Source organism: Arvicola amphibius, chromosome 7, assembly GCF_903992535.2.
Source record: "Arvicola amphibius chromosome 7, mArvAmp1.2, whole genome shotgun sequence".
Lineage (NCBI taxonomy): Eukaryota > Metazoa > Chordata > Mammalia > Rodentia > Cricetidae > Arvicola > Arvicola amphibius.
Window position 1 is genome coordinate 15,561,064 of NC_052053.1, and position 465,683 is coordinate 16,026,746.

A 465,683-nucleotide genomic window follows, 5' to 3' on the forward strand; every position below is an offset into this window, starting at 1 on the left:
AGACTTTATCCCATTGCAACTCTGCTTTCCAGGATTTAAGCTGAAGGTGTCAAATGCTCACTTTTCCAGGTCCCTCGGGTCAAGAGCCATGGCCTCAGTTGATATTTGCTCACAGAGCTATGCCTGCCATTCATTCTCAAAGAAAAGTGGGTGATCCAAAAGAAAATGGGAAAAGAGACCCAAGGAAAGCCGGGCGGTGGTGGCGCACGCCTTTAATCCCAGCACTCGGGAGGCAGAGGCAGGCGGATCTCTGTGAGTTCGAGGCCAGCCTGGTCTACAAGAGCTAGTTCCAGGACAGGCTCTAAAAAAGCTGCAGAGAAACCCTGTCTCGAAAAACCAAAAAAAAAAAAAAAAAAAAAAAAAAAAAAAAAAAAAAAAGAAAAAAAAGAGACCCAAGGAGACAGTAACTCTGATAAAAAAAAAAAAAAAGCATCCATTTCTCCAAGGGAAGAGAAGAGGAGTGGAGAGAAGAGGAGGGTAGGGTAGGATAGGGTATGGTAGGGTAGGGTAGGGGAGAGTAGGGGAGGGGAAGTGAGGGGAAAGAAGAGGTGAAGAGAAGAAAGGAGAGGAGAGGAGCAGAGAAGAGCAGAGAAGAGCAGAGCAGAGAAGAGAAGAGAAGAGAAGAGAAGAGAAGAGAAGAGAAGAGAAGAGAAGAGCAGAGCAGAGAAGAGAAGGTGAGTGTGAGAACCAACGGTATGAATTCAGCTGTCAGTGCATAGACTGTACTGATGAGTGCCCAGCCACAAGGTCAAATGTCAGTATTGTCAGATCGTTGTCAAGACTGTGGCTGAACTGTCAGTGAGAAGTTTCTATTGTGGTGTTTCAGTTCCTGGGCCATTCTCTGAGCTATCCTGTTTTTGTAACTGAGAAATCTAACCAATACACCAGGAGTTCACTGTTTCTATCAGTCTCCTCAGAGGGATTCTAAAACACGCTATAACAAAGTATAAATAAGGTGGGTGATGTGTGTGCTTGTAGTTCCAGCTACTTAGAGGCTGGGGCAGGAAGCACTTGAATTCGGGAATTTGAGTTCAGGTATTTGAGACATAAGGGACACTTGCCCAAGGAAACGAATGAGCAAGTGAAGGAAGAAGGAAGAGAAGGATGGAGGAAAGAAAGCAAGAGAAAGAGAGACCAAACATGATTGAAAGATTATGGAGAAACAGAAAACGCTCCTATAAAATACATCAAAGCAGCAGTTGGAATTCCTCGGGCTGCATTGCCCGTTGTTAACTTACTAGTTTGGACTGTTTTGGATCTTTAAAGGTCTTTATCCAATATAGTCTACAGTTATAAAAAGAAAATGAAGAGGAAATTCCCTTAAGCCAGACATAATGGTACACAGTTATAATCCAAGGGTTGAGGTAGGGGGATCACCAGTTTGATATTAGCCTGGGCTTCATAGTGAGATCATTTATCAATCCTCTGCTACCACCATTATCATCCCCCCACTAATTTCAAAAGTCACCTTAAATGTCAATAAATGGATTTTATTTATTGTATCCTTAAACTGAAAAATAACAATAATAACATTATTATTATCATTCATGAGATGGCCATGATCAACTGTTAAGTAAAAAATAATCCGACTAAATAGAACATCATTCCAAGGATCCCTGCATTTCTGCATGTTACATGTTAGATCATATGCACACCAAGAGACTTCCTGTGACTGTCAGTAAGACAAGGAGATAATTTTTACTTGATTTTCAGAGGGTTTATGTATTGGTTTCATAAGATGCTGTAAATTGCTCACTCACTTAGAGGTTTAAAATAATATGTATGTATTTATTCTCTTAACGATTCTGAAGCTTTGATGTCTGCTGTGAGTCTTTCTGGGCTAACACCAAAGTGTGGGTGGGACTGTGCTCACGCTGAAGGCTGGGGAGGAGAAAAGCTTCCCTTATCATCTCTGGCCTTTCGATGTCACCTTCTGATTCTCAGATTTTGGCTCCCTTTCTTCCTCTGACTCCATGGTCACTATGCCTTTTCAGAACTTGACCTTATCTCCCTCCTCCTAGAACCCTCGTGATTGCACTGTTTCAGGATGCTCTTCAAATCTCATGACCCAATTTAATCACATTTTTGAAAGGCAACATTCTCCAGTTCCTGAGTTTAGGATACAGCTTTTGGAAGGAGACTGTTGTTCTGTCTGCCACACGACCTAGACCCAGCTTAACACTATAAAAAATTTACTTCCTTTCTCCTAGAAGTCCTTGCCTTGGTAATTTTCTGATTTGTTTATAGTTCAATTATAAAATTTCCACCAAGACTCAGAGTGGAATGCTTAAGTCAAATGCAACAGATTATTAGGTTTAATTTTTTCTGCCACAATTGCTATGTATAATTTGACATATCTTGAGCAAATTTTAAAACATAGTTAAGGTTCACACTGGACAATTCTCTTAGGTTTTAAAGATATACACTGTGCTGGGTGTCATATGTCAAATAAATGCTTAAATAAGTTCATTAGAGATAAAATAAGTCACACGGATGATAACTTTTATGTAGAAATGCACCAAGCATTACTTCCATTAAAGACAGATGGCTTTTGGTGTTTTAGAACATGCTGTACATGGAAGAAAAGAGAGTCATTTCTATTGCAATTGTGTCCTGTGTTCAAAAGCAGAAATTGGTGGTCATTATACTTTTGTGAAACTACTTACAAATGCTGCTCGCCGGGAAAATAGTTCTAGCTGCACTCCCCGTGAAAAAAAAAAACCCCTTAGTTTTTAGTTCTTTCAAACTGTCTCAGGTCTCCATCTGCTAGGTTATAGAACACATGATGGAAGATAATTTACCCATTGATGATAACCTCTGCAGCCAAAGATGCCATCTCTAAGGATGCATGTGACTTACAGGCCTGGGAAACCATCCAGACAGGGGGAGAAGACAATATAGGATTTGCTTGTCAGGCTGCTTTAGGAACAAATGAGAGGAACGGTTTCTCTTATGCCTTTACTAGCCCAATATGAATACATGGTCATTAGCAGACTGATGTGTAATGCCTTGCAGGTGTCCCTTTGTAACAAGGGAATATTAAGTCTTTGTAGACTACGCAGCCACTAGCTAATTACTATTTACTGCCATGGTTCTAGTCTTGGTCTTGTGCATTGTCTTGTGTATTGTGGTTTGCTTCCTCCCGGCCTCCTGAGTTTGGCAGAGGTTTTCATCTGCCATCTCCTTGTGTGTTTACACCCATTTTTCTGGCACAGCTGATTTTCTAGGCCCCATAGAGCCTCCGGCATTGTGGGCATTCTTTCGATTACATCTAAACACTCTCCCCACCTCCTCCCTCCACTCCTTACTTCCATATTAGTCTCAGTGACATCTTGCCAACATTTTAGTTGCCTGGGAAACTTTCTGGAGATACTTTTCCAAACTATATTATCTTGGCAGAAAGAATCCCATGTTGGAAGTCTAGTTTGTTTCTTTCAGGAAAAATGTTAGACACCCACAGGAAATACTACGACTCTGTGAAAGTGTTCCGATAGGGACGTTTTTCTTCCAGTGGTAGAGAAGCTAGAGAGGTCAGGTACAGAGAAATGTACAATTCCTCAGTGATTAATCCTCCTGGCTTATGCTCTCCTGACGCAGTCTGGGCATCAGACCAAGTGGGATGATTTCTGAGCTCTGCAAAGTTATTCAGCTCCAGAGAGTTCTCAGGGGCTTTCTGGTAAAGATATCATTTCCAGAATGAAGTGGGACCAGCTTAACTTATCACCATTTATGTTGTCCTGATAGAGAGTAGGTCCTACAGGAATTGATGACAGATTAGTTCTTGATGGGAGACAAACAAACAAATAACTCATTAGGACAAGTAGCTGAGGAATGGCCGGTGGCTAGCGGGAGGCAGCAGGGTGAGCAGGTAGTTAGTGGTTTAAATTCTTTAAAGGAAAGGCAAGACAAAACACACACACACACACACACACACACACACACACACACACGAGTTTCCCTAAAAGGTTCATATTAGCTGTTTGCATGCTTGAAGGTGAAGGACATTATTGAGTTCTACGTACCTAGAGTAGCAGTGTGTTACTGTTTCATTTTCATACCCAAATGTTTTTTACGTATGACCCCTCTCTGCTCCCGGCCCCTGGAAACCTCCAACCCCCTCTCTGACTTTAGGAATATGACTGATGCATTGTCTTATGTAAGTGGAGCAATGTAATGGTTAGTTTCTTATGGCTGCCAGGTTCCAGCTAGTGTGATAACCTAAGGTCTAGAATGTCACAGCATGTATTGGAACTTCCTTTCCAAAGCTGAGAAAATGTGCAGAACCAAGAAGTGTGGAAAGCTGGGGCCAGCAATATGGTTCAGCAGGGTCAAGGCATCACCATGTAAGCCTGCTGACCTGAAGTTGGTCCCCAGGAATCACATAAAGGTGGAAGCAGGCAACAGACCCCACAGTGTTGTCCTCTGATCCTCTGATCTCCACATGCACTCGGGTGTCTCATGCGTTCACACACACACACACACACACACACACACGAATAAATGCAATTTTGGAAACTAAATGCACATGGCAAAAAAAAATCAAAATACATGGCAGGCTTTAATTGAGAAGTAAATCTTTCTCCCCTTACCCTCAGATACCCAATTTCTCTTTCTAGAAACAAGAACTATGATTAACTTCTTGTGTGTCCTTCTATTTTTTCTTGTGTTCCTGATTTATGAGCAAAGGGAAACTTATCCAGTAGGGTTGGATTCATGGGCTGGTTTTAGGCGCACAGGTCAGTTACTTAACTCAAAGCAAAAGAGCCCACATGTGCATGCACAGGCAAGCATATCCACATGTATGTATACACACAAATGCATATACTATACAAATGAACATGGGAATTTGCGTATACTTTTGTGACCTAGTTACCACTTTCCAAACATAAAATGATAGTATTCTATCCTCTACTGCAGTGCCATTTTAGTCTGTCTTGGTGGGAAGGACCTGGTTCACAAGGATTTTTGCACGTAAAGCTGTTTAGACAAAAGGGTGTACTGTGTGACACACCCCAGCACCCAGTGCCACTACCACAAACAAATATGTCATGGAGAGGCGGGGAAGATGGAAGGACAGAGTGGTCCAACCACAGTGACAGCTACGACAGGTTTAAGAGGCGGCTGCGATTGACGGAGGAGCAGGTCACTGTCCAGAGGGTTGGCAAGATGTACCATTTTTGTTTTTTATCTTAATTTTTATTATTTTTTTTTTTTTTTGGTTTTTCGAGACAGGGTTTCTCTGTGGCTTTGGACACTGTCCTGGAACTAGCTCTTGTAGACCAGGCTGGCATCGAACTCACAGAGATCCGTCTGCCTCTGCCTCCCGAGTGCTGGGATTAAAGGCGTGCGCCACCACCGCCCGGCTTAATTTTTATTTTTATTTATTTTATTTTGGGAGGAAGCTACAAGCGTGGAAGGTGGACATGGGAGGACTGGGAATGAGTGAGACTGGAGTACATGATGTGAAGTTCCCAAATAATAAGTAAAAAACCATGCTAAAGAAGTAGGAAGTCATGCATAACTGAATTGGATCAATTTAGTTATAACATATATCCATGTTCCAAAAAATATTATATTGCATACACACATATCTATCTATCATCTATCTACAGATACATACAATTTTTGGTTTACATTTTTTAAATTAAAATTTATTTTATATGTAAAACAACAACAACACAAACGCATAAGACAAGAATGGTTTCTGTCTCTTGTCTTGTTAATACACTTCTCTGGGGAGTGGACATGGACGTCCTCTCAGAATGGCATCCTATTAAACTGCATTCTTTTTTTTTCTTTTTTTCTTTTTTTTGCTTTAGAAAAAGAACTTGCATGAGCACACTGTGATAATGGAATCATTAAAATGGCCACATTTACTAGCATCAGAAAGCCCGGACTGATGAATTCAAACACCTGAAAATAGGCTAATTTACTGTTTTCTACTTGAGAGCGAGTGGGAGATGAAGCGAACGGGACCAGTTAACAACCTTAGGCTTTTGAAAACTGTGTCATGTGATACAGGGGGGAATGGAGAAATGATGTTCCATAGCTAAGACCCACTCAAAATACAGGGATATAATATTGTAATTATTACAACAAAGCACTCCTCCCTCAAATCGTACCAGAGCTTCACTGGGGACTACCCTGCTGTGATAGGATTCCTGTAAGTTGCTCGCCAGAGCAGCTGTGCTCAGTCTTTTTGGACTACAGCTCTTTGTAGAGGACATTTAAATATGTAACCTTCCCACAGGAATGTCCAGATGTTAACAAGTTCCGAACACTTTGTGTGTGCACGGAAACGAAGCACTGCAATGTTTTGGAATGGTCAGAGGTGCTGAAGGTAGTTCAGAGGACTGGCATGACTGCCATTCCCAACACAGGCAGCCAGCTCCACACCTTCCCTCCCATCCAGAAAGGTTATGGGTTTACATAGAGAGTTATGTTTCGGGGAGAAACTTTGAATCCATTCTTTTAATATTGTTGTTATTATTATTAATAAAAAACATTTGTCAATGGTAATAGCAGTTCCCATCAGTTACAGATATGCCATCGAATAGCAGGAGGGAAGGAAGAAAAAGACGTCTTATCGGAAAAGGGAAGAAAGAAACGGGAAGCGAAACAAGAGCGAAAGGAGAACGAATTCGAAAGCAGTGTGTCCCGTTACAGCACCAGACCTTCTGGGGTCCTGATGCTAGGGCTGTGGTTTGGAAATGGGAAACGAAGCAACGTGAGAGGACGGTCTGCGGTGAAGCCTGCACACCCCAGGACTTCTTATGAATATGAAAAAGCCAAAAGGATGTCTTCTTTCTTTCTTTTTTGAGACTAGCTATTACCTTGTAGTCCAGACTGGCCCTCAGCATAGCCTCCCTGCCTCAGTCTCTTGTGTTGGGGTTGCAGGTATCTTTGACAACCGTCTAAGCTGCTTAAATACTTTCCTAGGCTCACCGAGAAAACAGTTCCCACTTACTTAGTACCAAATCCCTTCATGTACTGTAAACATGTCCTTTCCCTAAAAGTTCACCCTTTCAAAGAGAACAGCTGTTCCAAAGGACTTGCATCTCAGAGTTGTTAACAGCACACGCCACTGAGTAATTTGGTAGGAATTTCAACATTAGGAAAGGGGTATGCGTCACAATTCTGACAAGAAACAGCACATTCGTGGGCTTGAGAGTGATGGTTTAGAAGGGAGACTCTTATTGTTGTAAGTGCAAGATCTGGAGAAAATGAGTGGGATAAAGCCCCTGGTTTTAGTTCTGCTGGGTAGTTTCTCAGTCCCTGGTCCTTCGGGGGTCTGGGTGTGTGAACCGTTGTGTGGCCTCTCCCAGGGGGACAGGAACAAAGCTTTATTCATTCCAAATGAGGCGCCAAACACGGACCAAACAGTTCCACTCAGATTCAGTTTGGCAAACCAAGCCGTTTATTGGGCTTACTTACAGGAGCATACAGGAGGAGTTCTTCGTGGAAACATGGTGACTTAAAGGCAGAAGACTACCGAAAGGCCTGCCCAGCTGGCGTGAGTGACAGACAGTCCAGCAGAGCTGAACCCCAAGAGCTCTCGGAGTTATCAACAGGAAGATTCCCAGGGGTGCACCTCCCATCCTAGCATTCATTTCTGCTTTTGTAACCTTAGACTGGGCCCATGTGAGCCATGGAGCCTCCCTTCTCCCTCCAGGAGGGAACATTTCAGTTCAGAGAAAATAACTACATCAAGCCAATGGGAGCTGTGATGTTTGAACAGTGGTATCTGGTGGGACCTGGGGCTGAAGGTAGATGAAGGTGACACCAGCCAAGCCCAGCTAGACAAGGAGGTGGCAGGAGATGGCAGAGGGAGCATGAGATTCAATATCTAATGAAGCTCCATCAGCTAAGCCCAGCCAGAAGCCAGCGGGAACAGGAAGAGGAGCAGCGAAGGCCACAGAGCCAGGGCAAGGTGGGAAATAGAAAACACAGATCAGAAAGGCTAAATGGAGAATGATCTGCCGATAGCATTTCTGCCTTGCTCACCCCACCCTTCTCCTGCCCCTCCCTTCATCCCTCTGCGATCACTGATGACGGGTAAAGAGGAAGAATTGGAAAGCTCTACTCCCTGAATTTTTCAGCGCTCACCATTGTGATTTGCGGTTACTTCCTCTATGGAAGGGTAAAAAGAAAAAAAAATCACCCCCTGACTGTTGGCAGGTGTAAGAGGCAGCCTTATACAGTCCGAATAAAAATTGTATCCCCCTCCAAACTGCTACTACGACCCAGACATAAGTATATATTATAATTTGGTTTCTGCAGGCAAAAGGATCGGCTTCCACTCCACTTAATTGCACGAGGACCTATAATCTGCAGGACTCGAGAGCTGTGCTTCCCACTTACACAGGACTGGCATTCTCTGCTCATCTGCTCTGAAGAGGCTTACCGCAAAGCTCCAAATGGCAAAGAATAGCAGCTTGAAACTAACAAGTCCCCAAAGGTTTTGTCTCGCTATAAGGATAAAATGATTTATTCTGACGTCTTGACAATCTGTACAGATGCCTCGGGGAGATGCCTACGAGCAAGCCTTACCTCTTCAGGACTTGTGGCTCTCCGTGTGTTGTTCACGATGCCGGAGGGAGCCTAGCACTGCTCAGGTGCTCTTATCCTGCTCTGACAGCCCTGCTTCAAATTCTGCTAAAGTTTATTACACTGTTGACACATATTTTCTTAGCACAATGTTTATTTGGATATAATTTGTGGGTAGGAGAAAGATTCTACATCCAAACATGCTAAGGAAAGACTAGATAAAGCAAACAGAAATAGAAATGGTTTTCCTATTACTAAACCTTATATTCTTTCTGTGTTGATGTGATTTATACAAGGGTGCCAATTAGTGCCAATATTTCAGGTTTTCTTGCCCATGGCATATCCTTATGCCGGATATCCTGCTCTAAAACTAATGGGCTCCTGATGGTCTTGTTTCATTGTTTTGTTTTGTCAGACTGACACAAGCTAGACTAGTCATCGGGGAAGAGGGAGCCTCAATAAGATTGGCCTGTGGGTTATTTTCTTGATTGGTAACTGATGTGGGAGGACCCAGCCCTGGGTGGTTGCTACCCCAGGGAAGGTGGTCCTGGATTGTATAAGTAGGTTGAGCAAGCCACTAGGAGCAAGTCAGTAACCAGCATTCTTCCATGACCTCTGTATCAGCTCCAGGTTCCTGCCTGGAGTGTCTGTCCTGACTTCCCTTCATGATGGACTGCAAGCTTCAAGATAAATTAAACTCATTTCCCCTCGAGTTGCTTTTCAAAGTAATAGAAAACAAACCAACATACGGATGTTTGGGGAATACATTTTCTAAAAGTAGTTCTCTGCGCTCCCTCCCATTCTTGAGCAATGATACCACCAGTACTGATAGTCTCAACCTAGTGGTAAGAAAATCATTTTAGGAATGTCCATAGGCTCATTGAAACTTCCGTAGGTGTAGAGTCAAGAGAACTAAGTTTATTTTGATAGATTCCTGCTATGCAGTATTGAGCAACTTGACCTGACTTCTTTGAGTTAAGTTTCCTCATTCTTAGGAGAAAAGAAGGGCAATGATCCTGACGGTTGGTAAAATTTCAAAAGTAACTTGTCGGTTTTACAACAGATTAAACATGCATCTGTGATCTGATGTGGTCCCTCTGGTCAAAGTATAGCTCAAAGCAAGGCATTTATCATGCAAGAACGTTCATAGCAGCTTGATTGGTTTAATAGTTACCTTTCTTGCTGATATGACATGACATAAAACAATATGAAGGAGAAGTTTATTTTGGCCCGTGGTTTGAAGGTACCATTCATCATGGCAGAGAAGATGTAGTGGAAGGCATGGAGCCCAGAGCTCCAGCAAAGGAAGTTTTTCTCATAGCTGAGCCAGTCAGGAAGCAAAGAGAGAGATGTTTGTCTAGATTTCTCCTTTCCTGTTATAAGTCCATGGGGTGGCACCACCCACTTTCAGTTTGACAGCTCTGAAATCCTTATTAATGACACACCCAGAGCTGTGTCTCCTAGGTGACCCCCAAATCCAGTCAAGTTGACAAGGACAATTAACCGTCGCAGTTTGTAGTAGCCCAAAATGGAAAAACCTCAATTGTCTGTCAACTGTAAAAATAGATAGATCCATAAAGAATAGAAATGGAGTTCTACTCAGCAATACAAAAGAATAAACTGTTCATACATAATAAAACGGATACAGCTAAACAAATGTGGCAGACAAATAAGCCAGACAAAAACCATGCGTGCTTATGTAATTCTGCTTGAATAAAGGTCTAAACAAGCAAACTAATCCATAGTAACAAAGTGGTGATGCCTGTGTACCAAGAAAAAGGCAGCAAGAAGAACTAGAAGAAGGCAATTGCAGCAATTACAAAGGGACCCGAGGACATCATTTTGGGGAACGTTGAGAATTTCTTCTGTGCCTATTGTTATTATGCTTTCAGGAGAATTTGTATCTTTGTTTTTCATATTTGGCATTTTAATTATGTGTAGTTTAAATATAGAGATGTTTCATTTCTCTAGTGTTGGTCAGTTTTTTTTTCCCACTGTGACGAATACCTCACAAAAACTACATCCAGGGAAAGGGTCTCAGTGCACAGACTACCAGCTCCATGGTTTCCAGGCCTGTGCAGAGACATAAAAGTCACAGGTGAGTACACAGGAGGGCACAACTGTGCATCTCACAGTGGCAAGTGTTATAGAATAATCTTCTGTGCACTTTGAAGATGCGTTGCTCTCATTGGTTTGATAAAGAACTAATAACCAATAGCTAGGCAGGAAGAGGCTAGGTGGGACTTGCAGACAGGGATATAGAGGGCACAGGGAAGAAGGGGGTGGGGTCTCCAGGAGACACAGAGGAAGCTGGAGATGAACTGGCCTTTCTGAAAAAAGGTACTGAGCCACACGGAAGTACATAAATAAAAAAAAGGGTTAATTTAAGATGTAAGTGCTAGTTAGTAACAAGCCTAAACTATCAGTTGAGCATTTGTAACTAATAATAAGCCTCTGTGTGGTTGTTTGGGAGTTGGTTGGCAGGACAGAATATTCTGCCTATAGGCAAAGGAGCAGAGAGAGAAAGAGATATGAAAAGAACAGGGCAAATGTAGACCCCCCCCCCCCCGCAACATACACAGTGACTTACTTATCCCAGCTAGGTCACACCTCCTCAAGTTTCTAGAACTTTCCCAATAGCTCCATCAGGTGGTGACAAGGCTTCGGCACAAGAGTCACTGGGGTACTTCCATATTTACACCTGGACAATGTCTTTCCCAACCCGCTGGATGGTCAGTTTGTAGCCTGTCAAATAGATGTGGAAAAAAGTTCATTCTAATTTGAATTTTTATTTTCCTGAATGTAAATTAAATATTTTAAGCACCTCTTCTTTTTTTCCATGGATGTATCTTATTTGATGAACAGGTGTCCACATCTTTGGTGCCTACTTTTTCTTTTCCTGTTAAATTTTGGGAGGTTTTCAGATATTCTTGATGTGAGTCATGTGTAAGATACATGTTTTCACAAATATATTCTCCCAGCCCACCCTGAAGCCACAAAAGTTGATCTTACATTTTCTTTTAAAGGTCATGTTTTGAGATTCCACGCATACATCTGTTATCCAGTTTGCATTGATTTTTGCATACGGAATGCAGAGTAGATCAAAGTTCACTTATTCAGTTTTCCAGAGCTAGCTGTTGGAAAGCTCTGGTTTCTCCAAGGAATGGACCTTCTGCTTTGCACAAGAGCATGTGATCTGTCTAAGCTGGAGGCTATTTCAGGACTCTTCATTCCTTTCCACCGACCTGGTTGCATTTGTCTTGAGTCTAGCAGATGGCTTCTGCAGCGCTGTCAACCAGGAAGTCAGGTTTTTTTACTCTTCAGAACCTCTCCCTTCTCACCATTCCAACTGTGGCACATCCTCAACACATCTGTCTGCATTTAAGATTCCTCTCAGCCATGTCTGTAAAAACCCCTGTGGAAAATTTGATAACATTGAAGGGATAGACCAATATGGTTTTTGCTTACTTATCAATATAGAATCTTCAAATCTGTGGTAATGGTTTCTTTGGATTTAGGTTTTTTTTTAACTACCCTTGGAAATGTTATATACTTTTCAACATAGACATTTTGCATTTTTCTCAATGTTATGCACATGCCACTGTAAAGGTGTGCTTGGTTTCCATCTCCAGTTCTGATAGCTTGTTGCTGGAATATAGGAATACCATTAATTTTTAAATACCACGTACCTAGCAATGTTTCCAGTAATTTGCTCCTTACAGTGCTTCAAGATTCTTTAAGATTTCCTATGTATTTCCATATGAAGTTGAGTATTGTTCTATTGAGGTCTGTGAAGAATTTTGCTAGGATTTTGATGGATATTGCATTGAATCTGTAGATTGCTTTTGGTAAGATTGCCATTTTTACTGTGTTAATTCTACCCACCCAAGAGCATGGAGATCTTTCCATTTTCTGGTGTCTTCTTCAATTTCTTTCCTCAAATTTCTTGTCATAAAGGTCTTCCACTTGGTTGGTTAAAGTTACTCCAAGATAATTTATGTTATTTGTGGCTATTGTGAAGGGTGATGTTTCTCTGATTTCTTTCTCAGTCCATTTATCATCTGTGTACAGGAAGATTTTTTTTTTGATTTAATCTTGTATCTTTACTGAAGTTGTTATGAGTTGTAGGAGTTCTTTAGTAAAATTTTTGGGGCCAGTTATGTAAACTATCATATCATCAGCAAATAGTGAGAGTTTAACTTCTTCTTTTTCAGTTTGTATTCCCTTGATCTCCTTTTGTCTTATTGCTCTAGCTAGGACCTCAAGTACTATACTGAATAGATATGGAGAGAGTGGACAGCCTTGTCTTGTTCCTGACTTCAGTGGGATCACTGTGAGTTTCTCTCAATTTAGTTTGATGTTGGCTGTTGGTTTGCTGTATATTGCCTTTATTATGTTTAAGTATATTCCTTGTATCCCTGTTCTCTTCAAGACTTTTATCATAGAGGGGTGTTGAATTTTGTCAAAGGCTTTTTCAGCATCTAATGAGATGATAATGTATTTCTTTTTCTTTCAGTTTTTTTTATATGGTGAATTATATTGACAGAATTTCATATGTTGAACCATCCCTGCATTTTTGAGATGAAGCCTACTTGGTCATGGTGGATGGTTTTCTGATGTGTTCTTAGATTCTATTTGCAAGAATTTTATTGACTATTTTTGTATCAATTTTCATGAGTGAGATTGGTCTGTAATTCTCTTTCTTAGTACTGTCTTTGTGTGGTTTGGGCATCAGAGTAACTGTAACCTCATAAAAAGAGTTTGGCAATATTTCTTCTGTTTCTATTGTGTGGAACAATTTGAGGAATATTGGTATTAGTTCTTTTTAGAAAATCTTTAGAATTCTGTGCTGAAACCATCTGGTCCGGGGCTTCTTTTGGTTGAAAGACTTTTGATGATTGTTTTTTATTTTCTTAGCAGTTGTAGGTCTATTTAATTTGCTTATCTGGTCTTGATTTAGTTTTGGTAAGTGATGTTTATTCAGAAAATTGTCCATTTCCTTTAAGTTTTCTAATTTTGTGGAGTACAGGTTTTAAAGTATGGCCTGACGATTCTCTGGATTTCTGCCATGTCTGTTGTTGTGTCTCCCTTTCCATTTTCTATTTTGTTTTCCACATTAACAAGTAATTCTACTCAACTTCATATGAAAAAACAAAAACCCAGGAGGGCAAAAACATTCATGTACAATAAAGGAGCCTCTGGAGGCATCACAATCCCTGACTTCAAACTCTATTATAAAGCTACAGTAATGGAAAACAGCCTACTATTGGCATAAAAACAGACAGGAGGACCAATGGAATTGAATCAAAGACCCAGGTATCAATCTACTCACCTATGAACACCTGAATTTTGACAAAGAAGCAAAAACTAGAAAATGGAAAAAGAAAGCACATTTAACAAATGGTGCTGGCGCTCTTTTCCATCTTCCTCTCGGAGAGGCAGCTTTGCTTCTGCCTATCTCCCCACTTCTCTGCTTCCCCCCTTCCTCCCTCCCTCCCTCCCTCCCTCCCTCCCTTCCTCCCCCCATCTCTCTTTCTCCTCTTTTCCTGTCCCCCTCTGACCCCTTTACCCCACTGTGGAACACCCCCTTTCCTAATAAACAACCGTTCCATGCAAAAAAAAAAAAAAAAAAAAACAACAACAAAAACAAATGGTGCTGGCATAACTGGATATCAACATGTAGAAGAATGAAAATAGATCCATATCTATTGCCATACATAAAACTCAAGTCTAGATGGATCAAAGACCTCAACACAAAATGTAGTGGCATTTCATTTGTATTTTAATAAAGAGAGCTTGCCTGGGGTTTGGAAAAGTAAAACAATCACACTGGCCAGACTTACAAACCAGGCAACAATGACACACACCTTTAATCCCAGTAGTCACACTAGCTTGCCGCACTACCCAGGTGGTAGTGGTGCACACCTTTAATCCCAGAACCAGAGAGGATTATAAAATGGGGAAAGACAGTTCTCATGCTCAGTCTCATTCTGAGATTCCTGGAGGAAGGATCACCATTATCTGTACTGAGGTACAAGTAAGAGCCAGTGGCTGGCGCTTTTGCTTTTCCTGACCTTCAGGTTGAACCACAATTTCTCTCTCTGAGTTTTTAATTAATCATGCTTCAATAAAATCAAACACACTGAACCTCATAAAGTGGAAAGTACACTTGAATGCATTGGCACAGGAGACCACTTCCTAAACATAAGCCCAGCAGCACAGACACTGAGAGCAACAATTAATAAATGGGACTTCCTGAAACTGAGAAGCTTCTGTAAAGCAAAGAAACGGTTGACAAGACAAAATGGCAGCCTACAGAGTGGGAAAAGATCTTTACCATCCCCACATCAGACAGAGGTCTTGTCTCCAAAATATACAAAGAACTCAAGAAACTGGTCATCAAAAGAACAAATAATCCATTAAAAAATTGGGTACAGACCTAAACAGAGAACTCTCAGCAGAGGAATCTAAAATGGCTGAAAGATACTTAAGGAAATATTCAACATCCTTAACCATCAAAGAAATGCAAATAAAAAATAACTCTGAGATTCCATCTTACACCTGTCAGAATGGCCAAGATCAAAAACACCGATGACAGCTTATGCTGGAGAAGATGTGGGGTAAGGGGAGCACTCCTGCATTGCTGGTAGGAATGTAAACTTGTACAGTCGCTTTGGAAATCAGTATGGTGATTTTTCAGATATGTTCATGATATTCTTGTAAATAAGGCCAGTGATTCCTGAACAGCCAGTTGTGGTTTTGATCTTAGGCCAAGACATTGTATCTAATCACAGGGCCGCTGGATTCTCTAACGCATATCTGGTAACAGCAGAGACTGCGTATTAGAAACCTCCAGCCTTCAAAGGACACCAGGAAAAGCCATGTACAGCTATTGCCTGGGGTGTGCAAGAGGCCCGAGAGTGAGGACAAGCTATACACAAGAACTGTCATCACAGGATCTGGCCTGAAGGCGAAGTCAAACCCTGTCTTCACTATTTCTTCACAAGTTCTTGTACAAATTGCAATGAGGACATCAATCTTGAGTTCAGATGGTCTTTGTGACAGATGCCTGCGGAAGAAAACCCCTTTGAACTGCAAAGTGTTGCAGACCTTCCAAGACCCTCACGAGCATCGTGACCAGCATGGACAGAAGGGGGCAGGAAGACATTGTGACTATGGCTCTCTCTGAAGCTTTTCATTCTGTGGGTGCCAACAACTCTAGGGCCTTTTTGGTTTACCGAAAAGTTAGAGACTATCTATACAGGGGCACCACCTCCTCTCCGTGTGTGGTATATTCGTGTTTATGTGTTCCCATGTATGTGAGGGTGCACACGTAAGCCAGAGGTCAATGTTTAACATCTCCATATACCATTCTACAATTTATTTTTGAGATAGGAATAGGGTCTCACATTAACCCTGGATCTTACACGTTTGGCAAGAGTAGCTGACCAGTGAACTCTGAGGGTCGTCCTGTCTCTAGTGTTCCCAGCACTAGGAATAGAGGTACATACCTCTGTGTCCAGCATTTTATGTGGGTCCTGGGGATCTGAACTCAGGTTCTCATGCCTGTGCACCAAGCACTTTAGTGAACAAGCCATAGCCTCGGCAAATCTAGTTCTCTTTATAGCTTTAACTCCATGTGTGGGTAGCATTTGATATTTTCTAAATGACCTCACTGTTTTTTTTTCTTATAGATATTACAAAGAAAGTCCCATATGTTTTTTAATTCTTTCAGCCTTAGAATGAGAATGAGAATCTTCCTTGTGGTGATTTGAAAGAAAATGGTCCCCAAAGGGAGTGGTACTATTAGGAGGTGTGGTCTTGGAGTAGGTGTAGCCTTGTTGGAGGAGGTGTGTCACTGTGGAAGTGGGCTTTGAGGTCTCATTATGCTCGAGATGCTGCCCAGTGTCTCAGCCAGCTTTCTGTTGCCTTGTAATCAAGATGTAGCCAGCACCATGTCTGCCTATAAGCTGCCATGCTCCTTGCCATGATGATAATGGATTGAACCTTGAACTGTAAGCTGGTGGCTCAGTTGAACGATTTCCTTAATAAGAGTTGCCGTGGTCATGGTATCTCTTCACAGCAATAGAATCCTTAACTAAGACATCCTTGCTAGCATCATAGTGTGTTTCCCTGACCCCCAGCCTTCTCTTCCCCAATTTACCTCTCCAGAGGACAACCACTTCCTCTTCACAGTGGTGTCCCATAAGGCAGAACGGTGCCTCTGCCTCTCGGAGTCTCCCACATCATTTTGAAATGTCAATCATAAACTTCAAAAGTTCCAACATTTCACTTTTTGGACTCACATTTTCCTGAGAATATAAGAACTCTGGTGTCCCCGCCAAAACCTTCTAACTTCTCTTGGTAAGTAAAATAGGTGCCCTTTATGATGTGGCTGGACGTGAGAAGAAAGTCAGGAAATTCCCCGGGGCCAAAGCCACAGTAGCAATGACAACTCAGTACCAAGAGCCTCTGTGGATGCTGCAGTAACTCGGGGTGGGGGTTGCCAGGTTTAGCATCACCAGGCTGGGGTTATTACACTCAGGGCAAGGCAGGATGAGGCTTGGGCCTGCAGGATGCTGAGTGTCACAACTACTACCTCCTGTAGAAAGCCTGGTTTCTGCAAACCTTCTGCTCAGTGGGAAGAGCAAATCAGAGGAAATGGCGCCATTGGCCCAGGAAGACATAATGAAGACTCTTTGTTTCCTTTCTGGACTCTGGAGCATAAGCTCCCTTAAGAAACTGTGGCTGTCAGTATGTTGTTACATTGGTTTCAAGAATCCCCATGCTGAGAAGTAGACATAAATGAGGCAGAGGCAGCAATCGCCTCGGCAGCTAACAAGGTAGAGCAAAGTCCACTTGCTCTGCAGGGTTAGGCTCTTGCACAGGACTCTCTCTATCTCCTCCAGGTCTTCACATATTTGAAAACAACTCTTACATTTCCCAGAGATGGGATGTGCTCCAGTTTCAATGACCCAAACCCCTTCAACTAATTTCCAGAAGAGAGTCAGCAGCCCCTTCCCCTTGAGCATTTTCCTCTGTTCTCATTCTAATATATCGATGTCCCATGCAAAACGTGCCCTCTCTCTGTAGTTTAAACCTTACAGTTATGCCTCAGAAACTGCCAGTCATGTGACAGAAGACTGGGCTGTAATAAAAGGGTAATAATAAAGCAGTGGAGGCTCATATCCCCGTGATAATGGATGGGTGTAATATCACCGGGATAAGACACTTATCATGGTAATCACATGAAATTGTTTTGCAAGCAGGAAAGTATGAACTTGTAAGGAGATGACACTTGATTCTCATGAGACCCAGGTAGGCTCTTCTTCCATCCCTGTTTTCATGGGCGAGGACAGCAAGGTCTTACTGTTAGAGAGCAAGGGGCTTGCCACATCTGCTGATCCAATGCTTACCCAAAGCTAAAGACGAGCCTGTCCTCCAGGGCTCTCATTTCTCTGAACCACCGACACCCTGTTTTTCATGAGTTCTGCTAGGACACCTGAAGACTCTCAAGTGTGTTGTCATCCAAAAACAAACAAACAAACAAAAAAACTCCCCAAAACCCCAAGACTTTAATTTTATTTTAAATTGGGATGAAGTTAGTAATGGCACAGGAAAGAAAAGGGCAGAGGCTCAGAAACCAAGACAAAAATTGGACTGGGCCGGGCGGTGGTGGCGCACGCCTTTAATCCCAGCACTCGGGAGGCAGAGGCAGGCAGATCTCTGAGTTCAAGGCCAGCCTGGTCTACAAGAGCTAGCTCCAGGACAGGCTCTAGAAACTACAGGGAAACCCTGTCTCGAAAAACCAAAAAAAAAAAAAAAAAAAAAAAAAAAATGGACTGGGGTGTCCATGCACAAATAGCCATGTGGATACACCGCCAATAATTAATCTAAGTCCTGAAAACATTTTTTTTCTTCCTGGAACCTGGTAGGTTCTGCCCTTGCCAGAACTAGCCAGCTCTTGCTGGCATCCCTCCTTTCTCTAGAGCGGCTGCGGTACAGGCATTTGCTTGGAAGGCCTGCCCTCTGCTGGGCTTGTGAAATAGTACAGGTCAGTTTTCCATGTGCCTGATTTGGGTCTCGGGTATGGCTGTAGTAACTGGTTAAGTGTTGGAGAAAACAAAATGTTTGAACATATTTTTGTATAAAAATTTATGTGCATTTTATATGTTTTATAAATATATATCTATTCCCCAAGCCTTAAAAACTAGAAAAACAAAACATAAAAGAGGTTAAGGAACCCAAGGAGGTGACAACAATAATGGTAAATGCTGTCTTTCTGGTGACACAGTGTGACCCAACGAAAGCTCAAAGAGACTGTGTGATCATATGCTAACACAGCAGCCCCATAAGCTTTTCCCGAACTCTTCATCACCACACAGGCCAAGTTGATTGGACCAGGAATGGTCAACCAAGACATATTAGTTAGACTCTTTTGATAGCAAACTTGGCCTCCTCAGTTCCTGCTGGCTATTTGAATGGAGCTCACATAAACACAGGATCCAGGCAGGAAGGTATGAAGAGATAGAGGAGAAGTCAGAAGAAAGGGAGAGGGATAGAAGGTTTGCATAAACACAGACAAGAGCTCAAATTGCTTGTCCACAGTCACAATCTCTCCTGACACCTCTCCACTCTGATTTAGCTTATGAAGTGATTTTCCCTGTATCATCAAGCCACATGAACAAGGCCATGTAGAAGTGAACTGAATGTAATTCAAAAGGAATAAAGTTCTAGTTAATATGCTACACTGAACGATGTGAGACATTTTTGGTGTATTCTAGTTAGGCTAAGAAACAGTAGGTGAAGACTACTCTAATTGTTTTGGAAACAAAGCCAAACCAGCAACTCCATGGGCAGCTGTAGGAAAGACCTGTTACAGACAGGACTAAGTTATGGTGAAATTCGTCTCAAGGAACCTGGCGTCAAGGGCCAGGAATCAAGCGTTGCCCAGTTCTCCGGCACCATGGCTGCTCATCCGTGCTTCCAGACTTGGCGTCCTCCCTGTTTGCATCTGCAAAGGGGAGGAACGCAGGCTGATGGTGGCGGGAGGAGGGTGGCTCATTGAGAAACTTCCTTAGAGTAAGATTGAGAAAATGTAGAAAACAATATCTGAAGCTAGCCTGGGAAGAAGCTTCCAGAACATTGTTCATGCAGCCCAGGGTATCTCACCTGTGTGCATCTGTATGGGAGGCTGGGGATGGGACAGATGCTTAGAGCAACATGAAGTGGCATGACCTTGTTCTCTGTGCAGACGCCTTCTGTAGGCAGCTGGATAAGCAATGCCTACATGGATTTCAGTCATTGGATTCTTGGGTTATAGCATCAAGTCAGTGCTTTTTACACTGAGGAAGGACTAACAAGGAATACTAAACAATTACCAATGTCGGAGTTTCTAGTTGGCTGTGACTTAAAGAAGCCAGGACTGAAAGCAAGCAAACTGGAGCAACTGGAAATATCCCTTCCTCCACACACTCTGGCCATAGCTTTGAGACAAACGCCTCTGCGTAAGTATGCCAGCGACAGCTCCCAAGCTGAATTCACATCTCTGAAAATGGTTTGTTTTCCCCCATTAGCTGCAGTCTAATGCCTCATCATGGAAAGGACCATGACGGGGTTTTCTGGAGCCATTCAGCGTCTATCATTAATTGCCACATAGTGGAATTGTGTTTGGCACCGGAGAAAATAATGACAAGCTGGATTGTCTGTCTTCAGGGGCTAACAGGTCAGGCACCCATCATTAACTAGCATGAGGACTGAAGGGAACTTGACAACGGAGGCTGTAATTACCCCCAAAACATTCATAACAACTCCTGGGCATTTGGTAGAGATACCACTGGGTTAAAAATAGGTACTAGATAGTCTAGGAGAATAAAGGATCGGGTGAGAAGAGGAAGAAAATTGTAGGGGATAGGGAGCTGCTATCGCAGAGCTGGCTCGTGCCTGTGAGGGCTGTTTATAAACACTGAATAATGACTTCGCTCTCCACAGCAGCTCCTCCCTGGAGCACCCAGACTGTCATGTCGCACCGAGAGAGGAGAAAAGAAAGGAGGCAATTTGTGCAGAACCCTGCAAGCGGCTAGCGTTTGTCTGGGTGTCTCATCCGTACGTATTACAGCGCAATGAGCAATGCGAGATGGAAGTACTAAACGTGACATTGATCCACTAGGACCTGGAGTCGAAGCAAAAGGCCGCCAAGACACACAATGATAAGGCTTCGGGGGCACACCAAACCATCAGCGTCAGCCTGGCAAAGAGGACAACATCCACAAACGCCTAACAGAACTGGACTCGGTGTAGGAAATACGAATCAAAAGACAAAAAAATCTCCGCAAGTTACAGGGCTGCTTCCTCCCAGGCCCCCCGGTGTCGTTTTGGGCAGTGAGTCCTTAGAAAGGCCAGGGAATAGAGTGTGGAGGGGCATGGAAATGGGACAGACGGACATATTCTCATAGTATTGTGAGACTCTTGCTCTTTCCTCACACCTAGAAGCTTCTTAGGAGGAACATTCATTTGTGTCACAGAGATGTGCTGTTACACAGTTAACTCACAGGCAGACTACATTTCCCAGAACCCCTTGGGACAGGTATAAACATGCAAATGGGCTCTGCCCAATAAAATGCAGGTGAAAGTGGTAGATTCACTCCCAGACATGGTCGGTACAGATCTCCCGTTCATGACCCTTCATGATCTCTCCGTAGGTGTTACTAAAGATGGGATGGCCCAAAATGGAGGGGAAATTTATCCCAGAGGACTTAAAGAAGCTACTAGTCAATCAGGAACAAGATTTCTCAGTTCCCTATTCCTGCAGAGCGGTTCCAAATTTAGCATTCTAAAACAATGCATTGTAATCTCTATCCAAACTCCAGATTGCCTTGGATGACTCTAACATGAGCTGCCTACACTTCTGCAGCCAGATGTGAGCGTACTTCTTTGAATTCTTAACTCTATTCATGGCCCACATCTTCTGATCGGGATCCCAGATCCCAGATCGCTGACCAGCTCCTGAGAAATACGTGAAAAATTCACAGACCTGGAGGAGATGGTTTACTCAGTCAAATGCTTGCTGCAGACCTGAATTTGCTTCTTCAAACACCTGTGCACATTCTTGTATTTGAGGATAGGGCGGATGGAGATAGGAGGAGTCCTAGATTTTCTGGACAGATATCTGAATTAGTGAGGTCCTAACAAGGTGGCATATGTCCGAGTAACATCTAATGTCATCCTCTGTCCTCCACGGCACACACTAACATGCAAAGAATTCACGTGCTGGGTCCTCCTTGTCTCTAGATCATCAAATTCACATGGATTAGAAGAGTCTAGAACTCTACATTTTCCATGGCTGTTTGCTGAGTTTTATTCTCTTTTCAGTCCTTTGAATTTTCTAATCCCCTGACTACACACAGGGGAGTTAGGCCCTTTGCAGACCTGACAAGTCAAGTCAGAATATGACACACCCGGAAGCCACAGCCAAGTAGCTTCTCTTTTGGATGGCGTTCCCCCAGGGTGGGCCCTGGGATCACCTGGTTTTCGTCTCTATCGGCTCTGATGCACTGAGCTAGCGTCTTTAGTCTGAATTGTCACCGGGGAAGATTTTCTTAGTCATTCACTCAACCTTCTGTATAAACAGGCTGAGCATCTCCTTGGACCTTTCCACTTCACTGCCAGGGGTCTGGTGTGGCCCCCCCAGTTTTGTTTGCTCACAGGCATGACTTGGATTTCATACCTTTTTTTTTTTTCGGGAACATTTCATACAACACAGACTTAAAAGTTAATTTCCAAATGTATTAATTCCCTAGGATTTTTCTTCTTGAAATATTAACATCCCTGTGTCTGCCTTGTCCAACCCTGTGTTTCACCATAGACTCACAGGAATTGCTCAGGAGGCACTGAGTCCGCTCAGCAACCCCTTGCAGAGAGAATAGACTGGACACCCCTTTACTCAGGAGAGGATTGATTCTAGCCCTTGAGACCTCTAGAGAGCACGTTTGACAGAGCAGACTGCCCTGGTGCCAGACCATAGTCTGCTATGCGGAGAGAGAGTAACTGATAAACCCACACTGTTTTAAACCTAGGACCCTAATATTCACCATCACATTTCACCTCTTTAGTTTTGGTCACCCCTTCTGCAGGAGCTCAGCTCCCCAACCTTACCTTCTTAGGTCATGTCTTCTGTACCTCCTCCGGGCTTTCTGTTACAACGGTTCAGCTTCTTGTCTGGATATATTCTTCTTATACTGTCTGTGCTTCATTTTGGTCCTCCTTCTATAAAATGAGAGCAAACAAATAATAAAACTGGATTTGTGTCAAGCTCTCCAGAGAGGAGGAGAAGCTGAGGGATGAGAAGGGTCCTGTGCATGCTCTGGCTTTGCTATTACCTGCCTGTCTTAGCAGGTTTCTGGACCTTATTTTCTTCATCTGCAAATAGAGTTTGCATAAATAGCAGAACGCCTACATCATTATACTAGTATTGGAGGCTCACCAGCCTTCTTCCAGTTATTCAAAGCAGGTCTGATTTCTTTAGGGCTCTTGAGAAAGCAATCCCCTTACCCTGGAACATACGCTCCTCCCTCTTTCCTTACCTTAGCCAAAGCCTTTTCTTTCTGTATCAATTCAAGTACAGCTTTTTAAAATATCTAGGCTATTCATTAGGTTGAGACCTAAAATGACCAGGAGGATAATTCAAAATTCCTTATGTCTATAGACTGCATACAATTATCACAAGCCAAGATCAAGATGGGTCGAGGACCCTTGCTGCATTTCCTATCCATGTAGATGACTGACTGATGAACTGTTGAACTGAGCCCAAGATAGTCTCAATCAAGAATGGCGGCTTGGAAGATGAGGCATGAAGGTCGGGAGGCAGACAAGCAGGGTCAAATGAACATACTTTTTAAAGATACTCTCATCGAGACCTACTTCTTCCTACTGTGCTCTAGATCCTAAAGTTTGTATCACCTTCTAATTGTGCCCAGGCCTTTTCAGATGATAGTATAAAACCATTGACTCCTAGGGAAGCTGGTTGTGCAGCTATAGAAAACTGAAATGGGTTTGCGGGCAGTGGCCGACAGGAATCCATGCTGCATCAAAACAAGTGGAGTTCAGCAAGTATTGCAGATTTAAATATTAGCCAATCCAAAATTTCAGGTGTAAGCCAGTATATGTCAGTTCTGTGGGAGACTATTTTTTGTCTATTCTTTGTTTTGTTACCAAATTGAAAACACAGAAAAGACCTGAATTTAAATGATTACAATAGTTTAGAAAAAGAAATAAAATCATTTAGATGCCATCACTTCAGGAATTATTTTCTTTATGTTCAATAAAAAAAAAGGCTCTGCAGAATCAGACCATTCTCACGAATTCTTATGTGGATGGATCTTTTCCATGCTGCAGAAGTCCCTACTCATTCCAAGTAGACAAAATGTAATGCATGCATTAATTTAGAAGACTTATAAGCTTAGGTAATCTATATTAACTTTTAAAATATCCATCATAAGATCCATTATGGTATTAGATGCTATAAAAAAACCTCTTTGAATGCCTGAGTTAATTTTGAAGAGCTCTTATTAATCCCTGATAATTATGACATAACTGCACTTAAGATAATAAAGAATTTACCTTTTAATAGTTAATATCTTTTTTTAGAGAGCAATTTTTCTTTTAACAATCTTGAGCCCCGGGCTTGTGAGATCTAAGTACAGTATTGAATCATCCCCACTACATACACACACATACACACATACTCCCTGCTCTTTTAGTGTTGCTCATATGCGCATGTGTTTGGACTAGATAACCTATCATGAGGCATATCAAAAAGATTGATTCTCCCTTTCTCATCAGTCATTGATTGCCTGTGGCTATTCACCTCGGGGTTGGACCTTGTGAGATTTTGTCCCACTCTGCTGGAGTATCAGCTACTGGTGTCATTGTGCTTGTCTTGGTTATGGAAATACGTCCATATTGGTGCAACTCCTTGTGATATATAGAAGACACTACCTCATACCAAATGTCTTGGCTCTTACAATCTTCCCATCCCTTCTTCCATGATGTCTCCTGAACCTTAGGTGTTAAGATTGGGCATCCTCAGCCAGCTGTTCACTTTTCTGTGGGTATAAGGATAGGCATTTAGAATGCAGTTGGGAAATAAGCTGGATAGGTTTACAGCACCAAGCACGAATTCTCTCTTACTGTTTTTATTATATTCTTTATTGATTCTTTGGGAATTTTAGAACATGCACCACAATCCCACTCATCTCCTAGCCCCTCTGTGTCTGCCCCTCACCCTTGTAGTGTCACCCCCCCCCACAAGGGAAAACTCAAAAATAATAAAAATAAGATAAATAAGAATAAAATAAATAATACAAATGATATCAATATCAATTAAAAGCAAACAAACAAAAATTAAAACCACTCCGTGTCTTGGCTGCCTCTCCATCACCTCTTCCTTCCCCTTAGTGGCATTGGAAGCTGCAGGGTATCATGCAGTCTGTCCTTTTATCCAGACAGGTTCACTTGCAGAGATTCGTTAAACAATGTGCTGTTGGTCAGGTTCAAGGCCTCGAGCTTCTGGTACACGATCAATGCTGGACTCTCACCAAAACTCCTACTGTTGTCCTGAGTCATTGAGATCCCGCAGCTAGGTTTCCACAGGACAAGCTGCTTCAGGCACTCCAGCAGCTGACATTGGGATTTTTGTTAGGTACATTATAGATCGTAGAGGAAGTACTAGTGTTTCGAGTGCTTTAATATCAGTTGAATTATTTATATATATACACACATATACTTTATATATTCCGTACGTATTTTTTAAATTAAAAAACATAAGTTAATATTTCCCCATGGGTTTTCCAAACATCTTTAGTGCTCTTTATCTCTTTCCCCTTCCACCTCAATATTGCCCTCTTCCCCTTCCCCATTTAAAAACCCTCCATTTTCTTTCCTCCTTCATAGCACCTGTATCCTACTAGACTCCTCTAATAGAAAGGATGTTTCTCCTTTCTGCACATGAGCCCTTTTAACTTTCCTGGTTTCTGTGGTTATTCCATGTTCTATACTCACATCTAAAGAATCAGAGCTAGAACACATAAGGAAGGGAGAACATGCAATGCTTGTCTCTCTGGGTCTGGGTTACATCACTCAGTGTAGTTTTCCACTTCCATCCCTTTACTCGCGACTGTCACAATCTCATTTTTTTTTCTCTAGAGTTGACTAGAATTCTATTGTGTCTATAATATGGATATTGTGCACCATATCCATCCACCAGTTGAAGGACATTTAGGTTGTTTCTGTTTTCTAGCTATTGCGAATAGGGTGGTAGTGTGAACACGGCTGACCAAGCATCTGTGTAGCAGAATGCACAGTCCCTTGGGTGTGTACCAAGGATGTGCGCACAGATATTTTAAAATGTTTTATTTTAAGTCAGACTGATGGAGTGATTGCAGGATCTCACTTCATTAATGTGGCTCCTGTGACCCATTAAAGGAACCAAAGACTTGACTTCCATAGCATTAAAATATTCAATAAGCCTTTTTTGTTCAAGGTTTGTTTTTTTTTTTTTTTTGCATGCCTTCTACCCTGGTTTCATTGAAAACTTGTCAGCAATTTTCAGAACTTAAACAATAAACTGTAAATTCTTTTCAAAGCCATTTACAATCAGGCTTCGTTCATCTTCATTCAGACCTTGTATTCTCTTTTAAAATGATTTTTACTTTATGTACATGAATATTTTGCTTTCATGTATGTATGTGTTCCATGTACATGTCTGTTGCCTGTGGAGTACAGAAGGGGGTATCGTGTCCCTGGAATTGGGGTTAAGGTAGTTGTGAGTCACCATGTGGGTGTTGGGAATCAAACTGGTTATCTCTGCAAGAGAGGCAACTGCTATTAACTGCTGAGCCATCATCTCCCCTACCTTAGCAGATCTTGTATTTTAATAACACATTCATATTTTTATGGCTTCTCAGAGTACAGTCTCTGGACCCATCAGCATCAATAATAGCTGAGAACTTGTTAGAGATGCAACTTCTCCACCTTTTTCAAGTACATTCTGTGAGAAAACTTGGTGGTACAGGCAGGTGAGAGGACCTAAGATCTCAGGTGATTCTGAGCCAATACTAATCTAAGTTACTTGTGTCAATCCTTTCTTGGATGTCTGGTGTTGCCTCTTGAATTTATCCTGACAGGCCTACGTGTCCATAATTAACCCCACGTTTAACCAGTTCATATCCTAAGCTGTTGGAGGAGAGAGCTGCTTATTCTTCCCAGCCTCCCGGCTAGCTTACACCTGAAATAATCACACAAAAACTGTATTAATTAAATCACTGCTTGGCCCATTAGCTCTAGCTTCTTATTGGCTAACTCTTATATTAATTTAACCCATTTCTATTAAGCTGCGTATTGCCACATGGGAGTGGCTTACTGACAAAGATTCTACATGTCTGACTTGGGCGGCTCCATGGTATCTTCCTCTCAGTCTTCCTTCTACCAGAATTCCATTAGTTTTCCCCACCTAGCTCTGTTCCCCTGCAGCTCTGCTATAGGCCCAAAGCAGTATCTTTATTAACCAATGAAAGTAACACATAGTCAGAAGGACCTCCTACACCACTAAGCAACCTCCAAACTTCATCCTGGTTGCGACCTTTGTCACATCCCCTCTTTCCAGTCACATTAGCAATCCTTCTCCCAGCTTGGGTCTGAGGTGGAAGGGCAGTTCGTCTGCATAGTCGGCGTCTTTTGTGCTCACAAAGCAGACAGTCACCAGATTATACTGATTTGGGTAGATCTGGTTCACCCTTTAAAAGGTTGCTGGAAAAACTAAGCAAAATATGTCCCTATTCCCTTCAGACTTGCCGGAGCTCCACGTTGTCAGTCCACTCGGAAGTCATCAATGAAGCTAAGAACACACTGTAGACAGAAACTCCACCATGATGAGTGAGCCCTGAATCAAGTGTCAGCCAGAGAAATGAAGAGGAGTGACCATCAGTTAAGCCTCCATGTAAACACCATATATAAAACCATGTTAACGTATATGACATATATGTATATATAATAGCTAATAAATACTGAGGCTGGGCTGTATTGGCAGAGGATGGACGGGAGTAGGGAAACAGAGTCCATCTGTACTCATCGGGGGGCTTAGAACCTGGAGTCAGTCTTCTCACAGGCCCTGCCCAGTCTTAGTGTGTTAGGCAGATGTCTGAGAACATTTTTCCTTCCTTTCAAACCTATGACACATAACCTGAAGGATGCCCCCTAACCTGATTGCTTCGTTGCAGTTACTCAAAAGGAATAAATAGTAGAGTGTCAGAAAACCAGGAGGGAGTGACAGGTTCAATTAAGTCTTCTACAACACCTGTGAGAAGGAACCACAGGAAGGCAAGATTTAATTTTCCTCCTCCTTTCTTATTTCAGAGGGAATGCTGTGCTGTGTTGTAATGGGAGACTCCTTCTTTGTGTTCAAGTGCTGCCCAAGTCACTAGAAAACAGGGAGGGAAATGCTTTACTGTCTGTAACTTGACGAGGGGATTCATTAGAAAAGCTGTTATAGAATTAATATAATAATGAGTGATTGCTATCATTTTCCTCCTAATAGTTGGTTAATGAGGACGAAAGCAATCATTTTTATAATACATTTTCATGTAATTGGTGGCCAAGTATATTCAAGAGAATAATAAATGGACTAGCTTACAATGAATTTCTTTGGGGAAAAAGAAGAAAGATTAGGAGGACTCTGGAGAGTTTTATCCTTTAGGCTGTAAGAGAAAAATGTCACCCATCGGTCATTATATCTAATTCCAGTATCTAACACAGAAAGGAGAATGCTCTTCCTGAAAGAGGCATTTGTCTTTTGAGCTCTGTTCTTGGAATGAGTTTATAGTGTTGCTGCAAATTCCCAAGCTGCGTACAGCGACAGGAAAAACACGATTATTTTCTTCCTTTGCCATTTTCAGCGATATAGGCTCAATGAAAAAAACAATCATATCTAAAATTATGCTACTTTTCTTTGGTGTACAAAAGGAAGTCATTTTCTCTCAATCAAATTCAAAACTCACTGCAGTTGAGGGTGGGGGATGGGGATGCGTTCTTAGTCTTGACTAAGAAAGTGTCCTAGTCTTTTACCCAAAGGTATTTGCATGTTTGATCAAATCTGTCAGTACTTAGTCAGATCCTTCTAGGAAATTCTGAAGGCCCGATCATTTCTAGCTCCCAAGAAAAGGTCTCAAATATATCCAAATGTTTGGATTATTTCCCAGTTTCTATTTATTTCTTGTTCACTGTATCCATTTCCATCTTTGTATTTGTGTGGTCTTAGGATTCTCATTCAGTGACATCACACAGTTTTGTGAAGCTTTCTGCTATTAAAACAGAGCATTCTGCCTGTGCAAAATCTTATCAAATCCAAAGTATGAAGTGTCCATGGCCTTTATCATGGATGACAGAACACTGTTGACACCAAGCTAAACTCTCTTGTCTCTAAGGGGAAACTGATGGGTATGGAGGGATGAGGAACTTCCTACCTTCCAAAGGTTCACTGACTTGAGTCTACAAAAGCGAGCTGACGGTAGAAAGCTCAATAGCAGAAAATACAGACTAACACATGAACACAGTGGACTCACAGACTGTGGAGTGCGAAGAAGGGCCATATGTTAAACCTTAAAAACCTGACTCATAATTTAGTGGCAGTGTGAGGTCGTGGGGGAACTTTAGAAACTAGCAAATGATTTAGCAGGAATGAATCAGCCATAAAAAAGAGACAATGGCCTGGCACAAAGTTCACCCAGGCTCTGAGTGAGGCACCAACTGTAGTCTTTCCTCCTGTGGCTTTTCTGCAGGACTCGGACATTGGTGGACAGAGGGACTTCATCAGAAACCAGATGACAAGAGACTGTGGGAAGCCAGAGTCTGGGGCAGAAGTCCCAACAGATTTGGCTTAGTCTCTCCTCCCAAGTATTCCAGTCAAAGAGATGGAAATGGTGAAAAGCAAAGAGTAGAAGAGGTAAAGGGGGCAGTGAACCCAAACTAATTTCAAGGTATTGACGTGAGTTTTAGTTCCAAACAGGAAGAAGAGTTTTGGTAGGCCAGAGCAATGGTGCCTAATGTGCATGGGGCAACTAAAACCTGAGAGAGCTTGAAAAGAAAGTCTACATACACACACACACATACACACACACACACACACACAGAGAGAGAGAGAGAGACACACACACACAAAACAGAGTTTAGCGCAGCTTCTTGGTAGCTGCATTTTTTTGTGTTTTTTGTTTTTTGGTTTTTTTTTTTTTTGCTTTTGTTTTTATGGGTTTTATTTCCTGCTGGTGAGCAGGGGCACCCGGCTCCTTTAAGAGGGGTCTTCCTGACTCAGCACTGGCAGTGATGGCTGTAAGGCTTCTTTAGGGGAGGGCTTCCTGGTTGGCGCTAGTTGCACAAATAGCTCTGGCTCTTTCAGGAGGCTGAGCACTTAAATGGGGTCTGTGAACAGCTTGTTACAAATTGCTTAATGGTGACATAGACCCCCTGTGACCCTGAAGCTGGGGCAGTAAGCACAACTCTCGAAGACTTGTTGGGCTGGGTGGAGCCAATAGGCAGGGTCCCAGAATTGGTCCTAACCTTGTCTGCTTAACATTTAAAAAAAAAGAAGAAGAAAACTTTTAGCTATGGGTATGTTCCCACCAGGGCCTAAGATCTTCTGAACCATGAGATCAAGCTTATTGCACCAAGCATGAATTCCCTCCTGTGAGAAGGTTCTGTAGAGCTCACTAGCCAGCTTCTCTTGCCAAACATGTAAGATCCATGGTCAGTCACAGACCCTATTCCTATATTGAAAATAAATTGTAGAGTAGTATAGAAAGATGTTCACCATTGACCTCTGGCTTGCCAGTGCACCCTCACATACATGGGAATCCAATCAGAAACTCCTTCGTTACCATCATGCCATCATGGAACCGTGTGTTTGTCTTGCGTGGCAAGTCAGCATTGTAGAATGCAGGGTCCATGGCTGGATAACAGTGCTCATGAACTTTTCTTCCGCATGGAACCTTCTTCTGACACCATGAAAGCTGGCCCCAACAGGGAGCAATGTTTTCAGTTACAGCTTTGCTTTGCTGTGTTCTGCAAACAAGATGTGCAGTATCTTTAGCAATAGGTCTTCCTATCTAGTTATGATGTGTGACCATGAGCCATGGCAATAACCCATGTTGTGTGGGGAATCTCAGGGCCTACCTTGACCAATAACTCATAGGGAAGTATCCCACACCTGGCACTGAGATTTTCATTTAATAACACGTGTCTTCACAGAGAACCATTATTATAAGGTTCTATGGTTTCTGTTTTACTCTTTTTCGTGCGTCTTCATATTCTTCTATTTCTAAATTCCCCATGCCCCTAACCTGGCAAGGAGTGTTTTTGTCAAGGCCTGTCCCCAACATTTCTGAATAAGACTTCTGTAGTAAATGGGATCTCATGAAAAGGCAAAGATTCTATACAGCAAAGGAAACTATGAACCCGGTAAAAAGGTAGCAAATATAATGTGAGAATATTTTTGCCATCTACATAATCCAACAGAAGGTCAATGTCTAGAATGTGTAAAGAACACATACATACAAAATAACATCAAGAAAATATATAACCAAATTAAAAATGTGGCAGTGGAATCAAACAGAAAATTCTCAAACTGAAGCAGAATGCATCAGATTGGGAGAAGGCAAACCAAATTATTCCACGCTAGCTTCAAATAGTGTTGGGACCATTTGGAGTCCTGGTCTCCAGCTGCTCTTCCCTGCTAGAGATCTTTACTTTCCTTCTGATTTGAGTTACTGAAAGCTGTGTCAAAGTTGTTTACCAGCTCTGCTTCATGAGCACGTGTTGCTTTGGCCTTGAGGATCAGAGGATAAGGTTTTCACCTGTTGGCCCACCCGACTGTTGGGTATATGAGCCTCCATGGGGCTATTGAATAAAGGGCTTCTTACCAGTGACTAGAGGTCCGTGTCTCTGTCTCTCTGTCTGTGTGTCTTTGTGTGTTTCAATCTCCAGCCTGGTGCCTGAAGCGTGCGAACTGTATGGTAGCACATAGAGTGCAGACAGGCGTGGTGCACTGCAGAATAGGGTATACTAAAGTTTTTCTTTAATGAAAGGGAAACCCACAGATCACAAGGAGGAAATAGGAAGGCTGGGGGTGGGACAACATCCAGGTGTGGTGTCTGGGAAGAAGAGGGGCTGAGCTGGCAGGACCACGGCCTTTTGGTCCCCAACACCACACCCCACCTGGACCAGCCTCTCAAAGGTTCCTATCACCAAACAGCTAGTAAACACGTTTGAAATGTATTTAACACCATTAACTTTCAAGGAAATGAAGATTAAATTATGGAAAGGTTCTGTCTCACCCCAGTGAGAATTCCCACCATCAGGAATAAAGGACAGCAGATGCTGGCTTGGATGCGGGAAATGGGAACGCTCAATACACTGTTGGAGGAAACGTAAACTAGCGCAGATATGTTGGAAATCATTCTAGATATTTTAAACAAAAAAGCCCTCTTCTAGAAATAAAACTACCATTGACCCAGCTGTACCACTCCTGGGCATAGACCACAAGGACTTTCTATTCTGCTACAGAGATATCTGCATTTTCATGTTCATTGCTGCCTTGTTCACAAAAACCAGAAAATGGAATTAACCTAGATGTTCATGGACTGTTGCAGATAGCAACAGTGTGTACGTAGCCACGGTGGAATTTTATTCACCTGGCTATGGTGGTGTATGCCTTTGATCCCAGTGCTCAGGAACCGGAGGCAGACTACTGGTCTCTGAGTCTGAGGTCAGCCTGGTCTACAGACTGAGTTTTAGGACAGCCAGGGCTACACAGCAAAACCCTGTCTCGAAAAACAAAAACAAAACAACCCCCTCAAAAAAACCCGAAAACAAATAAGAAAAATAAAAAGAAGGAAAGAAAGAAAGGAAAAATGAAATAATGAAAGCTGAGGGTAAATGAATGAAACTGGAAACTGTTAGGTCTCAAGCCCAGGACAAAGAGCTAGTGGAGGCGCCTACTAACAGAATAGAGCGGACTCGACACCCGCAGTCCCTGCCCTTTACTGAGTCCTCCTGACTGTTTGTACCCTGACCCTAACTTCTCCAGTCCAGAGGCTGGGTTGCTCTTCCCCAGCTGCTCTTCCCTATATGCCATTTTGGTTATGCACCCCTTTTTTTTGTCTTTTGGTCTCTTGGCCTTCTGGTTGTTGTTCCTGGTTCCCCTCTCTTCCCCTCTCCCCTCCATTTGCCCTCCCCTCCCCTGTTCTCTGGTGCCAGCAGACACCAGCATGTCATTACCTGCTGCTGCCAGGTGTGGTGCATTTTCATTATCACTAGGAATTGCCCATTTTCCTGTGTACACACCCTTTAAAAGGCCCCTCTCAACATTATGGCTTCCTCTTGTTCTGGTTTCTGGTTTCTCTGCTTGTCTACCTCTCTCTCTCTCTCTCTCTCTCTCTCTCTCTCATGCTCCCACTTGTAACATGAGGGCCTGCTTGTTGGGGTTTCTGTCCTGCCCAGTTCCCACAGCTGGTAAGCCCCAAAGAAATTCCATAGAGGTCTACATAAGTTATAAACTGATTGGTCTATTATCTCAGGCTTCGTATTAGCTCTTATAACTTATAACAACCTATTATTCTTATTTATGTTAGCCACATGGCTCAGTACCTTTTTCAGAGAGGCAGGTCACATCCTGCTTCTCCCGTGCTCTGGGCAAGACTGCAGGAAGAGCTTCCTTCTTCCCAGAATGCTCCTGTTCTCATTGTCCCACCTCTACTTCCTGTCTGGTTGTCCTGCCTATACTTCCTACCTGGCTACTAGCCAATCAGCGTTTATTTAAAATATAATTGACAGAATATAGAATTGTCCCGCACCACCCACTCTAAGGTAGCCTTTGGGAGAAGTGCTATGGAATTATTCTTTTGTACACTATGAATATGTATTACTTTCATTGGCTTCATAAAGAGACAACTGGCCAATAGCTAGGCAGGAAAGGGGTTAGGCAGGAGAGTCAAACTGAAAGAACACTAGAAAGAAGAAGGGCAGGGTTGCCAGCCAGATGCAGAGGAAGCAGGAGACGAACATGCAGTGCTGAAAAAAGGTACCACCACGTGGTAGAGCACAGATAAGGAATATGCCTTAATTTAAGTTGAAAAAGCTAGTTAACAACAAGCCTCAGCTATTGGCTGAGCATTGCAATTAATGATAAGACTTTGTGTGGTTGTTGGGGGGGCCAGTGGTCCCAACAAAAAAATCCACCTACGGAGAAGTACATTAAGGGAGAAGGGATAGTAGATTATAAGAAAGGTTTAAGTCTACTTTTTAAAGATATGACAGAGCTTTGAACTCTTGTCTCAATAAATTGAGTGTGAAATATTTGAAAATCTTTAGTGTCAAAGTCTTGGAACAGACACCAATAAGCCCAGCAATGTCTCCAAGGGACTAGTCAGAAATCTGGAAAGAGTGGCTAATGCTGGAGCTGGTGATCACATCCCCAAAGGACTAGACAGGGTTCTGGGAAAAGTGGCTAAGGCTGGAGCTGGTGATCTTCACATCTGTGACATCCCCTGCCCCATTAGGAAGGTCAGTAAATAGATTCCACATGAAAAGCAGGTCCCCATTCTTCTATATTCCAGGTCACCCCTGATCTAAATTGTTCTGTGGCTCCCTGTTACCAACACTGTAAAGTTCAGCTTCCTAACCCTGATATCCCTAGCCTGGTCACTCTGCAGCTGCCACCCTGGCAGTGGCCCACTTTGGTCTTCTGCATGTCACTCACCAGCTGAAATGTCTTCTCTCTATGCCAGCCTCTTCCAATACATCATCTAAAACCCATTCCTTTACCCCTTCTCTATTCAGACTTCTCTGTTCTGCAGGAATAACATGGTTTCTTTTCCAAACTCCTCAAACATAGGGTCCCTCTTTCACCCAGTCCTGACTTCATCCCACCCATTTTGCCTTGGTGCTCAGCACATTGAGAATTCTCAAGAATTTGCTTTCTGCGCATAGAAGACGGGAAAACTTTACCAGACATCTAAAGAGGGCAAAGCGTTGAATGCTGGGGACAGAATGAGGACATAGGTCTGTCCTGGAAAGTTAATCAGTGTCACTGAATGCAGGACTGGCCAACAGCGACGTACATGGTAGCAGATTTCAGAAGGAGCAGCAGAGGGCAGCACAGGCATGAGTTTGGTTCTGAGTCGCCCACCTTACTGTAGGAATCAGGACAACAGGACCCTAAGCCACTGACCCTTGGGTCAGAGTCTTCTTGGAGAGACCTCATGGTAGGTTTGGAATGAGGAGACAGGGAATGCCTGCACCCTCCTCCATGTTCCCCCAAAAGATTCCAGTCCCTAGCTGAGTCCCTGCTTGTTAGATTGAACACAGACCCAAATGCTTTTGAAACCTAGGAGGAAAGAAAATGTGTCTTCACCACACACACACACACACACACACACACACACACACACACACACCAAACAAATAGTTCCACTCCAGAAGAGACCTGAATTCCAAAGGCCAAGCGAATTTGATTCAAATCTCCTTAATATCAGAAGGCACATGCTCAGTGGTCAGTGGCGGCTAATTCTCTAATAATTAGTTGTAAACTGAAAAAACAAAACACATGCGCCTAGTCACCAACCAATGAGAATCTCTCAACTGATAAAGGTTTTCAAACTCTGAACTCCAGGATGGGGAGTCATATACACCAAAATACCGGCATAAGCTTACGTTTTAAAACCTTTTGTCCTCAGACATTTCTAGACCATTTATTCAAAGGCCAGTACCAACAAGGGTGTGTCAAATCCATCCCTCAGATTAAGGGAGTAAAGATGGAGCAATTAGAGCATGGTAAATATTTCCTATATTTTAAACTACTTATTACAATAATTAATACACGAAATTGCCTGATTCCCAAGGCCTTTCATGCCTCTTTGCCACTGCTCTGCTTAGAAATGAACTTTTCTTCTTAATGGTAGGCTGTGTAGATATTGAGAAAAGTGTTTTGATGAATATTTTTTGCATAAAGCACGCTGTTAAATATGTATGTATCAATATAACATTCATTACCTTGAGCTGAGGAGGATATTCCTTGGAGAAGTCTGAAAATACTGAAAGGTTTAGTCAGTTATGTAAAGAAAAAATTGGCAAAGGAAACCATCAATGACACAAACCTTGTAAACATCTGAACCCTAGTAGTTAACTCGGGGCATTGAAATTGCCTAGATTTTGCTCCCCGGGGACAATTGCTCGTCTCTTTTCCTAGTTTTAAGTAAGGAAAGCAGACTGACAAATAATAATAATGTCTTGAATTATTGGAAAGTCTGATTGTCAGACTGAGAGGACAACTCTAATGAATAGAACTCTAATGAATAGAAAGATGCGAATCCGCTGATTTGAACTTGCCGAGAAGTGAGGCAGATCGTGGTTTCTTTTTTTTTCTTTTTTTGGTTTTTCGAGACAGGGTTTCTCTGCAGCTTTTTTTAGAGCCTGTCCTGGAACTAGCTCTTGTAGATCAGGCTGGCCTCGAACTCACAGAGATCTGCCTGCCTCTGCCTCCCGAGTGCTGGGATTAAAGGCATGCACCACCACCGCCCGGCTCAGATCATGGTTTCTAATGAGAGGAGAAAAGCAGGAGAGCGAGGGCGTGCTGCTGCTGTGGAAAGTGATGGGAACAGCCAAGAAGACATAGTCCTTAGAATCCATCAGAGGCACTCATTCTCGCAGACCGTAACCAGTGTTCATTCTCTCATTCTGCAATTCAGGAAGAATAAAGAGAAGATGATGAGAATTGCATCAAGGAAAAGTAGAATACTGTTACACCCATGAAAATTTTCATGAACTTCAGAGTGAATGGTTATACACATGTACTGGTCTTTCATTTTTATTCAAAATACACACAGGGCACTGATATACCTATATTTTCACCCTAGACTGCTTACTGTTTCTCGATCAACCCATTCAAATTAGTATATAAACCAAGCATTGGAATTTGTAGGTCTTTGCTTTCATCATCAAAATAGAACATCAAAATTGAGTTAAGTATTTGTACACCTTTACAGGTCAAATAACTGGGATATTAAATACAGTTCACAATTGTGTGATTTAAGAAATAAATAACAATCTCTTTACCACCACTTATTTATATAATAATTTGTGTACACATAATTTGATTCCACCTAAGTCTTTGCTACATTTTGTTTATTTCTGTTCCACTAATGTGCAACCAGCCACTGCTTTCTCAATGGTGACATCATCTGCATAACAAGAGTCCTTCTGAATGAATAAAATATTTAACATTTGGGAGTTATGGAGAGAGTTGAAATGATGAGCTTACAATAATACTAGAACTTAATTCTGCTTCCATCAGACTATGTGGCTATAGATATTGAATTTCTGGGTTGGATGCATAAGTAATGAACCTACCTGAACTAAGTACTCAAGTTTCCTCAACACAAATTCCTGTTTAATAAAAATAAGATGTTTGTCTTCTTCACATGGCAGTTCCTCATTTAAATCACTAGTATTATAGACCATTCTGGTCATCTCTTCTGCTCATCTTTGCTACGCGAGTCACACTTCTTTTGTGTTTAGCAGGAATATCATTGTATAATTAGAAATAAGGATTCGTTTCCTTACAGAAAGTATTACATGCGGACTCCAGAAGAAACTAAAACTTCTATTCTTCATCTCTTTGCAAATTACCTGTTCACTGGAAACAGAAGCAAGCCCTCTTTTTGCTCTGGTTGTGTATCTACCTAGTAAGCAGTGGACCGTTGTACAGATATTTGATAACTGATCCTCAAAGTAGGCTTGGTAGATCAGGCACTTCTTACAACCATGGATAAACCCATAATCCGAGGGACCTTGAATCACAATGTCAAGACAATGTCAAGTCTATAGTGGTACAAGAGATTATTCATCAAATTAAAAAAATCTATTGTTGATATTCAGTGTCCTGATTCTGTAATTTCACTTTTTCTTTCTATAATTCAGTCTTTTATTTGCATTTTCATGCTTGCAAAGCTACCAAAGAAATCATACATTTCTGAGTGATGCAAACCTGCCCTGGCTTCCATTGACCCTGCACAGGTGAACCTGGGGTTCCCTTCTCGACAGTTCTCTCCTTCTGAATTATTTATTATCCCGTGAGCAACCTTTTGTATTTTATTAATTTCTTTTCATGCATGACTTACAACTTTGTTTCTATTTACATTAGGTAAGCCAGACATATGTCTTCAGATACATAATACCATCACCTTAGTATGGAAGAAGGAAATGATGAATTTTTTCCTACTTTTAATACCCAGTTACCCCTTAGAATAATATTTCTTCTTCAAACATTTTCAATGTGCCATCATTTGGAAAGCAGTGTGGCAGTTTCTCAGGAAATTCAGGATCAACCTACCCCAGGACCCAGCAATTACACTATTGGGAATCTACCCAAGAGATGCCCAATCATACTACAAAAGCATTTGCTCATCTATGTTCATAGCAGCATTATTTGTAATAGCCAGATCCTGGAAACAACCTAGATGCCCTTCAGTGGAAGAATGGATGAAGAAACTGTGGAATATATACATGCTAGAATACTACTCAGCGGTAAAAAACAATGACATCTTGAATTTTGCATGCAAATGGATGAAAATAGAAAACACTATTCTGAGTGAGGTAACCCAGACCCAAAAAGATGAACATGGGATGTACTCACTCATAATCGGTTTCTAGCCATAATTAAAGGACATTGAGCCTATAATTTGGGATCCTTGAGAAGATAATAAGAAGGTGAACCCCCCAAAAAAGATATAGTAATCCTCCTGGATATTGGAAGTAGACACGATCGCCAGGCAAAATTGGGAACTTGAGGGTTGGGCGAGACTGGGCCAAGGGAAGATGGGGAGAGAAAAGCGTGAAGGGGAGAATGGGGGGAGCTCGGAGGAATGGGATGCTTGGGATACAGGAAGGGTGGATATGGGAGCGGGGAAGCATATATCTTAATTTAGGGAGCCACCTGAGGGTTGTCAAGAGACTTGACCCTAGAGGGGTTCCCAGGTTTCCAGGGAGACGCCCCCAGTTAGTTCCTTGGGCAGCTGAGGAGAGGGAGCCTGAAAAGGCCAGTTCCTATAGCTATACTGATGCATTTCTTGCATATCACCATAGAACCTCCACCTGGCGATAGATGAAGAAAATGACAGAGCCCCACATTGGAGCACCGGACTGAGCTCCCAAGGTCCTGATGAGGAGCAGAAGGAGAGAGAACATGAGAAAGAAAGTCAGGACCGTGAGGGAACCTCCACCTGGCGATAGATGAAGAAAATGACTGAGCCCCACATTGGAGCACTGGACTGAGCTCCCACGGTCCTGATGAGGAGCAGAAGGAGAGAGAACATGAGAAAGAAAGTCAGGAACTTGAGGGGTGCGTTCACTCGTGGAGACAGTGGGACAGAACTAATGGGAGATCACCAACTCCAGTTGGAATGGGACTGATGGATCATGCGACCAAACCCGTCTCTCTGAATGTGGCCAACAGTGGGGGCTGACTGAGAAGCAAAGGACAATGGCACTGGGCTCTGATTCTTCTGCATGGACGGGCTCTGTGGTAGCCTTCTCAGCTTGGTCGATCACCCTCCTGGACCTGGGGGGATTTGGGAGGACCTTGGTCTTAACATGGAGTAGGGAACCCTGATGGCTCCTTGGCCTGGAGAGGGAGGGAGGGGAGGTATGGGTGAAAGGGAAGGGGGAGGAGGAGGGGAGGGAAGGGGGAGGAGGAGGGGAGGAGATGGAAATTTTTAAATATAAAAAAAATAAACCATGAAAAAAAAAAGATTTTCTTACACTCCCCTGCCCACTCTATAGTAGCTACTTTCCTCTTGGAAGGTCAAAAATACACGACCAAAAAAAAAAAAAAAAAAAAAAAAAAAAAGGATTTAGCCTGGTTTGTGACTTTAGGCTCTCTCTTTCACCCTTGCAGAGAAGAAATGGCAGCAGGAGCAGGAACCCAGAGAATCACATCAGACCAACAGTCGGCGAGCAGAGCATAGAAGTATGCATTAATGGACCCAAACCCTCACAGCCTATCTTCAGAGACCCACTTTCTCCAAAAGAGCTTTGCGTCCAAGAGGCTGACAGCATTTCCAGACAGTGCCACCAGATGGGGACCAAGTGTAGAAACTATGAGCCCAAGGGATGCATTTCAAACTACGCTACAGCTCTCTCCTGGTTTCCATACTCTCTCGTCTACCATTTCCCTGTCTTATCTGCATTCATTGCATTTAAGCACCATTTCTTATAACTTATTAAAAAATTCTTCTACATTACTGGCACCATCAATTATTACAGGGTTTGCTAAACCAGGAATAGATATCAATCTTATTACCACTGAGTGTCGCTTTATAATTAATAAGTAAAAAATATGTCTGCTATGAAACATTGATTGTCATGATTTAAATACATATTCCATCACCAGGCAGCTAATAAAATATATTTCATACCTTTCATTTCACCATTTCCAGTATTTTCTCTTCGTGGATCTTTAGTCTCTGGTAAATGACCCACATCTTGCCTCTGTGGAGGAGACTCAGACATAGGGTGAGAATACTAACATAAAAAAATGAGTTTTTACAGTCCAAGAAACCACAGCTTCTCGTTTTAAAAGACTAGATATCAAGGAAAGATTTTATTCTGTTGTATGTCACTTATACAGAAATGTTAGTATATATTATTTATTAATTCTAGGTTTTGAGTTCTTTTGGACAACATAAAACAAGAACATAAAAAGCCATGAAGATGAAGACCATTTTCATAGAAAGAATAGTAGTGTCAAATATGGGGTAATGTGTAAGACATAATTAAATATATTCTTACTAATATTTAAAAATTAAAATTAAATCCACACGTGCATACAAATAATTCCTTTATCTATGGAAATATTTCAGAAAACATATGTACTTTTTTAAATTAAAATAAGCCGAGCACATGATTATACTCCAATCTTTAATAAAGAAACTAGCAAATTAATAAAAATAGTGAGGGGAACATGCCACTACCAAAGATAATGATCCAAAGAAATATAATATTTCCATGACAACAAAAAAGTGTGAATCTCATTTCTTATGCTGAAAATAAAAATTCATTATAAAGATTTCAGTTTTATCATAAAAATATAATAAAATAATACTACATAATGTTGCAACATGTTCACATGGTGAAGTTTTTCTCCTTTCATTATTTATTTTGCATTTTCACCACAGTTTCCCCTTCCTCCTTTCCTTTTATTCCCTTTCTCATCTCCCCCATCCATTCTTCTGTTTCTATTCAGAAAGGGGAAGGCCTCCCATAATCAACCTTTAACAGAAATCTATTTCCATGTTATAGATGGAGAATCTTGTACTCATGAGGATCAGGTAGAATGGAGGCTTAGTAAGGCCTTGTTCTATAACCTGCACTCTTTTACATTAGAATTTAATATTAATATCTCTTCTTAGTATTCAAAAACATAACGTCATGAAAAATCAACAAGCTCTTTGTATTTAGAACACCTGAATGAGTAAAACATCTGTAGGTGCTTTCTTAATTACTTAATAATGACTGTGATAAATAAATGGATCCTACTACAGAAAATACATTGAAGCTACCAACAAAAACACTTAACAGAAAACAAAAATCTACATTGCATTTCCTGAAAAATGAGAACACACTTAGAAAATTTATGTACTGGAAAAATTCCTATCAATACAATGGGTATAATAGAGTATTATTGACTTAGAATATTTTCTATTAATGATGTCACTTCGAGGAAAAAGAGGGTATTTCACCAGAGAAGGTTAAGCTACCTGTCATACTACTTATATGGCCAACATTGCATTTTGCTTATTTAAGCTAAAGAATTGAGTAAAAATCTTAATATCTGATGATAACAATTTTAATAGTAGGAAAATAGGTTGAATTGTAAACCTATCTGGACTATAAATTATAAGCAACTTTATTTTGGACCCCATTTAGAAAATTTTCTGCAAGCCTTAGAAACAGCATGCAACCTAAACACAACTAACTGAGACCGTCTAAGAATGAGCAGTGAGCCTACTCGTGAGAAAAGCCGCACAAGGATTCTAGCGTCTGAAATGTGCCGGGTGCCTATTTGCACATTTTTGTATCTGTGCATTCGGAGTAGGAAGACGACTGAGGATTTTTGTCCTATCCCTGCTCCTTGGCCACTCACCAGTTACAAGAACCATCTGAGGAACAGATGTTCTCTGTTACATCCTGGCAAGTGGGCCTTCCTCCTAGTCATTGGCATGGCTGACATATTCTCAATTGCTAGGGTATAGTTTAAATATCACACACAGCTGACTCTCACTACAGGGTTCCACTCCAAACCCAACTGAGTATAACTACAGACTCTCTTGATATCCAGACATCTTGTGCTTTATTCATATGAAACATATATTTAAATTGTAAGTATTTGCATCTTACCAATTCTACACTCCTCTATGTGTGTCATGGGCGCTTATCTAAGTCACTATGGATTTAATGTCTGCCATGTCCCAGATAAGTAATAAATAATAGCAATATATTCAAAGTTACAAAAACGTTAAAGAGAACATTTGTTACAGTAAAGTTAAATATGCAAGCTTAAAGGTATATATATATATATATGTGTGTGTGTGTGTGTGTGTGTGTGTGTGTGTGTGTGTATTACATATATCTTATCATTACATTTTGATGTTTGTATATTTCAGTGAAACAGCAAGACAAAATTTCAGATGTTTGAAGCATTTGCAGGAAGACATTGTTACAGTAGGAACTGAGCAAGAAAAGCTATTTCAAAGATATGTTTATTTGAGAATGTGCACACTCATACTTTTTATTATATTAGTACTTGCACAGAAAACACTTTGCCTGCATATTTTCCAGCTGATCAGTGTTATTCCTCCCATTAGCACAATTGGGACAATTCGTTTGCTTAATGGGAGGACTCCCTTGGTTACTTTCTCCTTCTGTCTGCTTGGTTTCTTCTTCCTGTCATGGAAAAACAAAGAAAACACAACTTTAGAAACTGTATTTGTTCCCTCATTTTCTCCATCACTCCATCACCTTATCTGTCACTAAGACAAACATATATGCAGTCTGTCAAGTTGGAGACACACTCTTGTGAAAAGCAGATAAGAGCGATTAGCTTCTTTTATTCAAGTGTCTTATTCAGCCATCATCAGAGAAGCTTCCCCCTGCAGAAGATGAGAACAGATAGAGAGACAATGTGCAGAGAGTGAGAGACCTTGATCTTGGACCACTCAGCCCTAAGTGGGATGACGTCATCAAATTCCTGCTCTCAGAGCTCATTTAACCCTATAGAGAAGGAGGAAGAAAGAGGGTAAGAGTCAGGAGGGATGGAGTGCACCAAGAAAACAGAGCCCTCTAAATCACCCGAGCAAAGCTCACATGAACTCAGAGACTGCGGCAGCATGTGTGTGGCCTGCATGGGGCTGTACCAGAGCCTCTGGGTTTATACAATGATTTCCAGTTTAGTGATTTTATGGGATTCCTGAGTGTGTCTCTGTTTCTCGTGCTTTCTTATGGACTCTTTACCCTCTATCTTCAGATTTTGTTTTATCTTATTTTATTTTGTTATGTTTAAAAAATAAATGAATAATGAATAGATGGATGGATGGCCAGATGGATGGCCAGATGGATGGATGGACAGATGAATGACTACCTAGCCACTAAGGCAAAAGTTAACATGGAACTGCCATTTGTAACTAATAGGAAAAGGAAAATCAGGTTGCTACAATGGAATGATATTGGATTTATCAAAGACTCCAGGGTAGGTCTAGCTCAGGAGTGGTTGACCAACAAATAATGAACTCCTCAGTTTGTTAGTGTTTTGTTTGTTTGCGCGTGTGCCCGCGTGTGTATTTTTTTATTAGTGTATTTTTGGTTTTGTTTATTTTTCTTTTGGGGTGATATCTTATTTTGTTTTCTAGGTTTGAGACATTTTGTTGCTGTATTGGGATATTGTTTATTTTTTGAGAAAGAATTTAAAGTTGGGTAGATAGGGAGAGGAGAGGATCTGTACAAGCTTGTGGGAGGGCAAGAACGTGATCAAAACATACCTAAATTTAAAAATTGTTTGAAATAATACAAAATAACTGTGGAAAGTTTTAAATTAGGAGCCATGGCAGATGGGTCCCACCTATGACCCCAGTGGCTCAGGAGACTGAGGCAGTCATACTGCTGAAGTCCAAAACCGTAGATCAGCCCAAGGAATGCAGTGAGACCTGCATCTCCTGTAAAGCTTTAGAACTATGGATGCATCTCCCATAAAAATAAAACCATAAGAACCCAAGTTAAGGGCAGATTCCTTTAAATTCTTTGTAATGATTTTTCTGTTACTTGATAGTTGTGACTCAGTATTCACATGTGTGAAAGGGGGCTTTTTAAAGTCTAAGTTTAAAGTCTAAGTCTAAGATTGCTGAGTGTTAAAGGTGATGAAATACATGTATGACATTTACAGCTCCAAATATTGAGGATGCTGTCCAGACGTGCTTCCTATAAATTCCTATAAATTCTGCTCTTTCCATGAAAGAAGGGGCACATGCTGCGACGAATCTTGTGTGGAGTGACTGATAGATGACAACCACACTCAACTTCTGACCTGAAATATCTAAGTCAATTGGCCAATAACAGAGACCACAGCGGTGACAGAGCAGACACTGACGAGGTGTTTGCTGCAAGGGAGCATTTGCGCTGTGTGTAACTCACCTGTGGAAAGTGAGGGGAAAAGAAGGCATAAAAATAAAAATATGAAAAACCCACCACATAGAAGGAAAAAGTTTTATACTTCAACTCAAATTGTATATAATAGTGCATGCAGCCTATGAAGTGTCTAAAGGAAGTCCAGCCCAAATGTGTACTAGTGCCCCCTCAAAACACTAGATAGTTCTGGGAACTATTTACCCTTAATACACGCTAGTGTTAACATCACCCTATTTCCTCCCTCTATAAATACATCACAGTCAACTAGAGACAGAGAGTTAGAATCCAGGCCTTAACCTAGGTGTTGCTGCTGGTATCGTAAAACTCCAAATTCTGAACCACTGGGAAAGGTCACCCTTTTGCATGAATCCGACACAGGTGTCATCAGCTCTACATCATTCAAAATTGTTATTGCCTAGCCATAAGATACAACTTGATTTTACTTTGTATAATTTAAAAAGGTTATATATTACCACAAATAAACAAAAAGATGCCATACATTCAAGTATAAAATTTAATGAGGAGTTACTGCTAATTCTAAGAACATTCTAAATCTTGTAATTAGGTCTAAAATAGATTAAATTTTCTATAAGTTTTATATGATAACTTGAAGGTGATTGCATTTGGTTGATGCTACACTATTAAATGCAATAAAACACTAAATGAGAAATTAAATGTTTCCTTACCAAGTGTTTCTGATGTGCAATGCCATTATCATCATCATCTCCTTTCTGTCCTTCCAATGACACCTCTATGACGACCTCTGCAGACAAATCTATATATTTTGAGAACATAAACTTTAAAAAAATAATAGTCTCTATATCAGTATGTAGAAGCAGCTTAAAATCGATTAAAATAAAGTTTTTTTTTTAAAAAAGCATTTTTGTTTTCCCAAGGAATTTCAAGTAACCTGAAGATTTAGCATCTGACATGTTCTGATGTTAAGATTCCTTATAGTATCTGAAGTCATCCTTGATTATGCCTCTCCCTTGATAAACAGGTGGCACTCTGCTTAGGACAACCACAGCACTCCGTGGGTAGATCTCATCATTACCCTTGAGCAGTAAACGACTTCATTGTGTGTCTATAGAGTTCACTCTCAGGCTGGAGCGGGCAATCTTTTCAGTCATCTAAGTATGCATTCTCTCTGTCTTGCTTAATAATTCCTTATTATGTGCCTTCTAGGTAACGGTCCACGGCTTTTGAAAATGCCCTTGAAATGTACAGTGAGTGCATTTCATTGAGATGATGCCTGCTCTGATATCGAAAGAACAACTTTAGGAAGATGGCAGGCAGGAAATGAGGACGACATGAAAGATAACAACAGAGGAAGAGGATTATTCAGCAGAGTGCTTGTCTAAAATGATAGTTCCTGGTGAAGATGGAATCACCGATAATGCTGGAGAAAAGAGCTAAGGAGGGAGCTTATGAAAGTCTCCTAACTGGGAAGCTGCACGTTAACTTCTTCATGTTGCATTGTACTTGTTTATCTTAAAAGTGATGGAGAACAGGTGAGAGTAGAGCGTCAGTGAATGGGGGTAGACGAACTCAGAGACGGCAGCAAAGCAGAGATAGACATCACGCAAGGCAGACGCAGAGGTAGTGTTTTCAGAAATATCTAGGGTAAACCCTTGTTGGTATCAGGAAGAGAATAAATTCTGTTAAATGAAAAATGCACAAATCTGAATTCCTCAAGCATGAAATGCTAGTAATTATTGGAAGAAAGAAAAAAAAAGTTAGATGCAAAAAAGAAACCGAAATGTTTGTAATTGTCCTTGGTTGCTCAATATTTCTACTTCATTGTAAATTTTGAGGGAATTCAATTAAATCTTGTTGCAAGCATTGTGCTCTTTGTTGCACAATTAATAATAACAATAATGAGAAGATAAAGAAGGAGGAAGAAGATAAGGAAGAAGGAGAAGGGGATAGGGAAGGGGAAGGAGAAGGAAAAAGAGAAGAGAAGGAGAAGAAGGAAGAAGAGGAGAAGGAGATGATAAAAAGTAAGAAGGTTTGGAACTCTAACTTATTCAAAAGTGTACACTGTTATGTCAGATGATTGTTACACATCTGCAGTAATGATTTGTCAGCACTAAGCTGGTACAGGATGTTGAGCTCAAGTTAGAGATAACAAATGGACTGTATGTGGAATGAAAATTGGTTTTGTGCTTTCTCCTTTAAGGTACTATATCTTGCTTTGCAATCACACCAACACAGAACTTCTGTGTACAAACCATGTCCTGCTTCAGCTTCCCAAGTGGCTGAGAACACAGGTGTGGATCATGACACCCATCTCTAGTAAGCATTTTCAAATTTTGGAAAATCAAAAAAATATAATAATAGACTTTACATATGCCTATGATGTTTAGAGTCGAAACCCATACATTTTTGGTACTGAAACATGAAACTAGAAACCTCTAAGCCGGTCCCTGCATCTGTTTAATCTTCTGTTTATGCTTGCAATACTGATACGCCTTGAAATACTGATAGCAGCAGTGAACACTAAATTCCTTTTGTCAGGTTTTACCATCAATACTGCGGAAAAGAATTAAGATTGTGAAAGTGGTAGCAAGTTCTACTAACTTTTCTTTCCATATTATGTTGAAGTATAAAATTTACCTGAGTTGAAAGGTTTTGACATGCTTATTTCTACGTCATCTGCAGAAGACTCTTTCTCTGTATACTGGATAGGAATTGAAGCAAGATATTTAGTAAATGTTGCATGCTTTACAACGTACATCCTTAATAATTAAAGAAAAAGAAGGTACACATTTTTACCTTTAAGAGAACATCTTTTTCAACCCATGCTAAAAGGCAATAGGGAAAATGGTCAGAATTATGAATTATGACAATACCCACTCTGGACACATGAAGAGATAGGATGGGGATGACAGTCACACTTTACTTGAAAAATTATTATTTTAAGTTTTGTATTTACTCTGGTCAGCGTAGCGACATAATGCTATGAAATGAAGACATATTTAATGAATCGTGCAGTTAATATTTCAAAATAGTCATGATATATCCAAAAGATGTAACTAAAGCAGAAAAGCATGCACCTATGGGTGGCAGCATTTGGGCTGAGGAGGACAGTTGTGATTTACAAGGAGAGGGAGAAATGGCTCCACAGGTAAGTGACAAAGTTGACTGCATGGGTTTCCAAGTCTTCCAGAACGTTAGGAAGGACAGCGTTTTCATATCCGTTGAATGAAATGTAGAATTCATTTTTGAGGATGATAAGTTTCCAAATCGATAAGAGTAGATATATAGTTCCAGAATAAGAGTTCATAAACTATTTCTTCTTTCATTCAAATGGCTAAACAAATATTTCTGACAAATACATTCAAAAATTGTTTTCAATTCATTTATTTTAATGCATGTGTGTAAATGTTTAGCCCGCAGAAACCTGTGCAGCATGCGCATGCCTGGTGCGCATGACGGATCACCACGTGGGCACTGGGTCCTCTGTAAGAGCAACGAGTGCTCTCATTGGCTGAGCCATCTCTCCAGCCCCTCAATTAATGTTTCCATATAAAAGAATATTTCTTACCTAGCACTCTTCCTTTTGTGGTGTCTTTGCCTTTTTCTTCTCGAGTTCCAGAGAAACGGCTATCCCGAAAAACCCTCTCAAAGAGTTTCTGTTAAAATTAACATCAAGAAAGAGTAGCGCCTTTTGCCAGTTATTTTCTAAAATGCATAACAATGTTTATTTTGAAAGCCATTAAGCCTAAGTTAAGAACATGTACTAGAACTAACACATTTCACTAAAGGACCTGGCATAGACTCTCTAGATCAAATATATGTTTTACTTTCGTGGTTTCTCAGTCTTTAATCAAACATGAGCGTTGACAGTAAGCATAGCCTAAAAAAATTCCAATATTTGCTCTCATGCAAAGCTCAAGAAGGAAACTGCCTTTAAAATATCTAATATAGGAGTTGGAGATTTAGCTCAGGGGTAGAATGTTTGCAAGCACAAGGCCCTGGGTTCGATCCCATTTGAAAAAAAAAAAAAAGAATATCTAAATGGTTTTCAGACCAAAATGAATATTTTTGCAACACACACAAAATCCTAAACATCTACTTGCTATTAAAAAAATAAGTTATTTGAAATATTTTAAACAACATAAATAGCTTTTGTTTTAAAACACAATAGTCAGCTTGAGAACCAAACCCATAGGATATAACAATGAGGACAGAAAATTTCAGATGTTGCTTTGCTTAGCTTACAAAAGGTTACTCTGTGCGTGTGTTCATATGCAAGCCTGTGGATGGAGCAGTGTGTGATATGCATGTGAGTGTCCACTTTTTAAAGGCCAGTCCCGCCATTTCCTGACAGGGTGTTAGTGTCATGCTTCCACATAAACTATCTATGTCATTTGGTACTAATTTATTCTCACGAACACTGAGACCAACGGACAACATTAGCATAGTTAGTGTTTCTTTCATTGGGATGAGGACTAAGAAGAAAGACATCGCCTCTACTCTCGCTCCAGAGGGTCCCTCCTGGAAGGACCAGTCAGTCGCTGACAGGGCAATGGAGCTGTTAAATTTTCTACCCCCTCTTTCTACAAAACACCGAGGACAACTAGATATCAAAGAAAGGACTGGAAGTTTAACCAAAGTGTTACTGGCCAATTACATGGCGTTGTATACTTGACCCCAGTAATAATCATACCCATGGCGTGTAACTGTTATATTGTTTGTAACTTCAGCTGCTTTCCCGCTTTGATTCTTACATGACCTTTCCGCCATGGAGAAGGTTAAACACGTGAAATCACAAGTAAGAAAACACATTACAGATTCAAAGATAAAATGTAGTTACATGTCACTGTCCTATCCAAGTCTTAGAGCTAGTTTAAACATTTCAAAAATGAAGCATGGAATCATCTACTAAATCTTCAAGAAAGTTTGAAGAAAATTCTGCTTGGCCTTTAAAATAGTCTTCATATTGAATATGTTAAATGAGATATTGAAACTTTACCAATGGCCGTTTATTTTCTTTGTGATCACGCTTTTTTGACTTTTTCTCTGAGGACACTTGTAAGCCTGGTTCTGGAGATAAAATAAACATGTGTACATCATGTGTATATGTGGAAAATATGTGGAAAATAATTTACTAATAAGACTTAGATGAGGTTATATTTTCTATAGCAACTTATAGAATATTACATATATAGAGAGAACATAATATGAAGGACATTGTATAGAAACATATAGCTATTTAACATTAATGATGATAAAAATGGCATTTATATTTTCCCAAGAAATTATCCCAATCAACTTTAAGCTTTATTTATAAAATAGATATAATCATTCAAAACATAAATACGTATCTTGGACAGATATTGGGTGTTTTAAAAACAACATACAAACATCTCAAATCCTCATCCACAGTTAATCCACTGAACATGCATGAGCAAACAAACCCCCAACAACAAAACTTCTTAAACACCATTTGAAAAAAAATCAATACTTGAAATTATTTTCTATCTGAAAATAACTTTTAACTACTCAAAAATGTATTCATCACAATATTGCTCCTGCGTGCACATTGGTCTGTGAACTTGTTCCTGCCGCTGAACATGTTTTTACACACTATTCTGGAAAAATGTCTAACACTCCGTTACATGAGTCTTTCTTATTTTGACTCTTTCTTGCCCTCTCTCTAGATTTACAGGGATTGGTTTTCCTGGAGCCTATGTAAATACCATATTCACAGTTCATCTTACATCCTTACCACATGAAATTATTGATTTACATGCTTAACACTTCTACTCATGGACTGGGAGGTGCAATATCTTTTTCCTCATTCATTCTTTTCTTCATTCATTCAAAGATAGGGTCCCCAGTAGAGGAAGAGGAGAGAATAGAAAAAATGTTACAAAATGAAGATGAAACTAGACAGACTCGAAGTAAAACATCCAGGAATATCCAGAAATTTATGATATAAGCATCACTTTCTAGTATGAGGAATTTTAGCTTGTTTTAAGTGCTACTCTGGATTCCTGAAGAACAGAACTCTTGCCATCGGCATGAACAATTAGCAAATTCGATGAGCAGGGAAGCAGGATATCTACCAGCTTTGAGGTCTTTGTGGATTATTTTCCATGGTGAGTGCTTCATGATGTACATCCCTGTGGTTGATGCTGAAGGGGCTCACTCTAATGTTTTCTAGCACTTCTGTGTCTTATTTCTACTGAATCATGTGAGCAGCCAGAGTGGAACAGGAGGAGCAGCTCCTTATAGGGGTTATACTTAGAGTACAGGCAGAATGATTCTGAACCACTCAGGAAAAAAAAAAAAAGAAAAACAATTATTTGAGAAAGACAAGGTGAACAGACTGGAAGGGAGGTTAAGTGGGGGGGGGGGCTTTGATCACATTGTTTTCTATACTCATATGAAATGCTCAAAACTGACTTAAAAATAAGCAAATGAGAAAAAGTAAAAATGAAGGAATTTTAAATACAATTAACTCGCTTTAAAGGACATATGAGTTTGGATTTATACATTATACCTAATTATAGAATATTTTATTCTATGATCATGTATGTGCCTGATGACACCACTAAATTAACTGGAAAAACAGAATTATTAATAAATAGCCTAGTGTCAGGATATGACTAAAATGGACTTTCTTTTATTTATCTTTGAATATAAATTATCTTGCTATGTGCGAAAGCTCGTCCAGAACTGGGCTCCAGGATCTGAGACTCTGGGTTGTGACAGCATTTGCATCTCTGGCATTACCATGGATACCTGTCCCTCATCATGACACATTTAGAAACAGTTCTCTTATACTATGTCCTCAATTGTACCCAGTCCTAGCATGTTTAAATTTCAGGAGGATCTGATAAACCCCAGGATTAACCTTGGTAAGAGCCAATTAGGGACAGATTCTAAACTGGTAAATTTAAGGCATTAAAACTAAAAGGGAGAAAAAAAAAATCTAGGTAGGAACTCATTTGTCAACATCGCCTACATTTTTTTTTTTTTTTCTGAAATGCGGATGTCACCGACAACACCTGTGCTGGGGATGTCGAATTCCCCATCCTGAGTTACTGAGTGGAATTGGAACGGGACACCTATGCACATCAAAATTCCACCTACTTTGTCCCTAGTAATTAGAACTGCAGCTTTTACCTAACGTTGATGGTCTTCCCTTTGCCTTTTCCACTGCTTCAGTTTGGGGAGACTTTTCCACTTCAGGGGTAGGCTGGTTGGATTGGGAAACAAGGCTGATTGTAAACGTTATATATTTCACCCAATATCTCCTTAGTAATTCAAGAAAAAAATCATAAAAGTTGTTACCATTGAGCATGACTTTTTCTCGGTGTTCTCTAAAAAGCAACAGGAAATATGATTTAAATGTGAGCAGAAAAGCAAAGGCAACCAGCATTCAGAAGGACAGAGCAAAGGGCACAGTTCTGATGCTCATATTTCTAAATTATATTTTGGTTTAAAATGATCAAGATCTAAATAGGCACACATTTTTTTTTTCTGAAAAATATTGGCTCCTCGCTCTTCTTGCAATGCCATAAACAGGATCAAACTTGGGCACCCCTCCCTGTGCTCTGGGCCACCCCACTAACCTCTACACACAGGCATATTGAACGCAGAGTGTCTGACTAGAAATAAGTGCGGCCTAACCTACAAGGATCCTCTTCAGGGCTGAAGCCACAGAAATCAACCCCAACAGTTGCTATCAGCTTTTACTCTCCTGGTCAGTCTTCCAAGTGGTGTCTATAAGGCCTGTCCCAGGAACGAGAGAGCCTTGCAGGGTAAACCCTTTCCCAGAGGAAGGCAATTGCTCTAGTTAGGTTCTATTGCTGTGACCACACGTCCTACCATTTACAGCCCCTCACCAGGCAATGCCAACCTAGGAACTCAGGACAGGGACCTGATGGCAGGAACTGAAGCAGAAGTCATGGGGGAACACTGCTTACTGCCTTTACCCTCTTGTGGCTTGCTCAACCTGCCTTCTTAAACAACTCAGGACCCCCTGCCCAGGCATGGTACCACACGCAGTGACCTGGGCCCTCGCAAGTTAGTCATCAATCAAGAAAACGCCCCCACATACTTAACTAGGGGTAATCTGATGGAGGCAATTCCTCAACAGACATGATTGTTCCCTTGACGTTCTAGCATGTGTTGAGTTGGCAAAAATCTAGGCAACACAACAGTTATCTGTGACGTCAGGGCTGTCTCTGGGACACAGGCCATCATCTCCTGAGAAGTGCATTGTCCCCTCAAGCAACAAGGATTCTTTTCAGATCATCCAACAGAATCAAAACTGGCACCGTGTCCATCCCGACACCTTGACCAAGACTCGTGAGTTACACAACCTCTTCAGCCTGCCTCAGTTCTGACATTATCTGTACCAAAATCTGTCACAGGACCCTGCAGATAATCCCTAGACCCCTTGATTCCTTTATGGGGTCCTCTTCCCAAAGTGTACATTGTATGAATATTTCTCTGCTTGCCAAGAGCCTTGCTCAAGATTGGTTCAGTGACTTGGGATAGATGTGGGAAGCCAGTGCCATGAAGAAATTCCGGATAGCCTGGGCTGTTTTTATTTATCCAGTTCCAATAGTTTGAACGAACAATTTTACAATCAATCTTTACTTCCTAAGTTTCTAAAAATGGTTACAAGGATTACCAGTGTGTTCCTTGCTTCTTTCCCCTTCTGTCCCCAACTTTCCCGCTGGTAGCCATTAACTTCTTGATCCATATCTCCACTGTTAGAAGCATAAGCAGTCTTGCAAGCTAGAAAGGACGTGTTCTAACTAGGCACACCTACAGGTTCCACAGCGTGCCCAGTTGGCAGCATTTGTAGTTACAGCGTCATGCAGGGTAAGAGACAGCTTTGTCTTTGGTGGTTAGTATTTACGTCTGGTAGGGGCTGGGTTCTCACAATCAACTCAGCAGCCAAATCCGAATCAATCCATTCTACATTCTATACCATTCCCTCTCCTCTGGGGACATACCAGGTTTTTTTCCATTTAGCCTATAGGCAACATAACTTGAAAACGTAATAGTTGGCACAGTTTATTCCTTGTTCTCGTGTCCTTCTCCCTTAAGTTCTTGGGGTATTGGCACAGCTATTAGAAATGAGGTGCTGTGGGCTTCTATGTTTCTGCTTCATTCCCTGTTTCTGGAATGTTCCCATTAACTCTTCTTACCATCTACTTATAACATTTTTCAAAAACTCTTGTGGTTAAAATCATTCTTTCCAGAACAGTTAGGAAAATACGTAATATTCAACATCATGGCCTGCTGTCATTCAGGCCGGTAGTGTGGCTAGCTTGGTGTAAGTGAGGAGAACAGGTAGCCCATATGTTCCTGAGGTCACGCCCAGAGTTTTGCAGTGAACTGTCCACAGGCTTGGCCGAGTGGGTCAGGGTCTCTGGGTCTTGCCACAAGGGGAGCCATTCATGCTATTCTCAGGCCTGTTCCCCCAAAGAAGTCACATGGCTCCAGCCTTCTGATTTCCATGCTTACTGGAAACATTCATCTTCCTATTGGGATGGGTGGGTATGTCTGGCTCTTTGGAGCTACTGGAGGTTTTGCTCTGAAACTAATACAAGCAAGGGCAGCAACAGGACAAGAAGCACACTAACAGAAAATATGACTTTAATTCTCTTTTCTAAATTTGTATACAAAGTGGTGGTTTTCCTCATGGCATCCACACGCGCACACACACACACACACACGTCATCCTACCTTGTCTCTGGTTAGAGACATCACCATCTCCTTACTTGTGCTTAACTGGTACCACTTAGAAGTTCTGCCTGACTTAACACTTAGCATGTGAGTTTGGGCAGTTATGTTTTAGTAAAGGATAAAAACATGAAAGGCAGAGTTAACACAGGGGAAGTCCTATATTAGTTACATGTCATGTCAGCCATAACATGGAGGTGGTGGAAGATGTCATTTCCAGCCTCCCAGCAATGCCAGAGAAGTGGTCCAGAAGAGAAGGTTAAGGTTTCTAACAATTAAGGTCCAGAAGAGAAGGTTAAGGTTCCTAACAATTCAATTTTTTTCTTTTTTCTTTTTTTGGTTTTTCGAGACAGGGTTTCTCTGCAGCTTTTTTAGAGCCTGTCCTGGAACTAGCTCTTGTAGACCAGGCTGGCCTCGAACTCACAGAGATCCGCCTGCCTCTGCCTCCTGAGTGCTGGGATTAAAGGCGTGCGCCACCACCACCGGGCTCTAACAATTCAAATTTTAATGTGTCATTCATACAATTACTTTTCTTTCCATACAATGATATATATTTCAAAGAAATTAAGTAAAAGCAATTTTAGGAGTTTTGTATTAAACATTTTACATAATTTTTTAGAAGGATTCTGATCTCTAGGCCCTTAGAAAACAAGTTAAGATAAATACCAACTCAATTTACATTTATTTTCAAACTTTCCTTGCTCTTTTTTCTAGTTGGAAAGCCAAAAGTAATTCACTATCAGAAGTCTTACCTGAACATGTCTGTCTCAATTCCTCTTCGTCATAGTCAATAAGTAGTTTTCTACTGCCATGGACCAAAAGAATGGCAAATCAGTCAATGATGGTATGAAATCACTTGTCTGTCACATTACACTCAGAGGAGTATTTCTGGCATTATCATGGTATCATTATTCTGGTATCAGAACTTTTAAACATATGCTACAAACATGTGGGTTCTGTATTTGATTACGCTTATAACTAAACAAGGAAAAATGAAGTAGAATGGTCATGAATCGAAAGAAAGCCAACCCCATACATGAACTAAATTTTCTCAGCATCATGGAAAGTATCCTAAACTCAGAAGAAATCTTACCCAATAGATGCTGGCTCTTGGACATGTTATTTCTATTAGGTTTGATGTCTTCCTCTAAAACGAATAATGACTTTACTGCTTTTATTTCTTATTTATAAGAGGTGGTTACAATTAAACAAGGTAATATAAAGTATGCATGACAAATAGAGAAACAAAAGCTCATTTGCCTCTTAAGGCTGAACTGTCTTAGACTTCCAAATAATGTTCAACATGTATTTCCTTGCAAGATATGGTATTCTTATGTTGACGTTACCAAAAACTATTAAGGCCTGGTTTGTTAATAGTTATTCTATTCTTCATTGTGTAGTTCAAAGAAAATCATTCATTTAACATTTCAAAATCTAAACAGCTAGTGAAACAATGTGGAACTATTCATACCTCAAATATATGGATTATATATGGACCAAAATTGCAAAATTCTTAGACAGTAAAGATAAAAGTCTAAAATTTCCCGAGCTAGCAAAGCATTGGTGTAGGTGGATGCTATAAAGTAGTCCCACACTCACTCAGAATTGAGTATAATAAAGGCTTCTTTATTCTGGGGTTGACTCATAGTTCACAGCCCTCTGAATGAATGTGGGACAGGAACCAAATCAAGCAGCTGAGAGAGAGCACACAAGCTTTCCAGCTGCATTTATAGTATAAGAGACCACCCCCAAGTGGACTGGTATTTTAAATGCTATTGGTTGAAGGAGTTCCCATAGCACATTAGTATGGACTTGATGCCAATATGCAAATATCAAGTGATTTCCTGTTATTTCCAGTACAACAACACACCCATGTCCTCCCATATCCCACCATATCCAATGGTCCTTGGTCTAAATGACTCCTGGCCTTTCAGTCCCCTTAAATACCATTTCCCCAGATGCAAAAGGAATTCCAGTGAACTCAGATCCCAAAATACCTCTGGGTCCCTCAAATTCCCAATTCAGTCATGTGTCCAAGTGCCCCTGAGTATACCAGGTCTCCGAATGTCCTTATGACCATCAATTCACTCAGGTTTCTTGGTATCAGTGAGTAGTTCATAGTTCCCAATCCCTGTCATATTCCAGTCTCACTAGGGTGCACAGGGACTCCGAATGCCTCATTGGTCCTATCTCTCTGAAAGTAAAAGGTGGGGACACACTGTGTGGCAAAAGGCAACAGCAACATTAGAAAACAGTAATGCCCAACCTACAGAGATAGCAAGGCCCTGGCAGAAGGATCTAACATGCTTTGGAAGCTGGGTGTCCTTGGAGTTCTGGAACTAGGAATGCCTTTGCCGAGTATGTGTGTGTGATGTTGCCCATAGCTCCACATGGCTCAAATCTGGCTTTCTCTTGGTGGGTATCATTATGCATTCTCAAGATTAGGGTTTTACAAACTTTTTTCACCTATAGAGTTTAGAAAGTCCTAACCTAAGAGATAGCTATATAGTCCTTGGATAAAATACTTGCCTAAGACATGTGAAGTTCTAGGTTCAATTGTCGACATCCACCCCCCCCCTCACTACACACCTATAAATAAATCCTGAGACAAAGAATGCTGTATCCATTGCTACTTCTAACTCATCTACAGCTTTTATTAGCCTCCAGATAATGAGATGGACTCTGGCAGTGCCATTCCAAAACGACCTAAACTATACAGATAAGATGTGGCATTTGTAATTACCTTGCATCTCCATTTAATGTTAATGAACAAGGAATGTGAACACTTACACTTTGCTTTTACTTTCAACAGCATAACGTTTAGCTGTCCACCCGAAGGCATCTTGCTTAAAGGTATCGATATCTCTTTGAAGAAGCAGCTTGATGATTAGTTCGGACCCACACCTTACAGCATACATAAGGGTGCTTCTAAAAGAGCAGAGGTAGACCTGCCTGTCAGGCACGTTAATAAAGTTGTTGGACACCTCACTGCATATGCTTTACCAGTTTGAAATATTGCCTGTTTATATAGAACTGACCATCTACTAACAGACATACACATTTGGGGAGCTCAAATGTTCATCCTGTAAATTATCTCTGGGACAAATTGGGAAAAAGTTAACAGAAAGCCCATTCTCTCACTATGGTATTACATAGCAGAATTTATAGTTCCATGTCCTCTCATTCACAAATACTGAGGCTATTTATTAATATAGGTGACAATTTAAGTAGAGAATTATTTGTTTTTTACCTAGCCTGACATAATATACTGTAACACATAATCAGATGAAGATCAAAGGAGAAAAGTTTATGGCATGATTAACATAATAATAGTATAATTACAAAATAAATAATTTTAATAATAATGGTGTTTGCAGGAGATGACCACATGCTAGAACTACATTGCACATAACACATAATATGAACTGGCACGACCCTGCTTTTTGAATCAGGAAATAAACCGAATGATATGCAAGATTCCTAAGGTTGTATGCTCAGGAAGCATGAAAGCTGGATTTAAGTTCAGTCCTGTGTGAATATTGAGATTTCTTCTTAGCACCCAACTATGATGTTTACTCATCTAAACTCATTCAATAAAGGTAGTTTTTCATTCTTTTGATCATGCCAAAAAATAAAGTTTCAAAATAAATTCAGAGGGAAAAAATAAGAAACATAGAAGCACCATGTGGTGATAGAAATTAATAGTTAGTGAGGGACACCCAAACAATATTTTGCAAAGAAATATAAGAGAAACAGCCATCCAACAGATTTTCATTTTTCAGGAAGCAGTATACAAGAATGCATGATAAATACTGTAAAGATAGTGTCACATTGCTGTCCAAAAATTAGAATTAACATCTTAAAAACCAACAAAATATGAGACTTGTATAGCTAAGTAGGTTACCTGATGAATAAGTTACAATACAATTAATCAACATCATTTTATATTATCAGGAAAAATAGGCCCTATTGTATGCTGTCTTTTGTTGTTCACACTGATTAATTTCTTTTGTACCAAACTGATGATCTAGGTTAATGTTGTCTCGGTAAGTAAAAGTTAAATTCTTCTTCCTATGAACTTAACATCGTGGCCTGGGTGATCGTTATGGTGCAAGGGCTGTATTATTTATTTATTATTTATTTATTAGTACAAGTTTTTTTTTTTTTTTTTTACCTTCCCAGAAAATCACATGTTTTTGTATTTGCCCCGCTGTTGATTAAGAACTCTGCCATTTTCTCCTTGTTTTGTTTCAGAGCAAGCAGAAGTGGTGTGATCTTGTTCTGTCAAAACAAAATCAGTGATGATTTGGAAATGAAAACATTCATTGAGTTCATAATCATAAATGCTGATGATAAATTGCTATTTCTTCCTGAACCCACTGACTTTCACATTTGCTTCTCCAAAACTCACACAGAGATTTCCTATTGCCACAGGTTTTTACTTTTGTCAAAACATGCAGTGTTGTATTTTGGGATCATGGGATTGTTCCCATCTACCAAAAGCTTCTTGATTCTATATCTTCATTTCAACAACTCACAATAAAAACCACAGTAGCTAAAACTTTCTGTATTTTTGCTGACAAATAAGCTCAATTTCCCCCACCTATATTTTATTTCTACCTACATTACAAAGAAAGGTCTCTTTTCCGGGTTTTCCATGCCCCAACAAAAATATTGCATGACCAGCTGTCCAGGAATGTGACCAAAAAAAAAAAAAAAAAAAAAAAAAAAAAAAAAAAAAAAAAAGTAGTACAGGACCTCCATCAGAGAAATATCTTTTATTTTTCATAATTTCTACTTTTAAGCTGCCTTTTATGGAGACATTAGCATCTAAGAATGTAGAGTTCAAAGAACACAGTGTTGAGAATTTTGAGATGCAGCAGATGTTTCATGCAACTACAGAGAAACTTGTTAATTCCCTTTTATATGTGGTGCCAGAGCCTGAGACACCAGCGTCCTTATCAGTCACTCTAGATGGAGTTTTCCTGTGCTGTAGCCACTTCCCAAATAACCACTCTGAGGCTTAATATAAACTACGAATGCTATTCCCGTAGCTCAGGCTTGTTACCAACTAACTCTTACACCCAAATTAACCTATATTTCTATCTATGCTTTGCCACATGGCTCAGGGCTTGTTACCTCATTTTCTACACATCCTACTTCCTCAGGCAGCTGGCATCATCTCCTGACTCCGCCTTCTCTTTTCCCATCATTCTCAGTTTGGCTGTCCCGCCTATATTTCCTGTGTGGCTACCTGTGTGTCAGCTCTAGTGTGCTGCTCAGGTGAGGTATGGGGTCTACTTTCCCAACGGCTACAGCTGGTAAGGGGGAGGATCAGCTCCCTTGCCCACCACAGGTCGTAGGGCCAAGGGAAGGAGGGGTATCTTTCTCTCACCCTCACTACCTCACGAAGGAACCATTTTTAAATTCCGTTGCCTAGGTCTAATTAGATAAGCTGATTCAGACATTAGAGATAAAGTGTGGTGATATTTTATGCTCTAACAAAGCTTGTCTGGAGATCAGAGTGCAGAGCTAACCACAAGTTAGCCATAGAGGTGAGGCGGCATACACCTTTAATCCATGCACCTAGGAGGAGGAAACAGGAAATAATATGGCTGGGCAGAGAGAGGAAGAAATAAGGCAGGGCGGAGAGCAGAGCTTGGCCCCTTTTGGAATGAGTACTTGGTAAAGTAAGAAGTGGCTGTGACTCACTCCTTGGTCTCTCTGATCGTTCAGCATTTACCCTGATATCTGACTCCGGGTTTTTATTGTTAAGACCAATTAGAATTTGCACTACAATAAAGTCTAGACACTTGTGTGTTTTCAAAACTCTCTGCAGAGGATTGTGCTGCTGGGCAGAAGTGCATCATGTCTACCTTGTCTCTCACAGGTAGACCAGTTCTCTTTATCATTTCAGGATTCAGCTGAAAGGGAAAACCAGACACCACCACCTTCACTGGAAACTCCATTTCATTCACAAGGTTTGGGTAGAAGTACCAAGAGAAATTTCAGAATATAACTTGATTGAAAAAGGCAGTATAAAAATCTCTCAAGTGCCAGCAAAGCATTGGAGATTTGAGAGTAGACTTTAGGCTCTTATCCAAGTAGCAATTTCTGTCAGACAACAGTCATTTCATGGCGAATCACTGAATTTTCCTTTTTTTAAAATTATTTTCTTTTTCTTTTTTTTTTTGTCTTCTGTGTAATTGCTGCCTATTCATGATTTCTTCAGAGTCCTACCAAAATTTACCACTGGGTATGCTTCTTAACTCTTATTAGGAATTATTATCGTCAAATTGAAGAGCACAGAATAAATATACATAAAATGAGTCTTTTTCAAAAAAATCAAGAAACGTTCATATTTTTCCTCAATTATCTAATCCCCAAATTTGTATGAATATTTCTCATCAACGTCCCTTTCTATTTTTCCTCCTCTGGTTTTATCGCTCATAGCGTGATCGATCGCACAACGTAACTTGTCTGCAGCATCCAGATGTTCATTTATCATAAAACATTTCTTTCTCATTTAAGATAAAGTTAATATCAAAGGCCAATGTTCACTTTGGGTGTCATGTTGAACAAGTCAATGGAAAGCTTTTGTCAGTCTTAAAAATGGGCAAATTGATGCTCTAGCAAGTTCATTGCTTTGGCAAATATTTGTCAGAAATGCATTCAAAGAAAGCTGCACCAATATTTAAAGTGGCATCTTCAATGGTTGAGTTATTTCAAAACATTTCCATTAGAGGGCTAGAGCTTTGAAAAGACAGAAAATTGACTCTACATACACATGGCTGTTAGAACCTGTGTTTTTCAAACATATTAGAATAAAAAGACGGGCTTTGTATACCTCGTTTGTTGCTTCAATGTTTGCCTTGTATTCAAGCAGCTTAGCGGCTGTTTCGACATCCCCATTGTAAACGGCATAGTGCAGAGCGGTGTTGTCATGAGAGTCTGTGATATCGGGGTCAGCGCCATGCTTCAGTAGAATACCAAGGCACCCCGTCTGCCTGCATTGTGCAGCCTGTGGATGTGACGCCAACATACAGACTGTTAAGAGATCAGCATTCCACAGGCTACGGCATTTAGTTACGCTTAAAAGATATAGCTTCATTTTTTTTTTAATGTGAAAACGTTTTTCAAATTTCCATCACCTGAAACTGATGGCTGTCATATACCTTGATTAGAGGTGTGGCGTCACTCATGTCCTTTGGACTCAGGTCACAGCCGCTCCCCACCAGGAACGTCACCACTTCTGGTTGGCCATAGACACAGGCAAAATGCAGGGCAGTCCTGCAAGTACGAAAGGGACATTTATAAGATCAAAGGGCATTTTCTCAAAACTTACACAGGCAATTATAATCACCAGACAGCACTGAAGGACTCTGAATTTTAAAATTTTATTTTCTTCAGAAGAAAAGTCATTTTATTGCCTCTTGCTGCAAAGAGCAGACAGTTTCACGGGAGTCCACATTCCCCAAATGTGAGTTGTTTCTGTATTTTAGGATATAGACTCTTTCTGTTAACAAGCCTGCAGCCAGGGTCAAGGCCCCCTGCCGGGACCCTACTGAACAAAGTGCCCAGCCCCCAGCTTCAGATGTGACAGCCCGAATGACTGAGAACTGGTGTGACCTGGGCAGTGCTCAGGGGATCCCCTCCTCTTAGGGCACCAATACAGAGGAATCTGAAGAGAGAGCAGTCACAGAAAAGTAGGGATCCATGCACCTGCTCAGGAATGACCGGGACACTGTAGTGACCTGAAGATGAAGCAAAACTGAAGTCAAGATGATTTAGTGATCTGAAAACTGTCAAAGGTGCCAGTGAGCCATATGGTGTAGTACAAATCATTGGAGTTAATGCTTGTAGGAAAACCAGGACTCATCAGCAAATCTTACTATTAACATGCTTAGTTCATCAAGAAGATGCTGAATAGCCCTTCAGGAGTGTTTAAACTAGTGAGCGAGAAGGCTCTAAGTACAGAAAATTATCAAATGAACATGGCACACATAACAAAAGTAGATGAAATAGTAAATAAATATGAGAACACAAACCATCTTCTATTGTTAAGTTCTCTCAGTAAATAATGTACATTCCTGTACACATCTGGGAATACACTGACATAGTGAATATCAACTTTTATTAAAAAAAGAAAGAAAGAAAGGAACGAAGGAAGGAAGGAAGGGAGGAAGGAAGAAAGAAAACCCAGCTGGGCAGTGGTGGCACACACCTTTAATTCCAGCACTTGGGAGGCAGAGGCAGACAGATCTCTGTGAGTTCAAGGCCAGCCTGGTCTACAGAGTGAGTTCCAGGACAGCCAGAGCCACACAGAGAAACCCTGTCTCAAAAAACAAAACAAACAAACAAACAAACAAAACAAAACAAAAAAACCCTTTAGACGGGAAGTTGGTATGTACTAGAAATTTCTCTTATGCACTTTTCCACAATTTATATGACGTTATGTTTTATTTTCCCTAATGGATACACTAAAGATATATATATTGGTTTTTCGAGACAGAGTATGGCTTTGGAGCCTGTCCTGGAACTAGCTCTTGTAGACCAGGCTGGCCTCGAACTCACAGAGATTCGTCTGCCTCTGCCTCCCGAGTGCTGGGATTAAAGGCGTGTGCCACCACCGCCCGGCACTAAAGCTATATTTTACAAGTTTACTGAAACCCTTGGGAAGGCCGGTAAGTGCCCAAGAAGGAGAACTGTCAAGAACAGGAAGCATTGATCTTGGTTTGTTTCCGCTGTTAATGAGGACCAGTTGGGTGTTACACCCTTCCCAGATGTGCAGTCTAAGATTCACGACAGATGCTTCTCTTTACTGTCCTCCGACAGGGAGCTGGCCTGCTCTCCAAGTAATCGCGCCTCCCTCCAAGGTACCCACCCACTCCTTCACAGCTCCAGCCCCACTGTTACCTGCATTTCCAATCTATGTATTCCATGGCATAAACTCCCTGTTGGACATAGCTCTTCAATGTGTTTATGTCACCCATGCTTGCAGCCTTGTGGACGGGATAATAAGGTGCATAGCTGGTGTGGTATTTGGGCGGCTGACAGCCTCTCTCATCCTTGTTCCCAAAGCCCACGAAGAGCTTATCCAGGCCATCACAAAATCCCAGGGGTGTCCTTTCCTTTTTGGGGAAGAACATCTCCATGGCAAACGTCTGCTTTCCAGGTCCCTTCCTTCCCGCTAAGCTTCTCCTGCATTCCCGACCCAAAAGAAGAGACTATGTCAAGATGGCCTCTCCCAAACCCAGAACCAAAATGTGTAGGAAATCAGCTCCTAAAGGTTTGAATATTGAAGGAAACTCAGAGCCAAGTCTTGCCACAGCATCCCAGTAGGGAAGCTCAGTGTTGATTTACTAGCTGTCAACTACAGTTGGCAACGTGGTCGCCAAGCAACGGTGGTAAACACAAGCTAGCAGCGCCTAGGCTCGTGCCAGGTACAGCGCTCATTCACCATGGAGGGCTGTCCGGTGTGTTAGCAAGGAAGGTACTCAGTGCGCATGTGCAGACTCAAAAAAAAAAAATCAGCCAGCAAATTTACTTAAGGTTCCCTCAGATTAGGCCCTGCCAGCCCCACCCCCTCCTTGTAGCTCTAGGGGCAGTTAAAGAAGTTTTCTTGTGTTTTCATTCCCATTCAGGGCCAGGGAATATTTTATTTCTTTCTTGGTTTCTTCCTCAGCCCATTCCTCATTCAGTGCTGAGTTGTTTAATCCCCGTGAGTTTGTACACATGCTAGAGATGTGTTTGCTGTCAAGTGTGCATGTCTTGTGGAAGAGCTGCAAGCAATTAACAACTGTTGAAAGGCAGAGACTTGGTCTTCCCAGAGATGAGCCTTTTGATTGCTTATTGTGCTGGCTAGTCTTATGTCAGCTTGACACAGCTAGGGTTATCTGAAAACGGAGAACCTCAGCTGAGAAAATGCCTCTGCAAGATTCAACTGTAAGGCTTTTTTTGGGGGGTCTATTAAAAAGCAGGCTGGGGAAGCCACGGGAAGCCAGTCAGTAAGGGCACCCCTCTATGACTTCTGTATCAGCTCCTGCCTCCAGTGTCTGCTCTGCTTGAATTCCTGTCCTGACTTCCTTTGAGGATGAACAGGGATGTGGAAGTGAAAGCTAAATAAACCCTTTCCTTCCCAACTTGCCTTTCGGTCACGGTGTTTCATCGCAGCAATAGAAACCCTAAGTGTTAGTATTCAGGCATCCTTTCTGGTCCGACCTTGGGTATATGTCCTCAGCTGTAGCCACTAAGAGCACCACCTGTGCACACTTTCTGTGTTCCCCTTTAAAAGGTCCCTGCCCTCCTCCCATCTCCCTCTTTCTGTCTGTCTCTGTCTGTCTCTCCCTCTTCATCTCCTTTTCTGCCCCTCCTGCCCCCAGAGGCCCGGTCTTCCCTCTCCCCTCCCCCCTTTCCTATTCATTTTCCCCCATAAAAAAACCTCTTCACCTGAGCTCTGTTGCGTAGCATCTTTCTCTTCACGTGCCGATTTTTCTAAATTACACTAAGACAACTATCCAATGACAAGTGGTTAGCCCTAGAAACATATGCATGCAGGCAATACTGAATGAACTCAGCAGGCTGTAGTTACATAATTTCCCATTTATATGTTTGTACAACAACAATAATTAGAGTAGGACCTGAGGTTTGGAGGAGGACACAGAAGGGACAGAAGGGAGGGGAAAGAGGGGGAAATAATGTAATTATATTTTAATTAAATAAAAACAAATTTATGAATTAAAACATCACACCACAAGATTAAGGAAGCAACTCAAACATTTGCTTGATCTGAAAGCTGTTCTATACAATAGAATTTGCCATTCTGAAATTATAGTGTGTCACCTAGGATTTTACACTTTCACTGTCAGTTACTGCCAATTATGTTTTTAAATACTTATCTACCACAAAGAGAAAGTCAGTCAGAGAAAGAGAGAGAGAGAGAGAAAGAGAGAGAGAGAGAGAGAGAGAGAGAGAGAGAGAACAAATAGAGACAGATAAAGATAAACAGAGCAACATAAATACAGAGAGAGGAGAGAGAAGCGAAGGGGAGAAAGAAACTACGTAGAAAACAGCTAGCACTACTGTACTGTATATTACTCTTCCTCTTTCTTGGTCTTTTTTTTTAATTCTTTATTTTTTTATAAAAAATTTCCATCTCCTCCCCTCCTCTTCCCCCTTCCCTCCCCTCCCTTCCACCCATACTCCCCATTCCCTCGCTCTCCAGGCCAAAGAGCCATCAGGGTTCCCTTCACTATGTTAAGTCCAAGGTCCTCCCAGCTCCCCCTATGTCCAGGAAGGTGAGCAACCAAACTGACAAGGCTCACAGTGAGCCCGTCCATACTGTAGAGTTCATGTTCATTGCCGTTGTCCTTGGTTTCTCAGTCCTCCTCCACCGTCAGCCACATTCAGAGAGTCCAGTTTGGTCCCCTGTTCCATCAGTCCCATTCCAACTGGACTTGGTGGTCTCCCGTTAGATCTGTCCCACCGTCTCAATGGGTAAACGCACTCCTCATGGTCCTGACTTCCTTGCTCATGATCTCCCTCCTTTTGCTCCTCATCGGGACCTTGGGAGCTCAGTCCGGTGCTCCTATGTGGGGCTCTGTCATTTTCTCCATCCAACGCCAGGTGAAGGTTCTATGGTGATATGCAAAGAGGAACTCTTAAACTGAAAGACTATTGTAGCATCCTGGCCAGAAAGCACAGAGGGCGCCTATTGCTTTCCTCTGAGTTGTAGATTCTGTGGTCTTCAGCAACTCTGTCTCATTTTTGTCCCCAAAGACAATGAATCCAGTGGAATCCCGGGGACTTGCTAACAGGCTCCTGCCCTCTTTACAGGAGCCAGGTGACTCCACAAATGGGGAGATACTTTGAAAGAGGACCCTGCTGAGCCCTCAGTTTTCCCGTGGCCTCCTTGGTCAAGCCTAAGCAGACATGTTGAGTTGCAAGGTCCATATTCCTCTGAATTCTGCCAGCCTAAGAATTCCAGAATGAGAGCATCTTTGATGGCATCACAGTGCCACTCTGCTCCCTGCCTGCCCTTCCTCAGTTTACCTCTCCATGGGAAAAGAGCATCCTCCATCTTTTTTTTCATGATTTTAAACTATTTTATTAGGTAAGCTTTTGCCTGTGTATCATTACTGAAAATTTGGCTCTGGCCGGGTGATGGTGGCACACGCCTTTAATCCCAGCACTCGGGAGGCAGAGGCAGGCGGATCTCTGTGAGTTCGAGACCAGCCTGGTCTACAGAGCTAGTTCCAGGACAGGCTCCAAAGCCACAGAGAAACCCTGTCTCGAAAAACCAAAAAAAAAAAAAAAAAATTGGCTCTGTGCTCTAAGTTGCTTTCTGGAAATTCTTGGTTAATTTCTCATATGTTAATTTTACCCACCCATTTCCTGAAGCCTTCTTCAATTTCTTTCTTTAAAGATTTAAAGTTCTTGTCATACAAGTCTTCCACTTGTTTGATTAGAGTTACTCCAAGATATTTTATGTTATTTGTGGCTATCGTGAAGGGTGATGTTTCTCTTGATTTCTTTCTAAATCTGTTTACCATCTGTATAAAAGAGGGCTACTGATTTTTTTTAGTTAATCTTATATCCTGATACATTACTGAAGTTGTTTATGCATTGTAGGAGTTCTCTGGTAGAATTTTTTGTGTCACTTATGTGTACTATCATATCAGTAAATAGTTTGACTATTTCAAAGTTTGATTCTTTTTTTTTCCTGATTTGTATCCTCTTGATCTCCTTTTTTATTGATCTAGTTATAACTGCAAGTACTATATTGAATAGACATGGAAAATGTGGACAGCCTTGTCTTGTTCCTGATTTCACTGGGATCGCTTTGAGTTTCTCTTCATTTAGTTTAATGGTGGCTGTTGCCTTTATTATGTTTAGGGACATTCCTTGTATCCCTGCTCTCTACAAGACTTTCATTATAAAGGGGTGTTGAATTTTTTTGAAGGCTTTTTCAGCATCTAATGAGATGATCATGTGTTTTTTTTTTCTTTCAGTTTGTTTATATGGTGGATTACATTGACAGATTTTTGTATGTTGAACCATACCTGCATCTCTGGGATGAAGCCTACTTGGTCATGGATGATTTTTCTGATGTATTCTTGGATTCAGTTTGCCAGTATTTTATTGAGTATTTTTGCATCAGTGATCATGAGGAAGATTGGTCTGTAATTCTCCATCTTAGTCGTGTCTTTGTGTGGTTTGGATATCAGGGCAACTGTAGTCTTGTAAAAAAGAGTTTGACAATATTTCTTCTGTTTCTATTGTGAGGAACAATTTGGAGAGTATTGGTATTAGTTATTCTTTGAAAATCTGGCAGAATTCTGCACTAAAACCATCTGGTCCTGTTTTTTTTTTTTTTTTTTTTTTTTTTTTTTTTTTTTTTTTTTTTTTTTTTTTTTTTTTGTAGGGAGATTTTTGATGACTGTTTCTATTCCTTCAGCAGTTATAGGTCTATTTAATTTGCTTATCGGGTCTTGATTTAATTTTGGTAAGTGATATTTACTTAGGATATTGTCCATTTCTTTTAAGTTTTCCAATTTTGTGGAGTACAGGTTTTTGAGGTATGACCTGATGATTCCCTGGATTTCCTCTGTATCTGTTGTAATATCCCCCTAATCATTTCTGATTTTGTTTATTTGGATAATCTCTCTCTGCCTTTTGGTTAGTTTGGATAAAGGATTGTCTATTTTGTTGATTTTCTCAAAGAATCAACTCTTTGTCTCATCGATTCTTTGTATTGTTTTCTTTGTTTCTATTTTGCTGATTTGAGCTCCGAATTTGATTATTTCCTGTCATCTAGTCCTCCTGGGTGAGTATGTCTTTCGTTCTAGAGCTTTCAGGTGTTCTTGTTAACTCGATAGTGTGGGATTTTTCCAGAATCTTTATGTAGGCATTTAGTGCTATCAATTTTCCTCTTAACACGATTTTCATTGTGTCCCACAGTTTGGGTATGTTGTGTGGTCATTTTCGTTGAATTTTAGAAAGTCTTTATTTTTTCCTTTATTAATTGGTGATTCAGGTGAGCATTGTTCAATTTAAATGTGTTTGGGGCTTTCTGAAATTAGTGGTGGTGTTGTTGAATTCTGACTTTAAGCCATAGAGATTCGATAAGATACGTGGGGTTATTCTTTTTCTTTTTCTGTTGAGGTTTATTTTGTCACTGATTTTGTGGTCAGTTTTTGAGAAGGTTTGATGAGGTGCTGAGAAGAAGACATATTCTTTTATGTTTGAATGGAATGTTTTATAATTGTTTGTTAAGTTGAATCATAACGACTGTTAGTTCCCTTATTTCTATGTTAAGTTTATGTCTGGTAGACCTGTCTGGTCGTGAGAGTGGGGTGTTGAAGTCTCCCACTATTAGTATGTGGGGCTTAATGTGTAATTTAAGCTTTAGTAATGTTTCTTTTACATATGAGGGTGCTCTTGTATTTGGGGCATAGATGATGGTATTGTGTGTGTGTACTTTTCCCTTCCTTGGGATTTACTTCTGTGAGATCATCTATTATCTGTGTTTGCTGGGGTTTTCCTTCTAGTACTTTCTGTAGGGCCGGATTTGTGGATAGGTATTGTTTAAATCTGGTTCTGTCATGGAATATCTTGTTTTCTCCATCTATGGTGAATGAAAGTTTTTCTGAGTATTGTATTGTGGGCTGCCATCCGTGGTCTCTTAGTGTCTGCATAACATTTGTCCAGTATATTCTTGCTTTCATTGTTTACATTGAGAAGTCAGGTGTAATTCTGATAAATCTGCCCTTATATGTTACTTGGCCTTTTTTCTTTGCAGTTCTCAATATTCTTTTTTATTCTGTATGTTTAGTGTTTTGATTATTATATGGTGAGGGGATATTTTTGAAATCCAGTCTATTTGGTGTTCTGTAAGCTTCTTGTATCTTCATAGGTATATACTTCTTTAGGTTGGAAAAGTTTTCGTCTATGATTTTGTTGAATATATTTTCTGTGCCTTTGAGTTAGACTTTTCTTCTATCCCTATTATTCTTAGATTTGGCCTTTTCATGGTGTTCCTTATTTCCTGGATATTTTGTGTTAAGTTTTTGTTAGATTAACATTTTCTTTGACTGATGAATCTATTTCCTCTATCATATCTTCAATGCCTGAGACTCTCTTCCATCTCTTGTATTCTGTTGTTTATGCTTACTTTTGTGGTTCCTGACCATTTACTCATATTTTCTGTTTCCAGAATTCTTTCAGTTTTTGTTTTCTTTAGTGTCTCTATTTTGGTTTTCAAGTCTTGAATCATTTCTTTCACCTGTTTGATTGCTTTTTCTTGGTTTTCTTTAAGGGATTTGTTGATTTCTTTCAATTTTTTTGTTTGTCTTTTCCTCCACTTATTTGAGGGAATTTTAAATTTCCTCTTTAAGGGCCTCAATCATTTTTCTCAAATTATTATTTTTGGGTTGTTTTCTTCTGCTTCATCAGTGTTGAGGTGTTCGAGTCTTGCTACTGTAGAGCCACTGGTTTTTGCTGATACTGTGTTGCTCTTTGTGTTGTTGATTGTGTTCTTACCTTGCTGTCTACCCATCTTTTCCTCCAGTTGGTGTAGTTGGGGTGTGTCTCTGATGATCACTCCTCCAGATGCCAGTGGGTCCAAGGCTCAGATGATCACTCCTCAACATGGCATCGGGGCCATGATTCCAGGAGCTCGGTGCTCCCAGAGGTCACTTGGGCCTTGCCTTGCATCCTACTTCTTTTAATACAGAACTTATCTCTGCTGCTTAGACTCTCCCAAGTTCCCTCTATTCTTTAAAATATTTATCACTTAATATTTCAGACTAACATTTGCTTCCAGAAATATAAGTCACCTAGGCAGCCCCCAAAACTTATAATTTCCAGTAGTAAGTAAATTAGGTGCCCCTTATGGAAGGATTGGATGTTGGGAGAAAGTCAGGAAATCCTCTGGCACCCAAAACACAATAGCAATGACAACTGAGTATCAAGGGCCTGTGTGGAAGCAGGGTGTGGGGGAGGGGGGTGTTCCAGATTTACCAGCACCAGGCTGGGTTGGTTATGCTCAGGGCAAGGCAGGATGAGGCTCAGGCCTGCAGGATGCTGTGAGTGTCACAGCTGCCACCTCCTATAGAAAACCTGGTTCCTGCAAGCCTTCTACTCAGCGAGAAGGGCAAATCAGAGGAAATGACGCCATTGGCTCAGAAAGGCATAAGAGGCTTTCCTGTCCTCTTCTGGGTTATGGAGGGTAAGTTCCCTTGGGAAATTGTGACCTTAGTTCCAATCACCCCATGCTGAGAAACAGGCATGAACTGAGGTAGGGGCAGCAACTCGCCTTGGCAAGGTGGCTAACAAACAAAAGCAAAGCCGCATTGCTCTGCCGGATTAGGCTCTTGACTAGCCGTAAAATAAAGGATAACCTCGCTACAACCCACAGACCCAGAGAGACTAGATAATAAGAGTTCACGGGGAGATGCCCGAATATCCGCGAGAAGGGGCAATAGAAGAGATTTCGTGAGTGGACTGAGGGCGTTTGGGGATGGGGACGTGAGCGATCAGATTGGGGTGGGGGTTGGGGGGAGTGCTGAAACGGACTGAAAAGGGCGGGAGCATCTCAGGGTCAGGTAAAAACCTGGTGCAAGGGAATCTCCTAGGAATCTGCAAGGACGACCCCAGGTAAACCTCCTAGCGATAGCGGATATGTAGCCTGAATGCGCCGCCTCCTGTGACCAGATTGGCGCACATCCCAGTTGTCATCTGAGACGCTTCATCTACTTTTTATGCAGCACGAATTTCTGAACGCTTCTATGCTCTGCCGTTCTTGCTAACCCACCGTCAGCACAGAACATTTTCGTTTGAGAGGCCTGCCCTCTTCTGGATGATTGAAATATTACATGCCAGGTTTCAGAGTTTGCCCAAATTAGGTTTCCTATATGGAAGTAACAGTGGTTAAGCGTTTTTGAACAACAGAAATGAATAAAAATTCTTTGATATGTTTTCCTGAAAGTCTTCAAAATTTTACACTGATATGCACATGTGTTTTGCTTATTTTCTGACTATGCCAGATTAAAAATCTTAAAACAACAATAACAACAAAAAAACAGTTAATGACCCAAAAGGTACTGATACTAATAAAGGCTAATACTTTATTCATTTCAGGTCTCTGCAATCGGTCATAGTGACCCTATGGAACAAAATCTGTGCATCATTACCTCTATTCTACAGAAAGGCTCGCAGAGATACGGTTTCCTCGATGTCACCCCACCCAATCACCCTACAAATTCTTCCTGCTTTTCTGGTCTGCATCTCCCATGAACCAACCACAGCTCCTTGAACCAGAATAGTCAACGAAGCCAGGTTCGTCAAATTCTTTTGAGAGGAAGTTTGAAACCAGACTATTTAAGCTCTGAACCCTACCATGGAAAAGCAACTTTCTGAATGGAGAGGCAGAAGAAAAAAATGATCAGAGAGATGATTTTTTAAAAAAATAATCAAATGGCTTACATAAACAAAAGAAAGTCAATTTCCTGTGTATAGTCATTCCTCTACTTTGATTTAACTTCTTAAAATGGCTTTCTCCATTAAATTTTTATAGAACTGGCCCATGCGAATAATAACATGCAACGGTGAATGAATAAAATCTAGTTAAAGTGGAATAAAAATCCCAGTTAATACGGTACATTGAATGATGTGCATAATTTGTATTGTATTTCATAGCAAGTAGAATCAAATAAGGAGCAGTAAATGGAAATGACTGTTATTATCAGGGCAATAAAGCCAAGCAACACCAGGGGCAGCTGTAGGGAAGCCACGTTACACATGGCTGTTATGGTGGGCTTTCTTTCCAGGAACCTGGACTTCAAAGCCAGGAATCAAGTGTTCTCCGTGTCTCCAGCACCATGGCTGCTCATCCATATTCCCAAGCCCAGCTTCTCCATCTCCAAAGAGGAAGAACGTGAGCCAATGGTGGTGGGAGCAGGGTGGCTCATGGAGAAACTCTTCCTTAGCTAGGATTGGGAAAATACAGAACACGGAGTATCTGAAGTTGGTCTGGGAAGAACATTCTTCTTGTGGCCCACGGCGTCTCACCTGTGTGCATCTGTATGGGAGGCTAGGGATAGGACAGGTGCTTAGAGCAACATGAGGTAGCCTGGCCTTGTTCTCTGTGCAGATGCCTTCCGTCGGTAGCTAGACTGGTGGCGCCCACATGGATTTCAGTCCCTGGGATTGTTGGGTTCTGGCATCAGCTCAATACTCTTTACACTGAGGAGAGACTAACACGGAACACTTGGAATTATTGCTAAACGCTAGAGTCCTGACGCTGGGGTGACTTCAAGTAGCCAGGACCTTGAGTAAGAAAAGCTTGATTTACTGTACTTGAATTAAATATATGCACAAGGTATTCCTCCTTCCACATGTAATTTAAAATTTTGTGCAAAGTTTAAAATAGCTACGCATTGTTGTCAGTATGCCAAGGCAAATCCTTCACATGTAGTATTTTCTTGAAAATGTTTCTGCCATGATTATCTATGAGTTTGTGGCAGGAGCAATGTCACGTTATGGAAAAGACCAAGACAAGGTTGTATGGAACTGTTGCACGCCTATTACTAGTTTCCATATGCTGGGCATCTTGTTTGAGAACTGGGAGGGAAATTACAAACCCGAGTGTCTGTCTTCCGGAGCTCACGGGTCAGGCACTCACCATTAACTCGCATGAGGACCAAAGGGAGCATAAGCGTGAAGGCTGTTTTGACCCTGAAGCATTGTGATAACTTGTGGGCATTTTGTAGAGATAATATTGGGTTAAAATAAATGCTAAGGAGTCTGATAGATAAAGGACGGGGGTGGGAACAAGAAGGAAATTGTAGGGAAGAGGAGCTGTTCTGTCAGAGCTGGCATGGGGGGCGGTTTTTAAACACTGTCTGAATCATTTCTCCACCCTCCTCGGCAGTCCCTTCCTGAGTCACTCAGACTGTCCTTTCTAGCAAAGGAAAAGAAGAAAGGATGTAATTTGCTCAGAATCCTGGCAAACTGTTAGCGCCCATTTGCACATCTCGTCTGTACAGGCTACTACATCCAAATGGGCAAGGCAGAACTAGAGAGAGATGGAAGTACCAAGTTTTGCCCCCATACTGCACAGCTAGTGAGAGGAAACTCATACCTAAAGCTATGATGATAGCCAGTTAATACTGGCAGCATTTAAGACATGAATATTGTTTTGTCAAGTGAAAAAAGAAGTAGAGAAGTAGAAATGAAAGTCTTTCCTGATCGACCTTCCAAATTGGGATATAGCCCTAAGTATTTTTCTATACATACAGGAATATACACAGTGGTTAGTTTCCCTTGCTTATGGGGGGGGGGTTGAGGTTGACTGCAGTCTGAAAATAACAAAAGGAAAGTTCTAGAAGTAAACTTCTTAAATCTTGTCACCGTATGTAGTACGAGATTATGTGCTGTCCTACTATGTCCCATCTGGATATGAAACCTCTTGGTCAGCGTATCTCTACAGTAGATGCTACCCATTGATGAGCAATATAGTAGCCATCTGCACTATCGGTTGATGGTCCTAGTATCGTACTGTTTATGTTCAACCACTTCTTTGTCGACTCCACAATGTCCCCAAAGGTACAGTAATGACGCTGGCAACCCAGTATGCCAAGAGATGCCAAGAAATGTTTCCTTTAAGCAGGAAATGGTAGTATTACACTTAAAGAGGAAAGGGGAAAATATGTCTACTGAAATACAATAGGAAAACTTGGGAGCTCAACAGATCAGAGTCATATAACCTCATTATAGCTTACTACTTATTACTGTTGTAATTGTTCCACGCTGTTAGTTACTGTGAGGCTGGGTTGCTCAGTAGTTCATCTCTGGCTGTCTAATTTATAAATTAAATTTTCTCATGGGGCGCACCCATCGGGAAGAATCTTGTCATAGATAAGGCTTAGCGGTCTCTGTGGCTATCAGTTGGCTGTCACAGCATCATGATGCGTGTGTTCCGATAATCCTGAGCTGACTCAATAGTGACTCAGAAGTACAGTAGTGATGCCTGGCCACTCACTATGCCAAGAGAAACCATCAAGTGTTTCAGTGAAAAATTAATATTAGTATTGTGAATCTGGATGACTCAGAGATCTAAACTTTCTTATAGGCGTTTACATGCAGGGAAACACAATTTAAATAAAAGTTTATACTGATTGTCCCAGTTCCAGTTATACACCAGAGAGGTGACATCTAAGGCAACCCCCAAAATAAGGAGATCACTGTGTATTGACAAGATCTTTCCCATCTAAGAATGTTGTGGAATGTTATTTTAACTAAGCAAAGGTGTGTTACATTTGTTTTTACTGCAGAATATGCCTTTACCTGTATAAATGTGTGTTATTTTTCTTTCTGCTGCATTTGTTTAATGATATAAGTATGTGTGTTTAATTATGTAAAAGAAATGTTGTGTCTGTTTCATCTTGCCTGCCAAAGGCACCTGATTGGTCTAATAAAGAACTGAAGCCGGGCGGTGGTGGCGCACGCCTTTAATCCCAGCACTCAGGAAGCAGAGGCAGGCGGATCTCTGTGAGTTCGAGGCCAGCCTGGTCTACAAGAGCTAGTTCCAGGACAGGCTCTAAAAAAGCTGCAGAGAAACCCTGTCTTGAAAAAACCAAAAAAAAAAAAAAAATAAGAACTGAATGGACAACAGCTAGGCAGAGAAAAGATAGGTGGGGCTGGTGGGTAGATAGAATAAATAGAAGGAGAAATCTAGGCTCAAAAAGAACGAGGAGGAACAAGAGAAGAAAAAGGAGGAAAATAGGAAGATGCCCAGAGCTGCCACCACTCAGACATAGAGACAGCAAGAAGGAAGTAAAGTTAGAAAAACATAGATGAAGGGAAACAGATTAAGTTAAAAGAGCTATCCAGAAGAGAGCTAAGCTAAGGCCAGGCATTCAAAACTCATAAGTCTCTGTGTCATGATTTGGGAGCTGGTTAGTAGCCCAAAAGAAAAAGCCTGGTACACAAAAACCATGCTGAATTTAGTGACTGCATTGTATATCCCTCAAGCATTTCATGAGAGGGAGGGATGCTTTATTTCATTTTGAAATTCAATGTTGCTGTTTCCTAATTCGGGGGCTGTCTGCACAGACTCGTTCTCAGTGTATATCATTCAGAGGATTCTGAATTAAGGAGACGACTTTTTCCTCGAACCTTGTGTTATTCTGGCTGCTTTTGTGATTAGTTTTGTTTTTCTACTACTTAACACATTCGGCGTGGACTGAGCACACGCACCAAATACTGCTGGGTTTATTTATTATAGAAAGCAGGCTATTTAACATCTTGAATTGGTCTCTTTTTAAACCATCTTATGTTACAATTGTGAGTTATTCTCTTCTCTATCTTCTGTTTTTTTTGTCAGAGATCTTGATAAAGGTAAGTCCATGTATTAACAAAGATATATTCTAATAATGTAAATATTACCTAATGCAGCACCAAGTAGTTTATGTAAGTAGGATATAATAAGAGAGGAGAGACTGTCATCTGTGAACTAAATGCTGGTAGCCTCAATGATGAGCAGTGGAGACTCATGGGTCATCCTTTTATTGCCTCTCAGCTTCGTCTATATTATACTGCTAGTGACTACTAGTCCTTACACCCAAGTTTGTGGACTCAAGTCAAAGGACTCCATGTTCTTCAAAGTCTATAGTCTTAATACTAGGGATAAGAACAAAGATTATTCTATTATGTCCCATTGAGGGGACACAGAAATCCTAATAGATACACTGAACCATCAGGACCTCGTGTCATAACAAAAGTCCGCCAAAAGTAGAAGCAGATGAAACCATCCAGCACGGCAAAGAGGACAACATCCTTAACCATCCACAGGTGTTTGCTGAGCGCTTCCAGAAAATGAAGGCTTAAACTTGATTTCCAAATGTATTAATCCTCTGAGCTTTGCCTTGCTTCTAAAAAATGATATCATTGCATATCCTTTATGTACATAAATATTGCATCTTGATGAGTGTAGTCTTTCCTGGTCTGGAGTAATTTCCAGAAAGAGTTTTAGGTGCAAAACATTCTTACTCGGGAAGCAAAGAACCTCAGGGTTTGGTTTCACTTCGTCACACCCTCTTTTTTTTTTTTTTGTAACACACTCAGATGTTCCTACCGCTTTATGGGCCACTGGGGATCGGAGGAGGCGCCAAGTTCACTCAGCCCTGCCAGGATAACAGTGATACTGCCTTAGTTAGCTGAGCATCGATCTCAGCCTGAAGGACCAGGAGAGGAGGTACACTAGATTAACTTCTGTAATGAGGAGACTGAGTAAGGCACAAACCCAGCATCCTATTAGAATCCCACCCTTACTGTCTTAGGCTGCCTCAGTTTCCTCTCTCCTTCCCCGGGCCATCTCCAGGAGTTCAGCTCCGTAATCTTAAATTCCTAGGTCATGCCAGTCTGTGTTTCCTCCCTGCTTTATCTGACACGGAATCAGCTTCTTGTCTAGAGGTGTTTTTTTTCCTTCCATGAGCCACACTGCACTGTTTAGCAGACTAGAGGCAGTAGAGTGTGGGAGAATGGAGTCAGTAAATGAGGCAGGCTAAAGTCTTTATGCAATAGCCAACTTTACTCAGCGCATCGGACAATTTATACTCTGAGTGTTAAGAGAAATCACATGGGTAAAGCAGACACTCGCAACCACAAGCCACGCATGGCAGGCAAGCTGCAAGCCACAAGACACTTTTTCTCCTACAGTCATATAAGCAACAATAGCCAGTTGTAGTGAATGATCTGAAGTAAATTCACTTCTACTGACTACACCTAGGAGAGCCATGAAAGCATAATCCGGGAACAATTCTGTGTCTTTGAGAAAACTGAGGTCTTGGTTTCTTAGAATTTTCTCACAAGCACTCAGAAAACCCCTCACAGGACTCCATTCTTGGACAGTGGTCCAAAAGTGTTTCACTTTTATGCTCATTGAATACAGTGTAAAATCTGACTCGAAGAAAGCCTCAGGTTGCCATGGAGGAGCAGAAAATGAGAAAGAGAATGACTGTGTGTTCCTGTCCTTTGCTTTCTTCATCTGGAAGGTGGGATTAGCATAAACAGTGGACCTACTCCATTGGTCTAGTGCTGAAGACACACCAGCCCTCTTCTGGTTCTGAAGGACAACCTACTCTTCCTCAGCACCCTCCCTTTTCCATTTTCTCCCCACCGTCCATGACTTTGGCCAGGGACTTTCCAATTCAGTGGTCACTTCCTTTATGACTCATCCTAAAATCCCTTTCATAAAGCTATGCATTTTAACCTCAAGGGCACTGATCACATGTCTAAATTTACATGGATTTATTATTCAGTTAGGAACATTTACCTTTAATAGACCACATGCTTCATGAGAACAAACGCACCTGTTTTCTCTCACCAATGTCTCTCCAGCACGGGATACTCAGCATATGTTTGTGGGATAAATAAGGGAACTTAAATAAACAGGGACAGTGAGAAAGATGAAGGAACACCGTGCAGGACAATCGCTGTACACTGTGTTTTTACGATCGCCACTTCCTTCTCCAGAGCAGATTTTTGTAAGGCTACCAAGTCTCCAGATCAGAAGGACAACAGAGAAGAAAGTCTATGACATACATTTGGAAATAACAAAGCAATAGGCAAACACAAGCACTTCGTGATCATTAATACTCTTTACTTCTCTTTCCTGTGAACCCCACTAATCCCTTGCTTAATAAATTCATACAGACAGAAACAGTAGTGCCTCAGTAACCAGATATGGACCTGTTTGACTTTTAAACAATCGTCCTCATAAAGATATCCTTGGTTGTTTCAAGCAAAATAAATCTTACTGAACCTCGTAGTGTACAAGAAGCACAAAGTCAAGTTAACCTTTAAAAGGGCCATCACGTGATTTGGTAGAGTAATAGACCCAGTATAAGCACTATAAACAAGGCAGAATTAATTCTAAGGAACTCTTTTATAAACCGCTGACAATTATGACACAAGTATGTATTTAAGATGGTTACTGACCTTATAATAGTTGATATCTACTTTTTGAAAGTATTTTTTTCTTAATAATTTTGACTCCTGAAGCTGAATAGAGTGGTGCTTAGTGTTAGTGTGCTACACTAACAGTGACTGTCTGTCTGGACACCTTAGATAGAGTGCTGTAACCACTGTGGGTTAAAAACTCTTCAGCATCTCTGCCTCCTCCACACCAGTTCAGCTATGGCTTCTGGGTAGCAACTGCGTGAATTCATAAAAACTGTGTGTTTTGCCGGGCGGTGGTGGCGCACACCTTTAATCCCAGCACTCGGGAGGCAGAGGCAGGCGGATCTCTGAGTTCGAGGCCAGCCTGGTCTACAAGAGCTAGTTCCAGGACAGGCTCTAGAAACTACAGGGAAACCCTGTCTCGAAAAACCAAAAAAAAAAAAAAAAAAAAAAAAACCGAAAAAAAAACTGTGTGTTTTATAAAGGCACAAAAGTGGAAAGCACTCTTTGGAATGAATGAGTTACAGTTTATTTATTTATTTTAAATTCACAGGGATGAAATAGAAACCGTCTCCCATCCTCGGCCACAAATGGACCTCTCAAGACGCATTACTGGAAAAAAAAAAAGCTGGAGAACTCGATATAACTCTCTTATACAGTCTTCCCTGTAGACTAAGTGGCTGAAGCCCAACTGAAGGCTCTAATAATCAGACCCATCTGCAAGTTTCTTTGTTGTCTGACGTAGCCTCTGCCAGAATGACCGAAGGCTAGACCCACTGGAGGCTGTCATGATCATTCCATCAATTCCTCTCAACTTACTCCAAATATCTGTAGGTCTCATTATCCACCTACTACTCACATTTAGTCAGGGTTCTCCAGAGAAATAGCCAGTAACCTGTTTCTGTGAGTACATGCAAAGAGCTTTCGTAAGGAACTGCCTCACTTGGTTAAGAAGCATAGTAAGTCCAAAGTCTGCCATCCCAACTGGCTGTCTGAAAACCCAAGTGCATCTATGTTCCAGATCAGAGACAGTGGGCTGCTGAAGAACCAGGAAGAGCTAATAGTATAGATGTAACTCAAGTGCATCCCAAAGTCCCGTGATTCAAATGTGAATGTCATCAAAAACATGTCAAAAAATTAAAGCCAGCAGAAACACTTAGAATAATGCTTAACCAAATTATGCGTGTCCCATAACCTACTCCAAGTTCACACATAAAACTAGCCCTTATATCATCTCATGCTACATTTCATTTTAAAACATTTTGAAATTCATCTCACTTTATTGACATGTAATTTCTATTTCAATTGCCTTTCTACATTTTGATTCTTGCCTTTCTGGCTTTTTCTAAGGAGAGTCTGTGTTTGCTTTCTCAGCTCTGTGGCAGAACACTTGACATAGCTTTTGAAAAAAGAGAATGACTTTTTGAGCCCAGTTTCAGACAATTCTGTATATCACAGCTGACTTTGTTGCTTCTGGCCCCACAGTGAAGGAAATTGCCATGGTTGCATAAGTAAGTCAAAGAGAAGGCTGCTAGCCTTACAAAGGACAGGATTCAGAGTGGAAGATATAAAAGGGCGAAGGACTAGATGTAATCTCTGAAGTGACCTCTTCACCCAGCTAGGCCCACCTCCAGAAGTTTCTGTTCCCTCCCAAAACAGTACTGCCAGCTTGGCTTCACACATTCAACCCCTGAGCTTGTGGGGACGTTTCAGAGTCAAACCATTGGAGAGTCCTTACCCCTAGATTACTATTTGGGGTAGCAAGAGTAAAATATATTTTATCCTATAATTTTCAGTTCCTGGAAATCTTCACGGTGGCAAGTACACTGTACAGTAGATTGATGAGATGAATGAGTTCAGGCTGCGGAGGATCAACCCTGCAGTCTTCACAGCTGAGTCACTAGGATCCTAATTCAGAGCCTTGTTCACATTTGTTACCTTGTTTCCATGTCTCTGACTCCCATTATCCTCATCTATATCCTATTCTCTTTCTTGCCGGACTGTTTCCTGTCTTGTATTAATTAATACTCATTGTGGAAAGCTCTCAGCCAGTCAATAATTGTGCAAAGTTCAAGTCATAAATTCAGGCATTCTGCTGCAGCCACACACACACACACACAAACACGTTTCTGCCTCTAATATTTATTACGAGAGAGAGGGAGAGAGGGAGAGAGGGAGAGAGGGAGAGAGGGAGAGAGAGAGAGAGAGAGAGAGAGAGAGAGAGAGAGAGAGAGAGAGAGAGAGAGAGAGAGAGAGAGAGAGAGAGAGAGAATACAAGAATTGCAGGAGGAGCCGGGAGGTAGTGGCCCACACCTTTAATCCCAGCACTCAGGAGGCAGAGGCAGGTGGATCTCTTTGAGCTTGAGGCCAGCCTGGTCTACAGAGTGAGTTCCAGGATAGTCAAAGATACACAGAGAAACCCTGTCTCAAGAAACCAAAAAGAAAGAAAGAAAGAAAGAAAGAAAGAAAGAAAGAAAGAAAGGAAGGAAGGAAGGAAGGAAGGAAGGAAGGAAGGAAGGAAGGAAGGAAGGAAGGAAGACAGAAAAGATAAAAGAATTGCAGGAGGAGGAGGAGAAATTTCCACATGGCTGCCTTCATATTGTGAGCAGAGCCGTGCATACAGACTGCTACTTTGATACCTTGTAATCCGAGAAATGGTTTAAACAGCTATGTATGGGTTAGAGGATGCTTCTAGGCTAAGAGATACCTAGAAAAATCCTCCCATTAGGAAAAACAGTAGCCCAAAGATTTTGCTCCAAAGGAATTCTTTTCTCTAGAGTTGAGAGAGATGTTTGTCCTCCAATGTATGTCTCTTAATCTCCCAGATCTACTATTGAAGAGCAGATTCCTGAATCTGTGTGATGATTAGTGTTGTCCACTTGATAGGATCTGAAATCACTGGGCAACAAGCCTCCAGGCACAACTATGAGGGATGATCTAGCTTCAGACATGCCCTCCAGGGATTATATTGATCATATTAACTGAGTTGAAAACACCCACACTATTCTCTGGGCTTGGGTCATGGAATGTATAAAAGAAAAAAGTGAGCTGAGCACAAACATTTATTGCTCTCTACTTCTTGACAGTGGCTGCAATGTGACCAGCTGCCTCCATGTTTGGCTACTATGACTTCCCCACCATGGTGGCTGTAAGCATGAATGGAAATAAACCCTTCCTCCCTTCCTTGTTTATGTCAAAGTATTTTTTCGCAGCAGTCAGAAAGAAACTAAGATGGGCCATCTAAACAAAGAGAACCTCTACCTGAGGAAATGCTTCAGTCATTTACAGATTTTTTTTGTCTTGAAATAAACATAAAATTTATCATGTTCATTCACAGTTCTATAAGCTCAGTAATGTTAGGTGCATTTAGCCACCAACCATATCCACAACATCTTCAGCATCCCAAACTGAGCCCCTATATACATTAAACGCTAAGTCCTCTTCCTCCAGCTCCATGGCAACTCTGTCCTACTGTCTCTCTTTCTAGGCACTTTGTATAATGAAATCATACAATATTTATTATCTTGTGTCTGAATTATCTCATTTTGTCTATTGAATTTAGAATTCATCCAAGATGCAGCTGATTTGAAAGTAACTATAGAGTCCAGGCTAACCTCAAACTCTTACCTTGTCTTTTCAAATTTCAGAAATATTGTCATTGTGCCCAGTAAAAGCCTCTTCCTTTTATAGGCAGACCAATTCCCCATTGTATGTATAAACCACATTTTGTTTATCCATGTAACTATGCTGTGGAATAATCTTTTTGTACACCGTGAAGAAGAGTTACTCTGGTTGGCTTAATAAAGAGCTGGGTGGTCAACAGCTAGACAGGATTTCTAGGCAGAGGGAATGCTGGGAAAAAGAAGGGCAGAATCGACAGCCAGACAGAAGTTGAGAATGTAGGAGGAGAAGTAACAGTCAGAGCCACATGGCAAGACATAGATTAATCTAAGAATTAGAGCTAGTTAGAAACAAGCCTCAGCTATTGGCCAAGCTTTCATAATTAATAAGAAGTCTCCATGTTGTATTATTTATTTGAGAGAAAAATCCACTTACAAATGGCATCTAATGTCTGGGCATGTATTTCCACATAAGACTTGAGAAAGGGGGGCTGGAGAGATGGCTCAGAGGTTAAGAGCATTGCCTGCTCTTCCAGAGGTCCTGAGTTCAATTCCCAGCAACCACATGGTGGCTCACAACCATCTGTAATGGGGTCTGGTGCCCTCTTCTGGCCTGCAGGCATACACACAGACAGAATACTGTATACATAATAAATAAATAAATAAATAAATAAATAAATATATTTTAAAAAAAAAGACTTGAGAAAGCTTTCAAAAATATTCTAAATATACAGAAACAGAGCCAAACGTGGCTTCCTAGTCTTTCAGATATCATGTGGGCCACAGTATAGAAACAAAGTCTCCTGGCCACTGTCTGTGGGCTTAAGCCACCAGCAGGCCACGAATGGGCTTAAGCCACCAGCAGGCCACGAATGAGCTAAGCTGTACAGCAATTAAAGTTTTTCATGTGGACAGAAAAATTTGCAATACTCAGTAAAACAGGTTCAGACGGAAAAAGAAACAAACTCCTAAAGACGTTAACACATTGTGTTTAACAATGTGACCTTAGAAAAAAAGAAAAAGGGTATAGACAGTCATAGAAAGCATAACAGTTTAAAAATAATAAAGTCTTTTAAGAGAGAGGTAAAGTAATAATAAAAAGAGAAGAATAAGCCATGTAGAGATGGGAAATACACAGGGAGTTTAGATCCTGTATGGTGTTGTAGTGACTTAATTTTTTTTATTGCTGATGAGCAGACAATAGGTACCAAGAGACACTGGATTATAGAAACTGATTAATTAAACTAACGTATATATTTTAAGATGTCTTAGCTTCAAAATGGAAGTGAAAAAAGTATGTTGCGTCGGGGAAGAAGTTATGCCTTTGTTTCCACAGAAAATGAAAGACAACGGATTCATTTAAGGTTAAAGAGGATGAGGTTTAATTGGTCATGTGTATTTTACCTGCACTAACGTAACACAAAAAGATCACCTTTGGCTGGCTTGTGCACAATGAACAGTTCATACTTGTGTTAATGCAGATATGTATGTCATCTTTGAAAGTTTATGTGTTTTCAGAGCAAGGAGACCAGGCCCCAGTGAAAACAAATGGACCAGATGATCCAACCTCTCAAACAGAGCACCTCTGCCGCAGTTTCCTGAGTTCCGCATCTCACACAGTTCCAAGGCTGCTAGCTGAGATGGTCCAGCCTCACAGACTATTCTTCCAGGGCTTGACCATTATCCTAATTTTCTCAGGGTACCCCAAAGATGCTAGTGCCCCCAGAAAAACAGGAAGCAATCTAGAGAACACAATGCTCACGTTCCCAAGAGATGAGGTGAGTGGTTTTTGGTCATTCAATGCGTTATGGATATTTGTAATCATTTAGGGGGATTGGTTACAAGTAGTGATTGGTAATGAACAGGAAAAAAACTGAACAAAGGAGATTAGATTCAGCGTACTTGTTTTGAAAATAAAACGTGGAGATTATAGAAATGATAGGATAAAAGGGTAGGTTATTGAATCTCCTTTTAAGCTTCAAAAAGCAACTACTAGTCTTAAATATTTTACAGTGGTATGGATTCTGATATATTGATGCAAATTTAAAGTTATTTTTGTTATACTGAATATATGTTTCTACTCTCGCTATTTATTTGGGTATTTCTAATACATTGCTACTATGTTCAAAGGACAGTGGGGGACTTAACAAAATATATCCCCAGTCCTTCAGATCTGCTAGAGCACCATACTGTTAGTCTACTCATAAATTATCAATAAGAATTATGACACACTACAGGCAGAAACCCAAGCATGATGTACCAGCTCTGAACCAAAGGATAGACAGTAACATCTAAAGTTGTGATGGTCATGTAAGAACCAGAAGGACACTTATTTTAGGACATGAATGAGACTGGCTTATGGCAGTCGATGAAAATCGGAGCAGGGAAGTTAGATTTCATCCACTGGGAATCTGGTATTTAAAATGCAAAAAGAAAAGAAAAAAAACAACAGGAAAACAGGAGCCAGATTATGACACACACTCTGAAGGATGACACTGTCTTCCTTGCAATTATTCAAAAAAGGAATAAAGAGTGAGATTTGTGTTGAAAAGCCAGGAGGAAGTGCGAAATTCAATCAAGTCTTCTACAAAGTCTACGGAAAGGAACCACGGGAAGGCGCGATTTCATTTTCCTCTCAGATGCTGAGACAACTCCTTGTCTCAGAGGGCATGCTGCACTGTGTTGTAATGGGAGACTCCTTCTTCGTGTTCAAGTGCTTCCCAATATACTAGAAAACAGGGAGGGGCATTGTTTCCTGTCTGTAACTCGATGAGGGGATTCATTAGAAATGCGATTACAGAATTAGCAAAGCAATGAATGATTTCTGTCACTTTTCCTTCTAATAATTAGTTAAGGATGAGAGAAAACAACTATTTTTTTTAAAATACACTTCCATGAAGCTGGCAGCCAAGAGTGTTCTGTAAAGAATAATGAGTGTACTGGTTTATGATGGATCTCTGGGGGGAGAGAATATAAATGAATAGAAGATTTTGAAGAAATTAGCCTTTAGGCTATAAGAGAAAAAACCCATCAGTTACTGTCTATAGTTTATGAATCTTAAATATTAAAATAACATTGCTATATCCCTGAAGAGGCACGTGTCCTCTTCAGGGATAAGTATGTATAGTGTTTGGGAAAAGTATGTATAGTGTTGCTTCAGATTTACAAGTGGCATACAGAGATGTGGAAAACATTGTTTTTAAAAAGTTGATCATTGTCAGTAACATGAGATAAATGTAAAATAGCATATTTAAAGTTATGCTACTTTTTATTATGAAAAGAAGCTAAATTCATTCAATGAAATTCACAGCTACTCAGTGTGGTTGAGGGTGAGGACAAGGAATCTCTTGCCTAAGAAAGTGCTCTAAATCCTTTGCCCAAGGGGGTAGTGTTAAGAACAACCTTCCAGTATTTGAAGATTTGATCAAAATAGTCTATCTAGAATCTTCTAGAAAACTGAAAGACTTGATAATTTTTAATTCCTAGAATAAAGTCTCAAATATATTCTTAAATGTTCACATTTCTTCTTAGTTTTGATTTATGGTTTAGCTATTTCCATGTTATATTTATATAGATTTTGAACCCTCTCTTCTACCCTGTCCCACACTCCCTCCATGTTTTTTCTGCTACTGGTAGGGAACATCCTACTTGTGGAGCTGTCTGGTCAAAGCCTATTAATCCCACTAGGCAGGAATATGAACATTACCAAAATTTTGAGGCAAATGTAACGCAAGATTTATTAAATACTGGCCAAAATGACAGACACAGGCCATATCCATACCCAGGATTCCCAAAGAATGGACATAAAGTACATTAGTCTGGTTTTTATGAAGGCAAAACCCACAAGGCTATGTACAACCCACCTTTGTCCAACTGGGGGCAAGCATATGTCCTGACATACTTCCTTCCTATGTACCTCCCACCTACATGTGAAGAAGCATATCCTGTGCAGTTGGGGCAACCAACCTTGTTTACTGAAGTGAGAAACACATGGCTGGTTATCTCACACAAACAAAAGCCCCCAACATTCCAGGAAGTTATCTGTCCTTGGGCAAGTAGGACTTACAGGCTAGAGACATTTTTGTTTTATAGATCTATTAAGCATGGTAATTTAAACTTAAAACATTACTATAGCCATAACAAACCAAGGTTGGAATAGTTCATAGAAATACCTGCGGCATTCATTGTGAGTGACAGGGCAGGGTTAACACTCAGCTTCTCTTCTCTTTAGAGAGGAAAACTCTGATGGCTACGAAGGGACAGCAAACTGTCACCCCACCCCCTTCAGTCTTTAAGACAAGCTGACAGTAGATAGACCACCAGGAGGAAAAAGCCTAAAAGTACATTCATATAAATACACACTGTGTTTACAGAGTACGAAACTCAAAGAAGGGCCTTGTACTCCAACCTTAAAAACCTTCAAAATAGAGAGAAAAGATGGGGCTGTCTACAAAAATAGTAACTCTTAGGAGAGCTGAAACAGCAAGAAAATCAGACTGTGGACGGGGGGCAGAGTTCACCTGAAGCTGATTCTGATATCAGTCTAGGTTTTTTTTTCCTATGAATTACTCTTCAGAAGTATCTAGCCTTCAGGTGGATGAGGAAACTTCAAAGAGAATCTTGTCCTAGGCTTTAAGAGAAAATAGGACAAGACATGGTTTGAAGTCCTTACTAGAGTTCTTACAACAAAAACCTAAGCTCCATCAACCCCAACAGATGAAGGACAGCCACCCATCCTCAATAAACCAGCTAAAGGGACAAATGACAGTGAAATGCAGGGAGAGATTTATTTAGTGTGGCCACACTGGGAAGAAGAATACATAAAGAGATGTGATGGATCCAAGTCCATCTTCAAAACATTGACATATATTTTAAGTCTAAATAGAGGAAGAATTAGGGCAGGGGACAAAACGTGCATAATTAACTGGACCTGGTCAAGATGTGGTCTCTTTGATCGGTCTCAATTCTTGTTATGCTCGGTAGTCAAAGAAATAAAATTTCTGTTATCACTTAAGGGATCAATCTGATTCCTCCAAGGTGATCATGGTCCAGGAACCCAAGGTCACTCACTCTGTGTCCCTGGAAAAATTAAAGGAGACAGCGAGGCACAAAATGAAGTCAAGCGTCAGACTTTCCTCCTGCTTATAGCTACTTTCTGGAGATAATATATTTTAGCAAAAGGACCTTCTATGTGTCTGTCTCTATGGAAGTGAGGAAGTGGGGGGAGTAAGAATGACCATGATTCTTCCTTCAGTTGGAAGTACTGAGCATGACAACGCACCATATTGCTCACTCCCGTTTTCTGGGCCCCTGAACAAAAATAAAGTTTGAGATTGCTAGTGTCTTCCAATGATAACAGACCTTATGAAAATTAATTCACAAAGGTAAAAACCTACGTTGTCTTTGATAAAGCTACAAGAAAATTAAAAATTAAGTCCTAGCAGTGATAACCTATGACCTGTACCCACTGAGTGCTGGGACTACAGGTAAACTTTATACTTTCTGCCTTAACAGAAAGGTACCCACCCTTGTCTTTTATCTTCATCTTCCAATTTCCTGGAAATGATACCTATGCTCTGCTCCCATCCTCCAAACCATTCTTCTTCAGTACACTCATCAAATCAAACTTCCTAAGTTGATGTCCTGTCCCGTTTCCTTAGTTGGAAGTCTCCTCCTATTACCTGAGGACCTCATACTAGCATGAAAAGTTCTGCATAACAAAATATTAGCCAACTTTTCCAATCCTCTCTCCCCAAACATCCATTACCTTCAACCAAAAGAAATAGTTTGTAAGACTTCCCATGCCCACATTTTTGCTTACACTGCTTCCAACAGGGATTAGAAAAGTCGGTCCCGTAAGATTTCACCTGCAGTTAGTTTTGCATAGCCCATTAGCTAGAAATGATTCCCATGTGCTAAAGGTGTAGGGGTGGAAAGGGGAAGGGCAAAAGACAGTAAAGTATAAACAACAGAGACTAAATGTTCACCCTCAGACCTTAAAATAATATCTGGCTCTTTATACTGTGGCCAGCCCTGTCTATGGCTACTATCAAAAGTTCTGCTTCGTATTGTAGGCCTATGTTAAATGCAACTACATTCTTTACCCTTTGTACTCAATTGTCCAAATGTTTCCTTTCATTAAGAAACTTTGGAGACACTTAGGAATCTCTCAAACTTTTACTTTTCTCTATTGAATTATCTCAGGTCGAGAAAAAAAAACAGGCTAGCTAAAAGATAGACCAATTATATTTTTCTTTATTATAAGGGACAAACTCACGAAACAGGAACGAAAGTCCAAGCTCAGCTGTGTAGCACAGGAACCACAGAGTGAGTGCGAATCTTGGACCAACCAACGTTTTTCTCTGGGTACACAAAGGTCATGCCTTAACCTGATCCCACCCCTTGAAGATCATTGGCTAACAAAAATTCCCCATCATCTCTCTCTTTTATCTAAATAAGAGCGATCCAAACCCAATACAAAACTATATACAATAGGAACAGATATCAAGTATAAAATTATAACCAACATAAATAGTATTAAGTGGTGAACACATGTTAGATGTTTAATATACATTCTATTCCAAAGAGTCCAAGTCTTGCATCAGAAATCGCTTGACTAAGTCATAAGGGGAAAGTAACTACGACTATCTAATCTTTAACCCCATCAAAGGCCTGAGAAGGGAGATAATACTACTAGAGTCAGGAAGTGCAATCAAGCAGCTTCCAAAGCAAGTAGTATATGACAGAGACAATTGGCTACCTGAGCAATCACCCAAACTCTCATTAGCAATGTTGAAACAACCAACTTTGGCTAAGGCCTAGCATAACTGACAGACCATTTTCAGAGGCAGGGAATTTTTCAGAACCATCTTACCCTGTCTTGGCAAGGTTTGGCAGTCTTTTTCCTTGTGTCCTGCTTGTCCAGTCCAGATACCATGTACTTTGTCAGTGGTCGAGGCATGGGCAGTTCCTTGCCCAAAGGCCAATTGCACCAAGAAGAAAATAAACTCCAAGTGGTCTTTGGTGTTCAATATCCTCTCAGGGATAGATTGGTGTTGTCAGGAGTAATTGTGTCTCATATCAACAGAACTCTAAGTTATTTAAATGTCATGTTCCACAACCATCCTTGAAGTGGTTGAAGATTACCTGCTGAGGCAAAATACAATCTCTATGTATCTAAAAAATCTAATTCATCTGACTATATGTATAACAAACATGAATAACTATTGACCTATAATACTTAATGGCTGTATAACTTAAAGACTAATACTTCATATCAGAGTAGTAAATAATCTGTAAACAAATGTGTAGCAAATGAGGACAATGACCTCAAAATGTAAACAATTTGTAAGTATCTTGATCAAAGGTAAGAATACTATATAATGCAATGTGAAAATATATCCTAAAATTTTATCAATATACAAAATGTCTTAAACAAAGGTAGAAACATGCATATATACAATCTGACAGATAGAACTTTGCATAGGTGTCCAAATATTGTAAACAGAAATAAAAATATAATTTGAACTTGTATCAATATCCAAAAACTATACCAATATAAATTATCCATAAATAATAGCTCACAAGCATTAATTCTGTTTGAGCTCCAAGACAAAGCCGTGATGCATTCTTGTTACCTTGTCTCACAACTATCATTTTTTTTTCAGTAACTGTTAGTTTGGACCCACAGGAGAGCATCCCCAAGAGGGCAGCATGAATTTCCTGGCATTACTACGCCCATGTCAACTTGGTACATATCCAGTGAATGACTCTCCTTCATCAGTATCAGGCTTTAAAACAAGGATGACTTTGCAATGTGCTTGAGTAGAATTGCGTAACGTGCATAGTGGTTTTCAGTTCCTGGATAAGTTGTCATTATACTCACGGCGCATCTCTCAGGCTTCTGTAGTAGATTTAAAAAGAGAATACCATATTTTTAAATTATCAGCTGTAACTTTTTTCATGCGAGTAGAAAATTCTCTGATAGGCAAATCTGTAAATATATTTGAGTCATAATTCTGTTTAAATAGTTTATTCCAGACCAACTTTTCAAGAATTTTTACTGAGATGTAAGTAGGCCAATCATTTGCTAAGAGACCTATTGATGAGTTACCTGATTTATACTTCAGAAATATAGATTATTTTTCAAATTGAAATTTTATTTTTCCTGTTTGGTTTTATTCTAAAAAATGAAAATTTATAGCTATGGACCTCATACATTTGTTTTAACAAAAGTGACTAAACAGACCAAAGAAGAGAACAGTTGATTCTTTTATGCTTTGGAGAATCTCAACAAATTTACCTTGAACATTTCACTTCCTATTTTTCCCATCTACCCATCTTCATGGGTAGATTTGGTATCTTATGCCAAATTTCTTGGTTTAAGTTCAAACAGTTTTTCTGCTCTGGGTCTCTAGCAGTTCTTTGAGAGACATATCCCCAGTGCTTGGGTATGTCACAAATTCGAAACGGAATCACTTTTCTTTGTATATTCACTTTTTAGCCACCCCACAATATTTGAACATTGGAATTCTGTCTGAGTGCATCTGTCAAATCACCAAAGACTACAAAGAAAACATCATGAAAATACCATCCAAGCTGTGAGCCAAAGTGCCGTGAATAAGTTCAATATTTAGTGACAATAATAGTCAATGAAAATAAGATGCTGTTTTTTTCTTCTTGTTCTGTTCAAATAAATATGTTTTTATTTGAACATGGATCTATAAGTGACCCAAGACTAGAGAAAAAAAATATTTGAAGAATTGGGAGTCAGTGAGAGTTAGAATCATTGTGGTAAAAAATACGATCATTCAGTATGAAAATGCTTCTAAAAATAATTGTGGGCAGAGCTGCGGTGATGTGGTGAATCTAAATCTCTCCTACTAAGACACTGGAGCTTCATATATATTTAAGTTTTGGATGGAATATAAACTCAAGTCTGTCACCATTAGCCAGTCCTATTTCTGTTCGAATCAAGTTTTCAAAGATGTCTAAAGAAATAACATGAGCTCCATTTACTTTTAGTTTTCACTTTTTTTTAACACAGTAAGCTCTTATTTTTTAAAGGCCAAAAAAAAAAAAAAAAAAAAAAAAAAAATCTCACCCACATTTCTTAAATGACTTGATTCATCGACCGGCGCTGTAGGACAGGCTCTGTTGACAGAAAGGCAGTCTGAGGAGGGCGGGTGTGGGGACTTACCCTGCACTCTCGTTCAGCATCTGCTAAATTGGGAAAGGAATGACTTAGGCTACCATTGAAGACGGTTAGCCTGGTAAACACATGCTGTGGAAGAGGGAAAGGCTGATGGGGAAGGCCAACCCTGCAAAAATTTCTAGATCTTGTGTTTCTAACAAGCTTTTGTTTTGATAAAAGAACAACAACAACAAAAAACAACAACAAAACCCCACATATTTTCAAGGTTTTATTTTTATATTCCAGATGGAGTGTTTGCTTTGTTTTACTTTACCTTTTTATTTTCTTTTTTTTTAGAATGGAGGGGTAGGCTAGAGAGATGGCTCAGCAATTAAGAGCACTAGCTGCTTTGTTCTTCTAGAGGTCCTGAGTTCAAGTTCCATCAACCACATGGTGGCTCACAACCATCTATAATGGGATTCGGTGCCATCTTCTGGCATGCCTGCATACATGCAGGCAGAATCCTGTATACATCATAAATAAATATATCTTTCAAAACAAAATAAAAATGCACATAAAAGAAGAAGAAAAATTAAAGTAAAGGGTATATTAAATTTACCATTTAAGTACAGAGTTTGGGGAGAGGACTCCTTCATTCTGGAAATGAGTTTTGATAAATTTGGGTTATACATATCATTGAGACAAGTATCTACCTCATTCAGGCAAATGTAAATCTGTCCCGGAGCTCTTAACTCCTTTCACTAAGCTATTTTTTTTTCCAATCAAGAAAAATTACATTTCAGTCTTTCAGCTACAAGCTCATTTTGTGTGCTCCATGGCACAGGTGGCTCTTGGCTGCCAAGGAAACCTACACAGACATGAATGTTTCCAAAACCACAGAAGGCGCTGCTGCTCTGTAGATTTGCTGACAAATGCAACTGGGTCCCAGCTGAAAGCATTGCCTAAATTTACTTTCTAAGAGAGCGTGGACCTCTATTCACTTAAGATCAGAGAAGCACCTGAAGATCCAATTGCTACTATCCTCTTGCTCTTACGAGCAACGATGGACTTGTTGCCTTAGCAAGACAGGGGCCAGAAATTTCCTTGGATTATTTTAGAGGCAGCCACCGATCAGAGAAGCGGAAGTACAGCCCATTAACAGGCAATGGGGCATTCCTCAGAAGCCACTGTTTTCTGGTGAAAGGTAGGCTATGAGCACCCACACTCTGAGAGCTGGGGAAAGGGGCTGGCCACGACCATTCCCACCATCTGGAGTGCCTGAGACCGGAATGAAGGGATAGCAGTTGATGCCTTTGGTACGTGATCCTCTAAGCAGTTCCAGCATCGTTGGCTGAAAGCTTGAGCTGTCTGGGCAGTCAGGTGATGTGGAGGGGCTCCAGAGAGGTTCTATGGGTAACTGAAGCGACCCACACATGTGGACTTCAGTAGAAGCTTAGGAAGACCTGTGAAGTAGGAGGTGACTTCCCCGTGACTTAGACTCATCGAACGCTTTGCAGTCTCCAGAAACAGTGGCCCAGTGGCCGGAGGCGGTAGACCTTGCAATGCGAAGTTATTTCCCATAGAGAAGTGAAAGCAGCTTTCTCCCTTGCTAGCATGGAAAGTCCCACGATTTTTGATGAGCAAAGGGACTGATCACCACCTCTGGAAATGTGCCCTGTAAGACCTCTTTCCAATCTAGCCTCGATATGTTTAAGTCAATTTTTATGTAACTTGGGAAAAATAAAATAGATTCGCTGTTACTTGCTGTAACAAGTGAGTGCAGCTGAGCCTAGCTCATGCATATCTTATGAAGGCAGAGGCAGCCATGCTCTGACAGCTTGCCCTGAGCTTTTGTATAAATAGCCTGCGTTTAGAAACAGTTCAATTGACCAGAAACTCAACTCGGAAATTAGCACACGGGACCTGCCAACCTGCCAAGAAAACTTAAATCAAGGATTAAAAGAGTGAAATTACTTTTAAAATGCTTTTAAATTAAGTATATTTAAAGTCCAGGAAGTCAGCTCTTTACAAATGTTTATTACATTTATTTTTTTTATCATGTGTATGAGTGTGTGGAAGCCAAAGGACTGTTTGCAGGAGCTGGTTCCCTCCTTCTACCGTGTGAGTCATGGAGGTTGAACCAAGGCTGTCAGACTTGGAAGTAAGTGTCTCTACCCTCGAAGCTTTACCACCAACCTGCAAGTTATCATTTTTATTAACAATTATTAAGCCCATGGTGTTTCCACATAGATAGAACATTTGTAAGTAGTAACATTTTGTTTCCCAAGTTCTAAGTGGTTATTTTGTTCATTTAGGAGAGCTTACCTACCTGACAAGTAGTTGCTTTCTGTTTATTATTTATATACATAACAGACGATGTGGCAACATTCACGGCAACAAGTTGCTTAGTTTTCAAGTGACTTAACCTACTTTCAGAATTTCATTGAGTATTTGTGTCTTCATTTTGTAGGACAGTATGTTGATTTAAAATATCCCCATGTTTTTTATGCGCACCAGACTTCTTGTTGTTGTAACAGCTCTCTATAGCTTCAGGCAGGAAGAATTTGTTTTAGCTAACAGTTTCAGGGGATTCTGCCCATACTCATTGCTGTTTTGCTTCTGTGTCTTGTAATGCCAAGCATCAAAGACATCGGGGGCACCATCACTTGGGGACACTTCAGTACACAGAGAGACTTCACACCAAAATATCATGGAATAACTTTTTCCAGAAAGACTTTTCCAAGGTAGAGTGCATGGTCTAAGATTTCTGTTTCTGTTTTTCTTTATCCTTTCTTACATTTATATGGTTTGAAGAATAGCCCCCATGGGTTCATAGAGTTGAATGCTTAGTCACCAGTTAGAGGAACTATTTGGGAAGGACTAGGAGGTGTGGCTTTGTTGGGGGAGGAACGTCACTGGAAATGTGCTGTGAAGTTTCAGAAGCCCATACCAGACCCCCCAAACTATTTCCCCCCTCCCCCCTTCTCCCTCCCCCACTACTGCCTGTGCCTGTGGATCAGTATATAAAGCTATTGATCCAGTGTCATGCCTAGATGCATCCCACCATGATGATCTTCACTATATTAACCCTCTGAAACTATAAGCCAGCCCCAGATTAAGTGGTGTTTTCTATAAGAGTTGCCTTGCAGTACAACTTTACAGCAATAGAACATTAAGACGATGTATTTTCTGAGAGTCTCCAGGGAGGTTTTCCATTCCTCTTTCCTTCCATTTTCTATATTTCGTAGCCTTTTAGAGATTTCTGGCCAACTATGGATCACAAAGCACATTTCCAATATTCTTTGATCTAGAAAGTTTTCTGTGCCCAATCAAGAATATTTTCTCATTTTATGGATCATCTCATCTAAGGATAGAGGCTTGACCTTTCTTATTCTTTTGTTGAATGTTAAAGGCTTATTTATGTTCTGGGATCCGGGGACTTACTCTTGGATTCCTTTATGACAAAAACTTTCAAGTTTGTGATGGTTTGAAAGAAAATGTCCCCCAAAGAAAGTGACACTATTAGGAGGTATGGCCTTGCTGGAGTAGGTGTGGTCTTGTTGGAGGAAGTGTGTCACTGTGGAAGGGGTTTTGAGGTCTCTTTTCTCAAGTTTCACTCAGTGTGACAGTTGACTTCCTGCTGCCCTCTGGTCAAAATGTAGGCAGCTCTACATCTGCCTGCACACTGCCATACTCCCCATCGTGATGATAATGGACAGAACTTCTGAAACTGTAAGCCATGGTCATGAAAAAATTAAATGTTTTCTTTGTAGGTGTTGCCGTGGTCATGGTATCTCTTCACAGCCATAAAAAAACATAACTAAGATAAAATCTTTCATATGTTCTTTGCGGGCCTCAAGGTTATTATTACATGGAAGATCCTGGCTAGAGTACTTAACATCTGTGGCCAACACACCAGTCCTTCCCTATTCCAAATGGCCACGAAGGCCCATATTATCATCTTCTCTGGGTATAAAGGTGTGGGCCCAGGAACCAATATAATTGGTCAAGACTCCAAAGGGATCCTTCAAGAAGGATTCAAATTCCCTTTCAAGATTCTTTACTTCAGAGATTGTGAGGGAAGCAATTACAAATCCAGTCTCCACAAAGGAAACTTTACAAGGGGAATAAACAGAGGCTGAAGGAGTCTCTGCCAGCAGGGGACTGCAGTCTGAGAAGGGGAACTTCCCAATGTCCCTTTGGCGTCATTCTATTTCTTTCTAAGTCTGGGGAAAGGGGTTTCTTGAGAATGGGCTAAAGAGTGAAGTGGGGGTGAAGATTAAAGCATCAGAGAGAGTAGGTAGATGGGAGAGGAGAGTAAAGAGAACTTAGGTGCAAGGAAGGAAAGTTGAGGGAAGGATTGAAGTCGGAGAAAAAGAAGGAGAGAACCTAGGAAGTTCTGTGAGGTTGGGCACCTGATTGGGATAATAAGAGCAGGTGGCCAGTCCAAAGGGCCTCATAGGCATTTTGGCCCTTCATCTTTATGGCTGTCATTTTAAACCTATTTGTGAGGACAGACTGAATCGTTCACAGTATCCCCTCCGGCATCACTTTAGAGATGTCTTAGTGGACATGAATTCCTTAAACCTGTTTTTTTGTTTTTGTTTTTGTTTTTTGTTTTTTTATCATGGACATAGTACTAAAACAACTCCCAATGACGTACTACTATATTCATAAGTCAGAATATCACAACCCCCATCAAGGAAGCTTCTCCTTGCAGACAATGGCAATTAACCCAGAGGCTCCCAACTGGTCGATGCGTAGAGAATACAGACTGTGTGGATGTCCAGCCCTGAATGGGACCTACACATCACACCCCTCCCCCCAAGACTCAGAGATTTTCCCAGAAGCGGAGCAGACAGACTAGAAGAACCAGAAGTATCAAGAACATCAGGAAACAGTATTTTCCGGAAACAACAGGGCAGTTGCACTTAGGAATTCACATAAATTATGACAGCATGCACAAGATCAGCTCCTCTAAGAAAAATACCAATGTGTGTGTGTACATATTTTATAACAGGATTCCAATGTCGTACACATGTACATATTTTGTAACAGGGTGTTACAACAATAAAGAAGTATAACAAAAACAGAAATGATGAATAGGTCAACTTAGGGTACAGTTTGCGATTGCAACTTTCTTTTTTTTTAAATAATTGATGCAAATGGACAAAAACCAGCTATGGAACTACGAACACCAACAATCTGAATCAATCAACATTTATTGAATGTTCTACCGAGCCAAAAAAAAAGCAGCCACTGTTTTTGAAATGTACATGAATATTTTATTAAACCATATGCTGATGCTTAAAATACATTTAATAAATTTTAAAGGGTCAGGGCTGGAGAGGTGGCTCAGCCATAAAATGCTTGCCCTGCAAGCCTGAACTCCTGAGTATAGATCTTCAAGACTCAAACAAAACCAGTCATAGTACACTGCCCCTGTCATCCCTGTGTGTCTGCAGGAAACGGGAGGCAGAGATGAGAATGAATCTCCAAAAGTTAGCTTGGTCACAGTAGAGAAAGTCCTACTGTCTCTACGGAAAGGAGAGGAAGGACACCCCAAGTATATCCTCTAACCCCACTAGCCCAGTGACACAGTATTGCCTATGGTCACTGCATTAATTAGGGAGGGTTGCCTGACTTGAGCAAAGGCAACTTAACCAGGGTCTGCATTGGAGACTCTCCACCACCAGCAGCCAACAACTGTCCATAACTCCTGCCTACCCTTCCTCTCTACAGCCGAATGCTGACTTCTCGGTTTTGCACTGTCTTACGCAGGTCTCCACAGCTGCGGTGAACCTATTAACTTCCAAACCGTGTGCAGAAGACAGTTTTCGATAGCGCTCCTTCCTTCCCTGTGGCTCTTACAGTCTTTTGGTTCCCCTTTTCCTCCACGTTCCCTAGGACGTGAAAGGGGAGAGTCAGAACTCCTGTTTAGGAATGAGCATTCAATAACCGCATACCCTCATCCCTTTCGCTGATTAAGAGTCTCTGCATAAACTACTACCCAGGATCTTCAAGATTAGGATTCACTAGAGGGAACACAATAGCTTTGATTCCTGTGTTATAAAAGAAAGAAAGGCCATTTATTTTTTAATGTAATCGTCTCTCTTCAGAAGCCACAGAGGAAAGGCAATCAAACTGACAAGAGAGGAAATAAATAACAAGATTTATTAATAATATTAATAAATTTATAATTTATTAATAATATTTACGTGTGCTTTTATGTGAAAATTGAAAAAGGGTCAAGTAAATCTTTTTCTTTTTTTGGTTTTTCGAGACAGGGTTTCTCTGTGGCTTTGGAGCCTGTCCTGGAACTAGCTCTTGTAGACCAGGCTGGCCTTGAACTCAGAGATCCGCCTACTTCTGCCTGCTGAGTGCTGGGGATTAAAGGCGTGCGCCACCACCGCCCCGCATAAATGGTCTTTTTTTTTTTTTTTTTTTTTTTTTAAAATAAGAGACCAGAAAGGAAAGGCAATCAAACTGACAAGAGAGGAAATAAATAACAAGAGAAGTTGAACAGAGAAAATAGTGGGTAAAATAAGTAGAATTGGAGGTGATGCATTGAAAGGGGGAAAAGAGGAGTTGAATAAGTGCCTTAGTCTCCTTTTTCTGTTGCTCTGATAAACACCATGATCAAAACCAACTTGGGGAGGGGGGGCTTATTTGGTAAGCAGGTTACAATCCGACATTGAGACATTGAAGGAAGTTGAGGCAGGAACTGAAGGCCGAGAGGGACTGCAACTTACTGCCTTACTCCCTATGTCTTGCTGCACAGTTTGCTTTCGTATATAACCCAGTATCAGCCAGGCATGGCCGGCACGCCTTTAATCCCAGCACCCCAGCACTCGGGAGGCAGAGGCAGGAGGGACTCTGAGTTTGAGGCCAGCCTGGTCTACAAGAGCTAGTTTCAGGACAGGCTCCAAAGCTACAGAGAAAGCTGGTCTCGAAAAACAAAACAAACAAACAAAAATAAAACAAAACAAACGAACGAAAAACACCAGGACCACCTCCGCAGGAGTGGCAACAGCCACAGTGGCTTGTGCCCTTCCACATTATTCATTAATCAAGAAAACACCGCAGACTCGCCTATAGACCAATCTGATAGAAGCGTTTCCCCAGTTGATATTCCCTCTCTTTCCGGATGATTCTAGCTTGTGTCAAGTTACCAGTGACTACAAACACAGTAAGCTTATTGTTGACTACACAGTATATATGAACTAAAGTATACCACTGAACCTGAAAAATAAATAAAAGACTGAACAAGAGAAAAATGTAAAGGCATATGGAGAAAAGTGAGTTTGTATTGTGTTCTAATATACACAGTGTGTGTGTGTTTGTGCGTATGCATGTGTGTCTGTGTGTGCGTGCATGTATGCATTATAGCCACCCCACAAGTAAGTCTTGATCTTTTTCTCTTGGGCCTGTGGGATGTCAGGATCATTTCTTCCGTGTTCCTGCAGCATTGCAATTGCTTTCTGTAGAGTTTCTATTGGGTGCGAGCTACTGCTGAGAGACCCCAGAATGCCTGGCGCAGGGCTGTTAGGGTGAAAGCAGCTCTTCCTGACAACCAGGAAGAAAACAGATGTCAGCATTAGACCCACAGGGCTCCTCTGATTCTCACTTTCAGCCTGGGGAGACCCCAAGGGCGACTCTATTTGAACTAGGCCTAGAGTTGTGACCTCCGGAGAACTGGTGAGTAACGGACTCTGCCCTCTCTGGAGTGGGCTATTGTGAAGCGGCGGCAAACACAGCAATGTTCTAAGCTTCCTGGGCCTTTCTCTGCCAACTTCTGGCATCTGCCATCATCTCAAGGAATCTCTGTCGGCAGGAAGAATCAAGGCTGGAATTTTGTACATATACCAAGTAATGTAAAAAAACAGCACACACTGAGGGGCACTTACAAAATGAACTGAACAGCACTCTTCAGATGCCTCAGAGAATGGTCTGGAGAAATGGCTCAGTTGGTAAGGAGTTTGCTGCCCACGTGTAAGCACCTGAGTTTGCTCTCCCCGAACCCATGGGGAAAATCCAAGAGCAACAGGAATTCCAGAGCTGGGAAGGCGGCAGCAGACGGCATGTACTGGTCGGCTGGCATAACTAGGGAGTATGGTCCAGGTCGGGGAGAGATGCTGTCTTCAAAACTAAGGTGGAGAGTGACAGAGGAAGACACTGTACACATATGTCCATGTGGACCTAGCACATGCATGCACACACACACACACACACACACACACACACACACACACACACACGAGTGCATACATGGTTAAAAAAGAATCAAAATTTGTAAATGTCAAGAAATACAATAGTATTGACGGGGAATAAAAACTGAACAGTACAATCAAAGCAAAAATGCAAGTTTGTGTTAAAACTTGGAGAAAGAGAAAAGGACATTAGGGAAATTTACATAAGGCCTATAAAACTCACTGTGTTAATGTATCAATATTACTTTCTTAATTCAAGTAGCTGTGTTATGGTATTTTAAGAGGATGCCCTTGTTTGAGCAAACATTTTATTCCAGTCTTCTGAGATTTAAAAAAAAAACAAATAATCATTAAAGCAGAATAAAAGATAAATAAAAAATAAAATCATATTTATTTCAACATATTCAGACAAGTCACTTGATAAATTCCACTCACCCATTTATGATCAATGTAAAAGACAATAAATCCACATTATTTGCTGACCAAGAATAAAAGAAATAGCAGTATGATAAAAAGATAATTAATAAAAATCTTCAACTAAAATCATATTTAATTGTAAAATATCCAATACTTCATCTATATAGGAACAAAATCAAGGCAAAGGTAGCTACCATCACCATTTTAAAACTATCACTTACAATGGAATCAAAATGCTGAGACATTTAGGGTACTGGACTTGTCTGTGGTGTGTGTGTGTGTGTGTCTGTGTGTGTGTGTAAGTCGTGGGTGTAGACCCCTGAATCTCTCCATGCTAGGTTAGACATTTAATAAGAATACACAGAATCTGTATACTAAAAACTATTAAAAAATGTTGCCAAGAGAAATTAGCAATGATAAATTAAATGGAGAAAAATTAGCCTTGTTCGTGGATTGGCAGACCAATGACTCAATGTGGGGCACACAGTATTCCAGAGGCCTCCCTGGTCCTCTAATACCAGAATCTTCTGATCTTGTAAGGGTAATGGATGCAGCCCCACGGGACGGGATTGCTAGTGACAGAAATGAGCATATAAAGCCAGCATCATCGTTACCGGAGCTAACAGGCAAAATCATAACATCTTCTATTTCCTGTTCTAAAAAGTGAATATTTGAAATGAAGCTCAGAATAAACATATTTCATATGAGCGAGAAATCAGATAATCTCAAAATGTTTTCAATTATTTCATCTTACTGAGAACAAATAATACAGCAGGGAAGGAAAAGGCAAACTAAGAAAATGAGTGGTTAGAAAATTATAGAGAACAGTTTCTCACTCAACATGTCACCGAGAATATTGGCAAGCCATCATTTTCAACTGTCAAGCAATGTAAAATGAAACATCTCCGCAGCAAAGAGGAAGGAGTAGCAGCCAGCCCAACCTGTCAATCAACACATATGTAGAGAAATATTGGGAAAAATGGTACTGAGGAGGAAAAAAAATGTATTTTGAATAAAAGTGAAACCGAAGGTTCTAATTTAGTTTCCATTGCTGTGATAAACACTACGACCTAAAACAAGTTAGAGGAGGGAAGGGTTCCTTTGGCATACAGGTTTACAGCCCATCATCGAGAGAAGCCAAGGCAGGAAACTCGAGGTGAGATCCTGGAGGTAGGGAATGAAGCAGAGGCCACAGAGAAAAGCTGCTAATTGGCTTGCTCTCTATGACTTGTTCAGTTACTTTTTTTTTTCATACATCCCAGGCCCACCTGCCCATCTGTGGTACAACTTGTGGTTGGCTGGTTCCTCCTATATCAATCAGTAGTGAAAAAAAATGCCACCACAGACCCACAGACATGGCCGGATGCCAGTCTGATGGAGACGGGTCCTCAGTTTAGGGTTCCCCTTCCCAGGCTGACAAAATAAAAACAAGCAAACACCCTCACCTGCACAGCTAGACACTGAGAATATGCCAGTGTTTTACTTAGGATATTTAACAAGCTAGAATTACATTTTACTATTTTTTAGTTTTAAAGAAAAGCCTGTATTTGGCCATGAAATCCACTATTACGTGAATGATTTTTTCCCACCGAAGAATGTGCTTAATATATAGGCTTTATATTTCATAAACACAGGTCATTATTTCAGGCAAGAAATAGTACAGGATAGAATCACAGTATATTAGTATATTAAATATGAATATATGCCATAAAACTGTAAACTTCATTGTAAATGAATTTCAAGCCAATGGATTTCATAAAGTGGCAATGATATCCTGGAGAAAAGAAAAATTGCTTGAGACATTGGAAGTCCTGGGGCAAAGCCTTTGTCTTACAGAAGGTTTGGCAGGTTTTCCAGACATTACTGAGTTCATAAACACACCTTGTGGAGTGATGGGGCTGCGCTCCTTCCACCTGAATCTAAATGAACTGTGACTACTTTAGCCACTAAAAGATGCCAGACACGGGGCTTTGTGACTGCAGGAGTCAGGAAACATCACCCCTAGTCTGAGTAAAATCAGTCCTCAGGGTTACAGTCAGCACCCCTTACCCCCAAACCACCGTGTAGGCAAAGCCACCCATAGCTACTCCAACTGGCCCAGTCCTCCTACTGTCTCCTGCCATTGTGGGAGTTAATGTGGACTGTTTCGGTGCCAGACAACTCGGTGGGGCACACCACTAAGTGACTTCCACTGGTATCACATGAAACAAGGGCTTACAAGGCTGGGCACCATCAAAACCCAATTTTTGAGGTGAAGTGTGGTTCTATTTTCTTTTAACTCACAAAGTTTGAGGATAGTAAACAGAGGATGATCCATTTTATAGAGAACAAAAGCAGAAAAATGATTGATAATCCCTAATAATGATGGACAAATAATCCGGAAAAAATATTATATCAATAAACTGATTTTCTTTTATTTTTGTTTGTTTCTGGATGGTTGGAGCATTATCTAAGAGAAACCTTGACTCTATAAATAGAGCATATTAAAAAATGAGGAAGTACATCAGAAGTTTTAAATAAATATAAGATAATTAAATGATACTTTCTAATTTGCTAAATTCTAATCATCAGAAGCTACACAACAAGCTGTAAATTGTCTTTCTTAGTCTCCTTTTATGAAAAACAGTAATAATAAGTCAGTAAGTATATTTTACCATCTTATTGAGAAAAGTCACCGTATCACCAAGTTTAAGAAGCCATGTTTAAGATCTGAGACAGTGGGATGTGGCTTATGGACAGCTGAGAAACAGCTAAAACCAAAGAACACAGCCCTCTCCGTCCTCATGCAAAGCACGACACACATTAGCCAAGGATTCTTTTGTTACTATGGTCGCTATGACCCTGAGGCTCAAAGTTACTGTGAACAAAATAATCTCAGGAAGATTTTATCACGGAACCTTTTTGTTCCTTTTCATGTTAGGGAAGAACCCCAGGGTCCCCGGCACGCCATGCAAGTGTGCTGCCACTAAGCTGTACCGTCAGGCTGAGGTTCTTTATCTTTGAACTGTAGTTACCTCTTTCCTCAGAGACTGTTCGTTTGTTTGTTATTTAGTTCCACTATGACGTTGAATTTACTGGAACTTAATTTTGGTGTGTTGAACTTGGCTCCCTGATGTGAAACACAACACTTACATCAACACACATGTGAAACCCACTGATGCAGTTCCATTCAAGCAGACCAAGCTGGCTAAATACATAACTATGTGGAGCGGAAAGCCAAAAGATATTACTTGTATGATATGTTTCCTGCTGATCAGAAAATTGAAAAGGACAGAGGGCACAGGATTTACTTATGTTTCGGCTAATTATAACACCATGGTTTAGACAATTCCGCTAAGAAGTCTGCTTTATGTGGAGAAGGGATGCTATTAATAAGTATAGCGGTTAATGGGCTAACATCAAAGTCCCATCTAACAAATCCTCGATTTAAAAGTTTCCAATCTGCCAGAACTATAATCCTCACCTCCAAAACCATAGTATATGGTCCTGATGAAGTTTGGTTAATAAACCTAACAGACATTTATCACAGTTTACAGTTAAATTGAGTCCACTCATAAATATGTATGACGTTTATGAATAATGATGAAACATTTCACAGGATGTATCATAACGTAATTTTAACAGTTAAAAATTAAGTATAAAAATGATAGGTATAGAGATGATCAATAGGATATATATGTGTGTGTGTGTGTGTGTGTGTGTGTGTGTGTGTGTGTATGTAGGAAAGTAGGTGAGAGATAGATAGTAGCCGGAACAATCCAAACATCACTGCAATCTTACGTTAAAAGTATGTATTTCAAGACAGTATATATACCTAATATATGCCCTAACATAGATGCCCCTACATCAGCCTCTGTGAACAAACCCCTAGCTTACAACAGTGCACATTTTCTCACTGTCTTCCGATTTTACTCCCAAATACCTGTTACTGTTCATGGGAGAATTTGTGCCAATCGCTATTTGCATTGACGGATCAAAATGATAGATTCTGCTTATGGTAACTCAATTTGTGACTCTCCCTAAGTTGTACAAATGAAGTAGTGGAAGCATTCAGCAGAAACAGCACATTAGTGTGCATTGACACGTACCAGTGATGAATTCCCACATAAACATTCTTTTTCCTAATCATTCGACATTCAATACATTACACGAAATATATAATTCCTTATTATTGTGGTGATTAATCTTGATTGTCAACCTGACAGGATTTAGAATCGCTATGTACCAAATCTCTGGATATGTCGCGGAGGGCTTTCCTAGATCCGGTTAACTGTAGTGGGAACACGCACCAAGTGTGGCAGCATCATTCCGTGGTTAGGATCACGAATTAAGTAAGAAGGAGAAAGGAGGCGAGCATCGCCTCTCATTTCTCTCTGCTGCGGTACTAGGGATGCAACCCGACCAGCTGCATCAAGCTCCTGCCTTCATGATGTCTCTCCCTCAATGGACTCCGCCCTCAATCTATGTACCAGAATAAACCGGCCATGTTTTGGGCTGCCTTTACCAGGTATTTCCTCATAACAAGAAGGCAAGCAACTAATACAATTACACAATAGACTTCATGTGAGACGACTTTGCCCAACTATAAATGAATGCATGCACTCTGAACACACATAAGGGAGCAAGGCCAAGCTGTGAGGTATGCCCTTAGGTGTATTCAACTTGAGATAGTTTCGACTTACCATGGGTCACTGGAATACAAGGAAGCAACTATATCAGTAAACACAGTATGTGTTTACTTATGTAACTACAGTCTCTTGGGGGTTCTACAGAACTTTCCATAGGACAAAACAGGAGAAGGAAACGGCAATAAAATAGATGGGAAAAGTTTTCTACTCATAAACACAGTTTCACCGAAGCCAACCTAACACTAGGTGAGCTTTCCTAGAAATCCTTCTTGAGCAAATGTAGTAGTTTTACATTTCTCTTCCTTCAGCACTACTTAAAACTCTAACAACAGCATTAGGAAATCTCTGGCAAAGATGATGAGCCAAGTCCACGCAGGGACCCTGGAGACATGGAGTGTATCCCGAGGTAGCTTGAGAAAGTCTATGTTTATGTGGTAACCTCATCTTAGTGGTGGCCTCTAACCATTCACATCCTTATCTGGCCACTAGAATGAATACAAGATAAGAAAGCGTGACAACATGTGTGGTTCATAGAGAATTAGTTTCCAACTACCCCCAACCACGGGTAGACAATCTTGCTTTGTACAAATGAGTACATATCCTTACATTCTATTACCCAATGCAAATTTTGGGTACACTTTCTTATAGAGAAACAAAATTTTTGTTAATAAACCTTCATTAAGTCATGTAATAGCTATTCTTGGTTGTCAATTTAAGTGCATCTGGAATTAACTCAAACTCCCAAACCTGTGAGGGATTTTTACTTAATTTGAAGGTGGGAAGATCAACTTCTGATCCAGTTCTTTGAGGTAGGAAGACACACCTTTAATTTAGAACTTTTGAACTGGAAAAGCCCAGCTCTAATCGGGGCCAGGCTTTCTGCAGGGAGTCTGTATAAGGGACAGAAGAAGGGAACTTTTCCTCTTTGCCTGTTTGCCCTCACCTTGCAAGCATGTCCATTCCTTCACTGGCATTAGAGCCTACTTCTTCAGGATTCCAGGGTGTACTAACAACTGGTTGAGACCTGCAACCTCATGGATGGAGAAGCTACTGAATTCTTGGGCTCTCCATTCATAGTTAGCTATTGTTGTATTAGCTGGGTCACAGCCTGTAAGACGTTCTAATAAATCTCTTTCCTATATATAAAGATTAATTCTATAAATTCTGTTACTCTAGAGAACCCTGTCTAATACAAGTCCTATTACCTATGTTTAATGAATCCTGATATTAAGGAAAATCAAACAAATATGTTTTAAGAGAATTATTTCAACAGAGATGCCTTCAGAATTAATGATCCAAGAAAAATGTGGATAGAATTTCCATTGGCAGACATTCTGCTATAAAAGCTTCTTTCAAGGTTTAACAACCTTGCTTTACAAACTACCATAGCCTTTTTGTTTGATAGATGATGGTCACATTTTAGATCTTGTAATATGTGCAACTAGACTCGCATAAGCCACCTCACCATTTAATCTTAAAATTACTATTGAATTTTTCAAGAAAGTTGTCCACAGAATTAAAGGCATTTAGCAGAAGTAGTAGTCTAAAGACATGAATTTTAGAAACGTGACTGTCTTAAGCATCCTGGAATATTAAAGCCAGTCACATGACTATAGGTTTGCCATTTTTGGTAAGTAGGGTGTCACCTCAATCCCATATTAATAATTGAAAATCAAAATGCACTTACTCTTTGTTTAAAGTGCAGGAGATTAAATACAGGGCCTCACACAGCCAGGGAAATGATTTACCACTGAGTCTGTTCCCCATCCCAGAACTCATTCATTCCTAAGCAAGGAGAACCCCTAAAAATCTGCTATACTCTAACAGCAAGGACTGACTTTTCCACACAGGAAGATATTCCTGTTCATCCCCAAGTGTTCTATCAATATCTTCTACCATAGAAACAGCATCCTCAAGGTCTTTGAGTTTCAGCAGTAGAATTCTGGAGCCTCATCCAATCATTGATGCCTAGAGGGACACAATTTTATACTAGAGGCAGCTGGGATGAGAGACCTGCCACTGAGGAAACTTGACCGGGATTGCAGCATCATACCAGCACACCTTATTTCAAAAATAAATGTAAAAAAAAAAAATCAAAGATAGTCACATGACTAGAGGCTTGCCATTTTTGATAAGTAGTGTGTCACCTCAATCTCGTTGGCACCCATTTTTGTCTTCAGACCCCTGCCTTATTTAGTTATTTTCAAGGTTCTTATACAAACATTAGTGTTAAATGTTTGTTTGTTTTTCAAGTTTTAAATAGTTCTGAACAGTCAGGAAAGGCTAGCACATGGCTAAGGAAAAAGAGTTACGATCATTGATGATGATGATGATGATGATGATGATGATGAGCAGGAGAGAGAAAGAGAGAGAGAGAAAGAGGGAGAGAGAAATATTGCATAGTGTCAGCTAAAAACATTTTCTAATTTATCATAAACAAACTTTTTTATAAATTATTTCAATTATTTAGGGTAAAGACCTTGGGGCAGTCTATAATTTTAAGCTTTTTTTTCTAGCTCCCATGATCTTAGCTTCATCAAATGACCAAGGCTACCCCTATTGTTGTTTTGATTTTGACCTTCCCAAGATCAGACTCTAAATTTAGAAATAAACAAACAAGTAAGCTACATTCTTAAAAGAAGTCATTTTCAATAAAACTATCTTTGGGAATTCCCAGTGGGATCTTGGGAAAAAATGGTTTAAATCTTCTTTCATCTTAAAAAGCAGAATATATCAATATTATCGTTGTTTTATGTCCTATTTTTCTTAGTTCAAAGCTACCCTAAAAATTTCATGGAAAAAACTGCAAATGACAAGATGATTCATCCTGGTGAATTGGTTTAATATAAGTATTTTAGAGGCAGGAATGTGAGCCCTGGGAAAATATACACATCTTTGCTGTCCATGATATGTTTTTATCCTAAGAACTATTTGTCATTCTTTTATGTACTCCAAAAGAACAAATTGCTCTCCATTCTAATTGTATGATCTTTGAAATAAAGTGATGGCAGCCAACTAAGCAGCTGAGTCATCCTTTCAGGGTCATTTTCTTTTTCTGGGACACCACACCAATGATTCTGCTATCAAGTTATAAGCCAGAAATTCGGTGTTGAACAAGGTATAGTCCAAGAACCACATGAGAAAGACAGCACCACTCACTGATGAACCCGGGCAACCGGCCGACCTTAGGCCACTTTCAGTGTAGAACAAAGGACAGAGGCGAGATATCCAGGACTCTAGTCCAAGAGCAGATGGTGTCATGAAGACACGCTGGTGGCTCAAAAATGCAGGGATCGCTGGGTGTAGGGTGTGCACCTAGAGTCCCAGCACTCAGAAAGCTGAAGAAAAGCAATCATGAGCTCCAGGCCAGCCAGTGTCACAGACAGAGACCTTTTCTCAAAATAAAAGTGAGTTAATGGATGGAGAAGGTGAGAAAGAAAAAGGAAGGAAGGAAGGAAGGAAGGAAGGAAGGAAGGAAGGAAGGAAGGAAGGAAGGAAGGAAGGAAGGTGAGAGAGAGAAGGAAGGAAGGAAGGAAAGAGAGAGAGAGAGACAGGGAGAGAGAGAGAGAGAGAGAGAGAGAGAGAGAGAGAGAGAGAGAGAGAGAGAGAGAAGGAAGGAAGGGAACAAATCCAAGGGGGAATTAACTAATTAATTACACAGTGCTAAGTAAACTGTGAGGGTTATTTAATGGTATGTTTTGTTAAAATACTAATAGAATTTTTTATTTTCTAGTCTCTCTGTTATATACTTCTTCATTTAAAGTTCATGCTCAGTTCAGTTGAGTAAGAAAGCATATTCAAATGTAACGAGTACTCTTACTGATTACTCTTACTTCTGTAGCCACATAATTGTTTGCAGGATCTCAGTAAGCATGCTTTGTTTTACTGGAGGAAGTTGTACAGTCATGTACGCATGTAAGGCTGCCCATGGTGTTTAACACTGGAGGATCTTCTCTGCAGTCAGCACAGGCTAGCCCTTGGCTAAGAAGAAAGGGTTACACTTCACATGTGGACTCAATATTAATGAAAAGGGAGAGAAGCGCGTGGCACAGTATCAGCTGCAAACATTTTCTAGTTTATCATACAGTCTTCCTAAAACAATTCCAATCTAATATTATGGTAATGCCATGCACAATGCCCGTCTGTGCTCTATGTGCTACCATACAGTTAGTGAGCTTCCGAGCTTCGGGCAAGGGGCTGGAGATTGAAGCACACAAAGACACACAGACAGAGAGACAGAGACATGGACCTCTAGTCACTGGTAAGAAGCCCTTTATTCAATAGCACCGTGAAGGATTATATGCCCAACAATCAGGTGGGCCAACAGGTGAAAACCTTATCCTCTGATCCTCGAGGCCAAGGCAACAAGTGCTACGTGAAGCAGAGCTGGTAAACAACTTTGACACAGCCTTTAGCAACTCAAATCAGAAGGAAAGTAAAGATCTCTAGCAGGGAAGAGCAGCTGAAGGCCAGAACTCCAAATGGTCCCAACATGGTAAGGTATAAAAAGTAAAATATGGAAAATAGAGTGCATGTAATTAACAATCAATAAAGCATAACGTTAATTTTTAAAGTTTAATAGTTAAATAATAAAATAGTATGCATAAAATAACTGTGTAATAAGTATAAGTTAATATTAACACTTGGAATTTAAAGGACTGGAAAAATCTCATGGGCCCTCTCCTGCAAAGAAAGTAGCGACAGGAAAATAAAAAATCAAGTTATACATAAATTATCTGGGCAGTGGTGGTACACGCCTTTAACCCCATTACTCGGGGCAGAGGCAGGCAGATCTCTGAGTTTAAGGTCAGCCTGGGCCTCCACAGAGCAAGTACCAGGACAGCTGGGACTACACATATAAATTATATATGTGATTGCTGACATAGACTGGTCTATGTTTTAATTTCATTGGGTTGGCAGTTCTATGCTCTGCCAGGGCAGAGGAGAGTCTACTCATATCTCCGTCAGCTTCTAGAGGCTGCTGGTGGCAGTCTTCAGGTTGTAGCTGTACCCTGCCCTGCCCATTTCTTCATCCATGTTTACATTGTCTTCTACTGTATGTGTGTTTTTTGTGCATGTGTGTATGTGTGTATTTGTATATTTGTGTCTGTGTTTGTGTATGTATGTGTGTGTTTTCGTCCTCTTTCTTTTATAAGGATTCTTGTGATTATATTGAGGACTGACCAAGAGAGTTTAGAATAACTAAACTATACATTTTAAATAAAGTCTAGGGAGACCTTTCCTGTCCCCACTCAAATTCTAGGGATTAAAGCCTTGGATTTTCTTTAAAAGAAGAAATCATTCTATCACAATAACTATTATTAACAAAAAAATTCAAACTCTGGGATGGAGAAGAGAAAGACTGCTAACCCAGAATATTAAATGACTGTAAAAATTACCAAGAAAGCATGAAAAAATAAAATTAAAGAAAACCAAAGTATATCCATTTTTAAACAAATACAAATGCTTGAGTTCTACTAAACAATGAAAAAAATCTCAAATAGGATCAAAAACCAACCTTCAAGTTTAGGCAATGATGAAAACTCTAATTAAAATAATTTTAAAAATTCAAAATAGAAATCAAACATCAGTAAAAGGATCATATAATTCATTTATACTGATCAAAGGTCAATCAACAATGAAATATATTAAAAATATATCTATGCTAAATGCTATACCTTTATAAAATAAATAGGTAGATAAATAAATAATTGTCACATACAAAATGAAAGAAACAGGCCACTAGCAGACAACATGCCTTTGGAGAATTATCTAGATTAGGCTTCCCCTCTAGGCATGCCTGGAAGGGACTGAGGTGGGAAGATGCATCCTGACTGTGAGTGGCACCATATTCCATGAGATAGGGCTGTGGACTCAGTAGAAAGAAGAAAGAGAGCACAACACCAGCCTCCAGTTCTTGCTCTGCTCCCTAGCAACGCACATACTTGGGCCAGCTGTCACTGTCCCGCTACCCTGGCCTCCCCGGGTGCATATGACTTAACCTCGGAACAGTGATCTAAAATAAGTCCTTCCTTTCTTACGTTACATGTGTTGGATATTTATCACAGCAACAACATGAGTAACTAAGAGAGATGCCTGGGGGTGGAGGGCTAAAAAAGTACTGATCCAGAAGAGAGGGAAGGAGGTAGAGGTGGACTTCCTTCACCGAAGGGAGGAAGCATACCAAGACCCTTTGTAACCACAAGGGAGGGCCCGGGAAAACCTTCTGCTAGGTACTGTGTAGCAGAATGCTATCAAGAGGTTAAAAGCAGGCAAACAAATGTGTTTGCCTGGAGGACTTATAGGCATATAATTATTATGTAATTGTGTGCGCTCCAGGATATTATTTATTGTATGGCAACGGAAACAGAATGTACTAGATTAGTGAATTTATGAGAACATGTTTTACTCAATTAGATGTGTGAAGATATTGGCAAGATAAGGAGGAAGCAACTGTGTGTCACCCAGCACCCATGACAATGGAGTTTACAGAATTGGAACAAATGATTATTTGCTAGGAGTTACTATTTAGATGCCACTTCTGATGCCTCAAAGAGTGAGTAAAGATTAGGTTCAGTTGCAAATGATAGAAAATTAAGAACAACAACCACTTACAATGATTAGTGGTTTTCTTCTAATCCTCAGGTCAGATGGTAAAGTATTCCACTGTAACAGAGAACTGAGCTCTCTATAATCTGTGTGTGTGCAGTCTTAACTTTATGGTTCATGACAGTGACGACCCTTTCTAAGTCACAAGAAGATGAACCAATGAGGAAGATTCGAAACTTCTGGAGAGTTGTCTTCTGAGCAAGCTCTGGGGAGGTGGCATATGATGGCGCCTTCTTTGCTTTACTTCTTTGTTTTATTTGCTTTTTCAAGATAGGGTTTCTTTGTGTATCCCTGGCTGTCCTGGAACTAGCTCTGTGGACCAGGCTGGTCTTGAACTCACAGAAATCTACCTGCTTCTGCCTCCCGAGTGCTGGGATTAAAGGTGTGTGCTACCACTGCCCAGGATGAAATTTAACTACACAGGTGGTTAATAAATCTGTTTATTCTTGACCACTATTGACTCAGCTAAATATGTCATATTATAAAGGAAGGAGAGATGTTTTTGCAAGAGACACCTGGTCTAAGTACACACTGTTGAAATACCAAGAATTTTACTGCAGCCAATAAATGGAACTATTATCCACACACATATTAAAAGCATGTGAGTGTGATATAAATGAAAATTAAGGTCAAACAATATGTGATATTGCAACATCCAAAATGAGAAAAATGGGTGAAATGCAAAATGCTTTTGAATGGAGCAACAGATACGATGAGACCCGGATGCCCTAGATGGCAAACAGCAAGACTTCTCTGATGGACTTCAACAGTGCCTTGGCCAAGTCACCTAACTGGTGACTATTAGAAAGCAGGTTGAAAAAGCCCTGGGAAGCAAGTCAGTAAGTAGCTCCCCTCCATGGCTCCCCTCTGCATCAGCTCTTGCTTCCGAGATCCTGCCCTGTTTGAGTTCCTGTCCTGACTTCCTTCAGTGATGAACAGCAATGTTGAAGTGTAAGCCAAATGAGCTCTTTCCTCCCCAACTTGCTTTTTGGTCATGGTGTTTCATCACAGCAATAGAGACCCTAACTACGACAACACCTAATTTTTTTAAAAAAAATAAAACCAATTATTATATTATAAAATGGACTGTTAAACCAACATTTAAAAATTGTACATTTTGAGTTTAATGAAAAAGTCTGCATAAATGAACTAAAAGTTTTTTAAAAAATGAAAAAGAGAATAAGTCAAGTGGTGGTGGCACATGCCTTAATCCTAGCTCTTGGGAGGCGGGGGCAGCAGATTTCTGTGAGTTTGAGGTCAGCCTGGCCTACGGAGCAAGTTCCAGGACAGTCAAGGCTACACAGAGAAACCCTGTCTCATAAAAACAAAAAAAATAAACAAAAAATATAAGAGAGAGAGAATACATAACATAAGAATAAATCTATATGTAGAAAATGGACTGGACAGATATACACCAAAATTGCACCAGCAATTGTTTTGTAGTAAGGTATCATATATTTTTATTTCCTTTCCTGTATATCAATATTTTTCAGTTGTTCTATAACAAAAAAGTTGATTGTAAATATAAACAATTAAGAGTATGTATTATTAGAAGAAATGAACATTAAATGTTGAGCAAGTGAGAAAAGTTTATAATAAGGTTCCCGGTGAGTCGGCTGTTAGCAGTATCACCAGCTTCTACAATGCATACTGCTTATAATAATAACCTTTTCTTTAATTCACAATTCTGCGGGGCTATACTATGAACTGGAATAAGCTTAATAATTTCTCTACTTTCAGCCCGGCTATTTGTTACCTCTGTGATAGTCTGCCAAGTTGACCAGAAGTAGCTGGTTGTTGGTTGGGATGTCAAAGTATGATGCTCCAGGTTTTAAGCAGCCTGGTCTAGACATTTGTATGAAGTCAATCAACAAGTTTACAAGAGAGCTAGTAAAGTCCGCAAGGGGTCCTGGCTTAAAAATCTACAAATACTGTAATGTCACATTTCATTGGCCAAAAATAAGCCACATGATCAAGCCAGAGTCCAGGAACAGAAATAAAGACTTTTTAAAGAAAGAAGCTGAAAAATTATCATTTGCTTGCGTCTGTGATCCTCATACTGGGGAGACTGAAGCAAGACGATCTCATTGAGTTCCCTGGATATCTAGTAAGACATCGGCAAAAAGAAGAAGGAGGAGGAGGAGGAGGAGGAGGAGGAGGAGGAGGAGGAGGAGGAGGAGGAGGAGGAGGAGGAGGAGGAGGAGAAAAAGAAAGGACTTAAGACAGATGACAGCCATTTTTAAAAACCTGTTCTACCCAATGCTAGTCTTTATTTTGTAAACAGAAGATAAACTAAATGTTAAGGAATAAATTTTATGTAAAGATTTTTATGTAGTAAAAATGTCAGCAAGCAGTTAATCATAATCCAATGTTCTACTACTATAGTAATTATATAACATACCAAGACATACCCACAAACTACACATCTGCAAACAATTTGTGAGATTTCTTTTGTAGCATGCCAAGATTATTAAACTTCTTGATTTCTGCTGATGTGGATGGGTGGGAAGCAATGTGCTTTGGTTTTTGGTTTCCCTCATTTAGAGAGGCGCTGGACGTCTTTCCCAATGCTTTAGAACCATGAAACACTCACTCTCAAGGAAAAATGGATGAGAAACAAAGCTATTTTAAAGACTGTGTCAAGCATTCCGAGGAATGAACAGAAACACAGGAGACTTGACATTTACTCTGACCTTTTGAGAGAAATTCAACAAAGCAATGTGGTTCTGAGGATGAAAGAAACTTGGAGAAACCTGATATTTCCAGGATGATCTGAAAAAAAAAAAAAAGTAGTGAATCTTCAATAGAAAACGCCTTGATCCCGAAGGTCCGAGAAGATGTGCTGTCTACATCAAAAGGAAGACAGTAACGATCCTCTTCTTCAACATAAGTGGTATTGTCCAAGCTGCATTCATCCACAAGGTCAAACGGTCAGGCAGGCTTATTATGCAGGAATTCTAAAACATTTGTGGGATTCTGTGTGGCACAAATGATTGGTGTCTGCCGGAGAATTTGCTGGAGAACTGACTGTCAGCTTGGAGTGGGGGGGGACAAAGATCCCCCCGTACATAATACGTTTGATCACTAAAGTGTTATCTGTGGATTGTTGAGCAAAGATAAACTAAATCACTTCACGTTTTCCCCACACACACTATTTTGTGACACTGAAGGACACGGATTTGCCAATTCAAATTATGAACCCCCATAAAAATAATAAATGTATCATGAAGCTAGTTGTCCCAAGCTAGCTACCTTTCTATACTGATGTTGTTACACAATGGCTTTCAGAGCGGCAGATAATAATCCTCACGCCATGACAAAAAAATATTGCAAAGCCATTAAGGTTCCACAATGGTTTCATTTCTGGGGATAGAGACATGCAGGAAATACATTCTGTAATAAACGTAATCTGTTTTGGAAAGATAGACATGGGAGTGTTAGCACAGTGCTAGCACAATGACGTCATTGATTGACCTGCCCACCTACAATCTATACCTACAATACAGACAAGTCCAAAGAAATTCAGAGGTTACGTAAGTGAAAGCGGGGATGCGCAAAATGCATCAGAGATCCCTGATGTCATTACATTTAGGTAGCAAAATAAAAATGCTGGAGGGCAGAAGAAATCAATACCAGGATTCTAACTGCAATGTATCGCTCTACTTCCTCTTGTGCTGTTTTGAGGGCCAAGAATATATTGAACATAGGATGACACGTGATACCAGGGAAGAGTTAAAATATCATCATCCAAAATGCAAATAATTCCAAAAGAACCTCTATTGCATGCTTGTGGGGTGGGTAGAAGGGTACTGTTGTAGACTAACAACGAATCAGCCACCACCTTCATCAGATCAGATGTACCTACTTGTCTGACACAGTCTTGTTGACTCTTTTTCAGTCTCTCACAGAGGAAGAGGGGGAGGGTAGTTGAATCCTCAGCCGAGTGTCCAACCACTCTTCCCAGACATTTGTTTGCAAGTTTTCCTAATTGTACGTAGCCTCCTGTCTCAGAAATTTCTAGAGTATATAGATAGGGGAAGGTTAATTGATTGGATTCCCATGTATGCTGCTATGGAAAACCATTATCCATATCTGAGTGAAGAGTTTCCAGTGGAGATGCTTTGGGATCATCCATATTTCTGCCTGCCACCTCTAATCCATGCTCTGTAAACAAAACCAACATGCTCACTGCTTCCCCTAGGGTGAATTTGGTGAAATCTTTGCTTTGTCCTTGGTTTGTTTATGTCTCTATAGAAAAGGAAATACCTCAACCAGTGACCTTTGTAAATAAAGACTATGCAGGCCTTCAAAAGCTGACAGATGGGCCTAGGCACCCACACATAGAAAGCTGATTAAGGAGCTGGAACTGGGATCCACCAGATCTTGTTTCTAACCAGGTCTTGCTTCTGACTCCTCTTCAACTCTACAATGTGGTCACATGGACATGAGCACATTTCTAAAAGCTTTCTTCCGACGAGTTCAGAGGTCAAGCCAGATTTGCTGGAGGAGCCCCAGTTGGATCTTGTATCTCCATCTCTCTGTGTCTAAATAACTCTTATCCAAGTCTAGGTCTTCTGACCTTTCCAAAATGACAGATCAGGAAGTAGCCAGAGATCTTCCTAGCACCAGTACAGCAAATGGGAAACACAGTGTAACTCTGCAGAGCAGACACTCTTAGCCGAAGACTAAGCAGATGCCTTCAGCCACACGGCAGGTCTGCTCCCTGTGACTCCTAGCCACAGCCGTCCTGATTCACTTTAACGTGCTAAGATGCAAAGTCTGGAGCGGTTTAGGCAAAACTAAATCCACTCTTCTAATCATTGGGTTCTCTGGCTACAGGAAGTGTCCCCACACTGCAATTACAGCCCACGGAGCTCCAGAGATCTGGACCATGGCTACCTATAGAACAAACTCCAATATTTAGGTCCTGCGGCCTCAGTTTATTTCCCCAAATTAAATCATCAAATGCTGCGGCCATGTAGTTTGTCTGCTTTCTTGGTCTTTCTCCGCTTCTTTCTAACTCCTCCCATTCCCATCCCAGCATGCAACCCAGAAGTTTTGGTCAAGAAATAAAACATATACGTTCTCACTTCTGCTTTCCATACAACCTCTGTGAGAAGCCATTGCTAGTAAAAGTGATTTGAATTTCATGGGTTGTTGCATATACACCTCCAAAAAGTTGGAAAGGGAACCACCACCAGATATAGTGTCTTTTAAGAAGAGACTAGTTCTGAGCTGTGCATGGGAGGACGTGTTTGTAACCTTAGCGTTCAGGGCCTTGAGACTGAGGTTATCCTGGACTATATCATGAGATCCTGCATTATCCCTGCAAAAAAAAAAAAAAAAAAAAAAAAAAAGTTTTAAATCTAATTATTGCATCAGTTGATGGCATGTCAAACATGAAATAATGGCTTAGAAAGAATCAATGCCACCTGCATGCTGCCTGAAACATTGTTAGCAATCCCCCATTCCGTATCACAACTTCTTTGATTTTACTTCTAGCTGATCCTTACTCCACCCAATTTGCTGCTTGATTGAACACCAGCCCTCCACGGTTTTGTTCTAAAGCCTGTCTTTGCCCTGCCCTTTTCTGGTTTCAGTGATTCTATTCTGATACTCATCGAGTAGCCACCCCCACAAGTACTCAGCTCCCGGCCATCTTTTTGGGTGAGTGTTATCTAGTCTGGAATTGATGCTACATTTACAGAATCATGTTAGTGACTGTTATCTGCCCTCCCTTATTGGAGACCTCACCTTCCTTCAGCACCTTCCTCTCTCAGCACTATTTCACAGGCAAAGAATCCCAGGAGGTTTAATCAGCTTGTTTAAACAACTGGAAGAGATACAACTAGAATTGGAAAGCACGCCTTCACTCCCAGTCTTCTCCCCAGCTAATTAGTTGGTTAATCTGCCGTGGACTACACTCTTTGTAAATTACCGGGAGTGTAAATTACCGGGAGCTAGCGAGGACCAGCCTCAGCACTCTCTCAGGGTTCAGAACAGGACTGGCTCATGAAGGAGATCTGAGGGCTAGAACTAACTGATTGATTCAGGCACATTTTTCCCTGCATGGTTTTTTTATTCCTTGTGGGAAGATTCAAAAAAAAAAAAAAAAAAAAAAAGAGAGAGAGAGAGAAGTAAGGGCAAGGCATCAGGCATAAGGGTAAGGGTAAAGCAAAAGGGGTAAATAAAAGGGTAAAAAGGGGGATTATCCTCCACAAGCTTTCAGTTTATATAGGCATTACAGACAAGTTAACAATCCCCTAAGCGGAGCCGGGCGGTGTGGCGCATGCCTTTAATCCCAGCACTTGGGGAGGCAGAGTCAGGCGGATCTCTGTGAGTTTGAGACCAGGCCTGGTTAGCTAGCTTCAGGACAGGATCTAAAGCTGCAGAGAAACCCTGTCTCGAAACCCCCCCCCCCCCAAAAAAAAATCCCCTAAGCGGTAACAATACTATCAAGCATGTCTTTTCACAGAGTCACAAAAAAACAAAAAACAAACAAAAAAAAAAACAAAAAAAAAAAACCTAGTGGATCTGGCAAGGAGGCTTCTTACATCTCAGAGGGGTGTGGCTCCCCTGTGGCTGGGAACACCGCATTGGTAGCTATACAGACCTGTGGGGCTTGCTTTGCATTAGCATCTAGCTGGTTGACTTAAAAGGAACCTCTTCTGGGGAATCTCACCTGGGTGCCCAGGTGAGAATTTTTCTCACTGAAGCTAGTTTTAGCAACTCAGGCCTTTTCCCTGTATAACCAGTTAATTTCCTGGGCTATGATCCTATGTTAGGTGAAACCAAGGTGAAGGCTAATACAGAATATTAGTAGCCTGTTAAGTCACAGTAGACCAGTAGATTACACCTTCCTGAGTCAGCTGTTAGAGCAGATATTACCTCCTGTAAGAGGCTCCTTTCTTATCAGTGCCTACTGTCAATAAAGAAAGTTTATGGGAAACTATTTTTACGTAGATTTTGGTTATGAGAACAAAGGCTTGACTGAATCCTTTTCACACCATGGTTTCATGGTGTGAGGGAAGGGTATCCCGTTGCCCTATAGGAAAAGTCAGGTTTATAAACTGGGGGGCATATAGAAGAGAGACATGCCATGATTTCACAAGATTTCTATAGAACTGACAGGTGTGCATGTAGCTCTGCACAAACGGGTTCTCCAGGTAGAGTGTCCGTATACACTTCCCACAGACAGTCCAACAGATTGGTCAGCTGTGCATTTACTGTATAACATTTGTGTGCTCACCACAGTAAATATGTGTTACTCTCATTGGTTAATTAAAAAGCTGACTGGTCAATAGCTGAACAGGTAGAGGTTTGGCGGGAGAGCCTAACTGAGAGGATGCTGGGAAGAAGGTCAGCGTCTCGAGAGTCTCCAGGAGATGGAGAGGAAGCAGTGGATGAACCAGCCGTACTGAGAAAATGTACCGAGCCACGTGGCAGAGAGTAGGTAAGACATATGGGTTAATTTAAGTTATAAGAGCTAGTTAGCTTAAGTAATGGCCAAGTATTTATATTTAATAAGAAGTCTCTGTGTGGTTATTTGGGAGCCAATAACCCTGATGATAACTCTGCCTTCATTAATCTAGTGAAAATTCATGAACAAATCTCTTCTCTGCCTTGAGCATGGTCATCATCACCTGATAGCACTTAGCAGGCTCCATTCCCTTTCCCTTCTGAGTCAGCAGCAGATAGTACAAGGTGCCCACCTCAATGAAAAGTCACCAGCTCCCATAAAAATGAGACAATAGCATCACTAAATTTACCCATGGCCATCTATATTCCCAGTCTCCTGGGATTATCGCATGGTCCTGTACCAGTGTCAGGGCCTCATAGTCTTCCTTTTCCAGGGAAATTTATCTCTTACCCTCTGAGCCTAGAGTAAATGTCACCCACATGAGTTTTGTCAGCACACATGGGACACTTTCCTAGAAACCTATTCTTACCCATCTACATGCTAATATTATATTATATTAATTATATTATATGTATTATATAAAAATGCTTAGTTCTGGTTTTACTGTTTCTCCCTCTTCACTAGAATATTTTGAGGGCAAAGACTGTGACTTGCTCCTTTTTGATTCTGTATCCTTATGCCGTGTCAAAGCTCAGGTTAACATGTAAGCTCCACTTGCTCAAGAACAGATAACTTCCTGGAATTCTGGGGGCTGTTGTTCATACATCAAGCCACATGTTAGTGCTTGATCACACATAGGCAAGAGATATATAAGCAGGAAGTACATCAGGATGTATGCTTGCCTCCGATTGGACAAAGATGGGGAGTATGTAACCTCATGGTTTCTACCTGTATAAGCTCCTGACTAATCTATTTCAGCATCATTCTCTGGCAATCCGAGGTATGGACCTGGCCAGTGTCAGTCTTCCTGGACAGTATTAAATAAAGACTGCTTTAGTTAGACAGTTGTGAATTTGGGCTTTCTCTTCATAATTTTCAGATTTAACGTTTGGTGCTTCCCAGCAAGATCAGACCATTCACCCAAATTCTGAAGCCAGCCCCTTTGCTCTGATGCATACCTTGCAATTACAACAATCTAATGCCCCAGGATGTACTTTTGGTTCTGTAGACTCTCGCAGGAACCGCTTTGCTTGAAAAGAATACAGCAAGCATTTTTTTCTTTCTTTTTCATAGAACCCTCCTCCTAGTAAGTCACAGATATCTCTTAACTTATTCTGTGACATCTGGTTTTGTCTGGTTCTGTGGAATCCTGACCTGGGTACTGGAAGAGGTCAGACAGCATCCCAACATTCTTCCATTCAAGGGCAAAGGGAGAAGATGTCCCATAGCCTTGTGGTTATTTTTGGTTAATTGTGAGTTTGACCAAAGATACCAGTGCTGTGGGACAATGCTCTTGTACACTGTAAAGATTTGTCACTTGTATTAGTTTAATAAAGCACTGATTGGTCAGTAGCTAAGCAGGAAGTATAGGTGGGTTGACCAGACCAAAGGAATCCTGGGAAAAGAAAAGGTAGAGAGTCACAGTCACTAGCCAGACACAGAGGAAGCGAGCAAGATGAGAATGCCTCACTGAGAAAAGGTATCAAGTTTGTGCCTAAACATAGATAAGAATTATGGGTTAATTTAAGTTGAAGAGCTAGTTAATAATGAACCTGAGCTAATATGCCAAATAGTTTATAATTAATACATGCCTCTGTGTGTTTCTTTGGGACTGATCAGCTGCAGGACCAGTCAGAACAGAAAGGACAGAAACTTCCATCTACACACCAGATCTTTTTCTTACCTACCTTGGGACCATAAGGATGCTCTAGTGATGTTATGGAGCTGAAAAGATTGCAGACGCCTGGACCTGAGAGCCAATTGGCAGTATTTGAATCCCTAGATGTCACAGGACATTGGGGGCCAAGATGTGGGTTTGTAGAGACCCAGTGCAGGGTGTCAAGCACCTGAGGAGTGAAGGAGAACTTGGAAAGGCTGGTCCTAACTGAACTGGGACACTTAGGAAGCCTCCCTGACATCTGGGTTAGGTGGGAGACAACTAAAAAAAAAACCTTCCTATTTGTTAAGAAATTTTCTTTGGTTAAAGTGGTGAACCTCTGAATGACCCCAGTTGTTGTTGTCTTTGTCTCTTGAGTGGGTTCTTGCAGGTGTCGTTCAGGAAAGAGAACGGTTAGAAGAGATAAGAATGAAAATCTGGTGCAGACCAGCTTCCACCGATCTGAATCAGACTCTGCAGAGTCCAATACCAGGTGGTTTGTTGTCAGCATATTTTAAACACAGGCCAATTTGGGAAAAGGTTTCCAGGCAACACTCAGTGCAATTCCAGGTGCACAATAAAGCTTAAGGTATGACCACAAAGAGACTCTTCTACAAAGAACCTGTGACGGTGAGGGTGTGTTCTGTAGCTAAAAGACCTAGAATCTAATGTGGTCTCTTGCTGACAGCATAGAGGTCAGCAGACCATAGAGTACATGTGACAGCTCCCCTAAGGATGGGAATGGTTGCAACAGGCTTTCTTTTGGGCCACCAACCAGCAACCAAATCATGGCATGGAGACTTAACTATTAATTATGACTCCTCAACCTTATCTTATGCTTATCCCACTAGCTCTTATAAATTATATTAACCTGTTTCTCTTTAATCTACCTTTGGCCTCCAGGTTATTTACCTTTCTTTTGCTCATCTATTTGACAACTGCCTGACTGATTGGCCCCAAGTATCCCCCCTCCTCCCACTTATTCTCTCTGCCCAGCCCTGTCTATTCCTCTACTGCCTAGCTATTGACTGTTCAACTTTTATTAGACCAATCAGGTGCCTTAAGCAAGCAAGGTGAAACAGCAACACATTTTCACATAGTTAAACAAATGCAACATCAGGAAATGTAACACACCTTTACATAGTTAAAGCTATATTCCATAACAAATGGTCTTGGGAGGAAAGAGTTTGGGATAATCATTCTGGGGAATTAGGTGAGGTCTGTCTCTACAAAGAGCAAAACAGGTCACCAGGTTATTAACGACCTCCACTCTCAGTTTTCTGGATGGAGTGCAGATACTGTATTTTATTTCCTCCATTGGGGAGGTGCCCCTGTGTAATAAACATTTCTAGTTCTCTTTGTGCTTCCCTGTGGGTACAAGGACCTCTTTGTTCTCCAACAGCCTTTGTTGTTACTTTGCTTTGTGTCTTGGCTGGTGTTTAGCTTGTCTTTGCATGGTCTGCCTGGGGGCGACTTAAATGTATTGATTTTGTTCTGGCTCTTTCTCTTGTGTGTGTTTCTGTGCCAGTTATAGGTGGACTTGGGAGCTGGACCAAGTTCAAGCTGCCACCACTTCCACACTGCTAGACTAGGGCAATGTGGATACCCTCCCCATCTTGCCAACCTGTGTGCAGCCTTTGTGCACTCTGCCCACCCAATCCCAAATCCAGCTCTGCCGTCTGCCTTTGATAACCAAGGTTCAAATTTATCTTTAGGCTTTCTGGTCACTGTAGTTGAGTAAGCAGGGATTGAAATGTCTTTTGGATGTGGATAATGTTAAAGTTGTTTTTTGCTGTTTTACTTTTTTGAAAACCTAGCTCTAGAGTTGGTTTATAGCTCTTCTTTCTCTAGACCCAAGCATGTTTAAAAGTTTCCTCTATGTCCCATGTCAGGAGATCCACCTGATTCTGTGACAGGGAAAAGAGAGCAAAGCAGAATAGAAACAAAAGTCTGTTTCATTTAATTTTCTAAGACTTTTGCTAATATAATTTATGTGGGATTTCCCTCTGTATGCTGTGATTACTATTAATAAATAAATAAACTGCTTTGAACTTATAGCAAGGCAGAACTTAGCTAGGCAGGGAATACTAAGCTGAATGCTGGAAGAAAAAAAGGGTGGAGTCAAGGAGAAGTCATGTAGCCCTGCTGGAGCTAGATGGAACTTTAGCTGGTAAGCCACAGCCATGTGGCAATACACAGATTAATAGAAATAGGTTAAATTAATATGTAAGAGTTAGCCAATAAAAAGCTAGAGCAATGGACTAAGCACTGATTTAATTAATATGGTTTCTGTGTTTCAGCCAGGACAAACAAAGGGCCTCCTCACTACACAACATTCTGTAAAAATGTTATATGAATTGTCTATACCTCAAGATCTACAAGTTTATTGAATATGGTTTAAAAAATCTGTAATATCTGTAACAGAAAAGTTGACTTAAAACTCATGACACAGGAAGTTGATAGTTGAAATTCTGTCTACAGGTAATCATAAAGGAACCATGTGCCATGACACCATCTTGGGATATAAGCAACATGTGACTTGCTGCCATCTTAGTTTCTATCCCCCATCAGGATAGGGACAGCCACATGGCTGGCAGTCATCTTTGCTAAGACTGGAGAGGATGAATGTCGTGGAACTTCAACACCATCTTTAGGCAGCCCTGTAGCTGGCAGCTATCTTTGCGAGGGTTGGAGGAGATTGATGTCATTGACTTTACCACGGTCTTGATTAAAGGTGACCACAAGGTATAAACCAACTAAGGAGGCAACATCAGGTCTTTTTTTTTTTTTTTTTTTTTTTGGTTTTTTTCGAGACAGGGTTTCCCTGTAGTTTCTAGAGCCTGTCCTGGAACTAGCTCTTGTAGACCAGGCTGGTCTCGAACTCACAGAGATCCGCCTGCCTCGCAACATCAGGTCTTTATGAGATTTTGGATTAGGATGGACTTTATACGATAATCCCTGTCCTAAAAACAATCATAAAAACAAGGTGTATGAAAGAATTTAAAAACAATGCTGCACTTCCATGCATTTGTATACAAGAACGCATTTCGTGCTGGTGGCTGAATTTTGTAATGTGAGAGTCACCCAGATGGCATTGCTTTTAAAGGCATGAAGGGGTCACAAAGGCCGGTGAATGAACTTGGCACTGTATGAAAAGACTAGAGAGCCCAAAGGGAGCCCAGTTGCAGTAAGGAACCCAACCAGTTTTGGAGATGCTGGTGCCATGTGATAGCCACCAGAAATACCGAGTCCTATGATTAAAGGCGTGTGCCACCACTCTCTGGTGAGAATCACATTTTATTACCAACATACTTACACTGACATTGAATGTTATTAAATCCTGAGGGATGAAGGGTGTTACTTATATGACTCTGATTAGCATTTCCAGACATGTATTTTGAAGAAAATTACATATGATATGCCCAGATTAAAATTCAAAAGGTGAATACCCATCAGCAATTTAAAAGAGTGACTTAGAAAACACAGGTTCAATCCTGAGCTGAAACGACTGTTGGGTAAGCCCTAACTCCCTCATGTTTCAGCTGCAGCACACCTTCTCACTCAAGACAGGCACGAATTCAGCCATCCTTAGTTAGCCACTCCCTACGCCAGTACACCTCGCTGTGTTGCAAACAATGAGAACCTTAAAGGGACATTTGAATATTGCAAGGGCTCAATTCAATAATGTAATAATAGTTAATAGAGTTAATAATAGTTAATAATAATATGAGACCCATCACAGGCACACATCCGGGGATGGCAAATGCTTTACCAGCTCAATCAAATGTTTTGCCAGCTCAATCACTTCATCTTCCCAGTTGAAAGCAAATGGTTGTGCTTTAAGAATCTCTAGCGTAGCTGGTTGAAAGACCTCTCTGATCTAGGTCTGCAACACTCTATCCCCTCCTCCTCCCTCCCTCCAGGCACTCTGTGACATGCCTCCTGTAAGAACATTCCTAACCCAGAGCCTTTGAATTTATTATTTTCGCCTGCAAAGTTCACACTGCTTGTTCTCTGACTTTCTTACTAGCTCACTGTATTTAAAAGGCTCTTCCGGGCCCCCTGACCTAAACCTGCACTTGCCTGACCCAGTAACTCTCTGTCCTTCAAGACAATGTTCCAGCTAATACTCTTTTCTGTTGCCGTGGCATTTCTGCTTCCTGTCCTCCTCTCCCTCTAGAATGCAGTGTCAGGGAACTGGGAACTGCACTCCTGGGTGGGGAAGTATTCGATGACAATGATGATGCTTTTTCTCTGAAAGATCAGAGTTCCACCATATTGAAATGTGTTATGGAAGGAAACAGCGACTATAAGCACTAACCATCAGCTGCATGAGTGGAGGCCCTTGAATTAATTGTGCCACTGACCCTTAGTGCCTGGCTTTCCTCATTTTTTTTAGTGTGTGTGTGTGTGTGTTTGTGTGTGTGTGTGTGTGTTTAATTTTATCTGGCTTCAACACAACTCATTTAAATGTAATGTGAAAACTAATTACATTGCTTCTTGGTGTATGCCCCACCAAGCCACATCTAAGTGATATTCCCTAATTTCTTGTCTATCAGGTTCAGTTATATCTGATTTTATGTTGAGGTCTTTGATATACTTGGGCTTGAATTTTATACAGAGTGATAAATATGACTCTATTTACATTCTTCTACATGCTGACATCCACTTTGGCCAGCACCATTTGTGGGAGATGCTGTCTTTTTTTCTAGTGTCTATTTCTGCGTTCTTTATCAAAAATCAGGTATCTATAGGTGTGTGGATTTACATCTGGGCCTTTGATCCGACTCCATTAATCAATGTGTCTGTTTTTATGGCAATGCCATGTGGTTTTTTACTACTATAGTTGTGTAGTTACAGCTTGAAATTGGGAATGGCGGGACATCCAGCAGTCCTGCTATTGTTCGGGAATGTTTTAATTATCCTGGGTTTTTTTTCCCATATAAAGTTGAGTATTGTCCATTCTAGGTCTGTAAAGAATTATGTTGAGGTTTTGATGGGATTGCATCGAATCTGTAGATTGCTTTAGGTAAGATGATTAATTTTATTATATTAATCCTACCAATCCATGAGCATGGGAAATCTTTCCATCTTCTAATATCATCTTCAAATTCTTTTTTCAAAAACATGAAGTTTTTATCATACAAGTCTTCCACTTGCTTGGTTAGAGTTACCCAAGATAATCTGTATTATCTTGTATTTGAGACTATTGTGAAAGGTGTTATTTCTCTGATTTCTTTTCAGTCTGTCATTTGTATATAGGGAGCGACTGATTTTTTTTTTCATTAATCTTGTATCCAGCCACTTTACTGAAAGTGTTTTTCAATTGTAGAAGTTTCCTGATGAAATTTTTAGGGTCACTTATGTACACCATCATATCATCTACAAATAAAGATAGTTTGACTTCTTTTCAATTTTTACCCTCCTACTCTCCTTCAGTTGTTTTTTTCCTCTAGCTAAAACTTCAAGTACTATATTACATAGATCTGGAGAGAGTTGACAACCTTATCTTGTTCCTGATTTTAGTGGCTTTGATTTGTGTTTCTCTCCATTTAATTTGTTGACTATAAGCTTGCTGTAAATTGCCTTTATTATGTTTAGATACATCCCTTGTAGCCATAATCTCTCCAGGATATTTATTATGAAGGGGTGTTGGATTTTGTCAAAAACTACTCTGTATCTAATAAGATGATCATGTGTTTTATTTCTTTCAGTTTGTTTATATGGTGGATTACATTTACTGATATTGTGTATTGACTCATCCCTGCATTTCTGGGATGAAACCTAATTGATCATGGTGGATTATCTTTTTGATGTGTTCTGGGATTTGGTTTGCCAATATTTTATTGGATATTTTTGCATCTATGTATATGAGGGTAACCGGTCTGTAATTCTTGTTCTTTGTTAAGTCTATATGTGGTTTTGGTGTCAGAGTGAATGTGGCCTCATGAAATGAATTGGGCAATGTTACTTCTTTTTCTATTTTGTAGAATAATTTGAGAAGTGTTGGCATTAACTCTTCTTCAAATTTCTGATAGAATTCTGTGCTAAAATACTCTGACCCTGCTTTCTGTTGTTGATGGTTTTTTTTCTTTTTTTGCTGGTAGACTTTAATGACTGCTTCTATTTCACTAGGGGTTATAGGTCTATTTAAATTGCTTATCTGATTTTAATTTGACTTTGGTAAGTGTACCTTTTGAGAAAACTATCCATTTATTTTAGATTTTACAGTTTTGTGTAGTATAGTTTTTTAAAGTATGTCTTTATGATTCTCTGGATTTCCTTGGTATCTATCTATCTATTATGTTATATATTAATTTCTGATTTTTTAAATTTGGATTTTCTCTCTCCATTTCTTAGTTAGTTTGGATAAGGTTCCATCTATCTTGTCAATTTTCTCAAAGAAGCCTACATGGTTTTCTGGCAGGCATGGCCTGTGGTTGAGCAGGGGATACCTACATGAATCAGGTGTTGGGATACAGCAATGAGTAAGGGGAGGGAGGCTAGGGGAGGATGGTCTGTGGAATCCACAGGAGATGTGGGCGGGGGGGGCAAAGGAGGATACAACTGGTGGTCTTTTGCAGTTCTAGGGAGGAGCCTCTCCACATCTGTTAATTAGAATTGGTATATCATCCTCATACATTCACAGAAATTAACTTAAGGGTAGGGATGTTCCCGGCATTCAATATGCACAAGTACATGTTCCCTGTTGTCATTAACTAATACTCCCCTGTGGGAATCATTTGAAAATGCAAAAGTTCTTAAGTACACTTGTGGTAGGGAGCAGACCTCACATATAAAACAGCTGACTTTCTATCTGGCGGTTCTGAACTACTGGAAGAGTATTATGCCATGCATGACTAGGCAAGACTTCTTCCTCAACGTATTCTGCAAGGACCCTGTGCCATCCCCAGAATCCAAAGATGAAGATGGGCCTCCAGGACAGTGTTCCCTCCTTGGACACACAAGCTGCCTGGTCTCCTCTTGGACAATCAGAGCAGTGACCAGGGACAAGGATTTGCAAGAAATAAGCAGGTTTGAAAACACAACAGATCAGGAAGACATTTGCAAGGAGGTGACCAGTGATGACTACAGGCATCAAGATCCGTGTCCTGAAAGACTCCTGAAGAGTCCAGTACATCTTCAGCATGGCCTTCCCTCTCCACGCCTTGCTTGCTAGCTGGTGGTTATTTTATTTGCCTCATATGCCTTTCTTCAGTACTTTCCAGCATCATGCTAACACCCATTCTGGAGCAGCGATTAGTAAGTGAGTGGTGTGTGTACTGCACCGAAGCAAAAATAAAGGCTCTTGTCAGTAATTAATGTCGCACCACAAAAGAAATTTGCGCAGACCTGATTTAAGGACTGGCCTTCAGAGTTGCTCCCAGGACATGCTCCTTTCCTAAGTGAGCACATATGACACCGGGTGCACACAGTGAATAAGAAGCAGCCCCTGTTTCTTTATGATACAAACTACAAAACATCTACGTTTAAGTTATTCCTTCTCCGGGAGCACTTCTAATGAACCCCAAACCTGTATATTTCATATCCAAGCATGCATATTGTTCTTTGGCAATGAGTAAAAATGAACTTCATCAGGCTGACTCATTGCTCAAGTCATAACTTGGGTCACAGTAACAATATGATGTAGTTATCAACAAACACCTAACCCAACCTTGACTTGACCTTGCTCCTCCCAGTCCTATCTATAACCCCACTTGCTACCCGTGCAGAGCTAGAGCTCAGACATTCAACAGCAAAATACAACAGAGAAGAATAGGGAGCAGGAGCGTCATTTTCTCTAATGCACAAGGCAATTGGTCCATATTCTGTTACCTGAAAGATTATTCTCTCTTAGGCCTGCTCTTCAGCTCAACATCTCAGCCCATTGCAATGAGGTAACCATTTCAACTAGTTCCAAATCATTTCCCTGCTGTCCCAAAAACCTGTTAACTCCAAAACACCATTGTTGCTTCTGCCCTAGTTCCCCTCCAGTGGTGTCTCTTGGTCTTTTCTGATCTGTCAGTAAACCTCCCCTTTTCTTTCCCACTTCCCTCTACAGCCCACCCATGACTGCCACTGCTGGCCCAACTTGCCAATTCCATTCCCAGCTTCCCTTCATAGCGATGCTTGTGGGGTGAGCTGCCTACTCTTGCTTTAAGGGCATCCAGAATCTCTTTGAGTTGACTTTGCCAAATTGCTCCTTGCATAGTCCTGCCCAGCCCAAGCCCACTACTTCCAATGCCTTGATTCTTATTTGTTGTGGAATAGAGTAATTGTTTAACTATGTAAAGCTGTGTTGCATTTGTTTGTGTTGCAGAACAATTGTTTAACTATGTAAAGATGTGTTGCATTTGTTAATGCTACATTGGTTTAACTATGTGAAGATGTGCTGCTATTTCACCTTGCCTACCTAAGGCGCCTGATTGGTCTAATGAAAAGCTGAATGATCAGTAGCTAGGCAGAGGAGGGATAGACGGAGCTTGTGGGCAAGAGAAAAGGGGAGTCACCCAGCCAGGAACCAGTCATCAGACATAGAGAAAGCAGGAAAGCAGAGGGACAGTATTTAGATGAGATAAATGAGCCTCAGGCAGCATATAGATGAATAGAAATGGGTTAAGAAGGGGAGGGGCCAGCTAGAAAGAAGCCTAAGCTGAGGCAGAGCATTCATAATTAATCATGAGTCTCTGTGTCGTGATTCAGCGGCTAGCAGTCCAAAAAAAGTCTGCTACTCTTATTTTCCCTGACATCTACCTGGGCTCATGGAGAAGAGGAAATGTACAGAGAACTATAGGCATTCTTCTCAAACATTTTCTCCATACAGCTATAGGCAGTGAGAATCACGTATTGGTAGTACTTACATGGGGAGAAAATAATTGAATGGAGGAAACCAAATATATATGAGACGAATGATGAGAACAACGAAAGCAGCTCCTGGCAGCTTGATCTGAACGTTTGCTGTGTGCCAGGTTCCCTACGTGTACCACCAGCCTTTATATAAAGCCGTGTTTAAATGCATAGCACTTTTGCATGTATCCAATTTGCATGCAACTCTCTAAGTGCTTTCTATAAATTTGCTCGTTGATATTTCATGATTAGTAGTATTCGAAGCTGAGACCAGTAGGTTTCCGTGTAAAATCCACCACCACCATCTATTCCGGGTAAGTCTGGAGCATGATTTCACATCAGACGTCTAGCTCCAACTTCCTGTCTTAAGCATGCCTTTGCAGCTACAAATATTTCAGTCTGAAGGAGTTGATGATTGATTGATCTGTAGGTGGGAGGGAGGACCCAAGAGGCCAGTGCCTCCATACGGGGATTCCCAGCAGACAGTGAGGCATGCGTTTACTGTAGAGACAGGGACAGGGAAATTAAGGTGGGAAGACCTTGGGCCTCTGGATCTGGAAGCAGTGAGCAATGCATCCCGGTCTTTCACAGTACAGGGCAGCGCTTCTCAACCTGTGGGTTGTGACCCCTTTGAGGGTCAAATGACTCTTCCATAAGGGTCTCCTAAGACAATCAGAAAACACAAATATTTACATTATGACTCATAACAGTAGCAAGATTACAGCTATGAAGTAGCATTGAAAATAATTTTCTGATGGGGGGATCACCAAAACAAGAGGAACTGTATCAGAGGGTGGCAGCATAGGAAGGATAAGAACTACTTGTATGGGGGATACTTTTCTTAATATCCGACACTGGGAGCCTACCCTTCCATAGAGGTTCTGATTAATTGGCTGAGGCTGAGACTTGGACATTAAAACTTAAAAACAAACAAACAAACAAAAAACAGTTTCCAATGTGCAGCCAGCGTTTAGATTCCCTAACGTATATCCATTCTAACCACACCTCTTATCCCCAAATGCATACCCAGGGTTATTTAACTTCCGTTTCTCCAAGGATAACTAACTGCACGTTCTCTCCCTAGCTGGTAATCGTTACCCTAGATTCCACCTCAGAAGCCCCAAGGTATATATGAACTCCTTGTACTTATTTAGGGGTACACCCTGAAGGATTCACCCCACTGCCAAATCTTAGAACTGACTCAGCTCCTTCAAGCCGAGGGTACATGTCCTTGCTTTTCATCCGGATTGTCTAACATGAAGCAGTGAGGCGAGAATTCTCTTGCTGTGGACTGGACATTTCCTCACGATGTATTTGGTCATTTAACAGGACAATTAAACCCTGACAAGAGCTACAATCCCTCGAATTGTCCACGTTGGAGCCAAGGCGACCTAAAATTTGTGAATGTCTGTAACTAAAAGGTTAAAATACGGCAGAACATTCCATTCACGTCTGCAAAGCCACTAAGCCGGTAGTAACAGAAACACCATCTATCAGTGGAATCCCCAAAGCCGTCCTGCATTTCAGTCACGCTCCCAGCTGCCCCTGCCAAGTAACGCCCTATCTGCAGGGAGAAACACACACATGAAGACACCTTAAATGTCTCTTTCCTTGAGGGACATTAGAAAGACAACATACTTGAAGTCAACACATTTGACCTAGCTTCCCAGTAAGCCCTTGGTTTTGTGCCTTCATTTCCCACACTCTGCAGTGAAATTGCTTTCAGTACATGCTGTGCGATTTACATAAAGCAGGACAAAAGAATAAAAGTAGCTCGTGTGTCTTGAGCTGGAGAGACCCAGGGAGAGGCTCGGAGTGCTCGCTGCTCTGTCTTGAGGACTGGGGTTCAGATCCCCCTTTCCATGTCAGGCAGCTGACACACGCTTGCAACTCCATCTCCAAGATATCTGACGCCCTCTTCTGGTCTCCACTGACAACCACACACACGTGGACAAACACACACACACACACACACACACACACACACCTCATAAAAACACAAATATAAATAAATACTTTTAATAAAAATACAATGTCTACAAAGGTATGCTTACGTGATAAAATTACAAAGAAAAAAGTTTTTTTTTTTTTAAATCTAATCCACCCAATTTTAAGAAATCCCCTGAAGGATGACATGGTGGCATTCTCAGTAGCAACCAAGTTAATGATTAGAAAATGTCACGGATCTGACGGCCACCCACTCTCCCTAAAATAAATTGGTCTCTGTTTTAAAACATTTTCTTTATTAAAATATGACTTAAGAAAGTTTAAGAAACGATTGCACTGGTAATTCGCAAAGCAGAACACAGCAAGTACTTGCCCACCCAAAACACTGCGATTCAAATTGGTGATTTAATTTCCATATTGATAGTTTAAACTATAGCCAGAAAATAAACTTTATCATAACTGTACTCAAACCCATAAAGAGAACCACTGCTCTACTGACAAGCATCTGAGGGAGAGTTGGAAACAATTGTGGGTGTCTAGAAGACAGCACTGCCACTTTCGCCCTAAACACGGGATGTCTCTCTGTTTAGGGAATCCCCAGAGCCTGACTGGAGAGGAGACAGGAGCATGGGCAGGGTGCTTGGTGGGTGAGGAAGCAGGCTGTGAAGGTGCTGAACAGGGGAAGTGGACAGAGCACCGGAGGTACTTAAATCAGAATTCTATAGGATTTGGTAAGATGCCCTGTAGCAATGGCTACAGTTTAGGCTGGCTGACTCGGAAGGGCCTTTGTTGCTCTGAAGGAGGTCTCTGGGCTGGAACATAAGAGCAGAGAATTCTGCCTTCCTGGTGGCTGTTTATGAGTGTCCCTAACTTCAAGCTCCAATTGTAGCTAAACATGCATCCTATCCGCCTCTTAAATGAGTCCAGGCTGTTGAAGAGAAATACCCACAAAGTATGCATGAGTTCCTTGGCTTTTGTGTGCTCATACTGAGAACTCATCAACCAGAGAGGAAGAAAAAATGCATTCAGAGACAGGAAATAAAACTAGTAGGGAACACAATCAAAATAACCAAACCCTAAGCAAAGACCAATATGCTAGTCACAGGGCAGACATCACCCTGAGTGAGCCTACCGTAGGAAGAAAGGAGAAGCCCCAACTTCAGTGCCCTCTTTGGCTGCCCACATGGCAAGACTGTCAACTCCCAATTGAGGTGAACTTCTTCAGCCTCTTGCTCATTTGAGTTTTTAAGTTTCTTTTAGCTCTGAGAGACTGTACACGTCTCTTGTTTCTTCCAACCTTCTATTTCTTCCACATACACAACTATAAAAAAAATGTTCGCATCCAATTGCTTCTGCCACACTGAACTGAAATACCAGTCAAATGCTGACCATTCCTACTGCTGACGTCCCCTGCCCCATGTGCAGGTGATGATGCAGATTTGGGAGACTATGTGTTTTTGTGTTAGAGTCAACAGCTCTCTGTATCCTTAGCATCATTGTCGTTGTGCTATAGATCTGCAGATGTGTGTGTGTGTGTGTGTGTGTGTGTACACACACACATATCTGCTACAGTCCACAATCCTCACTTTATACTTTTCCAGAAAAACCAGGCTCTAATGGGCAGTACTGTGGGTGCTTAGTCATGCTACATTCTCAGGCTCTTGTTTGGAGGTTCACAGCTACTCATACATGCTTCACTAAAGAATGGCCCTCTGTCTGGGAAAGTTGTTCTTGCCCAGAGAGCCTGGAACTATGCGAGAGAAGATGGAGTGATGAGGTAAGAACCTGACACTTGCCCAGCTAGCCAGATCAAAGCAACCCTGAAGATTAGTGGGAGCCACATTGCTCGTATACCCTCATGTGGCTTTCTTAGGCAAAGCAATTGATGGGTCTAATCATGTTATGTCCACCACGTTCTTGAGGCCACGATCCCAAATAGGAGACTGAACCTATCTGTCAGAGGTCCAGCTTCACTCCACTGGGTTCCAGCAGGCTTTGGGGGCCCAGGACAATTCCTCTTGCCCAGCTCTGCAGAAATCGAACAGACTCTTTCTGTAGAAAGCCTGGAACAGATGCTGTAAATGAGTTTGAAAGGGGCTTCTGGTGACCTTCCTCTACATCGTGTGTCAGCCTGCATCACTTTACTCCTGAACTGTATGTCTCAAATATACATGTCCTCAAAGAGCTCCCTGAACAAGGTCAAGTCCTGTAGACTTTCATCTGTTTGAGAAATGCTGAGTGCTTGAACCCAAGGTTTCACGATTTGTACCATGGAGCTGAGATTCAAAAGATGAACGGGATAGCAGGACGATAGCCACCTCCGAGATAAAAGCATTAGTTCATATCACTCTCTACGGTCTCCCCACAGCCCTTAGTGGGCACTCTCCTGCCCTCTTCCCTCAGCCATTGCCTGCTCTCTTGCCCTATGCTCCATCATTCTTGTCCTCTCTCCTCCATCGCTGCTCACCCTCCTTATTGTATGTGTTAGCCATCGCCCTTTGACTTATCCTAACGAGTTCTTTAGATACTTGACTTGTAAACAGAAAAGGTATTTTTGTAGTTTTCAATCCAATATAGGTTTGCTTTTTCTGAGGAGAATATTGTGTTAGGATCACTTGCAGGAACAAGCACCCTCACCTTCGGCCATCCAGCAAAAAGGTGTCGTTTCTGTTCCCACAGGCAAGGGCAACTTCCAATGACCTCCAGGATTCCCTTGGGCTCTCTATCTTAATAGGGCTTCATAGGCAACAAACCTTTACCACATGAACTTTGGGGAACATTCAAAACCAAGCAATAATATATCATATTAGACTTCATGTAGATTTCATGTCACTTCAGCCATGACTTGATTATACTATCTATTGGCTTTATTCGGTATATATGACTTTAACCCTCATGCAACGCAAAATGTAAACATTTTCCTTTGCATATACAAAGCTGTTCCTTAAGCCTGCCTGTTGTATAATTTGCAACGGAGTGATTTTATGGTCCACCATAGGACTTTTAAAATCTCTCCCAGTAGGATTGGATCATAGATAAATTGGGGACTGAAAACTGATAGACATGATGTAGCACTCTTAGCTGCTATTAATGTTGTCAGCAACTTTATTCCTAGTGATAGTGACTGAGTCGCCAGTTTCCTAAATCGTGTTCCTTTCCAGTCTGTGGCCACCTGGGAATACCATCCGTTGTGCCCACGAATCTATGTACAATTTCACGTCTAGCCACGTTGACTTCTGAACAGAGTGCAAGGACAGGTACACTGCCCCAGCTTCTTCCCATGGTAAAGATGCTCCTTCCTCGCTGTCCTTCAGGGATGCCCCACTGCATAGGGTATAGCACTGCAGCTGCCTGCTTTGGGGTGATGCCCATGTGATGTGCAGAACCATTTGGAGATTAGGCCCAGTTCATCCACCATCTGATCATAACATACTCCCTAGGATGCCGTAGTTGCAGATTAGCAAGAAAAAGGCATGCAGCGGGAGGAGGGACCATGGGTTCATGGGTGCCCTTTGCATGCAGTTTCCTTTGCCTACAAGACCTGTAATTGCTTCAGCATACATGTATGTCTTCATGTTGATGACATACCATTTCTGTCAATGTCCAGCTTTTGGCCGGGTAGGTCAGATAGCACCTTGCTTACGGTAGACAGTTCTGGTTACGTGGTAACTTGGCAGTCCATGATCTCATAGTTTTCTGTTCTTCCCGTTTTCCCCAGTGTTAGTACTGCACCACTGAGATGCACCATCTTCCTTCCAACTCTGCTGGGTTCCTTTTGCCTTTCTCACCATGACCATCCTCGCCCCACGGCTTTGGGAACCAATATGGCGATTTTGCCAGCTGCCGGCAATATTGAGTCCAATTATGTATTCTGAAACAGGATAGGATCTGGGACTGACTTCACCCACTGTTAGTTGCCCCTAAGGAAGGTGGTAGGATGAGCAATGAGGAGAATTACCATTGTCTTGATTGGCGGTGGCCTAAGGAGAGGCTATTGTTTTCACCTGCAGAGGCGGACAGGCTGTAACCATTAGATTAGCTATTTCTTGCTATGTCAAATGACTGAGAAAAATCACTTACATCCTTGAGAGGATTTTCAATTCGGATGATACAAATGCCACGCAAATTTATTAGTTTTAACAAATGTACCACTCTGGAGGATGGGAGAGATCTTGTAAGCAGGGTAAAGGAATATACAAAAAACACCCATACCTTCCTCTTAATTTTGATATGAACCTCCCCAAAATATTTTTAAAATTTTTATTATGAAATTTTTAATTGAACATAGATTGTTTTTAACACAATATATTCTGATTACTGTTTCCCCTTCCCCAGCTCCTCCCAGATCTTCCCCCACCTCCCTACCTATGCAAATCCACCTTCTTTTTGCTCTCTTTCTCATTAGAAAACAAACACACACCTAAAATAATAATGTAAAATAATATAAAAACAAACTAGAATAGAAAAAAACAAACATTAAAAAGAGTCAAAGAAAAAGAACAAGAAAAACATACACACAGAGATGCATACATTCTTAATACACAGTAAAACCATAAAATCACAAAACCAGAGACCATAATAACAAAGCATTACAAGTAGCTCTTATTTCAAATCTCTTAGTTCAAAAAGATACGGTTTCCTCATTTTTTAGTTTGCTGTATGTATCTATCAATCTTATGTCTATTTCACGAAAGTCATCCTGAACAGAGTCTTTGAAAGTTGCTGCGGGGATCGGGATGAGCTATCCTTAGTTTTCTAGTTAGTGTGGCTTCTCTGCGTGGTATCATGGCAGTCTTCTTTGGGTTGTCACATTTTTAAACTCAGGTTGTACACCACAGTCACAAGTTAACTATTTTTTCCCTGTAGAATCTGACCCGGGGATTCTGTTTGTCTTCTGCAGTACTGGCGAAGAATCCAGGGGCTCCTGCAGTTCTGGCAAGAGCTCTGCTCCCTGGGCCATACTGCCAGCACATCCCCTTACTGCTTTGTTTATTGAGATGGGTTCTCTGCTGTACTGCCTGGGCTGGCTTCCAATTCATGCGTTCAAACTTCTCACTTTTCTGAGGAGTTAGACTATGAACAAGTACGTTTGTGTACAGTTAGCATGAGGATGCTTTCCTTTTGTAGCAAGCGGAATAAGTCCTTGAGATGCCCATTCACGCTGCAAACCCTTTATATCCCATAGACCTTGCTTTGGTAGCAATCAAACGATTTTTTTCCCTCTGGTCTGATCTCAGCATGAGCCCTGTGGCCGGGCGAGAACGCTGCTGAAAGGCTGGAAGTGGCTCCTCCGTAGAATGATGTGGATGCCAGAGTTTCATCTGACCTGCAAGTGCTATTGTTTTTTTAATTGTAAGATAGATATTTCAAATATACAGAACAGCATGGGCAATAGTGTAATAAAAGCCCGCAAACCTACCACACAGTCTAACAATCCGATCGTGTTGCCGTATTTATTACAGACTTTTATCAAAGTCATAAAACATCACAGATGTAACAGAAGCCCCTTGGGTGCCCTTCCTCTCTCTTCCCCAATCCTTTCCTCTCTCGGGCTAACAGCTACATTAAGGGTTTATCATTTAAATCCATATTTCACTAAATATGTATTCATTCAAACATTGTACTTAATATTATTTTTAAACACCATATATATATATGTATATCAGATTTTGTATGGTATTTTATAAACTTGGACAAGTATTTAAAAACTGGGAAGTTTCACACAGAATCATTTCTTGGCTTCTCTTGGAACAACGTGAAGTTCTGGCAATATTGGACTGGCTTTCTGGCATGACAGTGCGGGGTGCTGAGCCAGCATCTTTGGCATGACGTGGTCCCTCTGCTCTCTCACTGTGAAGACATATGCGCATGCACCTGGACGGCTCCTTTGATATAGGCCTGGCCGCCGGCTCTCAGTCTTCTTCTGTCAGAATTCTTCCTGTTCTCCAGTGTTGTTTCTGCTCTCCTATGGTCAAATGTTCGCAGCTCTTGATATGGATCTAGCTGCCTCTCCTGCTGTCACCCTCACCCCAGCTTAAACTTCAGTTTTTATTTTTATGTTTTGGTAGTGCTCGAACTACAGCCCAGGCCCTCATGTACCTCTGAGCAACCCCAGCCCTCCTTTCTTTTCTTGCTATTCCTGCAATTTCTCTTGGAAATATTGACTTTTCTTTAGAAGAATACAATTTGTTATTGTTTTTCCTCATATATATATACATATATATATATATATATGTATATATGTAGAGGGGGGGGTGGAAATTGCTCAGCAGTTAAGAGCTTTCCAGAGGACCTGAGTTTGGTTCTCAGCACCCATGTCAGGCAGCTCACCATGACCTATTTTTCCAGGTCTGGAGAATCTGACACCCTCTTTTGGTCTCCATCAGCACCCCCACACACACATGCACATGCACGCAAGTCTTTTATAAAGATTTTGGCAGTCAGTAGTAAAAGCAATTATTTATTTGGATGGCAGATGCCCTAATAATCTTACCCTTCAATGCAGGCTTTGGTTATGTAATCCAGACCTGCTTTGAGCTCAGGGGCATCTCAAGTGCAAGGGTTATAGGTGTGAGTTTTTATTTCCTTTCCAGACTTATCTCTTGAAAACACTTTCTATTGTTTTTTATATTATACATCTACCCGGCACTTAGTTATTCTTGAACATGTTTTTCCAAATGGACACGTGACCTATGGCTTTAATTATTATTTTTCCTAATTTACGTATTGTTTAGATATTCTAGCAACTTTCAAGGGGTATCCAGAGTTCCAGAAGTATGGACACTGAGTAAAGTGAATCCAATTGTCTCATTTTCATTCTTTTGTTTTGGTTTTGGTACAGGGTCTCACTACATAGCTCTGGCTATCCTGGAACTACTCTGGCTAGCCAGGCTAGCCTCAAACTCTGGGATTAAAGACATGTAGTGCCGCATCCAGAAATCCTTTAACTCTTAAGAGCTGAGCCAGCTTTTCCTTCTCTTTTCCCATGGCAGCTAGCAAAATCACGTAGGCTTCCATAGTTCTGAAAAGTATATTTACTGAACGAGCAGCAGAGGATATAACTCAGTGGTAGAGTGCTTGCCTGAAATCTATGATGCCCTGGGATTTGGTCCTCAGCATTCCTTGTCAAAAGGATGTTGTCCAGTTCAATCATGTTTTATCTCATCTCCCTCCTCATAAGCGAGTTCAGTCCTTAGCCTACATGCAACCCACGCTGCCTCTCCCAATGACTGCCAGGTCCAAAAGAAACTCCATGCTCTCTCAGCATTGGAAATGCCCGTTATAGAGTCCATGCTGGCGTCCTGGCTCTTCTCAACCTGACCCCTATGTCTCCAACGCATGGGCTTTCCTTCCCCAAGTTTCTCATCTCTATACAGCCCTGCCATTTTGACCATGAGCTCTTTTGCCCCCTCCCCCTTCTCAAGTTCTAGTTCACTCTAGTTAGTTTACTACTTTCTCTCCCTGCTCTGGATTCTTCCAGATGCTTCTGGCTGTACTCTCTCCCATATCTACAATTAAAACCTTCTCCTCAACCATACCTTGGAGTGGTCACATCCTCACTTTAAACAATGATGAGCTGAGATCCTTGCAGGGAAGTCAGAACTGTAATGACAGACAAATCAAGGTCGGCAAACACCCTTTTTTTGTGAAAGTATTTTTGAATAGAGGTGAAGTAAAGGCCTTAGGAAGTCTTCAGCATTTGGAAGATTCTTAAGACGGGAAGACTAGGCCACATAGCTTGAGAAAGCACTATTTCGTATTTAATGAATGGACTCATGGTTTTGGTCCTTCAGAGAGGCAGCAGTCTCCCAACTACATTTGGATGTTGTTCTGCACGGGATGACGAGGTTTTAGGTAGATGGCATCATAAAAGTAATATGTATGCCCCAATCTTGTGCTTTAGCAAATATCCCTGTTGCTAACTACAAATGCTGGTATGGCTTCTAGGGAGCTCGCTATACTAGAATCTAAATTATGCTCAGAAACTTTTGTGATTAATGAGGAGGCATTAATTGTCACCTGAGCGATTTTGGGTATAATATAAAACCCAATAGAAAGTTGATTTCAGCAGCTATTTGGAAAACAAGTAAGAACGCATGCCTTGAAGCTATAATTCACATACATTTATTTTCATAAATTACATGCGATGAATTGAAATGTCAATGTCTTTGTAATAAATCAGCTTAAAATAGGCTGAAGCTATTTTATGATTATTATTGGGAAATAAGTGCTTGGACACCTTAATACTACAGTGTGTTAAGCCTAAAAATCAAATCATACCTGCTTTGGACCTGGGGCAACCATCAGCAGCAGGCGGCCTGTGGGAAGCAGGGACACCTCTGTCACTATGTTAACTGCAAGGTGGCTTGGCCTTCACAGATGTTTGTGTGTTCGTTTGTTGTTTTCTTCTCTGAGACAGGGTCTCACCCTGTAGCCCAGGCTTGCCTCTTGCTTCAGCCCCACAAGTCCTGGGGTTACAGGTGAGCACGATCATGCTCAGCTTTCATCTCTTCACAAATTCAACCTACCTTGGAGCTCCATTCAGATACTATGTTTGTGTTTATAGGGTTTTGTTTTCCATTTAAAATAATACTTAGTGTCCGGAGATGAGGCTCAGTGACAGAGCACAAGATTAACATACCGGCAGATTGAAACTTTAACGCCACAAATAAAAAAAAATAAACACACATGTAAAATGATACTGAAAACAACCATATGAAGTTTGGACTGCAGTCCAGTCGCGGAGCTAAAATAAAGCCGTGGGTCGTTTTCATCAGCACGTACTGCTAAAGTCAGTCCAATTAAAATGCAGCTGGCTCAGTTTGTCCCGTAGCTCTTTCTTTGAGTTGAAGAGAGGAAGTAGAAAGCCTCAGGAAGCGAAGGAAACTTACAAGGTCCTGGAAGCTCAGAAAGTCACAAGGCTAAATTATGTGTTAGTCCCGGGGCCAAGAGACCATCTCTCATGATGAGAAAACTCCTGATTATCAGATGTATTTCTAAAACATTATGTACATTGTGTTGTGTAGTGTGTTTTATCTAATGTACTGGGCCAAATTGGTCTTTAAAGTTCTCCTCCCTATATATCCCAGGCTGGTCTCCTGTGTCATCTACCCTCCTTGTCATTCTCTGCAAAGGTAGCTGAGCTCACATCAACATTTCTCTAACTTGAGTGTGTCCATGACTTCCCAGTCGGTTTTTCTACCTCCAGCATTCTTGTCAGAGCCTTCCTTGACACTGACTCATTTTGATTCTTAAAGGATGTTTTTGTGAATTCTTTCTGGAAGCAGGGACTTTGTGTAGCCAGCCACAGCAGGCCTCGGGTTCTCTGTCCTCTTGACTGGGCCTCTGGAGTGCTGTGGTTACCCATGGCTACACAATCCCTGGCTTCTACACCTTCAAAGTGTTGCAAGGATGGAGAATGGTACAACACTTGCCTAGCATGTGCGGAGACTCTGACTGGATCCACTTCATTGCAAATAAATTATCAGTTTCGAATAAAAGATAATGGAAAATGTTACCACCATTTACCTAATAATTACTGCTTGTGCTGTGTGCCAGATGTCAGTTTTGGCCTGGGCACCTATTGACAAATGAAAGGAGCAAAAATTCTTGTCCTTTGGGAGCTTATCTCTGTCATAATCACCAATGCAAGCATCTATTTCAACCCTACAGAATTTACTGCAGTCTTGGCAGATATGCTAGTAACGGTGGTGGCATCTGTCTTAGCCAGTGTTCTATTGCTATGAACAGACACCATGACCGCAGCCACTCTTATAAAGGAAAGCGTTTAATTGGGGTGGCTTACATATTCAGAGGTTTAGTTCACTATTGTCGTAGTGTGACATGGTGGTGTGCAGGCAGACATGGTGGTGTGCTGGAGAAGGAACTGAGAATCCTACACGCTGACATGCAGGCAAGAGGAAGTGGTCTGAGACACTGGGCAGTATTTTGAACAGATATGAGACCTCAAAGCCCACCCTATAGTGACACACTTCCTCCAGCAAGGCCAGACCTACTTCAACAAAGCCACACCTCCTAATAGTGCCACTCCCTTTGGGGCCATTTTCTTTCCAACTACCACGGTATTTAAAGTTCTTTTAATATCTACTATGCATCTGTCATTATACAAATTGCACCCCAACAACATGATTTTTACCAGGTTGCCTCTACTCATGAGGAAACTGAAACTCAGTTATTTAAATTCCAAAATCAGAGATTCAAAAACTTATTGTATGCAAGATTTGAATCGACTGCATTTTGCCAAGGCTAGGGTCTGAGATTACCCATCCTCTCTTATGAATAAAGGACTGAACTTATAGACGTTCTTTGCAAAGAGACAAACACTAAAGTCTGTGCTCTCTTAGTTTACATAAGCAATGGGACACTTAGCAATAGGTGGAGACATTTCTGATAATCATATCAGGGACATTACCGATGAGGAGTGGATAAAGGCCAGGATCCCTTGGCCTACTGACGTTGCTGAAATGACTTAGACTGGGTGGCTCATAACGGTAGAAATTTATTCCTTGCTGTTGCGGACGCTAGACAGTCCAAATATGGGAGCTAGAAAATTGTGTTTCTTGTAAAAACTCAACTTCTATAGCTACTTCCTTCTAGTTTCTCATTTGAGGCTGGGAGTATAGCTCAGTGGCAGATAGAAACATGCATTCTAAGATTTGATTTCCAAGTCTATACACACACACGTTCACCACACACACACACACACACACACACACACACACACACACACACACGCACGCACAGTTTAGGAAGCTAGAGGAAGAGGATAAACACAGGCAGAAGCACACAGACGTTAAGGATGTCTTTCGTTTTGAAACAAGGTCTCCCTGATATAACCCAGACTGACCTCAAACTAGCTGTCCTTCTGTCTTAGCCTTCCAAGTGCTGGGATTACAGGTGTGTGCCACCATGCTTGATTTTTCAGGTCTCTTTTATGGGGACTTTAATCCTTTAAAACAGGGATCTCTTTATAAAGAAGCCATTCCTGCTTATCTCTCCAAAAGCTGTTCCCATTCTCCCCGGTGGAACTTTTCAGGAGAAAGAAAAAAAAATGATTAAATATATATGACCCGTATTTTGTCAGATGAATTTATATTTTTACTTTCAATCCATGGACTGAGATTATGAATTCCAGGGATGTTGGGGAGACAGGCGAGACAAATGTGGAGTTGTTGAGATCAATCACAGGCTGGAATCAGACACAGATCATTTAGTTACCCACAAAGAACGACTGTTCCTGTCACAGACCAGCTGTCTGTCTCCTCCGGGGGCTTTCCTAAGGGTTTGCCAGAATGACAACATGCAAGAGTGGTCAGGAACGTCCACAGGTAAGTAAGCTTAAAGAACATCTAGTCTTAGGGGGCCTTTGTCACCAGGCTTAACTATGAGGAAGTAAGCATAGTTTTTTAAAATTATATTAAAAAAACCCATGAGATTAAACTTGCAAGTTAATGTTTCCGTAAATAACCATGGAAATAGTGCTTGTACTTAACATTTGGGAATATAGGTATTTAAGAAACATTTGGTTTTGCCTGGAAATTGATCACTAAATTGAAATTGTGTTTCTGGTCAAAGATGCCATGAAAATACAAACAAATCCTTTTTCAATGCATGTAGGATTCATTTATCCAGATACTTGAAAGCAGAAAGGGAAGCTAAGAAGGGCCCATTGTTTTCTCTTCACATTTGCCTCCTTCTACACCAGGGTTTTTGAACCTCAGTCCTGCTTTGGGCCAGATGATGTTTGTTTGTTTGTTTGTACGTTTGTTTCTTTTGTGGTAAAGGTTCCTTTCCCGGCCACCATGTTGGAGCTCTCAGTCTCCTCTTGAAACCTAATCTTCAGTTTAAAAGCATTAATAGCCCTGAGATCATGACAGATACCTGGTCTCTGACTAGGAAACGGTTCTTTGTATTTGACTCAGATCTGTGAATCACATTTTCCTATCCTGTCTAAAAGGCTTCCCTCAGCCAAAGTGAAGATATAACTTTGGACAACCAAGCAGGGGGGGGGGGGGGGTGTTTATTTAATCTTTCTTATTTTCCTTTAAAAGAAGTCCTCAAAAGTTCTCAGGATAGAACAGGAGCAGCTCATGCAGTGGTAAACAGGGCAGGGATGGCTTGGGATGATGAACACTTCTGTTCATCAGAGGCCTCGAGTTTGTTTATGAAGCCGATTTCTTGGCTAAGATTAAAATGAATATATTTGCTTTTTAATAATAATATATCTGCATAAAATGAAGTACACGTTCTCAGTTCATCCTGCGCGTTGCTGTCTCCTAACTGATCCATACACACTGTTCTAAGGGGTTTAAGTAAACGTAACTATCAGTTTGTACCACTGTGTTCCCTAGACAACTGGTTTTTCTCCAAGCAAAGGTCTACGCTTCTCCCGAATTATCTTTTAAAAAGTTTAAGATCTTTATTCCTTTAAGAGTTCGATGGCGTTTTACAGGTGCCTTGTCCTTTCTCAGACCTTGCTGTGCCTTGAGACCCCCATCAGGCTAATGTCGGCCACAGAACCCATCCTGCTTTTGAGTCACAGGAACCCTCCAGCCCCAGGCAAGGGTCATTTATTTAATCGTGGTCACCTCTGTGAGGGAACAGAGCTGAACATTCAAACGTGACACCTGCAATTAGAAAGAGCTCTGGTTTTACCACAGCTATTTTAAAGATGAGGTAATTTGGGGAGTGTTGAAAAGGCAGCATTTATTTAAAACTTTCCATTGCAGTTCATTTATGCCCCAGGAAGTTTCTTAGGTTCAGTCAAAGAAATTTGCTGTCTGACCTCAGGATCTTAAGGGGTTAATGTGACTGCCGATGTATGTATTTGCACTTGGTATCGAACCTAGGAAGTTTATTAGGCAGGTACAATAGCACTGAACAGGGTATTAAGCACATGAAAGCTGCTGGTGGGGGATGGGATGGGGTGTAGAACCAGGAATCTTATTGAGAGCAGGCTAGGCCAGCGCTCTGTCTCAGAGTTACACTCCAAGCCCCTCTCCATTCCTTGTAACTTCACAGTCCCTGACATCACCTTTCTGGGATCCGAGTGGGTTTTGAACAAAAGAGAAAGCCAGGGGACTTAGGGAGTCGGGTTTCATTTGAGAGCAGCACCGCGCTTACTTTCGGCAAGGTGCGAAAGGGATACTGCCAGGTAAAGCACCGGAAAGTTACAAGCCGGGTTATTTTTTAACCGGCGTCCTACAAAACCGACGCCGTGGAGGTGTCTCACTCGCTAACTCGTAAAAAGAACTCCGGGTTCTTGAGCCGGGCGGGGAGAGTTAGCCGGCCGAGAACCTGGCAGCCGTTCAACGACCCCGCCCTCGGAGTCCCAGGGGGGCTTCTTCTGCAGAGCGCGATTGTCTAGGGCGGAGGCGCCCGGAGGGCAGGAAGGGAGCTGGGTGAGCCCCGAAAGCACCCCCGAAGCCGCACGGCTCCACGCGCCTGGAAACTTCCCCGGCGGCCAGCAGGGCCGGAGGGGGCGGCGGTTCCCCTCGGCGCCGAGAGCACCGCGCGCGCGAGGTTCGGGGCGCGCGGCGGGCGCGGCGGCCGCCGCCTCCTCCCGTCCCCGCCTCCGCCGCGCAGCCTCCTCCCTCCGCCCGGCTCTGCCTCCGGGCTCCCTCCCCTCGTGGCAGGCTCCGGCGGCGGCGGCTGCGGCGGACGGGGAGGGCGTGCGCCGGCCGAGAGGTGTGGGCGACGAGGCTAGGGAAGTTTCAAGTGGAAGGTCGTCCGTCCGCCCGCCGGCGCGTCCCCTCACTCTCCTCCCGCAGCATCATGGCGGAGCCGAGCGGCTCGCCCGTGCACGTCCAGCTTCCCCAGCAGGCGGCCCCGGTGACAGCGGCGGCGGCCCCGGCGGCCGCGACATCAGCACCGGCCCCGGCTCCGGCGGCGCCCGCAGCCCCGGCCTCGGCTCCAGCAGCGGCTCCAGCCTCGGCCCCGGCAGCTCAGGCGGTCGGCTGGCCCATCTGCAGAGACGCGTACGAGCTTCAGGAGGTTATCGGTCAGTGCGGAGGGTGCTGCGGGGCCGGTCCAGGCCGGGCGCCGAGACTGGGCGGGAGTGGGTGCGGGATGCGGTTTTTCCTGCCTGCCTGCACGCCCGAAGGCAGAGCGGCCGGCTTCGGGGCCTACCGGCTCTAACAGTTATTTTATTGTATTTTTTAATTTTTAATTTATCCCTTCCTTCCCTGAGCGCGGCTGCTGCAGGAGGAGGTGGCGCGGCGGATGTGACTCGCACTGCAGACGAGCTGCATGCTGCAAACTTTTATCTCCGGGATCGCCGGGTTGGCGGAGCTGGGACCCGGTAACGCCGCATCCTCCTCCCTCCCCCGCCCTACCAGCGCGGGGGCCGCAGCCCGTGGCGTGTGACCACGCGGATGGGCTGCTGGGGCGGGGTGGGGATGCGGGGGTGCCGCCCTGGGCTTCCTCGCCCCCGCGCCGCGCCGGGTGCAACGCGTCCTGAGAGACCCTGCGGGCGCAGCCGCGCCTCTGCCTCCTGCCGTGACCTCTCGGTGGGGTACCGGTCCACGTAGTAGCGGCGGAGGCCCAGGCTCCTGCCCAGGCCAGGGAGGATGCTGGCCTTCTTCTGACAGTCGCCACATGCCCGCCCTGCGACCCGGCTCTGTGCGCGCTGCGCCCGGGGTACCTGCCTCCCTCGGAGCCGGCGCGCCGCCTGCCGCTAACCCCGGGGCCGATCAGCGGGCGGGCGCGCTGGCCTTCTGCCCTGCGCCAGGCGGATTTACTGGGTGAAACTCGAGGCTGTCCACCATCCTCGCCCAGCCTTTCGGTGTCTCCTAGGCAGCTCACTAATATCATCTTATCTTACATTTTTAAATACCTGGCAAAGTCGAAAGGCAAGAAGCAGGCGTTCATTTCTTTGAGCCAAGCACGTGAAGGGCCAGGGGGATTGTGCTGTCCTCTAGCTTAGAACCTTACCTACAAGATCATTCAGTTAAAAGTTTTGTCCCTGAGCCATGCTGCCAGGCAAAGTGGGACCCCCATCATATGAACTCTGCACTCTGGCTGTTGTTGCCATAGTCTTTGGTATCGAAGGATGGAGGGGGGAGGGGAATCCAAGTTATCTTAATTTTTTTCTTTTACTTTAAAAGATTTCTCGATTTTTTTCTCCTTGAAAAATTACAATTAATATAATTTCACAGGGCACTCAAAGGAGCCCCTTTTATCTCCTCTGTGAGGCTGCCAGAAATGCGTACCTATACACATGTGTATACATATATATGTGTTTCACAGTCAGAAGTGCCCCTGTGTGTGCTCGTGTGTGTAGTGATGGTGTGGGCTGGTGTGCAAAAGCTGCAAGTAGTCTTTATAGACGTTTGCAGCCAAAATTCTTGTAGTATACTTCATAACTTTTAGCAAAAGACTCTTTAGGAGTGAACCTTCACGACACTGTCAGGATTTAATAACCCCAGGCGCTTTCCAAGCCCAGAGTCCTCAGTGAAAACTGTTCTTGCTTGGCGTCTGAGCCTCTTCACCCAGAATTTCTTTGCTGCCTCCTGTGGTCTTACATTCTCCCAGCGTTTATACTGGCTCCCTGCTGTCCTGCAAAGGCTCTACTTGGCAGACTCTTTCCTTTGAAAGCCCACCACACACACACACACACACACACACACACACACACACACACACGCACACACACATTTGCACACATAGTATGTATTGGTGCTGAGGACCGACTCAGGGACATTGCTGCTGAGGGGTCTTCTTTGCCTGGAGAGCCTTGTTCCACTTCCAAGGCCAAAGTGTCTTCTTCCAAAGAGAAGCTTTGCTCTTCTCCCTGGACATAGTTTGGTGGCCCCTTCTGCCATTTTTTATATACTCCCTAGTACCTAACCTCATCATTTTAAATCACTTATCGAGGTCTTAAGGCCTTCCAAGTTCCCTGCATTTTTGGTGGCTAGTAGCAATGCAAGGATAAATAAACAGTGGTCCCTGTCCTTAAGGACTTCATGAATTAGGAGACAAGAGTAACTGATCCTGTAGGGTGTGCTGAGTGAGCATTGGGGGGTGAAGAGGCAGATGCTGTTCAGGGGAGAAACTGACTAGCATTGTGTACTGGTTTTGAAATCTGAATAAGAGTTTGTTAAGGTGCTTAATTATTTATGTCTCTGCTTTCTCTAAGCAATGGTGGATTTCCCTATTAAACCTCTGAGCTGTTTGGTTCTTCTACCACACAGATTTCCTAAGGAGACAGAACAATTTACATACAACTGATTTATATTCTTATGTTGTTAGGAGGGTTAAAGTTTAAGCTGTGACTTTGGAAACAATATTTTGAGTTGGCCTCTTTTGTGAACTAAGGAATAATATCTTTATAGTTTAAGTAGGATTAATTGCAAGGCCTTCTCTGCTTGTGGTAACGATGCTAATTTTGGTTGTTCGATTTTAGTGAAGACAAAAGAGGAAAGAAAAGGGAATTTACCTGAGGAGTTCAAGAGATGAAACACCTGCTTATTCCCTGTTGGTTTTACACATTTATGTTGTGAGAGGGTTCTCTATGCTGAGTATGGATCTCATATTTTCCTATCTAAGAGATGGCTGTTTGGAAACCCTTAATTCTTGGAAAATTGCTGGAAAAGGGTTTTTCAAGGGCTTAATGTTTACGAAGAAAGACAAACCCATTCCCAGTTAGCCTTTTTTGAGTGATTCAGAGTGAGTTTGTGGTTGTGCACTTTGCTGTAAACATTATATTCAAGAGGTTAGCCATACAAACACCCAAGTCAATTTGGAAGTCACTGCCTCTCCCTGCCCTCCAGCAGGTGGCCTGCGATGAGCCTCCAGCAGTGTGAGCCACCACCAGCAGGAGGCTCAGATGTGCCAGAGCCCAAAGCCTAGGAAGGAGGCAGGGTGCTTTAACTTCCAGCGTGGCACAAGGCACAAGCACTGTTTCTTCTGTTTCTTTCTGGGCACAGGACCGGGCCTCGGCGTTAGGAGAGGCTGAGTGTTCTAAAATCCAAACAGACCAGGTTCAGTTATTTAAGCTTTCCTGTTGTAGAGGAACAAACACAGGACTCGCCAACTCTAAGCATAAAGTTTTGTGCTTGTGGCACTGCCGTTCCGTTGTAAGAGGCATGGAGGAACTATAATGCTATTAGGGAGTAATCTGGTTCAGAAGTTCAGGCATGACCTAGAAATAATCTCAGAGCTCTCGGAGGGAGCTTTGTCGTTAAACAGCGGTGAGACCCGTGGAGCCGTTGAGCTCCCGTGTCGGGGCCTTCGGGATCACTCTGTGTTCTGTACACACAGCCGTCCTCTGGAGAGAGTTCCAGCTCTGTTTATCATCCCCAGCTCTATTCATCGCACCTCACCCTCGAGTCCCTTCCTCAGAAGCATGAAGGGCACCTCGGCGTCGCCAGCTGAAAACCGAGTGTGTTGGCGGTATTCACAGGCGCTCCTTGACTCTTTAAACAAAGAATAAAAGATGAGTTGTGTAAACATTGACTTGGACATCCGTCCTAGAATGGACAACCTCAGTGAACTTCTCTCCTTGACAGAGGTGCAGTCTTGGCAGGATCAGTTTCCGAACTGGGTTCAGGTAATTCCAGCAGTGCTCTTATCTCCCCTCCTGTTCCACGGAGGAGCAATAAATAGATCGCTGCTGCTTTAGAATGTTTGGTTGTCCTCATTGCGGGAGGGGGGCTGTGGTGATCAGGAAAAGCCTTTTTCCTTTCTTTTTTAAATTTTGCTTTTGAGTTCTTCATGCTGCTTCATATTTTTACCCATGGAGGTCCTTGAGAATGGTCTAAAAGAGCACTCACCTGCCATCCGAGGCAATAGAGAAGAAATGGACCGTTTTGACAGTGGGCCCCTAGGCTCATCTGGTTCCTCTTTTCTATGGCTTGGCTTATCTGTCTAGGTAGGTCCACAGGCCTTTTGCCAAGACCTAGGTAACAAGGCTGCTGTCACTTGTAGGATCAGAACATTAGCTTCTCCTAAATTGTGATCTGCAAACAGCCTAGGGTGTTCTTACAGCTTCTGGGAGGTTCCAGGGTTTGGGGATTAGCACTAGGTTGGTGATAGCTTGGCCTAGAGGTAGTTGAGGACAATGGGTAGATCTCCTGAGTGTTTCTTGGGGGAGCTGAAGCACTGATCTCTTGGCCTTCCTGCCAACAGTTTTGGCATTTTCCATTGACTTCAGTTAGTTAGGCTTCCCCCATCTCTCTCCTTCCTTCTGTCTTTCCCTCCATCTCTCCCTCTCTTCCCCGCTACCTTTCTCTCTCTTCCTATAATAAAGAGGTCTGGGATAACCCAGTTGAGGATGGGACTTTGATTTCTAACTGCTTCACTTTTTAAAATACCAAGAAAAATACACACAAAACATTCACATTGTGACCATTCTGCTAAGTGATACATAGGCGTTTTCCCAGTTTAGCCTGTGGTGTGTGTGTGTGTGTGTGTGTGTGTGTGTGTGTGTGTGTGTCTGTGTGTGTGTGTATATGTGACCTGATAGAAGGGCCCTCTGTCTCTAAGGTTCACCTCCAGCCTTTAGGCTTCTTAGTGCAGTTCCGTGGCATTGACTGTATTCCCAAGGAGAGTGTTCTTGTAACTCTGCTCATAAGATTGTTAAGTGGAAGAGATCTCAAGGTTAAAAGAAACTTACGGAAGAGAGACTGCAATCTTTGCTTTTTTGTTGTATTTGATTCATGACCAATAATGTGCACCCTCCCCCAACCCCGTCTGACTCTTACATCTTATCTTAACTCCATTTTGGATGGGGTTTAAAAATAAACATCAGCCATGCTGTCTCTAGAGTCAGAAACCCTGGGCCGTTTGTTTCATGTCCCGCTATGGTAGTCACTGGCAGTTGTGACCGAGAACAGATTGCTTAGATGTGTCTGCACTCGGTTTCCACATTGGTAGCCTGAACAAAAGTAGGTTTGTGAGCGTGTAAAACACTTAGGACAGTGCTTGGCACAGGGTACACTCAATTAGTTTTAGCCATAACTTCTATAAACTTTCTTTGCTAATCTGATTCAAGTTATCAGGACAGAACACAGCCCTGGCGTCTCGAGCCTTTGAAGTGGCTTCAAGAGTTATTCCACTTGGTTTCTGCCAAGGGAGGGTGCAAAGGAGCGAGGTCACCCTCAGAACTTCTTCTGGAAGCCATCTGGAAGGTGGTGTGCATTGGAAATCAGAAGCCCAGGTAGGCTGGCATGGCCTAGGCCTAGGCAACTCTACACCCTTGAGACTTCATGGAGGAAGCTGGGGAGACCTGTGGAGCTCCTGGCGGTTTGGACAGCTCAGGGGTTTAGGTGCCAGATGGCTCTCTGACAAGCAATGAGAGCATCCTGTGGGAAGGTTGCTGGGAGGAACAGCCCATAAAGGAAAAGCTCTGTGAACAACCTGCGTCTAGCACTTTTCTTCTACCTCTGAGTTGGCCTTTGGAGGCTGCCATGCTGGCCGGAAATGCTGCTGACTTCAAAGAAGTAGTCCCTGCTTCTCAGAGACTGGGAAAACTGGGCCATCTGTTTTCAGATGGTCATCTTTTCTGTTCCCTCCCTCCGTCCCTCCCTCCCTCCCTCCTTCCCTCCCTCCCTCTCTCCCTCCTTCCCTCCCTCCCTCTCTCCCTCTCTCCTTTCCTCTTTCCTTCCCTTCCTCAGTTTAAAAATATTGAAGTCTTTCTCATGTTTCCCTTTTTTAGTGCTGTAGGTTGGGCCTCAGGTTCTCCACAACTGATCTACACCCCTGTTCCTCTCAACCCTTGTTTGTGGTGGTGGTAGTGTTTATTTAAAAACAGAGCCTCAAGTGGTCCAGGCTGGTATTGAGCTCATTGTGGTAGCAGAGGATGGCTTTGAACTCTTCTGCCCCTGCCTTCCAAGAGCTGGGGTTCCAGGCTGGCCCAGCGTGTACAGCTGTTCTTGTCTTTCCTGCCCCTCCTGTCCCAGCAGAGCTGACAAGAGAACCGCCCACTTCCTCTTTGCCTACTGTAATCTGGCTTCTGCTGTCTCTCAAAAACCAAGTTCTGGTCTCTAAAATTGCCTTTGTCCATCTGTGGACAGAAGCCATGGGCACTGTGGGCTGTCTTCAGTCTTCCCCGGTAGGCAAATTTGGACCTATTTATTTGGTTTACAATCTGGAATGGCTGTGATCTGGGCTTCTGTTTCTACCTCTTATATGTATAGTACCTTCTGTTTCCCTGCCTGCCACTACTTTACGGTCTGCATCCCCATGGCTGACCCAGAAATGCAGAGGCCTTTCCTGACTTTGAACTAGTATTTGGATGACCTTTCTTCTTCCTTTGTGGTGCAGGGGATCATGCCCAGGGCCTTGTCTATATCAGGCAAGAGTCCACGTCCAGGCACCGCCCAGTTCTTCTGGAGCTTCCTAGTCCTTCATTCCTATCGCTGCTCCTTCTCTGTTCTCCGTCTGAAAATCCCCAAGTGCAAAACATGCTGACTATGCTGCTGTCCTACCCTTACCGGCCTTCCGCAGCTCCAAGATCACCAAGTCCCAAGTATTCTACATCATATGTATATAATAGATATCACATTATCGTATATGTGTCTCTGAGTCCGAGTTTCTGACTCTTTTGGTCCCTGTCAATGCTTTTGGAGATTAGAGTAACATTTTTTTTCTTGCTCTAGTAGGCTATGGTACCAAAATTGATACTGCTATATCAGAATCTGTTGCACTCCGAGGCATACCTCTGTATCAGAATGTCTGTGCTGCTGTCAGGCTTGTACCCTGTTTGGCTGCCCTTAGTTATCCTCAGGGTTCCCTCAAAACACAACATTTAAAGCTCTTGCTTCCCTTTTCTGCTCTGTCTCCGCATTTCCATCTTCAGGATGGCATCGCCAGCCTGGGGGAACCTTGCACACATGTGGAAAGGCTTCTCGCCTGTACTGTGAAGTTTTCCTGTTTGGCACACCATTCTGCCACCTTCAGTGCCTCTGTGCCTTAGTCATTTGCGTCTCTATTTTAGTTGTACTCAGTTACAGTACAACATGCATGTTGAAAGTGTACCTGTGCACTGAACACACTCAAAAGCTGTGCATGTGTAAGACATACATATGTTGGCGCATGTTCCTACATTGACTAAACCCATTAACCACCACTCTGTTGTTTTTATACACGTTAACTCTGTTCTGGGTGCTTTTGAAATCTGGACTAAATGAGTTTTCTTCCCAGAAACAGTCTCTGTCCTTAGCTCTCCCGGCTCCCCTCTGCTCGTCCTGTGGTGCCCTTCACTGCGTTGCCCTCGGGAGGATGGTTTTCTGTGTGCCCATCCTGGCCCGGGATGGCCAGAGCTTCTTTGAGGACCGTTTTCCATTTCCGTGCTTCCCACTTCTTATTCAGCATTTGATCATTGTGACAAATTTGAGTTTGAATTTGAGGGATGGATGTCATTGCCTGACATCGGAGTTTGTCTTCTTTGATCCTGAGGGTTTGATCTTGCCTTTGATGAGTTGTACTGAGTTGACTTTGGGCCAGTCAGCTCCAAGGGCTCTGTAGATCTGAACTCAGCCCTGCAGACCACTGGGGAGCACTTTCGGTGCTTCCTGCCCATGTTGGGGAGCACAGTGAAGGCTTCCCCTCCTGGATTCACGGAACTTGGGAAATGGCCCATGGGGTCTGAGGGCTTGAGAGCTGCCTGCTGTGATTCTCCACTCTGCTTGGGCATCATAGGAGGTGTAAGGATATTTCTGCTGCTCCCTTTAGCATCCCCACTACTTAACCTGCACTTTTGGACACACCAGTGATCTCTTGCTGTGAGTGTGTTCAGATATAACCTTCACCTTGAAGCTCTTTGAAGTTGCTTACTGTGTAGAAATCAGAAATACTGCAGATCAGAGTCGGATGAAACCCAGGAGCAGGACTGCAGGGCGGTGAGATTCCAGAGTTTGTTATGCAGGCAGGGGTTGCACTCTTATAAATTATAATGGACAGAGAGTGATGGGGTGGGAATGGTCCATGCCAAGACCATAGCAACTGTAGCACTCGGCCTGATTTTTAAGTAAAATTTCATCTAATGTATGTTATAGCTCTTCTGTGGTACATCTTTTGGAAAAAATCTTTTTTTTCTCATTAAAGTAAAATTCCCCAAGTCATCATATGAGGATTTACATTCTCTTTCAGGACACTTCTGCCTAAGTTATACCAGATAGCCCCAAGATACTTGAAGACATGTAAGCGTTCCAAGGTTTCTTTTTTCAAATCTGCTATTCACTGGTGGAATTTCTGGGACTAGAGAAGAATTCAGTGTATTAATTAAAAAGGCATTTCAGACTTGGCTTAACTGGGAAAGCAGGAGGAAGAGAAATAGGCCCCTTCGACGATAGCCTGGCACGGCTTTCTCTCTAGAATTGATTGAGATACACACGTTGGAACCCAGTGCGAGCAAGTGACGAAGTATTTCAAGTCTCTTCTCCTTTGCCAAGCAGTTACTTGAGAATAAACTCGGGCATAGCTGTGAGAAATGTCTTGGGTACTGAGGGAGTAAATGATTGATGCTCTAAGCTGATTGTGTGTTTATATATATGAAAATGCCTTTTAAGGTGGAGCTCACAGAGACCTCGACAAACATTTTAACTCCGCGTTCTTGGAGGCAGTTGACATTTAATATAATTTTTCAGAAGCCGAGAATCAGGAGTGCTCTGTGTAGTTATCCTCTCAGGTAAATACGTAAAATGTGGTGACATTTATGGGGTTTTAGGTGTCCAGCTTTAGTTGCTGTTGGAACTGTTCACCAGCCTAACTGGATGGACGCAGAGGTGGATGCCTGCCATGGGAATGGATAGCTTGGGAGGACTTTGGAAGCCGCTGACCTGTGATGGGTTGAGATGTCCTCATAATTGCTCTGTTGATGGTGAAGGTCTTAGCTGAATGGATGCTCTTGCTTTGAGCTGGAAGCATCTGTTTGCACTGGGTTTGTAATGCGGGGCACCACACTCACTCTCTTTCCTGCCGTGTTTAGTTTGGCGGTTATGTTGTCAGGGTGGTCTTTGTTGCCATCTCTCCCTGCTCCCCTCACTGGCTCTCTACCCTCCTCCCCTCCTTCCTTCCTCCCCTCCTCACCTCCCTACTCACTCCTTTCCTGTCCCCCTTTCTTCTCTTCCCTGTTGTCTTCTTTCCCTTTGCCTCTGTCTACTTTTGCTTAATTTGAGGTGACTGAAAAACCAGAAGGGGGTTCTTCTAGGGAAGGAGGTGCAAGTCACTGCCAACTTCGATCAGTTTCCAAGTGAGAGATGGTATGAACACGTGAGGAGAATAAGGAAATTCACTTTGGGAGGGGCTGCAGAAAAATCCACCCCAACACCTTTGCTCTATCACCGAAGGCTCCAAAAGTCTAAGTGCATCATCACCTGGGGTCCTTTCCGTCCTTATATACCCAGGCTCGCCAGTCCTAGGTCCCGATGGATTTCAGCTGTCATCTTTTACCTAGTGTTTTGTAGTAGATTCTATTGAGTCAGTGTGGTGGCCTGGCCTGTGTGTGTGTAAAACACAAGTTCAAGAGCAGCAAGTATGTGGAATAGCTCAGCTTTCAGCGTACGGGGTGAGTCAAGAGGGCATGTTGGAGTTATTAGAGCAGCAACAACATTCTAGGAGATAGACGCGGCCATGGACTCCGTGAGGCATTTTCACCGACCTCAGTTCAAGCTAAGGAGGGAAGAGACAGAGCGGTCTGTGTGACTTCCCTCTGCATCACCATGGCCCAGGTCTCACGGAAATGGCTGAAGGGAAGAAAAGTGTGGCTCATGCTTTCAGATGTCCAAGGTGGCAGTGAGGGTGTGGCCGTGCTCATGGCGCAAGAGTGCGTGCCTATGGCCTCCCATGTGTCTGTGGACCAGGAAATAGAGAAAGCAGGGCTGTTCTTGGGGCACGAGTCACTAACCTTCACAGGCCTATTCTGGTGACCTTCTGCTTGCCGGAGCTTACCTCCTTAAGATTCCACGGACTTCAGAGTTGTACCACAAGTTGAGTACTCAGTGTTCAAAACATGCGCCTTTGTGGGCATTTCAGACTCAACCCATGACACAGCACTTGAGTTATACTTCACATGTTAGACTCTCAGTAGCCAGTCATGGCTGGCGACTGCTTCATTGGACAGTACAAGTCTGGAGAATATCACCATCAGGCCTTTTGACCGGCGTGTGTTGGATGGTGTATTACTGCTTTACCGTTGCTTTTCTCCTTGTTATGACCAAATATCTGACAGGAAGCAAAAGGCAGGTTTCATTTTGGCCCACATTTAAGGCTACAGCCCAACAGGGTGGGGAAGGCTTGGCACTGGGAGACTGCCTGCTCACACCTGGGCTGGTCATGGAGCAGGCCGTGAATGCCGGCACTCACTTTCACTTGTCCCTTTTTACTCAGGCTGGGACTGTGCCACCATGTGGACTATTGTCTGTGTGTCTTGTCACCTCTGTTAGCCTTTTTGGAAACATACTCACAGACACAACTGGAAGTTTGTCTCGGAGGCGAGTTTCAGTCCAGTCTAGGTTGACAGTGGCCTTGAACCATCTTAGGTGGTGGTTTCTTGGAACTGTGCCGAGACTGGTTCGCTGTCGTTATGATGTCTTTGGCAGTGTAAGAGCAATTTCTGAGAGGATGTTGAGGTTCCACCCTGACTTACAAGTACAAAAGAAAGGCAAGCATCATGAGTTTATTGTGTATCAACATGTTTGACTTCCTTCAACACAGTTTGGAAGGTAGACCTCATATCCTTGTGCTGAGACCTCTGCTGACTTGAGGTAATTTTAAGGTTTAACGTTTTTTGTTTGTTTGGTTAGTTGTTTTGAGACGGTGTCTCTAGGTATCCCTGGCTTTTGTCCAGGCTGACCTGGAGCTCACAGAGATCCTCCTGCCTCTGCCTCCCGAGTGCTGGGATTAAAGGCGTGCGCCACCATGCTTGGCTAAGGTGTAACTTGTTATCTTGCCTCACTTAACTCATTTTGGACATGTTCCCATGATTCTGTAAACACCAAGATTCCTACCAAAAGAAATTATTTTGGGAAGCATTACTTTATTTGGAGACAAGTATATGTCTGAGAGTCAGGGTTGGTTATGAGAGACTGAATTGCTTCGTTTAATTTCCTTTTGTCATGGAGAGAGGACTGACTAGTCTATTTATTTAATCATCTGTTTATGTTTTGGTAGGTACTAGCAGATATTTCTAAAATTAGAATTTAAGAGTTTCTGAAATACCCCCCCCCTGGGGGGGGGGGGGGAATAATACCTTTGTTTCTCTTTGGCACTTATTGGAAATTAGAATCATAGTTTCTTTTCTTTTAATTTAGAAACATTTTTGGAGGGGGGTGGCTGGAGATGCACAAACAACAAAAAGTTTTGGTGATTAAAGGTTAATGGCTTAGCCTCCATTTTAGATCACAAAACAAATGACACCCACTGTCACCCCCACAAGACAAATTCATATTCTCTGTCTTCTGTGTGGGGAGGGCACCTTCCTTGTCAGGAGAAGGGATTAGTGTCTGGGGTGTCAGAAGTCTCTGTAGGCAGGTGAAGGTTTAATTTGAGCTCACAGGAGTAATCTTGCTTCCTTCGTAGTAGTGCCCCTTCAAGTGACCGCGCCTGGGACAGAGAACGTTTTTCTCCTTCATCATTATCATTATTATTTTTTTTCCTAGCAATGCCCTTTCAAGTTTGTGGACTGCGAACCCCAGTGCCTGACCTTTACTAACAACTGTTTTGGAAACATTTCTCACACGGCTTCTTTTCTGTGTAGTGTGGAGGCTGGACGAGGGCGTGTGTTCTGTGTAGCTTCACATGGTGCTCATCAGCATGGGTTTAAGACCAGGGCTGCTTTGGGCATAAGTCAGGATGGGCTAAATACCCCTAGGCTGTTGAAAAAAGGCACAGAAAAAGCAAATATATATTTTTTTCTTTTTGGTTTTTCAAGACAGGGTTTCTCTTTGTAACAGCCCTAGCTGTCCTGGAACTTGCTCTGTAGACCAGGCTGGCCTCAAACTCATAGAGATCCGCCTGCCTCTGCCTCCTGACCACCAGCGCCCCGGCGATAAAGCAAGATTTTATCTGAAGCCTTCTGTTCTTTTAGGCAGGGTCTCTTGTAGTAGCCAGGATGGCTTTGGCTAGCTGTTTCCTCCTGCTTCTGTTTCCCGGGTGCTGGGGTTGCAGATGTACCCCATCATCCCAGCCTCTGACATTCTGTTCTTTAAGGAATCGTACAGGCAGCTTTGTGACTGTGTGCCAGTTTAAAGTGTTCTAAAGGAGAAGTGGGCATCAGAGTTCCAGGCACAAGGAGGGTAAAAGTTCAGTGCATTTTTTCTAGTGCTTCTGTCGTTCATATTAAAGATAAAATTGGGATGGAGAGATGACTCAGTGATTAAGAGCCCTGACTGCTCCTACAGAAGAGCCTCCTACAACCATCGACAACTCCAGTTCCGGGGGATCCAGTGCCTTCTTCTGTCTTCCTCTGGCCCCAGGCATATACGTATCTACAGACTTGCAAGCAAAATCTCATATAAAAACTAAAAATAGATAAGTCTTAGATACATTGTTTACATTGTTTGGATTTATATTTGTCTTAATCTAAATACCAAGTTCTCCTTTAGGGTTTTTTGTTTTTTGTTTTGCCTAGAGAAACCAAAATATGAAAGATGAGCTTTATGTATTATTAAGATCATTCATGCCATGCTCTCTGTGTATACGAAGTGTTTCATGCAAGTGGACCTGGTGGGAGGTGCCCACTGACTCTCTAGCTAGTTCTCGATTGTTTTAAGCAGCGCAACTTTTATCTGAATAGCATTTTATTATGAATTATAGTTGTAGTTATTTTACTTCTTGTTGTTTATAGTGCTAGGAATGAAAGCTGGGATGCCACTTCACTGAGACTGACAGACTAGGCACAAAGCTCCTGCACCAAAACCTCTCCAGCCTTAACTTTTATTCCTTCCTGGTGGGAGAGGTCTCTGTATAAACTGACCACATGACTGCTCTGTGGTTAAGGGGAAGGTTTCGTTTTATTGTAGATAGGAGAGAGAGAGAGAAGAGCCAGAGGCATCTGGAAGAGTGAGAAAGAGGGAGACAGAACATGGCCAGCCGACTGAGAGAGGGAGAATAGCCGGGCAGGAGGCGTAAGAGCTTAGAGAGCAGTGAGAGACGTGGAGGCACAGGAGAGGGAGGGGGCGAGGAAGAGAATGAACATGGATATGAATATGGAGCAACTGTGTGTGGGGGGAGTTTAGGGGTAGCTGTGTGTGTGGTGGGGGGAAGTTTAGGGGAGGAGAGGAGAGCTAAGGTGCCGGCCTGAATTTTGAAATGTGTTACAGGTACTTGTGATGCTGAAGGAGCCAGGCTCCACAGGTGCAATCGGATTTTTCTTTGGACCGCCAGCTCACAAATAACGACAAGGAGACTTGACTTGTTATTAATTATGAAAGCTCGGCCTCAGCTTAGGCTTGCCCCACTAGCTCTTATAACTTTAATGAATCCGCTTTTATTAATCTACGTTGTGCCATGTGGCTTTTTACCTTTCTTTCATTCTGTATGTCTGACTCCCTCCATGTCTCATTGGGGGCGTCTCCTCCTGCATCCTCTCTCTGCCCAGAAGCCCCGCCTGCACCTCCTGCCTAGCTGTTGGCCGGTCAGCTCTTCTTTACAGCAATGACAGCAGCTCATTTCCATGGTGTACAATACCCACAACACACAGGCAGCCATAGGCCCCTTTGGCCATAGGTAAGGGAAGTGGAGGGGAGTCAGCGTCACAGACTCCCGAGGAATGCTGTGGCTTGTCTGTCACTCAGAAATCCTCCTACAGTCCGGGTTGGGCTGTCTTTTGAAGTTTCGGGAAAAGGTATTTCATTTTGCCTTGACAGTCACCAGTTACTTGACCGTACTCTCCCTGGTTCTATAGCCATGGTGAATATAGGTCTTAAAGACTATTTGCTGTTTAACTAACGATCAGGGTGAGTTTTGCAATAAAAGTAACTTTAGGAATACACGATTTACTAAAATAATCAGGCTTCTAGTGTGGCTTGTGTGAGCACGTGTGAACGCATGCATTTGTGTGTGTGTGTGTGTGTGTGTGTGTGTGTGTGTACTGGTCTCTCTTTTACCTTTCAGTGTTTTGTTCTGCGAATTGAACAGCACATTAAACATACAGGCTATTTACGTGCACCTGCAGTCTCTCCTCCTGCCACCCGGAAGTCAGCGAGCTCCGGCTATCACAGCTCTAAAAATAACACTCCGTCTACACTTCGCTTCATTTCAAGGCGAATCGCTGCTTAGATAATGAAGGAAGTGTCTTTACTTTGAAGCCACTCCAGCAGTGTTTTATTGCTTGGTTTGTAAAAGGGGCGGCCAGCCATTAGGTTCCAAAGCCTGGAAGCCTAGGCTATCCTGGCATTTTGGCAGTGACATCTGTTATCGGGCTAGTTTGGCTGATCTGGGTAGGCACCTGTCCCCTTCCTCAGCACTCCACGCGTCTGCCTCTCTCTGTCTTGGAGCTGAGGCCTGTCAGAGAGGAAGATCTTCCAGGAGAGAGGACAACCTGTCTTCTGTCAAGGTTACACAAGCAGCTGCTCTCAGCCCTCCTGGCTGGAACTTGCAAACAAGCTCTTAAGATTAGAAAAGTAGAACTAGTTATTAATAGAATTTGTCCAATACGCTTCCTTTATTGCATGCCAGGGCAGACATAGGAGACAGGGAGTTTGATCTTTCCTAGAATTTCAAGATTTTCCTTGTGAAAGACTGTCTCCTAAAGTATCATGTGTTTTTAGGTGGGGGAAGAGGGCTCAGTGTCATCTTTATTAACTTAGAGACTTCAGTGCTAAGTGACTTCTCCTACAGAGAACAGACAGATCCGGATGTGGGGTTGGAACTGTGGGAGAACCCTTCCTGGGCTGGTCTAGGGCTGGTCCAGTTGCCCCTTTCCCACAGAAGGAGAAAATGATGAGAAAAGGCTGTTTCCTGGGCCTCCGAGGCTATAAATAACTCCAAGTCAATTCTTCTGAACGCCGGAACACTCTCCTGGTCTCCATAGACGATCATTTGGAAACTTTGTACAACACAGAGGAGCAAAAGTGTAGAGCAGTCACCGGTCCCGTATCGCCCCAGACTAGAGGGGGCTGCTTGTGTTTTGGCGTTGGCAAGATAGGTTCAGATCTGATACCAAAACTGGAAAAAGTGCGAATTGGTATTTTTAGAAATTGCTGTTTTTTCCCACTTTTAGAGCTATCGCAAATAATTTGTTTAGAAAGAAAAAAAAAGAAAAGTTTTAGAGCAACACTTGATTGGCCAAAGTGATTTGTTCTTTGAGCACTCAGTGCACACTCAGCCAGGTACACTTTGTTACCACTGAAGTCAGCGTGGAAATGTATTTTTTTTTCCCCAGTTCAAAAGTGTTTTCAGGGTCATGGGATGTACTGGCTGTAACCTTATGTTGATGTTATAATTTTTAATGTTTCTCAACTACTTGTTACAAACTTGGATTTTTGTCCTCTGTGTACCAGTGGAGAATCCTTTTCGGACACTTGCTTCTTTGCTTAATGGGGGAGTTAAACAGTTTACAACAGTGGCTTAGAGAAAAGTGAAGAGCAGGTTAGCTTTTCAGGTTGCAGATGTAGCTAGGTGGTAGAGCACTTGGCGAGCTTGCACAAGACTTCCTCTGTGTTTGAACTCAAGTGCCACCCCCTGTCACACACACTCAGCCCCCACCCCCATACACAAATAGATGAAATAACATTGTCTGACTGAGTAGTAAGGTTTGAATTCCCCACTGGCCTTTCGCCTAAACCTGGAAGTGGCATTTTTTTTTCTAGATTGGTTAAATATGTGGTGTGTGTGTGTGTGTGTGTGTGTGTGTGTGTGTGTGTGTGTGTGTTTTTGCTATCTGGTTTTGTGACCATAAAGAAAGAAAAAAGTGAATCTCTGGGGAATTTAATGACATTATTGTTGAATATTTTTGTCTTTTGAATTCAAGGATTTTATGAGAGAATGAAATAGAAATAGCAATTGCCAGGGCTAACCGTTACGTTATTTAAAATAATATTTAAGTTGTAGTGGTGTAGACTACCTCAGTATCTAATCAACAAAAATACTCCTTGATTTCCGTTCCCATAGATAGCTTGATGGCTAGTTTTGTGGGTATTGTTTTTCTTTTTCTTGGTGAGCATATAGACATATACTTACAAAATGTGCTGATGGTGTGTGTAGCGTAGTGACTGTAGTTACTGTTAGATAACTTATAAGCTTTGCTTTTATAAAGTTACATCCACATGTATATATGGATATATACATACAGCTATTTCTGTTATTTTCTCTGTGTATCTGTACTAAAGCATGCAGACTACAAATATTGACAGTGATCATTCTAGGTCATTCTTCGTTGATCCATGTCTTCTTAAGTTACTCCCTATTCAAGAATCAGTTTTGTGCTAATAGACACACCTTAATTTATTCAGCCAGTTCCTTGATTGCTGAACTCACTTGACTGGTTCCAGGCTTTTAGTATTTTATGGGATATGTATCTAGAATTGGGGTTTATACTTTGGATAGTACTGTAAAATTTCTCTGCATTTTGGGGGGGGGTAATAATTGCCTGCTTATTTGCCAATTACTGACTTTTCAAGCTTGAAGGGTGCTCGAATGAAAGGCATCCTGCTTTATTTCCTGCTTTACTCTTAAGAGGGGAGCCACCTCTCCAGCCCCGGCTCCAAACCTTGTCCTCTCCTTAGATGCCCCGTCTCCGCATGGGTGGTTAGTGCTTTGGCATTGGGCTTGTGTCCGTATTCATTTGTCCGTAGCATGAAGTTTGGGAGATGGAAGTGGCACAGGGACTCAGAGCATCCTTCTCAATGGAGAGAAGTGCCAGGCAGGGTGTGGCGCATTAGAAAAGAGGAATATTGTCCCCTGAGGTTAGAGAGTGAAAGTTAGATACTTTTGTGGACTGAAATGGAAATGTCATGAAAGTCATTTTTATGGAGAAATTTATGGAAAGTTTTTCTGAGTTGGTGGGAACTCTGGATTACGGAATAAAAAAAATTGACGAGCCTCGTCTTTTGGTTGAGGAGGAGTAGAGACGCACTGAGATTTCCCAAGTGCTAATATATTCTTTATGAGGACAGACGGGAGAATAGCGAGCCGAGGCTACCACTCTCCACCCCAGGCTTTTCAGGAGTCCAGGAAAAACTGAGCTTCTGTTGGAGGCTGTGGGAATGGAATGCAGATGTTCGAGGTGGCCATGACCCCAGCTGCGGGAGTTCTGACATCCCCTCTCTTCTGGATCCTGTTTCTTACCAGTTCCAAACTGAGCAGCCAGCACAAGTGAGCTTGCCCTGGCTCCTTTTGACCCGCTCCTGCCACCATCCTCTTCTCTGTACAAGGTTTCCTCTTAGTGCAAGCTTTAACTCATTTGAGGCCCCATAGGGTGACTCGGTTTCTCCATTTGCTTTCTACTAAAGCCACATTAATGATTGCTGGGTTTTCTTACCATTTCCCGGTCCTGTTCCCAGAGAAAAAGAGTCTGAGGATTTTTGTTTGTTTGTTTGTGATTTTGATTTTTTGAGATAGGATTTTTCTGTATAGTCCTGGCTGTTCTCGAACGGCTTTGTAGACCAGACTGGCCTGGAACTCACGGAAATCCACCTACCTCTGCCTCCTGAGCGGGACTAAGGTGTGCCCCACCACTGCCTGGCTAAGTCTGACAGTTTTCACCAATCATTTCGTGAGACATCTGACTATCATAAATCCCTCCCTGCTTGGATAATGATGGGTAGCTTCAGAAATGCCTGGCTGCTCAGGGACCTCAGGTACAGCAGGTACCTTATGTTAGGAATTTATGTCACATTAGGTGACTAGACTAACAGTCTATTTGAATTAGCTCTGAGGACTGGAGGGGGGAGGGGAGAGAATAATGTCACGTGTAATCTGAAAGATGTCATCCCTATCTAAGGTCCCCTTTGGATAAAAAGGTCTGTGTGATTATGATATGCTTAAAAAGTTTTTATTTTATTTTTTGAATTCTCTATGTCACTAAATACTTTCCTTGGGATTAGCCTCCCCTTCTCCCCTTTCCCATAAGGAATATAAATCTGGGAAATGTTCGCTCTACCTTAGGTTGTGCACTGTCTGAAACTCAGACGTGCTGGTACCCGAATCCCCAGGTACCATTTGCCTTTTCTGCTTGGCTTGAGAGAGTACGCAGTAGCTCATCCTGCTTGTGGAAGAACAGCGAGGGTCTGAAAGCAAATCCAGAACCTGATAGTCCTGGAAGCACCCATTTTCTGTGTCGGCCGTTCTTCTGAGCCGTGTCTTCCCCACGATATTGGGAGGAGAATCGGATACTTCCCAGCGTTGTGCTGTCTGTGGTGGTCTGGGATGAAAGCTTGTTAAATGCTTTGGAAGTGTTCGTCTTCTCTTCCCGAGGGTCACTATCAAGCAACCATCCCCTTTCTCTCTCCTCTTCCTCCTTCACTTTTTTAAAAAAAATTTTTAACTTCATTTTATGTGAATTTGTATGAAGGTGTCAGATCTCCTGGAACTGGATTTTTAGACAGTTGTGAGCTGCCATGTGGTTGCTGGGAACTGAACCCGGGTCCTCTGGAAGAACAGTCAGAGTTCTTAACCGCTGAGCCGTCTCTCCAGCCCCCGCCCCCTTCTTCTTCACTTTGAAGCCATAGTCAATACTGGCCATTGGAACGGTCCAGCAACCTTGTACTTAAGCTTGGTGTGTACCCCTTAGGACCCGAGGGCAGACTCCCTGTCAGTTCTTTGAGTGAGAACGAAGTTCATTAAACGCTGTTTTAGCTTGGTTTAGGATCACTTGAAATGTAATCTGATCTGAGAGGCAGCATTTAAGCTCCTGTTTATGGAAAGATTGTTTTGATTATCATTTGGTGGGGATTTTTGTTGGGTAAAATAAAGGCAATGTCAGCCCCACTTGGAAAGGAAATCTAAATGGTCTGATGGCATTTTAGAATGTTCCCCCTGGTCGTTTAAATGCCTTTGAAAATCTGCTTTAAAATGCAATTTTAGTTCATGAACAGAATTAAGCATTATTACTTTAATTAAAGATTTTGCAATGCTGCTTATTATTTAGGAAAAAAAGCCTTTGGAATCATTTTTGGTAAGAACAGGGGCGATTTCAAGCTTTTCCTTAGCTGTAGGTATGTTAATCCGCATTTGATTGCCTCGCAGAGAGTTGATGGTCACCAGGAGCCCGGTTTAGAGTCTGTGTAAATGAGCATTCTTTTAGTTATTATTTGGTGAAGGCATAAGGAACTTTCCTACTGTTTTATTGTACATTTGACATTTGGTCTCTGTCCATTGTTTACTGGTCCCTAGTGGCCAGTTCCCTTGTTAGCAAGTAGCGTATATGCAGATTGTTCTTGGTCAATTTTCTTAGAATTATTCATCCAAAGAATATTCCATTATTTCTTATTTTGGATTTAATTTTCCTTATACTCTCCTTTTCTCCTTCAAAGGGCCCCAAGTGTGCATGAATGGGATTATGTAGAATATATGAATGGGTATTATCTTTGCTTCACTGGCTCAGAGGTAAAAGACATATTCGTACATGTATATAAAATCACACAGTACAAAGAAAACTGATGGGCACGTGACCTGACTCTTACAGGACGTCATATTTTGTAATATAATCAATAAAATAGGCAGTAGATATTTGTCTGCTCCAGGACTTTTGAGAGAGATTCAAGCTGGCAAGCTCATTATATCATCATCGCCATCTTCAGCGCCATCATTGAGTCAGGGTCTTGTCATGTAGTCTCCTGTCATCTCACGTGGTCCATTTCCCTCAGTTTGCGGAAGACCGATCCTCCAGTCAGGGATGATTCTGACAGATATTTGGGGAGCCCCCCAGTGCCCCAGACAGGACCAAGCCCTCACCATCCCTATGTCTGATGGTCACTCACCTGGGTCCTTCTGAGGGCTGTAGGAGTGTCCTGACTGGACCTTTGCTTTCGTTCTCAGACACTCAGAACAAAGAGTGACTTTATGGAAGTAAGGTCCTCTTCGATGTCGTCATTCATTTTGAGACAGGGTCTTACTGCGTAGTTCTGGCTAACCTGGAACTCACGGTGTAGACCAGGTTGTCCTCAAGCCCACACCTGTTGCCTCTGCCTAGCAAGACCTGGGATTGAAGACATGCACCACCATGCCAAGCAGGCCATTAATTTAAACGGCTATCCTGTGGTATTTAAACTTGAACCCAGGAGGACTTCCAGGGTCATCACACATGGCCATGCTACCCTTGAGTTTCTTGGCTCCATGATACTTTATCAAGTTGAAGACCATCATAGCAGGTTTTGAGGTTATAAGAGTTAATGCTCATGATTACTACTGAGTAGGAGAAGAGACCCACAGGCCTTCCTGGGTCGGCTCACCCTAGGTGGTGAGGAGAAAGCAGGGGGGCTGCCCCACATCTTGTAAAGCTAGTTAGTCAGGTTCATGTCCTGTGGGGAGAGGCCGGTCTGAAGAGGTGAGGGTGATGAGGAGGCTTTGGTGGGTTGCCTTGCTTGCTGCCCAGAGCCATGGTGATTCGGGCTGCTCCCAAGATCCAAGTCTCGGTTCTCGGCACTGCTGCAGCCATAATCTGTGTTGATGTCCTTGGTTGCTGTTACCACAGAATGCCAGAGAGGATTGGCTGCACATGGCCCGGCCCTCACTGGCAGCAACACTGCAGGAGAACTGGCTCTGCCTTTTCCAGCTGCAGCACTCAGGAGAGCTGGTTCTGTACTTCACCTGAGCAGCACAGGAGACCTGGCCCTGGTGTAGGTGTGAGTGAGCCAGTCCTGAGGGCCTGAAGGCATAACCTGACCCGCCCCTTGCGCTTTGCTTCTTAGGGTGACCTAGCTGGGCTGCAGAGCTCAGCCTGGTGATAGGAATGAGGGAGAGCCGGCCAACTGACCAACCCTGCAACCATCCAGACCCAAAACCAGGGCTGGGAGTCGGCCCACCCCGACCACTCTGTCCATGATTTGCTCGAGCATGTGAAGGGGCCAGTCCTGCAGATCCAGAGCTGCAGGGTCTCCATGACAGGACAACAGGATATCCAAGAGGAGTCCCAGTGAGGGTCTAGTATTGATCGTGTAGCAGAAACCAGAGGCCTCGAACCGGACTCCATTACTTTGCAATGAACTCTTGCCAGTAAAGATTATGGAGTCAAGGGTCTACTGTGCGACTCACTGTGTCACACTACGGCTTCCATGACGAGATTTTTCTTTTCCTTTTTAGTTTTTTTCTCTTTGTCTTAAATTTTGTGCTATTTTGCGGGAGGAGCTTGCAAGAACAGAGGGCGGCTCAGAAGGGGTAGGAGATGAGTGGGATCAAGATACATGAGGTAAAAACTACAAAGAATAAATAGTTTACAAAAGTAAATAACGATCATGACTACATAGTGTATGGTATGTATAGCAGCTAGAAATAAAGACAATACTAGCAGTTAACACAGAGAAGTTAGTGTTTCTGTGTTTCAACTCTTTGATTTAAAAGCTTTTGTAGCTCTAATCTTTAACCCTTAGAACAACTCAGACAGGTGTTTTTACTGTTCGTCAGCCTTCTTTTATAAAGAGGGTCCTTAGTCTACTATAATATTTTCCATGTCATTGTATCATTCTATCAACTACTTAATTGAAAATTTATTGACCAGAGAATTCACTGTCAGTAAACAGTACCTACTAAACAATAATTAAAATCCATGAGGATTCTCTCCACGCTTTATGTTTTAATATCTTTTTACACATTTGCCTCATATTTTAATAGATTTTTTTTGAGGAGGCAGAAAGAATCTTATGATGATTCAATAGATTAAATGTGTCATGAATAAAAAACAGCGAGAATAGAATTGCCTAAATGTTGGACTGATTTTTTTTATGTGACGTCAAGATAATTAAGCTATTACATTGGTGGTAAGAAACCTGACTGTGATATGAGAAGGTACGCAACATTTAAAAAGTATTCCCTCCTGTATGTCTCCCTTTCTTTTTGCTGTCATTCTGAGTTGGTAAATAATTTGCATAAAGCAAAAACTCCCTCCCCTGTCATTTGCTTGAATCGTGATGGAGACATTGGGAAGTTTAATAATAAAAAAACAAAACAAAAACACAAAAGAAATGTTGGGATTAATATGAAAGTGTTGATAACTCTGAAGAATTCAGAACTTTGGCAGTGGGTGTAAAGTTCATTCTAGAAGGGACTCTCTGCTCAGGTGAAGACGCCTTAGGGAGCAGGTAGTTCCCAGCACTGAAACCGAACTAAAGTCAGCACAGGCAGCAGACTGTTAAAAACCTAAAAGGAAGGAAAATCAAAGATGCAGACCTATCCCTCTATAAATCCGCCTGTCGTCTCCTGGCAGACAGTCCAGGATGCTGGCTGGGTTGAGAAGCTTCTGCCTTACATTTTCAAGAAAATGCAATCATGTTTCTCAAATCATGAAAAGAGTCTGGGGAAATGGTTGGCTTTCTTTTAGAAATGATCTGCGCAGGAGGGGACCAGCTGATGGTCATCGGTTTATTGGCTCTTCCTTGAGCCAGGCATTTCTACACCCCAATGATGTGAAGGAGTAGTTCTCTTTGGGTTCTGACCTTGCAGAACTTGGAAAGTGTGAAGGAGGGGAACAGGCAGGGAGGTTCCAGGCTGGTGAGGTCATTCTCTAGTAGAGGTGTGTAACATTCAGAGCCAGACACCCATCTCAAAGTCCTTCTGTTTTCCCTGGACAGCATGTCCTATGACTACTGCCCTGTCCTAAAGGAAGGGATTTCTAATCCACTTTGCAAAATCCTAGCCACTGTGTAAAAAGTTCGTACCAAGACAAAGTTAGTGTGTGGGGCACTGTCTCTTAAGCTTGGCAATTCTAATAAAAATTAAAAAAAAAGAAATCCTGAAGTTCGGTGCTTCCTGTACAAATGCTTATGGCTCTCAGAGTGTGTGCATCTGCCTTTTGACATTCGTGGATAATAACATCATGCTTTTATCTTCTAAGCAAACCCTGAGCTCTGAGACCATCATTGTTTAAACCTTCAACAAGGAAGAGCCATGATGAAAAGAAACAATGTTTTTGTGTTGTGCTCCTGGTCACTAAATTTGCCATTGTTCTAAGAACCTCAACAAATGACTACAGGATGTGAAGTTAATGGACTTGTGCATTTGAACAAAGGTATGCTAGCTGTAGTGGAATTTTTCATTTCCCATTATCCTTTTCAGTGGTGACTTTCCTGCCTGGGCAGAAATCAATAGCAGCTCATTATGATTTAATGAGGTAAATAATTCCTATGCAAAAGCAACAGACCCAGGAAGCGAAAGGCTTTACATTATTTCTGACTCTGTCTTCTAGATCGGCATTTGAAGTCAACCATTCTTAGCTTTTATTAGAAAAACAACATGCAAGGTCATTTTTCCTTTTTATCTTCTTTGGAGTGCTAGAGAATAACACCTAGCGCTTCAGCAAATGCTAGGCAAGCACATTAGCACAGACCTTCATCTCCTGCCCAGGTAGCATGGGAGAAAAGAAAAAAAAAAAACCCAATGTGTCTTGCAGCTTGGCTTCAGTGCGTGAATGCATGCCTACTGCATAAGCGGCAGGGAAGCCGTGTGTGTGCTCTTACTAAACGCCTCAGTGTGATACGTGGAATTCCATTACATTGGTCTATTAATACAAAAGCTCTTCTGAAACAGAGCGAAGTTACAGCAGAGAACTGGTGGGAACCAGAGTTTTCCTGGGAAATACTGGCCTGCTGTCATTTATTTGCTCATTTAGGACTGCTTTGTTTCGCCAAGTTGGAGTGGCTCACCTCACCTTTGTGTTTGACTAACACAACATTTGCTTGGTGGAAAAAGTGCTGTGAATCTGCATTGGAACCAAGGGCCTTGAACTTAGGAGACAAATGTTTCCCCCTGAGCTGCACCTCCAGCCCCAGCTTCACTGGCCTGGCTTGTATATTAAATAACATGAGGCTAGGGTCAGAATGAATTTGAGTTTCTTTCTCCTAAGTCCCTGTGGCTTCTGTCTGTATTATCTGTCTTTCTATGTGTCCATCCATCCATCCATCCATCCATCCATCCATCCATCCATCCATCCATCCATTATCCACCCATCATCTATCCACCCAGCCAGCCAGCCAGCCAACCTGCCTGCCTGCCTGCCTGTCTCCTGTCTGTCTGACTGTTTGCCTACCTACCTACCTACCTATCTGGAGATCCTCCTGTCTCTGCCCAGTGCTGAGACTGCAGGTGTACACTGTTGCTCTGGGCCCTAAGTAAGTCCTTTCCTAACCGTTATTGCTATACTGCTTTGAGTGTTTTCTCCATTCTGGAAGACCCTGCACCCTGTAAGCCAACAGTTTCCCAGTGCTGTTTGGCATATACTGCCTTTTTCATTAAGATACTTGGAACCTTCATTGGTGGCTCCTGGTGTGTCACTGGTGCCCTTTCTTACTGGAATGTTAGGAAGGAAGACCCATTGGGTTTCTTTTACCTGATTTTTTTTTTTTTTTGCTTGTACTGGCTAGATTTTTTTCTTTCTTTTAATTTTTTTCTTCCAGTGCTAGGAATTGAACCCAGGGCCTCACACATACTAGCTACATGGGTGCTAGGCTAGCCGATAACCACCGATTCTGCTCATCTGCTTCACAGATTTACTTTAAATTTTATCATACAAAGACTATTTGCTTATCTTTCTGTGGGCTGAATCTCCACACATAGCAGTATTGTCAGCGGTGTCTGGGAGATACTGTCTAGTACTTCTGCCAGCAGAGAGAATGAGTTCTTTTCCCCCTTAGGGACCTCCACTCAGGTGAAACTGGGTTCTTAACTGCTGCAGAAAAGAATTTCCCGGACAGCGAGAGTGAGCCGAAGCTAGTGAACTTAATAAAATGAGGAAAAGTACATGGATGGACGTGGAAGGGTGGGGTAGGAAGGGGGCTCTGATTTCACAGTTAGATACACACAGGCTTCTCAAAGGCTCTGGGGTGTCTTTATAATGACTGTATGTGTATGATCCTGTATCTAAGTTATGTCAAGGGATGTCACTGACAACAAAGTTTGAAGATTCAAACAAGCTTAAACTTCAGATAAATCTTAAAACGTTAAGTAGAACTTTATGTCTGGCTTTTATCTTTAAAACTTTGGATTTTCGTTAAAGTTTATTATTAAAAAACCTTGAAAATGAACAAAAAAGTCACATACCAAAATTAACTGTATTCCAAGTCTACATAACACAGGGAACTTCTGCGCAGTTAGAATAGGCGTTCTGGAGCAGAAGCTGTAGGCTTCCCTTGTACTTTACACTTGGAATGTTTTCATGCATTTATGCACTTAGGTGCCACCCAAACCAAACAGTCCAGGGCACAGTTAGAACCAGGAAAACAATCAGCTTTGTATTCTCTGTAATAACCCACGTCCATCACCTGCATCCAGTCCTTCTTCCTCTCTCAATGTTTATCCTTTCTTGTTCTCTTGGCTCCATGTTACACTATATCCCCCTCACGTGTTTGCTCCCATATACATATGTTGGCTACATTCCACATATGAGAGAGAACATGTTTTGGTTTTGATTTTCTTTCTGAGATCGTGTGAGACCGCACTTATTTTTCTAAAAAAGGAATTAGCCTTATTTGACTTCAAAATTTCTTTCTGTAGATGAAATGTTATTAGGTGGTTCTGGGGTGTATTGTTTAGATTTAGGGCTAGGGAAATACTAATATGGTAAAACAGAAGTGAATGTTGGCTCTAAGAAAGCATTTACTTCACATTTATCTAGCATGTATGAGGCTCTGGGTTCGATTCTTAGCCCAGGAATAAGAAAGGCTGCAAAAAACCCAAAATTATTTGTTGCTTTTATCAGTCTTGCTTGAGATGTCTTCAGGAAAATATTCTTTTACTTTTGTTTTGTTTTGTTGTTTTGCTTTCCTAGACAGGGTTTCCTTTGTGTAGCCCTGGCTGTCCTGGAACTCACTCTGTAGACCAGGCTGGCCTTGAACTCACAGATATCTGCCTGCCTTTGGCTTCTGAGTGCTAGATTAAAGGCAGAAAAACACATATTTTTATCTGTGGGGATTTTCAGCTTTAGGAGTGGTGTTAAGTTTCTTGACTCAGCAAGAAAGGCAGATTTGATTCCAGTGTAGAGGGAGACCTTCGTTCCCTCCCTGTGCCCCCTTAACTCTCCCTGATTTCACAGGTTGCCTCAGTGTGTTCTCTCATTCTCTGAGGATGATGAGGAGTTCCTCATGTTCCGACTGATAATATTGCCTTCTCACGTTAAATTTTGCTAAGAGCTTACATGGTTTATCATTATTATCTGGGTGCATTGTTCTTGTAAATGCAGGTGCTAATCAGTGGCTTTTGTGTGGTTTATCATTATTATCTAGGTGCATTGTTCATGTAAATGCAGATGTTAACCAGTGGCTTTCGTGTGTAAGCTCGGACCTGTAGACACCAGAGGGGTTGCCAGGCACGCATCTTTGAAAGATGCTCTTTTGCATGAAGACAGTGGATTGCTTTGCTGCATTACATTTGGAAAGAAGGTCAATAGAGGAGGCCAATTTTCTTAGCTAAGGGCATCCGCCTGACTGGCGTGGGTGTGAGCAGTGGCAGGATGGGGACCTAGAAACGACTCTGTGATTTAGTAGGAGGGAAGTAAAAGCCTTTCCCTCCTCCAGAAAGGGAGCTGAGCTGGAGACCTTGGAGCTTGTCCCCGAAGCTGCTGATTTATCTGTTCTCTGCAAGACTCTGACTGACAGAGTGAGAAGTGTAAAAGTGCTCTGTGACCGAGACAGGGTTATGTACTAATTAACCTATCACCTTGAAGATCTCACAAATCACGGTGCAGTTAGTGAACTCAGCCTGCTCTACATCACGGTCTAGCTACCCGGTGCAGTGTGGCCTTGCTTTCCACCCTCATGATCACATGACCTGCTGGGAGCCAGGCTCTCCGCTACCCATCTAGCATTACAAGAAGGTATCGCGTATTGCTAGAGATAAGGGATGAAATAGAAATTCAAAAAAATTGAGGCTGGAGAGATGGCTCAGTGGTTAAGAGCTCTGGTTGCTCTTCTATAGGACCCTGGTTCGGTCCCCAGCACTCACAAGGGCAGCTCACAACTGTCTGTGACTCCAGTTCCAGGTGATCTGGTGCCTTCTGGAATGTACAGACACTGCATAGACATGATACACAGACATACATGTAGGCAAAACACCCGCAAAGAATAAAATAAATAAATGAAGAAATTTAAGAAATTGCAGTTTCTGATGTGTGGCTATCACTTTGACTGTAACAAAATAGGAAAATCGTCAAGTCTAGCCCTTTAAGTGACGGGCTATCTATATGGAAAGTCCTCGAACCTGCCTAAGACACTTCCTCACCTTCCCATTTGATATAAAAGACATGTCTGGGACTTTGAAGTACTTTGAATACCACACGGGGCTGCTCAGAGATGTAAGATTCTGTTTGGATAATTTCACAGTTACTGCCTATCGACACGACAGTGGCGTGCTATACTTTCCGCCATGGGACTCTTCTCTCCCAAGTCAGGTACATTAATGGAAAAGGAGCAGGGACGATCACCCCAGATGTTACGCTGTTCAGTCACCTTTGCAGTAAATAGGAAATCCCTGACAAGGGCAGTCCTTGGTCTTAGAAGGTCCTTTTTGGTTATTTGGTGATCAGAAGCATCTGTTCTGTGAAAGTCTCGGCTTTTTGTCTTTGGTTCTTTGCATCTTATTTAAGCCACTTGTCTGCCTTTTCAAATAATTGCCATTATTCCTCCACAGTAACTTCTGATCCTTCCGGAAGTAAGTGGGGACTCCTGCTGGCTCACCTCTGTTACTCATTTGCCATCTTCCTGGAGTCTGTCAAGCCACACCCCTGATCCCCATCTTAAATCACAGTGCTCAGCTGGGGGTGGGGGGTGAGGGTGGTGTGGCACATTCCTCTAATCCCAGCACCTGGGAGGCAGAGGCAGGCGGATCTCCGTGAGTTCAAGACCAGCCAGGTCTGCAGAGTGAGTGCCAGGTTAGCCAGGGATACATGAATAAAACCAAAACAAAATTATGAATCCTCCAAAATTCAATTCAAATACTCACCCCAGATTCTTGACTGTGACAGTTCTAAGGGGATTACCGCCCCCTAGGCTTCAGCCACTTAAAACTTGGCCTGACTCAGGTCACTTGGTGGTGATTTGTTTGGTAATGTCACAGATAATTGTTTGACTTTGACTGCCTGATGAGCTTTGGGTTCAATCCAGACTTCCCATTCTTTCTTCACTTGCAAACCTTCTGGGGTATTTTGGCTTTTAACTCCTGGTAGGGACTGTATCCTATAGTCTTTCTTTCTCTGCATGCTCACATGCTTCTGGAAAAACAGGGAACTCTGTTACTTTTTTTTTTTTATAACACAGAGGCGCACGAATGAATGACGGATTCTTTTGAAGGGGGCTGGTAGCAGCCGTTCTGAAGGTGGTGATAGGCCATTTTATTAAATGCCTCCCTTCACTGTAAAAGAAGGCATTTTGCCCTATTCTTTTTGGACTACCAGACCTAGAAATTTCTTGTAGGAATTCCAAGGAGATCTTGAGACAGCCAAGCTCTGCTTTTGGTGTGCAGGCACACGGCTGTTTTTGTCAAAATAAATTAGGCCAGTAAGTTATAAATTAGGGAAATATTTCGTGGCTCGTGTTTAGTATTTAACAAACAGAATAAGCAGCTGGCCACAAACAGCACTAAGTATGAGAAAAACAGAAATAAAAGCCAAGCCATCCCTGAGACGGCTGATAGAAGAATGCACCTTCTCTGGGTGGCTGAGCCCTCCCCACGGTTCCCTCGCAGTGACCCAGCTTTACGTACACATTTGGTCGCCATCCCTTTCCTCCTTTGTCCAGCAAATTGGCTCCAAGAAGAAGGAAGACCTTGGAAGCCATCTCCATATCAGAGCCCTGTTCCCCCTGTTCCTCCTCCGGACAAAGTCTCCACCCACTTCGCTGATTTGATCCACTCTGAATGATTCTTTTTGCCAAGCTTATTGGGTGGGATGTTATGCAAAATAGCAAAATAATAATAATAATAATAATAATAATAATAATAATAATAATAATAATAATAATGATGATGCTTCAGAACTGCCCAGTTCTTAGAGGTGCTAGGGTACAGGGGAAGTACGTGGAGAGCGTACTCTGTCCCTACCCAGCTCTGTGATGGTGAACTATACCTCCACTATGACAAAAGCCTTGTTTTAGGTTTCAAAACTAAATGTGAGTCCTTGCTTGGCTTAGAAGGGAGTGCTTCCCTGAACCCCCAGTCCACTCCCTTGTGGGATCGTTTCCAGCTGCTCTTTCTCCACAAATGTCAGGTTTGTCTCCTCTGTCACCTCAAGGCAACTGACATTCGTGACGAATTATTTAAAAAGGGCAGCCTTTTAGTTTATTTTGAGGAAAACGAAATCCCTGAGAGCTCAGTTAGGTACGCTTCACTCGAGCAGGTGACATGTTGGTGTTCGGGGCTTGGAAAACAGACCCAGAAAAGTAGGGCTTTTAGCATGGTAGCTGGAAGCAGCCAGGAGCCCGAGGCCAGCCTCATGGGCTTATAATACCGGTACTGTGTGTGGGTCCTCTGAACCGATTCCAGGTCTTTAAACTTGATCCAGGCAGCCAAGCCAGGTGGTCACAGGGCCTAGGGAAGGTTCACAGTGATACAATGAACTCTTATCCAGCTAAATTTTTCCCCCTCCTGGTAAAAGTCAAGTTTTATAAACTCCAGTTTAGAGGATGTAGAAGTGGCGTGAATATGTGCATGAGTGTGTGTGTGTGTGTGTGTGTGTGTGTGTGTGTATGTGTGTATATGAATAATTTGGTTATTTTTAGTGATTTGTGTCAAAGGCTTTGGCTATGAACGATTTATTTATAAACAATAAACCTGTTTTAGCATAGGGTTTTATTTTGGTGTAGATGATTGCATAATGTTCTGGTCATTATGAAATCTTTATGAACTGTCATATTGTGTGTATAGACAAGTGCGGAACGCATAGGGAAGGCAGTTGAGAAGGCGGATGCTGGGGCTTCCTCGGGGCTGCAGGGCGGTCTGATTCAGCATGCTCTGTATTGTGAGTGAGGAGCCTGCCGCGTGTACACAGCAGTGGTGTACACATTCAGTGGCAAACTGAAGGATGGCGTTGAGTGACACACATGTTTCTTTCCTCTTTCAGGGCAGCTAAGCAGCAGCAGTTCCTTAGTCCTCCAGGCTGGAGAGTTCCAGCAGCTCTTGGCTAGTTCATGGCTCACAGTTAACAGGGGCTGGCCAAGGCCCTTCTCAAACTTACAAGGAGATACTTGGCTTTATGACTTACTTTTCTTACTTCTTTGTCCTCTAGCCAACTATTTGCTGGTGTGTGTCCTTAGTCAGTATTATGCATGTACTCTTATGACACATGTTGCTTTACATGTATTTTTGCCTGAGGCAAAATTCACAATAAAACTGTTCTTGTTCTATGGGACGTCTGTATGGCAGGTAGTACATTTGCATGTTGTGTGACCACTACCCCTCTTTCCTTCCCAAACATTTGTGGCCTTGCCCACCCATGCCTAGCAAATAATTTCTCGCTATGCCTCCCTCGGCCAGAGTTTGGCAGTCATTGGTCTGCTTCCTGCTTCTGAGGATTGACCTCTTCTAGATATTTCATAGGAATAGATGCATGCAGTATATCCGTTTTGGTGTGCATGTTTTTATCTTCAAGACATTGTGTGTGCATACGTGTGTGTGTGTGTGTGTGTGTGTGTGAGAGAGAGAGAGAGAGAGAGAGAGAGAGAGAGAGAGAGAGAGAGAGAGAGAGAGATATGCAAGTGCATATCTATGTGCCTGGATTGTGTGTGAATACACGTATGCACATGCAGGTGAGTACCTTAGGTGGACTCTTCCTTGATCCCTCTCCCACCTGATTCCTTTTGATACAGGATCTTTTCATCAAGCCCAGAGCAGGCTGATAAAAGCCCTGCTTCCTAGCTTGCTCTGGGGATCCTGTGTCTCTCTTGATATAGGACTCTAGGTGGGCTGCAGTGCTCATCCAATGCTTTTGTGGGTTGGGAATTCCCATCGTTTTTGTTTGTTTGTACAGCAGCTGTTTTAACTGAGCCTTTTCCCCAGCCTGCACGCATGTGTTTTGAAGTTAGCTTGCTTAAGAAGTAATTTATATAGATAAAACATACTCATTGTTATGTACATGTGTTCATGTATATGGGTGCCTGTGTGTGTTCATGTACTTGCCTAAATGCGTATGGAGGGCAGAGGAATACCACTGTTTAAGTTCTCTGCCACGTGGATTTTGTTTTTGTTTTTTGTCTTATTGTTATTGTTGGCTTTTTAAAAGATGTATTTATTTTTAGTTTAAAAATTGTGATTGGGGTGTGCGTGCACGCATGCGCGCTCACATGTTACGTGCAAGATATGGTTATGTGTGTGAGTGTATGCACAGGACTACAAGTGCCTGCAGAGTAAAGAGAGGGTGTTAGAGGCCCTAGAGCTGGAGTTATAGGCAGTTGCGAGCTCTCTAAGATGGGTGCTGGAACCGAACTCAGATTCTCTGCAAGAGCAGTGCATACTTTTAACAGTCTTAACCTCTGAGCCGTCTCCAGTGCCACCCTGCCACCTCCTCGTTTTATTTCTTTAGATAAGGTTTCTTTGTGTAGCCCGGAACTTATCAAATAAGCTAGGCTGGCTGGTCAGTGATCACCGAGGATCCTCATGTATTACCATACCAGGCTTAAAAACCAAAACCAAACAACATTGTGCCCTGGGATTGAACTCAGGCCCCTGTGCTTTCGAAGCAAGTGCTTACCCAACCTTACTGTGTCTGCCCCCTGTTCCCCAGTCACTGTATTCGCAGACCCGACGAATGAATGTTTCCCTTCTCTGTACGAAATGGCAGAGCTTCTAAGGCCACTTTACAGTTGACTGAAGGCGGACTGGCCCCTGATGCATGCTGCTTGACCCTGTCCCCCGTGGCTTCTTTGTTTGTTGCATGTGCAGTTTCGGTGCCTGCTTCCCCTTATGACAGTGTGGGGAACGAACGAAAATGGCTGCAGAATGTTCTCTCACCTGTGCCACAATACAGTTTTCAGATCAACTTCCCCACCTGGTATCTTCCCTCCCACTTTCCCCTTGTTCTTTCTCTTCGTGAAAGCATTCTCCCTGAGAGTGAGGACCACACCCCAAACTTTTCACTCAGAACTATATGCTGAGGGACTTGCCTGTTTACTGCGGTTATGTGAACATTTATTTTTGCTATGGTTTTTTTTTTTTCCACACAGCATTATAGGGAACATTCCTACATATGCCACCCTACGTGGGATTTGCTTACCCTCTCACAGGAACGATGGCACACAGGGTGTTGTATAAACTTAATCTCACTCCTGGTGGAGGCAGATCTTATCCAGAATGTGCTGGAATCTTTACTCCTATGAATACCTAGAAAAGCAAAAACAAAAACCAACAAGACAAACCAAAAAGCTGTACATTACACTGGTGAGATTTTGATCATCTTCAAGCTGACCAGGCTAGCATGAGGCCCAGAGGGCACTTGAGCCCCAGCAGTCACTTTAAGATGTATTAGAAGGACAAGGGCTTCCCATACGGTTTGTCATTTTCAAAGCCCTCCCTGCGAGGCTCAGGGATCAATGCAGGAAGGCAGAGAGACTGTAAGAGCCAGAGGTGGAGGAGATGACTCCAAGGTGACAGTGTCTCCCAGACACAGAAAGGATAGACTCACAGAGACTGTGAGAGCGTGCCCAAGCCAGCACAGGTTCAAGCCAGACAGAATCCCAGCACAGAAAATGGTAAGGGAAGAGACAGCCCCACCCCTAACCCGGAAGCTGTTTGCAGTTGTTACCTACTGAGAAAGGGAACACCAGTTTTCTCCAGTGCAGCGTCACTGGGTGTCCCAGTCACACTCCAGGGCAGGACCCAAGCCCAGGAGTCGTCGGCTAACACAGAACAGACTCCATGGTTTGATTGTGGGTGGTGTGCGCACACATACGCTTTTTTTTTTTTTGGTCTTATTGACATCCTTGTTTAAATTTATGTTTGCTTTTTTCCCCCCCATTTGTTTGTTTGTTGTGTGTGGCAGGGTGGGGGGCGGGGGCGGGGGAGAGAATTCATGAGAGCATAAGAGAACAAACATGAAGTTGGGTAGGTAGGGAGTTGGGGATGATCTGGGGGAAGCTGGAGGGGAAGATATCAGAATCTGTTGTAGGAAACAAAACAAACAAGAGAACAGGTCTTTGGGCCGAGGAGATGACTCCGTGTAGCAGTGCTTGCGGTACAAGTGCTGGGACCCGAGTCTGAATACCCAGGCCCCACATAAAAGTCAGATGCTATGGTGCAAGTGTCTGCCATCCTGGTGCGTCTGTGGAGATATAGGAAGTAGAGATAGAACCCTTGGGAGCTTATGGGCTTCTTAGCCTGACTCACGCAGCATGCAGCTGAAAAGACACCCTGTCTCAAACACGGTAGAAGGCTAGTATTCTCTGACTGCTACACAGGCACCATGGTGTGCACGCATGCGTACGCACACAGAAACACAAGCACACACACCGTCTGGAAGCACGTCCTCTTCTGTATGTTCGCAGTGGTGAGTGCATAGCTTCCTGTTAGCCATGGTGTGTGCGTGGGATGAGTTCTTTTGAATTTCTGGGGACTTTGTGGGTACTCTCCATCTGAGTGGTTACCACAAGTACCACAGGTAAGCCTGGCTGCACATTTAACCTGTGTCCGTCACGTCTACATGGCTTACAGAGGTTAAGTGCTTTTCCCTGTGGAGCTGTGTCATGAGAATTGGCCCTGTGGGGATGTCGAGACTGACAGCAGAGTGGAGAGCTGGCTGATTGGAGACTTAGACTTACAGAGATCAGTATTATCTTTTTCTCTTTTTATTTTTAAAAAATTTCAAAGTAAGCCACTTTCCCCCAACTCTGGCTAGTGATTTTCTCATTCTGAGTCCTCCACCTGACTCTCTCCAGCCTTTCATTTAGTCCAGCGCAGTCCTAGTCTTCTCTTTGGGGTCCCTCCTGGGTGAGAAGATCCCCCCCCCCATCTGCTGTCTTCTACCTGCAGCCATTATAGGGACTCTTCGAGGCCTATCCAGAAGTCTGAGGGGATGGCGCCTTCTCTGAGTAGTCAGTCTTGTCCTGCTGCAGCGGACGGTTCAAAGCTTGACTGCTGCTTCCGGTTTGATTTTTAAAACAATTCTGCTGGTTCTCATTTATTGAGCTATTGGGAAATTAGGTTTTGTCTTTTACTGCATTACATTTTTAAAAAAGTTCTTGGTCTGTTTATTCTGTGTGTGTGTGTGTGTGTGTGTGTGTGTGTGTGTGTGTGTGTGTGTGAGAGAGAGAGAGAGAGAGAGAGAGAGAGAGAGAGAGCGCACGTGTGCCCTGCTTGCTGGTGTTGGGGGTAGGATAAGGCATGGTGTGTGTGTGAATCATAGGAGGGGACAGCCTGAAGGAACTGTTTATCTTCATACCGCATTTTTTTCGTTTTGAATAACGTCCTTCATTACGTATTCATGTCATCAAACCTTGCTTATATTCACCCCCTTGCTACTTTGCTTCTTCCCCTCCTCGTCCCTTGCTGGTTTCTTTCGTGTTGGGTAGGATGTCAGTGCTGTCATCTGTGCTTGCGGTGGAGGAGGTATGCTTGGGGACAGTTTTAGTGACTTCCTTAGGCAAACATTGCCTGGACTGAAGGGGTTAGTTCCCCGTGTTTACTGAGCACAGCTATAGTGGTACTTCTCACCCTACAAGCTGCTTCTCATCCTGTGAAAGCAAAGTGTGTGGTCATCAGGTCATGCCTGAGCTTCCTTCTTTCAGCTCTGAGAAAGAAAGAAAAAGGTCCTATCTGAACTGTGTAATCTTTGTCTTCATTAGTTTCAGTGTGATGGTTTCTTTCTCTGGAAACAGTGGTCACTCAGTCTTTTGAAGTACCTTCAGGAGCAGGTCCCAGAGTGGGAGTTCTCCCATCTCCAGTCTTCTCTTTGCATCGCCTTGATTGTGGTGTCGCTTAGAGTAGCTCCGAGCCTGCTGCTGCTGCTGCTGCTGCTGCTGCTGCTGCTGCTGCTGCTGCTCTGTGCAAGAATGTATAGCAGCCAAAGCAGAGGTGTTTGCATTCAGACAGCACAGTGGGTTATTTTCCATTCCCATACCTTGAAGTGTACAGGTTTCCTTTGATGAGCTACTTGAAGACAGAAGACAGGAAGTTCACGAACCTTTGTGAAGTAGGTACATGTTTGCCACTCACAGTGAAGTAAAGTTAAAACACAAAAAAAAAAAATAAGAAAGAAAAGGAGAATAGACTGGAAAGCAGCTGCCAATATTAAGTCACATCTGGAAGGCACGAATAGTTCTCATCCCCAGATGTTACTCAGAAATTACTGACTGGGAGGTTAAAAATGAGTTAAAGGGCAGAACCTCCGGCCTCCCTCACTGTTCCCAGGGTTGGTGAACTTTGCATAAATTAGGACAGAAGTGACTCTTGCTGACGGGTGTACTTGTGTGCTACGTGTGCAGTGGATGCGTGCCGACCAATAAACACCCAATGCTGGTTCCTCTCGACTCAGGTGACTGGAAGGAAACACAGTCGCTGGCGTGTAGACTGATGTCTAGCAGGAGTGTTGAGCAATCTTACCATATTTAGTAACACTCTTGGGATGAGATAGGCAGGGCAGTAGAGATAACAATGCTTTGCTTTTGAATGAATTTAAATAAAAATGTTTTTATTGTAGTTATATGGCTACTCAATAATTGATTTCTTTTCTTTCTTTCTTTTTTTTTTTTTTTTTGGCCATAGCCTATCAAAGGTGTGAGAGTTTTAAGTTGATGTAGAGGTACCAAAGTTTTAGTTTGTTCAGTGTGGTTGCAAGAATAAAGAAATTGGGTTAACACTTTAAGGATGTTTTTGCCTGACTCCAGAGAAAGACTGTCGGGCATTGCGTCATAGGATCTTTTTGTAGCTGTCTTTCAGGTGGTAACCCTTCCTTTGCGTTCCCACAGAAGACAAAAGGGAGATTAGAGGTGTCCAAGTTCAGATTTCAGATCCGTTATTTGAAGTGTGACATTTTGCTTAACTGGTATATAAATAAATCCGAGTGCATGCTTCCTTGTGTGCAGCCTGTGTGTTCACTGGCTGTGAAATTAGCAGCACTGTAAGCCAGCAGGACCCAATAAAAGCAGTCATTTCTTTCGTAGCTGTTTCCTGAGGTGGTACCTATAGGCCCCTTTCCTGGAAGGGTTAGAAAGAAAAGGTTGCCAGTGACCTTTGAGATGTGCTTTTGATATTTGCATTATAATCCTCTGGGCTTATGCTTTTAATTTTTAAATTCACTGGTGATATTTGTGAAGAGTTCCAGTTTCCATTTTTTTTCCGAGTAGTGGCAGTATGACCCTATACAAGACGAAAGCAGGTGTGCATGCCCATGACCGCCACCCCAATGCCTTCGGAGTTAGAGTGTTCCTTTTTCAGGGTGGCTGGGATTTGAGACACCCCTCCCCCTTGTCCAGTTTCATTAGTTATTTATCATAAGAGGAAGGCTTCAAAGTTGAATACCTAAGTCAATATTCGGTTTCATGAATAAGTAATTTCACCCCTCTCAGGATGCTTTTTCTGGCGGTCTTTTTATGAAGTCCTACAACCCTTTAAAAGTCTAACCTACTAGCAAATCCGTTTGACTTTTGCTTGGGACTTGTATCATATAAATGACAAGTCTTCATACATATCAGTGTATTGCTTTACATCGGCCTGGGGATGCAAAAAGGGGGTGAACAGAACCCAAAATACAGAGGTTAATAAAAATAGCCTGTAGGTAGTCCCCTTTAGATTTAGGTGGAAGAAAGTGGAGGTGGCCTTAGATGCACTTGTGATATGCCTGGGATGGCCACTAAGCCTGTTTGCTGGCCAGGATAGGTCGTTTGCAGTGTGGTAGCAAATAACCCTCTGCCATAGGTGGTAAACGAACACAGGTCTTTGGGCCTAGGAGACGTCCTTCCTGCAGCCTCTCGGACTGCTTCCCTCTGGTCTATTGGCTTTCTGCTGACTCTCGGGACAGGACTAGTTGGGGTAGCACTGTGCAGAGGAATGTACTCATTGCTCGTCTGTCATCGGCCAGAACCAGTTACATGCTTCTATACACAGGGCAGAGATGCTGGCGAGGTCCAGTCATGCCTTCTCCATGTTCTGTCTCCTCTGATGTTGGCAGTTGGCACACAGTATTCACATTGCTGGTCTCCCAAAGTGCATGTGCACTCCATCATTTGAGGGTGATACAGTGTTGTAAGTTAGCCGACTCGTAGGTCTTAGTGGTGATGGGTGGGGTTGGCCAGAGCTAAGGTGGTATGTGAACAGACCAAATGCTAATTTTTATAACAAGGGATTAGGTGGAGTTTGCTCATACATTTCTCCATATCAAACATCCCAAAGATCTGTCGTCTCATTTTTAAAGTATTTGTGCGTGTAATACATGCATGATATATGTGTGCATGTGTGTGGGTGCATGTGGGTGTCTGTGATACAGAGAAGAACTCTGTGAAGTCTGCTCATTCCTTCCTCCTTCGTTTGGATTCTGGGGTTCAAACACAAGTCACCAGGCTTGCATGGCGAGCACTTTTACTCCCTGAGCCATAACCCCGACTGCGCTGTCTTTTTCCAGAATGCTCGGTCACTTGTTCCTTGGCATCAGAGCAGCTGTGGGTCTGCTGCCATCCGAGGCACATCTGCAGAGACGAGACCTGCTGGGCCCTGGGCCAGCTGGATCCTGTAGTATTTGCAGCCTTGGTACTTCTGCTCCCGTGGTCTCACCGCTTCTTCCTCTTGCCTGGACTCTGCTGTTAAGGCGCAGACTTTGGGGACAAGCCGGCTTTGGATCACATTCCTCCGGGCAGTTGTTTGAGACACAGGGCAATTCTTCCCTCAAGCCTTTGTTCTTATCTGTAACGTGGGGCTCAGGAGTTATTGCAGGGTTTTAGTACAGGCTGTGTATTCCTTATCTGAAACCTGTGGGAACAGAAGTGTTTCAGATTTTGAAATATTTGTGTAGCGTGTACTAGTTGAGTAAAGCTAATCTAGAAACCCATTTGGATGAAGTAACTCAGTAGCGACTTTTGGCAAACTTAGTAATGTATGCAAACCACTCCATACAGTAGCTGGCGTGTCTCCATCGCTCAGTAAACATTAATTGCAATAGATGTCCTTGCCTTGACTATTTTCTCACCAAATTCTTTTATGAAAGTTTGCTGTTGTTGTTTCTTTTTTATAGAACTAGGAGCCAAATCTGGGGCTTTTCACATGCTGCACACTTCAGTATCCATCTTTCTGGGTGCGGGGAGCCTTGGGAGGGAGCCCTGGATTTGAGTTCAGCAGTGCATTTTTTTAAAAAAGCATATGGTTTTTGGATGCTAAAGCAAAAAATGCTCATTAAAAAAGTTTAAAAATTTATAAATGCATGAAAAACAAAACTCACCTGTTATCCCACTTTCAAAAGAAAATATTTTGATGTTTATTATGGTCTCACAAATTTTGTTATGTTCATAATCTTTTATAACCTGTTATTTTCGTTTAATGTATATTTATTTTCCTTGTGTACCATTCTAGGAAAGAGTAATACAACTCAAATTTTGCTTTCAGAGCTGGGCATGGTGGTGTACACCTTTAATTCCAGCACTTGGGAGGCAGAGGTAGGTGGATCTCTGAGTTGGTGGCCAGCCTGGTCTACAGAGGGAGTTCCAAAAGACTACGTAGAGAAGCCCTATCTCAAAAACAAACAAACAAACAAAAAAAAAAAAACCAAGCGGACAAAACCCACAAAAACCCCCTAAAATTTGCTTTCAACATTTTTTTTTATGAAAAATTCCAAATATGTGGTAAAATTGAAATAATGTAGAGAATATCCGTGTCCGTCATCTGTATTTTTTTTTCTTTTTGTGATGCCAGGGATTAAAAACTATGTCCCTATCTCCTAACTCCTAGACCCAAGGGCTTCTCCTGGGTCTCAGCTTTCCAAGTAGCGGGGACTGCAAGCACAGACTGCTTGTCCAGCTACTTCAGAGTCTTACCGCTTGGTGAAAGGGGGTCGTGGCCTGGCTTGGCAGTATAGGGGCTAGGCGCTGTTTCCATCTGCCTGCGGCTGGGCAGCTGAATCCTGACTGTTCTGTGGGCTCAAGTTCTACCTTTCTTGCCTGCTGTAGCCTCTGGCTTCCTGGACTAAGGAATGAGGAACTCGAAGCTTCTCTGGAACTTCCCACTTGTTTCTGGTGTCAAGGAACTTCCTACTCGTTTCTGGTGTCAAGGAACTTCCTGCCAGTTTACCTGGTCCTCTTGTTTGAATGATAGGTTCTTTACCTTAGCTTGATTGTCATTGATAGAGGGCAGGAGGCAGTGTGGGGCAGGCATCCTTGGGGGACACCAAAAGTATCTCTGACTGTCTCACTTCAGTACCAGTTTCAAAAGTTGCCTCAAGGTGCCTGCCTTGACCTCACTCAACAGGGCGAGGTCAGGTGTGGCGGCCTTACTTTGTACACAGTTCCCAGCACGTCACCTGGGCCTTGCCCGTGGTCAAGTGGACTGTGCTTGTTAAACCCTCAGAACCTCCCGGGCTGCTTCTCCTCTGTGAGCACCTGGCCCCTTTCCCAAGCCTTTTCAGCACACACATCTGGCCTGCACTCTTTATGGCCTTTCGCTGTGCTTCAAGCGGCAGGAGCCCCCCCCCCCCCCCCATAGAAGAGGCCCAGTGTTTTCAGTCTTCTCTCCTCACGGCTCGCATTCCGGGTGTTTTGTCTCGGTATCACGTCAGCACAGTGATAGTGGCCTCCGTCTGTCAGAGTTGACATCTCTGGCATGTTCTTTCTCATAGACTCAGCTTTGGACAAGCCAGGAGAGGCCTTAGCTTTATATATAGCTGGGCCTCACAGGTCCAAACACCAGTTTAAATCCTTTTTTTTCCTGCATCTTTTTTTTGTTGTTGTCCTGAGGACATTTGATTCTTAGCCACCTCAGGCTGCTTATCCAAGGTCTGGCTCACCCACAGTTCTGGATTTTCCCCTCAGGTAATTTCAGTTCCCAGTGACCGAGGCAGCTAGAATGTCTGATCATCTCTCTCCATTGCATCCCATTCCCTTTCCTCCTCCCTCTTTTAGGGAGCACCGCTAACCCCATGACCCCTGGTCCACAGTTGAAAGGGCATTTGTCCTGCTTGTTTTCCGCTAACTCCTGGTACCTTTCTCCATTTCAGGAGACACTTTTGGTTGTCACAAGGTGTCAGCAAGGAACCTGCTGCTGGCCTCTCGAGATAGAAACCAGTTGCTGTTACACATTCTCTAACACCCAGTGAAGTGCCCTACCACGATGAATTACCCATCTCATATGGCGGTATGCTGGGTTGATAAACTCACACTCCAGGTGACTGTCCCTTTGTGAAAATCCTCCTGGAAGTGGCATTATATCACACACACAGTGCCATGCTGCTCCATCTCAGAAGGGCCATCAACATGGCCAGCCCGAGAACCCATGCTCTCAGTGAGCTGTTTGAAAGCACGTATGGAAATGTGTGCTTACCGTCTTCTGTGTATGACCATACGCTCCTAGCTTCAATCTTGGTTAACTAACTAGATTTGTCTCCCAGCCTCTTCTCTCTTTTCTGTTGCTGGGTGCTGCAGGCCTTGATACCAGGTCTTGCACTGCCGTCTAGACTGTTCCAAATAATCCTTCTGCCTGAACTTCTCAAGTTGGTAGACCAGTAAACCTGTGTAGCTATGGGTAGGTTACTTTTTCTTTTCAAATCTCTAAATGGTTCTCCAAATTTTTAGGTACCATGTCTCTGAAGAGCTTAGTAACCCAGTTCATAGTCGTCAGTCTTGTAGTCTAGGACCAGGGTAGGTGAGAGCTTCACTGAGGTGGGGGCATCATGGTGGCTGAAGGTAGATGGACACGAGGAGAACAAAGAGGAAATTACTTCTGCTCTTTAGAGCAGTTCACATGGAGGGAGGCCTTTCCCATGCTCCAGAGGGACCCAGATTCAACTTTTTCCTGGGCCACCTACAAGAGTGTAAACTTGGGCCTCGTTCTGCCCGGCGTCCTAGGGTGGATGACTGGGGGGACAATATGCATCAGGTCGTGTCTAGACCTGGTGTTTTCATTTGACTTCTGAGGGCGATAGCGATGACTTTGAGTAACGGCTGTATGTCTGTCTGTGTTGGATGGACGGGCCTCTGGGAGCTCGTTAAGATGCAAGTTGCTCTGACTCTAGTAAGACTCCCGAGAGCAAGTTTTGTCCTTCTTGGAACATGTCCCTTCCTCACTGAAATCATAAAGCTATCAGCCAGTGACCAAGGCCAGGTTTCCTTTTGCCGGCTGGATCCCCAGAGACTGTTTAGGAAGTTCTTCTGAGACTGGAATGGAGTTCTCTCGGAAAGTCTGGTGGTCTTGGTGCAGGTGATCCACAGCTCACAAAGATGGACCAGAAGCTCCCTGGCTCCCCACTGAAGCAGAGGTGCTCCACCTGGTCAGGCGGCCTTGCCTCTTGCTAGTTTGTTTTTTGTTTCTTTGCAGCTATCAACAGAGGAATTTTTAGAGCTGTTGTTGCAAGCATAAAAAGCCCGCTGTTTGTCTTTACTTTTACCATCTCGAGATTTCTTACGATTGGTCTGTCTTGAATATAGTTTTTTTTATTTATTATACATACAATATTCTGTCTGTGTGTATGCCTGCAGGCCAGAAGAGGGCACCAGACCCCATTACAGATGGTTGTGAGCCACCATGTGGTTGCTGGGAATTGAACTCAGGACCTTTGGAAGAGCAGGCAATGCTCTTAACCTCTGAGCCATCTCTCCAGCCCTTGAATATAGTTTTGACTCCGTATCCTAAGGAAGCCTTTCCAGAATCAGAGCAGGAAGCCCAGCTAGTTAAAGGTCCTCGTTCACTGGCTTGCCGGCCTTGTATTTGCGGGTGGGGAAGCACAGGGTGCCAGGAGGTGAGCTAGAAGTGAGCCCTGGGCACGATTTCTCTCCACTCCCAGCTGCATTCCTTTAGGACGGCAGCGAAAGCACTTACAGTCCACACACTGGTAAATCGTTTGTGCGTGGTTTGTCTCGTCATTCCCTGAGTTACGCCTGCAGACCTAAGGATCTAAAATGGTCACAGATGGAGCGTCTCAAGAAGTCCCCTTTCACGTTTGTGGCTTTACGGGCTGCAAGACCGGCTTTCTGAGTGGACCCTTGATGACCAGAGCTTGCTGACTCTGAAATGGATGTTTGTAACTCCCTGACATAAGGACAAAATAAACAGCCCAGGCTTGCCTATAAATACACACCAGTGCCTCTGTGCTAGAACTCTGGGCCTCTGTGTGTCCTCAGAGGTCTCTTTTCATGGGACGTGTCCCGCCCACAGCTCTCTGTCAGACATGGCGTCTCCCTGCCAGCTACATCTTGGCCTCTGCAGTGTGGGCTGTGAGTCAAAAATATTTAAAGAGATACTCTAGGAAGGAGTGTCCATCATGCAGTTAAAAAATTAAAAGTCGACTGGGAAGTGTAGTTGGAAAACGTAAACCATAGAAAGGGACATTTAAATTTCAGCATCTTATTGAATCCCTCCCCCATCCCCACAGACTCTCTTTGAAGTCCCCCATTGGTTGACTTTAGTGAATTTTAAGCTGTTGAATACAAATCACAGAAATCTTAGATAAAATGTGTCCCCTGAAAGGCCACATACTGGGTTGGTATTTGTTTCAGCCCTTACATTTAAGATGTCTGTCAGGTAATTCTTAGTTTATCTGACTTAATAAGAGATGTTCTGTCTGCTAATGCTAGGTGCCTGAGCTCTTTGAGTTTTGTAATAGCAATAAAGCCAAGGAAAGGTCGTAAAATTCAATGGAAGCTGGTACAAGAAGACAGATGTTTAGTTTAAACGATCACGAACCAGAAGCATCTGTTTAACCGACTGGACTCTTTCCTGCACTAAACTCACGCATCCTTTGAGGATGTTAGTTTTACAGTTAAGAGTGAGTGGAGACGGTTATACAGGATATACACGTTTAATGCGTCTAACGTGCGTTCATCCCTAGGGCTAATGGCTGATACACTATAGTCTTTATCATCCATTCCTACTTGGTAGATATTTTGATATGTAGCTTTTGGTTCATGGATTTATATGTTTATTTTTCAGCACTGGGGACCGATCCCAGGGCCTTTCCCTGGCTAGTTAAGACATCTCTCACTGGCTTCAGCCATATTTCTGTATGTATATTTTATGTGAAAATGCCAACATTCACCAGAGAAACAAAGGGGAATGGAGAATGGGACATTATTCTCTTGGTCCTTTTGGTGTTGTGGTTCTTGCTGAAGATGACTGGAAATAAATATGACCCAGGTCAGATACTGTCATGGAATTGACGATGACATTCAAATGCCCTTGTAGCCTAGCCTTGCCCACGGCTCCGTTTACAGTTTAGTTATTTCTAAGGTTTCATATGGCAGGATTCTCGCTTTCTGAAGATTTTAATGTCCTTCGAGTTATTTGTTTCATGTATTGTCAGAAGATGCGAAAATCGGAATCATCTTAAAATTGAAACACAGGGTTTCTATTTGGTGTTGTGCTGGGTGCCATCACTGACCTCCTTTAGCATGGCACTTCCTCCAGTGACTTTGAAATGAATACAATGTGCCAAGGAGCAGAACACAGCTCGTCTACCCGGGGTAGAATCCAGGTCCTTCCGTGGTAGCAGCTGATCTGTTGATACCACTGTTTCCCCCTCGAGATGTCCTCCAGAAACAGCTGGACTACCAGGTTCAGATGAGCAGAGGCAAAGCAAGGGAGAGATGACTTCCCAGGCTGCCTGCTGCTGTAGGCTTCCTTTCAAAGCTGGGAGCAGATGCCAAAGCTGTTAATTTCACATTCCCTGAACGGTAGATCCCCTCACTTTGTCAAGGCATCCAGAGGTGTAGCAGCTTCCTGAAATGAGAGATCTCTGCTGCGTTCCATATTGCCCAGAACCCAGTGCCACAGGGAAGAATTTGGATGCTCATGGGAAACCTAGGGACTAATGGAGCATGTGATTTGCAGGTCTGCCCCGAGGAGCTCGGAGACCTTGAAGGTCGTCTCTCTACCAATGACATTTACTTGTGTGTTTTATATACAGTCCTGGGTTTATAAACCATGTGTTGGCATATCATGAGCTAATTCAGACCTGTAGACTCTCGCTGACATCTCCCTCGCCATCTGGTGAATGTAGGCCGTGATGGAGTGGCAGTTTTAGAGAACGAGGACTCCCTTCTCAGTTTGTGTCCCAACCGCCCATTAAAAAAAAAAAAAAGTGCATGTTTTCTGGTGACAGCAGGTGACTTCCTGCTGTGTTTCGTGAGTTATCATCGGCTCCCTGGTGAATAATCTCCAAACAAAATTGACTGCCTTCTCTGTACTCACTTGGTTTGGCAAATCATTGACAGAGAAATGATTTTACAAGTGACTTGGTGACTCACCCAGTGAGGCAACTATGCAAAAGCCTTGAAGCGCATACACTTGGCATTGTTTGAGAATTTATTTGCATCAAAGGTGGGTTATCCCCTTTGCAGCATGATGTCACACTGAGATAAAGGAGACTTCAAGGGCTCGCGGCAACAGTTTATGGCTTGATAACACGTTGGGATGTTGCCCCACAGCGTATGTAATTGCAGACACACATTACAAACATGGAAAGTATGACCTAACGACAATTGCAGAAGACAGACTCATAATTGTGAATATATGTGTGAGTCTAATCTGTGTAAGAGCATGTGTATGCATGAGTCAATAAGTATAGGCACATAATATGTCACCATGATGGGTTTTGGTCAATGACATTTAAAAAACAATATGTAATAACTGTCATTGCTTTATATGGTTCTGTTTTAGCAAAGGAAGGGAAGAAATGGCTTCCACTAACTATTTCTTTAAAGCATCACAAAGCATTCAATGGAAAAACACCTATACATCCAGAATATTTACATTTCATCTTTTGGCCTTCTGAAGGTTTCTTTAGAGGAAGGCAGAGCACCTGTCTGGACACCCATAGGAAAGATGGAGTGGTTTTCGCTGCAGGGATTCCTTGCTGTGTGGAAACGCCTCCTTCTCTGCGCCCTTCTTCTTACACCCTACTTGGGAGAATTGGCAGCCTGGGTCCCGGAGAGACTCCTTCCTGCAACCTGCAGGCTTTCCTTTTCTTTCTCTTTTTTGGATGTGGTGTTGGAGGTTGAGCAAACAGTGTGGGTAGCCAGTCCTTTAAGACTGTCACTGAGATAGGCTAGCCGTATCTTGTTGCATGGGGCAGCATTGGTGCAGTTTGGGGAAGGCTGGAGAGAATAATGGATATTTGTACACCTATAATACAGTGGTAGCTCGTAGAAGCAGTGATTCTGTGTTTCATTTGAATCTCTGAGTGCTTTTGTCCTGCAATTGCCTTCGAGTTCACCATCAGCAAGTGCCTTGACTCTAGATACAGATACATTGGCATTCCAGCCACGCTCTTCCGCCAGGCTGCCTGTACTCACGCCGTCGCCAGCTTGTGTTTGCACATATGTAGCAACTCCTTACCATGCTTCATTATGCTCTATCAGCTGTATCATGTACAACTTTACCTCCACACAGGACGCCTGAGTGACTGTTGGAAGCCAGTCCTTGCAGTTCCCTTTATATAATGTTCCAACGCATTCGTCTTTGTTTATACGGCGCCGTGTGTGTTGTGTCCTGCCTACCCGCATGGCCACCTTTTCCCATTTGTCCTTTCCACCAAGAAGCTCCACACCACCGGAAATTTCTGTCCCCTGAGATTTCCAAACTCTTGTTTGCTGCAGACGAAGACCTTGAGGATGCTTGTTCTATACTCTTCCTTTTGGCATACTCTGCCTGTATATTTTTGGGCAGTGATTCCTTTTAACCTTACGTTACCAGCTCAAGACAGCATGCCTGAGCACCATAAGTGGTTTAATGTTAACTGCCGTTAATGTCTGTTCTCACACTTAACTGCAGTCTAAAATTAATCTTGTTCATGAATTTTGAAATCCTCAGCACCTCCCACAGTGAAATGTAAACTCTGGGAGGGCAGAAAATATCTTCTGTGCTTCCTCTCCAGCCTCTTAAGTAGTGCTTGGAGCCCGATGGACACCCCATGCAATTTATTGCCTAAATAAACAAGCACAGAGTCTCTGTTATTTTTGTGTGAGATGTAAATTAAAGCTCTTTTCAGCTCCAGTATAGAGTTATTCCTTGCATTGTTAAAGTATTATTGTGACCGTTATACACAGTCAATAGGGGACATGCTTTCAACCACTTTTCTGCTCCTGCCTCTTGTAATGAGGCCAGATTTGTCAGAGCTGCTCATCATTTATATCGATCCCTCATGTCACTGGGACTGGGTGCACTGAAGCGCTGGCTTTGCCATGTAACAAAGTGAAATGAATGATAACATCAGCGGGCTCAATCTGTATCTTGAGTTTTTCTAGGATTTGGGTCCATATCCTATGTTAGTAGTTCATAGTTGAGAACCAAGAACTAAGAGCTTGCCCAAAAGACTTTTGGGGTTGTCTTGGTAGCAGGGTAAGTCACAGAGTAGTTACCATCTTGAAAGCACTTGAAATTCAAGGTAGAAACATGCGTTAACAGAAAACCTGGCAGACAGTGAGGACAAAAATCTTCAAAAGCTAAATACTTCTTTCTACGTAGAATACATGAAACACAAACGGAATGCAGGAGTTGACCCTTTAAGAGGTCAATTTAACAAGCGCTTACCAATCTAAATCAACATAGCTTTTAGAAATAGTGGTAAATGCATAACTACCTGGTCACTGGAACACACCTCATCCTAACATCTCCTGACAGAACACAGCCGACTGCTTCTAGCTCAGAGGTGTGCCGCTACACATCTGGTACCTGGATGAACACTGTTTGAGTGGAGGGCTGGGGAGATGGCCCATCCTGTAAAGTACTTGCCATCTAGTCCTGAGAGCATGAGTTCAGGCCCCCAGCACCCGTATAAGAATCAGGGTATGGGTGCTGGAGAGCTGGAGAGTGGCTCAGCAGTTAAGAGTGTTAGCCGCTGTGGCAGAGACCTGTGTTTGGTTCCCAGCACCTACGCGGCACATGTGTAATCCCAGTGTCGATGATCTCTTCTGGCCTCCGTGATACCAGACACACTCAAGGTAGGCACATATACTTACAGACAAACATTTATATTCATAAAATTAAATAAATTAAGCTTTAAAAGCTGTCATCCCAGTGCTGAGAGGCAGAGAAAGGAAGAACCAAAGGCTCTCTGTCCAGTCAGTCAGGGAGCCCCAGTTTCAGTGACAGACACTGTCCTTTAAAACAATGCTCTTCTGGTTTCATGTGCACGCACACACAGATGCACCCACAGCCATACATACACAAACACATAGAAATGCGTACATATACACATGTCCAGAAAGTAGTTTTAATAAAATGTATTTGCAACGACATTTTCTTAGACTACTAGGTAATTTACATATGTTGGACTTAGGCAACGTTGCTATTATGAAATTTATTTAGTATATGTGTTTACTGAGGGCTTAGTATATACTGGACAAAAGCAAATACGATTCTACCATCTTTACTGTGTAGCCTTAGCTATTCATACTATTTGAGGCCCCATATTTTCTAGATCAATAGAATAATTTACAGAGAACAACTGTATCCATTGGATTTCTGTTGTAACTTAGAGAAGGAAGGCTTGCTTAGCTTCATGGTTCCCGAAGAGTAGATGCTGTCGTGGACGGGAAGCACGCATGGCAACAAGTAGGCCAGAGCAGGATGCTGAAGGTTCGCATCTTGGACCACAAGCCGGAAGCAGAGCGAGTACACTGGGGATGGTGCCTGTCTTTGAACCCTTAAGGCCGCCCTCTGTGACCTTCGGCCAGCAAGGCCACACCTCCCAAGTCTTCCAATTTGCCATTGTCCACTAGAGACCAAGTGTTCAAATGCCTGAGACGATGAAGGACATTTCTCTCTCGCACCACCACAGAAGCCCAACTTAGTTGCTGGAAATAATTCTAAAGTTTTATTATACTTGGTCTACTGATCTCGCACCACCACAGAAGCCCAACTTAGTTGCTGGAAATAATTCTAAAGTTTTATTATACTTGGTCTACTGAGACAGGTAGTAGATCTGTTCTTATCTTTTATATATAGCTAGTTTCTCAAATTGCAACAGTAAATCAAGTCCTAAATGTCTGTAGGATAGTGCAGAGTGAATAACTGTCAATTTTATAAAGCTCACTATGCATAAAAAGATATTAAATATGATTCTTCATAGTGGATCTTTTTTCTTACTACATTCTTTTGTTTGTTTGTTTTTTTTTTTTTTTTTTTTTTTTTTTTTTTTTTTTTGAGACAGCGTTTCTCTGTGTAGCTTTGATATCTGTCCTGGAACTAGCCCTTGTAGACCATAGCTGGACTCAAACTCACAGAGATCTGCCTGCCTCTGCCTCCCGAGTGCTCAGATTAAGGTGTGAGCCATCATTCTTAAAAGCAAGAGAGCCTTTCTGCCTTGGTTGGCCATAGAAGTCAGGAGGTTGACTAGAAGTCTCTAGGTTCTTTGCTTTCTTGGAAGGAAGCGAATGTCTGGAACCTTTGTGTTTATATAAAACTGATGGTCCATGGACCAATAGCATCCTGTCACTGAGGACAATATAGGAAAGTACAGCATAGCCCTCTCCCCTCCCCCCTCCCAGATTCCCCAGGTCAACTCCTGCACACCTTCATAGTAAGACATCCAGGTGACTCCTACAGCCATTGTGCAGACTCTTCACACCGTGGACCCTGAGGCAGGACTGTGGGAAGATACAGCCTTCTGATCTCGCTCCAGGCTTTCACAGGGTTGATTGTGGGACCTGAATCTGGCTTTCATCAGGAGGAAACTGAGGTTGGGACCAGCGGACACAGGGATTACAGCTGCTGCTTTGCCCAGGACGAATCTGTTGTTCTGGGCTCCTCCTCTGGGAGTTTCTCCCCTTTATTCCTACTCAGCTGTGCTCTCAGCCTCCCAGGGCTGCCTGTGGGGCATTGCTGTCCGCTGCAGTGTCCAGGGCTGTCTGGGGGGCACTGCCATCCGTTGCAGTGTCATTTGTACTTCGTCCCTTAGAGCTCTGCTCAGCAGTCATCTCAGCTACCTGGTTTCCTGCTCTTGTTTGGAACTTTGGGGAGAAACTCAGCTTGGTAAGGGAGACCAGATAAGCAGCAGTTCAGTTCTGAAGACAGTGCACTCTGATGCTGGGGTTAGGAAGGGTGAAGGCAGCTTTAGAATGAGTGGACTTCTCTTAAAAACAACAACAACAAAGAAACCAAAAAAAAAAAAAAACACAAAAAAAACCCAAAAATTTCAGCTCTCTCCTTGAGCTGGGGAAACTTGAGTTACTTGCTGCTTCATGGCTAGAGTAGCTAGGGATGTTTAGTTATCCGAGAACTGGACATATTTTATCTTGAACAATGAATCTTTTCTCCACAAAGAAAGTTTTCTGTGTAACAATTACTGTGTGGTCATCATAATGTTTGTTTTCAGGGTCATCTACCAGCGATAGGATTCACAGAGGGGCCATTAAAAGGAAACGAACAGGAAGTGGGCCTCGCGGGTCAGAGGTGATTAAGGGCTGTAAAGGCACATTCTCAGGATGTAGCATTTTCGCCCCTTTCCTCTTGGCTCCCCGGCCATTCCTTGGTCAGGACTGAGGATGTCTGCAGTCAGGTTGCTCTAAGCAAGTTTGTGGCTGCACCTGACTCCTCAATTATAAAAGGCAAGCAAAAGACAGTAGTTACCCACCTCTCTGCAAGGCTCTCAGTACTAACTGTCCTCATACATCCAAGGGTAATAATATAAACATCTGGGTCAGACGCATGCTTGTTAAACAGTGTCCAGACTGTTGCTGTTACTGTGATTATACTAGACATTTGGATGAAGGTTATGGGCACACCCATGACCTTTGGAAAGAAGGCCTCCAGAGTTGAGCATTGTGCTTAGAGGCCGACAGTGAAATCCAGGCTTAGCCTATAGGTTCTCATGTAATCAGCTGGGAAAATGATCCCCATCCCCCATTATCCATCATCCACTTTTGAGACCGTGCATTCCCAGCATTGTGTCCAGTCAGAAAGATGGTTTCTTCCTCTGAATACAAAACCAGTGTGCGTGGAAGTGAGTACTCTTTTCACGTGCACACCCTTCCCATTTCCGGATGGCTTGAGGTTGGAGCGGTACATGGAACTAGAGGTCACCGCCATGCTGTGCACATTCAAAGCGGGACACTGGTGCCTTCTGGCTGTTGCCAGTGGGTGTATCTATTTATCTGTGCGAATAGTAGTGGACATTTGTCTGTGGAATGTTGGCTTCCATTTGGCAGATTTAATCAGTAGAACAAGTGGGTCTTGCTGAGAGGAGCTCCTGCCCCCCTCAGAGAAGAACAGGGATGTTTTCACTCTTGCCAGAGGTGGGTGAGGACTTCACGATGACCCTTTGCTGAGTGGAAAAGTCCGACTTTTCTCTGAGTACCTGTGCATTTTGTGGTTCAGGGCCTGATACAATATATCCTGAGGCAGGAATGGAGGGTTGTCGTGGCCTTCTGCCAGCCACCAGCTTCCCATTAGGAGTTTTCTACAGAAGTCTCTTGTTTATACTAATCTGACAGATTTTGTATGGCTCTCCCCTGCCGCATACTGGATCCATCTTTAAAGTGGGAGGTTCCCAGCCGATTCTGACAGAACCTGGCTCCTCAGTGTAAGCTTCACCATAACTCCTGACCCCAGGACTGAATGGGATGCTATGCATATAAGTGCTTTTAGGCAGGTGGCTTCTGAGCTAGGTGCTCGGAGTCCCCTGCTGCATCATCCTCAGAGCTCCCCTTTTGCCAGAGGAGCAATGCAGAGGGAACTCCTTGTGTGTACCCGGAATGGAACCCAGTTCTGCCTCCCTTGTCCACAAATGGCCTCCCCAATGGCGGGATGCTATGTGCTTCACCACCAACGGAACACTTATGAGAGCCTACTGTTTGCTAAGCACTGACGGAGGGACCATCTTAGTGAGAGGATGAAGGGCGTGGGGGCATCTCTGGGAGCCTTGAGGAAATGATTGGCTCTGCTTGAGGTTCTTCAAGAAGGCTTCAGCTCCTTATCAGCCCCTAGAGTATATTGTTTCCCTGCCTCCCTTCTAACAGAACCAGGTGCTATTTGCTAGTGAAGAGCTTGTGCGTTTTCCTGCAAGAAGCACTCTCAACTTCAGAGTTGAAGTTCTGGAAAACCGTTTTACCATTGAGGGGCCAGACCTGTTTGAGTGCTTCAGACAGTTTCTGTTTTCTGGTGCTGCTGCACGGAAGCCTCATACACGCTATCAGATGCACTACCGCTGAGTGTTCAATGCATTTTTAATCAGCAGGTAATTGTAGTCACAGAGTAGCGTGGATGTGTGTGCGGTGAGTTCCACATATTATTTAAGAAAATGAAGTACCTGGGAATAATTCTTGCTCCTGACCTCACTGAGTCGGGTGCAGCTTAGTAGCATCATAACACATATTCAGCATTCCAAGTGTTTAACTCATGCTTAGCATTTACCTAGATGTCCCTAACAGTAGTGTTTATTATTGAAGACTGTTGAACTGTTACCCGGTTTTCTCTATGACAGACGTCCCAGTCCCTGTGCCTTCTGCAGAAGACTTGAGTAGTTTACCCTTCCGGCTCTTCCCTGGTTGGGTTAGTATAGCTTGAAACCTAAGGTAAACTCGTTTATATTCTTTCTAGCTTGATTCCATACCCTAGTCTCCTGCTATCTTACTTGACAATCAAACCCTGGGGCTACTTTTTGTTTTTCTGTGGCATTAATGAGGTTTTTTTTTTTTTTTTTTTTTTTTTTTTTTTTTTGATGAGTTCCATACAAGGGCCACCTCTCTTCTTGAGGACTGTGACCTCTAAATGCTTTGCCAGGCTCGCTTGCTCAGGAAGGTCAGAAGTGAAACGTAGGGTTATTTTACAGTCTCTGTCTTAATGTCTGTCTGCCTCAACTTCCCCCATCTTAACCCTTTTTATTAATTTGACAAAGGCAGAAGGGCCTATATCAACTCTATGAGCTATGATATACAAGGTCGCTCATGTTTGTGGCTATATTGGAAAACGTTGCTTTGCTATGTCGGACTCCCCACAGCCTCCTGGTTTTGTACATTCACGTAGACAGAGCACCCGTAGGATCTGTTTTGTACATTAATGCATAGAGCAGCTGACATGTGACATTTTTCTCCCAGTTGCCCTTCTTCACGAGTGACCTGCGATGTCACCGTGTTCCTGTCACAGGGAAGGAAGCAGGTGGCAGAGGCCTAGCTCTGTGAGGTTTGTTCTCTGTGTGGCTGAGTGGAGGGCAGCACAGAGTAAACCAGTTTGGGCCGGTTCCTGAAGCATAACCATGATATGTTAAATCATTTGCAGTGTGATCATTTTTATTGGTATGCATTATTTGTACACAGTGCTGGGGTTTATTATTTGTACATAGTGTATGGTATTTTCATGTACAAACATAGTGCCTCTTGAGCATGGTCCCTCTTACAAACCTCAGCATCCTTCATCTCCTCTCCTCTCTTCTTGTTAGTCCTCAATCCTTCTAGTCTTCTGCTTTGCTTCTATGCTGATGTCATACATTTATGTGATTCTACATATGTAAAATAAAGGCATGCTATCTATTTCACACATGAAATATATGATTGTACTTTCATGTCATTTATATATGATTTTTGTGTATCTATATAAAATTCAGGATCCATGAATCATCAAAAATATGCAATGTTTGCCTGAAAGTGACATGGTTCCATATTCTGAGTCTTCCTTTCCATCTATTTTGTCGCAAAGAACCTGATTTTGTTATTTCTGACTTTCCTTGAAGTCTCAGATTAGCTTATTCTATATTCTTTCCAGTTTGATTCCATACCCTCAGGTTCCTGTTCTTGCTTAAAATTAGAACCTGGGCTTCCTTTTTTTAAATTTTTTTTTATTTTATTTTTTTTCCTGTGGTATTAACTAGATGGTTTTTGGTGAGCTTAGCTCTGGTGAACAGTGCTTCAGTAAACACTGCTGTATGAGGATCTCTGTGACAGGCTGACTCAGGGCTCTTGGGTATAGATGGGTGGTAAGATAAGTCTACTTTTAGTTTCTGGAGGGATCCCCATGCTGATGTCCCTAGTACCTGGACTGGTTCACATTCCCACCAGGGCTCGATGAGAGTTCCCGTCTGTCATTACCCTTTTATTGCCTTCTTTAGTGACTGCCCTCTGAGTTTGGAATCTCAGTGCAGCAGTAATGAGCATTTCTCTGATAGCTGGTGCTGTTTGAACAATTTTTTCATATGTTGATTGGTCAGCTGTACGTCATGTTTTGTGTTTGTCTGTGTTTGTGTGCGCTTGTATGTTAAGGCCCATGTCTTCCTCAGTTGCCGTCCACCTTAGTTTTTGAGAAAGGGTGTCTCACAAACCCAGAGTTTATCTATTTAGCTAGATTTGCTAGCCAGCCAGATCAAGGGATCCTCTTGTCTCCTCCTTCCTAGGGCTGGGATTCTAGGCTCCTGTACATAAGGGAGGGGATCCAAACTCAGGTCTGCATTCATGAGTAGCAAGTACTTCACCAACCGAGCCGTCTCCACTGCTCTTCATCCCTAGCCAGCATGGTGACAGGTTTGCTTGGTTTTGGCTTTCTTATTGTTTTGAGTGCTTTGTATATTCTGCTTGTCCTCAGTCACACCTGTATTTAGCAAAGGTTTTTTTTTTTTACCTGTTTAGAAGGATATTTCTTCACTTGACTGTTTCCTTTACTGGGCAGAAGAGTTTTAATTTCATGAAGTCTGGTTTGTTGCTATTGTTTCCTGAGCAAATAGAGGTTTCCCCACCCCCCCAGAAAGCCCCAGCAGCACCTTGAGTGTTTTCTCTACTTATTTCTCTCACAGTTTCAAAGTTTCACATCTTACATTCCGGTCTTTGATCCATCTGAAGTCGGTGTTTGTACAGGGTGAGAGATAAGGACCACGTTTCACTCTTTTACGTGTGAATATTTAATTTTCCAGCACCATCAAACAAGTTATGTGATCATTTTTCCATCTAGACAGATGAGAGCTTCATGTGCATGACCTAAAAGATATTTTAAAATTTCCCCCCTCAGGTAAGAATGGGTACAGCTGGGAAACCAAATACCCATTTTAGTTGTAAGCAAAATGTGGCCCCAGGAAAGCAATGGTTTTATGTTGAAGACAGGAACAACAAACTCATCACCACCCTTAACAGTTGGGGAGAACTCCCACCGATCTGGACTCACAGCTTTTCTGCAAAGTCCAGACACCCGGTCCAGGCCCAGTAGCTGTACCTCTGTAAATATCACGTGTATCCATTCACCTGTATCTCCCCGGTCAGTTTCCGGCCGTCAGGTGACTGGTTGGCTTTGTGGGCTGTAAGGTTGGCTATAAATAGAACAGAGTAAGCCGGGGAAGGAGGGCTGGAAGAAAGCGCGTGAGCCAAAGCCATTTGTTTTGTGTACTATGCGCCGCATGCCAACACTTCTATAAAGACAACCTGATATGGCTCTGGACTGTACTTATTGGCAGAGTGGGTCTGTGGCTGATGAACATAATTAGAGCCCTTGTGTGTGCTGGGAAAGGGCCTAGCCCTTATTAAAGTTTGGCTTGGCGTTCCTCCTGTAAGTAGGGCGTGATGATAGACTTTGTTCCAGTGGCCATCGTGAATGTCAGAGGTTAATGCCATGACCAGCCCCAGCCTTGCAACGTAGGGGAAGTTGTTACTGGGAAATCAAATACATCCTGACTTTAACATAAACTAACTCTGTTGTGGACTAAGTGTGTATGTGTGTGTGTGTCTGTGTGTCTTTGTATGTGTGTAACATACTAGACGTTACGGTTATTAGAGGGAAAGATACTGCATATTATAAGAGAATATTCTTTTTAGCCCAAGAGCTGAATAATTTAGGGTGCATCAATGGCATGGATTATTATACAGTATTAAAATCACAAGTTGTGCCGGGCGGTGGTGGCGCACGCCTTTAATCCCAGCACTCGGGAGGCAGAGGCAGGCGGATCTCTGTGAGTTCGAGACCAGCCTGGTCTACAAGAGCTAGTTCCAGGACAGGCTCCAAAGCCGCAGAGAAACCCTGTCTCGAAAAACCAAAAAAAAAAAAAAAAAAAAAAAAAAAAAAATCACAAGTTGACCCACCGTCTCCATGAGTGAACGCACCCCTCTCGTTCCTGACTTTCTCCCTCATGTTCTCGCTCCTTCTGCTCCTCATCAGGACCTTGGGAGCTCAGTCCAGTGCTCCAATGTGGGGCTCAGTCACCTTCCCCATCTGTCGCCAGCTGGAGGTTCCCTCACGGTCCTGACTTTCTTTCTCATGTTCTCTCTCCTTCTGCTCCTCATCAGGACCTTGGGAGCTCAGTCCGGTGCTCCAATGTGGGGCTCTGTCATTTTCTTCATCTATCGTCAGGTGGAGGTTCTATGGTGATATGCAAGAAATTCATCAGTATGGCTATAGGAACTGGCCTTTTCAGGCTCCCTCTCCTCAGCTGCCCAAGGAACTAACTGGGGGCGTCTCCCTGGAAACCTGGGAACCCCTCGGTGGGACAGAACTAATGGGAGATCACCAACTCCAGTTGGAATAGGACTGATGGATCATGCGACCAAACCCGCCTCTCTGAATGTGGCCAACAGCGGGGGCTGACTGAGAAGCAAAGGACAATGGCTCTGGGCTCTGATTGTTCTTCATGGACGGGCTCTGTGGGAGCCTTCTCAGCTTGGTCGATCACCTTCCTGGACCTGGGGGGAGTTGGGAGGACCTTGGTCTTAGCATAGAGTGGGGAACCCTGATGGCTCCTTGGCCTTGAGAGGGAGGGAGGGGAGGTATGGGTGGAGGGGAGGGGAGGGAAGGGGGAGGAGGAGGGGAGGGAGGGGGGAGGAGGAGGGAAGGAGATGGAAATTTTTAAATATAAAAAAAATAAACCATGAAAAAAAAATAAAAATAAAATCACAAGTTGATGGGATACCGCACAACCTGGAAAGATTTCCCTAAAGAGCAATGCTAGCTGCACTGGTTGGTTTTTGTGTTCCAACTTGACACAAGCTAGAGTCATCCGAGAAGAAGGAACCCCAGGAGAGGACATGGCTCCATGAGATCCATCTGTAAGGCATTTTCTCAATTAGTGGTCAGTACAGGAGGGCCCGCCCATGGTGAGTGGTACCATCCATGGGCTAGTGGTCCTGGGTTCTATAAGAAAGCAGGCTGAGCAAGCCAGTAAGCATCACTCCTCCATGGCCTCTACATCAACTCCTGCATCCAGGATCCTACCCTGTTTGAGTTCCTGTCCCGACTTCCTTCAGTGATGAACAACAATGTAGAAGTGTAAATCAAATAAACCGTTTTCTCCCCAACTTGTTTTTTTTGGTATTGGTGTTTTAGTAAAGCAACAGAAACCCTAATTAAGACACTATCTAAGTTTTAACTAGGACTTACTGTATACTGGACACCATTCTAAGAGTTTCCCATGAATTAATTTGCTAGATCTTGACAACCCTCCTTTAAGCTGGATATTCTTATCACCATGTAACAGATAAGAAACTGAGGCATGGAGAAGCTAAATAATCCATCCAAGGATGGACAGTTAATATGATGTGGCATTAGGGTGTGAACCTATGTAATCACTGGTCAAAGGTGCTTTAAACTTGTGTCTTCTTAGGATAGATATTAAAATTGATTACAACAAGTCTTGCTATAGAATATTAATTCATCAGTCACTGCTGCTGAATTCTCTGGGTGGTCTTTTACATTTTAGGTTCTTCTGTATACCATGTTGTATCAGACCTGAAGAAGCTTTTAGCCTTTTGTTTCCAACTTTAGAGCTCTTTTCCTTACCTTCAAACCACAAGAACCTTCCCTATGCTCAGCTTTGGTTCTTGTCCCTTAGGTGCTATAAATAGACAGCCTGAAGTTGGTCTTCCTCATGGTTTGCAGGGAGCAGTGGGTCCCAGCAGGAGTGTCTTATATTTACTGGACTGCCATTTTCCAGGGATTGAAACATATTATGCCATATTGAGTCGTACAAATAGATTTTATTAGTTCATTAAGGAAGCTGAAGTTTAGACATTAGGTCTAAAATCACAAAGGGGAGGGAATCCACATCTTTGATGAGTAGAATCTTCACAGTGGTGGTTTGAATGAGACTGGCTCCATAAGCTCATAAATTTGAATGCTTGGTCCCCAGTTAGTGGAACTATTTGGGAAGGATTAGAAAGTGTGGCCTCTAGGAGTAGGTATGGCCTTGTTGGAGGAGGTGTGTCATTGGGGTGGGCTTTGAGGTTTCAAAATTTTGTGCTAGCCCAAGTATCTGTCTGCCTATTACCTGCAGATCATGATGTGACGCTCTCAGCTACTTCTCCGTCTCAGTCTTAGTGGTCATTGTCCTGCCGTGATGTTCATGGGCTCATCCTTTAAAATAGTAAGCAGGCCTCCAGTAAAATGCTCTCTTCATAAGAATTGCCTTGGTCACATGTCTCTTCACAGCACTAGCACAGTGATGAAGATAGTCACCTAACCTCATTTTAAAAGATCTTGCTCACCTAAGATGTGGAAACTGCAGCAATTAACGGAAGGCCCTTCTGGTGATCTTAGCTCTGGATTTTGACTTAATTAGGTCCGAACTGGTAATTAGCATGGCATTCACCACAGGTCTCGGTGGAAGAGTGGCTTCGAATAGATAGTGAATGGAGCTGTGTCAGTTTTCTGGGGCTGCTATAACAAAACATCATAGGTCAAATGGCCTGAAGCACAGACTAAAATTTATTTCCATAGTTCAGGAGGCTGAACGGTGTAGCTCAAGGCCAACTTGTTTTCTGCGAGTCCATCTTCCTGTTTGAGGCCCAGTACTTTCCTCTGGGTGGGGAGAGAGGAAAGTGCATTTATTTTTCCTTGTCAGTTACAGTACTGAGATGATACTGAAGAGTTTTCTGTGACTCCCAAAGCCCTCTTACTAAGTTCATAGTGGGTGGGGGCTTTTACCATTTGTAGTTTTAGTCTGTAGCGAAAGCTCAGGTCACTGTAGCTGCCCACCTTGTCTTTATTCCTCATAAGAAATGATCGTGTAGAAGGATTTATCCCTCTTGTGCCAGGAGTGGTCACCTTTGGACTTTCATCTTCTAGTGAATGCCTTCCTTGTGGTAGGGCTTTAGTTACTCTTTGCTGATGAATTAATATCAGCGACGACCTCTCACTGCCTTTTTGAGTCTGAGGTTGTCTGGTGGCTGTTAAGTCCTTGCATTCGAGTTAGGTAGCCAGGGAGTGCCGTTTCAAGGACTTGTTACTGCGTTAGACTCTGTGAACACGGGTTTATACAAGGGAAATAAGTATGAAGTATGTAATAAGTTCTAAGTATGAAGGAATAAGGTGCTCAGTAGGGGCTGTGTGTTGAGGAGAAGGGGAAGTCACAGGAGACCCACACTAAGACATTTGCTTGTGATTAAAGATGAAATTTACATCTTTGTTTCTGATTTTCACAACAGAAAAGGAAAACATGATGCTGTATGTTTCTTGTTTTCTCTTAAGTTATTTAGGAACAAGGCATTTTTCTACCAGCACCACATACAGGGAGGAATTTGTCACATGGGTCATAGAATTAAGAACTTTGACCATACTGTTTAGACACTTCTGGCAACACTTATATGATTTCTCTCTCTCTCTCTCTCTCTTTCTCTCTTTAATAAAAGAAACACTGATGTATTTGTTTCTTACAGACTTATTGAAATCTAAAGTTATGACACTAAGTTACATATCCAGGAAGTATTTCTTTGGGTAACTCAAATGTGAGCTCAGATGTGCAGTTCTCTGGCGATCACCTCAGTTCAAGCCACAAAACAGATGGGGACATTCATGCCCACCGAAAGTCAGACCTGAGCCTCGGTCATGAATTCAAGGAAACTGCCACTGTCTGCCGTCACGGTAGTTTCTCTCTGAAACTTAGAACTGTTGTTGGCTTGGAACTACCAAAGAAATGAATGGGGATAGATCGACTCAAGACTGCCCGAAAAGACAGAAAGATAGAAAGATGCAAGTTTTTTAGTCTGGCACACGGGCCACCATCCTATAGAGAGTTTCACTTCACTTTGGCCGGGAGTCGAATAAAACGAGAAATGCTCCAGGCTTCGCTGTCCCAAGGATAATGGTTACTAGAAGCACACCATCAGGTGTTAGCGAATTGTGTTTCAGCATCAAAGACCATTGACTGTTTCACTATTCCATTTTACTTTAGGTTGTGAACACTTGCTTATTTCCTGGATTTCTAAGCCTACATTTTCAAGGCTGCCTTTTAATCTGTTCAGCAGAGTACATAAAGATCCTTAAAGCAGACCTGCCTTATTCTTTCTGAATGGCCCTTTGGAAAATTGAGAGGTCACCTCTTCCTTTTATGTCATAGTGCGGATTTCCTTTACCCAGGGAGTCTTCCCTCGAGTCAAGCAGGCTTCCAAGTTGGAATCAGGACTCACAGTAGAACACACACTTTGTACCTCCACTGCACAAAGCTGGTCTTAGCCGTCCTTGGCAAGCTGCATTCTGAAGCTGCCTTCCAGAAGGTACTGGCCTCCACCCACCCACACCAAATTCATGACCACTGGTGTCTTGGCTGCAGCAATTTGGAACAAAACAAGCAAACAAAGAACACATACCAGCCAGCATGCCTTGTTCTGGAGTCCTAAGCCTATGTTTTCCAATTATTGCAGGAGGGAAAACAAAAATCCCTTCTCTTCTACCTCGCTGCGAGGGGGTAGACTTGGTCTTTAGGATGCTCTCTCCGTTCAGCTTGGTTCTTGATGCCTTTTGAAGTTAAAAGGATGCCTCTGGACTCAGAGCAAGAGCTCCTAGTGTTCAGTAGATGGCTATATCCTTTCTTGCTATTGCAGCAGGCTTGTGCCATATAGTTTCCTGTTTGCTGTGTAAAGATAAAAGTCGTGATTCTTTAGTTGGCTGTAATTCTAACGCAGTAAGTGTCTCCAAGAGCCAGAGATAACCCACTTCTGCTTTTGAGAATTCCCATTTGTGTCTGCATTCTTGAATATATTAGTGGAACTCTGAGGTTGTAAGTCCAGCGCATATGGGAAGGCCTGATGTTATGTACACCTGTTCAGTCCATTCTGGGAGCTGGCCTGCTTTCTGTTCTTCAATTGCTTTGATTAGAAAACACTTGGGACTGTGTATTAAGGGTGGAAGAGAGAGATGGAGAAACTGATTGTAGAACGATATGGCATGCTGCCAGCAGCTAGTTAAAATGTTTGTTGATTTCTCTGCTGGGTTCCAGACCCACTGCTAACCAGCTACTTAGCCCTTTCTCTGTGCCTCCCTCACTGTGAGTCTCTTGTTTTGGGGACTGGAAAACACATTTTGCCAGCAGCAGGACTCTTTGTAGTGTTTGACTTGATAGCTGGAACATTCTGGATTGAACCCAAGTCTGCGGGCCGTGAGGCCAACCTGGTGGGACTGAGGCTGAAGGAGCGCCCTGAGGTTGGAGAGGAAGGCCATGACACGCACCAGTCCTCTTCCTGTTCCTGAAAGGGAGGCTCCCTTGCACCTTCTCTCCAGGTTGGTTCTCTTTGGGTGAGCCATTGAGTACTGAAGAAATATTTTCCTGGCAAGGCCGAGGCAAGCGAGGAAGGGCAGGCTGTGCTCTGCTGTGCTTTGGCTTGTGGGAAGTAGGCAAACATCACAGACGTGGGCGTTTGGCACACTGACTCAGATCCCAGCCCAGGTCCTTACCTGTTAGCTATGTGACCTTGGGCAGTGTTGCCAGGTTCCCATTTTCTCACATATAAAATGAGGCCGGCCAATAATGAAAACTCACAAGCTTTAACGGGAATTTTACGGCTATAGTGGGTGGTCAGCACATGGGGTTCACACAGGTTGGGCTTCTGTGTGTGGACACCTGGAAGGGAGAGGACTGGTCGACTTCCGGGTGTTAGAGTCATATCTGTCCCCCTTTGCACTGTCCCAGGCTCAGGCTGAGTTCTTTCATTGGACATCTAGGAAAGAATTTATGCGGTTGGGATGTCAGTTTTTGGTTTCATCTGTGGAATTACGATGCCTTGCCCTGGGGGTCTTTTGCCCTGACGGCATAGAAATCTCATTAGACGTTCTTGGTATTGCGCCACAAATCATGACTCTTCTGCATCCCGTTCCTCTAAAGCATGGATAACGATGTGGCTCCGCCTTTTAGGAGTCTGAGTGCATTAGCTAATGATCAGGAGACCTTAAATATGAAATTTCCATGAATGCCCAGGAGCTTCTGCAACGACACATTTGCATCGTGTTGCTTGGCATCCCTAAGAGCTGCGTTTGAAACAAGAGACTCCTAGGGCAGATTTCTGTTTTCCTGATTGTAGAGCAAGAGCTGAAGCCCTGGGAGTGTTCAGGATGCTAAATCGCAGGACACGGTGGAAGTCCTGAAGGAGCCCAGGAAGACCTGGGAATGGATGCGAGTTGGAAGCGTAGTTCAATGAGGCAGGACCCAGGGGTCATAACAACTTGAAGCTCAAGTGGAGTTGTGCTCAGCTTGCCTGCCCCTCTGTCCTCAGAGAGACACTGGGAACTTTTCTTCTCTATATAGTCATTTTAAAACCGAAGGGGCTCTTTGAAGATGTCCCTGGTAATACTTTGAATATCTTCTGTCGGAGACTTAAAATAATAGACGTTGTAAAAAAGAGGTGCGTAAGTGCCAGTCAGCTGGTGCCATTTGATAGCGGATGTCTTTATTTTCTTTCAGGTAGCGGAGCGACGGCTGTGGTCCAGGCAGCCCTGTGCAAACCCAGGCAAGAACGCGTAGCCATCAAGCGGATCAACCTGGAAAAATGCCAGACGAGTATGGATGAACTATTAGTGAGTATCGGGGGAGGGATGGCTGCTGCCTGCTCTTCATGGTCCGGGGCTTGTGCACTGTTAGAGAAGAACATGGTGTTGGTGGGTAGTGGTTCCCCGGAACTAGCTGCACCCCTCTCTTCTCTGAGTGATGACTCGCTGCCTCAGGAGTAAGTGGCTTTGGTGTGCAGTATTCAAACTGCACAGCCCCGTGGTTTCAGTGTGGCATTCCATTTTAGACACGGAGGGCTCTGGCCTGAGGTCATGGATTTGTGACCCCCCCAAAGTTCAGATGTCCACCTTCTCTTGGGCCTTTTCTGAAGAGTTCATGACACAGCTATGAATTCCTCCAGAAGCATATATTGGTCATTTCTGCTTTTATAAGTCACAAGGTCGTATACAAATAGAGGTTTTGTGTTTCCCTCCCTCCCTCCCTCTCTCTCTCTCGTCATATACTATAGACTGCATTTGGCTAATGATCCAAGTTTGCTACCTTGAATTTCTTCTTTGAAATGAAGCACTTACATAAATAACTGGAGCGTGTCTGTGTAGATATGACTGTAGTAGCGTTGGTTGGTCGAAGGAACATTTGCTCTGGGCTTAACTGACTCATTATTAAATGAACAGCTTAGCAAATGGTTATTAGTTACCCAGCAAACTGTGAAGGGTTTTAGACTTTAATCTCATAAATATGGTCGTTGTTCTGCCTGCCAGGATTTTTTTTTCCCCCTTTCCCTTTCGGCCATTTATTTCAGGATAAAACTGGAGTGGAGGAGTTAACCGATGGGTTATCCCCAACTAATCCCAGCACAAATATTAGTGCAGTAGCACCGTGCAAGCTATGCAGTATAATGACAGTTGGCTCCACATGAAGAAGCCTTTTGTTTTATTCTACACTGGGAATGGAATGCCGTTAACAAGAGCTTTTTGTCTCCTCCCAGAATATAGCTTTTCTTTCAGGCTTAATTACAGTACGCTATGGTATAAATTAAGTTCACGGCTAGAGCTGTACTTTTCCAGACCTGCTTGGCCTTCCATTTTAAACCGGGTTACACAATGCCAAGATCTCACTGGGATTGAGCAAGGGACTGCCAGCCAAAAGCCCAGATTACAGCAAGGGCTTCTGTAACTAAACGTTAATTTAAAAAAGTCATCCATTTATGTCCCCCCCGCTCAGAATTTCAGCTATGCATTGCTTCTGTGGGCATTGCTGCTGCAGAGGACTTAGTCTGTTTCTGACTGGGTAGTGACCAGCACAGTTGGGCCTTTGTCATCTACCAGCCCTCAAGGTCATCTTCCCCGGGTGGAAAAAACATCGAATAAACTGTGGGGAGAGCTGGGTCCCGCTTCAGCCACTAACTTGTTTTCAACTTCGGTTGCATTGCCTAATAGCATTGGGTCATTTTAAGAGAGAGCTGAATTGGAAAATCCCTGAGGTCTCTTGGGAGTCTTCGAATCCTGTGAACTGTACATTAACACTTGTGCATTGTTTGAAATATCCCTTAAGAGTCTGCCTATGGTGTTTGTGTTTCACGGTGGCGCTCTGTTGGAGCCCCAGCCACCACCTCACTACCAGCCGAGTAGGGTAGCGTGTGTAGTTTGAGTGTCTTTGTGCTGCAGTCTTGGATGCAGCTTTTGGGCTGCACTGGTGCTATGATCTGGGCTCTTTCAAGCTTCTAGTTGCCCAAGGCCATTGGTAACTGTTTATCACAGTTGGCAAACAAGCATGATGGCCCATTTAGAGCCAGATTGAGGACCAGAGGAGACCTTCTCACTCCAGTCCCTTTCTTCCACTTCCTGGGACAGGAAGCATACCATCACAGACTGTAGGCAGTCTGGCTGTCTGCTTAAGGGCTGGGCTCTTTATTCTTTTGTGCTCGGCACCTTCAGTCTTTAGGAGTTGTCTGATAGCAGCGCTCAATTTACTTTTCTGACCCCGTTTCTCTCATTGTAGTGCCCAAGCTGTATAGAATATACGCATACTTACTTATTATATAATAAGAATAATAAAATACATGTAATAAATACACATAACAAAATAAAATGGTGAAAATTTCCATTTAACAGATGCTAAATTCTTACGTATGTTGCTTTGGTCTCAACTTTGCACCTCTGCTCTTTTATGCTTTGGTATGTTTAGAGACGGTGGGAGGAAGGGCGCTGGTCCTTCAGGGTATATACTACGATTTCTAATTTCACATAAAAATAATTAAGGATTCTGAGTATAGCCTGCCCAAGGTCATTAGTATAGCCCTCCTTTGTGGTCCAGATGATTGACACAGGCGCATTGTGTGGAGCAGAGTTCCCGTGCCCTTCCGACCTCCTGCACTGCTGTGGCTTGCACTTTTATTATTCCTGCGGTTTCACAGTTTGGCAGCGTTTGGACATCCGGTATCCTATTAACCCTTTAATTCCATGAATGCGTATTATCTCCAGGTTGAGGGACTGCATCATCTCACAGGGCGCCATGTGTTAACTGGAAACCATTGTTCTTAGAAGAAACAATGGCCACTGGGGTCTTTATCTTGCAAGAGCATTATGTCATAGAAGTCACAATTATCAACTGTGTACTAGCTCTTGGAACATATCTGCCTCCCCCAAGGAATTTTTCACCCCGGACCCCTTCTCCTCTCTCTGTTCCCAAGCCTAAGTTCTCTCCTGGGCTTCATGGCCTTTGCCCCTTGATGTGGGGAATCTACATGCAGAACCAGATGTGGTGATGCCCAGCAGTTTTGAACAGTTGACCAAACAGACTCACTGTACCTTTGGCTGCGGTCATGGCCTTGGCTCCAGGTTTTGCTGCAGAAGGAGACGCGTTAAAAGTGTTAATCCCTGTGCCAGCTTCTCCAAGAATATAAGGACGAAAGGAAATGCCAGCTGAGCTCATTGGCACCGAATGACTGCCGATCTAAACTTACCCGTTGAAATGAGTTCTGCTAAACTTCTTCAAGGTTAAGCTTGTGGAAGATAGAGAAATGCATTTATCTGTTTATTTGATAGAACTTCAACATCATTTCTATAGTGTGCTTAGTCTACGAGGAGCTTAAACTGCTGTTTGTGCACAACCTTGTTTTATTTAATTCAACAGTAATTAGAGGCGAGCCCTCCACAGTGAAAGGTTTCATTCAGGTGCTGACTGACATTTTCCCACTCGAAACTTGTGCTTTCTCTCTGTGTCCCTTTGCCTTTTCCTTGTCACTGTGGAGTGTCCCGTGACTGACTGTAGCCTGTCAGGATGACGCACCTGTGGTGGGGAGGGTGTGTTGCTGTCAGCTTCATGTCTTTCTGTTTTCAGGAGGCACGCTTCTCGTGCTCTGATTATTTCTCGGGTTTGCTGATCCCACGCTTGCTGTCAGCCTGTGTTCGTCAGCTCCGTAGCGATACTGGAATAAGTGGAAATTTAAAGTAGCATATCACTTCCAGAAGACATTTTTTAGTTGTGAAGCAGGCATTTGTCCGCTTCACCTTTACCAGCTGCGTTCAAAGCCTCCCAGGGGTCCCTGTCCCGTGGGAAACCCTGGGCTAGTAAGTCGGTCTCTTCGTTTAGGAAGAGAAGAGGCGAGATTGCTGAGCAATGGCCACTTTAGCAGGTTGATAGATTGCCGGCTGTGAGGTGGGAACATAAGACTTGTCATGTGGACTGATAGGTCCTGGGGAGAGAGCGCTGAGCTTCTTAAAAGTGCTTGCTTGCTTCCCCAGTCTGGTCAGCCTCAAGGTTAGTATCACTATCCTGGGGTTCCTTATTGGAGTTTCCTTATTATCCATTATCTAAGTGGAGAATTAATGATCTTTTTTTTGAAAGCATTTATCTTTTCAGACTTTCATCAGATGATAAAATAAATTCCATAAACATGCCATTCATTTTTCTTTACCTTAAAATTCAGCTCTTTTCCAGCCAACAGGATGCTGTCCTTTATTTCATTCACAGGCTACTGAACATGTTTGACTCATTAGTTAATTTGGCTGCTTTGTTTTTGTTTGCTTGTTTTGCTTTGTTTTGTTTTGACAGGATCTCACCACGCAGCTCACATTTGCCTTACGCTTTACTTCTCCTGCCTCAGCTTCCCATGTGCTGGGATTATCGATGCGTTGCCCAGCATCTTCTTGAATCCTAGGCTTTAACCATACTTCTCTTATCTTTTCCTCTGTTTGGAGTTCCTCTGTTTCCAGGCTGTCTTTGATTTAGTTATGGACAACTTGGCTTCATCTCCTCATCGATCCATGTGCAGCAATACCATTGAACATACAGTTTAATCATTAAGCTATACCTTGTAGGAGAGACCCTCACCCTGGAGCTGAAGCACTTGTTTCTTAAGGCGAGCAAGGCAGTGGGAGCAGGAGAGAAAAGAAAAGAAAAAAGGAAAGAAATTGCCTGGGGATTACATTATGAAATCATGTAATGGTTTTAGTTTGCGATGGATGACAGATGTGACAAAGTCACTGGGAAGGAAACAATGTCCACACAAAGTGATGGCTGCTGAACCCTGTGGCAGAGGACAGAAGGTAGAGCCAGAGGACTTGCCTGCTTCCCACTCCCTGCAAGCACTGCTCCCTCGAAATCTGCAATGATCCAAACCAGGGCTGCGGAGGGACAAACATGCCATGCAGAGAGAGACAGAGAGATGCAGAGAGAGGAAGAGAGAGAAAGAGAAAGGAAGAAGAGGTAGAAGTAGGCAGAGTTCCGCCTTTTAAAGGGACAGGGTACCGCCTGCGTGATGCACTCTGCCAGGTCCCCAAGGGGCGGGGCCAGGTGTGCCTGGATGCTTACAAACTCACTTTCGCCTAGTGCCACAGTCTCTTTGATTCAAAGAAAATCATACTAGGTGGCTTAAGTCATGGCTATTTTAAACTTTGTTCTTTAAGGACATACTCTTCGAAGAGCCACTTAAACGAAAATACAGATTACTAGCAAGTTGGGTTTACATTGACTGTGTTACTGTGCTGTAGCTACGAAAGTCGGCTGGAAAGTTCTCCTTGAGGGCATGCCACATGCCCTCGACTTCCCTGTGTATATATAGAAGGAACGTCTTTCCGTCTCTCCCTTCCTTCAGTTGTCAGAGTTCCGGCCTTCGTCCTTCTCTTTCTCCGTCATCCTTGCAAAGGCCGTCTGCTCTGTCACAGACAAGACTCATCTATTAATCAAGACTTTTTTTTTTTTTTCTCCTCAGCAAAAGACATTGCTTTCTGCTGCTGGGCCGTTGTTTCTCTTTGCACTTCATCTTCCGTTCCCTCTCTCCCTTCTGCCCTCTTCTCTCCCCCTCCTTAGAATAATAAATTAGCTCTGAATTATAGAGTGTTTTGGAGAAGCAAAAGCTTTGGAGGGTTCCCTGCTTGATCATTTTGAGAGGACTGGTTAACCTCTAACCGTAACGAGATGCAGGTTTCCTCATCTCTTTATTGCAGCGGTATGATCTGAGGCCCTGTGAGCGTCAGTCCCCCCCTTTATTTGAGGCTTAAAGAAAACAAACAAGCACACCCCCGAAAAAAAAAACAAACAAACCTTGCCTGTGTTGTATTAGCAAAGCTGATCCTTTTTCAAGTCATGTTTATTTTTTATTGTAGGAAGATTATTCTGCTTAGAAAGCTTCCAGCTTTGTGAGTTGGCTTCTAAACAGTACAGTTTCTGCATGTGTTTTCTTCATTGCGTCTACGAAAGTAGTTTTTGATTCCATTTGGTTGCATGGATTTTCTAATTAGTAAAGTGTCTATCCGTATTCCAGCTCATTCCTCCTCAGCTGTGGGACAGGTTGCGTGTGACTGTTCCTTGTTGTCTTTTACACTACTTTAAATTTTTTAAAAAAAAAGTGCAAGCCTACTTCACTGCATGCAACATTTTTGAACATTTTAGGTCTCAACCACAAGTTTTCTACCTTGTTGCCATTCAGCTTTGTAATTATTTTCATATGTTTCAGTGTTGGTGTGTTTTTTCAAGTATTGTCCCATTGGAGGCAGGATTTGAAGTGCAATGTGGAGGAGGCTGTTTTGAAGATAGGGAAATTTAAAGAAATTAGAAAATAATTACTTATATGCAAAGCAAATTCATTTCTGTGGTTCTGGACTTGGATTATTAGCTTATAAATATGTGTAATTTGGTTGGAAAGTAGTTTTCAGTTTTAGAATATTATATTTAAAAGTTATGTCATAGTTTTTTCAGATACTAATTAAATAATACTAATTGAATTTGCATTTAAATATATGTAAATATGGTTATTAGAAAAGTTTGCCAACATGGGTAAGTCTCATCTTTCAAAAAGTCAATAAAAAGGAACATTGCAAAAGAGAATTCTCTGGGTTTCTACTTGTCAGCGGCAAAGACCCATCTAGTGTGTGTTCATGTGCACAGGAGGAGCAGAGACTTACCTAGTGTGTGTTCTTGTGCACAGGGGGAGCTGAGACCTACTTAGTGTGTGTTCATGTGAAGAGGTACCAAGCATATGCTCATAAAGGCACTTCAGATGGAATATCTTTTTGGTCTTGTGTCTTTTTCTGAAGCTGACGACTGAACCTGGAGTCTCACACATGCTGGGCAGTACTCTACCACCAAACCACACCCTACTCTCTCATTGTTTTGCACCTTTTGTTGTCCTTCTAGAGCCCTGGGCAATGTTTGGGCTGAAACAAAAAAATGCTTCTGCCCTTTCCTGCTACCTCTTTTTTTTTTTTTTTTTTTCTATTTTGGTTTGGGTTATCCACAGGGAATAAGGCTGTGCCTGCAGAACGAGCACTGTGTAGTGCGCAGGAGAAGTACATAGAGCCCGGGATGGGTCTCCCCCTGGGGCAGGAGTTCTTGCCTGTACCCAGGCGTGGGACAGGATGCTCCTCAGAAGTCAGTTTCACCTCACATTCCTGGCCATTTGGTGCTGCCAGGAAAGCCTGTCGCAGTGCTAGCAGCTGGCTTCTTGGTTCCCAGGAGTTTGACAAGCCAGTGACGGTAGACATTCCCCATTTCTGTTCATGACCTGACTGTTTTGAGTATTCCCAACCACAGGCAGTTGTGAGTAGCTGAGTCTTTTATCACTTTTTCCAGAGTGATAATCTTAGAGATACATGTGTGCGCACGTGTGTGCGTTTGTGTGCACACGTGCATGTGTTTATAAGTATTGCAAACAGTTTCATGTCTCCACCACCAATCTTGTAGACCCTGCGCCGCGCACTCTCTTCTGTCAGTGAGCAGATATTCCCCTTTACTCCTGAGGGATTTTCCAACCTCTGACCGCCCTGATACTTCACATTGTGATGACAGCTCCACTTTTAAAGTTTTCCAACATGGACTTAAGCTGATGGTGTCTATTTCTGATGGTGACGACTGAACCTGGAGTCTCACACATGCTGGGCAGTACTCTACCACCAAACCACACCCTACTGTTTTTCACCTTTTGATTTCTTCATCCTTCCCTTAAGGAAGTTTCCTTTTTCTTTTTGTTTTCAAAGTATCTAGAAAGATACTCAGAAAGATACAAGTTTCTCACTTGTAATCTTTTCTCTTTTTGGGGGGAGTGGTGGTACCGTTTTTTTTGAGACAGGGTTTCTCTGTAGCTTTAGACTCTATCCTGGAACTAGATCATGTAGACCAGGCTGGCCTCGAACTCACAGAGATCCGTCTGCCTCTGCCTCCCGAGTGCTAAAATTAAAGGCATGCACCACCACGGCCCGGCTCCCCACCTGTAATCTTGCTGTCAATTAGAATGTACTCCCATAAACTCAGATACCAAACCACAGGAAAATAATGGCAGAGGGAAGCAGCAGAGCATAGTCTTTGATTCTTTTGTAGCACTATAAACTAGGATGCTCAGCTCCCTCCTTAAGTTGGGTTGTCTCTGTTGATACTTCCCCCTAAAAGATGCAAGGGTTTGCCTCATAATAGTATGTCACTTTCATAGTTTGAAAAAAATCGATGTGACAGTTTTATAATTGAAAGTGACAGCCAGAAGAATACATTGCCCTTCTAAAAGCTTTGTTAATCTTCTGATTTTTGGCCAACATTAAAAATTGCTTGCTTATTACTATTCATTTGCTTTGAAATTAATTCACTAATCTGTTCTTGAGATCTAGTCTCATGTTTGCCCAGGCTGGCTCCAAGTTCTGTATGTAGCTGTGAATGTTAAACTCTGACCTTCTCCCTCCAGTCGGTAGGTGGAGCGGGCACCCCCATGTTCAGCTTTATACAGTGCTGGGGATGGAAGCCCAGGCTTCTGCTTCATAGGCAAGCAGGCTTCAGATTGAGCTACATCCCAGCCCTTATTCTTGCTTCCTTTAAGCCCTGCTGTTCGTGGTGTATGGTTAGTTAAGAGCAGTGGTTATGTCCCCCTTCCTGATCATGCAGTTACTGAGGAAATAAAAACTGGACATGTACCTTCTGAAGAGTTTTTATTAACTTGGTTATCCCCATATCACTTAAGGGATTATTTAAGTACTTGGAGAATATCACATACGTTTTAGAGATAAATTTTTGCTATTATTTGCATTTGGATAAGATTTATAAATATCATACAATTTATATTTTTCCTATTTTTTTCTATCTTCAAGTTCGTAGTTGTCTTTTTTCCTTTTCACTCTTTGCATGTGTATACATTAGACTTTTTTCTGTAGCACTTTGAGGCAACTTACCGGGATTCGTAGAGTTTAACCGTGGGTTATAAGGGAACCACGTTGAATAGCTAGGGAACACAGAGCGCAGAGATCCAGCGGCCGTGGTAAAGCTGGATCCCGACTCCCCATTTTCCCCATCTGTGGTTATCTCAATGGCCTAACCTGCATTACAGGAAACCCTTTGATTTATCAGGGCCAGTGGTCGTGTCACATGAACCTTCTCCAGCTTCCGGGGTCAACTCTATGCCTTTAAGGCTGAGCCACATGCAAACCCTTGTACAAGGGAGTGACCAGTACGCAGACCCTCCTCTGCAGACAAGGAACTGAGACACTGATCAATAAGTACCCCGGGTTACTTTTTAGTATAATGTTACATGCTAGACCTGCAGGGGCAGGGGAGTGGGTAAACCTCCCTTTGCTTTCCCCATACTGTTCCTAAGTAGAGAGTAATGTTAATCACATTTTACAGGAAAGGAAAGTGAGGACCCCAAAAAGGCTGAACACCCTGCCAGGGTAATCAGGGAGGTAAAAGGCAGAGCTAGGGAGTAGAGTATGGGGCGCATATATATATATCGCCCAGGCTGACCTCATAGCCAAGATCCTCCTGCTCCAATCAGCTGCAATTATAGCTGCGATTACGGGAATGTATCAGTATGCCAGGACAGAAGGTACAGTGCTTACAGTTTTTGGAGAATCAGATTCTTGTAGCTGTCATTCCTCTTTTATATTACTGTTTATAGGAGAAAGAATTTGGAAGTGTATGGCAGGAGAGAATAAAGATTATGTATCAGTACAACACAATCCCTCATAAATACTGCATTAATCTTTCCATTTGGCATTGGGAGACATCCCCCTCTAATGCCTTTGTAAACTTTGTACACATTTTTTATTTTCACACCGAGTTTCAGGGGCTTGTGTCAGGTTGGCAGTGTAGCTCAGTTGCTCGAGTGCTTGTCTAGTGTGCACAAGCAACCATCACTGTTATGTAGTGAGTCTGAGACCACACTTGACTGTGTTAGACCCTGTCTGAGAGAGAGGGGTGAAGAGGAGAGACCAAGACCTCTGTCTCATTGTGTTTGCAAAGCTTGCCTCAGCCATGAGGTGTCCTTTGTTGGGTTGTCCTTCCATCTGTTCCCATATGGCCCCCGGCAGAGGGTTGTTGCTATGTCAACTGCTTCAGGGTTGCCCTGTCTTAGGTTGGGTTTACTCCTTAGGAACGTGGCCTGTGATTGATGCATTTCCACTGAAGCTGTGTTAGCAGATTTGAGCCTGCGCCACGGCTTGATTTGCATTTGATGACACGTGTAAATCTTTGCCACCGGCTCTGAGGAGCTACTGGGATTGCCCTTAACTGCAGCTGTGGTGCGAGCTGCCCAAGTTTGACCTCTGTTATTTTTTCTTCACCCAACTTTGACATCCTGTTCTCCATCCCTGTGGATGACTTTTGCTTTTGCCCATCCGTTCGAGGCCCAACTGTTTGAATGTTAAAATCTCTTCTCCTTCCATCTCTGCTCCCTGTTCCTCTCCTCAGTTTGGGCTCAGCTGCTGAGCCTCTCTTTCACCTGGCCCTCGTGGCAGTATCTGTGTTTGCTCCCCGGCCCTCGCTTTGCCTTGTGACACTTTGCTGGCCTCTAAGCTCAGTGTGAAGTTCTGCCACGCAAGGCTGGGCTCCTAGTGTCAGAGCATAAACACTGCTTGGAAGCCTGCTAGAAGGTACACTAGGCCTCGCCCTGGACCTGCCCTGTGGAACCTGGGTTTTTCCACATTGGGCGTGTAACCCAACGTACAGGTTACAGTTTCAGAAGCCGGGCCCCAATTTACACTTCTGCATAGGCTGTGACCCAGTTAAGAGAATCAGAACTGGATCTTTCTGTAGGAAAAATTGGATACAAAGTTTTCATTATGTTAGTTTGTCCATCCTTGGGCAATGCATTGCTTATCTTTTGAGAAAAAGAACAAATGACTTTTTTTTTTAATAAATGTCTTTCTTAATTATGTGAATGAACTTGGGGCATTGTGGAAAGACTGGATAATTTAACTTATAAGACTGTTAGGAGGAAATTCAAATAGTGGTCTCACGACTCTTTTGATGAGTAGACCCTCTTCCCTCTCCCTCCCTCCCTCCCTCCCTCCTTCCCTCCCTCCCTCCCTCCCTCTCCTCCTTCTTTTTGGTGCTGATGGTCATACCTGTATACTGTGGAGCTATACACCAGCTCTAAAGGGGGACTAATTTTTGTACCGAATATTTGATTCAGCAAATACAGTTTTCAATTTTTCTTGTTTGGTACCTTGCTAGAAGGCAGCTAAAGCAAATGCTGATCTATAAATGAAGGTACAGTTAGGCCTGGAGAGGACCTCATCCTTCCTGTAAATGTATTTCTATCTCCGTTTAGCTTCCTTGACGGTGTAGGGAACAACTGATGATAATTCTGTCGGCTGTGGCCTGTGTTGTCATCAGGCCCTTAGGCTTTTAGGCCCCTTACACGGGGAAACTATGGGGCAACCCGGATAAGACAGGAGTCTGGGGAGTATGGGGGGTATGAGATATGCACCCCAAAACTAAACGGTGGGTAGCTGTGGTGCTGCATGGTAGAAGCACATGAGGCTGTGATGCACAGACTGCTGGAAATCTTCCGCCAGCTCCCCACCCCTTGTTTGGTCTGCGTTTATGCTGCTCCTGTGGTTGTGTTGGTAGGAGCCGGATCTGTGATGGCTGCTACCCAGGTTTTAGAGCCCTGTAATTTATACAGATACACACATACTCACACAGACGAGGGAGGAAAGGAGGGAGGGAGGGAGGGAGGGAGGGAGGGAGGGAGGGAGGGAGAGAGATTGCTCTGCAGCATGAGAGCCCCTGATACTCTTGGTATAAGGTGTGTAGGATGTAATATCATAGCCATTTTTGTACAGGGGGCTAAACATCATAATTTTCTTCAAGGTAAACAATTTCCTTACTGTGAACATTGATTATTCATTCTGCATTTTGGTTGATAACCCGAAAGACTGGCAGTAGGAAGCCAGGAAGGCATTAATTTGCATGGATGTGTGGTGATAGTTCAGACTATGCTCTGTTTCTGTGCTGTTACCAATTGGACCTGACCTCATGCTTCAGGCTGAGTTGAGGAGGTATCCTATTGCCCTTCAGATGCTGTTGAGTTGGAAAAGAAGTGCCCAGGGATGTGTTGAGTTTTTCCTCTGGAAGCATCTCACGGCAAAAGAACCTGATACCAGAAAACCTGGGCCTTCGATCTTGGTCCAAATTGTCAGACCTAGAAAATGAACTAGCGGATTGAAGGCCCCGAGGAAGGAAAATGTCTGTGTAGGATAAAAAGAAAATAGAGAACTCAATGAGTTTCTAGGATCTTGCTCCAGGAAGAACTTTAAATGTATGTAGGAATTAGCTGGGCAGTGGTGGCGCACTCCTTTAATCCCAGCACTTGGGAGGCAGAGGCAGGTGCATATCTGTGAGTCTGAGGCCAGCCTGGTGTACAAGAGTGAGTTCCAAGACAGACACCAAAACTACAAAGAAACCCTGTCTCAAAAAACCAAAAAAACAAAAATAAAAAATATATACATTTAATGTATATATATATAGAATTTGTACATATGTTCATATGTATATACATATATATGTAGGAATTAAAGTATGTGCTTGTGTTATGTATCGCTGTTTCCAGTGAAACTACATTAGCAGATTTGAGCCTGTGCCACATATATATGTACATATATATGTATGTATATATATATATGTGTGTGTGTGTGTGTGTAGAAATTAAAGTATATGCTTGTCTTATATATTGCTGTGTTTTGGCTGAGTAATTAGGGTATAGTTCTTTGAGGATTAGGTAATAATATTAGATATGTATATAATATTAGTTATGTATAATAGTAGTCCAAACTGTAAAGTGCTAGTTGGGCACTGAGTTAACTTTAAAGTTAACTAGAAGTGCATGATAGAATATATGTGCGGTTGAATGCCTAGATGCTCCTTTCTTTCGCAATGAGTGTGCAACAGCATGTGTGAGGCCGCTGCGGTGACCAGGGAGGTGCTTTTGCTATTGGACAGCACTGTGCACCGAATGGCCCTTCAGCTTATGGTCTGTGCATTTACGGCCATGACTTTAATAAACGCTGAAACAAAACCCACCCGGACAGGAGCGATGCGGGGAAACGAGGTTTACTGACGTTTTCTGTGCGTGTGTTATTTATAAGCCTCGCCCTTTTGGCCATCACATTAGCTGTGTTCTCCGTAGCTGTTCGGCAGCCCGAACCGCAAAGCATTGCTCCTCTGCCGTTTTAGCTGAGTGGACAGGTAAGGTACCGTAGGCCTTCTCCGGATCCTCCGCAATGCTCCCATTGCCGGTATCTCTTTCAGAGTGAGACTTTTGTGTCCGATGTTTCCCAGGCTTGCTTTACTTTGCCCCACCCCACCCCCTTCTTTGTTGGAGGAATATCAACCGAGGTGTCATTTGTGAAACGATAGGCTGGCGTTTCCTCATTTAGCACAGTGCGGCTCACAGGCAGTTTTGTCTTCATCTGGATGTGGGTGGAGATGTGACCCACTAGGGTTGAAGCTGGCCAGCGGGTCCCAGCTCTCCTTGTAGCTTACCCAGGTCCCCCCCCCCCCCACCATGGGGCCTTTAGTTCAGGCAAGGAGCATTTAGAGCAGGGTTCTTGGCTGGCAGCATGAGGGTCATCTGGGTAACACACTGAGCTGAAGTTCCTCTGTCCCGTGACTGGCAAGAGAAACGCATAACCCTACAGACTGCCCCAAGTGTGCGCCTCCGTCCGTCCACCACTTGTCTCAGCTCCAGTCTCTCCTGCAAATTGTTCTCTGGGGACACACCCCTCCTTGCCCAGGGTTTGCAGGCCTTTTCTTCTCCGAGGAGGAGATTGCCAGGAGAACTATAATTTCCTGGGCGCCATTGTATCAGTAGCCTGACAACCGAAGGGAGGGACACAGGGCAGGCTGGCTACAGTTCTGTATCATGTCTCTCTCTCTTTCTTCTTTTTTATTTATTACAGAAAGAAATTCAGGCGATGAGTCAGTGCAGCCACCCCAACGTAGTGACTTATTACACTTCCTTTGTGGTCAAAGATGAGCTTTGGCTGGTGATGAAATTACTAAGCGGAGGTAAGTGAGTTTCGTGGCTGCCTGCTTTTGTTTTCCCTTGTCTGGTGGGAGTCATCATACTGAATAAGATTTTAGACTTTGTGCCCTTCAGTCCTTGGTTTTGAAAGGCCAGATTTCTTTTTCTTTTGTTTTTTAATGTGGCTTTTGAGACAGAGTTCTTCTGTGAAGCTGTCCTTGGAACTCATTCTGTAGACCAGGTTAGCCTCAGACTCATGGAGATTCTCCTGTCTCTGCTGGGATTAAAGGTGTGCACCACCGCTGCCTGGCAAGGGGCCAGATTTCTTAATAATTCTAAGCCTTTCATAATTGGATTTAGTGTCCTAGAGTTGCTGTGCCCCCTTCTCCACGTAGATAGTATCCCCACCTTCTTGGTTAGGTGATGTCCATTGCCCTAGCTGGAATATGTTCTCAGAGATCTCCAGCCCTTCCGTGTCCTGTGCCTGGCTTCTGCCTTAGATCCTTAGATGCTTCCTTTTCCCACACACAATCACAGTCTCTCTGTAACCTCCAGGTACTCTTTTCGGTATTACTGACCAGTGTTGTGTGTGTGTGTGTGTGTGTGTGTGTGTGGTGTTGAGGATCCAACCCAGGACCTTCCACATGTCAGACAAGTCCCCTAGCACTAAGATACACCTCAGCCCAGTCCTTTAAACACAATATAAGTCCTTAGCGTTAGTACTCTGTGATCAGGGAAGAGCGCGATGGACTGACTCTTGAGCACTTGCGTGGTGGCTGGTGCGCTACAGTTTAAGTTTCTGTCCCCTGTTTCTTCACACTTAAAGTTATTCGTGGTAGCTGACGACTGTGATACTGGTCAGTGCAGACTCTCGACTCCCTGAAGACACAGCTACCCATCGAGTTTGGACCCTTGAACCTGACACCCTGTGGCCCCTCACTACATTGTTTCAGTTTACGCGGAGAGAAATGCTTGCCACTTGGTTGGTGTTCAGGAGTGACAGAGCGGCGTCATTCCCATCCTGTTGTTCTCGGGGAGAGATCTCTCAAGTTGGTGACAGTTTACAAGACTCTCTCACATGTGGATGGACTTTATCTGAGAAAAACAAAAAGCAACCCAACACCGCAAGATCAGCACCGAAAAGGGGATGAAAATGATCACCAGTAATGCACACGCACGCACGTGTACACACACACACACACACACACACACACAGGCCAGTGATTGCGAAAGTGATAGCCACTTACTCTGTGGCTCAATCCTGTTCAAGACAGTTGCCTCATTCCATCTGAGCGTTCTCCATGTTGTCCTCATCCCCATCCTGCAGACACAGCCCTGAAGCTCACCGGACTTAGGCAGTGTGTCCCAGGTCGCTAACAAACACACACACACACACACACACACACACACACACACACAAACTGTGAGTGGTAGAGGAAAATGCTCCTTTTAACACGGCCACATTCCAAGCGTCCTCTCCGTTTTACAGCCCTGGACATTGAAGCTTAGAAAGCCTGCATGGTTTCTGCTGAAGGCCTACATTGTCCCTGCGCTGTCTCTCTCTGGCGGCGCTCCTTGTGTACAGCTCTGGGCAGGAAGGATATCTTGTGAGCGAGAATCAATTCTGGGCTGACTCTGTCTAGCCAAAACTAGTATGGTTGGATCTCTAGACCAGGTTCCAGCTAAGATGAAGTTAGGAATGTATTTTAATTGTTATCGTTACTATTTTAAAGAAACCCCCTCGCAGCAAGCAGAGGCCCATACATGAGATGCCAAGTCTCTGTGGTTGATTTGAGCATCCCTGGGTGGGCCTTCTAGGAAGCATGTCTCTGCTCTCTTAGTCCTCAGTCCTGTTCTTTTAAGTGCTTTCTTTAGTTTGTAATGAAAAGGGAAAGAGAAAAGGCAGGGGAAGCCCAGAGAGCCAGACTGTAGCGCTGAGCTCCAGAGTGCTCACTTCTTCCAGAGTCTCACGGGGTTTTACTACCTCTGAGAAAGCGGCGAGCTCTGGTGACCTGGACCCCAGACTCCTCGGCTTCTCTGCTCCAGTTGAAGAGTTCACCTCAGTTAGCCTTTCGCTCTCGTAAACTTGAGAGCATCCCTGGTTTCCTTTTTGAGGACCAGATAGAAAAATGCATTGTCCGAGAGTCCAGTCCTGTCTCCAGACAGGGCTTTGAAAGGTAAGGTAATAGGTTTGCAGCAAGCTTGCACAGGAATGCAGGGGTGTAGACAGATAAGGACTTGTGTTCACCTTCTTTCAGAAGGCTAGAAATACGTATATGCTGGTTAAGTTACATACTTTTAACAATAAAGCAAATAATGTTTAGAGTCATTATTTTTTCTCTATGATCTGAAAATCTACGAGTTGATACATAGACAGATGCTTTCTCTTCTGAGGAGGGAAATTTCCGTTCATTTTGTTGTGTGGTGTTTGGCTACATGGAGTCTCCTAATGAGGGGGGCAGGCAGCTAGCTAGTTTGGTGCAGAACCATCTGGTGGAGAGACTCAGTCCTCTTATTTAACCATAAAGAGCCTAGAGCCAAACTCAGGTCCTGAGGTAAGCCATTTGTTAACCGTTCAGAAATGTTGAATCTCCAGGTAATTATAGCTTTAAAAATGACCCAGAGGTGTAGAATATTAATGACTATGTGTTGAAACATGCCTAGGATACCAACCTCTATAGAGTAACAAAGCACCAGGTATTTGTTTATTACTTATTAAAAAGTCTGTGCATAAAGCATAAGGCAAAGTTGTTTGGAGTCTTACAAAGGAGTCTTGGGGTTATGGAAAGGGGTAGGTGTGGAGGCACCATGCTTGCCCCCACCCACGTGATGGGAAGGAAGGGATGCTACTCATTTCTCTTGACTCTCTGCGGTCTTTACCCCTGAACAATGTTTGCTTCTTGATTTCACTTGTTTACTTCTCTAAAAAAATAAGTTTATATCCATTTAGTAGATATATTTATATTATTGTTATTTCAAAAACTGTGTTGTCCAAGTTGTTTCTGAACTCCAGGACTCCAGACATCCTTCCATTGCAGCCTCCTGAGCCCCTGGGGACCACACCCAGCTTTTAAATCTTACTTATTAGTATTACCGCTATTGCGTGCGTGCGTGCGTGAGTGCGTGTGTGTGTGTGTGTGTGTGTGCATGAATGTGTGTGCGTGTGTGTGCGTGCGTGTGTGTGTGCATGAATGTGTGCGTGTGTGCGTGCGTGTGTGTGTGTGTGTGTGCATGAATGTGTGCGTGTGTGTGCGTGCGTGCGTGCGTGTGTGTGTGTGTGTGTGTTGCCTTTAGCACAGACATACATATGGAGCTAAGAAGAACTTGCAGCCGGGCGGGGGTGGCGCACGCCTTTAATCCCAGCACTCGGGAGGCAGAGGCAGGCGGATCTCTGTGAGTTCGAGACCAGCCTGGTCTACAAGAGCTAGTTCCAGGACAGGCTCCAAAGCCACAGAGAAACCCTGTCTCGAAAAACCAAAAAAAAAAAAAAAAAAAAAAAAAGAACTTGCAGTAATCACTTCTTTATTTCTGCCATCTAAGTACCAGTGAATAAGTTCAGGTTGTCAGGCTTGGTGGCAAGTGTCCTTACTGTTGAGATGTCTCACTACCCTCACCGTAGACTTTAAAATAAATGTGCTGGGGGGATCCATCATAGGCCCTTTGTCGTAGTCAAGATTCTCCGGGGAAACAGAAATATTGGGGGGCAGTATATGTTTTATACACATTCATGTAATTACAAAAGGAACACTGGTTTAAATGACTGGGGACTGAATGGTCAATCAGTACCTGTTTGTACGGTAGAGAGGCAGAAAACCTGGCACCTGGCAACTGGTCAGTCCATGGGAACAGAAGACTTCAAAGCAGGGGGCCATTGATGCCGCCTCCATCTGAGACTGGAGACCTGGAGGCTCCAGGCAGAGTCGCTGGTGCCAGTCTTCACTGAAAGGCTGGTGTCTGTGGGGACAGCAGCTGCAGTAGACCTGTTCACCTAGCTAGTGGAAGTCTATCATAGAGCCCCAGCCTATCCGATGCTGCTCCCCATAACTGGGACAGGCAGGTCTTTTCCCTGAGTTACTGTTGCATGTGCCAGTCACCCTGGACATGCCCTCACGGTTACAGCGGAAGGATGCCTTTCTCACTCGTAGGAATTTCTCAGGACAGCGAGATTGGTAATGAATTTCAATCCTCACAGCCTTGTGTTCATGCAGCTGATCACATGCTTCATCACTGGCCTCAAATTCAAGGGTCCCCTCGCCCTTTCTCTCAGCTCTGTTATTATCACTTGTGTGTATGTGTTTAGGTGTGTAGGTCGTGTGTGTGTGTGCCTGCAGAGGCCAGAAGAGGGAGTTGGATCCCTTGGAGGAGCTGGAGTTAAAGGTGGCTGTGGGCTAGTGGGAGCTGAGCCCAGGGCTTCTGGAAAAGCAGCAGTCTGTGTTCAGCGAGCCATCTTAACAGAGCTCTGCTTCTGGACTCTCAGTGAGACTTCATCTCAACTTCACACTGAAAGAGTTCTTGCCAGCTTCCTAGTCGACATAGTGTTTCTGGCCTTGAGCATGACATTTGATTCATTTCTTGGGAGTATTGAAATTAAGTAAACAGATTCTGTATTTGATGGTCCTTTCTAGTGTTGTAAGAGTAGAGGGTTCTTAATGTAAAAAGGAATGGGGATGCTCATAAAAAGAATCCTCCCAATGCTGTCTGTCCACTCAGGTTCCATGTTGGACATCATCAAATACATTGTCAATCGAGGCGAGCACAAGAACGGCGTTCTGGAAGAGGCAATAATCGCAACAATTCTTAAGGAAGTTTTGGAAGGTTTAGACTACCTGCACAGAAATGGCCAGATCCACAGGTATGGTTTCTGTACAGTCTGCTCTTCATAATATATAGCTCTAATCTGTAAAGAATTTCAAGGAACCATTTCCTACAGGTGGGCTTTTGTATTATTCAAAAGCAACACTTAAAAAAACAAAACAAACCTCCCAAGAATAAACTTGGATGCATTTCCTTGGTATCCTTGAGGCTGGTTTATGTGGTTAAATTGAAATAGAGCAAATGTAGTAAGTGCTGTGTGGGCTCATTAAGGAATTAGTTAACATAATTACTCTTGAAATGTACTTGCTTGAACTGGATGGCATCTCCCTCTTCCTAAGGAAGGCAAGATTATTACATTTTATGTTAACAGTTTTGGGCCCGGTGGTGAGAGAGGAGGAGGCAGCACTGACTGCTTCTTCTGTAACATAGAATGAATGCTCTGAGGTGGAAGAACCAACGGAATGTGAGTGTGTTGACAGAGGCTGCGCATTTGTTCCCGGCCAACCAGACCTGAAATGATCACACAGAAACTGTATTAATTGCAATACTGTTTGGCCAGTATCTTAAGTGTATTGTTAGCTAGCTCTTACATCTTAAATTAACCCATTTCTATTAATCTGTGTTTCACCATGAGGTTGTGGCCTACCAGTAAGGTTCCACCTGGCGTCTATCTCCTATGTCGGTTTCATGGATCTATCTGACTCTGCCTACTCTCTTCTTCTCTATCTGCTTGGAATTTCTGCCTTGCCTTATTCTGTGCTGTCATAGGCCCAAAGCAGCTTCTTTATACTTTATTTATTTATTATGGTAATAAAGCATATTTACTGCATACAGAGGGGAATCCCATGTCATGAGTGCCCAGTATTTCAAAAGTAACAACATTCCTCTGACTCTTAGGAATATTACAAATAGACAATCATTTACCCTAATACTAATAATATTGTTCAAGGAGGACCCATGAGAGAGCTGTATATGTAACGATTTAAATCATATTTTTTAGTTTCTTAATTATCACTTTCTATAAATATTAAAACTACTCCACAGAGCTTCATATAGTAAAGAAATAATTGCATTGAATATTATAATTAACATTTATCCTTGGTATCACCCCATAGGAGAGACTGGTTAAATTCATTTTAAGTGGGCTCTGGGACTGTTTGGAATTGGGCCACACAGGCACCTCCAAGTGGAGGCAGAATAGTCCTACTTAGACAAGGATTTAGTTCTTGATAAATATGGCAGCCTTGTGGCTTTAGGGTTAATCACTAACTCTGAAACCTAATGTAGTCTCCTCAGTAGTGATTTAATTAAATGCAGATAATGGCTTCACATTAAATATTTGTTATTAAAACCCTAACTTTGCCTTGGGAGCAAAGTATAAAATGAGAGCGTGCTCTTAGAACTTTTGAAGTCTGTGGTGTGGCTTTCATATTCACAATGTAATGATTGTGTCGGGCAGTTGGCTTGTGTGCTGTGAGTTACAGCTCTTCCCGAGTGAGTCAGTGTAATGTACAGTCCATTCTTTATAATTTACTCTCTTCTTTTTTTTTTTTCCCCAACAGGGATTTGAAAGCTGGCAATATTCTTCTGGGTGAGGATGGTTCGGTACAAATAGCAGGTAAAGCTGTGAAGGATGAAAGTCTCCCCTTGTTTACAGTAGTGTTATATTTTAAGGAACGGAGGACACAAAATAGTCAGAGTCTGTAGTGTCTTTTAAGAGTGTGTCTGGGCTGCACTGGTTCTAACAGACGTGCCATTCCAGAATGCTTGGGACTGGAGCCTGGATGCGTCTTGGCTAGTTCTCCTGATAAATAATGCTATTTTAGCACAGAACCTTTTTATAATGATCCGATTTTCAGTTTCAACTTGAACAGCTTCTCTGCCTTTCAGATGGAATACAGATATTTATACACCTGCCAGAAAAGTCATTTGGAAAATTGGTTTTGGTTGATTCTGAAATTTTAAAACATTATATATATATATATTAGTTTAGAAACCTTTTTTTTTTTCCTGTATGCTATGGGGCAACCACATCAGGTGAGCACATCAGATGGAATACAGATATTTATACACCTGCCAGAAAAGTCATTTGGAAAATTGGTTTTGGTTGATTCTGAAATTTTAAAACATTATATATATATATATTAGTTTAGAAACCTTTTTTTTTTTCCTGTATGCTATGGGGCAACCACATCAGGTGAGCACATCCCATGTTCGGTTCCTGTCATTCTGTTTTTTTTGAGTTATCAACTTTACCCCAAGAGCCTTGGCGTAGCAGGTAGCCATCTCCATATTTTATGTTGTTTTGCTCCAGGTCACTGCGGGTCAGCCCCAGCCACCCTTTCAGCCAATGCCAGCTCTCTGTGGCCCTGGTTTTGGCTGGATAGACCTTCCCTGTAATGGACTGTTTGTGCCATTTCTGAGTGTTCAGCCTTCTGTCTTCCAGTAACGAAATATGATCAGCAGCCATTGCTAGCACTGTCCTTGGTGAGAATCACTGGCATGGCTTCTGTTACTAAGCCCGGTGGTGAATCAGCTTCATTGGCTTCCTCTTGAGCTATAGGAAGGACTCAGATGTGTTTGCAGAGATCTAGGCCTTGAGCTTACCTAATCACTGAACCAAAACTGACCACAGCGATTTATTCCAAGTAGAGTCTGTTTCCAGATAAACCTGTATTTAGAATTATTAGAATTATTTAGAATTATCAGAAAGCAGAAAATCTAGGATCTGTGAAGATGGCTCAGAGATTAAGAGCACTGAGTGCACTTGCAGAGGGCATAGGTTTGGTTTTCAGTATCCACATGGTGGTTTAAAAACATCTGTAACTGCAGTTCCAGGGAATCCCCAGTGCTTGCTTCTGTCCTCTGTGGGCTCCGTGTACACATGCAGTCTGCAGATATGCATGCACACAAAGCATTCATATACACAAAATACACTAAACAAAGTTTTTAAAACAAAGAGTTAAAAGAAGGAAATAGAGGAGCTCAGTAGAAAACAAATTCTAACATAGAGACTAGACTCTTAAATTTTGGGGTGCCGGGGTCAAATGTGAGACATTGTGAACCCCAAGCAGGTGCTTTGCCATTGATTTCCATCCTCAGCCTCAAGGCTTGGCCTGTGGCTATCTCTGTGGACCCTCAGATGAAACTCCGGAGAGTGTGGCAAACAGAGTATGGACCTTGGCCTCTGTATTTTCATACATAAAGAGCAACTTTTAATTCCTCTTTTAAAGGGGAGAAGACATTTGAAGATGCAAACGAAGTTTTTGTTTTTCAAATGAAGCGTGCTTTCCCTTAGAGACGTCTAACGGAGACTGTGGTGGAGAGGTAGATTTAGTCTAGTACAGTTGGCTTAAAGCATCAGGAAGTGACTCAAGGCCAAAGGGCTTTGGGATCTGGATTGACATCACTGTGTGTCTTGTTAGGGCATGTCGTTGCGTCCTTTAGCCTCACCTTCTCCATCTGTGAGATGGGGAGAGATGCTTGTTATGTAGGGATGTACCCTGTTCCTTTGTAGCTACTGCACCTTAAGACCCAGGGTTTTGGGACTGGAGGGATGGGTCAGTGGTTAAGAACACTGGATGCTCTCCTAGACGCCTGGTGGTTGATTCCTGGCACCTACATGGTGACTCCCAGCTATGGGGGTCTGATGCCTTCTTCTGGCCTCCATGGGCACCAGGCACATATAGACATACATGCAAGCAAAACACACATAAACATAAAGTGAAATAATAATAATAACAACAACAACAAGAACAACAGCTCAGGTGTCTATGAGTTCAGCAGACTCAGGGAACTGCAAAAATATCCTACAGGGACAAAGGACCATTTTGTGGCTGGGTTTTTTATTTTTTGTTTTTTTCCCATGTAATCACTTCTGTTTGTAAGTATTCTAGAAAATGGGGGCTAGGATCTTTGTGATTCCAAAGAATGAATGAATGAATGGATAAGTGAACTAATTAATTTTAAATTGTGTGTGCGTGTATGTGTATTCATGGCACTATATCTGTGTGAATGTCAGGACAGCTTGGTGGAGTTGGTTCGTTCCTTCCACCTTTATATGATTTCTGGAGATCAAATTTGGGTTGCCAGGTTGGCAGGGACCACACCTTTACTCACTGAGCCATCTTGCTGGCCCTGATACGCATTTCCTTTCATTGTAAAGACACATATTTGTACAGAAATTTTCCATCATCATTTTCCATCGCCTGTGGGTAGTGTTCAAATTATATAAGTTTCCTGTCCCACGAAACATAAACCTACCCTTGCATGTAGGGTGGCTGGTGTAGTATATATGTTATATATGTATCTAAAATATATGTACGCTGTATATACATATCATTACATGCATATGCATATATATGAACACACATACATGAAGTGCTTAGAACAGCCAATAAGATGGACAGTGGACGGAAACAGTCTAATGAAGCACACAGGCAAGTGGAGTTCATATGAAGGAAAGAAATGTTCAGTGTCACAACTAGAGAAATTCAGCTTGAAAACGACATTGAGATATCTGTCCCACAAGTCGAAGGTCAGTACATTACTGGCAGCAGAGTTACATCCACAGTGGAGAGGAATCTTGTACTTGCCTCCCACAACTAGAAGTGTGGCTTGTCTTTGTCTCTGCAGCCAAGCAAAGTGTGAGGTGGCTTTTTATAGAAGCCACTCACACACGTCTCTATTCCACTCCACAGTCCGGGACACCGCGCTGACTGCTTCTGGTCAGCCGTGGTGGGCGTGTGCATCTCTGGAGTCTGCAGCGTGTCTTTCTGGCAGGGAGTTAGTAAGCATTTATAAGCATAATTAGGACTCTGCTAGGAACCTGCCCTCCAGCTATCCCAGTGTGTGTTTGGAATGTTAGAGGCCTATGTTCATTTGTTGGAGATGTTTTTGGAAGGGGTGATAGCCTGGGCTTGAACTTGTGATAACCCTGCTGCTCCTGCCTTCCCAGTACTGGGATTATAGGCATGTACCGCCATGCCCAGGTAATTTGTTGGAGTATTTGTTTGTCAAAGCCAGTGTATCCATGACGTGGAATACCCGTTCACTCTAAAGGAGAATGAAAGCTCACTCTTGCTTACGTGCCTACATCAAGGCGACAGACAGTGTTGCCTTTTGTGAAAGAAGTGGGGAAGCTGAGAGGATGCATGGCTCTGGCTTTGCGCACAGATGCAGGAACTTGAGTTAGACTGTTCGTGTTACCCTTTTAACTTCTTTGAGTTTGAGCCAGATAAGGTATAGCTGACCTTATAAAACCTTAGGAAACTCAACTGCCAATAAAGTGATGCATTCTCTCTCTCTCTCTCTCTCTCTCTCTCTCTCTCTCTCTCTCTCTCTCTCTCTCTCTCTCTCTCTCTCTCTCTCTCTGTGTGTGTGTGTGTGTGTGTGTTTCATTGGGTTTAGTTCCTTAGGCACTGTCCACTTTGGTTGGTTTATTCCCCTCATACCCCCACCCCACCAAGGATTCTCATTTGCCCGGGATCTCACCAAGTATGCTTGTTGGCTAGTAAGCTTCAGGCACTTGCCGTTCCCTGCCTCCTCTAAGCCTGGATTGCAAGCAGTATGCCCGGAACACTTGCCTTTTTAACCTAACTTCTAGGGTCAAACACTGGTTCTCATGGTTGTGTAGCAGGCATTTTTCTGAACTGAACTATCTCCTGAGCCCCCATTATGACTTTATTCTAAACATTTTCAAATGGCCACAGTAGTAATAAAGAACATACATACTTCGCTTGACTTTGGTACTTTCCAGTCTTTCGCTGTTCATTCTTTCTCTATCCTTTCCCCCTTTGCTTTGGTGGCTTTTATTGTTCCTGTGGAGTTTGGTTCTTCTGGCATCTCCGTTAGCAGCTTATGTACATGCACATTTTGTCAGCCCTTAGGGAGTGTCGTGTGTGTTCCTTATCCTAAAGGCTGGGGGCAATTTGGAAAATTGCTTCAGCTCAGGGAGGTATGGGCAAAATAAATGTGTGCCCAAACCTGAAAGTATCTAGCCGCCTGGAGCAGTCTCCTTGCTGAGTGTGGACCATCAGCTGCTTGAAATTCTCAGGCTGTCACGCAGTAGCTCTGTGAGGTTGGCTAAGTTATCAAGCCCCTCCCTCTCTGTGAGACCCATTTCCTTTAAAAGGGATTAAAAGCTAATGCCTTTAACAGTCCTGGTACTGTTAAAGTACCAGGTACACTATAGGTACACAGTAGGTACACTATAGCTGTCAACAGATGCTGCTCTGCTGCTGTCGCTATGGTTACTAGTGTTACTATCATCCCTAGCATTACTGCAGCCAGCAGGACCACAGCCCTGCCTGGAGATCATGTATACCCCAGATTGTCTTGCAAGAGATTCAGCTATCAGAGACTCTATGAGTTTCAAGAAGGTTTGCCTAGTCTAGAATTTGGAAGAAAACTTCCCCTTTATCTTAAGTTAAGCTGAAAGGGAAGTACAACTTTGTTTGTCTGGGGACAGAGCCATCCTCTCAACGGGAGGGTCAACCTAGCAGCCAGTTGCCTTTGAAACGCAAAGACAGGTCAACTCGGGCTTTGTTCTGCCACTTGGTACCCTGCCAGTCACCTCCTCTCCTCACTCTTGTCAGAGTGATGATCTGAGCTACTTCCTGGGTGTCTGGAACACATTGTCCTTTTCTTCCTCACCCTTGGGATCCCCTGAGGTGAGGTTCCCTGCGCATTGCCTTGTGTCTCAGACCTTCAGGTCCTTCTTTGCCAGCTGTGAGCGGTGGCATGGAGTGCCAGGGCTCGGGGGGCGGGGGAGAGGGACAGAAGAAGGGGACACACTGGGTTCCTGAGGACACCTGCAGAAAGGACCTACGTTTGGTGGTTTATGAGGACAGGAGAAGGGGACATGCTGGTTCCTGAGGACACCCGCAGAAAGGACCTACGTTTGGTGGTTATGAGGGTTAGCCGGGTCGGGGTGGGAAGGGCTGTGTTCTGTGTGTGCCTGGCACACAGTAAGGACTTTGTATAACAGCCCTTCCTTGTTTCCTTCTATGCTTCTTCATGAGCTGGACTGTCCGGGATGCCTCCTGTCGTCCAATAGACCTATAAGTCAGCAGTTCCTACCCCACTGGAGCTACATTTTTCTAGAATTCACCCTCAATCTCCCCACCCCGTTCTCGGAACTGAGTGCAATGTTGCACTGGTACAGATAGAATTTAATGTGTCATTTTGAAAGTTTAAAATGTAGTGTAAGGTCATTGCGTTAAGAAGCATTTCCTTTGACGCCTGGGTGCAGGGTGCTGCTGCTGCCGTTCCCGTTTCATAGCAGGTCGCTGTACCCAGTCAGACACTCGGTCACCAGCCAAACAAAAGCCAGGACCTGGGACCTCAGAACTGGATTTGGGTTCTTGGCCATCACCTTGGGTCTGACTGTGAAGGGAACTATGTGGGTAGGAGGGACAGAAGCAGAGACAACCAAAGCAGTGTGTGTGCAAAGTTCTCCAGCTGTCTGCTGTTCTGTTTGAAGAAATAGTGATTGCTGTCCACAAACTGGTCTTGTCCGTTTTCCTCTGTGTATCCATGGCATCCGTAGGCTGCATCTTCAAAGAAAAGTTAGGTAGAGGAGCTTAATTCTTACTTATTTCTTCAAATTTATTATGTATTGTATGTCCTTACACTCATTCTATCATGTAGATAAACCCCTCTTTTCAGAACCTTTTGTTTCCTAAGGGAAGATGGCCGGGGCGGGGGCAAGGGTGGGGTAGGGTGGGGAGTGGGGACTAGGTCATGGGAAACCCTGGCTTTATGATATACCCGAGAAATGTGGTGAATAGGTTCCCACATGTAGTTCTGCTGACAGAGGTGCAGATTGTTGGGGAGCACAGGAATATCTACCGACTTAAGGTGTAAGATGAATAACCCATGTGTTCTGTGTGTCTCCTGTGAGAGAGACCAACTCTTGGGCACTAACTGTACTCTGGACACACTTCCTCAGACTGTGGGGAAGGACCTCATAGTTCCAGGGGCCTCATAGTTCCTGGTGCAGCCCAGAAACAAAGACACAGAATGAGAAGTGAATCAGTTGGGTCAACTAGAAGGAAGGTGCTGGAGCCCAGCTTCAGAGTCTGGCTGCCTGGCTCTAGAGCTTGTCAGTTCCCCACCTGTGGGCTTTCCAGGATGAACTCACTAACTCAGGCTCAAATGATTCCAGTTAACAATTGAAACTGAGCCGTCAGCAGCTTTGCTGAGTCTCTGCCTAAATCCACTTTGGGTCAGAGGACATAGGCCAAGCATCTTCCTCCTTGCTCCTGCACGTGGAAATGCAGGCACGGTTTGGGAACAGGAGGCATCTTGGTGTCATTTGAGTAGAATGAAGCCCAGAAGTGACACCACACTCTAAAGATTGGTAGAAGTCTGCTGTGACGTCAGAACTAAAACCCAGGGATGGAAACGCCCCCTCAGGATGAAATCAAACGATTTCTACCTTCCGTGCTGCACTTGAAAATCTCTTGTGTGACTCCCTCCCTCACAATAAACCTGGGTTGGGTTCCTTGGGGAATGTAATAAATAGCTTTCGCCTTACTATGTGATAGGAAGAGGAATGGCTGTTTGAAAGTCATGCTTTTCCCACGGCATGGAATTTATTTACTAATTTGATGTCCTCTCATATTGTCACAGAAAGCTCAGTGCCTGGTCTGGTAAGTCACTGAGCCTGTTTGTCCAGAATTCATGAGAGAGTATTTTGAGCAAACAGGAAGGAATCGTGAACAGGTCACATTGGGGTGGTCAGCTACAACTCTATTTATTGTAAGATTCTTCTAAACGGTGGCCAGTAAAAATGTTGATTTCAAAATCTGATATATTTTTTTTGTTTTGCTTTGTTTTTGTTTCTGAGACAGAGCGTTGTTGCTGAGTCCTGGCTGAGCCTGTGTAACTAAGGGTGGCCTGGAACTCACAGCTGTCTTGCTGCCTTGGTCTCTCATGCTGGGATCAAAGGCATGTGCCACCATCACCAGCCTAAAACATGATTTCCAAGAACCTTTCTAGATGCATAGTGCTACATTATATATGATAGATGTCATGCTCATACTTTCACATGCTGTTGCTCTTTTGGAGTTTGTGGTCTGGATGTCTCTGGGACCCCATACACTCCCGTGGGAATCTGATTGCCACTAGGAGTAGCAAGTGATGCAGGCTGAGCTCTTGTGATGGGGGAAGAGAGGTGACTTTAAAAGGAGCCTGTGAAGAGATGCTTTTCCTCCCATGGTGCCAGGACGCCTCCTGCAGGCGCGTGGATCTCCCAGAGAACAGGGCCACACCAGGTGGAATCTGCTGGTGTCTTGATGTTAGATGACCAGCCGTCTGAACATGGGAAGCAGATTTCTTCTGCCACTAAGTTACCTAGTGGAAAGTTTGTTGTTGTTGTGTTACAGGCTCCAACTGTGTTTATGTCTGTGAAGGCTTATTTCCCATCTCTAGACTTTGTAACCGAGAAACTGAGTCTGGTCCTTAGCTAAGCTAAGCAGCACACTGGAAAGTTACTCACACCAGCCTCCATTTAGCCAGTAAGGCTTGAGATCACATGACTTCTTTATACCCCGTTTCCTGGGAGGGAGATTATGTACTTTTCATCCTTAAACCCAAGGCCGGCTCCTGCCTGTGTTTTGCACACTGACATCTCCCTGACACAGATTTCCAGAGAAGCTTGCAGGGAACTTCTGTTTCATACATTAGCATCAGTCTCAGGGAGACAGAGAAGGACAGACGTGGGATTTGAGATCCAGGTCTATTAGGCTGTTTGTGCTCCTTCTGTCTTCTTCGGGCTTGGATGGAGGCGACTGGAGTTGAGGTGTTTCTTGTGTCTAGGGAACAGAGGCCTTGAGGAGGGTCACACGGAAGCTCTGCTCTGGCAGGAGCCTTTGATGAGCATGGGTGCGCTCTGAAGGGAACCAAGGCATCTTACTGGGTAGCTGCTGGCGGTATGTCCTGATACGGTGGCCCCTCTGGTGGACTTTGAGGGCTCTGACCCTGCCTGGGGAGCTGCCCATAGACCTGGTGTTGCTCATTCTGGCGTCGTAACCGTGTCGTGTGCACAGCCCTGGATAATAGAACACTAGAGCACAGTGCAAACACAGCTACCTGTTCCTGGTGTGTGTCTTGGGGTGGGGGCGGGTACCTTACTGATTTGGCGTGTCGCCAGATGACAAGGAAGTGGTTAAAGGACAAGGCTCCTAAGGAAGGCGTAGAGGAAAGACCGCTGTGACCATGTCTCCTCTCTACCGCTGCTGTCTGCCCTCAGGCTGCTGTTCTTTAGGCTCCTCTTCACTTTGCTAACACTGTCTCCCCTACAGCTTACAGCTCCAGCTCTACAATTTGTTCTCTGCGGAACCCATCCCCACCCTCCCCTTCACTAACCCGGCTTCACTTGGTTAAGCCGGTAGGAAGTTTGGACTGTCTAGCCCATGGCTCCGTATGGATATTAATTCCCTTATCTTCCCTCGAAACCAGGTAACTCCTAAAGGTGACACTCTGTTGTTCACCCTTACTTCACCGGAGCGTACCTAACAGGAGGAAGGGCTTCAGGAAGTTTTAGTGAATGGGATCTGACTGGTAGACCTGCTAGATGTCTTGTCTTAGGCAAGTCAATGAGCTATTTGTGGCAGAGGGCTCAGGTATAGGCATAGCTAATGTGTCAACTGAATGACAGCCTCTGTATTAACTCACCGGGGCGGAGGGTGAGAGCATTTAAAATACCTCGGCATCTTCCTCTACAGCTGGAAGCAGGTTTTGTTTTAGAGACAGGCTCTCATTGGTTGCCCAGCTGTCCTTGAACTCATAATTTTGCTTCTGCCTCCTAAGTACAAGGATTGTAGCTGATGGGACAATGAACCTCACCAAAGATAGTTTCTTAATTTAAAAAAAAAAGTGTTCCTGGGTATGCTTTGCTGCAGGTGACTGTCGGGTAAACGCTGCTGAGCTGGAGAAAGTGGCGCAGAGAACACAAGGGACTTAGAAAGGGGCCTCCGTTGCCTAGAAAACAGATACATAGATGAATTAGAATATTTGATGAGTGTAGGTTGCTTTGTAGTCAGCCACAATACCTGTTTTCAGATTCAAGGGTAGTTTATAAGTATGTGAATGGTATTCATTGTATTAGAATTTGATTAATTATGAGAAAAATCTCACAGATCAGTTCTTCATTTTGGGTTCAGGGAGTAAGGACAGTAAGTTAGTGTGGCCTCTTGACTGGGGATTCCGATAGATGGTCACATTTGACGAAGAGTCTTTTGGGAACCAAGGATGTGATCAGCTCTGGAAACTGGGCTTTTCAGTCCATCTGTACCCTCCTTCCCTCCCTCCTTCTCTTCCTACTTTCTGGGACTTTAATTATCACCATTAGGTTTTATATACTATCAAAAACAAAACAAAAACAAAAAAAAAAAACCCCTGGAAGTCTGAACAAGAGGGTGAGTCCATTCGTACATTTTTTTATTATCAAGTTTCTTGTTTGTTACAGTCTGTTCTACCCTTGGCAAAAAGTGAACATTAGATGCTTGGGTTTAATGTATCTTAAATAAGTAGTTGACGTATATTAATCAAGCATTTACACGCATTCCTCTGAGCTGAGAGAGTGGCAAGCCATGGAAATATAGTTGTCATCAAACATACAGTGAAAGTCAAATAGGCAGGACACACGATAGTACATATGATGTTATATGTACATATGTTATATGTGTGGTGTTCATGTTACAGGCAGGTGTTTGCCGATGTATGTGCATGTGAGTGGAGGCTAGAGGCTAACCTTAAATATCTTCCTCACTGACTTGTTAATGTTTTGGTATGATTTATGCATGTGTGTGCACATGAGTTTCTGTAGTTGTGCTTGCCCATGCATGACCTCACGGAGGGAGGCAAGTGGTCAGTGTTGCGTGTCTTCCCTTATATCTTCCCATCTTACTATTTTGAGACAAGTTTTGCACTGAACCTCAAGCCCAGCTACACTCCATGGCTAGTGGTCCTGAGAGCTTGATACATAGCAAATAAAGATTAAAAATACTGAGCAGCGTAGCATAGTCTACTAGTTAATTGTTTTCAATGTGAAATTTTCCTTATTGCAGCTTTGAGATCCTGCAGATTCCTTGAATATTTTGTTATCCTCAGCTAATCCTTCCTAGAACTTTGCAGAAATGATGTCAGTTGTTTCTTTGAATACTTGTGGCAACTGGAGCTATTCTCATCACTTCCCATGGGGGCCGTCTCTTTTAAGTGTACCGACAGGCTGTTGTGGTTTCGTTGACGCTTCTGATAATAGAGCCAGTTTAGTAGAGATTTGCCCCGGGGAAAAGATCACCTGCAGGTGAATAAATGTTGCATGGGAAATTTAGAAGTATTAATATTTGATCTAAGGTGCATATGCCTGTCCTTTTGGATATGGCCAGCTGCGGACCCTGGTGACTTCAGAAGTCTGACTCCGGCTGTGGGGACGATACGTGTATGATATATTTACCTTTGAGCAGGGCTGACAGCCTCTCAGCGTGGGCTTCACAGGTGAGGGAATCTGGGGGCTGCCGAGCAGTTATGGACTCCTGTGTGGAAGGCACAAGCAGGCTGCTCTCAGATCTCCTCAGACTGCCCTTGCAGTGGTGGCCATTGAGCCCTCCTCTGACGATCCCCCCCACCCCCAGGAAATTGAACTCTACTTTCTGACAGTTCAGCTGCTCCAGGGATCAGTTCCTTCAGCTAGGGGATCGACAGCATGATATCCAAGGACCTATCTTGTGTCAGACTATTGGAGTGGCTCCTCATTAACTCTAATCACCAAAGACATCCCCGGTCCTATTCTAAAGTGTGCAAATCGGAGGATCATTTCGGGTCTGGAGGATGGATTAAGCCTAGTTTCTGTCTGTGTTTACCACTGTCAGAGTGTCTTTAAATTCACCCTTCTGTTCTCTGGGACACTTGGTTTTCCTTCGTTCGCAGTAAGTGTCATAGTTAATAGAGGTTGACCATTGCTTAGTGTATTGTTGGACTGGAGAAAACTGACTCCTGCTTGGACCGTCAGCGTAGCCGGCCTAGGACTCCAGTTTCTTAACCACACTTGAGGGGAACTGGTTGACTGATGGCAATGTTGAGAATCAACGCTGATGATACCCTAAGTACCTGTAGGTTTGTCTTTTCCTTCCTTTATTTTTAAAATGTGAAAATCTTCCTTTAGCGAAGGAAGAGATGTCATCTTAATTTGTTGTTAGAAAACGTTGTAAAGCTTGCCATTGTCTGATGTTTCAAGACAGTCAGGACTGCCCCTCTTACATTCATCCGTGGGGAACATGCGTTTGTCCTGAGCAGCTGACAAGGGACTCTCCAGGGCCCAGACTCAGGAAATTCCACAGGATCTTGTTTTTAGACTATGCTGACCTCAGACACCATACTGTGGATGGGCGGGGGGGGGGGGGGGGCTCAGCGAGTCAAGCTAGATCAGACCAGTGAGCACCATTTGAGTGGAAGAAGGAAGAAAGAAAAAGCCCCGAGCCTGGTGGGCCGCAAAGGTGCGAGGACAGCACTGAGTGAGGTTGTTAGAAGAGTCTGGTGTCTCCCCAAACCCTACGGGCTACCAGTCTCTCTGGAGCAGTGCAGGCCGTAGGGATGCAAGCATGTGATAACTAACTGTAAGCCAGTTGCTAACATGCTTATCGGCTTATTAAAAAGATGGGTGCGTTCAAGGTTGTTGTTTTGATAAGATGAGAATTTCACTCTTAGTTGAGCAGCATCTTCCGAGTGGGAGAGAGATGATCAGGACTGTAGAGTTCTGTGCATAAAATACAGTCACCACAATTTCTCACCTTGTACCACAGCCTCTCCCTGGAGCAGTTGCCAATGATGGACAGTTAATAGGAGTGTACTTATGAATTATCTTCATGCACTTAAAAAGATTCTGTCGAGGGATGACCATGTGTCCTTAATAGATTCTGAATCCTGGCGAGGGCTGACCGTGCTTGGCTGCTTGGCCTTCAGGATACTGGCCACAGTTGAGAGTCACCAAATCAGGCAGTTCACTGCCACATGTCATTTGTATTTGTATCACCCATGGAATTACCACACCACAGCATATGTACATATGTACTTATGTCCATACATACTTTTCCCCACATTCTCTTCTTGTGACTGTGATTCTCTCCATCTGCGAGGTGAACAAGGGAAGCTGTGGTGTTGCTGTGCAGTGAGGATATCCAGCACAGTGATTGGCTGTGGAGTTGCTGTGCAGTGAGGATGTCCGGCACAGTGATTGGCTGTGGAGTTGCTGTGCAGTGAGGATGTCCAGGCACTGTGATTGGCTGTGGTGTTGCTGTGCAGTGAGAATGTCCAGCACAGTGATTGGCTGTGGAGTTGCTGTGCAGTGAGGATGTCCATCACAGTGATTAGCTGTGGAGTTGCTCTGCATTGAGGATGTCCAGCACAGTGATTGGCTGTGGAGTTGCTGTGCAGTGAGGATGTCCAGCACAGTAATTGGCTAGGAAAGTTCAACTTCGGTGTGCATTGAGTCAGAGCTGAGCATCTTGCTATAGTGCAGGTTCTGTCCAGTGATTCTGGCCTAGGACCTGCGACCCTGCTTATCTGAGATGCTCACTGGTGACGTTGCTTATTTCAGCCTGTAGACTGCACTCTGAGGTTTGAGACTAGAATTTTTTTCTGTTTCCTAGAAATGTGTCGTACTGGTCAAGGTTGTGGAATTATTGCTCCAAGGAGCAGTCAAAAGTTCGACTTTGCTTTCAGTCTTTCTCCATCCCTCTTGAGACACTTCTGCAATTACTCGTTTTGATTTATGCCCTGGCATTAAAAGCTGTACTAATATTGGAGCTGTTGTATAAGCAAAAATTGCACCGCGTACTAAACTATTTTCTTGCTGATTTTTACCAAATCCTTTTGGGAATTGAAACAGCTTTAGTCTTTGATGTAGTAGTTAACCCTTTGCAGTCAGTAAGTACACCAAGGCACATGGCTGGGTTGGAAGAAGACAGTAGACTGTAAGAGTGAAGTCTTTGGGTGCAAACCATAGAATTGTCGTCTAGTGGGAGATTAAGTATTGAATGCATTTGACTATCTCCCATAGCCAGGAATCTTGGGCACACGGTTTCACAGTTGCTGTAGGGCATCATGAAGGTCATGACACTTTCTTGTTTCCTTTCTGTGTCTGCTGTGTGCTGGAATGTACCCGTCTTCCTGGGCTGCTGTTAACTCCCTGCATTGTGTCTTGAAAAGGAAGAGAAGTTTCAAAAGCGAAGGAGTCCATTTAGGTGCAGACTTTCCCACAAGAATTTGTGCTACACTCCCCTCAAATCTCCCCTCGGGACTAACAGGCTCAGGCCAGTCACCTGTTGCTTTTGATCTACTTAGATGCATGCAAACAGTCCAGGTTGTGGTAGGGCGGTCGCTCAGTAGGATGTGTCCCAGGATGAGTGGTGTCAAGAACCTAGTATATTCTAAACTCCCCAGTCAGGTAGGCTCATGTAGTGGGCATGCTGAAAAGCCATTGTCACAATAGAGGGAAAATTGTCCTAAGAATGGGGGTATCCTTTCTAGAAGGAAACCAGTCCTGTAAGTGTAGGTGGCTGCTGCCCTAGGTCTTGCCACATCTTGGCTCTATTCCCTTAGCCTTGAGTTCTGCTCCTGGCCCTGAGTGAGCGGTGCTGCCTTCTGCTGAGCAGGTTTCTGGAACCCAGAGGTATGCTACTCACTTGGACACTAAAAGTGTCCCTTCTACCTTCTTCGAGGAAGCTGTCTCAAACTCTCCTCTGTCCTTCAGTCACAGGTTTTCCAGCTGACAGGAAGGAGGCTGTGGCCTTTGGGTTTCCACTTTGACTTGGCTCTCAGTGCCTGGAGGCCTGATGACATTTTGATGATGGCAAGGCTCCAGGAAAGAGAGAAGTTGTTGTGATTTAATTTATAAGCAAAAATAAGCTGGTGGACAAAGACCAGGTTTAATCACTCATTATAAAAGTAACACAGAAATGGTTACTTGGTCAGGTAAAGAAGCTAATGGCACTTGGCTGGCTTTTCTGACAGCTGGGTAAGCTGACATTGGGAAGCACTAATATAGGAAGCCAGGTAGCTCCACAAACATGCTGACTTCTGGCCTGGGAGGTGCTTCCTCGTTCTTCAGTGCGAAGTGTGGGGCACTGGTTGGGGAGGGGGTTGGACGGAATCAGAGATATACTTTAGGAAGAATAGTCTTTGTGCGATATGTAGGCTGGACCACACTTGGAAAAGACACATCTGACCCTGTAATTGTGGAAGCCATGGCTCTCCCTGTCTTGCTATTTCTTCCATCTCCAAGAACTGGGGATAAAGGGCAGCAAAGTCTCATGTGCTGCTTTCAGTCATGGTTTTTGGCTCATGCAAAGGTCACACTTTGGAGTATTTCCTCACATCTGGTCTCCCCGGAAGGTCAACTGTGTCTGAAGCATAGCTCTGCAAGCCCATGGTGTCTTGGCCCAGAGCTTTTACCCTATCAGGTAGGGAATAGCAATGGGAACCCCCAGTACTGACAAACACCCCAGGATACACTGCCATGCACCCTGGTATAAACAGCTCAAGAAACATAAGCTACGTTGTTTAAAAAAATACATTTTATAGTTGGTGCCTAACAGAACTGAGGAAATTTAGCATCTGTTTTTATATTGATTGCTATGTAGTTTGCATAGTAATAATTTAAGGCCTCAGTGTCCTTTAAATACTTGTTGGGGGACCTGTCATTTTAAGGAACCTGTGGGGCTCAGGGAAGCTGATACTGGTGGGGCTGAGGAGGTTACTAGGTATTTAGAAGTATGTTTCAGTTTGAGCTCTCATGTAGAGTTTGGGAGAAGTGGGGGTGGGGGACCCCAACCAACCAACCAACCAGTCAGCACTTCGACTGCAGGATTCAAGTTAAATTATAAAGTGATTATTTTGCTGATATGAATTTAACATTTAGTATTGGCATGAGAGCCTCAAACTATGTTTTTCAAGTTATTGAATAACGACTTTACTGTGGAAAAACTTACGACACACAACATAGGGCTGGAGAGATGGTTCAGAGGTTAAAAGCACTGGCTGCTTTTCCAGAGGTCCCAAGTTCAATTCCCAGCAACCACATGGTGGCTCACAACCATCTATGATGAGATCTGGTGCTTTCTTCTGGCCTGCAGACATACATTCAGGTGAAATATTATGTACATAATAAATAAATAAAATTAAAAATAATTGTTTAAAAAAGACACGCAAAATATTAATCCCTACCATATTCCATTTTGAATTTTGTCGGGGCCAAGTAGCTCTCTTTCAGAAGGACTATGATTTTATTCAGAGCCTTCATCACTGTGTTTGCTGGCAGGTCTTGAATCTTTTTATTCCTTCCTCCTCTTCAATTCCAGTGTCCACTACCTGTCATAGTTTCTTTTCACAGAGTGGTCCTGTTGATTGCCCTGTGGGGTTACAGCTACCGCCTGCCCTGTTGCCTGAGCAGTTTTGCATAGGACTTTTCAATATTTCTTCTCTAGAGGCACTCCCCTTGTTCCCCATTGCTAACTGGAACACTTGCAAGTTGCCTCCCCTGATGCCCAGACACTGAACTTGAACCCTTCAACTTTCTCACTCAGCTTTTTGCTTTACAGAACCTTGGCCTCGGGTAACAAAGATTGCTGGTAGCTAAGGCCTCTCATCAAGGCTGTGGGGACACCTCCCTCCCTTTCGTTAGCATCTGCAGGCCACTGAAAGTTTAATATTTGTCTTATCCATTGTGAACAATCTCTAGAAAGCTCTGAACCAACATATGTTAATTCTGGTTTTCTCTAGCCAAACACAGGCAGGTCTCTCTTGTCCTTATATTTGGCAGCGGTAAGCCAAATCTACACAGGAATACCAAAGTATGAGTCTAAATTTGGGCCCGACTGAGATTTTGTTTTTCATGCAAGGTGAAGAAAAGCTTTCAAATTCTTTTTCAGAGAAACCCTCGTTGCCACCATTCAAAGCTGTTTTCCTGTGTCCACCAGGTTTCCGGACAGCCACTGTTCATCCTGATCATACATCCCTGGCCTTTGACCTGGCTCATGCTCTTCTAAACTTAGACAGAGAGATGAGGAATGTTTGGAGTGGCCTCTGGTCCGCAGGGGCTCCCAGGACCCCTCCTAGGCCTTGACTAGGTGGCCAGCTGAGCCTCTGGGCTGTGGGATTGCAAGGAGTCTGTCACACCATAGTGTCGATTTTAGACACTGTTGCAGTATAACTGGCAGACTAGCTTTGCAGGCTACATTTGAAAGGCGAGGCTGCTCTTCCCCTTGTTTTTGCTTTCTTTTCTTAAATGTGCATTTGTTGCCAACAATAAAACACAACAGAGAAGCCTCTGCTTAAAGACGCTGGTGTTTGTTTTCTCCGGGAAGCTGGGAACTGAGCAGCTGCGGATCTGTTTCCTCTCTCCTCCTGCTGAGTGGCAGAAGCTGGCTTAAGACCTGGGTGGGAGGTCGCAGAGAGTGAGGCCAGGACTCCCTGTAGGGCTCAGCCTCCTAGCCCAGAGGCTGAGCACCAAGTGTCCTTCACTCCAGGGACTGTGGCTCTCAGGACCTGCCCTCCCTTCAGTTTTCCCGAGACCCTCCCCGTAGATACTTGAGTTCTCCACCCTTGGAGCTGTCAGACAGTTTTTCTTCTTGGCTCCCAGCATGCTTTGCCCATGCTGTGCCTTTGTCTGGGATTGGTTTCCCGTTAGCTTCCTTGTGCAGCTCCTCACCTTGCGTCCAAGGCCAGGTCCACGGCCCATTTCAGATTTCGTCCACGGTGACAGTTACAGCTCACGTGTTCTCCCACGAAGACATAGATACCTTTGGTTTCACGGGCTCTGCTGTTGCGTATTTTTTCGGCTCTTATCCTCCTGGGATGGTAATATCTTCCTATCTGTAAGCACGTCTTTCTCACTCATATTTCACGTCTGCTACTGAGGGATGCAGGTGCTGACCCACCCCCCGTGGGCACTTAACGTTATTCGTGAAAAGATGAGCACAGTCAGTTGTCAGTTGCCCCAAGGAAAACTAATAAACAGGGAGGGGCAGTAGGATACAGTTTTAAAATGAAAGCAACAGAAAACTAGTCCCAGTGAGAAACCTGGTAAGAAAACAGAGGACCAGGAAGCTTCTGCGTCACACACTGAGGAGCTAGTCTTTTTTTTTTTTTAAAGATTTATTTATTTATTATGTATACAACATTCTGCCTTGATGTATGCCCGCACGCCAGAGGAGGGCTCCAGATCTCAGTACAGATGGTTGTGAGCCACCATATGGTTGCTGGGAATTGAACTCAGGACCTCTGGAAGAGCAGCCAGTGCTCTTAACCTCTGAGCCATCTCTCCAGCCCCCGAGGAGCTAGTCTTGTACACCGTGACATCTACCTTCTGTGTCTCCTAGTGCATGATATTCTCAAAGTCAGATAAGTACGCATTCTCTTCAAGGCTTTTCCGTTTCTTTATCCATCTAGGATGATGATCGAAGTTAACGTAAATGATACTTGACAGAATAGGCAGGCTTGATGGACGTAGATCAAAGGAATTGCCAAGGACCAAGATGCCAGGGATGCCTCTGTCACCAAGGACTCATAGAATGCCCTTTGCTATTTCTGCCTGCAGTAGAGCAGTCTCTGGAGGGAACCCTGTGTGTGGACAGCGAGCATCATATGGAGAGGCAGCACTGGAAATGCTAGAAGCTCCTGAGATCAGGAGCCAGGTGGTACTAGTTGGCTCTGGGCGCAGTGACCCAAGGCCATGGTGCAGGATAGGAAGGGTTTCATAGTTACAGATTAGGCTAAAGGGGTTTGGTGTCAAAGGGTCTCTTAGGCTTTTCAGGAGCCCTTGGACCTGTGCCATAGGGAAGCCTCTTTCTTTCCTTGAGCCTGGGTCTTGGATGGGGTGTGGGGAGCAGGAGTTGGGGATTCAGGAGGCTGCTATGGACTCTTAGGAAGAAGTAATGGTGGATTAAACCGAGGACCTGGCTGTGGGGGAAAGAAAGGAGCGAATGGATTCAAAATATTTTGGAGTGTCTCGTTACTAAGATGACAACTCGTTCTGCCTTTTCCCTTACAGTCACTTTTACCCATACCCCGCAGAGGCACGAAGGTGGGCTGGCTGAATATATGTGTAGCGTTTGATGCTTTGTTTACAGAAAGATGTACGTGATTTCTGACCCAAGAGTGTCTGGTCCGAGTTCCTTCAGTTGTCCCTAGGACAACCTGGCTCTTCACTTTCCTGGGCCCCTCCCCCGTGCCCCCAACACTGCCCCCACTCCCATTGTGCACACCGTCACATGTACACTGTCTAAACAGGACAGAGTATACTGGCTTTCCTGTTTGTATGAGTACACTATGTACTTTTGCCAAAGGCTCTGTTCCTCAGAACAGATAAATGTTCTGTGTACAGATTAGCTGTACAGAGAAGCAAAATGTAGCTGTTCTGCAGTTGTGGTGGTGAGTGGATGTTAGCATCGGTGTTTTCTGCTTCTGGAATTTTTTTCCCTGAGCTCTAAAGACATTTAGCCATCTGTTCTTGACTTTAAAGTAGGTGTTCTGAGCCGAGGCTGTGAATAAGTGCGTGACTCATGTAGATCATGGGGGACGATGGAGGAGGCACTGCCAGTGTTTAATTGCTACCATGTATCTTTCTCAACTATTTCCCCAGCTTTTCCCATATCCTGTAAGCAGGTAGAATTTTGAGGAATCGAAAGGTAATAGCTATAATTGACTATCTTTAAATGTCGTTAGTGTGAGAGCCGGATTTCTCCTCAAATCAAAAGCCTTTGTCCACATCATTATTTATCAACAGTATATATTTATTTAGTGTTATCATATTACAATATCATTTTAATCAAAATAGAGTGTTGATTTCTCTTTTTGAACTTCATTTGGGAAGTGCAAATTAAGTTGAGATTTCTGTTTTTAAAAGAGTGAGGAGAGTCACATCCTGCAGCCATGGGCAGTAGGCATTTGACAGCTCCCTGATTCCTCCGGGAGCTAATACAGTGCAGTCAACCCAGGAATTGGAGAGTCGGATCCATGCATGCAAATAAAATCGTGTGGCACTTTTAAATAAAACTTTTGTTCAATACTAACATGCAAGTAGCAGCTGGAGCAAAGACGCCATCTTTCCATTTTCCTTTTGTTTACTTGTAACCAGTGTCCTGTTGGGAACTGAATATGTTTAACTGTAAATAAAGTCAGCATATATTCCCAATTATGGGCCTGGTTCCAGGACTACTCAATCACTCCTGTGCCGATCTAAAGCAAACCCCCATATGCTTTCAGTGTAGGTTTGTGCTTGAGGACGTTCTTTGTAATTGCTCGGATGATAACAGTCAACCAAGGGGACCAGCGGAAGAGCATTATGTCAGGGCTGTGTTGTATCAATCATCCTGCATAGAATCCTGCATTGTGCTGTGTGTTGGTACCTCCCTTGGTTGTCAGACCAGGTACTTACTATGTAGTCCTGGCTGGCCTTGGACTGGCTGTGTAGCCCTGGGTGGCCTTTGCCTCCCAACTGTTGGGATTAAGGGCACATACCGCTGCACCTGACCTTTGCGACTACCACTTCACTCTCCAGGGATACTTGGTGTGGCTGTTACCAAGAAATATTGTAGTCCAGAGCAGTTGGTTTTTTAACTTACAAACAACTCTCACTCTATATGCCAAAATATAGATGAGGATGCTTGCATTAATAAGCAGCAACTCTTCACTGTCCACTACAGAAATTATTTGTCTATATGCATGTACAGCAAAGCAAATTAATCTCACATACCGGATTTCTAACATGTAATGAGTATTCGGAAGAGGATTATGTTTTTGGCCACTGAGGTGACTCAGTGGGTAAAGTGCTGGCCACACAAGCCTGAAGGATCTGAGTTTGATCCCCTGAACTTGTGTAGAAGAGCTCGATACTATAGAGGGCTTCAGTAAGCCCAGTGTTCCAGTGGCAAGGTGGGAGGTGGAGAAACGCCGGCAAGTTGGTGAGCTGGCTAGGCTGCAGCGTGCAGCGCTGCAGAAACAGCAAGAGACACTTCAGTACGGTGCAAGGAGAGAACCAACTCTGGAAGACCGACCTCTGACCTCCACAAGTACATCATGCCCACTTCGGTACACTCACGTGCATGTACATACATGAATGTCACAGACACATGCATGCATGTACACACGCAATAATAAAAGAAATAAAGTAAGAGGTTAGTTTAATTCCACATACCGTTCAATCTGCACTTAACGAAAACCATCCTGGAAGCAAACTTTGAGACACCCAGTGTTCGCCGACTCATTCTTTCCTCTGTGGTGGTGGCAGAAGGATAACTCTAGGCCTCCTGTGGGGTTTGTGCACCTGGCATGTGGCTTTGCTTTTAGGATTTTGGCCAAGATATTACTATATACTGTTAGTCTAGGACATGGCGATACGGAATGGATTCCCTTTTTTTTCTTTAAAAACCTAACTTTTAAAACATTTGTAACTTAGAATTAAATGGGCTAGAAAAATCACAAGAAAAGTATAAAAATAACTATACTGCATTCTCCTCTTATTTGCTTAAGTTGTATTCTGTCTAGTGATTAAGAAAAAAATACTCAGACGAAAGCCAAGACATTTTATATTCAGGGCTTTGGATGAAATATGTTTATGCTTTCAATGGTATGGTATTTTTAAAAATAATAGTGGCTTTTGGTAGCTTTCTAGTGGAAAACGTTCTATGGTTTGGTGGACTTGCTGGCCCCATTACCCCTACTGTCGCTTCTGCAGTGTAGACGGCAGATGGCAGATGGCAGGGCAGCCCTGGCTTCCTTCCGAGAAAGCTCCACGAATGTGGTCGCAGCTATCGTCACCGTCCTAAAGCCCACCAGGGAGAGGTGGGGTTGCGATCCGAATTTATAAACCAGGCAGCGCATAAAATAAGGTCGAATTCTTTTTCTCTTTCCAGATTTTGGGGTAAGTGCATTCTTAGCAACGGGTGGTGACGTGACACGGAATAAAGTCAGAAAAACATTTGTTGGTACCCCATGTTGGATGGCCCCTGAAGTCATGGAACAGGTAAAAAAAAAATGTTACCTTCCTTGATTGTAGTAGTAATGTAATACATCGCATTGATATATCTACATAGTGTATGTCTAATTAGCAGCATACCACACGTCTGAGGTGCTGTGACTGACATTTCAATCATTGCAGTAGAATGTACCTGCACCTTGAAAGTAGTGACGTGTGACGAGCCTGCCCGTGACCTCCTTGTGAATGTCCTTTCTCTATCTTTCCCCTCAGGTGAGAGGCTACGACTTCAAGGCCGACATGTGGAGCTTTGGGATAACTGCCATTGAATTGGCAACCGGAGCAGCGCCCTACCACAAATACCCTCCAATGAAAGTAATGGCTGCCAGGGTGACTGGTCGGGTTGGAACTCCGATGGGTTCTCTGGTTCTCCTGAACATGCTTATTTTCCTCTTAGACTTGTGGGAGTTAGCAGAGGAATGCAGCCAAATGGAAGGCTGACTCATGTTCTCATGCCCCGAATTAGCAGAGGTAGCACAGTGCTCCGCTTTGTGACTCCGTGCAGAGCTGGACAGATTCACGGCTCTGCCTCCGAAAGAGCAGGACAGTCTCAGGTCTCTCGGCAGAATCTGAGAATGTATCGGAGGGCTGTTATGTTTGCAGATGGATTGCAGGCTGCTTTTTCTCTTTCTCTTTAAATAAAGACAGTCTATACCATTTTCAGCCTGCTCACAGCGTGTGTTGTTGTGGCTCATCCGAGATGAATGAGTCAGAGTGTTTGGAAGCAACATATACTTTGGGTACTATTTTCAGGTTTTTGTTGTTCTTAGATTTGCTCTACCTCTGAAATGGTCACAGCATTTTTAATCCTCCCCACCAGGTTTTCTTTTAAGGCTGCAATTGATTGTTCGCCGGAAAGGACGAAGACATTTTTACCAAAGCTCTAGTCTATGCGTGTTTTTATTTTTTCCTGTTTTAATTTTTAGAAAGTTTAAAAGGATTAGAATATGATGACAATAAGGTTTCCTGGTTATGCTGGCTTAGACAGTGGGCAAAGGGGAGAGCTTAGGGGAGGAGCACATGCTAAGGAAATGTGAGGTTTTAGTTTGAAACCTGGTTATTTTCCAACCCCTGCCTCCCAAACGTACTTTCTTATTGTAGAAAACTTGGAAGTACAAATAAGAATAGCAAGGAAGAATAGTCACCCACGACTTCACCAGCCACAAATAATCTCTGCTGATGTTTTGGTGGTGTTCATTTCTGATTTTTCTTTTAAATTATTTTTGTCGATTGTGCCCAGGACTTCAGTTGTTCTGAGCAGGCAGTGCTGCTGAGCTACACCCCTGCCCTGTTCTATTTCTGTAGAAATGTTTAATAGAGTAAAGATGCCAATGATATACTTAACGCACATATGCACATCTCTTCATCTCTATGATCGTTTTTAGCAGAAAGTTTGAAACTGAAGTTTAAGCCATAGAAGAGATTTTATGGAAAAAAATACTAGAGAAACTCGGAGGACTTTGTCTTTTATCCATTTTTAAATTTTTATTTTTTACTTTTTGTGTCTCTCCATCTCCCTGTCTCTACTTATTTTTTCCACCTGAATCTGAAGAGGCCCTTGTTAATCCCAGCCGGAAGTCCAGCAGGCCTTTTGTTCAGGAGTTCACAGTAACTCACATTCTCCTCTTGGCTGTCGTCCTCCACAGACAGCGATGACGTTTATCGTTCATCTATTCACATGTCTGAAAGGAGTCTTGACATGTATAGAATTTGCATAAATTAGGGCTGATTTGTGCATTAAGGGTGTTTATTCATTTTGTAGGGCACCAGCGCGCTATGCACTCACCCTGCTCGCTTTTGCCGTAAATAATTCCCTTGGTGTGAGAGACTTGAATTATTTCCTTTTGACCATGGCTTGTTTTGTCCCCTGCCATGTAGCACAGGCTTTTGATATGATTGTAACTTTTTTTGTAACTCATAATTATATCGTGACCGTCAGCCTCTCATTCTTTCAACTTTTACCAGGCCCCTTTGGCACTTTTCTTATTTTGTTTTCTCTTTCAGAGAAATCACGTTACCGCCCGGGATGGTGTGGTTTTATTTTTAGGGTTGCTAATGTGTTGCAGGAGCCCTGAGTACAGCGGGTTCTGTACTTACGAATGGCCTGCACGCTTGACTGTCCTTTTCTCTCCCGTCTACCACTCTTTCCCAACCAGCCTGCTCTGCAGCAAGTGTTCCCTGAGGTCCCGTGAGAGCCACTTCCCAGAAAATTATTTCCCTGTGGCTCTGAGAGACCATTCTTAACACACAGACCAAATTTCCTAAGTCCTGCCCATGAGAAGCACCATGCTTCAGGAGGGTGTGGGCAGATTTGCAAAGACAAATGGATCCTTTCAGGACTCAAGTTTAGGAGCATTAATTATGGGAAAAGCATGTTGGTACCCCAGTCAAAGAAGGACTTTGATCCTTTTGTGAAAGAAAAAACTAAAAATTCCATTGCCACTCATACCCAGCAGAGACCATCTCCGCCTTTCTTTTGGCTGCAGGTGCTAATGTTGACTTTGCAAAATGACCCGCCCACTTTGGAAACCGGAGTAGAGGATAAAGAAATGATGAAAAAATATGGCAAGTCCTTCCGAAAGTTGCTTTCACTGTGTCTTCAGAAAGATCCTTCCAAAAGGTATGGGGGACCCAGTTGGGGACCTAAGGCCCCGCTCTGAATCTTGACGAAACTGTGCCTGTGGATGTGAAAAGGTTACCTTGCCTTGGCCCCTTGTTGTCGTCAGAGGAAGACCGAGTCCATGGAGAGAGAAACCAGCGTAGAACAAGGGGAGAGAAGGAGGAAGAATTGCTCTTGCCCCCGAGGTGTAGACACTGTCACCAAAGGAAAGGGAGCCAAGCACAGCTCAGAAGGCCCTGCTGGTGGTGAGGGCAGCTGGGCTAGTTCCCAGCACTCTTAGGTTGTGCTGACCTCTCAGGAGGGGAACATCCGGCTAGCTCCAGTCTGAACCAGGCCAAGGTAGTGAATTTTGCATGAGCTTCCTTTTAGCTGCAGAAAAAGTTGTGTGGGCTGTTTAAAAGATTATCAGCAGGGAAAAGCTTACCTAGAAAGATTAATCACGTCAGCGGAAGCAAATGTTTCCTCCACGTTCTTATGTTACTGCCCTGTACTGATACAACTCTTTGAATCTCTTTATTCCTTTTTAATCCTGGGACTTCGAAATACCCCTGGCACCTGACAATGGAACCCAGAGTCTCTTAAAGTACAATTGAAGTGGTGCAAATCACAGACGAGCCTTGCTCCTTGTAGAGGCGTAGTTGCACGTGCCACTTCCCCAACAGACCTGGAAAGTACTCTGTCTATCATAGGTCACCCAAGCCTCTGATTTTCTACTTAGCTCAAAGAAAAATAATAATAACAACTTTTCTTTGAACAGTCTCCCATCTGGTGATGGATCCCTATTGTTAGAAGGCATTGGTGTATTTTGTGTCGTGAATTCTTTAAGCAACTTACTGAGCTTTTTAACTGTTATATAGTGTCACGGCCAGGTTAGGCGGTGCTTCTTTGGCTTTAGCACAGTTGCTGTGATAGTTTGTGATTATTTGCTGTTGCAAATCTTTAAATTATTTCTTGCAAATGATCCCCACAGACCGTTTGTGCTTGACATTTCTCTTGTCCTGATGTTTGGTTTATAGGGATTATTTTCTCTCCATCTGTTGCCTGACCTTTCCCTGGGGTCACTTCTCCACCCTCCTCTTGGTGGGAAGGCTCTTAGATGTTACTTTCGTTCTTCAGCATCTGCTTAGCCTTCCCTTGCATTTGGCGTCATTACCACAAGGGGAAATTTGTCACTGCCGAGAACTGGTAGAGCTTCCACACCTGGTGGGAGTTGTCTCTGTGTTTCTGGTTAGTTCTGGGACTTGACTGACAACCTTCGGGATTCTGGAACGAGTTGAGATCCACCTAGTGGCTGTGCTGAGTAATGGCACACAACTCAGAAAAAAAAAAAAACAGTTCTTTAGGGTAGAGAGGTAGTGCTATTCGTGACAGTTGGTGATTTGCTCAAAATAATTTAGATTTGTGTGCAGTGTATTTAACAGACCATTTTTGTTTCTTAATAAACTAAAGCCTTTTCCGGGTTCTATTCACTGTTGAGTTCAGATACTGATTTCCTCTGTGTGTGTCTATGAGACAGCTGTGGTGGGAGGAGGAGGAGAGAGGGTCTGGGGGTCTGGATAAGGCAGCCTCAGGCTTGTGCATCCATCCCTGCAGGGAGCCTTTCCCTCAGGGCACTCCCTCTGTGCTGCTAGGCGTGTGTGAGTAGCTGAAGGCCTTGTGCATGCTTCTCTCTAACTGTACAACCGTTCTCTAGCAGATGAGTTAGAGACGAGTACTGTTGCATCCGCTTCCCCAGCGGCTCGCTCTCCCAACGAAGAGACACGGGCATTGAAGAGCACATGTGAGGAGTTTGGGGGAAGCAAAACTCCTCATGAATTGTGAGGAGAGGATAAAGCATATTGTTGAATTTACCTTTATAGAACATGGAATTAAAAACACGTTCAGTTTGAAATATACAAATAGCATCTCCACACACGAGAGACTTGCAAAAACGATGGCCGCTCAGAGTGATTTTAATTCCACCTGCCCTTCTGCTCTTTTCAGGCTGGGTAAGACTTTCTGCTATTTCTGTTACTTCTTTTCTTTTCATTCTCTTTCTGCTGTTTCTCAATATTGGATTGGATTCCTGGCTCTATTTTAGCCTCATTCTCGTGACTTAATTTCCTTGTCTCTGTAATGTGTCTAGCAACCCCCATTTCAGAGGATTGCTCTGAGGCTGCCATGAAATGGCCCAGGGCAGGTAGCAGAGCGCCTGGGGCTGGCTTCAGAGCTCGGCCAGTAGAGACTGCCATTCACCACTGCCTCCACCCTGGCGGGGAGAGTTGCTGTGAGTTTTCCATGCTCATCACAGTATGCCAATGCTATAGCTATTTAATATTTTTTTTTTTTTTTTTGGTTTTTCGAGACAGGGTTTCTCTGCAGCTTTTTTAGAGCCTGTCCTGGAACTAGCTCTTGTAGACCAGGCTGGCCTCGAACTCACAGAGATCCGCCTGCCTCTGCCTCCCGAGTGCTGGGATTAAAGGCGTGCGCCACCACCGCCCGGCTCAATATTTTTAGCACTATTTATTACACTGTGTATTTTGTTTGATTTACATAACAAATTCAAAATTTTAGAAGGACTTGTGTACTCGTCTCTATATCTGGAGACTCACGGGAGTTTGCTGTTCGGAGGTGATTGCAATCCTCTGAAGAGAATGTCAGGAAGGAAACCAGATCCAAGTGGGTTAAGGCGTTGAAGGCAAACGTTGGTCATTTTTGTGAATATGTGCTACCTGCATGCAGCTCATCTCTCTGTGATCTTAGTGCGGTTAGTAGGCACCAAAGCCCTGGCGCTGCTAAGAGACTTGAGCAGCCAGTGACAAGCCGAGCGGCAGAATAACCAGGACATAGATTCAGTCCCAAGCTCGCATGCCGGACTCTGTGCTTTCCTTGTGTGACATGGACCTGAGGTATCGGAGCCCGTGCCTCCGGGAGGTGTGTGCTTTGCATTAGCTCAGGCAGAGTTGCTTATATTTGCATAGCAGAGTGCTCTACTATTTCCTAATAAAATGAGCCTTGATCTTATAGACTACACATTCCCCAATGATGGCAACCTATAAAAAGAGCCGGCGCTGACTGAGCACTAAGAGAGTGGATGTTGCATAGATGAATGCACCAGCCATGAGTTAGACTGGACTATCGCTTTGCCGAGGGAGGGAGGACTGTGCAAAGCAGTTCTGCCGGAGGTCAGGAAGCGGTTAGAATTTATTAAAGCATGTAGTTAGAGCTCTTTAGACTGTATAATACTCAACCTGAATCCTTTGAGATCCACTTTAGGTCTCAGCGGACTTTGGCCCATCCATATGTATCAGATGAATCCATTGAGAGGTTTTGCAGAACTCTGCATCGTTTTTTAAGGATTTCAGAATCAGTCAGTGTTCATAGCCTGGACTATTCTGGCTACTGGTAGCACTGTAGCACTTCTTGGGAAACAGTGTTTCTATTTATACTACCTGTTACATGGCTGGGCGGTATTTGGCAGCCTGGTGAGAGGTGGCGGGGAAGATCCCCTGCTCCAGCAGACCTCAGCTAAAGACAGGCAGCGTCTACGGCTCCACAGTAGGCATGCCGTTGTGGTTTCCGTTGGAGAAAATGGCAATGAATAAGTAGCCAGGCATGCAAACCTGAGTTCAGAAGGGAGCCAGGCACCTCTGCTTCTCTCATACACCCGTTCGTCGTCCTCATTTCTCCTCGTTCTCCATCCCCTGCTTTCCTATGGAGGTAGCTTAGCGCACTTTACCCCCAAGCTGGAAACACTTGAGCTGACTTCAGTATAAACGGACCCAGTAACACTCTTCAACTGTTCTCTGTATTGAATTAGCGTGCCTTGAAACTTAACAGTTGTGCCTATTAAAAACAAAAACAAGGTCCCCAAAGGAAACAAAACAAAATCATAAAAAAGAACGTGGGCTTTTAAAGCCATTTTCCCCCTTACCTGATGGTTTCTTTGTGATGAAGGGATGGAGGATAGGGTGGAGCGCAGTGGGAGAAAAGGGTTTTTCTACAATATGCTTTTTTTTTTTTTTTTGGTTGCCATAGAAATGACCTTTCTCAGAAAGGGAAAGAATTTTCCAATCCCATGTCTCAAGGTCAGTCCATCATTCCACAACCTTCTCTCCACCTAGGTTTAACATTTGACCTTTGGTCTGCAGAAGAGAATGAGAGGTACTGAGGAGAAGGCACATCATTTTGGGTCCCCACCTGTACCATGTCCTCCTCTTTGTTTTGCTGCCTGAGCCTCATTTTTTTTTTCCTGCTTTTCCCTCTCTTCCTCACGGTGCGGAGCAGACGCTTCAGTGCTGGCTAAACTTAGCCACGGGAGTTACAGTGCTGGCCCAAATGTCTACCTGCACTGCCTTCACTTCATGCTGGGGTGTGAAACTGAGCTGTAGTAGTTTGCTGTGCTGCGCTGGGCATCAGGAATATAAAAATGAAATCTACAGGCTCTTTGCCTCAGAAGGGCTCCTAACACGATAAAGCGGAGTTACCGGAGAGGGAGCATAGATTGAAATAAATAGAGAAGAGTGGGAAAACATACTTAGCACCAAATCCGGAGTGTGAATTCTACTCATAGATGCTGGGAGAGAGTTCCCGAAGATGGTGGCATCTAAATTGTTTCTTGACTCATGAGCAAGGTGGGCTACTTGGTTATGAAATATTTTGAAGAAACAATTTCAGGAAAAGCCCAGGGTATGCTTTGCTGTGAACGAACGGAAGACAGATGAGAATGCCATCACGGTTGAAGGGGAAAGTGTGTAAGGTTGATGAAGACAGCCCCAGAAGATTTGGGATCATAGAGGAGACAGCCTTAGATGGTTTGGGATCACGAAGGTTGATTTATTGCTTTCAGGAGCACGCTCTTCGTAGGATAGGTAACACAGGCTGATGATGAGCAGGACGAATAAACAGCAAAATAGTAACCAGTGCATCATGTAGAATGGCTAGGTCTTTTTTCATCTTCACATTTTTTTTTGGCTTTTAAACAAGCTATAAGCTCATGCATTTAATGAATTTACCAAGTGATACGGCCCTCCCGTCATCTAGACCCTTACTGACTCAAAGCAGTTATCAGTTATCAACTGTTGTCGTAGCTGCTTGACTCGGGCTTCTTGGAGAGATGCCTGCAGCTAATATTCTTAAAATTTGAAGGAAGTGGTAACAATCAGAATACAAATCTTCCTTGCACAGAAATACAGTTGATGACTTTGTAGACATAGGCCGACGGCACTTGCCTGTGTTTGCGGAAGTTCTCAGTTCTCCTGGAGTCTAGACTCTGTGGGCCTCTTGGGGAAGCCTCTCAGCAGAAGCCTTCTATCGTTTTAGGCACAAGGACAATGTCTACAGTTATACCCTCCCTCCCTCCAGTATAACCCTCTTTGTACTTTAGCTAGCCTTTGCGGATAGTCATGTCCTATGATGCTTTCTTCGCCCTTCCAAATTGATATTATAAGAATTTAAAAACATGGAGAACAGTGTGAGCAGTAACTCCATGTTTACTTCAGTCTCGCCTATTCCGGCATTATGAGCATTTCCCATCCTTTGTATTATGCACATTTTATTTACTGAATTCTTTGACAGTAACAGACAACACTTCACCGCGTGTTTCTTCCTAATAAGTAAGGCCTTGCTTCTGCATAATAATGGTTGTCTTTCCACACTGAAGAAAATGAGCAGGATTTCTTACAGGTGTCTCCTATGTAGTGAATTTGCAGATCTATCTCTAAATGTCTTTTGTAATTTTTTGCTACTTTCTTTCAAACCCAGTGCTCACTAAGGGCAGTGAGCTGCGTTTAGCTTTAGATTTTAAGTCTATTTTGATCTACAGCCATTCCCTCATCTCTCCTACTTTTTCCTCTTGGAAGATGAGGGGCTCCGTGTCTAGCAGATTATCTATCTTACAACCTGCCCTCCCTCTGCCCCTCCTCCTCCCTTCTTCCTTTCCCTCCCACCGCCTTTCTTTCCTTTTCTTAGTGTAAGACTTAGCGTTTTGGATGCTCAGCGAGTGCTCGCCCGTTGACCTCCATCTTTAGCTTATATGGATGAGTATTAGGGCGGCTTTTCTCCTCTTTCCCCCTCTTCTACAGATACAAATAGAGAAAGCTGATGAAATGGGTTTCTAATTAAGGAATTAATGACAGAGGAAGCTATTCTTTACGGACGATTGTCAGTTGAACAGAGAAAGTATGGTAAAAGTAGGAAATCAATGTTCGGCTACCTCCCATGAAATATATAAGTCCAAGATGGTAAACCCCAGGGGAAAGTTTTCAGCAACAGGATATCCATTCAGTGCCAAGACCTCGCTCAGTGGGACACTGGCTAATTGTAGTGGGGGAAAGCAGACCTTCCAGTGCTGAGCTTTGGAACCTGGGGACCAATCAGTTAAACTTAGCATCCCTAATAGTGGGCTAGCCTAATGGTTGCCACCTCTGTGCTGCCGCAGTGAGGAGCCTGACTATGTCTTTGAAAGCACAGCTTGAGCAGGCCAGATCTACAATGTGTTTTGAGTTTCAGAGTCTTCTGAACTTGAGTATTTATGGACTCTACCAGTTATGGATCCCCGAAATACGCAGTCTGAAATGATTCTAAATGTCTAATTTTATGAGCTATCTCATCAGCATTTAGATGCATGATGGAACCTCTTTTGAGCCTTCTGAACCTAACTTTTGAGTTTATGTGTGATACAGCATGGAGAAACAAGTTATATGACAACATAAGGAATTAGACATATCCAGAAATGCTTTTGCGTGGGCTTGCATTTTATTAATGGCCATGCCATTTGATTTTTTTTAAACAGTGGTGCCTACACTCTTGAAGCAGTTATTTCAGTCCTGTGCGGCCTGAGCTGGCCCGTAAGATCTGTGAGCCCCTTTCTGTAGTTGCTGCTCCTTGGGATTCACAGAACACAGCGGACTCTGTTGTCCTTTGACAGGGTCATATTGCAGTTTGTATGGCTTCGTAATTACATAGGAATTTTGCTCTCAGAAGTTGCTCTGCCAGCCTTTAAAATCTCCCAAGTTGACATACTGAAGTATAAGAATGAAGGCTGGAAAGCTGATTGTGCCCACACATTAACTCACAGGAGTTTATGTGTTCTGCAGGAGAGGGATTTAGAAAGAGCTAGGAAACAGGCCCTGCTTTATTTGGTGCCAGCTTGTGATTGACTTGGTTGTTGGTTTTGCTTGCCTTAAGGTCAGTCTTCCAGAAATGCTCTAAGGTTAAGCCGTAGCATCAAGGCAGTATTTTTATTATGTGGTGATTGTTTCAACTCTAATTTATTATTGATCTTTCAGGCCCACAGCAGCAGAACTTTTAAAATGCAAATTCTTCCAGAAAGCCAAGGTAACATGCTTAACACCTCCAAGTCAATCTGCTGTTTTGAAATTGCTGTGAACCTGTGGGCATCCAGCTAGGCGCTCAACTGTCGGGGTCATTTGTTTTGCAGAACAGAGAGTACCTGATTGAGAAGCTGCTGACAAGAACGCCAGACATAGCCCAGAGAGCCAAGAAGGTAAGCTCCATCCACCCCATCCCCCAAAGATTGTCCCCCAACTCAGAAAACCATGAGGAAACGGCAAGGAGGTTCCTGCACACTCTGGCTTCAGTTTGGAGATTATCCGATCACCCCTCTGGCCGTGGGTCTTCCTTCCTGTTACCACAGGTTGCTGATGCAGGTTTAGGTGTGGAAACAGCATGGGGCTCTTAAAATGTCAGTTTGGCATGCAGCGGCTCCCTGCCCCCCAAGAAGGTTAGAGACTGAATGCCTGCAAGGTTTAATGCTGGAGAGGTGAAATAGCTGTATTACTTTCCTTTGGGTTTTTATGAAAAGGAATACTCAACTTCAAACCTACTTGGAAACGGTGAGATTAGAAACATGTTTGGTCTGTGTGATGTGGAACAATGTTCTCGAATGTTCATGTGCTCGTAGAGGCTGGAGATCACGTGCCGTTCCTCAGTTTCTCTCTGCTTGTTCTTTTGAGACACGGTTTCTCACAGAACCTAAAGCTGACTCCTCTAGCCTGGCTGGTCAGTGAGCTCCACTTGTCATGCCCTTCACCCTCTGCAGGCCACTTCTAGGGTTACAGGTGTGCCCCGCTGTGCCTGGATAGTTTTATGCCACTGCTTGCAGTGCAGGCCCCAGCCCAGGCCCCAGTCTTTATTGAATAAACTGTTTTCCAACCCCAAATTTTGTCATAAAGGTTGGTTGAATATCTACGGGATTTAATTCATTTTTCATAAAAGGACCCATAATCCTTTTCCAGTTTATTTTATATCCACTAAATTTTGATTTTCTACAGTTGTTTTTTCAGTTCTAGGTTTTAGATTTTCAAAATGGCATGTAATTATATATGTATTTACTCTAAATTATTTGTAATTATGATGGATTTCATTATACTATATATAAATTCTAATGGGCAGCCATTGGTTTGGTTATTTGGTTTTAAAGTTAGTATCATATGTTAATAATTAAGAATATTATTATATTCTTAATATATAATATATAATATATATAATATATAATATATTATATTCTGCAGATTTAGAAAGAGATGTTTTCTTGCTTGCCTTCCTGTTTACTGGTGTAGAGAGAGCTGATAGGAGCCAGAATTGTGTGTGATATAAATGAAGCTGACAGTTGTACTTTGGATACTGTATCTCAACACACCCAGGACCAAGTAACTGATGTGGACCAGCCTCGACAAAACACCTCTTACCAGGGTAGGGGTGTGGGAATTTAGAAATATAAGTAAAGAATATGGAGATGTATGAAGAATAACAGAATGGAAACCATAGAATAGTACCAGAAGGGCATTCCAGTGATTACTGAAATTACCTGCATTTAATTTTCTATAGCTTTTATATCAAGCAAAACTGGATGGGGGGGCGGGGCAGAGAGAAGGTAACAAAAGACTTTATTAACATGATACAAAGGATATCTCACACAGTCAATCACTTTATTACTCTAAGACATCAAATCATGAGCATTCTGTTGTCTAGGTAGTGAAGCTGCTCTAGATCTCTATCCTGAAGGCCACCCCTCCCCAGGTGACCTCATAGTTACAAAAGAAGGAGCAGAAGTATGCTTGCATCTCCTGACCATCTGTTAGGACTGAATGGAGCTATCTTAATGTCAAAAGCATCCTGAGTTGGGACATGCATCAAGCAGTTGCATCCTGAGTTGGGACATGCAATACGCTTGTCAGTCACTTTGAGTAGCCTCCAACTCTCTGACCATCAGACAAGGTGGAAATAGACCCACATTTTAGGGCCTCCACAGTAATTGAATGCTAACTTCAAGGCTTCGACTTTTCAAAAAACCATTCTTCTAAAAATGTATTTCACTGATGCTTTAGAATAGTTTTAAGCAATTTTTCATTTAGACAAGAATGAGTACCCTACACCCCCCTCCATAAGTGTCTGACCTCTCCAGAGTTCTGGGGTGTAACGGCTTCAGTTTTATGTGGTTATTATTGTGTTCACGTTATAGAAGCTTATATGTATCTTAGGCATCTTTCTAGCTGCAGAAAGATGCAGCTACACAGGGAAGCCAAAGTTTCCTTTTGGTGAAAGGGATCGTGTTGGGATCTGCAAGTGCCTGACAAGCCTTCTAATAGTGGGCACAGAGGGGCCTGGATCTATTCCTTGGGTGTTGTTGGAGTCTAGCCCAGGGGCTTCTTACCACATATCCAGAATGCCACCCAGAGGTGACTAAAAGCTGTCAGAGCTCCACTGGCATCTCTCGGAATATCCGCAAGGGACCGTTCGCTCTGTGCTTTGTTTTTCTATCTTTGCTGCACATTTCGCCTGTTCCCCCAGTCTCTGCAGGCTGGGGTTTGTGTGCCACCTCCTTCCTACAATGTTGACTTCATCTCAAGAGCTTCCCCTTGTTCTCCCACAGCACTGGAACCTCTCCCCTTCCTTTCTTTTCCATTGATTTTTTGCCTTTCATTTCCGGTTTCACTGAGTAGTCCAGGCTGACCTCAAACTCATGATTCTCTTGGCTCAGCCACACATTCCTGGATCGAGTTTTATAAAATGATTATTTTCTGTGTATTGATGTTTTGCCTGCATGTATGTCTGTGTACAGTGTACATGCCTGGTGCACAAGGAGGCCAGAATAGGGTGGCAGATCTCTTGGAGCTGAAGTTACATATGGCAATGCGCCACCATGTGGGTGCTGGGAATTGAAGCTAGCTCCTCTGAAAGAGCAACCAGTGCTCTTAACCACTGAACCATCTCTCTAGTCCAGCTTCCTTTGTTTTTTCTCCTTTAAAAAATATTCCTAAATATAATCTGCTCAGTCTACATAATGCTACTTGTGTGCGTATGTTTTCAGGGCTGACCTTTGGGGAAGACTGTTGCTCCCTCTCAGCGTTCCTCACCTGTAGTTTGTTTTGTCCCACAAGGGTTGAGGCTGTGTGGCTGTTCTCCAGTCCACTCTGCTTCATGATTAACTTTCTGATTGTGCTCAAGAGTGCCTTCCAAACAAAAACAAACATGAGGACAGATAAATGAAAAAAGAAAGAAAGCAAAAAGGAAATAAAAACAGTTTCTGCCTAATAAAGGCCAAGCTTCTTAATACTGAGTTTCTAACTGTATACTCTACCCTCCAGCAAAATGGACCCTGTGTAGGCTGCTTAATGTAGCACAGGCTTCCCCTGTGGATGTCTATCAGGCTGAGAAGATGAAGAATCTGTTCAGGCCATGACTTTATTTTCTTCCCTTAAAAATATTTTATTCCACGTCACGGTGATGTATATCTCAAATCCCATTTTGCCTTATCTCGGACAGGAAGCAGCTAGAACCCTGAGGGATTTTAATTTCCAGTCATGTCTTCTCACATGCCTTGGGTCTTTCTGCATTATTATTATTATTATTATTATTATTGGATTTTTTGTTTTGTTTTTGACTGAGTTTTAATATATAGCTCAGGGCTTTAACTCATTACCTTCCTGCCTCTGCTTCCCAAGCACTAAGATTGCTGGTGTGACCACTACATGTAGATCCTGGCTTCTTGACTTTAGGCCTTAATTTGTCATTTTCTTTCAAACAATGACAACTCTCCATCTCAGAATTTCGCAGAGTAAAAGGAGAATGCTAAGTTCTTAAGCATCACCTAGGGAAGGCCTAGAAATGTTGTCCTGGCTGTTTTGCTTCCTAAAGATGACTGCTCTCCTGTCTCATACTCATCTTCAAGTATCCTTGGGCTATTGTCTGCACCCCACCTCTCATCCGGAGAGGTGCTGACAGGTGCACAGGTTAGACTCCAGCTCATTTATAAAGTGCATTTGCTCTTTATAGCAGGAGGCCAGAAACACTTCCTGTTCTCCTGATCACGTCCTTGAGTCTCACAGAAAGCCTTCCACTTCCACCCCGTTTTCCACTCAACTGACCTCAGTTGTTTGTTGTGCCCACGCGCACACGTGCACACAATTTTCTGTGTAAAGCGTTTTTACCATTCTGTCTTCTTTTCCTGGTGCATGTTTAGGGATCATCTTGATTTTCCTTGGCCTTGACTTCCCTGTCTTTGGCGTGAAAATTCTATAAGATCCCTAGTTTAAAAGGAAGGGTAGTGAGGTACTTGGCAGTCCTGGACCCTGAGATGTTCCCTGTATACTAAGTTAACCATGACCTCTGAGAGCCAAGCTAAGCATAGCTGTTTATGTTCTTTTCCACTTCACAGTTGGCCTTGTTCGTGACCAGGAAAGGTTCCATGCCGTCTCTGCCTTTCACAGTACTTTTTTTGGGTCCTATTTCCAGCTGCCTTTGGATGCATGATGGCCTGTCACTTACTATGTTGGGTTCAGTAGGTGGAGAAGGGCGTCAATGGGTCTGTTAAAGCTGAACACAGATGCGTGAGGCTGTACACATCAGTTTGGGGGACATTCAGTCCTCAGAACTGGCTGTGGCCTAAGGTTTATGCCCACGATATGAACCCTGATGGGCCACACCTGCTACTTATATCCGTGTGCTTTCTGAAACCCACATAAGGCAAGACAGGGTCCACTGGTCTTAGGCACAGAGATGGATAGGTGTCACCTGGTGAGCGGAGCTCTTCCTGACCGAGAAGGGCTGGGTCTGGACACACAGTTCGTAGTTCTCTTCCTGGCCGAGAAGGGCTGGGTCTGGACACACAGTTAGTAGTTCTCTTACTGTGGTCACTGAGTTCTCATGGGAAGTTGGACACTGGAGGGCTTTTGCTTGCATTGTATTAACCTCACGGTTGAAAGGTTAAACATGGCTAGTGGTTAGCTGGTCTGTATCAGAAGGAGAAAGGGAGCTAGGCATGGTGGTATGTCTGTTATCCCAGCACTTGGGAGGAAGGAACAGAGGCAGGCAGATCTCTGAATTTGAGGCCAGCCTGGTCTACATAGTAAGCTCAAGGCCGGCCAGGTGACCCTGTCTCAGAACGAAGCAAAATAAACAACCAAAAGGCAAATAAAGAGAAATGGAAGTCATGGCAGTGCCCTGCTGGGTACAAACATGAGTTTCTTTTATTAGTCTGTAAGATTGGTTACTGTATTTTAAGAACCTAAAACTATCAGTGCTATTTGATTCTAGTGTGGGTTTGGACGCCCGCAGGGAGAAACACTGCAGTTCACACTTACTTAGTACTGGTAGCCTGATGCATTTTCACTTTCTGTTTGGAATTAATTTCAAACTTGCAAGAAATGTAGACACACAGGGCATGACTTTCTGCCCTGTAAGAAACGGAGGTGCATAGCACACGACTTTCTGCACGTATTTCCTTCCCACTCTTTCCTCTGAGCAGCTCAGAACACACAGCACACGGGGCACCCTTTGCCCACAGGTGCTCTGCAGGGTGTGTGTCTCCCAAACAAGGACAGTCTCCTGCACCACAGCAGTACAGTGATCAAAAGCAAGAAGGTAGCATTAACCTGCACATACCATGATGTACTTCTGATCTTAATCGAAGTTTGTCAGTTTCGTCTGTTTCCCTACAGACTTGAATCCGCAGTCTTGAGCCGTGCTTGTCTCCTTTAATCTAGACTGCTCTTTCTCTTCTAGAGCTGTTTCACATTTCTTTACTCTTTTTTTTATTGAGCTATACAATTTTCTCTGCTCCCCTTCCTTCCCTCTCTCCTTTTACCCTCTCCCGTGACCCCCACACTCCCAGTCTACTCAGGAGAGCTTGTCTTTTTCACCCTCTGTGTAGATCCGTGTATGCCTCTCTTAGCGTCTTCTTTGCTGTCTATGTTCTCTGGGGTTGTGGATTGCAGGCTGGTTTTTCTTTGTTTTATGTCAAAAAAAAACCCCTCACTTATGAATGAGTACATGTTATATTTGTCTTTCTGGGTCTGGGTTACTTCACTCAATATGTTTTTTCTAGATCCATCCATTTGCCTGCAAATTTCAAGATGTCATTATTTTTTTACACAAAAATTTGGAAAAAGTCAGCAAATCTCTTGTTAGACTTTTTTAAAAAAGTTTTTTTTATGGACAGTGTTTTGCCTGCATGTGTGGCTGTACACCAGAAGAGGGCGCGCCAGATATTAGTACAGATGGTTGTGAGCCATCATGTGGTTGCTGGGGTTTGAACTCAGGACCTCTGGAAGAACAGTCAGTGGTCTTAATCACTGAGCCTCCTCTCCACCCTAGCTCTGACACTTTTGAAGAATCCAGGTCAGTTATTTTGTAGAATGTCCCTCGATAAAGGTCTAATTAAATAGCTGGTCTTCCTCCATGATTGGACTCACCCGCATGTTTTGACAGGCGTCTCAGAAGTGATGCTGTATTCTGGGGGTATCGTATCGTGTGTCCTGCTGAGGTTTAATGGAGACTGCCTGCTTTAGGTGGCGCCTGTCAGCATCTTCGTTGAAAACAAGTACTGTTCCTTAATAGGAGTAGCACGCTTATCTCCTGGGTCATGACATCTTTTTTTTCTAAGGCAATATTTATTCTGAGCCACTGTTCTGAGCCATTGTGGCCGCACATCCATAGGATGTCAGAGGGAGGGATTTCTTGTGATTTGGAGTGCACAGGGTACATTGCATCAGTCTTAGGCCGGGCTGTTCCCCCTCCATCTTTGCTGGGCACAGGTGTGACGTCTTTACACGGCAGCACCGACTCTGTGCTGCCTGGGGCTGAACCGTGGCCAGCACGGGGTATCTGACACCGCTGAACAGAAAAGCAGATCCCGAGTCCACAAGGACACCGTGGCGATTACATGAATAAGGAGGTCACCCGTGCCTGTGGAAGCCTGGATGCTCTACAGGCACGTAGGCCACTCCTGAGGTGGGTGATGGGAATGGCTTGTCCAGCAAGGGTTCTCTGGATGGGATGGAGAAGGAGCTCCTGGGAGCACACAGGAGACTGAGGAATCACAGCCTTTATTCTTTGGGACCAGGATTTCATTGCTGTTGCCTGTCCAGCCGTCTTCATATTTTCTTTTCTGCCCCATAAAGGCCAGTGGTAACCTCAGCTCCCAGGAGGCGTGCCCTGTGCTAGCCAGGAGCCGGGAGTAGGAGCTGCAGTGTGGGCAGTGAATGCTCCGTTGGAGGCACCACGTCACTTTTCTCGTCCGTCCTCTTCTTTGTTCCAAACAGTTGTGCATGCAGGAGGTTAGGGAAGTTGCTATAATTTCATCTTGCAGACGGCAGCATGAAAGGTATCCCCCAAAGGCTGACATGAGAAAGGGGACCCCCCCCACACACACAAAGGCAAGCATGAGTTAGGCATGAGCTCCATTCTCATTTCTGAGTTCATGCTGCCTCGGCTCCCTTCCGAGGAAGAGGAGAGGGACTGGAAAAGGACTAAATGGATGAGGTAAGGGGGTGGGTCTGTTCCTCAAGCTCAGCCTGAGCTGTCCAGTTTCAGCACAGAAAGGATGCAGGGACGTCCATGCCATTTGCGACCACTGGGGGAGCTGTGTCATGGTAGGACGCTAGAGAGTTTGACAGCTTTCTGGTGGGTCTGGGTGAACCGCAGTTGGTAGAATGGCTTGAGACATGGCCGGTGAGAATTTGGTAGCACCAGCAGTTATTAAGTCACGTTTTGTGAAAGGAGATATTAAATAATGAGCTTAGTTTCTCTTTCATAAATGGGCAGAGACGGTATCTTCCCATATTTGTGTGTACAGAATGGGGCAGTGTATAGCATTGCGATTGGGTCAAACCTTGCAATAAATGGTTGTTATCATATAGTATGTGTTATTATTTTATAATCATTCATCTTGCTTTTATCATCATTTTGCTCATAGAATGCCCTTGTTTCTGTTTTCTGCTTGCTGGCCTTGGTGGGGGATGCTACACAGTCTCTTTCTGCCACTGCTCCCAGTAGTGGGCTCTGAGGTGCAGAGATACACAGGACAGTTCAGACAGCGACACTCACTTCTCATCAGGGAATGTGGCTCACACATCACAGGATTGTAAAGCCCAAAGGGTCGCAGAGAGTAAAATCATCAGGTCATCGTGTGGGAAAGGTGATGGAGCTGGTAGATACGGCCTAGGGAGAGGAGAGGAGAGAGGAACGCAGTGTTTGCCGTGCACTTGCAGGGGTGTGATCGGCATTCGGTTCATCTTTTATCTCAGTTATTGCATCATTACAGCCACCAGTGAGGTTCTGAAGATATCTGTTGGATGCCAGAGAGGCTGATAAATGTAAACTTTTTAAAAATAGTCTGACGAGACCACAACTACTTTTAAACCTGTGTGAAAAACTGGAACTTAATGTAGGATAAGAATGCTAAGTCATTATTAAAGGTTACAAGGGTTTGAAATGGAGAAATACTTGCCTCTGTTTTCACGCTAAAAAATTGCAGTGCTGGAACACCGGGCCTTGGCTCCAGCCACCGTCATGATAACTTCACATTTGCTACCATTTAGACTTCTTTAGTTGATGAAGCAGGAAACTGTTTGTAAGTTTCTGCAAGGTTACTTTCTCCCCTCTTGAAATCTTAACTAAGGTTTTGAAAACCCCGGAGAAGAAATAAGGTTAAGGTGACTTTAGCTTTGTTCCATGTTTTCCCAGTAGAGGGCAGCAATGAGTTTAGGAGAATCCCAAAGGAAAATTTTGGCATTTTGAAGGCATCAGATTTTAGTACAAGATCAAAGATGACTGAACTGGACAGGTTAGGCAGCTGGCCTCTATTTTATTGGACAAGCAATTAAAGGGATGATGCTTTAAGTACTTTTCACTTTTACTTTAAAGTTTTTGGATTTGTGTTACATTTTCTATTAACAAACTAGTCATCTAACACGTGTTTTACACAATTCTCATTGAAACCAAAAGTCTTAATTTTGAAAAATTGATTAGAGTGTTTGCAGTATTTAGTGATTAAATTAATACAGTTAAATAGTATCAGGCTGTTTCCAGAGAGTTCATTGGTTTCTAAGACTCTCCCTAGTGCTGGGTGAACAGAGTGACTCAAAGCGAACCCTAACTCTGGAGAATTAAACCAGACTCTAGCTCAGCTGCCGCACGTGCTTTCTGTTTCTATGATAAACATAATGACCAGAAGCTGCCTAGGGAGAAAGCGTTGATGTCAGAGTATACTTCCAGGCAACCGCCATTCACCAAGGGAAGTCGGGGCAGGAACTGAAGCAGGGGCCTTAAAGGAGCGCTGCTTATTGGCTGCCTCTGGTTCCCGCTCAGCCTATGGAGTTCGGGTCCACCACCATAGGGATGGTGCTGCCCACAGTGGGCTGGGCCTTCCCCGTCCATCATCAGTGAGACAGTTTCGCTCAGGTCTGACCACAGGTGAATCTCAGCAAGGCAATTCGTCAGTTGAGGTTTCCTCTTTTCAGGTGAGTCTAGGTTGTGTGGCGTTGATAATCAAAGGTAGCGAGGATACCCGGATGCATCAAATAGGCTTCCGCGTGCAGTGCTCTTAAAGTTCGTGTTCCCTGCTCATGCTCGTAGGGAGGATGGTGACGATGAAACACGTCATTTCTCTGGTTTTAGAGGTGTAGATCAGTGTCAGAAAAGTTGGAGTTACTGTTTGCCTGGGATGGTGTCTGGGACGGGTCTTCCGAGAGTGTCGGTCCACAGATGCTTCCACTCACGCCAAGTCTGGAGTCTGTTTAGAATAGACTTCCTTTTGTCACTAGGGGGCGCTGTCAGAATAGTTTATTTCAGACAGGACGGGACATGCTTGCTGCTGTATAAAAACTCCTGCTCCTATAGATTGTGTCCTTCTGCTCTGTGTTTGTGCTGGATGTGAATTGACAGGCGAGGGTAGAGGAGACGGCAGGGAAAGCCTCATAGCAAATTACTTTCCAAGCAGTAAATGAAGTGAGAAAATAAAAAAACAAAACAAAAAAACCAAACTTTTCTTGTTGTTGTTAAATTTTTTCTACTCCCTGGTTTGAACTGGGAGTAGAAAGGATAAAGGAGATACTGTGAGTCTATGGTCCTCACTTGGAAGAAAGTCTTTGCCTTTGTCAGGTGTGGGAGGTTTGGAGGTCCATTTTGGACATCCGGAAACAATGATAAGAACTCTAAAGTAAGAGACGCGGCTTTTAAACTGTCGAGAGCTGACAGCTTTCCATCATGGAAACACTTAGTGAGCCTTAGGCAGAATTTGCCATGTTGTGCAGCTACCACACGCTTGAAGGTTGTGTGTTCGTATGCATTTGGCATTTCCTGTTCGCCTTGGGAGATTTGTTCACAAGGGCCTTTGCACATGGCTACCCTTTCTAGAATAAACTGCATGCATGTGCTGATGAAGTGTCTCCATCCCTGTGTGTCTTCCACCTTCCGTCCACATCCCGGCCTTCTAGCTCCTTGAGATCTCTCATACTGTTACTCTTGAACATAGAGAAACTGTTCAGAACAGAAAGACGTTCGACTAGAACTGTAAAGTAAGGTCATCACAGGCTTCTTGTCAGTGATCAGATGCAAAGCTCCTGCTGCTGACAGGATGAGGTGCACAGCACACGGAGGTCTCTGTTTCCACCATCCACACCTCAGCTCTGGGCAGGCCTGACAGAGCTACGGTTTACTTTACTTACGGACTTTTGCATGGTAGCCCGTGGTTATATTTGGAAGGTTTGGAGACAGGGCCTAGCTGGAGGAAAAGGATTGATGGGAACTGGGTTTTGAGGGCTATAGCCCACTCTAGTTCCAGGCTTAACGTGCTGCTTCCAAGTCTGCAGAAGTGTAACAAGGATTTGCCATGTGCTCCTGCCACCATGGAGCCACACAGCCCATGCTTTCTCTGCCACAAGGGACCAGGTCCCCATTAACTGTGATCCCAAAGTCAGCTCGTCTACTACTCTGGAGCTGTTTCTCCCGGGGGCTCTGTTAGGGGACAACGCAACAAGAAGACTAGCAGCTCACTATAGCTGCATTTCTGGGGTGAGGCTCTGTCACACCTCTGCAGCCCAGGTGCTCTGCAGTGTCCCGTCTGCACGGCTGTGGTACTCTGAGTGCAGTTCTGTCATTGCACTTGATGGCACACGGAGCTCACACCCTTCATTTTTGCTACGCTGCCATCCCGAGAGTCCCATGGGTCTGAGAGCAGTGCCTTGGGAGTTCCTGCAGTCAGCGCTGGGCACCGTCTCTAGGGATTCTGAACGATAAAGTTCAGGGAGTAAGAGGGCGGGGCATTGGCCTCTGGCATAAATGTGAGAGCAAGAGGCAGTTAAACCTTGGTTTAGCCTTTCAGCTCCTGTGGGTTGCCTGTGGTTCACAGCTGAGATTGGGATGCAGCTGACTCAAGGTTTAGAATTTCCCATTCCCACTGACTTTTCTGGGAATTCTTATCCTAAAATCGGACAGTGGAGGGGTATCATCCCAGCAGGGTGGCCCATGTCCCGGGGCTGACATTTGGTCTCTGCCTAGCATATTCTTGTCCTCTGCTCACAAGCACAGGGCTGTGTTCCTCTGTTACCCGAAGCACTGTTCACTTAGTTAGATGTTGCAAAACTAGGCTGAAATTAATTCGAGTGATCCCAAGTCTTGTATCCCTTTCTACATATTCCCTCCTTCACTGAGGGGAAATCATTTTAAACTCTCTTCATCTCAATCTTGAAAATCTTTTAAAAAGGGTTTGACTTTTTGGAGATGGGAAAGAGAAAGTCACGGATGGTACAGAACTTTTGGGCACCTTGGGGACAGGAAGGAGTCCATGTTGTGGAAAGGAGCCCGGGTTGTGCCTCATGCCCTTTTCCTGTCCTGTCCCCTCAGTGGAGGGGACTGTGGTGAGGTGAACGGAGAGGTGCAGAGCAAGTTTAGGGAAAGAAAGAAGGGCAAGGCAGGAGCTTCTCTTGTTTGGGGCTAATCAAATGTGATTGGCTTATTAGAGATTCAGGACTAACTTTTTGAAAGGCAGAATTACTTTGTATTTTTAGAAGAGATCTTTGAGATTCAGTCGTTTTAAAACAAATTAAAATGGAAGGCGTCTAGTTAAGGTTGCTTTGATAACAGACTTTTTTTGAAGCTTGCTCTTTAATTACTGCTGACGCCCTCAAATGCTGATTTAAAAGTGTCTCGGAACTTCTGCTTACTCTCCCAGACTCAGAAACAAAGGAAAGGAGCCCTGCGCCGCCTGCTGAGCGGCATCTGCTGGAGCTGAGCACTGCCCAGTGCCCAGCGCCTTCAGTTCAGCCCGTACAAGCCGCTTGGCTTCTTAACCAGTGTGCTAGCAGGTGCCAGTGACCTGGCCGGGCTGGAAAGGGCATGTGGGGTAGGGAAAGTGCAGACCCTACAGAAGCCTCAGATAGTGGTCCAGTGGTGGAGGAAGGGTCCTGGGGAGCTGTGGGTGAGGAAGCCAGCACCACCTAAGTATGCTTGCAGGTCGAGCTGTTAAGGCAGACTCCAGCTAGTCCTGGCTCTGCCACCCACTCCTGGGGTGGCCTTCAGTGTTAGCTGCCCTACCCTGATCTGTGTAAGACGCAGACTGTTGCATCTCACTGATTCCTAGGTTTAGCAGCCAGAATCCTCAACTGTATGGCCTCTTTTAAACCATCCAGTTCTCCATGCTATTAACCCTTGAGTCTTATGTACTCTGCTATGCCCTCTGAGTGGGAGTGTCAGCCCTCTTCCGTGGGATACCGGAAGTACATCCCAAGGAGTCATCTCTCCAAAAACTAAAACTGGATTCATGCTTCTCGGTCTATGGCTCACGATCACATTTTCATCCAGATGATGGTAGATACTCTGTGTCGAGAGATTTTTATCATAATCTTAATGGTGACATAATATTCCAACGCAAGGATGTATAGGAGAGTTTTTAATGTGCGTAGACTAGTCAGTAACTAAACACCTGGGGATGGAAACTAAAAGAGGCCCGAAGACCTGGAAGAGACCTTGGGTTTTGTCCTTAACACTGGAGCTGCCCTGTCATGCCCAGAGTAATCCAGGAGGCCATGGGCAGATGATCCTTTGTCTTTCAGGTCACATAGTAGGGCTGCAGTGCTGAGGGCAGTTGATATGCATCACTGCATCCATGGATCCCAGCATGCTGCATACAGGCACATGATCATTTTATGTTTGCCAAGAAGTAGACAAGAGTCATGAGTAAATTCTGTGAACCATCGAAAAGACCTTACCTTGATGTCCAAAAACTTGAATATAGGGTGTGTCTGGGGCAACCCTTGGAATGCTATCATGTCATCCAGTGTAAGTCTTGCCCTCATAGTTAATTCTCTCAGGAAAAACCCTCACAGGCGCCCTGCCCACTAGTGGTGCCTCACCAGCTCCAGAGTGAGTTTAAATCTAGTCAAGTTGATGATCAAAATTAATGATCACAAGAGGCGAGACGGAGCAGTGTGAAGATTGAGTGGGTTCTAAATCAGTGGCTAAGACTTGGATTCCTGCTTTTGACTTCAGTGTTTTTGACAGAACATCGCTTAAGCTTCAATTAGATGACAAAGGCAATTAATGGGCTGTGAGTTCATTAAGTCGAGGGACCACCCTACTTGGTTTTCTGTCCTCAGTGCTCAGCATGCTGTGTGATCAAGTCAGAGGCTAATAAATGTTGACCAGGAGAATGGATGTGAATGTGGTGAGATTTATTTTGTCTTCCTGGGAGGTTGGGCAGATGCCCATCAAACCTATTCCGGTAAAGATGGAGCGAGGCTCTTATTTCTCGTTTGTATTTCGGGGAAGAGAAGGCCACGCCCACCCATCCCCAGTGGAATGGAGGAATGTGGTACCCATTGCCGTACCGCACTCACGTCCAGGAGCCTTGGAAACTTCAGGGGGATCACAGTGAAATGCAGAGAGATGCTGGAGAGGTGGAAGTGTGGCTCAGCGCCCGAGTATTTGCCTGACATGCTCAGGGCCTTGAGGTCAACTTGTAGCAACACATACACTCGAGCATGCACATACGCAAGCGCGCGCGCAGAGAGATAGAGACAGGAGACAGAGACAAAGGGTCAAGTAGATATTTTGAACTTTTCTTTGAATTTATGAGAAAATTACACATTTTATGAAATTAATTTTGCTTTATTTTCCCCATAGCGTCTACACATGAACAATGAAATGATTGGGTTACTTTATCAGTAGTGATAGTGGTATATCCCTTTCTTCAGGCTCTAGTATGTAGTTACAGACTTCTGCCATTGTAGAAGCTCGGGTAATCTGTGGGTCGGTTCTGCTTTAGATATGGATTATATTTCGCGTGGCACTCCTGGTCTCACTGACAGTGAAGGCGGATGGAAGGGAAGGAGAACAAAGTGTGCTTCCATGCTCTGGGCGCCATGCAATGAGCCCTGTGACTGTGACACTCCTTAGCAATGTAAGGAAATAGTTTAGCCTGCTCTGTAGCCCATGTGATGGTTTTAAAAAGTGAATTTGTAATATCGATATACAAAAGACAGATGTGTAATGTGTCCATGGGTGGATGGTGTCTCTTACGTCCTCACAGAAGGTAACTTCAGTCTTTGTAGGAAGACTTTGTTCTGCTGATAAACGAAGGCAGGTTTAGTTCTGTGAGCATCTCTTTGTCCGTGTTCTCCATATGAAGACAGCCACATGTGAAATGCTTAAAGAAATAAAAAAAAATAGAACCATAAAAGTAAATCCATTATAAAATACCTAAGTGAACAAGCAGAGTTGAGAATACTCATTTTCAGAAATGAAACACGTTAGAATTAAGAAAACAACACGTGCGTGCACGCATGCGCGCACGCACACACACACATGCACGTACACATGCACACATGAAATACACCCAACGAATGGCTTAGAAAGATAAAGATTTTGTGACCGCATAGATGAAGCATCATTACAGAGAGAACTGTTGAGACAGAGAAAATCAAGAGTGCAGCGGCACATGGGTCGGAAGTTGAAGTTAATGCGAGACTGAAAGATAGGGAGGACAGAACGAGAAATGACCGCCCCATCTCAGTGAGAGGCTACAGTCAGAGCTGTCCGTGTGTAGAAGGAGGAGAAACAGTGCCAGCAGAAGAGAAAGATTCTCTGAGCCACATAGAAGTATGGTGGTGCATGCCTGCAAGCCCAGTATGTTGGTGGTTGAGGCAGGAGAAACAGGAGTTCAAGGCTAGTCTTTAAGGCCTACCTGGGCTACTAGAGACCTTGTCTTAAAAACAAAGCAAAACAAAAGACCGAGAAATCTGTTCTTTGAAACCTGAAGCAGAATTACCGACATCCAAAGTTTTCACGATATAAAAACCAGCTAGACTGAGACTGAGTTAGGAGGACCATGAGTTTGAGGCCCGTCTGGGCTACCTAGTGATGCCTTTTTAAAAAGAAAGAAAGAAACCCAAGTGGAGAGCCCTGAGCACCACCTGCATGTAATAAGTAGCGGCCAGCAGACAGCTCGGGAGCAGCAAAGAGGAAGAACCTGGAAAGGGAGAAACAACTTAATCTCTTCAGAGAATAGGGAGGCATTTCAGAAGTGAGAATGAAGTACATTTTTACATTAAACTGAGAAAATTATATTTAATAGACCTGCATTAGAGGGTCGTAGGAGGAAGAAAAATGAAAATGAACCAGCCAGGCATCCAATTTGACACAGGAAATGAGCAGTGTTAACCGCAGAAGCTAAAGAAGAGGGCTTGATAAAAGTAGGAACCCAAATTAGTGGCACTGGCAAGAGCAGCAACAAAGATGCTGCTAATAAATTATGGTTTCTGCAGAGACGTTGACAACCTGAAATAGACTGTGGAGTGCCATGTAGCAGATAGCTAGGTGAGATAGGTAAACTCCAAGAGTAATAATAACTTACTAAATGAGTCAAGAAGAAAAACAGACTGAATAGTTTTACAAGTAAAAGGCAGAAGTATAGGATATTATTATTTGTGTAACTTTATTGACTATGTTTAGCAAGTTATTTGAAAGACTTTTGGATAGGCGAAGAATAAGCTTAGTAGAAGACATTGAAGAGAACATACCAAATGGACAGAGAAATCCTGCTCATGATTAAGACAACTCTTACAGAGCAAGGAGTCAGTCATTCCTCCCCAAGTGATCAGCAGGGTCAGAATTGTCCCAAGGCCAGGTTTTCCGCGAGACATTCTGAGCTATCCAACAAGGATTTTTTTTTTTTTTTTTTTTTTTTTTTTTTTTTTTAAATTTATTTGACATACAAAGACTCAAGAGTGTGCAGTGCGGCTCGGCCACATATTGTGATATTGGGAATAAGGCAGTGACGTGTAGAAACAGGCCTGGGATTTCAGTAAACTTTATTATGATGGTGTGTTGTCTGCATGGAAAAGGAGGATTCTGTTAAGTGATAGTTTTGAGACAAGTTGCACAGCCATAATAAAAGACATCTTTATTCTCAACCGTGCACACCCCTAAATTCTGTCCCTCATGATGAAAACGATTTAGGTGAAACATTCTGACTTTGGAAAGAGGTGGCGAGAGTGACCCGCAAACACGAGAACCTGAGTTTGATCCTGAATTTCCAGTTGTCAGGTGGCCCACACTTGTAATTCCAGCCCTGGGGAGGGAGAGACAGGTGGATTCCCCAGTGCTCATTAGTAAGTCAGTGAACCCAGGCCTCAGGGAGAGATTCTGCCTTAACAAGTGGGCAGCTCCCCAGGAATGGTACCCGTGATTTCTTTCTGCCCTTCACATGATGCTCACAAAAACAAACAGTAACATACAAGAATGCCTACACACACACACACACACACACACACATACACTCACACACACGGGGGCGGGGGAGACAGAGAAACAGAGACAGAACTTTTAGAAAGAAAATATATTACTTAAGATTGTAGGCACTTCTCTAAAATCGAGTCTGTTCATATAAAAAAGAGACTCAAAATTAACCACGTTAAAGTTGAGGACAAGTGTTTATCAAAGGGCATCACTAAAGGAATAGGCAAACTTAAACTGGTAATAATATTTTTTTTTCTTTTTTCTTTTTTTTTTTTTGGTTTTTCGAGACAGGGTTTCTCTGCAGCTTTTTTGGAGCCTGTCCTGGAACTAGCTCTTGTAGACCAGGTTGGCCTCGAACTCACAGAAATCCGCCTGCCTCTGCCTCCCGAGTGCTGGGATTAAAGGCGTGCGCCACCACCGCCCGGCTTTTTTTTTCTTTTTTCTGGTAATAATATTTTTTAAGGTTAAATAACTGATAGCAGTTGATATCTAGATTATATGACACATGTCTTCAGGTCAGTGGGACTTGAATACATACACACACACACACACACACACACACACACACACACACACACATATATAAAACATGATGCACACAACATTCCAGACGAAGAGATCTGACTGCTTTAGCATCCCTTTAGAGGCTGTGCAACTGTGTCAGTCAGTCACCAGTGAAGTGCAAGTCAGGAAAACAATGAAAGCCAACGACTCCCTTTTCCTTATGAGAATAGAAACTGAACAGCCCCGAAAGAGCTTGCTCGCTCAGCGTGTTGGCCTGTCGTGCCTCCAGTGAGCGTGAAATGTGTCACCTCCCATAGCCCAGGAACTTCGCATCTGCGCACTGTGCTAGGAGACAATTACAAGCATGTTCAAACCCGCAATGCTTAAAAAATACCCAAAGAGAAAATACCCTAGATCAACTTAAATGGGACAAACAGCATCAGGATAGCATATCACTGTGAAAATAAACAGCGTATGTAAGTTTAAGAAATGTAGCATTGAGTAAAAATGAGCAAATGACAAGTGGATATATAGGCAGAATGGTGCCATTTAAATAAAGCTTAAAAGTAGTCAATATAAATGGTAATATTTAGGGATGTCTTTTGTGACAATGCTGTTTTCTAACAAAGCAAACAGACAGTAAGCCCAGAGTTCTTGGTGATGTCTGGGGCAAGTCAGGAAGACATGTGTGACTGCAGCAATATTTTAAGCTGGGGGTTATTGTGCTTCAGAATCTGTGCTGCTCATTATGTACTAACTATGCCAGTGCAGCATAGAGAGCCAGGCTTCCGAGGGTCCAGTTTTGGTTCCTCTGCTCTGTCAAGGTTCAGCCATGGCTGAGTGACTGAACTTCATCAGTGCTCGTTACTCAGCTGAAAATGGTGTAGTAGGAACTGCACTTGAATGGAGAGTCTTGCTTGCTAAGTGAGATTCTAACACAGAGTTAGTGCCACATATATTGTATTTGCTAAGGATGTGTGATCCTGGGTGTCTTTAGGTAGGCCAAAGTAGTCTGCTACACAGAGTGGACCGGCAAATAGTGACTGTAGAAATGAGGTGCTCGCTGTATGGATTTAAATGTGCAGAAGTAATGTCTGTTGATGTTGAGGAAGATATAAGTATTTAGGAAAAATTTCAAGTCCTTGAAAGACCAAAGAAGTGCCTTCTGGCGAGAAGAGTAACCTTTCCTGCTCCCAAATGTTTTAACTTTTGGAACATTAGGAAAAGGTTCCTCTGTTTCTAGAATTATTGTGAAAGAACATTCCAGAGGAAAGTAATGTTAAGACATTTAAGACATCACTGCAGCCGTGTTCTTAACTTAGCAGTAATCACGTTTAACTGCAGCGATTATGAATGAGGCTCGTCGACTCCAGACAGCATGGGAGAAAGGGTGTGATTCCAATGGGTGATTTAAAATAACATGTAATCTGTAGTAGGTAGGGTTTTACTGGGGTTCATGAGAGACAGTTGTGAGAATGTTTAAAATTTTATTGTCTTGGAAATGTTCTGACTGCACAAATTTGCCGTACCTACACCAGATTCACCCACATTATCGCTGTTGGCACAAGAGCCAAATTCATGGCAAGTCGGTGACTCCAGGGCTGATTTATGCAGGGTAGAGGGAAAACCCACGTAGTTTCCACTGTGTGTGTCTAGGACTTAGTCACTACGAACCGTGTTAGAGTAGCTGTTCCTACCTGGTAGGAAAACAAGAAATGAGATCACGAGCAAAATTTCCAGCAGAGTGTAAGAGGTGTGGTTATCTTCATAAGCGTTATTGTTTTATGACTTAGTCTACCATGAGGCATGGGAAAGGCCAGCTATCTCCCCGTTTTGTGCTATAAAGTTCAGCAAAAATACATAGGCGTGAAATAGTATTCTGGAGACACTTTTTAAAAAACATTCATTTGTATGTACGTGTGTGTGCATGCATATGTGTGCATGAATGCCCTAGCACACATGTGGACATCAAGAAATGACTGATTTAAGGTTGAGTAGTGTGTTGGTGTGTTCAAACTTCCTTTATTTGCATGTTCCAGCTTATTTACAAAGGCTGGCAAAAAAAAAATAGCATTACTAACTATAATCAACCACAGTGTCTTCAGGACTGACATGTCCTCCTCAGGTAGGCTCTTGGTAAGTGAGATCCGGCATCTTTCCAGGAACCCCAGATCTCTCCAAACCCTTCAAACCATTTCCCTGTAGCAAATCCTGATATGAAAAGTTTTCAGATGCAAGACTGGAGGCTTTCACAAGCTCCGGTCACTGTGTCATGCAGTTTTCATGTGGGAATTCAAGTCAGAATAAAGTAAAATTGAGAGCATTTGAGAACGCAGCTTGAGGACAAAAACTGTAGTCATCTTCTGACTTAGAGTTTAATAACTACAAAGTTAACTAGCGGTTATTGTTAAAACACCAAGTATTATGTATGTAAGCATTACATTGATGATAAATAAATGGAAAACAACAGGGTGAGGATTTTTTTTTAATTTAAAGTGAGGTTTTAGGCAGTATTCACTATTCTCTATTGACCAAGGTTTCTGTCCTGCCTGGTTCCTGCAGTTGTTAAGTTCCAAAGAAATCACACAGAGGGCCACATTAATTATAAACTGATTGCCTAGTATCTTAGACTTCTTATTAACTCTTATAACTTATATTAGCCAATAATTCTTGTCTCTGTTAGCCACGTGGCTTGGCACCTTTTTTTTTTTTTTTTTTTTTTTTTTGTCAAGGCAGACACATCTTGCTTGCTCCGTGTCTGGCTTCCTCTCTGTTTGGGTGATAACTGCAGGCTGAGACTTTTCTCTCCCAGAATTCTTTTTTTTTCTCATTGCCCCGCCTCTGCTTTCTTCCTGGTCGCCCCACCTCTACTTCCTGCCTGGCTACTGGCCAGTCAGTGTTTATTTAAAATACAAGTGACAGGGTACAGACCATTGTCCCACAGCACTTCTCAGGTGACTTATTTATGATAGAAAAAACACAGATTCCTTGAGCTTTAGGTCCCAGAGCCAGTTCTCCGGGAGTGCCAGCTCATATTGCTGCTGCTGAATATGAGGTTGCAGGTCAGTGGGGACGCTGTGAGCTCTGTTAGGGTGTGTAGGACTGAGCTCCCTTCCCTTCTTACACAGGTGCAACTTGAGGCAAACACAGGAGTCTATGACGCAGCAAGTTCAACCTAGCAGCCCGACAGGTGGCCTGCTGGAAATTAATTTTCATGTTTGTTTGACCAAATATAAACAATGTGTTGTAAGATCTATCAATATCTAAAAGCTGATGCACACACAGTTTCTGCCTTGTTTTCCCCCTGCCGAATGTATGTTCGCACTCTTCCCACAACTTCCTCCTTTTCATTGCTGTGCCTATTGGAACTTTGACACTCAGTCATCGGTTGTGTTGTGCTTGAGTCTTCTCAGGTTTTTGTAGTTATAACCACTGCGTCAGTAGCTTTCTTTACCCACGAGCCATTGTGAAGTGCTACGTTATTCTGAAAGGCACGCGTTGAGATTGGAGATGTGTGGTAAAGGGCATGCCCAGTAGTCATTTAAGCAGGCATGACCAAACAGCCTTGGTAAGGAATTTATTGTATTAGAAGCATCATCTACAACATTCTTCGATGAGTATGTCAAACTGCAGCTCTAAGTCGTGCCCCAGGAAGAATGAATGATTCAGGTCTCCACCACTAGAGCCCTTCTATGGAAAGCTTACTTCTTTAGCCTGACTCTGTGCCTTCACAGACAGCCATCCCCCCCTCATCATGGCAGGCAAGTACACATACACACGCACATATGTAGCATGTGTAGCTTCTCCTGTGCTTACAGCTCCACGGTTCCCGCCATCTCCTGAGTGATGATGTATAGACAAGTTCGCCCACTCTGACCTTCAGTCTTACACCACCTGCAATCCTCATTTATTCATTTTCAGTGTTGTCTCATTGAGTCCAGGAGAGTGAGGGTGCTGAATTTATTGTTTTGGTAAAAAAATAATATTAATACATGCTTATTATAAAAAACTTAATTGAAGAAGTGTCTGATTATGTAGTCTTAGTCCAGAACCCTAGCACTGAAGTCTAACTAAGCTTTGTCCTATGATGAATGTATATATAAATGTGTGTATGTGTGTTTGAAAATCCAGATGGGTGCATACAATTTAACACATGCTGTTATGCTATTCTGAGTGTTGAGAACTTTTATTTTCTTTTATTAAAAAAACTTAGGTTTGTTCTGTGCCAATTGGCACGTTTCTATGAGCATTCTATTAATGTTTCTGTAATAGTTGCTTGTATGCATATTTTATAGTTGGTTTTCTTTTTTTAACCAATTTGCCCCGAGTGATGTTTGCGGGTTATAGTTTTCTCTGGGTAAGTCATCCTTTCATATTGGTGCCTTCCTCCTTTAGTATGGTAAAGTCATAGCAAGTCAGGCTCTGTAATTCAAGCTGTTATGTCATTGAATAGCACCACTCAGCCATCAAAAAGCATTTGGAAATCTTGGACATTCGGAAATGAGCCAGAAATATTAATGAGGTATATGTTCCAGGAGGAGGGACCTTTGCATATGTTCACAAGACTACATGTCACCGCTTCTTCCTCTGTCCTGTTGGGTGCTCACTATCCATTTTTCCCGTTCCACAGATTATTTTGGAACACATGTCCAGTTGAGACTATTATAAAAGCATTTTTCCTCTTGCCAGGGTACAAAGAGGGCAACGTTTTCTGATTCTTAGAGAATACTTTGCCTCGGAAAGTGCGTGTCTAACGCAAGGGCCTGCAGCTGTGGGCTATTTCGATGCTTACTTGACAACATTTTGGTGTGTTTATTTCTTCATTACACTTTATTTCAGAGAAGACTTGAAATAGCTTAACAAGATGCACTGCTCAGAATTTACTCGATGAGCAAAAGAAGGTAAAAGGGGCATAAGAATAGGAAAGTAGATAGAAACCCAAGAATGAGGATTGCGTGCACAGTGTGGCACAGGTGAAAAATCTAACTGCCACCTTCAGCAGTCCAAAACGGTTGAAGATGGATGGTTTGCCTGGTTAAAGCACAGTGTGAGACATTAAGAGTTGTTCAAGGTGGATCCTAGTTTGGCCCCGAGTTTGCATGATGGAAATGAGGCTGCATCCTTGTTCCGGTTGGAGCCCAAGCCTTCTACTTGGAAGAAACCCAGCTATTTTTTGACGAGGAAGCCAAAGAGAAAATTGACTTAGGGAAGAGAGTTTTAAGCAGTATAAATTTATGGTCTGGGACAGTCACAGCTGGAAGGCTCTGAAGCGACTGGCCTCCGTGGTGTTCTTGGATGAAGACAGGCCCTGTAGTCACGCTGCCTGGGAGGATGTTTTCCGGAGGGTACCTAGTCTGCTGATGCCTTTGTCCCCGAGTCTGTCGCTTCTCCAGTTCACAGATGGCTTGTGAAAAATGAGCATTGGCTCTTTCCTCAAAGTTGTGATAGGAATAAAAGAAGGCAATGTAAGGGAGAGAAAAACAAAACAAATTCAGAAAGAAATGCTATTTTATAACCACTAAATAAAAACAGACAGTCGCCAGTGTCGACAGGGTGTGGAGAAAGCGCAGTTGGCCTCATCTAGAGTGCTGAGGGGAAATAAGATGGCATGACTGGTTTGGAAAACTGTTTGACGCGTCTTCAACAGGTTAGCATACAGCCCAGACATCCTCCTGCTAGCTTAACTCACTGAAGAGAATGAACAGTGTGGCTCCCTAGAACCTGGTGTATGAATGATCGTAGCAGCACCATTCATCAAAGATCAAAGTGGCAACAACTCAACTGTCATCAGCTCAGGGATGGAGAGAGGTCCATACATCGTTTTGTTCGGTTTATACGCTATATCTGGAGTAAGCAAACCCATAGGGGCAGAAGTCAAGCAGAGGAGCGGTTGCCTTGTGGGACATCCAGCAGGTAGAGGGAGTATCTGCTGAGAGGCACACAGGTCTCTTTTGGGAGCAGTTCCAAATGTTCCATTATTGATGGTGATGATGGTTGGGCAGTTACGTGAATGTCTTCATATAACCACAGTTGTTGGCTTACACACTTGGAATTGTGTGATGCTAAAGGTAGACACATGCAGGGCAGAGTGCTTGAACTGTGCAGTGTCCACTGCGCAAACACTAAATACAAAGAGACAAGCCGAGGAACTGACCTACGACCCTAAGGCTGTCTTTACTAAGCTAGAGACCGACTTCCTGAAGTGTGAATGAGCCACCTTCCCTGCAAGAGAGTTGGCAGGGCCGACATGGCGCTGACTTTCCCTTCTGATATGTCCCGTGGTGTTTTGTCACTGGCCTTCAACTACACTTGGAAATGATTCTTGAAGTTTCCTAGTTTTAGATACAATATAAACCTTGAAATAGCAGTATTTTCAACTAGCTTTCATGAACTGGTTGAAAAGTCGATTGGTGGCCTTGTCTCTGCTTTTCAGAGACCCATTAGCCCATCTTGCCTTTTTCTTCCCCATCCTCCACTCCTTTTTTAACCTTTGCCCGTCTCTGCTGGAGACGGACCCTTGAATACAGTGTCCAGTGTGATGGGATCTCTCTCTCTCTCTCTCTCTCTCTCTCTCTCTCTCTCTCTCTCTCTCTCTCTCTCTCTCTCTCTCTCTCTCTCTCTCTCTCTTATTTACAATGGGAAATCTTGTATAACCTTTGAAATTATGTGGGCATAAAGTAAAATTTGGCTCCCTGTGGTTTTTAGTGTATTTCACTAGGGTGTTAAAAATGTTCTCTTTGGCCGACTCGTTGTCACATGGTAAAATAATGAAGCCCATTATCTAGTGAAGTTGACAGGGTTTATACAATTGAAATTATATTAGCTTGTTTTAGTTTGGAATAAGGAAACAGGTTATGGGGCTGGGGACCTATTTCAGTGAATGCTTGTCTCACGTGTATGAGAATCTGGGTTTCATCTGCTGCCCCGTAAGAAGAAACCAAGGAAGGGGGTATGTAGGACATAGATAGGAGACAGACGTTATCAGCATTCACAAACCCATATTGTTAATTTAAATGATATAAAATTCAGTGCCTGATAAGGCATTATAATTGAGTTATCCTATTATATTAGCAATTACGATGAGCTGAAAACTTTATAAAAAATTAGGGTTCAGTGCTCGCTCAGTGTTTTAGAGGGCCCTTCACTCCAGGAATGTCTGTCTTCGGTGTGCAGAAATCACCACCAAATAATAAGGGTTGTAAAAGCTAATAAGCTGGGTGACTCTTCAAGCTGACGACACTCCTTGTGCCTGATTTGGTGACTTCACTGTGTGGATCATCACGTATGCTCTGTTTATCTAATTCCCTGTGTTCTTCTGACCATTGCTGTGGACTCCCTCACCCCAGCACTCAGTTGGCCAACTCAGCAACAGGCATTTTATGTTATCTCATGCTTCTGCGGGTATAACTGAGCCCAGCCAGGCTCATCTGACCTAAGGTTTCTGCACTGGTGGGGCTCCTTGAGGCTGGCCCACTCAAACAACTGAGGGTTCATTCTTGGAAGGAGTGCAGTAATCACTCTTTAAATACTAGGAGGAGGATAAAGGGAAGGAGTAAGGAGAGAAAAACGTTGTCCAGGGACTGCAGCGAGCAGATGAAGGCAAACAGTGGCTGAGGATGTTAAAGGCAGATGATTAGGGACCCCGCAGCGGTCCCTTCGCAGCCCCTCCTTTCCTTGCAGCAGACACTTTGATTATTAGTAAAGTATGCACAATAGATCTAAAATGTCAAAGATGTTTGGGTACTTATAATATGTAGTATCTTAATTAAATATATTTGACAAAATATTATAGTTGTGTAATTGAGTGATGTCTTTGTATTGTTTTATGTGGTAAGTTCAGATGTGTGGGTTATAATTAATGAAATCTAGAAGATTGACTAGTAGGATTGCATCTTACAGATCATATCCACTAAGCCCACTTGCACAGTTTTTATAGGTACTAAAACATTCTAAGTGCAAACCACATAGTCCTGAATAAATATTTAATTCTGTTCTTCCCTTTAGTTCCTTCATAGACTGACTCAGTCAGCTGTTCTAAAAAAAGGATTCTGGGCTGTACTGGTATTAATTCAAACATTTGGTGTCTACTACTGTGGAATCAGTTACCTGAATCTGGGCTCGAACATCTAGAGTTTGCCAGTGTTCCATGTGTCGGGCACTCGGGGAGGATGTCCCAGATCTGTAGACCCCTCAGGAGGACTGTGCAGTAAAAAAGAGGCAGAGATTCCTAGCATTTGGTGAAACGCTGAAACGTCTGCAGGAGTAGTGGGGAAAGCCGTGTGCACGCTCAGATTCTGCAGCTGGGTAGTGGGATGGATGGGAATTGGGTAACACCAGTTATCACAGATACAGAGAGCTGGGGCAGCTTCTCGGGAGCAGCTCTGAGTGTCTTACCTTGTCTGAAGAGCGTTACAGTGCTGATCAAGTGGACTGTTTGGTGGGTCTTGTTCGCTTTACCTGACTGGTGTTCGGAATGCAAGAAGAATAGGATGAGGACCCATGGTAGCATGAATTCTCCGGGGGTCATAGAGTAATAAGCCAGGAGCTTGTTCTGTTCTCTTCCCTTTAGTCTTTAGGGTACAGTTATACACGTTACTAGGATTTTCCCCCATATGCTCATTGATTCAGCAGTTTTTAAGAGTATAATTGAGAATATGATTATGAAAATAATATCCCATGAAGGTTTATCTTTAACCCACACATTATATCATTAATACTTTAAATCTCATTATGGCGTACGTGGAATGCTGCATCTTCCTTCCTGTGTGGAGAAATTGAAGAAAATTCTGGCCTGATGTCGTCATATTCACAAAGTTGATCTGCAATATCCCCAAATAATCATATTAGGCTGCCCGTTTCTAAGGATGTAGTTAAGTTTGCGTCTCACAGTGATTCATTCGCTGAGAGGGTTTGAAGATGAGGACTCAGATTTTGTTTTATCCAGAGAAGAAGGCAGTAGAAATCAGCATTTTTAAAGTGAGGCTGAGCTTTACAACGGAACTAAAAACTTCAGACATTAAATCTTATTCACTTGTAAAACAACTGGATGCGGTAGGAATTGTGTCTTTGAGATAAATGGTGTAAAACACTGCCAGCTAATTCCACTTGGAGCCTTGGGGCAGATCTGTCTGGAGAAGTCTCCCGTGCTAGTGACCATTATTCTCAGCTGTCACCTTAGAGAAGGATTCTGATTTCACCCTTGTTTTACTGCCTAAGGTTTCTATAGTATGAATCAACTTTGTGTTCAAAACATTGAACAGCATCATTTAATACAACAGGTTCTTAACCTGTAGGGTGCGACCCCCTCTGGGGGTTGAACAACCCTTTAACAGAGATCGTCTGAGACCTCTGGCAAACACAGGTACTTACATTACAATACATAACAATAGCAAAATTATAGTTATGAAGTAACAATGAGAATAATTTTGTGGTTGGGGGCGTCACCACAACACAAGGAACTTTATTGAAAGGTGGCAGCCTTAGGAAGGTTGAGAACTATTGATTAAATACATCCAATATGCATAAATAAAAGTAACTTGTACTTGATTTGAAATATAAAATATATGAACCTGAGTACTTTGCCTCATGTTTAGTTATAGAGGAGATAATGTGATTGATATTTAAAAATACAAAAACTGCACAAGTATTAAAGTTTTTGCCTCATTCGCTTTCCTTAGGAAAGTAACTCCTGTTCTTTAAGACCTTTCGTCCTTTATCCCAAGAAGTTGATTTTCATATTTTATTTTGAACATAATTAACACATCCTTATCCTTACTGTGCCAGTGAATTTGTAGATGATTAAGGGCTTCTGAAATGTTGCCAGCATAGATTTGAACCTGCCTGCAGAGGAGGGTTGTACCCAAAGATTAGCCGAAGGCAATGTGATCTAAGTTCAGATGGAATGGTGGTTGGCATGTCAGGAAGCGGGAGGGGCTGCAGAGCGTGGTCCATGCAGACTTCATGGAGGTTGTGGGACTTTCATTGTCCTGTGGGAGATAGACAGAGTCTTCCTCCTCCAGAAGACAAACATGTGTCTCGGGTGGATAGACCTGGGAAGGGGATGCAGATATCATGTTATTGTGTGTCTGAAGCAGCGTGAATATAGATAACTGCAGGGTGGCGGGGTGGTTAGGAAATGGAGCAGTGTCCACATGAAAAGGATGGAGAATGTAGGGTCTTCCTGTTTCTTGCAAATTAAGGGCACTGTGATGGGAATTTAAGCAAGTTAAGTAGCTGGGACCACTGTGCATCAAACATAGCAGATGTGTAGGCCATGCCCAGATTCTCAGCTTGAGAGGATCCTCTGTTTTCTATGTGACTGGGTCCTGTCTTGCTTTTCATCTTTTTCTATAGCTTGTCTGTGAAACTTTTATTGGGATTGTGCAGACCGAATATAAAATAATGATTTCCACATGTTTTCAGTTTACTATTGATTGGCAAGTACTGTAAAAATTGTAGATCCTTAGGAAAGCAGTGGGCCTACCAGGAAGATAGATTTACTTTATGCTGAGTCTTCCTTTTACTACACATAACTGTGGATCCTGGGACTTTTTCCTCCTCTGCTGTGTTTTATTTTTATTAATCCCATGAAAATATATAACTCTAATTTGTTATGTTCTTTTCAAATCAGTAGCTGGTCAGATCCTGTCTTTGTTAGGAAGATTCGTGAATTAGAATCTATGGCTCACTAGAACCTTTTACAAGGAAATCTGTATTATTTATTCTGCTGCTCTAGGGGTCTCTTTTTAGTAAGAAATAAATTAATATAAATAGTATTGGATTGAAGCACAGTTGAATGTTGCCCCAGAAATGGAAGTCTGGGAGATTTTTACAGTGGGACCTGCATCCTTCTCTTGTTTATTTTTGGGAATTAATTTTCCAGGCAATGCAAGAGACAGGAATCTGATCCTTGCGGAAGAAGTATGTCGTGTTAGCAATAGAAAAACAATGAAGACCTTTTTGTTAAAAACATGGCATCCAGTGCAGACAGGTCTTGCTTGAGTGGATATAGTGTCTCCCTTCTTAGGAGAGATCTTAAGATACGGTACAGATTAAAGGTATATGCCATTTGCCCATGTTGGCACACACTGGTTTAAGTAAATAAACGGAAGGAAAAAATACATTTCTACACAGTGGGGGAAAATTCTAACCTAGACCGATATGATATTCTGCTAAGGAGTTATTGATGATTTTCCCGGTGGAAGGATGATAGGGTGATGCTCTAAGCCTCTCCAACAGAGGTGCGCGTTAACACATTCACACGTAAGATGCTGTAGTACTTTGGGCCTGTGCTAAAAGAACTGAGGTATTATATGTGCATTAACAGATGAATACATAAAGGAAAATGTGTATAAACACAATGGAGTTTTACTTAGCCATGAGGAAGAATCAAAGTATGTTCATTTCCAGGAAAACAGATGGAAATAAAGGCCATTGTATTAGGACAAATAAGTCAGACGCAGAAAGGCAAAATACCTCCTCTCCCTCTCGTGAAGTCTATATTTTACACACACATGCCACGAAAGCAGCAGGGGATGAATAAGGTGGAAACAGGAAAGGGTAGAGCAGTGTGAAGACGTGAGAGGTGCCCGTCGGAACAGTGAATGCACACTAGTAAAACAGTCGTGTGCCAGAAAGAGCTGAAGCTTACAGATAAAATCAGAGTCTCAGAATATTAGTAGGTGGAAATATGTGGCACTTTACCATATTTTCGCGGTCTGTGCATTTATGTGTGTGCTGTTTAAAGTTTGTGTGGAAGCCAAGTGGATGTTGTGCCATTAAGCACTGGGTGTGGAAGGCCCGGTCCTGTTGCAGTGGCGTGCTTAAAAGACGCCCGCCACTTTGCCAGCCTGGTGGGTATAGCATTTGTGCTTCTTTGATCCAGTGGTGAAGGGAGGTGCCCACCCCCGACTGAGCAAATGCCCTGTTTAGGGGAGAGTAATACTGTCATCCAGGAACACGGAGCCTGCTCAGAGGCTTAAGCTTCGAGTTAGAAATGGAAACACAGAGATTCCTCATCTCCTGGCAGTTTTGTAACTTAAGTGGATGAATGGGGGATGAGAGCTTGGGTGGAATGGCCAGTGTGGCGACTGGGAGAGAGTAGAATTTAAACAGCAGGCGTGCTTTTGCAGGTAGACATCATGGTGCTGTCACTGCTGTTTCTCGCCAGTTCAGACTCGTGCTGGGAACACACCACTCCCATTTGTGAAGCCGTGGTCTTTCCATCAGTGCTGGGCATCATTCTGAGTGGGTGTGTGCCTTCTAACCAACCCCACACCTGATATTTCTGCCCTCTTCAGACAACAGGTGGGCGGAATGAGTTGGTTACGAAGGGAAGTGACCTCGCTGAAGCAATATGGACTTGTTTGCTTCTTTGAATTATCCTCGGTACGAGAGGATGCTACTGCATCCGCTCAGAGGCAGATGGGCCCATCTGTTTCCACCTTCGGCTCTGCTGTTGCTCGTATTTAGAGCTACGCCCTTCCTCCCAGGATCTTCAAGTGCTTAGAAAAGGGCCCGCAGTTATCTTGACGCCAATTGCTACTCTGCTCCAGCAGGTGGAATCAGTTAGGCCTTTCCACTTCCCTGTCCTCTAGTCTCTGCTAGTCGTTCCCTGACACTGAGATGGCCTGTGATGGCAGGGGACTGTGGTTTGTAAGGACGGTAGTGGGCCTTCGAGTCTCAGTGTTCTGGAGGTTGGTTCAGAACTATCTTGTGTCTTGCATTTTGCTAGGATTTTTATTTGTTCCTTTGGCGACACTTTCCTGTGCCTGTGATACAGCAGTGGTGTGTGTTGGCCTGTCACAGAGCTGGGCTTTCTGTCCCCACAGCCTGTTGGTGATGTTGGGTCTGTGGATCTTGGCTATGAAGAGTGATGAGGGTTTGGGGAACCAATAAGGACTTTTAAGTTATTTCAAGACAGGGTTTCTCTGTAGCTTTGGAGCCTGGAACTAGCTCTTGTAGACCAGGCTAATTGTTTCCATGAATGATGAATGTCATAATCGCGATATAAACCCTGGAAGACCAGGCCACACAAGATGACAGTCTCACAGTAAGGGTCAGGAAGTGTGTGGTGTGCACAGAGAAAAGGCAACAATCTAGACTGTTTTGGGAGTCACTTGTACTACTCACAGAGATCCACCTGCCTCTGCCTCCCTAGTGCTGGGATTAAAGGCGTGCACCACCACCACCCGGCCCAATAGGGACTTTTTAAACTTGCTTGCTCCCTATATCCCTTTGGGAAATTTATGATGGTTTGTTACAGGGCTTGGGCATTTCTCTTTGGGGGAAATGTTGGAAAAAGATGTAGAGAAGTTTGTTTATAAAACGCAGTTTGAGCTGATTTTTCTTTGAAAAGCAGACAAATACAGTTCGATCAGCAAATATATATTTAGATGCCACAAAATACAGGCAACTGAAGTCCCCCAGAGCCTGCTCCTTCCCAGATCCAAATTTTCTTAGATTCCAGAATATGTTCCCAGTTTCTTTGTAATTCTGTAGCAAGTGCTAGCTGAAAAAAACAAACCAAATCAAAGCAAACTAAACCCAGAATCTTATTTGGTAGAATAATGTGGAAACCCACAAATTTAGCCAATTGACAGTGAGAAATTGTAGGGCAGAAGTGAATAAACACGAACTTGTGTCATTAAGTACATTTCTTTTTATTTCATAAACTTTATTATACAAAAGAACTAGAGATAGATAAAAACAATGGAAAATTTTTTTCTTACCAAATAAATTACAGTTTCTATGTGGTAAAGTGTCTTTTGGTGATAGTTTCACGCAGTGGAGCGAGTCATTTGCGATGCCTGGGAATTTTCACTATCAAAACCACGGAGTAGAAATCTGCTGATAAAGATGGTGGGGATCCTGTGTTGTCACGCTGTTAGCCACAGATGCCAGCGAAGCTAGGCTGATGCTCTCATTCTGACTCCTGTCATGACGTCGGGCTGTTAGAAACCTCGCTCCTGTCATTTTAGTGCTTGCGAGTTGCATTGCGCTTCTCGCCCTGGTAAAGCCCGTCGTTTACTCTCTTTTACGCAGACACTACTGTGGTGTTTGAAGTGCCGATTTCTCTTTCTAGAAGCTTGATAATTTCAATTTTTAAATCCTTAGTTTCTGACTTGAGTGTGCACACCTGATAGGTAAAGAAGGTCTAGCGAGTGTTTCTCCTCCACGCTTGATTCCCCTCTAGTGAAGCATTTTTGGGCTTCTCCGCACAGCTCTGGTTTCTGATTGAGGACTGGAGAGGGCCTTCCTGTGTGAGGGATACACTGTGCTGGTCAGCATGCAGGCTTCTTACTACTGAGGCCACTATCCTGGACATTACCTTTGAAGTGCAAAGCTGATGTTTGGGACGAGAGATACTGTTGAATTCTTTTTCACAGTTAGTAGAGAACTAGGGAGGGAGAGAAAAATGTTACCAGCTAGGCTCCATGAAGCCCAAAACATAGTGGAAAGGAAGCACCCCTTCCAACACAGCAGAACTCCTCACACCCTGTAAATGCCTTTAGAAATATGCAGACTTACCTAGAAATTTATACGTCTACCTCCACCAATTTCTTCTGCACATTGATGGATGATCTGTCCTCTGTTATATTAAATATATATATATATATATATATGTATATATATATATATATATATATATATCATGATGGTCAGCTTAATGCTTGTAATTGGCTACACACTGTTCTGTCGTATGGATGCCATATTGATTTTATAGTCAGAGAGTAAGCATGCGTCCGTGTGAGCCTCGTACCCAGATAAACAGTGGGAAACGTGCTTCTAAGGGGTACAGGCGGCAACTGCTTTCCCTCTTGTTTCACGGGAAGGGGCTGTGCCTGTGTACCTCTCTGTGGGGGTGATAAGGCTCGATTTGGGGCTTCCTGATGAATGCTGACTGTCTGTGTACTATTTCCTAGTGCTATCACAGACCCGGAATATAAAATGATTAAAACCTGAACCACCCCCAGAGCAGTGCTTAGTGATTTTCATGGAGACACACTTTGGAATCCATGGACATACGTTATTATTAAATGTATTTGCAACTTGCACTGAGGATCTGTCAGTAAGATGCTTGCCTCCCATGTACAAGGTCTGTGGTTCAATCCCTAGGATCACATAAATTGTGCAGCACAGCCCACTCTGAAGTATGGGCAAGAGGACTAGGGGCTCAAGGCTGTCTTTGACTACATAGAAAATATGAAGCTATATAGTTTGGGTAAATGTATATATTCAGAGTCAGGTTTCTTGGTAGAAATATAGCTTTCTGCTTTTGGATTTAGTTTTCATTTTACCAAATTAGTACATTGGGATATCTTTCCAAAGCGTGTTTCATTAATCAAAGCTTTTTTTTTGAGACAGGGTTTCTCTGTATCTGTATAGTCCTGGACCAAACTGGCCTTGAACTTGAACTCAGAGATTTGCCTGCTTCTGCCTTCCCCTCCAGAGTGGGATTTAAGCCATGTGCCACCACCTACCAGCATCAAAGCTCATTTTTTTTCTTCTTGATGAAAGGTTGACCATAGTAGCAGGGCTGATTGTTGTCTTAGGTTGAATATGGAGCTGTTTGAAGCACTAACTAGCCCCTAATCTTGGGAGGTGTCTTCTCGTTGTACTAATCTAGTCTCCAGTCTTGCTGTTGCCTTAGTTACTGCTCATGCTGTTGTTTTCTCTGTTTGTTTTTTTATATCTCTATATAGAATATTATAAATAAAATTTAAATATTTTTCTTCACTTCCTTTTTCTTTTTTGCATTTTATTTATTTTAAAACTTTATTAAATGTATTTAATTTTATTTATTTAATTTATTAATTTAGATTTTTAAAAAATACCAATCCAAGTTCCCACTCCCTTCCCGCCTCCCATTCCCTCCACACACCCTCCCACCCCACTCCCACCCAATCCTCAGAAAGGGTAAGGCACATTGCTTTGGGGAAGGTCCAAGGCCCTCCGTACTATATCTAGGCTGAAGAAGATATCCATCCAAAGAGAATAGGATCTCCAAAGCCAGTACAAGCAGTAGGGATAAATCCTGGTGCCACTGCCAGTGACCCCTCAGTCTGCCCCAGCCATGTAACTGTCAACCACATCCAGAGGGACTAGTTTGGTCCTATGCTTGTTCCTTCCTAGTCCAGCTGGAGTTGGTGAGCTCCCATTAGCTCAGGTAGACTGTTTCAGGTTTCTTTTTCTTTTTTTTTTTTTTTTTTTTTTTTTTGGTTTTTTGAGACAGGGTTTCCCTGTAGTTTCTAGAGCCTGTCCTGGAACTAGCTCTTGTAGACCAGGCTGGCCTCGAACTCAGAGATCCGCCTGCCTCTGCCTCCGCCTCCTGAGTGCTGGGATTAAAGGCATGCGCCACCACCGCCCGGCTTCAGGTTTCTTTTTAAGTTCTGCTTGGAGATGTTACCATTTTTCCTTAACAGAGAGCGAGAGGATGCGGGTGCTGAGCTTCTGCTGGTTAACGTGCCTTTGTTTGTAAATACCGGTAACAAGGCTGCAAGATAGAGCCAGCAGTCAGTTGGACAGTCGAGCTTCAGCCAGAGAGACAGAACCCGTAGGAGACCGAGGAATAGATTTGTTGTATGGAGTGAACTGTGGGGCTGACGAGCCCCGCCTGGAGTCCACAGAGCTGGCTGTCGGAAAGGGCCGGCTGGCACTCCGAAGCATGTGAGAAGCCGTTAGGAGGTAACTTCTTCAGAGGCGTCCTGGCTCAGTTTGGAAGGCTTTTCACGGACTGGATCAGGCCCAGCCAGTGTATCAAGGATACTTTCCCTTGTTTTGATTGTGGATTTTAATCACATGGACTAAAGGCCTTCACAAGCTTTTGAGTGAGTGACTGTGGAACATAGCAGAGCCAGGTTGACACAAGAGAGTGAAGACTGACCGCCTTCTTGCTTCTCAGTTTTCTCTTAGAATGCTTCTCATTCCAGTCCTTAGTTATTCTGCCCTCTGGGAGCTCCAGCGAGCGAGCAGGCTAGTCCTCCTCGGTCCCCATCTCTCCTTCCACAGTTAAGTTTCCTCATAACTTGCTGCAGAACCCAGGCAGCTTCTGCTCTCCTCCAGAGCCAAACATTATTTTCTCCTTTTCCTTCCGTTTTATGAGAAGGCTGTCTTCTTGATTTGTGTTGCTTGTCTTACTGGGGCGGAGTGTTCCCGTTGTTCTTTATTAGCTGAAGTTAACGTGTATCAGCTTGGCACCCATTCCAGCTTAAAGCTTTAGTTCGCAAAGACAATGGTTGCAAAATTGGATGCTGCTTTGGTGGCTGGTAGCTGCTGTCATTGTTCTTTGTCGCCTTTGCGTGGAGAAATGCCATGCTGCAGGATTGATGGGATTAAAACAGAGTAAGAAGTCTAATTGCCTTTCTGTGTTGGGCTGCTTCTTCGAAAGAATTTCCTACATTCTCTTTGAAGACACCACCCTTTCATGTTGGATTTCCAGCATTACAGAAGTCTTTTGTCACTATCTGAAGAGCAGCATTTATCAGTCCCCCCCCCCCCAGGAGAAAATGCTGAAGGATTATGAGGAACCTCTGCACGGCGTCCTTCAGTGTGTGGGACTACTCACTGTTAACTTCACAGTGTCCTCCGTTTTTGCCCAACCTTTTCTAATCACCTATAGGAAACCCTCATGTGCTCATCTCTGCTGCCCTTTAGGCTCCAGAGAAAGGGCTGCCAAGTTTTCTCGGGGCAATATGCGCAGTGGTTTAAGAGATGTTAATAGGAATCACTGAGGATAAGGCCAAGGTTTAGCAGTAGCAGCTTATCTGATTAATAGCAGTTTTTTCTTCTCAGGGTTTTAACGTGCAGTAACATAGTCAGATGGAAATAATTCGCAAGTGTGAATTAAAATGGGATTTCATGGGCCCAGCGTGTCTACAGCTGGAAAATGCTACCTGAGAGCCAAGTGTGGTCAGATCTGCTGTCGGCATAGTGAGGGTTATCAAATACACTTACTGATCTGTAGAGAGTCACAGTGCTCAGACAGGACAATGAAATCAACCGAGTTCCTTCATCAATCCTTACCTGATTCTTCATTTCTTTGTGGCACGTCACCATAAACTTGAGGGCCTTAGACAGCAACAATTCTTCTTGAAGGTCTCCTGTTTTCCCAGGGTCAGGAGTTAGGGTAAGCCTTGGCTGGCTGCCATCTGCCTTCAGACAGCTGCAGTTACATGGGGCTTCCTCTGGACTGTTTGGTAGCCGGGAGGCCACAGAGCACACAGGATTCTCCCGTGACACCTGGGAACTGTGACAACAAGTATTCCAGTGACCACAGTGAAGCTGTGTGTATGAAGTTATTCGTTACATATCCGCGTCTACGTCACCTTTTTTGACTGACCTGGGAGCCATGCTACTCAGGCCTGCTTTGCTCTGTCAGCTCTGCAAAGGTGCTGAGCTCCAGTTAAGTTACCCAGGGTTCTCTTGAACCCACTTCATAGCCCTAATTGGCCTTACAGTAGCCATCTTCCCGACAGCCCCCTGCATAGCTGAGATTGCACTTCTGGTTTGGACTCCATCTTTGACAGCAAAGCGACGTAATTCTAAGAGAGCATATTCGGCTGCTGAAAGAAGTCACTAGAGGTTTCGTGGGGGGTGAAACAATCTGCCCTCCATGTCTCTTCTGACCATGACAGCTTACCTCTCTCTGAGGCATATAAAGTAAAACCTGTATTTGTAAAACCCAGACCCTCCAAAAGCCTTATCTTACCATAATAATATCAGGCTCAACCGCAAATAAAAGCTTCATCTTCAGAACTTGGTCTGAGTACAGAGGAGGCTCTTTGGAATCAGTTCCATGGCTGTACCTCCTTGAGTTACGATGTGAAGGCCTCTAAGCCGCAGAGACGTGCATTTGCTCCCCATGTGCTACAGATGCCCTATGGCAGCAGGCATCCTGTGAGGTTGTCCAAAAGTGGCATTGAAGAAGCCCACAGATATTTGACAGCTTTGGAATCTCCCAGGTTCCTGATGTCCGTGTTGCTGCTGTTTTTAAGTTACTCAATTTTGGGTGGTTGTCAGGTATCTGCCGTGCCTGAGCAGGTAATGTACTGATTACTTCCTACTGCTGTGATCATTAAGCCCCTCATATGTCTTCCCTGCCCCCACTAAAATGTTTTCTTTTTTTTGTTCATTGTCTGTGAACTCCAAATTATCTGCTGGGCTATATAACAGGGGCTATGAACTCATAAACTGAATTTGTCCTGCTAATATAATGTATTTTTAACTGTTCTTAGGATACATTCTTAAGTAAAGTAGAATTACATCACTTCCTCCTTTACCCTTTCTCCCCCTAGTCTCTATCCCCGAACCCTTCCATCCCCTCCTCCACACTGAAATTGATGCCCCCTTATTCTTTGATTATTATTGTTACACTTTATGGATGGATATAGATACGAAATGTATAAATACAGTCTGCTGCATCTGTTTTTTGTGTATTTGGTTTCGCTGCTGATCACTTTCTATTGGATAATCAAGAAGGGGGTCATGCCCAGAGGGATTCATTCTCCCTCTTCCTGCAGTCATTATTTGGCTACAATTCTCTGTAGTTCTTTATCTGGGTCCCCACAAAAACCTTCCCCTTCTGTGTAAGCGTGTCTGTGGATAGAGCCAGTGTTCTGGTCTGGCTTGTGCAGCCATTTCTCGGAGAGACTGTTTCCCAGCAGACTCCAGTATTCTGCTCTGACGATCTCGCTTCTCCCTGTGTGATGTTCCCTGAGCTGCAGGTGCAGAAACTGTGATGCTCACGCATCCTTTGGGGCTGGGCTCCCCAGTTCCACCGAGCACCGCACTGTGTCCAGTTGTGGGTCTCTGTGATGGTCTCCATTTGCCGTACAGAAAGGCTTCTTTGATGAGGGGAGACAGCTGGTGACAGCTGCATTAACCTCTGGCTACAGTGATGAGATTTAGAATGTAGTAAGGAAGAGTGCTGGTCTGTGGAGTGGGGAATGGAACACTGGGCGAGTTCTCAAGCTGGGAAGGAAGGGAAAGGTCATATACAGAAGGAGAAGGACAAAATACCAGCAAGGCTGTTTGATAAAACCCGAAGGAATCAGGTTACTCTATATTTACCCAAAATTACACGTGGTACAAATAAGTACATGTGTATATGCGAGTATCTTAAGGAAATTTTACCACTTGGGATGACCATGCCTTCCACCTGACCCGTAGATTAACAAAAACAGTATGAGGCATGAGAAATTTCCTTTGTATGGCTGGTCAGGGTAGTACAAGTGACTCCCAAAACAGTCTAGATTGTTGCCTTTTCTCTGTGCACACCACACACTTCCTGACCCTTACTGTGAGACTGTCATCTTGTGTGGCCTGGTCTTCCAGGGTTTATATCGCGATTATGACATTCATCATTCATGGAAACAATTAGCTTAACTCCTCTTCTTTGGACTGTGACTTAATGAAAGATACTGGCCCTTACTCCTATTTGACCTAGAGCTTGATAGAAAGATAAATTCAGTGAAACTGGGTTGATTGGATAAATAAAAAAAAGTGATTTGTAATAAAGCCAAGGCAAATTCTTCCCTGAGGCAGTATACAGTTTGATTGGTGAACCATTGGGAACAATAAAGAGCAGAATGATGTAAATGTAGGCAGAATTACAAATGGGAGGACCAAAAAGCGGCTTCGATTAAACATCATTGGAGAACATGGGAAGACCGGTGCATGTCATGTATATGTAAAGTAGCAGAGTCAAGAAAGTGTGCAGTCCGTACACACCCAGACTATGGAGGGATATAGTGGAGAATGAATCCGGAAAATACAATCTCAGGTCAGAATATGTAGAGACTTGAAGGTTAAAATGTCTGGACTCATCCTATAGGTCAGGTTGAGAAAGTAAATGTATGCTCCTTGACACAATATGAAGACCACAGCAAGTGAGAAATCAGAGGCCTGGCGCGGAGTTAGTTTTGTGTTCAGTAGGGAAGGCAGATGCAGAGTTGAAGGGGACAGTGGCAGTGCATTGATAGTTGAGGCGTTGAACAATACAATGCAATATTTGATAGACTTGACTGTGAGGGAAGAGTAATTGTATTAATAATACCATCTTTCAGGTCTTGGGTATTTAATTGTGAGGCAAGGATTGTGCTGGAAGCTTAGGTGGTCGTGCCCTTTGACCCCTACGATGGGCATGGTTAGTGCTGCGGTGAGGGAAATTAGCACGGGACAGTGAGAACGCGTCAGAGGAGTCTGGGAGTAGAGGGCGAAACTAAGATGTTCATATTCAGCCGTGACCCTGGAAGTCAACACTCAGACAGGCTATCTGCTCTAACGCTCTTCTTCAGCGTGGGAGGGGAAGCTGTGGGGAAGGCTGTGGACTCACAGTCACGCTCTTCTGTGACAATGTCCAGTGGGGAGGGGCAGCCATGTTTATGGTAAAAACGGGCACCAGAGGATAAATGGTGGAGTGCAGACACCCAAGCGTAGGACTGAGAGAGTTTGAGGTTAAAAAAAAAAAATGGGTGCGATCGTGCCTGCAAGGTGGCTGCGAGTTGGATGTCCAGGCTGACCCAGTGTGTCTTCTCAGTGATGTGCTAAGTCGATGGACCATCCCCAGAACAGGGGAGTGAGCCGTGAGGAGGTGCTAACATTGAAAGTCAGCTTCAGGCCCTGTGTGATGGCAGACGGGAGAGGGCAGAGCTGGAGGGCCCCAGGAGCCCAGGCAGTACATGCAGGACAGAGATGCTGGGAGACAGTGTTCAGACAGGGCTGATTCCAGGGTCTGAGCTTACTGCCAGGACCCTATCAAGTCTCATTTTGTTTGTTAGTTCTTGGTAACTTAGAAGGGTTTTTGTTTGCTTGGCAGTGCCTCAAATATGTTAAAAACAGCAGTTCATTAGAAACGGCTTTAATTCTTCTTGTTAGTAGAATGATTAAAAATAGAAGTGTGCCTTGTGCTGCTTTCTGCTGTTGCGGGGAGCTTGGGTGGACTGAGGTGGCTCGTCCTCTGTGGCCCTGGTGCGGGGCAGAGTCAGGCACAGGGTATGTCTGCAGGGGAAGAGAAGCTGAGTGTGGGTTTCTGGGTAATGGGAAAGATTATTCAGGAGGTTCCAAGACCAGAGTCTGGAGACTTCTGTGGCAGTGCAGGGTGTTGAAGGTGGTCGGTAAGTGGCTGGGCGTGTCAACTGGACATGCCTTCTTCTGCTCACTTGTGTGCTGGAGACGTGCACACCCGTTCCTGTTATCAAATGCCTTGCATAAGACGTCCCCATTGGCTCCCTTGTAGATTCCTTGTGATTCCTGATCTGGAATCAGGTAGGCTGTGCAAACTCATACGTGTAGAGGCTGCTGCTCAGATGCCGCCGGAACCGCTAGCCATTTGTCCTGCCATGCTGCCCTCTTCTTCCCACGGCTGCTGTGCTCCAGATTTGCCATGGACCCTGCCCAGTGGCCACTAGAACTGACCCACAGGCGCCACTGCTCTTCTGTCTCCCCGACCCCAGTGGGATACGGGAGCTTTGGTTCCGCTCTGTAGTGGATTGTGGTCAGTGTAAGGGAGAAGGAAATCAAAGCCTCCCCACCCCCACGCCTGTCGTCTTTACTTTCCAAAGGCTTTCCATGCTCTTAACTCAGGAGGACACTTGTAAAACTATGTGAGACTTAGGTACCTTGACTCGGTGAGGTTGTCCCTTTGTCCTTAATAAACTCCCTGCAAGGATGCAACTGTACAATTGATTTTTGTTCTCTTTACTAGATGTCACTGTCCCATAAACACAACCTGAAACCTGGGTTTCAAATTTTTTCTGCAGTTTTATTCCTAGGAGGGAGCTGGGGACCACTGTGCAGACAAACTTGGGGTTTTATTACTGTTAAATCTGCATTTTACCCTTATAAAATTTGGAATGTCCTTTGTCCTGATGAAGTTAATGCATATGCTTACGAGTTTGCTCAACAGTTGGTCGAAGGCCCGTCCTGTCCTGTCTTTTAGTGTCTGGGGCAATAATCCGAGGCATTTTGTTTTATATCCTCCCTTTCAGCAAATAAGACTTAGACAGAAGCAGCTGGGGCTCTGCAGTAAAGCATGCTGGAGGAGGTGGGTGTCTCAGCCTTTGCACTTAGATTCTGCTTGCAGAACGGAAAGTGACCCATCTCATCAAGGCAGCGGCAGGGGAATAAGGCATGGTCTGTGTTTCAGAGCATGAATCCGTGCAGTTTCCAGGAGGAAAGAGGCTCCTTTTGTGTAATTTATCAAAGAATTCTAAATTTATCATTGATCCCTGGTTTCTACAGTTTTTCATACAGGCGGAGTTTTTTGTTTTTTTTGTTTTTTTGTCCATGATTTCGTTTGTTTTCTCATGTCTTAGTTGGGAATCTGTTTTGTAATTGTTACAGCTCTAAATGTTTTCTTTTAAATGTAGTCATTAGCAAATGCCCCTCATCATGATTAGTGTTGCCAAGAAAATTAATTGTATTGTATACGTCAGTGGAAAATTATTTCCTCTTCCCTTCCCCATTTCTTAGTAGTTTGGAAACGAGCAATCTGTTGTAAAAATCCTTAAGTGCATTTCAGCATTTATTTCTATAGTGCTTTGCCAGCATCTATAAGAACTATTAAAATCACTAACATAATAGGGTTTTTTTTTGTAGCAATTCACATCCAAGTGGGGGAAAGCATCTCTGCTGAGCATGGAGGTGGCGCACTGAGTATCTCAAAGGTGATAAAGATGACTACGTCTTTTACAAGTTAACTAAAATTATGAGTAACCTTTTAGTTCCTCTGTATTTCCTCTGTTAGAGCTCAAATCTTTCAGAGCAGGCAGGCAGAGTTACTTTCACAGATTAGACGTGGTAATCTCAAATCCAGGTCATCTCTGGAATATATGTCGCTTATGTCTTCATGTTTATGTGAGGCATAAGTCGATAAAGCTTTCAGTGGTTCCTTTTGGGTTTAACGATGTGTCTGTGATATGGCTAAGTAGTTTCTGTTGTGGAAAAATAGTCTTCATTATATCATAAGTGTGGGCACGTGTTATGTGTACATGTATGCGTGGAAGCTAGAAAATGGGGACCATTTCTTAAATGACACCCCTCCCCCCCTTTTTTAAAGGCAGGATCTCCTTCTGCCCTCGAGCAACCCAAATAGGCTGGGCTGGCTTGCCAGTGAGCTCCAGGGATTGAATTTAGGTCTTTGTAATCGCTAGGCAAGAGCTCGTCCCATTTAGCTGTCTCCCCAACCCCAAATCACAGCCTTTCAAAGTCTTCATGGGGCATTTCCTAGACAGCTTCTTTCTGATTTCGGTGACATCGGGAGAATGGGCGGCTCTGAGGCTTTCTTCCTCCCTGTGACTTTTGTCCTGACAGGTGTTTGTTCTTGGGTCGCTTTCTGGGCCTTCATCTCCGCTTTTGTAAAAACGAAGGGGTTGGACACATGGTCTCTGAGGTCCATTTCCACTTGAAGTTCCTCGGAATGTGCGGATCGCCTGCTGTTGTGTTCCCGCCGCGTTCATCTGTTACACTGCTTTGCTAAATTACATCTCGAATTACTGTAGCCAGCAGCTCTTTCCTCATTGTCCTTTCCCTTTGAAAGCGTTTCCTGACCAACCATAGTACATTTGGAAAGCAGGCCCTAGGGACTGTATCATACCCTGACACCCCGCACCCCCAGTGGCAACAAGGGAGGAAGCCTGGTTAAGACCTAAGCCATGGCCAGGCTGAGGATGAAGATGCTGAGTTTTACCAGTTTCGATGTGGAAAGCAGTGTGTGAGGGTTGGTCTGAGGTAGGTTGAACAGAACCGTGGGAACAGAAGGATGATGTCAGGATCTGGAAAAGAGCAAGGTGGCAATATATGGGAATGTGCTCTGTGGTTTTGGGTTTTCGATTGCTCATCCTCTGGCCTAGTGTGGCTCACCAGGCACCCAGGCTTCTCTGCCTTGGCTCGGCAGTGAGGTGGTGCTTGGGTGCATTTCCTTAGGCAGTTTTGAAACTTGGCTCGTGATTATGTGTGTGTGGTAACTAATAAAGTTTCCAAGCATTAGTGAAAATTGTAGTCCATATTTAATGGTTCATGTGTGTGCTGTTCTTCAGAATGTTTCCTTCTGTCTGTGATACGAATGTGTTTCAAGAGCACAGTATTTCTGGAAGGCTGTTGAGCGTGGGAGTCTGCAGGACGAATGGTCTTCTGTTACCTTCCAGTTACCCGTGGATTGATAACCACTCAGGTTAACTTTCCGCGTCTCAGGCAGGCTGTATATCCCAGGTAGCAGCCCCAGCGAGTGTTGTGTGCAGTCAGCCAGGTGGCTTTGCTTTGTTCCAGGTAAGGCGAGTCCCTGGGTCGAGCGGTCACCTCCATAAGACTGAGGATGGCGACTGGGAGTGGAGCGACGACGAGATGGACGAGAGGAGCGAGGAGGGGAAGGCCGCTGCCTCCCAGGAGAAGGTAAATGGCCGCGGCCCCCCCCCCCCCCCGGGCAGTCTGCGCATTGCGCTGCCGCGGCCCCCCCCCCCCCGGGCAGTCTGCGCATTGCGCTGCCGCGGCCCCCCCCCCCCCGGGCAGTCTGCGCATTGCGCTGCCGCGGCCCCCCCCCCCCCCCCCCCCCCCCCCGGGCAGTCTGCGCATTGCGCTGCCGTCGTGCGCCACGTGTGCTAATGGACATGTAATTGTTTTGCAGTCACGAAGAGTGAAGGAAGAAAACCCAGAGGTGAGGAACGACGATTATGTATGTACGCATGCTCGGGGATGTATTTGCATATTTGCCTATTCACGCCTTCACTCCCTGTTGTGGCATCCGGGTCTGATCCATTGGGGTGACAGTTCTCAGAACCTCATGGAGTAGGAGAGAAAGGGGAGGCACATAGGTTTCATTGGTCCTGATTCTGTCTGACTCACCTTGGTCTGTTCAGAAGGTGACAAATCCATCTACTCTCTGAGCCTCTGCTCTCCCCAGTGGTGTGGGATGATCATGCTGCTCATGAGGTTGCTAAGAGGCTTACAAGAATCACCTGGAAAGCACCCAGTGGAATCCTTGGCCCTCACAGGAAGATAACTGTTTTTAGCTTGTAGTGTTACACTATTAGAGAGTACTGAAGCATATAGGTACAGTTTACTTCGTATTTTAATTCATGAAGAAAGAAAGCAGACAGTGAGTGATCTACACTCCAGTTTGAATGGCTCTTGACCTTTAAGATATCTGGATGACTTGGTAAGCAAGAAACACCTTTAACGACTTCTCTGAGAACTGGTTATCTTTTTACTAAGATCATATTTTACTTCCTCCATTTGATTAATTATCATAATGCCCTATGGTGACTATAGCATGCTAATACTCATAGAGCAGATTTGAGAAAATTTATCTAGTCCCCAGTGCTAAACAGACTTAGTAAGTAGTTAATATGTACCTTGTTCAACCCCATTGCAAAACATGAAAACTTGGGCCTAGAAATGATACCCATCCAAACGTCTATTTTTAAGTAGCAGCCATTTCCTTTGGGCTAAGTGGCGTACATCTTACACTGGGTTTGAAGCATAGTAGCAGTAGCTAGGTGTGCTTTTAGCGAACCTGTAGCAGAGCCACAAACCACTGTCCCCCTGGCCTTTCTGACCACTCTGACCCTTCATCTCATCATGGTGAAAGGCTCCTGCTGGGATTTGTCTGCCCACCAGCGTTGGCTCTCCTTCAGACCCTGCCTTCTCTCCTGCCTGTTCTGGGAACTACACTCTCTTCATGCTTCCAACGCAAACATTACTCAAGGATGTTGTTCTCCGCCATAGGAACAGTGGCGGACCACCTAGTGGGATGTACTGGGTAGCATGTTCTATTGGGATTTTAGAATAATATTAGCCTGGTATGATGAGCTCTACCCTCTCTTGCCTAGTTCCCCATTGTGACGAGAGAAAGGCACAAAGCTCAGGTTTTTCATTTGCATCTAAGACTATCACTAATTGAAAACCCGAGGTCGGCTTACATGTAGAACAGTTAAGATGCTTCAAACACCGTCATTGACCAAACAAGTGTGTAGTTCAGTCATTGTTGATTAGAAACCAGGGCAGTATTGTATTTATGTGGTTGTCCCCGTTACATTCTGGATACATGCACATGAATATCCAGGCACTTCAGAAAAAAAAAAATATACAGCACATATGAATAGGCTATCATCTTTCTTCAGTCAGGATGGGGATAAAAGGTCACAAGACCTTGTGTAGTTGAAGTTGAACAAAAGCATCTTTGGTACTACCATGCTTAGACAGAGTAAGATGTGACCTTTTATGAGAGCTTTGTTTGGGAGAGGCCGCAGCACATTCTCAGCAGGCTAAGGTAGCACATTTCAGCTCTGCTGGAGAAGACCAGGAGGGCCTGAGTTGGTGCTCGTCTGTGGGGTACTGAGGGAAAGGTAGCTCTTGGGCCGCAGTTGGAGGTTCTACGTTGGAAAGACTTTCCGATGTGGACTTTTAAGCTTTCAGTGTTAACACTATTAGCGTGAAACTTAGAGCCCAGCACTTTGAAAAATTGGCCCAGTTTTTAAAAAATAATGATCTTCTGGGAAACTTACCCACTAGTAATTAATAATTTGGAGCAAATGGATAATCGTCCTCTCTTATTTATCATCTTGTTCCTGGAGACAGAAGTCCGTGGAGACCAAAGTTCATTAACAACAATACTAATATTAGAACTAGAGAGAATTAATTGATCAAAAACTGAACCCATATCTCATGTCGGCTTGGAACTGTGTTAGACACCATGGGATTTATGCACAGAGAGAACATCCCGCTTTATGTGGAGTTTTCCGTCTTTGGGAAGGAGTTGAGTCAAGGAAGGCCTGGGTAAGGACTGGCTTTTTAGAGAGTGTTTCCTAGCTCATAAATCTTATCTAAAATGCCCAGTTATTATGCGTTGTTGATTTTCTCGTGAGAAGTGGTTTGGAATTTCTTTCTGTCAGACTTTGAGGTAAGGACTGATCACGTGACCCTGTCACTTTTTGTCATGGTCACGTGACAGTGTCACTTTTGCTTCACTCTTAATTTTCTATGTGAAAAGTGAAGTCAGTGTTATCTTTAAATCTAGCTCTCTTTGGTTTCATTTACCTGAGGAAGGCATTCACCAAGGCTCTCGTTTAAACAGATCCTGTTCAAAGCCACATAGCAGTTAGCCGATAGGAAGAGATTTACTGCCAGTCAGGGCAAGCAAAACCTTGGCCCTTAGGGTTGAATTTGGCACCGATAGGGTGCCCACAGTTAGGTCTGGGCAACTCAGATTTTCCAAAGCTTCTCCCATGATTCTGATTTGTGGCTAGAATCTAGACTACTGACTAGGAAAACCACAGATGTCCCTCTGAATCCCGATGCACAGAAGGCATCCAAGAGAAGGTTCTGGGTCTAAGTTCCTGAAGCTTCTGCTTTGATATCTGCCTGTTTGGAATTAACAAATAAGTAAATAATAAGAGAAGGAAACATTGTCTTTGCCTTGAGCTACGCAGACCCTACAGGAAGGACGTTGAAGGGTCTCCCCACTCGGTCTAGGATAAGTACGAAAGCCCTCTTTGCCGGCTCTGCAATCAGAACAGCGTTTCATGGTGGGTTTAGAACGAACTAATTTTGCAAGGTTTAACTAGAGATTAAACACAATGTGAAGATTAAATGTATTCTGTTGCTTGCTGGTTTTTAAAACTGCCACTAGCTCTCAAAGCCGGTCAGATGAAAGGTGTTTCTCTGATGCTCAGCAGCTCTTGGATGTGCTTGCTTTGCACCTCCGTGAAAAGGCAGAGAAAGGCCTGATGTCTTCCTGAACATAGTATGCTGAACCCTGTCTGTCATAGGCTACGCAGCCTCGGTGTCCAGCAGCTGCGGTTTAGTGCAGGTGACAGCCCTCCAGAGTACTTGTGACACAAGTCAGACCTGTGATCAGAAATCTCCTGTGCTTCCAAACACCCGCTTATTGGTTGAAAACAATTTCCATTTGTAGATACACCGCAAAGATGGCAGATGCCCCGTGCAGTTTTCCTCTGTGTTATTTTTCACATAATCTGGGTATATTTATCAGTACTTGAAAATGGGTTCTGCTGTGTTGTTATCAGCTTCAGAATTCCCTTGGATTTCACTAATTTGTCCACTGATGTCCTCTTTGTGCTCTGTGGCATGCAGTGCAGCACAGCGCATTGCACTTGACTGCAGTGTTACTTAAAATAGAAAGAGAGAGGGCAACAGCTCTCTCAGAAGGTGGGAAGCAGGCAGTGCCTCTCTTTTTTATTTTTGGTTTTGTTTTGTTTCAGCGCTGGAGTGTTTACCTCTCTCTTACCAGGTCTGAGGTTCCTATCAGTGTCTATTTCCAGAGGAGTATCCGAAATTCATTTCTTATTTTCCTTCTTCCTGCCTGTCAAAATGCATGCCCACTCAAGTACTCTCTTGTAGCAAAATTGTTTAGAAGGAAAGCAATCCAACAAATTTTCTGTACATTTTTTATATTGTTGAGAGTGACTGCCTCTTTTCCTGTCAGCTTTCTTGTTGGGTTTCAGTCCGAGGTGTCTTTGGCTGTGGTCTTAATTTCATAGGGTGGGTCCACAGCGGTGACAGTGGGCCTGAACCCTATTGTTAGTGAATATATTTTGCATAGGGGACCGCTTTCTCACCCTGAGCCCCCTCTGTATGTTTGGAGGAGTCCCATGTCCTGTGCCAGTGGGAGTGGCTTCTTCTTGACATGCAGGGTTATATCGACATGGGAAGTTGCAAGGTGTGTGGCCCCTTTGTCCAACCCTCCTGACTCACTACCTCTCTTTCCTAATGATGTTCCAGGAACAAAGTAGCAGGGAAGGATGCGCAGATTGTGGGTCATCCTGCATGATTCTTCAAAGGGGTATTTGGTAGAGGGCCTGGTCTCTGCTGGGTAGTGGCAATAGATTAGCGTACATTGTTACCTCCCCTTCTTTCCATTGCTGCTGCTGCTGTTTCGCTGTTTCTTCTTCTTCTTCTTCTTCTTCTTCTTCTTCTTCTTCTTCTTCTTCTTCTTCTTCTTCTTCTCCTTCTCCTTCTCCTCCTCCTCCTCCTCCTCCTCCTCCTCCTCCTCCTTCTCCTCCTTCTCCTCCTCCTCCTTCTCCTCCTCCTCCTCCTCCTTCTCCTTCCCCTCCTCCTCCTCCTCCTCCTCCTCCTCTTCCTCCTCTTCTCCTTCCCCTCCTCCTCCTCCTCCTCCTCCTCCTCCTCCTCCTCCTTCTCCTCCTCCTCCTTCTCCTTCCCCTCCTCCTCCTCACCCTCCCCCTCCTCCCCCTTCTTCCCCTTCTCCTTCCCCTTCTCCTCCTCCTCCTTCTCTTTCTCCTCCTCCTCCTTCATTCCTTCTTTTTTTCTTCTTCCTCCTCTTCCTCCCCTCCTTCTTCTTCCTCTTCTTCTTTTCTTGACAGGGTTTCTTCCTGATTCTGCTTCCAAAGTACTGGGATTAAAGGCATTTGCCACCACTATCTGGCAGTTAATTAAAAAAAAAACTTTAAAATTAAAACAATTTTAAATTAAAGTTAAGTCATCTTTCACCAATACGTCGTTATAAAACTTTTCAAACATACAGCAACATTAAAACACTTCATGGTGACAGACCTAGCACCATGCTTTGGCTGTTATTACAGTTGCTTTCCTACATGCATTTCCCACATATTTATCCAATTTCCCACCTTACGTTTCCCATGCATGTCGGTGTGAATCAGAGGCATTAACTGCTGCTCTCTGCCCTGTCACTTCCTCATGAACGGAGTTGTTTTTGAGTGAGTGCAGAGAGCAGGGATTCTGTACTCTTAGATTTCATTTTAGACCATGCTCACTGCGAAGATTCCTGATGATTGTAGCGTTGGTAATAAGTCAGAAACAAGACCCCACTCACTGGTTTTCATCCCCGATTCTCCTCGATTGTGCTGCGTTCTGTTGCTGTTGACTGTCTCTCACGTTGATGCTCCAGGGTGGAGTTCACAAATGTAGAGCTTGAGGCAGAAATACCTTAGGGCAGATTAGAAATCTTGGATGAAAAGTTTTCCTGCTGGGTTTCTCTTAGGGAAACAGCTTTGTTGTTGTTTTTCTCTACACTTACTTAGTTTATACAACAGTGAAAATTATCCAGAGTAGTGATAAGCAAGGCAGGTTTTTCTGACTCTTCATATCCTTTTGTTAAGGTCCCCTTAATGTCAGAGGAAATGATACTACAGTATCAAGTTGTTAACCTTAAAGCCCGTTGTTTCTCATAAACCCTGTGGGTTGCCCCAGAATCAGTTAAAGACACAGATTCTCTCCCTTCTCCATGAGATTCTGAATGGTAGATCAAGTGGGGCCTTGGAGAATAAGGGTGGCCAGCGGCATCCCTTGCCCGATGTTGCTGCTTAGGGTCTTCTGAAATGTACCATCCCTGATTGTCAGGACATAACCTCCTAATGACTGACATCTCCCTCTGGCTTCTTTTTGTCATAACGTCAGTTTTCTTAACAGATCTCAGTAAATGCTGGTGGCATCCCCGAGCAAATACAGTCTCTCTCCGTGCACGACTCTCAGGTGGGTGCTTCTGTCAATCATTTGTGTTCGAGATGCTTTGTAGACAACGTCATAGAGAAATTCAAGAAATATTTATTTTGCCGGGCGGTGGTGGCGCACACCTTTAATCCCAGCACTCAGGAGGCAGAGGGAGGCGGATCTCTGTGAGTTCGAGGCCAGCCTGGTCTACAAGAGCTAGTTCCAGGACAGGCTCTAAAAAAGCTGCAGAGAAACCCTGACTCGAAAAACCAAAAAAAAAAAAAAAAAAAGAAAAAAAGAAATATTTATTTTGTATGTATTCTTCTTTCATACGTTACATTCTAACTGTAGTTTCTCCTTCGTCCACGCTTTCCACTCCCTCCACTCCAACCTCCTCTCTTTTCCAGATCCACTCCTCCTCCATTTCCCTTCAGAAAAGAGCAGGCCTCCCAGGGATAGCAACTGAACATGACATAGCAGGTTACAGAAAGAGTAGACACAAACCCTTATATTGAGACTGGATGCAGAACAGGAAGGATCAGACAGGGGTGATGAATGGAAAGAGAGGACCTGAGAGATGACTGGAATCGGGGAGCATGGGGGGGGCAATGTAGAAACCTAGTGAAGTGGAAATTCCCTGGAATCTACGAGGGTGACCCTAGTGAGGACTCCTAGTAACGGCACACAGAGTCTGAAACTGCCATGTTCTGTAACCAGGCGAGGCTTCCAGAGGTGAGACTTGGGCATCAAGCCAGCCACAAAACCTTCTACCTACTTTTGTCCTTCTTGGAAGATGTGCTGGGGTAATGGTGGTGTAGAGTTTCTGGGAATGGCCAGCCAATGACTGGTCCAACGTCAGGCTCATGCCACGAGAGGGAGCTCACATCTGACATTGCCTGGATCACCAGGAACCAGAGGATGGATAACTCTAAGACCTAAGATAGAATCAAACATGATTGGAAAAGAAAAAAGGAAGGAAGGAAGGAAGGAAGGAAGGAAGGAAGGAAGGAAGGAAGGAAGGAAGGAAGCAAGCAAACAAGCATTTTTAATGATATTCTGCTATACTCAGATTGGTGCCTAGCCCAGTTGTTAGGAAAGAGGTTCCATCCAGCAACCAATAGGGATAGATGCAGCCAAACATTAGGCGAAACTCAAGAGTTTTAGACAGACACTTCAGGATAGTGCTCCTAGATAAAGGGCTTAAAAACAATAGAAAGCATTATTTTAGGTTGATATAAAGAAAGAGAACATCACTACTACTAACCATCCTTTGCAAGATGTTCATAGACTTTTAAGAAAGGAATAGATTACCCAAGTGCCTCCAAAATCACTGGTACCGTGGGCGAAAAGCAAAGGGACGAAAATGACTCTTAAGTCTATTAAACTCTAGCTACCAAGTACCATGGTTAATTGATTTTTTCCTTCCTTGCTTCTGATTGAATTTCTATAACCTCTCTTGGTGATTCTTTTATCATTGAATTTTATGGGCCAATTCATCTCTACAACTTGTCTTATTAAAATAACAGTCCAGTGACTGTGCAGTGCATGTATAATGCATACTCATAACAGGTGTATGGCGGGAGGGCCTATGCTGTGATTGCATTGAGTGGTGAAGCTATCAAGGGAAAGATGTAGACACAGAGCCCCGGGATCGGACCAGGTGTTTGGGTGTCTACTGGTAGTCTGATTGCCTGCCCCTGTGTTTTCTGGAGCAGCTGCAAGTTGAGGAGGTGTTGGTCCAGAGGGGTTTTAGGACCGCGGCTCCTTGTCATTTATAGCTACAGAAAGACATCCAGAGGTTAAGTGGTTTGCGCAGGGCCAGTTAAGTGATTTGTGCAGGGCCATGCAGATGCTCAGGGACAGAAGCAGGGTTCAGTTTCGATCATTACATTCTATCATCCAGCTCAGTGCAAGACCCTGGGGTGAACTGACTGTAGGGATCAGCCTCATCGTAAAAGACAAATAAGGAGGATGTATGGGTCCAAAAACAAAAGAAGTAAACAGGAAAAGGGGACACTATTGATTAGCATTTTATAATTTATGGCTCAGTTTGACATCTCTTATTTTCCCAGCCTTTTGAGACAGGTGGCTTACCTATTTTGTAAATGAAGCAACAGGCTCTGAGAATTCCCCGCCCATGGTGGTTGCACAGCAGGTTACCAGCTTTTCTTTTTCCTGCTTTCTTTTTCTTTCTCAACAAGGAGGTCTGATCCAGCCCAGGTGTTCATAGGACTAGAATGTCACAGAGGCATCCTTGATGGATGATCTGTACCAAGATGAGAGCAGAGAAGGGCAGTGAGGACCAGTGTTAACTAATCTCTGTTCACCTCTGATGCTCACAGTTAATGTACCCAAGTCATCCCACCCCACCCCACCAGGTAGAGTCTGCGGATAGAACTCAACACCTTCTGCATGGCAGGCAAGTGTTCTGTCGCTGAGCCATATCCCTAGCTCTTGCTTTTTTGAGACAGGCTCTTGCTGTGTAGCGTAAGCTGTACTTAAACTGGCAGTTCTGTTGCCACAGCCGGAATGCCGGAATTTCAAGTGTCTCAACCATCCCCGACAAGCTTCCTTACCTCTGTGCATCTCCACACTCCAGTGGATGTTGGCCCTTTGCTCTGGACCACTTTAGGTGGATACTGTAATCTGGACTAGCTGTAGCAATACCATCCACTCACAGAATTTACCTTAGGACCGAGGCTGTCTGTCTGAAGCATTGGCACCCACAGTCGTGATGTTAATTAAGCAGCTTTCTGATCCTCTGCAAAGGTGTTGTGAAGCCAAAGAAGACCTGCTGGGATAAGCACTGATTTTTGAAGTTTCCAGAAAAAGATAAAGGAATCAAGGGATACTGTGATTTTATTTATTCATTCTTCTCCCAAGAAAGCATAAAACGTTGTCTGTCGTTTTGTTTTCAAAGGGCCAACCCAATGCTAACGAAGACTTCAGAGAAGGTCCGTGTGCAGTCAACCTTGTTTTAAGATTAAGGTAAATGCCATTATTCCCTATTTTGCATTATTTGTTTTTCCACTGGTACAGTATTCTGACCTCCTGCTTTAACTTTTCATAATATTAGGATAAGATGAAATTGTCAACTTATGTGATTTTCCCAAACAACAGTATATGCCATATTCCCTGAACTAATTACACTTCTTTCATTGCTTGTGAAATGATTCATAAGAGAAACACCGTTTGAGAGCAGCTGTAGGCTGTGTACCCTCCAGTATATCTTTTCCCTCGCCTTTTCTTTATCGTTCGTACTTTCTCTTTTTAACAATGTAAGATCACAGTAAGAGATTTTTAATGAGTTTCTTTCACACTCCAGCAGTCAGTTTCTGACAGAAATAAACCATGCTTGTACTACAAGTTGCCTGTTCAGAACATTTGTCAGTGGCAGGTTTGATCAGCCACTGTGGAGAAATGACAGATATATTTTGAAAGCACTTTCATTCTTGTAGAAAATGGATACAAATATGGCGCCTGACAGTCCATAGCCTGGTGAATGAAAGCTGATTCCATTTTAAGACTCTTACACTTAAAGGTCTATCTGTGCAGCTGCTCTTTGTTAAGTGTGTAGTATCTCAAGAGAAGAGAAAATTGGCTGGGCTTAATTGCAGACAGCCCTCTTTACCAGGTCAGTCAGAATGCTGTCACGTTTCTGAAGGGGTTTAAAGGAGAGCCATGTGTTCTCTCAAAAATTACATACGTAAAGCCTGTGTGGTTAATGGACATGTTCACAGGTGTGGCTAGGAAAATGGGTTGTAGTCAAGCTCAAGGTTGGTTTCCAACTCACAGAGCTGGCGTCGTCTGTGGGAAGAGATGCCGTGATCACCGTTCTTCTTAGGTTGAGGACAGTCTGCAGTGCCTTCCCACATACCTTCTAGGGGACCCCACAGGAGTATGTGGTGACACATAGAGTAGACTTTCTAGCCAAGGGGGGGAAACTGCTGCAACATAATAACCTTGAGGAAGATGTACAATTAGTGACTTTAGCCACTGCCAAAAAATGATGTAGACCATTCTTGGTTTTGCCTTTGGAACCAGAGTTCAGAGTTAAATATTCAAATTCCATCCATTGTGTGTCCAGTTTCCTGAAAGAAAAACCTACATCAAATGAAAAGAAAGGAAGGGGATGTTGGTATATATGTTATTGAGGGTATTGTACTGCATAGTTTCATATTACCTTCACATAAGCTAAAGTCATCTAAGAGGAGGGAACCTCAATTAAAAAATGCCTTCAAAAGATTGGGTTTTAGACATACATATAGGTCATTTTCTTAATTAGGGATTGGGGGGCAGACTCCTTTATGCCACACCTGTGTTGGTGGTACTGGATTCTATAAGAAAGAAGGTTGAGCAAGCCATGGGGAGCAAGCCAATAAGCAGCACCCTTTCATGGCTTCTGTATCAGATTCTGCCAACAGGATCCTGCCATACTTGAGTTTCTGTCCTAATGTCCTTCAATTGTGAACAGTAATTTGAAAGCATAAAGAAATAAAATATTTCTACTCTAAGTTGCTTTGGTCATGGTGTAATAGTAACTCTCACTAAGACAAGTATATTAGTTTTATATTGCTATGTAAAAAGTTACCCCAACAGTGATGTGAAACAACACCCACTTTCTGTCTCATCATGTCTTAGATATGCCGGGCCAGCTTCACTGGGTTCTCCATTGTCTTATAAGACTGAACCCAAGGCACTTTGCCCATTGGGCTTCAACATCCTCTGCTTAGCTCACTTGGGCTGTTAGCTAAACTGAATTCTTTACACCTATAGCCTGAGGCTCTTAGTAATATCCTACCCTGTTCATTAGTCTTCTTCATACCAAGGGGAGAGGGTTATGAAGTAGGCCACAAACATCAGGAACGAGAACTGTTAGGGACATTCTAGAGCTCTGAAATTCCTACAAGATCACTCCAAATGAGGTCACATTATAATGTAGACAGCCTAGTTAAGAAGTTAAGAACAAGCCTTGAGGCAGAGCGAGGGTTCCATTCAGGAAGCATTGATAAAAAGTTATAAAATTCTAGGAAACCAGTGTGAGCAGAGTCATGGCAGGGTGTGAAGTTGGAATTGGTGTGGGAGCCCAGGCTTGGAGCCTGAGCAGCTTCTGGAGAAGAGTTTGCCTTCACTGTTACAGGATCAGGCAGCCGGTGAGCAAAAGCATGATGTGTTCTGAAACTGAATTTTCAAACCATCACTGCAGCTGCCATCAGCTGCCATATGGAGAATATATTTAGCGTTTTTACAGTAATATGCTATGCAGACTTTATTTTCTGTCCCTGTCAATTTAGTGTTGTGTGTGATTCTTCTATATGAGTGGGAGCGGTCATTCTTTGAATGAAAATGGCCCCCATACGTTTATGGGGAGTGGCACTATTAAGAGATGCAGCCTTGTTGGAGTAGGCGTGGCCTTGCTGGAGGAAGTGTGTCACTGGGGGTGGACTTTGAGGTTTCAGATGCTCAAGCCAGGCCCAATGTTGCTCTCTCTTCCTGCTGCCTGCTGATCCAGATGTAGAACTCTGAGCTGTATCTCCAGCACCATGGCTGCATCTGTGCTGCCATGCTTCCAATCCTGGGGATAAAGGAATGCACCTTTAAACTGTAAGCCAGCCCCACTTAAATGCTTTCATTTATAAGAGTTGCCCTCTCCCATGATCTTCATTCTCCCAATTTACTCATGTCTTTTTCTACTTCTCATGTAGGTTAGATCCATGTATGTTTCTCTTAGGGTTCTCTTTGTTGTCTAGGTTCTGTGGGGTTGTGGATTGTAGGCTGGTTTTTCTCTGCTTTATGTCTAAAAGCTTTTTTTTTTTTTAAATTTGTGTACACAGCCTTCATTCCCCTAATGGCGAGGTTCAAAAGGTCAGCACTGGACATCAGGAAGATGAGTTTTTTATGGATAAGGGGTGGGGGATTTGATAGGCAAAATAGGTGGGAGTGCAGGAGCAGAACATAAGTATAAAATTAGTCATAACTATTTCTTGAAACAAAGACACGGTTGCAAGGTAGTCATAACAACAGGTGGTCATAACAATCTTTTAAACTGTAGGTAGTGTTGCAAGATGGCCATTACAACTTTTTGAAACAAAGACATGATTGTTATTTTCTGGAACAGGCAGTACAGAACCCTTTGTAGTTAACGTTATAGGTGGGACAAAGCCCAATCCTTGAGAAACAGATTTAATCATAAATAGGAATGAACCTGGTTTGTCTTTGCTGTAAGATAGCTTTAAAAGCCTAAGATGGAGACAAGGTGTATGCTTTCAGGACCTGGGCTCAAGAACTGACTTTGAAACTTTTGATGCTTGATATGTAAAGCTGTTAAGTGTGGCTAACAGCATCTAAGAAACAATGAGAGACAAGAGGAAAGGAGGGCAGAAAGAGTTGATACCAAGGTAAGAATCCAAAGACTGGGAAGGAGGGAGGTGTGTCTTGGTTAGGGTTTCTATTGTTATAATAAGATACCATGACCAAAAGCAAGTTCTAGAGGAATGGATTTATTTGGCTTACATATTTATTTAAAAGTCATAGTCCCCTGAGGGAAGCCAAAGCAGGAACATGGAGCCAGGAACGGAAACAGAAGCCATGGAGGAATGCCACTTACTGGTTTGATCCTCATGGCTTGCTCAACCTGTTTTCCTATATGGAAAAAGGCCACTTGCAAAGGGGGTGGCACCACCCACAGTGACCTGGGCCCTCCCTCATCAATCATTATTCAAAAAATACCTCCACAGATTTACCTGTGGAAATCTGGTAGAGCCATGCCCCCTTGCCAGTGTTGTTGTTTGAGACAGAGTTTTACTATGTAGCCCTGGCTGTCCTGGAACTTATAATGTAGACCAGATTGGCCTTAAGCTCACAGAGATCCGCCTGCCTCTGCCTATCAAATGCTAGGATTAAAGGTGTGCATCACCAGACTCAGCTTTGGAAGCTTTTTCTTAATTGAGGTTCCATTTTAGTAATTTTAGCTTGATTGTCAAGTTGACAAAAAACAAAAAACAAAAACAAAATAAAGCAAGCAGGCAAACAAACTGTCAGTACGTAGTGGGACTTGGTTATGCCTTTCCCCTTCTGGCATGTTTTGATCTTGTGCATATGGTCACAATTTCTGTGTGTTCCTTTGTGCAAGCCCCATGTTGTTTGCTTTTTAGAATCATGCCTTCCTTCCTCATTGTACACCTGTGTACCTGTCAACCTCCTCTCCCTCCTCTGAAAAGACCCACATAGAATTCCTGTGTACCCATCGGCCTCCTCCAGCTTCTCCTGAAAAGGTCATCTCCATTCCAAGGACAGGAAATTGGGAAACCTTTTACTTTCAAAATGATAAGACAAACGCATTGTGGGTCTTGGTAGTGTAAGTCTCTTTTCTTCAGTCACTTGTGTTCACAGACAAATGCATTGTGGGTCTTGGTAGTGTAAGTAAGTCTCTTTTCTTCAGTTACTTGTGTTCACAGACAAAAGACCAAGGTGATAAAAGTCTAAGTTTCTCTTGAAAATATTAATTAGCTTTTAAAGCTGATACATATGCTTGAGAAAATAGGCTCAAAGCTTTGGTCTCTGTCAAATTCTGGACATGGGTAAAATGTAGGGGTTTTTTCCCCCTGTATGCACTTTACCAATATTTTCTTCTTTATACTCTATATAGTTAGAATATATGTAATATAGATAAAATATGTATCATTGTGTAAGGCACAAGGTCAAAAAGTGTTCTTGGATGTCCTTCAAGAGGATGCTTCCCGTGGCTGGAGAGATGGCTCAGGGGTTAAGAACACTGGCTGCTCTTTGAAAGGACCTGAGTTCAATTCCCAGCACCCACATGGTGGCTCACAACCATCTGTAATGAGATTGGCACTGCAGGCATGCAGGCAGAACACTGTATACATAATAAATAAATAAAGATTTTTTTTTTTTAAAAAAAAAAAAAAGAGGATGCCTCCAGCTATGGTGCCTTGTGTTCCACATGCTGTCAGGACTTGGTTATGACATTTTTTGGATTGACTCAAGTAACAGTGTACAAACATTTTACCATTAACATACTTTTAATTAAATAAAAATGTGGGCCTGAAGCGGTGGTTCTGTGTTGAAAAGTACTCGCTTCTCTTGCAAACAATCCTTGTTCGGTTCCCAGCATACACATTGGTCAGCTCATGACCACCCGGAACTCCTGCTCCAGGGGATCTGATGGTCTGTCCTCATCTCCCCAGGCACACCTCCACACCCCCCCACACACATAAATTGTATAAATCCTTCGCAGACATAGTCATGGGCACTGGGGATAGGGCTCAGCAGTTAAGGACACCAGGTGCTCTTCTAGAGGACCCAGGTTCAATAACCAGCACAAGTGTGGTTGCTTGTAACTCCAGTCCTAGCGGATCTGATACCCTCTTCTGGCCTCCGAGGGTGCTGTGCACTTGTGGTGCACAGACATACGTGCAGGCAAAACACTCATTCATGTAAAATAGAAATAAGGAAGCAGTTAAAGATGATTGCATATTTGTCGTAAAACATTCAGGTTTTAGAATCAAGGCGTTGGTTTAGGAAAATGGTAAGTCTGTCGGTCACATTAACATGCCCAATCCTCCTACATTGTTGGCTGGGCTGTGTCCATTGCCCTTTAAGTTTAGCCGAAGTCAACCACAGCAATTGGTGTGTATAGAGTCCCCACCATGGTATGTCCCGTTAATTTGCCCACCACGAATCCAGCTTGTTCTACTGTAGCAGCGTCATCAGATCCTGATGGGCCAGCCAAGGTACCAGGAATGGACTGGCTTCCCATTTGTAGAGCAAGGCAGTCTCTGGAATAGAATACTAACTTAACAAAAACATGAAAGTTTAACAAAACAATTACCTTTTCGACTGTTTTAATCTTCCCCCGAAAAGGCACACTGTGGGGAATACGCTTCGAAAATGATGGTTTTGTAATGAAAGCTAATTTGTTAGAAAGCGTTGGCCCCTGTGTTAGCGTGCATGCACCAGAACTCTGTTCTCATCGTGTCATTGTTCGGGAGGAATTAGTTAGTTTTCCAGCTGGTCAAATAGGGTTAATTGCATAATTCTCCTGTCAAGTGGCCGGGAGCCTTGATTAATCCCCCCTCCCCCAGAGGTTAACTACTATGGGCATTGAGCTTGGTTATACAAAAACATTTTCCTGTATGGCCCTCCCCTCCCCTCGTCAACAAACCACTTATTTACTGCCTTCTTTGTGCAAGACATTGTTGAAAAGACAAAGATGAGTAAGACGGGGTTTTCCCCCTCAAGAGGTCTCCTCCCAGGCAGAGAGATCAGATTCTGCACAAATGATGCTAATGCAAGGTAGAAAATGAGAGACGCAATAGAAGACGGGTAAAAAGGAGAGCTGTGAGCAGTTAGGAGTAGGCGAGAGCCTTTTTGTCTGGATGTTACCTTTGGTGCGCTTGTTCCCATAGTAACCGGTGTTTATGCTTTTCAGTATCTCCATTTTGAGCAGAGGACTAGGTAGGAGGCATCCAGGGGCAGCTTCAGGCTGCTGGCCTCTGTAAGGGACTTGCAGTCTTTCATTATTTCTGACAAGACTACTTGTGCTTTTCCATAAAGTGATAATGTATTATTTTGTAGGCGACAGATTATTACAAATGCAGTTCTCTAGTCTGAAATCTGTTTGTCGTTTTACTCAACTCTTTGGATGTTCTTGTTCAGGTTTTTTTTTTTCCCTTTGTGAACCAGAAAAATCATTGTATGTTTGCTTATCATTAGTGACATCCTACCAAATGACGAAGTGCCCAGTGTGTGCCAGATACTCTGAGAAGCATGCTGTGTGATTTGTCCTGCTTAATCATCACGTACTGTTAAGAATATCAAGACTGGGGCTCACATTTCATAGGCAAGAGTGCAAGGTTCGAAGTCCTGCAGTAATTTTCCAGCACTATAAAGCCTTTAAGCCAGCGGTTCTTAGCTTTCCTAATGCTGAGACCCTTTCACGTCATGTTATGGTGACCTCCAGCCATGAAATTACTTCACTGCTACTTCATAACTCCAATTTTGTTACTGCTATGAATCATAATGTAAATGTCTGACCTGCAAGGTACGTGACCCGATATGATATCTAATCTGCAATCCCTGTGGGGGGTCAAGACCCACACATTGAGAACTGCTGCTTTGACATAAACGGTCTCCATCCTCACTCTCCTGAACACATCAGTGTTTGCTCTCCTCCACTTGACCTGTGACCTTGCTTTATTCTGGTCTGTCTTGAATGCCTTCAGAAATAAATACACCGTAGGATTGCTGACCCTTCAGTCTTCTCATCAGCGCTCTCTGCGCATGTTCCCTGATAAACTCATCATTGATGTTGTGACGGAAATACCTGAAAATATTTTCCTTGGGGATGTTGAAGGCGATGCATGAAATGTCAGTGAGTGTTGGTGATGTTAGGTAATCTCAAAAGCATGTCCCATTGAAGAAAGATGCTTAAAAGAAATCCCACACTAGCTCAGAATTGAGAAATAGATGGTTATTTATTTGGGGTAGACTCACAAATCAGAATCCTCTGCTTGAACGGTAATCAGAAACCGAATCCTGCAGCTGGAACAGAGGGGCCAGAAAAGAGAGCGGACGCGTGCTCTACATCAGCTTATATAGTATAAGAGGCCACGCCCCAGTGGGCGGGTAACCATTGGCTGCAAGACTTCCTTCAGCATCCCATCTCTTGCCTGCTCCACCATTTCCTCTCCATCTACACTTGCTGCCAACAGATGACAAGGGAAGCCCTGAGCGAGCTCTGAGGTGCAGTTCCTGTGGTCCTGAAGCTGCTTTGCTTAGACTGGCAGGCATCTGGGTCTTATGCTAATCCAGCGTCTTGGGGGATGCGATACAGAGATATGTAAATATGTACGATGCAGGCTGATATAGGGTGTCATGTTTTCTATCTACAAATTTCACCTGTGAGTAAACATGGTAAGTGAAGAACAGCTTTATATTCAGAAAGATTTGGCCAGGTAAAGGGAGCAAAATAGAAGATTAAAATCGACTAATTGTGAAATGCCAACTTAATATTTATATATAATTTGAGCCAGAAGACTTTGAATCCAAATACTATAAACAAAGTATAGAGTTTTTAAAAGTTACTTATTTTCAAGCCATGGATGGTCAGCTTAGAGAGTTGACAAAGTAGATGACAATGGAAGGAGTGAGTGGCAGGCACTGTGGCTCAGGTGTGGGGCACTTGCATAGCACGCGTGAGGCCTCTGGCTTATTCCATGCTACCTTAAAAAGAGGAACAGTAAAATCACTCAAGTATTATTATCTAGTGATCAAAAGAAACATTCTTCTAAGTACATGTTTATTCAGGGTTCACATTAAAAAAATTACTGTTATATAGCTATTTTTTAATGAAACAATGTATGTCAGATAGTCTGTTTTATAATATGTCTCAATTCATTTTATATTGATGATTTTACATCTGTACACTCCATTTTAAAATGATTTTTTTAATTGAATGTTTCAAGAATTACATTACTTAAAAATATATGTTGTGCAGCTGTAGTACATTTGCCTGCCATCCATAAGGCCCTGGGCTCAATTTCTGACACACTGGTGGGAGGCAATATTTATTATTTAAAAAGTTCTCAGTTTGGAGTATTGCAGCATATAAAAACATGTGCTGGAGTTAATAAAGTGAACGCATACTCTATTATCATGAGAACCTGAGTTTTACTTCTGGCACCCACATAACTTCCTTAATGTGGTATTGCATGTGTCATCTAAGCTCTAGGGAAACAAAGACAGTGAGATCCCTGGGGCTCCCTGGCCAGTCATCCTGGTCCAACTGGCAGGCCCTGGGGACCAGTAAGAGAACCTGCCTGAAAAAAAACAAAACCCAAACCAGCAAAACAAACTCTTGAGGAACAACATGGAAAGTTGACAGCTGGCCTCTACATAGGAATGCACAATTAAGGAGAACGCTTGTTTGTCCCAGCTGCCCAGAACCAAAATAATCACCACATTAATTAAATCACTGCTTGGCCCATTAGCTCTAGCGTCTTATTGGCTAACTCTTGCATATTAATTTAACTTATTTCTATTAATCTGTGTATTGCCATGTGTCTGTGGCTTACTGGCTACAGTTCCATCTGGCTCCGGCGGGGCTACATGGCTTCTCTCTGACTCAGCCCTTCTTTCCCCCAGCATTCAGTTTAGTTTCCCCTGCCTACCTCTATTCTTTTGCCCTATCAGGCCAAGCCAGTTTTTGTTTTTATTAATTAACCAATCATATTCATAGCATACAGAGGGGAATCCTACATCGTGTGTATATGTACACACACAAACCAGCACCACACAATAAGCCATTCACACATGTACACACTGCATATATGTTATATATTTCTTTTTTTAGTCATATTATATATTTCTTATTGCTCGTGTTGTACAAGAGCGATGCCCGAAGAAACAGCAATCCCATTTGCACTGAAGTTTTCCCTTTGTAAATTGATCGTAGATTGTGGGAAGTCTGTAGATAGACAACAGAGTAAGAGGCAGAGCACGTGGGGTTCTTGAAGATCTGGTTGTGGCTCATGGGTACCTGAGGATGCCAGCATCCCCATAGCAGCCAACATCATGTATGGCTGAGTCCTGGCCAGCATCCCCATAGCAGCAACCATCACGTCATGGCTGAGTCCTGCGGCAGGATTCTGCCAAAGGGCCCACGCCGACAAACTGCAGAAGTGGAAGGCCCCTACTCATGCCTTGCTCACCAGAAGCTGAACATATAGATTAGGGCTCATCTTGAAATCAACCTTTGGGGGTTCAGTTCTTTAATGATTCTGTGTGGGTTTCACATCATATATCCCAATCCCATGCATCTCCCTGTCCCTCAGAGCGTCCTGGGACGTGGGAGCTGACATGCATGACTTGACAGCTGGAAGAGGTAGGAAATTAGCTTTGAGTTCCCAGCAGGTGGCAGACACTTAGTCGCATGTTTTCACACATATACTTCTTAAGAAAAGACATTTCACCAACTTTTTTTTTTTTTTTTTTTTTTTTTGGTTTTTCGAGACAGGGTTTCCCTGTAGTTTCTAGAGCCTGTCCTGGAACTAGCTCTTGTAGACCAGGCTGGCCTCGAACTCAGAGATCCACCTGCCTCTGCCTCCCGAGTGCTGGGATTAAAGGCGTGCGCCACCACCGCCCGGCCCTCACCAACTTTTTATAACGAGATAACTCACAGGGTTGTTTATAGGGGCAGTTCTTTATTTCTTTACATCACAACACAGAGCACACTTAATTGATAGATTTTAGTTATAAAAATTCCCAATCAGCTTGATGCTTGGGTATAATCTTTATCTTCTGTTCTTTTAAATGTTCTGGATTTATAACAAACACAGGGTCTATGCTACAGACTCTGAGAACAGTGTGTGTGTGTGTGTGTGTGTGTGTGTGTGTGTGTAAGGGGGTGGATATCAGAGAAACCACATTGAGCGTGTATATGCCTGAACATTCTTTATCGAATGTGGACATGCAGCGTGAATTGCTCCTCTAGGTTCTCCTCACCAGTTCCTAGTGCCTCTTCTCCTTTAGGGTTTCCAGTCTCAGTGTTTACTCCTTACAGTGCCTGCAGAATATACTTCTTTTCCCAGGCTTCTCTGTAACCGCATGTTCCCTAACTGTGGTAGTTTGAAAGAAAATGGCCCCCATAGGCTCATAGGGAGTGGCAAAGTGTTAGGATATGTGGCCTTGTTGGAATCGTTGTGGCCTGATTGGAGGATGTGTGTCACTGGGAGGTGGGCTTTGAGGTTTTGGGTGTTCAAGCCAAGCCCTTTGGCACTCTCTGCCTTCTTGCTGCCTGCCAATCCAGATGTGGAACTTTCAGCTCCTTCTCCAGCATCATGTGTGCCTGTGTGTCACCATGCTTCCTGCCATGATGCTAATGGAATAAAGCTCCGAGCCTGTAAGCCATCCCCAATTAAATGTGTTCCTCTTTAAGATTTACCGTGGTCATGGTGTCTCTTCACAGCAATAGAAACCTAAGACACCTAAAACCATTTCCTCGTCCACTCTTTTTCCCATTGAAAGAATACCGAAGCCCTGTACTTCTAATTCGATCTTTAAGCAGCTAAAATGTGGAAGCCGTCATGCTCCTTCATAGCTTCCTAAGTCTTCTCAAGGACCCTCTCATCTGACCTCAGAAAAGTGAGAAGCCCTGTGCCGTGTTCCATGAACCATCAGTTTCAGGAGTCAAGCACATTTAAGAGTGGAGCAGAGGCTGCCCTGCCTCACTATGCTTCTACTGTCAATTCCAACGCCATACGACTGACAGTTGTCTCTTATGCTGGGCTGCTGGGTCACTTCCCGAGGCTCATACACCTTCTGTGAGCTCTTGCTTCTTTCTTATGAGTCTTTGATATCCTTGCATGCAAAACCACGTCTTAAAAGTAGCAAGCACCTTCCGAAGTTTGGGTGACATTTAAGTCAATGTAAATCACCTGATGCTTTGACTGACAACTGCCTGAAGATTTTAACAAATGCCTTCACACTTAATAGTTTTCTTTCTGCTCTTGCAGAGTCTCTCTCCCTTCTCCTGTTTTTCTATTCTACCTTTCTAGCTGCCTCTAAAGCAACCTCCTGCTCTTTAGCAGTCTAAATCCTCCCTGGTTTTACCAGGGGCGGTTGACTCTTAGGACTTGTCCTCTTCATCAGAGCTGAATTAATTCTAGAGACTGTTTGGAAAGTCATTTCTGTTCTTGGTTGCCACATCCCTGGAGATAATGAGGGGTAAGATTTTTTTCGTCAATACTGAGTCTTGGAATCATAACAAGGGCATTTCCTTTGGGGGTTTCCTGTGTATTAACTTTTTCTTCCCATTGGAAGTAGGCTTCTTGGAGTTAATTTCCACTTTATTTTGCAATCCTCAATGCACTACAAAACTTTGTCCTTCTTGGGGAAATTTGTATAGTTCACTGGTTCTGTTGTGGGAAATCTCTCCTGTTTGGTGAACTTCTTTGCGTGGTCTTGGTATTCGTCTGCCACCACCACCATACCCAATTTCTGCAAGCCCAGTGGCCTAAAACAGCGCAGGTTGTTAGCACAGATGTCTAGGTCTGAAGATCACTGGAGGCCCGACAGCCCCCAACTTCTAGGAGCTTGTCTCATTCCCCTGTCCTAAGTCAGCAGCGGCCTGCATCTCTGTGCCTGTTGTTCTAGCCTCCTTTGACCACACTGAGGAAATCTGTGTTGGTAAGAGCCCTTGCAATGCAAATGAGCTTCCCAGGGTAACTTCTCTCTGAAATTCTCTAACCACATCCGCACAAAATCCCATCTGCTGTTTTGGTAGCACATATGGGTTCTGAGCTTCAGCCCTGGACATATTTAGGTGGCTGTAACTCTGATGGTAGAGACACAGTTTGTCTCCTGCCAGTTAAAGGAATACAACTATTTTCTGGCTGTTGTCATACTTTCTTCCTGTTCTGCCCCACATCTTGGGCAGTATCTCTGAGGCTGATATCCAGCATCTCTAACACTGAGACTCACCTGAAGGTAGGCAGTGAAATTTCTTGGCTTTGGGTTATTAGTATGACTCTTTGTGGGGACCCAGCTTCTATAGCATGTTAGATACTACAAAGAAGATGGACATGCGTAGGATTCTTAATACTGTATGTCCCTTTGATGTCTTAGAAACAATTACAGTGAAATTTGCCATCTCCTATCTCATCTTCTTTAAGGGAAGGAAAATATAAGGCAGTTTGTGGAAGTGTGGTTTCCCACAGCGTCTCCAAGGCAGAGGTTCAAATCCACAAAGTGCTGTTCTTTAGACCTCTGACATTCAGTTGTTTGCTGGTGTATCTGTAGAGTGTATGAAGTTTTTCATTGGTAGCAAGTACTGCTGCTCTTTGTGACTGATCATTTCTCAAGGAAGAGTATGAACATAGACACAGTGGGAAACAGGATACAGTCAAGGAATCCCAGGTTCTCAGTCGTGGATGAAATGCTCACTGTTCTGGCTAGAACTGCCTGCTACCTAACTCCATGGGAGACAGTGTTCTGTACTTCTTTACTGTACTTCTAAGGGGGTAGAATAAATACTAAAGCAGTTGTCACTTATAAAGAAATGAGCAAAAGCCTCACAACGCCAAGTTTACGAATTACTTTATTTGACCAGAGTCACACTCCAATTTTGTATCTGAGTAGAAATTCCAATTTGTGTTCTCTGATCCTGGGGGAATCCTCATCTGAGGACTGTTTAGCATAGCTAGGAATGAGGGAGAAAGTCCTCCAAATACAGTGACAGAGACTGTTAGAAACTCTATGCTTTGGTGATTTATTTTCTTGTGGGTAGTAAGTGGAAAATAATAATAACACTTTGGAAGAGATCTGCTGAAACAGTTGTCAAGCTCTTGGGTAGCTTGGAAGCTCACATTTTCCTTTCTCACTGCCTTCATTCCCGCCACTGAAACATGATAGGTGCCTTCCAGTTGTTACTGGGAGGAAACTGGGCAGGCTTTGCTTGAGGTAAACGAGAGTTCTAAGTCACTCGGGAGTCTTCTGTTAACATTGCTTTTCTTTAAACATCAACAGAATGGCTGGGCTAAGACCTAAAAGTTAAAATGTGCTTGGTGACCATTGTGAACAGAATATCGCTGGCTGTTGCATGTATGAATGGTGATGAGACCTGGCTGAACAACACCTTGCTCCTTTAGGAGACTGCTGGAGTCGACCGTCCTTGGGTGGTGGGATTCTCCCGAGGGTACTGCGTCGGGGTAAAGGAAGCCTTGAGTCTAATCACCTGATAACTTTGCCCAAGAAACAACCCGTGGAATTGAAGAGTTGGGGGAACTAGGACTCCAGAATCTGCACGTGGTGTTATAGCAGGGTGCTGGTGGCTGGTGGCCTGGTGGGAGTAAAGCAAAGATGTAACTGGAGAAGGCCAGTAGGAAAACAAGCAGAAAGAAAAAGAAAGCGCCAGTGGTTGGCTGGCATGGCAGTTGACACAGTGTCTTTCAGCAAATTTTGTGTACCCATTTCCTAGACAGGGACAAAGTCTAGAGGTGACCTTACAAGTCCAAGTTTCTTAAAAGTAATATAGATGGAGAAGGAGGTAGAAAATGTGATGTGTTAAGGAACTATGGCAGAATAAAAGTCTGTTTTTTGATAGTTTTATAAATCACTATTTGAATACACAGAGGAAATAGACCTTATCTCCCAAGGTTTCACCTGCTGGCCCAGTACAAACAGATTGTCATGCTTGTCTCAGAACTACATCCAAACTGACTGACTGACTTCCTTCCTTCCTTCCTTCCTTCCTTTCTTCCTTCCTTCCTTCCTTCCTTCCTTCCTTTCTTTCTGAAAATTAAACTGCAGTCTTAGTAATCTGCTTAACTCAGTGAATCCCTAGTGAGTTAAATAACTTTAATTTCAAAAGGAAAATAGGAGTTTTGACGTATTATGGAATTTGTATATCAGAGATGTTGTCCAGAATACGTGTGGGAACCCTCTTCCAAATCCTATGCCACGGTTTTCTTTGCAAAGCTATGTCTCTTTTCTAAAAAGTGCATAAGGATGCCTGCCCAGGGTGACAGAGTGGACAGGTGACAGAGTGGACCGTTTCCCTGACACTTGGGTCTCTCACACGGTTCCTCTGTGGTAGTCATCAGCAAATCAGAGCACACTGCGGTGGAACCCTGGAGACAGCTCTTCAGGTCCTGTATGGAGAGCGTGTGAGTGTGCTGGCTGTTTGTCCGTGTTGTTTTAATGCAGAAGCCGGAGATCCAGGAACTCAGGCTGCGCTGGGAGCTGCATCTGGTTTTATAGCTCCTTGCAGAGGACAGACAGATGGAAGGTCAACCCCGTGAGAAAGCTGATGGGGTCGCAAGCCACTCTCTCTTTGTGATTTGATCACACTCCTTCACTCCCTCCCCTGGAAGAAAAGTCCTTCTCTGAGAATGCTCAGATGAAATATTAGTCCCCTAAAAGGCTTAAAATGAATGTTTATTACCACAGCATGGGCTGTACCATTTTAAATTATCATGTTGTAAATCACACCCCAGATCCAAGCCAGACTGGCCTTTTGACTGCATTAGCCTAACTGCTCCGTGGCGGGGACGTGTTGTGCTTTGCTTGCAGTATTTTTAGCAACATCCAAGTAGCCAAGAAGAACCTTTCCATTTCTCAGAGTATTCTATTTCTCTCATCTCTCCTTTTCTGAATAAAGGAGGAGCAGAAAGAAAATGGTGAACTGTAAACATCAGAGACTAAAAGATATTTAATAATCTTATATTTATTATTTTTCAATCTGTACTTTCTGGGGTAGAAATAAAAAGAAATGTAACTTTTTTTTTTCTGTCACTACCTCTAACCAGTTCTGTTGGCTCTTCCTTCCCGCTTTAGCATTTTGAGCACTGGGACACTAAGGGCTACTGTCCTCTGAGGCAGTTATGCCAAGGTTGGCTCTTCTGTAGAGACCTTGGGGCTCTACAGAAGGAGTTTGAGGAGTTTGAGGAGTTTTAGGATAGCTGAGTTTTCCTCCTTCAGCTGAGGAAGTGAGCTGTAGTCCTTACAAGACAGGTAAGGGTAAGAGGGCTTACCCTTCTTGTAGCCACCTTCTCGATTGATCCTTGGCCACACTATGACACAAGTGTGTGTGCCCAGGCATGCTCCAAAGCCACGCCTCCTTTGCACCTTGCCTGTGTTGGTGGTTTTCTCTTATTTTCTGAAGGAATAAGGCATCCTTCAAAAGCCGGCTTTCCCTTTTTGCCCACACCTCTGTCTCTGTAGATGATTCTCTAGGGACAGCTAGACTTTTGGGTTGCTGATGGGAAGGAACTTCATGCTTCCTGGGCTGATGGTTCATGATGGATTTTGTCACTTTGCTGTCCTCGCCAGTATTTTTTATGTAAACAGTGGTTAGGGGAAAAGCCAGGTAATGGTGGTGCATGCCTTTAATCTCAGCACTTGGGAGGCAGAAGCGGGTAGATCTCTGTGAGTTCGAGGCCAGCCTGGTCTACAAATTGAGTTCCAGGACAGCCAGAGCTATTACACAGAGAAACCCTGTTTCAGGGGAGAGGGAGACAAAAACAAATAATGGTTGGGAGTGGGAGGTCTAAGTAGGGGCTGGTACAGGCATTTTGTCTAGTTATTAAAATGCCAGGAGAAATTGCTTATCATTAATAATTATAGCACTCTTCAGAATGTGAGCACCTGATATTTGTTCTTCATCAACATTGAAACAAACACTCCGATGTGGCCACTCATCCCTATGCACTGCGAATTTCTTCTGGGTGAGTTGTACTGGCAATGTTGTATGGCTCGTGCTCTCGGGAATAGGTGTCATGTGATCTGCTGTGATTCTTCCGCCTGTGCTCTGCAGATCAAAGGAAGAAGTGCTAAGGCCAAAGAAGGCATTGTTTGGGGGCTGACTATATTATATTTTACCAGACTTATTTCAAAATAATAAAATTATTTTTTATTGTAATTTCTTTTTTGGTCACAATTTAAGATACAAAGGAGGACACATTGGTTATCTCTTAATCTGAAATGCTTCAGATAAGAAATAATTTGTATTTCAGATTATTTTAGATCTTGAAGTATTCATACATAACCTATATGTGAGTGTGTAAATATATCATGAGCTATATAAGGAGTAGTCCCCAGCTTTGAACACAGAATTCACTTAAGTTTCATAAATGTGCACTTCATAGCCTGCAGGTAAATTTGCATGGCATTTTTACTACACCTGTGTTTTGACTCGAACCCATCAAATGATGACAGCTGTGGAATTTTCACCTTGTGATGCCACGTGAGTATTGGGAGAGTTTCAGACTTTGGAGTGTGTTTTGGCATTTGGATTATAAGATGAGGAAGGCTCAACTGGTAGTTCCATTCATTTTCCAAATGAAATGATGCATCCTATAAAACTGTGAAGATGTTCTTTGTGTTGACTGCTTTTCTTACTCCTGTTAGCAGAACGATTTGTCTTCAGTGTGCTTGTACCAGAAAGGAATAAATGATCTTTTATGTTATTACAGTTACTTGAAAGGGCATTTCAAAATAGCTGCTTTCTTTTGACAGTGGGCTAGCTGGTGGGACATTTAGATATGGGTGGTTGTTTGTCCAGTGTCCTGTGGCATGTAGCCACCCCCAGTGTCCTGTGGCATGTAGCCACCCCAGTCTCCTTCCACACACCCTGTCTTCTCATCACAGACCGCTTTGCATTTCTTTGCACAGGGGCTGGACAAGCCTCCACTGTCTCACCTTCCTGATCACCTCTCAGTGGCTTGACTGGGTGTGTGTAGGTGTAATGAAGTGTGTAATCGCAGCCCAGGATTTCTCCTCTATTGGAACCGCTGGGCCTTCTCTGCTTCCCTCTATCCCTTGAGAACTATCACCAGTTGCTCGCTCTTTCTTTCTTTCTTTCTTTCTTTCTTTCTTTCTTTCTTTCCTTTCCTTTCCTTTCCTTTCCTTTCCTTTCTTTTCTTTTCTTTTCTTTTCTAAAAGCCTTTTGGTCATAGTCCAGTATTTTATCAAAATTACTTAAGGACCAACCAAGCAGGTGCTCAGTAGTCCCGCTTAATGGCTTCATGGTGTTCGGTAAATCACTATATTTAAGGACTCCAGACTTACCACAGAGGCCTTGGACTTCCAGTTGCATATTGAGTGATAAGGGAAGGACACACATCTAATTTTTCTATCCAGTTTTTGACTATATTATTAGTGTTGAAGCTACAGAAAGGTCCATTAAGTCTAAGATTGCCTCAAAGGGAGGTTATCTCTGCTGTTAAAGTGACAGCACCCTTGATGTACTGACCAGTATTGCAAGGACTTTCCCCTGTCCCTCAGAAGTCAGCGTTTTTTATTTATACATCCCTGCATGACCCAGAAGGCAGGAGCCATATAAAAACATTTTAACATACTGCACTGATGACCAGAGACTTTCAAACAGCCTTCCCTGAGAAAGGATGATGATCACGTTTATAAAGTACTGTCCTGTCTCTGACTTGAATGGTTGCTTTCTGCTAGATTAACCCTCATAGTAGTGCTCATATCAAAATAATAATATTTTGAGAAAAATAATTGTGAGTACGGGAACAATTCTATATACGAACATCCCCACTCTGGGGATTTCTTTACTGCATATTCTGCATTCTTGTGAGGACAAATAAAAAATAGGAATTAAAATCCTCTTGCCTTAAAGTAATGCTTCTGAGTGTCCAGGGTCAGAAACTGTAGGAAGATAGAAATCTTCTGGGAGAGAATGTACTGTTCACACGGCAGATGAGGTCAGAAGCCAGGGCAGGGCCTGGAAAAGGGACTGAGTGGAGGCCTGGGTCTCTGCCAGCGGTGGGAAGGGCCTGTGCTGTGCTTTGGACTTAATCCTAAAGTATTGTTACCATCCCTGCCAGGTCAGTTCTGCAAGGAGGAGCTTCAGAGAGGATGCACACTGGCATTGCAATTCTGTTTTAGGATTTAAAGCAGCTTCGAAAGAATTTAATCAAACAGGGAAATATGTTTAGCTACATTTCGGGGTGGGGATTTGTGGGTTTTTTTTCCCCATATCCACACAGCTAATTGCTTCTGTTACTGTGGATTGCTTTGTTTATTTTCAATTAAAATTAGAAGTCGTCAGTTTCTGGATTAGACTTGCTTTCATTAGTTATTGGTGGGTGGCTTTGGCTTTTTTTTTGCTATCAGTGACTAATAAATAGAACTCAGATTAATTAATTCCATTTGTTCCGAAACATTTTGTCTTACTACTTAAGCATATGTCAAATGCTGAGCTGGAAGAGTATATATATATATATATATATACAAGTTAAATACATACAGCTGGCTTCTGAGTAGCAGCAGGCTTCGGACTTTATTTTGTCTTAGCTGGATTTCTAGCAGTTGTAAGGTGAATGGGGATGAACTTAGACAGTGAGGACAGAATGCCAAACATAGTATGGACGGATGACTGGACTTGGAAAATTAGAATTAATCTCTAGTCACCTTCTAGCATTTATAGTTCATTTGGCATGTACTTTGGGTACAGCTTTTGTTTAATATAGGAATACCCAGACCCCAGCCTAAGCTCTCTCTTGAGCTCTGCCGACCTGGCTAGAAACAGAAACTGGGCTCCAGCTTTCCTGTTCATTGAGTATATATCAGAAGAGTGATCCTCTAAATGTAGGTTTATAGGAAGGTGATTTCTGAAGAGCAAACTCTCCCATGAATAGATGCTCGCCCCCTACAGCCCTGTCAACTTGAACCTGCCCTGTGCCATCTGATAGACACTGATTCAGACCTTGGCCACGGAACAGAATGGAAACTCTACGAATGTTCATAAGAGATTCTGCTTTTGTTTTTAATTTCTGTTAATCAGTAATTGAAGTAATTAAATATTTGTAGATAATATATTAGGAGAGCAGGTAGACACTGGTTCAGACCAGGAGACAGAAAGACAAGAGGCATAAACCCCCACTTCCAATAAAAGCCATGCACTTAAACACAGCAGCCTCCCAAGCTTCCATCCGCAGTCTCGGTTGCAGGAAGTTGCCCAGGAGCAGTTCTGTTGGATTTCCACTTAGTGCTTGTTTTCTTGTCCCTGCTTCCAGACTGCTAGGTCTTAGCCTGCATTCTGTACCAACTTCTAATGTTGATTTGTCTTTGTGGACCGACCCCTTGACTCTCCATGTGGAGTTCTGGGGAGCTGCACAGCACTCACCTTGGTTGTTATCTTTGCTTCTCATCTTTGTGTTTTTAGAGGTTGAAAGCATCCCACCTGGGCCAGTTTTGAAGCCTTCTCTAAAGGATGCTGGGAGGCTTAAGATATAAATTCAGGAAAAGAACCTGGCAGAGCGCTTTCATGCCACACGTATCTGAGAATATACTAGTTACTGCCAACGAAGGTGTAAACAGCGCACAAAAACTGGGCAAGATGTGCTTTTAAGTGGGGGTGGGGGGTTGCCGTACTCTTGGAAAGTGGTTTGTGACTAATGGTCAAGACAAAGGAGATTGACATGACGCATCCTAGGGAAATCCAGAGGAACTCAAGTTGGGCCATCATTGATGTATGTATGAGAACTGAATGGTTTATTTCTACCATGCCTTCTTCAAAGGAAGATATGAAGTAGCTCATACAGAAAACATAGAGTAGGAGATACACAAGATGAAGCTAGCATGCAAAGGTAAACACCTGTTGAGAAAGGAAAGAAAATTGGTTCAGGAAAAAGTTGTGCAATTACAATTACTGTGAAAGGAAACCGTGTTGCCTCATTAGCAGCCTGGAAGTTAGAATTATCTCACTGGTTTTTCTTTTCCAGGAAAAAATACTTGCAGGATTTAAAACACTGTACAGAGACAAGCTTTTTCTTGAAACCAAATCCAAGGCGAATGTAATTCATGTTCCCTTCAGTGAAGAGTTCTGGATAACAGTACAGACCTTGGCCTGTGGTATTTCTTTCAAGGAGCGAAAAAATGTTCTTAAATAGCATTTTCTTAGATTGAACTACTTTAGAAGCCACAGGCTTGTCTTCATCGATTTATAGCATCAGGTTAGTTCTTCAGGGCCTAAACCAGGTTCTTGTCTATTTTATTTCCTGCGATCAGCTCTGAGAAGAGAGCCCGGAACTGAAGATGAAGGAAATGCCTTTGACAGGAGAAGGGTAGCAGTTAGTGCTCAGGAAGAGAGCTGTGGTGCTTAGGAAGAATTCTCATGTTTACAGACCACATGAACAATTAACCTTTCTCAGGAAAATTGAAGAATCTGACTTTGACTTCGCCCGGAGAAAGGGGGACCCTCTTTGTACATGTTGCAAAGAATGTAGAGATACATCATGCAATTTTTCAAAAAGAGAAGCCTGAAATCCTTCTCCATAGTTCTCCATGTAAGTCTTACCTGTAAAACATACAATATGAGATTTTAGCTGAGAAATCATACAGATTTCATACAGAACGGAACAGTAGCTTGCTACCCGTTGGTCAAAGTGTATCCTTTGAAACTTATTGTCCTGGGTTCTAAGTATATCTCCATCAGTTTGCAAGAGAGAAAGGACTGCTTGCTTCTGTTGTAATTGTAACAAGTATCTATCACAGTGTGCCTAGATCCAGCGTTTGAATACTGAGCATGTTACAGAGCACACTCTGAAGTCAGGTGATCCTGGACATGCCGACTAGCATCTTTATATTCAAGGCCCTCCATCAGACTTTATCTCCATGCAGTCATGGACAAGTGCTGTATTAATGTTCATAGGTATCCTATGAGCCTACTATAGTTCCTGGTACAGGGAGTTCCTAAAACACTTGCTATTGGAGATAAATTAGGGGTTGGAGAGATGGCCATTTGGTGAAGTGCTTGCTGTTCAAGCAGAAGAACCCAAAACCCCATAGAAACCAAGGTTGACAACCCGTGCCCATAATCCCAGCACTGTGTGGTGGATATAGGAAGATGCCTGGAAATCACTGGCCTGCCAGTTCAGCCAGGTATTCTAGCTCAGTGATTCTCAGCCTTTGGGGGTCAGATGGCCCTTTCACAGTGGCTGCCTAAGACCATCGAAAAGCACAGATATTTACATTACAATTGGCAACAGTAGCAAAATTACAGTTATGAAGTAGCAATGAAAATAATTTTATAGTTGGGGGTCTCCAGAACATGAGGAACTGTTTTAAAACATTAGGAAGTTTGAGAGCTGCTGATCTAGCTGTAGGTTCAACGAGAGACACTGTCTAAAAAGCAAATGGAGAGGAATCGAGGAAGATACCTATGTCATCCCTTGGTCTCTATATCCACACACTTGTGCACTGTGCACTCACACCCACACTTGGGAACATACAAAAACATATACATGCACTTGCACACATGAAAAAGGTAGATGGTACATCTTCTTAACTTCCAAATTATTTTAAAACCAAGGCTATGTTTAGATATACTTAATGAAAAGGAAGTTTTGCCGCACACCGCACCCCCGTGTCTGCGTTCGGTGCTCTTTTACCCAGTTACCGAGCTTCTGGCAAGGGGCTGGAGGTTAAATACACAAACACACACAGACAGAGAGACAACGACACAGGTCATCCTTGAATTCCCCAAGAATGCCCCCTTTATTGTGTTCAGGGGCAGATTATATAGAGATAGCCACGCCCCAGCCAAACCCACCAGAAACCACTCTCCTGCCATGAGGAACTCCTGAAGGTCTTGTGCTCAGAGCAGCTGTAGGCACTCAGATCAGGGGATTACAAGAAATTCAGGATCTGGGGTCTCACTGCTCCCAACAAGTTTGAAAACACTCCTTTGGAAGTCCCGTTTGATGGGGGATGCGTGTTAAGGCTTACATCAGCCACTCGACTTCCATTATGCATCAAGCCTATGGAATGGTTAGCATAGGATCTGTGTCACTCTCTTAGTGCACAGACATATGAACTAAAGAGAGAGTTGCCATTGCCCTGTTCAATTCAGTGGGTGCGTTTAAAGTGTGTTCTCAGCAGCAGAGTGGTGCTGGACCAGCTGCCAGGGGGAATGAACCCTTCGCAGTTGGTAGAGAAGATGGACATATGCAGACAGTTTTAGTCTGATGAGTTAAATCCTTGATAATCCAGATTTTCAAAAATAGAAACATTTTCTCAGTGAGGGGAGAAGCGTTTTATGTTTTGAAACCTTAGCTCAGTTATCTGGGTCTTTTAGCTCAAATGACGACGAGTCTTTGTCATACATCTTTTTTTGATGCATCTTTTTCCAAAGAATTCTGGCCTTTTGTAAAAGCAGTGCATGTTCCCTAGGGGAAATTTACAAAACTATAAAGAAGAAAATGGCTACACATTGGGCCATTTCTCAGATATAAATGCTATCAACATTTCAATGTATTTTCCCCTTTTCCTTTTACACTAGGTATCTTTTTAAAACTTATTCCATTTACACTGCAGACACAGCTTTGCACTACGCTTTTTACACTCAGGATTATTATGCCACACCAGTTTTGGATGTCAGTAGAAATTGTTTCTATAATAATATAATTTGCTATCATAGCTTGTGCTTATTTCGCTGCGGCTATTAGACCTATCTTCTCATCACTGGGGATTTAATTTGGTTCCAGATTTTTTTTTTTAACCACCATAAACAGTACTCTAAAAGCTGGCTTATATATAGAAAACTGTGAGTTTTCTAATTTATTTCACATGACAAATTCATTGATGTGGAAAGGGGTTATGGGATATAACGTTATTAAATTTTCTTTGGAAACACGTTGCCCAACGATATTGTCAAAAGTGGTATCGGCTTATACCCATGATGGCCATGAAGGAAGCTCTAACAGGATGTATCCTTACCAGCATTTTTCATCCCTGCTATCATTTTGTAATTTTTGCTAATTTAATTTGATAGACTAGCCAGGAATGATAAAAATGTATAGTTTGCATTTTTGCTGAGCCAAATCTTAAAGTCCTCAGGTGGACAGATTGAGGAGGCTCAGAAAAGACCTTTGGGAAGTTAATGAGTTTCCAGTCCCCTAAAATAATTCACTCTATATTTAAAATTAGACTTTTCTTTTAAAAGTTAAATGTACTTTAAAAATTATACATAAAATTGTACACACATTTGTGAGCAGATTGATGTTTCTATTATTACTCTAAAAGCATTCATGCCATGTCCCCGAATGTGACTTTATCTAGACAAGGCAAGCCTGAAGGTTTCTCCTGAAATGAAATGTTTATTAGAAAGCAGAGAGACAAATTATTCTGCATACTCTGAATGTATCCTTTCAGAATGAAATGTTATAGTGTAGCACCCCTTTTCCTAGCCTCTCTGTGAAGACCCCTGCCTAGGATCCCCCTACCCCTCCCTCCCTTTCTCTGCCAGTGGAGAGTCTTGCTGCCAGGTTTCCTTACTGGCTTTTAGAAGACAGAAGAGATGTCTGAGAGTCACTCAAGTACCCAGGTGACTCTGCAGAACATCCATCTCCTCTCTCAGCATCTTTGCTCCTAAACCTGCCTGGTTATGTGGCTGACCATTCTTGTTCCAGCCACGGAAGGTTACGCCCATTTCTGGAAGATGCGTTGGTTCAACTACACTGGGCTTGTCTGAGCCTTGGAAGTAGTCAGTAATGTGCCCCCTTTGTTTCCAAAGGTGCAAGGCTTCATTTTCTGACTCCAGTGGAGTCCTGTAGTATGGCCTCCTTATGATTAAAGATTGCATCAAAGAGCGAACTGGGGGACGTGTGTCAATCTTCCTTTCTAGTTACATCATCTTCCTCACCAGGGAGCCTGTGGTAAGCTCAGTCTGCAGGTAACCCTGATTGGAGCTGTACCAACAGGAAAGTTTGGTTCTAGGCCCACCTGTCCTTGTCTGTCTTAATTGAGGAAATCTGCAAAGTAGCTCTGAAATCCCTCTACTATATTTCCCTCAATTTAGGAATTTAATAGATTCGACTTTTCCTTACGCTAAGCATTCATTTGCCAGTTGATGCCAGGTACTGCAAAGGTTCAGAACTGCTGCTTGGTTCAAGTATTAGCAATTCTCTTTAAGGAATGTTTATGTTTAAGGAGAAGACAGATTGACGCAGGGGTGGCATGGTGAACGTTTGATGGAGTAGAGATCGTGTTAGGGTCTAGTGTCTGAGGTGAGCACTCTCTGAGTTATAGAATGCCAAGCTGCCTGATGTTTTCTTTCCAGCTCTGACTTCTGTGATTGGCCAGAGCTTATTGAGTGCACTGTGCGTTTCCTCATTTTTTTGTGTGTTCTCGTTCAAGCCTAGAACATTTCCATATATCCTGTACGTACTTAAGCTGAACACATAAGTTTCTATTTCCTCCATTTAAATTCACTTATCATTATGACTTCTATCTTAACTTCCTAGTTTTGTTTGACCATGTCTACTTTATTAAATTGTCTCCATTACATTTTGTTGCAGTTTGAAGAATTAGGTTTAATATGTGTTTTTACTGGTGGTATTGTGTAAGAAGAAACCAAGTAACAACTCAGATACATTTGGCTTTCAGCAACCACTCATTAGCATATTTTAGGTTTAAACAGTAGCTATATTATTTTCTGAGTATCATTATTCTGAAATTGAAAGGAACTTATAGGAAAGAAAAAACCTTATTTCAGATATTAATGAAACTAAATTGCAATTTTTATTTATTTTTACTATATATATGTGTATATATATGTGTGTGTGTGTGTATACATATACACATATATTATTTTTGGTGGTTTTCTGGATGAACTCAAGACCTCTTGCATGCTTGGCAAGTGTTTTGCCACTGACTCAGTACTGCAGCCCATGGGCCATCTTCTGTGTGCCAGGCAAATGAAGGCCACCATCACAGCACCCTTATTTCCATCTTCTGAGGCTCATCCACTGCAAAAACCTTTTCTTCATTTCCAGCCAGTCAAACACATGAGCAGCCACTCTGGACATAGGAGGTTTCAGGGCCAGACTTAATCACAGGCAGCTTTGATACCAGCTCCAGTTCTTTCCAATACACAGCTGCTTGGCAGCCAGGCCTACACTCTAGTTCATAAAAAGCCTTTCAGGTCATTTAAGAATGTTTTATTAATGGGCACATCAACAGGATAAAGGAGGTCAGTATGCTAAAGTGCGTATAAAAATGAGAATTGTATATTTTTCCTCCCCACTTGGCTCAGCAGGAGATCCTATTAGTGCACTAAAAAGTTACACAATTAGCATGGTGCCCGCTGCTCATTTTGAGCCAAAGAGATTCCTAATGTTGAGAGCACAAGACATGTAAATGTCATCTTCATACTCTCCATTCTGTCACTGATAGCTGAGAGTGATTCTGAGCGACAGGCCCATAATAGCAGTGATGATGAGAGCCACTATTATGAGCAACCTGAGTTTGGAGTTCTCTTCCTGCAGGCAGTTATGAGTCCAGAGAGGCTCAGGAGGGTGGACACACAGTGTCAGCCACATGTGCACAGTTCTTGTGGTGCACATTAAGAAAGTCAATGGGACTGGTTACACCATGGACCTGGGTGCTGTTCTTGCCACTCCTGGGGATTTCCCTGATCTGACAGACAGGAGTCCTATACCTGAGCCATGTTTCAGAAGTATCCACTTCCAGCTTTGATCATGGGACTGGAGTCTTTGATTTGAGTCAGTGAAGCCAGTCTCTACATGAGATAGATTATCAGGACACTTACCTGATTGTCATGGGTTATTTTTGCGCTCTCATCATGGTCAGAGTTCTCAACTTATCCTCAGTGACCAGTCTCTGCTGCTTTCAGAGGCTGTGCCGAAGACCAGTTTCATTTCCATATACAAATAATCAAATCCCATTTATTAAAAACTTTGGTGATCCTTAGAAGATACAGACCTGCCTTTCTATGAAATGTTGTTGCATTTATGGTAGAAGCTGTGGAGGACTCACTGGAGGTTGGACATCTACACTTGCTCAGGTTGAGTGAAGGATGCTATATTAGTCACCTTTCTCATTACTGTGACAAAATGTCCAACAAAAACTACTTAGGAGAATGTTTCAGTTACTTTCAAGATGCTGTGACAAGCGCTATGACCAAGAAAAAAACCTTTAAAAAAAGCATTTAGTTAGGGGCTTGCGTACAGTTTTAGAAGATGAGTTCATAACCATCTTGGCGGAGAGCTTGGCAGTCATGGCATTGGAACAGTAGCTGAGAGTTCACGTCTAGTTTATAAGCAGAAGGTGGGGTGCGGGTGTACCTAGGAATGGTGTGGGCTTTTGAAAACCCAAAGCCTACACCCAGTGATATACCTCCTCTAACAAAGCCACACCTCCAGATCCTTCCTAAACAGTTCCACCAGTTTTGAACCAAACATTCAAACCACCACAGGAAGGAATGGGTTGTTTTGGCTCACAGTTTGAGGACATGCAGTTCTTGTGATAGGCAGGGCATGGTGGTTAGAGCAGGTGGTAATTGGAGTTCATTGTATCCATAATAAGGATGCAGAAAGACAGACATGCTGGTGTCCAACTCACATTCAGGGGTAGCCTTTTCTCCTCAGTTAAACCACTCTGGAAATACTACTACAAACTTATCTAGAGGTGTGTTTCCTAGGGCATTCTGAATCCAGTGATGTTGGCAATAAAAACTAGCCACGATAGATGAGGAAATCAGTCTGCAGGTAACTCTGATTGGAGCTGTACCAACAGGAAAGGTTGGTTCTAGGCCCACCTATCCTTGTCTGTCTTAATTGAGGAAAAGAAAAGTAGCTTTGAAATCCCTCTACTATATTTCTCTTAATTTAGGAATTTAATAGACTCGACTTTTCCTTACGCTAAGCATAAGATGAGGAAATCAAGATTTGACAGGATTAGGACCTAAGATGCAGAACTCGGGCTAAATGCAATGCTGGTCGTACTTGACACTATTTAGCTGTGGCAGAGTGAACGTTTGTGCTTGCCTGTCCATACCTTCTCTAAGCCCTTCCCATTACCCTTGTGCTATGAGGGGACTGCTGCACTGGCCGCTTTTAGGGTGATATAGAAATGAAAACACTGAACTTGGAAACCTGACCCAATCCCGCAAGGGGTGGGTTATTAGCCCTGGCAAGAACATTCCACTGATTGCCCTAAGAACCAAGCCAAAGACTGTGAAGAGAAGTCAGGAGAAAGGCAGATGGGATGCTGCTGCAAAGAGGCACACTCCTCTGTTTCGTATACACTGCTCACATGTCTGTGTGTATGACTGGCCGTCCCGTAGCTCTTGGCACAGATGTCTTAGCGACAGGGTTTCAGAACCACAAATACGACATTTCTAAGTTTCTATGCATACCCAAGTGCTGACCAGTTCATAATTGGTATATCGTGAATTTTGCCTAGATGGGTCCTACCTTCCCTGATGTTGGCTTTTGGTTCTGCTCCTGTCAGAACTCTGACTTGTGCAGCAGTGTGAGTGTCTCTGGCCCAGAAAGGTGTTTTTTTTTTTTTTTTTTTTTTTTCCCATTTGGTCATGTATATACGTAGGAATGTTGTCAAGTGTATTTGAATTTCATATAACGCCTTGCGGCAAGAAAGGGGTAATGTTGACACCCACTGAACCAATCAGTTTCAAAGCTATGTACTGAGAACTTGCCTATGTTCCAGGTCCTGCGGTTCACACTTGAGCCGTTAATGCATGGCATAAGTGCCCCACTGACCCTGCTTTATAGCATGTGTATTTACTGAGACGGCTCTTACCTGATTCCTGACGATCTTACTATCCCTCCATCTTTCTAGTGGACGTGCAGCCATTCGCCTTCTTTAATCAAATATTTCTCTTGAATCCAATTAAAGTCGACAGCGAATCGATGATGATTTCATTTCGTCTGAAACTGATAGAGAGGAGCTCTGCCGCCACGCTTAACTGCTTGTGAAGGGCTCCTCTTGGCTGTGCTGTAGAAACCCTCTCCCCGCCAAGTCCCAGGGCACTGGTCTTTGGTGCCTTCTTGAAAGCACAGCTATGAATTTCCTGTAAGTAGGCAAATAGTGCACCGTCTGCAGAGTGTCCAGCGTATGTAGCTCTGCACCATGAGAATGCTTACACATCCTATCTGGACTCTTTAATTAGATTTTCCGTGAGTCAGAAGGCCAGGAAATCTAAGCTAATAAAGAAAAGTGCTAAAGATTAACAGCCTGGACAGAAGGACCCCTCACTCACAGCTGCATTATGAAAGAAAGCCTCGGACACAGCTTCATTAGTGACCCTCACGTAAGAATACATTACCCCGAGTTCTTAGGTTCCACATCCTGTTCTGCAGTCACATGAGAGACACTGCCCAAGTTCCTCAAACATGTTTTTTAAAAAAATATTTATTATATTTATACATTATTTTATACTTATATATTATATATTTCTATATTATGAATATAATTATTTATATATTATTGCTTTATAATCCGGCATTGGTTATTTTTTTTTTTTTTTTTGCGTCATGTTGATCAAAGAAGCTGACAGAGCAACAAGTGAGAACAGATTTATTTTCCTTCGCAGTTTCATAGTTTTAGCCAGCAGGGGACAAGAGAGCCCCTTAACCAAGTCTTCTCACAGGTGGGGGTACGGGCAGGACAGAAACCCCAACAAGCAAACCCTCATGTTACAGGAAAAATACCTGCACATTTTCTCAGATGCTCGCAACAGAATTCTGCCAGTGTTCCACGGCTGTCCCACCCGTGTGAAACATCTGTGTCCTGTCCGTGCTCAGACAATCAGGACCACCCCACATACCTGTCAGAGAACACCGTTCTCAACTTGCTCCATGCAGCACTTGGTGAACGTTCCTTGGAGCCTCAGAAAGAGAGAGGTTGGGAGGGGCCACCCCCTTTTTCTGTACTCTACAGGCTTCCTCTGTGAAGGTAAATCATCAGGAAACAATGGAACTTGGCTGTAGTAGTTCAGCTTCTAGCAGAAATGCCGTCACTCAAGGAAGATTTAATATTGTGCTGGCGGCATGTGGAAGGAAAATGCGCATCTTTTGCTCCATATGGTTGAAGACATAAGGTGTCCCTTATGAAAGAGATTCCATAAAATTGAAATTAATGCCAAGGGAAAGAAACCCACCTTGCATGTTTCTTTGTTAGAAAAGTTGGAATTACACTTGAAGATTTCCCTTTGCCTGCCTTAGCAACAAGCCAGACAAGATGGAGTATTGAACTCAGCTGGGGCAACCAGCATCTCAAGTAGATCACTTTCTTCTCTTCATCTAATTTCTGTTTAATAATTCGTCAATTCATTTATTTATTGGTTGTTCTGTGGCTCTACTCAGAGCCTGTGTCATTGTAGGCAAACTCTCTATCACTGACCTCTGCCTTCAGCTTCTATATATTTCATTGCTAAATGTTCATTATATATTGTGTTTACTCTTGAAACGAGTCACATTGATATTTATAAGAATCAGCGAAAGAATAGACAAAGGAAATGGTACTCGTGGTAGCTAGAATTTGTGACAGTTTGTGCCTTAAATAAGTAAACTTTTTTTAAAAAGATATTCTCCGCCTGGAATCCCCTAAGCTGTACCAGCTCTGCTCCCTCCCAAACCAGCTCAGTAGTCTGTATAATTACCGTGCCTATGATAATGTCTCAGTTCCAAGTGGACATTCGTGAACTCTGCCTTAGAGGCACTCTATGTGTTTATTGTCAAGGACTTAGCATGCTGGCTTGGAAGCCTGACGCATTGAAGACAGACATCTGTAACCCAAACAGTGACGAGTGCTTTGTCTGAATTAAACCCAAAGTGTTCTTTACTTTTAGGGACAACTGATGTCGAGAGTTTTTCTCTACTGCCCCCAGCTCATTTCCAGAAAGGCATGTCCAGGGCTTCCTACCTACTGAGCGCACTAACTATTACTTCCTAGAGTTTCCTAAGGTTATCCTTTCACTGGACCACAGTGTTTGTCCTGGCAGCTGGACAGCAGCCACCTTTCACGAGACCACACTTCTTCCGTTTCTGAGCCAGGCTAGAGAGACCATGTGCAGAAAGGACCACTCACCGCAGTGAAACCAGAATTTCATACTCTCATCAGGAGGAAGTGCTTCCACAATAATCTGTTCTTTTGTGATTTATCATAGCTGAGACGTAACTCAGCTGATCTTGTGCTGTGTAGATGAAACAGTATGAAAATTTTATGTGTTCTGCTGTGAAGTAAACAGGGCAGTGTTACCACTTGGAAATTCTGGATAGTAGGGAAGCGAGTGCTTGTTTCATTTCTATTCATGTCTTTCTATATATTGGATTTTTCATAATTTCAGAAAGTCTTATGTAGTAGAGAAAGCAGAGCTGGGTATGGAAGGTGGGAGAGAGGAGATGGCCGTGCTCTTGGTCTGGTGACTGGGTCAGTAAAGACGACTTGTCTTACCTTAGTTTGCGTTACCTCCCGATGGAAACTCCTTTGTGCCGGTGACGAGAGTTGCTAGCTCTCAGCACTGTAAGGCCTATCTAGAGTTCCTGCTGTGCAGCTCTCATGTGGTCCTCAGCGCCCCAGGACTGCGGGGCCGCTATGCACTGTCAATCTAAGGCTTTCCTCCACATTGTAGAATGGCCACCTGGGAGCAACTGAGACCTGAGATGGATTCCACTTGCAGAAAAGCCTGCAGAGAACTAGTACTTAAGAATGTAGTCTATTAATACATCAAGATACTGTTCTGAAAAACAGTGTACAAAATGATAGGGAAGTATGTGTATGGTGTGGTTGTGTAGGTGGCTTATGTATGTGTGTGGTGTTTGGGTTTGGTGTATGTAGTGTGTGTATGTGCATGTGTGTGGGTGTGTGCATGCGTGCGTGTGTGTGTGTGTGTGTGTGTGTGTGTGTGTGAGTGAGTGATGTGTGTGAGTCAGACAGTGCTTGTGTTTTGTGTTATTAAAGAGACCAGTGTGGTTATCGGATATGTTTGGTGCTGGCTTATGAGTTGCTTTATGGATCAATGTACACAAAATATTCGAATACTGCCAACCTATACTTTCTAAGCCAAGGTAATATTTCTGGGTAAAAGGTGATATATTGTAAAATATAGTTTAGTTTAAGTTGTGTTACATTGGTGATGCAAAGATATGTTGCATACTTTTTCTTGTATAACTCTGTAAAGCTGTTATTTTGCCTGTCTAAAACACCTGATTGGTCTAATAAATTGCTAAATAGCCAATTCCTGGGCAGGAGGGCAGGATAGGTGGGGCAGGAAGATAGAAGATAGAAGACCAAGGAAAGGAGGAGGAGAGGAGAACTCCAGGGATCAGCCTTCCCAGCTAGCTACACAGAATAAGAAGGAAAGAGAGGTATACAGAATAGAGAAAGGTAAAGGCCCAGAGGCAAAAGATGGATGGGGCAATTTAAGTTAAGGAAAACTGGGTAGAAACAAGCCAAACTAAGACTGTACAAGAAAGGATAAGTCTCTGGGTAATTGATCTGGAAGCTGGGTAGTGAGCCCCTGAGAGTAAAGAGTTAAAAATAGAAAGCTATAGAGGAGATACAATTCCGAAATGAATTTTAACCTTTTAGAAACGCCACTAGTTTTTTTTTTTCTTTTTAAGACTGATTTGTGACAAGTTAATGTAAGGGTGAGGTGTGGGTGGGGCCGTTAGGAGACTGGGTTACTCAAAGGAAGGTGGGCGGGGCCAGTAGACTTGGTTATCTCTCACTTCCTGGAGCATACGCTGTCTGGTACACGGGGTCTGTATGCACAGGAGGATTTGAACTCAAGCAGATCTTTGAGGACAATGCAAAAGGTACAGCAAGGGTTCTCAACCTTATTTCTGTTACAGTGTCTCACTGCCTATAATAATTCTTAACTGGGTGAGGGATGCAGTTGGGGGAATGGTCTCTGATAGAGATTGCAACTCTCTGCTAACTTTGCCTGTACTTTGAGAACCAAACATGTAAGTCCAAGAGCAGTGGTCTAGAAGCCTCAGCTCCCAGGTTTGAGCTCCACTTCTGCATTAATAGCTCCCAGCATGGGCCTGGCACCTAGTAGGTGATCAATAAGGATTTATGGAGTATTGAGTGACTTAACCAGCTGTGTAATCTTAGGCAAGCCACTTAATCTCTTTGGCTTCAGTTGCTTCACCTGAGCAAAGAGGGGAATGGATTGGGTGACCTCTAAGGTCCTCTTTGGTTGTAAAATTATATGATTCTGTGGTTGTACCTTTCCCTGAGAGGGAGATGAATTTGGCAGGTGTTTAAGGATAGGTTGCAGTGACAGTCTGGAGTGGGGAATGTGCTCTCCTCAGAATTACCCCTACTCCTTCCCGCCAACTGTTTTCCAGCACTGGTCGACGTGTGTGTGTGTGTGTGTGTGTGTGTGTGTGTCTATTTTGTGTGTTTGTGGCACACCTACTGTGCACACATAGAGAGCAGAGGACAACTTGCAGGAGTTGGCTCTCTCTCTTCACCGCGTGGGTTCCAGGCATTGGACTCGGGTCCTCAGACGTGGTGACAGTTGCCTTTACCCATGAAGCTGTCTCCATTTCCATCTCCTGGCTCAGTCCCCATGTCTCCTGCTTCTGTGATATATCCCTGCATTATTCTTGGACACTTCTTGCAACGATGCTTACAGACTTCCAGTGAGAGTGGAAATTGGTACAACTGAAATGAAGAGGGCTTCTCAGGGCCTGTCAAATTACCCGTGTATGCTCTCCGACCAAATACTTTACTATTAGAAACTTACCTTTTTGCCTATGTGTTTGCAGAGTGAGATAAGAATAAGTTTATTCATTGACTCTATAGTGGTGGAAGATTGGAATCAATCCCTTCACAGGATTGAATGGCTTCTTCGAAAAAGATAGAGCATAGAATGGGAACTATGTAGTTCTAGAAAATTGTTGACAGAGGTTTTTCTCTCCTGCCCAGTCCTGCAGCCGTTCAGTTCCAAAGAAATACACAGAGCTCTATATTAATCATAAACTGGTTGGCCTGTTAGCTCAGGCTTCTTATTAACTCTTTCTTATATCTTAAATCAGCCCACAATTCTTGTCTGTGTTAGCCATGTGGCTTGGTACCTTTATCAGTGAGGTGTTCTCATTTTGCTTCCTCTGCATCTGGGTGACAACTGCAGACTAAACCTTTCCTCTTCCCAGAATTCTCCTGTTCTCTTCACCCTGCCTCTGCTTTCTGCCTGGTCACTCCACCTATTCTTCCCTCCTGGCTACTGGCCAATCAGCATTTTATTAAAAACAATACAAGACCATTGTCCCATAGCAGAAAATGATGTGAACTAATGTTTTGTTCAGAAATTTTAAGATACATTATTAACTTAAAACTAAAGCACAGAATAGTGGATATAATATGCTGCTACGGGATCAAATGTGTGTGTCTGCGTACGTGTGTGTGTGTGTGTGTGTGTGTGTGTGTGTGTGTCTGCATTTGTGTTTGTGCAAAATATCTCAGAAAAAAATATGTATACAAAAAGTCTGAAATGCTCCTTGACTTTAGGAGCCGACTAGATCTTTGGGTAAAGGGAGCAGGCACAGGCTATGAAGTCAGACCATATGATTGCATTTCTCATTTGTAAGAAGAATTTTCTCACAGAATGCTTTGGCATTTGCATTTGTGAGACAGAGCATGCCTACAGTAAGCAGTAAGGAGTTTTGCTTTACCAAATTTAATAGTTTTCATTTTAGGATTAAGGGGTTTTTAATTAGAGTCAGCAGTATCAGCAGCAGCCTGGGCCTAAAACTATTTCCACCCTAAAGCTGCACAGACTGGTTTGGGCCTTAAACCATTCCTGTCTTCGACTTCCCCGAAATCAAGAGTATCCTGTGCCATATCAATTAAAGTGAATGTACTTTCAATTAAAGGTGTAAGTATGAGTCTGAAAAGATTAATTCTTTATAAAAGGACGACCTTCAGTAGTTAGATCCAATTAGGCGTTTTTCCAAGTATATATCATCGTGATGGGACAAGTCTACTATTTACAATCAATCACCGTGACCTTTTCAAAGGCGAGGCTTGGGTTCAGAGTCATAAAGAGTGACTTGCAGAGGCAAACTCTGTAGTCTGTGTTGGTGGGGATCATGAGGGTTGGTTATTGCTTTTGTGATATTAATATTTTAAAAATTAGGATGTTCGTGGTGATAGTCTGGGTGCAGCTCCTACTTACAGGTCTTTTACCGTGGCCTGAATAGAAGAAAACTAATTTAAACAAGACTGATTAGATGAGAAAGGAGCAATGACACCAATTAATATTGAACCAAGTGCCTTTATTTTTTCTCCTTGAGTCATTTCGTTATTAAATATAATATTAGAACTCCCTTTCTTAGTGATGTTTTTTTCTTACTAGATTACTTTAATTTTAATTTACCTTTCAGTTATGTATAGCATTCACAGCCAAGACTGATAAAGAGTTTTTGGGGTGTTTAGTAATATGCAAAATCTTGAAGGATGTAACTTTCTCATGAAAATGATATGACTTGAGTATTTCTGTGTATATCAAGTATTTCTAGTATAGAATTGTTTGACTTCACTCTGTCTTTCATTAAACTTATAAACAAGGGAGACACTGAATAGAGCTGTGTAAAATGGGGAGAGGGTAGTGGGCATTAGGAAGTAAAATAAAGAAGGAAGCAGAAATCTTTTGTGTATGTCAGGGACTGACTGATGGAATCAAATGGAAAATATACAGCTACTAACAACACAAAAATCTGAAGGTGCTCAATTTTCTTATATAATATAATATTTTCTTATGACATCTTTTAGCATACTTTAAATGACCTCTGGATTTCTTTTAATGGCTAATATAAAATGTATATATATATATATATATCCCACCTTATTCATGTATATATATCATCTATACACACATACATATTATATATACTTATGTACATACAATGTTATATATATATTATACATACTGTTTAGTAACATATATATCATAACTAGTTGTTAACTCTTAGGGAATACTTTCTTTTTTTAATTCTTACTTTTCCCAGATTCTCCCCACTCCATACTCACCCAACCATACATTTATTCTCTCTCTCACTTGCTCTCTCTTCCTCTCTTTCCTCCTCTCTCCCCCTCTGAGGGGGATACTGAGGCTGGTACTCAAGGTCCTCAATACACACACACACACACACACACACACACACACACACAGAGAGAGAGAGAGAGAGAGAGAGAGAGAGAGAGAGAGAGATGAGAGCGATGAGTGGGATGACGAGATGAGAGAGACGAGACCAGGAGAGAGAGAAGAGACGAGGAGGAGAGAAGAGACGAGCGAGAAGAGAGAGAGAGAGAGAGACAGAGAGAGAGAGACAGAGAAAGGACAGACAGAGACAGAGAGAGAGACAGAGAGAGACAGAGAGAGAGAGAGAGAGAGAGAGAGAGAGACAACAAAACAAAAATCTCACATGAAAAACATTTGTGTTGGCCAACTACCCCAGGGCATGGCACCTGCTCTAGAGTGTGGTTGATAAACTCAGCATCACTCCATTAAAGAAAGCTGATTTTTTTCCCTTTCCTAGCAGCTATTAATTTCAAATAACTTCTTTGAAGGGTTGGACTCTGTGTTTCCTTTCCCCTTCCATCCTGGGATTGTGTCTGGCTTTAACCTGTGCAGGTCCTGTGCCTGCTGTCACAGTATCTATGTGTTCACATGTGCATCAGTCATATTGTGTCTGGATGACAGTTTCCGTGGAGTCAGCCACCACCTCTGAATCTAACACTCTTCCCACCTCTTCTTCTTCATGGATCCCTGTTCCCTGAAGGAAGGAGTGTGTTAATGACACCCCATTTAAGGCTGAGTGCTCCAAAGCTTTTTACTCTCTGTACTTTGTCCAGTTATGGGACTCTTTGTTAATTACTATCTAGTCCAAGATGAAGCTTCTCTGATGAGGGTTGGATGGACGCACTGATCATGAGTAGATCAGCATGCCATTATGGGTTTTGTTGCTATGTTTCTTCCGCAGAATAGTAAGAGTAGGGTTTCCCATTGAGCCCATTACCTGCCCAGTCTCACTTTCGTAGCCCCGTTAGTAGTGTCAAGTATGGTACCATCTCATAGAGTGCACCTTAAATCCAACCAACAGGTGGTTGGTTACTACCCTAACATTTGTGCCACTATTGAACCAGAATATTTTCTAGGCAAGTTGCTGCTGTAGATAAAAGGTTTGCAGCAGGGTGATACTGATACCTTTCTTCTTCGATAGCATGCAAAGTGACTTCCATCACTCTGAATGCTAGTCAGATGGGTAAACCTTCTAGTTAGGAACCCACTTGGCTTCTCCATGTTCAAAGACACAAGTAATTTGTGTCTTCGGCAATAAGGTCTTACCATCCGATTGTAGTAGATCACTAGTAGCCACAACAGTGTTGTTTGGGGTGTGGCCCCTTAGCCAATGAATGACCCATTTGCAGCACTAGAAGTTTTACTTGTAGGCATATGATGTGTATTTGGGGCATTGCCTCCACTTTGTATGGTGACTCCATTTCCATTCCTTTTACACACGTATATATTTAAAGAGGCTTCTATGGCAGTAGATTTCCATATGGCTTTTCAAAAGGCCTTTAGTGTTAGTTGCCCTTACCATATTCCCTCCTTTGCCCTGACCTTTCAGCCTCCCCCATTTAATCCTCCTAGTCTACTTCCTCCTTTTCTCTTTATAGCACCATATTTCTAGGGGATACTTTTCATGCACTGCAAAGGCTAAGGGAGTGGTTGTTATATTGTTTTGAGAATGCACAGAAATGAACAGAAAAAAAAATGTTCACTATAGGCTCACTTTTCACTGTGAATATTTTGTCCTGTGTGTGGTTGATTCAGAGGATGCAGAACTCATAGATACAGAAGAAAAGCCAGCGTTACCTGTTGTATGTAGTTCAGTTATCCTGGGAGTTCACTGGCTCCCTCTAGAGTTCATGAGGGCAAAACTATTTTATTTTATTAAGAAATTAATTCTTAGGCGGCCAGTGGTGGCGCACGCCTTTAATCCCAGCACTCGGGAGGCAGAGGCAGGCGGATCTGAGTTCGAGGCCAGCCTGGTCTACAAGAGCTAGTTCCAGGACAGGCTCTAGAAACTACAGGGAAACCCTGTCTCGAAAAAAAACCAAAAAAAAAAAAGAAATTAATTCTTCAATCATTCTTTTATACATACATGATTAGCAGAATTTTTTTCCTTAAATGAGATGATATATTACAACAGATCAGCTATAAATATTCAGTCATGTGAAACATGCTGTAGAGACTCTCCAAAATATTAAACAATTTAGTCTGTTCATGCATTTATTTTTCTTTTGGAGAGGAGGATTACTTTTATTTATGTACTGGAGATCAAAACCAAGGCAACATACATGTTAGACAAGCACTCGATTGTAGAGATAAGCCCTCAATCAGAAAGTACTTATTTATAAAATATTCTAATTAAAATTAGGAATGTTAATGATTTTTCTTTCAAATAAATTGTTGAATATATACCTTTTTATTTGGTTTGAGTTCTAAAATTATAAGCTAGTTCTAAAGTGGTTTCTGAACACTCCACAGTTATCTACAGTTTATTTTATGATATATATGCTTTTTATGGTGAGAATGGGCACTTTTCAAAGTCACAATTTTACGAAGTCCTACTGGAAGCCCAGCTGTAAAACTTCTGCCTTTAGAGGGATAGGGGAAAGTCTAGATGGTGAAACCCGAGGGTAGATACAGATGTCTAGGTTCAGGTCTCTCAACATCTGGATGTGAGTATATCGCCCTTTGTCCCTTGTGGATTGGTATTATGTCGGGAGCCACCCTACATTGGGCGGCCATATATTGCAAACCACATTTTTGGGTGACTTTGCCAGGCTTCTAGCTACAGTGGGTTCACATGTTCCAGGGTAGGAGCATGGGGATTAGAAGAGTTAGGTAGGAGGAACAGAGATAAGAAATAATCGCAAAGACATAGGATCGTATTGGAAAGCCAACTCAGCGAATATTGAATGCTGAATTCTTCTTCTGAGTTCTGAGTTCCCCTGTGTTTAGTTTTCCATGCACTTTTATACCCCAATACAGTGTGTGTGGCTGGGGAGGGGCGCCAGAAGACTCCTTAACATGATACCATGATACAAAAGACAACTCAAACAGTTACTTGCTTCAGTACTTTGAGACATCAAGCCATTAATCCATGAGAAAAGCATTCTGTTGTTTAGACAGTGAACCCACCCTAGACCAAGTATCCTGAAGGCAACCACTCCCTAGGTCAAACCTCCTATTTCAAAAGAAGGAGCACAAGTATGCTTGAATTTCCTGACAGGTCAGGGTGGAGAGGATCTACCTGTATGGGCCATCTTAATGTCAAAACCACCAAGTAACGTCACCCCAGGTCAAGGTCAGCAAGCTCAAACTCTCTGACCTTCAGACAAGGTGGGATAGGTTCACATTTTTGGGCCTCCCCAGTATTAGATATGGGTTAGATTTTCTAGGCAGTGAAAAGGGCTTTCTAAGTGGCTATCAGGTCCTTTCCAGCTTCCTGGCCTCCTTGTACGTAGTGTGGTAGGAATTGGTGGTCCAGAAAGAAAAGGGATATAGCCATAAACTAAAGGGTTCAGAGAACACACTAGCACTGTCGTGCTTTGTCCACAGAGACCAGAAGATATCACGCAGAGTTGAGGATCTGTGCATTTAATAGACCTGCTTTGTCATGTGTGGCAGGAGCATGTTCAGGAGCATGCTTTGGAAATCTCTCTTTCTGCTTTCCACATTGAAACCCCTGGATCTAACAATCATGTTCTTGCTTTTCAAGCTGGTTACTTCTGGTGTTCTTGCTGACTTAACTTTAGTACATATAGTTGCTTTTAATAATTTATAGCTCGCCAGTCCTTATCACTACTTGAACTTCATGGAAATGAGAATATCATTTCTTATATTTTTTAAGTGTCATTTAAATTTTATTGAATACATATATATATATATATATATATATATTTACAATTTTCTGTATCTTACATAAAGTTTATTATTTAGTGGAAAATTTCACAACATTTAGAGATGTCTGAATTTAGAAAAGACTTTTTACAATACCCTATTGTTGTTGTATATGAGTTAATGTATAATGCCTGTCCAGAACTCACTGTGGAGTCTGTCTTCTGTGATGCTTTCCTTTAAAATTCTGTTACTAAATGCTGCAGTCTGGGGAAGTGTGAAAATGTATAAGATGCCACTTAGAGTAAAGGCTTCTAAAAATGTTTTCTGAAATTAGATTTAAGTTTACTAAGTTAGTGTGGATTTTATAAAATGAACATTTTGTTTTGAGAAGTTTTTGTTATCACCATGTTCATGTAAGATAAAGTTCATCAAATATATCTATTTTCTTCATTGTTATCATAACTGTATCTTCTACTTGAGAAAATATTTGCAGGTAACCTAAACCTGTAAACTGTTGTCTCCACGCTACTGGCTTCTTATAAAAATTGGGAGTAATTTGGTTTGATTAAACTCTGCCTCATTAGATTTTAATGTGCTTTATGTTATGTGTTTCAGAAACTCCAGAAAGGAACTGAATGACATACGATTTGAGTTTACTCCAGGAAGAGGCAAGTTTTTTAATTGAAATTATTACTTTGGTGGAACAAGAAGCAATTGAGAAATTGATTACAAGCATATGGTTATAATTTGCTATTCAAAAATGTTTTGCCTGCAAAGGAGGAAAGAACTTGTTAGTTGTAAGGATTCTAAACCACTGCTCGCGGCGTGAATCCCAGCGGCACATGTGGCATGGCGTACATACACATGTAAATGAGACATATTAGCTTGAATATGAAAATATACACCGACTGAAAATGCAGCCTTTAATGGAAGTGTCAGTGAGTGTGGCTTCACCCATAGTGTAACAAAGTCTACCTCCCTCGTGGCCTCTTTGTAATTTGGTATCGAAAGTACGTTACTGCAACGTTGGGCTGATTGTTCACACAGCATCCGGATGCCAGAATACAGGGCCATGTATGGCTTTTATTTTTTATTATCTTTTGCGACAGGCGTACAGCCTGGCATGCAAACCATCAAGAAACCTTGGTTAATAGATAAGTAACCCAAGGAAAAAATTACGGTCACATTATTTACTTTATAACCTCAACAGTCTAGAGAAGTAAAAATCAGATGCCAGTACATGATCACTTTGTATCTATTTTCCGTGTCCTGTGGATTCTTAGTTTTATGCCCATGCAGGGTTTCCTCAAGGTCTACCTGCATACCTCTGTAAAGTACAGTAGCCTCCAGCATTCTGATTTGTAGTAGCTATAAGCTCATAGCTCCGGGTTCATCCCATGCATTAGACTTCTACGTAAGTTTCAGCTCCTTGGCCTTCGAGCTGGTCTGGCAGTAAACTGCCCTGACCCCCTTATTGTCACCACCTGTGAGAAGACATTGCCGCAGCCGACTCACAAATCTGGAGTAAATGACAGGCGCTTGAAGAAATCGCTGCGTCCTGTGTATATACATTCATGAGAAATTGTTCAAGTACTGCCAGTCAAACAAATCATGCTCCTAGACCTTAAGTGGTAGTGGACCGAGATTTGCTCTAGTTCTGATCACGAGTCCTCTGTAAAGGCAAAGATCAGGTGATTTCCTTGAATCAGATAAAAGCATGGAGTATCTCTTACAAAATAAATGCTCATGGGCCCTAATGAGCTTGCTAACTGGGTATTCTTTTTAAGTGTATCCATCTTTAGCAGTTTCAAATGGGCCTTTGGGATTGTATGACACCAGTCACAGTTATCAAAATGCCATCTGTTTTGTCATAATATGAAAATATTGACCAGGCGGTGTTGTGAATAAGATCTGGTAATTAAATAACAGGTGTTACAAGTAGAAGAAAGAGCAGATACTGATTTTAAGGTCGCTTCTTTTCCTCTGGTTGCTTAAAATTGACTCCAGCAATGAAAAATCAATTTTCATTTTCGGAACTAACAAAGAAATGAATTTCCAGCACGAGGATTTGTGTGACTCAGATGATCCTATCTTCACCAGCCCGTCCGCACTGCCTTTGGCACCTCATTTGCCAGGGAGTGATGAATAGTCACTAATTTTAGTGTCCAGGTGAAAACCATAGCAGTGACTTGGCTGGTAATTGTACCCTTTACTGGACAGCAAGCACAGGCCTGGATGCACCGTGTGTGTTCCTCAGGCAGTGTCTGATGTATGTGTGCACGTATGTACACCGCATGTGCACTGCCTTTATGCTATCTCTAAATAGGCTCAGGCGTGTATGGAATAAAATGTGGTGTGCACATGGGAAATCTCTGTTGTCTTTAGAGGGCACACCCTTTTATTTATTATATTATTGTATCCTCTGGAAACCAGATTTTAACATTGATGATTTAAACTGTTTCAGCATCAGCTTAAAGTAAAAATATATTACTAGTAAGCTTGAAATAATCATCAGTTCATATTTCTGGTCTAAACCATGCAGGTGTCTTACCTGCGCAGAAAATGACTGCTTACTGCCATAGGCAGTGACAGGGAGCATTTCCCAGCTTGTCCAGCCAGTATTAGCCATTTGTCACTTTGATATGATTCATCTGGTGCCCAAGAGGCCTGAAAACAGAACCTGTTATTCAGTTCAGTCCCCGGGGAGTGGCTATCACCCTGGCACTGGTTTGGTGCCAGCCCCTGGCGTGGATTTGTTTGTCCCTTTTCAGTTGCTTTCTGAGAGTGTAGCTGCTCGCAGAAATGTAGATCCAGGTCTTCTTGCTGCGGGCCAGTGATGCGATAGAAATGACCAATGCTACAAGCTTGTCACTTACATCTGTTCGGCACCCTCATTAAAAGGGTTTCCTGTCCTGGAGATTGGGTTGATCTCCAGGAAGCTGGAGCTTCTGAGCACCAGCAGCTCCAGAAGGAGAATCGTAGTCAGAACCTAGCCATTCACTGAGCTATCCTCAGTTCCCTAGTGTGGGCTCGTTCCATTAGGGACCTTTACAAACTTCATTTTTAATCTTTATCAGAAGAAGAAAGAAGACCAAGACAAGCTTCCCTTGTGTGCATTTCCGTGGTTTAGTGAGCTTTCCATGTAATTCCTTGTCTCCTATTTCCGTTTATGGCATTCCGTTAGGAAATGAGAGAAAAACACAATTTTTGAAAGCCTCAAGCATATGCATTGAGCTTTGCTCTTTTCTGGAGACTGAGCGTGGGAGAGAAAGACTGCACGGGAGGATGAGATGAGTTTGGGATGCCCCTTGACTGTGGTCTTGTTGTCATCATCACCATGTGTTATATTAGCATCGTGCATCAAGTCTAAACACTTTAAACCCCCCAAATTGTGAAAAGGGGGTTGAAAGCACGTATGTGCATACAGATAATACACATATGCAATTTATACGTACACACACACCTACTCTGTGGGCTCATTTCCATAGTCCACCATATCCCATTTATGCTGAGGTTTCTCCAGTTCTGTTTCGACATTTGTGTGATGCTGCAGCTATATGTTCAGGTGTTCCCTGGCTTTGGAAAATACTCACGTCAGGTCCTCACCCAATTGCCTATGCTGTTTGTCACCAGTGCTGCTAGGTGTCTGGTAGAATGTCAGAGGACTGTGGAGGCGCAATCGTCTCCTTTATTATCACACGGAGTCCCGTCATAGTTCTTCCCTTTTGAGCATATCTCAGTTTTCAGTTCCTCCTTGAAAAGTCTTTCAGTGGAGTGAGCAGTGTTGCCATGCCCATTCATAACCTCTCAATTAAGTAACTTTTAGCTGTGTTCTCTTGCTACAGCCTCTTCAGTCCCATCTTTATGAGATTGCCAGCTCCTGTCACTTATCATTGAGAAACCACATTATTTTACACCGCCACATTTTCTAAGAGAATAAATCTGTTGCTATCAAATGATCAATGTTGTGTAAAAGGGGTTTCTTAATAGCCTACATTTAAATAGCTCATCTTAATAGTCCAACAAGCCCATGGGCTGTTTGTACCAAGTAGAAGGTTGTATGAGATTCTACCCATTCAACCTTTGCTATAAATTCTTAACTCAGTAGCTTCGAATGATTGAAAAGGATTAATGATGGCTTGAATTAACCTTGGCAAGAAAGAAAAGCAATGTCATAGAGAGCCTTAGGTGTTCTAGGGCATGCAGGAGGAATAATTCAGGTGGTGGCCAGAGGGGGAGGTTTTTGATTCACCAAAGTGAAGTAAATATTTTTTTTAGTAAGATTTATTAAGTAAAAAGAAAAGTATAAATTGTGGGAAAATACACTTCATGGCATTTCTGATTTTTTTCCAATAGGATCTGAATTGATGAATTAAAATCATGGGTGATTTTAGTAAATGAAAAATATTTTTTATATCGTGCTGGGCTGTTGATTTTTATGTTGCGGTCTCTAATACATGTTTCTCTCACATTTGGGCAGATACAGCAGATGGCGTGTCTCAGGAGCTCTTCTCTGCGGGCCTGGTTGACGGCCATGATGTAGTTATAGGTAAATTCATTTTCAGTATGCAGTTTCATTTTGTTGATATATCAAATGGAAATGTGTTCAGAAGCAAAATTTTTCATTAAAGACTAATTCATTCTGAAATTTAAAAGGGAATCTTCATAAATTCTTACGTTTATATGACTTTGTATAAAAGTCATATTTAATTTTCTTCAAAGGTATTTCATGTATTTCCCTCCTCTTTATATAAGCATGGTTTATCCAATGAGCTATCCCAACTTTCACAAAGAACAAATCAGATTGTAGTTCTGCTATTTAGGTTGGAGAGGGCCTGAAAGGTCCATCAAGCCGGTTCATTTGTTGTCCAGGTAAGGAAACGCCTCCTTAGAAAGCCTGGAGTTTCTCCAGAGCCACGTGGGCAGAGTGTGGTGTCTTTTGCTCTGAAATCCTGGGTGTTTCTACCATTCATCTTTTTATCTGAATTTAAAAAGAAAAATACATATGTGCATGGAGCTCAGGAAGCTCACGTGACCCAAGCATGCTGCTAGAGCCAGCAGCATGTAGATCTCTCAAGGACTGGCAGGTAAAAAAGCCCTGGGGCTCTTATTAGCATCACCTGAGGAAGCCTGGCATCGCTGCCTCTGCTCAGCCCAGCTGCTCCATGCTCCCCCGGAAATGATGAGTATACAGGGATTTTATAATGCGGTCTGTCCCTGTGTGTTCCTAATAATGACTCTGAGTGATGAGGTTAGCCAATATCTGAATTATAAAACATTATATTTGTTATAATAACATTAATGAGAAGATTGTATTAAGGTAAAATATTCTTCAAAACTAATACTTCAAAAATATTCTCCTGAAAAGAAATTTCTCAAAAAAAGTAATGTTTGAAATTGCATGCTGTTTATTTTGTTTGGTTTTGTTAAAGCTAATGCTTTAAGACAGGGTGTTTGTCTGTGTAGCTCAGGCTGTCCTGGAACTTCCTATGGCATCCAGGTTGACCTCAAACTCAGAGAGATCCACCTGCCTCTGCCTCCTCAGTGCTGGGTGGTGTTTGTCACCATGGCTTGTTTCATGTTCTACTTTTAAATTTTTTCAGTTTTTCCAAATAAGTCCTTGCTCAGTGGTAGTGGAATGTGTGATGGAGGGAATTTGAGACAGACTAGCACATCTATTGGAAGTGGCTTCTAGAAACCTGGCAAGATAGTTCTCTGTGAAGTAAAAGTCCTATATTTTATTTAAATGACAATATACACTGGTTTATAGTGCACGTTATTCTGGCTAAACACTCAGTATCACTGCTTTATATAAACAAATGGTATGAAAAGTACAAAAGAGGGAAAATAAATTCCTTGGTGTAAATTATAGGTGAAGTGTATACAGTCAGAGCTCTCATTTCCTTTGTCATGAAGTGAATATGTAAGATCTGCCATATTCTAAGTGACGTTTACATATATACATGCACATATTATGTATACATGCGTGCTTGCATTTCTTCATTCATCCTTACCTTTCAGACTGCCCTTGATAACCCTCTTAGGTCTTTTAGCCAGCTGCATCCTTATCTGTTTTCTGATCAAATGTAAAGTGAAGATTCAGGAAAGATGTCAACCCAACCTTTGTGACTTTGCAAAATTTCTCCTCTGGTTCCTTTCTCTTAACCCCCCCCCCCCCAGTTCCTTGTTCAGAAAAATAAATAAATAAACACACACCCCTGTTTCTTAGTTTACCCCCAGAAGTAATGAGAATAGTTAATGCTAAAACCAGAATATACTGAAACATCTACTTTCCTTAAAGAGAACTGTGCTCCATGGACAAGCAGACAGAATTAAAGATTAATCGATCAAGTGCAAGTCGAGTTTAAGACTCTTGATCTCGTAATGTCCCCCAGTAGGAATGAAATTGTTGGGGAGGGTTGCGGGAAGTTACCGTTTGTCTGATTAGTTCTCACTTACTGCTCCGAGGCACACAGCTAGTGCTGAGCCTGAAGCTGCTCACACCGGCCCTCTGCCCCTCGAGTCCTGAGATTACAGGTGTGCACCACCACAGCCTGCTCGCAGTTTCAACAGATCCTGGAGAGCAGCTGGGGCGAGGTCAGCCGTGGCTCACAGATGTTTTAGGCGTCACCTCGCCGCTGACCTGTAGTCACAGCTACTGGGGTCTTGTCTCCTATTCTCAGATCAGTGTAAAGTAGATATTCTGTTTTGTTGCTGTTGGTTTGGTTTTGTCTGCAGCAGGGTCTTAACTAGCCTCCAGCTTGCTAAGGCTCTGAGGCTGTCCTGTGCATCAACTAGCCTTTTTGAGTTGTTGAGTTTTTAAAAAAAATAAAATAAGAAATGAAGACACCATTCATATATAACTCATTAAAATCTGTTTTAAGTACAGTAATAACCAAAAGGCTTATTTTTTTCTATACCATAATTACTTATCCCTATAAATTCTATTTTGCTGTGTTTCCCCTTGTTGGACCTAGAATATTTCTGTATGAAGAATGTTTGGTAAAAACCGGGTATGTGACTCCTCCTGATATGGCAAGCTACAAATGCCTGTGCTGGGCCTCACACCTCTGGCTTTACAGATGATTCATCTCCTGTTTATCTGATGGTCGAACCAGTTCTGTGCTGTCCAGGGGCAGGTTGTTTCAGTCACTGCTTTACAGATAAACCTGAGATCGAATGAGGCCTGGAGGATGCAACCTGCAGCCATTGACACCGGGGCTTAAGAGAGCTTGTCCTTGTCCGGGCATTATAGATAGAGTTGTATCCAATTCCTGTGCGTCATGGGAAAACAAATGAACAAACAAACAAAAAACAACTTATTTTTTTCCCAAAGCAGCATATAGCATATTTTAGTTGTTATTTGACAGATAAAATGTATTACTCCTGTCCCCACTAACCAGTGTCAGAATTTCTCCGCACTCTCCCTTGTTATCCCTCCCACTCTTAGGACCAGGATTATCTCAGAGCTTTTATTTCTTACATCTTAAGATTCTTTACATCTTCTTTTCATCTTAATTCAGCTATGTTCTCCCAACATCTTATAGGAGAACTTGCTGAAATACCTGTCTCTGCCATCATTTCCTTTCTGTCCGTGCCCTCCTGAACAAACTCCAGCCAGACTTTGGTCTTCCTACTCCACTCAAACTGTTATTTGCAAAGCCACATGTGGAAAAGACGGGCCTGACAGCAAGGTGACAGGGGCAGTGTTGGGTGCAGCAGGAGCAGAGTGAACAGTATGGGGTGACAGGACCTGCGGTCTGAGAAAGACTGCAACCTCCCAAGTCTGGGGTTAATTGTCTGTCTTCTTGACTGGCCTGTCAGAAGGTAGGGCCTTCCCCGTGATCAGCTGTTCACTTGACTTTTGAAAAATCCACCCTTTTTTATTCCTCTGATCTGGGATTTCTTCTTAGCATTTTACTGGCTCCTCTTCATCTCTCTGACCTGAAAACGCTGAGGGATCCGAGGAATCTAAGAACCTTGTCTTTCTTCTGAAATCACTTCCTCTTTTGGCATGCCGTCTGGTGTGGTATTAATATTAACTTGTGACACAGGCCCTTATTTTGAACTGTAGTCTCAACTAGATTTTTTTTTTTAAAAAAATCATCTTCCCTTAGGAGGGCAATCAATATCTGAAATTTAATTTTCAGTCTCCAAAATGCCGCTCTTGATATTCCCCCCACCTGCCCTACAGTGGTCCTTCTCTCCCAGGGATACATCACTCTGTCTAGGTGCTCATGCGGACACCTGGGTGTTATCCTTCACTTTCTTTATTATTTTTTTTGGAGATCAGATATTTCAGATATTTTGTCTGATGTGGGGTTGGTGAAGATCTTTTCCCATTCTGTAGGCTACTGTTTTGTCTTGTTGACCGTGTCTTTTGCTTTATAGAAGCTTCTCAGTTTCAGGAGATTCCATTTATTAATTGATGCTCTCAGTGTCTGTGCTACTGGGGTTATATTTAGGAATTGATCTTCCATGCCAATGCATTTAAGTGTATTTCCTTTCTCTTCTATGAGGTTCAGCATGGTTTGTTTTATGTTGAGGTCTTTGATTCATTTGAACTTGTGGTTTTTTGCGTGATGATAGATACGGATCTATTTTCATTCTTCTACATGTTGATATCCAGTTATGCCAGGACCATTTGTTGAATATGCTTTTTTTCCATTTTATATTTTTAGCTTCTTTGTCAAAAATCAGGTGTTTGTAAATGTATGGATTGATATCCAGGTCTTCGATTCAGTTCCATTGGTCCTCCTGTGTGTTTTTATGCTAATACCAGGCTATTTTCATTACTGTAGCTCTGTAGTAGAGTTTGAAGGCAGGGATTATGAAGCCTCCAGAAGTTCAATACTCCTCAAATTGTTCAACACAATAGAAACAGAAGGAACTTTGTCAAGCTCTTTTTACAATACTACAATTACCCTGATACCCAAACCACACAATGACAGTACTAAGAAAGGGAATTATAGACCAATCTCACTCATAAACATGTATGCAAAAATACTCAATAAAATACTGGCTAACCAAATCCAGAACACATCAAAAAAATCATCAACCACAAACAAGTATTCTTCATCCCAGAGATGCAGGGATGGTTCAACATATGAAAATCTGTCAGTATAAACTGAAAAAAAAACTATATGATCATCATTAGTTGCCGAAAAAGCCTTTGACAAAAATACAACACCCCTTCATGATAAAGGTCTTGAAGAGATTAAGGGATACAAGGAACATACCTAAACATAATAAAAACAATATACAGCAAGCCAACAGCCAGCAGCAAACTAGAGAGAAACTCAAAGCGATCCACTGAAATCAGGAGCAAGACAAGGTTGCCCACTCTCTCCATATCTATTCAGTATAGTTCTTGATGTTCTAGCTAGAGCAAAAAGACAACAAAAGGAGATCAAGGGCATACAAATCAGAAAAGAAGAAGTCAAACTCTCCCTGTTTGCTGATGATATGATAGTTTACATAAGCGACCCCAATAATTCTACCAAGGAACTCCTGTAACTCATAAATACCTTAAGTAATGTCGCAGGGTACACTATTAACTCAAAATAATCAGATGATAAATGGGCTGAGAAAGAAATCAAAAAAACATTATCCTTCACAGCAGCCAGAAATAACACAAAATATCTTGGAGTAACTCTAACCAAACAAGTCAAAGACCCGTATGACAAGAACTTTAAGTCTTTGAAGAAAGAAATTGAAGAAGATACCAGAAAATGAAAAGATCTCCCATGCTCTTGGGTAGGTAGAATTAACATAGTAAAAATGGCAATCTTACCAAATGCAATCTACAGATTCAGTAAAAATCCCCATCAAAATCCCAGTAAAAATCTTCACAGACCTTGAAAGAACAATACTCAGCTTCATATGTGCTTGCTATACATGTCCCCTCTAAACAGCCTGCTCCCCTGGCTGCCCCTTCACATTGGTAAGCTGGAGGGCAGCCTGTCCTTGTGTAGATCTGCAGAGAAGTAGGCTTTACCATTTTGTGATGCGGCTCTCATCAGGCTGTACATCTGGTGCTCTTTTTATCTTCCGGTAAGGCTGGCGGTACCTTAATGCAAGCTCTGTCTTCTGAGTAATTGGCTCTTTTACCCTCGCCACTTAAAAATGCTGGCATAATAGAGAAGTGCATTTAAACCCATTTTGCAAATTTAGCACAAATTACTATGTGGGTAGTAATTGTGTACAGCGAGATCGTTGTTGCACTTGGAAATGAAATAATAAATGGCTAAGGTTTTATTTGTGTGTGTTTGGTTGCCTTTCTCTCTTTCCCTCTGTCTCATCACATCACATGGAAATCCAAGGTCATAGAGTATCTCTCTCCACAAGGATATGCTTGGAAGTGGGTCCTTTTCAGAGCATACAGTAATATCCCTGCATCCCCATCTTATCTGGAATACTTCTTACAAGTGCACATGTCTGGGTTCCGAACTCAGGTTCCAGCAACGGGCAGGTGTCTTGGGCAGAGAGGGAGGGACTTAGCTTTTTCCGCAAGCATCCAGGGTACACCATGTACATACTTGAGCTCTTTTCCCTATATTTGCAGTAGCCTATAGCAGCCATTCCTGCCTCCTCCAATCGCTGCATCCTCACAGGATCATTAACCTCCTTTGTTTTTCTGCTTTGTTTCATTTTTTTCCTTGGAAACCTGCTTTACAATCATGCCAGTCAACTTTTAAAATTTTGTGTGTGTGTGTGTGTGTGTGTGTGTGTGTGTGTATGTGTGTGTGTGTTGTGAATAGTACATGTGTGATTGGTGTAATTTTTTACTGTCATGAATAGTTAATTTTTAAAATAAAAGCTAACGTTATTGGAGCCGGAACGATGTCTCAGTAGTTTGAGAGCATTTTTTTTTTTTTTTTTTGCTTTTCTTAAAGGTCTGAGATCAATTCTCAGCATGTACATGGCTGTTCATAATAATTGTAAGCCAAGCTTGAGGAAATCAACGCCCTCCTTTGGTCTCCTTGCGCAACAAGCATGCATTGGTTACGGAGACATATTTGCAAGCCAAACACATATTTTTTTTTAAATTAACAAAATAACTAATATTGCTGATCAGGGTATGGTAGACCCTGCAGGGAGTTTCCTCTTTTGTCTTTTAGGTAATAGTAAAACGTTTTAGGCTCTGAAGCATGCAAGCAATAGAGCTACAGATGAGTGGGAACACGCGGTGAGGGGTGCGCAGCTGTTGTCTGTCTCCCCTCCAGCGTCGCTCAGGTCTGTTCTGAGTGGCTGGCGTCACGGAGCAGCTCTGCGCTGCACTTCTGTGATAAAGCCTGTAGAAAGAGCGAAGACATTTCTCTCATACTCAGTTCAGTGGTTATTTCGACTGTGTTTCATGATGTTGAAATTGAATGAAATAAAAATTTCCTTAAGAAAATATCCTGTATCTCACAGTCCTGTTATTTTTTAAAATTGTGGTGGATAGCTTTTTGAAAAGACAGTTCCTTAGATACTCTCTGGGTTTAGACAGCTTTGGAATCAGTCTGACTGTTGTCAATACATGCAAGTGAATAGTTCTTGATCAAAAGTTATAGATTGAGGAGGCTAGAGAGATGGCTCAGCAGCTAAGAACACTCAGTGGTTGTTCTTCCTAAGGATCTGGGGTCAATTTCCAGTATCTACAGGGCGACTTACAACTCCAGTTCCAGAGAATCTGACTCTTCTAGGGACTGGTGTATAGACGTACATACCAGCACAATACCCATACACATTTAAAAAAAATTTAAAAATCTGTCTTGAATTTAATATTCCAGGGAATCAGGAACTATCCCTTTCTTGAGAATGCTATGTTGGTTGCTTTCCTTAATTCTAAAAAAAAAAAAGAAAAAAGAAAAGAAAAGAAAAGAAACTAGTAGTAGACAATGGACAGTTAAATATGGCAGAATTTCTAAATTTACCAAAGTGCTACTCCCGACTGTAAGTCACCGCTCCTGTCTGTGTAAATACTCCCTCTGCTCATTAAATGTAAGAGCCATAGCACGGGGGGAGTGCTATGATATCTGGACACACTCACGCACGGACACACACACAAAAACTACTTTTTTTTTCTTAGTATTAATGACTCTTGATTCAGGGGTGGTTCACCTGTACTTTTTAAAGAGTTTCTCATTGATGGCTGTTGTGTTATTCAACACTCTCTTTCAGTGTGTGTACGAATGCTACTTCTAGAAGTCCTACTGTAAAATAACACCTGTCTCCCTAAAAGTGTTCTTTGTTCTATATTGCATGATTATGAACCAGTGCAGCAGCAAACTGTACTGTAAACCCTGTTTGCCAATTAACTTTTTATTTACTTAGAAGTTGGTACTCTCTGTAGAAAGCCCCTGGTAAAGACAGAGCCCAACTAAGATTTGTCAGCTAAGTGAAGTAAGCGCTTGCAAGTGGGTTAGTGTAAGTCCCTGGAGCCCTGCTCTTTCCAGATAGCTTCATTTGCCCTCTTTTAAATCTTCCTCTTAGTTCTAAAATCAGATATGCATGAAGATTATGCTCAGTCCTGCCAACCTGTCTGTCTGTTGGACAAGCCCTTAATTGTCAAACTTCTCTTATGACAAGGACATCTTTCTGAGAGAATTAATTAAAGTAAATTTATTGTGTGTGTGTGTGTGTGTGTGTCTGCGTGTGTGTTATGTATACACTTCACCAATCTCTGGGCTTACATCTATTCCAATAATAGTACAGTATTCTAGATATAAACATAAGATCACTTCTACTTATTAATAGTCTAACAGGTATCATTCACCACCAAATAAAATGTCACTCCTGGGTTTTTTTTTGTTTTTGTTTAATGTATCAGTGTATCCCATTGTAATTTCTTATACAACAGGAAATAGAGCTATTGCTTAGCTAACCAAGGGAATGAAGTGCCAAGAAGAATTCTACATTTTTTAACTCAATATTGGTTAATATTATTGTGTTGGTATCATATCCAATTATATCTAACTTTGATCCTGCATCTTGAATTTGATTATCTTTTTTTTGACAGTGCAAACTATAAGAAAACCCAGCTCTTAATCCTGTACCACACAATTTTAGCATCTAATAAACAGTGTGGAAAAAAATGGGTAACCAAGAGGAATGGCAGGGGCCCGGATTGTCTGGGGGGCAATTTGGGGTCTTTCTTACCATCAGCTCATAAAGAGGTCTCCCAAATCTGGTATTTCCAGGACCAGTAACATCCAGGCATGTAGAACATCTTTATTCTAACTTAGTTTTGTAACTTGTCTTTAATTAGCTAACTCACTGGTAATTCAATGTTTGGGGACCCAGAAGAACTTCAGAGAGGCCATTCAGGAATTCTCAATCCAGATATTCTATCAGAAGAAAATTAGAATTTTGAGAAAAGGCATTGCAAGTCATTAATTGCAGGCATTTTCTCTACATTAATTAGTGATCAAAGGACTTTCATGTATAATCTCAAAGAGATTGCAGTATATTTTCCATTTCATAATATTGCCTTATTCTCACGTAAATTATAGTGTGGGTTGAGGTAGCACCATACATACAGTAGAACTATTATCATTATAATAGAGTACAGAATGCATAAAATATTCATGTTCATTGAGTTAAAGCAAACCTGTCGTTTGAAGTCCATTAATTGCAGTAGAATTGAGTGAATTTTCTTTCGGGGACTAACACTATAATTACCAAGATTAAAGTGAGCGTTCAAAGCACTGCATGTTCAGAATGCTCACTTTCGTATTTCAGCAAAAATAAGCTCTTGTTTTTCTGCCTTTTGTCCTGACGAACTGGAAGTGGGCCTTGGTCAACGTTTGCTTGCAATCCCTGGGTTGTTTATAAGCTGGTGAAGTTGTCTGGTGTCACTAGCCTTCCGTTTGCTTCCGTCTTCCCTTTGACCAGCTCTCTTCCCTCCCTTGTGCTTTCAAAGGAGCGAGCTCTGAAGGCTCGTGAACGGTCGAGATAGGTAACGCCTTCAGTGGTATAGAGACAGCTGTACAGACTGTGATGTGGGTGCTGACATTGTAAATTAATTGAATCCAGATGGGTTCTGGTGAACGCCATTACCAAATGCTTGGTTATTCATAAAAGCAGTTGCTATCAGTGTCTTTAGTGACCTCGTGGCCGTCCATGCCCTGGGCCTGTTTGAGGCTCCCTTACCCCAAGTTCCTGGATCTGAGGAATTTCAGATTTGAAAATAGTTTTTCAAACGTTTAAATATTTGCCTGTGTATCATGACATATCTCATAGATGGAGCCCCAAACTGATCATAAGATTCACTTTATAGAAGTAGGCCAAAGGCAATTTTATACAATATCTTCATCGTCTGTGTCTGAAACAGACCTTCACGGTGTGGTATTTTCTGCTGGTGGCATCGTGTCAGTGCTTAAAGGGGGGAGAATGTGGAGTGTTTCTGACTTGGAATTTGCAGATTAAGGATCCTCAACTTGTAAGCTTTTTGTCCTTAACTTTTAAAATAGCTTCCTCTTTATTTAGATCCTGAGAAACTACTGAGGAGACCGTGTGTTGCAGGGAAGGAGCCTTGGGGATGAGGCCGATTTCGTGGTCTGTCAGTTACCACATGCAATCGTGCAAATCTGGAACTTAGTTCATTCCTCCAGCCCTCAGCACCTTCTCTCCTCACAGTAAACTCTTAAACCCTGGGCTTGCAAGGACGCTGGGCTACAGGAATAGTCCAAGCTAAGGGCTGGTCTCTGAGGCTGAGGCAAGGAACATTTGTACTTTCTGTTTTAGACCTAATCCATCTGCCTCTTGCACAATATAAGACTTCTTTTATGGAATCCCATCCTTGTCGGAGACTCTTAAAGCAAAATTGTGGTTTTCCGACTCCAATGGGCAGAAAGTGCCCGTGGAGATAATCGGAGCTACAGGTAGACCTATCGAACACCATGGGCTTCATGAATTTGTCCGCCCCCCCTTGACACTACAGAGAGTCACTTTCTCTTCTTTGCCCCAATCAGGCTATGAAACCTAAGAGGAGAGGCCGCTAAGAAGGGAATGGGCAGCTAGTAAGCGTCTCGAAGTTTCCACCCACAGGGGATGACTCCTAAGACATCTCTCTGACTTTTCTGATTGTACCCTTGTGCGCTCTGCTCCTGTGCACGAAGGGCGCCAAGGTGTATTGCCCTTCCGAAGGACATGTGAGCCCAAGGGCTTATTCCTGTACTCGGGATCACACTCTGAGCTCTAGTTCTTTCTCCAAAAACTCTTACGGCCTCACCAGTTGGCAACAGGAATGTCCAGCAGCTTACAAGAACTCCCAGGGAATGGCCCGTAGAAGCTCTCAACATGCCCGTCTTCCTATGTTACTGGTCCGTGTTGACTCTATCATTGTGCACTGCTAAATAAGCCCTTAGATAGTGTGGGGGCTGACATTCCTATGACCCCTTTGTGGAGCATCAGATATATTTGCTGCGGGCCCTGTCATCTTCTCCCTAAATAGTCTTAGCTCTTCTAAAATGTCTCCCATAAAACACTCATTCTCGGTGTAGGTGATCTTCAGGAAATTTATTAGATCATTTTTTCGGTTATGCCACGGTGGCATCACATATCTTTCCCACGTGCTATGGAGACAAGTTATTTGCAACCCGTTTTTAAAAGCAAAGACTGAAAGCGGAGGACACACCAATGCGTGCCTTCAGTGGGGGCTTGTATTCCATACGTGAGTGTCTCGCCCTTGACCAGAGAGCAACATCTAGTCTGTTTATGTATTTTCCCTTGGATTTCACATGCTGTGTGTTCTTATTTTTAATCAGCAAACCCTCTTTTATGGCTGGTGCACCGTCAGTGCTTCGCTGATGATGGTGTTTTCTCCCGTCCTCTTAGCTCTATTTGCTATGCAGAAATTCACCCTTAATTATATATTATAGGCTTTCCCCTGACTTGAAACCATGACTCCTTTTGTTTGAATATGTTAAAAAAAAAATAAATCCCAGACTGTGGAAAAGTGATTTTTTTTCCTTCAAAATTACTGCAGCCCACATTTTCTATCTCAAGTCCTAATTTAATCACAGCTCTCAAGGAAATGAACCTCGGCAATCTTAATTGAGTGCCTCTGTGTCTGTGGAATACTTTCCCTCAGTTGGCATACCAAAATTGAAATTTGTTGAGCTTTGAGATTTTACTGCAAAGCCTCCAAACCACAGTTTAGTCAGTAACCCATCCCATATCCCCTTTCTTTGCTCTGATTCCAGGGAGCGGCTCTTCTCTGGGCTTTTGCTATCAGGCAGAGGTTTCAATCTTGTAGCCCACGGCTCCAGTCTCTCCTACCCATGCACTTTGCATGGCCGGGACAAACGAGACATGGAATCAATTGCCAGCCTTTAGAAAGTAGGGAAGTTGGTTGACAGAAGCACCCAGCTCTGGCTTATCTCAGAGAAGCGATGAGAGCTGAATGCAGCTGGGCATAAAATCTTCCATGACAGACCTCCCGCCTCTCCTCACCGTTGTACAGTGCTCTTCAGAACCCCTGGAGAGGACTGAGGCTTCAGCCTTGAAGAGGGCATCATTGCTAGCTGGTGTCGTCCTGTTCTTTTTCTGTACACACGTGGCTTCCACACATGGTTAGAATATTTGCAAAGCAAGAACCCAGCTGATGAGGTTGTGTATCCCAACCAGGTTTAGGAGTGCTGCTCAGTGGCCTCTTAAAGATCCCTCTTTATGTCACTGGGTATCCTCAGCATCCGCAGACAGTGTGTGGGCTAGAAGGATACAGCGTGTACCCGGTAGTTCAGCTCTGGAAAAGAGTTAGGAGCCAGCTATTGGAATATGGAGTTCTAAGCTGTGATCCTGCTTCCCTAAGGAGCAGGAAGGAGGTCTGTGTTTCATGAGTACTAATCAGAGTATCCACCAGAAGGATCACCCCTGCCCTCTCTGAATCTCTTATGCAGATTCCTGGTGATTTGTTTATGTGGTTGAGATCCCTATGGAATCTGTATGCATCCCCGTCCTAAAATGTAAAATTGCAGTGTTCACCTACACAGCAAAGTCATATATCTATATATTGAAACAGCAACAACATGACATGCTGTCCTTGCTCAGAGATGACTATGCCACCATCAAAATGTCCCTTATTGCTCCTGATTGTTCCTATATGATGTAACTCCAAGACCTCTTCCACTCCACTAGACACATTCAGTTCATAGCTTTACCTTCCCTTTTCTGCTCAGGTGGATCATTACCCAGGTCCGTATCCACCCTGCATTACCCCATCTTACATTTTGAATGTTGGCCAGGACTAAGATATCCCAGTGTTAGTAACAATATGGACAGATGCAACCATTAAACTAATAATCTCGTTTTGTTTGGTTTTCCAGACTAGCATAGATGTGTATCATGATAACTTTCATCAAAGGGAAAGTATATATGTTGGGCTAGTATTTTTTAATACAAGTAATAGCTTGCTTGGCCATTACATTATTTGATTAGCAAGCTTGAAGGGTTTTTAAGGCATGCCGGACATGTTGTGTATCCCAACCATTTGTTAACTTTATCTGCCTATGTAATCTCAAGAGACCTTACATTGGAAGCTGCTTCACCATGGAGTCTCATCAGAACCCAAATTTCTCATATGCCATCACCACTTTGGGCTCCAGTTGAACACAGTAACTTGGAATGATGAATAGACTGTTATTTATAGAAAATATTGTCATTTCCATGGTTCCTTTGAGAAGGAGAAGTCACACATGAGTGAATTAAGTCAGCTCCATGTGCACAGGGAGTTTTGTTTGCTTTGTTGACTGGTGTTTCTTAGGGCATGAGAATAATGAAGTCTGTATTCAATAAACATTTGGTGGCTGAATTAATGAATGAATGATTTACTAATTTGCCTCCAACACACAATTGTGCATATTATGAAGATATATGTGATTCCTTTTGCTCTTTGATTTTGTAGGTCTTAATCAAATTGCTGGCATTTACTAGCAGCCAAAATTGGGATTTGCACTTGAACTGCTGAGATTTATAGACTAAGCAGGATAGGCATTCAGAGTTTCTACCTTCCAGAATTATTCCTCAGAAGCCAGAAGTTAGATGTGCAATCGTTTTTTACTGTATTAGCCAGGCAAGAATGAATTCATCATTTTTATCTCACCGTTTCTCATTAAAAGACTAATGCCAATACCTCCCGCAGAACAGCGCCAGATTTCCGCTTGTGCTAAAGCAAGAACTTAGATGTACATTTGAACAGCACACGGCGGACCTTGGTAATGGAAAATATATACGTCTGAGTGACCTCCAGCCAGCCAGAAATAAATCCTGTGCATAATCTCGCCAGTCTGTCAGGCAACTGCACAGCGCCCCTTGTTTGTCTTAGAACGGCTTGTGGAGCAGGTACCCAGCCCTGGGCAGCCCCCTCCTCCTCTTCTCCAGGTGGCTGCATCTTTGACAAGCTGGTGCATCATCGTCATGCGTTGCCATTAAAGGAATCCGGCCTCGCTGGGATATCCGCTTGCGCGGAGTTTTCCTCTTTGCTTATCTTCTGATAGCTGTTCTCTTTGTTTTAAACATGCTTCTAATTGATTCTTAAGCTTTTGATGTATTGCATCTTTCCATCTAACTCTTGAATTTTCACATGAGATTTTCTTTTCATGTCAACTGAAAATGTAAATCTAGTACCAGAAGGTTTTAATAGGTTCTTTCTTTGTATATCTGGAATGGGCAACCTTGATCCTCATTTTTCCCTCTGCTTAGGGTCCAGTCTATTTAACTGAGAATTTAATAGTGATTTACGTGTTTTCTTTTGACTTCGGAATTTCTTGTAATTAACAAAACTCCCTGTCTATGATACATGTGATACAAATAACCCTTAAGTGAACTAAAGCGAATATTTCATTTTGTTTTGAAAAACTAAAATCTCTCTCTGTGTGTGTCTGTGTGTGAGGGAAATTTTGCAAACCTAAAGTTCTTTTGAATTTCTCCGATAATTTGCACTAATAATCTAATTCTTTAGCTTGGTCCCACTAACTCTATCACCCACCATACTCTGGCTATTCACTTGCATAACCTCTCCTGCATTAAAATCCACTTTTATTTAACATCTTGGATGTGTATTTCTTCTTGTATAAAAATGGAATTAAATCCTTGAACAAGTACAACCGGTTCTTTGGGGACAGTGAACTGGAAGCATTGTGTCCAGCAAGATTGCCTGCCATCTGGGCATAACTCTGGTAGAGGCAATCTACAGGATGGCATGTTCTCGGTGCTATTTGTGGGCAAAACTGTAGGTCTTGGCGAATTCTTGGCTACAGTGGCTTCCCTCTGTGTAAAACTCACCCCATAATACACAACCCATAACACACCCATCAACTCCTGAAGTTTTCTGGGGGCCCTTTTCTTAGTATAACCAAATACTGCCGTTCTTAAGGTAGTTTTAAACATTTACGCGATCTCTGAGGTGTTTTAAATATAAATTTCTAAAATTGATACCTAGACCAAGTCACCCACACCACAGTCGTCTGTTCTTATGGTGTTCCACCCCTCGTGGGAAGAAGATCAAAACTTCACCTAAGGATTTAAAGTTTTTTTTTTTTTTTTTTTTTTTTTTGGTTTTTTCGAGACAGGGTTTCTCTGCAGCTTTTTTAGAGCCTGTCCTGGAACTAGCTCTTGTAGACCAGGCTGGCCTCGAACTCACAGAGATCCGCCTGCCTCTGCCTCCCGAGTGCTGGGATTAAAGGCATGTGCCACCACCGCCCGGCAAGGATTTAAGGATCTGTTCTTTCCTAGAGCAGGTAAGCATTTCTAAGAAAGAGACCCAGAAGTAGCAACAAGAAATAATCCCCAGAGCAGCCTCTCTCTCCTGCAGCTTCCCGTGGTACCAGCTGTGAAATCGGGAATTAGCGAAATGTTTGGAAACTCTCGGCTAAAAGGCTCTAAAATCAAAAGAATGGTGTTTTATGTGGAAGAATACTCGTTCCGGTTCTGTCTGAAACAGTCATAGGTGGGGACCATGGAGGCGTTCCTCCCACAGGTCCCTGGATGGCCAAAGGGGTCTCCTCATCTTCCTCCTGGCTGTGTTCCAGGATCAGAAGACGCTGCTATGTGAGACAGAACTCACACTAGTTCTGGCTCTTTGATATAGGGAGAGGACCCTATGCGTAGGGGCCCTTGTGGTGGCCTTTTTGACTCTTACATGAACCGCACCTTGGGGTAAGCTTAGTTTGTTTTAAGCATGTTAATATCTCTCTAAGAGGTAGCTCAGGTTGCAGCTGGCAGTACAAGAAGCCCTGGGGAACCAGTCTGCATGGACTCAATCTCTCGCAGGCTGGGCCATATAGTGTCTCTGCGCTTCAGCTTCCAGGTTCAGTGTGTGGCTGCAAGAATTCAAGCCTCAGCAAGTATGAATTGTTAATCTTTAATAATAGCTTTATTTATTCGGGTACGGTTTTGTCACTCTGGTACACGGAACTTCTTAGTGACAGAATCAGTGGGTGTCAGTTCATAGATTTCCCCAACAAGTGGTCATTAGCAACCAGTAAAATTAAAATCTCCCTGAAGAAACACAGGATGGCATCTGGGGTGTTGTTTAGAGGTTGCATCATTTCCTGGGTGACACAGCGTGAGGCTGGGCTGGCCAGCATAACTAATCTCTACTGTGACGTGCTCAAGATCCTTCTGTCGTCCAGGCGACTGGCTTTAACTGAATAATCAGACAGCCATGAAGGAATACATCAAAGAAAGAGAAGAACAAACACACAAAAGCCCAGAAAACAGTTTCTGGGCTGTTTCAGGACTAGCATGTTTTGAACGTGGTCAGGATAGTTCCTCTAGCTAGCTTTTCAGTACCGGTGTTGTAGTCACCGTGGCTCCGTGGAGAAGAATGGTGTTATCAGAGTGCTTGAAATGGGCACACTGTGCAGCTACAGTGCTTTCCTTTCCTCTGGGATGGTTAATCTGTGTCTGTTCACTCTCTTACCATACCATCAGTGTACACAGTTATGATAACCCCAAGCAAGGGGCAAGGTGACAGAGGTAACCGTTTTATAATAGAACTCTATGAGCTTAGACCTTGTTTTTTGTTTATTTGTTTGTTTGTTTGTTTGTGTTTTTTTTTCATTTTTCTGGTCGTTTGAACCATGGATTCAATTGAGTTGCAGCTCACAACTTTTTGGTTGGTTTTCTTTTCTTTCTTTTTTTTTTCCCCCAACAGGAAAGAAAAGCCAAATTGGCTCAGAGTTAATGAGACCTTGCTGCCTTAAATAGCAGCAGAATAAGCAGCCCGGGCTGGTACTCTCTCCTATGATGCTACAGTCCCCCTACCCCCTCGCCTCAGTTGCCCTTTTCACTGCTGTTAAGCACTCTTGTGATTTCTATTCCTTTGTGCATTATTGATGATCATCCCTGACTCAGCATCTCTTCCCTGGCTCCTCTTCTGTGTTTGGACTGCCTGTGTCTCTTCTTTATAGTCAGCCTCATTACTGAACACGGCATGAGCCCCTCAACCACACCCTCGTACCACTGCGCTCCACATTCTCTTGCTGTCAACAACTCTGTTTACTTCAGGGCTGAAATGCCTATATCTCCCGGTGCAACCCTGTGGTTCCTTTTCTATCTACTCCCTTGACATAAGTGATTTATTTGTCCATGTTTTTTTTTCCCTCCCAAATCAGTGTGGCATCTATTCTCCTTACTTGTCTCCTGTTGCTTGTCCTGAAAAGTCTTTCTGTGTGCCAAGTATCTAGGGATAAGTCAGCAGAATGGTGTCCTCTGTCTGTCATGGCAGGAAAGATACTCTGAAATTCAGTTTTATTGTGTTCCCTGTGTATGTGAGAACCTATAGTCTCTGACCCTCATGACACAGGCCATGATGTTTCTGAAAGTTCATTTGCCCCCTACAGAGATTCTATATCATGGCGAGGTAGCAGAAAAGTCATCATGACTATTCCTGAATCACTGTGTCTCGTGTGTGTGTGTGTGTGTGTGTGTGTGTGTGTGTGTGTGTGTGTGTGTTTGAGTTTTGTGCATGGCGATAGATATGGATATATTTGCATTCTTATACATGTTGCCATCCCGTTATGCCAGCCCCATTTGTTGAAGATGCTTTCTTTTTTCTATTGTATAATTTTAGCTTCTTTGTAAAAAAAAAAAAATCAGGTATTCATAGGTGTGTGGTGTGGATTAATATCAGGGTCTTTGATTCGATTGCACCTGTCTGTTTTTATGCTAATACCAAGCTGACTTCACTTTTGTAGCTCTAATAGAGCTTGATGTGAGGGATGGTGACGCATCTGGAAGTTCCTTTATTGTACAGGATTGTTTTGGCTGTCATGGGTTTTCTGTTTTCCATATGAAGTTGAATACTGTTCTTTTGAGGTCTGTGAATAATTGTGTTGGGATTTTGATGGGGATTGCACTGAATCTGTAGAGTGCTTTTGGTAAGAATGCCCTTTTTAGTATGTTGATACTACCTGTCCAAGAACATGGGCGATCTTTCCATTTTCAATTTCTTTCTTCAAAGACTTAAAGTTCTTGTTGCACAGGTCTTTCACTTCTTTGGTTAGTGTTATCCCAAGATATTTTATGTTGTTTGTTGCTATTGTAAAGGGTGATGCTTCTCCAATTTCTTACTCAACCCTTTTATCATTTGTATATATGAGGATTACTGATTTTTTTCAATTGATATTGTATCCTGCCATATTACTGAAGTTGTTTATCGGCTGTAGGAATTCTCTGGTAAAATTTTGGCAGTCACTTATGTATACTACCATATCATCTGCAAATAGCGAAAGTTTGACTTTTTCCTTTCCAGTTTGTATCCCCTTGATCTCCTTTTGTTGTCTTATTGCTATAGCTAGAACTTCAAGTATTATATTGAATAGATATGGGGAGAATGGATTGCCTTGTCTTGTTCCTGATTTTAGTGGAATTTCTTTGAGTTTCTTACCGTGTAATTTGATGTTGGCTGTTAGCTTGCTGTATATTGCTTTTATTATGTTTAGATATGTTTCTTGTATCCCTGATTTCTTGAGACCTTTATCATGAAGGGGTATTGGATTTTGTCAAAGAGTTTTTCAACATCTAATGAGATGATCATGTAAGTTTTTTTCTTTTAGTTTATTTATATGGTGGATTACATTTACAGATTTTTGAATGTTGAACCATCTCTGCATCTCTGGAGGAAGCCAACTTGATCACGATGGAAATTTTTTTTTGATGTATCCTTGGATTTGGTTTGCAAGTATTTTATTGAGTATTTTTGAATCAATGTTCATGAGGGAGATTTGTCTATAATTCTCTTTCTTAGTTGAGTCTTTGTGTGGTTTGGGTATCAGGGTAATTGTAACCTAGTAAAAAGAATTTGACACAGTTTCTTCTGCTCCTGTTGTGTGGAACAATTTGAGGAGTGTAGGTATTAGCCCTTCTTTGAAGTTCTGGTAGAATTCTACACTGAATTCATCTGGCCCTGGGCTTTTTTTTTTTTTTTTTTTTGGTTGGGAGACTTTCGTTGAGAGCTTCTATTTTCTTAGCAGTTATAGGCATATTTGTTATCTGATCTTGATTTAATTTTGCTATGTGGTACTTGTCCAGAAAATTGTCAATTTCTTTCAGATTTTCCAATTTTGTGGAGTACAGCATTTCAAAGTATGACCTAATGATTCTTTGGATTTCCTCAGTGTTTGTTGTTATCTCCCGTTTCATTTCTGATTTTGTTAATTTGGATAATCTTTCTCTGCCTTTTGGTTAGTTTGGATAAGGGTTTGTCTATCTTGTTGATTTTCTCCAAGAACTAGCTCTTTGTTTCATTGATTCATTGTATTGTTTTGTTTCTACTTTATTGATTTCAGCTCTCAATTTGATTATTTCCTGTTGTCTATTCCTCCTGGGTGAGTCTGCTTTTTTTGTTCTAGTTAGCTCTTATTTTAATCTGTTTCTTCTTATCTGTGTTTGGCCTCTGGGCTTTTTACCTATCTGTCTTCTATGTATCCTAATCTCCTTTTGTCTCCACTTCTAGCTGGCTCTGTCTTGCCTCTGGCTCCTTGTGTGTCCTTCTCTTTCTCCCTGTTCTCTTCATTCTTTTCCCTCCAGCCTAGATTTCTCCTCCTACTTATTCTCTCTACCCCCCCAACCCTGCCTCTCCATATCCTGCATAGCTATTGGCTGTTCAGCTTTTTATTAGACCAAATAGGAACCTTGGGCAGGCAAAGTGAAACAAATGCAATCCATCTTTAATTTAAATAATTAAACAAATGTAACACATCTTTACATCGTTAACAAAGGCAGCAGAAACAAATGTAACACCTTTTACACAGTTAATAGTACTATTCTGCAGCATAAACAAATGTAACCCATCTTTATAGTTAAATATTCCTCAACAGAGCTATGTTGCTGGTGGATGCTGAGTGAATATCTTGATCTCCTAAGGCCTGTAAACAAATATGTTATTAATTATTATGATAACATGGATTCTTTAAGACTGCATTGCATTATTATTTTGATAACCATTCCTTCTACACATACACTATTTAATGTTGTGTATTTACTGAGAGTTCAGTAAAGAAGGCTTGTGGCTTCATTAAGATGCCCTACTGCGTAATCAGGGTACAACTGGTGTACTGTGGGAAGGGGCAGTGAAGGAAGACGGGAACTTCCTTCTATAGACAGTTCAAATGTCAGATAAACAGCTTTCTCTGGATCACAAATGAACCACACACAGCCCAGCATGGAGATAAAGGTTGGAGTCACTGGCCCCAGGTGACTCTGCCATCCTAAAAACACATTACAGCTGTTCTTCCTCTGCTACAACACAGGGACAATTCAAGAGTTCCATCCCAGGAAGAAATCTTTCTTCTGTCGTTGTTTAGAACTGCCCCCTCCAAACCTCCAGCGTTGTTGATAGCATCCAGGGCCTCCCACTTGCTCAGCCTGATTTGGAGCTATGGAGATGGCACTCAGGCCCAAGAACACACGCTGCTTCCAGGCTGCCCTCCTAGATTTTATTTATAACCACTTAGCTCTTCTCTGTTGCCTTCTACCTAAGAGAACAGTGTCAGAGAAGGGAAAGAATGCCCTGACAGACGACTGCTTATCTGTTCAATTAAGGCAGTGATCATAATGAGGTCCAGTGATTTCTCAGTTAACAAATCAAGACACCCCACCTATGCTTGGTTTCATTAAAGTGAAGATCCTGTGCTCGGGGGTGTCTAAGAATATATCGGGCAGAGCTGCGCCTGAGAGAGCATCCACAGACAATGACTTTAGTGCCCATTTTAATTTCCCTGAATTTTTTAAAATTGTAGATTCTGTGTATGAAAGAAGACACACGATGTGTTGTGTCTGACTTGCTGAATTTAACACAATGGGCCTTGTAGTTCTATCAAGTCTACCGATTTTTCTTTCTGCAAATGGCATGAGTTCATTATTCTTTGACTAAATAATACTTCATTGTGTTCATATCATATATTCTGCATCCATTCATCTGTTGGTGGACCCAAGCCATTGTGAAAAGTGCTACCAAAAAACAGTGAGTCAGAAAGTGTCTCTTATATGCTGACTTCATCTTCTTTCAGTTATATTCCTAGGAGGGGTATGCCTTGTATCACATCATAGTTCTATCTTTAGGTTTTCCTTCCTGTTTTCCCTGGTGGCTGTCCTGATTTACATACCCACTTGCAATTTGGAAGAATCCCACTCCACCCCCAAAATTCGACAACATGCCAAAGTTGTCATTGGTGTATTTTCTTTACACACACACACACACACACACACACACACACACACACACGGCATAAGTTGGAATCTCAGGGTTTTTTTTTTTGATTCATCTTTTTCTTTTGAGCTGAAGGTATTGAATATGTTCCATGCATTTATTTATTTATTGGCCATTTGTATTTTTCCTTTTGAGATGGTTACATGTTATTTGTGTGTGTGTGTGTGTGTGTGTGTGTGTGTGCATGCGTGTGCGCGCGCAAGCACATGTGGGTGTTACTTGTTCATTCTTTTGTTTTTTAAATATATTCTGGATATTAGACCTTTGTAGGAGGGATGGCTGTCAATTTTTTTCTCCCATTCTCTAGGCACTTTTACTCTTGATTATCTCCTTGCCTGTTAAAGTGCTCTTCAATTTGATATAAATCCACACATATCAGCTCTTGCTTTTATTTCCTGTTTTAGTTCTAGTCGGGAAACCATTGCTTACCTCAGTAGCCTGAAGTATCCCCCTATGGTTTTACTTAGCTGATGTTGGGATTTAAGGTCTTATGTTTGATCTTTGGTTCCTTTTGAGTTGACGTTGATTCAGGCTGAGAGGCTTGCCTTGTTTCAGCCCAGTATTCTCCATGAAGGCCTCCCCTTTACTCAGCACCATTTGTTGAAGAGATCTTTTTTACCAACATGAGTTTTTAACGCTTTTTCTAAGGATCAATTGACTGTAGATGGGTTTCTTTCTGTGTCTTATATCTACTCCTGTGTCTCTTTTTGGTGTTTTACCTGTTTGTCCCCACCCCCACCCCAGCAACCTGCTGTCTTTGTTACTGCAGTATATCTTGAAATCAAATCATTGAGAGCCATCATTGTCCTTCTTGCTCAGGATTGCATTACCTGGTCAGGGTTGTTCAAGTTTACTTAAGAACTTTAAGGCCTTCCCCCCCCCCCCCCCCCCGTTGAGTATTGTATTGGACCTCAAGCTGTATTTTTGGTAATATCACCATTTTATTGATATCAGTTCCTTTGATCCATGGGAGTGAGGAAGGGGGCTCTCCATCTTCTATTATGCAGTCCAGTTTCTTTCTTCATTGGCTTTCTTTGGCTGATTGGTTTGGTTTGATTTTTTTTTTTTTTTTTGAAACAGGGTCTCAGTATGTAGCTCTGGTGGTCATGGAACTCACCATGTACACCAGGCTGGCTTACAGAGATCTGCATGTCCAGACTTCACACAAGTGCTGGGATTGGGGGCATGTGCCAGCACACCTGACACTGTGTTATAATTTTCATGTAGAGCTTTTCCATGTCCTTGGTTAGTTGGGTTTATCCCGAGGGGTTTTGATGTCTATTTGCTTGTGGTTTGTGGTCTGCAGCTTGCTGGCTTGAGGCTATGAGGAACAGTATTGTTTGCCTGATTTGGTTCTCAGTCAGTGAGTCCTGTTCGGTGAGGAGAAAAGCTGCCCTGACTTTTGTATGCTGATTTTGTACCATGGTGTCTTCTTGAGTTTTCACCTGTTATAAGACCCTCTGGGTAAACGCTGGGAATCATCTGAAAACAGGGATGATTTGACTTTCGATTTGCCCATTAGTATGCTGAATAAAGTGCTGTATGAGTGCTATGAAGTGGCATGCTTCTCTTGTTTTCTGATGTTAGAGGAATTGTTTCTCATTTTCTCTATTCTGTAGAGGATTGCTGTTTGGAATATGGTCTTTATTTTTTTTAACAGAATATGGAGTTTTAGCCGGGCGGTGGTGGCGCACGCCTTTAATCCCAGCACTCGGGAGGCAGAGGCAGGCGGATCTCTGTGAGTTCAAGACCAGCCTGGTCTACAAGAGCTAGCTCCAGGACAGGCTCTAAAGGTGCAGAGAAACCCTGTCTCGAAAAACCAAAAAAAAAAAAAAAAAAAAAAAAAAAAAGAATATGGAGTTTTATTGTCACTTTAGTGTATGTTCCATATCTACCTAATTTTCAAGAATTTTATCATAAAATGTTGAATTTATCAGACTGTTTCTGCATCTATTAAGATGACTGACTTTTATACTTGATTAAACAGTTGTGCCTTATTATCTTAACTGATTTGCATAAATTGGAACATCATCGCATCCCTGGTATGAAACCACCTTGTTCATGTTTAATAATCACTTAATGTTATATTAACTTTATTTCCTAGCCTTTTTTTTTGGTTTTTCAAGACAGGGCCTCTCTGTGTAGCTTTGGCTGTCATAGATTTCACTCTGTAGACTAGGCTGGCCTTGAACTCACAGAGATCCACCTGCCTCTGCCTTCGAGTGCTGGAATTAAAGACATGTGCCACCATTGCCTGGCAAAATGATGATTTTTTCCATTGTTTTTTCAAGACAGGGTTTCTTGGTAGCTTTTGAGCCTGTCCTGGAACTCGCTGTGCAGATCAGACTGACTTCAAACTCTCAGAGATCCACCTGCTTCTGCTTCCCAAGTGCTGGGAGGATTAAAGGCCTGCCTCACCACCACCTGGCTTTCCTAGCATTTTACTGAGGATTTTTATATTTGTCTCAAAGATATATGTCTGTAATTTATTAGTGTATTAGTTTATTAATTTATTTATTGTTGCATCCTTATTTTGTGTCTAGTATATTGATATATAATCATGCTTTCATGCCTATGGCTTGTGAATTTTATTTATATTTGTTTTAATATCCATTTTTTCTTCTCTAATTTTATTTGGGTCCTACTTCTTTTTAACAAGTCTGCTGAGAAAGTGACTATTTTGAGTCTCTTTTAAAATAAAGACCAATTTTGCTTCATTGATTTTTGTATTGATCTTTTGGTCTCTATTTCATTCACTTCAGGTCTTACCTTTATTAATTTTTTCCATCTTAATTTTTGTATGATTCATTCTTGTTTTTAGGTTATTTTTTGTACTTCTCTTTTAATGTAGGTGGTAGGTATTCCTAGCTATAAAATTTTCTCTTCACACTGTTCTCACTGCACGCCATGGGTTATGTGGCATGTTGTCTTTTCATCTTCATTTGATTCTCTGAATTTTTAAATTTCTTCTCTGACTTCTTCCATGAACCCAGTGTACATTCAAACATTTATTCAATCCTAGTGTGTTTTTATGCCTTCTATAGTTTCTCTTGCTGCTAATTTCTAGGTTCAATTATGATCTAGGAAGATTAGGAAATTATTTGGGATTTTTGTTAAGATTATTTATGGCCTGAAATATTGTCGGTTTTGAGGAAAGGTCTCTGTGAAACTTTAAAAGGTGTGTACTCTCCTGTTTGCTAGAATATTCTACTGATGCTTAGTAAGGCCATTGGATCTGCATTGCGGTTTAATTGGGGTGTTGTTTTGTTGTTTTGCCCTAATGTTGTGTCTTTTGTTTAAATGAGTGTTGAAATCACCGACTCTCACTGTTGGGGTTTTTCTTTCCTTATTTCTTGTAGTGTTCGTTTTGTAAATAGTATCCCACTATTCAGAGTAGACACAGATCCGACCTAGATGCTCATCAGCAAATGAATGGATAAAGGAAATGCAGTGACTATATCAGGGGAGTTTGTTCAACCACAGAGAATGAAATTATGTCATTTTAATAAAACTGGATGGGTTTGGACATCAGCATACTAAGCAAAATTAGCATAAAAATGTTTTTTTCTCTTGTGTGCAGAGTCTATGCAGAGCAGACACACACTCACACACAAATATAAACATATATATGGCATGAAATTAGGAGACAAAGTAGTATAAAAGGAGGGGAAAATACTGGGGTAAGGGATGGAAGGAAAGATAATATTACATGTTTCTCTCATATTCAGAGTGTGTGCATGTGTGTGTGTGTGTGCATGCGTGTGTGCATGTATGTGTGAGATGAAAGCAGAAGCAGCTTATCTAGAGAGAAGGGACCAGCAGGGGGTACAATGAAGGGATAAATAGCAACATACAATTGTATATATAGCACAGAACCCATCATTTTATATATTAACTAAAAAGTTCAAAGAGGTTAGTCTTCAAATATTTGACTAAGTCATTACATCTTTTTGATAGATTATTGTCAAAACCCAGCTTCAACAAAATTTGTATGTTCCAGGGTAGGAGCACGAGGAAAAGGAACAGAGATAGAAGAGAAGTAAGAAACAGAAAGAGAGGACAGCATCAGGAGGGACAGACAGTGGATACCGAATCCTGAATTCACCTGCGTTTATTTTCCATACACTTTTATACCCCAATACCAAAGGGGGAAAGAAGGCAAAAGACTGCTTCAACCTGACACAAAGGACAGCAGGCACAGTTACTTGCTTCAATACTTGAGACGTCCAGCCATTATTTCCTGAGTAAAATATTTGATGTTTGGGCAGGAATATGCAGTGAAACCCACCCTAGACAAGTATCTCGTAGAGACCACTCCCTGTGTCAAATCTCCTATTTTATTTTATTTTATTTTATTTTGGTTTTTCAAGACAGGGTTTCCCTGTAGTTTCTAGAGCCTGTCCTGGAACTAGCTCTTGTAGACCAGGCTGGCCTCGAACTCAGAAGAAGGGGCATGGGAGTGTGCTTGAATTCTCTGACCTTTGGTCAGGGTGGAGTGGATTCACCTCTGTGGGCCGTGGTAATGCCCAAAGCAACCACACCCTAGCTCAGGATATCTTGTTTTGTAGCCACACCTGTTGTCAACAACTTTGAAAGAGTAAAAGTAAGCTCAAACTCTGACCTTCAGACAAGGTGGAACAGGCTAACTCTGTGTGTGTCCTGACAGATTATCAGTTTGAATTGATTTTTTTTTAATTACCTACTAGTTTCGGTTTGGGTTCTCATTTCATTGGCTGTGGCTTAGTTATTCTTAGCTTTGGATTTCATTTCCATCTTCTGTCCTTTCACACCAAGACTGTGTGTATCCTTCCATGGAGGATTCTTGCAGCAAATAGTTTGGCCTACTTCTTTTAAAGGAAAAATAAACAATCTGCATAGGGTTATTATTAAGTTGTGTATTCCTATTTCTGTCATTGTGTTGCTATATAATTCACATTTGATTCTCTCCCAATTCTTACTTATTTATATACTCTTCTGATGAGATTTATGCTTTCCATATTAGTTCTTGTGATTGCATTTGGCTTGTTTTGTCTTTTGTGAGTAGAATTAATTTAAGTATCATATTAGTTAATTTTCTTGTTGATATGACAATGTCATTAAGGAGAGGTTTCATTTTGGCCTGCAGTTTGGGGGCGTTGTCCCCTGTGATGTGGAAGTCACAGCAAGAGTAGGAGGCAGTGGGTCACGCTGCAAGGGCTGTCGGGAAGCAGAGAGAAATGAACATTTCCCCTTCTCCTTGTCATTCAGTTCCAGACCCGGCCCCATGATACTACGCCATTCGCTTTTGTGGTAGATCAATGTTCTGTCTTCTATTAAACCTTTCCAGAAACATCCTCAAAGAGACAGGTGTAAGTACATGGGGACTCAGAATCCATTCAAGGTCCCAGTGAAAATTAATCGCCCCCAGTGTCTCCAGCCATGCTGGTTATGATTCCCTTTCAGTTTTAAGTATTCTGGAAAAGATTTCTTCTTTGATTCTGAAAGATAATTGTGCTGGATATAGTAATCTACGGTGACATTTATTTTCTTTCCTTCAGCACTTGAATCATATTATTCCATGCCATCTGGCCTTTACTTTCCCCTAAGCAATGTGCTATTACTACGATGGCTCTGCTATTTTATTAGTAACATGGCCTGCTTCTCTTGCAGCTCTTAGTAATCATCATTTTTTCCCTCTTCTTTCAGTACTTGATGTGCGGTGGGAACAGGTTCTTTTCTGCTCGTTGCCCAGAGATGCAGTGGGTTTCTTCCCTAAAGCTAGCCTGCCGTGCAGGGGGAGTCACTTGCAAACCAAACCCTTTTTATGAATCTACAGCTTAGAGAAACAGCAGGTTTCTCCTGTAGCTAGGACGTAGATCTGCTATTAGCATTTAGAGTTCTTGCAGGTCTTGGGCTGCACCTGCATCCCCACTTGCACCTGCCTAGCCCTCAGCTGCAGTCTGTCTGGCCTGCTCTTCCTGTGCCTGGCACGTCGTTCTGGTTCTCTTCTCCTGCCTGGAATCTTCTCATCCTCCTAGTGAATTCTCACGCTTCTTTCAAGACTGATCATTGCCTCCTCTTAGAATCTAACCCATAACCTAACTGGAAGTTTTCCTCCAGCCAGATGAGTGCCGTTCTTTGCGCTCCTCCCTTTGTGTTCATGAAAGGGCATTTGAATCGTTTATGAGTCGTTCCCGTGGCACACAAGACAGAGTTTCCACTGCTTGTGCTTGTATTTCCTCATATGCAGCCGGAACGCCAGCTCCTGACAACACACTTCATGTGTATTTGTTCAATAGTTGAATGATCATAGTACCCATATTAACAGCCTACACCTACATACAGAAAGGGTGAGACTCCCAACAGGCAACAGCGTCTCACTGCCCCGTTCCCATCTTCTGCGGAGTCAGCCCCCAGCTCAAAGGCGAAGCAGAGCAGCCTTCTCCTGATGGAATTTGAAAGGTCTTGAGAAAATACTCCCTGTCCTGTTGAGACTCCAGATACTAGGATACTAGAAAACAGTAGTGACGGAGGTCCAGATAGATCTGAGTTTGGCGAGGAGCAGTCCAAAACAAAACAAAACAAAACAAAAACCATGCGAACTGAGCCCAGATGTCACACAGCATGGACCAAGGCCATATTACTGGGTTACATGGGTCAGTCTTCTAACAATGAGTACCACCTCCTGAGCGTCTGGTGCGCAAGAGCCCTGATACAGCAATGAAGGGTGAGCATGTTTCCTGCAGTTTCACTAGCATGTCCTAGCTTCTGTTGGGTAGTCCACATTTAGACAGGATCCACCTCTGACTTCTCCAGAACATAAAGTAAGTCTGTCTCCACTAAAGCTGGTCTGTTGTAAAGCTCACTCTCGTATCTCAAACGTAATTCCAGCTCCTGAAAGTGTAAATGCTAACACTAGTAAAATACACCACTGGGTTCATTTTCATCTGCTTATTCCAAAATAACTCATTTATTTCTTCCGAGAACTAGATGCTGCTGCCTATAGCTTGATACCCATGAGCCCTGCAGATCTTTCCGCCTTCCTGCCACCTCCCCTTGGCTGGTTTAAGAGGACAGAGTTTTCTCAGCATCTGATAATACTGTAGGGGTAGAGAACATAAAGGGGATGGTAGAAGCCAGAGCTGCAGGCTTCATCACACCACCCATTGTCATGCTCACCTCCATCCCTAAGGGGAGAGAGCAGCTTCCCGAAGGAGCCTCTCCTCTTGGCCGCCATGCCCTGACTGGCCAGTCTGTCATTTGTTAATTCAGCCGCTGTCTACTGGTGCCTGGCCGGAGCTGGGTGCTGACCGACGATAATGGGAAGGACAGATGGGTCTGCTGGCAAGGATCTTCCGCCTGGCTCCTCTGGGCCTTTGGGAAGTAGAAGGTGACAGTGGAGCCCTGCCATGCGGGGAGAGTGCCATGCAGACAGACACACCTCCAGCAGCTGCGCTGGGACTTCACCGGAGCAGCAGTCTGCAAGAGGCTGTTGTCTCCTGAAGGAGATGCCGATGCTTCTCAACCAGTTTGTGTCCCCTGGTTTCTGAGGAGCCCATGGTAATAACTAGAGTCCCTAAGGTGCTTAGGTAGACACCCATGCGGTTTACGTGATGCCTTTCATTGGAAGCATTATTGGTGAATTTTTTTTATTGCAAGTATACGTTTATATATAATCTGCTATCAAAAGGATTTAATGTAAAATAAATGGGATTATTAGTTAAGAAAATAAACAGCCAACAACAACTACCAAAAGTACTTTCCCAAGAGTCTTCCTTCCTTCATGGTCTGTATAAAGACCGGAGAGGTTTTAATTTCTGCATTTTGTTTGTTGACTTCTAATTACACTCTTCTGCCATACACCATTCTGCCAAACAGTGATCCGTGTTTCAGTTCCTGGGGTGGTTCTAACCCACTACCCCGACTTGCTGAAGCAAATTTGGGGCAGGGACATTAGCATCAGAGGTTCCTCTCTCTGAAACCCTAACTGGGTTGCCCTCTGCAGAACCTTTTTTGTGTGCCCCAGCAAGGCCTCTGCCAGTCTGTCTGCCCATTGGAGACAGATGTGATTTAGTCATGTGATTAAAGGGAGCCATTTATTCAGCTCAATTATGCCTCACACTTTACTAGATAAAGTTCAGGTAAGAAGTGTGAAGCCAACTACCACACCCACGCCAGGTTATAGTCCTGTAACAATTAAGATAATTTACTTTAAAAGCTGAAAGTTAAGCTGAAGAAGGTGGAACTGGAAGAAGAAACCTCCCTGTGCGGTTGTTGTCAGTGTGTTCTGTTTGCTCTTTCATAGTCTGTACACCCTCTCTCCATCTCTTACTCTAGCGATGACAGGAAAGTTGGCGCAAAAACGTCCTACCATTTTACCTCCATTTAGAGATCTCAGACCACATGGCTTGTTTGTTTGTTTATGTAATACTAGATCAAAGCCGGGGTGGGGGGCTTCAAGGTTATTAGGAATAGGATGGGGCTGTGATTTGGGGAAGAAATATAAAGCAGAACTCGAGGTGTGATTATTATTATCAAAGAAGTGAATTCAGAGGCTGGAGAGATGGCTCAGTTGTTGAGAGCACTGGCTGCTCTCACAGAGAACCTGAGTTCAGTTCCCAGCACCCACATGGCACCTCACAACTCTCCATAACTCCCGTTACAGCGCATCTGATGCCCTCTTCAGACCTATATGGGCACTAGGTGTGAACAAACCAACATAGGCAAAACACTCAGACACGTAAAATAAACTAGTTTGAAACAAAGTTAATTCAGCTTTACTGGAGTGGATCAAAACTGAGAAACTGAGAAGCGGGCATCCTTCTTAAGGCAGTGCCACAATTCAACGAAGGCTGAGCTCTCTGGGGGGAGACTGGTGTAAGGCAGCTTCTGCCCTGAAGGCTGTGGCCACACATTAAGCACAGAGTCCTTCTGGCTTCCCTGGGCTTTGTCTGGATGCCAGATGGCACTGCCTCAGTCGGCTGCATTGCCTGTAATTTAGGTAGCATTCTTCATATCAGTGTATTTGCTGTCTCATTAATTTTAACTTATCCAAAGCTTTTCCTGGCCCAGGAGCCAGAAGGCTGAAGCTCAAGCTGTGTGTAGAAAATCCTCCCGGTAAAATACATCAGGGTAAAATGAGAATGAAGATCAAAGGTCCCTGAAGTTAAACACTGCTCTCCATTTTCCTGGGACACACGGATGCTTGCTAGGTGCCTTTCTGCACCTTGTAGGATTTGACAAGGTTGGAAGGATGACTCTTAAACTTATTTCTTGTTTTTGTTTTTAGTCAAGTGATTATATACACTGGAAGAGATGACTGGTTTCTCAGTCTTTTGGAGAGACTAGATGGGACAGCAGTTTCTCTGGTTTGAATGCCTGGCAGTCTTCCCTTTCAATGATTATGACATTGTTATTTCGAGCCCTGGCTAAGGTGTGTGTGTGTGTGTGTGTGTGTGTGTGTGTGTGTTTATACTATTACTTGTTTTAGTAGACAGAGTAAGGGGTTTTATTATAATTTTTTACATATGTGTCATTATAATTTGTGTTAGTTCATCTGATTCATCTTTCTTTATGCCTTATGTGCGCATAGCCCTGTTAGCATTCCCAGAAGTGTGCTCATGGTGTCAAACTCCTATCTCAGAATTCAGTCATCTAGCATAATTAGATAAGCACTTTCACTTGACATCAGAGAGCTGAGAAAGCTTTTCTTTGGGCCTCTGGAAATCAAATTTGGATAGATCCCTATGTTGTATCCCTTCTACCTTTCACAGTGTAGTCATTTCCCGGTCTTCTTTGTTTAATTCTGCTCAAACTCATGACCTGCACATCGAAAATCCTGAGTGTAAGAGAACTGAGGTTTCTGCAGCTGGCACTTGTGGGGGAGACTTTGAAGGGTGGACAGATGTGTTCAGGTTCTTTGTATAACTGTCTAGATATGTTTTACCCCTTTGCTGTTGGAGCCAAAGGAAGGTCTTACATGTAACCTTTCATGAAGAAGTGCCATTGGTTCCTTAACAAAGACAATAGAAGATGAGCATTAGAAGTTAGCTTTAAAGAGCCTGGCAAATATGCACATGAAATATGCACATGAAATGTGGTCTGTTAAGGAGGTACAAATTAAAACAATACATGTATTAGAATGGCCCAGAGTAAAGACTCACCATGCTAAATGCTGGTGAATGGGTGACTGTAATGGTAAAAGGAAAGCTGCAGATCCCCAAGTGGCTGCAGCCGGCCATGAGACCACGCTGCAGATCCCCAAGTGGTAGCAGCGGGCAGCGGTCCCGAGACCACAGCAGGCCATGAAGGCAGATGGGTCCCAGGCAGCAAGCCGTGTGGCAGGCAAGAGACCAAGAGGGATAGGCATGCTATACTGAATGAAGTTGGATATTTATTTAGTGGGTTATAGAGGAGAAAAGGAAAAATGGGAGACGGGGGAAGAGCAGAGAGAGAGAGGAAGAGAGAGAAACAGAGGGGGGAAAGGGGAGAATTGGTGAGAAGGGAGAGACAGACAGACAGACAGACAGACAGAAAAAGGAAGGGACTCAGGCTGAAAGCTGAAGATCAGCTTGCCTTGGCAGCCAGGGAAGGGAGTGGGCATGGCTTGTCTCTTAAAGGAACAGGACAGACCATTCCAGTGGTGAATGTCTGAGAACCGGAAACTCTCACACACTGCCAGTTGTAGTTTCCAGATAAGTCAGTGTATGTATGTCAGGTGAGCATGCTTTTCAAGTTGTGGGTACCTATCCAAGTCCAAAGAAAGACAGGCGTGAGGCAGGGCTGGATGGTGTCCCTGGACTCGTGGCAGACATTTGTAATCTTTGTGGGAAGTGCGGTAGCGGGATCAGAGGTTCAAAGCCTGCTTGGACTGCATAGTGATCCCTGTTTCTAGATCAACAAATGGGAAAAAAATCATCTGTTCCAAAACTGCTATGTGGAAATAGATAAAAGCTTTGTTTTTGTAGTAGCAAAATTTGTAAACAGTTCAGACCATCCTGGAGGCAAATACATAAATAAACCATACTCATGCCCTGGAATACTACCTAGAACTAAAACGAAACTGTCGTTCATGTTACAGCAGGGGGTGGATTTCAAAAATACGAGGTGTGAAAGAGGCCAGACAGAAGGATCCTACTTATGTAAAATCCTAGAAAATGAAAGCTAGCCTATAGTAAGGGAAAATTAAGCAGTGTTCTCCTGAAGCAAAGCCTTGAGAGGGTGGATGGGGTCGTGGGGCAGGGGAGGAGTTACCAAGGGCACAGGGTGGCTTGTAAGCTTGTAAGAGTGGTACACGTGCCCGTGTGCTCATGTTTTCCATTCTGGTGGTGGTTTCATGAGTGTGCCCACAAATTCAAAACTCACATTTCCCACTTGAAATGTGTACAGTTTATAGTACAGCAGCTACACTGACATCCTCAGCTCTTAGCTCCGTACACTTGTGTCAGAAACGGTGTTAGGAAGCCTTTGGGGTCTGTGGTTAATACTTCAAAGGGCATGACCCTGGTGAGGACTTAGAAAAAGCTACATTCCTCTTTTTAAAAGTGTACCCACAGAGTTTTACCTAAAATTTAGAGGTTTCTAAGGCTAAAAGCACAGACTAAGATACCTATAGAATTCTTCATAGTCTAGGAAGCAAAGGTCAATTTACTACGTGCATCTTCCAAGAAGATCTCCGTTGTTTGTCTGAGCAGGTGATTGAATTCTCATGTTGGATGAATGTTCGTTATTCTTGGCAAGTGTGGCTTAGTGATCCTCGTACACACCATGCTTTTATTTTTATACTTTTTACTTTTTCATCTTAATTCTGGAGAGGAATTTAACTATAGCTATATTGGCTTATCACTACCATTAGCAAAATGAGGTTACAGCGATATTGATTATACAATTTCATTGCTCTGAAAACGAGCAATAATAACATAATAATTATTGGATACTTCTATTACCATTGTTGTCAGACAGTTCATAAAATTTTACCTTCAACACATTAAACAAAATTCAGGATCAAAATACCAATCTCACAGTTGTATTTTAAAAGGGCAGATTCAATAACAGGCAGTTTTGATTTGTCAAATGATTTCAGATTTTCACGTGCTGACCAAATAATACCAACTGGAATTTACCTGCACCTTAGGGAGAATCAAGGGTATATATGCCTCTGTTCCTACGATGTCCCATGAATTTCATCCTTCTTACATGTAAATAACAAGGTATTCAAGTATGACATACTGCTTCTACAAGCTGATGCTTATAGTATTTGTAAAAATCCTTGAATTTCGTAGAAGCGCCGCATTTTCTCACCAGGATTTTAGTTTAATGAAATACCACGAAAAGTATTTAATGTGACCATTTCTTATTTTCCTCCAGTATTTCTTTTACCATTTTTGCATTGTCCCAGAATTCTATAGTAGGGGTCCCTTCTAAGTTCCACTCTTGAGCCGAGCCTTCAGATCTTCCAGACAGAGAATGAGAGGGGTCGATTTGTGTCCAGGTAGGTTATGTGAAGAGTGTTTTCAGGATTAGCAGCTGTGAGGGAATTAAGGCATCCCAATGTGGAAGAATTAAATTGCTCCACCCACAGAAAAGGCCCTCAGCAGAAGGAACTTTCAGACCTGGAGGTCTGTAAGACGTGGGACTTTCTTCCTCTCATGACTGATCATTGCATGTGGGTTGGGGAAGAGCCCTGGCAGTAGCTAAGCAAGCTCTTTGACTGTAGGGAGCTCCCAAAGAAAGACTAAGTTTAGAGTCACCTGCTAAGAGTAGCCCCAGAAGATGGGAGGATGGTGGCCTCCATGTCTTCATTGTCGTCTGTTCACTGCAGAGAGAGAGGGGGGGAGAGAGAGAGAGAGAGAGAGGAGGGGGGGGGAGAGGGGGAGAGAGAGGAGAGAGAGAGAGAGAGAGAGAGAGAGAGAGAGAGAGAGAGAGAGAGAGAACACGAACTGAGGGAAAAGATCCAGTCTTAAGAAATAAAAACATTGTTTAACCAGACAGTGGTGGCGCACGCCTTTAATCCCAGCACTCGGGAGGCAGAGGCAGGCGGATCTCTGTGAGTTCGAGGCCAGCCTGGTCTACAAGAGCTAGTTCCAGGACAGGCACCAAAGCTACACAAAGAAACCCTGTCTTGAAAAAAAAAAAACCCACATAGGTTAGTGTTAGTATGCAATAACCTGATAGTCATCTGGGATGAGCCAAGAGTTCATGCATTTTCATTTGCTTTGGGAAACAAATGGAATATGGTTCAGGGGGCAGATTTGTAGAAATTCTTCTTAAACAGATTTGTAGAAATTCTTTTAAAATAGGAAGAATTCTATCTGAAGCTCTTAGCCTGGGGTTATTCAGAGTCTTGTAGCCCCGTCTAAACTTGCATGTACATGATTCTGGGGAGAAAGTCTGCATTGTGCTTACTAAGTGTGGCTCCATGCTAGGACCTCAGAGATCCCTTTGTTGGTTTGTCGTTTTCATGTGTTCAACACAAATTGGTGTACACTATCAGGCAATGGGAAAATAGCAGGAAACAAGACATTGCTTTTTAAAAACTCATCCTGAGAATTTTGACCCATATATGAGATTGTATACGTCCAAAAACAACAATCCATAAATAGGTAGCATGCCTGGCATGATAAGTGACTTGGAAAGGAAAAAAAAATCCTGGGTAAAGAGATAGAAAATGTGACTGTTTAGGTGAAGGAGTGTGATAGCATGGCTAGGGGAACTTGTGCAGAAGTTAGAAGAGAGGGAGTCAGCCCGGGGAAGGCCTTTTACTCATGATCGAGACAGTGACGGGCTCAGGGGTTCTTGCGGGAACCTTCTCTGAATGCTTGAAGTCAATATAGAGGCTGTTGTGAGCAGGGCAGGCACCGAGACGGAGGAAAAGTGAGGGACAAGGTCAGGGCTACAGCTGGAGGCCTGGTCACGTGAGCTGTGCAGACATTGCAGGGGCCGTGCTTGATCCTGACCTGGAAAGCTATCACCGGGTCTTAGGCAGAAAAGCGTCAGCAGTTGGTATATAGTAACGGCTGGCTGTAGCTGACACCCCCCAGAGGCTGGCTTCTTGGGTCGAAGCTGGCTGCAGCGAGACCATCAGCTGGCCGACAGGTAGTAAGGGGAATGACCACAGCCCTATGTGGGGTGTAGCAGTGGGGGTGTGAATTCATCGTGTTCTGTGTGTACAGGCAAGTTTCTAAAATACATCTTTCAGAGAAAGTAAGCGTGTGTCTGGGTTACCACTCCTGGCTAGATTCAGTGGAGTCAGGGCACCATTCCTGGCAAGATTCAGACTAGGAAGTGGCAAAAAGTGACGCAGGAAAGTTGAGTAGAAGTCAGACCTCAGTAAGAGTCCAGACTCCACTGAGATGACATTATCCAAGTAGGCCTTACATTCTCATTCTCGACCCAGATTCCCACCTACATAATGAGTGTGAAAAAACCGCAGTGAACAGTAAAGACTGAAGGCAAGCCAGCTACGTCACCCGCAGCTGCCCAGGGCAGGAAGCACAGAGGTGTTGGCGCAGTGAATTCCCGGAAGTACTCGAGCCCACAGAGGCAGAGTGAAGTCACTCCCATTCAGGGAGCTCACCCGGCTCTGAGCAGGTGGCCTGGTTTGAAGCCAGGTGTTCTAGCTGAGGAATTTAGATTTGTGCATACTGTTCTTCAGTGCATCTCATGAAGTGAAGAACCTGGAAAGGCAGGGAAAGTACTGAGATGATCTCTTACTTCACCTGGATCTGGAATACAGTGGCCATTGTTTCCACGTTCATTTTAGAGTAGCAACCATATTCACCCCCTTTCTCCTTAGAGCTGGGGTTACCCTCCTTTTGGCACTTCTTGCTTTTTTTTTTTTTTTTTTTTTTTGCATCGGCTTGGAGATGCAGGATGTCTTTTAATAAATCATCTGGTTGAAGTTGTCACCTTGTCCGGTGTCCCAAGGTCATGCTTGTCTTAAGACTTAGTCATGGCCATCGCTGATCACTGGCCCTCTTTCTCCCAGAGCTTTTGCCTAGTACTTGGCCAAGTTAAATGAACTCATCCTCACAGAAACATCTAAATGGCATGAGACTGTTATCAAATACTCTGTTTTCCTGGGAGAGAAGTGCACCTCTTGACTGATGGTTCAGAATGCAACCACAGGCTATGAGTAGTCCATAAGTCACCATTAATTCTTTAACTATGAAAATGTGTAGAATTGGGGAACACAAGGCATTCCTAGAGAAAACTGTCTGGAGAAGGCCTGGATTCATTTACCAAAGAAGTCTATGTACTTGGCCACTGGATACCGACAGGTTGCTTGGGCAGTCCTATTTCCTTCTCTGCTTAGATCCAGGGAGGTAACTAGCATGGTTTCCATGTGGGCCATTGATGATGTCATTGCAGTTTCATGAGTCACCGTGCTTGCTATACCGTATGGCACATGTTACAAAAGGAAATGGAAATACAAACTTAGTCTTGGCGGACCCCCAAGCCTAAAGCGTGAAGCCAAAGAAAAGAGCAATGGAGGTTTAAGAGGTACATACAGCCCTTGGGTCTCAGTGTGTCCCTGTTTTCCCCAAATTTAGAGACGTTCTTGGGACTGAGTTCAGTGTTCCGGAGAGGAACTAGAAGGTAAACTCAGAGAATAGTTTGCATGGGAGCCAAAGACCTGAGTTTTATCTTAGGAAATCCAGAGGGACTTAAATTTAGTTCTTGGCTGAGGAAAGGGGCTTTGGAAGCAAGTCTTTGGGAAACTATAGGGTCCCTTAAAGCAGCAGGTTCGGTGTTCTCTGACATGGGCGAGCAGCCTCAGAATCACAGACAACCTGCCCTGCTCTTCCTTCTCCACTCACGTTCCAGGTAAGGAGCGTTTTTATTTTTGAAATCCAGGTGCACAGTCAGGAGAAGGGAGAAAACAGTGACACCCATCTTTTTAATGAGTATTGCTGCTGGAAGAGAAATTAGCATCACCCTGAATTTTCTGTGATGTCAGTTAAATGAAGGTGTTTTATAGCGCTTTACAACAAATTAGAATCAACTAAATTGGAAATAAGCCTAGCAGCTGGGTTAAGTAATCAGGTAAGTGGCCAGTTTTGCTATTTTTGCTCCGAGCTGAAGACAGAATTTGAATTTCTAATGTCCCAGAGGAATGGGATTCACATGTGGGGAGCCTGGGTCCTAGGGCGATTGTTTCAAGTGCTGGCAGGCAGCGCGTGCCCGCTTTGGAGTTCGTAATATGACCTGCTAGCCACTCCCCTGGAAGTTGGCCCTCGTGCACACGTTTGTACAGCGGAGGCCTATGCATTAGTGCAGGATACAGAGCCGTGTGTTTGGCTGAACATTAGAGACTAGCCTGGAAATAGATGTCCCAGAACAAAGCAGTAAATCACCTGCATTAGCCAAGAGAGCCCGATGAAAGGAGCAAAATTCCTGTGACAACTTTACAGCCCCTCGTGCTATCACCCAAATCAGTGCGGCTATTAGAACATTTTTATGTCTTAAGAACACAAGCGGCCGTCTACCCTCTCTGCAATTTGTGTATAGTCAGAGTGTCCTGACATAGTAAAAACTGCCTTTCTTTGGAAGGCAGTGGTTTGGAGCAGGAAATCTCTCTCTGTGAGCCAGTAGTTCTTAGGCAAATTATTGATGATTTTAGTATCTAGAATCTGTTCATGAAACACAGTGAGGCCAGCCTCATGGGTGTCAGGGGCCTGGGCTGTGTCCAGTAGGTGTGTACTTGGGTCCAATCGCCTGAGTTAACAGAAGAAAAAAGAAAGAAGGGGTGGGGAGGAGTGGGCGTGGGTAAAAATGAAACCTCATTGCTCAGAATGGAACTAGCGAGAGGGTAGTAAGTGCCAATAAAATTATGCTTATAATTGTGATTTATAAAGAGAAATAGGCCACATCAAGTCAGTCATGTTCATTTTTCCCTCCTTTATAGCAAACAGATTAAATGAAATAAATCTGCAGAAAATCCTCATATCTGGGTTGATTCCTGTGTCAACCACAAAGAAAACAAAATTTTCATATATTTCCTTCTGTCTTTTGCTTGAAACTCGTAGTGTGCTTCTGTCTTCTCAAAGTCTCAGGTTTCAAAAAATTCGGAAAAATATCACATGCCCAGCAGCCGAATCAACTGATAGTTTTTCTCATGACATAAAAATGACAGACAGGACCCCTACCCTTGTTGTTTTGATTTTTGTTCTGGTAGGAGCCTTTTTCCAAAGGCTCCAACTTGACCCTCGGCAGTTTATCCTCGAGGTTTGGGTGTAAAAAGGCAGCTTTCAATTTTTATCCTCTCTGCTTTTTGATAATTCTGCTCCTAAGTAGTACTTCAAGTTCGATGGGCAGCTGCGAGAAAACCTGCCTTCTGTACCACAGATATCCCAGAGCTCTTAGGGACCAGGGCCAACCTCTGATGGATCAGCTGACACTGAGATTAGATCTTCAGCGCCAGCTCTGCACTCACAGCCTCCCTCCGTGCGTTGACCCTGGTCCACTAACTCAGGTGTTCAAGGTGACACATCACCATAGAGACGGATCACTGTGCCCTGAAATCACAACGACCTGCCTGGGCTGGAAAGGTCATCTGCCGTGTTGGGCGGCGTGATAAACAACGGGTGCAGAGACTCGCGTGGATTGATAGGCCCAGAGCTCCAAGCTGCTGACTGCTTGTTTCCCAGAGACGTTTATAAGAAGCCCCTCCTCTTCCGCACCGCCCTCTCCCGGCTAATAATTTTCTTAGTAATGAGTTTTTAGAAAAAGCAACCAGTTGAGGCTCAGGGGCTGCTATCAGTTTTACTTTCCATTAGAAAGTAATTTCAAATTTTATTACAGGAAATGCAGGGTTGATGTACAGTGATTAATCTAGATGCTCATAGAGAGGCGGTGACAGAAATGATATAAATGGGCTCCGAAAGTGTCTGTATGAAAGTCATTTGGTCATTTATGTGGACTTTGTAATGCCTGTGAAAGAAATGATTTTGCAGTTTATTGCATCATTAGTCAAATTTTCCAAATCATTGATGTGAAAATCCAGAGTTATTAGAAGTAACTTGGACACTGTTTCTCTGTGTTTATATTTTGCAGTGGCTGCTAATTTACAGAAGATTGTAGATGACCCCAAAGCTTTAAAAACATTGACATTTAAGTTGGTAAGTGAGAAGGTGGGAATGGAAATAATGTTTTTGTCATGCCGATACCCATGAAGAAAATCACATCATCTCATACCTATAATTTTGTTGCTGCTAGATTTGGGGAGAATCACACTTTGTATTCATTAGTTGCCTCTGCCGCATTGGGAATGTTTTTCTGACCATGACTGGAAACTCTTGCTTTGTGAATGTGGGCCGTTCATCTCGCGTCATACCATTGACTGTGAGTGACCCTTTGAGGCTCTCAAAGCCTGTGGGGACCATTTTGCTTCAGAATCTCTCTGCATTGCACCCTGACCATACAAACAAAATTAAGCTGAATTCAAAGCACCCGTACAGAAACTTTCCTGGGTGAAAGCAGGCAGTTCTAACCTTTAAAAATAGAGGCTGATCATTGTGTAAATGGTTCCTGTAATTGGAAACATGGCAGAACAGCCCACTGAAGGCTAGTGAACAAAGATACAGCATTCCCTCCCCTGCACTGAAATCATGCCATCACAGTTTTGTAAAGACTAGATGTCCTAACAGTTTTTATGCAGTAGCACATTTTATATCTAAGTACAGGTGGCTGCAGGAGACGGAACAGCAGGCATTCTGCGGTGGCTTTGAGCAAGAGTGTAGGAAGTCGAGATCATCAAGACTGATACATCTCCAAGAAATGTTAGCAAGCAGCGTATTCAGGCAGAATAAATGTACATAAATTAATCTCATCAAGGGCCAGTCAGAATGCCACAAGCAACTTAAGACCTAGAGGACCAGCATGTGACGACGCACAGCTAAGACTGATGGCCTGCCTTTTTTGTTGTTCCTGGTGAAAATCAAATGGAAATTCTGCATGGCCACAACCATGTCATGAATAACCACAGTAAATGCAAGCCTGGTGGTAATGAAGTGTCTCTGCCTTGCTTCTCGTCACATTCCAGGGAGCTAGGATGTGCGATCAAATAAAAACATAAGGGTGCTCACAGAGTAGGTCTGGTAAAAATAGAACGCTGTATTCATTAGAGAGCATACTCTACCAGACACAGAACTTAGCTTTAGGGCTGTCTACTATCTCACCTCTACGGTATCTGAAATTCACCTGCAATTTTGTGAACGTGTTTTATTCATACGAGAGCATGTGACAAGAAACTGTACCCTGTGTCAGCATTTCAGCCTCTTCTGAATATCCTTTATTGGGATGAGGCACTGTCTGAAGAACATTTCCCTCATTTTGGATGTCTGGACAGAGACAGTCACTTGAAACTTTTGTGCCGATCCATCCCCAGCACGTGTGAACTTCCTGTCTATACAATAGCAGTGACAGCATCCCTCAGGAAAGGTGTCTTAGAAACAGTAGGGGGCGCTGCGCTCTCCCATCTCTTCCTCTAATGAGCTCTTGGGCTTCCTGGATTCTTTCTCTGTTCTCTCTCACATGCTCAGCACCTCGGTAAGAGACACTGCTCTGCTTCCGAGGCCTTTCTTCCAGACAGCAGTTCCTCAGTGCCCAGGTCTGCATGCAGAACCGCAGCTCTAGCCAGAGTAACCTTTCTGTAGTTCCAGAGTGCTGTGAGGATGTGAATGGCTCCCTTCCTTCCTCTTCTTAAACCCTCATCCCTGGTCATCACGCAGAAGCCTTCCCCAATCTCATGCCCTGTGCACCGGCTACACTTCCCTCAGCTGGCCAAATTCTTTACGTCTTGGAAGTCTGGGGCCTGGATCACATAGTAGATGTTGCAGATTCAACTGTGGTCTAGATCAGAGCCCGTGTTTAAAATACCATGTTCCCTTTCAGAGACCGCCCCCAAGCCCATACTTTCATGGATTTCTCTGCAGATTCTTCTTCTGTATGACTGGAGGTGTTTGCTTTGCTTGAGATGGACTCTGTACCTTCAGGACTGAGCAGTGCTGCACAGCAGAGTCCTGGAAGCAAATCCCCTGCCTCAAATAGACAGAAAGCAGTGTGGGTACTCTCAAAAAATAGAAAGTGATAGTGTTTCTTCCAGCCATAGCTAAATCAAACCAATCTCAAGAATGGCCTTCTGTTCTCGTCTTTGCTCTCTGCCCAGTTCTTGTTAAAGCCTGAGTGGTTTCTTTGTTGTTATCAGCAGCCAGCCAGTTTAAGACCCACTCGACAGAGCTAAGTTGGACCACCGGTAGCTAGATGAAACTCAAGGATTCAGATGCATTGGCCTTCATTCATTAATTTGGCTATTTTATTTGAAGAATAAAAGATGAAAGCATCTCGGCAGCGGTGTTCCTCATGGCTGCTGCTGTTCAAGGTCCTTTCATCTCTCTGCTGTTTACCATGATTCCAGTTCTTAGGAGGATGCCAGGGGCTGCGATTTGCCTGGAGAACAGAGAGGGCTTAACCACCTTGCTTCTTTCCCTTGCTGAACTCATGGGCCACTAGGGGTCGTTTAAAAAGCCCCGATGCCCAGGTCACTGACCAGGTTCTCCTCTTTAATGGCTTGTAGAACATGGAGGGCACCGCTTAATGAGGCTGACATTTTGCTCAGCTGGAAGCATTCTTCCTATAGATTGATCAGCTGCCATTCCACCACCACCACCATTACCACCACAACGTGGTTCGCCTTCCGTCCTTACCTTGTGTTTCTAATCCCTTAAGAAAGCAGTAGTATAAATGCCAAAGTCGGTGCCTGCCTTTTGTCCTAACACTCAGGAAGTAGAGGCAGGCAGACTTCTGTGAGTTCAAGGTGAGTTAGGGCTACAGTAAGACTCTTAGCTCATAAATAATTATAAACGAAAAAACAAATAAACGGCCCTTGGCTCATAAATATCAATGAATGAATGAAGTTGGATTTTACTTTTGTTCAGTAAGATCTTTAGCCTTCTTTGACAGGTATGGTTTCCCTGTTGTCATGGCCTGGGCTGGGGATCAGCTTCTTCTCTTCTTTTAAGGGAGTGCTTCAGCCAGGAGGCCATTTCTGCTTCCGCGTTTCAGCATCCTGTGTCCTTGAGGTCGACACAGCCACACTCCTTTAGCATTGTTATTTTTTTAATTAGCCACCCCACGGTTCCGTAATGTGGGTGAATTTTGCTGCTTTCAATGTGGAATTTTAAAAATTGTGTTAGTGAAAACATGAAATAAGGTATGTTTAATGTGCCTTTGAAAAAAATATAAATTGGAGTGCATGTAATTAACATCCAGTTGGCACCCATTTACATGAGCAGTATAGATCTTCGTTGCTGAAATGTAATGCCATTATGCACATCGCAGATAGAGATCTCATAAGCATTTTGATGATTAATAACTAAGGGGCTTATTTCTAGAGGCTCTCAGTTTAGGTCTACTTGGAGGATGCTTGACTACACTATTTCCTGAAATGTAGGTACAGTGAAGACAGAAACAGAGAAAACTGTTGAGAGTTTTGAGTTTTTCCCCTTTTTGGAAGAAGACAAGGGTGAGATGGGAGGGACTCGCCTGCTCAGCTGGTCCACGTGGCAGCCCCCGTTTCTTGCGGAGGCTGTCCAAATGTCGACCCGAGAGAGATCTCAGAGTCGGCTTTCAGAAGCATCTTGAGATGGAAACAGCAGGGCATTCGTTCAGGCCCAGGGCACTGGGACAGATGGGACATGAGTCACAGGAGTCTACTTAGCTGTCCAAATGAGAGCTGGAAACTCTGAGGATGAAGTTTGAGGACCGAGACTTCTTGGGAAACACGGAGCTTCATATCTCCAAAAAGTACTAGAGCAAAACATGGTTCTCAAACACCATGTCTCTTCCTAACTTCCCTGAGGGCTCAGAGCATGCCCAAGCTATTCCCAGGGCAGTTGAACCACCACCCACAGAGAAGAAACTTCCTACTGATATCCAAACACATCTACCTTTGGGGCCGAAGACTGGTGCTGAACTGTCTGGTCCCTAAACAGGCACAGGCCATTCATTCCTTCAGCCTGGAAGGGAGGGTGGGTTAGGGAGGAAGTCTTAGGAACCCGACTCTAGGCTTGAATGGTAACCTCCATGCAGCTTCTTATACTTATCATGCACTGCCATGCAAAGTCCCTGAGAATTTGCATAATTCTTCTTTTGTATGGGAGGCCAATTGGCTATTGTGAATAAAGTATCAGTGGACTTGGATGCACGAGTATCTCTGTGGTATGTTGACTGACTGTCATTTGGTATCTACCAGGAGTATTATAGATGGGTAATATGGTAATTCCAAGGCATATACGATTGAATTCTGAGTCCCCAGTGGGTAGGAGTATTTGAGAAATACGAAATGGTGTAGTCTTATTGGTGGAGGTGTGTTGGGGGGTGGGCTTTTTAAAAACCTTCCATCATTTCTGGTATGTTCTCTCTCCCTCTTGCTTGTTGAGCTGTTCCTGGCTCCATGTCTTTGTCCTGCTCTTTGGGCCTCCAACCCTCTGAAAGTAGAAGCCCACTAAATACGTTTATAATAAGCTGGCTTCTTGGCCATGTTTTTTTTTTCCCACAGAAATAGAAAACTAAGACAAAAACCTGCCCCCAACCCCAGTGCTGGCTTCTGTAGTGGCTGCACAGGTTTTCATTCCAGTGCATAAGAGTTGTTCTTTCCCTGTATCCTTGCCCACGCCTACTCTTGTTTGTTTCGTTGATGCTGGCCATTCTGACTGTGGTGAGATAAAATATCAAAGCAGTTTTAATTAGCATTTTCTTAATGATTAAGGATGTTTAACATTTTTTTTTCAAATATTTATTGACTGGTTTGAGGTTTTGTTATTTAGCTTTTATAGTTGTTTGTGTATTCTGTATACGAATCCTTGTCTAATGCATAATTAGCAGTTTATCTCTTCCCATTCTGTGTGATGTCTCTTTAGTCCTGTAATTGCTTGCTGTGCAAAGATTAATTTTGTAGAATCCACTTGTCAGTTCCTTAAACCTCATTTGGAAGCTGCGGTGCACTTAGTGTTGGTAGGCATCTGAGAGTCCCCGTGACCCTTCAGAATATTCCAGATGTCACAACACTTTCAGTCACTATGAAGATGGCATTGCATTGCCTTTTCCACTTTGTTGATCTTGGTACAAAAGTCATGATAGATAAATCTCACGATGTTGCCATAAATCAAGTCAGAGTCTTCAGTCCAGACTTCTAGTTACGTCTCATCCCTGCAAAACTTCAAGTCAGTTTCACCTCAGACTGTTCCTAATGGGGCATGGAACAGTTCTGGTTTTATTAAGTTTCAACTTGAGGACTTGTCCATTTAATATTGTGTGTAATGAAATGGGACCGATCATTCCTTTGGTATGCAATGGAAGTACAGCGAGGGGCTTTGGGAAAAGCCCTCATGAATAGCTGCTTGTCAGCCAAGACTCTCATTACCCTCCCACCCGTAAGAAACCATTTTTACTAAAAATACCTGACAAACTATTGTCAGATTCAGCCATTTTAGCAGACTTTTCTTTTAATGATAAAAGTAAGATTGACACTTTAAAACCTGACAGTATTTATAGTCAGTAATAAATTTTGGAGCACTTGTATCTACTGTTATGTGGCAGCCCCCTCGCACCCAGCGGCTTTTCCCATGAGATTGCTGGTGGACCATATCAATGAGTACAATTTGTTTACACTGGATAACATTCATATCGTGCCGTGGAATAACCTTTAGAAGATGTATAAAACTGACGGCGTTTAAAAATCATCCACAGATCAAGATGCTCTCAAAGGGCAAAGGGGACCGATGGGTTTCGGTGGAATGTTGCGCAGAAAGTTCAGTGCTCCTGTATCCGTCTCCATGCTGTAGGTAACCTTTCAGAGTCACCGCTGGGAAATTCTTGATAATGTAGCAGACAGTGTTTGGAAAAGCTTCTGAAAACACCCCCCTTTTCTATGTGAAGCTGAGTTTGACTCCATGTACTTCAGAGTGAGCAGCATAGAGTCATAGAACAATCCCAGAGGTGTGGGTGAGAATCCAGCTGGCATCACCAAGCCAGTTGTTCAAGAAGTTTGCAAAGTCTCCTCAGTCTTCCCAGGGTTTTATTATTGCTGCTGATTCTTTGTGGGTGGTGGTGGGAGACTTGTTTCTCAGGAAGATTTTAATTTATGTTGCCATGGAATGAGTTCATTATTAGTTTTTTGGGTTTTTTTTTTTTTTTTTTTTGGTTTTGGTTTTGGTTTTTCGAGACAAGGTTTCTCTGTAGTTTTGGAGCCTGTCCTGGAACTAGCTCTTGTAGACCAGGCTGGCCTCGAACTCACAGCGATCTGCCTGCCTGTGCCTCCAGAGTGCTAGGATTAAAGGTGTGCACCACCACCGCCCGGCCATTACTAGTTTTAATGAATTAGTCAGCAAGCAAATATTTTAGAATTGTGTGTTTTAATGTGTACGATAATATAATAAATATAAGCTACATAAACATGTTTTGAATGTAAGGTTCTCTTACTTTCTGGGACCTGAACCAGAGCCTCATGCATGTTAAGTACGGGAGTGACCTCTGAGACATAGCCTCAGACATTACTTTGAAATATTTAAACAGCATGTTTTAATAATGTCAAAATATTTTTCATTTTCTTAGTTTTAATTTCTGAGGCAGTCAGTACAATCTAAGTTTGTGACGTAAATATATTTTTGGAGTCTTCAGTCATCTTTTCTAGCAGTAAGCAGTGCCACTGAGGCCTACCAGAGTGAAGACAGTTACCTGGCAGGGCTGTGGTCCCTTGACTCTTGAGTGTTGGACCACGTGTCCATGGTCTCCTTGGTGCTTTGTAGATTAAGAAAGAATGAGATGAGCTGAATACCTCCCGGATTAGGGGCAGCGGCTGCATGGAAGGTGCCTGCATCTTAGAGAAGACCAGGAAACAGGCACATTTGGCTGCTAGGCCAAGGCACAGAGTGGGAATTTGGGGAGACTCCCTGTGGGTGCCCACGATAACTAAGGACCCGCTACTAAACTGTCCCTCCCAGAAAAAGGATGTCATAGTTCTATTTTCTTTGAAGTCAGCTCAACTATTGTGCACATTTTGGTTGTATTCATCCTCATTTCAACCAAATTTTGCTATTCTTTTGGTTCCATCTCTAAAGGAGCTTTGAAGCTGTTGGCGGACTTCACTAGCCAGCTGGGTCATTTTGTCACCAGCTGTGGCAGTAGCTTTTCCTCAGTTGCTGTCACTCGCCTGCTTACTAAACCCATGGTTTCTGCTGCCAGTCAGTGAAATTAAGAAAGAGGTTCATGGGAGGCAGGGACAGAAGAGGGAACATGTCAGGGACAGGAGAAGGAACAGCCGTAATGGAGCAGGGAAATAAGGGGTGGGTGCGCTTCAGTCCCCAAGTGACAAATGTCACCAGGAAGTGTGCTGAACCGCCTGCTGTGCTGCGCTGCTTGTTGGAAGTGAGGTGAAGCAGAGACTGGAAACTCTCCTTCACTGAGTGGCTCAGTTGTCAAGGAAAGTTAGAGGCGTCATTGGACAGGCACAACCTAGGTTCTTTGCTGTAAATGCTGCCTGATTTTACCCACCTTCAAGGCACAGATTTGACATCAGCATAATTTACCCTGAACGTTATGTTAGAGACAGTTGGTAAACTGTCTTCAAACATCTAAAATATAATTTAACTCTGTTCTTACTTAATGAAAAATGATACACTTGACAAAGGCAGGTTTCATGTAATGCTGTTTGAACATTGTACACACAGAGTCCATGCTTAGCAGGTTAATGGTGGTGTTTGCAAAGGGGTACAAGAAACTGTTGTTAGTTGAAATCATTTAGCAGGTGGGGATTTAATTCAGTGGTAGGGTAATTGCCTTGCAAGCACAAGGGCCTGGGTTCAGTGATCTCCTCCCGCCATGTGTGTGTCTGTGTGTATATGTATGTATGTGTGTATACAAATGGGCACATGTACTTGTACCCATACATGTACATGTATGAATAAAAAAAATGAATGGGGATGAAAGTAACAAATTAGGGTTAATAAAATGATCCCAGTAAGCAGTGGCTTATTTTCAATATCTTCTGATCTTAAAGTAATAGAGATAATAAAGTGTTGACACACTATGATTTGGGCTAACTCAAGGTGATTAAAATGTGTTGAAATAATAGGAATAAAATTCTACTGAAGGAAAGGATTCTGTCACAATACAGTATTAGTCATCTTTTGCCGAAACAAATCATAGCTTAGGAGGAGAAAATGTTTACTTTTGCTAACAGATTTGGAGGTTCCCGTTTGTTATTGGCCAGTCCCATTCATTGATCTAGGCCTGTGGTGGGCTAGGGTAGCATATCATACTGAAAATACACGGTAGAGCAGAACCCCTAGTCATATGACCAGGAAAACATATAGTAGGGAGAAGCCGGCTGGGATCTCACTTTCCCTTTTTAAAGGCCCCTTCCCAGGCACCTAAGACGTCTCCCTTTGGAAGCTGAGGCAGGTGGAATAGGAATTTCATCCCTGAGTCTAGGTGGGCACAGGACTGTTGTGGTGGATAGCCATCTCGCCCCACCTCTGCTGTTTGATATCTCAGGGCATTTATCACCCAGCAACCGGTCATTCCCCGATGCCGCCCCTGGGGTCTCTTCTTAAAGAGGAGCCGGTGAGGTGATCCGGAGTGGATCGTCCCTCTCACAAGCAGGGTTCTTCTTCCTGATGGTTTCTTCTTCCTCTCCAGGCTTCTGGCTGCGATGGGGCGGAGATTCCTGATGAAGTGAAGCTGATCGGGTTCGCTCAGTTGAGTGTGAGCTGATGTACGTCCCTTGCTGTCACCCTCATCTATCACGCCCCCCTTCCAGCCCCCTCTTTGCCTCCTTCCCCTCCCACCCCCTCACTCCCAATTCCCAACAAATAAGAAGATTGTGAAGAGGCTGGCTTCAATGAAGTGGGATAAAAAAAAATAATTTTTTAAAAACTTCTAGCACTCTGAGTTCTGCTTTATTCTCCAGCAATCCACAGTATGAGAACAGGCAAATGCTACAACTGCACAGATGTTGCTGATTTCTTTCCAGAAAGCTGTGTAATATCCCTAGCAGTCCACCTGGCTAGCCCGTGAGTGAGGCGTCTGAAACACACTCAGGTGGTCCTGTCTCAGTAACAAAAGGAGTGTTCTCTCTGAAGCCCTTTTGCCTTCTATTGTATTTCTGTTTAATACTTTAATTGTACATCTGACAATACTGCCTCTTTTATGTTGTACTTAGAAATTAATATACTTATAAAATTAAGATTTATTAGCCAAACTTGAATTCTAGTTTTAAAACTGACTGTGAATTTTATTTTTCATATATTTATGCTTTCCACGCCTTAGCAATGAGGGAAACCGTTCGGATTATACGCTTCTTGCAGTTGATCTCTCGTTATTTAAACAAACTTTTCAGGTCGATCTTTGGAGTATTTGTAACTTCTAATTTTTGAAATGACCGAATTAAGAATTTGGATGTTTGCGCTTTCGGTTTGTTTGCCTAAAATCCAGTTCACAATCCAGTTCGTCTCTTGGGAGAGGGAGGTGCCTTGCAAAAACTTTCATAGTACGAATGTGCCTGAGGCTGCTTGACTCTGGAATAGTCTCAGATCTAAAATCTGCACTACATGAGGTGGCATACTTAAATTTTGCTTCATCAGAACATTTAGGATACTGTAAACATGTTGCCATTCTGTTAGATTGCTATCTATACCCCTGTCTCTGATTCGGCTCTCCTGTGGTGATGGGATTTGATATTTTTAAGGCGATAAATGTGACACCACCAGAACTTGAGTTCTACTTGAAACTCCGCGGAATACACAGATTGTGTGAAAAATAAGAGAAAGGGTTTTGTGCAATGACAAAAGTTAAACTTGCTGTAAACGTTCAAGAATAAACATTTCCAACCCAAGAACCTTCTGCTTGACTATGTATTATGAACCTAGTAAACCTTAGGATTTTCAAATTTGGAGTCTACACCTTCAAGGAGGTGGTCTCCTGGGATGGTACCATTGCTCTTTCCTAGCTAACCCTAGATACGGCAGCTCTTCAATGTACTTTAAAAGCAAATATATATTACTAAGGGAAGAAGTTATTTATAATCGCCTTGTCATCATTGTTAAGGTGTTCTAGACCCATTTGCATACAATTTAATGTAATTCCATTCCATTCTATTGTTTACACAGCTACTCAAAGATGACTGCAAAGGTAAAGGAAAATAAAAGCGTATTGCACAGTGCAGTGTGTCTCTTCCTTTCCGTTCCTCCTCCAGCTACCGTCCACATCTCTGCAGTGCAGGCCAGCCCTGTCCTAAGATGCCTAGCACAAGCTGACAAGTGAGAAGTGCCCCACAGGAAGTAAGACATGTCTCTGCAGTCTCAGTCACTGAGCACAGGTGTTAACTGATGGCCAGAAACATTCACACTCCCTTTAGACAGACAGTCTCTGAAACCAGTGGGGCTTCAAGGGACAAACGAGAGCAATCCCTTCCAACTACTTCTTCCTTCTCATTAGGATGAGGAATACCCAGAGAAGTCCAGAGTAGTTAAGTGACTTACCCAGGGCGCTTCTCAGAGCTGCCTGCAAAGCCGGGCACACTGGCTTCCTGACATAAAGAACAAGTTCTTAACAGTTTTCAGTACAACTTGTAAGGACAGTCCCAGAAGTTAAAGGTAAGTCCCTGTTGCTGAAGACACCACACACATTGGACAAGAATAAGAACAGTCCCAGAAGTTAAAGGTAAGTCCCTATTGCTGAAGACACCTCACACTTTGGACATAGGACACCATGGAGGACTTGAGCTAGAATTAATCTCAAATCCTCCTCTTTGGAGATTAGCTTTTATCGTGCCAGAAGGCGCTATGTATCAATTTGCCAAGGGAGCAAATCTTAATCATACCCAGCAGTGACGACTATGAACCACAACAATGACCAGCATGACAAGTGACCCCTAAAGGTGTGGCAGTGGCACTTACCTCTCAGAGTAAACCAACAGCTCCCTAAGGGTGCTCAAGGCCTGCTTAACAGGTGGGAAATCATGCCTGTGACTGTAAAACCTACACAAGACATGGTTAGGGAGGTCACGGGCCTCAAAGAAGAAAGCTGTTACTGCTAAACCAGTCCACATTCTAAATCCTTACCTATCCTCGGACCCTAAAATAAGTGAAGCTCTCACCTGTCGTCAACGAAGCTTCTTTCCACTGCAGAAGGTGATCATTGCAGAAAGACACCACCAGGTAAAATGCAGGGAACAACTGACTGTAAGGAGCTCCTTTGCCCCAAGTGGTATTATGTCTTATAACTTGTGTAACTAGGTTTCAGGGAACATCCTGGAAGAGGAGACAGAAAGATTGTCAGAGCCAGAAGGCCAGGAAGTGCCTTCACAGGGAAGCTCCTCATATGAAATCTCAAAATGTTTACCTAAGTAAGACCTGAATAATTCCAACACTAGTTGACATCCCAGCATAGAAGGGAAATGTCATAGGGCCCTACGATGAAGGAAACTACAAGCAATTAACAACTTCTGAGAGAGGGAGCATTAGCTTCCCCAGGGAATAGCCCCCTGATTGGTTATCCAATTTACAGTGGTGAGCATCATATCCGGGCAACACAAATGGACTCAGCCGATTAAATTTATATGATCACTCCTTTAAATGTATATGTAACAATTGTTAGAGGAAGGATTGACCAGGAGAATATAAACAGGAAGGGAGGGAAGTAGAAAATCATGGAGTTATATTTAAATGATTTCCATATGCTACTCTTAAAATGGCTAAAGAGCTTTGTACCTTGATATCAAGTATCATTTAGTTTCTGTATCCATACCAACATTCTCATAATAATTTTCCCTAATATCAGTTGAGGTAGATTACACACATTCACATAATAAAAATTTTAGAGCACAAGAGAATTCGGAATGAATGGATAATAAATTTTGCTTAACCAGCAAAGATAAAGTTGAAACACACAATTCGTCATAAGCATTTATTTAATTGGGAAAATACACGGATTTGGACTAACTCTCCTAACCAATACACTGCCTCAACACCAACAATGCAAAGGGCTCTACAGAATCAAACAATCAGTGTGGTTCCTATAAAAAATGCCAGAGTTCTGTTTTCACATCATATAAAAACAAATCTTAAAACAGCAAAAGTGCAGATAGTTAAAGCAGTTTAAGAAGAAACAGGCTAAATTGTAATATTTCCTATTTACAATGTTTGTTATGAAGCGTTGATCCTCTACAACCTAAGACCAAACCACTGTGAACATAACTGATCTGCTTTGTTAACCCAGGTATTATTGTGCTGTCATAAATAGACCTACAGCTTTCTCCCCCAAGCAGTGTAGAGATCCCCGAAATAAAACACACACGTGTAATACACTTAACCAAGAAGAGCACTGTGTCTTTGGTGAAGGGAACTGGGGATATTAGACTTCCATATGCAGAAGGATGCAACTGGACAATTTTCCTGCAGTATATATGATACTAGCTACATGTGGGTTAAGATTTAAAATCTAAATCATGAAATTGCGAAATACTGTAAAATACCAAGAGTAAAATGGGACATCTCTAGCATTGGCATTGATTTTGACAATTAGTTGTTTGGATGTGATACCCAAAACCCACAAATGTGCACATGCATACACACACACACACACACACACACACACACACACACACACACACAAGCAGAAAGAAGCATATTAAAGGTTTGTACAAAGCAAAGGAAATAACGAATAAGAGACCAAGAGACTGGATGACAGCATTTGCAAACCCTGAATTTGGTAAATTAATATCTAAAATGTATGGGAAGGAGTTAGAGAGATGGTTAATTAGTTAAAAGCAATGTTGTTCTTGCAGAGGATCTGGGTTCAGTCACTAGCAACCACATGATGACTCACAATCATCCATAACTCAGGTTTCAGGGGATCCAACAACCTCTTTGAACCTCTGCACACACCAGTCACTCACGTGGTAGATGTGTGCACACTTTCAGGCAAAACACTCAAGAAATAAGTCTAAAAAGAAAGCAAATGTATATGGAGAACTCAGTACAATTTTTGTAGAACATGTCTGTAATCCTAAAGCTCTTAAAAGGCAAAGACAGGAGGGTCATGAGTGCAGATCTGTCTGGTATTGAATCCATCTACTTGGAATTTACTGTTGTCAATCCTAACTGTTCTCACCACACATAAAAATATGTTAGATATTTGAGGAAATAGATGTATTGGTTATCTTGATTGTAGCAATCAGTATACTATGTGAATCAAAATGTTGCACCTGAAATATAATTTCACTTTCAAACTAAAAGGAAATGCTGGTCATGTAAATTGTATTTAAGTAGAAATTTCTATTGTCTGTTGGGAGATGTTAAAAACTGCAGGATAATATTTTTTATCTGAAGAGGATTTCCTAAAAGTCATTGCAATCATTCCTGGGATGTTTCAGCTTGAGTTGTAGCTTATCAAAATGGTTATGATGATTATACTATTCGATTAATGTTAAATTAAGTAGATGCAAATGGAAATGTTTATATCATGATTAAATGACTGGCTTGCTCCACCCTGTAGACACAGAAGCAGGTTGTAGTCAAACCCAACTTGTATCATAAATATCATTCAGAAAAGTGCTTACCCAGCCCATAGGGATGAACAAGCCAAGAAAAGTTAGACAAAGGTGTCTGTCTCCAAAATACCCCAGTGTTTCCTGGACGAAACTTTGCTGCAAAGAAATTGTACAACCAACCTGTAATGATGTCCTTTTATCTCTTTCCTTCTGCCATGGCCACCAAACCTACCTGCAGCTGTTCTGAGAATCTAACAGTCTGAACAACTGTTGTATATCACGGTATATTATGCCCAAACCAATGAATGCTGCTTTAATTAAGAATACTCATGTGAACAAGGTTCACGCAAGAAAGGTACACCAAAGCTTACAACTTGAATCTTAGAGGTCCACTTTCCCAGATTCATGTTAGGAGCTATTTTCTTGGAGCTGTGAAACCTTTGGGAGATGAGATCTGGCCTAACTACATCCTAAGGATGGGGCACAAGTGATATACTGTCTAGTGCTGGGTTTCAGAATGGCCTCTGCTTTCTGGTCCACCGTGATGTGAACAGCCACACAATACTGCTGCAGTGACCTCCCCACCATGATGGATTGATTGAAACCATGTTCCAAAATGAATCCTTCTTCCCTTTAATTCTTTTTTCAAATGTTGTACTCACAGAAACATGAAAGTAAACCATACCAAAAAATGTCTTCCTGTATGAATTATAGCTCCAAAACAAACATCATTAGCTGAAGAAACTTATTGAGCCCATTGCTCATAATTCATTTAATGACAAAGAATGGTATTTAAAGCTACAGTCTTGTATGATTATTGGATTTATTACCGAGTAATGAAAAGCCAGTGACAATTATTGGGATAGTACTTTTATCTCTCATATAGAATACTGACTTGAGGAACAAAGATGTGTATTACAGCAGAAATTTGTTTTAGAAACTGACTTATTCTTCAAGCAGAGTGTTCAGTAAACAGATGAAGCCCTAATCTAGAAGTAGGATAGTGCTCTTTAAAAGGCTCTGGGTCCAAACAGACAGTGATGGGTTAAGTGATGTATCATTCAAAATTAATAGCCAGTCACAATCAGATGGAGTATATTCCGGTAGATGTTTCATGTGTCTGTCTTCTGTTCTCTAAAATATTAGATTTTAAAAATTGGAAATAACCAAATGATAATGACATAGAAGACTGAAGAAAAATCTAAAACGGTGGTGCTAAGATGCCAGTCCTTACTGGGGAAGCCTGAACTCAGAACCCCATTCTCCATTTCCCCTTTCAACATTGTAGGTAGCATAGCTATATTCATTATTGAATTGATTTCACACATTGCTCATTTGAAAACATACATAGGTGAATTAAATAACAATGTCAGCATCATTTGCTTCTGTCTATTGTGCCTTAAAGTTTGAGAGCTACTGCTTTAATGCATGCTGAGGATTTGTGTGTGGGGGGTTGTTTGTCTCACTTTTGTTTTTTGTTTCTGTTATGTTTGTTTGTTTTTTTATAGCTGAAGCAGTCAGATCCTCTGCTAAGCATTTTGCATCATTTAATTTAATCTTAAATGACTGTCAGAGGTTACGGTGAGAAAATCAAGGCTTGGAAAGCCTAAGCTATGAAGAAAATAGAGTAAATACTACACTATGTAGCAGAAAGTTGGCGTAAGTATTATCTGATTCCATGCCCACTCTTAATTATCAATTAGACAAACTCATGAGTCAATGCAAGAAACACGTGATTGAAGGTTTGCTGTGGAGGTGGAGCAGCATTAAAGCAAAGTCTTGCTCCTACATGATTTTGCTTAAACCTCACAACTCTGGGAGCTTTATGTTATTGCATAGAGTTGATGGATGCAGAGTCGCCCCCCCCCCGCCCCAGGTCATTTCTCCAAAGCCAACCAGTTTGGTGTGACAGGATCTGAAGCCCAGACAGCGGGATTCTAAAGCATTCCCACTGCACCATGCTGCCTCCCTAGGAGAAAATCTAGAATATGTTGAGACTGACACTAATTCATTTGGGGGTAGGGGACTCAGAGTCATGTAAGGAGCCCTGAACATGATCACCGATGGCTGCCACTGTGCAGTCATGATTTTCCTTTTTTTTATTGCAATATATATCACAGTTTTCTCTGCTCATCGGAGTCTTGTGATCTGCCCTGTAAATACAGGAAGATAAGTCATTTCCCTGACATCAAAGAACCAGACAGTCATAAGAAAAATGACAGTTTGTTTTTCATCTTAAATAGATTTTAGAACCTAAAATAATTCAAATTAAAAAACAATTATATTCTATAGTATCAATATGTAGAACATAAATCCTTCTGTGTTGGCTTCCTTGGTGTCTGTGCATGTGACACTTTCACTTCACATCACACAGGCTCAGTAAACTCGTGCTTAGAGAGAGGAGGTTTAATCAGTCATTCAACAATCACTCCAACGGGAACATTCTAGGGACCTAATTGAGCGGAGGAAGGGAAGAACCAATTGCTGCCTGGCTGAGCCTGCCTATCTGTTCCGTGGTAACAGTTGAACTGATGATTAATTAGGTTAGAAAAATTGCCATCATCTAATTATGATCCTTGATTATAGCAAAGTATTGTACATACAGGAGGAGTCAGGATTAGTCTAAGGGCAATTAGAAGAAGGTAGGGTGTTGTAGGCCATTTCCACAGGTTCACTGATTGCTTGTTCTCCTGGAGCCACTTGCAGAGAGCTGGTGAGTAGGGAGAAGAGAAGCTGAGGAAATACCCTAGTCCTCACATTGCTGAATACATTAGACTGCTCTGGCTTCCAGATATGTGTTGGGTAAAAGACACAACTGAACTGGGAGGGCATCCTAAGAGCCAGCCCAAGCCCTGTTTCTGTTTGTACTACCTGAGGTTATTGTAACCTCAGATTTAAAAAATGGCAAAATATCTCAACTGACAACCATAAGATCAATCATGGGATCTTTTGGAGTTTCAAAAAAAAGTTAGACATGAAGTAATCAAGAACATTTCATTGCTGTCTTGGTAGCTGTGTCTCTAGATGATCAGGATACCCACCACAGTTCAATGTCCTTGAAGCTGCAGACACATAGTTCCCACTGTATTAATCTCTACATTTCAAAAGACCAACACTTCTTTATATCCCAACACCTCCCATCCCATTTGTGAGGCTTTTCCAAGAAGAAAATGACAACAAATAGCCCAAAAGAAAGATCTGGTTTACCATTATTTGGGTGAGAAAAAGGTTACCTTACCCCATGAATATACCACCCATCTCATAAATATTAATATAACATCAAGATCCATAATTCAGAGCCTACCATGATGCCACCCCTCTTCTTCTAGGCTCTCTTTAGAGACTCCACCAAATAAATACCTGTGTTTCTTGATTTAGTTCTTTCTTTCGAGAAGACAAAAGTCAACAGAGTCCTGTAACAGGTACAGGGCTTTCTCTCAATACCTAGGGTGTTATCTGAGACATATGTTTTGCCTGGGCCTTGTCCTTTTAGGCATGAGTGGAAGTTAGGATGGGAATGTGCTTGTAAAGGCAGCTACAGTACCTTTAATGGCTTCTAGAATCCATTTCAAAAACTGAGGTCTTGAAAACTACATATTCCTAGCATTTCTGGCATTTTATTTTGTGAATAGTTAATAATAAAATAAAAATAGCTTATTTGCAAGTTTTTACAATAAAGTGTTACAGGGAGAGAGGCTGCTTGTTGGATCCCAGCTGCTCAGCCTCGAAATAATCACACAGAGTTTGTATTAATTAAATCACTGTTTGGCCCATTAGCTCTTGCTTCTTATTTGCTAACTTCTACATATTAATTTAACCCATCTCCATTAATCTGTGCATTACCATGAGGTCATAGCCTACTAGCAAAGATTCAGCAAGTCATCTCTAGTGGTGGCTCCATGGCCTCTCTTTGACTCCACCTCCTTTCTCCCAGCATTCAGCTTAGTTTTCCCTGCCTAACTAAGTTCCACCCTGCTATAGGTCCAAAGCAGTTTCTTTATTCATCAATGGTAATCACAGCATACAGAGGGGACTCCCACATCACCTCCCCTTTTCTGTTTAAATAAAAAAGTTCTTAATTTTAACATAGTAAAATTGCATATAACAAAACAGGTATCAAGCAAGAATTACAGGTACAATATTTTTATATACTTTATCTTTTGTCATAACTAAGGAAAGCTATAACTATCAATTCTTCGAATCCATCAAAGACTCCAGAAGGATATAATATTATCTAAGTAAACAGGAAGTGCATTGTAAGCAACTTCTAAACCTCTAGAATTGTCAGAGACTTCTTGCTGCCTGGACAGTCACCCAAAGTTTTTCTATACCATTGAGGCATTCATCATTTTCAGCTTATAGGCCCATAATATCCAGCAGACTTTTCCATGAAGCAGGAAATTTCAAAGACAGTTCTGTCTATATTGGCAGTTGGTCAATTATACTTTTCTGTGTCCTGTAGAATATCTGGCAGACTCTTTCATGAAGCAGAAACCTGAAGGACAGTCTAAACTTTAGGCAAGTTCAGCAGTCATTTCTCTGTGGGTCCTGAATATCCAGTTCATATAGCATATCATCAAGCAGTTCAGGCAAAAACAGTTTCTTGCCCAAATGGCTAAACAACTCTATAAGGTGCCTCTTCAATGCCCATCTTTCTCTTGAAGTAATTGGTGCTGCCAGGAGCAGATGTTTCTCATTGTCATGAAAAGTCCTATGTTCTTAAGTATTTTAAATACAATATTCTGTAGTCTTTGAAAGGTTTGAATGATACCTAACTAAAATATATCTCTATATATCTAGAAAACCTAATTAACATGACTACAAGCTTGACTATTATAGATGACTCTCTAGTAACCTATATTTCTTAATTATATATTACATTTTAAATGAGTTGCACAAACACATTTAATCAAGACCAGAAATACATATACACAGTATAACAAAATTGATCTTAAATTTATGTTTAAATGCTCAGCCTCCTGAAAGAACCAGAGGTCGTGCTGGTAACACGGCCCAAAATGCCAGCATTTCAAAGCCTCATGGCTTTTTTTTCCCCACTGAGTTGGGAAAACTTCTCTTAGAGGAGCTGCAGCATGCCACCAACAAGCAGCAAGAAGCTGTGTTAAATTCTGTATTTTTGTGTCTAGAATTCCTTTTCAAGCTCTCTCAGGTTTTTAAGTGGATTTAGTTGGCCATATTGGTACACCAATTTGTTGGAGGAAGAGAGGCCGCTTGTTGGTTCCTGGCTCCTCAGCCATGAAATAATCACAGAGAAACTGTAGTAATTAAATCACTGCTGGACCCATTAGCTCTAGCTTCATATTTGCTAACTCCTACATCTTAAGTTAACCCATCTCCATTAATCTGTGCATCACCATGAGGTCATGGCCTACCTACCAGCAAAGTTTCAGCAAGTCTGTCTCTAGCTGTGGCTCCATGGCTTCTCTTTGACTCCACCTCCTTTCTTCCTGCATTCAGCTTAGTTTTCCCTGCCTAACTAAGTTCTGCCATGCTATAGGACCAAATGGGTTTCTTTATTCATCAATGGTAATCACAGCATACAGAGGGGACTCCCACATCAATAAAGTTTATAAAATTTTAAAAATAAAAGTTATTAAAGATGGTTAATATTAATTATTAGAAATAGTAGTCACAACAGCACTTAGACATTTTGGGTGCTCCTTATGTATTGTCACTTCAGGTTATAATAGTTATACAATGCTTGTGTCCGGTTTTTAGACCATGGGAATGAAGCTCACAGAAGTTAAGTAACTTATCCACAGATGCAGAGCCAATGCATGGTAGTACTAGGATCACAACGTATTTGGATCCTCCTGCAGTGCTACATTGCTTGCCAGTCTGCATGTCCCAATATTTATTATGTCATTTGGCTGCCTTTCAACCCAACAAGAGGGTGTGAGCTTATAGGAATTGTTTCAAATGAAGCTTGGAGCTGTTACACAATTCATCATTCAATGTGTTGGAAAATCCGATAATATAAAAGGCAAACCTAAGCACAAGACAACAAAACAATCCATCAGGAGGAGTATATTGTAGAAAACTAATGATTGCAGCCAGACCAGCAATGGATCTAGACTATACAAATTGCGAATGATCGTGTCAGGCTGAGGAAGAAAAGGACATTACAATCTGGCTAGGGAGTAACGTTCTCTCTCATCTGTTCCTCTGGGCTGGCAGCCTTTCAAAGTCACAACAACTATTAAATGTGTTAAGAGAGAACCACACAGTGCCAGCGTCAACTGTGTGAGAGGAATTGAAGAGTGATTGACAGGTAAGTAGACTTTAAGTAGCAAATTGCAGAGAAGATCAGCCAGGAGCTGCAAAACAGAATGGTACTGCACTGTATTGAAAGAGAAAAGGTGGCATGCCTATCATTAGATGGACATTAAGGGTCACATTTTCTTTCTGAACTTTTTAGTATCAGCATGCATGTTTAAAAAAAGAAGGTTAGAGTTCATTTATAAGTAGCACTTGGATGATGCTCACCAGGGTAAGAGATGAACGTCAAGCCTATCTGTCTCCCATTTTCATGGCCCTTTTGCCTTCTTGTTTTGCACAATGGCATGATATTAGACTCTGTCTTATAATGCCTTCCTGGTTTCGGGAAACAGTTTATTGTCTTTTAGAAAGTGCAGTGGTTCGAATAGAAATAGCTCCCATAGATTCATTTGTGTGAATGCTTAGCCCATAGTGGGTAGCACTATTAGAAGGTGTGACCTCATTGGGTAGGTGTGGCCTTGTTGGAGGATGTGTCTCACTGTGGAGGTAGGCTTTGAAGTCTTATAAGTTCAAGTCTGGCTAGTGTGAAACAGTTTCTTTCTGCTGTTTGCAGATCAAGATGTAGAACTCTCGTCTCCTTCTCTGGTATCATGTCTGCCGGCGTGCTGCCACATCCTGCCATGATGATAATGGACTAAACTTCTAAAATTGTAAACCAGCCCCAATGAAATGTTTTCCTTTATAAGAATTACTGTGGCCATGGTGTCTCCTCACAGCAATAGAAACTCTAACTATGATAGAAAGGGTATCCTCAGTGTCTCTGTTCCTGCTCCATTTGTGTGAGGGACTTTGCTCATGGCTGATGAGTCCGAGTCCTCACTGACCACAGTGACTAAGCCAACCCTGACTATTTGATGTTGACACTTGTTAACTATGAACACATAAAAACTTTGTGTTCATATACATATAGACTTGGATTGTGATAATAATGTAATGCTTATTGAGTGAATGAATATCATAACTGGTGTATGCTAACCTCCGTAAATTTAGACTCATTGAATATATGTATTTTCAGTGATCAAGGGATGTCAGTGATCATGTGATTAATCCTCCCAGAAGTCTTCCTCAGAAGTCAGCCTTTATCTCTCTTACGTTTCTCCCACTGTGTACAGAAAACAGCTTTCCTGGTATTAAAGGAGAAAGATCTTTCAGATCTGTTTTCTGGGTCCAGAGGTCACTGAAGCTTTTAATCAAAGAGCAAATATATTAAAGGTAGGATGATCTCCGAATGTCAGCCAAGAGACATCTGGTCTGGAATGAACACACAGGTACACAAGCAGCTATTTGACTTTTAAACCAGAAGTCTTATAAAACCACCTTGCAGCCCTCAGCTGCAGAGCAGTGATTAATCTTTCAACAGTGTCCGTGCCAGTGAGCTTCCTCTACAGCTGCATTCTGTGCTGAAGACTGTAGAGGCTAAGGGTCTGTATTAATTCCCTGCCCTTGGGTTTGCAACTGATGGCTATAAGATGTTGATGTGTGTACAATAAGTGGTCAAAGTACCTGTCTGGTCAGAAATCTAAAAAGAAGAATGAAATCCAAGCACTCAACTACAATAGCTTCTTCAAACACAGTCTTTAAACGCATTGCCTGCCTTGCTCGGGACACATGAAGATGGCAGTGTAGGTTTGGTAATTTTTTCAACCTCCCTTTCTTATGTCAATATGAAGTTGTGACTTTGTACTGACCTTGGGAAATTATAATCAATCCCTGGCCTATACTTTTTTCCAATATAGAGTTATACTATATAGTCTGGCTGAATCATTTTGCCTTGACCTACTGAGTGCTGGAATTTTGCCTCGGCCTACTGAGTGAGTGCTGAGTGTGTAGTATTATACCTAGCTACAACTTATGTGCAAATTACATCACCTGTCTCCCTTGCCCTACTTCTATATTCTGCTGAAGAACCACCCCTCTGCAACACCCACATTGTGCTAGAAGTCTGGGTGGGTCGCTGAGACACACCTTAAGTAGTGTCTTCATTTGCTTTCTATTTCTGTGATAAGCACCATATTCAAAAGCAACATGGGGAGGCAAGGGTTTATTTGGATTACACATCCCAACATTACTGAGTACATTACTGAGGGACGTCAAGGCAGGAACCTGGAGGCAGGAACTGAAGCAGCGACCTCTGGAGGATTGCAGCTCACTGGCTTGCTTTCCAGCTCACATGCAACCATCTTTCCTATACATCTCAGGTCTGCCTGCTCAGGAATGGCACCAACAACAGTGGTCCAGGCCCTCCTGCATAAATCATTAAGGGAGAAAATGCCCCACAGCCTTGCCTACAGAGGAAACTGATGGAGGCATCTTCTCAGGTGAGGTTTCCTCTTCTCAGATGACCGAAGCTTGTGCCAAATTGATAAAACACCCAACCAGCACAAGTGGCTCCACCTCCTTCTATATTCTCTGTTTCCTCTACTCCCTCTGCTGGTCTTGCTGTGCCCATAACACACCAGTACTGTGTATCATTGTACAAGTTTCCCTTCCTGCCCAAGGCTTTGCCGATTTCTGTGGTTAGGTGATGCCCTTCTGCCCACCCACCTATCATTCCTGGTCCCTTGTATCTTCTGTATTTTTTTAGAAGCACTTACTATCTTCTAAAGCCCTACAAACTTTACTTACATTAGTATGCACTGTGTCGGCTGCTCTCTGAATTTAGAGACCTCTGTTTTATTTACTGGTATATTTGAGTTCTGGGAACAGTAAGGAGGATATTATGAACTCTGAGTAAATATTGGAAGATGGATAAATGAAGGAATTCTTCAGTGAAAATATGGGGAAAACTGTGAAAGAGAGGCAATAGCAAGAGAAAACGTCCAATGACGCTTTTTCTCGGAGCTCATTTCCCATTTTCATGCAGACCAAAATTTATTTTTTACCAATTTTGGATTTATTGCATTTAAGGGAGTTATCTTTTAAAATACAAATAGCATAGCAATGTTGGCAGGGACTGCCAGCTTCTAAACATTACTGTGCAATCATTTGAGCTCATCACTTAGCCAGACTCTAGGAGACAACAGCTTTCTGATGAGAACAGGAATGTCAAGGGGATGCTAGGGCACTTTGGAACATAGACTACTTTAGGGGCCATAGAAATCTTGCTCAGAGCAAGTTAGGAGGCAGAAAGCAGCATGGCAGGGCTCAGTCTGGAGAGATGGGGATGGAACCATCACATTTACATATTAATGTTTCTCTTCTGTGTTCGTCTCAAAATCCCCCCAAGAAAAACTTGTTTAGGTGATTGGCTTCCTCCATTATTCCACTAACATCCGTTGGCCAGGTGTAGCCTATGTCCCCAGATGTGCCCGGCAGGAACTTATTTAAAGGACTAAATAGGAATAAGGGTGGGCTTTTGATTTCCTGGAGCGCCTGCCACATCTCTTGCCAGGAGACTGAAAATGCTCATCAGATTTGCTTCATCCAGAAAGAATGAATCCATGTTTCCCATACAGCTCCATCCAGGCTGGCCCAGCTGATTAACTCTCCACATTTTGCTGCCCAACATTGTGGTACTTCCATAATTTATTTGGCCGACCACGAATAATGCCAATATTCCAAACCACACAAACACCACTTTATGGCTATTTTATGATTGTTAGATTGTTGATGGTCGAGGTGTTTTGAAATTCAACATATCATGACTCACTGTTCAGAGATTTCGGGGACACACACACAGAGAAACAGACAGACACATACACCCCAAACCAAACAAAGAACCTTGTGATGATAGTGAAGGGTTGGCAAAAACAATAACATGTTGAGGAGCTCATATGTACTAGTTTGTGATTGTAATAGTAATTCTCATTCAATAGGGCTGCTAAGTAAATCATTTCCCCCACCCCATTTGCCTGGAAATCAAATGGTTATTTGTAGGATGATTTTTGAGATTTTTGAGTCAGCAAGGATGAGAAAACCCATGGACTCTCTGGGCATCGTGTGAGCCAAATGCAGGGAATTCTGGGTATAGAAATGCTGAAACATCCTTTACAGAGCATTCTGGACTTCAAGTCTTCCGCAGTAAATAATATTGACCCTCATTTAGTTGCTGTGCACTCCTTACTGAACACTACACAACAAGAATGCATTGAGTTCTCATAATAGCCACTGTGGAGTGGGGTGCCTAAGATGCTTAAGTTTTGTTATTTGGGCAACTGCTCCGGTTATCAGAGTAAGAAAGGGTGGCAAGGCCCCCCCAGCAAGTGGCTGAGCTGAGGCTCCTGTCTTACCTTCAAACACTGGCAATATCTAACAAGGTCCTGATGGTGTCTCCAAGTCCCCTGTTGGTGGAGTGTTGCAAGGCATTATTTTACATCAGAAATGCGCCCCTGCCTGTCATCGTAGCCCCATGAAAGCCTGTATTATGTTTAGGGGGTAAATATTCCACTAACATAGGAAGAGTTGTATGAGATCTTTTTAATTAAAACAGTAATAAAAATATTTATTTTAGCCTAAGGTGACTGTTCATGACCAGGAAAGTGTGTCAAACTTTCCTATCAAGAAATACAGTTTTTGAGCATACTCGGAGTTACAGTTTCTTTCTTTTTTTTTCTTTTTTGCAAACCAGCCTTATAGCTGAACTTTGTACCCTTTAAGAAATAAAAGACAATGCTCGGTTTGCTTCGGTCACGAAATGAGCCAAATGTTTTTCCCTCTAAAACCAGAGCCTGGAGAGGTGTCATTAGTTGGTAGCACTGTTATGGGGATTGGGCGACTTCACGTTGTTTCCTTAAGTGTTTTTAAAATGGGTTAATGTCAACAAACATCACATCTCTCGGTTGCCAAATGCCTTTTGGGGGGTGTGAAAATGAATAATTTGGGTGAAAATTGGGAAAACATTGGCAATAAATGCCTCTCTTTGCCTGAATAGGGACAGGACATAAGAGCCGTAATGGGTCCATAATTTGGAAGGGCTTCTAGAGAAGAGCCACCAATTTAAAAATTCTGTGACTGCTCAGCTCAGCAGGTAGGTTTTGTAAGTGCTTTTACCATTGGGTGTCGCGAAGGGGAGATTGAATTAGCAAGACTGTAAACAACAAGCATGTAAGAGAAAAGCAGGGTGAGGGTGGTCTCTTTTTTTGTTTTACTTGCCCCAATAAAAACTCTAGATGCATGTGATGACTTCTTGAGAAGCCCTGTCTTCCATCTGTTCTCCTGAAACTATTTAACTGCCAAGGACTGCTTTCCTGCAGTAGCAGAAGATGCAAGAATGAGTCTGAGACGGTTTTCATGAAAATGATGCCGCAAAATTAAAGTCATAAAGTCCCACAACTCTGAAATGAAGCTGGTATTCTCTAAACGTATTTCTCTGAAAACTCAGAATATAAAAGGCACTCTATCAAATGGGCAAAGTAATGAGATGCTAGTAAAAGCATTCAGCCCTCTGTCTTTGCTTCAGTCTTGAGTAGGTCATGTCTTTACTCCTACCTTATTCTTGTGACCATAGAATAATATCCCAAATGCATCTTGCTCTCTATCGGTCTGTCTGTCTGCCTGTCTGCCTGTGTATCTATCTCTCTCTGCTTATGTAGTATGCTACCATTTTTTTTTGTTATAAAATCTGTTGTGATTTAAATCTATCATGACCCGACAGGCTCATGATTTGAATATGTTTCCTAGTTGGTAGCACTGTTTGGGGGAAACTATGGAACCTTTAGGAGGAGCTTTAACATGCCAAAAAAGTTTACTAAGTGTAAATTTGTGAAGGCCATAGCTGGCCCCTGATTTTGGTCTTTCTCTCTCTGCTTCTTTATCAACTGTGACAATGTCATCAACTCCACCTGTCTTCCTTATCATGATTTTCCTTGAAACTGAGCTGATGCAAGAGCCAATGGCGTCTGCTTTTAAGCTGTGTCTATCAGGTATTTTGGTCATAGTGACATCGAAGTAACACAGCACTCAAAATAAATGGACTAGTAGCAGGAATCACGATGCCTGAAACAAAACCAGTATGTACAAGCTAAAGAAATACAGAGTACCAAGTGAGAAAATCTCCTCATTTAATTCCAAAGAACATGAAATGTGAAGGTTTTCAGATTTGGTGAAAAGACAGGTAAAGAATTTGCTCTTTTATAAACCTGTCCAAGGGTCTTTGAAATCACACATGAGTGTAGCTGAAACTAGAACACATTTGTGTCTCTACACTCTTAATTATCCACACAGAGCTTCAGCAAGCTGGAGAAAGCACAGGTTCTTTCCAGTCAATTAACAAATCCCCCAAATGATTAAAATGGCTAGTGCTTAAACAGTTCCCCTATAGATATTTATTGAATAAAAAGATAAAACAGATAAACAGAAATACCAAGGGAAGCTAAACTTTTAACAACCTCCCACTTCTTAGATGATGAAAATAATGATATCCAAAACACTTGGAAGCTTTAATACAAACAGGAGAACATCTCTACAGACCCTATCACTCTGACACACTCCATTCCGGTTGTGTCTGTTCCAGGTTCACTCTTGATGTCTCACAAGTTGTTAGTGATACGGTCAAAGTCAGAACTCAAATAAATTCATCTGGAAACTAACACTTTTCCACTTTGCAGGAGACCAGAGAATCACTTATTCCTGGCACACTTTCTGATGCCCTTCTGGACTTCTCTAAATGCTAAGTCATCTGAGGAGTTGGCAAAGGCTTTAGAGATGGAAGCATCAATACATCATCTTATCTGGGAATTTTCCAGAGTCCTGAATGTTGCACAGGCCATCGACTGAACTTACTAAATTTAGGACCAAGAACTAGTCTACTTTCACTTTGTCTAAGTAGTCACCGGCTCGCGGTAAACATTCTCAGGGGAGCCTGAATTTTCAAGGTTTAATTCAAATGATCATATTTTGTTTTGTGTTATGGATTTCAGAATGAAATGACAGGTTGGGGAGAGAAGAGAAGGGAGACTAAGAGAAAATTATCCAGGTATATTTTCATGTGTAGAAAGAATGATTTATTTTCCTTTTGAAGCTAAATTATATTTGTTTAATGCCATGTTTACAATGAGGAGTTATTATATTTGCACAAGCCAGCCATTATATTGCTGACAGGGAATTAATTACAGGTAAATGGAACTTTAAAATAGACTTCTAATTCTTCCATTAATACTCAGTCTCGTTTCTCTTCCGGTCGCAGGTGCTTCGGGAGCCGCCGGTTACCGTCCAGCCATGGCCAAGTCCAAGAACCACACCACACACAACCAGTCCCGGAAATGGCACAGAAATGGCATCAAGAAACCCCGGTCACAAAGATACGAATCTCTCAAGGGGGTCGACCCCAAGTTCCTGAGGAACATGCGTTTTGCCAAGAAGCACAACAAGAAAGGCCTGAAGAAGATGCAGGCAAATAACGCAAAGGCCGCGAGTGCACGTGCGGAGGCCATCAAGGCCCTGGTGAAGCCCCAGGTGGTGAAGCCCAAGGTGCCAAAGGGCCCCAGCCGCAAACTCACCCGTCTCGCTTTCATCGCTCACCCCAAGCTTGGGAAGCGGATTAGAAGCTACATGGCCAGGGGTCGTAGGCTCCAAAAAACAAAGCCCAAGGTTCAAGCCAAGGCAGCTCAGGCTCCCAAAGGTGCCCAGGCCCCAGTGAAGGCCCCATAAGAAAGGTCTCAGTCTGCTAGTGTGAAGAGATGGACTGGTGTGGATATCTACACAGTGTCTGCAGATGGTCAGGACCTTGTGCTGTTTTTACAAATAAACTTGAGGCAAGTTCTGTTAAAAAAAATACTCAGTCTCGGATATATATGCCAAGCATCACACTGACATGTTAAAGTGTACAATTGATAGATAGGATATCCTTAGATGGCTTTGATGTCAACAAAGCCTGTTGACCTTAACACAGGTAGATCTTGCTAACATAACTTAAAAAATACACAGAAGAAGCCGGGCGGTGGTGTCGCACACCTTTAATGCCAGCACTTGGGAGGCAGAGGCAGGCAGATCTCTGTGAGTTCGAGACCAGCCTGGTCTACAAGAGCTAGCTCCAGGCAGGCTCTAAAGCTGCAGAGAAACCCTGTCTTGAAAAAACCAAAAAAAAAAAAAAAATACGCAGAAGATATATTAATCAGAATTCTCCACAGAAGCAGAGTCATTGTGATTTAGGGGATAACACAATATTGGCTTATCGAATAACAGATGCTGACAACCCTAAAAACTCTATGATATGTGTTGATAAATATGAATTTCTCTCAATCTCTCTCTCTCTCTCTCTCTCTCTCTCTCTCTCTCTCTCTCTGTGTGTGTGTGTGTGTGTGTGTGTGTTATACTTTGAAGAGGTGTTTTCCTTGAGTCTTGAGACAATTGGTCTTCAGACTTCAAATATTAACTCCTAACATGCAGGACTTCAAATGCAAATTGGAGCTATAACTATTACTTGCCTGGGTCTCTAGCTTGCCAATATAGAGTTTTGCCAATTTAGAGTCAATTGGTGGTAGAAAATATGAGTTTGTTTTTTTTTTCTTCTATCAGTGTGTATTATTGACTAAAGATGGGAAGGCAAGTGTAAACCCAGAGGTCTTTGTTGGCCAGATAAATGGAAGTGGCATATGTCCCTAAGGAAGAAATGGCCTTCAGATCTAAGGTGCACCTTTATCACAGCCCGACAACTTCATTCATTTACAGCAGCACTTGGTCCCCCAGGAAGCCAGTGGAGGTTTTCTGTCAGGAAAGTGGAGTGACCAGAACAAGGCCAGAAAGTCAACTTGACAGTTATTGGGAAAGTTAACTAAAGAGAAGGAAGGGCATCAATTGGAGAGCCACATAGCCGTAAGGCTACCACCATTAGATCCCAAGAGAGTTAACTCCAATCTAGATTGATCTTGATGCGGAGTGAATTTAAAATGCTGGCGTTTCTGAGCCTATAAGATGGCTCTGTGGGTAAGGCATTTGTTATCTAAGCTTGGCAACTTGAATTTGATCTCTAGAACCAACTTAAATGTGGAAGAAGAGAATTGACTCCAGAAAGCTGTCCTCTAGCCTCCATCAGAACGTGATGACACACACACCAACATACACAAATACTAATGATGCTACATACATTTTAGCTGCTTACATGGTAATAGCTGCCAGGTAACATGGCCCCAGCTTTGGATATGTGCTGCTTTGCCATTTATTTTCAGAATCCTACCTGTTGAGCTGGCTCATTGAGAACACAGAGGATTCTTTAAAGACTTTCCAAAGGGCATTGCAGACCCATGTTCCTTTCAACTTCAGTGAAGAGCATGTGGGACAGAGGATGTGTCCCATCTGACCATACCTTACTACTTGGCAGGCAGATGAGGAAAGAAGACTGGCCAGCTTGGAGTCTGCCTCCCAGTCTTAGGAAGGAGACAGTTTCATTACTCCAGTGGCGCCTGCGTGTTGTGTGTGCTCGGGAGAGCCCTGATAGTGCTCAGAACATGCTGTAGTTCTTTCTTGCTGAATATCTCAGTGAAGAATTAGAAAGAGACGAAGGTGCCTAGCAAAGGAAGGATGACATCAGCTGATATAGACGGTTTACAATATGCCAGGCATGTTTTTAACTGCTTTCATACACATTATACCACCCAACACATATAACATCCATTTTCAAAAAGCACCAACACAATCCCCATGTTACAGGTGAAAAAAAAATATGCACAGAAGTGTTCATTACTGACATTCTATGTACCAGTCACCAAGGAGTTGGGATTTGAATTGGGTCATCTGTCTTTGAAAGCCTATAGTCTTAACCAAGCACCTTACCATTTCAAGTATAATTTGTAGGAATCAAGCTTGGGTTCTGGAATGCGGTCTCCAATAATGTAAGTGAAAGACGAGACAGGGAGGAAGTGATTTTATAAATCTCTTCACAGCGCGTGATACCCAAGCAAATAGAACAGGAATAAAAATCAATTCAGTTCTCCAGAACCTTTACACTGGCGTCTGATCCAGGAGGCTCTCCTGTATGAGAGTCGGATCTGTAATGAGTACTACAGTGTGCTGGGTGTACCACACTGTTGGTGTGGAATCCAATCACCAGCTTTCATTTAAACCTTCTGAACAAGAAGGGGGCCTGTGCCTGCTCCTATGTTGGTACAGGCTTCTGAGTACACATCATGCAGGGAAAAGACTCTCGCTCAGGCTCCGTCACTGGCACAGGCACAGTTACCTGCTGCTTCCTAGAAGCCAGCAAAGCCTTCCTCCTCCTGTGGGAGGCACCTGGTTGCTAAGTTCTTAGAGTACGAAGTTCTCTGGATTGCAAGTTTCATTTACTGGATTTATATTCGCATCTTTGTTATCAGGGCATTCTATAAGACCAGTTTAAACCTCATCAACTCACTGGCCGCTTTCTCTTCCATGAAGAAGCCCCTTCTTTGGACTTTGATGACACTTCATCTACAGTTTTAACATCTGAAAAAGTCCATGAAAAGATGTACTTGGTCTGTCTCAAGATCAGGAGCCTATGAGAGAAACTATGCTTTCCCTCCTACACCATGTGTAATAGCTTGCCACGAAGAAAGCCCTAGGGTTTTTTTCGAGACAGGGTTTCCCTGTAGTTTCTAGAGCCTGTCCTGGAGCTAGCTCTTGTAGACCAGGCTGGCCTCGAACTCAGAGATCCGCCTGCCTCTGCCTCCCGAGTGCTGGGATTAAAGGCGTGCGCCACCACCGCCCGGCCCCTAGGGTTTCTTTTAAAATATTTATTTATTTATTTATTTATTTATTTATTTATTTATTTAGTATACAATATTCTGTCTGTGTGTATGCCTGCACGCCAGAAGAGGGCACCAGACCCCATTAGAGATGGTTGTGAGCCACCATGTGGTTGCTGGGACTCGAACTCAGGACCTTTGGAAGAGCAGGCAACGCTCTTAACCTCTGAGCCATCTCTCCAGCCCCAGCCCTAGTGTTTTTGAAGGACAAATAAACAAGTGAAGAAATTCAGAAGTAAATAGCGATGCTAACCATCTTTATGATACTATACAAGGTGCCCTGTTAATTCCAGTGTTCCCGACATCTCCATCCTGGCCCTGCTTTTATATAGGGTCAGAGGGTTATAAAAAATACCAAAAGCAGCAAAAAAGCAGTTCTTCACTGATCCTCCTCTATTGGTACAGGGGTGGGATGGTTTACAAAGTGAGCTTCAGGAAAGAAAGGGTTTGCAAAAGATTGCAAAGGTCTTAAAGGTAGCCGCAACGAGGAGGAGTCCCTTGCAGAAGGGAAAAAGCCATAGCTGTTCAGTGTTTGAAAAGGCAAAGAAGAGAGAGCTTATGAAAGGGACTGGAAACTACAAAAGTCCTTAATTGTATTACAAATTTAGCCCAGAACGGAGAAACTTGCTGGTTCTTCATACCCACGGATGCTTGTTTAGGATACTAGTGCTTGCTTTAGTCTCAAGTTTGTATGTAGATAGCAGAGGAATGGGGCAACCAGAGACACTCCCCTGGTGATGTGGGACCTATGAACCACACTGTTGGCGTGTGTGATTCAGTGTTTCTAGGCCAAATCAAATGCTGCATATTTAGCTTTTTTTTTTCCTGAATGAATTTAAAGAGCCAATCTATTGGATGAGCCCACGTTTGCTTTTCACAGCTGAATCTCACAAAATAGAATGATTCCCCAGTCTCCAGTGGTAGCTGGGTCTGGAATTGACTGGGCTGTATGATTTGATGGCTTACTAAGCAGTTCCAGACATCTTTGATTGCATTAGAATCAGGAAAAACAAACCATGCCGGCTGCCCTGAACTGTGGATGTGAGGCTAATGTCTGTGGAGACACTGGCCATTTCTCCTCTCCCAGCACAGCCTCCCTTGACTCCTCTTTGCTTCTCCTCTCCTTGGCTACCCACCCTCAGGGTCATTTGTTTTTCCAAAGCCACCTGCTCCTCGCTTTTGAATTCCCCATTGCCAGCTCTCTGAGATTTGACCTTGGGAACTGCCAGCTTAGAGCCGAGATGGCTTTTCCCATCTGCAGTGAAAAGCCATTTCGAAAAGCAGGGAGGAAAGCTGGGCCTCTCATATTTTCCTTGCTGGATGTGTCCGAGGCTGCAAAAACCAATTACTGAAGCTCAGCCGTGAGAAAATAAAATGTATTTAGTCACAGGTAAAGTTCAGGAGCACAGTATTAGCTCCAGAATGTGTGTGGCGGCATCTTTTACAAATGAATGCGTATCCTACACCCTGCTCCTTGTACAAATAAGCCATCTCCGGGGCAGAATTGATGGCAAAAACAGAAACAAGTCTAATGGGCAGGCAATGCTGCTCAGAATAACGAGCGATGGCACACAGCACTTTATCTTCATCAGGTCCCTCCCTTTGATTGTTCAGAGCATCAGAAGCCCTCATAGTCTCTTAGGATCAAATAGGCTTGTAGCCCTGCAGGATAAGCTCCCTCCTACACACTTTCTGTGTTAGTATTTGATGCAATTGCACCATGAGAAATTGTGGCATAGAGGAAGCTCAGAAAGCACACGAAAGCACATATGGGTGACATTTGATTACGAAGCCCATTGCTGAGAATGATCACATGTTCCTCACTCACCGACCAACACCACATTGGAAACAAAGGACCAACCTGCCAAATGTCATTGGCTTGCTCACAGTAGGAAGCTTTTGTTAAAATGATTCTTTTATTATTATTATTTAGAGGACAGGCTTTTTTTTCCAGTTTGTGGTTCCATAAAAGAGTTAAAAGCTGGGAGACCACCCACTGTCTACTGCTATACTGCTATTATAAGCAAACGTGGAACTCTCTCTAAAACCATAGATCTAAAAGGACCTTGAAGAGTCCTCTTTCCAGGCTGTGGGATCACTGCTCACACCATCAGATGAAAAGGTATTTGTGTGGTTTGCTGAGATCTTTGATGGAGTATGGCCTTCTCTTGGGGGTGGCTCTTCTTGCTTTGGGTCCTAGCAGGAGGACATGGACTTGTCCGGTGGAGGGCAGCTTCCCACTGCCAGCTCCTTTATCAACACTGCATGGTTGAACCAGGTTAATCCTACCACAATGCCTGATTGCTTTGAACTCCCCTTTGTTCTTTACTTTCTATTTGGACCAATGGTAGGGTTTTAGGAAGGAAAAAAAATAAAGGTTGAAAGCAGTTCAAAACTGGATTGTATGAATCTTTGCAAAAGTGTTCAGAGGCTCTTTCTTAGTTAACACTTCTCACTTGTGACCAGGGCCCTCATTGCTCCCTTTACCTAAAGGACAAAAGCATATGCCTGTTTGTGCTCCCTCTGGGCGTCTCAAAACACCATCTTTATATGACTTCTCCCCTTTACTTTCATCCCAGGAGGTGTCTGGCTCTTGTTTCCTAGACTGATTGGTCGCCTGGTCCTTCCAGCCCCCAGCCTGCTCTGCTCTTGAGAGGCTTCTGTTCATTTCTACCTCTCTCCTTCTGGCACCTGCAGCCTCCACTCCCGCCTTGGCGCCATCCAAGTTGCCTCCAGATAGGTGCACACCTGTGTCTGGATGATTTCCCCAGCCATCCTGCTGGTTTACTCCTGTTTTTTTTTTTTTTTTTTTTTTTTTTTTCTGCTAAGATCCTGGGCCCAGTGCCACCCAGTACCATTCCAGTAACAGTAGTACAACCAACAAGAAGTGAGTACGTTTCAGTGCTACTGTGGACCCTATATTGGATTAAATAATTTACGTTTATCACCTTAGTTTCACCCATACGGTAAGGGAAGTCTTGTGATAACTGTTGTTTCTATGACTTTTAAGATAGGGGACAAAGAAGCAGAAAGATCATAAAGCCAGGAAATGTAAGATGAAACCCAGGCAATCTGATGTCAAGGTCCAAAGCTTTTGCTAGACTTTTTTTTTTTTTTTATTGCCTCTTGGGTTCTGTAGCCCCCTGGATCATCTCTGCAGCATCCTGAACTTTTATGCCGAGCATGTGCAGGCCTCTCAAGAGCTGACTCTAATGACATTACTGAAGTTTCACTCTCTACATCCTTTTTACATTATCTCACACAGGCAAGCTTCCTTATTTACCTTTTCTTATCACCCTCTCCTCTCCTGTGACTCTCAAAACATGCACTAATGGGATGAGCGTTCCTTCTCCTCCGTGAGTCAATATGAGCAACACCACTCTCAAGACAAAATCTTATTTCTCACTTCATCCTCACAATGTGTCCTCTGCCGACGAATCTTAGCTTTAAGTGCTACAGATCCATTGTCCTTTTTGACGCTGGGTGGAATGTTCCAAATGGAGGGTGGGTTTTTGCTGTAAACAAATCGGCTTTGGCAATGTTCTGGTTTTTGTTGAACAGTGCTTGCTCTTCCTTGTCTAACCACCCAGACTTCAATGTGTGTATTCCATCTTTGAAGAATTTGTTCCTCACCACCATACATCACGATTTAATCTAATTTGTGACTTTTCCACATATTTCCTATTTCCGACACCCCTCTTTCATTCCCCAGCACCCTTTCAGTGACCTTATTAGCTTATGTTCAGCCTGTAGTTGAAGCCAGACCCTGACCTTCCTGCCTCTCTTCCTGACCCTGATCTATACGTGGCTGGCTGCCCAAGGTCATCAATCTAAAATGCAACTTCCATCATGCTTTTACCCTGCCCATAAATCCAAGGCAGCTTCTGATGAGCAAAACCCAAACTCATTAGCCTGGCATTTAGTGGCCTTTCTAATCTGACCACAATTTATCTTTCCAGTCCCATGTGCTCATGACCACACATGCCCAAGTCTCTCCTTTGTCCGAATCACTGCTCTCTATCTCTCAAAGCCTGGTCCAGTTCTTTTCCACAGTCCACTCGCTGGCAGATAGTAGCTTCCATTCCTATATGTTCAATCAATACAGCATAACCACATTGTCCTAGAATAATCTTCTTCTTCTTATGAGTTCTATAGCAAGGACTACCAATTTAATGTCTCCTATTTCCTGCCTCCATTTCAGTATGAAAGATATTTCTTTCACAATTTAAAACCAAACAAACAAACAAAAAAATATGAAACAAACACGGACAACTGTTACAGTTTGGGAACTATGTTACACATTTTAAAGTTAAATTATTTAATAACAATCACAAAGTATGTATTTTATATTTATTTTATGACCTTGAGGCCCATAATCCCACTTAATACTTCCAATTACATCCTATTACAGATTATCAACATACCTAATGCTCAAAAATATTGATTGAAAGATGTGCTACCAAAAATTTAAAGTTTTCGAAGACATGAATAAAATTAGAATATGAAATATGAGAGAAAAATTTTACTGTCATGTTGAAGAAGAATTTGGATGTGGTACTGAACTAACTGGGTATCAGCATGTAGAAGAGTTCAAATAGATCCATAGCTATCACCCTGCACAAAACTCAAGTCCAAGTGAATTAAAGATCTCTACATAAATCCAGATACACTGAACCTGATAGAAGAGAAAGTAGGAAATGGTGGCACAGGAGACAACTTCTTGAGCCGAACACTGATAGTGTAGACATTAAGACCAAGAGTTAATACATGGGACCTCATGAACCTGAAAAGCCTTTAGAAGGCAAGGGACACTGTCAATAGGGCAAAATGCCAGCCTACAGAATGGGAAAAGATTTTTATCAACCCCACATCTGACAGAGGGCTGATCTCTAAAACATATGAAGAACTCGTGAAACTAGACATCAAAAAAACCAAATATTCCAATTTTAAAAATGGGGTACAGATCTAAACAGAAAATTCTCTACTCTAGAGGCAGTGGGACCTGAGAGAAAGTAATAATAAATAAGTAAGGCAGACTAAAGTCTCAAGCAATAGCCAACTTTATTCACGGCATCAGACAATTTATACTCTGAAGGTTAATGAGAGTTACATGAGTAAAGTATACAATCACAAGGGCAAGCCACAGTGACAAAAGAATGGTTTTTTTTTCTCCATAGACGCATATAAACAAATAAAAATAGCCGGTTTTAATGAATAATCAGAAATAAACTCACTCCTGTCTGCTACACCTAAGAGGGGCACCAAAGCACAATTCCAAAAACAATGATATAGTTTGAAAAAAACGAATGTCACGGGATTCTCATTTCCTTGGAGTCTTTTCACAAGCACACACAGAATTCTCTTTAAACGAATTCATTCTTGCATCATATTCCAACACCAACCTGCTTTTTTTTTTTTATAGAACCCAGGGCAACTAGCCCCCGGGGTGGCTGGTAGTTCAACCATTGTGGTCCACCCGCAATGAACTAATTGAGAAAATGCCCTACAGTCTTGTCAACACCCAAATCTTATTGAAGAATTTTCTCAGTTGAGGTCTGATTGAAATGACTCCGGCTTTCATAAGTTTGACATAAAAATCAGGCAGGAAAGGTTCTCACCACCCATTTCTAGAGAAACAGTTCTCAACCTGTGGGTCAAAACCCCTTTTGGGGGGAAACAGCCGATATCCTGGATTTCAGATATTTATATTACAATTCATAACAGTAGTAAAATTACAGTTATGAAGTAGCAACAAATAATTTTATGGTTGGGGGTCCCCACAACATGAGGAACCATTTTAAAGTGTCACAGCGTTAGGAAGGCTGAGAACCACTGGTCTAGAGGGTAACCGAGTACACTAGCAATAACCTATAATGTTGGAGGGTCTATGAGACTTCACTGACTGCAAACTCCAAACAAGTGTTCAGTTCCTGCACTGGCTTTTCATTCATTGGACTCTGGTGTCCAGTAGGGGCTTTGTTTCCTGGTTACAGTACAACTCCATTTTAACTATGTATTAAGACACACACACACACACAAACACACACACACACACACACACACACACACACACACACACACACACACACACACACACCACTGAAGATTTGCTTGCTCTTGAGAACCTATTCCTCATATTGGCTTGCTTTGCCTAAATACAAGGGGAGGTGCTTACCCTCACAGCAACTTGATACACCTAGCTCTGTCGATACCCAGGGAGGCCTGCCCCTTGCTGAACAGAAACAGAGTGGACGAGTGGGAGGGAATGCGAGGAGAGGAGGGAGGAGAAACTGTGGTCTGTCTGGATGTGTGTGTGTGTGTGTGTGTGTGTGTGTGTGTGTGAGAGAGAGAGAGAGAGAGAGAGAGAGAGAGAGAGAGAGAGAGAGAGAGGAGAGAGAGAGCAATTGAAGAGTGAAGAATTAGCCCCTCAACCTGTGCAAACAGAAGAGCAGAAGAATGTGGGAACGTCACCCATCCCTGTGACTTGCCTGAGGACTGCATGCCCCTTCTTGCTTTCTCTTTGTTTGCATGGGTTTGCAGCCAGCCTTTTCTTTATTCCTTATGTATTTGGATCACTTTTTCCCTTAAAGAAATGCCTCTGGGACCTTCAGCAGAGTTTGCTTTAGCAATTCCCATCTAAATTACTTACTTGAGAAAAAAAGCCAATGGTATTGACAAATATTCACATGCAAGAATAAGAATAAAGGAAACTGATTAAAGTATGCTACACTCAAAATATGTAAAAAGAAACATTAAAGTCAGATTGACTAAGAATGCCAAATGACAACAACATGTGTAAAGAGACAGATAGTATCATGTTCGTAAAGACGATAACATATTAAGTGATTTGGCCAGTTATGAAAAAATAGCTTAGTTTGGTCTGAAAATCAAAATCCATGCCCATATCTCTCTCTAGTTCTGTATTGTGGCTACAGGATGGCTACATGATGCATATGAACTATCAATAGCGGTTTCCAAGTAGAAGCATTATGGATGCCTTTGAATTTCTTCTCGGTGCTTTTCTTTGTATTCTGAGATTTTCATAATTACACAACCACTTTCATAATCCCAAAACATGATTTTTCCTAAAGATGAATATTTTATAGGAGGTGTTATTATTTGTAGGATGATTCTGGCATTTATTAAGAACAGAACAAAATGTGATCAGAATATAGTGTATTAAACGTTTTTCAATATAAGAGGCAAAAAATAGGATGTGACAATCCATGTGACGTGCCTCTGTGTTTAGGGAGAGACCTAGGAAGTGTGTGTTCTTCCTTGAATAGGAATGGCACTGGAGGAGAACTTAGTGATTGTACTCACACCCTTGAAGGTGGACTTTTCTCTCGGGTTCTCCTCCTTGCTTCTTTCCATGCCCATTGTATTCAGCCTGATTTGACCTCAGCCTTATACATATCTTCAGCATGGTACACAATCTCACCATGGTACACAGCTTCACCATGGCACACAATCTCACCTTGGTACACAGCTTCTCCAAGGCACACAATCTCACCAGGCTATCCAGCTTCATCATGGTACACAGTCTCACCGTGGTATACAGTCTCATCATGGTACACAGATCTCACTATGGTTCACATCATCAGTATGGTATACAATCTCACCATGGTTCATAGCCTCAGCATGGTACACCATCTCACCTTGGTTTACAGCCTCAGCATGGTGCACAATCTCACCTTGGTTTACAGCCTCAGCATGGTACACAGTCTCGACATGCAATACAGTCATACCATAGTCTACAGCCTCCAATGGTACACAGCCCTACTGTTGCACTGTGGTACACAGACTTATCATGGTGCATAGTCTCCCATGATAGACAGTCCCCTGTGATATGAGGTCTCACCATAGAATACAGCTTTACTGTGGTGTACAGTCTCTCAACGTACATTGCCTCACGGTGGGACTCAGACAGCCTCACCACGGGACACAGCCTTACAATGATACACAGCCTCACAAGGTATACAGTCTCCCAGAATCTATGGCCGCACCATGGAATACAGCTTTACCCTGGTTTACAGCTTCTCAGCATCCACAGCCTTCCCGTGGGACACAGTCTCAGCATTGTACACAACCCTATGGAGCCTCCAGGTTTCCGTACCCGCTCATTTCTAAGAATTCCTCACCAGAGCGTCTCAGGCAAGCAGGCACTCTTCTGTCCATTTTATTTGCTCCCCAGTCTTTTTTTTATTTGAAAGACAAGGACATTCCTTTGAATAAAAACCTGTCAATTTTGCTTTTCTGTTCCTTCAATGGATAATTTAGCTGTCTCGTTAGTGTTTTTTATATGTGAATTTTTCCAGAGCTCCTCTGATTTTTTTGCTGTTCTTTTACCAGTTGATGTGGAGACACAAGCTATCATTACAAAACCTCTTAGAAATTAAAACCATTTCTTTGAAACAATCTCCATAAAGAACTTGGAAAATTTGGGCTTTGTGGCCCAGGCAGGGCTCCTCTTCATTGAATTCTTCTCTTGTCAGCTTTCAGGCTGTGTAAGAAATGTGTGGGTGATTTGTATGGGTGTTTGTGTCTGAGTGGAGGTGGGGAAAGCTCTTGCAGAATGATTTTTTGGATTTTGTGGTGTTTTTGGTTGTTGTCTTTTTGCTGCTATGCTTATTTTGATGTCTGTTTTTTTTAAAACAATCTAGCTATAGCCATAAAAGTTTGAACAATTGCATACATTAAACAAAAAAGCAACTGTCTGAAAATGAAACTAAACAATTAAATCTTTCTTGTTATTCATCCCCATCTCTCTCTGCATAATTTGGGGTTGGGGTGATATTCAGAGTAAAAACCTATCATTTTGCTGTAAGTGTATTATAGTCTTTCTCCTGCAAAATTTCTATATGCAGTTCTCTAGAGAATCCTACAAGCAAGGGTGGTATTGATTAGACTTTTATATAAGTCTGATGCTAAGCTGGGCTAAAGCTGACTTAGATGGTTAAAGCCAAATATTTCCTTCTTTTTTGTCCCATAACCAGGAATGGGCCAGGCAAAAATACTGCATAGGTGTGTTTCTCCTATTGTTTGGACCTCAACTAGGATCCCCAGCAATAAATACAAACCCCTTGATTCCTTGTATGAGTCTTTTAAGCTAGCATAAACCGGCCAATGTGTGGCGCGTATCCTCTAAAAGTTAACCGTTTATAAATCCCACACTGAAATAAGATGCCCAGAATCTCTTCGAAAACATAGAGACCCTTCATGTAGAACTTCAGAGGGTGGAGCAGCCTGTCACCTTTGGTGTGGGGATTCGCTCCTGTGTTCTAGTTCACCACTGTCCCAGCTGTTCCTGCCATTCTGCACCTGTTTCCTTAATGACCTGTCATTTGCCTCTAGTCCAAGTCAGAAACCAACTTAATACTTACCTACAGCCTTGTGGCTTTTAAACTTTGGCAAATACTAAAATCACTGGGAACGCTTACTGGAACATAGATGGAGAGGCTTAGGCCCCAGAGCTGATGCAGGTAGGGAGACAGAATTTGCATTCCTGACAAGTTCTTAAGTGATGCTGCTACCGGAGGTTGCTGAGAGCAACTGATGTAAGGTATCATTTCTCTGAGAGACTGCCATTCCTTCATATATCCAATACTTATTATAAGATGCCTTCCTCTGTACTGAAGATCTAATAGTGATCAAATGTACTTCTTGTTGCCCAGATTCTGTTCACTGTGCACACTGAAGCTCTAGGACCGTGAAGAGGAGTCGGGCCTGGCTACCTCGGGGAATGACGAGGAGCTAAGCTGCCAAGGATAATGAGACTTGGTAAGACAGACCCTGGAGGAAAGAGGAGCTTCCTAGGTCAGAGACAAGCCTCAGCCAAGTTAGGAAAAGCATGGAAAAGCATCTGATAGGATTGCTGCTCTACAGAGGCAGTTGGCTAGCAGGGCTGCTTCCCAGCCACCATTCCAAGGATTCAGGTGCCTGTTCTGATGACTTCCACAGAGAGGAGAATGGCTTCCCAACTGCAGGGTACTGAGCCAGAAGGGAAGGAACTCTGAGCACCTCTGCTCTGATCCAACGGTCCTAATGAAGTGGGCTGCACAGAGGAGCCCTGGCAGACTGATTCGGAGAGCTTCCTCTTTGGGGAAATCCCACTGGCATATTGGCAAATGTGCCCAATTTCTCACTACTCCAGTTTCTGCGCTTCAGAGTGTTTCTAGGGGGAACAAGGACACCACATTGCCAGAGGAGATCAGTAGCATGTCAGATCAGCTCAGCTGTGCCTGCTGTTTGCACCTGGTCATTCATTCTTTATTGGATTACACATCCCAGCAGGAGTTCCCCCAGCCCCTCCCACCTTCAGCCTCTGTCTACCTTCACTTGAGGCTGGAGACCTCCACATCACCCATCACCTGGGAACACATTTTTTCACATCAGAAATCTTTATTGATACTTATTTGGCCCATCAACTTGCTTTTTGTTCTGGAAGATTTGTATGTGTGTGTGGTGTATGAATGCAGATTATATATATTCTAAAGAGAGTCAGCGCACATGTGTGTGTGAGTGTCCACGTACGTGTGTGAGCGTGCATGAATGTGTGGATGCAGGAGGTTTAGACCAGGTACCTTGCTTGATCTGCTCTCATCTTATGATACAGGTAGTATTGAGACAGGATTCTTGAATCCAGAGCTTTCCATATTCTGTTAGTCCTAGACAGCTAGCTTGTCCCTGGAATGAAGCTGGGCCACCTTGCCCTCCCAGCATTTGTGTGTATGCTAGGAGCCATACTGCAGTCTTAATGTTTGAGTGCTTAAGGTAAGCACTCTGCTTATGGAGCTATCTGCCTAGTTCTTATGCCCCACCATTCTTTTCCTCCCATCTATCCTTGAGATAAGGCCTTTCTGTCTAACCATGGATAGTCTGGAGTTTACTATGTAGACCCAGCTGGTCTTGAACTTGTAGACGTCTTCCTATCTCTACCTCTTTAGTGCTGAGATTACAGGCCTATGCCATTATTCTCAGCAACTCTTTCTTCTTATTTTTAGTACATGAATATATAGTCTATCTTTGAAAAAAAAACTCTTCGTTTTCTTCTTTCCACGTATACATATCACTGCACTCATTTGCAAAGAACTAATTCTCACCAGTAACTCCTTGCTTCTACTCTTCGTTGAGAAATGAGATGCTTCAGACACCACCAGCTCTTGCTAGTGATGGCAAATGCTGGTCTGCTTTCTATTCTATTCCTTCTCATAGGTCTTCATTTTCTAATTTAGTATGACTGTCCTCCGAGATCTCCTGTCGGGGCTATTACAACTGCAAGAACTTGTCCCCTCTTCCATATGAACCTTGAATCTCTAGCTTTTAACAAACGAATTTTTGTCAATTTCATGGTATCATCAAAAAAAAGATTGTACCTTTACTTTACGTTTTACAACTTCTCTCCTGACTCCAAATTAGTTGTACTAATGCTGCTAGCCACGTTCCTCTCATGTAATTATGTTATGACCTCTTAAAATGAATAAAATTATATCCTTTCCTAAACATGTCACTTACAGAGATTTCAATTTCAATTAAGGTTTGGGTAGTTTCATGACTTTCAAAAAATTATTTAAGTTTTTTTCACACTATATTTTGACAATATTTTTCCCACTCCCCAGGCTCTCTATCTACCAAACTTTATGTTCTTTCTCTCTCAAAACAGAAAAGAAAATTGAAACAAACAAGTCAATTAGATACAAGCGAACAACAATAACAAACACACAAACTAAACCAAAACGAACAATCAAAAAGTCCACAGAAAGAGACAGAATCTTATTTCTGTTGGTCAACTACTCCTGAGCACAGGCCCTGCCCTGCGGTGTGGTTGATATACCAAGTGTCACTCCACTGGAGAAAACTGACTTCCCTTTCCCAGTGGATCAGATATAAACAGCTTCTTGATCAGAGGTGGGGCTTGCGGCCACTTTCCCTTCTCAGTGTTGGTGTCTTCTCTGGTTTGAACCTGTACAGGTCTTGGGCATGCTGTCAAAGTCTCTGTGAGTTCGTACATGTAGCAAGCCTGCTTTTTCTGGATGACCCTTCTCCCTTGGAGTTGTCTGCCCCCTCTTATTGTGTGCTGTTTTACTCTTTTAACTTTTTGGGGACCCGCCACTCAGCTCCCAAATAAATCACACATGGCATCCTATTCTTAGTTATAAATGCTTGGCCATAGCTTGGCTTGTTTGTAGCCAGCTTTTCTTATCTTAAATTATCCTAACTACCTTTTGCCTCTGGGCTTTTATCTTTCCCTATTTCTGCAAACCTTCCTTTACTTCTTTTCCTATAGCTTGCTGTGTGTTGCTGGGTGGCTGGCCTGTTGTTCTCCTTGTTTCTCCTTCTATTTATTCTCTCTGCCGGCCAGCCTCCTGCCTCGCTATTGACTGTTAATGTCTTTATTAGGACCAGCTGATGTTTTAGGCAGGCAGAGTAACACAGCTTCACAGAGTTAAACAAATGCAGCACAAACAAAAGTCACACACCTGAAAATATTATTTCCCAATAACAACATCTAAATCTTACAATCATTCTTCCTGACTCCTCTTCCATATAGATCCCTGAGCCTTGAGGGGAGGGGTTTTACAGAGACATATAGTTTAAGATTGAGTACTTTGAAGTTTCTCTGTGTGAACTTTTCAGTCTCTGTGTTAATTCCCTTTTACTGTAAAATGAAGCTCCATCGTTGAGGGTGGAGTGGGATTGACCTTATAGGTACAACAATATATCTCACTCTGTTCAGAGACTGTGACAGCATGCACAAGATTGCAAAAGCTCAAGTCAGACAAAATTTCAATATGGAGAAGGAAAAGTGGACACAAAAGTCCCATGTCTATCCAGAAAGCTACTCACAAACAACAGCTTCTGCGAGAGGGAAAAACCAGTTTTTTCAATGAAGTAAATATATATAGGGTTTAACTCTACTTTCCAGTAAGCCCCATTCGCTCTGCCCATGACCTTGAGCTATCTGGCTCAGTAGAGGTGGTGATTCTTGTCTGGCAAGGTGACCTCTTAAAGAAAGGGGTTGGGTTGTCGGACACTCACTCTCTTGTGCAGTGGCTGGAGATGGGACTGCTGATTCCATTCACCCCAGGGCAGAACGGAAGACCACTGTGGCTATTGACCTTATTGTGTATCCTAACAAACCCTTGATACTTCTTCAAATGGCTCTTGTGGATTCACCTACAGACGGCCAACACAAACTGGATTCCATATTTTGCAGCGGCTTTTTTCTTATGGTTTTTGGTTTTTGTTATTGTTGTTTAAGAGAGCAAGGAAGAGCAACTGACCTTGTGGTATGATGGAGCATCCTTCGGGTCTATACCTAAGCACTCTTAGGCATAGGTGGGTCTTATGGCAGATTAGTTCCTAGTGTTCTGAGAAACCACCGCACTGATTTCCAAAGTGACTGTGCAAGTTTGCACTCTCACCAGCAAGGGAGGTGTGTTCCCTTTGCTCCACATCCTCCCCAGCATGAGCTGTCACTTGTGTTTTTGATCTTTGTTATTCAGACAGGTATCAGGTAGAATCTCAGAGTCATTTTAGTTTGCAATTCTCTGGTGGGTAAGGATGTTCAACATCTCCTTAATCTCTCAGCCATGTGCGATTCTTCTATTGAGATCTGTACCCCATTTTAAAAATTGGAATATTTGCTTTTTAAATGTCTAGTGTCTTGAGTTCTCTATATGTTTTGGAAATCAGCCCTTTGTCAGATGTGGGGTTGGTGAAGATCTTTTCTTATTTTGTAGGCTGATGTTTAGTCCTATGGACAGTGTCCCTTATCTTATAGAAACTTCAGTTTCATGAAGTTCCATTTATTAAGTTTTGATCTTAGTGTCTGAATTATTAGTGTCCTGTTAAGGAAGTTGTCTCCTGGGCCAATGCATTCAAGGCTATTTCTCACTTTCTCTTCTATCAATTGCAGTGTGTATTTATATTGAGCTATTTGATCCACTTGTACTTGAGTTTTATGCATGGGGATAGAAAAGTATCTATTTGCTTTCTTCTACCTGCCAACATCCAGTTAGACCAGCACTAATTGTTGAAGATGTTTTCTTTTTTCATTGTATAATTTTGGATTCTTTGTCAAAAAGTAGGTGTCCAAAGGTGTGTGGATTTATGTCTGGGTCTTCCGTTTGATTCTATTGATCAATATGTGAAGGGGAAGAGTACTGAAGAGACTACTGGAAAAGCAGGAGAAGCATTTCCGGTTGGGTAAAAACCTGGTGCAAGGGAATCTTCCAATAATGTGTAAGGATGACCCCCAGCTAAGACTCCTAGCAATAGTGGATAAATAGCCTGAACTGACCACTAGTAATAAACAAAACTGACTTTCAGGTCATGGAAAAATCACACAAAAACATAAATGCACATTACTAAGTAAGAGAAGGCGGACTGGAAGAGACTGTGCCATATGATCGCAGCTCAGTTCCTCGGGAAAAGTTAAACTATGAAAGTCAGTTGTTGCCAGTGGGCTGTAGGGAGGGAAAGCTAAACATGGCAGGTAGCAGAGGACTGTGGAACAATGAAAACACTTTCTCATTTCGTGGAGGCAACACGAGCATATAAATGTGGGAAGAATGACAGAATGTGCAGAAAACGAGTAAGTCTACTATAAACCATGAGCTCAGGATGGTTGTCAGTGTAGGCATTTGTTTATTTTAACAAGCATACCACTCTAACAGTAGATGCTGATGAAGAGGTTAGCTAGGTATTTGTGGTAAGTTTGTGTTCCTTTAACTCAACTTTTCTGTAAAATGAAGACTGCTCTAAAACATAAGAGGATATTAAACGCACAAATACATTTTAATTATTTGACTATGCAATATAGGATACACAAGAAGACATAATAATTTTCTGTTTTCCCGCCATGATAATGTATTGGCAATTAAGTGAAAACAAATACACAGAAGCAATTAGTGTAGGGAAACTTGGATTTGGCACAAGACATTCCAAGACCAAGTTCTCAACACAAAGGAGATTTATTTGCTCCAAAAGGACAAAGGGCAGGGAGTAAGAGACAAAGACAGGAGATAGAGGATGAGGGAGAAGAGTAAGGGAACAAGAGAGAGGGAACAGGGGAGAAGGGGGATGGAAGAAGGGAGGAGGCAGGGACATTTGTTTGATAGGGACAAAGGACTGCCTCTGGATAAAGTGAAGACAGATGTGGCCTATAGGAAGTGGAGGTTTATAAAGGTAAAAGGGGAAAGCCCGTGTTAGGATGAGGTGCCTAATTTTAATTGGGCATTTAATTAGATGAGCCAAATGGGGCTTTTGATCACTGGACTTCAATACTTTTACAGCTGGATCTTGGTTGTCAGCCTCAGAAGGAGGAAGTGGCCAAGTAAGGGAATAGACCTTGGCGGTTAGCTTTAGGAATGTAATCTAACAGTTCTTTAGTAAGGCAGGGAGAATGGGGTGGGCGGGAGAAGGGCAAATCCTGCCAGAGACATGTTTGCATGCTCAGACTGGCTAGAGTTCCTTCAGGTAGGTCATGTTAAAGCTCATGACCATAATAATCAATCATGTGCTTTAGGCAGTGTATCTGATGGGGACTGGGAAGAGGGACGCTCCATGGACATTTTATACCTGCATTCAGAAGTGTTTTTTTTTTTTTTCTAAGAATCCCTGATTTGTGGCTGTGGTGGGCATAATAATGCCTCTTCCCAAAGATGTTTTCATCATAATATTTGGAACTTGTAAATGTATTCTGCTAGGCAGCAAAGGGGAAATGAAAGTAGCAGATAGAACCAAGATAGCTAGCCAATTGACTCTAGTGTCAACTGATCATTCTGGATTAGCTCCTGAGTCAAAAGAAAGCACAGAGGCTCTTGGGAGTATACAAGGATGGCAGAAGAAATGAGAAAGGTGTGACCACACCAGGCTGAGCTCTGGGAGTCCAGATGAAGAGAGGGAGAAGAGACTGGATGGGCAAAGGGGGTCAAGATCGTGATGGGAAAATCCAAAGTCGGCTCACCCTCGCTCATGGAAACTCACAAACTCTAGAGGGACAGTTGTGGAGCCTTCATGGGACCCAACTAGACCCTCTGAATGTGGGCAACAATTGAATAGCTTGGTCTCTTGGAAAGGTCCCTAGAAGTGGAACCAGGATCCTGGTGTATGAGCTTGTTTTTTGGAGCCCATTCCCAAGGGTGGGATGCCTTGCTCAGTCTTCATGCAGAGGGGAGGGGCTTGGTCCTGCCTCAACTTAATTTGTCAGACTTTGTTGACCCCATTGGCTGCCTTCCTCTCCCTGAGGAGTGAATGGGGGAGGGCTAGATTAGATGGGAGGGCGGGAGGAGAAGGAGGAGGAGGAGAGAGAGGGAGAACTGTGGTTGGTATGTAAGATAAATAAAAAAGTTAAAATAATAAAAATAGTAAAAACCACAAAACTAACAACAAAAACAAAGGGTTTGACCACTCTCACTGGCTTTGAAGACAGATATAGGAAAGATACCATGGACTAAGACTGAGTATAGTGTTCTAGATGCTGGAAAAGGTGAGGTGGCCCCTTATGCTCAGCGGTGAATGGAACACAGAGCTGTCAGCATCTTCTTTTCGGCCCGTAGATTTGTCATCTACAGAACCATAAAGTAACTACCGTGTACTCTAGTGTGCTGTGATTTAGGACATTTGTTAAAACAGAAGGAGGCTCTGGGCGTGACAAATAAGCAACATTGGGGAATCCCACCATAGTGAAGAGAGTAGCGGGGGCTGAGACCAACATGAACTCTCACGGGTCCTCCAGAAACCTGTGCTTATCCAGCTCATGAATCCATTTGGGGAGGGAGGAGGCAGACCCCTCATCTGCCCTCCTAATTCCCTCCCTCCTTCCCCTTTTCTTTCTGAATGGGCCCATTGCTCATCCCCCACGTTGAAACATTTGCTTTCTGCTGTTATTTTCCCCGCTGGCATTTGTCAGTAGAAATTTCCTTCAGACTGTCAACTTGCTGATAAATAGTTCCATTTTCCAGCACTGTCCCACCTCCGTGACTCACCCGGTCTTTCCTTGTTACTGCATTCAGAATCCCGAGAAGGGTGAAATGGGCACCACCGCCTCTGTCTGGAAGCCAGCCCCGCAAAGGGTGCTGGGAAGTGGGACCTGACAGTGTCCTTAGCTGGAGCTGCCCTCTCTGCCGCAGGACTCCTCACCCGCGGCTCTTGCTTTGCTTTTCTTTCCCTTCCTCTTTGTTTCTTTTCCATTTCTATCAGAAGCCCCCATCTCAGTTCTGAACTCTTATTGCCCTAGTGCGTTTCTGTGTTCAGTTGGGCAGCTGCTTATGTAGTCACTCGGTCATCAGTAGCTGTAGGCCTTTGAAACTGGCTTTAGTCCTGCCTCCCATCCACAACCTCCAGCCCTCTGTGTATACATGGGTCTGCTTTCATCCTAAGGGCTAGACACAATGTGTTTTCTCCTCCTGAGACCCAGCTGTGCCCTTTTCTCCAAACCTAACATGCCTTTCCTGACTGTAGGCTAGACACCAGTGATTTATTGAACCCCCTCTGTAATATGTCTTTGATTCTTTTATGCTCTCTGAGAACCTTCTGTATCCCTAAATGAAAAGCACTTGGCAGGTAGTTAACCTTATCTTCCTCAGCCACAGTTCTATTTCATGCTTGTATCAATGAATCCAACTCCTAAACTGTCTGCTACTTGTACCGAAGCTGTCCATATGTGACAATCTAGCTGTAACAAATCATAGAATCATTGATCTTGGCGTTGAAAGGCCTTAAAGTAACTTAATGATGTATACCGACTGGAGAATTTCATGGCATAGCATTATATGAATGGGGATGTAAAACTATATGCACTTGTATGTATAAACACACACGCACACATATATACATACACACACACATATATATGTGTATGTATGTATGTATGTGAAGATATTTGAAATATTGCCGTATGTGTTGTGTCCTCCAGGGGCACATACAGGAACATTAATAGGGTTGTTTTGTTTCTGAGTAGGAATTTCTTGCTGTTTTTCAGTCTTATTTCTTACATTTTTTAAGGAAAAAACTCTACTAATTCTAATTCTAACTTATGGAAAATAATGGGAACTTGCTTTTACACTTTCAAAGGGAAGAAACTTGAGTCGGGACTTCTGTCGCGGCCTACTCAGTTCTCAGTGAGAGCACAGAATGGAGCGCCTTTAGATCTGAAGCCACTCCAGTTTCCCTACAATTTGCTCCTTTCAGAAAGCTCAGTGAAGGGAATATGCTAATCAAGTAGAAGGAACAGGATGCCGAGAACAGAAAAACACAAAGCAAACAGTATCTGAAGCAATTCTAAGGATGAAAGTCATACAGCAATCTTAAAGAACTGTTACCCCAGAGAGGAAATGAAGGAGAGAAAGAGAGAGAGAGAGAGCGAGCGAGAGAGAGAGAGAGAGAGAGAGAGAGAGAGAGAGAGAGATAGAGAGAGAGGAGAGTGAGAAAGTGAGAGAGAAAGGAGAGGGGGAGAGAGAGAGGAGAGGGGAGAGAGAGAGAGAACGAGAGAGAGAGAGAGAATAATTCCTTGGAGGAAATAATTAAGAAGAAACCAGTCTTGCTATGTCCCCAAATGTCAGAGTCTCAGGCGTGTCTACTAATGCCTTCTTCTATCCAGCCCCTGGTTATTAAGGACCTCTTTTGTGGCACTGGAATGATAATTGCTAGGGATAAAATAGTGGACCAAAAATATCTCCCCTTTTTATAGAACATAAGAAAATAAAAGCTATTATCTTCTTTGGCTTTCTCTGCAGTGCTGTTTTATAAGCCAGGTACCCTCCCCACAGTGTTGTAAAGAGGGTGTCCGCTTCAAGGGATCACATGACTTGCCCAAGGGTTGCCAATTAGCAGGTGGCAGGACTGGGATCCAGGAATGGACTTAAAACACATGCTTTCTTTGCTTCTCTTCAAAGTCCTTTTCTTCTGTGCAGAAAAATTCTTAGCTAGGACTTCTGCTTTCATGGAGTTGTATACTTAGCAAAAATGGTGAGGAAAGTAACTTTGGGGCTCTCTTGCCTGGCTGTCTTGTGGGGGAGGCTTCTGAATAAATCTGCCCCTGATGGCCCGTGACAAAGCACTCCAGCACATTTGTAGACAGTCAGCCGAAGACTGCCGCTCACAGCCTGAATTGCTGCTGCACCGCCCAAAATGTCTGCTCAGCATAACTGCAAATTGGAAATAAATTTGTAAAGCGTTGTCAGTGATGTAGCTCAAAGGCTTTATGTGCTGAAGTGTCTTTAAAGTTGTTTGTCATTACAGTGTGGCCTTTTTCAACCGAGAGCTTTCATTTTCTCCTCTCCAAATGTGCCCAGTGAGGACAAAATGGAGCTTGAGAGAAAGACGATGTTCTGATCCTGAGCTGCCAGGTGTAGAACGTGCGTCCCTTTCTTCACAGCTGGGAATCCTTGGCTTTCTTCCTCTGCTCACCACCCTGGAATCCTCCCCAGAGCATATCTAGTTCTCAGGCAAGCCCTCCCAAGTGTTTGACTGCCCTGTCTGCCAGCTCTCGAATTCCCTACACTTAACAGCTCTGATATTTAATTCTTTGATGTAGTGTGTGTGTGCGTGCGTGTGTGTGTGTGTGTGTGTGTGTGTGTGTTTAACGTATGAGGTAAAAGTCATTTCTTTTTTTCTATTATGCTCTCTGACAGGTGATGATTCTTGGTTAATAATTGCTTGGACCATACATTAAAGGGTTTCTTCCAAAATTCTCAGTTTTATTTCCTAAGTGCAATTTCTATCCTTACAGTAATATTACACCGTCTTGACTTATTGTTTTATGTTAATTTTTAATGAACTCACACAAGTATGCTTATTGTTTTAAATTTTTATTGACTATATAGTTTAAGGTTCCTTATATTTTTATGTAAACTTTAGAGTCACGCTTTCAATTAAGAAAAACAAAACAGAGTGAGGGTTTTGACTCTAGAATCTTAGCTACACACAGGAAATGTCCTCATTTATTTAAACTTTTTTATTAACTCAGTAACTTATTATAGTATTCAATATATAGCTCTTAAACTACTTTTGTTAACAATTTAAATATTTCATTGCTTTTGACACTGTAAACAATAAATTGTCTTATGTTTTCATGTTGACTTTCTACTACTATTATAAAGAATTACAAATGACTTTGTGTAGAGATCACACAAAACAAAAGCTCACTAAATTTACTAATAATGTCTGATAATTTGGAGGGTTCATTTGCTCATCGTTCCTTGGGATTTTCTATTAGCTCACATTATCTAGATATAAATTCTCTTATTTCTTCCTCTTCATGCTATACACTTCTAGTTTGCTTTTTGTCTTCTTGTACTTGATAAAACACCCAATAAAATATTAAACAGAAGTTATTGCCTATTTTCAATTTTCAAAGGAAAGTGATATTTCACTACTAAGTGCAATTCTGTCTGGTGTTTGCTGCCGTTCAGATCAGACTATCTTCCCGGCTGGGGCTGTCTCTTCCAGAGAGCCAACCTGCTGACCATCTTCGAGCTATTGGTCCCCCAGCACCTACTTTTACTGGCAGCAGAGGGGCCCAGGTTTTCACTTTCTATTCCAGAACAAGTCAGTACCCTTCAGTGTTGATACCCACCCCCATGACTGGCCTCCCCCTGGTGAAAGCTCTACCCCAGCTGACATGGGGGCCAAGGAGGGGGGTAGAGGAACATGAGCCACCACAGGCAATAAGGCCTTTGTCACTGTAGTTACATATAGCTCCTTCTTCTTCTTCTTCTTCTTCTTCTTCTTCTTCTTCTTCTTCTTCTTCTTCTTCTTCTTCTTCTTCTTCTTCTTCTTCTTCTTCTTCTTCTTCTCCTTGTCCTTGTCCTCCTCCTCCTCCTCCTCCTCCTCCTCCTCCTCCTCCTCCTCCTCCTCCTCCTTGTCCTCCTCCTCCTCTTCCTTCTTCTCCTCCTCCTCCTTCTGCTCCTCTTCCTCCTCTTCTTCTTCTTTTTAATGAATAAACGCTCGATTTTTCCAGAGTTCTGAAAGAGTGGCCTGTAGTCATTTAGCCCAGTTTTACAGTTTTTCGGGGTGGGGAGGAGTTCTAAACTGTTTACCCCACATAGCCATGGATGGAATTCTGAGTTGCTGTAATTATAGCTGCTTATCTATGCATTTTAAGATTTTTCTCTGAGTGTTACGAGTCAGCAGGAATATCTGCTAGGGAAAACTATTTCCTTGTAACTGTATGAAGGTTTTAAAGATTTGGTTACTCCAACAAACCCATTAACTTATCACAATATTCACTATCCTAAATTATAAATTGCCTATTTAATTATCCTTAAACCCCCACGAAAGTATAAACTTTATCATGGCTGGGAATGTTTCTTTTATTGTTGCTTAATTATATCACTAGAGCCTAGCCTAGTCTTACATATTTGGAGGTGCTTGAACTCCATTCTAAACACATCTTTGTCATTCTGTATTTTGTTCCATGTAAGTCTGTGTTGAGAGAAGAAGGAAGGGCAAAGTAAACAGAGGTGACACGGTACTAGCCCTCTGCTTCTCTGTAATTGGTCACCAGGGTTCCTTTCAGTGAAGAAAGCATAGCCGAACTCTCTAAAAGTGAATGTTTAGCTCACTAATGTGATTACTTTTTTCCATTTATTTCAGGGAGCTCTAAAGTTGTGTTTGTAGGCTTTGTCCTGCCATTACAGCTTTACGTAATATAGCTTTAGTGTAATAGGACTACAGTTTGTTTCTGCCCCTGCTAGCAGCTGGTTGAATACCCTCCTCCCCGGTGTCTATTCTTCTACTGCAACATAATGGCTTGATTCTTTTATTGGTTTTCAGACCTGGCTTAGCAGGAGAGTAACCTATGATCTAGTCCTGTTGTTTCAGAACCCCTGGGGCCAGGATGTGACTGTCTGTGTCTCCGAAAGCTTGAGTAGTGAGGTTTTTGTAGTCAGGGGGTCCGGTGAAGGGTAGGCATTGGAGTGTCATGGGGCTAGATCATTGCAAAAAAATACCTCTTCCAGCACTGAGATTATTCCCTCCCATTCTTCTTGCAATAGAGAAATGCTTTTTTGGTTTATGTACCCAGAGTCATCCCAAACTTCCATGTGGAGTCTGAGTCTTTGAAGATACAGCTTTTTCAGGCAAAAGAAAAGATTATTTCTGGTCTTTATTTGTGGAGTCACATAAAGCGTAGCTCACCTCTACGCCTCAGGGTGAAGAAAAGAATGAGAAATGGAGAATACTACACAGAGGCGTACATCTGTTTTGACTCACTGATAATCGATATAGGTATAATACTATTAATTATCTAATACATTAGATGGCCATGAATTTTGATCTTGTATCATTTCTGGACCTGCAAGTAAAGTCTTCTACTGTCTCTTTCTTTCCCTGAGCCTTAGAAAAGCAGCCCTTCACTGCATGACCTTACTCTGAAATGAACTGAAGGAGACCTTCATGTAACGAGGGTACACTGGGTTCTGCAAAGCAGATTCTGCCTAACGATTTCCACAGACTTTTTCCTGGGAACAGATAAAATAAACTCAGAGATAACCATGGCGAAGAGCTGCCCAGACCACATAAACGGTCCTGCTCAAATGCAGGCATTTGATTCCCCTTTGTGAGAAATAAAGACTCACCCGCCCGAGTCTCCAAGGGGGAAGCTGAGATCAATGTGATGGGCTGGATGCTAGTGACTTCTGTGCTGCTGGAAGAAATTGCTTCCTCTGGATGCCAGAGGCCAAGATTTGCTCAGCCAGGCTTCTAGGCAAGTTAGAAAGCAACAGCAGTATGACGTCCCCCAGGGCAGAGGACGAATGTTCTAGTCTCCAAGTGCAACTGTGAGCCCCATGCTTCTCTATTCAAGTCTCCTCCATGAGCTTGGTGATGTTGCATGGCAGGCAGGAGCTTCATCTTGAAAGCAAGAAAATATAATTTTAATGCACAATTTCCTAACCCGGGGATTCGTGTCTTCTTGGAATGATTATTTCACATTGTGTGTCAGAAATATCTGATAGTGGGAGACATTTTGATTAAATTATATGTACCACAGCAGAGATATAGTGTGTCCATTAACATGATGTGTGCAATAAGTGAAAAACACATAAATATTTATGCCTTTAATAAAATGGGATTCAAGATAATGTGGGAAATATCACTAATGTTATCATTAATGCATAACAATAGACTTAGGAAAGTTATTTTAAGGGAGCATATTAAATAACAAGCATATCAGCGGCAGAATAACTATGGTTCATGACATCTAGTTGAATATTTCAAAATAGTCAATAGACATTTTGAATGTTTCCAAACAAAATAAATGGTATTTGGGATCACAGAGAGCTAATTACCATGACCTGATCATTATACATTACATATATGTATTGAAATTTCACAATATAGTTCATACATGTGTACAATTAGCACATGCCAATTAAAAAAATAAAACACAGTAAGTAATAAGTGCCCTACAAGGGTGGGATTAATGTTTACATTTGTGTGTGTGTGTGTGTGTGTGTGTGTGTGCTTTCTGTTGTTTAAGATGAAGGTTAGTTATGAATGTATGTTAGTTGAGTGCAGATCACCTAAGCACTTGGACAACCACTTCTGCCCTTCCCCACCTTCCGCCGCCCCCGTTACCCACCTATTCTTTCCCTGAACCTTCCTTTATTACTAACAGAGAAAAGGATATGTGCTTATATACGGAAGATCTAGAGGTATGAGTTGAATGTCGGTTTAATGTTAGTCTTGCTGTTCCGAGGTGACTAATTGATATACGAGTAATGCACCACTCAGCACACATAGACTGTCCTACTAAGTGGGAGGGAATGTGCCGTGCAGACGGTATTGACAAAATATCTCAGCAGGGAGGAACTCTGGCAGGCGACTGCCACAAACACCGCTGTACCTGTCCACTCGGTCCTGCCGTTCAATGCTCTGGTCTCAGCCTTTGTTATTTATGTCCAAATAAATGTTCAATAGAATCCAAAACTGATGTGAGGACCCCAATACTCCCACTATTCTGCTTCAAAACGTCTCAGTCACTATGTTTCCCATTTTCTAAAGCAGCCGTTAGGTTTCAGCAAATTAAACACTAGCAGCATGTGTTTTTTTCTCCTTCTTTCCCTCACTCCTTCCTTGATGTATTCTTCTTGATAAGCTTGGATTAATCTTACTTTGTTTAGATTATGTTATGGTTATACAAAGCCCCATAGCATAACTTGCTTTCTCATTTTATATGATTCTGTATATACTTTTTTTTTTTTTTTTGGTTTTTCAAGACAGGGTTTCTCTGCAGCAGCTTTTTTTTTTTTTTTAGAGCCTGTCCTGGAACTAGCTCTTGTAGACCAGGCTGGTCTCGAACTCACAGAGATCCGCCTGCCTCTGCCTCCCGAGTGCTGGGATTAAAGGCGTGCGCCACCACCGCCGGGCTTCTGTATATACTTCTAATAGCACAAATAATCATATTCTATATAATCAGGATTTACTCGTTCTTCACACACTCAGCTCCTCCTGAAAGAGGGTGTTGCCTTACTAATCTTCATATAGACAACACCATGATAAAGTTTTACTATACACCAAATAATTGCAATTATTTGTCAAATGAAAACTATTTACCATTCTTTCATTGATTCATATTATTCATTTATCAGTTATTATGTGAGTGAGTGAACTGGCAAATGTTGTTTCATATAATAGTGGAATAAGACTCTAAAAATCTGCTCCATCTTAAAAGAAATAAGAATACTTGTGAAAATTATTTACTGTTAAAATTAGCCTTTAGGATGCTACAAGCACTCGTGCTAGGTAAGCACTCTTCCCTGAGCTAGACCCTCAGTCCTAATCTGGTTGCTGATTTTCATTATCAGCAACACAGGTCTAGAGTCACCCATGGAAATACCCAGCTAGGTCAATTTCAGAAGACATTATGAGAAAGTGTTAACTGAGGAAGGATGACAGTCTGCATATGGACACTCCATTCTCTGGATGGAAGTTCTGGACTGAAGAAGGAGTGGGTGAGCTCAGGAGTAGCTCTTATCTCTCTCTCTCTTTCCTCTCTCTCTCTCTCTCTCTCTCTCTCTCTCTCTCTCTCTCTCTCTCTCTCTCTCTCTCTCTCTTTCTCTCTGCTTCCTGCCTGCAAATGCAGTATAAGTAGCCACTGCCTGCTCTGGCTGGGTGCCATAGATAGAGCTCTACTTCCCTTCTCTCTCCTTCCCTCCACTTCCCTGACCTCCTTCTTTCCCCTCCCCTTCCCTCTACCCCCTTCCCTCTGATTCCCCTCCCCTCAGGCCCCTCTCCTCCCCTCCTCCCCATTGCACTCCATTGTTTGTCTGTTCCGTCAATCTTTGAACCATTCTGCTCCGCCTTATTTCATTTAAAAAAAAGTGCTAACCAAGCCAAAAAATAGATTTCATTACCCTCTGATATGGAGATTGATGCTAAATAGGCATAAAGAAAATATGTAAGCTTTGTAGACAAATGATCTGTTACAAAGGCTGGGTTCTGATGTGCTGAGGCCAAGTGTCCACAGATGACTTATAAACCGAGGCCTATGTTTGCTGTGTTCCAATGAACATTATTTACAAATACACAGGCTGTTATATTTTGCTGACCTTCACCCTAGTGTATATGTAAAATAAAATAAACCGTTGGCAGTAAAGTATCTGGAGTCTCAGTTTTAAATATCTAATTGTATGTTATTAGTTTGAAATCTGGCTCTGCTGTACTCTAAGGCCCTATGGTAAAGATTTAATTTGCTTGTCTTTTTTCTTTTGGCCATCATCTAGAGTTAGGCATAGAGTAAATGTTCAGTACGTCACAGCTGAATTGATACGCGAACTAGGGATCACAGGCTTTTGGCCCAGTATTTTTCTGGGAACTGGACATAGAATTATTCGATGAATAAGTCATAATTGTAATGGTTGGGCTTCTGCTGTCGGTCTATTTGCTTGTTGCTTTGTCTCCAATGCTCACAGGCTGTGTCTCGCACACCATGGCTGCCAGTAAGCATCTGGTGCAAGCATGTGTGCTGGATGAGGCAACTGGATGAAGGGCTGCGGCCCCGCGTGCACTTGCGTAGCTCTGTCTCGGTGAGATATGCAAAGGTGCAAGGACAATGACTGATGGCCAATGGCCAAGTAGAATGTGCTGCTTTGTATGCCTACAATAGACACGTAGGTTCTATGAGGTGCAGAAAAGCATTGAGCACGACATTCAGAATGAAGGTTTCAGAGCTTGGAACTACATAAGAGGGAGGGGGAGGAAGGTTTCAAGCAGAGAAGATAGTGTATGAAAAATGCACAGGGGGAGAAGGTTGGAGCACAAGATGTTAAGGGAGGATTCTGGCTCCCCAATGGTCAGGCAATCACATTGCCCTTCAGCCTTCATCCTCCATTTTAAAGAGTATCTGGTAAGAGATAATAGAATCAGACATCTGAGTATTAGATTATGTTCACTAGTAAAAGGTTTATGGAAAAAATAGAAGACTAACGTCCAACATGACATTAGTAACTAAAGGAAGTCAGGGACTGGGTGAGATCTCCCTGCCTTCAGAATTGAGTCACTAGTGGTCAAGTATACATTTGGATATTGAAACTTCTTGAATTAGGTTTAGGACTTTTGTTACTTTTAAAGGACAACGTAAAATCAGGAAGTGGGGGATGGGAGAGGTGATGCAAATCTTTGCTTCTTGAAGAAGTATTTGAAATTTTTCTATTTCCCTTGAGGTGCCCATGAACTTAAATGATTTAGGTACTTCACGGTTGCTTCTTGGATACTGTTCTTGTCTAACTCCATGTTAGGTTCTGGACATCTGATGTGGGTAAAGCAGGCATGGGTCTTCATGGAGATCGCATTTGAAAAGAGGAGATGGGGAAAATGGATGCTCAAATAAACAGACAGCTATCAACATTGATGATTCTGATAAAGGAATCCAATAAGGCATTATACAAATGAGTGAGAGGGATGGATTCAGATGGGGCACTTTCTCTGAAGACAGACACAATAAGTCCTCCATGAAGAGAAAGTTCTTAAAGTCCAGGGGAAGGGGATCTTGTGAGATAACATTACCCGAGTAGAGCAAAGACTAGGTCTTCGGGAAGGAGACAGCTAGGCCCTGAGAAGTGTGAGTAGGGCCTGGTGAGAGGGGATAAGTCCCCAAACATTGATCCCAACATATAAAACCTCAAAGGTAACATTAAGAATTTTGTATTTTAGAGCACGCCTGGTCTACAAGAGCTAGTTCCAAGACAGGCTCCAAAGTTACAGAGAAACCTTGTCTCGAAAAAAACAAAAAACAACAACAACAACAAAAGAATTTTGTATTTTAGTTCTTCTTTAGCGTCTAGTCCAATAAATTGATGTAACTAGAAAAGGTCATATTGAGTGAGGTAACGCAGACTTAGAAAGGTAAATGTAACTTATTCTCTTTCATCTAGAGGTTTCTAGCTCCAAGTCTTCAGATATAAGTGCAGTCCTCATCACTCATCAAAGAAACATTTCTTTGCAACCGACAGAGAACATTATAGAAAACTACAATCAATCTAAATCATAGTTGTGTGTTGATGGAGACTGCTCTTGTTCCCAGCCTCCCAGACATGAATAATCACATAGAAATCGTATCAATTCCAACACAGCTTGGCCAATAGCTTATGCTTTTTACTAACTAATTCTTACATCTTAAAATAACCCATTCTTATTATTTTGTATTTTATCACGAGGCTTGTGATTTACTGGTAGGGTTCAGGGGCATCTATCGCCTTCGGCAGCTACATGGTGTCTCTCTGACTCTGCCTACTCTCTCTATGTACCTCTGTTCAGGTTTTCCACCTGGCTATATTCTGTTTTGCCATAGGCCCAAAGCAGCTTCTTTATTAACCAATGGTAATAAAACATATTCACAGCATACAGAGGGAAATCCCACATCTGTTGTGGAGCCCCAACCCATGTAAAATAGAACTCCCACACCTAAGGCTCGGGGATCATTAGGGAAGATGGATGGAAAGACTGTAAGAACCAGAGGGTGAGAGAGTTTGCTGTTAGATTGTGTCTCCTAGGATTGCCACTCATTTATTCTCACCAACATGAGTGCCCAAACACAAGCTGAATAAGAAGACTAGTAACAGACATGATACCATAGACGGGGGAAACCCAAAAAACTACAGACAACTAAGGAAATGTAAGAATGGAAGAAATAGTCTTCCCCAGAGAAAAACACAAATAGTCATTCCCGAAAACATAATTACAAGTAACATTACTCAGTCTGAGCAGCTTGTGCTTATGTATATAGGAGGAAATACATAAATATATATGTACACACACAAACACATATGTATATATCTCACAGTAATTAAGGAAAAAGAGGCCATGAATTCAAAAGAGAGGAAATAATAAATAAAAAAGTAGGGAGATAGGAAGGGGAATCATAATTATAATATAATCGTAAAAATTAAAAATTTTATTTTTTTACAAAATGAGAGAACATTTGGATGCAGGTTGTGCAGGCTTGGATAGGTCTGCTCCCCTGGAGCAGTTCATAAAATTACATATATTACTCATTGTGCAATATGTTTATTTTGATTTCACAAAATCAAAAAAAGATTTTTTTTTACATTGGTATACCTATTGAGAATTTAGTATTCCATATAATTTTTAATTTGTTCAAACACACACACAATCAAATCAAATGTGTTGATTAAAACACAATTCTTTTTTGGGGGGTGAGAATGGGGCTCTGTGTAGCCTTGTTTGCCCTGGGACTCATTCGGCATACCAGGCTGGCCTCGAACTCAGAGTTCCACCTGCTTCTGCCTCCCAAGTGAATGATGGGATTAAAGGCGTGCACCTTCACTGTCCATTTTAAAACACATTCTTTGGTGAGTTTGGTAAATTAGAATGTGGTTTGCATCTTAGAGATTCAAGTACATAATACTGGTAAGTACATCACTCTATTTATTCTCCAATTAATAGATATTAACACAGTCGAGTTTATTCTTAAGAGATCAAAATGCTGATCCTAAGGGTAATGATATAAAAACTGCTTTGGTAAGTATAATCACAAGTCCTCTTAACCTGAAGGCATCCATGGATTAGGAATTTGAAGAAATATTCTGATCTTGACTATTTTTCCAAATAAACTTGAGCAATCAAAAACATATTGCTCAGGAAATTTTTAAAATGTATATTGCTTGTCAATAGCATTGTGTTTGGTCCCTCAATAGCCTCCAAGAAATACATTTCTAAATAAAGCTGAATGAATGGAGATGCCTACAGAGACTTCTGTTAATATTCTGCCCAAGGAAGGGTGTTATTACACAAGCAACAAATATGAGTTTCTCAGTTGAAACTGTTTCAAAACATAAAGTTTGTTAGAATTTGGTGTGAATATCATTATTTCACCTTAAAGCTGTTCTTTTTTAAATGGGATTGTTTGGGTTGTAACTACCCAACATGAAGAGAAAAGTATTCAATAACCTCCTCCATTTATAACGTTAGGCATGTCATGTGAGTAATTTCTGAGATACAATCCTTAGTGCAAGGGAGAAGTTGAATGCAAAAGGGTGTAGTGATTTTGGTATGGACCTAAGAAGCAAAGCAAAGGAAACACACACAAAAAGTCAAACATATGTATAGGAAAATACGATGTGATACAAATGCTTCTTCAGAGAAAGCACCGATTGGTATCTAGTTTGGGGAACTCTTCCCTCATCTCTCTTCTTACCTGGAATAGAATTTGATGTGAAAGTGGATTGGATCCCATGGTAACTTCTTTCCACAAAGGCAGACGTGGGGACAAGTGCTCAGGGTTACCTGACACATGCTGTACCTCTCCCATCTCACCCTGAATTATTGCTTTCTGCTATTACCTTCCTGCCTTCTTCTCCATACTCATCATTGCTTTTGAAAATTCTCATTGTCTTAATCACCAACTCTTTATTTAGTGCATCATTTTCTCTTTCTTTTAAAAATGACTTAAAATGAGACACACATTAAATAAATTCAATCTATATATTTTGATTTCATTGAAAAATATTTATTTAGACTGTATCTGACCTGGGTTATTTCTAGATTCTATTTCCATGGTTCAGTACTCTGTACTATGATCCCAATTCACAGTGACAGACATTTCCTGGATGTGAGCTTTGCTTGAAAATCAGATCCTCAGTGTCTGGCCTTTCAACCATAGTAATCCCAGTGGATGCCCTGAGTCTGGCACTCTGACTCTTTCTATAGACTCTGGCCCTGTTGTCTCAACTATTTGCATGTTCTTTGGGCTCTATACCTTGATTACGAACCTTTTTTTCTTACACTAAAGGCTTGTTTGTAAACTCCAAGCACTGTTCTGCCCATAAGAACTTGGATGTACTAGAATTTTAAATCCAGGATTTTCCCCTACTTTATTTTCAAAACTGTAAATGAAATTGACAACAGTACAATACAGTGAAGGGGGAGCATTGGTCTTAAATCAAAAGACATGGAGTTTGAATGATTTCTCTCTAGTGATCATTACAGAAACATTGCAAGGCTACTTAACTTCTTGATTTCTCATCTACCAAATGGAGACAATGGGAAATATTGGATTTATTTTCGGGATAGGGACTCACTTAGATTTTGCGTAATTTTTTTCATGCCTAGATATCTATCCTCTCCCCCAAACATTAGTCCTTCCAAGATGTATATTAATTGGCATGGTCACATTCCTGGGGAACAGTTTAGCATGTGGTCTATGTGTGGGATGGTTAACAATTGTTGACATACACTGAACTTCTGTGACCTTCTCTACTGTTTTCCTTCAGCTTCCTGTTACTCCTTGCTCTGGCAGTCAGGAGCCCAATTAGATGTGCTTCTCATCTTCCATCCGTACTCTGTGTGTCTACTCTTTGTCTTGATAAGTGGTAGCTGCTGGAAAGTCAAAGCTATTGGACTTTACTTGCACCTGGTTGGTAAGTCATGAGTCTCCAATTGTTTTCAAGTTAGTTTTAATATAGTATCTAGTAGTTGGTTACTGGGCCCTAGATAAATTTAGTCGGCTATTCTGTTGGTGTAATAAATAACTAAGAAAGCAGTTTAAAAGGAGAAAGTATTTATTCGGGCTCCCAGTTTCAGAGATTTAAGAGAATGGGCAGTCAACTCTTGCTTTTTAGCCTTGAAGAAGCAGAAATTCATGGTGGAAAAGTGTGGCAGAGCAAAGCTGCTTACCTTGTTGAGGCCACAGACCAAAAATGTAAACAGGAAGAGTTCACAGACACCAAAAACCATTCAGGGACTCAGTTCCTTCAGCATGGTTTCTATTACCAGATTTTAAAGGATATAAAAGTTATGAATCCATCTGGGAATTATGGATTTATCAGTTAACCTATCTGTGAGTGATTGGATGCATTAGCATGGGACCAAGATATCAAAACATGAGATGGTTGCTCATTACGTTCTGTTTAAAGTGTGATGTTTTCCTTTCAAGTCTTGTTGTTTGCATGTATTGCTTCCTTGTAGAACCTCAACTTACTTTAACATGCCTTAGGGAAAATAAACTCTACAACATGCACACACAGACATATATATATATATATATATATATATATATACACATATATATATATATAGATAGATAGATAGATAGATAGATATATAGAAAAGCAGAGAGGGGGGAAGGAAAAAGGGAGAGAGGAAGAAAGAGAGAAAAGGAGGAGAGAGACAGAGAGTCTGTTTCTGACTTAAAACTACATCAGTGTTTGGTTTGTTTTGCTTTAAGGCTGCATCTCATAGAGCTCAGGATGACATCAAACCAGACATGTAGCTGAGGCCGGTCTTGAACTCCTGCTTTAACTCCTGAGTGCTGGGATCACATAGATTTAAAGATTCAAGATCTTAATGCTTAAGGTTTTACAAAGTTTTGTTTTGATGAACACACAGACACACATACACACACTTTGACAAGGGCCCAAATGAATGTTTAATGAGTGATAGTGTTCCTTTGTGGAATCTAGCTTTGTAGACTCATCTACCATTGGTATCAGCATTGTCTGAGAGCATAAAAGAAAGTCAGAATGTTGGGTTGCGCCCCAAAATTACCACTCCTTACTGTAGTAAGATTCCCGCATAGCAGCTAGGCATGGGGCAATCTGAGAAACCCACACCCTTTCTGCCTGTGGTCTGCAACCTCCTAACATGGAGTCTGTCACAGGTGGCATGCTCTCCAGGTTAACCTAGATGCTTCTTTGGTTGAGGTTTGTAGTTGTAAAGTTGTTCTTTTCTTTTCTTTTTTTTTTCTGAAGGAAAAGGGAATTAGTATACATTGCAGAAGCCAGTAGAAGGGAAGCAAAAATAGCCACAGGAGAGTTCATCTGAGTGTGGTCTGAGGCAGGGTGCAGATGTGGAGACAGACCCAGGGTGCAGAGAGTGCTTGTCTTCTTAACGAACTAACTCAGGATGGATATCTCTCCAGGGGACCCTTTACTTCCACAAGGGAGGATACATAATTGAACTTACAGACCGTCCATTCCCTCTACTGCAAGATGTGTGAGCTGTGAGGGATAGATGTTCTATTAAACTTCCTAGTGAAACGGGCTTACCTAAGTGAGTGGGGTCATGGACATTTGATCTATTCATATTCACTAGACTTGGACGGAATCAAATCAATGGTTTAACATTCCTGAATCTTTCACTTGTGTGTTGCTTAAATGTTACCTTCAGATTTTTACTTTATTGTTTTCTGGTTTTTTTTATTTTTTTTAAATCTTTTCCTATTTTGGCAATGAACATGAATGGACTTTAAAGCCAGGAGCCTGAATTCACCCTTTAAATTACAAAATTCTCTGCTGCCTGCTTCCCCATCTGCCAAGTAGAGATAGCAGCATCTACTGTGCAGGGCTGCCGTTAAGATTAAACACATTGGAAGATATTGCAATGGCCAATATTCTCTAGTGTGTTTTGCCCCCTCACCTCACACTGGCTGAGGTCATCCTTGAAAAAGTCTTCACGAGCTCCCTCCCTATCCCAACTTCATGTCACTCCTCTGGGCCTGCCATCCCCAGCACCCACTGCTTAGTAAACACGCTGTAACACATATCAGAGAGAGCATAAATCACCAGTTATGCCATGTGCTCCTCAGGTGAGGCCTGAGGTCACTGCAGGAGACCTAACTCATCATTGACATAATACCTTAAACTCATAGATGCCATGAGAAAGATGGGAGGGGAACTTTCTGGAGTTTTAGGCAATTCCAGCTGACACAGTAGAGTCACTGTTATTACAGATGTGTTGAATCAATAACTCTTTAAAAATTCATTTACTTTACATTTTAAAAACTGCTCATTTTAACAGTGAAGAGGTAAGAGGATATTATCAAGGGAAAATTTTCATGCCCACGTGAATTACATGTTATTTTTCAAAATAGACCCATTTCTGTTATTTCTTTTTCTCCCTCTTTTAGAAATGCATTCAATTCTCTTTCAGTGGTGTGAATTCATCTGGATATCTATGACAATCAATTAAGTAAATGAGAAAACAGAATGCTCGTAATTATGACAATCAAGCTATTTGAAACCCACCCTCTTTGGTCTGATACCGACACATCTTTAAGCAATATATTAATTAAACTGTGAGTAATTGTTATAATTAAAATCGAGCTTTATAATTTTTAAAAATCATTCGGAGAGAGAAAGGAACTATTTTAAACATACATGCAGCTGTTGATTTTCAACATAATTTGTAATCATGACCACATTGTCATTTCTCTGGCTACATGAGGAGACAACACAAGCATGCTTGGTCCGTGTGATTCCGTGTGTATACATGCAGAGATTTCTGTGTCTAACGCTTTTTACAGTGTTTCTCTGTCTCTCTAGATCAAAACTGGGCAGACTTTCTGATAATGGGTCAGATACTTAATATTTTACAAGTTGCAGGTTAAGATACCAAAACTGTAGATACATGAAAGTTCTTAAGACAGAAAGTAAAGTTGCATGTTTTTTGGATTGATGGAAACCAAAATATAATACAGCAGTGACTTTCAGTTTTTAGAATATATCTAATACTGGAAAGAATAGACTTCCTACTGTTGGTATAATACATTGCATAGACTGTGTTCAGTCAAAGAGCCCGTATATTCATCATGAAATCCTTTTCAGGTCACGGGAAGTGGGCTGGATGTAGTTCATAGATTGTAGTTCATAGACTGTTATGACTGCTCCACTTTAGATCTGTACTCTCAACTTTAGCACGTGTATGGGGCACCTATTAGTGTAAATTGCTGAGCTCCATTTTCAAGTCTGTGGTACAACAAATGAATTTGCATTTCTAATATGTCTGCAAATAAATAGAATTTTTCTGATCAGAGTACAAGATTCTTGATGGTGGCTCTTTAAAAAGTCACATGGAATGCAAAACTGTATATTTTATGGTTTTATTATTTGTTCACATATTTCAGCTTAAATTTTTGCAGCTGTAAAATTGGAGCTATAAGGGGAAAAGGGACTAAACAAATTTACATCTCCTTTAGAAAGTTAAGACATGGTTAGCTGGACCGAAATGAATAATAATATAAAAACTCTTTTTGTTTCTTAACTAAGCTCTTAGTCCCTTGCTTACAGTTAATAATTAGGCATCAGCATCTACCCATCCATGTTGGAATAATTTTTCTGTTCATAAACTCTTGAGGCTATATGTGATATTGCTCAGCAGATATATGGGTGAAACATTAAATGATATTTTTTTCTTGGATTTAACCTGCCCTGGCTTGCTCAGCAGGTTCTCAACAGAATGTCCCTCTGCAGGTAGAATTTTCATACACACACTTAGTAGGCCAGTAAAGACACTTCTCTGAAGCCAATGAGAAGCAGTGAGAAGCATGTCTCCCTCTACCCAGGGGAGTCCTTGGCTTATTCAATGGACCCAAAAGCCTCCAAGGTGATCACTAATGTGCTTCATGCTATCATAGAGGAACTCTGAGTTGTTTAAACCATTGTCTACATTGAAACTGTTAGGAAGATTAAAGCCAGCTAGCGTCAACTATTGCTTTTAGAACTCCTTCAGCTAATAGCCTTTAAGATACTGGCCCACTTTGGGCATGGTCTCATGTACTATAAATACAGATTAAAAGTGTGCTCAGGCCTCTTGGCTGCTGGATTCGGTTCCAGTTCCCAGTGTATGCAGAGGGCAGTGGTTTGCTACTATTTCTGTGAGTTTTTTCCCTAATAAATAAACCTTTATTATACTACATTCTGGGCTACTTTGGAACTCTTTTGTACACCAACAAATGAGCACCCAATGTAGGCTGAGTCAACGTCATTGTGGGCCCTGCCCAGACCAGCAGCTGTGGTCTTCTCCCTCCCCACACAGCTGAACTACCCCTGCTGGCATGCAGTTGCATACAGTTTGACTCAGTGGGCCATCACGGTGACTAGGCAATTTCCCACAGCAGCCCGTATCTGTGTGGCTTGGTCCCCCCTACTACTGCCTGCTGCTTTCTGCTATAATTGCTGCACGGCTCTTCTGGCTTCTGCTAGGCTTACACTGATCAGGCCAAGCTTTGGCTTTGGGAGCAGAAGCTCTAACTCTGTACCTGGAGCACAGGCTTGCTGTCCCAGTTCAAATCCGCAAATGTCTGGCTCGAGTTCTGGCCAGTAACCTCGCAGCTCAGAAATGCTTGAAAGTTCTAGGCTTCTTGACCTGCTCAACTCAAACCTTCTCCATACGTGGCTGTGCTGCTTTTAAGTATTTAAATAAATCTGTTAGTAATTTTAAGTCTCAGGTACTATTTCTGACATGTCTTTCTGCCCCAACTGTTTACACATGTTGGCCAATAAAGATGATTACACCTACACAATTTTCTGAAAATTATAATGGAGGTAAGTTTATTAAAACACAAAAATCCCACAAATTAGGAGAGATAAATTGCAGACTCTCAATGACTTCCAAAGCTTGCTAGGAGACATTTCCAAACTATGGTCCACTTCTGGGATAACACCTGATCAAATAATCCATTTAAACAAAACCTTAGATGGTGACAAAGACTTAAATAGCCCCAGGGAATTAACAACTGAAGTTGAGAAAGAGTTGGCCTTGAAGAGGAATTTACAGGAGGTACACGTGGATCGTGTGGATCTGGATCTTAACTGCGTTCTGATCATATCACCCTCCAAATATTCCCTTACAGGAATCTTAATGCAGAGGAAAGATATTACCTTAAAATGGATATTTTTTACCACACAAACTGAATAAAAATTAAAATCTTATGTGGAAAATATTTCTGAATTAATTATAAAAGGAAAATCGAGACTTTGTCAATTAGCAGGAATAGACACAGCAGAAATTATAGTACCTGTTACTAATGATAAAATTAAAAACTATGGGAAGACAATGAACCCTGGCAAAGAGCTTATACTAATTTTTTGGGGAGTGATTAATAACAATTATCCCAAAAGTGATAGCATTAACCTTATAAAGAAAGCTAATTGGATCCTTCCTCGTACTGTACACCAATAACTAGAACCCCTACATTCTATACTGATGCAAATAAATCAGGAATGGCAGATTTCACATCAGAAGATTTAATTAAAGTGGAAAAAAACCTTTATGATTCTGTTCAAAAGTCAGTATTATATGCTATTCTCATGATACTAAGAGATTTTAAAGAACCTCTCAACATAGTTACCAATTCACAATATGTAGAAAGAGTTGTTTGCATATTGAAACTGCTGAATTTATACCAGCTTCATTATTTACTAAGGTTCAAGAAATAATCAGGAATAGGATTTGTTCCATATATATAACACAGGTCCTCTAGCACAAGGTAATGCAGAAATTGATCAATTATTGATTAGAAATATGCTGAAGGCCTCAGAATTTCATAAAAACATCTTGTCAATAGCAAAGGAGATTATAAGGAGATGCCCTACTTGTTCTTTATATAATCAAACACCATTATCTCAAAGGAATAAAATCTTAAAGATAGATGTGCTCCACATTTCAGAATTTAGAAAATTAAAATATATACAACACACTATTGACACCTATTCATGTTTTCAAGGGGCAACTGCTTTGAGTTTGGAAAAGGCTGATTTGATAATCACATTTATTAGAAGTTATGGCCATCATGGATAAACCTGCACACATAAAGACAGATAATCGTCCAGAATATGTCTCTAAGAGAATGAAACAATTTTTTTCTTATAATATAAAACATATTACAGGTATGCCACACAGTTCTACAGGTCAGGCAATTATAGAAAGATCAAATTGAACTATAAAGGATATGTAAAACAAACAGGGATAAAATAATACCCCCAGAAATAGATTGCATAATGCTTTATTAACCTTGAATTTTCTTAATGCTAATAAGAAAGGAATAATGGCAGCAGAGAGACATTGGATAATAGAAAAAAACTTCTGAATTAAATCAGTCGGTGTATTTCAAGGATGTGTTGACCTCAGAATGGAAACCAAGAGACGTGCTGCATTGGGGAAGGGGTCTTGCTCTTGTTTCCACAGGAGAAGAAAAGCTACAAATACCATCAAAATTAATGAAGATTCGGTTTGAAAAGGAGAAACCTCTTGATAAAGAGAAATGACAACTCATCCACAAAGGTGACAATCCTATAGATGTAAGGAAACCTCATAAAGTTTGGGGCACAGTTCTTTTTTTGTTTTTTTTTTTTTTCAGGAAAATATCCATCTTCAAAAAGTCGGGAGACCTTAGACATCTAGATACCTAAAGAGGAAAAGATAGTTATTCAGAAACAATCACCAAGCAAAGAGAAATATGACTTATGGTACCAATACCCTGTGCAGGGTAAAATTTCATTATCTAAACATACATATCTTTTTACTTCTCACTATAATAATAGCCACAACTCACTTAAAAAAAATCAAAGCTGGCTTTGGAGTTGGACAGTGGCTCCCCTTCTCTAAATCCAAGCATGTTATAGAAAGAAAAAATTCAGAGTTTCTGTCTTATATCTGAAGCCACCTGGTATAGGACAGAAGGAAAATAAAATTTAGGGACTTATATTATCAAAACTCTGCTTTCAAAATATTTTACTTTTCTCCATACCTATTTTTGTCTCTATGGGACCTTTTACATACATACATACATATATACACACATACATACATACATACATACATACATACATATATATGTATATATATTCATATATGTCTATATGAATAATGTTTAAATCTTCTACAATGAACAATAAATTTTCCTTCAGTAATCTTTGAGGTTTCCAGGAAGAAGATGAGGCCCCACAACAACAATTCCCCCTGGTTAATATGATGCCATTATGCTGATAGCACCACTTTAAGATTGGTTTGGGGTTACAAACTTCTCAAGATGATTCCAACTTGGCTAGGTGAGATGATGCAACTTCTTACAACATTTTGGCTGGAACTTCAAATAAGAACTTCAGGAAAAGCCTGAGACTATCTGTAAGTATACCAGATAGTGATCTTGAAACTTAACCATCATTTTAGTTTTTATAGGGTCCCATAGAAATAACATTGCCCCCATGACAGCTGGAAGAAATTCTAAAAAATGGCATCCCCTATCCCATCAGATTTATCTCAGGGCTAGAGACATTATTAGTGGTTGGGTTATAATTGGTGTAGCGTTGGGATTGGAAATGAAGTTGGCTTAGGGAGGAATATCTCTTTTATAAAAAAGGGAATAGATGGGATGGGATAATAGGAGGTAGATTAGTGTAATAACAGTGAGTTATAATAGTGAGAATACTTGTGAGCTATTCTTTATAAACAATTTTCATTGGTATAAATTCTTATATATTGATACAAATTCAAATTATATTTGTTATATTGAATATGCTCCTATGTCTCTTTACATATTTATGCACCTATGCAAAGTTATTTTGTCACATAGTATGCATGCATTTTTCTATCTCAGCTTAAGATATTTTATATATTGATGCAATTTTACGATATATTTATTATATTGCACTATACATTTCTACCTCTGATCATGATACTTATACATTGTTTACATTCTGAGGTCATTGTTTCATTTGTTGCACATTTCTTTAAAGATTGCTTAATTATAATGTGAAGCCTTTGTCTTTAAATTATATAGGTATTAAGAATTACTGGTCAATAATCATCCATGTTTGTCATACTTATAGTTAGACTAATCAGGTTGTTTAGATGCATTATGCATAGATAGGCAATCTTCAAACACTTCAAAGAACTGTAAAATATGGCATTTAAGTAACTTAGGATTCTGTTGACATAAGACACAATTGCTCCTGGCAGTCCTGATCTGTTCCTGAGAGAATTTGGGGCACTGAAGATACTCTACTTGAAGTTTGTTTCCTTCTTGGCAAAACTGGCATTTGGACAAAGAACTGCCCCTATCTTGACTACTGACAAAATGCATAGTGTCCTTACTGGACAAGCAGGATACAAGCAAAAAGATTTCCAAACCATGCCAAGACTGTTTAAGACAGTTTTTAAAGTTTTCTTGACTCTGAAAATGGTCTGTCAATTACTCTAGGCCTTAGCCAAAGTCAATTCCCCCAACATTGCAAACTTTGGGTGATTGCCCAGGCAGCCGGTTGTCTCTCGTTTCTTTTGGAAGTTGCTTGATTATACTTTCCCTTCTCAGGCCTTTGATTGAGTTAAAAACTAGATAGTCATAGTTACTTTCCTCTTATGTCTTAACCAAGCCATTTTTATTATAAGACTTAGACTCCTTAGGCTAGGATAACTATTGAAACCTTTACCATATGTTTCTTGTTTGATGTTGTTGATGCTAGTTGTAATTATAATTTTTATGTATGTTTTTGCCTCTTCTTTTCCCTGGGCAATACTTGATATTTGTTCTTATTGTATATAGTTTTGTATTATGCTTAGAACTCTCTTATATAGACAAACAGGGAGGTGCTGAGGGAATGCCTTCAGCCAATAGCCTTTAGGATACCAGCCCACTTTGGGTGTGTTCTCATGTACTATAAATACATGAAAAGCATGGGCAGGCCTCTTGGCTGCTGGATTCAGTTTCAGTTCTCAGAGGACTGTGGTTGGCTACTATTTCTGTGAGTTTACCCCCTAATAAATATACCTTTGTTATACTCCATTCTGCGCTATTTTGGAACTCTTTTGTATGCCAACGAACTATTTTCAACAATCACATCTCCCCAAAGAGAGCCATGCAAAAGAAGCAGAAGAAAATGGGATGAGTTCTTCTTTTGTTTATTTGTCCCAAGAATTAAAAAAAAAAATCAGCTTTATGAAACCGTGATCTTCCCCTTGACAGATGGGTCTGTACATTAGCATCGTGCTTTCAACCAACAGTTTACATTTCAAGAGGAAGTTAAAGAAAGTGATGAGAAGACAGCGCTGTCTATTTGTCACACGTTGTAACACTGATACAAAAAATAGTCTTCTGATTAGCAGCTTGATTGGCAACCCATGTAACCCTAAATAGTACTACAAACCCAGAGAGTGCACTTTAACACACAGTTACTTTTGGCAAAACCATATGTACAATTTTGAACAAATAAATACATAAATACAATCATTCATATATAACAATATACCTAAAGGTCCAATTATCATCAAGCGTGTCTAGTAAATTATTTCTTCCATTCACAAGTTACCTGTTGCTTATAAAAAAGTATCTTCACCTTTACAGAAATGATACAATCAATTCCCGCACTGAACCCACATATTAGGAAAGGTAGAAAATGATTTCCAGATGCTGTACATAAATATTCCATTGTCTTTTGTTAGAAGAAATTTGATTGAAAAACTCCTTCCTCGGCTTCTCTGTAAAGAGTTCGTTTCCCCTCCGTTTCTCATCACATAAGGGGTTTTGTTCTCCCGTATTTAATCAATATTCAAATCAAAAATGATCTTCATGTTTTGAACCTGGTTATTTAAAAGTACATTGTTACATTGCCATATAGTAAAACTGTTCCAAGAAGACAAAGCCACGTAAACGAGGCACCAAAGAGAAAGCATATTTTTCTCTAAGAAATAAATGAAGAAACTTTAAGATTATAGATGCTGATGTCATCTAGTACATAACGAAGAAATAACGGGGAGTTAGACAGTGTTTACAAAATTCTTTGAGTGACTTCTGGTTCAATAGTGCTATCATTATTTTCACTATATTATTGCAGTGCTGAGGACTGAACCCAGAGCCCTTTGTATGCTAGGCAAGTGCTTACCACTGAGTTACACCCCCCAGCCCCAGAATACTGTCATTATTATGATTTTTCTTCAATAAATGGTAAGAATGGCTTAATAAATAACCTTGACAGTAATTTGACCGGTTTCTTGTCATAGAACTAACAAAAGTAGAAAATTAGAGCTTTTCCTTGATAAGTTAAACATTTTTTTTGAACATCCAAAAAACAAAGAGCAAACATGCTTAAGGCTATTGAAATACTGGACAAATGGCCTTGCCTCATTGACTTCCATGCAGAAGAAAATGTTACACATCAAGCAGATTCTAGCTGTACATACACTTGAAGTGAAGAAAAAAACCCCTTTTAAAATATGTACATGTAATCGTTGATGTCTATTTACATTTTTGTCATATGGGCACTATGTAGCATTAAAAAAAAGATAAGAAATAGTTCTTTAAGACATGGTTTTCTGATGTTTTCTCCTTTTCAAGACCAGACCAGTGCTCTGTGCATATCCCACACATAGGTATAAAACAATACATAGGTGGGCACACATGGTTAGGTTATTATAATGTGAGATTCTTTGACATGAAAAGTGACTTGGCTGAGCACGGGGTAGATGCAAGGCCATAGTAGGAGACAGCGACTGCATTCAGCTGTGCAACTGGGAGGACATGAGGCTTTCCCAGTGACTGGAGCTCACAACGGTTGAGGCTGGGTGATGGGAGGGTGGCTCAGCTTAACCTGCTTCACTTCTTCCCAGAACCCTTGACACTGCTCAGGGATCAAATCAAATGAAAGGGTGGGAGGACCTGTGTCATTTAGTACTTTGGGACTAATGAGAGTTCTGGCGTTTCCTAGCAAGGGCTAATGAGATTATAGGGGTTCCATTTCTTCCTTTTGTCTCCCTATCACTATCGCCATCAGCTTCTATGTGGGTATTCCAGACATTAAGGTGCAAATAAAATAGATAAAAGGAACACTTTTAGCTGCGGGGCTTTCTTTGCATGACAACGATGAGTTCCCTAATGAAGGGAAGATGTGCAGAGCGCTGACTCCTCTTCCAAGGAGTAGATTAGCTCTACTCGTCCTAAAAAAATTTAAGAATTCATGGCAAATGATTCTTATGATTTATGTGGTCAGGATGCATTTTTCAAAGCAAATGTAAAACTTGTCCCAAAGCAAAGCAAATGCTTTTCAACATTCTGGGATACCAAGGCAACACACCGGAGTAACAAGTTTGTCACCCAAACCTGAAACATGGCAGAGAAATTGAAGCTTCCACAATCAGCTAACTTATAGCCAAGAAAATATCAAGTCTTGGAAGAATTAGGTACACTGAGAGTTCACAGTCAATCTTTATTTGGGTAAATTGTTATATGAAGATGATGTTACCACAACTGATGACCATCTTTATAATGACTGTAATAATTTTAGCATTTAGCATAATGCATTACGTAGCACCTTTTAAACTAAAGATCTCAAAATACTTATTAGCAAACATGATTTGCTCTCACAGTATCTGTGAGGTAGATTTTTCTGTTTAGCCATTTTGCAAGTGAGCATACAGAAGTA

The 465,683-nt window shown here is 42.6% G+C and overlaps 2 protein-coding genes across 2 annotated transcripts; both read left to right on the forward strand.

The window, feature by feature from the left end:
* The first annotated feature begins 144,438 nt into the window (after window positions 1–144,438).
* Stk39 (serine/threonine kinase 39) lies at window positions 144,439–401,384 on the forward strand. Its single transcript, XM_038337065.1, has 18 exons — window positions 144,439–144,664; window positions 206,432–206,544; window positions 220,138–220,246; window positions 224,913–225,054; window positions 226,580–226,635; window positions 247,934–248,043; window positions 248,269–248,370; window positions 250,542–250,675; window positions 257,944–257,992; window positions 258,096–258,161; window positions 300,461–300,583; window positions 300,816–300,845; window positions 306,596–306,658; window positions 309,537–309,604; window positions 349,461–349,513; window positions 353,326–353,394; window positions 392,578–392,642; window positions 401,221–401,384. The coding sequence occupies exons 1-18, from the start codon at window positions 144,439–144,441 to the stop codon at window positions 401,293–401,295; spliced, it is 1,653 nt and encodes a 550-aa protein (XP_038192993.1). The 3' UTR covers window positions 401,296–401,384.
* Window positions 401,385–419,525: 18,141 nt separating this feature from the next.
* Window positions 419,526–419,959, forward strand: LOC119819700 (60S ribosomal protein L29-like). Its single transcript, XM_038338035.1, has one exon. It carries the CDS (start codon window positions 419,528–419,530, stop codon window positions 419,957–419,959), a length of 432 nt encoding a protein of 143 aa, XP_038193963.1. The 5' UTR covers window positions 419,526–419,527.
* The last annotated feature ends 45,724 nt before the right edge of the window (window positions 419,960–465,683 follow it).

What these genes read in the sequence shown, in the direction of transcription:
- Stk39 (XM_038337065.1), top strand. Translation starts at nt 144,439, where the DNA reads ATGGCGGAGCCGAGCGGCTCGCCCGTGCACGTCCAGCTTCCCCAGCAG. An exon ending in ACAAATACCCTCCAATGAAA is followed by an intron (nt 248,371 to 250,541) that starts GTAATGGCTGCC and finishes TTTTGGCTGCAG; the next exon opens with GTGCTAATGTTGACTTTGCA. An exon ending in TGAGTTTACTCCAGGAAGAG is followed by an intron (nt 349,514 to 353,325) that starts GCAAGTTTTTTA and finishes ACATTTGGGCAG; the next exon opens with ATACAGCAGATGGCGTGTCT.
- LOC119819700 (XM_038338035.1), top strand. Translation starts at nt 419,528, where the DNA reads ATGGCCAAGTCCAAGAACCACACCACACACAACCAGTCCCGGAAATGG.